Source organism: Delphinus delphis, chromosome 11 (genome assembly GCF_949987515.2).
Source record: "Delphinus delphis chromosome 11, mDelDel1.2, whole genome shotgun sequence".
In the NCBI taxonomy this organism is placed as follows: Eukaryota; Metazoa; Chordata; class Mammalia; order Artiodactyla; family Delphinidae; genus Delphinus; species Delphinus delphis.
In genome coordinates this window covers 46,605,089-47,181,804 of record NC_082693.1, presented here as the reverse complement: position 1 = coordinate 47,181,804, position 576,716 = coordinate 46,605,089, and the positions used below count along the sequence as shown (strand labels likewise).

General features: G+C 36.4%; 1 protein-coding gene, 2 long non-coding RNA genes and 1 pseudogene across 13 annotated transcripts; 1 reads left to right on the top strand and 3 right to left on the bottom strand.

The window, feature by feature from the left end:
- Window positions 1–116,349: 116,349 nt before the first annotated feature.
- Window positions 116,350–117,770, bottom strand: LOC132434311 (small ribosomal subunit protein uS9m-like; annotated as a pseudogene).
- A 112,381-nt stretch (window positions 117,771–230,151) lies between these two features.
- SLC16A7 (solute carrier family 16 member 7) lies at window positions 230,152–390,469 on the bottom strand. Of its 11 annotated transcripts, none has more exons than XM_060025128.1 (8): window positions 390,263–390,469; window positions 344,519–344,679; window positions 332,575–332,672; window positions 293,757–293,888; window positions 286,167–286,413; window positions 242,594–242,737; window positions 238,050–238,868; window positions 230,152–231,568 (listed from the first exon to the last, which is right to left on the bottom strand). In XM_060025128.1, exons 5-8 carry the CDS (start codon window positions 286,381–286,383, stop codon window positions 231,294–231,296), a joined length of 1,455 nt encoding a protein of 484 aa, XP_059881111.1. In that variant the 5' UTR covers window positions 286,384–286,413; window positions 293,757–293,888; window positions 332,575–332,672; window positions 344,519–344,679; window positions 390,263–390,469; the 3' UTR covers window positions 230,152–231,293. The 11 variants fall into 11 exon arrangements, with proteins under 11 accessions (XP_059881111.1, XP_059881110.1, XP_059881109.1 ...); XM_060025127.1 differs by having other exon boundaries at window positions 390,268–390,469; XM_060025126.1 differs by lacking the exon at window positions 390,263–390,469 and adding an exon at window positions 352,080–352,904.
- A 173-nt stretch (window positions 390,470–390,642) lies between these two features.
- On the top strand, window positions 390,643–526,402 carry LOC132433837 (uncharacterized). The gene is made up of 4 exons (XR_009521216.1): window positions 390,643–390,831; window positions 391,755–391,897; window positions 429,519–429,709; window positions 526,149–526,402. It is a non-coding gene; the product is annotated as an uncharacterized lncRNA (long non-coding RNA).
- LOC132433840 (uncharacterized) lies at window positions 483,265–497,016 on the bottom strand. The gene is made up of 3 exons (XR_009521219.1): window positions 496,840–497,016; window positions 486,215–486,331; window positions 483,265–483,758 (listed from the first exon to the last, which is right to left on the bottom strand). It is a non-coding gene; the product is annotated as an uncharacterized lncRNA (long non-coding RNA).
- Window positions 526,403–576,716: the final 50,314 nt, after the last annotated feature.

Here is a 576,716-nt window from a genome sequence, read left to right as displayed (position 1 = left end):
ATGGGAGGGTTATGCTATTTTAATGCATGTGGTTACTAGAAGCCTCTCTAATGTGGTGGCATTTAAGCGGATTTGAATGTAATGAGGACACTGGCCCTCTCGCAAGCCAGGCAGTGTGGGGAAAGTGGGTAAAGTCCTGCCGTAGGAGAAGCTTAATGTGCTCAAAGGAGAGCCCTGAGGCCCAGGTAGCTGAGTAGCATGAGGTGAGGGGACAAGTTGTAAAAGATAAGCAGAGTGACTTGAAATTTCATGACTTATATATATAACTATAACGGAAAGCAGCGTTTCCAGTGACAGGTAAGAGGGTAACTTTGTAGTCGTAGAATCTCTAAATTGTGGATTGATATCTCTTCCCATCAAGAGACACATAAGACACCACAAAAACCTCATTATTAGAACATCATGATATGATATGCAGACATCATAATTAAAGTATGACAGGGAGCAAAAGACCAAATGATAATAGATGGATGCTTTGATGTCTGTATAATTCACAGACAGAGGTAAGATGTGACTGAATATTCTAATATGACCTCATTCCAGTACTGCTTGTATATTTTTAACCAGTCACCATACCTTCATTTTCCTCCCTCTCAAATGTCACCTTGCACACACCAATTCATTTTTTTAAAGTTTACTTTTTGTAACATCTTTCCTTTGCAGAGCATATGGATAAAGGTTAAGATTTGGAGTGATAAATGCAAACATATTGTTATAAAATATCACTTTAATATTAGGAACCATCAAAATAGCAATAGCAAGCTCTTAATATGGTCTAAACACAATTTTAAACATTCTAGTTGGGACAACATCATTTAATCTCACAACAATTCTATGTAAATAGTTTTTAAAAACTGTTTTCCTACCCATTTTCCAGATAAGGGAACTGAGACACATTATTCCTTTTTGAAACTGACATAGCTGCTGAGTGACTGGCTTAGAATCTGAACCTGAGCAATCAGGCTTCAGAATCTGCACTTTAACATAATTTATTTTATATTATTATTATATATTATATACATTATTGACCATATGTTATATATTATATCATATCATATTATATCATATCAAATACACATATTAATAATCCTTACCAGAGAGCTCACTCTTTTCTATTTCAAAACTCATGAGAAATGTCAATGTTAATATCATTTTCAAAATGATTATTTCAATATTTCTATACCACACTGAGTAGTATACTGGTATTAATTATTTGGGATGATTACAGCATTGCAAAAATCATCTTTTTTGCATGAAGGTATCATTATGATTCAGGGTCGTATCTTGAGGAGAGATTCTAGACAATGGGATTAGAGTGTCTAAAGAGACAAACACATTTAATGCTCTTGATGCATGTGCTGTTTACAGTTTTGTTTTTTTTTTCTGGCATCTAAATGGCTGTAAAGCCAGATGATAATTAATAACCACATCTCCTAAGAATTCCAAAAATATATTCTGTATGCTAAGGCTCATTATCTGAAGCTGGGCCAGTGTGAGTATTTTGCCATAAGAAAGCAGCAGTGCAGCTGGTAAACATGAAGTCAGCATTTAAGGATGAGTAAAACACTTAAGAGCTTGGAGGAGAGGAGTAAATAATATTCCAAATTGAGAACTTGGTACCTCTCTTCTGATTGTTTTCACTTTAGAAAACATTCACAGGTATACTGTCCGTTACTGGACTATTTTCAAGCCAGCTAGATAAAAATTTAAAGATCAGTGTAATTCTAAATTACAATATTTTAAACAACCTTGTTTTTCTTGGAATGATCACTGTAACAACTAGCTGGGGATACTTGATATATTGCCAGAATTATTTTGCATCACTCCGACTAAAGATGGTGGTCTGCATATCCTGGCATATATGTGACAAAAACACGTGCCTTTCCAAAATGTCAATGTAAGTTGTTGCTCTTTCCATAATTTTCGATATTTAATGTCTAGTGACTCATGTTGACTAATTTTTGTCATGATATATTATTATATGTGTTAAAAATTAATAGTGGTGCTGTCAGGAAACTTCATGAGGCATTTAACCTATGAGCTAATGTTTTCCATAAATATTTCCATGCATTCATATTCACATCTTTACTTATCTCAGATGAAAGCCTATGAAAAGGACTTCATTAAAGCATTATGAAAAAGGTATTTACTGAGAGAATGATAAAATGATTAATACATAGCAGTCATGGAACACATTTGAACTGATGGTCTTGCCATTAAAAGGAACTATAAACACTGCTTGAAATGGTGATCTTCATTAATGTAACAGCGCCCTCTATGTTCAAGGGTCTACAATAGAGAGGAGAGTAATAATCTTTGAACAGTTAATGAAACCTGACTTTTCCATATCAAGTTTTTATACATAATGGTGAAATTAACTTTTTAACTTGTTTGTCAGTTTTATAGTCCACTTCCATAAAGCCAAAAGGATACCCATTAAGATTTCATAAGCGAAAAAAATAAAATAGAATTTTAAATCCACAGTTGCTCATTTCTTTGGAGAATAGCCACTCACCTATTGTGCTTGAATATCAAAAGCAGAGACGATTTTGAGTGGGAAAATAATACAATTTTAATACAGACAAGTAACATTTGAAAGTCTTCAAAGTAATAGAAGAATATTTGAATTTGACAGAAACCATAGCACAAATTATAGGTTTCATTTATAAGGCAACTTCTTGCAAATTATAATGAAAACCTGCCTGAATTATACAGAAACCTTCTACAAGGGAGATTTATCATAGAACTAATACCACAGGAACGGATGAAATTTACTGTTTTAGAAACTACTGTCCAGAAGGAAGGCTTTACTTCTTCCTCATCCTATAGTATTTATAATGTATCCATAAATTTCCCAATGTAAAGCTTTGGATTATTTTACAAACCTTGCCTTTAAAGGGTTAAAGGCAAGGTAAAAATTAGAATAGAGAAGCCCAGCTTTATTGAGTGCTTACTTAAATAGGACTAGTTCTAAGCGTTTTTATTTCTTTTTATTAGTAATTTAAAATGTTTGATCTTTTAAGGTATCTGTTAGCTTACATTAATTGTTGCAGGTTATAAACATTTATAAATATTGAATTTTATGATATCAAATGAAATTCATAAAATGGAGGTTTTGATTGAGATTTTTTATTTTAACTTTTTCATTTATGCAACTGTGATACTAAGTGTATTGCTAAAAATAAGAAGAAAAAGAAGGAAAAAAGTGGACTAAACATATAAAGCTGGAATTTTTTGTAAAGAAAGTGTATCAAATTAGAAATGGGAGTGACCCTAGGATGTCTAAGAAATATTTAACGTTTCTGTTATACACTTCAATTTTTACACAGTTCAAGACATTAAAGTACTATGACAATTTGAAGAAATAATTCTATACTTTTTTCTCCAAGTGTCAAACTTATTCTTCATGATTTATAATATGATGCTACTGAAGTTTGAATGTATAACACTCGAGAGCAAAGATTAGACAGTCCAAGTAAAACAAATAAACATTAACAGAAGAAAAGTTAAACACAAATATATTCAAATCCAACCCTGTAGCTTCCATTAAATGTACTGATCAGCCATAATACAACCAATAAACAATTAAGCATAGACATGTTAAAAATTGTCAGGGGGCTTAAAAATAGAATTTATTCTGAAATTTGTTCCTGTCAGATCTAAATATAAACTTGGAACTTTTCAAATCTCCAAATATCTTTTTTTTTTTTTGCAAGAAAATGAGAGCCTGAAAACAGGGAGTATGAATGCTTATGTTTTTGTTTCAAGAATGTGGTGGAAGAATGAACTGTTTTGCAAATTATAATTATATTCTACCTTTAATATTTAAAAAGTAATTAAATAAATTGTTGAATATATTTATTTTTCTAAAAAACAAAAATGTAATTTTAAAAGCATGCACTTTATAAACTTAATATCAATTTAAAAACTAAAAAACACACTAAAACCAGAAAATGACTGAATTTACTTTTTAAGGGTAGGGAAGAAAAATTAAACAACTATTTGAACACTTTTGTTTTAAATACCGTGAAGGAGAAGAGACATTTACATATGAAATATTATAGAGCAAACCTATCTATACAAGAACCAATTGCACAGCACAGAAAAATCAATGAACAAATAGTTACTAAAATAGGTCATCAATTTGGGTAGTTACCATCTTGTAACTTTTTGACTAGATTAGTAGATATTTTGGGGAAAGAGAGATTCACTAACCACTCATCACCATGCTACTCTCTATTTACTTGAATGTGACTCTATCCCAGTAATGCTGAAAAGAAAAATGTCCAAAGAGTCAAGGTTTTCATTAGCCAGAATATAGTAATTGTGAATTTAATGGCAAAGGACCTGAAACCACCAAATTCAGTCCCAATTAATAGGTTAGGCAGATGTTGGACACACTTTAAAATCAAGAATGCTTGGATGCAATGACGTGGCAAAGATTATGATTCAGAGTCAAGGTTAAATTAGGAAAAAAGGGCTGGTAATACAGTGATGAGGATATATAGTACCTGCTCTCCATCTAGTCCGAACTTTACAAAAGAACCTGGGGTCTAAATGCCTCCTCCAACCCCCATCTCTGTCACCAAGACTTCCTTGTTGCTAGATCCTGTGTTCTTAGCTCAGGCAATTATCCCTGTTTGCTTCCTACTCCAACTCCCTCTATTTGGTCTTTCTTTGTGACAATTTATTATGTATATTGCAACAGATTGCCCTTTCAAAACCATCAATCCAGATAATAAGCTCTATGAGGGAAAGGACCCTGACAGTGACGAATTCACTGCAGTCTGTAGCTCCTAACCCAGGAGCCTGTGCCTGGTGCACAGTACACAGAGCAAGCCTTTAATGAATATTGTTGAGTGAGTGAGTGAACAAATACAAAACCTACTCATGGCATTCCCTTCAGTGCCACCACATAAATTTCAACTTTATTAATGTGACCTAGAACACATTGCACACACAAATCTCATCCTTTTTAATCTCTCTCTCCATTGCTCCTTTTCCCCACAATGGACTCTATTATCCAAAAGCAATGCACTGCTTTCAGTTCCTCAGAAAAAGAAAGATCTTCATTTTAAGTCCTTTTCATTCACTTTCTCTGTCTGGAATATTCCCGCACTCCTACTCTCTTTTCCCCTCTAAACTGCCCTTCTTAAGGCTAACACCCACTCATCTCTTGGCCCTAGCTGTCAGTATATCACTTCTGAACCCTCTCTCAAAGCTCCCAGAATACCAAGGGCAAATCTCATGTTGAATTTACCCTGGAGTACAATGCCAGGCACATGGTGTATTCTCAATCAACGTGTACTGAAAGAATAAGAAATGTCAATTAATAACTGATCATTTTAAGGTCATTCAGTCATTTTGTAGATCAAAATGAACTCACATATGCACTTGTTTTGCAAATTTGATTACTGCTCTCATGACAAAATTTCAACTCTTTCTAACCAAGTTTCAAAGATAAAATTGTTGTCTAGGAAAATGATGATCATATCTGGTTCATGTATAATAAATCTCAGGTACAAACACTGCAAATATTCAGACATGTATGTAAATTTGTATATATTCATAGTAATTATGGATGCATTTAATAAACAAAAAAATCACTGATTGACAATGTAACAGAATAAGACAAACATGAAACTTGAGTTATGCAGCTACCTGTGCTGGAATCTTAAGACCTGCCAATTCAATTTTTCCTATGTTGCATTAGTTACTTCATATCTCTGAGGCTCACTTTCCTCATGCCTAAAATAGAAATAAAAGCACCTTGTGGTGTGGTTGGAAGGAATGTACAGAGGCTGAAAGGTTGTAGGTGTTCAAAAATAGGTATCATTATTTCAAAGTCCTTGTGTTGAAATCTATATCATTGAATGTTTTCAGTATTTTAATGGAAAGTTATTAACAAATAAGAGAGAGTATCACTCAAGAATACCATAGTAGATATCTTTATAAACCTGCTGTTTTCCTATTTAAGAAGATATAAGACTTGACCATGACTAACTACCTTAGAGATAGGTTTCCTGCCTCTATTGCAAATTAATTTGTGTCACATAAAGTGCACTAAAACATGTATTAAATTAAGTATTCAGTGTCTGCTAATCAATTCATCTTAAAAAAAGATTTAAACATTTGTAAGTGTAACATTGATGCCTTTTATAATTTTAATAAGATTAAAATTATATAATATTAGATGGTCCCTCAAACTTTTAACCCTTAATCTTTTACTTAACTGAATTTACAGTTAAAAATCTAGAGTGAGTCTACAGGATTAAAACACAGTCTCATATTATTCATAGTGTTTAGTTTAGCAGATTAATTTGGAATTATTTCTAAAATGTTTCTCATGTGTCAGGCACAATTCTAGGTGCTAAGGATATAACAGTGAACAAAATGGGGAAAACCATCTCTATTCTTATTACAGCTTAAAACAGCACCTATTTATTATCTCAGTTCTGTAGGTCAAGAGTCTGACTCGTGTTGGCTGGGTCCTCTGTTTAGTTTCTCACAAGGATTGAAAAAACCAGTCAGAAGGGATAGGCTATTATCTGGAGTCTCTGAGAAAGAATCTGCTTCCAAGATCATTCACGTTGTTGGCAGAGTTCATTTCCTTGCAGTTGTAGAATCGAAGTCCTCCTTTGCTTATTGGCTCTCTGCCAAGAATCTCTCTTAGCTCCTTGTGAGTGCTTCTTGTACGTGACCCATTCCATCTCCAAAACCAGCAATGGCATATCAAGTTCTCTTAATTCATGTATCTCTGTCTTTCCTTTCTGCTACCAGCCAGAGGAAACTGCTTTAAAATGGCTCGTCCGATTGAGTCAGTTCCACCTGGATGGATGGATAGTCTCTGTCACCTTAAGGTCAACAGTTTTGGGATTTTACTACATTTGCAAAATCCCCTCACAGCAGTACCTATATTAATGTTTGATTGAATAACCACCAGACGGAAATCTTGCGGTGAGGGCATCTTTAGAATTCTGCCTGCCACAACAGGCAGTGCTGATATTTAAGAAAATAAGTGAAATACAAGTTATGTTAGAGGATGATAAGTGTCATAGAAAAAATAAAGCAAGTAGGTTATAAGAAATGCTCACGTGGAAAAGTATTGTAAGCTTATAGTCTATGGTCGGAAACATAAGACATGCCCAGGGAGACCTGGGATTCTGGAGGTGACAGGCTAAAAGGAACATTGAGATTTCCCCCTGGAGTTTAAAGCAGAAAATAATGGAATAGAGCTGAATTATGTCTGAGAGGAAGAAGGAGGGCGAGATCTTGGCAGGAGCATTTAGCGTTTGGTGACTCTACTCTTAACCCCTATCAATGGCTGTCCATAGGCCAAGGGAAGAAGGGGCATCATATAAAAAATATAACCTAAGCTATTCCAATTTAAGAAAAGTACAAATAGAAGCTGCACACATCCTCAGTTGCATCTTCTTCCCACAAACCTAAATGTGGTATTTATTATTCCAGTTTGTTATTATACTGATCCTTGAAATAGAACCCATACTTTCAAAACCGTCAAAGGACTCACAAAACAGATAAACTGTACAAAAGCATGGCATGCAAGATAATCTATCTAAGCTCAAATCCCTTTAACACCAGTTTATTCAGACCCGTGTGTTTCAAGCTAAAACACAGACCAATTGACCAAATAGTTACCCTGTAGAGACTCATGTATTTTAAAGGTATGGCACTGATCTTCCAGCAGCTCCTTATTTTACAAAATCAGTTCAGTCCCTGTGAATACCATCCTATGAGTAATTCCAGTATCCAAAATGCTATAAATAACTTTCCCAGCTTCCCCATTTTGAGACTCCTCATCGTTCCTCACAGTTTGCATTTTCCTTTGCTGTAGCAAGCTAATAAACCTACCACCAGAGTGATTTGGATGGTCTTAGCAACGGAGCCCCAGTGAGGCTTGGCCACATCCCTCGTTCACCTTGACAAGGAGCTCACCTCTGTAACAGTGTGCACATCTGAGATACCTGGAGTCTTCCCCAGCTGAGCCGACCTGCTGGTGAATATGATGTAAGTTTTATGCTTAATCAGAGTTCCAATTATTTCATAGAGTCCTCAGCATTATGTTTTCTTCTCCATTCTGAGAAAAGAATCCCCCAGACTTGTTGGTCATTGGTCAACTGTGCACACATTTTTCCTTTGCGTGGATCTTCCATAGCATTAATTTACCACTAACTGCCAACTCTACCTGTCTATTGTCTGTAAGGATTTATGTCTCTAATAAGGTTCAATAAATGTTTTTCTGTAAAAGGCCAGGTAGTAAATACTTAGGTTCTCTGGGCCAGACAGTCTTTGCTGCAACTACTCGAATCGGTATTGTAGCCCGAAAACTGCAGACAATATGTAATGAATGCACAAGGCTGTGTTCCAGTAAAACTTTATTTATACAGATGTTGGTCTGAGTTTAACCTTCTGGCTGCAGTTTGCTGACCCCCGGTTTATAGGATGAAGTTCAAAGGGCAAGAGACAGATAGAGGTTGGAAAAATTGTCCTCTCAACTGGATTGAAGCTGATGCTTTCAAAATGTCATGTTGCACTTTGAAAACCTTATAAGGACATTCCTCAGTATTGTCTTCATGTTTCTGAGAATATTTTATTTAATTCCCTCTGCCAGGCCAGGGAGCTTCTCTGGGCAACTAGTCTTTGGTGACAACTAATTTTTGGCCCGGTTCTGGAGACATGTGGTTTCAAAACTGTAATCTTTACTGACTATTGCAGTTCTCATGAAGTTTCTTAAGTGTGTGTTCCTTCCAGACTAAATATCTGCTTCCTTCATAACTCTTGTTACAATCTTAACTCATATGCATATTTCTTTAATTGGCATAATTTCACCAAGGGCAATTTGGAATTGCTGTGACAGTAACAGGAACTTTTGATACGAACAAGGGTGTTCATTTGAAAGGCTCCATAAAACAAGGATTCAGTGCATCAGATTTTAAAGTCTCTTACAAGCTACTGGAGCTCAAGTTCTAATGGATACATATTTAGGATTTACATAAATTGAAAATGAAAAAATTCAAGAAATTTTAAAAAATGTTTAACTTTTAATGTATTAAAAGTTTTGACTCTTTTAAAGAAAACTTTTTTTCTCACCCAAATAGCTCTGTTACAGGTTGGACAGTAGATTTTTTTCTGTAAAAAAATATTCTAAAATTCTGTGAATTAAGGTAACATCCTTGGTTGTGGTTAGAGATAAAAAGAAAAGTGTGATATTCAGAACTTTTTAACATAACTTAGAGCCTTTTAAAATATGATTTATGAACACAGAGTTTATAATTTGTATTTTTAAAGTAAATTTAGTACATTTCTGATAAATAGAAGGAATTTTTTTTTAAATTAGAGTTACTAATATTGGTTTTAAAACAGCTCTTTATGTCTTCTTTCTAATTCTATCACAGTACAAACAATATTCTACCTTGTATAGGACTAAGAATCATATGAGTTCCTTATATATTTTGGATATTAACCCCTTATCAGATAGGTGGTGTACAAATATTTTCTCCCATTCTATAAGTTGTCTTTTTATTTTGTGGATCATTTTTTTTCCTATGCAAAAGCTTTTTCGTTTGATGTAGTCCTGCTTATTTAGCATTGCTTTTGTTGCCTGTGCTTTTGTTTTCATATCCATAAAATTATTGCAAAGACCAATGTCAAGGAGCTTGTTACTTTTGCTTTCTTCTAGAAGTTTTGTGGTTTCAGGTCTTACATTTAAGTCTTTAACCCATTTCAAGGTAATTTTTGTGAGTGGTGTGAGATATGGGTTCATTTTCATTCTTTTACATGTGAATATTCAGTTTTCCCAGCACCATTTATTGAAGACTATATTTTCTCCATTGAGTATTAGTCAAAGATCAGTTGACCATATATACATGAGTTTATTTCTGGGCTCTCAATTCTTTTCCATTTGTCTATGTGTCTGTTTTTATGTGAGTACCATACTTTTTGATTACTATAGCTTTGTAATATAGTTTGAAATCCAGAAGTGTGATGCTTCCAGCTTCATTCTTTCTCAGGATTGCTGAGTTATTTGGGGCCTTTTTTGTTACAATACAAATTTTAGAGTCATTTTTTTCTATTTCTATAAAAAAATGCCATTACATTCAATATCAAAAAATCAAATAACTCAATTTAAAAATAGGCAAATGACTGGAATAGACATTTTTCTTAAGATATTCCAGTGGCCAACAGATACATCAAAAGGTGCTCAACATTACTAATCATGAAAGAAATACAAATCAAAACTACAATGATATATCACCTCACACCTATAAAAATGGCTGTTATCAAAAAGACAAGAGATAAGAAGTGCTGGTGATGATGTGAAGAACAGGGAACACTTGCACACTGTTGGTGAGAATACAAATTGGTACAGCCACTACAGAAAATACTATAGAGGTTCCTCAAAAAGCTAAAAATAGAACTACCACGTGATCCAGCAATCTCACTTCTGGGTTTATATCTGAAGGTAGTTAAATCAGTATCTCAAAGAGGTATCTGCACTCCTATTTTCACTGCAACATTATTTGCAATAGCCAAGACATAAAAACAGCCTAAGTGTCCATCAGTGTATGAATGACTTGTTTATCTAGGAAGAGAAAAGAGATAAAAGCAAAATATTTTGTTTAAAAGAAAGAAAGGTCTGGTTGTACCAAAATATGAAAGAAAATAATGAAATATACTTGAAGATATATAATAAGTATAGAGTGTATGAACAAAATGTACTTTGTGCACCTGAGCTATAATAAGTGCAAATAACAATTTAAATAGAAGCAACAAAATGTACTTAAAATTTAACAAAATTGGCTAAATATGATAGGTTTATTCACAAGGAAACAAAAAGGCTTGTGATTCCTTTACTGCAAACTTTTAAATTTATAATATGCAAATAAAAAAGGAGTAACTAGAATTTGAGTTTTCTCTCTGATAAATACTGGTTATTCTGTGCCCAAATAACAGAGTTTCCTTTTATCACAAATATATTTACACATGATGGAAATGTAAATTTTGAGAAAGTTTTAGTTTCATCTTATACATATTTGAACTTATTGGACTTACACTTAAAATCTGTACATTTCACTGTATCTGTTAAACCTTAATGAAACAAATCAATCAATCGATAGATTACATAAACACCTGTGACATAATGCCCTACTTCTTGCCTCATCCTTACCCTGCCTCTGAACTCCAGCCAGTTGTCCTGGCATCTTCTATTCCTGTGACCTTACCCTGAAGAGGTTCTTTGGTACACAGAAGTTCTAGAAACCCTCTGCCCTTATCCATTCTGCGTGTTCCTTTTTAGTACATATTCCTTTTTTTTCTAACAATGAATAAGCAGTAAGAAAAGACAATTAACTCTTATCTCCCCCAATTTACTCTCTTTCCTTAATACATTGTGCTTGGAAACAATTGCTAGATAAAAATGTGTTCTGGGCTATCAATTCATATATTTACAAAAAGATAAGTATAAGTATATACATATTTCCTATGTGGAACATTTATTTTTGTCTCCCTATTTACATGTTTACTTGAACTATATGTATGAAGTAGTTTTAATTTCTCAGTCATCATTTTTCAGGCAAACTTATGAGAGTTTCTGTTCTTCCTTATGTCTTGAATTGCTTCGACTAGTGCATATAAATTTCCTTTTTCCCTACCTTCCTTCTTCCCTCGCTTCGTCCTTTCTTTGCTTTGTCCTTCTCCTTCTTCTCTTTCTCCTTCCCCTTGTTCTTTCCTTCTCCCTCCCCCACTTCTCTCTCCCTCTTCCTTCCTTTCCTCTTTATTTTTCCATTGAGGAAACTGTTTTTTAAATGAAATATATTGCCAACAAATCCAATATATTTCATTAATAAAGTAATACTTGTATTAATTAGTGGAGGGAGGGGGACTGGAGCTTTCTCCTGCAGTGCCCCTGCTCCTTGTGCATCACCCCAGGTCATCTGACTCCATAGGCATAATTCAAAAACCACTATTCTAGATGATTGGCTAAAACAATCAGTGGACAATCTACATAAATATCATAATCAGACCTTGAAGCATTTCACAGGTACTCATATTTTGGTGTCTCGGTAATTAATAATTTGGTAGAAAAATACGTCTCTTAAATGGTTCTGCTCTCTTCACCAAGTTGTCAGGAGGATCGAGCTGTAGAATTTCGGGGAGATGCCTTAGAAGTCAATCCAGTTCTCCACCTGGTGATTGGATTATCTATGCACAACATTTTTTTTTTTTAATTTTGGCAAGACATAATTTTATCCTTTAAAATGATGTACACTGACCTTTTTAATGATAGGAAAATACATAGGCTATAATTCTGAGTAATAAAGCAGGATTCTGAATTACAAATATGTTATGATATCAAATACATGTATAAAAAAATGCATGGGGGCTTCCCTGGTGGCGCAGTGGTTGGGAGTACGCCTGCCGATGCAGGGGACACCGGTTCGTGCCCTGGTCCGGGAAGATCCCACATGCCGCGGAGCGGCTGGGCCCGTGAGCCATGGCTGCTGAGCCTGCGCGTCCGGAGCCTGTGCTCTGCAACGGGAGAGGCCACAACAGTGGGAGGCCCGCGTACCGCAAAAAAAAAAAAAAAAAAAAAAAAAAAAAAGCATGGATAGAAACACGTTTCAGTTAATAATGTTTCACTGTGTAGTGAGATTTTGCATGGCTACCGTTATCTTCTTTTTTTAAATTTAAAAAATTTTAAATTTATTTATTTTTGTCTGCCTTGAGTCTTCGTTGCTGTGGAACACAAAGACAAAGATTATATATTCTCACCACTTCTCCCTGAGATTCTAAATTATTACAGTCTACTGCGGTGGGAAGGATAATAGGCCCATAAAATTAATAAAAGAAATAACTCTGGGAGGAGAAAGAGACACGAGACACGAGCAACAGAACTAGTACTGCACTAGTAGAAAAAAGATGGTTATTCTGGGTCAGAGACCTCACCTAATCCAGTTAGTGGACAAACTTTACTCTGAAAATGTGGCAGTCTGAGTAAATCCAAAGTTTGGGTTTTTTTGCGGTACGAGGGCCTCTCACTGCTGTGGCCTCTCCCGTTGCGGAGCACAGGCTCCAGACGCGCAGGCTCAGCGGCCATGTCTCACGGGTCTAGCCACTCCCCGGCATGTGGGATCTTCCCGGACCGGGGCACGAACCCGCGTCCCCTGCATCGGCAGGCGGACTCTCAACCACTGCGCCACCAGGGAAGCCCCAGAGTTTGTTTTTAGTATTAGGAATTTAAGTCAGTTTGGGTATGGGGTGCCACTTGGCTGAGCATCACCCTGAAGTGGGGGAAATCATTTTATTTCACATCTTGAAACACTCCTGTCATCTTAGCATCATTTCACAATAGAGAGGGAGGAAATGGCCTGTACTGGAAGACTGCCTGCCTGAGGACTTCATCTTGCAACATGGTTGTAGTTCCAACAGATGCTGCGATGTAAGAGCATGGCTAATGGTCCTGCAGCAAACGAATGCCTTAAATCTGTATGGGTTTCAGCTGTCTAAACTTGGCTGTAGTACAAAAGATTCAATGACTCTTCAAAGGGGCTCATTCTAGGACAAGCTGCTTCTGGGAAAAAACTGAGGAAGCCTCTTAGTTCATGTGAGTTCCTTTCTCAGCATGGTGAGGCAAAAACCAGCAAGACTATCTTTTGGGACACTCTTAAGCATCCACACATTCCTGGACATACTAGGGGAAGAAATACATAACTAGAAAATAGTACTGATCGCTGCACTTTGAGACTCCTTGGGCGGAGGTGGGGCATTATTCTTATCCTGATCTGTGAATCAAAACGTTCTAGTAGCTGATAAAACGTGGTTTTTAATCGTACAGCCTTCATGGTTTCATTGTATTTTCTCCATTGTTAAAAGTAAATTTCATTTGACTTTTTTTCCTCTTCTTTTTTGCTATCAAGTTCCCATGGGTACCAGTTGATTAGTGATTAATTGGTAGATGGAAATGGTTCTAAAGATAGACATGCAAATGATATGCATGTAAGTAATTCTAAGGGTCAGAAATTTATTAATAGAAGTGATTGTTGTGCAAGTATCATATTTGCACTCATTACAATAATTGGAAAGAAAAAACTGAATGCTTCCAAATTTTTTTATAATGCACTTAGAACCGAAGTAAGAAATAAAATAAAAACCAACGACTTTAATAATGTAGAACAGGACACCAGCAAACTGTTTTTTCTCTTCCAAGCATATTTTTTGTGGTTCTAGGCAATACCACAAAGGCAATAACACTCTGTCGTTGTTGTTGTTAAACATCCTATTTTATCCCTTCGGGTAGAAATACTCATCTATAATAACAATCAGTGCTTTAGTAATGTGGGAATCTTTGTAATTGTTATGATGATCAGGTAACCACTGTGGTTTCTGCCTTAAATAATTTTGAGGACGCTGATTTTTTTTCTTTGCACTCTCTAATAGAAAGACATTTGATGCACAATGTTTCTATTGTAACCACTCCATAAAAGTAGGATAGATCAACCTAATCAAAATTTGGTTCAGATGTCAAGATGAAAACAGACACCACATATTCACCTATAAGGCATAAAAAGCATGATTAATCACAACACTGTAAATCAACTATACTTCAATAAATCTTTTTAAAGCATTATTAATGAATTAAGTCTTTCTGGGAAGAACAAAGTGGCATTCAAAGTTGGCCTGAACATGACTTCAGATAGTAGGGAAAGGAGACCGGTTCATCTTTTATGATGATTAGGGTGGGCCCAGTGTGAGGTTTCCCACAAATCTTGCATGACTTGTGTGGCTTGAACTTGCTGCTGGTGCCAAAAGAGAGAGCAGCCAGAATATCTTATAAGATTGCTCAGATGGGGAGCAAAAGGTGAAGGGGGAGTGGTAAAGGTTGAAATCTGTCAGCCGTCAAACATCAAAAATGGAAATTAGACTCTATTTCAATACATCTTGATATTTGATGACTAAAATGTGCCAGGTTTAATTTTTTTTTTTTTTTTTTTTTTTTTTTTTTGCCGGTACGCGGGCCTCTCACTGCTGTGGCCTCTCCCGTTGTGGAGCACAGGCTCTGGACGCACAGGCTCAGCGGCCATGGCTCACGGGCCTAACCGCTCCGCGGCATGTGGGATCTTCCCGGACCGGGGCACAAACCCGTGTCCCCTGCATCAGCAGCCGGACTCTCAACCACTGCAGCACCAGGGAAGGGAAGCCCCTGCCAGGTTTAATTTAACTGAATTTGAACCTGAGACATTTTGTTGCTCTGTGAGACCTGTAGCCCAATGCTGACAAGGGAGGTGAAAAGTCCTTAGCATCTCTTACTTAAGAGCCCAACAATATATATTTTAAGAAGTAAAATGAGTGCCCTGGTCACTCTCAATAATATCTAAACTCAGAAAGGATTGAGGAGTATATTGATGAGGTCTTGCATAGTGGTTTTTGTATTAGTAGAGATATATGTGCTCTGGAATTATATTTTGAGTATCTGTGAGGCAAGAGTTTCCAAAAACTCTATCCCAAAGGCAGCAATATTGGCTAAAGATTTGTTGCTGGCATTGACTGGACAAGATAGCCAGCCCATTGACAATGGCCAAAGAGTCTATAAAGACATACAGATGGGGCGCGGGCCAATCCAGTGCTAGGATCACTGACTGAAGTTCAGCCAATTGTACTAGCCCTTGGGTTTCATGGTTGATCAGAGATATTATGGTTAAGGGGTAAGAAGCAGCAGCTCTCCAGCAAGCTGTATCACATATGAGGATATTGCTGCCATACTTAAAATATAAAACTCCCTTTGCTATTCACTCAATTCATTCCATAAGTCTCTCCAAATAGAGGGGTGGGAGAGAGAGTAACCTACAGCACCACGTACCCGACAAAGGAGGCCATTCCCCCTGCAGCCAGGATATGTCAGAGAACCCAGATTTAGCACTATCTTGTGGGTATCCTTCTTATCTTATCAAGGAGACCTTGGTGGGTGCTGTTTTCATGACCAAAGGCATAATGAGCAGCTGGATATGGAGCTTCATAGGTTTAGAGCCTATGTGAGCTCAGTACACAGCCAGAACTGATGTTCTAATGGTGTGTAGTGCAGAAGTCCATGACACTTTATGCTTCAGAAGTCCAAGGGAAATTCATTGACGTCATGATTGATCCAGTTACTCCAGGAGATATGAGAGGAGGTTACTAAAGCTTCTACAGTAAAGGAGTGTCTGGGAGGCATTAAAGGGAGTGCCTATTGTATTACAATTTGGATGTATTCTAGAGCCTTTTCTAGTAAAGTACTCCATTCAAAGTGGGCTGATTTGCAAGTAGCTTCATAAATGGATTTATGTAAAATTTATAAATTGAGAAGGTATTACCTTCAGAACACAAAAAGGCCTAAAAGATGTCCAGCTTATGTTAACATCACTGGTACTGAGCAAGTCAATATTTGTTTCTTGATTGTGTCAGTGACAGAGCAACACTTGACTGACCAAATAATTTTTGGAAATTTAACGAAGATGTGGGGGCTTGTTCTATGGGTGGGTCAATGACCCATCCCCTTTTGGTAAAGCTCCTTTGTGAGTTTTTGTATGTCCTGAATGAGTTCGTCAAATGAATCTCCTTGGAGAATGATGTCATTGATGTGGTTTTATAACTATACTCCTGGAGAAAGTTGAACAGGGTTAAATTCTTTTCTATAAAGATTGTATGAGATGGCAGGGATGTTGAGGTACTCCAAGGTGCATTATATTCCCAAAAGTGCATTATATTTCTTTGAACTTAAAGCAAAATGCAGCTGAGAGTCTGTTGAAATAGACACTGAACAGAATATATTAGCCAAATCTATGACTGCAGAGTATTTATTAGTTTCTGCTTGGATGGAGTCAAGAATTTCAATAATATTTAATATAAGTGACTTAATGGGGGAAACCACAGTATAAAGATTGCTGAAATCCACAAGGAGACTCCATTCATTCTTTCCAAGTTTAAAACCAGGCCAAATTCTGCTGTTAAATGGAGAAATGGTGGGGAAAATCACTCCTTATCAAAATAAGTTTTTATAATGGGTTTTAATCCTTGAAGGCCTGTTTTAATTTATATTGAATCATATTGACTATTTTAATTGGGTAGGGACAGGGGGAGGTCTATGGCAGATCCCATTTTTGTCAAGCTGATTGTTAAGTGCCAAGACTTAAAAATTTAAATATATTACTCATTGGATCAGAATGTCATGCTCACTATGGGATATTTTAGGGTAATAGGTGCTATGACCATGGGGTATTTTAGGCAAGGCAATAGCTACAATAGTTAAGGTGAGACTTTTAAGTTTGGTAACTCCCCCAAGAGAATAGGGGTAGCTTATTTAAATTTAGTGGTATCCCAGGTATGAATGTAACTTGAGCTTCAGTATCAGTTAAGGCTATTAAGGTTTGCCATTTGGTGCATTTCAGCCGATGTTAAAGAAGTTAATTCAGAACCTACGTTGTAGTGGCATAAAAGCCAAATCAGTGCTGTTTTATCCTTTTTTTTGTATAAATTATTTTAGTAAATTTTGGATTTTCAAATGGGTCAAATTTGGGGCCTCTTTTATTTTCTTTGTTTCCTTACTCTATGTGTAGGCAATGACTACTACTTCATCTGCTTTCTTCCCCTCCCCTTCCTTCTTCTTCGTCTTTGTTACTAGCTCTACTCCAGTGGGGGGATTCTTTCTACCCTGGGTACATTTATAAGTTTCTTCCATCAGAGAACCTTAACTCAATATCATGAGGGTTAGGGGGTTCCCTTGTGGCAGTGTTTGCTTTATATGGTTTAAGGACCCCCAGTTTGAATTAACCCTGTGATTGTGCCATAGGGGTGCCATGGGTATTTTTCCCTAACACCCCAAGGAACAGTATCTTTTCTTTGACCACAGAAGCATAAGCATCAGCAACAGCAGAAGCATTTTGTAGCCATCTGCTTTCAGGAATGTGACCTCAACATACCACATGGCAACTATTCTTCCTCCACACAAGCGAACACCCAATGGAGCAATGTGTTGCAAAGAGTATCAGTTTTCCCTCTACGTACTCTATAGAATGGGGGTTTAGACACATAACAGTGGTCACAGGCTAAGAGTTGTTCTCCTGAGCCTAGCATCAGTCATGGCTTATACTGGAACTGAGATACTTGATTCAATCTAAGACACAAAGATAGTCTGGGCCAAGACACTCAAGTCAGGGTCACTTTAAGGAGGGCCAGGTCTCATACTCCTGCCCTTAAATGTCAATTATTGAAACTTCAAGCATAGTTTTTTAATCTGTACTCAGTAGGACTCACAAATCCAGCACAGAGAAGCACAGCTCAAAGAAAATGCTTGCCAGAAGGCAGCAAACCAAAGCAAAAAATAATGACGACTAGTGATCACTACCTAGACAAACTGCTTAGAGTGCCAACTGGTGTAACCAACACACAAAGATGGGATGGACACCCCACTCGGCATTTGGTTCAGGTCTTGAGACTGGTGGTGCTAAACACACACACACACACACACACACACCCCAAGAGGGTATAAAAAAGTTTCTTACTTATATAATGAAGCTTTCTGGGGTGAGAGCAGGATAACGTCCCAAGATGGTCTAAATGAAGACAGGCTCTGCTTTATGGTCAGGGAGTGGAACTGAGTGAGGGTTGTTATACATGGGCCAGAGATTACATACTTTGAATATCCTATAAGCACAAAAAGAGAGAGCACCCAGGCTTACTTTACCAGCTTCACCAAATGTGGAGGAAAAATGGTGGGGCTTGAAAGCTGTCAGGAATCAAACATCAAAAATGAAGTCAATCTTTATTATAGTTCCAAATGATCCCTGTGGTCTCTGATTATTATTCAATATCTTTGTGAAAGAACATTATGGTAATATTAAATATCTTTTGGGAATAAGGTAGATAAAAATAAATGCATGCCTATATAACATTAATACTAATATATGACAAAGACCCAAATTTAAAATTGAAGAACATTAAGAAATGAATGTGGGACACATTAAATGAGACCAAAGCTAAATTAGAATTGTATGTAAAGGAGAGTATAACAATTTAGATAATAATATAAAATGATATACACGTGTAATTAAAGTTTCAGTTCCTTTATAAAGAATTATTTTATAGATTGTACCAAGCTGCATATGATATTACCTTTCAATGTTCATGTAATCAGATTTCATCCTGAGTAGCCTAATTTATCTGCTTAAATTATCACACATTAAAATTGAATTTAAATAATTTAGTATTGAATATGTATAAACAGTAAGAGAGGAAAGAGTAGCTATTTATTTCACCACCAAAAAATTAAAGCCAGCTGAAATTCTAAATACCCAGCAAATACTACAATGACCAAAATGACAATATTCAAGATAGAAATAGAAATGTATTTTTTAAACTCACTAAGATTTAGAAAACAGTTTACAAACAGCCTGTTAAGCCCCTCTAAACATCTCAGATATACATGAGTCATGTTTTTCACTAAGTACCTTAAATAATATGATCATACATATTACCATCAAACTTACGTTTTAAATGACATTTATTGCAGATAATATTCTCTGAAAAATGCATTACAGATTTCCCTCTTTTTAAAGAGGACAGTAAGTATTAAGGTTAACTAAATATCTGTATGCCTGAGTCTTTGAGGGCAGTAGAAGGAAAAACTCATATTTTGCATAAATTCTGTGTGTCTTTCCTGTCAGTCACACTGACTTCCATATATAATTTTAAATAAATATAAATTAATTATTTTCCCTTTTTATTAATTACAACCATATTTTCGACTATATTGCAATTTTTTAAATTTTAGTAGATACTCTTTTAAATGTTTTTCTTGCCTCTAAAGAGAAAATTATGGAGTCAAGAGTTTAAAAATCTATGAGAAACAAAAAATATTGTAAACTATTTATTGAAATAGAGTGCTTTTATTTTGAGGGAAACCTAGGATATTGCAATGCTAGAGAAGCTTCAGTATATGCCTAAAAATTTAAATATCCAAGATGTAATTTAAGACATGGATTTATAAAGCTCTAGTTAAATAACTTGCTTAGGATTAACAGCTAATTAATTGCAAAATCAGACTTCAACCCTCAAAGGAGTAACTGTAAGATGCCATTGTAATCAAGAGACTAATGAACATCAACTCTTGAATATAAAAGATACGATGTCTACTAATAAAAGTAAACAATTTAATTAGAAATGTGAATTTTTCCATGCAGTTGGTGACCAGCATAAAATAATGGAAAATAAGCTTACATAGACAAAAGCCACAGTACATTAAATACTGTCTGCACAAGAAACACACTGGAAATAAAACTATAGGAGCAATTTTATCTCTAAAGAAATATCCTGAATTTTGTGTGATAGGATTATTTCACTGGGATTTCTAAAGTTTATACTAAATAGTCCCTTCTAATAAAATAATAAATATTTTATTACCTTTTGTATGATATCATGTTTACTCTGTGTCAGGGGAATGCTTTGGTTTCAATTAACAAAATATATGACTAATGGTCACATGAAATATAAAGACATTTATTGTTAAATTAATACATCATAAAACTAGATGTTATTTACCCAGCTGTTAAACAATGTATTCAAGGAACTGGGATCTTTCTATGTTAGTGCCTTACTATCTTAAACATGTTGGTTTTTCTTCTTCATGCTATCCTTCCGCTTTATAAAATGGTAGCCACAGCTCCACATGTGCATTACCAGCAATAATAAAAGGAAAGGAAAGGGGACCTTCAAGGTGGCAGAGGAGTAAGACATGGAAATCACCTTCCTCCCCACAAATACATCAAAAATATATCTATGTGTGGAACAACTCCTACAGAACACCTACTGAATGCTGGCAGAAGACCTCAGACCTCCCAAAAGGCAAGAGTCCGGGAAAAAGTCTGGACCTGACTAAGAGGCAAGAGACCATTATTTCAGGGTCCGCAAGGAGATGGGATTCCTTCCCTGTCTGCCCACAGAAGGCAGAGCACAGCCTAGATGAGCTCCAGAGATTGGGCATGAGCCACGACTCTCAGCTCAGACCCCAGAGATAGGCATGAAATGCTAACGCTGCTTCTGCAGCCACTAAGAATCTTGTGTGCAAGCACAGGTCGCTATCCACACCCCCCTGGGACCCTGCGCAGCATGCCACTGCCAGGCTCCCGTGATCTAGGGACAAGTTCCCCGGGAAAACACATGGTGCTCCTAAGGCTGTTGCAACATCATGCTGGCCTCTGCCGCCACAGGCTCGCCCCACATTCCAATTATGATTACCATACCCCTCCCTCCCCCTGGCTTGAATGAGCAAGAGCTCCCTAATCAGCTGCTGCTTTAACCCCATCCTGTCTGGGCGGGAACAGATGCCTGAGGGTGACCTAAACACAGAGGTGGGGCCAAAACCAAAGCTGAGCCCCAGGAGCTGTGCGAACAAAGAAGAGAAAGGAAATTTCTCTGTGCAGCCTCAGGAGCAACAAATTAAATCCTCACAATCAACTTGGTGTATGCTGCATCTGTGGAATACCTGAATAGACAACGAATCATCCCAAAATTGAGGTGGTGGTCTTTGGGAGCAACTGTAGGCTTGGGATTTGCTGTCTGCTACTGATTAGTTTCTGATTTTTATGTCTATCTTAGTATAGTTTGTAGGGCTTGTTATCATTGGTGGATTTGTTTCTTGGTTTTGTTGCTCTCTTCTTTTTTTTAATTACTTTTATTTTTTTATTTTAATAATTTGTTTTATTTACTGTTTTTGAAATTTTTTTTTCTTTCTTTTTTCTCCCTTTTCTTCTGAGCCATGTGGCTGACAGGGTCTTGATTATCCAGCCTGTTGTCAGGCCTGAGCCTCTGAGGTGGGAGAGTCGAGTTCAGGACATTGGACCACCAGAAACCTCCCAGCTCCACATAATATCAATTGGCAACAGCTCTCCCAGACATCTCCATCTCAACTCTAAGACCCAGCTCCACCCAACGGCCAGCAAGCTTCAGTGCTGGATGCCCCATGCCAAACAACTAGCAAGACAGGAACACAACCCCACCCATTAGCAGAGAGGCTGCCAAAAATCATGCTAAGTTCACAGACACCCCAAAACACACTGCCAGACGTGGCCCTACCCACCAGAAAGACAAGATCCAGAGCCACCCACCAGAACACAGGCACCAGTCCTCTCCACCAGGAAGCCTACACAAGCCACTAAACCAACCTCACCCACTGGGGACAGACACCAAAAACAACAGGAACTACGAACCTGCAGCCTGTGAAAACGAGACCCCAAACACAGTAAGTTAAAAAAAAAATGAGAAGACAGAGAAATATGCAGTAGATGAAGGAGTAAGGTAAAACCCACCAGACCAAATAAATGAATAGGAAATAGGCAGTCTACCTGAAAAAGAATTCAGAGTAATGATAGTAAGGATAATCCAAAATCTTGGGAACAGAATGGAGAAAATACAAGAAACGTTTAACAAGGGCCTAGAAGAACTAAAGAGCAAACAAATAATGATGAACAACACAGTAAATGAAATTGAAAATTCTCTAGAAGGGATCAATCACAGAATAACTGTGGCAGAAGAACGGATAAGTGACCTGGAAGATAAAATAGTGGAAATAACTACTGCAGAGCAGAATAAAGAAAAAAGAATGAAAAGAAGTGAGGACAGTCTCAGAGACCTCTGGGACAACATTAAACAGGGGTCCCAGAAGAAGAACAGAAAAAGAAAGGATCATACACGATGATCAAGGGGGGTTTATCCCAGGAATGTGAGGATTCTTCAATATATGCAAAGCAATCAATGTGATACACCATATTAACAAATTGAATGATGAAAACCATATGATAATCTGGTTATCTTTGATACACCTTATCTTTGATAAAGGAGGCCATACACCTTATCTTTGATAAAGGAGGCCAGAATATACAATGGAGAAAAGACAGTCTCTTCAATAAGTGGTCCTGGGAAAACTGGACAGCTACATGCAAAAGAATGAAATTAGACCACTCCCTAACACCATACACAAAAATAAACTCAAAAGGGATTAAAGACCTAATGTAAGGCCAGACACTATAAAACTCTTAGAGGAAAACATAGGCAGGACACTCTATGACATAAATCACAGCAAGATCCTTTTTGACCCACCTCCTAGAGTAATGGAAATAAAAACAAAAATAAACAAATGGGACCTAATGAAACTTAAAAGCTTTTGCACAGTAAAGGAAACCATAAACAAGACGAGAAGGCAACCCTCAGAATGGGAGAAAATATTTGCAAGCAAAGCAACTGACAAAGGATTAATCTCCCAAATATACAAGCAGCTCATGCAGCTCAGTATCAAAAAAAACAACAACCCAATCCAAACATGGGCAGAAGATCTAAATAGACATTTCTCTAAAGAAGATTTACAGATTGCCAAGAAACACATGAAAGGATGTTCAACATCACTAATCATTAGAGAAATGCAAATCAAAACTACAACGAGGTATCACCTCAAACCAGTCAGAATGGCCATCATCAAAAATCCTACAAACAATAAATGCTGAAGAGGGTGTGGAGAAGAGGGAATCCTCTTGCACTGTTGGTGGGCATGAAATTGGTATAGCCACTATGGAGAACACTATGAAGGTTCCTTAAAAAACTGAAAATAGAATTACCATATGACCCAGCAATCCCAATACTAGCCATATACCCTGAGAAAACCATAATTCAAAAAGAGTCATGTACCACAATGTTCAGTGCAGCACTATTTACAATAGCCAGGACATGGAAACAACCTAAGTGTCCATCGACAGATTAATGTATAAAGAAGATGTGCCACATATATACAATGGAATATTACTCAGCCATAAAAAGAATCGAAATTGAGTTATTTATAGTGATGTAGATGGACCTAGAGTCTGTCGTACAGAGTGAAGTAAGTCAGAAAGAGAAAAACAAATACCGTATGCTGACACATATATATGGAATCTAAAAAAAAAAAAAAGGTTCTAATGAACCTAAGGGCAGGACAGGAATAAAGAAACAGACATAGAAAATGGACTTGAGGACATGGGAAGGGGGAAGTGTAAGCTGGGACGAAGTGAGAGAGTAGCATTGACATATATACATTACCAAATGTAAAATAGATAGCTAGTGGGAAGCAGCTGCATCTCACAGGGAGATCAGCTTGGTTCTTTGTGACCACCTAGCGGGGTGGGATAGGGAGGGTGGGAGGGAGACGCAAGAGGGAGGGGATATGGGGGTATAAGTATACATATAGCTGATTCAGTTTGTTATACAGCAGAAACTAACACAACATTGTAATGCAATTATACTCCAATAAAGATGTTAAAAAAAAAATGGAGAAATGCCAGCCAGATCGTGAAGTCTTTTATCAATAAAGCAAAAGCTTTCTCAGGATCCCATGAACCCCATACTTTCAATGATAACTTATTGGTTATATCTGGGACAAATGGCCATTTTTAACTCAAGAGAAGGTAGGGATGCCACTATAGTTGGAATTAACAAGAGAGAACTGGTTTGCAAATGGAATTTGTGCTACCCAACCAGTGGGATCAGCCACATCAAGGAACTTTTGATCACCAGTTTTTCCATAAGGAACTGTGGGAACTGTGACTAGAGAGAACACACCGATTCTTAGAAAGGAATATCTTTCAGTTAATACATTGGGATTTTATATATATATATGTATATATATATACATATATATATAATGTATTTTATACATGTATATACATAGGGTAAATTTTATTTACGTGAAACTTTGATAAAAGTAAACATATATGGAAAACAGGGAAAATCCAATTTCTGCACTACAAGGCCATATGCTACCGTATGGGATAGCAACTCTAATGAGGGGCTGCTTCTGTATATCTTTTCCTGAGTTAAAAGCCAAAATGCTTTGACTTCCTTGTTCAAGCAATAAGTGTATTGGGTTTTGAGGTGTGCTAATTGTCATCACTCTTCCCTTCATATAGATTCTGCATAAAGTGAGAAATAGATATAGGTTTCAAAGTAAGATATTGGTATCAGCTTCGTTAATGGTAAATCTGGACTGAATAATGCAACTTTCATCAGGGGCTGAATGTTGAACTTCCTCCTACTTCCCCAGTTATATAATCCACTCATATTCATGGAGGATCATAGTGTTATTAAAACTCATTGTAATTAAAAGAGTTAGAGAGAAAGAGGAAAGGCTCAGGGAGACAGAGAGACAGAGACAGAAGGAGAGGGAACTCAATCTGCCTTAATTAAGATATTTGCTTTCTTGGAGGTTCTGATGTGTGTGAAGAGATTGCCCTTTGTTATTTGAGCAATTCCTCAGTATGCATATTGATGAGAAGAGTCTTCTCCTACCACAAAACCTGAAAAAACCCAAATATTTGCTTTACAAATAACCCTGTGTCTGAGGCAAAGGTACTAGTCCTAGACTCCACTAAGCAGATGCCTCTCTCCCAGACACTGAATTGGGGACTAAAGAAACATGGACTGTGTAAAATCCCTGATGGTGGTGGCTGTGGAAACAACAATTCTTTTCTGGGACAATGATGGTGGTGGCATCAGGATTGGGATTCAGTGTTGAATAGCAGTGGTGACAGCAGTACCACCATTCAAGCACATTTTTCCATGTAGGAAGAATCAGTATTCTCACTGAACTGACAGTCACATCATTTTGGATATGGTCAGTGGACCTAGCATACTAAATTCCATTCAACACAAATACACAGAAAATGGAAAGGAAGGAAACTCACTGCCATTAGGGGCACATGTGACAGTTCTTTTTGCAGTTCAGCAACGGAATTTGGAATGAATAGCTTTAGGAGGTAATGGAGAAAGGCTGATGGTAGTCAACACTTACAATTCCTAAATAGGAAAACTTCTGCTGATTGCATTTTTTAAAAAAGAAAATGAAATGAAATAACTACATGAAAGAGAAGTACTGTAAATCTGTTTCCATTTTTCTCCACCTTCACTGGAAAAAAAATGTTGTGTTATCCAGGAAACGGGGAAAAGCTAATGATAATTTAGATCATTTAAAATTTGAAGTTGCAGAAATATGAGAAGTACGAATGTAATAATTTTATTCAAACACAGCACATAGCTATTACTATAAATTATTAGATAGACAGTTAAATGAATTGTGGATTATGCAGTAGTGTAACTTTAGGAAAGTAATATTATGAGAAATAACATTTGCATTTTTTCTGACTTCTTATTTGGAAATTTCAGCTATTCTTGTAAATTAGGTTTTTTGAATTAGCTTCTTAAGTTTTAAGAGAAAGAAGAAAAAGATGACAAAGCAGAGAAAACATGTATATTTTGGATAGTCACAAATCTGTAATTATATTGCATTAGTATATTTTATTATAAAAACTCAAATGTTTAAAAACCAGTCTTTAAATCATGCTGACTTTCCAGGGGACTATATTTATGCAAATAGCCCAGCACAAATTGTCTTTGACAGCAAAGAGGCAGCCATGACAACACAGCTTTTAGAGGTCAAAGAGCATATATGACATGCTGTATATTGTTAATAGGTACATGGAAGGAAAAAAGTTCTCTGACTGGTTTGAAATATTCATAAAATGCAAGTCTTTTTCAATTAAAAATTAAAGACATGGAATATTTGATGGAAAATATAAATAACAAGAAAGAAAGGGGATGGGAAAGTGAATTATCTATTGATTAAATTAAAATCGATAAGGCATACTGCTAGATGCTCTAAATGTGTTGTATCATCCACACAGAATTCCTATGAAAGGAGTAAAGAGCCCTATTTTTGCAGTTTGGAGAGCTCATGTTCAGAGAGAGAAAGTAATTTTCCCAATGCCACATGGTTGGCAAAGGGCAAAGCTAGACTAGAATCATTCAACATTTGTACATCAGACTAGGACTTTAAAACCAATGACAAAATCTAGAGATACAGACATTATGGAAGAAGAAAAACGATACCAAATAAACTAGATATTCCACAGATATCTGCTCTAAATAAAAAAAAAAAAGGAAAGGCAAGTAGTCACGTGAACTTGAAGTTCCTCCGAAAAAACCTGCAACCTCATTACATGCATGCAGCCCAGTTGTGTGGTAAATGGCAGTCATCACAGTTCATTCATTTTGAACATGTAACATCTATACATATATGGCTACACTTAAAACTTAAAAGTTAGAAAAGGCGTACTTCCCTGGTGGTGCAGTGGTTAAGAATATGCCTGCCAGTGCAGGGGACATGGGTTTGAGCCCTGGTGCAGGAAGATCCCACATGCGGCGGAGCAACTAAGCCTGTGCACTGACCCTGACCCTGTGCTCTAGAGCCCGTGAGCCACAACTACTGAACCCGCATGCCACAGCTACTGAAGCCCGCACGCCTAGAGCCCGTGCTCCACAACAAGAGAAGCCACTGCAATGAGAAGCCCACGCACCACAAGAAAGAGTAGCCCCTGCTCGCTGCAACTAGAGAAAGCCTGCGTGCAACAACGAAGACCCAACACAGACATAGATAAATAAATTTATTTTTTTAAAAAGTTAGAAACGGCAAAGAAGATTAATGACAGCATGTTTTATATTTCAAAATGCATTTAAATGTAACAGCTTTATTGAAGTATAATTGATATAAAAAGAACTGTACATATTTAACACATACAATTTGATGAGTTTCGTCATATGTAAACACGATACCATCACCATAATCAAGGTAATAGATATATCCAACACCTCTGAAAGTTTCCTTGGAGAGGGTAGGCGGTAAGAACACTTAACATGAGATCTATCCTCTTAGCAAATTTTGAAAGGCACAATACCATATTGTTAATTATAGGCACTATGTTGTACAAGCAGATCTCTAGAACTTATTCATCTAGCATAACTGAAACTATATTCTTTCTAATAGTTCTCTGTTGCCTATGGGACACTGGAGGACATATTGAAATTCAAGGCTCTGCATTATCTGGTCTTTAACTGTCTCACATTATTTCTTATTCTTCATTCCCTCTTGACTCAACAATGAATTTTGCACTCCAGCTAGGCTTACAACTTGACTCTACTTGGACTAGTCACTTGCATTTTCAACTCTAAGATCTAGAGCAAAGAGATTGAAGCAACATATCATTAATGTTAAGACTCAGACTTTATATTAAAGGCAATGAGGGGATACTGAGGAGTTCACCTTGCCTCATCAAGAAGAGGAAGATAAATCTTTAAAGGCTTTATATGGTGTCTCATATTTCTTTTGATTCTCTTTTATTTTATTTATTAATTAAAAAAATTTTTTTTTTCCAGATAAACCTAGTCAACTTTATTTTTCAGGCATTTCAAGATAAACATAGTCAAAACGAGCATGCTTACCCTCCTGCTCCTTCTCCCCAGTGTAGCAGCTAAGTTCCCAGGGGCTTTTGGGCTTCATGGTATTGGTGAAGGGCCACTTGGTCCATGATTGTCCTCTGTCCCCCTGTTGGGGCCCACAAAGATGTGTCTCATCTTGGTCATTTGCTCATTGATTCTCTTTTAGCAGTCAGTGAATAAAACACAAATAGCTAATTAAATAGGATATGCTCAATAGTTAACAATGTCAAAAAATTTTATTTTTATTAAATATCTGAATTCCAAGCCAGAAAAGATAAAATAAAACAGAGACTTCTGAATGTTTTTCTCAGCATATTCTTCTTTCTGGGCCTCTGCATTTCAGTTATAAAAATGAGATTGTAGTCTATAATTTATTGAATGGTAGCATAATATAGGAAAAAAAAATTTCATTGACAATAATGGAAGCTGAAGTTTTCTTAATCCCAATTTAATATGTGTGAACATATTCAATAATTTTCTTAGTTTTTTTATATTGAACATTCTAACAATATAGATAGAAAATAGGATACAATAACTTATTCAGATTAATTAAATTTTAATGTGTCTTAATATTCATGTGAGTATAATGGAGTTGCTTTATACTATTAGAATCCTAGTTTAAATGAATTATGTCGAGTAATGCCTCTGTGTGCACATTAAATGCTGTCTAAATGTCTGGGAAAATCTCGTATTTATATTTTATTTTACTGAGAATTGAAGTATATATTTTGTTTTCTACTCCTACCTTTCTATTATGGCAATCATTTGGGGTTCTAAATTTGGTTTAATCTCCATGACACCTCCAAATGAAATTTGAAGCTGAAAAAAATAGAAATTTTGACACATGTGAGTAATTTTTAATAGAAACTTACTTAGAGTTAATTACATTGAGAGGACTAAAAACAGGATTTGGAGAAAAGTGAAAATTACAGCCAAGACTATGACAATAAGGTAAGTATATAAAATACATAGATGATTAAATCCACTAAATTTTCCCTGTGGTCATGTACATGATCATGAGAAGAAAAATGTCAAATTACTTTCCAAGTCGATTCTTAACTCTTCATAAAATAACATTAAAAATCAGAAATAATATCAATAAGTTACAGTTTATGAACTTGTGTTTATATGTTCCCTTGACTGCATTTGAAGATTGAACTCCCTGAGCGCTGCCCTTGAACCCTTTCTCAACAGCTGGTTCTCTGTTGCCCAGGGGAAAACTACTCAACTTCTGACCATTCTGACTTTGAACACTGAGTTTCCTGTATGTTGCTTTTGCTGCTTGATTAACAACAAGCATAAGAGATATTTATATAAACTAAGTAATGAGATCATTGTCTCCACAATTCTGGATGTCACCTACCTATATATTTTCCTAATTGAATACTTGAAATTGCTAAATATTGACACTGCATCTTGTCTCTCCCCATCTGAACCGTGGTTCTTCTGTGGACATATCTCCCTGTTGTTTTTTTTTTTTTAATTCTTGAATGTGGTCTAATGTCAGAACCCACTCCCTCTCACTATTTGCTTGTCATCAGAAATCTCAAGATGTGGGATTATATTTTCTTCAAAGCTAGGTAATATATTTTAAATCACTTTTTTTAACACACCTATGAAAGAGACACCTTTTGTCTCAGGGTATAAGAAAATGAATATTCAGTAGTTATTTAGAAATGATATTGCTATAGTCTCCAAAGAGTAAAAAGATCATGCTTAGAGTCTATGATGAAGCTACTTCTGAATTTTCTAAATTTTCAGACATGACTCATAACTTAGGAGTTTCACTCTTAGATGTTTCTCCATTCTGTTAAGTTATTTATCTGAACTAAGATAATATGACCATGAGAAGATATTGAGTATGTCAAAAATAATGTTAATTCTTATTACTTATAGTTTATTATTTGAATCATTTATTTATAGCAATGCTCTATGTTTAGAAAAAACCATAGGACAAAGTTTTTGTCAACAAGTGTCTGCCAGTCTAGAACGGAGAGGCAAACATAAAAGTAAATAACTTTACAAAGAATTGTGTTCCTTTCTTTATAATAAGTGATTTTACAATGTATTACAATTAAAAATATAGTAATATCAGCTTTGGGATATACATATATTACAAAAGGATATGTATGTTTCCCTTATTCTTCTCCTTAAATTTATTATTTAATTGGAATTGCACTAAATATATAAGTAAATTTGAAAAAAAAATCACCTCTTGTGCAAAAAGGTTTCTTCACAATTATCTAAATCTACTTTTGATCTCAATCAGATATGAACACAGCATAGATATCTTCAATATTCACAGAGTCAAGTTTACCTTCCATTCTTCTTTGCTGAAGAAATCACTTGAAGGTAAACTCTACCAAAATAAGTGTGTTGGACAAGTCATTACCATGGAAATTATGGGAGGATTCACATTAGAGAGGCATGTGAGCCAAGCGGGGTTAGGTATTGAAGATTAGCCTTCGAACAATGGAGGGGTGAGATGTGTACATTCTAGGCCAAGAGACTAGTGTGTAAGGAACTGCAAGATTATAGCTTCAGCTGACACATAGAGTATGAGATGAAATCAAAGGAGATGAGGCTCTGGACAGCAATTTCAGTCAAATGGTGAAGGACTTTACATGCTGTACTAAGGAGTTTCAGTTTTATCCTGTGGATACTGAAATCGGTCAGCAAATAAAAGCACACATTTAATAAGAATGTAGTATGTACTAGAGATGAGACAAGGAAATCTAAGTAGGGAATTGGGTAGCTATATAAGTTAAACGATACAAATAACAGGTACCTAGTCCAACATAAGATACAGGAATCATGGAGAAATACAGCTTGGTTGATCATATGGCTTGATACTAAGGCACTCAGAGACATAAGGAACTAGTGTGACTGGCAATGTATATTACACAGACCTTTGAGGATCTGAATAGATTAGTTCTCCTCCCTTGAGCTGGATGTGATAGAAGAAAATAAATGAATGTCTTAAGGGTCTGAGAAATTAAATCACTCAAATAGTATAAAACTGGAAGACTAGTAGTTATAAAAGACAATATTATTCTCTCACAATTTTAGTCAAACCAAGAAAATATGTATGGTGTCATTAACATTAAAATTTTTCTCCTTTCTTTTTTGCTAAATTACATGTAAAAATCTAAAATTACTTCCTCTCTCTCTGATTGGTTATTAAAAATTAGATGTTAAAAATAAGAACCATAGTGCAATATTACCTAATAAATAGCTCACTAACATCAAAAGTATGATTTTAATGCATAAAAATAGATGAATTTCAAACTAGAATTAATGCATAGTGTTTTCCCACAAAACAAATAGTTTCTCAGTCATGAAGATAACTATCTACAAAACCATGAACAATAAGCATGAGAGAGGCAAGGTTACTCATCCTTTGATTTTCAATAACCCTGATGCAAATATTGTTTTGTGTTCATTCACCTATTCTCAGTATTCAGTTTATCTTTCTTATTCAAAGCAGAAGGTTAACAAAAATGACAGCACAGATGGTGTCATTTTCTTCTTTACAAGTCAAAGTGATGAGCCTTATAAAAGACTGTCACATGCATCCTCTCACCTGTCTGGTCCCTTCTGTGCCCCCATCTGCACAGCGCTAATCTGATGACTTGTACTTCATTGACCTCTTCAAAACCAGACTTTCAGGATTAGTTCAGAGAGGAAACTAGTTATATTTAGGTTATATTTTTAATTATATAGATATTATATTATCAAATCAGTTTTATGACATAAGATCATGGTATGATACATAATTTTTTAAACTTAAATTTAAAATATCTTTAACTTTCATGATTAGTAGCTGCTGGAAGTTTATATACTCTGACCAAAATCTCCCCCATACTCCCACCCCCCAGCACTTGGTTACCATCATTCTGCTTCTATGAGTTTGGCTGTTTTAAATTCTACATATCAAAGTGATATCACACAGTATCTCTCTTTCCCTTTCATAGATAGATAGGTAGGTATGTAGATAGATAGATACATAGATAGATACATAGACAGATAGATATACACACCACATCTTCTTTACCATCAAGCTAAGAAAATAAGAACCAAACCAAGGTACTATTTGAACTGAAAACAATCTTCTTTTTCCCTATCCTGTTGAATAAATGCAGATACTACTACATCAATGTCAATTCTATCCTTCCAGATGAGCACTGTTCATATGTCATATTTCTTCAAAAATTTGCTATAATACAATATTTCTGGAGATTTCAGAGTTGTGCATTTTCTCCCAGCTCTGTAATCTGTTATCATTTACACTTGAAATAGGCTGACATTCTACTCTGTTCCTAACTCTGAATGGATCACACATTCCCTCCTTTCCCAAAAGTGCCAATCTTTTCCCTGTATCCTTCAAGTCATAGCTTCAAATATATGCAGGTCTGCCTTGGTTCTGATGGTAAAAACAAAAGTAAATAAATAAAACAACCTTCACTGGAACCCTAATAACTCTTTTTATTTTCTTTCCTCCATTCTTTCAAACAATGGATTTATTTCAGAATGTTTGTCTGCTGATGGTAGCTTCCAAATATTTCTAATTCATTGTCTTTCTCTTGTCTTTCATTCTGACGGCTATATTTACTATATGGCTTAAATCATTTGCTTCAGGATATATTGGGCATGTCATTCAGGGCACCTGGCAGGTCCAAATTATAATAGATATAATTACCCATACACAGCCTCTGTTAAGCCAGAGTTCTCAACTGTGTTTTATCACGCTTGGCAGACGATTGGATTGTGATCAGGCAACTAACCCAACTGAAGATTATTACTAACGTCTACCAACGCATGAGGTTGCTAGAAGCAAAGAGCCAGGCTGTCCATGAATTTATCAACAGGAATTAGGCTAATTTGCAGAATTCTCATGACTGATTATCTCTACAACATATGAAGACAGTGGGTCCATTTTATGATTAAAGAATGAAAAAGACACTCAGAAAGAAGCAGAAAATTATGTGAGCAATATACAGACCCCTAGAAAGATTCAAAGGATTGTTGCCAGAGTTTCCTTATGTCTTGGTGATGTTCAAGTGTGATCAATATGTATCCTCAGGAAGCAATGTGACCATAGACAATACTGAATAATCCCATCTTAAAGAAGAAGCAAATATGATATTTTTATAATTATAATTGTGATTGGGGCTACAGGAAAGAACACAAAGTAGCAGATACAGTGGAAATTGATTTTGCCATCATTTGCCTCAGGAGAGTTCTATCTTGCAGCAGCAACTGACAGTCCCTAAACTCAAAGAATGAGGGAATTTAGATAAATTTTAATAACATTACTAAGTTTTTATATTGATTATTTTTATAGTTACCATCTATTTATGGTAACTTAATTTAGTGTTCTATTTATAGTGAGAATGTCATTTCTTTAAAACTCATTTAAGAACCAGACTTTCAGGCTTGGAAGGGTTAAAATTATTGTAAGAATAGAAATAAGATCCTTCTGGCAATATGGAACTAGGTCAGGAAGGAGCCCAACTCAGTACGTATGCTTATTCCCAGCTGCAGCAAATTTAATCATAGCAAGGTGGCCAGGTTCTTTAGCAGCTGTAACCAGGACACTGGTAATGGATGTCAAATGATAACAACAGACCATTTCAACTTACAGATTCACTTACAAAGAGGGAATATAATCAGCTATGGCCATCTAGATATTGGAGGTGGGGTCCCTTCCCCATTCCCTCAAGGTTGGATTGGTTTCACCAACTGCATTCACCAACCAAGACTCTGCTCCAAGCAAGGTGGTAATGTTATCAATGTGGGGGACACAGAATAAGCGAGAAGGCTGGATAACAAGGATCTATGGATTCATTCTTAAGTGCAGTTGAGGCACTACGCTGGGAAAATCTAAGGTGGAAGTTTGTTTATTTATTCTTTTTTATTATGGAAGCATGCACATAAAAGAAGAAAGAATTTTGTAATATCATAAAATCCCATGTACCCATCAGCCAGCATCAACAGTTAACACTTTAAAATTTTTCTTTGTGTGTGTGAAAGGTTTAAACTACCTAGCTTGGTTAATTTTTTTTTTATTTGTGACTTTACTTTTTTAGAGCAGTTGTAGGTTCACAGCAAAATTAAGGGGATGGTACAGAGATTTCTCATATATTCTCAGCTGCTCCCACACATGCATTGCCTCTGCCATTATCAACATCCCCCACCGGAATGATACATTTGTTACCACTGATGCACTGCCATACACATCATAATTCCCCAAAGTCCATAGTTTACATTACAGTTCACTCATGGTGTTGTACATCCTATGGGTTTGGACAAATGTATAATGACATGAATCCATTATTATGGTATCATACAGAGTATTTACACTGCCCCCCAAACCTTCTGTGCTGCACCTATTCATCCTCCTGCAGCCCCAATCCCTAGCAACCAGTGATGTTTTTACTTTGATATCCTGTAGTTTGAAAATAATGATGTAGGAGTTTTTTCTTTTAGGTTTTTGTTTTTGTTTTGCTTTTATCCTGCTTGGTGTTCTCTAAGCTTCCTGGATCTGTGGTTTGGTGCCTGACATTAATTTGGGGAAATTCTTAGTCATTATTGTTTCAAATATTCCTTCTGTTCCTTTCTTTTCTTTCTGGTATTCCTATTATGTGTATGTTACATCTTTTGTAGTTGACCCACATTCCATAGACATTCCATTCCTTTTTCCTCAGTCTTTGTTCTCTACTCCTTTTGGTTTTTGAAGTTTCTATTGATATATCCTCTAGCTTAGAGATTCTTTCTTCACTGTTCTCTTTTACTAATGAGCCCACCAAAGGCATTCTTCATTCCTCTTACAGTGTTTTTCATCTCTGGCATTTCTTTTTGGTTCTTTCTTAGGATTGCCATCTCTCTGCTTACATTGCCCATCTTTTTTTACAAGTTCTGTTTACCATAACAGCCCTTAGCATGTTAATCATAGTTGTTCCAAATTACCATCTGATAATTCCTACATTCCTACTATGTCTGGTTCTGGTGCCTTCTCTGTCTCTTCAAATTGTGTTTTTTTTACCCTTTGGAATGCCTTGTAATTTTTTCTTGATAACCAAACATGATGTACTGGGTAAAAGAAACTACTGTAAATAGATCTTTAAGCTTTAGGAAGAGAGGAAGCATTCTACAGTACTGTGTTTAGGTCTCAGTCTTCTAATGCGCCTAAGCCTCTACACTGCAAACTTTACAAGTGCTTCTCAGTATTTTTTCTCCCCCTTAGGTGGGGGAGGATGCCTAGAATGGGTTGTATTTAGTATTTCTCTTCTTTGTGGTAGGCGAAATATGGCTAGAGTTGGGTTTTTCCCGACCCCAGGTCAGTTTAGCTCTGATAGTAGTTTCAGGCTCAGGCTAACTAGTTTCCCCTGAGGTCAGGCCATGTTAAGAAGAGTGCTCTGGTGTATTTCAAAATGGTTCCTTTTGCTTCCCCCTGCTGAAAGCAGGAAGGGATATTCTTTGATATTTACTGAGAATTTAGTAGAGCTCCTGTAGGTAAACCTCACAATTTTGTGGGCACCCACTGCCCCTACACCCCTGACCATCAATGGGTTCTCCTGGAATTTTTAACTCTCAGACTTGTCCACACTGAGCCTTCAGCAATTATCAATTACAGTTCAGGTTTTCCTACCCCCACACTGGTTCCTGAGGCAGTTTCTGCTTGTGAATCTGCCCTTCTAAACCTCGACTCCCTGTATTCACCTGTCTCTCCAATCCTGGGGGCCAGTGGTTCGCCCTATGTCCTCTCCTCTCTCATGAATTCAAGAAGAGTTGTTGATTTTTCAGTCTTTTCAGCTTTCTGTTTGTTGTTAAGTTGAAATGGTGACTTCCAAGGTCCTTATATACAGAACTGAAAACTCAGCCTCTACTTGTTTTTTTTTTTACCAAAGCTACAGTTGGATTTGATTGGGATTGATTGGTAGTTTCAAGTATTTTCAGCTGTGGTAGGCAGACTTTTAGCCCACCCAAGTTCCTGGCCTTGGTTAGTCAATCAAATACTAACCTAGGTACTGCTGTGAAGGGACTTCAGAGATCTAATCATGAGAAAGAGATTATCTTAGATTAAGTGGGTGGATCCAGTCTAATCACCTGAGCCCTTAAAAGCAGAAAGGTTTCTCAGTCTGGGGTCAGAGAGAAGAGGTAACAGGAGAGATGAGGCAGAAGGGGAAGTCAGTGATTTCATAACATGAAAAGGAGTAAAACTGTTGTTGCTGACTATGGCCTCTAAAGCTGGGAATGACCCCCAGGCAAAAGCCAGCAAGTAAATGGGACCTCAGTCCTAGAACCACATGGAACTGAACTCTGCCAAAAACCTAGATGAGCTTAGAAGTAGATTCATCCGCAGACCCTCCAGGAAGAATGAAGCCCTGCTGGCAACTGGGTTTCTGACTTGTGAAATCCAGGTAAGAGAACTGAGTCACACTGTACTTGGACATCTAATATATAGAATTGTGAAATAATATGTGTTCTCTTAAGCCACTAAATTTGTCATAATTTATTATGACCACAATAGAAATTTAATACATCAGATTTATTCCTTTTATAATCTCCCTATCAGCCTTTTACCATTTCCCCATCAGCCTTTCACCAAATGCTTTTAGCATTCACTATTGATCATTGACTAGATCCATTATTTCATTAGAGACTGCAAAATAGTAGTATAACATTTTTATCATTCCTCCCACATTTATTACCTTTAATTTTTTTATGAAGGAGACTTTCTCTTATTAACTATTGGTTATCCAACAATAGAAGGGTATAAAACCAATGCTCCTCCCTTTACTTTATTTACCACTTTTCAGAATAATGAGTTAGTGTTCTAGTTGCTGCCTAAAATTCATTTGAATATCATTATGAATTCTAGATTTCTATGTATTTGATGTGTTTTGGTTTGATGAATTCAAAATCTTCCCATCTTTGTCAACCTGCAGACTGTCTTGTTTCCTCTGACATGACTCATTTGTTTTATATATCATCTTTTCTTTCTGGTACAGCAATATAATCACAAGTTAACTTTGCATATTTTCTTCCCCGGACCTGGAATCAACCATGTTTCCCCCAAAGAACTCTCATCTTTTTGTAGAAAGTGGTATTTAGAGAGTATCACCTGCGTAGTAGGTGAGCTCACTGCAACTGAGTTATTATTGTTTCTTGGACTTAAAGTTGCACAGAGCAAAAAATGTTATTCTGTTGGAAAAAAAATATGAGATCCTACTTATATTTTCATTTCAAGTGTAAGATTACAAATGTTTTACTTGTTTTTTAACTTATTTTGATATATATATATATAGAGAGAGAGAGAGACAGAGACAGAGACAGAGAGAGACAGAAGAGAGACAGAGAGAGAGAGACAGAGAGAGACAGACACAGAGAGAAGGACAGAGAGAGAGAAAGAGGGAGAGTCAGTCATATACACAGATACCATAAAAGTATAAACCCAGGAAAGTTAACCAGATGGTAAGATTCTTATATATTAATTACCTAAAAACCCCATTCTCAACTCATAACTTTATTCTTTACCAGAAAAATGGAAAAGGAATTTCCCATAAGCTAATAATGAAATGTGTCTCTTATTTGTTAATAAGCATGAGTTTACTTATAATATTCTCTTCATTTGAATCTCTAAATTAGGAAGAACCCAGATTAGAGATGCTACATATGTGTAAATTAGTAATTCATTCTTACTCAGCAGTGATCAATAAACTTCTCAGCAGATGTCTGTAAATCATCTTGGAGCCAAGTACCAAAAGTTCTCTCCTGGTGATTGTAATATATAACCCTTAATGTATAAGCTGTTCTTCCTTGTCTCAAATAAGGAACAAAAATTGGATGAGAGAAACCATTCTCTCTTCTCTGTGTTCAGTAGATATATTGCAGGTGCACTTTCAAACGAACTAAGCAAAAATATGAATAACTGAAGATGGTTCCATTTGCCTAGACATTAAGTACAAGTTTTACTAGGAAAAGAACACACAGAATGGATATTATACAAAGGTCACCTACAAACACACAACTGTAAATTATAAAATAAGAAGATGGGCTTAATCTTGGGGTTATTTTATGGAATAACATGATACTTTGCTTCAGTGAGTAATAAGCTTTCAGGCTTTTCCATGATACACACAAAATAAGTAAAACTAGGAAAGCATCTAAATGTCAAGACGCTTTGTTACTCTGCTTTCCATGTTGAAAAGGGAAGTCATAATATTAAATACCACTCCCCATCATGCCACAGAACCTCAGATACAAAGACTATTTGTGAGATAGATATAAAGCAGAAAAATTGGATGCATAAGAGTTGGCAGTCAGAAAGGTTTTCTTCAACTGAATGCTTATAAATATCTTCAAAAATAGACTGTAAAGGCAGAAGTTAAAAGTTATCTTTTAAAAACATTTGTGTTGAGTGAAGTAAGTTAATCTAAGCTTTTCTTTTACTCAGAGAATTATTTTCCATAATTTTACTATGTGTAAAATGGAACAAATTACCTAACAACATAAAAATAAAAATACATCTCAAGATGTCAATAATAAGATTGGGAGAGTGGTAAGAGGGGAGAATAATAAAGTTATGTTCTGGAGGAAGATGAAGATATTTACTAATTTTTGTCAGAAAAATTTATGTTGAAATATAGATTGAAATGTAAACATAACAACTGAATACTAAAATACAATCCATAGATTTCAAACTAATAGAGAAACATAAATGGTAATTATCAACATATATATCAATTAACAGAAGGCAAGAAAGGGAGATAAGAGGAAGAAGCAAAGAAGAGGGGCTAGGAACAGATAACACAAAATACAAAGTAAGCACATCCAAAACAAAAGCAAAAGTAACAGTTAAATAATAAAGATATGAAAAATATGTACTACTAAACATTAAAATTGTTAGCAGTATTAACGTTAGATAAAATGGAATCTAGGTAGAAGGCATTAATAGAGATGAGTATTAGCATCATGTAATAAAAGAAACAAATGGATAAGAATATATTAAAATATTGACATCTTGAAGAAATATATGAAGCAAAACCTGTTGAGATTTATATGGAGATAGTGACAAACTCACTAATCATAGTGGGAAATCTTTATAATACTCCGTCAGGAACTTGTGATCAAGTAGATCAGAAATTTAGCCAGGATATAGAAGATTTTGAAAACAAAACATAATCTTTCTGGGTACTGTAATCAAGTAGAGATGGTACATTATTATCAAGTACACATTAAACTATTATAAAAATTGATTATATGCTAGGTCACTCCTAAGACTCAACACATTTCAAAGAACTGATATCATACAGTCCATGTTGTTTCACCACACAAAAAAGTTAAAAGTAAAATCAGCCACAACATTTTGTATGTAAGAAAGAATAGAGAGAGTATTAAGCCATCATTTCTGAAAGCTGAAAAAGTTAGTCTGAATTCACACTGCTGGAAAGGCAATAGAAACAATAAATTGTGCTGCCAAGGGAAAATCAAACATTTTCTAAAAGAAACTAAGATTTAGGTTGCAGATGCCTTTGTGGTTTGCAGTATCAACACTGGGTAATCATAGTGAAGAATTGTATAAAGTATTTTATCCCCAGGTTGAAACTATTGCTGAGTAGAGCTGTTTAAAGAGGGAGGGAATAAATGGTTTTCTCTGTTGGTTGCATTAGTCTTTCTATACCATGATTAAGAAATCAGAACCTTGTTTGAACTGTGGATTAAAAATCCTAGGAGGATTCTGATTCTCTTCGCAATTGATGTTGTCTTTAATCTTTTCTCCCCCATTAAAAATGGTTTTGCTTTTTTAGCATTGGAAAATACTTCTGCTTATACAGCATAGGAATAACTTTGAAATCCCATGGCATAAATGCTTTCTCCATACTAGAAGAAAGTATGAAATACCAGGAGGAATACAATATCATGAAAAACTGAGAAGAGACATGAGAAGGAAACAAGAGGAAATCTGATTCTCTCTTTGATAGGAAATAGAAAAAGTTGAAAAGTGCATCCTCACACTCAAACAGATAAATGGCAATCAGAGAATGTATATTAGGAGAACTTTTGTCCTCGGGGTAGAAAAAAAAAATCCTGAAGGTTTGAAAAGCCGAAGTCTTCCTACTGCTAATTATGTATGATGGTACTTTCTTAGTGAGAAGTGACAGCACACTTACACACATAAATGACTGGGAGCTGCTTTTCTGACTGTGAATAGAAGAGCTTATTTTCTGTTCCCTCCACTGAACCAATTATGCTTTTAACATCAACTCCCCACAGAGACAGTTAATACATGACAACCTTTCTTGGTCAAGCATGCCTTATTTAAACAGAAGTTTCTCTGGAGAGTGTAAATGGTTTGGCATGGAAATAAGTTAACCAGTGACAGCTCTGTTCCATTTTATAGAATAGCATTAAGAAATGAAAGGAGCATGCATCCAGCTTGAATTTAATAGTTAATTCCTCCAAAAAAAAAAGTCATTTTAAGCTCCCATTGGAAATGTAACGAAGAGACATATTAATAAAAATGATGGATAATTGAACACTAATAATCAGTTATTATACACTTGTGGGGTAAATTAGATAACTGCTTGGTCTTGAAAAACATAACTCTTAGACCAAGGACTGAAGTTTTAGTTCTCAATGAAATAATATTATGTGCTACATATTAGTCTAACAATAAAAAGTTTATTTCCCATTTCTCATTACCAGAAGCAATTTAGGAATGATCTCGCTTAATATTTGAAAAGAAATATGGCATCATAGAATTGAAATGATTGAAAGAGTAACGTTAACTCTTCTATGAAGAATGTCTAATCATCTGGGGGAGTATTTCCTAAACGAATCCCATAATACATTAACAAGTATTGAGTAATAAAAATAGTTGTTGTGGACAAATCAGTTTGGGGGAAAAATATGTATTCCTGCTTATAGATTCACAATGCTCAGGATCATATTAATGGCATTAAGAAATTCTGTGAAATAAACTTTGCCTGAAGAAGCCCAAGCTTGTTTAAAATGAAACAAGCAACTCTTTCTCTCTTTCTTTGTTTTCTTTCTCTGTTTGTCTCTTTCTTTCTTTCTTCCTTGGCTCCCTCCCTCTTTCTTTCTTTTTAGAGAAGAGGTTCTTAGAGATCTAGTGTTTTCAGAGTACAGTTTAGAAAAACTGATTTGAGGACTTGGGATTCTTGTCTAGACAGACATTTAATTAGTTACTTGGCTATACATCACCTGGGCAATTTTGTTTTGGTTCATGTAAATATATGTTTAGAATTTTTTTTAAATCTCTGTTTTACATATTTCCCTTTTTTAATCAATTCTCAGTACTTAAAAAAGTTATACCTGTACTTGGAAATGAAGTTAATAATAAAGCCGTCTTAGTAAGAATTTGAGTGGAACTTAGGAATTATCTAGTCCCAATTTTCATTCATGGATGTGGCAAATGGGTTCCCATTCTACATGGCACCTAGTTATGAATGTTTATAATTCCACATAATTTTTGGATATTATAATGTCTCCATCTTCAATATTCTTGTGTTCTTAAAGTTTTCTTCATATGCTTCTAGGAAAACATATCATAACCCATTAACAGATGATAAATCTTTCAAACATGCTATTAACACAGAGAAATCAATCTATAATTTTACTGCAGGGGAATATTTGTAACTCTCGATTATTAGAAGACAGCAACTGATTCATCCTGTGTAAATCTATGAATAGTATACTTAGTATCTTTATGTAACCATATTTTATAAGTCAATGGAAGATGGGATAGAAAGATACAAGGTCAAGAAAAAAACAAAGTGGGAATCTGGAAGAAGTAAAGTAAAAATAAGGAAAGGAAACAGGTGCTGCGTTTTGCTCATTTGATTTTTTTAAATAGTTTTTGACAGCTGGCTTCACTTACATGGGGTTTTTGGCCCAGGGCTAGAATCGATTAACAGGTAAGATTGGGTGCACTGAGGACTGGCTGCCAGTGGATCTAGAGTGAAGTTAAGCTGTGTCCCAAGATACTGAGTGGCATGGTTCTCATATGTCATATTCCCTTAGGACGCCTCTTTTGATATCGGCTCACACCTGTCACAATGGCTATCATCAAAAAGACAAGAAATGTGTCAGAGAGGATGGGTAGAAAAGGGAACCCTTGTGCACTGTTGGTGAGGATATAAATTGGTGCAGCCACTATGGAGAACAGTAAGGAGTTTCCTCAAAAAATTAAAAATAGAACTACCATACGATCCAGCAGTTCCACTCCTGTGTGTTTATCTGAAGTAAACAGAAACACTAATTTCAAAAGATATGTACACACCAATGTTCATTGCAGCATTATTTATAACAGCCGAGATATGAAAGGAATCAAAGTGCCCATGGGCAGATGAATGAATAAAGAAAATGTGATATAGAGAGAGGTAGAGATAGAGACACAGACAGAAATATTACTCAGCTGTAAAAATGAATGAAATCTTGCCATTTGCAACAACATGGATGGACCTGAAGGGTATTATGTTCAGTGAAATAAGTCAGATAGAGAAAAAACAAATACTGTACATTTTCACTTATATGTGGAATCTAAAAAACACATGAACAAGTATGACAAAACAGAAACAGACTTGCAGATAGAGAAAACAAACTAGTGGTTGCCAGAGGGGAGAGGGATAGGAGGAGGGGCAAAAGAGGGGATTAAGAAGTACAAACCTCTAGTTATAAAATAGGCAAGTCACAGGGATTCAATGCACAGCACAAGCAATATAGCCAATACTTTATAATAACTATGGTTTGTGAGCTATAAAAATATTGAATTCACTGTGTGGTACACCTGAAACTAACATAATATTGTAAGTCAATCATAAATAAATAAATGTTGGGTCTATTTATGACCACAGGAAGGTTGAAGATCTGTTGAATCTTCAATTATTAAAACTCAGAGGAACTTTTCCTAATAGAAACAGTTAAAGATACACTACATAGCATATTTGTTATACTATTTGATACTAAACTTCAGTATCAAATATATAGTGTATTTAAAACCAAGTAAGAGGACTTGATTACTTACTGAACTACCAAGATATCAATTAGCAGATATTTATTAAGATTTTCTTTTTTATGCTCAGCAAAAACCTAAACATGATGAGTCAATAGAAAAGTATACAACATTTAGAATTGCTTTTGTGACATCCCTCTCACTCCTAAAAAAATAATAATGATGACTCATTGGATGCTTTGTTTTAATTATATTAAGCTTGAAAATTACTTTGGGGAAAAACAGACATCTTTAAAATATTGGAAATGTTTTGACATTCAGGAACATGGTATCTCTCTTCCTTTATTCATTCTTCCCCAAGGTCCCTTAGGTATTTCTTGCAGCTCTTTTTAAAACATTTTTGTTCAGTTTACTTCTAGCACATAGTTATTTCTATTGTGAATAAAATCCTTATTTTATGACTTTTAAATTTAGATATTAATGGATAGTGCTTTCAAACATGACTGCATTCTCAAACCCAGCTGCACATTAAAAACGCTGAAATGTGGCCCATTTGAACTCCTGCCATACAAATTATTTGTTGCTCACAACTAAATTTGTAATTACTTTTTCTCTAGTTGGGGGATGGTCTAAATTCTTCATTTATTTTCTTGTTTTCAGTACAGACCTGCATCTGTAAATAAAAGCCAGCACACAAGTTTGTCTTTTAATTTCTAAAATGTAAAAATATAAACAAACAGAAAACCTCCATAAAATCAGACAATGAAATTTGCATTGTCAATGGCAGCAACATTGGAAATAAAGCAAATATTTGCTCATTTTTATGTAAAGTCCATTCTCATATTTCATTTGGAAATATGAACACATTTTGTTTCTTTCATTTTATTTCCCCTTCTGTTTTTGAAAAGCAGATTGTGTCTTTCCCAATACAAGGATATCTGACTGTTTAGAAGTAAGGGATTGTTGTAATCTCCAGATGTTGCTAATATACTTTTGTGGTCATCCTTTATTCTCCCAGAATGAGGAAAATACTATTCAGTCTTTCTGTGATTTCATAATAAATGTTGGCCAAATACAGAGCCATTAAATCAAAACTTTTAGGAGGGGGGCAACAGACATCGATATATTTTTTTTCCAAGTTCCTTAGGTGATATTAACATGCAGTGAGAGAGCAACTGTTGTAAGGTTACTAACCAGTTATATATATAATACCTTGGAGCGTTTTTAAAAACAAACACAAAACCTCATATTCTGTTGAGATTTTTAAAAGTGATTGACTTAATGTCCTCATCTTCTAACTTTTAGGAGCAAATGATACTAAACACCCACTATCATCAAAATAAGCATTCCTTACTGTAAGTTAACATTCTCTCCATCTACCATCCTCTTTTTGCATAGGGAAGAGCCCCAGTGTCCAATCGCCTGGCAAAGAATAGGAAATCAATATAAATATATGTGTTGTATTACTTTGCTGTATGTTTTCACTTTTTAAATTCAGACATATATTTTCTTATTTAGTTGCCCCTGTGACCAGAAACACAGGTTTATGAGATGATTTATTAGGGTAAAGAATATACTCAGTATTCATCAGGCAAAATAAAGTTAATTGGTCCCTAGAGAAGTTATTTTCCAATAGCACTGTTCTCATAAGCACAAGATTTTAACCTACTGACTTACTAACGAAGGACTTATGATTCCATGTCACATATATAACACCTTTGCACACAATGTCTTTGTAGAGGGAGGTGGGGCTATTGCTATGGGGATGAGATAAATCTGAGGAGTACACTGATACTGAATTTTGACACAAGATTATCTAGTTTCTCTAGCTCTGCTTGGAACAGTATTAGAAAGAACACGTTAAACATACATGGCAGGACAAATTTTCAGGTATTGATAACTGCTGAGCTGAGCTGCTGTAGAATGTCAGAGCTATGTTGGGAAATCAGGAAATCAACAAGGGATCTCTTCCATTTCCAGGACATCCCTCTGGAATACCAAGAAAATCACTGAAATGTTAATATCAGAGTAAAATAAACATTTGTTTCCTTCAAAGAACAATCAGTGAGTAATAGTTCTATCTCAGTGGCTATATGTGATGTTAAAAAAAATAGCAGAATAAGTCCATGATTTATATCCTCAGAGTGCTTACATTTTAATGTACAAAACAGACAAATTATGACAATATGGCATGTATGTGCCATAATAAGGGACATGCACTCCAAGAGCTATGGGAACACAGCAGAGGAAACCACTAACTGCTAGAAGAAGTTGCCACGGAGATTATTTTGTGAATTAAATAGCCGTTAAACTCTTTTAAGTCCCCTTCAATTTCTTCTTTGCTATAGCATTCATCTGTGTTGATCATTTCTCTCTCTTAACGGTTATAGTGATTCTTAAAATCTGTACAGACCCCATAAGACTCCTTGGCTTAGACCCTTCACTCTTCCAGATCTTCTGCCATCTTAGACCACTTACTGTGATTTGCATATTTTCCTCCTCAGTCTATTCCTTAAATTCCTTAAGATTAGGCACATTGAACACTCTGTCCTTGGATTGCTTTCTACTCCCTATTTTTTCTTTATAATCCCTTGGTTACTTATGCCTTCTACTCTACCAAGTTATCTCACTCCACTCCTCTCTTCAGGTACCAGATAATACTAAATCTGTCTCAGGATATGTTTTATAAGATATAAAGTTTCTTTTGATGGTAGAACACAACACACTGACACTCTAATGGATGAAAGGCAGAATTTTGTTACTTATAGCTCCAAGAGAGAAGGCTGCCAGGCGGGGCCCCTCAGGGAGTTCCACCTGGGGGCTGAGTAGCAGCAAGCCAGAGCTGTAGGGGGCAGCTTGTGAACAGCAAGAAGGGTAGGGCTAACTGGGTTCCACGGGCTCCCTGAGGATTGCCTAATTAAAATAAATTCTTGGGCTCAGGGACTCAGTGGCTTTCCTAGTCGTCTGACCTGGCTCCAGGGTGATTAGGGCAGGTGCACAGTGGCACAATGTGTGAGAACCTGATAAGGGAAGTGGTTGAGGCGTAAACTTCCTCAGCTGCTCAACAAGGGGAACTGATCAGTCTCTAGCTTGGGCCTCAAGACTGTGTCCGGAGGAAGAATTTAGGAGACAGCGATGTCAGCAAGATGGTGGAAAAGGAGGCCCCAGGTCTTGTCTGCTCCCACTCTCCCATCCAGTGCCAAAACCAATGATTTACCAACTATCCTTAGATGAATGTAGCTCTGGGAGAACTCCAGAGTGCAGATGACAAGCTGCAGCAACCCAGTGGAACATAGGGACCAGAGATGACAGCAGAGGAAAAGGCAGGAGGCATTTAGCTGTGTCACCCCATCCCCCAGACCAGCACAGCCTAGTACCAAGAAGAATCCTCTCTGCTGCCAGTTCCTCCATGGGGAAAAAGGTTAGAGCAGGCTGACCCCTACAGCTCTCACCCTTGCTGCAGCCTCAGACCCCTAGCACAGCCTTCTCCACCAAGGACCCTGCAGTCTTAGCCAATGCAGACACCAGGGACTGGAACTTCCCATAACCAATAACTTTGTGCTCTCCTGGAACCCCAGAACTGGTGCTGGCCCCTCTCCTCCCTGCTGGCCCTGGCACAGCCATGCCCACCAGACCCAGTGCATCTCAAGCAAAAGTTATTTCTCTCCTGAGCTATTCTTTAATATTATTCTAACAAACTCTTAGGTTCAGTCTTTCCTGATACCAGTACCCCCCCCAACATAGGGTTATGAGAATCATAATTTTAAAGTACAGATCCTATCACATAAAACTTAAATTCAGACTCCAAAGCCTTGTGTTCAGGGTACTAGGGTATATTCTAGTTAAGTACCATCCATTCTGTATCTTTTCCTTCTATCATCATCAAACCTCTAGTTCCTGAACTTGCTCCCTTTCTTTACTTCAATATCCATGAGTGTGTTCCATTCTCTGCACAAAATAATTTTTCCCATAACCCCCTCCTCATGTAACAAGATTCCTACTCAATCTGAATCCAGTAGAATTCTTTATCTTCTAAAAATGTCATCAGATTCTCCCATCTAAAAGGAATCTTTTCATTTTGGTCTTCCTTGACAACATATTTGAACTTCTGATATAGCATTCATTTACTTATTTACGTATTCAAAAAATATAGGCAATGAGGATAAAATGATGAAGAAGACAGAGGAGTTTTAGTTTCTTCAGAATGCATAACAGCCTTCAAACAAATGGGCCTGGTATTACTATAATTATGGCTTGACACGCTCTGAAAACTAATGGTCTAGATTCTTGTCTTTGCACCTTGATTTCTTTTTAACTATGTGATCTCACCCACTCTAAATCTTATTTATTATATTTGTAGAGGGCCTAAGAATACATTTATTAAATAGGGCTAACTTAGTTTTCCGAAGAAAACAAATAGAATGTGAATGTTTTATATTCATCTCTGTTCACATAGTGGGAATATGATACATTTATCAAATGGAAATGGAAGGAAAAACATCTAGATCCTATAACAGGGCAAAGAGGTGTTAATTTTCCCATTTCCCATGCATGTCTTTAAATATTTTAATCTATTTCTAAAAATCACACGCTCACACATAGCTTTACCAGTCTACATTGTAATTTAGCGGCACCTGATTTTGACACCCAGATACAAATTGGTTTCCTGAACTATTTCAACCATAGCATATTTAAAATAATAAGAGAAAAGTTACAGGCAAATAATGACATATGAGTTCAATGGCAAATACAAGTATAGGAATTACTGTTGTCAGCCTCTACTTCTGCCTTCAGACAACTTATAAGTGAATAGTTCATCTTCCATGTGCCAGGCACGAGGGGTAAGTTGGTAAATGATATGTCCTTTTCTTCAGGACTTCACATAAAATTTTGCACAAAACTAAAGAATCCCTCATCAGAACACAGTCACAAACATTAATATTTTTCAATCTGACAAACACTGTTTTTGGAGAAGCTGTTCATTCAACAAATATATTGAGTATTTATTCCGTACCAGGCCCTATTCTGGATACTTGGGATACAACAGTGATCAAAACAGACAAATATTCCACAGGGGCCTTAAATTTTGTTAGAATTATCACCCACATTCTATATGAGGGGAAAGAGATTCAGGGAGATATTAAATTATTTGCTCATAGCCAAACACCTAGGAAATAGCAAAATTGAGACCTAGATCTTTTGATTCAGAACACCATGCTTTTTCTACTGTTGCACAATGTGTTTCTCCAACTACCTACTCCCAATGCAAAACAAAATAAAACAAAAATTATCTTAAACTAACAAAACTACTATGCACAATGGAAGCTATACAATATAACATTTAGCACTTTACTGTAAAATGTTACTTTCACTTATTTCAACACTTGTGGGAGGGACAATTTTAAAAATGAGAAAGTTTAAGGATGAGCTTAATAATCATAAATTTAAGTATACTTAAATTTATATTGATATGAGGCCAGCCCGCCTGCACATAGTTGAAAACTTAGTATGTGCAAGGCAAAATTTTGAGCACTGTGGGACATAATTAATAATCTAATTGAGAAGGAACTTTATTTATTTTTTTTTTTTGCGGTACGCTGGCCTCTCACTGTTGTGGCCTCTCCCGTTGCGCAGCACAGGCTCTGGACGCGCAGGCTCAGCGGCCATGGCTCACAGGCCCAGCCGCTCCGCGGCATGTGGGATCTTCCCGGACTGGGACACGAACCCGTGTACCCTGCATCGGCAGGCGGACTCTCAACCACTGCGCCACCAGGGAAGCCCTACATTTACAATAAAACTTAAAATTTATATCATATCTGACAAAGCCCTGAAGATCAGGCGTGCGACCACATTTCTTGTCTAATCTCCTGACTCTCTCTCTCTCTCTTTCAGCCTTTTTTAGTTACCTTGGCTGCCTTTTGTTCCTTGAAGACAGGAAGATGTTTACAACCTTAGGGCCTTCTCACAGTTCTCTCTACCTAGAATACGTATGAATATGTCAGCTCTTTGTCTCTTTCTTATCATTCAAGTCTTATCCTTCTGTAAGAAATGTCACCCCTGCCCACCCAATGTAAAGCACTCCCTAACCCTGGCAATTGATCAAATCAAATTACTTTATTTCTCTCTTGGGAATATTCACTATCTGACTACATCATGGTTATTTTATTTACTTGCTTGTTTTATTTCTGAGATCATGCTCTCCTCCATCCTACTCTCACAAATATACACTAGGACATAAATTTCATAAGAATCAAGAACTCTGTATTTTTCACTAATGTCTCCCCAATATATGGAGAAGACAAATCCCTGAGCAGGTAGTGCATTATCAATAAATATTTGTTAAATGAATGTAAGACAATGAATAAATGCTAAAGGTTTTATTATGTCCAATTTATGGTGATTAGAGGGAAGATAATATTTTACTGAGAATTCCCTTACTAGAAAAAGAAATTTCAAATAATAAAAAATGAAGAGGCCAATACTAAGAATTTTAGAACAGATTAAGGGTAAACAATGAAAAGTGATTGTATTAAAATAATATAAATCAGGAATTCAAGCACAATTTAAAGATTTTTATACCAATATAGCAGAGCAAATGCATGAAATCAATAAACTAACATTTAAAATATTAAAATAAGGGGAAATATGATAAAAGGATACACTGCAAAAGGTAAAGATTATAAACATGACAGTAGGATTAGATATTGAGGAAAGAATTAAGATTTAAGAGGTTAATATAAGAGGATTAAAACATCTGCATATTTAAGAAAACAGCAGGTAAACTACAAGGTTAAAGAGAAAATAGGAAACAAATAATGACTACATCAGTATAAATCAGGGAAATTAAGATGCATCAAAAACAATATTATGGTCCTGAGTTTCCTATATTTTGTGTTTTGGTGTGTCATTAATTTTCAAAAATTTTTGGCCATTCTTTGTTCAGATATTTCTTCTGCTCGATTCTCTTTTCTCCTTCTGGTATTCCAATCATGTTTATGCTAACCCTTTTGAAATTGTCTCATAATTCTTTATTAAAAAAAAAATTTTTTTTATTAAAATTTTTTTTTTTTTATTTGTCTGAGTTCTCTCCTTCAAAGTCTTTTCTAGGCTGTATTTCTACTCTGGTACTTTTTTCCTTTCTCCTGCTTCCCCCTCTCCCAGTAGCTTTCAAATTCTTTGCTTTCTCATGTTCTGGGGACCATAAATTACCCTTCTATTATGCAGAATAATCCAACTCTGCCCCAGCTCTTGCCTCAAATGCACATACATTCAAACTAGCCTGGCTCTTGAGTAGTAAGTAAATTTAACATCACAACCTTGTACACACACACACACATACACACACATGACACACAAGAGGATGTAATAAATTAACTATCTCTAGGCAGTAGGATTATTGGTGTATTTTCTTCCTTCACATATTCCAGTAATTTCTAAGTTTTCTGCACTGAGCATGTGTTACTTCTGTAAAAGGAAATGTAAACAGTAAAAAAAAAAAAAAGCTCAGTTCATGTTTTGCCTCTTTTAGGAAACCTTTCTTGTCCTATAATCCTTTGATGTCCTCTTCTCGATTTTGTTTTGGTTTTTTTTTTTAATTATTTTTTCTTTTTGCATTTCAGTTAGAGAAATTTCTATTGTTTCTTCAAGCTCAAAGATAATTAACTCCACCATGCCAAATGTGTTGATGAGCCCATAAAAGGCACTCTGTAATTTATGTTACATTGTTTTTGACTTCTAGAACTTGCTTTTGATTCATTCTGAGTGTCCACATTTTTGCTTACATTACCCATCTATTCCTGCATGTTGTCTATTTCTCCATTAGAGCCCTTAACATAATCAATGTTATTTTAAATTCTCTATCTGATAATTCCAGCATCTGTGCAATATCTGGATCTGTTTGATTTTATTTTGTCTCTTCAAACTGTGTTTTTTCTTGCCTCCTAGAATAACTTGTAATCTTTTGTTGAAAACCAGACATAATGTATCAAGGTAGTAGAAACTGAGGTAAATAGGCCATTAGCGTGAGGTTTTATCTGGCTAATAGTTGGGCTGTGTTTAATGTTTGCTGTATCTCTTAGTGCCATAGTTTCAATTTCTTCCATTGTCCTTGTCAATATACTCTCTGTTGTTTTTGGGTTTTCCTAAGAGCCCCTCCTCAGGTAGTATCTGTGTCTTGCTGTCTCTTAGCTGCATATTAAGAGTTAAGCTGAGCTGCTATGCTAGGTGTCAGAGTAGTCACTTAAGACAATAAGCCAAAACAAAGTTAAGTCAAGTCTTTACTCCCTTACTGCAATAGTATAAAAAAGAGGCTAAACGACGTACACTTCAGTGTACAACTCTTTGCACCTCCTTTAAATTTATCCTATTTTATTCTTTTCAATGTTATCAGAAATGGATATTTTTCTTAATTTCCTTTCAGATTGTTCATTGCTAGCATACAAAACTACAAATGATTTTTATGTTTAGATTTTGTATCCTTACCAAATTTGTTTATTACTTCTAATAATTTTTCTATGGGTGGATTCTTTAGAATTTCTCATATATAAGATCATGCCATCTGCAAATAGAGATAGGTTTACTTCTTCCTTTCCAATTTGGAAGTTTTTTTTTATTTCTTTGTCTTCCCTAATTTCTCTGTCTATCATTTCTAGTACAATGTTGAGTAGAACACGCAAAAGTCGGTATTCTTATCTTATTCCTGTTTTTAGGGAGAAACCTTTCAGTCTTTCGCCACTGAGTATGATGCTGGCTGTGGTATGCTCACAAATGCTCTTTTTTTAGTTTGAGGAAGTTCCCTTCTATTTCTAGTTTTTTAAGTGTTTTTATCAGGAAAATGTTGGATTTCATCAAATGCTTCTCTGTATCAGTTAAGATGATCATGGGGTTTTTGTTGTTGTTTTATAACCGTCAATTATATTAATGCTGTGTATTACATTGATTTTCGTATTTTGTACCACCTTGCATTCCTGGGGTAAATCCCACTAGGTTAAGGGGTATAATTATTTTAATATGCACTGTATTTGGTTTGCTAGTATTTTGTTAAGGATTTTTGCTTTAATGCATAAGGGGTGTTGGTCTGTAGTTTTGTTGTTGTTGTTGTCTGCTTATCTTCCTATTATATCTTTGTCTGGCTTTGGTATCAGAGCAATGAGTTGAGATGTATTCCCTCCTTTCATGTTTTATGGAAGAGTCTGAGCAGATTTATTGTTAACTCTTTAAATGATTGATAGAATTCAACAATGAAGCCATCTGTTCCTGCGCTTTTCTTTGTCGGAAGATTTGATAATTGTTAGTTTCATCTAATTACCTGCTAAAAGTCTTTTTATATTTCCTATTTCATCTTTAATCTATTTTGGTACTTTGTCCATTTCTAAAATATTTCATTTTCATTAAGATCATCTAATTTGTTGGTATGCCATTATTCATAGTACTTTCTTATAATTCTTTTTATTTCTGAAAGATAGTAATAATATTCCCACTTTCATTTCTGATTCTGGTAATCTGAGTCTTGTCTCTTTATTCCTTAGTCAGTATACCTAAAGGTTTGTCAACTTTGTTGATCTCTTCAAAGTATCAATTTTTGGGGCTTCCCTGGTGGTGCAGTGGTTGAGAGTCCGCTTGCCAATGCAGGGGACATGGGTTTGTGCCCCAGTCCGGGAAGATCCCACATGCCATGGAGCGGCTGGGCCCGTGAGCCATGGCTGCTGAGCCTGCGCGTCCGGAGCCTGCGCTCTGCGGTGGGAAGGGCCACAACAGTGAGAGGCCTGCGTAATGTAAAATAAATAAATAAATAAATATAAATAAAAATATATATACAAAGTATCAATTTTTGGATTCATTGATTTTTATCTATTGTTTTACTTTTCTTTTATCACTACTCTAAACTTTATTATTTCCTTCATTCTGCTAAAACTTTCCCTCTAAGCACTGCTTTTACTACATTCCATACATTTGGTATGTTCTAGTGTTGCTTACATTCATCTCAAAGTATTTTCTAATTTCCCTTATGATTTATTATTTGCCGCATTGGATGTTTAAGGGGATGTTGTTTAATTTCCACGTATTTGTGATTTTCCCACTTTTCCTTCTGTTTTTGATTGCCAGTTTTATTGCATTGTGGTTAGAGAAGAGCTTTGGATAATTTCAATCTGTTTAAATTTGTTGAGACTTGTTTTATGACCTAACATATGGTCTATACTGGAGAATGTTTCATGTGCACTTGAGAAAAATTTTTATGCTGCTTTTCTAGAGTAGAAAGTTTCATGTAAGTCGGTTAACATAATTGATGTAGTGTTATCCAAGTACTCTGTTTCCTTACTGACATTCTGTCTGGATGTTCTATCCATTACTGGAAGTGGGATACTGAAGTCTCCAAATATTGTAGGGGTGCCTATTTTCCCTTTGGTTTGTTAATGTTTACATTATGTATTTTGGAATTCTATTTTTGGTGCATTTTTAAAATCTTCTTGATGAATTGATCATATTATCAGTAGATAATGTCCTTATCTGTCCCTTGTAAAATTTTATTCTTGTAGAATTTTGTTTTTTAATTAATTAATTAATTTTGGCTGCATTGGGTCTTTGTTGCTGCATGCGGGCTTTCTCTAGTTGCGGCAAGCAGGGGCTACTCTTCATTGTTGTGGTGCACGGGCTTCTCATCCTGGTGGCTTCTCTTCTTGTGGAGCATGGGCTCTAGGTGCGTGGCTCAGTAGTTGTGGCATGTGGGCTCTACAGCGCAGGCTCAGTAGTTGTGGCACATGGGATTAGTGCTCGGCTGCATGTGGGATCTTCCCAGACCAGGGCTTGAACCCGTGTCCCCTGCATAGGCAGGTGGACTCATAACCACTGCGCCACCAGGGAAGTCTTTGGCTGTTAAGTATGTTTGTGCTTCTTAAGTGAAAATTCATGTTAATGTCTCCTATGAATGGCCCATACTTTCTTTTTCTTTACATGCTTCATGGATTTCTGTCATGGAAACTTTGAATATTATATGTGGAAACTCTGAAAATTAGATTCCTCCCTCCTTCTCAGGTTTTGTTTTATTGTTTGCTGTGGGTTGTAGTTGTTATTTAATTGACTTTTCTAAATATTATAAAATTTGTATTCCTTGTTGTGTATAGTCTCTAAAGTCTCTGTTCCTTTAGTTTGTGGTCAGCTAATGTTTTGACAGAGATTTCCTTAAATAATATGGGGGAAGGAAGGAAGGAAGGAAAGAAGGAACAAAGGAAGAAGGAAAGGAAAGGAAAGGAAAAAAACTTTCTTAGTTTTGGGAGATTGACTCTATGTTGAGGTACTAAACACTTACCCAGGCTGTTTAAACTTTGCCTTAGCTTCACTTCTGGCTTGTGCTGAGCCTAAAGATCAAGAGGGGTGAAAACTTCAGTGTAAGAGGAAGTAAAATGCCCAAGTTAATATGCCTCAAAGATTTCCTACCATTTTTAGGTTGCCTTTTTCTTGATTCTATGTTCACTGGGTTTCTGTAAGCCTTTGACTTTTTCCAGAATTCTGCCAAAGTTGATTCCAATAGTTTTTGTTTGTTTTTTCTGTGTCAGTGAAGGGACAAGCCCTTGGGTCTACCTATTTTGTCATTTCACTGATGTTACCACCCTATTTATTTACTATTAAACAGAAACTCAGAAAGGTATTCTAGAGATGATCAAATACATTTATAGATTTTTCCCCTGTGGGCAGAGTCTTGTTATAGATGCTGTTTAGAAGAGGAGACAGAGGTAGAAAATTAATTTACATGGTACGATTTTATTTATTTTCTGTTTCTGTGTAAGAAAGGAACATTAGCGTCTCCATCTGTGTGTGTCTGTTTACCCTTTCAGCTGTATTTAAGTTTTTGCCTCATTATTTTGAAGCTCTGTTTTTATATACATACACATTTAAGAACGGTATACTTTCTTTGAGAATTTTCCCTTTGGCATTATGTAATACTTATCATTATCCCTGGTAATATTCCTTGTTGTTAATTCTTAAATTAACTGTGCCTAGACTTAACTATAACCACTCCAGCTTGTTTGGGATAGAGTTTGCATGGTTTATCTTCTTCTACCCTTTTTCTTTTAACCTATGTATGTCTTTATATTGAAACTGTTTTTTTATTTTATTTTATTTTTTGTAGGTGGCATATAGTTGGGTCTTAATTTTTAATCCAGTTTGAAATTTTCTGTCTTTTAACTGGTGTGTATAGACCGTGGACACTAATGTCATTATTGGTATGGTGATATCTACCGTATTGCTAGCTATTTTCCATATATTTTTTCTTTATAGTCCACCTTCTCTTGGATGCTTAAGACTTTTTATAATTTTATTTTAGCTTCTCCATTGACCTAGTATTTATATATTTCAAAATTCTTCTGTGGTCATCTATATTTTTTAATATATAGTTTAATTAATATGAGTCTACCTTAAATCAACAGTATACTGCTTTACTTGCTTAACCCAATTATGACAGTGTTTCCCATTCCTTCCTCTCATTCTATGGGCTATTATTGGCATATATTTTACTTTTACACATGCTACAAACACAAAATATATTGCAATAATTTTGCTTTAGAGAGGCAATAATCTTTTAGGGCAATAATTTTTTTTTAAATGTTTACCTTAATTTATTCCATATCTGTATTCTTATCACCTCCCCAGTACTCATCTGAGCCTAGAACTTATTCCTACCCTTCGTCCAGGTGGTGTAACATTTTCTTCACCTTTTTCCTTCCTGTAACTGCAATGCATTTTCATCAGTGCCTAAATGTGACTATATTTTTGCCATCTATCCACAAATTAAGGCTTTAGTTCTATAGAGAAAGTAGGACATGGGGTCCAGGTAGAGTTTTCTGCTTCTTCCACAATGCTGCCATTTTCCTTTTTCCAGTTCTGCATAATGAGGAGACATTTTTTGAACTCTCCTGATATTTTTAGTGAGCAACTGGTGGAGCAAATTAAAAAAAAAAAAGCCCATAGGAGGCTGTAGACTTCAAGTATTTTTATGGTCCCTGGGGCTTGCCATCTCTCAGCAGTGCACACTAAGCTGGCCTTCACCAGTTCACCTATCACACCCTAGCTTAACATTCCTTATCCATGTCCAGATGTGCCTTGCCCAAGTAAGCACATTTTCACACTTTGTCTCTATTTTAAGGAACCTATCTCTTTTTAGATTATAGCATCAGTTTCCCTGTAATTTTAGCACTTCAGTGGGTTCAAAAAAAGTCACGAACTTGATGTTTTATAGTTAGCAGTAGCCTTCTTTCAAGCTATGCCCCAGAATGACACCAAAATACTACTTTTAAAGCAAAAGTTCCTCAAATAGTTTTTACTAACAAATCTCCTTATATACTACCATTGACTATTCCGTGTTTTGACCTCCTTTGTGACCTCCATCAAAACAGATATGGAAATTTTATTTTTATATGTTTAGATGTTTGTCTTCACTGTATGTCCATCAATATTAAGAAACACAAGTTCTATGGCCCCTTAGCACCTGGAAAAGCAACTGAAATATAGTAGAAACTTAAATGTTCATTGACTGAATAAACAAACTAGAATTGTAATAAATACTTGGTGGCACAATGTATATGTATATTAAAACATCATGAGGTACACCTTAAAAAAGTGTACAGTTAAGTAGATTTTAGTATATCAATAGAATTGTGAAACTATGGCCACTGTCTAATTTTAGAACATTTTCAGCACCCTAGTAGTTTCTCATTTCCCTCTCTTCCAGACTCTGCAAACCCTAAATCTACTTTCTGTCTCTATGGATTTACCCATCCTGGAAATTTTATATAATGGAATCATACAATATGTGGTCTTTTGTGACTGACTGCTTTCAATAATCATGTTTTCAAGATTTGTGCATGTGGTAGCATATATCAGTGCTTCATCTTTTTATTGCCAAATAATATTCTATGGTATGGACATACCACTTTTGTTTAAAAAAAAAAACTTGGTGGCAGAGAACTCAAAATTGTAAACTCTGAAAAAATCTTGGAGCACAGATTTTCTGTCTAGTTAATTAGGAAAGATGAGATAGCCAAAATATCAGAGTAGATGATTAAGATAGAACTTGGAAATAGTAACAATTATATATAAATACAGGGCTGAATTGATGCTTATCACTTCTATCACATTTTTTATCCTTTTGTGAATAATCATTCTTAGTGAAAATTTTGTTATGGATTCCAAGAGAGAGTGAGAATATTAGAATAATTTATTGCAAACTAAATTAACAGAATAGAAGTGGGGAATATAGCACAGGTAGAAAGCAGCAAGCACTGGCTGGTGTTTCAAAAATATAGTCAAACATTATTGTTTTAATTACCATCTACTGATTGTGACATCATCCCATATTATCAAACATCAGTATATAAAGAAAAATTAAACTGAGATTTGCAAAGAGTTTTGTGATGACAGCCATAAGAGGCAGCGACTGTGAACCAACCCATGCTCTGCATTGCCGTTGTGCTTCCTCACAATGATCAACTCACTGAGGACAGTGCTCAGGAATTTTTACCTGTCTTTGAAGTGTTTCAAGATATAGTTCAATAGGAATATTGTTCATGTTCGTCTCCTCTGAACAGAGCTAGTTTTGTTTTGTTTTGTTTTGTCTGTAGTTAGTGACAACTTCTACAGTTGATTAAGAGTGATTCTGGCACTTTGTCTGTTTTAAAGTAACAGCATGGGAACAAGCATGATAGACATTATACTATCATCTTATTTCTATGACAAATATAAGTAGCTTGAGAATATTTATATATATTTGCAATAAGTGTCCTAAACAAAGAAAAAATGAAACTGACTCTGAGGGATTCTAGATAAATGCATTTATTCTCACATACATATATGAATAAATATGCACCTATGCTCTTCTTGCAAATAATGAAGAAAACTTTGTTTTCCAGAAAAACTTTTTGAAAGAATAGTAAACTTTTTGTAAGAAAACTAAATGATATAGAGAATAACTGAGAAGCTACTTGAGATGAATGTTCTCAGATTTCCAAAGGGGATCACTATACTGCTACGTATAAGGGAAGAAATTTTTCTTTTGTTCTCAAAAGAATAGGAGAAGAAAAGAGAAAAGGCAAATATTAAAGAGAGAAAAGTGAGAGTAATATAAATGTCATAGAGTAATACATTCAAAGATGTTAACCCATAAGCCCAGATTTCTAAATCTTTGGTGTACACGGCTTAACGGTATAGAGAAACCTGTCAGCCGCTGATTTCACATTCATATTGACATCAAATAAGGAGAATTACACTGAATATGTGAATGTAAAAACCAGAGCCAGGGAGGCTGATAAGCAAATGAGTTTCACAGACATCCTTGGAAGGAATTTAGATTCTTTAGGTCATGGGATTGGAGTTTTTAGCTGAATTTATCCATATATCCAAAGAATGAAAGAGCACAGCTGGCATCAAGGTTAATGACCAACCAATCAAACAGTTAGATATTATATGAAATAGATAGCAACCACTCATAATTAACTTCCCCTGAACAACTAGTTCACAAGAATACTGTTGTGTCAACACAAATAGAAGCCTGGTTTTATCTACTTTAATTGGAGGAAAAAATAAATATGGCTTTTGTCTGTACATTTCTTTATTTTTCTCAAATTCCTTAGAATTTAGAGAGGCAAATTGGAAAATGAGAAAATGAAATAATGATCAATGCATTGGTTTGTCTATTATTTATCTTGTCTATTATTTATATTATTAATATAAATAATAAATATTATTTATATTAGGGCTTAAACAAGAATCAAATAAACACATTTAGTCAAAGTTATATTTTAGGTGTTTATAAAAGCAAAGTAACGGGGATTCAGGTAGTTATTACACAGATGAGCCAAAGATGGCCTCTGTGTATTGACCTCTAAGTTATTTCTTTACTGTAGGCTAATAAATGTTAGGTCAAAAGCTCACCAGTGTCAAAATCAAATTTTTACATATCCAATCATTCTTTTAAAAGCCCAAGCAAGCAGATTTTAAGCCATTTAGAGCCTGCTTGCTTTGCATACCCTGTGAAATGCCATCCCATATATGCTATCTTTTTGAAGACAGCCTTGTGGTTATAAGCCTGACCCACAGTCTCCCTACCATAATTCCGAGTGTCGTCGCCTAAATATGTAATCCCCTTGTCTGATTGTCCTCACTCCCCAGGGGTTCCTTTGCCCTCCTCACCTTCTAGATGGTGGCCTCCTTGCTATAAGCCTCTGGACAGTCTCATGCTGTGATAGACTTCCCTTGCATGCAACCCTGTCCAAGCACCACCCAGTAAATTTAATTGTGTGTTATTGCCTCCTGTGGTCATATCTTTTTCCTTGATCATCCCCCAATCCCTTAAGTACCATATATAGTTATAGAGGAAATCACAAAACTCATTTTGGCAATGCAGTGCACTAGACAGGATGAAAAAAAAAAAGTGAAGATGTAAAATACTAAAAAGATTGAGAAAATATAACAAAATCGTCCAAAGCCAAAAAAAAAAAAAAAAAAAAGATTAGGAACCTAGAAACAAGCCAATGTTGAAATCCCTGGAAGTGTTTGTCAATATTAGTATCCAAGAAACCTGGGTTATAAGAACTGCATAGAGGATCAAATATAAGAACCTGAACTTATATGTGGAAGAGGGTTAGAATAGAAAACTTCAAAAACTCCTTGACTATTTGGACAATTAAAAAAACATACCTTCCATCAATGCCAGGTATCAAAATACCTTACCTATCTAGACTTGGGCATTGTGTAAGAAAGAAAATTCCCTTGAGAGTCTGTAATTACATCTCTCCCCTTATTTGTGTTAGAGTTTCAAATTATAATTTTGCATGCTTCAAAAATCCTCAAGATGAGAAATTAAAGTTTCCTAAGGTAGGTAGCACTCTGGTACACTCAGCTTCTGCAGTGTTTGATGGTCCCTGGAGAGATGCAGCCCCAATCTCCATAGAAATCTCAAAGATAAAACCCTTCTTGGGCTTCCCTGGTGGCGCAGTGGTTGAGAGTCTGCCTGCTGATGCAGGGGACACGGGTTCATGCCCCAGTCCGGGAAGATCCCACATGCCGTGTAGCGGCTAGGCCTGTGAGCCATGGCCGCTGAGCCAGCACGTCCAGAGCCTGTACTCCACAACAGGAGAGGCCACAACAGTGAAAGGCCCATGTACTGCCAAAAAAAAAAAAAAAAAAAAAAAACAAAAAAACCCCAAAAAAACCCAACAAAAAAAACCCTTCCTAACATCAGAGAAATAGAAGGGAAAGCCACCCTGAACAAAATGCAGCAAAAACAAACAAAACCCTGAATAACAGGACCTGAATGGAATTATAAGACACAGAATAAAAAATAGAGATATTTAGAATTCTTAAAGAACCGATAATTAAAAGAAATTATAGATATAATAAATTATAATCTTTAAAATATAAACTTCATTAAACAAGTTAAACAGTAGATCACATGTAGCTAAAGATAGAATAAATGATTAAGGAGAGAGATGCAAAGAAATTGCACAGAGCAACAAAAAATTTGAAAAATTGAGGCAAAAGTTAAGATGGGGAAAGAGTAAAGATTTAAAATAAGCTAACTGAATTCTAGAAGAAAAAATATAGAAGAAGAAGAGTTACTCTACAAATAAATAATGGCTGAGAATTTACATAACTGATGAAAAGTGAATTTTCAGATTTATGTCTCAACAAGTCTGAAGCAGAAAAGCAGAAGACTAAAATGGTGGCCACAACTTAACCATATCCTTGAGAAAACACAGAGTTAAAAAAAACAAAACAAAAACAAAAAAAACTTTAAAAGCACCCAGAGGAAAAAGATACATAACCAAAATTGACAGTAGACTTCTCAATAATGGTAATTAAAGCAAGGAAAATGGAAATTTATTTCAAATGGAAGAGAGAAAACTATAACCATCTTAGGATTTTATGTCAAATTAATTAAAAATACAAGAATAAGAAGGGGAGATGCCACTATTTTCACACACGCACACAGACGCACCCCTATACACAAGAGGTAATCCCCAACATTCCTCACTAAAAAAATTCTAGAGACTATATTTCAGGAAGAGAAAACTGAACTCAAAGCCAAAAACAGAAGAAGAAGTACAAATTTTGAGCAGTTAAGTTGTTAAGTGAGTGGAAAGCTAAAGAAAAAATTCTTAATAAAAATAATGTTTGCTTTTGTAGAACTAAAATGCTGGACCAAATAGCATGTAAATGAGGGAAGGCAAATTAAAATATTTAAAATGTACTAAGTGAAAGCAACCTACATATGTTGATTAACTTGTTTTTATTAAGTGTGCATTTTTTAATATTAAGCTTATTAAAAAAGAAAAGAGATTGTATAAATTCTAAACCAATGTAAAAGAAAGATGAAATTTAAAATAAATTCAATGGATTATAAAAGAAGAGGAAAAATCTAACAAAAGCAGAAGGAATGGAAAAAATATATATTACTTAAAATCTATCCATAAATTAATTAGATTCACCTACTACACATAGAAAATATCATTGATAAAGAAAACAAAATTCATCTGTATTATATGACTACTAATCCAAGAATGCTTTTACCACAGCACATTGGCTCTTCAAATCTTTTTGACAAAATAATCAAAATTCATCTGTAGAACACAAAGGTTCTACAGTGACGCTTTAATACATCAATCAATTTCCCAATAGTGTGAGTGGTGTCTTTTATCAATCAGCTGTTGCCACAATATCCTACGTATCAACAATGAAAAAAATCTCAAAATCTCAATAACTAACAGAACAAATATTTACTTTCATGCTCGAGGGTCTCCAGGTTGACGGTGGTTCAACTAACCTGAGCTGGATTGACTGGGCGAGTATGGACTCCAGGAGTCCAACTAAATTCAAATCTGTTCCACATTTCTTCATTCCACAGTCCAGGCTGAGGGGGTGGTGTTTACCTAGGGTATGTTCTTCTAAAGGCAGGTTATAAGAGTGTCAGAAAGCAAAACAAATCCTTAAACTAAGATAAAGTTACTTGTATCAAATATTCTAATATTCCATTGGCTGAAAAAGTCACACGGCCAAGCAAAAGACCAATAGGGTAGAGAAATAAATGCTGTCTCCTTTGTCAGGATAAATCATTTTCTAACAGGAAGAGAATAAAGAATTTGGAATAATAATCTAATCTCCCACTGTTCTTTTACAAGCTTGTCTTCACACTTTTCATTCCAACATTATCCTTAGTTCCCATACAATTTATTGAATTTAGTCTATGAGGCCAAAGTAAATAGATTTATAGATAAACTAAATTTTTCCATGGGATAGATCTCTACATAATGGCAGGAGAGCAGTAGATCCTACAAACTCATTTATTCTACTTCTACTTTTATTTATTTATTTTGGGGAGTACACAAAACTATCTGAGCCACTTGGTTTTGCCAAGTAAATCCAGAATTAAGCAACAGTCAAAGTATAATAAATATATCATTTGAAAATTGCTTATAAACTACAGGGTAAAAGAGGCTCTGTTGTATATTTTAAAAATAGCCCCAGCTTCTCCATTGTTTCAGAAGTTCCTCCAAATAATATAGTTTCCTCTCTTCCTTTCTAATCACATCAATTTTTTTTTTTTTTTAACCATGAAGGCCCAGTTAGCTTTCTAATAAAAGTCCCAGCAAAATTCTATTCCTACTCCAAATGTAACATATAATTTCTGATCTCTCCACCGTTGCCTCAGTTTGAGACTATCCTTCAACCCTAAACTTTTTTCTTTTTTAAAAACCATTTTATTATCTTTTTTTTCAAATTTATTAAGGTATAAATGACAAAATTGTAAGATATTTAAAGTATATGAAGTGATGATTTCATATATTTACACATTGTGAAAGGATTACTCCATTAATTAACATATCCATCACTTCATATATTTACCTGTTTTGGGGGGGAGGGGGCATGAGAAAATTTAAGTTCTACTCTCTTGGCAAATTTTATTTATTTATTTAGGCACGCCTCGCATCTTGTGGAATCTCAGTTCCCCCATCAATGATTTAACCCTCGGCAGTGAGAGCATGGAGTCTTAACCACTGGACAACCAGGGAATTCCCCTTGGCAAATTTTAATTACTCAATACAGTGTTATTGATTATTCCTCTCAATTGATCCTTCCTCAGTGATAATATCTTGAATGGTCTCTCTGCCCTTCTCTGATCAGTATCTTAGCTATTTGCTCCACTCCACACTCTTCTCTGTACTGTGCATAGAGTTAGAAGAAAGCTCTTCAGAATCAATACTCTCATTTCCTATTGGAATGGGTATATCAGCACTATTCATGTTACGAGTAGCAGTTTGATTCAAACTAGTTCCAATAATAAAAGTAGTTCATAATCTCACATAACTAAAGATCTCAATAGCATGTCAGTTTTCACACATAATTTGAATCCTGGGTTCACAGTAGCACCAAGGTCCCTGGTCCACCTGTCTGAAAATATCTTGACTACCCTCCTCTTTAATTTGCTTCATCTCCTGTGTGTCTGCTTCCTTGCCAAAGTTATGGTTAAACAAATGACTCTCAGAATTCCAGGATAAAGTCCATATAGCATACTACCCAGAGGAAAAGAAAAAGTCTTGGCCCAGTGTTCAAAACAAGTGTATGTAGATTTTCTTTAATTAGATCGTTTTAGAGGCAAATGCCCATTCTCTGAACCAATCATTATGGTCAAGAAGATAGAATGGAACAACATATTTAGACTAGGTTTTGGGTCCCAACCCTGGAACTATGAAGTCAGTTTACCAAAAACTAAATGGATTCTCAAATGGAAACTAGAAGATATTGAGAACAATTGATTTAAAAAAATGTATCCTGATTTGGTAACAACTGTGTACAAAACTGCTCTTTTCTAACAAGAATTCAGGGGAAAGAGCTAATTGGGACTTGCTTAGCAGCTTTAGCTAAACGTTAGAAGTACACATTCTGATTTCTTGACTAGTATCTCCCAATATATGTTCTACTCAGCCCCAATTCCTCAAGAAATATATAGTTACTCTATGAAAAAATGAGAAAAGTTGTTTGATGTTTAAATAATATTAGGATATTCACTTAATAAAACTGAGTCCTTGTAAATCTCCCTAAAATCAGTATAAAATTAATACTAACTTTAAATAATTACTGATAATATTTTATATAGCATAGCTCACAATATTTAATTAAGGAAGCCTTTTTCTAGAATGATATCACTAGATTAATTTCTGAGAAAAATACCTATATTGTTGCGTTTCTAAACCCATGTGCTAGCTTGGCTAGGTAAGCCAGCTGAGCGCTTTTCTCTCCCCTTTCTGACTTCTTTCGCCCAGGAACCAGCCCAGTGCACACTCCCTAGATACCTCCACAAAATGCACTCTGAATAACACACCATGCATTTGTCATTTTTCTGATACTGAATACATTTGATTTTTCTAATCATGATTAATTATGTCAGGGAGTCCTTCATGTGCACAAACTTCAATTTACCCTCCTCACTGAAATTATTGAATTTGCATCCAAGATCAAGGTGCCAGCATTTGTTTCTAGTGAGGCCTCTCTTCCCGGCTTACAGAGGGCTGACTTCTCACTGTGTTCTCACATGGCTTTCCTCTGTATGGAGATAGAGAGAGACAGAGACAGAGACAAGAGAGAAAGATTTCTGATGTCTCTTCCTCTTCTTATGATGACACCAGTCCTTTCAGGTTAAGGTCCCACCATTATGACCTCACTTAACCTTTATTACCTCCTTATAGGTCTTATCTCCAAGTACAATCACAATGAGGATTTAGGCTTCAACACATGAAATTTGGGAGGACACAACTTAATTAATAACAAATTATACGTGAGAGCCAAAATAGCATGGCTAAAGTAAGATCATTCAATTTCCCAAGCATAATGCATGTCTGCAAAATAATAATTGATCCAGGTTTTTTCTTCTTATTCCTCCAATAGCTATAGGATATATTGACTAGGTTGGTGATACTGTGAGACACTATCTACATTTCACCCAGCATGAAGAGAAGGGGAAGGGACCAGAACATTACTTCCCTTTAAGAGTTTTACCCAGAATTTCATATATTAGTTTTGCTTATGTTCCATTGGCCAAGACTGTTTTATTTAAAAGTTGGAAGAAGCATTTCCTACTAAACAATCTCACATAAAAATTAGAGCCCCAAATCAAAAATGTTTAAGAAAAAAAAAGAATTCCCGTCTTCCTGGTTAAATGACAGTGAACTACAAGGGCCTCCAAACTTTCCATTATGAATATCTATGAAGACACAGAATTATAGGGTCATCATATAAGAACTCTATAAACTATGTGGAAAAAAATGTCATAAGCTAATATTCAAATTGACCTTCTACCAACTGGACCATTATTGGGAAAGAAGATTCAGACTCTAGCACACAGTAACACGTGCTCTACTTTCTACTGGGAAATTATGTCCTAATAGTTAGTGTAGACCCAGCTCTGGCAGAGATTCAGGCACTAGGCCAGAACCAAGTAATAAGTGCTAAGGGGAAAAATTGAGCAAGAAGGGAAGATTGATGTGTGTGTGTGTGTGATTTACTATTTCTGCTTTCCAGTCGCAAAATGGCATTGCCGTCTTTGTCACTTCTATTTGTCCTTAACATTTTATGCCTATTTAAAGTCTCTTTATTTTTTTTAGTATAGTTTCAGGAGAGTGGAAGTAAACATATGTGTTCAATCCTACAGGTTGAAACCAGTTTGTATTACATTTGGATAAATTATTTATATAAAGGAAATAACTGTACTTATCACTAGAAAGTGAATATTACATGACTGCCAACTTTTGCATTGACCATTTGTTTTCAGCTCCTTCTCTGTCAAATCAAATTACAAAATACAGGTATGCACAAGAATAAACTTGAATGGGGGATCTAAACAATAATGGTTCAAAAAAATGGGGAATCCAATGTATGTAAAAGAAGCCATGTAATATCTGTTCTGATTCACTCTGTCTAGCAACACTAGAAACAAAGTAACTTATAGCAGAGCTTCGGAATTTGCATATTGAATAAACAAAAATATTATTGAAGAAAGCAGTAGAATCATGTTAAAAATCTATTTTCGTGGACTAGCAATTACTATATGAGAAAATAAATGCTCAGGAGTGGAAGTACATGAAAGTAAATGTGGGTTACTTTGGCTTCTTGCAAATTTTAGGCAACCTACACATTAAGAAACAGAAAATGTGTTTTTGAGGAGACTGCAAGGAACACATCAGTGATTGAAATGAGCTTCATTGGACAGATTGAAATGGGCATGTACTTTATTCTAAGTTATCGTTTCTATGTATTAATACAAAGACTTTTTTTGTAATTTTACTGGAATAATATAATTACAGCTGGAATGTTAGGTTTCTAAACAAAAAAACCCAAAAACATTGCTTTTAGGGAAAAAAAAAAATGAATGTGAGCAGTTAGTTTTTCCACATCAAAACTGGTGAGGTTAAAGGAATCACTGCTATTTATAAAACAGAGAACATCTGTTTTGGTCTACCCTTCTTGTAGATCAGTTGATTGTCAGATTATCTGCTTGACCCTAGCCACATCCTCAACAGAATCAGCAGAAACTTTGTTCTGCAAAGGGAGTTGCAAGCCAAATAAAAGTCAGTTTCCATATCCATTTTCTCAACATGGATACAATTTATGTTTTTCCTTTTGCTTAGCAAGCAGTTGTGCTACGAATTTTATCTTGAGAGTTTTGGTGGTAATGAAACTTTACTGTAATTTAAAATGAGCCGAGCATGTATAAAAATGAGAAGAAATCTGTCTTTCTTGGCTCACTGAGACATTTTTTTAAAATCCAGTTGAAATATGTATGACTTCCCTGAGCTCTGGCATAATTCATCATTTAAAAAAGTCAATATAGAAGATTTTATTTTCAATTAGTAAACATTTATCTGCCAAAGAGCTAGACATTCTTGATTTCTCTATTACGTTTTAGAATATTTTACCATATAAGAATATGCAACCGTCTGTCTTTATATAACAATACATTAAATAAATTGTCAGCTAATACCCTGACATACAGATTTTTAGATCATTATATCAGGCAAATAGTAGATGCTCAGTAAATGCTGTTTTATTTTTATTGCTCAAGGTTTTTTTCCAGTCATACTCCACATGAAGTATCTGATAAGAAAATATGAACTGTTTCCATTTTAAAATTAATATTTATATATCTTAAAAGGATATAGAGAAATATTGCCTGAATGAAAATAGCATCACAAAAAGCAAATTGCTTCCTATGCTAACTATGTGTTTCAATTCATCCAGCAATATATTGATCTCAAAAAGAAAGTGTGGGAAATGGTAGTCAATAACATAAATCTATAAAAACTTTCCAGAGAAAACAATATGAAGAAAATCTAAATTTTTTAATTTGTTTTATCTGATTATTTTATATAGATAATAGACCATTCTCATAACACTAATAACTTTAATCAAAAGTTTTACCGGAGATTACATGAAAGCAATTATTAGCGACATGTTCCATCAACATTCTCCTAAATATTTTGTAGTTTTAACATAGGCTTAAAGCTCTTATTCTATCGATATATAAGAATAAAGATAAAATAATAAAAACAAAACTGTAGAGGAAATGTATATAATAAATCTGAAAACAAACACTAGATCATAAACGTATGGGGTTTATTTCTTCAAGGGCAGCTTTCATAGGAAGATTTCAAAAGTTCATAAAGCTTTTAGAGGTTCTGAGGCAGTGTTTTCAGCAAAATGTTTGTTCAAAGAGAATTAATGCCACTGGTCATTTCATAATGCCCTGGCCTGTCCAGAAGACTGTGGAATAGCTCACTGTAGAAGCTGTCAAAATATGATGAAATACTGTATATTCCACCAAGTCAAGAATCACACCGGCCCTTCTCTATTATGTACACAGCATGACAAAAATGCATAATAGCCACACAAGAAGCAAGAATGTGGGAAAAGTGAGCACACGCATACTGGTGGTTAGAATTTAAATCCATAAAGTTTTTTGAAAGGTACTTTTGCAGTACCTAACAGATTTTAAAACTTTGTACATTTGAGAGGGAAATTTGACATCTAGAAATCTAAACCCCAGAAATACAAGTTCACAAATGTTCTAAAGAATGTTCATTGCCGATTTGTTTTTAAATGCTAAATATTGCAAATGACCCAACTGTTGATTAAGAGATGTATAGTTACATAATATATGGTATATCCATACTGTGGGAGGCTATGGAGCCATTCAGAAAAATGAAGTAGGCCTGTACGCACAGACACGGAAATACCACCAAAACTTAGTGATTGAAATATGAGTTGCCAAAAAGTACATATACCGTGATCTCATGTAGGTCAAAAAAAAAAGCTATGTATGCTGTCTGCTTACATGTAAATGTATATAAATGCACAGCAAAAGAATATATACCAAGCTCTTGAGTGGTAACACTAAGGATGAAAGCAGGCCTGGGGAGAGGAAGAAAAGACTTGCACAATTTACTCTTTATATTTGTGCACTTTATATCTTTTATAGAAAGAATATATTTATTTATTAGTTGTATAATAAGCAAGGACCATATTTTAAAGCCAAATATGAATAATATTTGGAGTTTACCTTGTTTTTATAGTATTGACATAAGCAATAAGAAGCTACCATTTAACAGAAGGCTGAATCTCTACTAGCTAATTCCTTTCCCATTGGATAATTAAAAATAATTTATTTTCTCTAGCTATTTCTACCTTTCTGCCTGCTACTTATCCATTTAACTCAAATTAAGAACAGCCAATATATATACATCACTTTTAAGAGTTAGAATCCTCATACACAGCCTCAAAGATTTTATAATTACCTTCACTACTCCCTTTAATAATATATTCACCAGCAGTCAGATAATTTTTTTAAATTTATTTAATACAGATCATTTAGGAAAACATTCATACTAAAGGAATTATCCAAAACTGGTTATTTTTCTTTTACCTACAAACCACGTTGAACAGGCACAGTGTGAAAAATGTAGTTGTCACCTCCTGACTGAGGCATTACACTCCTGACCACTTCATTTCAGTATCTAAAATCCGGGAATATTTTCTTCCCATTATGATCTAATTATGTAGCTTAAGCCCTGTCATTACATACACAGTAAAGATGGAAAAATAATATTCTTGTCCCATCCACATTAATTTGTCTTAAAGCCAAAATCGATGGTGTCACGTGAGGCATCTTGAAATTAATTTCCTAGGTTGCATTTGAATTGTACTGGAAGATGCACTCTGCCTTTGGCTCCATTAGAACAATATTCTGTTCAGCTCCCGTTTTATTACTGATATCTATATACGATACTTAAAAAGAAATGGAAAGGCAAATTTACCAATAAGAAGCAACAAAAGGATGCTTATGGCAAGGAGGTTGATTAGGTTTGCATCCATATCATGCCACTTTGTTCTTTTGTTTCATTATTAAATGCCCTATTTAATCCGCAGTCTCAGAAAAGTCTTTAAACCATTTTGTGACCATGCATAAGACGTTTCTAAGATAGAATAATTTGAATGAGATGTTCTGCACAATAGGCTGAATCCCTACTAGCTAATTCCCACTGGAGAACTGAAAATAGCTTGTTTTCTCTAGGTAATTCTGCCTGCTAATTACCCATTCAATTCAACTTAAGAGCAGTCAAGACCTATATAAAAAGGGGTCACTCAAAGTGACTTGTTTCTCTAGAATGGTAGTAAGAACTACTCTTCCTTAACATATAAGATTAGAATTTTCTTCATACACACATTTGGTCAGAGTCAATATATAATTATAGGACACATGGGAAAATCACATCTTAAAGTATCGGATAAAATGTAATATTCATTACTATATGGTCAAAGTAAAATTTTAACAATTAAGAGGTGCTTGTTACTAACAACCATCTCAGCCATGTGTTGAATATTTATTTTGTGTTATGTGCCAGTGTTTCTTCCATCTTTACTTTTGTACTTTTCTTGTCCATAATTACCTAAGAAATGCTTTTAAATCAAGTGCTTAGCAACTCTCCAGACAGATTTAAACCATATGTACTTCCTGCCATTTGATGCAATATTCCAGAATTTAGGGGAAGGGCCAAAGTCCTACAGATAATCCTGTGACTCTGGACCATCTCATTTTTCTTTTGTTTTCTTCCTCATCTGTAAAATAATAGGGAGAACCTGACATTATCTAAGATTGCACTTTAACGATATATGTTTCTAATTTCCTTTCCTCTTTATATCCTTTCAGACTTCCACAGAGTAGACAATATGTCAATCCAAGGAATATTTGTTAAAACCAAGTGGTTGTGTATGTTGTATATGTGATAACTCAGAGCCTTTGGCAAGATTTTAGACAAATTCCAATTATCTGTCCAACAATTATCATCTTGTAAATATCAGAAATATCACGATCACCAATTAGTATAAAAATATGTGATTATGGCTATTCAAGGTTAGAGAATATCCTGTATACCCTGTTTCTTCATGTTACTTAAGGGTAATTTATAAATTGTGTGCCCTTAATAGCTAAGCCAAGAAACATTTTCATAGATATTTTTATAATAAAAATCTGAAAATCAATACCCATTGCCTCCAAATTCTGTAATATAGGGACTACTTTGTCTCTCCTATCAGTAACTGGGATGAGCCAATGCAATCTAAGACTAGAAAACAGGTCTCAATAGAAAAAAACTATGCATGTGATCAGGGCAGTCATACCCTTTCCCACAGCTTGACCAAATTTTAGGCAGGCTTCTTCTTGTCTCTAGGCCCCTGACCTCCTTTTCCTTAGAGTTTTACTTTAAAAAACTTGTCAGTGCAAACTCTTTCTCTGCTTCTTTGAAATATATGTAAGTCTTCCCCAAGCTTCTTGCCAGTTTACAAGCCAGGAATGTTTTTCTTAAGGTTCAGAGAGTCATCCTTTTTTATTATTATTATTTTTTATTAACGTACAGTTGATTTATGTTTCAGGTGTACAACATAGTGATTCAATATTTTTGTAGATTATCCTCTGTTTAAATTTATTACAAAATAATAGCTATATTCCCCTGTACTGTACAATATATCCTTGTTGCTTATTTATTTCATACATAGTAGTTGGTATCTCTTAATCCCCTACCCTTATTATGCCCCTCCTTTCTTCCCTCTCCCCACTAGTAACCACTAGTTTGTTTTCTATATCTGTGAGTCTGTTTGTATTTTGTTATATTTATTCATTTATTTTATTTTTTAGATTTCACATATGTGACAACACAGAGTATTTGTCTTTCTCAGTCTGACTTATTTCACTAAGCATAATACCCTCTAAGTCCATTCACATTGTCGCAAATGGCAGAATTTCTTTTTTTTCATGGATGGGTAATACTTCATTGTGTGTGTGTGTGTGTGTGTGTGTGTGTGTGTGTGTGTGTGTGTATATAAAACATCCTCTTTATCCACTCATCTGTTGATGGACACTTAGGTTGCTTCCATGTCTTGCCTATTGTAAATAATGAGATAACACCTCATACCTATCAGAATGGCTGTCATAAAAAAGTCTACAAATAATAAGTGTTGGTGAGGGTGTGGAGAAAAGGGAACCCTCTTGCACTGTTGGTGGGAATGTAAATTTGTGCAACCACTATGGAGAACAGTATGGAGGTGCCTCAAAAAACTGAAAATAGAACTACCATATGACCCAGCAATTCCACTCCTGGATATATAACCAAAGAAAAGGAAAACACTAATTTGAAAGGATACATGCACCCCAATGTTCTGAGAGCAATCCTTTGAAATGTAAACATGGAGGAAGACAGCACCCCTATCTCTCAGTTTCTGTGGAAGGTTGTAGCCTAACTTCTGTGAGTACCTTACTCCAATTTGTAAAACTACTTCCTGTCATAAGGATACAAGAAAGTTTACTTTTCCTTTGAGTAAAGCAAATTAGCAAACACAGATGGCCGAGGATCATCCCTCCACTCCAGCTCTTAAAATCGCTCCAGACTTTTGTTTCAGGAAGTCGAGTTCAGTCTCTCTTGCCTTTTAACTTTGGTGCAATTTTTGCTTTGATGCATGAAAACCATGGTGAGTCAAGGAAAAATGTATCAAATTTGTTCAATTTGGGTACTTATAAAAAAACTCCAAAAAATCATAATCATAATATTGAGGATGCATTGTAACCTATTTCAGTCATGTCCTTATAAAGTTGTTCAGGTAGGCTTACCTTAAAACAAATATTTTAAATAATTTTGAACTAACATCTGTTGGAGACAAATTTCACATCGCAGTTAAATTATTTTTCTTTATATCGACATCTCACACATTAGAATTAACACAATTCTGAGCTTATATTCTGTTGATTTAGGATGCACAGTAAATGGTTTCTTGCTTGTAAGAGCTTGTATTTCAATAGAAAGGACAAATATTGATTTAGAGAGAATTACTAAAATCCCATACGAGAAAAGTGAGACAAGACTGAAGGTGAAGCTGAATGTTGCTTACATGCAGGCTTGGTGCATTATGTATATAACAAAGAATAGGAGAATGTGTCCATAAAATAGCGAAAGAACATTAATGGAAAATTCATAATACATGATCTTAAGTACAATTCAATAAATGTAATGCTCTTTAGTGCTTTTTTCACCTCAGATTACTTGTTCTTTAAACAATGGCTAGAATTATCTTTTAACAGCTAAAGATGAAAGAAGCTACCATGCAAAAGAGAAAAGACTGAAAGAACAAGGAAACAGACAATAGCACTTCAGATGAGGAGTGATGTGATTGCAGTGTTCATATATATTATCGAGGAGACAAATGAGGATGAAGAATAAAAGAACACTGTGCATTTCTTTTTAAATTTGTTTTTAAAATCTCACATGGTTTCACCTCCATGTATATCATAGAACTAGCAGGCATCTTTTTATCTCTTACCTTCTCAGGTCTCTTTACAACTTTTCTTTTACTTTAAGAGAGAGAGACAAGGCTTCCCTGGTGGCGCAGTGGTTGAGAGTCCGCCTGCCGATGCAAGGGACACGGGTTCGTGCCCCGGTCCGGGAGGATCCCACATGCCGTGGAGTGGCTGGGCCCGTGAGCCATGGCCGCTGAGCCTGTGGGTCCGGAGCCTGTGCTCTGCAACAAAAAGAGAGCGAGAGAGAGAGAGAGAGAGAGAGTTAACAAAAAACATATTTATTATTCTAGATCAAAGTATATTTACACAACATCAAAAGTTAGCATGAATTAAATGGTTGTTTAGGTATCACATAAATTTCACCTGAGATAAAGGTTCATTAAAACAATTAAGAAACTTGTCACCTATTCAGTATGTCACTCTTTAATTCATGTCTAGTTGTTCCAGCTCTTTTTGAATTGATGCACTAGTTCCATTGTCCACTTGAAAACTGAAAAAAAAAAAAATCAACAAAGCAGAAAGTGATCATGGTAACTAGACAAATGAAGCAGAATTCATAAAAATTAACTAGCTCTGGCACTAAGCAAAATTATGAATAACTTGCTTCTGTTTTAGCACACTACCATGGGCAGCTTTTATCATTATTTAGGATAATCAGATTGTGTTTGGATAAATGCTTTAGCCAAATAAGCTACCAACAGAATTTCTTTCCATAAGTGATTGGTCTGTAGGAATCTGCGGAACTGGGGTTTAAAACAACAAAACAGCTCTGAAGAATTAATTTGACAAATATTTTCTTATAATTTTTTTGTGCGTCCTATACTGTTTTACATTTGGTGCAATCTAATAAATAAAATGATCGTAGTCTCAACACTTGAAGAAAATTTAAGAGTAATTTTGTCCAACAACTTCTCCACACTTAAGCCTACTATGTAGCATTGATGATTTTCCTGCCTTGGCTCAATTCCTAAAAATGTATCACTTACCAAAAACAGTCTCACCGTCTGAGACAGCCAGTGATGCTTAAAGAAGTCATGTTTAGCTGCCTCTTAATATATCTGATTGTCATTTATGCTTACTGGTTTAATTCTACCCACAGAAACCAAACATAGAACACATCTAATTCCTATTTTATTTAACAGCTGTCTGAACACTTAGAGACCTTTATATGATGACCAAGTAACAATTACAAGAGATAAATTATATACCATTTAAAATGTATGCTTCCTTTTCTTGGATATTTTTGGGGTTTAATAATCTAATCATTCTTAGAACAAGTGTGATCCAAAACCACTGGGTCCCAGAGAGGAGCCTGTGAGATCAAAGCTATTTTTATAACAATACTAAAATATCTTTTCTCCTTTTGTACCGATGGTGCAGAAACAATGGTGGATAATACTGCTAACACCTAAGCAGTGTTAGCTTAGGTGAATCGAGACAGTGGCACCAAACTTACCAGTAGTCATTGATTTATTCATCGTCATACATTCTCTGTTAAAAAAAAAAAAAACAAACCTAAATGGGAAAAGAATTTGAAAAAGAATAGATACATGTATATGTATAACTGAATCACTTTGTTGTACACCTGAAAGTAACACAGCATTGTTAATCAATTATACTCCAATATAAAATAAAAAGTTAAAAATAATCCACTTCACTTAAAAATAATCTTAATGAAGAAGTAAGATTCATAGTGTTGCCATACCTCAGCTTTTGTGAATGAGTCTTTTTCCATAATCTGTGTGATAAAATGGGAAGCATGCATAAAATGCTTTGGAAGCACGTGGCAACTGCTCGATTTGCGGGTGGAACTAGCCACTTTCTTGATTCAATACCATTTTTACTTGAGTGAACAACTGACAGACAAAAGATGATTATTTGGAATTGGGTATTTGCCCAATTTTCTCAAAACTGATGAAGTGAAGCTGTTCAAAAATATGTGATATTTGTTGCCAATAATACAACTTTAGCCTTCAATTGCAAATTAAAAACTTGTATCTGCTACCATGAACTTGTTATCCTCCCAATACTTAAATGATGTTTCTGGAAAGGCCAGTATGGGATAACACAGTGAACCAATATTTTCCAAATGACCAGTGGCTGATGATGCAAAATTATACCTGAGAAAAAGATTCACCAAAGTGCAAAATAGACAAATGAATCATAATGTAACTGTGTATGACAACTTCATTGATACGGGATCAGATCTCACACTGTACCTAACTTTTAAGAAACTACTCCTTGTTGATTTTTGGTAGAGCATCAAAAGGGAGACTATCCACAATTACCTGCAAATACTCCTTCCATTTTCCTACTTCATATCTATGTGAGACTGTATTTGCTTTACAAATGTTAACAAAAGTAACATATCACAAAAGCTTAAATTCAGAAGAAGACATAAAAATCCAGCTATCTTCTGTTCAGACAGACTTTATTTTTTTAAATTTTATTTTATTTTGGCTGCGTTGGGTCTTTGTTGCTGCGCGCAGGCTTTTCTTTGGTTGCAGTGAGCAGGCGCTACTCTTCATTGTGGTGCAGTGGCTCCTCTTGTTGTGGAGCATGGGCTCTAGGCGTGTGGGCTTCAGTAGTTGTGGCTCGCAGGCTCTAGAGTGCAGGCTCAGTAGTTGTGGTACACAGGCTTAGTTGCTCCGCAGCATGTGGGATCTTCCCGGACCAGGGCTCGAACCCGTGTCCCCTGCATTGGCAGGTGGATTCTTAACCACTGTGCCACCAGGGAAGCCCCAGACAGACTTTAAGGACAAGATTTGCAAAATGAAAAAAAATGCCACTCTTCCACAACTTTGTTTGTTTTGGAAAATATATTTATCACAAAAATGTTATTTACATAACACATAATGGGCTTGTTTTTGGTATTTTTAAATGAATTAATAGATAAATGTTTTAAATCTTTTGTTTTAATTTCTAATGTGGTAAATATTGAATGACATAACCTACACAAACTAAATCCCTTTGAGGTTCTTGGTAACTTTTAAGAGCAGCTAGAGGTCCAAAACGTTCGAGAGCCACTGATCTAAGCTCACTTACTCTTTCCATGTTTATCTCTTGTTGCAAACTTCCATCATACTACCTATTCAGCTACAATTAAGTTATATTAGTTCCTTGAAATTGCCGTGCTCTTTCATTATCTGGCCTTTTCTTTTGTTCTGTAGTACTATCATTCTTTTATTTTTGCCTGTTTTCTCTTTTTCTTCAGATTCTAACTTTAACATTACCTTCTTCCAGAAGCCTGTCCTCTTCTATCTTGTGACCGCCTCCTCTATGTCACTTATAAGAGCACTTATCCTACTGTATTTAATTACATGTTACATTGGCTGTCTCCATGCTAAATGTCTCACTGTTTATGCCTAAATCCCTAGAGTTTAAGAATAACTAACATTCATTGAGCCCTTTGCCCAGGCACTGTTTGACATTTTACATACAGTATTTCATTTAATTCTGACATCAAGCTTATTAGACAAATATCCATATTCTCCTTTGTTAATGACAAATTAGCAGAGAAGTCAATAATAAGTAGTTCAAACCACGTTGTCAGCAAATATCAAAGCTGAGACTCAAACTGCATTTGCTCACCCATTATAATAATCTCTCCTCAGTATCTGGCACTTACTGAGCATTCAACAAACATCTGTTGCATAGGTTTTCTATCAAAGATATTTTCTGTCCTTTGATTAATTTCCTGGCTAGCACAATATTATATATTTGCTTACAATGAAATTATTTAAATAAATATTTTTGCTATTAAATAAGAAAAATGAAACCCATGGACTAATAAAATTTTAAATATTTATATAAGTACTTTATTTCTTGGAATCGGTAAAATATTATTAAGCTTTAAGACTGACAAGAAAAAATAGAAATTATTGTACTATTGAAGAAGTCTTCCTGGGGTGGTATATAGAAAAGAATATTCATAAACATACTCAATTTTATTGTCCTCAGAGTCACCTAATACTACGAGTAGAACTATGAAACACCTCATAAATTTCTTTTACTCTAATTCTAAAGAACAGTTTTCAAATAAAGGAGTGTAAAGTCCACTGACCATAAACCATGCTCAAGAATAATTAATTTGAAATTTTGGTATGCTATTATAGAAGGAATAAAATTGCCAGGTTTAAATTAAATAGTTACTCATTTGATATCCCTTGATTCAGCCTTATTTGGTAGTCCAAACATTATTTAACATTTCAAATTGAGACTGAAAACTAACCATAGACAGATGTACATTCTTTTCCATACTCCCTGGTGTCAGTTCATTTTGCCAGAGCATCTATTACATCTTCAGCAACACCATGATCTGGAGATGAAAGGGATGAAATTTAAGTTACATAAAAGTAACCAAATCTAAAGGCAATTTATAGGACAATGAAAAATTTGTGATCTGGATATGAAGACAATACTGAAATGCAGACACGTCCTGGAGTAGAGAAATTGGGATTCTATGTAGAACTGATAGTCAATAGACCACTTGGACCAAAGTCAGATTAAATGAAATGTGTCAAGTAAATATTCTCGTGGAACACCATTCAACTCCACATTTGCATGTGGACACGTATAGAATAATGAGGCTGTGAAAATAACCTAAAGAATCTCCCTTTAGTTCTTGCATACTTTATATTGTGACAACTCTTAAAATGTATATAGAAGAAAGAATGTAAGATGTGGAAGACAGAAAAGCCAATAAAGTGTGTGTTAATTAATTAGTTACCTCTGTAGAAAACTAAGGCTTGGTCTCACTGGAGAAACTATGAGGAAACTACGTAGAACACAACTCAGAATTGACCCTTCTTCCCTGGGGATAAAAAGGCTGGCTGAACTATATACCAACTTTTGTTCCATATTTGTTCAGGAATGACCCAGGGGGCTTTAACTACCTTGAATCTCAGGTTGCAGCAGTGCAATGCCAAGCAGCCTTCTGCAGCTAAGGAGAAGGCCACAAGGCAGCAAGGCATAGAGGCTGCACTATGTATATTAAACATGGCACTCAGACCAGGTGAATGAACAGTATACCATAGCTGTGCTGAATTCAGGTGGGACAATGAAATTTAGCATGGTGCATCCAAGCACGGATCATCAGTTTTATCATTTGAATCTGCTTGCATCTTATACTAAGTTCACTCTATTGCTGACTCTTCTAAGTGGTACTGTTTGCAACCTCTAAAAATAAGATTTGTTTATAATAGAGTTAAGAAAACAAGCTATAGTTCCTATCTGCTGCTAGTACAGAGGTTATAATTGATATTCCTTCACTCTTGGCCAGCATGTCAGCTGGAGTAAGTTGCTTATCTGGTTGGTTCACCATACTTTGGGCATCAGAGTCCTTGGTGCCCTTTGCCTTGTCAGGTTAGGTTTCAGCAATTGTCCATGCACTATTGCCAAAAGTCATTAAAGTTCCAAGAGATGCCCAGTGGAACTCTTACAGTGTACCCTGATGGAGGTACCCCACCTGGTGACCAGGACCTGCAATCCAGGAGAGCCTAGGGTTGCATGGGCACAAAGTTCAAATCTGCAAAGTCACTGAGAGTGATGATGATAGGAGCCAATCCTACTTCCACAACCTGGTTTGGGATTAATTTATTCTGACTGTTGGGCAAGTGTGCCATTTATATGTTTTCGTCCAGTGTCTGTACTCCTTCATGAAATACAGCAACCCAGCCCTACGTGTTGTCATCCCCAGGCTTGTTGTTGGATCCAAAGTGTTCTTTTTGCAGGATCCTTTGTCAGTAAGTCAAATTTTCTGTAAAGAATCACAGTTATGCTAGCCAAAGTAATGTATGCAGGAAGGTTTGCCTTCCTGTATTGAGTAGATGAATATCCCAGCAAGATCAAAACTTTGTCACCTCGACAGTGAAAGGGTTCAGAAATAATCAGTGGGGTTCCAATTACCTGGCTAGATCATTGAAAGACGTTACCATATCTGAAACTCAGCATTTGCCTGTCTTTTTATGGTTCAGGAATTCAGGAACAGCTAGATCAGCCTTAGCGAGAGGGAACCCATGTTGTGATGTTTGTGCATAACTTCCATTTATGCTTCCGTAGCTGCTCCATAAAACGCAACATTTAAACTTTTCTTAACACTTAAAACAATCACAGAAAGAATGAAACTTTGAAAGTCATAATATTGCTTCCAAATGTTACCTTTTAGTTTTAGAAATTAAAATATATATGAATAAAAAGGTCATCGTAAATAAAAGGCAATGAAATGGGATTTACTCAAGATTTATTTGATCTTTCAGTTGAAAAGATAATTTCTGAAAGCAGGTATAGTTTCATCTACTTTCTAAATATTTTAAATTAAAATTACTCTTTTTACCTTAGCCAGAATTGCAGTGAAAACCAAAGAGTTCTACTCAAGAAAAGATTTAAGTTCTTCTGTATTTTAAAAGTTCAGTTACAGACTAAAATCAGGATTATTCTTCAGGAAGCAGTCTGGAAGTTTCATCACACATGAAGGCTGTATTTACACATATCAGATATTCTATAGTATTTTAAGCAAAGGTTTTTTAAAATGCTTATTATCAACCAATATCATCTGCCGGAGGGATGATTTGTTATGTACAAAAATTCAAAATATTTTATCACATGCATTGGAAATTTGTCAAAGATGTTATCTATACATTTTTTCATCATTCTCTCTTGAAAATATGAAGTAAAATGATATTATAGAAATGGAAAATTACTATCATCAATAGATAATGAAAATACATATTGGAATTAGATGCATGGATACCAAATGAAGATGCAGAGAAGTGTTCCCCTTATTGAATTAAAAGCCTCTACTTTTCTTCCTATTTGGTTTTTTTAAGACTTTATTTTTTAGAGGAACAAACTTGAGAGGGAAATACAGAGATTTCTCATATACTCCCGGCTCCACACATGCATAGCCTCCCCCACCATCAACAATAGAATGTTACATTTTTATACCAAGGATGAACCTACATTGACACAACATAATCACCCAAAGTCCATATAGTTTACCTTCGCATTCACCCTTTGTGTTGTACATTTTATAAGTTTCGGCAAATGTATAATGACATATATCCATCATTATAATATCACACAGAATATTTTCACTTACCTAAAAATCCTCTGTGCTTTGCTTATCCATCTTTACCCACTCCTCCACCCCTCATCCACCCTGATCTTTTTACTGTCTCCATAGTTTTGTCTTTTCCAGAACAACATATAACAGAGTATAGCCTTTTCAGATTGATTTCTTTGACTTAGTAAAATGCATTTAAGATTCCTCCATGTCTTTTCACAGCTTGCTAGGAAGAGCCTCTACTTTTAAAATCTTTGTCAGATTCACAAAACACCATATAGCTTCATCCATGTACAAGCTCAAGTTAACACTGGAGACATATAGGTACCCAATTATAAATTATTGAAGTCAGGATGTATATTGATCTGGTCCATCACTGTATATCCAGGGGTTAGCAATGCCTGATCCAGAGAAAGTTATTTATATACACACATGTTGAATGAATGCATCTAAATTGAAAATGTGATTGCCTCAGTTAACTGTGGGACATTTATACAACTCAAATCCAATATGTGAACCAAGCAGAGGGAATCTGCTTTAAACACAGAAATGTTTGGGTTTATGGGAGACTTCTGCATTCTCTTTCCTCCTCAGTAGTGCTTTCACCAGCATGAGAATACCCCTCATCATGTGTTCAGCACACCCTGGGACAAAGAACTAGACATATTTTTCTAAAACCATTGCAGTGGTCTTGAAGAAGTGGATCTTGCACTTCTAAAACTCATTGTTCTTTACTCCGTATTTTGCCACAGGTAGGAACCCAAGTGGACTAGACCTAGCATTCTGACAAGATTTTCACATCTTCCTTATCCAACTTTGAAGAACTGATAAAATCACAGCTATGTTGTCTGTGGCCTGCTGTAGTCAATAAAGTGCTCTCCCATAAAGCATCTCAATTTCTTCTCATGACAGTCTTTTTTTTTTTTTTTTTTTTTTTTTTTTTTTTTTTTTGCTATACTCGGGCCTCTCGCTGTTGTGGCCTCTCCCGTTGCGGAGCACAGGCTCTGGACGTGCAGGCTCAGCGGCCATGGCTCACGGGCCCAGCCGCTCCACGGCATGTGGGATCCTCCCGGACCGGGGCACGAACCCGTGTCCCCTGCATTGGCAGGCGGACTCTCAACCACTGCGCCATCAGGGAAGCCCTCATGACAGTCTTTTGAAATGGGCACAGAGGAGAATACTACGCGCAATTTCTAGTGAAATTAAAGCTTTGAGAGCTAAATTCACATTTACAAGTTTGTACATTTACCAAGTGGAATAGTATTCTTACTTCAGGGTACATATGCCACTATGTGACTTAAATAAACTTGTTTATTTCTTCTTTATTAAAACAATGAAGAAAAAGTTTTATATGGAGAAAAGTTCCTTGGATGAGAATGGATTTTTGGGTAGGAGGAAAAGGAACTATGACATTTTAAAAGAACACTTAATCTAAAGCAAACTTTTGCTATTTCTACCAGCAAGAGCAGCTTTGAGTTAAAGTAAATAAAGACAACATTTTACTTAGAGTAAGAACAAAAAGTATAGATTTTGGATTTCTCTGTGGACAGAAGTTTGTAGCTCTTGCAGAGATGACAGCTTGTCTTGGTAAAATGATACCTTTTGGCTAATACAATGCACATCTATTTTCATGAAAAATTTAGCATAAAAATGTATGTCTCCCCAAATTTGAAACCATTTAAAAAATTGAGGAGGCAACAGGAATAGTAAGGAATTGTGGAAATAAAACTACATCAAAAATCTGACTGGTAACTGGCTTAAATACATAGTCACTAGTAACTGTTCTTATGTGACTCAAAGCCAATTACTTCACCTCCAGGAATGTGAAATAAGTAACGTTGATTAGATGACCCCTAAGCTTTCAACCAATGCTCACATTCTATGGTTTTAACTCATGGAAAGTATTTATTGGGTCACTGAGAAAACATAGTTTTAACGTTCTTATTTGTTTTGCACTATCATTATTCTGAAGAAAAGTTTGTAATGAATCTTAATGCTTTCCAATTTGATGATTTCAAGCCTGTCTTTTAGAGAATTTTAGAAATCAAAGGATATGGGTATGACTTCCTTTTACATGAAAACTTTAGAATTTGATTAGAACAATTTGGAGATGATTATATTCTAATATTCACAGTTATGAAGCTTGGATATCTTCACTACAATTCCTTAGAAAGATATATGAAAATAAAGAAATATAATGATAGATATTAGGACTTAAACTAACAGAGAATTTAGCTTCAATACACTTGCTACACCACTGAATCTTATTTAGCCACATATTCATCCTGAGTCAATAAAAAAGAGTGGGTACTTGCCTTGATGGAACACAACAAGCTGTCATGGAGGAGATGAGATATCAGTGTAATTCCCATTGAGGACACACAGATCTGTAGCTTCTCTTGGACAGTTTTTCAGTATTTTGCTCTGACTTCCTCAGCTGAACAGCTATACGCTAAAAACACAAGGATTCTAGAGGTGGCAGAGTTGTAGATGAATATTCTGAGCAGCTTTATTTCATGAAAAACTAGAAAGAGTATGAATGTCCATTAAGAAATGAATAGATAAACAAATTGTGATATATCTCCACAATGGCATACCACTCAAGAAGGAAAAAAAAAAAGAAATGAACTATGATACACACAAGTCAAAATAATTATGCTGAATGAAAAAAACCTAGGCAAAAAAAAAAAAAAAGAGTACATATTATTTGATACCATTTATATAAAACCACAAAATGTAAACTAGTCTAAATTTACAGAATTCAGATCAGTGAAAGCTTGGGTGTGGAGGGCTAGAGCAAGCGGGAGAAATTACAAAGAGGCAGGAGATAACTTTTAAGAGTAATACATATATGTATTAATTTTGGTGATGGTTTCATGGATATATAGAGATGTCAAAAGTTATCAAAGTACACTGTAAATATTGATACATGCTGTTTATTGTGTCAGTTATATCTCAATAAATCTGTTTTTAAAAACTCTGTGGGGCTTCCCTGGTGGTGCAGTGGTTGAGAGTCCGCCTGCCGATGCAGGGGACACGGGTTTGTGCCCCGGTCCGGGAAGATCCCACATACCGCGGAGCGGCTGGGCCCGTGGGCCATGGCCGCTGAGTCTGTGCGTCCGGAGCCTGTGCTCCGCAACGGGAGAGGCCACAACAGTGAGAGGCCCGCGTACCACAAAACAAAACAAAACAAACAAAAAACAGAACTCTGTGGAAGAATATGTTACCAAATAAGTTCCAAATATATTCATGTAATCAATAGTTAAGGATATATATAGGGTTCACCCCTTTGGGGGAAAAATTTAGGGCAGAATTCCAATTTTTGCATTTATTTTTAGCATATACATTGCACGATACATTCAAGGTTTTAAATACACTCCTAAGTACAAACCAAAGAGCTGCATGCTATATGTAATATTCATTTTAATATTTGAACTTATTTTTATTGCGTTGAGATACACCATTCAAATTATTCAAACTGGTGCTACTGAGTAAGGATTTCAATACTACCATGTCCCATCTGGGGGGATTTAATAGACTATTAGGGAGCAAGTTGAGTGTTTCTTCTTAATTTAGGCTTCTCCACAGGCTCGTAGTTTGTACCCCATTTTTGCTCATTTTTATGCTCTGAATAAACCCTCATTTTTATCCCAGTCCCAGTAACTAGTGCCTTATTTTTGTGTTCTGTAATAAAGTACTCCCTTCTTTTATTACAAAAGCCACATCTTGCAGAAGACCAGACCATCTGACACTTTTAAGAGGATGATAGGTTCCTTTCTCTGAACCACCACACACTAACCAGCTACCTCCCCCCCAGCTTTATTGAAATATAATTGACAAATAAAATTGTATAAATTCAACATGTACAAATGATGATTTGATGTATAATTGTGAAATGATTACCATGGTAAAGTTAGTTAACACATCCATCACCTCACATAGTTACCTTTTTTGTATGTGTTTGGTGAGAGCATTTAAGATCTACTCTCTTAGTAAATTTCAAATATAAAATACAGTATCGTTAACTATAGTCACCATACATTATATTAGATCCTGAAAATTTATGCACCTTATAACTGAAGATTTATATCCTTTGGCAAACATCTCCCATTTCCTCCCACTCTCAGCCCCTGGCAACCACCATTCTACTCTCTGTCTCTATGAGTTCAACTTTTTTAGATTCCACATGTAAATGAGATCATACAGTGTTTGTCTTTTCTTTGTCTGACATGTCATATAGCATAATGCTCTCAAGGTTCATCCATATTGTTGCAAATGGCAGAATTTACTTCTTTTCTATGAATAAATTATAGATGGTAGATAGATGATAGAAAGAAACATGGATATCTATCTATCTATCTATATATATATCCCCACATTTTCTTTATCCATTCATGTGCTGATGGATACTTAAGTTGTTTCCATATCTTGGCTATTGTGAATAATGCTGCAATGAACATGAGGGTACAAATATCTGCTTGAGATACTCATTTTATTTCCTTCAGATATATACCCAAAGTGGAATTACTGGATCATATACAAGTCAACTACCTTTAAGTTTGCTGTCCCTTGGTTGTTTTGGAGTCCCACATGTGTTTTTACTCTCTGCAGGGTCGGTGTCTAGTCTTTGACCATTACTGCTTCTTCTACAGAGCTTTCTGGTCTCAGGGTCTGGTCTACCACACTGGTGATTAAGCCCCAATTTTGCTAATGTAAGGAATGTAAATAATAATGTAGTATAGTTTCCTATTTGCAAAGCAGAATTTTCTAACAAGATTCTACAGCATTGTGTGGAAAAGGCAATATATCTCTTGCCAGGCATTGCCTTAATCCCAGACTAAATGACTTGAAAATATGCCTGTTCGCGATATTGATTAAGTACCATATTTTCAGAGTAACTCAGAGAGTTCCAGTGAGCATTAAATGGAACAATGTAAAAGGAAGTGATGTTTTATTTTTTCTGACTTTTTATTTCTGATATCATATACTCCACTTAGCTTCCACTTCTTCAGAATCTTCTAACCGGAAGATTATGGAAGATATGGACTGCCTACCTGTGAGCATGACTCCTGGCTAGCAAAAAATTATAGGAAAATCTTACTGAACTAAAACTTTGATTTAGTAAGTATTCAGATCCTAAGCTTCATGGTCCCTCAAAATCCTCTGTTCCCTTCATTCACTCTTTCAGTTTCTTGAGATCTCTGGTCTTTGTCTATCTACCATGCACTGCCATCTCTCTCTGTGAAGCTGATATGCCAGCTGACATTCTGATTCACCCACAGCCAAGTGCTATCCAGGGGTGCTCCTAAAATATTGAATTGCTATGTAATTTCTTGTCTCAGAGCTATCGAATCATCGCTTTGCTTTGGAGTGCCAGTCCAAACCTCAGACCCCTGAATTTGAAATCTGTAACACCCAAAGGGTGACATTGCAGAAAACACTACTTATCGAACACTGTAAAATAAATCTCAGAGAACTGACCCAGAAATGAACACCAAGAATACAGTTTCTAGAGTCAAACCTGAACCATGGAAATTTAGGTTCAGGACTTACTGATGTAATATAGAAATTGAGAATCAGAAGAGATGTTCTGTATCTAGATCAGTGGTTCTGAATTCTGGCAACGTAGAAGAATTACATGCAGAGCATCTTTACTAGGCTGATGCCTAGGCTCTGCCCCTGACCAACTGAAACAGAATCACGGGGGATCATTACATAGTATTTGTAGTCTTAAAAATCCCCCCATTCTTCCTGAATTGAGAATGACAGATCTATAGTAAGATCCACCTACTAACATACTAAGGTATAAAGAAATGAAAAATTAAAGAATATTCAGTTGCCACTATTCAAGTATGAATACACTGTATCTTCAGCAATGCTTCTTTCCTGAATTCCTGATCGTTCTTCCTCATGGTGAAGTAGATTGGATACCTAAGAACTCCCTTCTTCATTAAAGGCTACCAATTTGTTTTCTTTCCCCTGATTTCAGTCCTTGCCTCTCTTAAGTTTACTAAAGCCAAAGAAAGTGGATTCTTTCTAATCTAAGTGAGCTTCTAATCAGAGTTCATCCTCATTCCTAAACCTCATTACTAAAATTGCCACTCTAGAAAGGGGAAGAAAGTGAGAGAGAACTAGGCAAGAGAACAAGAGAGAGAGAGGAAGAGAGAATTAAACTGAGACAGGGGGGACCTGTATACCTTCTCTCTTTTCCTCAAAAGCCTGGCATATAGTCATGTACCATGTGTTCTTCATTTGTGACAGATCAACTCACTCTAGGAGATCTGAGTGAAGTGAGAGTAGGTGGCCAAAAAGAACCATCCAAATGTGAATGTATTTACCTTTTCCCAATACTTTAATTTTTAACTGACATTTATAAGGTCAAAAAAGTACTTCATATGGCATAAGATTCAATTCACTAATCTCTAAGTGGCATTTACCAGACCTATAATGACAAACATACCTGCTCTCAAGTTTCAAAGTTCCTTTGTCTCTCACTTTTGCTACATGACTTTGTGTCATTCTTTACTGGGAAGCCTAAGCCATTCAGTATGAGTTCCTTGGACTTCCTGCTTCTTCCTCTCAGGCTTATTTAATCTCTTTTTTTTTTTACTTTTTCATTCTCTTTCCAGTGTTCATATATGTTTGATTCTAGTCTTTCCCTCATCTGTCACAACCCTAATAACCTCTTCTTTTAATTTTCACTCTCTGTTGCTTTCTTATGTTTTAGTTATGAGGGCATTGAAGTTCTATTTGACCTAATTTGAATTTATTAGATCAACATGAGTGACGGTGTTATGAACACTCAACTTGTAAACGCCAGGATGTTGCGACAAGCCACCAAAAGGCCTGTGTGTCCAGGATTTAGTGAACTTAATTCTCAAAATGGGACTTGAAACTGAAAATAATGTAACTGGTAGCCCTGAAAATTTGTATGATTCCCTGAGGGAAAAGACAACATAAGGTAGATTGAAAAAGCTTGCATCTCTCTAATCCCTCCACCAACTTTGAGCACTCAAATAAAATAATGGGTACATTAGTTAAAGAAATAATAGTGAAATGGACAGCACACACACACCTGCCACTGTCCTGTCCCAAAGGTGTGCTGTCAGAAGCATTCAACAAAAATGGAAAAAATGGTAGAGGGATGGGAGCAGTGTCAAGCACTCATGTGGAGGGGAGGAGAGCAACCACATGGAGTAACTATAAGAACATCCTGGTAGATGTGCAGGATTAAATAAAATCATCTATGAAATGCAGGTTCCATTTGTAATAGGATATTAATGCCTAAGAGTTAGAAAATAGATTCTAGGTCAGATAAAGGAATCAGAAACAATCTATGTTCATCTTTCTCTATCTCCCCACCAGGAGTACAGCATAGGTTTAGCACCCAATACCAGACATTAAAAATGGAAAAGAAGCCTATGTCTTAGGTGTAGTGGTAGTGGTGGTAGCAGTAATTACTAAAATTTATTGAGTGCTTCCTATATGCTCAGCACTGTTCAAAATGCTTTCAATGAAATCACTCTTTGAACTGCAGCTATCTTATGAGTAGGTACCATTAACTCCACGTTACAGGTAAGGAAACTGATGGACAGAGTAGTTTAAAAGTTGGCCCGTATTTCCACAGCTAGCAAGTAGATTTAGAATTTGGTCATAGACCATCTGCTCTAGAATGTGGGCATATAACCACTGCCCATGCCCCCATTGTTCCCAGGCCTCATTTCTGGTCAGAATTCTCTGTAGATCAGACATTCTTGTGTTGGGATTACTGCAGCTGACCATGTGGGTTGTGTTAGGGCACACATGACCATGCACATGATGTGGGAGAATCAAATGAGAGTTAGATCTCAGTGAAGACCTGAACAGTGAGGATGTTTCAACAGCGGCATCCTTACCTCAGGGCGAGGTTCACGTCTCTTCAAGGTTCTATTTGTCTGCATTAGAGGAGGGAAGCGTCTTGCTTCACTGTTTTTCCTAAAGGTATTAAAGCAGAAATGGTTGGCTTATTTCCCATTACTTATTTTTCTCTGAAGACTCAGAAAATTAGTTATTGACTTAACTACTGTAATTTGCTTAAAGTGAAAATGATTAATAAACATTTAAGGTTCCACCAGATTTTATTTTCAGTCCACTGAGAAGCTTTTCTCTAAATGAGATTTCAGAATTTTAAATTCTTAACCAAATTATGCAGTAAAATAGGTATTGCTTATTCCCTTGAAAATATGCACTCACTAACAGTATTCTGGTAAAATACCTGAGATGTTAGCAAACCTAGGTGGCTTATCATTATTTAAAAATTATTTTGAACATCATTAATTTCATTTTTCTTAATATATTCTCTATTATAGTAAGATACAAATATATACAGCTTCTTTCTGTTCTTACTGAGTGACAGCCATCAAAAGGATCATCCATTAAAAACAGAAGAGATGTTAAAAAAACAAAATAAAATAAAACAGCAGATATGTGATTAAACATATCTCAGAGTTATTTCACAAGCACCCACAATTACATAAACTAAAATAAGAAAAGAAGTTTTGAGTCATTCTACTGACTATTTTACAATCTCATTTAATCTAATCACAAATTAAATACCTTTAGTGAAATCTTATTAAATGAATTGCTCTTTTGTAAAATTATACATGTCTAAATTGCTATAACCTCTAGAAAATATTTTCTGTGTTCTAAGTACATCAAATAGATATCAAGCATTTCCATCTTAGCTTCAAATTAGTTTTAAAAGGAGGAAATTAAAAATAAGTTTGTCTTATTGAAATTAAAATGAAATAGTAATACATTACCTCATTATAATTCATAATAAAGTTATGAATTATGAAATTATTTATTTCACTAACAAAGAAGTTGCAGGAGTAGTAACTATGATTATTCTATTTCATGATTTAAAACATGAAATATTTTCAAGGTTTACTGAAGACTTTAAAATCTCAATATATGAGGAGTGTAGGTGATTATATTTTGGATACATTTCTAAAAATTAATTTCTCTCTCTTAAAGGTAAGTTTTTAAACCCATTTATGTCTTTAGGTTAATTAACTCACATGATATTGCTGATATTTGACATTTTATGACCCATAAAACATCACTTTTATATGACTCAATGTAACATATATGACTGAAATGCTTACTATTATTTATGCCAATATTTTAAGGTCTAATTTTGTGATTCTTTCCTATATCCTTAATTTTCTCTTCTGCTACACTGCCTATTTTTTCCTTTGATTTTTTTCACTTCTCTGAACTCTTCTAATAGCTACATAAAAGAGTTTTTAATACAATAGCATGTTACATTTATTGATCCATTTAAGATTCTACATAATCTTCTAATTAAGATTATTACCTCCATTTAACAGATGAGAAAACTGAAGTAAGGAGGGATTAAGTATCTGCCTGATTCATACAGCCATTAAATTGTGGAGTCATGTACACCCGTAGTCTAGCTCCATATCCTGTTCATTATCATTCCACTCTGTTGATTTCCCTTTTTAAGATACTTCTCTGAACTATGATGCCGCCTCAATTTGTCATTAATATCAGGAATCTAATATTCTTTTTGCTCGGCTCAATATTTTAATTTCTTCTCTGACATTTTTTCATTCATTTATTTACTCTTTTTTGGAGTCAGATTTTCACATGCAGTTTTCTATACCACCTGGCCTTGACTTTAGATATATGGTGTACATTATATCTATATGGGCCTCCTTCCTGTTTGCACTGTTTATTGCAGTAGGGAAGAAATCTGCCACATTAGGTAAACTATAAATCCATGAAATGTCATGCAAGTTTTCTTTTTTGGAATCAGCAATGTTTGTTCTTGGAGGGTCCACCTCAGCTAATTAATTTCCAAATGGTTAAAAGCATCTCTCCTGCAACTCTTTATTTCTAGAACTATCCTTTCCAAAGGTCAGTGTATAAATGAGATTCTGTCACGATTTCTTCTGATTTTTCATAGTCTACATCATTTTCTCAGGAACGGCTGTTGATGATGAACCTTGTTAAATTGCTTCAGTTTTCTAGATATCTATTGTGACTATATTTCCAAGAGTAATCAAATATTTTTTGCTATTTTTCGGATTTCTTGTGATTACTTTAGCTGTCTTCTAGAAGGAGGTGGTATGATAGTTGTCCTCCTTTTGATAAATGCAGAAATAATGGCCTGAACATGTAGTATTCCCAGAACATAACCCTCTTATTTCTCTACATTTTGTAAAAGGAACTTGGATACTGCTGTTTCCAAGATTGTTTGATTTAGCCGGATGTGAACCATTAAGCTCGAAGTCACCAATTCCCTTTCCATATAAATTTACCCAGACTATTTATCCCTCATGCCCAGTAATCTCTTAATCATAGTTATTCTCATACCTATATCATTTTATTTGGATGGCACAGTTAAATTCCCTAGATTTGGGGTTGTTGTATTAAAAAAAATGGTCATAGACCTTTACTATATAAAGGTTAGAATAATGTCAGTGACAACTATTTAGGTAAGCCTTCAGTTCTTAAAACATGATATACTTATCCTATTTTCCTGAAGCTAAGAGAGGTAAACAGAAATAATATGGCTGATATTCTAATACGAATTTTTGTTAACAACAATATCTGTATTTATGAAATATAAATACCTAATATACTAACTGCTTTTTAGTAGATATTTTATAGTTAGTTTTGCATTAAACTTTCTCAACAACACTAAGACATAAGTTCCATATTTTTCCCCATTTTTCTGATGAAGTTGAATAAAGCAGTTTGGGTTTGGTAGGTGCAAACTATTACATTTAGAATGGGTAAACGACAAGGTCCTAAATGTATAGCACAGGGAACTAGATTCAGTACCCTGTGATAAACCATAATGGAAAAGAGTACAAAAAAAAGAATGTATATATGTGTATAACTGAGTCACTTTTCTGTATAGCAGAGATTGGCACAGCACTGTAAATCAACTATACTTCAATGAATGAAAAAAAAAGCTAATAGAGGAGAGGTCTTAGTAGAAGCACGCTGATCCCAGGCTCTCTGGTTCCAAAGTTCATGATCGTGTGTTCTCCCCATGAATCCATTTGGTTAAGAGATAACATAAGCCCAGATATTTTGTTTCATAATACATGGCTCCTCCTACTCTATCAACTGCTAAATAAATGTTGTTTACAGAAATAATAAGAAAGTGATGTTTGCCAGGACACTAAGCATAAACATTATAGTCATTTAGATATAGGGCAAAAGGCAAGTGCTTTAGAGTAGAATTAGCCTACATTCATTTTGGCTCCAGTTACGTGCTATGCATTCTTGGGCAACCTCTCTGAGCCTCCACTACATCATGTGCACAATGGAGCATAAGGCTGCTTCTCCAAATCCTAAGTTGTTTTTTATAAATATAAAATTCCTGGCAAAATTCCTGGCACATAGTAGGTATGAAATTTAAGACAGTTTAACGCACCTATTACTTAGCAGGTATAAATGTGTTAGTTATCTTAATATGAGCCCAGACTGAAAATCTCCACTCACAGTAGCACTTAGCACCCTAACTCTATTTGCATACCATTAAGAAATTATAATTTAAGTGATAATTAGTATAAAGACAAGTAAAATTTTGCTAATGGAAATAAGTCAAGAATGGCAAAGATATTTACAACAGAAAAAAGTCCTGTAGGGAAAGTAAATAAACAAGATTTCCACTTAAGTACTTTAATTAGTTGTGTCATTGATGCAACAATTTTACTACATTACCAATATGTGTATTTATGTGTAATATTAGTATGTGTATATATAATAACTTATGAAAACTTTTTAGAAGTTTATCAGTATAGCAGATGATTGTGAACTTAAACAGGAACAGGAACTTTTTTGATCAGATATCTTCAATACATAACCTTCAGCATATACTCCTGACTGGATTCAACAATAAGCTATCTGGGAAACTTGCCTGCTTTCTCTTTTTAACATTAAAATGCAGAGAAATAGAATGAAAAGAGCACAGGCAATAGTTCTCAATCTTAGCTTTTGTTAAAACCATCTGGGCAGCTTTTAAAGCATGCATTTGGAGCTCCTACTGCAAACATATTGAATGAGTATTCCCAGGTATGTAGTCCAGCATTTTAATTTCTTTTATGCTCCAAATGTGTTTCTTATGTGTAGCCAGGAATGGGAACTCCTGAATGAAGGTGTTGAAACAGAACATTCTGTGATTCAGTCCTAGGTCTATCATTTCTATGTAGCATAGTACATTTGAAAATTAATAGCATTAACTCCTGATTCAAAGAGTTGCTATGAAAATTGGACATAAATGTACCTGGATCATATGATACAAATAAAGATATCATTCTCTCTTGATTAACAGTGGTGAAAGTACTTCTTGATTCTGGGCCCTAAGGAAATCAGTTGGCATGTCTGACAAGATAGACCCTTTACCCTTTTTAGTCTGTCACCCAATAGAACTCTGCAATACTTTTATGTGTATTTGCTCCCAGTAAAGAATAGGCAGTTGTTGAGACTTCATCTTCCAATGCAGGGGTTGTGGGTTCAATCCCTGGTAGGGGAGCTAAGATCCCACATGCCTCATGGCCAAAAAACCAAAACATAAAACAGAAGCAGATTGGTTCAAGATGGCAGAGTAGAAGGACATGCTCTCACTCCCTCTAGCAAGAGCGCCGGAATCACAACTAACTGCTGAACAATCACTGACAGGAAGACACTGGAACAAACATATGGAGGCTAAACAATATGTTACTAAATAACCAAGAGATCACTGAAGAAATCAAAGAGGAAATCAAAAAATACCTAGAGACAAATGACAATGAAAACACAACAATCCAACACCTATGGGATGCAGCAAAAGCAGTTCTAAGGGGGAAGTTTATAGCAATACAAGCCTACCTGAAGAAAGAAGAAAAATCTCAGATAAACAGTCTAACCTTACACCTAAAGGAACTAGAGAATGAAGAACAAACAAAACCCAAAGTTAGCAGAAGGAAAGAAATCATAAAGATCAGAGCAGAAATAAATGAAAGAGAAACAAAGAAAACAATAGCAAAGATCAATAAAACTAAAAGCTGGTTCTTTGAGAAGATAAACAGAATTGATAAACCATTAGCCAGACTCATCAAGAAAAAGAAGGAGGGCTTCCCTGGTGGCGCAGTGGTTGAGAGTCCACATGCTGATGCAGGGGACACGGGTTTGTGCCCCAGTCCGGGAAGATCCCACGTGCCGTGGAGCAGCTGGGCCCGTGAGCCATGGCCACTGAGCCTGTGCATCTGGAGCCCGTGCTCCGCAATGGGAGAGGCCACAACAGTGAGAGGCCCGTGTACCGCAAAAAAAAAAAAAAAAGAGAAAGAGGGAGAGGACTTAAATCAATTAAATTAGAAATGAAAAAGGAGAAGTTACAACAGATACCGCAGAAATACAAAACATCCTAAGAGATGACTACAAGCAACTCTATGCCAATAAAATGGACAGCCTGGAAGAAATGGACAAATTCTTAGAAAGGTATAACCTTCCAAGACTGAACCAGGAAGAAATAGAAAATATTAACAGACCAATCACAAGTAATGAAATTGAAGCTGTGATTAAAAATCTTCCAACAAAAGCCCAGGACCAGATGGCTTCACAGGTGAATTCTATCATTTAGAGAAGAGCTAACACCAATCCTTCTCAAACTCTTCCAAAAAATTGCAGAGGAAGGAACATTCCTAAATTCATTCTATGAGGCCACCATCACCTTGCTACCAAAACTAGACAAAGATACTACAAAAAAAGAAAATTACAGACCAATATCACTGATGAATATAGATGCAAAAATCCTCAACAAAATACTAGCAAACTGAATCCAACAACACATTAAAAGGATCATACACCATGATCAAGTGGGATTTATCCCAGGGATGCAAGGATTCTTCAATATACGCAAATCAGTCAATGTGATACACCATATTAACAAATTGAAAAATAAAAACCATATGATCATCTCAATAGATGCAGAAAAAGCTTTTGACAAAATTCAACACCCATTTGTGATAAAAACTCTCCAGAAAGAGGGCATAGAGGTAACCTACCTCAACATAATAAAGGCCATATATGGCAAACCCACAGCAAACATCATTCTCAATGGTGAAAAACTGAAAGCATTTCCTCTAAGATCAGGAAGAAGACAAGGATGTCCACTCTCACAACTATTATTCAACATAGTTTTGGAAGTCCTAGCCCCAGCAATCAGAGAAGAAAAAGAAATAAAAGGAATACAAATCGGAAAAGAAGTATTCCAATGTCACTGTTTGCATTTGACATAATACTATACATAGAGAATCCTAAAGATGCCATCAGAAAACTACTAGAGCTAATCAATGAATTTGGCAAAGTTGCAGGATACAAAATTAATGCACAGAAATCTCTTGCATTCCTATACACTAATGATGAAAAATCTGAAAGAGAAATTAAGGAAACACTCCCATTTACCACTGCAACAAAAAGAATAAAATACCTAGGAATAAACCTACCTAGGGAGACAAAAGACCTGTATGCAGAAAACTATAAGACACTGATGAAAGAAATTAAAGATGATACCAACAGATGGAGAGATATACCACGTTCTTGCATTGGAAGAATCAATATTGTGAAAATGACTATACTACCCAAAGCAATCTACAGATTCAATGCAATCCCTATCAAATTACCAATGGCATTTTTTACAGAACTAGAACAAAAAAATCTTAAAATTCGTATGAAGACACAAAAGACCCTGAGTAGCCAAAGCAATTTTGAGGGAAAAAAATGGAGCTGGAGGAATCAGACTCCCTGACTTCAGACTATACTACAAAGCTACAGTAAGCAAGACAACATGGTACTGGCATAAAAACAGAAATATAGATCAATGGAAAAGGATAGAAAGCCCAGAGATAAATGCACGCACCTATGGTCAACTAATCTATGACAAAAGAGGCAAGGATATACAATGGGGAAAAGACAGTCTCTTCAATAAGTGGTGCTGGGAAAACTGGACAGCTACATGTAAAAGAATGAAATTAGAATACTTCCTTACACCATACACAAAAATAAACTCAAAATGGATTAGAGACCTAAATGTGACTGAACACTATAAAACTCTTAGAGGAAAACATAGGAAGAACACTCGCTGACATAAATCACAGCAAGACCTTTTTTGATCCACCTCCTAGAGTAATGGAAATGAAAACAAAAATAAACAAGTGGGACCTAATGAAACTTAAAAGCTTTTGCAAAGCAAAGGAAACTGGAAACAAGACAAAAAGGCAACCCTCAGAATGGGAGAAAACATTTGCAAGCGAATCAATGGACGAAAGATTAATCTCCAAAATATATAAACAGCTCATTAAGCTCAATATTAAAAAGACAAACAACCCAATCCAAAAATGGGCAGAAGACCTAAATAGGCATTTCTCCAAAGAAGACGTACAGATGGCCAAGAAGCACATGAAAAGCTACTCAACATCACTAATTATTAGAGAAATGCAAATCAAAACTACAATGAGGTATCACCTCATACCAGTTAGAATGGGCATCATCAGAAAATCTAGAAAGAACAAATGCTGGAGCGGGTGTGGAGGAACGGGAACCCTGTTGCACTGTTGGTGGGAATGTATATTGATACAGCCACTATGGAGAATAGTATGGAGGTTCCTTAAAACACTGAAAATAGAGTGTGGTTTTGACCCAGATGGTTATGACCCAGCAATCCCACTACTGGGCATATACCCTGAGAAAACCATTATACAAAAAGACACATTGCATCCCAGTGTTCATTGCAGCAGTATTTACAATAGCCAGAACATGGAAGTAACCTAAATTCCCATCGACAGATGAATGGATAAAGAAGATGTGGTACATATATACAATGGAATGTTACTCAGCCATAAAAAGGAACAAAATTGGGTCATTTGTAGAGACGTGGATGAATCTAGAGACTGTCATACAGAGTGAAGTAAGTCAGAAAGAGAAAAACAAATGTATATTAATGCATATATATGGAACCTAGAAAAATGGTACAGATGAACTGGTTTGCAGGACAGAAATTGAGACACAGATGTAGAGAACAAATGTATGGACAACAAGAGGGGAAAGCGGTGGGGGGTGGTGGTGGTGGTGGTGTGATTAATTGGGAGATTGGGATTGACATGTATACAGTAATATGTATAAAATGTATAACTAATAAGAACCTGCTGTATCAAAAAATGAAATAAAATACAAAAATTAAAAAAAAAAACAACAGAAGCAATATTGTAACAAATTCAATAAGGACTTTAAAAATGGTCCACATCAAAAAAATCTTAAAAAAAAAAATAGGCAGCGGTCTGATAGTGATAGAAGGTAAAAAATAATCACATTTATTGGGCACAGTTCCATAATTATTTCTTACCACAAGTTGTGGAATCATCCTGCTATAATAATTTCATGATTCCTCACCTCTGATTCCTCTCTGGCTCATTCAGCCACCAAGATTTTACTAGCCAATGAAGAAATAGCATGAACCAGATCATACCATGGTTTTTCAATTCAGAGGAAGAGTATATTGCAGAACTCTTTAGTTGCAGAATTGTTTAGTTTCAGGTTTCTAGATAGCAAATTAATTCTTGTTTGATTAAGGAGTTCAATAAATGGAGCCATGCACTGGTCTGGTTAAAGATTTTCAGAAATGAACAGATTCTATTCTTTAGAGAATTAGTATTTATATTTTTCTCTAAGTATAGAGATTGAAATACATCATAAGCATATACTCCGAAGGAATATTCCAATAGAAAACTATGGCTAATGGGATGTTTATAACAATATTATGGTAAAATACTAGAAAAAATTCAACAACAGAGGATTGGTTGATTAAATCACAGTATGACTCAATGACTATTTAACTCTTTGGATGGAAATTGCTTCTTGCTAACCCCACAATGGTGACACTCTCAGAGAACCCAGGTAACACATGACACTTCACCTCTACTCCTTGCCATGCTTTATTGTGGTATATTGCCTAGATGGTCATACCATTTCTTTTAGGACTGAAGCATTCATTCCTTCGGCTGCTGGGAGTACTGGTTGCTGATTGCTCTCTGACAAGTCCCACCCCGAGGACTGTTTACCAAATGTTAGGTATGGTGGTGCCAAAGCTGGCTCTCTTGCGTCAATCCAAAACAACTCTGAAGGGTTATCTTAGCTCCAGTATTCCCTCTAGGATTCACTGAAGCCTTCTTTGCAGCCCAGATTCCCTCTCTGCCTACTCAGCTCCCCACAGATATCGTCCAAGAGCATTTCCCAAATCACATTTCCTGATTGCAAATCTCTCTCTCAGACTCTGCTACTCAGGGAACAAGATTGCCAGCTTGCCTGCAGTGGACACCTCGTCAGCTGTACTGATGCAACTCTCTCTCCTCCAGTTTTGGGATTCACTTACTGGAATTTGGAAATCATAGCTTAAATATTTTTTCATATTAAAAAATATATATGTATCTCCATACTTATAGCTTTACTTGTACTTTCATTTTCTAATAAATCAAATTTGAATGTAAACTATATAGAACCAATAATTTAGGAGGATCATTAAGTAGAAACAAAAACGGGTTTATCTTAGTTTTATCCCTAGTCAAGTTGATGCCCTAAAATCAGTTTAGCTAGTCTATTTTAATGAGCTCTTAATTGGTCTTTCTGCCCCAATTATTTTTTCTCTCCAATCAGTCTAATGCAGTGCTAAGATAGTAATAGTCATTTAATACACACCACAAAACTTGTCAGCTCAAAAACTGCAGTAATTCTAGTTATTATTTTAAAATGTATATCTCAGAAATGACAAAACAAAAAAAAAAAACAAAAAAAAAACTTGCAGTGGTCCCAAATTGTCCCAGGAGTGAAAAATAAACTCTATATTATTCAACAATCTGGCCCCAACCTAACTTTTCTAACCTCATATACATTTTGGTCTATTTTTTTGTTTCTTGCTAATGATCTTCCTTTTCCTCACTTCTAATTTCATGCTTTTTGTTTTTCTACAATTTCTTTTCCCTATCCCCAAAGAGGTAACCTATCTGTTAGAATGCAGGTCAAATGACACTGGCTTTTGTAGTCTTACTATAACTCCCTGGCCAGAGTAAACTTTTGCTTATTTCAAGTACCACATTTTATATTTGTACCTCTTTCATCAGCTATCACGTTCTTCCTTATATCAAGACAATAGAGATAAGGAAATTCCCTGACAGTCCAGTGGTTAGGACTCTGTGCTTTCACTGCCGTGGCCTGGGTTCAGGCCCTGGTGTGGGACCTAAGATCCCACAAGCCTCGCAGCACAGCCAGAAATAAAGACAACACAGATAATGCTTATTTATCTCTGCATCTGTCACTGTGCCTTCTTATAAAAAGTGCTCAAAAATATTTTTAAATAAATCATAGAAAATGAGAAGTTGGAAGACACCATAGCATACTTGACACACAATTTTTTTTTCTATCACTGAAACACCCTTGACAAATTTAGAACTGTTTCACTGAGTCAACACTTACTGTTTATTCTTATTAACAAAAACTGCTTTTTACTTGCTGACTAAACCTTATGTACTGGTTATAACCCATTAGTAACATGTTTGCTTCAATACACTGCAGCAATCATCTACAAGAATACAGTCCTAGCAATTTCTACTGCCCATGTCTTATACCATGTACACAGATGCAGGCCTGAGGTGTCATTTTGCTGATGGTAAAACAAATCAATCAGAATAATTTATGTGTTTGGAGTTTACGTTGGTGTATCAACAATCCAACTGCAATTGAGCCAGATTATGAAACATCCAGTTGCTGACAGAGTATGTTATACCTTCAAAAACTCAAAGAGATTTACATCTAACAAATTATATATTTCAATTTTCTAAAGGAAATGGGAAAGATTTTTTCTCAGTTGCCGTTCCTGTAAAACTGCAGAAACAAGGAGAAAAAAGGTGAGCTTCAGCATTTTTGGCTTATTTGTCAGTTGAAAATATTAGTATTAGTATTAGTATTAGTATTAGTACTAGTATTACCTGCTTAAGGAATCTCTTAGCATTCTTCTGGCATCAACTTAGATTATTTTTCCATGATGGGGTAGCTGAGAGGGAGATAGTGTGTTTAAATTTTAAAAGGGTAATATCAGATAAGTTTGCCTTCAAATATAAAGACATTCTTTACATTAAATTTATAAATGGGAATAATTTATCGTGAGCCAAGCATGGTCCTAACATTTTTCCATGTTTATCATACTTAAGCTTCACAGTTACCTTGTAAAATAGGATAGGTATATATGCCCAGGTTAATACTATCCACTAGCATGGAGCACAGCTAAACTTTATGCTCAGCAAATTTATTCCAGGGCACACATACTTAACCTTTATGCAATACCATCTTTTTAAAAATTTTTATATAGTTGATTTACAATGTTGTGTTAGTTCAGGTGTACAGTAAAGTGATTCAGTTATACATATATATAAATACGTGTTCCTTTCTTACATTCTCTTACATTATAGGTTATTACAAGATAATGAGTTATACAGTAGGTCCTTGTTATCTATTTTATATATAGCAGTGTGTATATTTTAATCCCAAACTCCTAATTTATCCTTCTCTCCCCCTCCCCTTTGGTAACCATACTTTTGTTTCTATGTCTGTGAATAAATTTCTGTTTTATAAATAAGTTCATTTATATCCTTCTTTTTAGACTCCACATAGAAGCAATATCATATGATATTTATCTTTGTCTGGCTTACTTCACTTAATATGATAATCTCTAGGTCCATCCATGTTGCTGCAAATGGCATTATTTCATTCTTCTTTATGGCTGAGTAATATTCCATTGTATATATATATACCTTCTTTATCCATTCATCTGTCGATGGACACTTAGGTTGCTTTCATGTCTTGGCTCTTGTAAACAGAGCTGCTATGGGGTGCATGTATATTTTTGAATTATGCTTTTCTCTGGATATTTGCCCAGGAGTGGGATTGTTGGATCATATGGTAACTCTTTAGTTTTTTAAGGAACCTCCATACTGTTCACCATAGTGGCTGTACCAATTTACATTCCCATCAATAGTGCAGGAGGAAATACTGTCTTTTGAAGAATTAAAGTATTTAAGGAAAATATGATCTGTACATCTCATTTAAGAATTCTAGATGATCTAAACAACTGATGTACTATAAATTAATAAATACTACTTTGCTCTACTTTAAATACATGAACATTATATGAAGAAGCATACTTGTTTATCTCAATAATAAATGGGTTGATACTTAAAAGAAGAATTGATTTGTTTTATACTATGTAAATAAATCAATCATATATTTTCTTGAGCAAGAAAAACATATTTTTGAATGTGAAGCAAATCATTGTTGACATTTTATCTTGCTCCTTTATATCACTAACACTTGAAAGGAAATATTCATACAATCTTTCATGGGAATGAAAATGTACAGTAGGGAGAAGGTTAACTAAATGCTCTAAATAAATATTATACATATTTAGAGTGCTGCTATAGGACAACTTAATGTTCATTATATTGAACAAAAATACTGAAAACAAAACATTCCCAAGAAAAACTAAATGTTTTGTGGCGAGTCCTATGCTTGCCATAACTTTTTTTTTCACTTGAGATCATTTGCTATTTCTATTCATGAGGCATAAAAGCCAATCAGAAAGCAACGTCCAAAAGCTGTGGCAGCCTCATTGGTCTGCAGACACAAAAACTGGATTTCAGAGCTAGCAAGGAAGTCAAGAATCATAGGTCAATATCTCAGACAATGTAGACTGCATAAAAGTGTATCCAATATTCTATGTGCTATTTCTAATTTCTGATTCCTAAGCTGCGCATGCAGGTGGTGAAAGACTTTTATATTTGTTAAAGAAATTTAATCTATTGCTAAAAGAAAAAAAAACCTGTAGAGCAAACTCTAGACCCAGATGGCTTCAATACTGAAGTAACTTTCATTGTGCTGCCCTTTCCCATGCTACAGCGATGTCACTGAGAAGTGGGTGAATGGCTAGGGATGACATTCTGCACAACTCTTACAGTGATGTGGCCACATGCCCATGAATTCTAACCTGTGGAATGGGAGTAGGTTTACTTTGCTTCCAGCCCAGTGCATAATGCCCTCACACCCAAGCCGTTTATTATTAATGAGATAAATAAGTATTCACCTTCACATAGTGTTCATGTAATTAAAGACACATTCTATCCATTGACTTTACACTAGAAAAGATCAATCATCTGTGCATTTCGTCTTGGGAAATTACTCATGTATCAGAGACAGATTTCAGCATATTCTAAAGCAAAGGGAAGAGAGATTGAAGTGGTGGTCAGTGTTTCTGAAAGAGCAGCAGGCGCTGAGAGGCTAAAAGGCCTCTTCATAGGCAGGAGATGTAGAGGAGACAGATGCGAAAACACAGAGAAAATCAGGGGTACGGGGAAAGGAGGTAAAGTACCTCAAACTTTGTAGTAAAGTAGGAGGCAAAGCCATTTGCTAAAGCCAGGGATAGGTTAGAAGGCTGAGACCGAGAAGACTGGTGAAGATTTGGGACAAGTGTTCCAGTAAGTAAGAGAATATTAATTAGAGATAAATAAAAGGAGTAATAAATAATGAGGTAGTCAAATGAAGCTAAGTGGCCACACCTGCTAAAACTAAAGAACAGTGATGAACCAGGAAAATGGAAAGGAAGGAAACTGGCAACACCAATTCAGTATCAGTGGTAAGAGAGGAAATGTCAAAGTTTCTGGAACACTGGCTGATAGAGCATTAGACACATGTATAACCCAGCATGAAAGAAATAAAAACAACATGTCAGGTCTTTGTCAAAGAAAGACAAGGTAAAGTTTTAAAATCTAGTTAAGGACACAAGACTTACATATGTTGTTAACAGGCAAGTTAAGTAAAAATATGATCATGTTGTAAATCTCAAACAAAATGTTTTGGGGAATAATTAAGGTGAATGAGCTTGAATAGAAGAAGTTTCTCGAAGAAGAAGTTCAAGCCGAGTTTTGGAAGAAAGGAGAGGGGTGGGCAAAACAAAGATTCCCAGCTGGCAGAGGTATAGAGGAAACTGAGATAGGAAGGAATTGTCAGAGCTCTTGAGTGAGCCTTGGTTTCAAGCTTTCCTGAGGGTCCCCGTATGCAGCTCTCTGCCAAGCAAAAGACTAGCCGGGGTCAAAGAGGAAGAGGAAGAGAAAGAGAAGGTAAGCATCTCCGCTTGAGTCTCAAGGGGTAGCCCAGTTAGTACGTTCACCTGCAAGAATGGAAAAGTGTATCTGTGTTAGAACTAAATCACTCCTGTCAGACAGAAATGCCTCATCTGCCTATACAGAATCAATCAACCTTGTCAAAGCTGGCTGCTGGTTTAATGCAACTGTGGAAACTGAATGAAGCTTCCTTCTCTGGACCCAGCTCCCACAGCCAAACAAACAAACGATAAGAAATGTCAAAAGCTTGTTCAGTTTGAAAAAGCCCTACAAGCACTGTCCTGTCAGAAATCAGGGGACAGCATCTATTCACCCTTCAGGAAAGGTAATTTTGAATTCATTTCAGTAGTTGCCTGAAATTAAGTTTAACTGCAGAAAATTCTTCAGTTGACCTACAGCTCATCTTTTACTTTGTCTTTAATTCAATTGCTCAGAAAGTAAACCAGTCCATCTGAATTGCTGGAATGAGAGCAAAGCGTTAAAAAAAAGAAAAAATCAGAAGCAAAAACAAGCAAAAAGGTGTCAAAGCCATCTGCTTGGGGGATATCAGAACTGATGCACGTAAATAATTAAAACAGTTTGAGTGGCCTTTTTTTCTTCCACACAAAAAGAAAATTTCAGGACCACATGGTATAGAAGTATCACATATGGAAGCTAATTAAAACCTTGTCAAAGGAAGCTTGTCATCTCCTATACTTCGGTAAATGAACAAGAAAATAGGACAAGATTGTTACAGAAATGGGCAAAATAATTTACTTTAAAATTTGTCATTCTTTAAGAAAACACATCTCAGGAACCCAAGTTGCTTATCTTGGGGATGTTACAGTTGTTTTGATCAGAAACAAATGCAAATTTGGACTAAGCTCGTCCAGAATCTAAAGTATAGAAGAATTTAAATGTGCTATCACATGGCATCTGAAGTTCATGTCATCAAATCATGACATGATTTGAGATTGAGATCTCAATCAGAATTGAGATTGAGGTTACCTGAGTTCAGTTCTTAGCTCGCTGAGTTTTGGTTAGTGGTCAGTCAGGACGTGTCATTATCCCTACCCCACCCATGAGCCTCAATGGATTATTTAAATTGTACATTCCACTCCACTTCCATAGTCCCCTGGAGATTTTGGTACACCTAGTTAAATATATTTTATTGAACTGACTTTAGCAAGGTGCAAATTTCATATTAACCATCATCTGCTTATCCCACAACACCCCCCAACGTATACATGTACTCATGTACTCTCTCTTCCTCCTTTGTTTTGTTAAATTTAGATGTCTCTCATAGATTCTTTTTTTTTAAGTTTACTAATAATTTTATTTTTATGAAATCCAAAAATCAAGCAAAATTGATCTAAGTTAATAGATATTAAAATGTTGATTAGTTATGGAGAGTGGGGATTAACTGAAAGGGGTATGAGTTAATTTTCTGGGAATGGAAAATTTTAATGTCTTGTTTGGGTTTCAGTTACATAGGTATATGTATTTGTCAAACTCAGCAAATAGTACAATTAAAATCTATTTCATTCAGGAAAAAACAAACAAGTATGTCCAAATACCATGCGTTCAGCACATGAAAATATGTAGGCATACCTCAGAGAAACTGCAAGTTCAGTTCCAGACTACCATCATAAAGCAAATGTAAAGACAAACCTGTGAATAACTATTCTCCCCTTTCTACCTGGGCATTCCCTAATTCTCAGACTGAGAAAGGATTTTATTGCCCCCCCCAACTAGGTGCTTTAGATGTATGATCACATGTTATCCTAAGAATAACCCTGTTCAGTGTGGACTATTATTATCCTAATGTAACAGATAAGAACAATGATGATGGAGAGAATACCTGACTTGCCAGAAGTCACACAGCCAGAAAGTGACAACACAGCTGGTGCTAAAACTCTATGTGTCTTTCTCAAATGCCTGCATAGGTAAGTGTTATGCTGTAGGGTCTAATCTGAAAAGAAACGACCTGATATAAATGGAAGCGTCCTCATTTGTGAAGAGTTTACCTTAAGATCAACAACCCTTGTCCAGAATCTGGAGCTGTATTTGCTTTTGGAAGTGAATTGTTTGGTCCTAAAATGGTTCTAAAATATTTCTTATGGAAAGACTTGTAAAATAAATCAAAAGAAGAATGTGTAACTAATGAAAGAATCTGGGAAGGGAATTCAGCTGCCGTTAATCAGTTGGAATGTTAAAAGTTACTGAACAGTAAAAATTACAATATTGCTTTTTTAACACAGTATAACAGGTATTTCAAATACTGGTATAAAAGAAATCTTTGGTAAGATGATTAAAAATCATCATACACATCTATACACTCATGCCTGTCAAATTGCAGGACTCCCCATAAAAATATTTTTACACTCTAATTTGGTAAACTGTTTCATTTTAAAATGATTCTAGGAAAATAATTTGATTTCCTTTTTGTCCCCAAATATAAATCTACACAGATCATTAAAGTCCTTTTAACCTTGCTTAATCTGATTATAGCGTTATTCAGCACTATGTGAGTTTTTACAAATTATAAGGTGAAAGTATATGTACCTCCCTTCTTCCCTCCTTAAGTCTACACTTATAGTATCTCCTCTAAGTGGATACAGACTGAAAAATGTCGCAAAGTAAGACACTTAGATGCCACCGTATGATTTTATGTGGAGCCTATGAGAGTTGCCACCTACACACATGAGCTCAGTATATAGCGATCTAGATTCAGAGATGAACTCTTGGTCCAGGTATCCAGCACGATAAAATCAGGGTATTAGATCTGAAACTTACCTTGCTTTAGATCCCTTGTAATGTTAACCATAGTGCTCTGCTCATTTGGGAAATATTTACTGAGTTAATGAATAAAGCAATGTATTCTGCAGGAGAGCTGATAGCTTTGCAAACAGCTTCTTTTTTTTCTTTCTTTTTTTAATTTATTTTTGGCTGCTTTGGGTCTACTTGCTGTGCGTGGGCTTTCTTTAGTTGCGGTGAGCAGGGGCTACTCTCTGCTGCGCTGCATGTGCTTCTCATTGCAGTGGCTTCTCTTGTTGCAGAGCATGGGCTCTAGGTGTGGCACTCGGGCTCAGTAATTGTGGCTTGCGGGCTCCAGAGCGCAGGCTCAGTAGTTGTGGCACACGAGCTTAGCTGCTCCAAGGCATGTGGGATCTTCCTGGACCAGGGCTCGAACCCGTGTCCCCTGCACTGGCAGGTGGATTCTTAACGACTGTGCCAACAGGGAAGTCCAGCAAGAGTTTTTTTTTTTTTCCCCCCTCTAAGAGAACAAGCTGGAGTCAGGGAATTCTCTCTCCATTAAAGAAAAGGACTAACCAAAGATAATAGGGATGCATCTCAGCTTTTTGACTCTGAGAGGACTATTGCTAGCACCTTCTGATTGTTAAAGTGACTGTAAAACACACTCAATTGCCTCTTAACCTCTTATCCAGATTAAATAATCTTCATTGTCTGTGGATATCTGGCTCTTTCCACTGGCCACTAGAATTGAGCACAGTTCCCTATGTTCTACAGTAGGTCCTTGTGTTTGACTTACATTCTTTTTTTTTATACTTTTTTTTTAACTTCTTCATTGGAGTATAATTGCTTTACATTGTTGTGTTATTTGCTGCTGTATAACAAAGTGAATCAGCTATACGTATACATATATCCCCATATCTCCTCCCTCTTGTGTTTCCCTCCCACCCTCCCTATCCCATCCCTCTAGGTGGTCGCAAAGCACCGAGCTGATCTCCCTGTGCTATGCTGCTTCCCACTAGCTATCTATTTTATATTTGGTAGTGTATACAAGTCCGTGCCACTCTCTCACTTCATCCCAGCTCACCCTTCCCCCTCCCCGTGTCCTCAAGTCCATTCTCTATGTCTGCATCTTTATTCCTGTCCTGCCCCTAGGTTCTTCAGAACCTTTTTTTTTTTTTTTTAGAATCCATATATATGTGTTAGCATATGGTATTTGTTTTTCTCTTTCTGACTTACTTCACTCTGTATGACAGACTTTAGTTCCATCCACCTCACTACAAATAACTCAATTTTGTTTCTTTTTATTGCTGAGTAATATTCCATTGTATATGTGTATCACATCTTCATTATCCATTCATCTATCGATGGACACTTAGGTTGCTTCCATGTCCTGTCTACTGTAAACAGTGCTTCAATGAACACTGTGGTACGTGACTCTTTTTGAATTATGGTTTTCTCAGGGTATAAGCTTAGCAGTGGGATTGCTGGGTCATATGGTAGTTCTATTTTTAGTTTTTTAAGGAACCTCTATACTGTTCTCCATAGTGGCTGTATCAATTTACATTCCCACAAACAGTGCAAGAAGGGTTCCTTTTCTCCACAGCCTCTCCAGCATTTATTGTTTCTAGATTTTTTGATGATGGCCATTCTGACTGGTGTGAGGTGATACCTCATTGTAGTTTTGATTTGCGTTTCTCTAATGATTAGTGATGTTGAGCATCCTTTCATGTGTCTGTTGGCAATCTGTATGTCTTCTTTGGAGAAATGTCTGTTTAGGTCTTCTGTGCATTTTTGGATTGGGTTGTTTGTTTTTTTGCTATTGAGCTGCATGAGCTGCTTTTATATTTTGGAGATTAATCCTTTGTCAGCTGCATCATTTGCAAATATTTTCTCCCATTCTGAGGGTTGTCTTTTCATCTTGTTTATGGTTTCCTTTGCTGTGCAAAAGCTTTTAAGTTTCATTAGGTCCCATTTGTTTATTTTTGGTTTTATTTCCATTTCTCTAGGAGGTGGGTCAAAAAGGATCTTGCTGCGATTTATGTCAAAGAGTGTTCTGCCTATGTTTTCCTCTAAGAGTAAAAAAAATTGGTTCTAATGAACGTAGGGGCAGTACAGGAGTAAAGACGCAGACGTAGAGAATGGACTTGAGGCACGGGGAGGGAGAAGGGTAAGCTGGGAAGAAGTGAGAGAGTAGCATCGACATATATACACTACCAAATGTAAAAGAGATAAGTAGTGGGAAGCAGCTGCATCACACGGGGAGATCAGCTCAGTGCTTTATGACCACCTAGAGGGGTGGGGTAGGGAGGGTGGAGGGAGGTGCAAGAGGGAGGGGATATGGGGTTATATGTATACGTACAGCTGATTCACTTTGTTATACAGCAGCAACTAACACAAAATTGTAATGCAATTATACTCCAATAAAGATGTTAAAAAAAAAAAAAAAAAGAAATCCCACACGCAGCAGTGATGACCCAACACAGCCTAAAAAAGAAAAAAGTCATTAAACCATCAGGATAAGAAATATATCACAACTTAGACTTCTAGGTTGAACGCAACAAAATAAGAACAAAAAGACGAGTTTTTAGTTGGAGGAGCATATTTTGGTGACTTTATATCCAGCAGCTACCTGTGCTGCCTCCTCTTGCTCTACCTGACTCTCACTCAGAATTTAATTTTCTAGTGTTCAGCTTACTTTCCACACAAAACTTCACTCAGATTTTTCAAGTTGGCACTTTCAACATTTTACTATTTGTTAGTTTTATTCTTCCATTTTTTGTTTTAACAAACACTCTCTTACTTCTCAGAGAAGTATAAAAAAATAGCTTTCTCTACTTTTGGTTGAAAATCTTTTGAATTGCTCTTTTTGATCTCCATCAAGGAAGTTGTTAAACACTTACCAGTGAGTTCCTATAAGTTCGTAATCACAGTTTCTTTAAACTCAGACATGACTATCTTGCTCTTGATTTGTTCTTTCCGACTTTTGGAACTGAACATATTAGCTTAAATAAATGAATATGTCATTTTTCTATCTTACTTTTTGAGACCATTGATGTGATAGATATCAGAATGAAATGCTTTCTTTCATTTTCTACATTATTCTGATAAAGAGGGCTGAAAGGTAAAACTGTCTTTAAATGGAATCCAGTGTCTCATGAGTATTCAGGACTTAGAGTAGCTGACATTGGCAAGGATTGTGGAATGAAGAGCATCGATGATAGGTCTATAATAAAAATGTGGTTTTATCAGAGAAGACATTCTGCTTGCCTTGCTTCCTTTATCTGACATCTAATCAAACTGGAACCAGATTACACCAGGAAAAAATTGTATTTGTAGCACTGGACGCCATCCCTTTCTATAGCCTGAAAAGTGGTCATGATTCCTAGCTGGCTACATCTTTTTCTTTGTGGAGTTAATTATCCCACTTATAGTGTATCTTCTAGGAAATTAACACCATAAATAATACTTGGGTGTTCATATGAATTTTGTCCAAGTAATGATTAAGAACTATAATTTTCCATTGACTTGAAGGTTATATAAAGGTCAGGAAAATAAAATAGCTTCTCTTTGTTGAGACTTCTACTATACAAAGAGCCTAAGAAACAGACCTTATATTTCCTCATGTTTTATTTTTCAAAAGCATCGCTAGTATGAAAAACAAACGTAATGGACTAAGACATTATTACCTTATTACTACCAATGGTAATGGAAATAATGGAACTAATATTTTACATTTTGATACTTCTGAGTTTGTGGAAATTTTCCCATGCCTCATTTGTATCTCACAAAAACTTTATCTTATAGGCTGTATTTTGAAGGGGGAAAAGTCCTAAAACTTACTGAATGCTTATGTTGTGTTGGCATATTTGGGGTATTTGCAAGTATATTACCTTTAATCCTTTAAACAATCCAGCAGGGCCAATTTATAGATTAAGAAAATGTGGCATAAAAATATTAAGTAATTTTTTCCTGAATATATGGAAAGTAAGTGAAACTCATTCATTCATATACCCAACTCTCTACTTATGATTCCACTTGGATATGTTTGCATTATCTCAAACTTTACATGTCCCAAGTTGAATTCTTTATTGTCACTACGAAATCTGTGCTTCTTCATTTCTCCCTTCTCGGTAAATGGCAACACCATCCTCCCAGTTGCTCAACTCAAAAATATTGGAATCATAAATATTTTCTTTCATTTTCCCACATTCCACACCAAATTCATCAGCAAATACTGTTAGTTCTACCATATTTATCCTGGATCAAACCATTCTCATCAATTCTACTTAGAACACTTTGCTCTAACCATCAACATCACTCACCAGAACCATTTTAAATAGTCTCTCAAGGGGCCTCTTTAATTCTATACTAACTCCCCATAGCCTACTCTTTACAAAGCAGACAGAGTGCTCTTTTGAGAAAGTCAGTCATATTATGTCACTTTTGTGCTCACAACCCTGCAATAGCTTGCTCTTTCACTCAAAGTGTTAGCCATGGTTTTAAAGGTCCTACAGACCTGTCACCTGCTCTTCTCTTTTCACTCTCTCATAGCCCCACCCCACGTGCCCTGGAAGTCCTCCTTGACCAAGCCAAGCACACACTGCTTCATGCCATTTGAGAATCCTTCTTACTGGATGGCTCTTCTCTTAGATATCCACCGTGACACCACATTGCATCAGGTATCTGATCAAATGCAATCTTATCAAAAAGACTTTAATCTATTTTTTACGTAGCATCCCAGTTACTCTCCCCTTCTAAGCTTTAATTTCTCCTTAGCACATTATCAACTGATATGAATTTATTTATTTTGTTGTATCATCAATCTTATGTTATTAGCATGGCATCTCCAAGAGAGTGCTGACCTTGGTTTGGCTCACTGCTGTATCTCAAGTGCAGAAAACAGTGTCTGGAACATAGTAGACACTCAATGAATATTTGAAATAGCCACACATTCAACAAATATTTACTAAGTCTCAGAAATGTGGTAGCCACAATCTTCTGAAAGATTTAAATCTAGTAGATAAAAATAAACATGGATCTTGTAAGAGCACTGAGTGATAAAATCAAGGCTCACACAATGGGTATGGAAGCGAGCAACAGGTGGGCATAGCCTACCATGAGATAACTGGGAAAAGGTCTCCTAGATTGACTATAGGTATGATGTAGATAGGCATAAAGGAAGATGGCAAGCAAGAGAATTCTAAGACATGGAATATCAAATGCAAAAACCACCAAATATGGTGAAAGCAAGCAAAGCTCATTTGAAAAAGTTAAGGAATTTGTAAATGGAGCAATGAAGCGCATTGAACCAGAAAGCGACAGTGGAAAATAAAGCTAGAGAAGACGTGCTTCATGCATTAATCTTTTTACTGAAACAATGGGATCTATATAGACTGGAGACTTTTCAAAGGTCAGTCTAAAATATGAAGATTAGATTAAAATATGAAGTACAGATGTGGAAATATAATTTAGGAAGCAATGGCAATAACACAGTATGGTAGCAATGAATATGGAAAAAAACAGTGGACCCTAAAGAAATGCTCTTGATTAAAATGACAGCTTTTATTTGAGACACTAAAAAAAGTTTTGTAGATGGATAGTTGTGATGGTTGTGCAGCAATGTGAATGTACTTATTGCCACTGAACTGTACACTTAAAAACTGTTAAAATGGTAACATTTTATGTTATACATATTTTATAAGAATAAAAAATTTAAAATAAAATCCTTCAGGTATTTTTTAAAAGCCAGCTTTTAGTTTTTATTAGAAGTGGGGAGTAAGAGGCTATGTAGTTAAGTGCGATTCACAGAATTCCAGTTTAAACAGTTAGATGGGGCCACTTTTGAGATGATTTTGATAAGTAAGTGGAAATGTCAAGTAGACAGGCATATATGGAAATGTGAAGCCCAGAAAAGAGATCTGGACTGAAAAATAACAATATAAGAGTTGTTGACATGGAGATGGTAATTGAAGCCTTTGGAATAAATGGGATTGCTATAGAAGAGTATGTAAGAGAGAATCAAACAGGAATGTAAAGAAAAGGATATAGAAATTTATAGAAAAGAGTATTTAACAGAAGGATAGTGTTTCGAGGAGAGAGAAGTTAGGTAAAATTATGCTGAGAGACCATACAAGATAGTATCTAAAAAAATGTCTTTTTATACAAAGAGAACACTGGTGATTTTAATAAAAGCACTTTGAGTGAGTAATAAGGGTCTAAAATGGAATGGGTTGGAAAGTGAGTGGGAAGTGGAAAAAACAGAGGAAAAGCATTTTAGAATATACCCCTTAAGAAGCTGTTATAAAAGGGAACACAAACTAGGCAGCACCTGGATTACTAGAGGAAATCAAGGGGGCACATTTTTTTTTTTTTTTGGATGGGAGAGATTTAAGCATGTGTAAATTTCATACAAAGGTAGCTGTAGAAAGACAAAGTTTCAGATAAAAAGAGAGTGCTCTGGATTGATACTCAAGATTTTAAAAAGAGAATTAGATTCAGGTCATAGCTAACCTAGGAGGGACCGCCGTCTTCATTATAGTAGGAGGAAAGGATGTTTTCGCAGAACTGGGACTAATCAAACGGAGTTTTGTTTGTTTCTCACAAACCCATAGTTATTTTTATAGGATAATCAGCATCTTCTGTGAGAAAAATATTCTGTGATACCCAAAATAATGTTATTTAAATACTTAGAATTTTACCAAAACATTTTATTTGGGTATTATCAAGGTGGCTTCTGTTTAACTTACCTTTTAGATGACTGCTATTTTCCTTCCAGACAAGTGGGGCAGTTACCTGTTCTCTGAACAGGCCATCCACTCGTGTGTCTTGGTGTCTATTTACTTTGCCAAACCAAATCTTGATTTCCTTTGTGCCAAGCTGAGACATTTTTGCTAGGGATCCAAAATGGAAGAAAATACAGTCTTGCAGAGATTCCATAAGAGATAGAAACATAAATAGATGATTATAACCCAGTGTGAAAAATGCTGGCATGAGGGAAGTATTTTCACTATAATACCACGTATTATTAAAATTTTGAACTCCTGAAGTATAGAACATGCCTCATTTATCTTTGCAACCTCTTTAGCACAGTAACTATTATGTACATCCAAAGAATTCAGAAATAATTATTGAACTACTGAATAATTGAAAACATTGGTGCAAACTCTATATTTCTGAATAATGTCATTAATGCAATAAGAGCCTAAAGTTTTTTTGTCACAATTCCATTTTAATTTTTTTTTGAACTATCAATTATCCCTAGGTAAGGACTACTAAGAAGACTAAATTTGCTAAGAAGGCAATTAATTAGAGTGCTCAAAATCTCAGCAGACCATGTACCTTTACAAAAGACTACACTTTTTATTTTAATCCTAAATACATGGCTCCTATCTACACTGTGCTACTTCTCTGCTTCTTTAAGATAGTAATACATTTTAAAGGCTAATGATAGAGATCAGAGTCTTTTAAAATACTAATAATTATGTTGCATTTCAAAATGTACTTAATGTATACCTAATATTAATTTTGAAATACTAATGCTCTGCGGTTGTGTACTGAAGCAGTTTATAAGTCCAGAAAAAACTTGATAAAAATTTCATTGCTTGAAGTTCATCTGAAGCTCAGATATATAGAGCATTTACATTTAGAGACTGATAGGAGAAAATACCTTGTATAAAATCCCTATATTTAAATGACCAGTTCAAAGTATTTAGAGAAACAGACTCAATCATTGTTCTTACTCTAAAAGATTGAGGACATTGGATGGATGATAATATTGATTGAGTTCTGATTATACTTCTGATTTCAAGGTGAAAGCTCCTAGAGTGTGGGATTTTCTCTATCTTGAGTTAAGCAAGATACACAGGGTGGAAGATACTATAGATAGTTAATGAAATGTATAATAAAAATATGGTTGAACATAATCTTCAGAGGTAATTTCACATTTCTGTGGACTTTTATCCCTATACAGTTTGCCTATCCATTTTATTTCTTTTTTGAAACAAGGGCTTAACATGACTTCTCTGCTGGTGAATATCACATGTAAGCACAAATTATAGAGAATCTTTGACTCCAAAATTAACTTGTTAGTTATTTTTTAAAATTTCTTTTGGCCTTATATTTTAGACATTGAGAAACAAGATAGCATGATGGTTGAAGGGAGATTCTGGAAACCAATTGTTTGGGTTCAAATTCCAGCTCTGCCACTTATTTTATGACTTTCAACAAGTATTTCAACCTCTCTGTGATTTGGCTTCCTTATCTGTAAAATAACGGTAGTAATTTTCTATTTCGGGGTAATTAGAAGAATTAAATAAACACAAGAAGAATTCCAGATCCACAGCTAACGCTCAGCATGCATGAAGTGTATTGTCACTCTGGTCTTTGAGCAAACGGTTTTGGACTATTCTAAACACTTTATCTACATTTTCCTGGTTTGATTGTAGCAATTCTAGTACATGGTAACAGACAATCAACACTAGATTCAACTTAGAAATATAAAACAAGCACACACAAAAAATAAAATTGATGAAAATATTCTGGTAAACTTTTGCTTAATAATTGATGCAGCAATAGTCTCTTGGGCACACCTGCTACCATAATATGTTTAGAGAATAAAACTATATAAGATCTTTGAATTGCAATTTCTACTATTTCAAGTTACAAATTACTTCATCTCTGACACTTGTCACATTCTATGCATTATGTCTTATTAGGCCATTATCGTAGACTGCCAAGTAGGAAGGAAAAATATTCAATTATTTTTTCTCAAAAGAATTATAGCAAAGTAAATCTTTGCCATTTGCAGAGGAAAATATATATCTCGCTACAGTGCCAGGAGAGTATTCAAACCTGGCCATTCACTCTATGTAATTAGGAATGGATCCTAGAAAAAAAAGTCAAATAATATGAGTTTAAAGAATTTTTAAAAACTTAGTCAAACTTTCACAAGTTTGGTGGTAGATTTTTTTTCTCTTTGGGATGTCAGGAATTACCGTAATAATTTACATTTATTTTTGAAGATTAACACTGGTCCAGTTACAGTGCTAACCACTTTACATTAATTATTTTTTTAATCCTCAGTATAACAATGTTATGTGATACAGTTGTTATCCCTCACTGAATTAATGAAGCACCCAAAGCTCAGAGAAGCTAAGAGATCTGACCAAGATTATCTAACTAATAAGTAGCTAATAAGCAGACAAGGTTAAATTCTCAGTGGTTTGTCTCTAGGACCCATGTTCTTAAACTTTATGCTATGCTGCCTCTTTAAGTATTTATTAACAACAGTCAAACCTCGATTTTTTTCTTTAATATAAAATTATTTTTATTCTAATATTCTGAAAATTCTTGATTTGAGTACAGAGATTTCATGTTCTTCAGATTACGTGATCTGATCCCAGACTAACTGAATTCAAATCCTAGTTTTGCTACTGAACACTTTTTGATCTTTGAGTCAATTTATTTAAAGTTTAGGAGCTTCAGTTTGCTCATCTGTAAAATAAGTGCAATCATCATGCTTCATACAATTCTTGTAAATTTTAAATGAATTAATATATACAAATCATATAGACCAATGCATGGAGAAAAGAAAAATTCAATTAATATTAGCTATTATTACTATTAGCAAAAAGCAAGAGCTTGGGCTCAGAATGTTAATATATTAAATAAACTTAGGTTTGGCAGTGAGTAGCAGAAAACTCAAAATGACTATGGCTTTAAAAAGACAAAAGTTTATTTCTGTTTCATGTAAAAGTTTGGAGATAATCATTTCAGGGCTGACGTACCTTCTGTGTCAGGAACCCGGCTTATTAGGTCTTGTTGTTCTGCTAGCTATGTTGTCTGTTGCTCCACTCAACTCATGTTCAACTTTGGCTTGACCATATCCAGCCACATCCGTCTGTGTTCAAGTCAGCAGAGAAAAGGAGAGGCTAAAAAAGAAGAGATAAAAGGTACAAACTAACTCTTAAGTTTCCCAGAAGCTGACACATATAACTTGATCTGACATACTTTTGGTTAGAACTTAACAGCAAGACACTACTAACAGCAAGGAAAGCTGAGAAACATAGTGTTTATTATAGGCATGCATGAAGGGACAAGCATTTTGGGGGGCCTGTCTAGGTTTTTCTTAAGGAGCTAAAAAAATGAGAGGGAGGGGCGTGAACTTTGTTTCAGTGTTGGCTGGAAATTTGTTTTTCCTAATATATCACTTTTCATAACAATGGATTTATTAGGAAATATTACATGTCTTATTTACCCTCTTTTATATTTTTAATAATATCCTCTGTCCTAGTTACATGTTTTCTCCTATTTTCTTTTTTCTTTTTTGCGTTACGTGGGCCTCACTGTTGTGGCTTCTCCCGTTGCGGAGCACAGGCTCCGGACGCGCAGGCTCAGTGGCCATAGCTCACGGGGCTAGCCCCTCCGTGGCATGTGGGATTCTCCCGGACTGGGGCACGAACCCGTGTGCCCTGCATCGGCAGGCGGACTCTCAACCACTGCGCCACCAGGGAAGCCCAACGTAGAATCTTTAAAAAAAAAAAAAAAAGTGTCAAACTCAGAAACAGAGAGTGGAATGGTGGCTGCCAGGGGCTGGGGGAGGGGATTGGCCTGTTGTCTTCCACAGAGACTCGGCTGAGCTCCTGACAAAGACACTCCACAGACTTCTTTCTTCTCAACAAGCACTCTCATCCCTCAGTTTTGAAAAATATGTTGTAACAACTGCTATCTGGGAAAACGACAGAGTTAGGGGGAGTGAGTCCAAGTCTGTCCTGTCATTAAGTTAGCAGTGTGGCTCTGGTGGGTCAGATCTGTGGGGCTGGGCCTTTCCGTCCGCAAAAGGCGGTCTCCTGATTGGATTTTGCTAAATGCTCCTTTCAGGTCGAATATGCCAAGATTCTGCGTTATGCTTCTAATCTGAAAAAGTTTTAAAAGTAAAGCAGCAGAACAAAGCTAAACCGTTTTAAATAATTACTTTTAGAAGGTAACCTTTACGACATTGCAGTTTAGAATAAATCATCTCACAACTCCAACGTCTGATGGTGCTGCTTCATCCCGGCCAGCAACTCTCTCCTGCGCGTCTGCCACATGCCAGGTGCACAGCGTCCCTCTCCTTTCCCGCCCAGAACACTCAGCGCTTCTTCCAGGTGAATTTCCCGGGGGCTCCCTCCTGGCCTGGCTTCTTCCGCTCTCTGACACGGGGATCAGCAGTAAGCAGTCCCGCTTGGGTATCCACTCGACCTTCTCCTCGGTGACAAAGCTGCATAAGGCTCTAGCCGGCTGCAAGCGGACGGTCCGCGCCTGCGCCCCCCGCCTGCCCCGCCCCCCCGACGCCGTGTAGGTCACGTGGTGTTCTCCAAGCCGGATGAGGAAGTGGAAAGGGAGTTATCAGCTGTTATCTGTCCTGAGTTACCGGAAAGTAGAGCAGGTAGTCGATCCCATTTACTTCTATTCTCCCACTTCCATGGTGATAAACAGCCACTTCCGCCTTTGCAGTCTTTCTGTTACCTTGGCCTGTGCTGAAGGCCATACCCTTCTCGTCATACTGCAAAGGCTCAATCAGCTGTATTTTCGGTTGGTTACACTCCTGCGGAACCTGCTGACAAATCTTCAGCCGCGTCACACGGCAACGCCAATAACCTTTCCAGCAGCCGAATGAACTGTGCGTAATCTTTTTTTTTTTTTTTTTTTTTTTTTTTTGCGGTATGCAGGCCTCTCACCGTTGTGGCCTCTCCCGTTGCAGAGCACAGGCTCCGGACGCGCAGGCCCAGCAGCCATGGCTCACGGGCCCAGCCGCTCCGCGGCATGTGGGATCCTCCCGGACCGGGGCACAAACCCGCGTCCCCTGATTCAGCAGGCGGACTCTCAACCACTGCGCCTCCAGGGAAGCCCCCTGTGCGTAATCTTGATCTACAGTTTTTCCACTAACGTTTCTTCCAGTTTCTCCTTAATCAGCCATCTGCTGCCAGTCGGGTCTTTGACTTTAGTTTTTTCTGAAAACAGACCTTTGGCTCACAGCTGGTCTTGACGGTTTTCTACATCTGGTAGCTTTCCGTATGCTCCATGCATTAATGAATAATATGACTGTCTGCCAGTATAAAAGAGAAAATGAAATGGGCGGCCATCTTCTCCCCACTGGATTGTCCTTGTCTTGGAAAAATCTCTTCAGGATGCTTCATTATTGGCCGGGCTCGCTTCTCAACCAAACCACTGGGAAAAAGGTAAGCAATCGCTCTATCAATATCCTCTTGGGTAAAAGTTTCTGGATCTTCTCCCATCATGTTGGCTAAGTGTCTCTTTCCTATGTTGAATTCTTCAATCTGCTTTTTAGTAAAATCCACTGTGGAAGTTTCACGTTTTAAGGCTGCAACATTTTTCCTTGTTGTTACAACTGTGGTGTGTCTTAAGCCTTACTATTTGGCATCCGGGACTTCTCTGCAGCTTAGCAGCCGCGGCTTTCCAGAGGCCCTGACCTCGGGCAAAGCTAACCCTACCCCCAAGAAAGAGCCGGTATGAAGCGGCTGCGCCGCAGTACACACGGATAGCCGCCATGTTGGCTGCGGGAGGCGCGGGCAGTAGGACGAAAAGCCGTCTCATCTAATTATTACACGGCCACAACTTATCAATACCTACGCTTCCCTGTGCTCCCATTTTTCCACAGTGACATCTTTCATATTGTTTCAGATCCCCTTGACTCTATATTTAATTCACTTCTGCCCAAGTAGGCAAGGTATTGTCTCACCACTGCAGAGGAGCTAAATTGGGATGGTAAATATTCAACGAACTTAGACCTCATTAATAATACTAAAATGTTTTCCTTATAATTCTGTTTCACTAATAAAAGTTGGACAGATAAATAGTTAATAAATATTAACATGACTATTTAATATTAATATATAAGTCACAGAGGACAATCCATTCTACCTAGGCTAAAATTACGACAATAACAAATAAGTGCACAAAAAGGGATCATTTACTTCCCTATATTATAAACTCTAAAATACTCACGCTTCAAAGTATACTGCAAAGTACTCACATTTGGAAATGTAATCCTTGGAAAAGCCATGGCCTTGTACCATTCCTTCTTCTAATCCATAGATGAGACCTATGAAACCAGTTGAAATGTTTTCATAATAACGTATTTTTAAATTACCCCTAGTCTTCTCTCTTCTGTGTATTAAGTATTCTCGTTTGTCTTTCAGTCAGAATCCAAAAATCGTTCACTTTTGATGTCATTCAAGCCTTACTAAGGAGTGCTTTATTATATCCCAGAAAGACAAGCAAAGGAGCAATTATTCATGCATAATAGGTGTTGTACAGGGAAGCACTAATTGTTATGTATCCACCTCTTTCCTGACAAAGCAATGTCCTAAGCAGCTGTGGAATATAGCACACACTATTTAAACGTATTTACCCTAGAATTTCATTTCACCACATAACAATAAAAAAAACTTACATCATTTGTCAGTACAACTTTGATTGCATGTATACTTTCTTTTACTAATAATTCATCTCAAAGTTCATTGCTTAAGGTTGGAATAATGGGGACAAAACTGAGGAACTAAATGAAAAGCAGAATTCTACATGATAGTATTATCAGCTATAGATACTGCTTTGAACTTTTCTCAGTACAAAAGATTGGATCATAAAAAACATCTGGTTAGGAATCAGTTTCAAAATACTACCAAACATCATCTGTATTCAGTTAAACCAAATGTTAAACACTAAATGATATATAGTATTCAAGAGAAATAAGACCACTTTTCGACAAAAAGAAAAATGTGCATAAAATTGAATGTTACGTTTCATTAGTTCATGTTCTTTGCAGTCATCAATTGATCTTTTGTAAAAACTAATAAAGTATGAACTGAAAAGAATATCAAACATTCTTAGGAACAATAGTGACATGTTCAGTAAATAAAATTGCTTTCGGTGGTTTTTCTGAATAGAGATATTCACAGAAAGAGTGACCCAAGCTCATTTGTTGCCAGTGGGCTGTATGGTACAGGAGCTGTCATACGTTGCATAGTTAAAAGTTTTTCAAATTCATGGACTTCTAATAAGATTGTAACCTTCAAACAACATTTAAAATAAATTCCACTTTTCCCACAATTTATCATTTTCTAGAAAATGTATAGTCACACAAAAAGGATTTTATTAGAAGGGTTCAGTTGAAATAGAGATGTTGTAGACTTTGGGAGAAGAAGAAAAGACCAAGTTTGAAACAATAATAATATCCCTCAGGTCAAGCATTGCCTGTTAGTTAATGAATAACTGGGTTAGAGAACCCCAAGGCAAAGCCTGTTCCTTAAATAGCATCGTGTATAGCTGATAAGGGTTTTCATATTGACATTTTCTGTAGTTTCCCACTGGTCTCTTTTTAAAGCTATGGGTCCTATTGATCCACATCCCTATGTTCCCTTTTAGATGTTCTTCTCCAGAAATATGCTTTCATAGATTTGTAAATGTGTGCACAAAGAGAAAAAACATGACCTCAGGAAAATATCATGGGGCAACAGTAATAGGTCTTATGCAAGATGTCTGCCATTCTCTGGAGAATGAGGATTGAATGTGGAGAGTGTAGGGAGAGATGCAGTAAGTGTGCATTTCTAAACCCATAATTAAAGAGGATATGTTTCACAAATAATGGCAGTTTTAAACCTTCCTGTATTATTTCTTAAAAAGGATTGGGGGTTAATTGAATGTGGGGCTTTGGGCCCCATGCCAGCTGTTCTCATTATCATATTTTCATATTTTTAATTAGTGGCAAAGAGTTACAAGCATGCTTTCTCCAAATATTTGGAACAATTTACCATGGGGGCTAATTTATTGGTAAAATCTGGAAGCCACTAAAGAAGCTGGTGGTCTAGTATAATTTAAAATCGTTCTAAACTCCTCATATTCTAGAATATGAGAATTATATATGTAAAAGGAAGTTCTTAGGTTATTGCAGCTAAATACTCATTTTCAGAAGGGCAAGTTGAGCTGCAGAGTGATTGACTTCCCTAAGGTTAGAAATGCAAATATACGACTCAAAGAAATTCACAGATATCAGTAGAGGGATTGTTTGTGCATTGTTGTTAAAAGTTCAAATCATTTTTTAAGACTCAAAGATAGGATCTGGTTGGAAGGTAAGTGCCCATTATCTAAGACCTTACTCTTTATGCACAGAAACAAAGGTAAGGAGCAAAGTAAAAGGATTAGACATGTCCAAAAACGGCCCTGGGGTGTGGGGACCGGAAGACTTATACACAGATCTTTAAGCTGGTTAGGAATATCCTTTTTACCAGACCATTGTTTCCCACAATACGTCCCATCTCAACTGTTGCCTTGAGGTACCTGGCAAATAATCCATCAGATGATACATACAGATGTAAATATATAAATGCATATGCACATACACATACATAAACAGATATTTTAAATATGTTTATAAACCTATACTCAAATGAGTTTAAGAATGCTACCCCTTCTAGGAGTTTGCCACTGAAATATTAATGAAAACCTCTGAGAATTCCTGCAGTTATAAAGCCTTTGTGAACTCAGAAAAAAAAGAACCTCCCCTCCCCCTCCAGGCCTGTACACACATATTTTAATCTGTTGTACTTACTGTTTCTTTAGCTGGGAACGCTTTTTGTTATGTCCATAATCATTCTGTAGAAATAGTGTCCCAAAAAACATATTTGAGAAAATAATGTCTTAAGTGTTCACCTTCATGCATAGAACAATTTGGGATGGAGAAATGAAGAGATAAAATGAACAAATGCAATGAACACCATACATTCTGCTTCTTTCTTCCGTATTAGCCCTTCTCAGCAAGCAATTCTCTTTCTTTTTTTAAAAAAAATTATTTTATTTCATTTATTTTTGGCTGCATTGGGTCTTCGTTGCTGTGCACAGGCTTTCTCTAGCTGTGGCGAGCGAGGGCTACTCTTCGTTGCAGTGAGCGGGCTTCTCATTGCAGTGGCTTCTCTTGTTGTGGAGCACGCACGGGCTCTAGGCATGTGGGCTTCAATAGTTGTGGCATGTGGGCTCAGTAGTTGTGGCATGTGGGCTCAGTATTTGTGGCTCGTGGGCTCTAGAGCGCAGGCTCAGTAGTTGTGGCACACGGGCTTAGTTGCTCTGTGGCATGTAGGATCTTCCTGGACCAGGGCTTGAACCCGTGTCCCCTGGATTGGCAGGCGGATTCTTAACCACTGTGCCACCGGGCAAGTCCACAATTCTCTTTTTTGAGAGATCCCATCAGCTGGTTCAGAAACCTCTCTTAAATTTTGCTCACTCTACACAGCCTAGGAGGAGGTATAGCGCAACAATTAGTGTGGACAAAGAGAAAAACCAATGTGGCTGACTGATAGAATTGCATTTCTAAGGCTTGAGTTTCTCATGAAGGCTGAAATGTATGTATACAATTTTTAGAGATTGCCTTGTGCCCTACACAATTTAAAGTAATTGTAGAAAAGATTGTTTCTACAATTCATAGAAAAGATGGTTGTGAAGATTAAATGAGATACTACATGCAATGTTCTTAGCACCAATGCCTTACACAAAACACTCATTAACTATTTGGGCTGATAATAGGAATGTCCATCACAAGCTAAGGTGCTGAACATAGTCAGTTTTTCCATTTTCATTAAAACAATTCCATTTCTTTCTTGACACCCCCACCCCACCCCAATACCAACCTGCCGGGATGACAGGGCATTTGACTTCACTTGATATCCATGGTTTAGTTTCCATTGTGTTGCCCAGTCCCAAAGTTTAATCCTATTCAGATGCTTGGAAGGGAGTTCAGCAGCTGAAGGCATCTGGTGCTTGGTTTGCCTTTCACACAGGCTGCTATTAAAATGTCCATTATTCTATTTCTCCATGCTCCTTCAATTCCAGTGATTCTAGTGAAGCTTCTGTGTAGTCCATGGGACTTGGACATGACTATATCGCTACCTACATGCCAAATATAGGACATGGGAATCCCATCTGGCCTGCCATATCTTATAATCATCACTTGGGTCTTTCCACTTCCATTGTACCATCACTGGGCAGCAGGCTACAAGAACCAATAGCTCTCAGGACTCCCAAATGTCTCCGTCTGTCTCTGCTCTTTTTTTCTCTCTCTTTCTTCATAGACAAGGGGAAGAAACTCTCTTGCTAATTAATCTGTTGGAGACTGATTTCTATCCTCCCAGTTTCCTGCCACGATAGTTTTTCCATGTCTACAACTTTTCTCTGGTGTTTGAAACCAAAATAATAAAATAGGGAAACTTAAAGGTAAAGTTGATTTTCTACCCTGCCTCCTCCCAACATATTATCCTACCTGAATTATTTGTCCTAATTATTCTGGGAAGGTGCTGATATAATCAGAAACTCTTTGGAGCTTTGACTAGTTCTAACCCAGACATACCTTTGTTTTCAACTACGCAGAGATAAGTTCTATCCAGTCCTCTAACCTTGTCCAAGCTCCTACTCAGCTCTTTCTGTTTACCTATTTATCTACTCGTTTCATCCCTACTGGACTGTGTTCTTTTTCAATCCTAGAATTATCTTCCCACTTCACTTCACCCTTAGGTTTCTTGTTCTGTTGTCATTATTCATCTCTTGGTGGGAAGTACCAATCAGCCCTGACAGAAGAGTTCCACGGGGCTAAAGATGACTGCAGCTATCTCATAAGATGGAGCACCAGAGAAAACAAAAATGAGGCATCATGTAGAGATAAAAACACAGAGGAAAGCCAGAAAGTATAGTCCAGGTAGGTTTCCAAAATGAACTAGGCCAAATGAGCATATGACAAACTAGGAAGGATAGGGAATCAGGGTCCCAGAGCTGAGAAAAGAAGATACAGGAGTGGACATGAATAAGCAGGTCGTAACTTGAGCCAACTTCCTAAGACAAAGTGTGGCGTCCAACATTAATTTTTATGTTCCAGTCACTGCATGTTATATGGGCGGGGGCCTCCTTAGTTTCAATGTGTTTAAAAATGGTGATTAGGCATTAAATCTATGCTAAAGTTCATATCAGCGCAATAAGAAACGTCACCTACTACCAAAGGAAAATGCAAAAGATGATCCCAGAGGTTGTAGGCAGGTATTTGCTTTTTCCCTCATACAATGCCCTGTATTTGTTTATCCACTTTAATATATCACCGTCACATCCAGTATTAGCTGCTTATGTGAGGTGGGTCTTACAGAATCTGAAAACTCATCCTGGTGGTGGAGTTTAGCCTATTTATATAATATAGCCCAAGTAGTTAGTTTTATACCCAGATATTTATAACTCTTGCTATTAATAAATTTTACAAGCTGCAGAATAACAGGAAGGAGCTAAAACCATAGTTCTTCGAAGTCCCTCTTGTTTATTTATTCAGCATTCTGGATTTGGTGCCTAGAAGTTAATCTTCAGGAATCCACCTTATAGAAAGGCATATTTACCTTTACACAGACTAAACCCCAAGGGATAAAGTATGACATTTTCATGAAAGTGACAGCAATCTCCAGGCTGATGTGAGAAATATGATGAACAAATTTTATCATCATTTTGCTCTAAAGGGTTTTGCTTTTCCTTTTATTTTTGTTTCTTGACTGTTAGGTGATTAGAAAAAAATTGTTTGTGCCTTAGGGCGTCCTTATACAGCTGGTCTTTATCACAAAGAATTGTACCTCATTGATATAATTAGGTTTAAAGAAAACAAATTGCTATTTGTTTTCTATTTAGCCCATCTGGAATTTATTTGATTGGTTGATTTGATTTTTCCCTTTTTATTTCGCATTACCTGAGGTTTTGTTTTTTTTTTTAAATATTCTATTTTATTTCCTCTTGGTTTTTAGTTATGCATGTTTGTTATATTATTTAGTGGTAGTCTAGGACTTATAATATGAATTCTTAACTTACAACAGTGTACTAGGAGTTATGCATTCATTTGTAATGGAAGAACCTAGCAATAGTATTCTTTCACTTACCCTGGTCCCATATTTTGAGCTAATTTTCTCTCACATTGTACTTCTACATATCTTACCAAAAGCCACAATTTATATTTTTGCCTTAAGAAATGAAGTTAAAAAAATTAAGACAGAAGAAAAATGTGTTTTATATGTATTGATATAGTTTCCATTTGTGATACAGTTCATTGTTTTGTGTAACTCTATTTAACTTCATTTTCCTTTGATTTAAATTTCTTTATTATGTCTTACAGAGTTCTATTGGTGAAAAGTTCTCTCAGCTTTTATTTTTATCTGAAAATATCTCTTTTCCTTTCATTATGTCTATGCTGTACAGATAATTCTAGGTTGACAGTTTCTTTTTCTTTCAGTACTTTAAAGAAGGCTTTTGCTTTATTCTAGTTTGCTCTATTTCTAATAAATAAATGATCATGCTAATTGTTGATTCTCTGTATATTGTACGTTTATTTTAATTCTCTGGCTGTATTTAAGCTTTTATCTCTACCTTTATTTTCAAGCAATGTAACTACAGTATCTCATGTATTTTTTAATATAATTAAGACTTGGGGACAATGAGCCTTTCGGATCTTTGAATTGAAAATTTTCCACTAATTTGAAAAAATTTCAGCCATTAATTATTTAAATATATTTCTTTTTCAATTTCTCTTCTAAAACTTCAATTAATTATGTTTGACCACATATTATTGTCCATAGGTCACTGAGGCTTTGTTTATTTTTTTATCCATCTTTCTTCCTGTGCTTTTAGTTTGGATGCTTGCTTGAATTCTGCTTCCATGGACTGTATGTACTTCATAAACTGCCTTTAAGCAGAAAACCTGGACGATTACGGGCCTTACCTTGTGTGTTTCCCTTCTCTCAGGAATTAGTCATGTGTTGCCTATTGTCCAATGGCTGAAAAGAACTGTGTAGTAATGGATCAAACTATGCAAATATCATCTTACAATTCTATAGATGGGAAGTCCAGTACAGGTATCACTGGGCTAAAATCAAGATGATGACATGGTAGTGGTTCTTCTTGAAACTGTAGTATTTCTTATGTTTTGCAGCTTCTAGAGGCTGCACAGAATCCTTGACTCACCTCTCCCTTTCTTCACCTTCAAATCCAGCAAGTGCAGATCAGCTCCTTGTCACCTCATGTCTCTCTTCTTTTTCCTTCTACCTCATCATGTTGACCCATCGAAGAAAGTTTCTCCACATTTATGAACTCATGTAATTAGATTGGGCCCACTCTGATAATCCAGGATAATCTTCCGTCTCAAGGTAACTTGGATCACCTGTATCTGTATCTTTATAATTACAACTGCCAAGTTTTAGATACCAGTAACATTCACAGGTCCTGGTAATTAGGGCATGGACATCTTTAGGCTCATTATTCTGGACCTCAAAAATATATATGTCCATTCATGTGTAAAATGCATTTACTTCCTCCCAAGGTCCCAAAAAGTCTCACCCACTACAGCATCAACTCAAATTTCCAAATCACAACTAAATCTAAAGAACTCAAAAGTCCCAATTCTCATTGTCTGTAACATCCAAATTAGGAATGGTTGAGACTTTGGGTGCTATCCATTCTGGGGCACAATTCCTCTCCATCCGTTGGACTGTGAAACTAAAGAAATAAGTTTTCTGTCCCAAATACAACGATGGGACAGGACCCTGATAACAGTTATAGACATGCTGGTTCAAAAAGGGAGATAATTAAAGAAAAAGCAGTCAATGTTCACAGTTAATTTAAAAATCTACCAGGCAAATTCCATTAGGTTTCAAAATTTGGAATAACCCTCTCTGGGCTTGAAATTCTCTTCTCTGGACTTGAAACTGCTCTCTAGGTTCATGTCTCTGCTCTCTAAGATGTCCTGCCTTTTCCACTTGTAGCTTTATTAGCCTGTTACCTGTAGAATTTTGGAGAATCTGGCAACTTTTTTCACTCACTAATGTTTCTTTCCCTTTGGTGCAAGGTGGTAGTATTTCTGATGATATACAGTTCTCAAGAACTTTCTGGATCTCCCATGTACATCACGGGGATTCACTCGATTAGATAAGGGGCTCACCCACTGAACTTTCCTAGATAATTCCCTCTCTATTTTTGGTTTCTTCTGAGATGACTGAGAGGACCTATGAGTCACACCATTAATCTCTTCAAAGAGCCATTTGTGTGAATAAATACTCTGACTTTTTGATTTTTCAAAATCATTAAGGAAAAGTTGAGCAAAGCCTTTCTTTTTCTTAAGAGTATTCTTTTTCTTTTCTGATAATACATCTTTTAACTAGCATCTTCTGCATCTGGGTGGGCTGAGAAATTCCCAAATCACCAAGTCCTGGTTCCATTTTAATAGTTTTACCCTCACTTTATTTCTCTCATCATGAATTTTACTATAAGCAGCAAGAAAGAAAACATGACCCGCCTTTAACCCTTTGCTTGGAAATCTCAGCTAACTAGCATTAATTCATTGCTTAAAAATTCTGCAGGACACAATTCCACTAAGTTTTCTGCCACTATCTAACAAGTATCCTCTTTCCTCCAGGTTCCAATAACATGTTCCTTACTTCCTTCTGAGATTTCACCAGAAATGCTTTAATGTCCATGAACCTGACAGTCATTTCATGGTTATTTAGGCTTCCTCTAGAACAATTTATGTTTTCTCTGTAATGCTCCTCACTTTCTTTTGAATCCTCACTAGCTGTCATTAATGTCCACGTTTCTACCAACAGTCTGTTCAAGGCCATCTAAGCTTTTTCTATCATGTTCCACAACATTTTCCCAGCCTTTGCCCACTGCCTAATTCCAAAGCCAGTTTGCATTTTTAGGTGTTTGTTACAGCAGCACTCTTCTCCCAGGTATCAAATTCTGTATTAGCATTCTACTGCTACTGTAACAAATTACTACTTACTTAGTGGCTTAAGCAGTACAGATGTATTATTGTACAGTTCTCCAGGTCAGAAGTCTGACACGAGTCTCACTGGACTAACATCCACAAATCAGCAGGCCTGTGTTTCTTTGTAGAGGTCTAGGGGGACAATCCATTACCTTGCCTTTTCCAGCATTCCTAGAGGTTGCCAGCATCTCTTGGTTCATAGCTCCGCTCCTTCACCCTCCAAGAATCAACAATAGGTTGTGTCTTTCTTGCATCACATCTCTCTTCCCTCTCCTTCTGTCTCATCTCTCTAACGCAGCTTCATATAATTAGCTTCATATAATTAGATTGGGCCCACCAGATAATCCAAAAGGATAATATTGTTACTCAAGGTGCACATCTTGATCTATTCACACCTGCAAATCCCCTTCTTGTCATGTAAGGTTACATATTTACAGGTTCTGGGGCTTAGGGTCTGGATATCTTTATGGAACCATTATTCTGCCTATCACAACTTGTTTCCTAATAGTTCTGTGACTTTTATAGTTATTTGCAGCAGAAGAGCTGGTCTGTTACTAGGTATTCCATCATGACCATCATGTAAAGGAAGAAAAGAAATTTGTGGGTTAGTTTTATGTGACATAAAACTAAACTCATGGTTTGAAAATTAAAGACATTATTTTAGTTTTAAAAGGAATGCCTTGTCCTTATAGTCAAATATAATTTCATTTCACTTGTTTATCATTTTACATATTTGGATATTATTTTGAGAATGTTATATTTTATAAATTTGAAAAACATATGTTAATATATCTCACTTCATCAACAAAGACTGAAATAATGAGAATCCAAAAATGTAAAAGTCTTTAAAGTTAGCATAATTCCAAAGCAGAGGAATAAGGAGTGATTATAAGCTATGTTTATGTTGATGCTACATGACATTATTCTGTATACCAATAGACAGAGATATTCACCATTTTTGTCATGATCTGTTTTGAATTACATAAGTTTTAAATTATGCAAAGACTTTGGCAAGGCAGACTTTTGAATAAAATGTAACTGCCTCATACGAGTAAAACATTTTTTATCAAGGTTATTGCTAAAGATGTTACAGAAAACATCTGAAACATAAAGTTAAACATAAATAAAATGTAGAATTATTTTATAAAGTCATAACTGATTTTTGCATTGAAACTGTTTCAAGTGTTTGATTAGTGAATTGGAGTAGAGGGAAAGAAGCAAAAACTCCTTAAGAAACATGTGGAAAGGTAGAGAAGGGAAGCTAATATAAAAGTTTGCATTGGCTAAAAAGTTAGGAAATGTTAGCACATTAATACCTACATATGTCTAAAAGATACATACAAGATAGCAAAGGGCAGAAATATAAAAGTATCAGTCCAATTAGTGGAGGAGTTAAAACATATTTTCTTATATTGAAAAAGCTAAATGAACTTGGAAAATCATCATGAAATAACAAAAATAGAAAGCCTTAGTTACCTTAAACATACAGCATAATTTCTGTCCAAAAATATTCTGGAATAATTCTTAATGATATTAGCAAACATTAAGGTGTTTTACTAAATTACAGAATAAATATCGTACTCTGGATTTTTAGAAATTGTAAATGAAGTAGTAGGAGTGGCAAAAGGCAAGAGGATAAACTATTAATTGTTGCCCTTGACGTGTAGTTAATAATGCTTTATTTAAGTATGTAGAGTTTTATGATTTACAAAGTATGTGCATAATCCTTTTTTTTTTTTAACACATTTATGAGCTAGCAAAGGAAAGAAACAGCTTGGTAGGAATTAAAGTTTACAGAGGACTGTTTTTCTTTGCTTGCAGTTCCATTTTAAACTTTTAATTCTTTGCTTTCAAATTCTGATACTATTTGACAGAAGGAAAACTGAAGGAAATGTTCCTTGCCCTACTTTCTAAAATGATTCAAGGATAGAATCAGAAATGCACTTAACATAACTAATCAAATGAATACAAAAGCAACAAAGAACAGAACATGTCAGTATTACCGAACAGCATATCTTGTGGAATCAAGGTACAGCAGGTAAAATTTATGACAAACTTGTCTATGTATACCAAAGAAATCTCTTACCTGTGTTAAACTTGAGACCACCTAAACACTTAAGATATTATAGAATTCAATTTCAGATTTTAAGTAAGAAGCTCAATGTTTTCCTTCAAAGTCTCTGCTAGCAAGCTGTGTAACTCCTTAGAGAGTGACTGGATTATGTATTTTTGGAGAACAGGGATAAAGGATATAATGTGTAAAATAAGTTAACCTAATTACAATTACTTGGGTTAAATCCATGAACCCATGCTATATTTTTGCAGAGCCGATTCTCCAGGAAATTTTAAGTTCCTCTAAGGAATTCTCCTTATCATGGGTTTGATCCAGATTTAGGAAAGGAACTGTGTTTTATCTTTCCTCTTGCTTTTTTTCCCCCATTCTTGCTACAAATTTTCGCATAAGTAATGATCATGGCCATACAATGAAGCTTTTGGTGTTGAAATAGTTCAAAGGGCCATGATTGGGAAGTTGGAAAGAAGGAAGAGGTGATAACTCTATGTAATGTCATAAAACATCATAAACACCATAATATGAAGCTCTACAAAGAATGATACTGAAAGATTCCTCTTCCCTCAACACCTCCTGCTGGCCCCTCATGAGAGGACTTGTCTTATTACAGTAGCATTTGATTTCAGACCAGTTTCCATTTTAAGAGGAGGAAATAAATAAAAATCTTTTTAAAAAGTAAAGAAAAATGAATATTTAAGTGTATATTCCCATATGTTGGGAAAATATACTTTGATGTCACTGCGAAGTGATCTCAATAAAATCATTCAATTTGGGGAGTGTTCCATCCTGCTCAGATAGCAAACCAGGTAGGGATTTGTGTCCCTTTCACCTAAAGATTTCACTACAGGATCAGAGAGAGTGTTTCTACCAAGTTTCCTAAACATACACATTAAAAAACAAGACTAAAACTTCCATTACACTGGATACTTTAATCCAAATTCAGTCTACATCATCACATGTGTTTGTTTGTTTGTTTGTTTGTTTTTCCAGAAAGAGTGCAGCAAGTTGAATATCCTGTTGACATTATGTCAATATATTTTAACTTGTGCTCTTTGGGAAAAGACAAAAATTATTTTTACTTATCTTTAAATATATAATATCTCCAAATGAAATAATGTTAATATTCATACAAGAACCTAAATCATGATAAAAAGTTACTGATTTTAAAATTATCCATTTCCTGAGTTTACTGAATTTGCAATATAAAGTTATTCTGTCCTTAACTCTGAGATCAGCTTCTTTATGATGGCTTCATGCAAATGGAGGTACATTTATATCTTTGCTATGACATCACTAATTTAAAATATTTATGGGCTTATTTATTGGTACTATACTAAAACCTGAACACAATATGTGTATATATATGTATATATATATACATATATATATATGTAAAATGTATCCTTATGCATAAACTTATAAACAAAGAATTTTTAATGTAAAAGAAGTAAAGTAAATAAATCTCACCAAATGACACTATAAAGAGCTATTCAGAATCATAAGATTCTACATACATATCTCTGCTGAGGACTGCACATAAGACCTTATTCTAGATTTAACATATACTTTTCTTTGGTACTGAGATCATCCAAACTATACATGGTACTATAGCCAGGTAGTTCAGAGAATGAAGCAGCCAAGAATAACCAACCACACAACAGGAGGCTCTAGTGGCAACACTGCTTTCATCACTCAGCAGTGAGGATGGTCAGGTTCGAATGCAAGAAGCTTCACCTCTACTACATCAACTCAGCTAGCTGGTTTTTTAACTGTACTTGAAAGGAAAAATACTGCCCCTACCCCAACCCAAATGAGACCACCTCCTCACTTTAATCAAGTCTGTATCTAAGCATCCTTTGAATTTACCTGATTGAAGGATCCTAGTGAGGAGTCCAGCCCCATGCCAAAATTCTATGTGTGATTTTTCAGGCCCAGTCGTTGGCAGTTACAAAGGCTTTACCTGGCAGACCTCACAGGGGAAAGCTTCCCTTTCCACACCTAACTTGGTGGATAAGCAGCAAACTGCAGTCTCTGAAGGGAGTCGCAGTCAAGGACTCAGGAACCCCTGGCTGGCCTTGCTCGTATTCATATCTGCATTCTTGGTCCAGACACCTTCGTTCAGATCCCACTTTATCTGGGTACTTAGCAGAGGCCTGCCTCAGGCACCTCTTCTGAAATCTCCTTATTGGAGGAAAGGGGGGAAGGGAAACCTGAAGACAGTTTTCTTCACTCTGAGTCAGAACTCAGTACTTCTCCACTCCTAGCTCTTTCTCCTTTCCCTCCCTTCTCCCCCACTAGCTTCATACAACTGCAGGAACCTTTTGTTGGGGGCTCTCTCAACAGTGGGACATCCCCTATATCTATAATGTCCACCTGGTCATTGACCTGTGTGCCATTCTTGAAGGAAAATGGAAGGAGGGGAGGGAGGGACGTTGGTGCTTTCTCTGGTTTAGACTTTGATTATATTATTGCAGTAAGAGATCAAAGGCTTGACTATTACTTTTATTTTTGGCTTATTGCTTTAGTCAACTATTTCTACATCTGGCAGCACAGCTCTCTGCAGCTCAGCTAAGCTCCTGCCTGGCGTCTAGAACTTAGATACAAGAGAGGCTAACAATTCAAATTTCCAGGGTTTTATCATAGCAAAATGGATGACTAATGTGGGAAATTGCCAACATGTAGGAACCATATTCTAAAGTGCTAGGTAGATACTAATGAAAGTAATAATGTTTAAAATTATGACTTATTAAGCATCTATTGTGAATAATACACCACAGTGGCAGATATAAACAGCCTGTATGTCACTCTTCACTGTACCCCTTGATGTTGTTCTTAGTATTATGACCACTTACGTGTAAGCAAAATGGAATTCAGAGAGGCTAACTACCAAAGTTACAAAGTTAGTTTCAGAATTAGAGTTTGAATAAATTCTCTTATTCAAAGCCCTTATTTTTCTTCTGGTTTACCGCAATATAGCTATCTTTCTAATACATATATGTACAACAATATTTGTTCAATTAAATTAAAATATTAATATTTTTGATAGAAGATGAGCTTCAGGGCTAGTATAAAATTAGCTTTCCTTCTTTTCTTCAAAAATTAATTAGACTATCTTGCCCAAGTTTCAGCAACCTGTTTTTCATGGCTTAATATTATTTAGTGTTTCTGATTTTATTATAGAATCTTTTGTTTTACAGGATCTGAAGCTAAGACATAAAATAGAGGGGCCTTGGAGTGTCAGATATGTCTTAATTCTGAATCATTAAGTCAGTCAGCCAGTCAATTAAAAAAAAAGAAAACCAATAATAAAGTGGAAAAAAATAGTAGGCGAGAAAATGTCAGGAACATTTTTTTTCCTTTACAAGTGTATTTGTTTCTGCAAATGGTCTCAATGAATCATTTCAAAATTGAAAAAGAAACAGATGTCAGTTAAATTAGAGAGTTGAGTTTAATGACATGGTTGCATAGGTATGGCACACAAAACATCTGTGTTCTAGTATCAACATTAATTTAATTTCTTTACAGGAATCATTTACATTTTTCTTCATCTTCAATAAGTTGTTTTTCACCACACAAAATAACATTGTAGTCATGAAATTGTTGTCATCTAAATAGACCACTGTGAGGCTGACTCTACAGCCATCACTAGATAAGTTTGTATTCTCATAGGGAACTGTATACAAAAATAACAAGTGACAGTTGATTAATTCTAAATGATGTAGACATTATATTTTTTGTGCCATGTGAGGCTGTTTAAGGATTAGTAGGATTAATAAGTCATACCATATGCAATTGTAAAATGTCAGTTTAGGATTTGAGCTTTCTCAGATTTCACTTTACTTTCCCCTTGTACCATTACACTTGTGAAGCACAAGGTAAGAACCAGACTAATGCCTGATGCCTAAGCAATTTATTTGGGTGAATAATGCAGTTTTTACTCTCATTAATCTAACTTTAAATATATATATATATGCATATATATATTTATTGAGTATTTACCATGTGTCAGACCCCGATTAAAGTACTTTAAATATAATATTTCATTTGGTCCTGTAATAGTCCCATGAGACAGTTGTGACTATCCCACGTGTAAATGAGGAAACTAAAGTTTAGTAAGGTTATAGTAAATTGCCAAGAGTCACAACGTTAGCAAGTGACAAAGCTGAGTTAAAAACAAAGATTTGTCTTATCTTAGCATTTGCTCTTAGCCTCTGGGTCCACTGCCTTTGAGAAATATTCTCTGCTCCTAGCAGAGGTCAGTATGGGCATAACTCATTTGATTACACTTCACTTTATTGCACTTTGCGGATGTTGTATTTTTCACAAATTGAAGTCTATTTGTGCCGTTTTTCCAACAGCATTTGCTTACTTCATGTCTGTGTGTCACATTTGGTAATTCTTGCAATATTTCAAAAATTTTCATTATTATATTTGGTATGGTGATCTGTGATCAATGAATTTTGATGTTACTATTGTAATTATTTTGGGGCGTCATGTATTATTTAAAGGCTGTAGGATTTGCAGAATGGTAAATAAGCATTGGCTTCAACTTAATATCACCAGCTGCATTAGACCGTAACAAGAGAGTCAGCCTGCTCTTTGAAGCTAGATGTTGACTTCTCTCTAGCTATGAAAGTCCTGGATGGCATCTTCTTCCAATATAAGAATGACAGCACATCTGTTTACAACATGGTTTATTGAATATTTTAAGCTCACTGTTGAGTCCTACTCCTTCTTTCAATGACTGCTGCCCATTGACAATGAACCTGGTTGCCCAAGAGCTTTGATGGAGATGTACAATGAGATTCATATTGTTTTCATGCTTGCTAACACAACACCTGTTCATGAATAAAGGAGTCATTTCAACTTTCAAGTCTTATTATTTTAGAAATACATTTCATAAGGCTATAGCTACCATAGATAGTGATTCCTGTAATGAATCTGGGCAAAGTCAATTGAAAACCTTCTGGAAAGGATTCACCATTCTAGATGCCATTAAGGATATTTGTGACTCATGGGAAGAGGTCAAAATATCAACATTAACAGAAGTTTGAAAGAAGTTGATTTCAGCCTTCATGGATGACTTGGAGGGGTTCAAGACTTCAGTGGAGGAAGTAACTGCAGATGTGGTAGAAATAGCAAGAGAACTAGAATTAGAAGTGGAGCCAGAGGATGTGACTGAATTGCTGCAATCCCATGATAAAACTTGAATGGATGAGAAGTTGCTTGTTACAGATGAACAAAGAAAGTGGTTTCTTGAGATGGAATCTACTCCTGGTGAAGATGCTATGAAGATTGTAGAGTATTACATAAAATTAGTTGATAAAACAGTGGCAGGGTTTGAGAGGATTGACTCCAATTTCAAAGGAAGTTCTACTGTGGGTAAAAATGCTGTCAGACAACACTGCATGCTACAGAGAAATCATTGGTGAAAGGAAGAGTCAATTGATGTGGCAAACTTCATTCTTATCTTACTATAGGAAGCTGCCACAGCTGCCCCAACTCAGTTGGCCTGATCAGTCAGCAGCCATCAACACTGAGGTAAGATCCTCCACCAACAGAAGGAACACAACTCACTAAAGGTTCAGATGATGGTTAGTAATTTTTAGCAATAAAGTATTTTTAAATTAAGTCATGTACTTTTTTTAGACAATGCAATTGTACACTTAGTAGACTACAGTACGCTGTAAACATGATTTTTATATGCACAACTCTTTGCAAATAGAAAGTTGTTTCAACCAGCAGAATTCCGTCTCTTTGGGGCATTGGAATCCCAGTTTTCAGGAACTACGCTGGGGACCTAATCACCAGGAAAGTGACCAAGACTGCATTTTTAACTCTGAGTTATGCCTGTATATGGGACAGTTCCTATCTATGTCTCTTCCTTTAGTTACACAAGTCCATTAACTATAGAATTCAGGACTAGTCAACTTACTTTCTTAGGATATTCCAGAGTCATTGTTTGGATCTAATTTTCAATACATGTTTCATGAGAAGTTGGGCCAGCATCAGCATTTTCAAAAGAGCTGCTAAAATTCAAGGGAAATGTATATAGGACAGACATTGGGGCCTAAACCAAGCATCCCCACATTCAGACTAAAACACCCTCTACTCTAAGGAGGGAGTGATGGTAACTTACTAGCAGCACCTTGAATAGGCACCTAAGGAAAGTAAAATACTCTCCAGAGTCAAGAGGAGTGCTAGAGAAAGTGTCTTTAAAATGCAGACATATTGCTGTGAGGAGGAGAGTTAAAAATGCAGTCTTGGTCACACACACAAACACACACACACACAAAACAGCACGTACTGATCATTATATTTATATGAAATTCTATAAAAGGCAAAGTGACCATTGATCAGTAATCACTGGTGGTCAAGAGTTGAGGGACAATATTGACTCTTAAAGAACTCAAGGAAATAGTCTGGAAATAGTCTACATGTTGACCATAGTGAAGATTACATGACTATGTACATTAGCCAAAACTCATCAAGCTACATTTAACTTTAAAATGAGTGAATTTTATTGTAAAATTTTTGTTGTAAATTATACTTCAGTAAAGCTGTTGAAAAAATACTGTGTATTAAAGTCACTTGAAATAATGTTTTTCTTTTCTGATTATGCCACCAACTTTGTATATAAAAAGGTCTTTTTTTTCAATGTTCTCAATTTTTTATGGATTTCATTTTCTCCCTTTTTGGTTTCACTTTGATTCTTCTTAAGTTAGTAAATGCATTTATGTGAATTCAGAATGAAAACTTTGAAACAATTTACATTCACAGAAGCCTTGCTTCTGTGTGCATCTTTCACAATGTTTCCCCTCCCACCTGAAGGTTAGAATTAATATTGATTTTTGGGTTTTCTAGTCCATCATTCCTTTTAGAATACATAAACATCCCCCCTATTACTTAAAAGTCCATCCTTTGTTACTTAAAAGGTAGAATACTACAAACAATATCAGCACTTTGCTATTTTCACTTAATAAGATATGCTGTAAATTACTCCATATAAGTGTACAGAAATGTTTCTTATCTCTTTTTACCTTCTATGGTACAAGGATTAGCCTCATGTAGGGGGACTGGAGACAGTACTTAGAATAAACTTGCTAATTGCGACATAGGTTTCAAATGAGAGACTGGATAAGAAAGAAGGGACATACTAGCTTATTTTATTATTTTATATGTTAGGCAACAAATATGACAAATGTACAACACACATGTATTAATATAAAGAAAATAATTAGAATGCAGCTAAAATTCTTTCTAAATGCTAAAATATAAAACATGGGTAAGTATACTTTTTGTCCAGTAATCTAACTACTAGAAATGTATTCAAAATGTACAGTTGGCAAAAATACAAAATGACTTTTGTGTGAGGCTAATTTTTGTGCCATTAATTGTGATAGCAGAAGACTGAATGCAACCTAAAATTCCAATATATGGTGAAAAGGGATAGAAAATGTTGCCATACACTTATATGGAGAAATCTACAGCATATCCCTCTCGTGCAATTCTTTTTGCCAAACCAATCAGTGCAGTGCATCTTCTTGTAATATGACCAAGGAAAACATGCAAAATATTAGTTCCTATTGGAATGTCATGCAAATAGTCTTTGAGATGCTGAGTACTTAGACTGAATAATCTCTTCACTGAGCATTATGAATAGTCTCAATATATTTTATCCATTAATTAAGTAACTTTCTTATTCACTTAATAATCATATAATGTAATACTGAACAGAACTCAGACCTTAGCTCTATCTGTCCATTTTATAGATGAAAAATGTGAGGACTCAGGGTTGTATCACATTTCTATAATATTTTAATTTAAGAATCATGTCTGTAAGGAATAGGCCATATCTTTTTTTTTTAACTTTTTTGAGGTATGCACGTGGAACACTAGATCCTTGAAAAGGTGGGAAGTGAAACTTTAAAAAACCACCTTGCAACATATATATGTGTCCTACAGTTAATGCCCTACAAGTAATATATGTTCTATAAATAGTGTTTTACTTCTCCATTTTTCTCCTTTAATCATCTCTTCCTTCTGCTCACCACTTTTGTTTTAAATTCTGATGGTGTTTTTGATTAAATGTGAGTTACTGCTTTAGGTTCCTTCATTTCTTAGTGGTACAACTGGTTTCCATAAACTTTGGTGCTACAATTTTTCTACCTCTTATCTTCACTGTATCAGGAATTCTAAGATTGTCTCTTTTTTTTTTAAATTTATTTATTTATGGCTGTGTTGGGTCTTGGTTTCTGTACGAGGGCTTTCTCTAGTTGCGGCGAGCGGGGGCCACTCTTCATCGCGGTGCGCAGGCCTCTCACTATCGCACCCTCTCGTTGCGGAGCACAGGCTCCAGACGCGCAGGCTCAGTAGTTGTGGCTCACGGGCCTAGTTGCTCCGCGGCATGTGGGATCTTCCCGAACCAGGGCTCGAACCCGTGTCCCCTGCATTGGCAGGCAGATTCTCAACCACTGCGCCACCAGAGAAGCCCTAAGATTGTCTCTTTATTCAACTAATCGATGATTGAAAAGTTTTAGGAGGTCCCATCTCACAAAAGGACAGAGCAGCCTGGCTGCACTTTCTTAAAAGAAGATACACATTATCAATAATATTTCCTTATGTCTTATTGCCCCTGGGCTGCCTACATCGGAGTGCTGACTTGGTCTATGACTTTTTCTCATAAAATATATTCCTTATAGAAATATAACTTTTCTTGTATTATAATATTTATGAATCCAAATCTGGCACAAATTCACCTTAGAGTTGTACTTAACTCATGATTGTGAGTGTGGAAAAAAATGTGAAAACATGAGAAAATGGATAACAATATAACATTTAGTCATAGGACACTATTTATTGGTTGCAGGAGAATCTTAGCATCCTAATTAAAGTATTGGATTGGCCGGAAAGTTCATTTGGGTTTTTCCGTAACATCTTAACAACTTACGGAAAAACCCGAAAATTTCGGCCAGCCCCATATTTTAAGTCTCCTGCAAGCTTACAGTAGGACCACATTCATGCCTGGAATAAGACTTTAGCCAACATGTAGCATAGATTCAAACAAATATCTGGGATCAAAATGCACTACCCTACTTACTGCCTTCTTTTACGCTTAATTTGAATTGTCTACTTTCTCCCTTCTCAGGGGGGGAAGGTAGGTGATACAGTGGTAACACTGCTAGCACTTTTTGGCAACTCAGTAAGCACAGAGTGACAGTCTTCTATATTAAGTGTGAAGGCTTTGCAATTGGGAGTGTGGTTTACTAAGGACATTTGTGACACTGTGGATTATGTGTGGAGCATCAACTTAGTCCCCAAGATACTGTAAAATTAATACTTTTTTTTTACAGACACCTGGACACCAAAGCCAATTTGTGTGAGCACTGCGTTTCTTGTATTATTCTGCTATGCTATTTTTGCCTTTGCTGTAAATAGCATCACATATGAATGGCAGTTTCAGAGTCTAAAAAAGTTTGAGTATTTTTTGCATCTGTTTAATGCATTCTTATAAGTCTCAAAACATGAGGAAGTGACAATGTAATTACATCTTGCGTTACCCAAAATGTAAAGATAATTTATTTGGTACCTCTACTTTATCTAAATCCCTTAATAATCAATGATGGATCATCAAACAGCAGATATAAAATAATTTATAATTATCATAAGGAAAAACTTAAAATGATTTTAGAAATGAAAAGGTTTACATTAAAAAGAACTAAAATATTTTCTAAAATGAATCGCTGTGTTTTATCAAGAAAAAGAGTTTCAAAAAGACAGTTGGAGATTAAGATGTATTTTGCTTTCGAAGTAGGATCTTCTCTTTCAGAGATTTCTATGATTGCTTGCCTGACTCTCTATAACTTCCTAATATATCACAAAAGACATTTCAGGGTTTTTTACCCATTAACTCTTCATCTTGACCCCGTTACTGCTCAAGAAATATCTGTTTATTGCTATTAATAGTTTCTAGGCATTAATGATAAAACCTATCTCAGTAACTCAATACATAAATTTCTAAATTATAAATTGATTTCTCTGAATCTTAACTGAAAATTTGGCAGTATCCTAGAGATAGGGGTAGTATTTCCAAATCAGGGCAAAGTTTGATCCTCATCTATACACATTTGCTAAGAAGGCAGATGCTTTCCACAAACTCATCTAGATGAAAAGTTGATCTATTTGGCTATTAGGAAGAGCAATGATAAGCGTACTTACGTATATTCTGTTTTATAAATGGACAAAATAACTAGCAGACAATAGAAATACAATCTATTTAATTCATTTAAATTCTAATAATCACATTATTTTTAAAATAAACCAAATTTAAAACATTTAAAATTTGGTTATTTCCAACTTTGTTTAGTATCATCAAATTTAAGTGAGAACTACATAGAAGCAGATTAATAAATATTTAGCACCTATTATTTGCTAGATATTGCTTGATATATAGATTATGTACAAACAAAGACTTGTATATTAGTTTCATTTTTTTTCTTGCAATAATGCTGGATTAAAAACAAAACTCCAAGATCTCAGAGGATTACATCAAGAAAGTTTATTTCATGTTCATAGTATTTATATAGGTTGGTTGCAGTTTTGGATAGACTCAGATTGGCTTAGCTGGATGAGGTGGGACTCCAGACTTTGGGTTAGGGACTATCTCCATAGAGCTTTATTCCTGGATTCAGGTCAAAAGATTAATAGTGTTGGGCTGCCTGCAAGGGGTTGTCTACAATGTTGTGCTTGCCCAGCTTCAAAACCAAAGAAAGAGCCCAGAGTCAGCAACAGAGACATCAATGGGATCAATGGTTTAATGGATAGGGGGATCTTACATGTCTGAAGCAACGTCGTGGAATGATGACACCACCCCACTGTGTGCGGCCAACCGTGAGGGGAAGAATGTGGCAGCAGTCTTTGCTTGTGGGGGAGGGCAGGTGTGACCAGTTATAGGAGGAATTGATGTCATGTTGGCTCATCGGTTATCTGGGAAACCAGCAGAAGGGCACACCCCTCACTGCCCCTTTGATAAGCATAGTGGAAAGTTCTGATCTAAAGCTAGAACCGTCACTAGCTAGGGCCTGGGGCAAGTACGCAGGAAGGTCAGTCATGTGAGTAGGGTGTAGGTGAAGCAGGCACTGGTTGAGTAGGGTATGTACAGAGAGCAAGAGAACAGCCATCTTGAGTGGCCTGACCATACAAAAGGCTACCTGCTCTCCTAATGGGGGGGAAGGAATAAGGTCTCTGAGTCTTGGTGGACACTTGCCATGCTTCTTAAGGCCTTAGATGACTGACCAAGTGTCATTTCCACATTCCATTACTTAAAGTAAGTCATATGGCCAAGTCTGAAGTCAATAGTTTGGAAAAGTATATTCCAACAACAGGGAAGCAACGGCAGAGGGTGGTAAGGGTGCAAGAATTGTGGTAAAATAATAAAATCCATCACTCCTTGAAACAACTCTGTCAGTTCTCAGGGAAACAGAAACTTGAATATCTTCTGTTTGTCTCAGTGAAAATACAAATATGTCAAGGTAAAAATGGATGTAGGAAACAATGCTCATGAAGTCAGTGTTTCTAAACCCCGGCTACACATTAGAGTCACCTGGAGAGATGTTTGTTTGTTTGTTTGTTTGTTTTAATACCAAGTCACAGGCTTATTCCCAAAGATTTGCATTTAATTATTCTAAGGTGGGGCTCAGGCACCAATATTTTTTAAAAGTTCTCCAGATGATTTCAAAGTGTAGCCAGGTTTTGAAAGCCACCAAGATACATTCCTCAGAATGTGCTTATATTAATAATATCTTCTATTAATAATAATTTATTAACAATGTCTTCAAACTCAGGTTTGAAAACTCACATGTTGTTTAGAAAGTCAGTTCAATCAGATAAGGGTGGTTTTGATGAAATCAGCTGTCACTTTCCCTACAGCCAAGTATACTCTCTAAATTATGGCTACTGTTTTGACTGAGATCTAAGTGGGTTTTGTTTTTGGGGTCTTTTTTTCCAAGTTTTTTTGGCAGCACCTGCATGGCTTGCAGGATCTTGGTTCCCTGACCAGGGATTGAACCCGGGCCCTCGGCAGTGAAACATGGAGTCCTGATCACTGGACCACTAGGGAATTCCCAGATCTAAGTGGTCTTGGATAGACAGTTTTCTGTGTTCACCAGGTAGACACAGAATATGCAGTATTCTTCCTCTTGGTATTTGGAAGAATCCAAGTTGTTTTGCACTCAGCAACAGGGCAAAGATGTCAGAAAGGAAAGATTGTGCTGTTCATTTTTTTCTGTAAGTTTTCCTCCTTTTAGTGCCCCAGTCTACCTAACATCCCCACTTCACCATTGATCCCCATTTCCAAGCACTTCTCGTGACATCTAGGCCCTCTTAACTATGACCTCATTTATAGGACTCAAGACTTTTTTATTGGTTTTTATTTTTAGCATAACGTATAGAATCCTTTTTGGGTACAACTATATTATTAAAAAAGATGCAGACCTAGAATAGGAAAAGAAAAATTATGTAGAAGAGGAAGACTTTTCCTTCTTCCCTTCTTGATTCTTTGGCTGGCCAAAGATTACATTGACATAAGGTAGATGAACAGGAGAAAAAAACATTTAAACTTTGTACACATGGGAGATCATAGAAATATGAGACTCAAAGAAGTGACCAAAGCAGACAGTTTTATACCTTTTAGACAAAGAAACAATAAATTTGTGAGAAATTGACAAGAAAAAGAAGTTTGGGCTTGGCCTAATAAATTAGTAAAGAAGTAACAGCCCTGAATTCCCTATCTCTAGTGATAAGGATGTCTCTCTACCTCCTGGTACAGGGAGGGTACCTTTCACATGCGAGATTTATTTCCTGCTTTCTGGGGGACAAAAGAGGGTTAGTGTCCTTTTTGTGCTGGCTGCTTCTTAGTAACTTTAATTCAAAATAATCAATATGCCAAAGTGGCATATTTTGGGACATCCTGCCCTGAACCCTATCAATTACATCATAAGTTGCTTCTCTGAATTTTTCAGACTTGGTTTCTATACCTCTAGTTTGTTACCTGTTCAATAACGGCCTTTGAAAAACTGTTCCTGCTTTCTTACTTAAATTTGACTCGTTTCTTTTTGCAACCAATCTACTGTATTGGAATTCCGCTATCCTCTTCTCTATATAGCATTCATTTATTTAACCAACATATGTTCAGTCGATGATCTAGATAACACTTGCATTTCAACAAAAGTTTTCAATGACTTAACAAAAATGAAGACTCTGAGAATCCCTGATAGTATGACATGAATGCTTGAGTTCTGAGATATTCCTTGGGAGGGAACATTTGGGATAATACTCAGATTCTATCCTACATCCACTTCAGAAGCTCATAGCATATATAGGACTATATCTATTTTAATACTCAATTGCTTCAGCCACCACATGCTCAGGTGAGCAGGAAGTTCAGAATCCCACCCCTGCAAATTCAGGTACACTGCAGTGGGTGAGGAGCTGGTCCTGCTTGCTCATATCCCGTCCTGCTGAAGCTGGACTTCAGGGACAAGTCCTCCGAATGAAAAAATTGTCCTTCGCGTTCAAGAATCGTTTGTGTTTGTGTCTGTGCTGTTCTTGCCATTATCTGCGGCTTAGTGACCAGCTTCCCAGCTGCTGAGATTCTCTGAAGGAGGATGACTCTCTCCTGCGTTATACTTGGCTGAGAGTTGCATTACACTTGGCAGGTTTACCAGGATTTGTAGCTCAGGACCTTACAGATTCAGCTTAGTCTTTATTCCTGAGGACACTGCTTGCTCCAGGCCTTCCAGGTTTAGGGAGGCTGACATCGCAGGCACAGTTTTCCTTTTGGTGGCGTTGTTGTCTTTTCCTTCCAAGAGACATTAGCTAAGCCTTAAAAAAACAAATGAATATATTCTCTCTTCCTTTGCTCCAAAAGACAAATGGTCTCAACACTCATGTGTAGTTGTTTGGGTGTTTTTGTTTTTTGTTTGTTGGTTTGTTTTTTACTTTCTCCCCAGTGATTAGCTCTGCACATCAATGGGAACCGAAAGGCAGAGTTACTCCGTCCCCTAGAGCAAATGTTCACTGCTTGTCTTTTAAGTAGAAACTAAAAATAGAATTCCACCCCTGAGATTATTCTTGAATCTCCAATGTGAGGGGAATATAAGTGAGTACTATATTATCTCGTGAGATGAGGGCTATGCAGATTTCATAAACCTCTTCAGACATCCAGGCTTCTTTCTCCACTGAGCCACAAAGATATAAGCAGTTACCCAATTGGATTATTTTTACTAGTTGTGAAGAAAACAGGTTTAATGCCTTGTTGAAATGTTGTGTGCTATCTACCAAGCTGCCCTTGGAGGGGATCAGAGTTGCCCTGTAAAATGCAATTATATGTTCCCATTGCCTCAGAGAACTTTTCCTAGCTCCATCTCAGGCTCATCCTCTTCCCTTTAGAATTTGTTTCTTACCTGAGTACTCACTGTATGGCCTTAACTATAGCTGGAGCCCAAGGGAGAACAGGAGAACAAGGGCTTTGAAAGTACATTTACACTCTGTAGCAATTACTCATCAGGTCCTACCCACCCCCACTCCCCCACGGGTCTTCAGGGCTTTTTCTAGAAGATATTTTAATGCGTCACTCTTCTTCAATATGACACCAGGGAGCAAGAGACCAGCCTTCTGATGTCTGGGAGGAGCCCACACTCTTCCTAAGCTTGAGCATAGGTTTGGTGGTTCTGACCAGCCCTTGCCAAAAGATTCCAGAGCCCAGAGCGAGATACAAATAGAGGCCCTTATATTTAAAAGTTATAAAGCAAGCTAACAAACCATTACATAAAATATGTCCTATCCTCCTACCTTGACTAATGTGTCTTTATAACAATGTGGACGACCAGATTTGAACTTAGAAGTTTCCAGACTGTTTGGATTTCCTTGGTTGTGTGGGAAGAGTCAGCACTGGGGCACAGACCCTTGAACTCAGCTTAGGGTAATTTAGATAGGGAATTCAAGGGTTCCCAGGACCCAGAGCTAGTCTAGAAGGGGAAGAGGCATGGACTCAGGTAGATCCTCCCCTTCCTTAGCCCCTTAGCCCCTTGACCTCAGTGGAGAGGTGTAGCCAGAAGAGAGCCAGAGCTGAATCCTCTGAATTGCAGGTCTGGGACCAGAGGCTAAAACATGTAATTGAAAGGGAATTTTTTTCTGCAGAATAAAAAGAGGAGTTTTGGGCCTCTACAGAAATTTGGGTAAGACAGGGTGAAACCGAGTGGGGATCTGTGGGGCTCCCAGGCACTGAAACCGAGTGGAGCCTGGACACAGAGACCTCCTTTTGTCCCCCATTTCTTACAGGCAAGGCTCCAGCCTCCATGACCTTCCCTGAGTTCCAAAGGGTGGATTTGAACAGTTGCTAATCAAGGGAGGAGCAGCTAAGAAACCACCTGAGGCGAGATTAAAGGGGCCAGAGAAGCTCATCAAGATTAAGACCACCTGAGAGGTGAAGGGAGTGGAAGCCCTGCTCACACCCTAATCTTGTCAGAGACCCCACCTTTGAACCCCTGCTACAAAACCCTTCATCGCATCCTCTGGGGTGGAGACACATAGTTTTTTTAAGGCAGAAGCCCGGTGTGTTCCCCTTTGCCTGGCAAAGCAATAAAGCTATCCTTTTCCTACTTCACCTAAAAGTCTGTCTCCGGGATTTGATTTGTAGCAAAGCAGATAAGCCGAGGGGAAGTTAAAGAGAAGAACCAGAAGATGATAAGTAAGAGTCAGAAGCTAAGTGAGGATGGTCAAAGATTGTCTCCTTGATCAAACTTGAGTTAGGCTCTCCTGAGTCCCCTTTTTGACTAGGCCTCATCTTTGGTCTCTGTTCTTGGTCCACTTAGTCTAGTTTCAGCAAGAATCCTGCTCAGCCAGTTTAATGAAAAATCCCCCATCCTGATATCTGATCAAATTCCTCCTGCCCCACCGGATGTCTTATCACCCGGCCTGCCTTCAGCAAAACCTCCTATTGAGTAGGTCTAGCAAGAATCCCTCTAGACTGGACATTTCTTCTTAGCAATTTTTTATCCACTGACTCCACCCCACCCTATTCCTTGTCCATAAATCTCCACTTGTCCTTGCTGTATTAGGAGTTGAGTCCAATCTCTCTCTCCTAATGCAGAACTTCAATTACATAAAGCCCCTCTGGAATAAAATCTTCCTTACTATCTTTAACAAGAGAGGAACACACTGAGTAGTAGAGAAGTATATGAATCCAAACGTGAACAAGGAGGATGAAGCAGATTTTGAGGCAGAACTACTTCCAGTGTATGAATGTGAGGTCCCTACCTACTCTTAGTCATACAATGTATTATCAAACTGCTTAATCTCATCCATGTGAGTCTTTTCTTTTTAATTAATTAATTTATTTTTGGCTGTGTTGGGTCTTCATTGCTGCACGCGGGCTTTCTCTGGTTGCGTGGGGGCTTCTCTTCATTGTGGTGCGTGGGCTTTTCATTGTGGTGGCTGCTCTTGTTGCAGAGCATGGACTCTAGGTGCACTGGCTTCAGTAGTTGTGGCACACGGGCTCAGTAGTTGTGGTGCACGGGCTTAGTTGCTCCACGGCACGTGGGATCTTCCCTGACCAGGGCTCTAACCCGTGTCCCCTGAATTGGCAGGCAGATTCTTAACCACTGGGCCACCAGGGAAGTCCCCTGAAAGTCTTATTTTAATTTTTACATTACATTAAAATGGATGAGGTTTTTTCATATTTGTTTTTCTTTTAATTGCGTGAGATCATTTTTTCCAGTTTTATTAAGGTGTAACTGACAAAAATTATATATATAATATATATATATTTAAGATGTACAACGTGATGATTTGATCTATACATGCATTGTTAAATGAGTACCATAAAAGTTAATTAACACATCCATCACCTCACACAGTTATCTTTTTTGAGAGTGATGAGAACACTTTAAGATTTACTCTTTTAGCAAATTTCAAGTATACAACAGTACTATTTAACTATAGTCACCATGCTGTACATAGATTCCCCAGAATGTACTCATAACTGAAAGTCTGTACCCTTTGACCACCATCTCCCCATTTCCCCTACAGTCCAGCATCTGGCAGCCACCATTCTACTTTCCGGTTCTATAACTTTACTCATGCCAAACTCATTTCTATCAAAAAATGAATGACTGCTGTGCCTGCCCTGTTTTATCACTTTCTGGATTTGATAACCCAGCTCATGATGGACCTCAAGCCACTTAGTCACGCCACTTAGTCACTTTGTGTCTCATGATCAGGTACTCAGTCTCCACCAGGGCGTAGTAGTGCACTCAAGGAGCTGCAGAAAGCATGATCTGTGCTGTGACTCTTGCCAAAGACCAAACAGCCTCATTATCCACCAAGGATCCTAACACTACTGGATCTGCCAATTACAGTGGCAGAGCAGAGGCACTGCAGCCTAGACCCACTGTCTTTCTCTATACACAAATCAAAGCTGTAAGCCTGTCATGTTACCTAACCAATGATTTGAAGTGCTTTTCTAAAATTCTCTTTGTAATGCCTCAAAAATCTAAAGAGGCCCAAAGAGCTGAACCTTTTCATAGAGGAAAAAAGTGACAAAGTATGAACAACTTGTACTTTAACTTAGAGCGGCTAACTCAGCTACTAGAGTACTGGACCCTCGAACTTACTAATGTGGCAGATCCTTGACTCTTTAAGGACTTAAATCCCATCTTCTGACATGTAAGTATTTTATTGGTGCATCTAGAGTACGTGCCTCTTCTTTCTCATCAGATTCAGTTCGTAGGCTGTCATCAGTATAGTGAGCTAGTACAATATGCGTGGAGCATCTAAATAATCGACATCCCAGTAGACTGTATCACAACAGAGAGGAAGAGAGTCAGCGTATCCTTGGGGCAGGGCAGGAACTGAGGGCTGCCATCGCTTTATGCAAAGGCAAAGTGCTCCTGATTTTCCCTACTGAAGGAGATCAAGAAGAAAACATTTGCCAGATCAGTGACCACATACCAAGTGTCAGAGGCTTTAACGATCTGCTCAAATAAGAGTATAAACATTCAACATGGCAGCTGAAATTGGGGCTACCAACTGGTTAAATTTATGGCTGTCAATACTCATTGACCATTCATTCATCTCATTTTTGGAAGGATTATAAAGGCTAATTAAGTAATCACATGAAAACCCCTGCCATTTCTTCCCAGAGGCATTATTGCTTCTGATTTACTATCTTGGCAGGGGCAGGATAGTTTCCAGTAGTTTCTGGGGCTTCCACTTGGCATTTCATACAATAATGTCTCATTTCTTTAGTCAGGTAACTAATGTGATTATTCTGCCAGTTGCTAAATACATCAGTTCCAAGTACACATTCCAGGACTGGGGTAATAATCACATAGTGTCTGTGGAAATTCTTAGAAATGTTATAAGATAGATTTACCCAACACTTTATTTCCACCTGACCTCCATAATCTCTTATTTTAGTTGATGTTTTGGTTTCCCAGGTATCAATGTTAGATCACACAGATCTGCAGGATTTTTATTGTATATATTCAGAAGCATTGTAGGGTCCTTCCTCAAGGCTTCCAGGATTCTCCTTCAATCAATGGACTCTGGGTTGGTGATTTTAATTTGAACTGGCCTGGGCAAAGGACCACAATTTTCCATTCCAGCAGCTTTTTTGAGTTTTTATCATCTATTAACACCCTTGTCAGTGGTCCATCTTTCTTAACCCAAGGAACATCATATCTTATCAGTTAACACCCAAAAATACTTGGGAGACAGTCTCCTAGAATGTACTATGTTTTATTTTGTTTGTTACATATGGGAAAAAAGACACATACCAAATACAAGAAAGGTCTTCAATAATTTTAAAAGATACAGATCTCTTAATTATGAGGCTATGGTGTTGAATAACATCCCAACACTACAGTCATGTTGGTTTGAAAGAAGTTGAGGGTTAAACTGATGAAAAAGCACACATAGACTATATTTACAAATTTCATGTATCATTGAAGTGAGCAAACGTAGCAGAATTTGGTGGTTTTAAAAAGATTAGACTATCATTAGCATATCGTGAAGATGTGTGAATATACATGGATTAGAAAGACAGAAATTAACACAATGTGTACAGAGTAAGCAAGAAATCTATTTGCATTCTTTTAAAATATTGATTAGCATGTAATTAAGAAAGGTAAACTGTAAAAATTTGTTTAAAAACACATTCATCTGTTATTTTATAGTATGTACATTTTACACAATCTGCCAAATTCAAGAATAATTATCATGCTCATCTTGAACATAATTAATACCAAATATATAAGATAGAAGTTTAAGAACAATCCACATTATAAGAGCATTTTTGTCACAACCCTAAATCATGGATATTTGTAAAACTGAAACTAAGATCTAAACTTAAATAATACTGTTTTTTATACTCTTTAAATAATTTACTTGTGTTAAATTTATTTACTCTTCATAAAAGTCCTATGAAGTAAATACTACCATTGTTTCCATTAAAGGTGAGGAAACTGAGAAAAACAAAGATTAAATACTTGCACAATGTCATAAGGCTAGGAGATGGCAAAGCTAGATTTGAAACTTTCTGATTTTCTTAATTACTGCATGGTATCACCCGAAATATCAACTCTATGCAGTGTTCAGTGCTAGCAACCACAGACAGTGAAGCATGAGAACTCGAGTTTACTGAGAACACACTAAATGTGTGTGTCAATTTGCTAATACTCTTACCAATCTCATGAGGTAAGTACAATGAAGAAAGAGAGGCTCAAGGAACTCAGGTGATTTGCCGGAGATCACAGAGCTAAAAAGTAGTAAATCCTCTACCCAAGTCCATAACCTTTGTAATTTCCACTAACCGAAGAGGAAATCAATGAAGGAACTAATATTCCTTGAGCCTTGGTTTTGTACAACTCTGTGCCACCGGTTGGGGACATTAAAGTGCAGTCTTTGTTCTAAGGAGTTCACTTTTGTGGAAAGCAACTACATACATATAAAAATAATGAAGGAAGTTTTGTTTCCACATTAGAAAAAAATTCAATTAGTCATTTAGCTCCAAATTATTTTACAGACAGGAAAACTCATTAATTAGCTTAATCAGGTACCAAAAATAACAGCAACGGAACAAGGGTAACCAACAGCCCAGAACTTTTGACTTCCCGTCCAGCCTTTTCTCTGTTGCCATATGCTTTTTCTCTGCCAATGGAATGGCACAACAGTAAAGTTGTGGTTCAGATGAGGGAGAAAGTACTGTAGGCTGGAATAGTTGACTCAATTTCTATTCAAGATCCTATTTCAGAAGATAGTATTTTGGACATCAGCCAGTTCATTAGAAGAAGAAACAAGGATTGAATTTATTTAGAAGCAAATATGAAAATACCAGCATCGCTTTCATAATTGTGCGGATGCGATTGATTTTGCTGCAGCGCTATGTCCATACCAATTGACATCCAATATCATCTGTAATATGTGTAGTGACATAAGAACTATGTATTATTTACACAAATTTTAAAAGTAGGGGCGTTAGACATTAGAAGTGATGGCAATTGAACATGACAACTTTGGAGATACTTGTTTATTACAATTCCAAAATAATAGTTCAGGGTTCTTGTAGCCTCCCTGTTAAATAACGGCTTGGACAGCTCAACAGCAGAACTTTGTTCCATTCGGCTAAAAATTTTCTTCCCAAACCATCTGGGCTGGCAGGTGTTCATCATCAGATCTAGGTTGCTATGAGACTGGAACTTGCTAATGCTAATGAGGTATAGAGACAGAAACCTAAATTTTGCTCATTTGAAACAACCTTATATTTGCCTCTGCTGGAAATACCAACAACACCTTATGACATTCCAAAATGCAAAATTGGTAATGAAGTTTCCCAAGGAGAACATTCTAGTGATCAAAAATGATAGAGTAAATTGATGGCAGTGTGTGTGTGTTTTCATTTTAAACACTGTATGAATCTTAATGCTTTCCCTCTTTCTTGGTAGAGAGCAAGTCACCAGTCTGTATATAATTTTAGGATGATTGGGCAGGAGAAGAAGAGCAGCATCTTTCTGTCGCGTGAGAGATGTATTCCTATCCTGACAGGAAGGAGGGTCAAGTCATTTGCATACGGTTGCTATAATGAAATTTAGAGTGTGCCGAAGAAAACACACATTAAACAACAGTTATAGAAAGATGTGATCAATCTGGTGGTTCCCTTAGTTTTAGTGGTCAGGTAGCATTACATGAAATTCATCCTGATGGTCACAAAAAGGCAGACAGTCTATACACAGGGCAGGGTTGTAGAAAATGTAGAACTGATATTCAAAGTGACCTTGAAAAACTAGAGAAATGGCTTTACGATAACATGATGACAATTAAACGAAGTTTAAATTGTACATTTCGAGGCCAGGATTACTCTTTAGATCTAAGAGAGCAGACAAGTTACTGATCAGAAAGATACCTGGAGTTGTGCTGGATCCCATGATGAACAAGGACAGATAAAAAGTGTTGGCACGTCAAATGCATTAGTAAGAGTGATGTTCAGTGTTTTCATTTTCTCAACATTTTGTTACTATGTTGGGTACAGTTTGTGTCACTGTGTTAGCACTACAGAGGAGAAGGGCACTCAATGGGTTGATGAAAATGGCAGTTTTTAAACTGTCTGTTGTTGTGCCTAGGTTTTCCAGAGTGACTCAGGGATTGCTGGGAGCAGGTGGGCAGGAAGGAGGGACAAGTGAATAAATAGCTCCTGATCCATTATTTCAGCTTTAATAAAAGCTCAACTTGTGTCAGTTTTGTATATCAAAGTTCTGTGTAATGTTTGGCTTCAAAGGGGAGTAGAGAGGGCTTGATTGCTAAAAAAGGAAAAACAGGAACTCTGAAAGCCATCAAACTAAAGCATAGACACAAAGGTATGCTTAAAATAAATTCTGTTAAAAACTCTGTTAGAAGCTAATGGTAAAGAACAAAATAACATAGATTCTGCTATTGAATTGTACTATGAAATAAAATATTGTGTTGTGCTTTATGAAAAATACCTAACATTAAAGAAAAAGATACTAAGTGTTTGTGTGTGTGTGTATTTGTGTTTTGCAGAACTAATCTGAACACTCAAGAAATGTCTACTGGGTTAAGAAGGACAGAGAGACTCAACAATGCGAAAGGAATGGAGGTAAATATTGCTTAATAAATTATTTGAAAAATTATTGTATATGCTTCCATTTGATAATGATAATATAATAAGGTTACTTTGTATAATTACTGTGCTGTAGAAGATTTGCATTCATTATCTCAATTGTTCTTTACAAAAGTCCTATAATTTAAGTGTTTAATCCCCATTTCAGACATGTGGACAGCAAGGCCTGTAGTGGTTTAGTAATTATCTTCGGTCTGCAAAGTTAGTAACTGACAGTTACTGTAAAACTTCAAAGCTTGCAGTTTCCCCATTGTACAACCTGCTTTTTCATAAGTTGGAAAGTTCGTAAATGTCATGTAAGATGGTTCTAGAAATCAAATGTATAATGAAAGAAACAGTGGTGTTAGTTTTGTGTGTTTTCCCTCTAAACATACATAATCCAATCACCATCTTAACAGGTATGGTGTGACCCAAGTAAATGCTATTTACATTTTTCAATAGTTAATTTAAATCCTCATCTAAGAGTGAGAATTGTTTTCATTCATTTTAGAGTTTCATCTGGAGATCTGAATTTCTGAAGCAGCAGAAGTATTATTAGAATAATTCCAAACTGAGTATTGAAATTCTGGTACAATCTTACTCTTCCACTGATGTTTGAAAATATATGTTAAAACAAATGGTTTCTGTGAGCTCTTTAATAATAATGAAGTAGATTGATCTCTATGGGGTCAACCTCATAAGAAACATGTAAGTAATTTATTTTTCTCTAGCAAGGAAACCTGCTCCAACAGAAGGAAAATCAGGATAGCATGTTACATTCAATTGGAAAACCGCTGGATACGTGGCTTGTGTTAAGAACGTCTTTCTCCTAGGCAACCGAGAAGAACCTGCTGATTACTTGAGAGTTTTTTGCCTTGCTAGAGTTCCTTTATTGATCATCAGATACACGGGGACGCTGCTGGTTACAAAATACAATCAGCCACTTAAAAGTTTTTCCTCTGTAAAGTAAAATTATATAGCCTGAATCTATGAATGAACAACTAGGTAGAATGATAACACACTCCTACCAGTTCCAACCCTTGTTCAATCCTAGTGTCAATTTGCAGGTATGTAAGTGTACCTTGCTTCATCCTCCTGAATTACCAACTTAATTAAAGATGCATATGTTTCTGCATTCATTCACAAAGAACTGTCAAATATCTACATGGTGTTTAACTGTCATTTGTGCCAGCTACCATCTACCACGTATGCCTGAAATTTACAGCCACTCTATGTTGCAAAGAGGTCCTCAGACTTTTTCCAATCATATCATCTGTGCTTCTAATGTCCATATGCCTGGCTGATGTGGCTTTGTGTTTCGGAGTTATGAGCAATTCCCAAAGGTGTGGGAATTGCTGATGTGCCATATTATTGTGCTACCTATTCCAAGAAGTGCAAGTCTGGAATATTCCACCCTATTCACACTGTTGGTTCCTTTGTTCAGTCTTGTTTCCCTTTTTCTCCTAGATAGTTTCAGATTTTTAAAGCATGGCAGGATGCTTGGAAACCTCCGAAAACAGAAGAAATGACTCCCACCCTACATATTTCTGTAAGTCAGATCCTCGTGGGTATTAAGGGAACTAAATGTCTAGGTTGTAAAATTTAAAACTGGCAACATAATCATGTTGTTCATAGTTTGGGTTATCCTCTGAACTAAAACTGAATATTACAGAGACAGGAGATCTGACAAACGATCATAAAAATCTTAGAAATTACTTGGTTGAAGGAGATTCCATATTTTTTTATTTCTCAAAGCAATAAGCAAAGTAACAGTTTGGGTAAAAAATTAAAGAAACAATAAATAATAAAATAACCCCCCTTTTAAAAAAACAACAAAAAGAGAGTCTTTTTAACAATATGTTAATGTTTATTGAGAAATATGTTCAGATCATTCTTGGATTAGCTTATTGTTTTACATAAAGAAACAAATTTTTCATAAGTTAATATAGTTTAAATTTCCAAATGCCACGTGCATGGTGTCATTTGCAGAAGAAACCTATGTGCACTAGACTACCTCTATTGTTAACACAACCCCACCCCCATGCTTTAAAACAGATTTTTAACAGGAAAGCTATCTGCTGTCCCAGGTTCACAACTATGGCTCATTTTGCTTTAAAAAATTGGAAAGACTGTTGCAGAGCTAATTAGTCAACTGGCTATCATTAGTGTTGTAGAGTCTCTTGCCAGTTTGAATTTTATAAATTAAATTATTATGATGATTCCAGCTCACTTACTACCAGGTATTTGGCATGATTAAGCCATGTTTGGCCCACCTTAGCAATTAACTTATTCTCCAGATACAGTGTTTTTATCCAGTTTCTACAAAAGAAGGTAAAAAGAAGGTTGGAAAGCCAACCAAATCCAAATCATGGCATAGATAACTAACTAAAGTACATTGGAAACCATCTGGTGTTTCATGTTTTAATCAGAAACATCTCACGTCAGACTGTAATGCTTGATGAATTTGAAATGTATTCCACGGTATCACCCATTTAGTCGTTGGTAGCAACTGCTGTATTTGTAAGGAAGATCCACAAAGAACAGGGGACTATGATTGAAAATAAAACAAAAAAAATACTGTATAATATGAAACTTTTCTTTTTTGTTTCTTTTTTTTAATGTGTATACAGTTGTTCAGGGTTTTTTTAATTTTATTTTATTTATTTTTTTATATAGCAGTTTATTATTAGTTAACCATTTTATACATATTAGTGTATACATGTCATCCCAATCTCCCAGTTCATCACACCACCAACCCACCGCCATTTTCCTGCCTTGGTGTCCATACATTTGTTCTCTACGTCTGTGTCTCAATTTCTGCCCTGCAAACTGGTTCATCTGTACCATTTTTCTAGGTTCTACATATATGTGTTAATATACGGTATTTGTTTTCCTCCTTCTGACTTACTTCGCTCTGTATGACAGTCTCTAGATCCATCCACATCTCTACAAATGACCCAATTTTGTTCCTTTTTATGGCTGAGTAATATTCCATTGTATATATGTACCACAACTTCTTTATCCATTCATCTGTCGTTGGGCATTTAGGTTGCTTCCATGTCCTGGCTATTGTAAATAGTGCTGCAATGAACATTGGGGTGCATGTGTCTTTTTGAATTATGGTTTGCTCCGGGTATATGACCAGTAGTGAGATTGCTGAGTCAGATGATAATTCTACACTTAGTTTTTTAAGGAACCTCCATACTGTTCTCCATAGTGGCTGTATCAATTTACATTCCCACCAAGAGTGGAAGAGGGTTCCCTTTTCTCCACACCCTCTCCAGCATTTGTTGTTTGTAGATTTCCTGATGATGCCCATTCTAACTGGTGTGAGGTGATACCTCACTGTAGTTTTGATTTGCATTTCTCTGATAATTAGTGATGTTGAGCAGCTTTTCATGTGCTTCTTGGCCATCTGTATGTCTTCTTCGGAGAAATGTCTATTTAAGTCTTCTGCCCATTTTTGGATTGGGTTCTTTGTTTTTTTAATATTGAGCTACATGTGTTGCTTATATATTTTGGAGATTAATCCTTTGTCTGTTGATTCGTTTGCAAATATTTTCTCCCATTCTGAGGGTTGTCTTTTTGTCTTGTTTGTAGTTTCCTTTGCTGTGCAAAAGCTTTTACATTTCGTTAGGTCCTATTTGTTTATTTTTAATTTCCATTACTCTAGGAGGTGAGTGTTTTTCTTATGTTTTCCTCTAAGAGTTTTATAGTGTCCAGTCTTACATTTAGGTCTCTAATCCCTTTAGAGTTTATTTTTGTCTATGGTGTTAGGGAGTGTTCTAATTTCATTCTTTTACATGTAGCTGTCCAGTTTTCCCAGCACCACTTATTGAAGAGACAGTCTTTTCTCCATTACATGTCCTTACCTCCTTTGTCATAGATTAGTTGACGATAGGTGTGTGGGTTTACCTCTGGGCTTTCTATCCAATTCCATTGATCTATATTTGTTTTGTTTTGTTTTGTTTTTGTGGTATGTGGGCCTCTCACTGTTGTGGCCTCTCCCGCTGTGGAGCACAGGCTCCGGATGCACAGGCCCAGCGGCCGTGGCTCACGGGCCCAGCCGCTCCGTGGCATGTGGGATCTTCCCGGACCGGGTCACGCACCCGCGTCCCCTGCATCGGCAGACGGACTCTCAACCACTGCACCACCAGGGAAGCCCTATATTTCTGTTTTTGTGCCAGTACCATATTGTCATGATTACTATAGCTTTGTAGTATAGTCTGAAGCCAGGGAGTCTGATTCCTCCAGCTCCATTTTTTTCCCTCAAGACTGCTTTTGCTATTTGGGGTCTTTTTTGTCTCCATACAAATTTTAAGATAATTTGTTCTAGTTCTGTAAAAAATGCCATTGGTAATTTCATAGGGATTGCATTGAATCTGTAGAGTGCTTTGGGTAGTATAGTCATTTTCACAATATTGATTCTTCCAATCCAAGATCATGGCATATCTCTCCATCTGTTGGTATCAGCTTTAATTTCTTTCATCAGTATCTTATAGCGTTCTGCATACAGGTCTTTTACCTCCTTAGTTAGGTTTATTCCTAGGTATTTTATTCTTTTTGTTGCAGTGGTGAATAGGGGTGTTTCCTTAATTTCTCTTTCAGATTTTTCATCATTAGTGTATAGGAATGCAAGAGATTTCTGGCATTAATTTTGTATCCTACAACTTTACCAAATTCATTGATTAGCTCTAGTAGTTTTCTGTTGGCATCTTTAGGATTATCTATATATATAGTATCATGTCATCTGCAACGAGTGACAAGTTTACTTCTTCTTTTCCAATTTGTATTCTTTTTATTTCTTTTTCTTCTCTGATTGCCATGGCTAGGATTTCCAAAATTATGTTGAATAATAGTGGTGAGAGTGGACATCCTTGTCTTGTTCCTGATTTTAGAGGAAATGCTTTCAGTTTTTCACCATTGAGAATGATGTCTGCTGTGGGTTTGTCATATATGGCCTTTATGATGTTGAGGTAGGTTTCCTCTGTGCCCACCTTCTGGAGAGTTGTTTTTTGTTGTTGTTGTTGCGGTACACGGGCTTCTCACTGTTGTGGCCTCTCCCAGTGCGGAGCACAGGCTCCGGACGCGCAGGCTCAGCGGCAATGGCTTACGGGCCTAGCCACCCCACAGCATGTGGGATCTTCCCAGACTGGGGCACAAACCCGCGTCCCCTGCATCGGCAGGCGGACTCTCAACCACTGCGCCACCAGAGAAGCCCTCTGGAGAGTTTTTATCATAAATGGGTGTTGAATTTTGTCAAAAGCTCTTTCTCCATCTATTGAGATGATCATATGGTTTCTATTCTTCAATTTGTTAATATGCTGTATCACATTGCTTGATTTGTGTATATTGAAGAATCCTTGCATCCCTGAGATAAATCCCACCTGATTATGGTGTATGATCCTTTTAACGTGTTGTTGGATTCTGTTTGCTAGTATTTTGTTGAGGATTTTTGCATCTATGTTCATCAGTGATATTGGTCTGTAATTTTCTTTTTTGTGGTATCTTTGTCTGGCTTTGGTGTCAGGGTGATGGTGGCCTTGTAGAATGAGTTTGGAAGTGTTCCCTCCTCTGCAATTTTTTGGAAGAGTTTGAGAAGGATAGGTGTTAACTCTTCTCTAAATGTTTTGGAATATTGAGTTTTTATTGTTATTTGTCTCTAGGTATTTTTTGATTTCTTCATGATCTCTTGGTTATTTAGTAACATATTGTTTAGCCTCCATGTGTTTGTGTTTTTTTACGTTTTTTTCCTTGTAATTGATTTCTAATCTCCTAGTGTTTTGGTCAGAAAAGATGCTTGATATGATTTCAATTTTCTTAAATTTACCAAGCCTTGATTTGTGACCCAAGATATGATCTATCCTGGAGAATATTCCGTGCGCACTTCAGAAGAAAGTGTAATCTGCTGTTTTTGGATGGAATGTGCTATAAATATCAGTGAACTCTATCTGGTCTATTGTGTCATTTAAAGCTTGTGTTTCCTTATTAATTTTCTGTTTGGATGATCTGTCCATTGGTGTAAGTGAGGTGTTAACGTCCCCCACTATTATTGTGTTGCTGTTGATTTCCTATTTTATAGCTGTTAGCATTTGCCTTATGTATTGAGGTGCTCCTATGTTGGGTGCATATATATTTATAATTTTTATATCTTCTTCTTGGATTGATCCCTTGATCATTGTGTAGTGTGCTTCCTTGTCTCTTGTAACATTCTTTATTTTAAAGTCTATTTTATATGATATGAGTATTGCTACTCCAGCTTTCTTTTGATTTCCATTTGCATGGAATATCTTTTTCCATCCCTTCACTTTCATTCTGCATGTGTCCCTAGGTCTGATGTGGGTCTCTTGCAGACAGCATATATATGGGTCTTGTTTTTGTATCCACTCAGCGAGCCTGTGTCTTTTGGTTGGAGCATTTAATCCATTCACATTTAAGGTAATTGTCGATATGTATATTCCTATTACCATTTTCTTAATTGTTTTTGTAGGTCCTTTCCTTCTCTTGTGTTTCCCACTTAGACGAGTTCCTTTAGCATTTGTTGTAGAGCTGGTTTCATGGTGCTGAATTCTCTTAGGTTTTACTTGTCTGTAAAGCTTTTGATTTCTCCATCAAATCTGAATGAGACCATTGCCTGTTAGAGTAATCTTGGTTGTAGTTTCTTCCCTTTCATCACTTTAAATATATCATGCCACTCCCTTCCGGCTTGTAGAGTTTCTGCTGAGAAATCAACTGTTAACCTTATGGGAGTTCCCTTGTATGTTATTTGTCCTTTTTCCCTTGTTGCTTTTAATAATTTTTCTTTGGCTTTAATCTTTGTCAATTTGATTACTATGTGTCAGCGTGTTTTTTCTCAGGTTTATCCTGCCTGGGACTCTCTGCACTTCCTGGACTTAGGTCGCTATTTGCTTTCCATGTTGGGGAAGTTTTTGACTCTAATGTCTTCCAATATTTTGTCAGGTCCTTTCTCTCTCTCTTCTCCTTCTGGAACCCCCTGTAATGCGTATGTTGGTGTGTTTAATGTTGTCCGAGAGGTCTCTTAGGCTGTGTTCATTTCTTTTCATTTCTTTTTTCTTTATTCTCTTCCACAGCGGTGAATTCCACCATTGTGTCTTCCAGGTCACTTATCTGTTCTTCTGCCTCAGTTATTCTGCTATTGATTCCTTCTAGTGTATTTTTCATTTCAGTTATTGTATTGTTCATCTCTTTGTCCTTTTTTTTGTTTGTTTTGTTTGTTCTTTAATTCTTCTAGGTCTTTGTTAAACATTTCTTGCATCTTCTCGATCTTGCCTCCATTCTTTTTCCGAGGTCCTGGATCATTTTCACTATCATTATTCTGAATTCTTTTTCTGGACAGTTTCCTATCTCCACTTCATTTAATTGTTTTTCTGGGGTTTTATTTTGTTCCTTCATCTGATACATAGTCCTCTGCCTTTTCATTTTGTCTATCTTTCTGTGAATGTGGTTTTCATTCCACAGACTGCAGAATTGTAGTATTTTTTGCTTCTGCCGTCTGCCCTCTGGTAAATGAGGCTACCTGAGAGGCTTGTGCAAGCTTCCTGATGGGAGGGACTGGTGGTGGGTAGAGCTGGGTGTTGCTAGGTGGGCAGAGCTCAGTTAAACTTAATCCAATTGTCTGCTGATTGGTGGGGCTGCATTTCCTCCCTTTTGGGTTGTTTGGCCTGAGACAACCCAGCACTGGAGCCTACCCGGGCTCTTTGGTGTGACTAATGGCGGACTCTGGGAGGGCTTACAGCAGGAGTACTTCCCAGAACTTCTGCTGCCAGTGTCCTTTTCCCCGTGGTGAGCCACAGCCACCCCCCACCTCTGCAGCAGACCCTCCAACACTAGCAGGTAGGTCTAGTTCAGTGTCCTATGGGGTCACTCTTCTTTCCCCTGGATCCTGATGCACACACCACTTTATGTGTGCCCTCCAAGAGTGGAGTCTGTTTCCCCGAGTCCTGTCAAATTCCTGCAATCAAATCCTACTAGCCTTCAAAGTCTGATTCTCTAGGAATTCCTTCTCCCACTTCCAGACCCCCAGGTTGGGAAGCCTGACGTGGGGCTCACTACCTTCACTCCAGTGGATGGACTTCTGTGGTATAAGCGTTCTCCAGTTTGTGATTCACCCATCCAGCAGTTATAGGATTTGATTTTATTGTGATTGTGTCCCTCTTACTGTCTCATTGCAGCTTCTCCTTTGTCTTTGGATGTGGGGTATCTTTTTTGGTGTCTTCCTGTCAATGATTGTTCAGCAGTTAGTTGTGATTCTGGTGCTCTTGTAAGAGGGAGTGAGCACACGTCCTTCTACTCCACCGTCTTGAACCTAATGAGATATCTTGAGGAAAAGATTAACTAGGAAAACTGAGCTGAATAGAGAATGATTTTTCCACATCGTGATTCTGAACATGGCACCTTCCAGCTTAAAGCCTTCACTTATTTCCTAGGACAGGGGCAACAAACTTTTTTCTTAAAAGGTTCAGAAAATAAATGCTTTTGTATATATATATATACACACATATATATATACACACACACTCTTTATATGTAAAGAGTATGGCCTGAATTGCCTGAATTTGACTCACAAGCCATAGTTTTCTGACCCCTGACCTAGGAAAAGAGGCAGATTTGCACATCTTCACATACTTACTTCCAGCCTTTTCTCCTTTGTTCACACAACTTTCTCTGCCTGAGAGTTTCTTTCCTTGTGAGTAACTGTCAAATAACTACTGATGTCTCCAATCTAAATATATGGGTCTTTAATTTGGGGTTGCCTTTCTTCATCCTCTCCTTATCTACCCTGTAGTAGAATAAACTCCTTATATTTCATTCTTTCTTTCAGAAACATTTTGTCAGTGACCTACTATATGTTCTCCACGTTTAGGATACTCCAGTGAACAAAATAGAGATACCTCCTGTTTGCAGCTTCCATTCTGGGGGAGGATTACAAACAATAAAACATTGTCATTCATTAAAATAAGTAAATAGATCATGTTGCATGTTAGATGGTGAACATTATTATGAGAAAATAAACAAATAGAGCATTATAGGGGAAATAGGGAATATGTGTAGAAAAGGGGCAGTTGCTGTATTAAACTGAGTTCTCAGCATAAGCCTCACTGAGAAGTGGGACTTGAGAAAATATTTGAAAAAGAGAGAAAGCGTAGCAGATATCCTTTTTTTTTTTTTTTTCTGTAAAATGCAGTCCCCATATTTCTTTTTTTTTAATTTACTTTATTGAAGTATAGTTGGTTTACAATGTTGTGTTAGTTTCTTCTGTACAGCAAAGTGATTCAGTTATACATATATATACATTCTTTTTCATATTATCTTCCATTATGATTTATCACAGGATATTGAATATAGTTCCCTGTGCTATACAGTAGGACTTTTTTGTTTATCCATTCTACATATGATAGTTTGCATCTGCTAATCCGAAGCTCCCAATCCTTCTCTGCCCCCCACCCGCCCTCCCCCTTGGCAATGACAGGTCTGTTCTCTAAGTCTGTGAGTCTGTTTCTGTTTCATTGATAAGTTCATTTGTGTCATATTTTAGATTCCACAGGCAAGTAAAGCAGATATCTTTTTTATAGAGAGAGCTATGAGAGCAAACACCATAAGATAAGACTGGCCAGTGTGAATGGACACAGTAAGTAAGAAGGGGAGTAGGCAGAGATGAATGTAGAGAGAATAGGAGTTGGGACCAGATCGTGTGGGGCCTCATATACCATTACAAGGACCACAGCTTTTACTTTGAACGAAAGTGGGAGCCATCAATGAGCACGGGAGTGATATGACCTGACTTATGTTTTAGAGGGATTATTTTTGACTACTGTCCTGAGAAGGGATTGCAATGGGGCAAAGGCAAAAGGTGGATGTGGTGATGTTAGTGACAAGGCTCCTTCAATAATCTAGTCAAGGGATAATGTGTATCTGACCAAGGAGGCAGCAGTGGAGGTGTTGAGAAGCATCGAGATTCTGGATTTTAAAGTTCTTCCTTTGAACCCTCCTACACTGTTGAAAGAATGTGAATTGGAGCAGCCATTATGGAAAACAGTCTGGAAGTTCCTTAAAAAACTAAAAATAGTGTTACCATATGATCCAGCAATCCCACTCCTGGGCATATATCCAGAAAAGAAGAAAACTCTAATTCTAAACGGTACATGCACCCCAGTGTTCATAGCAGCACTATTCACAATAGCTAAGACATGGAAACAACCTAAATGTCCATCAACAGAGGAATGGATAAAGGAGATGTGGTACATATATATATAATGGAATATTACTCAGCCATAAAAAAGAGTGAAATAGTGACATTTGCAGCAACATGGATGGACCTAGAGAACATCATACTAAATGAAGTAAGTCAGACAAAGACAAATATTATATGATATCACTTATATGTGGAATTTTAAAAATAATACAAATGAATCTATATACAAAACAGAAACAGACTCACAGACATAGAAAACAAACTTATGGTTACCAAAATGGAAAGGGAGGGGGGAGGGATAAATCAGTAGTATGGGATTAACAGATACAAACTACATAAAATAGATAAACAAGGACCTACTGTATAACACAGGGAACAATATTCAGTATCTTGTAATAACCTGTAATGGGAAATAATCTGAAAAAAAAAAGTATATATATATATATATATATAAAATAGTCACTCTGCTGTACACCTGAAGCTAACACAATATTGTAAATCAACTATATCAATAAAAAAGATAAAAGTCAAAAAATAAAATAAAATTCTCCTTTTGCATTTTGCATGTATTTGCATCAAAATGCCTTTAAAAGTATTTCTAATTATTTATATAAATTTCTATGTCACCCATATCAGACCATTAGGAAAGTAACATCCCTATTTGTATTTCTAAGACTTAATTCATTATTTATTAAATAAACCAGTAAATATTTAATAAATATCAGATGAATGAATAAAGGAATGAATGAGTCAGCCAATCAAGCAATGAATTTGAAAAATAAGCATTTTTCAAAGAAAATTAAAAGATATATTTAAATAACAGGGATATAAAACAAAAGTACAGTGATGAATTGTCACCAGAAATAAATTAATTATAATGTGGCTAATTAGCACACAATGTAAAAATGTGATTTTTGTTTGTTACTGTTGCTTTTTCTTCATTTTTGTGACCTTCTCTATGACCCTAAGTCTCTCCCTTTTCTCTCTTAATTCATCACTTTAGTTCATTCCAACTATCTGTCTTACTCATTCCTATGTTCCAGCATTTTTTCCTCATTCTCTCATCAGTTTCAGAATTAATGGGATAATGGAAGTTGCCCCTTGGGAATTCCCTGGCAGTCCAGTGGTTAGGATTCTGTGCTTCTACTGCATGGGGCCTGGGTTAGATCCCTGGTTGGGGAACTAAGATCCCAAAAGCTGAGAGGGGGCCAAAAAAAAAAAAAAAAAAAGGAAATTGCCCCTAGTCGTGACTCAGACTACTGTGTGTGAACTTTACTGATTAAATCGTACCATGTCCTTAAACCACAGAATGCTCTTGATGTCTGCTAGGGAAAAAAATCGTCTTTTTCCTCTTCAATATACCTACTCATTAAAAAGAAAAAGATGTCTCTAAAGAAAACATAAGAAATCTCCCCTGTACGTTTCCAATATGTATTATATCATGAGCCCCATGGTTTACATTTGGTAAACTGTGATGCAAAAATCATTTCTATCAAATATTTTTGGAGATGATAAATATCTCCTTCAACCCACCCTCCAAAAAGTCTCCATCTATAAGAAAACCAAGTAGGATCTAAAAATACTTTTTTCAGAAGATTATCTAAAACAGAGGTCCCCAACAACCCCTGTGGCCGTGGACCGGTAGTGGCCACGGCCTGGTAGGAATTGGGCCGCACAGCAGGAGGTGAGCGGCTGGTGAGGGAAGCTTCATCTGCCGCTCCCCATCACTCCCCGTCGCTCGCATTATCACTGAACCATCCCCCCAACCCGTGGAAAAATTGTCTTCCACAAAACCTGTCCCTGGTGCCAAAAAGGTTGGGGACCGCTGATCTAAAATCATAAATTTCTTAATAACTGCAGAATTGCCGAGTGTGAGTCACTGTAGGGCCTATTCATTTCAGGATCTTTGCTGCTTCAGGTTCTGCCCTCAACTTATTAATGCATTTGTGAGGTAAAGTATGGAACATTTACAGTTGTGGGTTGTTTTCATAGAACTATTGCATTTATTTCAAAAGTGTTTAATACTTTTTTCTCCATTATAAAAAGACAATCCCAAAATAAATTGGATTACCTGGATAAAAGAAAAGCAATTGAATTGTAGTTATTTTTAAAGGGCATTTGAAAAAACACTATACATCATTCTTCTGTATAGAGATGAACAGATTTCTATAAAGGCTGATTAGCCCATCTAAGGATTTACATCATTGGATTGAGGTGCAAACCGTTCACTTTGCTGCATTTCAGCAGAGTATGTGTAAAACTGGATGTCCTTTCTCTTTGCAAACCATGGATTCCCAAAAGGGAGTGTGCCTCTGTAGCAGGATCTGAATGGAAAGAAACAGGAAAACTAGAGCTATAATGGTTCTGCTACAACATTCTCTAGCTTCTTTTATAAACTGTTCAGTTTTAGATTTCTAACCACAGTAAACACATTTACTGCAGCCAGGATCTAGGTGGTTGTTGTAGAAAGGTAGTTCTCTGGGGTATTTGCATAAATTCCCTTCTACGAAGAACATGGAGAAAACCTAGGTGAAAATATTTTCTTGAGTGTATTGCTGGTTCCTAGTTTGAAACAAAAGAGAAAATCACCCTCATTTGTCATCCAGTTTCTTTGATGCAAAGTCATTTTATTTATTTATTTTTTAACTCACAACGTGACCCAGCAGAGGATCTTAAGACAAAGAATCAAAGATCTTAGTTCAGGCTTTAGCTCTGCTATAATCAAGTTTTGTTGCTTTAGATAAAGTCCCTTTACCTCTGCATTCCAGTTTCCTCGTTTATGAGGCTGTAATCAACACTAACCTTGTCTGCTTCTGAGAAGTAATATGTTAACCAAATAAATATTTGTGTGAAATGTCTTTGAGAAAAATACAGGAAACTAAAATAACCCACTTCCCAAACTTGGAATAACTATATTCACATGTATTTTGTCTTTCAACCGATGCCTTGAGCACCCACATACTTTATCAGGGAGAAATGCTTTTGACTGTATTAATATCCAAATAGAAGCTATTTAAATCAGAGGGGCATTTATTGTTCAGTTAAAATGAAGTCTGGAGGTTCAGTGGGTTCAGTAAAGGTCACCAGCTTTCTTTTCATTGTGAATTATTCTTAGGGTGTAAGCTTTTTCATCCACATGCCTGTTATCACCTCCTCTTTTCCAGTAATAAATGCCTGGCTAAGGTACAGATATCATCATGTACATGTGTAAGGCTGGGAAGCATGGGCTAGGGGAAGAGATACAGCTCTCTTGTTTCTAAACTATTCATCTAGAAATTATCTTTTCCAGAAACTCCCCCTATCAGATATCCCCTGACACATCAACTTCCAGATCTACCTTATATTGCCACCTCTGCAGTGAAAGAGACCTATCTTTACAGCATATAAGATGGGAAGCCTGCAAAGGATAAATGGGTGAGAAATGCCTTCGGGATAACCAACCAATAACATCTGCTGCAACTTAACTGAAAGTTCAATACATCTTCTTGAGAACATAACCCCACAGCCTACGGTTGCTGCTGTACATTCACACTCTTATGTGATTCTATTTTTTGTTTAAGCAGCTATAACAAGGTGAACTTAGTGGTCCAGGTCCCTGCCCAAGTTTCATTTGGGGCATGAAGGTTATGAGTTGATTTTTAGCTGTGACCCCCAGTCTTATTGTTCCCCCAAAAGTAAACACCATTCTATGGAGATGAAAGCATCAGTCCCACCCTGTTAGGTAACGAATTCTTGTCAATAAAATCTTTGACCCTCTTTTTCAGATGAGGTCACTAGTCTGGTCTCTACTATTTCTTTGGAATGATTTTATTGTTAGAGCCTCATTGGCTTGCATTCGCTAAACCAGTCAGAAAGCAAAAGGTGGCATTATAAGATTATCTCCTGTATCCATTTGTCCATAAATATAAACTTAAAGATGTCTCCCTATTTATTCTTCTCTGAAGAAATATAATCTTAATCAAGGTGAATTTGTTTCCCTGCTCTCAAGGCAAAGCAGGTGGTAATAATTCTCTCCCTATCACACACTCCCTCAAAATGAAGTCATTCCTGTTTCATCCAGGCATCCTATTACTCATTATATTCTTATTAAACCACTGTCTTTTTGCATTATTGACACAACTTTTTGCATTATTGACACAACTTAGAGTAAAGGAACTAACTTCTGATCAGTCATTGAAAGCAAAGGGGCTCCTTCCTCTTCTCATTTTGCCCTTCAGAGTCCGATAAGAGGCAGAATGACTCTATCCATAAGCACCTGGCTGTGGAATTGTTCGCTGTCTCAGAAGGAGTTCTAAAAGTAGCGTTGAGGAAGCTGGTATGGGAACCACAAGGAATAGTAATTAGATTCTGCAACCCACATAGAAGCCTCTGGTGTACTTGATTAACCTTGAGAGGCTCTAGGAAATGTTTCTAGAATAATAAAACAAAAACATATTGGCCAGGCTCAACCTTGCATACTGAATCCAAGGATCACATTCCTAAGCCAGTTAGGAAACATCTGGGGAAAAAAATTAGGAGAGCTGTTTTCCATTTTTTTACAAAAACAACTCATTACTTTCCTCATAGAGGAGTTGGACTGAAATTCGCAAGGGATAGTGGGAAGCAGGGTCTCTACATGTGTCAAGGGGGACCCCCCCCCCCCACCAGTACTGTTATTTATTTATGGCTGTGTTGGGTCTTCGTTGCTGCTCGCGGGCTTTCTCTAGTTGGCAGCGAGCGGGAGCTACTCTGTTGTGGTGCGCAGGCTTCCCATTGTGGCGGCTTCTCTTGTTGCGGAGCACGGGCTCTAGGTGCGCAGGCTCAGTAGTTGTGGCTCGCAGGCTCTAGGTGCGCAGGCTCAGTAGTTGTGGCGCATGGGCTTATTTGCTCCGCGGCATGTGGGATCTTGCCAGACAAGGGCTCGAACCCTTTTCAGATAGGCAGAGGTAAGAACCATTGGCAGGTAGGTTCTTAACCACTGCACCAGCAGGGAAGTCCCACCAGTCCCATTTTAAGAAGAGTATTACCAGACCTTGATTCTATTCTGTTGATGCAGAAAGCCCTTTGCCTTCTTCCTGACGTCATTCTCCCCAATCTAACTCAGTGGTGGCAAGGGCAAGTCTACTTCCCTGACTCTTCTACCCTTAACACTATTTCTTCCTCATAGCAGGAGTTCAATAAATAATAGCTTAATAAAATATGAATTTATAATATTTTAAAATGTAATATTTTATAATATAGAAATATTCTGTTGGGTAAATACATGAGTGAGAGTGGCAGTTTGACCATGCAATGGGATATGTGGGGTGGGGCACACTGGGGAAGCAAAGAGGCCTCAAATTCCAAATACAGCTCACGAGGAAGAAGAAATTTAGCTTCCAATCCTATAAGGAAGCAGGATGCCAAAGAAAGGTGACCTACCTTAAAGGCACAGATAGCCTGACAGTAAAAGGTGAAGGAAGATGACAGGTGCTTCCAATGACATTAGAGTTGAAAGAGTTTCCTGAGGCATAGAGAGTCTGTGTCTAAAATAAATGAGATGCTTGATGGGTTTGGTATTCATTGGAAACCTCTGGGAAAACATTTCACGTAGTTTGCTTTCCAAACCTTTTTCTTGGTAAAGAGTGGAGATGCGTCACCTAAAACCCAAGCAACTTGCTTCCCTTGGCAGCAAAGTCAGTCTCTATTCATAGAATGGGCACGTTCCTGAGCCTTAGCAATTTATGTTTCTTTTATTCTCAGAACACGTATCAGCCCAGCAAGTCTCAGTGCATGTGCTTGACATATTTCAGTGTTATATTGCAAAATAAAACTCTTTCTCTTCATGTGCACTGAGTTTTCAGATGGGACTTCTTACATTGCAAACCCATTGGTCAAGTATAGCTCCTGTGCTCATAGACCCTCGTCTCCTTTTATGTGCTGCACATTTAACAACAGTGACACACGCACTCCCCTCGTAGTAGTAATAAGCTCCTGCTAAAGAATTCACATACTAAGAGCTAACATAGAGTTTTGAATATCTTTTGTAATTATGTATTGGGTTGGCCAAAAATTTCTTTCAGGTTTTTCCATAATACATTTCCTAGGGTAATCTATGGGAAATTCCAGATGGATTATCGCCAGTTTCCTTAATAAAACTATTACTCTTCACGTCATCTGTACCTGGCCAAAATAAAAATATTTCAAATGAAAACATCCTTACTAAGGATATGGTGATATCACTGCAAACTCATGTCACATTTTTTTCAAATGAAATAACAGAAAAAGAAATAAGAAACCAAAAATTTAATCTAGCTCCATATATATATATATATTTTTTTCCTTTTAAATATGAAATTTAAAAATCATTGCCTAGGGACTGCCCTGGCGGTCCAGTGGTTAAGACTTCACTTTCCAGTGCAGGGGGTGAGGGCTCCATCCCTGGATGGGAAGCTAAGATCCCACATGCCTCGCGGCCAAAAAACCAAAACATAAAACAGGAGCAGTATTGTAACAAATTCAGTAAAGACTTAAAAAATGATCCACATCCAAAAAAGCTTTAAAAAAAGAAAACAAACAAACCATTGCCTACTTTAGGCACATTTTGGAAGATTTCTCTCAATTGTATCAGGTTAATTCCTACATATTGTTTTAGATGAGACATATTATTTTTCCTACATTTTTTTAAGATTTCTGTTTAGATTAATTGTTAAAATATTGTAGCACCCTGATAGTCTAAAAATATTAAGATATAATCACTGTTTTTTTAAAAATTTTTGTAGACACAAAGACTTTTCCCTTACCTGAGCTTCAGTTTCTTCAAGGGTACATGAGATATTTTAAATAGAGGATACTTAAGATCTTTCCCTATTCTAAGAATCAATGACTAATTTACATTACAAGGAAAGAAAGATATGAGATTTTTCTGTGAAACTTCATTGTTCTTATTTCTCAGCATCACCTTTACTAACTGTGACAGTTTTCAAAGATACCCACTCTTGTGAACTACACTCTCCTGTGAACTTCCTTTAATCAGTAGAATGTGGTAGGGGTGATAATGTGTGACTGCCAATGCTAAGTCATAAGAAACAAAGGCTACGATCTGGATACACTAGAACACTTGCTCTGGGGAAGCCAGCAGCCAGGTAAATAATTCAACTACAGTGATGTCGCAGTGCTCTGAGGAGGCCCTAGCTTGTCATGTTGAAAAGCTACACGGAAAGCAAAAGACATCCGGTCAGTTCCCACGTTGCCTAAGGACCAGCCTTGTGAGTGAGGGAGCCATCATGGATATTAACCTCATTGGACCTTCAAGATGTTTCTTGTTGCAGTTGCAATCTTTCTGCAACTCTATGAGACATCTGAGCCCAGTCAACCCACTGTAAGAGATAAATTATAAGCAACAAAAATCTGGTGGGCGGTTTTGTTACACAGCAATAGATAAAAAAATACCAACTACATTTTTAATCTATGGTCTCCATTAAAGTCCTCATCTATCACATTGATACAATTTTCCTCTCATATATTGATCTTTTTCCTTCTATTTTTTTTCTATAATGATAAGCCTCACATTTTGAAAGGCACATTAAAAAGGTAGCCTGTTGGATAGTAAATATCCTGTACAATGGTATCAAAAAACCTGGTTTCTAATCCCCATTTTACAAAGTATTTGACTTTTCCTATGACTTTAAGCAAGTCATTACCTACTTTTTCTGCATCTCACTGTATACAGTTTATGTAATTAAAACAATTTATTTCATTGAAGTAGTTAATAATGCCAAGAAACAACAACAAAACTGGGAATGGAAAAACTGTAAATTCTACTATGGAAGACAGTTTTCCATAACAGAAAATTCTAAGTCCTCTACTCCCTCCCAGAATTTTTTATGATCTAGTTGATACTCATACGGCTCATATTTATATCAGTCATCTCCTCGTTTTAAAAAAATGGTGAGAAAAAAAATGACCTTATGTTTATCTCAAATGTTAATGTCACATTTAATTACATAGATAAGAAGTTGTATCTGATTCCGTGCTTAATATTAAAAATTCTTATCTAAGTAATGGTACTAGAAAAAATAGCATGTTTTTCTAGTTACTGTATTGTGCACATTTAATTAAGACCAACTTTTCAAAGTCCTGTCTTGCTCACCCCACAGCCTTTGGGAAACAGAGTAAAGATCTGAAATGTGTGAAGGATGGTCAGTTCAATGTTTAGAAAGAAGGGAGAATTGCAGTGTTTGCAAAGAAATAAGCAAAAATAGCACCCAGAAGATGGACAGAGTAGGTTGCTGGAGCTAAAGAAAATGCCTGGAGTTTCCCTCTGGGTCTGGTTGCCTAGATTTTAAGGCTTCCCTTACTGGGTCATCAGTTTCTTGAAGAAATAATAAAAGCATCTAGACCACAAAATATAAACTGTTTTGTTATGATAATGCAGGTGTGAGTTTGAATTTTGAGTAACATGATTGATTCAATTGGATGAAGTGATGGTGAAGTGGACCAGCTGATCCCATTTGTGATGGTTTATAAAATCCAGAAGCATGACCTCCTGACCTCACAGAAAGAGAAGGGATGAGGTTCATTATAGGCATAGACCATCTTAGCAACACAGGATCTCCAAAAATGCTAAAACCACTGCTAAAAACAATGGTTTCTCAACTCAGACGAGACAAGTACCTTACTACCAACTTCAAAGACAAATCCTATCCCTTTTCCTCTCCATTAGCATGCCCAGCCTGCCATAGGGAAGGTTTTAGTAGTGCCCTTCCTGCCCCCTGCTCTGGGATGAGCAATGTACGGCTACAGCAATATGCATGCATGTGTGCTCAACCTGAAAGAGTGTGGTCCTTGTCACCATTCACCATAACAATAAAATAACCTAAAACATTTCTTACTGGGTAGCTACATAACTTCCCTACCATCCTCAGAATATGAGAACTCAAGGAACTTCTCCCTCCGGGTGGAATCCATCCCTGTACTGAGCTTCCATGTGACACTCATCAGGCTCCATATAGTGGATGAAATCCACTTCTCTCCACATTGTCCCATCCTAGTCAGGAACCATTGGGCACCACTGCACTTTAAGAACAAGTTACAGAACGTAGGTTAAACAGCTAAATTGTCATTGGAAAGAGAAATGTATGTGGAAGAAAAGATTTATTTCCCAATTCACATAAATATTGAATTGATTTTTGACAGGTGGAAAAAGATGAAGTGAATGGTTTTTAGTAATCGAAACTAGAATATAAAAATGCATACAGCAGTTTTTCCCATGATTTTTTTGGGAGGAAGGAGGGAAGGGTTTTACTGAAATATATGTCTGGTGATACATATATTTAAATCTATTTGCTAGTATTTCTATTTTTAACCTCTCAATGTAGGTTAAAGCTGTATATTTTCTCACTCTTTAATGGCTATTAAATGAATCTGTTGTCAAACACCAAGGATAATAATTTTGGAGTACAAGACAAAAGTGTTCCTGTCAGTTGTTCTCTGAATATTAACTGACTAAGTTTATTGCTAGATTACATGATGAAAACAACAGATTTTAATAATCATCAAGAGCATAAAAGTTATGCTCATATGTCTGCTGGTGTAAATTTATATTTGTTCAACACAGAGAGTGTTTCTATATTTACAGCTAGGTAGAGGAAAAAAGTCAAAAACTTCCTTCCAAACTAGCATTGCTTGTTTGCAAAAGTACCTGAAGTCAAAATAGAAGACACAGATTTTTATATCTTACAACTAAGATATTCATAATACTTGCGTAGAATGGTGTTCCCCAAACTGTCCTTGGGTACTCATACTTTTACTTGAAAAAAATAAAAAGTACTAATCACACAGTTGCTTGAAGGATTTGAGAAACACCAGATTTTTATAGGCTCTCACGGCCTTTAAAATACTAATGTGAATTGGGAATCTCCAAAAGAGGCATGTAATATACAGAGTTTGCTAAATATATTTGACCACAAAACCTTTGGGTACGTGTGAGTGTGTTTGTGTATTGAACATTTGTTAACAGATAATAGAAGTAGTTTTCTGACTTCACAGCTTGGAGGAAAATGCTGGTGTATAATATGATTTATGGAACCACAATTCATTTCACATGCAGACACAAACACAGGTACATACACAAAACTCCCTTAATATCAGAGTAACTGCATATATAAAAGCAGTAGTTCTTGAATTAAATAATTCATAAAAATTATTGGAATATCTATTTTTAAAATTGTAATTTTAGAGGCCCTTATAAATAGACATTCTGATTCAGTCTTTGGAGGGGTTCAGAAACCTCTATTTTTAATAAGTACTCTAGGTAATTTTAATACAGAGCCCCATGTGTCTTACTTAGAGAAACACCGATCAAACTTTATATTTCTAATAAGTTTATTTTTTTTGTATGTGTGTCTATATATCACAGCCCCATAATATAAAGTGAATAAAGATGAAGTGTACAAATGTACATTTTAACAAAATGTATTGTTAAATTTAGGCAAAGGAAGCATTCTTCTCATTTATTTTCCCATCTCTCTCTACAACTGTTGAGGAATAGTAGAGCTCTTACTGGCTGGTATGTTTTATTGGTCATTATTCCTGATTAAATATTGAGTGCATCTAGGCTTGGTCTTTTAATGCATCCTAGGACACCTCTGCCAAAAAGGAGCAGCCCCAGGCAGTCATCAAAAAATTTCTTCTTGGCCCATTTATCACAAATCCTCACCTCTGGAATTGGGTGGTGAGGAAGAGAAGAGAGAGAGAAAAGTAAAGGATTAGCCATTTGTGAACCATTGATCCCTCCTCAGCTTGATGTCCCTCTTTTTCCCTCCCCCACTGAGGGAAAAAGTATTGAGTATCAGGGATGCTCAATCAGCATTAGAGAAATTTCCATCATGGTTGTAGAATTCAACTAACCCCCCACCCCACCCCACCCCAGTGTGTTCAATACACTAGGGGATTAGAGTTTATCAGTGAACAGCAATAGAGGAGGGATGGTCCTCATCATTTGGGGAATGGTTCATCTTTCTGAATAGAAGGGAAAGAAAATATAAATGAATTAGCCACATATCCAAAGGCTACATATAACCAAAGACATATGCACCTTGGATGGGAGAGCCAATTTTGTCCAGAAATTGTAGAGGGACATCAGGAGGTTGAGCTATCATTGAATGTTTAAAATAAACAATGAACTATTGTTCAGAGATCATTTAGTGCGCTGGGAGTTGTAGAAGGCAAACTAAAGAGAATACAGGCAATTTTTTTTTTAATTGAAGTATAACCGACATACAACATTACATTAGTTTTGGGTGTACAACATAATGATTCAGTATTTGAATATATTGTGAAATGGTCATCACAGTAAGTTTAATTAACATCTGTCACCATACATAGTTACAAAACTTTTTTTCTTGTGATGAAAACTTTTAAGATTTCCTCTCTTGGCAACTTCAGATATACAATACAGTATTATTAACTACAGTCGCCATGCTGTTCATTACATCCCCAGGAGTTATTCGTTTTACAAGTGAAAGTTTGTACCTTTTGACCCCCTTCACCCGTTTCATCCTTTGCTTGTGGCAACCACAAATCTGTTCTCCATATCTATGAGTATGGTGCTTTTTGTTTGTTTGTGTTTGTTTTTAAGATTCTCCATATGAGTAAGATCATATGGTGTTTGTCTTTCTCTGTCTGACTTACCGCACTTAGCATAATGCCCTCCCAGTTCATCCGTGCTGTCACAAATTCAAAGTTTCATTCTGTGTTATGGCTAAGTAATATTCCATTGTGTATATATATATATATATATTACATTTCTTTGTCCATTCATCCATCAATGGACACTTAGGTTGTTTCCATGTCTTGGCTGCTGTAAATAATGCTGCAGTGAACACAGTGGTGCATATATCTTTTCAAACTAGTGTTTTCTTTTTCTTCGAATAAATACCCAGAAGTTGGATTGCCGGATCATATGACAGTTCCATTTTTAATTTTTAAAGGAATCTCCATACTGTTTTCCATAGTGGTTGGACCACTGTGGAAGTTTTTTAATATTTGTAATTATTTGATTTTATGCTAAAAGTCAATGCAAGGTTTCTGGAACAGGGATCAAAGTTATTATAACTTACAGCAATAACTATGCCAGTTTCCCACATCCTGTGCTCCACAGGTGAAACTCTGAGAGCCAGAGTCACACCTGCACAGATAGGGTCTGTTCTGCAGGGCAGAACTCCTAAAATGAAATCTGGGCGTTTATATAGTTTACAAGTTGCCCTCTGTCTTTGTGAGAGAGGGAGTAAATCTTCTCATTCTCTAGCCTTCCATTGGAATGTAAATAACTGGCTGCCAGGCTCCAGGTTTCATTTCCCTTTGAAACATAAACACATAGGGAGAGAACTCTAACTTCCTCCAGAGATTTCTAGCTTTTCAACCACCCTTTAACTTCCACGCCTCGTCCTTTAACCCAGGCTCTAACAACGTTTGATCAGAAAGTCCTAACTATGTATAAACATTAAAACATTCACTTCCTGATGATGACTGTTTCTGTTGGAAATGGCTAACCACTCACTTGACAATCTGAAATCCACAACTTCCGTTTTACCAGCATCGTTCTCACTGGAATCGAGCCAGTGGTCACCTTTCTGTCTTTATTTACTCAATTTTAGAGTTGTTCTCCCAGGTACCCCAAGCTCAACAAGCCCAGTTCCTAAAGTCATAAGTTACTTTCCAAAATCTGCTCCTTATTCATCATCCTTTACTTCAGTAAATAGCATCACAATCCACCTAGGTGCTCAGGCCAAAAAACTGGATGTTACATTGACACCAGCATCTTCCTTACCACCAATAAAACACCAACTCTGTCAACTACAGCCACGCCCCTACATCTCCATTCAAACCACCTACATTTTTTGAGTGTCTAACTGCAAAAGCATCCCAACTAATCCATTGCTTTTATCCTGAATCCATTCTGCAACTCAAGTAATATTTACAGAGCAATTTTTATATGTCACTTACCTAAAACCCTTTATGGCATCCCACTGCCTTGAGGAAGTTAACTCATTGTCAGATTGCACTAGCACAGCCCCTTGAGATCTAGATAAAAATGAGATACTCAACATTTCATCATCCTTCTTGACTTTTTATTTCGTCTCTTCCTCTGTTGACCTCGGTCTGTGCCACATTAATCATAGTATAAAACTCAGCCTCTTCTTCAGATTTTGAAACTAAACATTATTCACAAGAACCACTGAGAAGCGATATAGTACAATAATTAAGAGCAGAAGTTCTAGAAGTAAACTTTCTGAATTTAAATTTACCTGTTTACTTTCCATGTGTATGGCCTTGGACAAATTTATTACTCTTTCTGTGCCAGAGCTTCCTTATATGTAAATGAAGATAACAATACACGTAAGTTTGCTGTGATGAATAAATTAATTAGTACATGCAAAGTATTTAGAATTGATTTTGACACATAGTAAATATTCAGTAAATGTCAGCTATTTTGTTTATTGCCATAGCTTACAAACAGACATGTTTTGCTTAGTATGTGCTGTTTAAAAAAAAAGATATAGATGGATAGATATAGATAGATACATTTTGCCCTGAGGTAGCTGCAGTCCCCAATGCATCTAATTATTTTATTTCTGTCTCAGCCAGCCTTATTCATATATATTACTTCCCTGGTTCCTGGTTTTCATCTTCCAATATTGGATGTTACTTGAGATTTTTTGGAAAGGCTGAGGAAGGGTTTACATCAGAGCAATGCAGACAAATTTTAATGGAAGAGCAAGCTACAGAGCTCCTAGAATTTCACCTTATCTCGTTGGTTCCTCTCTTTATCTCCCCCTCCAGGATCTCGTTTTCTTCCTATACTAATCTAGAAAGTCCCAATTATTCTTCTGTTATGCAGAGAAACATCCCATCAGTAATCCCACTCATTTTAGAGGATCCTTTTCTTGTGGCCATTCCTCTCCAGGTGGTGAGGAATCTACAGGGCCACTGGACCTTGCCACTTGGAGCCAGCAGTCTTCCTTTAGATGACGCTCTGGGTACTCAGGGCTTGGGAATATCCTGCCCAAAGTTCCCAAGCTCATTTCAGGGCTTGGGTAGGCTTTTTTCCCCCAGGCCAAGTCACATGAATATCTAAACTTGGAGTGTCTGCATGCTTTCATACAGGATTCCTCCTAGTATGGGTAGGAAAAATGGGGGATAGTTTGAGAATTGAAAGTAAGGCCGAGATATTGGCTCTCTCTGTGCCATCAGATTCCATTAGAGAATTCCCAGAAGTCCAAGAACTCTAACTTCAAACCTGTTTCTCCAACTTATTGTGAAGATATATTTCTCAAGGTAGCATGATAGAACATATTTTTTACCAGTTTGTTAGCTTGATTTATAATTTTTAAATATCTAGACATACGGTATGTTAAGTGTCCATTTGATCTCTTGATGTGGAGCCTGCAAATGTTAAGCTCTGGCCTGTACCCCACCTCTTTTAAACCTTGGCCACAACCAACACAGAGGTCCCTGGGGTAGTGGGGAAACTTGCCTTCTACTCCAAGAACTTTTCAGAGTTTTGTTTTGTGTTTTTATTTCAAACAAGGACTCTTTTAATACATAAACTTATTTATTGGCTGCATTGGGTCTTCGTTGCTGTGCGCGGGCTTTCTTTGGTTGCGGCGAGCGGGGGCTACTCGTCGTTGTGGTGTGCAGGCTTCTCATTGTGGTGGCTTCTCCTGTTGCGGAGCACGGGCTCTAGGCATGCAGGCTTCAATAGTTGCGGCACGTGGGCTCAGCAGTTGTGGCTCTCGGGCTCTAGAGCGCAGGCTCAATAGTTGTGGCGCACAGGCTTGCTTGCTCCGCGGCATGTGGGATCTTCCTGGACCAGGGCTCAAACCAGTGTCCCCTGCATTGGCAGGCAGGTTCTTAACCACTGCGCCACCGGGGAAGTCCAAAACAAGGACAATTTTATGCCTACCAGAATTTCTTTTCTTTTTAATTGAAGTGTACTTGACTTACAATGTTGTTTTAATTTCTGCTGTACAGCAAAGTGATTCAGTTACATATATATATATATATTCTTTTCCTTTGTGGTTTATTACAGGATATTGAATATAGTTCCCTGTGCTATACAGTAGGACCTTGTTGTTTATCTGCTCTATATATAATAGTTTGCATCAGCTAACCCCAAACTCCCAATCCAACCTTCCCCCCGCTGCCTGCTCCCCCTTGGCAAACACAGGTCTGTTCTCTATGTCTGTTAAAATTTCTGATGTTAACTTTTAGGTAATAAACTATTTTCAGATCATTTTTACACATTGAAGACCCAAATCTGAAACACAGGCTGTAGAGGTCTGTGTACTTTGTTATCTATCAATACATAACTTATGATCCTAGTTTCACACCACTTGCCTGCTGGTTCTCACTATCCTGGCCATGCTGAGCATTGCTCAACAACTTAAACACAGCATGCTCTTACCTGCCTCAGGGCCTTCGGGCTGTTATTTCTATTTAAATTATTCTTCCCCTCCTTTTACTTATCCTACTCAAACCCACTCATACTTATGGGCTTTGCTTAAATGTACTTTTCTCAGGAAAATCTTCTGAGATTAGGTTAAGGTTTGTTCTTGTTTCCTTCTCCCTTGCTCCCTTACAGTCTCATTCAACTTAATCCCACAATTAACTACTGTCTGCTTATTTCTCTACTAGAGTGAATCCATGCCTGTTTGTATATCAGGTTATTTCCAATTTCTAGAGCATTTCCTTCCACATAAGAAGCCTTCAGTAAATATGTGTTGACAGACTTGCTAGCAACTCAATGTTTTGCAAGTTTATATAATAATAAATATATCCCTATAGCCTAGTAATTGTGAAAGGCTGATGTGCAGAACCCTTTATCATGAATTATACATTCCAACTGTGAAATTTCTTCCTAAGTAATTCCATTCAGGTAACAAGAATAATTATTTGAGGATTTTAAACTCATGGAGCCCTGCAGAGAGTTTGTTTCACAATATTTTCTTCACTTAAAAACAGTTTTGGCTTTCTCTTCCTGAAATGTTTCAGCACCATGTGCAAGTGAATTGTAAAAAACAAAAAATCTTCAATTATTCAGAAACACACTGTGGGGCTGTAGACCATATTTGCCCTCTTTATATTATTCTTTCACTTGATTTATTGTAGTTCAACCGAATCCTTATATCTTATCAATTTTGTGATCCAGTTCACGTAATTTTTATAAAATAAAATCATGTCATTGGTTAAACTCATTGTCATCGATAGCTCAGGAATGCTTGCCCCACCTTTGGGGAATAAATTCTGAGGATGGATGAATTTTTCAGGGCCTGACTTTCTTTGAAAAGCACTAACATCATGGTTTTTCCATTTTTGTCATTAAAGAAAGGAAAGGACATAACTATATGTTGACTGTATATGTTAACTATGTGTTAACTATGTGTACGTGCGTATGTTAACATGCTTTACTACCTGCAGCCCAGGGAGTTACAGAGTATTCTGAGAAGCTCTCCGAGGTAGAAAGAGAAAGCAGACTATACATATAGTCCATGTATAAATATGGTCTTGCTTTAGGCTGCTGCAACAGAATGCCAAAGACTGGCTAATTTAAACAACATCTGGGGCTTTAACAGCTGACTCAGCAATATGGACAGACCCCATGCTAGTGATGATAATACCATGTGGTCTATGCCCGTTTGTCCTCACAAACTAGTGGCTGATACAGATGCAGAGGCAGTTTACAAGGGGGGGGTATGTGATTTGTTGGAGATATGAGAATGGTGTTCCTGAGATGCAATGAATGGAGTAGCATCCAATTTGGGGAGAAGAAAGCAAGGTTTAACAAAGAAAGGGGAAATGTATCTGGAGAATGGTGAGAAGTGGAGTGGCTGCCATAACGAATACACAGGCACATGGCACTGGGGTGGATGGAGTAACTGGAACCTGAGAGGTAGGCGGTGTCCAACTGGGAAGAGCATGCTCCTCGCCCAGGCTTTCTCCTATTCCCGAATGCATGCACGCGTGAACGCACGCACATATACACACACACACACACACACACACACACACACACGTGGTACCTTACCTGTTTAATCTCCTTAAATACGCCCCTGTTCCTTTTTTCCAAAAAATCTCAGAATCAGAAGGATGGAATATCTTCCAATTATAAGATAGTACATCATTTGTGCTACAGAGTTTTCTAGGTATGGCTGATTTTATCCTTGTGGTATAATTTCACATGTTCCTCTCTCCCCACATATTTCTATTAGCTGGTAGTTACATCTAGAGACTTAATTTAATTCTGTTTTTGTTTTGTGAGGGTTCCCCCCCCCCAGATCATATCAGGAAGCACATAATATGCAAATTTTCCTCTTTTAGTGATGTTAACATAGTTTTGAGCATTTAGGCTAATGAGGGCTAAATTATTAGCCTAAATCTTCCATTAAAATGTTCTGTATCAATCTTTCTCCTAATGTTTTAGCATCCACTGATGATCGTAAGCCAGCTCCATTATTTCATTAGGTAAAAGTCTTATTTATTAAGTGCCAAAGATCAGTCTACATTGACTTACTTCAAGGAAACTTTTAGGTGGGTTTCTAAGGACTATGTATGCAGGCAAACACTGCAGTGTTTAATTAATAGCCAACCTCCCAGCTCTTGCCTAATGGACTTTTATTCTTTTGTTAATGTAATGGAGTTTGAGTTACTTTTTAATGACCTTACACAATCGACTCTTCCCATTAGAGAGCAACATTCTTTGCTGTACATTATTTTTATGCATCTATAATACAATTTGTTTTGAGAGCACTTTATATTTTGCCTTTCATTATCTAGCTATTATTTTGTAATTCTGCTTTCATACAAGGCAAAGCATACAACCAGATAAATGAACAAATCAGAAGGCAGCCCACAGTTCAGTTGAGGAAGACACAAAAATTCAAATGAAAGCAAGCGTATTGAATAATTTCAACTAGTGATAATCTACAAAGAAAATGAAATATGTTGATATGATGAAAGTTAATTTAGGGATAGCTAGGGTAGTCACAGAAGCTCCCTCTGAAGGAGGCACAACTGAGTTGAAACCTAAATTGAAGAGGAGTTGGTCATGCAAAGAGCATCAGATGAGCATCTCAGGCAGAGAGAAGAACCATTGCAAAGAGCGTAAAGAAAGAATGAGTTTAGCCAAGACATGGAAACAATCCAAGTACCCATAAAAAGACAACTGGCTTAAGAAGATGTGGTACATATATACAATGGAATATTACTCAGCAATAAAAAAAGAGTGAAATAGTGACATTTGCAGCAACATGGATGGGCCTACAGAATATCATACAAAGTGAAGTAAGTCAGACAGAGAAAGACAAATATTATATGATATCACTTATATGTGGAATTTTAAAAATAATACAAATGAATCTATATACAAAGCAGAAACAGACTCATAGACATAGAAAACAAACTTATGGTTACCAAAGGGGAAAGAGAAGGGGACGGATAAATTAGGAGTATGGGATTAACAGATACAAACTACTATACATAAAATAGATAAGCCACAAGGATTTACTGTATAGCACAGGGAACTATATTCAATGTCTTGTAATAACCTATAATGCAAAGTAATCTGCATTTCTGTATACCTGAAACTAACACACTATTGTAAAGCAACTATACTAAAATTAAAAAAAAAAGGAATGAGTTTGTTTTCTTTGAAAACCTGAGAAAAGATCAGTGTGTCTCTATTAGTGAGGGGTAGAATTGTATAAAATAAGGCATCATTAGCGGGTAAGGGTCACATTATATAGGTCTTTCAGTGGGGGCCATGATAAAGAATTTGAACTTTATTTGAACCATCACGAAAGTTAATTGTGGTCACATGATCTTATTTACGGTTGCTAAATGACTAATGGTGATAGTTAGAGAAACGATCTGGGAGAGTTAAAGGGCAAGAGCGGAACTAGAATGACCAAGGAGAAGATCATTGCATTATTCTAGGGAAGAGATTGGATGGAGCCAGTGGAGAGGAAAATACTACTTTAGAAAACAGTGATATTATTCTTGTTTGAAGACAGGACTGGAGAGAAAACGGAAGTGAAAATAATATTTGTTATGACACTGGTTTCAAGGGATATATTTTAATGTCATGATAGAAGCAAGATTTGTGTTTAAATAAACTTAAAGACTCTCAGGTTAAACAATCCTAAAGATACGATTTTAATTTTAAGGTATTTATTATATTTTTTCCTATAGGACCTCCTGGGGACTTTATTTTGCTTATGTGTATTATGACTTTGAGTGGGGAGTTGGTTAGTTATATATTGTTCTAAATTTTCTAAAATTCTTTGATAATGAACACAATTTCTAAGACACTGATTTTCCAAGACACTTTTTCAACTTTGGGAAATACTTAGATACATCATCTCTCAGGATTTCCTTTTCTCAAGACTATGTTAATATCATTTGTCTAATAAATGAATTAAGTGTGGGTGTTGAAGGCACAATATAGTCAAGACTTGTCAATACGATCATTGAGAAGGAAGAAGCTATGGCTCTTGCCCTCTAGGAACTTGAAATCTAGTTACTTTGGGCGCTTCAAAGTTATGCCCCCACCCCAGATCCTTCCAGGGGTACTTTTCATCCATCCCGTGTTCTGGCAGTATCACTGTCTGAATAACATGTAGCCAGTAATTAATTATCTTAACAAAATGGCAAGGGCCTAGGGTACAACTCAAACTTGTCAAATATTCACATTCCCAGACAGATCATATCTGCTGCAAACATCCCCATCAACAGCTTCAAAGCTAAGGAAGTGACTTTATTAGGCCTTTTCAAAACTAGATGGTGAGGTTAAAAAAAAAAAATTAAGAAAATCAATACTTCATTTTTACACACTGGCCTACAGTCAGACAACAGAGGTTTCAATCTCTGAGTCAAACTTATCAGAATCTCTAACGTCACTCACTTTCTCAACGAGCGGAACTGAGGTAGTAGACCTGCAGCTCCCATTTAGTCAAACACTTTTGATTCGTCTTGTCTACGTGCCCAGCTCAGCGTTCAAAAGACACATCACCACTAACAAGTTCTTATAGCCTCTTGTCCATCTTCAAAGGGCATAATTGTTTTCCTCTGAGAGAAAATTCATACACAGTGTATTGTCTGAAGAAAATGAATCACTGTGACACATCCCAGAAATGGGAAGATGAGGACAGATTATAAACTTATAGAATTAGCTTGAAGCATGGCCTCTAGTTGTAAAATGATGCTTAGGAGGGCTGATGAGCAATGGCAAGATCCTGAGTGTTAATGATGGCTGCAGTCAAACATAAAGTGGACCAGAGGATGAGATACAGCTGTGGGGGCTGAGGCAGCTCTAGGATAATCCATTCATCTATTCCAGACATTCTCCAAGTGTGGTCCAGGACCCGCAGCGTCAGCATCACCTAGGAACATATTAGCAGGGCACATTCTCGCTCCCAGCCACCTCCCCACCGCTGTAGACACATTGAAAGAGAAACTGTATGGGTGAAGCCCAGGGATTGGTATTTTAACCCTCCAGGTTATTCTCATGCCCTCTCAAATCGGGGAACGATTGATCTATCTGAATCATTACAACAATTTGCATGGTAATATCGGCTCTTTTCAGGAAATCCTCCCATAAGCAACCTGTACCATTTCATATGCCTTGTCTGCATATGGCAATAGCCTAATCCTATGGAGAAAATGAAAAGCAGCCAGAAAAGAGGCACCAGCCTCAGTTGTCAAGCTAACTTATGTATGCAAGCAGTGACGTGATGAGCAAGGGTCACTGATTAGCAGATTTGGCCACCACTGCACACAGCTGCAGGGTCAGAAGCATCATCTTTATTGGCAAGGAGCCAAACATAATTTCTTAATTAAAATGCCTGTTATGTACCTAAACAAAACGATCCACTGGTATTTAACTTATCATTATGAAAAGTCCTATCAACTGTGAAATGTGGAAAATACATCAAATCAAATCCTGAGCCATTTTCCAACAAAGAACAGTAATGAGACACCATGGGAAGCTTGTTGCTAATACAGGGGGTATTTCATAAGGGCCTGCTGAAGAAGACTTATGTTTTCAAAATGCAGGTACAAGAGATAGTGCCTGTTGAGCTACCGTAGGAAATCCATTAGGAATATGCTGAATAGCAGCCAAAGAGAGAAACCTGTGACAAAATGACCAACTCAAGCAAGACATGCTTAGGTTTAGAATCTCTGAAATGTTTGTCCCACCCCCGAATATCCCCTACTTTCAACTCTGTCTGTGGCTCCGGCTCCATCATCAGGTGACTCTACTTCTGCTACTCGGGTCTATCCAGAAGAGACCACAACTGAGCTCGTCCTGTCCAATCAGCAGCTGCCTGCTTATCTGACCAGAACAGCTCTGTGGGGCAAAGTTCCTCTCCCTGAGAAAAGCAGTCCCTTCCATTCTGGGAAACAAATTGGCTCTGGAAAAGTAGTGTGTGCAGAGCAAGATTACAAGGAAAATAGAAAGAGAAGCTAAAGTGGGGCATGGTAGAGAAAAAGGGATAAAGGTGGAAGGAGAAATGCTTAGGAGGAGTGATGAAAGAGATAAAGCAGAGGGACAAAAGGGAAAACAAAATTATTATCACTCAAACTTAGAAAGGTCAGACAGTATTTAAATATTTGCAAACCAAGTATCTTTCCTGCAAACAACAACAAATGGAAAGCTGATACTCTATATCAACAATAGCTCCCCATGTACGAAAACAGTTTCCCTATCCAATTCAGTACAAATACAAGTTATCTCTTCAAATACAAATTATCTCTTTGTATTGATTTCTATCAGCCTTTTAAAATTTCTTATAATGAAAGTGTCACAAATCAGGCCTGTGATTAAGGATACTTTAGCAGCGTAGTTCAATTTTGGCAGCCAATTTTTAAGCCATATATTACAGGAAAAATTCAGCTATAAGTCAGACCTGATCTAAAGTAGCTGGAGTTGAATGAGTTTATCCTCCAAACATTTATTTTTCATTGAAAAATAAGGTGACCAATTATAGTTGAGTCTTATAGCTTTAAGGAGGCCTTTCTCATTCAGTTTTGTGATCCATAAAATGGATCCCAGTTCATCACTTTAATTGACTGCAGAGATAGCACTGCACTCAGATGAGTTCATCAGGATTGAGTTGTGGGGAAAAATACCACATTTCTATTAAAAAATACATTTCCAAATTTCCTTATTTTTGAAAATAGGCCACTAAGCAACACTTACAAATGATTTTGAAAGAGTACAATAATGTTAAATATTTTAAATGCCAATTCATAGTAATTATAAGGGATCTTCTTCAGTATTAGGGAAATCTAGCAAATAGTTAATCTCAAAAAAAGAAGAATCTGCCCCAATATACCCTTTGTTTTATTTTACTACAAATGTTAGGATTTGGCAGGTATCTTATCACAACCTTATTTTTTGTCATAAATACTTAAATTACAGGAGGCTAAAACTCATAATTGTGATTAATTTTAATTAAGTTGTGAAAACTTTTGAAGCTTTCTACTTAATATATATTAATTGCATTATCTTTGTTTTTCACAAATGTTCTGTGTATGAAAATGTATTATTCTCATGCCATACGCTAATAGTAACATTATAAAAGAAGCCAAACAATCTTAAATAAAAATACATATATAGTATTTTTAAACATAATATTAAATCAGAATCACCAGGCAGGGAGACAGATATACAGAGAGCAACTTTTACCCTTTTTTCTCACCCATTTTGGCAGGCAAACATACACACAGAAATTCAACTATTTGATTGGTTATGCCATACACATAATCATTATCATCTATAAAAGTCAAAAAAAACTATGCATTTTTCTACCAATTACAATTGACTTGAGTTTTTATCTCAATTACCCTCAATAAAAAATAATTTGTCATATTTGTAAAAGATACTCTAGAGAAAGAAATCCATTATAATCCCTTGGCTTATAATTCAAAGGTTGAGTAACCAGTTTTTGATCAGTAAATTTTTCAGTACCACCATCCACCAAACAACAAAAACAAAACAAAACAAAAATGCAGAACATAAAGTTTTATATTTCATAAGGCTCTTGCCAACTTAAAAAATGTTTCAATTCAGTAAACTTGGAATGCCTGCTATGTGTCCACAATATTAAGTTGAAATAGGCATCTTGATTGATGCCTTTGCGTGAAGCATAAAAGATTTTAAATATTGATATAAATTTCCTGTTTCACTCTCTTTTGGGCCATAACCAATTCATCCATCCATTCATTTATTTATTTATATTCATTTATTTGTTTATATTTATTCTGTGAAAATAAATAAAGAAAACCTCATTTAAAATGGAGTCAAGAAGCCCTGAAAGGGCAACTCTCACACTAGTACCACTCCTTGAAACCTGCATAACCAGCAAGAAGAGAAAAGATAAGAATTATTTTGACAAGGGAGGACATTAATCACATGAGAATTTGATCTTCTGCTTTTAAGAAAACAAAGGAAGATCCTTCCCAAACCCAGCAACAATACTCTAACCACAGCTTGCAGTCAATGCAACCACCACAATCTTGAACTTTTGTTCTTCTTCAATGAACTTTTGTTCAAAACAACCTTCCCCAGTTTCCTCCTAAAACCTAGTAAAAGCAATTCCCTCTCCTTTGTTCTTCAGACTTGCCTGTGATTCACCATAGCTTGCCTATATCCTGAATTACAATTCTCTGCAATTCTCTTCAAATCCTCAATAAACCCATTTTTCTAGTAAAATAACTGGCTGTTTTATTCTTAAGGTTGAGCACTGACAATGTGTTAAGCACTGTACTAGGACTTAGGAAGCCTCAGATTGATCATTTGGAAACTCTTCACAAGGAATGGAAGAGATGGGAGAGATGGTCAATAAAATACTTCAACAGAGCATAATCATGAACACTGATACAAAGTATGTATCCAATGCATTTAAATTCAATTTTTGACCTAGACTTCTTAGATAAAGTGATATTTTGCTGAATGATGAGAAGCCTAGTGAAGAAGCAACCAAAGGGTTTGAAGGTACGTAATAGTATGTGCCAAAGTATGGAGGTTTACAACCAAGCCAGTAATTGAAGGAGGAGTTGAATGTAGTGGATTTTCCTGAAATGGAGCACTGATGCCTGCGAGTAGCAGAAGTTGAAATTAGAAGCAGACATCAGGTCACATGGAACTGGGTGATAAGTTAAGGAGGATGAATGTTATCTTGAACATGATAAAGAGGTATTAAAAGAAATGATACAAATTGCTTTTAAAAGAAATACTTCTCTTAGTCCTAAAATTCATATAAGCTACAAAGAAATCTTCAGAAAGAACAAAGCTGATAGCATCACATTTCCTGATTTCAAACTATATTACAAAGCTATAATTATCAAAACTGTATGCTACTAGCATAAAAAACAGACACAAAGTCCAATGGAACAGAATAGAGAGCCCAGAAATAGACCTATGCATATATGGTCAAGTAATCTTTAAAAAAAGAAATTTCATAAAGGAAATATGCCCATGGATTGTTGCTGAATCAGTGTGCTTGTGGGGGGAAGGAAGACCCAGAGTTTCCTACTCTGCCATCTTGCTGATGTCTCTCAGGCAAATAGCATTTCGAATGAGAATAAATCTATCTGATTATCCTTTGTCCTCTAATCATCTTGCTCCAAAGATTTATTTTACCTGCCCTAGTACCAGGTTTTTACAAGATACCAAAATTAGTGCAGTACTGTATGCTCTCTTAAAGGCTCCAAAACAAGCAGGAAAATAACCACGTGCAAAATTAGGAAAGTCTAGCAGAATGTTCAAGGTGCATAGGCAAAAGTGAAGAAAAATTTATGAGAAAGATCAAAATTGTTGAGAGTACTGGTGAATAAATTCATTGTAGTCATATACAGCAGAGTAGATTAGCTAAAGTAATTTTCAAATTGAGTTTTATAAATGAAGATATTGCATTTAGAAAGAGCTGAATGTTTTTGTTGAATTTAAGCCAGTTCTCTATCGCAGTTTTTCAGGTATATTTGTATTTGTGTGTGTGTATGCATTTGTATTTAGAGTTAAGTTATGTGATTCTTTAATTTGGGAAGTTCCAGTCTATCAATAACAGGACATAATTCAAGCTCTATAACTGGCCATACAATGTGATGGTATCTGGCTTCTACCAATCCCTCTATAATCACATTTTACAGTTATTTCCTGCCTTTCATGTCATAATCCAACAACATCAAACTATTCATCGTTCTCTCTCTTGCTTTTGCTCACACCTAAAATCTCTATATTCCTCTAAATTACCTGGTTCACCTTAGACTCAGTTTTGCCATCAGTTGTTCCAGGAAGCCTTACTTGACCTCTACAAACTGAGTTGTACATCTCATCTTTAGTATTCCAATAACAATGGACCAAATCTCCGTGACTACACTTTCCACATTATTTATGTGTATACCTGTGTTTTGCCTCTTCCCTACAAGACTCTAAATGCCTTGAAAAAGAATAAACCTTAAAAAAAAAAGAATAAATCTTATTTGTCTTTGCTTCCCAAATCAGAGGTCTTTGCAGAAATAGATGTGAAAAAATTAATAATCAGTTTACTGAAAATGAGCATTCTGACACACTTCTGCTAAGCTTAAAAAGGTAGGAATCAGGGAAGGGAATTCCCTGGTGTTCCAGTGGTTAGGACTTAGTGCTTTCACTGCCAGGGCCTGGGTTCAATCCCTGGTTGGGGAATTAAATTCCACAAGCTGCGTCAATACCATCAAGAAAGTAGAAAAATACAGAATTGGAGAAAAGATTTTCAAATCACATAACTGATAAAAGACTTGTGTCTGGAATATATGAAGAACTTTTACAACTCGATAATAAAAAAATAATAAATAACCCAATTAAAAACGGGCAAAAGATCTGGATAGACATTTCTTCAGAAAGATATACAAATGGCCAGTAATCATAAACCACAATAAGATACCACTTCACAACCACTAGGATGGTTATGATAGAAAAGACAGATACTTAGGATAAAAAAAATAACGAAACAACCCCACACATTATCAAGTGTTGGCAAGGATGTGGAGAAATTGGAACCCTCGTACATTGCTGGTAGGAATATAAAATGGTGCAGTTACTTTAGGAAACAATTTGGCACTTCCTCAAAATATTAACCATAGAGTTACCATAGGTCCTAGCAATTACACTTTTAGGTAATACCCCCGAAACTGAAAACATATGCTCACATCTAAACTTGTATATGAATATTCATAAAAACAATCCTCATAATAGCCAAAAAGTAGAAATAACCCAAATACGAATCAAGTGATGAATGGGTGAAAAGTGGTGAAATGAAGAGATGTTGGTCAAAGAGTACAAACTCTCAGTGAAAAAAATGAATAAATTCTGAGGATCTAATGTAGAGTATGGTGATTATAGTTAAAAGTACCAAGTTGTACACTTGTAAGTTGCCATGAAAATGCATCTTAAGTGTTTTCACCATAACAACAAGAAATGGTAATTATGTGAGGTGTGAAGTATGCGTTAACAACCTTATTATGATAATAATGTCATAATATATGTGTGTATCAAATCATTCAATTGTACACCTTAAACTTATACAATGTTATATGTCAATTATAGTTCTATAAATCTGGAAAAGAAAATCCTAAAAAAAAAACCAGGGAGTAACAGCTAATGACAGTTTGGGGGGTGACAAAAGTAATAGAAAATCTAAATTTAATTTTGGTAATGATTGAAAAACTCTGTGAATATACAAACTAGCAATAAGAACATTGAACTGTACATTTTTAATGGTTGAATTGCATGGTATGTGAATTATGTCTCAATAAAGCTGCTTTAAAAAAAAACACTCAAGCATTGGGACATAGCAAGTAAAACAGTTATATTTCCTCAAGTGCTCACAGATCAGTTATATTCTCTGCCCTCTGGGAAAGTACATGGGAAGTTAAATTGTAATCAAAAGGCTGCTTGATAGATACAGAATTAGAACAAAGAATTCTGGTAATCTAAGTAAGCCCCTGGCACTTATCTTTGATTAAGGAAATAGACCTGTCTGCCAAAGGGTTTAGTATCTGGGCCCCTTTGCCTAGTTAGACTTTCCCAGATACCCAGAATAAAATACAGTATAATTCTTCTTTCTCACTTTTCTGACTTTTGTACTGTTTACTGATAGTTTCACAGAAAAAGTTTTATTTAATGCAGTTTGCTACTACCATAGCGTACACCAGAGTTTCAGATACAGTTGACAATGTGGGTTTGAACTGCATGAGTCCACTTACTCATGGATTTTGTTTGTTTGTTTGTTTCTATAGCAAATACTACAGTATTACAGGATCCGTGGTTGAATTCATGGACTTGGAACCTCAGATAGGGAGGAACCATGTATACAGAAGATTGATTGTAAATTATCCTTGGGTTTTCACTTCCCGGAGGTGCCCCTGAGCCCTGCGTTGTTCAAGGGTCAACTGTATCCCCCAAAAGCCAGACTTAACCTGAGGCTATGCACTGATTCATTGATTACAAGCAGTTTCTTAGTCATCCAGTTGTCAGGATGGTATGAGATCCTGAACTTTGAACAGAGAATCAACTTTACCTTGTTGACTTAAGCCTAGTGCTTATTTGATACAGAGCATTGCCTCTCAAAATATCACTTTGAGGATTATTTAGATGCGCTGCTAAGAAATGGTACAGATTTAGTTCTTCTGAGATGGCCTTAATACTTCCCTACTTTCCCAAGCACCTTCTTTCCAACCTTGTGTTGGAGTTGGTCATCGAGAGGATGTGCCCGCTAATTGACCCAGAGCTGGAACCAGGCAATCAGAGGCCCCTCACTCCCTCCCCTGTCTCTGGAATTATGTGTGTTGAGATGATTATACTAGCAAAAGTGGCATGGTTGATTAATGATGTCTGTCTTGGGCACTGGTTGTAGGAATAGCAACATGCATATCATATATTTGGTCTTTCTAGTCTACATTACCTAATGCACTCAGTTTTTGGTGAATGAGTTAATGAAAAATGCAAGCATTAAGAAAGAGAAACTAAAATTGGATAGGACTAAAAGCAAAACTGGGTTAATGTTGGCCCAAGAGCATTAAGCTTCTTCATGTCTGGACGGGATTGGTATTGGAATCTAGAGGAGACTGAATCAATATATTTTGATTATGTAGCTGTAGACCTTCAGGATGGAGCACAAAGAATCTGTTCCTAATGTGCTGACTCCAGATAAAAAGAAAGAATTATCATAGCTAGCCAGTGACTTTCAGTAAGACTGAAGACTTTTGAATGGAATAATAAAGCTTCTTGAGAATCTATTGAAGAGACAGATTTCTAGAATAATCACAGTGATCTTGAGTGTCTTCATAAAGGTAAACTGTTGGAATTGTGGGTGTGGCTACGTGAGGATGAAGGATAATTACTATAACCTTAATAGACGCAATGCGATGTTAAGACAAGTTTCAATGATCTTTATAGATTAAATTTATAGAATTAGCAATATCAAAGATCATGGTTTAAAATTAGAATTCAAAGGAACTTTGTTATATCTTTTTCTCCAGAGAAGATACCACCTCATTAGTGGGAGTGCTTCATAAGAAGGCAATTTGAGTGCTTCAGTAACTATAATAAATATCCCTTGGATAATATGCCAGCTTGCCTCAACTTGTTTTCACAGGTAGAATTTTTTTTTTTAAAGATGTTTGGTTCCTCCCAAGAAGGTTTAATGCTAACCTTCAAACATTAGATTGCATCTTTCAACATTCTGTGATCTATCTGGAAAGTTTATAGCTTATAGAAATGGTTATAATTAGTAAGATATTCAAAGGAGAGACACACACACACATTTGTTCATTCAGTAAGATACTATAGATTGCAAGCTCCCTCTTATCTTAAGTTACTCTTTTTATGGTAACAGTATTCAGTTAGTCCAAAACTGTAATATGTTATGGAAACAATAATTAAGTGTTCTTTATACATATGTACCTTCAAGAGCTTGATAATATACATGACTGGTTTAGCTGATCTTGTGCTCTCAATATAGACTTTAGTTTAATTATACCACTTCAGTTTCTGTTACTAAATGATGAGTGTAAAAATTTGAGAAAAGAACCTAAAGGATTATACCATCCATAGTGGAAAAGTTGGAGAGGCATGAAAACTTGGATCACACCAATTTAGTTCAAGAAGCAACTACTGTGATTGGCATAAGGGTACAAAGATAAATAAGCTTTTTATTTTGTCCCTACCTAGCTATAGAATCTAGAAAAATTCCCTTTACATTTCTGGGCTTTTTTCTGCTTATTTGAAAAATTATGGTGTTGGGATAGGATAACTAACTTTTAATGACTTTTTTGTTCTTAAATGCTTAGACTCCCATGAGTCACTTGACTGACTAATATATAGCCTTATGAATATTACTCATCAGTATTTTGGGTTAGTTGTTACTGAGCCACAAAGTTTTCCAAAATTCTCAAGTTACGTTAAAAAAAAAACAAACAGAATAAAGCACATGAGGTCAATTAAAAATGTATGCTACAGAATGATTTTGTACATTCCTTATCAGCTCAGCCTTAAAAATAAAAACGCAAGGCACAGGCAGATATATTACAGAAAGACCCGATGGGTACAAATTTAAAATAAAGTTGAATTGCCTGATCATTTTTGCTTATGCAGTGGAGTAAACATTTGTCTTTTTTGTAGGGAAGGGCTGCTTCTTAGAATCTTAACCCTTATCCTCTGAGGATAGAGGGAGGCAGAGACCACTTGAAACAACAGAATTTTAAATTGCCAGATACTTGCTTTGTCAGTCTCCCCCAAAGCTGGCCAGAGCTCATGGAAAATCAATTTGGAGGCCAGCAGTACAACTTCAGAGGAGGTGTACACGTTCCTGGGAATTCAGGGGATTCAGAGTCCTGCAGTGGTAGCCTGTGGGCAGCTCAGGAGGTGGCCAAGCCCCTACCTGTGGAGGGCAGGGCTCAGTGTTCATAGCAGGAGGGCCTCACAGCACTGGTTTCCTGATATTTGACTGTGGATGTTGCTCTGTCTGCTATATTATTGACGATTTCCCATGTCTTAGCCTTCCCGGTGAGACTGTAAATTACTCAATATTCTTTCCATAAATTTTTTTTTCACTGCCTTAATGGATTGGAACCAGTTTATGATGCCTGCAAATAATATGTTGGAGTATATATGGTTACAGACACTTGTGCAATAATTTTCCGCCTTAATTTTGTAATTCTCTAGAGTATTTACAGGTCTTAAACATGAATTGACAAAAATAGATTGATCATAGAAGATATCTATTTTAAAGCATGTATCTTTACAATAGTGTGTTTAGGATGCTGAATTGCACACTATTTTCTTAATGTGTGACATTGGGCAGGTTTATTAACTTCCCTAAAAATCAGTTCTCTCATCTATAAAAAAAGGGACAAAAATTCTATTTACCTCAAAAGATTGTTTTTAGAATTAAATTAGAAATATATACATCAAATATTAAGCAAAGTGCTTGGTTCAAGTAAACAATAAATATGATCTACTATTTTTAATAAATATATTCTAATTCATATTTTAGTAGAAAAAGTATATTTTGGGGAATTACTTTGAAATTTAAATTTTGCTTCTGCTTCATTCTAATAATATAACATTGACATTTTTGTTTAATCTCTCAGTCTCAGTTATCTTTTTTTAAATTTATTTATTTATTTATTTATTTATTTTTGGCTGTGTTGAGTTGTCATTGCAGCGTGCTGGCTTTCTCTAGTTGCAGTGAGTGGGGTCTCCTCTTCATTGCGGTGTGGGGGCTTCTCATTGCGGTGGCTTCTCTTGTTGCGGAGCACAGGCTCTAGGCGCACAAGCTTCAGTAGTTGTGGCTCGCGGGATCTAGAGCGCAGGCTCAGTAGCTGTGGTGCATGGGTTTGGTTGCTTTGTGGCATGTGGGGTCTCCCTGGACCAGGGCTCAAAACTGTGTCCCCTGCATTGGCAGGCAGATTCTTAACCACTGCGCCACCAGGGAAGTCCCAGTCTCAGTTATCTTAACATTTAAAGAAAATTTTTTAAGTACCTCATTGAATTGTTCTACAGACTTGTATGTGTGAAATAACCCAGACAAACGGTTAAAGAAGAAATTTTAGAAGCTACCTATTTTATGTAACATTTTTGGAACATTGCATTTAGTCTTTACAACACTCAATTTTATGAAAATAAGACTGCAGCTCATAGAGGTTTAAATGAATGCCTGGAGCCACACAGGAGCACCTGGAGTCAAACCCATGTCCACAGACCTTTGCAACTTCCAGTTCCTAATTCATGTGTGAGACACATGGTTAGCACCGAATATATTTTAGTTCCTATCCTGTTTTCCCCTTAACTTAAACAAATGTTAGTGTTTATTCAAAAAAAAAAAAAAAAGGAAAAAAACTGCTTGGTCAGTTAAAATAAATGGAGACAATTGGTCTCTTTTGTCCTCTCTGCCCAGTGACGAAACCACCCAAGCTTGTCAGAGGCAGTGTCATAAGGACATTTACACTCACTCCGGAAGGACTTTTCCTTCATCTGGCCTTATGATGTCTCTGGCTTCCATTTACTTACCTGTATAATGGGCTGCTACTGGAGTTTTTATAAGGAATGAAGGAAATAAATATCAACTGTAAGTAGATTAAAAATAAAGGCCATTAATTTCCTGTCATCAGAGGAAAAGAATGCGCAGTTGGAACCTCAACCCAACTAAAATAGTATCTAATTGAGCCAGACCTGGAGCATCAGCAGAAACTGAACACCAGCAATAGTAAACAAACCCTCAGGCTAGGTTTCTGCAGCTATCATGAAATTGGATCAAAACTCTGTATGTTGTTTGGTTTTCTGTGGTTTGTCAATGCAGCAAAAATGTAAAACCAAGACCAGACAGTCTGGCTTCATTGCCAGTGTGGCATTAAGACAACAGTTGGCAGCATAAATCCACCTAATTCATGTCTTAGTTTCAGTTATCCAAGGGTACATTTGCATGCATTTGTACAAAATGCCTAATTTTTCTGCTGCAATTTGTTTTTTCTTAGGTATTCAATTTGTCTATTTTTACTTACATTAGAGCCAAAAAAAAAAGACCATTAAAAAGACCATTCTGGAATTGTGCTCTGCTTATTATGACATATATGTTTTACTGTTTTCTTTAGACAATGTTTAGGAATGTGTTCTGCATAATAAACTTAAAAGAAATTAATTTAAAATATTTGATTTCTTACTTATTATGCATTTAACCTCTTAAATGATAAATCTTGGACCATCCCCCAAATCTAAATAAGCATTGAGCTCTGCTGTTTCCGTATACTAAATACTTTTCAAATTTGTTCCCTTCTAGTTTAACTACACAGCCTGATTTCAAGATCTTACTGTCTCTTGAAACTACAGCTTTCTATGAGCTCCTCTACATCCAATCTTGGGTTTCTCAGATCCAGTCTACACACAATTTATGGAATGATCTATCCAAATGCAAATCTGACCGTGTCATTCCCAGGTTTAAAATGTACAACTAGCTCCACCTAGCCCTTAGCCTAAAGATAAACCTCCTTAACAGGCAAAAAACAAAAAGCAAGCCACCACAATTCAACCTCTTCCTGCCTATCCAACCTTACCTCATGACATGTCATATATTTTATACTCAAGCGACAAAGAATAACTTGCAGTTCTGTAGGCATGCTAAACTAGTTCTCACTTCCGTGTCTTTGTGCGTGCTATAGCCTACCCAGCTAGATCTTTGGTCTAAAATGCTTGTCATCCTATAAGACTTAGCTTCGGCATTATCTCCTCCAAGTTTTCCTGACATATTTCTCACCACCAGGATGGTTAGGTGTTTCTACAGTGTCTTATGCATATCTTTGTAAATACCATTTTCTCAATAAAAACAATCAGTTAGCAAGTCTGCTTCCCCATACTATTCTGAGAGCTTATTTAGAGCAGAGGATGTAAGTTCATCATCGTTGGTCTCAGCACCTAGCACAATGTTTGGCATGATGCCTAGGAGATGTTCGAAATATGTTTGATTGAATGAATATACTCATGTTATAACGTGTGCAATAATGTGTTTGATTAAATGAATATACTCATGTCATAATGTTTTCTGGTCAATTATAAATACTTCCTGAAATTTCTCACATTTATTAGCTGATTCAAACTTTGCTTCAAATCCAATGTGAAACCATCACTGTCACAGAAGACTTAACAGAGTTATACATAAATGGAGAGGGACCCCTTGAGAGCTTGCCTTGTAATGAACATACCTAGAGGTGATTTGGATGAAGTTTTTATAGTAAATTCTTTTAACTTTGGGGAATTTTTACGATTAAGTAATTTAAGTCAAGTTTAAATATGTCCCCACCAAATTCTCTGGCAAGTGTAATGGGATCTAGCTAACAGCAAGAGACTGAATCTGTGTTGTCTCGGACATTAGGAAGAACGTATCCTTTCTCAAACAGAATGCGTAATGAATAAGAGACTGATAAAGGGAATAAAATTCAAGAGACTATTCAGAAAGCACAGACTTCATACCAAAGACATAATGATCTGTTCTCATGTAAATAGGTTCATTACAATGAAAAAAAGAATAACCTTTTTCCCTTCTGAGTTCAGAGCTCTCCAGCAATGGATGAACACTGATTCATTAGCTGATTAATGATGAAAGCTCACTTTTTACTAATAGTGTGTAAAGGCAAAACGCAGACCTTTGCATATATACTGTGTTCAGCATTATGTGCTGAAGGAAATAAAAAATCAAAGCAAATTAGCGAAGCAGAAAGAGCTTTCAAAGAATCGCATTATCTGTAGCGGTTCTGGGAGTAGTTCCGCTTTTTTTGTGTCCATCTATTCCACAATTACTGGAGGAAATCTATGTGAAAAGCACTTGGGGCGGTGGGGGGAACAAACAGGATGAACAATAATAGAGCAAAGGAGCACTGCATAGATGCTGGTGATGGCTGTAAGTGCTTTACATGAATTAACTCATTAACACTCTCCACAGCCCTAAGAGGTATGCACTATTATCCCCAAATTACTTATGTGGAAACTAAGGTGCAAATAACTTAAATAACTTGCCCATTTTTCACACAGCTTGCTCTCTGCTTGCGGTGTCTGGGCTGTGGGTAAAATGCAAGGAGAGGAATAGACATCATTCCACGAATGTCATTCATGAGAATAAAAATATTACAAGCATGATCTAATGAGTGATACTCACGTTTCCCTTTGTCATCGCGTTATCTATAGCATGAAGAAAAGTGCTTGGTATATAGGAGGCACCCAGTATTTACTGTTTGAATTAGTTGAACAAAAATGTTGTTTTTAAAGGTTCAGAAAGAGGAAAGAAGATGGGAAGAGAAATAATATGTATTGACCAGCCTTCTGTGGGATAGGCACCATTGCTACCCAACTGCTAGTTTGATGTGATGTTATAAATAAGAATTCTGGCCCTAGACTACCTGGCTTCAAATCCTAGCTCTGCCACCTTCTAGTTTGCGTGGACTTAGAGACACTTAGTTTTTCTGTGCCTCACTGTTCTCCTCTGTAAAATGGGAATAATAATAGCAACTACTCAGTGGATTAGCATGAGGATTAAATGAGTGAATAAGGCAAAATGCTTATTAGAATAGTACTTTTGCAGTGTTAGCTATTATTGCTATTAGTTAAATTTCATCATTACCGCATTCAGTACCCTATTTTAGTGTCTGGAAAAGGATCCAAATCAGCTCCACCTTGGATGTTCCTGCCCTTTAATAAATGCTAAAGGAATGCAGAAACAAAAGAGGAGGGTTCAGGGAAATCAGCAGGGAGAAGGAAGAAGGGGCGTGAACACAGGAATAACTTGGGCAGATGAAAGCATGGGAGAAAAAAATCACGGATGCCAAAGGGCAGAGATTATTGTGAGAAACAATAGATGGAAAGGTTTACTTGAGAGGAATTCAGCCCAGTCATTAATCAGTTTAATCTCATTCCAATCTATCGATCTTCTGAGGGAGAAGCAAACCAAAGAAAACACACTATTAAAAAAATTATATATTTATTCATTAGGTTGCGCCAGGTCTTAGTTTCAGCTCGCCAGCTCCTTAGTTGCGGCACGTGAACTCTTAGTTGAGGCATGTGTGTGGTATCTAGTTCCCTGACCAGGGATTGAACCTGGGCAGCCTGCATTGGGAGTGTGGAGTCTTAACCACTGCTCCACCAGGGAAGTCCCAGAAAACACACTATTTGAAACGTGATACCTTTACTTATATAACTCTAGTTTATCATATGTTAAAGAGCCTTTGCACTTCCATTGACCATAAGAATATCTGTTTTTATCAAGACTAATATATATTTTCCTTGACAAGTGACACAAGCTCCTACAGTCCCAGCTTAATTCTGAAAGCGACAGTGGCCTAACGGCATATTAGAGCTTATCTGTTTAATGGTCTGTTGAGGGAAACACACTGGCCTTAATGCAGGGCCCAGTGAATTGGAGTGTGCCTTCTTCTACATGACATTGAAGCTGGAAGTCCTCAACAGAGCAGCAAAGTAATCAACGGTCTCTGAAAACGGCCGGCCCTTTAATTCTCAGCAATGATCCCTGTGGATCAGAACTCAAGCAAAATGGGACAATTGTGCAGGGAAGCCTGACTTCAATGCTATGTGCCTTATTCTACAGACAGGCAGACCAAATGATGGTTCATTTGGCATCTCTTCCCAGCCCTTAATTTTTTATTTTAAAATGCCAGTTATAATAGAAAGTATCTTTTTGTGCTGTAATGTTTCTGTCTGGGGTGAATGGTGGAATGGAGATGCTCTGGCCATCTATAAAGGATTCTGAGGGTAAAAGCATTCAGGCCCTAAGCTCTTAGCAAACATATTTGTTCCATATGGTAAAACAAAATATTCTTGTATCCTATCTCCAAACTAGGTTTGTATCATACCTGAATCAGAGAAAAAGAGGCACATTAAATAATAATCATGTGCTCAATTTCAGGATGTTAGACTCTTACTGTTGACCTTTATGTGGTAACCTGTTTATGAAAGCAAATCATGGAGAATGAAGTCAGCAAATTCGGCTGCTGTGAGAGGAGGAAAAAGCCTTCAGACTTAAGCAAGAGGCTATGGTAAAAGCAGCTTGCTGCGTAAAAATGTTTAGTCAGTAAGACAGTGAACTGGAAAACCAAATTAGTATCTTTAATATCAAAATCTAGGGCTTAGTGGGAAATGCTTAAAGAGAAATCTTGCTGAACTAGTAGAGCACTTTGTTATAGAGGGCAATCCAATTGAACATGGTGGAGATTTTTTCCTAGTTTGAAAATATATAGAACAGAGTTACAAGACAGAATAAAGCTTCCACAGCTCTTGACTAAGGATATTTGGGAGATAAACTGTCTACAAGAGTAAATTTAAATTGGAAGAATGTCAATTCTCTGCTTTTTATCCAAAGCAGGAGAGAGAGACATGTCAAGACAATGTACGCATTTAAGTATAAAATATTAAAATGCTATTCTTATTATTTGCAAACCCAAGCATGAGATAAAACAGTGTATGTATCTCCAGTTACTTGCCTGACAAGTTCTTAAAATGGATTTTTTGCCAAAGTGAGGATGGAGAGTCTATTAAATTGGAAGTTGAAAATGGGTAAAGGATCATCAAATGTTGAGGAAAAAAAAAAGTTGTGTATCATGTTAATCATGAATAAAGCATAAGCAGTTCTTATTAGATAATTCCAGTACTAGAGTCTATTATGTAAGTGGAAAGTGCTTTCTCTGATTTTAGGATTTCTAGGTGAGGTATGGTATTTGTCAGTCTCAGAGATTGTTCTGTGGGCTTAGCAACAGGATCCAAGAGAGGACAATAAACCGTGTGGACATTATCTCTAGGGAAAGAAAGAGAGGAGCAATATGTCAGAGCCAGAGAGAGATTCATGGCTACTGAGATTTCAAGGCCAGATGATGAAAAAAGAAGAGAATATGAGACTGCTACATGCAAAGACAATAAGTTCCAAAAATAAGGCATGTGGCTAAAAGTGGAAGATCAAGAACTGGCAAAAAAAGAAGGAAGTGAAAAGTGGGAGTATGTGTGTATGGAGAACTTCAAAGGAGTCCATCACTGAAGCGATTCTGATGCCCTTTCTCCATGGATGGACTTCGTGACTTTACACTTGCCCTCAAATAGGCCTGGTCTTATGGTACACAAAGGTCACAAATGCAGCTAAGCACCACCATGAATGAGGGACAGGAAAGTGGCAGGATGCTAGGGCAACTGCTGAATCAAGTAGACAAGTCATTCATTCAGTAAAGATAATGCATGAAAAAGAATAAGCATAGCACATGGCATATGTTCTCAGTAAAAGATAGTAGACATATTTTTTCATTGTTACTAGTATTACATTAGTATTAAAATTATTATTACCACTTTTATTAATTGCCAAATTCTGGTCCTAGACAATCAATTCTTGAGACCAAAGACTGTGGCTTATTTGTTCATATTTATCCCTTTAGCACCTAGCATTGTAACCTGATGCCCCAAAATATGCCACGTTGGCATAAGGATTGTTTTGAGCTAAAGGCAATTGAGAAGAAGTAGATACGAGAAAAGCTCTGTGTCCTCTCTCAGTCTGCCAAAAAGCAGGGCATAAATTAACAAAGGTGTCCCTTCTCCCCTCTGTGCCATTAGGAACAAAGGTTAATCTTCAGAGACACCTTTAGGTCCTATCAGCCTGGAGAAGGCACCAAAGGAATCTACATAATAAACTTTACTAACTAGCCTGTATCTCTGCCCCTGGAAGCCTGAGACTGCTTTCCTTTGTCCTGTCATTTCTCCACAAATTTATTATGCTTTGTTTAAGGTGCTATATAAACTGGAATTTTAAACCACCCCAGGGGAGTTACGAATTTTCATCTGGGTATCTCCCAAGTATACATGAGGTATAGATGTTAATAAATCTGTTTATTTTTTTCTTGTTAATCTGTCTTTTATTACAGGGGTCTTAGCCAAGAACTCAGAAGGGTAGAGGGAGAATTATTTTCCTCCCCTATAAGCCACATAGCGGACTGGCGTTCAATAGATGCTTACTAAATGAAGACATGAATAATAGCAAGATGAGATACAGAACTCTGCATAAAGCTGTAGCCCTAGTGCTTTTAGGAAGCCAGAAGTCAGTGCTTTAGTAGAAATCTGCATGGGGGAGTCTCAGATCACAGAAGAGCAGTATTTAACCCAGGGACGTTTCTCAAAGGAAGAGAACCCTGACCCAAATTTGGAATCCTGTGAAGACAGAGGTAGAGGAGGATGAGAGTGGCGTAAAAAAGGATCTTCCTTGGTAGGCAGTACCATATAGACAAAGGCATAGATTGGTAGGCAGTACCATATAGACAAAGGCATAGATTGAAAGAAGACCATGACTTGCTGGTTCAAGGTAATGCAAGTGACTTGCTAGAGCTCTATCTTAGTTTATTCTAAGTTCACAATAGCTTATTCTGAACACTTCTTTTATCATGGAAAATACTTTTCTCAGTGAGTACAGAATTACAGTGGTAATTGTTGTGGGCTCTCCCGTTGCGGAGCGCAGGCTCAGCGGCCATGGCTCACAGGCCCAGCCGCTCCGTGGCATGTAGGATCTTCCTGGACTGGGGCACAAACCCGTGTCCCCTGCACTAGCAGGCGGACTCTCAACCACTGCGTCACCAGGGAAGCCTGCTAATTTTTGAAATGAGAAAAAAATGTATATAGGTGGGAACTTTATAAAACATTTGTGGAATCAATAATTCTGAATTGGCCTAAGAATTTTATGTCAGAAATTGTTTCCTTTTCCATTTTGTAATGTAACACTGTGGAGAAGAGAAGAAGGCAAGCTGGAGAGGAGACTAAGAAGACATACTTAATACCTTTAACGTCAATACCAATAAAAATTATGAAACTGTGTTTCTTTGAAACAGGTTTGCACTGAATTTGTGTCAGAAAGTGTATAATCAGATAACTTGCCCCAAATTCAAAAGATTCTGCCTCTCTAAGATTAGGGCACTGATACGAATTAGCAGATGAAGAAGGAAAAAGCTTTCGTTACTAGTAACAATTAATGATTAGACAAAAATAGTTGTTTGTGACTTAAACAACGATCCATTAAAATTAAGTTGAAAGCTGTCCTTACTCTGGGATTGATGTCAGGGAGAAAGAAAGCAGGTACATCAGTGGCCCAGGAGGCTCTGTGAAATTGTGACAAGGTGACGCCTCCAGGTGGGCATAGCTTTGAGGAGGGCACAGAGCTTCATCAGTGGAGTGTGGGATGGGTTTCAGCATGCATGTCCTCTCTTCCGTGGGTACAAGACGTGAACGTTATAGAAGCCAAAAGTAGGTGGGGAGAGAAATGCTCGTCCATCTTTGCTAATAGTAGTGATTAGGTGAAAGTCCTAATAGCCACCATAGTAGTGCCAATCCTGAGCACTGGCCATGAAAATTTAAAACAATAACTCTCCAGGAACTCAAGGAAAGACTCATCCATAAAGAATGGAAGCTAGCTCGGATACACAGGAAAGAGAGGAAAGGGAAACCTGGCTACCATTTAACTTTTGTAATTAGTTACCGTTCAGACTGGCATCCAAGCTCCTGGGTGTCAGAGGTGGTACCAAGGGCTGCTGACAAGTGTAGCCTTGCAGGGCTATAGCCAAGTGGTACGCTCGATATACATGGTTCATAATCAAGGAGACATTACAAAGAAACAATTATTAAAGATGCATAGGTGAGAGAAATGTGATTTCTTCTTGTGTGTACTCAGCACGAAGTTGGAAGGATACTGGTTCTTATATTTAGTTCTCCAGGACAGTGAACCCAGGGGCTGCTAGAAACCAAGTGTTGGGCCATACTCTCAAGAATGTCCTTGATTAGAAAAACAACTGTTAGCCTCTTTCTAAATATGTGTTTCTTTGTTTCTCCATATTCTTAGGAACTGGTCTCAATTGGAGGAAAGAATCGAAGAAAATGTAGTGAGAGTTAGGGCTTTCGTTTTTAGAATATAGTATGTTGGTGGGGCCACAGAATACAAAAAGAAAAGTGAGTTGAAAAACATTAACAGGAGCAAATCCACTATGTGTCAGACATGAGATTACACAATGAAAATACAAAAGTTAGTGGGGTACTGACCCTTCTCTACAGAGCTGCGTGATCTGCAGCAGCAGATAAAATCGACTTCCATAGACTGCACACTCTCTAAGTACCAAGCAGTGTGACACTACTTTAGATACACGTGTGCTTTAATCCTTAAACCACCCAATGAGAGAGGTATTTAATCACTGCTTTTGCAAAGAACAAATTGAGGATGAGAGAACTATAAATAACTTGTTCGGCATGTAAGAGATGGAGCTGGGATTCAAACCCAAAATATCTGATAACAGATTTTCGTCTTTATTACTATCCTATATAAGTTTGAGCCTTCTTCTTATATTAACCTTCTACTACTTGGGTTTATATTATGACAGTTATTGGTGCTAATTCTATTATTAGACTACTGCTTTGAATGGAGTTTGCACCCACCAACTAGCAAATTAATATAAAAGCACATAGGATATTGCATTTATTATTACTTGACCTCTGTATAACCATTGTTAATGAACTTGTCAGAGTATCCTCCAAGTTCAACTAATTAAATCTTAATTTTAAAAGTTAGATACAATCTTAGAGCTAGAGAGAAATATACAAGGTGATGTTCCAGCTTTTATTCATGTCAATGAATATAAATAATCCAGTGTTTTTAAAGGGCAAATCTGAGTGAATGGGTGCTCAAAAAATAAGTTTACTAACATGAAGTTTAACTTTGAAACTCCTGATTTTTTGGTTAATACACCTAGGAGAGATTTGAAAGTGATCAATAGTTATTTGTTTTTACTATAGCATAACATTTAAAAAAAAACTTTTCAAGTGGTTTATGAGTTTATTTTTTAATTATGTTTCAAGCACAACATGCTTTATAATGACATTATTTAACATCTGAGTGCCAGCAGTTTACCTTCTGTTGTGTGAAGAGAGGAAGGCATGATTTTTTTGGCTTCCAGTCAACAATAAAGTGTGAGGGAGTATAACAGATGCTGAATATTCAGTCGTGCAGTTTGAGGATTGAGCCATGACATGACTGTCCTAGATAAACAGGCTGAGTACCTATGTGCAAGCACATTTCAAATGATATTTTCCCCACATCTTTTCCAGGACGTGAAAATGCAGAATCTGAAACCTAAGGCAGAACAGTAGTGGGAAGAAGTGATATCAAGACCACAGCTAGTCTGTTTAATTTCTGCGACACTTTACCTTAACCCTTTCCTTCTCTGTTACTGCATACCACAGTTTAGAAGGCTATGCCTCCTTATTTTACAAGGAACAAAACAGATGGAGTGGTATTCTTCAATGTAGCATTAAGTGGGATGTTTTACAAAATCTGAGTTTATGATAAAGGGAGAAATGGGCTCTCTTTCATATATTTAAGCCTCCTGTTGAGACAAATAAGCAAAATTATAGGATCTCAGGATTTGAAGTTCCCTCATCTGTTAACTACTAGGTTTATGGATGAGAGAACTGAAGTCTAGATTATTGAGAGCCAGTAGGGGAGTCTGGTTTTGCGGTTTCTTGTGTAGCTTTCCTGAATATTTCCAATAGGGCTTTCTGTACATTCCATTCCAGCTCATTAAAAGCAATGGAAACTGTAAAGCATTTGCTAGCATAATAGAGGAATTTCCCTCCAGTCCTAAAGTAGGCTCTCCTTAAACAATATATGGAATACTCAGAGTTTTCTTTATGAGATTCCTGTCTTCCTTCACTCCTCATGTTTATGTTAAATGTAGCAAGACCTTTTTGGCACCAATATATTTGATTTTAACCCAGGTGCATGCAACCAAGAGATGGTTTGTGAGGTCAGAGACCTGACAGAGATTTGTATTCTCTAGAAGAAATTCTTAAGGGTCATGATTCATCTGCTTACCCTCCCCAACTTTCCTCTACCTCTTTACTCAGATTAAATGTTACAAAATGCAGATGGTGTCAGTTAGAAGTAAATTATAGTTTGAATACTTTGTATTTGGGGGGCAATTTTTTGTTTAGTTATTTATTATGCCCTATTGTTTCACATTTAATTAGCTACATATGACATACACATATAATATTACAAACATATGAAGTCTAATGTGACAGTTTTTGAAGATGAGGTGTCAGAAGAGGAGGATTCTAGTTGTAGGCCTCTGGGAAATTTTGATGAGGGTAATGATGAGGAATTTAAATCTTATGTGTCATTTTACTGCAGTAATGAAACAGGAGACACAAAATCACCTGTTTCTACAATGAAAGTTACTTAAAAATGCATTTTATGTGGGTCGGTAATTCAAGTCTTCCTATTCCATTGTACGTTGTCTGTGGAAAACAACTTTCAAATACACTAATATTTCCACCAAATTCACAGCCATTTGATAAATAAAGGTGCTGATCATTTTAAACAACTATTGGAATCCCAAAACAAATAGAATAAAAGCCTAGATTTGAAAGGCATGGGAAATAATTTACTTAGTAACAGCAAAACGTATTGCCCAGAAAAGTAAAACTAATAATGCCAGCATGTAAACTGAGAAAGAGTAAAATGCTATGACAAGATACAATATGATAACATGGAAAGGTTCCACTTTGAAATAGTAAATCAGTTGATGTATTTGGTGCGTCACATCATGCTGGAAAGGTTGGATATAATAAACTGAAAAACAACAGCTTCTCTCTCCAGGTTGATGAGTCAACAGACTTCACCAATAAATGTCACGCTATAGCATTTGTAAGATTTGTAAATGATGTTGAAGTTCAACAAAACCTTTTCTGTTGCAAAGAACTGCATGAAAGAAGCAAAGGCAAGGTATATTTAAAGTTTCATAAACAAAAGATTCGTCTTGAAGGAATTGGGCTGGCATCTGTATTGTTAGTGTCCATCCAATGACTGACCTCATGAAACATTTCACCTCCTGTAAAATAATGTCACAATGCACTGCTTTCTTCACAGATAGGTGCTGATATTCTTGGAAATGAAGATTTTTTAACATGTGGATGATGGTACAAAAATGGTTAACTTTATTAAACAATGGCTGTTCCCTTGGGAATGCTATAAAAACCCTGCAAAAACCTGGAAAAGAGCTCAGAACTCTCCTGCTGCCGACAGCTATCTGTTGGTTTAGCAGCAGAATTCTTACCAGAAGGTTTGAGTTGAAAGGTAAATTGCAGATGTTGCTGAGTGTTTTGAAGATGAAGAATGCCTACAAAAACCTGTCTGCTTAGCACACATTTTTTATCATATAAATCAGTTGAACAAGCCCCTATAAGGCTCTTCAGAAAATGTTTTGACTTCAAGTGATGAGAGTCTCAGATTTAAAAGAAAATGAAATCTTTTGAAAAATTGTGTTGCAAAAGGAAATTTTGAAATGTTTCCACTGCCTCTTGGTCCCAAGAGTGAGGAGAGATACTGGTAGCTCTCAAGTCTTTTTGAAAACTCTCTGGAGGAGCCACAGTATAAAAGAACAGCATCACCCCCAGAACCCACTATCCCTGTAAGTGCTTAACATGGTGACAACCCTTTCCTTGAATATTCTCAGCCTGGGAACTTCACTTGGAGAAAAGAGGAAGAAATTGTGAACTGCTGTCTGATCATACATTTAAGGCGAAATTTATCTATCTGTCCCAAGACAAGATCTCAACTTCTGTGAAAGGAGAATAACTTGCTACTGATAGGAAAGTGCTGAACAATTTGCTGTAGTTTACAACACTTACATGGGTGAGCAAGTTTATTCTTTTGTTTTGTTTTGTTTTTGTTTTTGGAGCAGAGAAAGATTTATTCCAAAGGCCACTTAAGGAGAATGGGAGGCTCGTGCTCAAAAGACCTGAACTCTGCAAGTTTGTTCTTAATAAGAACCAAAAGTTAAGATAGAAATAATCTGTCAGTTGATAAGTTGTGCACTTATCTCAAGTTTGATTCTGCAACAATAAGTAAATAAAATAAAGCAAGGGTTTCTTAGCAAAGAGGTAAATTAATTATTTTTGGTTTAAAAATAATGCTTATATATTTGTGTATATGTGTGTTTCTACAGAAGATATTTTAAAACACATTAATTGTGTAACTGCTGGGCCTATATTTGAGCTTGGTATGTTACTCAGTGGAAAAAAATTTTTTTTCAGAGTCATAAAAAGTTTGGTCAAACATTAAATTTTTGTTTATATTGCTTTGAAAAAAAGGTTTTAGTAGACTTACTATTAATTATTTCCCATTAATTTTCCTGTTGTAAATCACGTAAATTAAAATATATCTTTACCTTTAATTTAAATTTACCGTTAGAAATATGTAATTTCATTTTGATTGAAGCCAGTTTCATAGAAATGTATTATGTTTTATTTATGACAAAAAGAAGATAATTTCATAAATAACAAGCAAGGTCTAAATACCTGATTTTTTCCTCAGGGAAATTAGACTATAAACATCATTTTTAGTTTTAAATAGAGGGAAAATAAACTTCTCTTGCACATACCAGATATCTCTTAGCATCTCATACGTAGAAATCTATGATAAGACTTTTAGGCCTACTTGGATAAGGTTAAATAAAAATTAAATAGGAAATCTTAAAATAAAGAACAAAAACTGAAATTTCCTCTACCTATTCTACTAACTTGCATTAAAGTTGGTATCTTCTGTGGAGAAGGGGGAAGTAAACAAAAAGAGTAGGTTACGAAGACAAAAACATTTTTTTTCACAGGAAAATGACTATGCTCTACTCAAAACAGCACTGGTTCATATACATATTAAATTTTTCATTGTTTTGATTCTTCTAAGGCCACCACAATGGGTTCAAAGTAGTGGAATATGCAATGTACAATAAAAATTAAAAAGTCACAGAAGAGATAAAAAGGGATGGAAGCGAATGGTCCAGCTATATACCAATAGCAGCAAGTGTTTGTTGCAGGGATTAAAAGGAACCTAAAATGCTCCATAATCTCTGTCCTGGAGGTGAGTGCTGCAAGTGTTAGTGTTTTACCATCAATCAGATATTTTTCATAGTCATTAATTAATGAGTATAAGTTTGCCTTTGGTGACAGTAAGATTAAAGGAATCAAATATATTAAACACAGGGTTTCTTCCTAATCTGTTTCATATCCCCCCAAGTTTTACAGTTTACAGAATGTTTTAGCCTTAAAAAAAAAGTTTTGTAAATGATAACACATTAAAATATGTACTTTTCACTTTTTCAAGCTAAAGATTTCAATTAGCAAAATTAGTGTGACTCTAGTTCTAAATATATTCCAAAGCTCATGTTTTTTTTTTAATGACATTGATAGAGTATAAAGCTATTAATTCTTTGAAAATTGGCAGCAATGAGATTTTTGTTAGAGTCAAACAGAAGTAAAATGAAAGAAATAGTATAATGAGGATATTATCCAAGACCCATTTGATCTGTGGTTAGAGAGTGTGTTTTTAAAAAAAAGTGAGAGTTCTGAAGAATATGAAACTTAATGTGATTAATTAGGAAAAATAATTCTGGCAGTATTAATAATTCTTATATCCTAAATAATGAACTGACACCATGAACACAATTTCCCCTTGACGAGCTTAGAATTTAATATTTTCTTTCAAAGGGAAAAAAAGCAAAGCAAAGCAAATAGATTTAACCATTGAAAGTTGGGGTCAATGAGGCATTAGCTCATTAAAATACAAAGTATTTCAGTTCTTCTCCTTTGGTTTTGATAATACTGATTACATTTCCTCAGTTAAGATCTTATTTTTTTCCTGCAAAAAAGCCTTAAAGGTTGCTAAAATTAAAATTTTTCACCTAACTGTTAAAGGCTCTATAAAAAATGTTTGAATTTATATAGACAACTCATTTGTATTCTGAAACAATAAGTGTGGTAAGGACACTTGCAGTTGTAAGATCACTTTCTTCAGTCCCACCGTATGATTTCAATTTAAAAAATAGCCTTTGATTATCATCTCCCCGGAAGTGCCTCCTGCCCAAGATTTTCCACAAACTGTGCAGTTTTGGGAGCATATAATCAGAGTGATATACCTATAATTTCCAAAAGAAACCTCTAACATAAATTTGAAGTCTATTTATTTATTTAGTTTAGAAAACTGATTTTGGTATGGAGTTCCAGCCCTGACTTCTTCCCAGAATCCCAGGTTCATGGGTCACTCACTACTTGACCTGTTGACATGGTGTCTAATGACCTAAAAAGGGGACGCAGATAAAACAGAATTTTTTTTTAATTGAAAAAAATTATCATATAACATTGTGTATATTTAAGTTGTACAACATGTTACTTTGGTAACAAAAAATTGAAATATTTTGCCATTTGAAATACTGCCTGGTACATATAGACGCCCAATAAACATTTGTTGATAAATGAATATTTGATCACCTTAATTTTCTAAGTTCTTGATAAGCAAGGAGTTATTTCAAAGTTCATGAGATAAATGGTTTTCTAGGAACTTCCCTGGTGGTCCAGTGGCTAAGACTCCATGCTCCCAATGCAGAGGCCCTGGGTTAGATCCCTGGTCAGGGAGCTAGATCCCGCATGCCAGAACTAAAGATCCCACATGCAGCAACGAAGATCCCGCACGTGGCAATGAAGATTCTGCGTGCTGCAACTAACACCTGATGCAGCCAAATAAATAAGTACATAAATAATTTTTAAAAAATGGTTTTCTGTATTTATACTCTAATATTTCAGCAATAATAGTTAATATGGAACACAATTTTTGGATAAAGATGTAAATGATGTAGAAAAAAGAGGCAGAACCTTTGTATTTAAACTTATCATAGTATATAAATTAGGCTAGAGCTCTCCTAAAATGTGTTGAAAGAGATACAGACCCTCTAAAAACTGCCTGAAAAAATTCTGAACCTCTCCCTAATAGTTAATTAACTAATGAAGGAAAACACTCTTTCAGTAAACTGAAATTATATAATTTTCTTAAGTATAGTTTTCTCTACTTGCAACTGAGTTACACAATGATGCTGTAACTAATTTTTTGGTATTTTATTCATTGAAATGTCATATTTAGGTCTGAACTATTTTAAGCATATACTTAAATTCTTACTTTAAAATTATCCACATGCCTGAATTAGATCCGTTATTAGAAAACTCTACTTTGTGCACCTGAGTTAGCAGTGCCATTGAGAAAGTACGTTATTTAATTTTTTTGGAATGTTTTGTAATAAGCAACTCACTGTTCTGTATTATTATGAATCATTTAAGAATTATCAGCATTACCTAGAAAATACATTTGGACTTGCAATAAATAAATATTCATCTGTCACCTACTTTTTGCAAGTTCTCTGCAAGTACAATAAGGAATATAAATAATCCATAAACCATATTTCCTGCACTCTTATAACTTGTAATCTGCAGTGACCACATATAAATTTAACTACAATAAAAGACAATATGTCAATTGTTACCCATAGGTGGTGCAGAAAACAGTTCTGTAAGATATAGAAGAGGTGAGATAACTCCTAGAAGAGGAAATAAAGGAGGCTTAATAAGAGAGGTGACCTCTGAGCTGGGCTTCAGATGGTAAGTGTCAATAAAATAGGAGTAGAAAAACAAAGACCAGAAATATAAGCAAAAGAGTTGAACTGGTCAAAATTAACATGACTGGATTGATTGTGAGTGGACTCATCTTGGCAAAAGTGACAGGTTTGTACAGAAAAATTCAAGAAAGGTAATTTAGGGATGGATGACTTGAATGACATAAGAACCTTTTTTTTTTTTTTTTTTTTTGTGTGTGTGTGGTACGTGGGCCTCTCACTGTTGTGGACTCTCCCGTTGCGGAGCACAGGCTCCGGACGCGCAGGCTCACGGGCCCAGCCGCTCCGCGGCATGTGGGATCTTCCTGGACCAGGGCACGAACCCGTGTCCCCTGCATCGGTAGGCGGACTCTCAACCATTGCACCACCAGGGAAGCCCAATAAGAACCTTTGATAGTAGGCTGGTTGTGAGTTAATAAAGGCCTTTACTAAAAATATTGGTAATGTTCATGGAAAAGAATATTATATATTTTTTCTCTTGATTCCATATCTGTTTCTGGATGGACTTAATCAAAATATTCCTGGAACTTGAAATCCATGTTCATCCTCCCTGAATCCAATTCTGCAAGTCTGAATAAGTGAAATGAGTTTCACAAACTTGATATGAACTCATTAACTTCGTCAGTGAAGGTGTGAAAGGCTGCAGTCTTACTTTTCCCAGCCAAGTGTGTTGTCTATAATAAAACACCTATCACTTCAGGGATTTTAAATTAGCACGCCATCTGGCAGTAAAGAAAATTAATGAGGACAGCATTACTCATGAGAGAGGCCTTGAGTTTGACTCAGAGGGCTAAACAGCATTGAGGATGATCTGGTTATTTTTTTTAAGTTAAAGTTTTAGTTCTTATTAAAATGTCACACCCCTAAGGTCATATTTTTTAATAGATTTCTCTGTTGTAAAACCAAATAGATACATATAAAAATAGGTAAGTGATTATGAATTAGATGTAAACCCCATTGATTAGTTCAGGTCACAACAGTACCATGTGAAGGTCTCATCAAGTGTTCAGATTCATTCTTACCAGGAGGAACCTGGTAAGGCCCAGGGCTACCTGGTAAGGCCCAGGGCTACACTATTAAAACACATTAATATCTTCTTAATATGACACCCCTGATGACCCAGGCCTATCACTGTTTAAGAAAAACAAAACCAAACCTAGTGTTGGTGAAGGTGGGAGGGTTCACTCACTGCTAGCTGATAGAAAGGTGATTGATTTAGTCTTTCAGAAAAGCAATTTGGCCATGTTATTAAAAACAACATGTTTCTAACTTTTCACCTATTAGTCTCATTGTAGATTTGTCCACATAATAATAATTCACTAATTAAACTAAAAAAAATCCCGATCATCTACGAGTAGGTCAATAAATCATGGCATATTTGTAGGCTGAAATACTATTTTCAGGTTTATGACAGGAGTTTTGATGTTGGACAAGGAATAAAGGTCCAGTATTTGAGCTTCACATTCACGGAGTCTGAAATGTGGACTTTTTACTTTATATCCACATGACATAAATACCATCCTAGATTTACATATACAAAATTGAAATATAGATAGCATACAATTTTAAACTTCTTTCACACTACCTGATGGAAATTCTTGGACGGTAGGCTTACAAGTAGTATTTCTATATATTTTTGTAATATCCAAATTTTCTATGGTGAATATATATCACTTTATAAATAGGAAAACAAGGAATAAATGCTGTATTTTTTAAAAAAACACTGAGGAGATAAGAGGCTCACAGTTCTGCTCAATCCATTTTAGTTTTGTACACAAAGCACAGCAGTGTAGGACAACTAATAATCAACATCTTAACACAAATGACAGATGGACTTTTCCTCCACCGCTAAAATGCTTCCCGAGTGTCCAACTTATGTAAAACTCTTTATTCCTGTGAAATAATCGTACTTTGCTATTCTTTGTCCTATTTGGCTTCCCAGACACATAAGTCCGTTGTTATATGCAATCTACTGTGTATACATATCCTTGTTTTCCAAAGTTACATCAAAATTGTCTTAGTTTGAGTTCTCCCATAAACAGGACCTGAGACACAAATTTTGGTACAGGTATTTCACTTGGGAGTACATTCCAGAAAGCTGTTACAGGGAGATGTGACATGAAGTAGGAAGAGCCAATAAAAGGCACATTCTCGAGGTCACAGTTGTAGGCAACAGGTACTCAGCCAGGTCCGCCTATAAATATACAAAATGTCTCCGAACAGTGTCCATAGAGAGGATGGCTAGGGTAATTACGCTTCAGATCCCAAATTCTCCAACATGAACTACTGTACTGCCAGGCAATGCCTGCATGTGAGCTGAGTCAGCTTCTGCATCTTCAGTGAAAATTACAGGATAGAAATGCAGTAAGACGAATGGCTCATGTTGGAGGACGGGGTGCTGTCAGCACACACAGGAATGTCTGTCACCCCTGCAACTGAAAGTGGGGACAGGGGTAAGAGGATATATTTCAGGCCAGCAAAAGCATCTGCTCCAACCCACCCTTACACCACGAAGATCTACTTGTAACCCACATTAATTATACTCTGTCAATTACTCTTTAAGGTGGCAACCAATTACATTCTCTTAATAAGACTAAGCAATCAGATTAATGACACAAGCTCCAGTACCCATTGCCGCAGCTTTCTCTGAGGCCGTAAATAATGATTATTATCTGCATCCTCTATATTGCCCTTTCTAGGTTGTTCTTACCTTTGTCCAGCACTGCAGCTGTTCTAGGTATTTGTCCAGTCAGATGATGGAGAGCTTCTTCCTTGAGGAGTCTGAGACTTTGGTTGCCGTTTTCCTATCAATGTTTGGTTGCTGACAAATGATCTATTAAGTCTCCATATTCTAGGTGGCCTGATTCAGATCTTTATTCCTGAAGGTTGTGAGCATGCGGCTGTTTTGCTTTTGTCAAGCTGTGGAAGATGTAATTTTCCTTTCACTCTTATCAGGCATGGACGCTCCAAGAGGTGCTTCAATAGCTCCCCAAGATCTTCTCACCATTCTGATTATGTAGCGTGAGTCTAGCTCCTCATGATAATCAGAGTTGATTTTTCCCTCACCAGCATGGTAACTATTTTCTTTGTCTGCTAGTCTACTGACATATGATGCCCCAAATGACCATGCAGCTATAATAGCTTCAGTTTCAGTGAAAATATTATTGTGGAATTGTTCCTCTCCTGGGAAATAAGGACTTCTAATTCAGTAGAGACTAAAGTTATGGGGATGGGAGAGACACATTTCCAAGTGGGTCTCTGGGAGTAATGGCAAGAGGACTAATTCTATGCATACCCCTTGATTCCAGACCCATGTATTATAACTATTTGGGACATAACAGTCGTGTGTCTCGTGTGTCAGTGTTTCAGCATACATCACAAAGAACAGCACCACCACTCTACATCCCTAAATCTGAAGGATAAAAATAGATTCTTAATCACTAGTTTTACATTACAGAGGGACGCTTTAAAAATTGAAAGAGAGGCCTCCCTTGTGGCGCAGTGGTTGAGAGTCCGCCTGCCGATGCAGGGTACATGGGTTCGTGCCCCGGTCTGGGAAGATCCCACGTGCCGCGGAGCGGCTGGGCCCGTGAGCCATGGCCGCTGAGCCTGCGCGTCCGGAGCCTGTGCTCCGCAACGGGAGAGGCCGCAACAGTGAGAGGCCCGCGTACAGCAAAAAAAAAAAAAAAAAAATTGAAAGAGAAAGTCAGTTTTAAGGATGTTTTATTAACTAATGAAATAGATGATAATTCTAAAGATTATTACCTGGAGAGCTCCACAGGAAATTAATATTTAGTATTATTAATGCTCGGCTCCACAGTTAAGAGGTTAAAAGGTAAGACTTACAAATAAATTTCTTCTGGCCTCGCTATTACAAATAGCTCTTGCTGGAGTCATACACATAGACCTAAAAAAAATAGTTAATTGATATGGAAATTGTCCTTTAATGTATTCCTTCCCATGGTTTCCCAATATTCTTGATTATCCTAGCTTCTTTCTACTATTTTCTTTCATCACTAAAGAACATAAGCATTTTCATTCAGTCAGCAAAGCAAATATTGTATTTCTATCAAGTATGAGTTATTAATGAGAATCGGTAGTTATATTATCTCTCTGTTATCATTTTCCAATCTGCAACTAAATGGAAAAATTGAGGCAATTTTGTGTACTTGGAGGAAGCTGGATATTTAAATTCTTTCTCTTTCATGATTTGCAAATTTGAGCCTGCCATAACTGCTCTCTGTTATTTATTTCATCTATGAGTGAATGGTTTTTATTTATCTCATCTGAAAATAAGATGAAGGGCATAATGTGAGATTATATATTTTTAGCATCTACCAAAGGCACGGGGCTAAAGGCCATGATTCTATTAAATAGATTGTTGACCATTTCTAACTGATCCAAATAGCTTATCAGTGTGAACTTGCTGCATATCTTACATATGTGCAATTCCATAAGGTGTTGAATTGTCCCTTTCCAAATTCAGTTATACTGAGAGATAAATGAGTATTTAAAGTATCAATATTAAATAGAAAAACCATATTAGAGGGATACCTCTATGGTTCTTGTTCTTTCCAACTTAATTTTAAACCAGGAGATCTATTTTTATCTTCAAGTTAAAATAAGGCCCAAACATCTGCCTCTTCATTTCCCAGTTCCAAAACACAGTTTTTCAGTTAAGAATTAAGACAGGATATTAAGGAGAGTAAGGAGACGTTTAATAAAATGTATCCTTAACTTTATGGATTTTAAATCTCTCATTTTAATACTGACAATACTTCCCTATCTGTGCCCCCAAGGTTATGTCTCTCCAAATTCTATCTTATCTTTGCAGGGTGCATTTAAAATATATATCTGTTCCCTAATCGAGCTCAAAAGCAGGCACCTAGAAGGTTGAGACAGCACCCTGCCCCTCCCCTCCTCCCACACTTTATTCAACTCTGGCTCTTGTCCCTTGACAGCTGACAACTATTTATCAAGTAAAATGTAATTCTCAAACTCGTTCCATGGATTTTTTTTTTTTTTTCCACTTGCGTTTCTTGTGTCTTGGGCTGGGACAGCCCCTGGGAAGATGACAAATACATATTTAATCTCCATTCCCATCATTGCCTGCAGGAGATTTTGGTGATTCGAGTTGGGAATGACTCTAACAGTTTAATTAATTTCTCACATGGCTTTAAAATAAGCCAAAGTCTAATCAGTCCCTGTTGTCTGTGCTGCCTCAGGGGTATAGCAGGGATTGAAAGAAAATAGTCATAGGTGATGTCTTCATCTACAACCCTCTCTATTACCTCAGCCACCCCATAATCCTGTTGGAGTTTCTCCAACACTGTGTTCCCTCTTCCTCCTGCCCCTTCTTTCTTCTTCCTTTCTTCCTTCCTTCCTTTCCTTTCTTTCTCTCGTTCTTTCTTTCTCTCTTTCTTTCTCTTTCTTTCTTTCTTTCTTCCTTCCTTCCTTCCTTCCCTCCCTTCTTTCTTTCTTTCTTTCCTTCCTTCCTTCCTTCCTCCCTCCCTCCCTCCCTCCCTTCCTTCCTTCCTTCTTTCTTCCTTTCTTTCTTTCGTCTTCAGCAAGGAACAATGAAATCATGTTTTATGGCTAACGCTAGGTGGATAGATTTGATCATTCTCTCTCCTCTGCAAACAAATGAGAAGGTATTATCTAAATAACTACTTACAGATTTCATCATTAGTAGTAATGAGTAGTAATAAGTTTAAGAATGGCCAGTAGAAATGTGGGAAACAAAATGTTTTTTTATTGTAGTAATTAGATGTAATTAGTATTAGTAACTAGTAGTAATGAGATGAAAAAGATAATAATCACAATTTCTCCCTTTCCAAAGTTGCATCTGTCTCTATTTGACTTGGATTAGTCTATAAATCCAATCATTTTGCTCTAAAAAAAGGAACACTAATATGGATCTCATCCAGCATCTCAAAGTTCTAATTAGGTTAGAATTGAATTGAATCTAATATTTGAATATGTCATAGAAATAAATGTAAAATACTATAGTTGTATCCAAAAACTTACTGCAGGTATATAGATGAAGAAGACGTAGTTTTACAGAATCTTACATGAAAATGAATTAGGTTTCCTTGACTATAATTAACAATGTGATATGTATGACTAAGAGCTAATGTTACTTTAAGCTACATTAATAGAAGTAGAGGGCACAGAAGAAAGGATGTAATAGTTCAACTGCTCTCTGCACTTCTAGAGGTTTCTGCCTCACTCTGGAGACTCATTTTTTTTTTTCTAAATGATCAAAATGATGAGATAACTTTAAATAAAATTATCATATATTGTAAAACAGAAAAAATAATATTTATGGAATGGGGATGGAGTAAGGGAATAGTATATTTACTTGAAGGACAGTTTAATGAGAGGTGAATATGTTTCATTCTTATCCTATTACACATTCCTCATGTCAAATTTTTCATTTAACTCAATACATGTTTATTGAGTGTTTACTGTATTTACTCCTGGCAAGATGACAGGGTTGAGGATCAGAAATAGATACCAGTTGTGGCTCTTTCACTCATTGTTATGTGATCTTGGCAAGTACTTCACTTTTTCGAGTTGGAGTATTCTCAACTGCTAGATGAGGTTGATCATACCTATTTCACAGTTGGTGCCGAGTATTAAGTTAGTTAATGTACAGAACGTAACAGAGGCCAGCTCATAGCAAGCACTTGACATATTCCTGTGAATATGATAGAATATGATTGAATAGAACTAATATTCAGAGTATTTAGTAGGCCCCAGTGGAATGAATTAGGACCAAAATCTTAAAATTCTTGATATATTTCTATTCAAATAAACAGTAACTCTGTTTCCCACAGTCTTACTGGTCCTTAAGTTGTTTTTGTTTCCACTAATGCCTCAGTAATTTTGATAAAAGCTGAGTCCCCTCTCCATATATGTGTGTTCACAAACAAGCACAAATGTGTGTGCAAAATTGTGTTAAATATTTCAGGAGCTGCATTGGCTCATTAAAATCCTTCTCTCAGTATGTATCTTCAATAAGTAAAAATTAAGTTCAATTGGTATAATTTGAAATTTCACAAAGAAGTGCAAGGAATGAAATAAGTATTTGAGAATCCTGTTGGGAATGCTGCTATTACTGTGCTTTCTATTTTTCTTAGTCATTATGCAATAGGACAAAAGAAAAGAGATTGGAGATGTAATCTCACATCCAATTAGAAATTAGAGTCATTGAGCAGTAGGCAAAGGATTTACTAAATATTCCCTAGATATAGGATGGCAAATGAGTAGAAAGTTAATCCTTTGTTTATTTACTGATTTTTAGCAAATTTGTTTCCAAGCATTACACTGGGATCAATTTGAGAGTTTATGTTTTGTCATCAGAACAAGTCCTGCTACACCAATTTTCTAAATCTTTACAAACCCATGGACTCTTTTGATAAACATAAAAATATGAATCTTTCATTTAATGAAATTTGAAATTGTAAAATGACTAAATATTTGAATAAACATTAAGCTACTAACAATTTTGAAAATAGTTTTTGAAATTAAATTTGCTCTTAAAGTTTCCAACATGCCTCCCCCCATGCTCACTCCCCTCATGTCTTGCCCTCATTAACTCCAAAGCTTGTTATGTACTTAAATAATTTGTTACACTTCTAACCCAGAGGGAAGCAAAAATAAATAAGGAATTAAAGCAATTATTCAAATTATTCTAATCAATCTTTTTTCTTTGGTTATTGTAGTGCCTATTTTTTTATCTGCCCAAGAGTCCTTTTCCCTCCTTCTGATAATAGAACCTGGTCCCCAATCCCAGGGGCAGCCATGTGACCCAAGTTGGAATATTCGTAAAATAGATTCAAAACATTGGTCCAAGGACGGGCATAATAACCCAAGAAAGGACAATTGGAATCATTCCCCTGGATTTTTAACTGGAACTGTCATGCCTGTGTGTTGGAGTTGGGGGTATTGTGTACACATGCATGTGTAGGGGATGAGGGATATCTCTTTTACCTGTGGTCAGAGTTGTGTGTATAGAACACCTAAGCACACTCCTGTCTAACACAGACAGAATGAAGATACACACAGAAAAAAGAAGAGATGAGAGACAAGTTATGCTGAGAGTGTCAGGTTTCAATATGTCAGAGATATCCTCATACCTACAGGTCTTCCTTCAGCTGTGTATGCTGTCATGTCAGTAAATTTTCTTTTTAATTAAACTGGATCAAGTTGGGCCTCAGTCACTTTCAACTGAAATGGTGAATACAATTATTAGGAATTTCAGGTTATTGTTATTATTTTTGGTCTTCAAACTTTTATTTAAAGCAGTGGAATCTTTTTCAAATACAATAGTAGATGCATCCTCCTCCAACAAAAAATAGTTGCATAGATGGAAGCAGGTAAAGAGCATCCTGGTCTTGTAAGTACCTTCTTGGACTTCCTTTGCCCCAGAACTGACTCCTCTACTGTCTGCAAAGACACCTTGGTCTGTGCAAAACTCAGTCTAAAAGTGACTGGGAAAGTTTTCCTGGGGACAGAAGCATACATCATATTTCATCTGTTTCTTTTTTTAAAATTTCAGCTTTATTGGGTATAATTGTCATATAAAATGATAAAATATTTAACGTGTACATCATGGCAATTTGATACAGGTACACGTTGTGAAAGGACTGCCCCCCTCTAGTTAACACATCCATTACTGCATGCATTTATCTTTGTGTGTGTGTGTGAGAACATGTAAGTTTTACTCTTAGCAAATTTCGATTGCACAACACAGTGTTAACAACTACAGTCACCATGTTTTACATTAGATCCTCAGACCTTATTCGTCTTACAGCTGAGAGTTTGTATCCTTTTAGCAATCTCTCCTTATTTCCCCCAACAATTACTCCTGGCATCCATTTTTCTAGTCTCCGTTTCTATAAGTCTGACTTTATTTTTATATTCCACGGGCTATTTTTTAACAGATATAAGCCTGAAGATAGCTGCATCTTTCTACCCCACTTTGCTCTAGTGATATCGCTACACAACTTCTTTCTCTGCATACTATTTATGTTAAAGTACCTGTTACCTAATGTGTTGTATGAAAAATTCTGTGACAGAGTAGCACTTTAGAGAAATATGTATGATTCCACTATTTTCCTTATGTATATATACAATTTCGTTATATATATTTTTGAAAAGAGTATTCAAATGATTTGTATCAGATCATTATGTTTTCAATTTAATTTTTACTTGCTAGAACATCAGGTTTTAATATTGGGTTGGCCAAAAAGTTGATTTCAGTTAGTGAATACATTGTTCAATAAAATTCTTGGTGAAAATGAAAAATGTGTCTTTTATTTTTACTTAAAACCAAATGAACTTTTTGGTCAACTCAATATTATATAAAACTTGGGCTTCCCTGGTGGCGCAGTGGTTGAGAGTCCGCCTGCTGATGCAGGGGACACCGGTTTGTGCCCCGGTCCGGGAAGATCCCACATGCCGCGGAGAGGCTGGGCCCGTGAGCCATGGCCGCTGAGCCTGCGCGTCCGGAGCCTGTGCTCCGCAACGGGAGGGGCCTCAACAGTGAGAGGCCCACACACCGGAAAAGAAAAAAAAAAAAAAAAAACTTAACAAATTCAAGCTTTGAATTGACTTCTTAATTTTAAAATGAAAGTTGTATAAACCATATTTATAAAGAAGAAAATACGGAAAATTTCTTGAAGTAGATATTCTTGTTGGTAATTAAGCTTGAAGAGTGAAATACAGTGTAAAAGTTTAACTTTGTGATAGTGAATATAGTTATGCTTTATAATCAATTATTCCTTAAAATAGGAAATAGTTACGTGAGTTTCAACTTCAGGTCGTGAGCAAACTTCATTTTAGTAGTGTGCCTTTCATACAGAAGTCAAGAAGTTTGATACAATAATAATAATGATGATAATGTTCTTAATTCGAACCTCATGAGGCATCAGTTATCTCAATGAAAGCAAATTAGAAATGAAAAAATATAATCAATACAAACATAGCAACTAGAAGTCATCAATTGTTTTTAATATACAGTAGCCATTATTGGTTTTGCCTACCCAGCATCTTCTCCTTTCCAGTACAGCATTTAAGATTCCCACTGAAAAAATGTACTACACTCACACCCAGACAAAAAGGTTGAGAAGAGGCAAGACTGCATTGAGATTTAGCCTGGACAAACACATTGCTTTAGATACAGGGAATGGTTGAAAGATGAGCATATGACCCAGATTCATGCGATAAAAGAGAATCCCAGGGCTTATGAGGGAACCACTAGAAAGAGATGCTCTATGTTTTAAACTGACTGGACTAGAGAGCTCAGAAATAAATCCATGTATTTATGGTCAACTGATCTTTGACAAAGTTGCAAAGAACGTACAATGTGGAAAAAATAGTTTCTTCAATAAATGGTGTTGGGAAAACTGGATATTAACATGCAGAAGAATGACACTGGACACACATCTTATACCATATATAAAAATCAACTCAGAATAGATTAGACTTGCATTTAAGATGCCAAACCATAAAATTCCTAGAAGAAAACATAAGGAAAAATCTTCTTGCCCTTGGTATGAGCAATGATTTTTTTGGGTATGACACCAAAAGCAAAGGCAACAAAAGCAAAAATAGATAAGAGGGATTGCATTAAATGAAGAAGCTTCTGCACAGCAAAGGAAACATTCAACAGTGTAAAAATACTAACTACAGAATGGCAGAAAATATTTGCAAACCATATGTCTGATAAGGTGTTCATATCAGATTAACCCAATAGCAAACCAATAGCAACAACAAAAAAAATTAACCCAATTAAAAAATGGGCTAAGAACCTGAATAGACATATTTCAAAAGAAGACAAACAAATGGTCAACAAGTATGTAAAAAGGTGCTCGCCATAATTAATTATCATGGAAATGCAAATCAAAATCACAATGACATATCACCTCATATCTGTTAGGATGACTGTTGTCAAAAAGACAAAAGTTAACAAGTGCTGATTAAGGATGTGGAAAAAAAAGCTTTGTATTTTGTAGGTGGGCATGTAAATTGGTATAGCCATTATGGAAAACAGCATGCAGATTTCTCAAAAAATTACAAATAGAACTACCACCTGATCCACCAATCCCACTTTTACGTGTATATCCAAAGGAAATGAAATCAGTATCTCAAAGAGATATCTGTATAAACATGTTCATTTCAGCGTATTCACAAAAGCCAACACATGGAAGCAACCTAAGTGTCCATGGACAGTTGAATGGATAAAGAATATGTGGTATACATACAATGGAACATTATTACATTATTCAGCCACAAGAAAGAAGGAAATCCTGCCATTGTGACAACATGAATGAAACTGGAGGACATTATCCTGAGTGAAGTAAGGCAGAGAGAGAAAAACAAGTACTGCATGATCTAACTGATGTGTGAAATCTAACAAACTCAAACTCATAGAAACAGAGAATAGAATGATAGTTGCCAGGGCCTGGGGGACGGAAAAAATGGGAAGATACTGTTAAAAGGGTGCATGGGTTCAGTTTTGAGGGCTGAATAAGTTCTGGAGGTCTAACGTGCAGCATGGTGGGTGTCGGTAAAAATACCATATTGTATACTTGAAATTTGCTAAGAGTTAATCTTAAGTATTCTCACCACAAAACGTAACTATGTGAGCCAATGCATATATTAATTAGCTTGATTGTAGTAATCATTTCATGATGTATATCAAAACATCACATCGTACACCTTAAATATAGGCTTTTTTTTTTTTTTTTTGGTCATGTATCTCAAGGCTGATTAGACCTATGTAAACTAGAACAGAGACCACAGGTGGAGTGCGGCAGTATAGTAGAGGAAGATGGTAGAACACTATTGATTTGGTTGTAGGTTTCTTCTACAGTTGCATTAGTTTTCTTATTTTCATCTTCTATCTTGATGAAAAATGAGTATTAAAAAATGCTACTATCCCTCGGTGTACAAGTCAAAATCCTTTGACCAGTATGTCTCTAAAATCAATCTCTAATCCCTTCTCTGATCTCATCTACTGTGTCTCCCCTTCATTTTCTCTGTTCCAGTGAGGCTGAACATCTTGCCCTTTCTTGAACTTGCCAGATATGATCCTGGCTCAGACCTTTGACACCTTACAGTTTCCTTCGCTTGGGATGTTCTTCATTCAGAAATCTGCTTGTCTTATTCCTTCACCGCCTTTTGGTTTTTATGCAAATGTTACCCTATCTACATTTTCCAGGGAGGGAGGCAGAGCAAAGAGGATTTTTAGTACAGTGAAACTACTCTGTATGATATTATAAAGGTGGATACATGTCATTATAAATTTGCCCAAACCCATAGAGTGTGCAACACCGAGACTGAGCCCTGATGTAAACTATGGGCTTTGGGTGATAATGACACATCCATGTAGGCTCATCAGTTGTAACAAATGTACCACTCTGAAAGGGGACACTCATAATGAGGAAGGCTATGCATGTGTGGGACAGGGCATATATGAGAAATCTCTGTATCTCTATTCCATTTTGCTGTGAATTTAAAACTTCTCTAAAAACTAAAGTCTATTAAAAAGTTAAAGGAGGGAGAGCAGGCCGGGACGGGATTTGAGGGGAAACTTCTGTGGTGCAGGTAATGTTCTCTTCTTGAACTGAATGTGTCCCCTCTGTGTAAATCTAGTAAACTGTATACACGTGAAAACAACAATAGACATTCATTTCAGCCCTTAGGAATGGCTTGCATTTTGGCTGTGTCTGACTTCCATTGACATTAATCGGATATGTACATTCAAAAAAAACGGCAGTGCAGATTTCATTTCAAAGTTTAACATAAACATTTATTCGTCATTTTAATTTTAAGTTAATAAGAAATACAGGTTTTTTCCTTACATATTATATAAATATACATGCATATACTTTCTAAGAAACAGCCTAGGCCTGAAATAAAAATTAGTGAGCAGTAAGAAATAATAATTAAAATACAATAATAATAGAGTACAAAGGAACACATACAGTGCTAAATTGCATAATTCAGACAAAAAAGATGTAATTTTTTTTTGCACTCCTCTCCCTGCAACTCCCCCCAGAAAGGAAGAAATAAAGCTCAGCAGACAGGAGCACTTATGATCAAGGGAAATATTGGAAAACAAGTAGCACCTTTGGTTAATAAAATGATTGTCAACATTTATTTCCAGGAAGCCTAAGTTGAGCATTTCTGATTTTCTAAAGAAAATAAAACTAGTTAATATGTACCATGAAGTTTAGCTGTTGCATATTTCAGCATTTGCATAGAATGTTTACTGACAAAATAAAAATAAACCTTCAAAACAGAGTATCAATTTTAAGATAAAGCAAATGTTACATGTTTGTTTTCCCCATTTTTAAAAATTAGCTAGAGAATTCCCTTGATATACACTGAGCCGTTGAAAATTAGCCAGAGAAATTTTCTAATATATATTCAGTCTCCATCATAGAATACTGTAGTATTCATTTAATAATCTAGGTCCATCAGTTCATTTCAATTAAGGAATTATTTTGTGCCTAGCACTTTGCTAGGCATTAAAGTTATTATAACTAAGATAATATCCTTGTCCACAAGGAGCTCACAGTCTAGTAAGAAATAGATAAATTTGAAAATACATTCAGAACCACAGGCAAAATATGTACTCCCACAGAGTAATTCAACATTTGGTTCCAAGTTAGTTATATAGTGAAACTTAAAAACCACAGTAGAGATTTTTCTAAAACATTTTGTCCCTATAATATCATAGTATAAATGAAAGTTCGGCAGTAAATGGTTCAGTAGTCAAACAAGCTTGCTTAAAAATGAAGTCGGAACATACTGAACTAAATAAACTTTTAAAATGATCAACAATATAATATATTCCTGATTTAAATAAATGTACACTATATTTATATTAAAAACAAAATACACATTTGTATGAAAATACCAGTTCTTTCATTTTTGGTTAATTTGGTCCCACATATTTTATTTGCCCAGTTCAGAACTACTACATGTACAAAAAGTACAGACATAAATATATATTCCAAGATCAAATCACAGTCACTTTAAGTACATTCATCTGTAAGAAGGCAAAAAGAAGAGGGTTCTATATTTAAACTTTGACAGGCACTAATATTAATTATTTTATACCTTTTTGATTTTTTTAAGAAAATGAAATATGTACAGTGATGACTTAGGTCATGTAAAAACAACTGATTGGATCACCTTTGGTGTCAAGCAAAGCTACCTTTCTCTTTAATTCACTAACATAGTAATTGTAGTTGATAGACCACGTGACAGTGTGACCATTTGTTCAGTGGTCTTGAAGATGCCTACAGAACAAACAAATCGACTACATTTAAATTTTTTTCACTTAAAACTCATAAAAATACAACCTAAAATATAATTTATATTTAAAAAATAATTCTATAGATTAACCCCTAAATCCAATCCCTAAAGATTTCTTGCAAAAGTTATCTAAGTTCAGCTATTGCCAAGGAATGCTTTATGTCTGTCTTATTAGAAACATGTCATTATGTATAACTTTTATCCCAATAATGTTACTTTTAATATTTGCCCAAATGTAATAATGGTATAAAAAAAAACATGTGTTGAAGAAATATAAGTAGTAAATGAAATGTTTTCCAAAATTCCTTAAAAATGGGGAATTATTCATTCTAGGAAATGTTAACCAACATGCTGGTTTAAAATATTTGGAGGAACATGCTTTTAAATAAAAAGCTTCAAATCGAATGTAAAAGTTTAGCAAATATTTGAAAAGATCCTGCTCTTCCATCTTCAAAAGAGGGATTTCTATGCCTAATATCTAAGTAATGTGCAATGCCATTCTTACCATCATTACTAAGAAAGAATCTTATGTTATTAAGTTGATGTACTCACTGTAGCTACAGACTCCACCCCGCCATCACAGTGACAATGCACATTTAGCATCTGGATGTCAGTTTAGCTGAATCTAACCAAACACATCCAGACATGTCACTGACTGTAAGTGTGTTTAAGGCCCTTTTTATGAAAAAGCTTACTGTGACACATCAGTTTATCAAAACTTTTATTAAAGTATGTTCTTAGTGTAAATATCCTTGATGAACTAAGCAAACAAATACTGAGTACAGATTCCTGTTTTTACACTTTTACAGAGTGAATTCCTATTAGCAACCACTCTTTCCCTTCACCAGGGATTTTACTTAGGAGTGTTTTTTTTTTTTTTTTTTTTTGAACGAAAGCAAAAGGGAAAAATCTAGAAATAAGATCTAGGTAAGATGGGGCTGCAAGTAGATGGTATCTCTAAAATAAAAGAAACTGTAGTCTTACTGTTGCCAGACACCTGTTGTAGATTTCAGTATTGTTTAAGTAGGTGAAATGACCATTTAGAAAGCAAGAACTTTTGAGATAGATTTTATTCTATTCTATTAACTCATCCTCAGATTCTTAGATCAAAAAATATGGTGGGGGTCTTCCCTTCTCCTCAAGGTTACACAATAGCGAAAATTTCTCACAAATTAATAATTTAGCAAACTTGTATTGCACACTCTGTGCTCTGGCATTATACTTTTAGAAAAGAAGTGAGTGAATAATGCTTCTAAAACAAAATATGAACATAAGCAAAATAAAAGGAATTAATGGAATATGGACACATGGATTCTATAAACAGGTTACTGCTGAGTATTATTTTAATGACTTACATATTGCTATAACAACAGATATTGTGCAAAATCCTTCATCCCAGTAGTTATTACGTCCAATTCACTTAGAATTATCTGCTGTGGGAATCAGCAAATATTTTTCAAATTACATTTATAAACGTCATTTTGCAAAGGATGATTCAATTAGGAGAAATGTATTCATTTTGGAAATAAAGGATTTATCAAGTAAGATTAGAATATGTGTTTCCAAGAAATATGTATTTAGCCTATAGAATTCACTATTACAAGTAGGATGGCTAATGGAGAAAAAAAGTGGGTTAGAAGTTAAAAGACCTGGTTCTATTTCCAAGACTGCATTTACTCAGAGGACATGTATATGTTTAGGCAAAGACCTTACCTGCTCTAGTCTTATTCTGTCAAAATGCAGATATCTAACAAACCTAACTTTAATATATCAAAACAAAAATGCAATACAAATCAAAACACAATTACATATAATGCTTAGAAAATAAACATTTTAGTTTACATGTCCTTTCTCACTAAATCCAGAAATATTCATGCTTTAGTTAGAAATAGAAAGCATGTGGCAGAAAAATAAAGTCCATTAAATAATATATCAGAAACCTGTACTCAAATGAACAAGTTATATAAACTGAGTTTAACTGAAAAACGTTTTTTTTAAGATGCATATAAATGTAAAACAACTAAAAACTCAGAATAAAACACTTAGAATATGTTTGAAAATTTCACCCTGAAATTCATATGCAATAAGAATCCCATTCTTTTGTTCATCTGAACAGAACTTTTTACTGACTTATGTCTTAATAGAATGTTGAATACCAATGTTTTCATACAGAGCTCTCTAGCTTATTTTGCCATATTTGAATTTGAAACAAAAAAAATTTTCTTTTTACCATGTAAAGAAAAATATTTGCTGATATGGTAATGAATTTATGGTCACAGAATCATAGTCTACTGAAATACTCCTGAATATTACTCACCTTATTAACAAGTACATATGAAGACTGAAAAACATGGAGATTATGCAAGTAGTGGAGATATAACTAAACCCACCAAAGAAACAAAAATGCTGCACTAAAAATGTCCATAATTAGATAAAAAATGCTAAAGAAGTTGGCCTAGACATTATGAAAAATGATGAAAGAAAAATAATTTTTAAAAATTATTTTAAAAAATAAGCATAGGGAAAAAAAGGAGGGGAGGAAGGTACATAGCATGGGGTTGGGATGGGATAAATAATTTGGTCTAAAAGTTTTCATATGTCCCACTAAAGTAAAAAATTCTTTTTTGCAATAATCCTTTTCCTCTTAAAGTAGAGACCTAAAGTTATGATTCTCATTGCTATAATAATTCTTTCATGAACTGAACATAAGTGAACTAAAGTGAAGGCAAAGCAGAAGACTAAGATAGACCAGATCATAGGACCTTGAAGCATTAAAACCTAAAGTTGTACAATTTGATAACAAAGAAGGGAAAATCAGAGCTACAAAAGAGAACGTGAACTCAGCAAATTATTCATTTTTTAAAAACTATCAATAAAGATAGTTTGTGATTTTGATTATACAGGCATTATAATTAATTACTAATAATTGGGCTTTTCAGGTTTTAAGTGCATTTCTCAAATGTGAGATCGTGCACATAAATATGTAGAAATCAAAACCTAAAAAATAAGTAGGATGAGTAAAGATTTAATTTCAATTTTTATCTCAATGATTTTGATGCTTTTTGGTATTGTGAATTGTCATGGCAAGAATCTAGTTGTTATAATGTATCTGTGATGTAATTGCATTGAAAGAGCCTACAGGATGACATACAATGATGCTATGCTGTGATGGTAAGATTTGTTTCTCAAAATTTCGGCACTTTAAGAGAGTTACAAACATCCAGAATAGTAAATGTCAAGGACAGGAAGATCGATTTTTCTAGATTCTTAAAAGTCATATTCAGTTATCTATTTATCATGCATAAGGAAGATTCATAATAACAAAAACTCTTCTAGAATATAAGCACCCTCCTTATCCAGGAAACCTCAAGCCTACAGTCACATGAGTTCCCTTACTGGTGAAGATGAGTGGTCTTAGCCAAAAGTATACACTGATGACTCCAGGAACATGGTCATTGCTGCAAACCCAATATATAGGACCAGATGCAGCATGAGTGACTTTGTGAAAGATGTATGACATTAGAAGTGCACCATCTGAAATAGAGCTAAAGAGAACAATATTCTAAGGATGCCAAAAGTCTAGAAGAAGAAGACAAAAGCAATGGCATTTGTTCTCTCTGTAGAACAAAGGGACGGAAAGGAGAATAACAATCCAGATGTTCAGGAAACTTGAAAAATTAGTTACAGTGTAGTGGCAGTTGCATTAAGTGATGCCAATAAATATATACTGTGTAGATGAACCAAATCTTTTGTATCTGATAAGATTTTTACAAATTTTTGGTAGGTTGGGATAATCCTATAAGTGAGAATCACTATAATTCTGAACATAATGTTTCATAGTAAGTACTTTTAATTTTTGAGTCATAATAAGTAGCAACTAATATGGGAATTACTTATCCATAAAGAAAATAGCATTTTTCCTCTAAACCCAACCTAAGGGAAAATATATTATGCCTGAGTCATATAAATATTTCATTATTTTTATTAAAAAAGGTCACATTGAAGCAATTACAGCTATTATATAATCATTACCATTATTTGGGATAATTTGCATTGGTTAGAAAAGCAGGCAAATTGAAATTATATATTCAGGTTATAGCAAATGCAGTCTCTAATAAACACTAAATAAATCATAATACAGATTGCAGTTGAATCTAATTGGTTTACCACAGTGTTTAATTTTTTTGTATCTATATTTTATCTACCATTGTATCTACAGCTTCTAGGGGGAGGTGACATGGCAGTGAACACCCTAGGGGCTCTTTCTGCTTTTAAGTAAACCTGAGTTTTTCTTCTGGTTCTGTCACATACTACCTTTTAACTTTGGGTAATTTGTGAACTTCTTTGTATATCTGTTTTTTGTTTTGTTTCACTCATCTATTATATCAGGCCAATAGCCTCTACCTATGATTCTATTTGAATATCAAATGGGCAAAATGCAGGAAACATAAATATCCATTCCCTTCCCACTTCACATCTTTTTTCCCTATTAATTTGAGCCTAACAATCATGATTATTTTGTTTTATTAAAAGCCTGCAACATTGTACATATAAGAGGGTTTTTTTTAAAGGTATTTTTGGATGGAAAATAAGTTTCAACTAACTGATTAAGTATATCTCTACATTTTATAACATCAATATAAAAACTTACATTTTCAGCATACGTCTTATGGTCTTTTTTTTCTGCCATGTACAGCCAGAGACGGATGAGTAAAAAATACCTAGATTTTTAAAGTGTACTTTCAAATATATCAAACCAAATTATTTTACTTATTTCCTAGTGTCCAGGGGAGACCCATGAGATAAGGTGGTTAGAACTTGGTACTAAAAGAAGTGAAATTTATGAGCCATGTCAATTTACACTGAGAAAACATCCTGTCTTCCAATGTGAAGGACACCAGAACCTGACCCAACTGCCTCTTAAATGTGTGCTGGTTGGCTCCAAAAAGGATCAAGAAAGAGGATGGGCATGTGTCAGGACATGTCTATATCCCATATTGCATTCATAAATTAGTGAAGGAACATTTAAGATTAAATGGTGAAAAATACGAGGAGTCTTGTTATCACAAATGGAAAAATACTTAAACTAGCCAGTGATCATGAATTATTTTGGTACCCAGGTTTATGATAACCTTCCTTCTGCACAATTCCATAACAGAAAAATGGACTGAAAGGTATTTTAATGGTTTCTGACTTTGCTTCACGGTGTCTTGATCATCTAAAACCTGTCATTCCCTTGGGGAAGAAATACTTTCTGACTAATCATTAATGGTTGCAGAAAGCCAACTATATTTTCTCCTTCGTTTAGGCAACTTTATAATAATAAATGTTCTAGGTTGATATTTTCTTCTCAATCTCTGAAAGATTCTGTTCAAGCAACAAATATTCTAACAAGTTCAAGAGATTTGGGAGAGTAAACAACTTGAAACATTTATTTTACCCTGAAACAATTCTGAAAACTGTATGTGAGTTTATATCACTGTTTCAAGTGTGTTGTGATTTAACTTTCAACATTTATGTATAGGAATTAAGAGGCATACATATTTGTAACTTTGTGCAGTGCTACTGTCAGGCATGACTATACATCATGTCATGTGCTTTGAATGTGCAATTTCACTTCCCTTTCTTTTTTTAACAATTTAATATAATCAGTGTTAGGAATGAAAAGTTAAAGAAGATGATCAAAGAGCAATAGAACAAATACAAATTGGTTTTGACTTGACAAGAACCTCATCAGCAAGTAAATAAACCTCCTTCCATGGAGAAAGCCACTGGAATGCACCCACCAGCAGGTGATAAAAAGGACTATGCCTTAGCCCTAAAACCCCATGATCATTACTTGTCCCAGAGGTCTATTATCTATATTAATTTAAATGTGTATCTTCAGAGAATTCAAGGCACTTTTTGGGAAACATTTAAGATTGGAAAGCTACCGAACAATTTATGATGTCACACTTTTTATGACAAGTCACAGTTGAATACAAACGCTAATAATATGAAAATAGCTCATTCAAGACTCAAGATTGGGTGAAACTAAATTAAGAACAAATATATATTGTCACATTTTCCCTGATTTATTTACCTATGGTATTGGCACATATTGTTTTAGTTAATATTTTAAAAATACAAATATCTTTATGTAAAAAAGTGAATGTTAATTGAAATATGGAATTTTATATAGCTTGCTAAACATGAGCCACATGCTTAAACAGTGCCTAAAGTTTACAAATCAAATCCCTAGTGTTAACTATCACAAATGCTTGGAATCCAAGCGCAATCCTAAAGGAAATAAGAATAGCACCTGCCTCTATTGCAATAATAATAGTAAGAAGAACGGCAGATTCCTTTTGACATCTTAAGAATGACATTACTTCAATAATCAAGAACTAAATTCTTTTTATTAATCATGACCTTAATTTAAACTTCAGATTTATAAAGGTGAATATTTATAACTTTATATCTAACGTATAAATTCTTTCTTGTTTAAAAGTACTTACTCAAAATGGTATTTATAGTTCTGAATGCACAGATCTATCATATGCCTCTGTATTCAAGAGTGATTCAGTCCCAAATGTTTTCATATAGTTATGAAAATGAGAAACTGCTAAATTAACCTGGGTTGGCATGTTGCAGGCTTCTTTCTCTCAAGTTATAAACTAAATCTACACTTTCCAAGTATATATCAAATCATACACAACCTCCAGTTCTAGAAGCCGTTTTTAAGTCTCCTGGTTTAGTTATGCTCGCGGAAAGCTTATCGGTAGAGGGTGGAATTTTCAAGTGCTACCTTTCCTATAATATGAGATATTTTCAGTGGCTGAGTAAAAAGCCTGTTTGGATTTCTGTTTTTTGCTTTTGCTTGTCATGGAGGAGAGGGAAATGAGAGAGCTTGGAGGGCTCACTATAAGCACCTCCCACTCTTAGCTTTACTCAGATGGATTACTGATAACAGTAACCCTCTGATCACCACTGTATGTTGGGAAAAATTAAAATTTTGCCTATGTGTAAGCCTGTCAACCAGGATTCCGGTTGATTCCACTTCGATGTCTCAGTTATAACAGTGAGTCTGAATTGAGTTTGGTTAAAAGAAGTCCCTGATTACTTTCTGGATTACTAACTAAAATCCTTTTAAAATCAATAGACAGCTCATTGCTAGGAGTCATTTAGGCTTTTAATTTGATTTACATATTAGTAAATTCTGAAAATTATTTGAGGGTTCTATTCACTAGCACCAGGTACTTGTGGTCCTCCTCAAAGAAATCACATGCATGCATGAATCAAATCAGACAATGCTCAGAAATAATAGTTTAAAATGGAGTTTTTTCAAATTTATTTCATATATGCATATGCTTTTTTTTTTGCAGCAGTTAGTTGTATTTTCAAATTAAGGCCACCCTCATTTTCACCCATGTTCTTATCTTTAAAATCCACACTGTAAAGTAGTGTGTGAGTGTCAGTGTGTGTATGTTCGGGTAAAATTCATTTCCTTCAATTCCATTTCACCCTTTAATAACAAATAAAAAATGAAATGTGGAGAGGATAGTCTTAACAGGATTAAACATACTCCTTCTAACTACTTAATCCAGTGGTTTGGGATTCAGATCTCTATAACCAAGATGGAAGTCACTGGAAGACTTTAAAATCATTTTAACCACCGCAGCCAGAGTCATGTATGGACATAAGCCCATTGCATGAATTCTTTATATGCTTAATCTCAAATTTTAACTGCCCAAATAAATTTTACAAAACAAACTTTTTAAAATTTTGCCATTAAGGAAAACCTCTTTTCCATACTTACTTATGACTCCTCATTTCAACTAAAAACCTTCTAATATGTTGGAAAAAAAATACTCGTAAGAAAGTCATAAACACTGAAATGAGAGATGTGATTCTTGTTAGATATTAGTTTCTCTTTCTGAGGGATTAACCCCTGATCCTTTTGCCGTTTGACTTTTGACACTAACATCAGGACTTCTGGATGGCTTCAAGGATTCAGATTCTTGGGACTCAGGTGTATGTGTTTTCTTCGTTGTCTCTTTCAGCGTTTCCTTTGCGAGCAGTCTGTAGTTGATAGCATTGCCAATGAGCAGCCACACGCTGGCTAGGACTACAATAGCTCCACAGGCCACATACATGTATTTATATTGTCCAGTTTCATCCACCAGTTTACCTAAGAGACAAAGAATGTCTTTTAAGACAGCATAATAAATCAGCCATAAAATGTTAACATTTGCAAATAAATTCTTCTCCACACTGCATATCTATTTCTTATTTAAGTTAATACTAAATGAGAGTTTAATAAAGAAAAAAATATTCTAGATTATGACTTCCACATATGCATAGTAAAGGCATTTACAGGCACATTCTGCATTATATTACTAGTATATTAAGTTTATTGAAAATTACTACCCTCAATAAAAGTGTACAACCAAGATAAGCTAGGTATATATGTGTTTGTGTATATATCCATAGATACATAAATGTGTGAGATACATTTTTAAACCTACATGTGTAGAAATACATATACATATTTACAAATGTAAACATATATATGAATAGATTTATAGCATACATATTGAGATTGCTTCAACCTTTCCACATTTACTATCTTTTCGATAAAGAGGAAAAATTACATTCTTTAGGACAAATTCAGAGGCTTTTATAAGGTTCCTAGTGGGGGTAATATTTACTAAATGCTTTCTCTATGCCTAGCACTAGGCTAAGTGCTTTATTTGTAATTTTGCATTTAATCCTTACAAGATCACTACGCAGTAATTTGACCATGGTTACGCAGCCAGTGAGTGAGTGGCAGGATCTGGGCTCTAACCAGTGTGTCTGCATCTTGTATTCTTAACTACTCTGTAAAATGGCTTCACCAAACCTCTTGGTTAAGTGTCATGTCACTTTTTAGGCTAATCACAGTTTTCCACTTTGTCTGAATCTAAATTATTAAGGCCAAACTAATCAGGAAGAAAGTTTTTGTTCCATTTGATTTTTTTTTTTAACATCTTTATTGGGGTATAATTGCTTTACAATGGTGTGTTAGTTTCTGCTTTATAACAAAGTGAATCAGTTATACATATACATATGTTCCCATATCTCTTCCCTCTTGCGTCTCCCTCCCTCCCACCCTCCCTATCCCACCCCTCCAGGCTGTCACAAAGCACCAAGCCAATATCCCTGTGCCATGCGGCTGCTTCCAACTAGCTATCTACCTTACTACGTTTGTTAGTGTGTATATGTCCATGACTCTCTCTCGCCCTGTCACAGCTCACCCTTCCCCCTCCCCATAACCTCAAGTCCGTTCTCTAGGAGGTCTGCGTCTTTATTCCTGCCTTACCCCTAGGTTCTTCAGGACATTTTTTTTTTCTTGAATTCCATATCCATTTGATATTGAGAACATTGAAAACCAAGCCTGCTGCCATATAATTGCAAAGCTTACTGACTTTTAAACACGCTTCAGTTTATACTGTTTGTGCTTAGTTTTGCCTCTTGCTTATGCAGGCATCTAATTCTTAACAATAATTCTGGCAAAATTTAGTATACACAAATCCATATTATTTATCATATGCATATTCCAGGTGATTCTGAAATACACCTATTTGTTTAGTCAGAATTTCCATCATTCTGGCTTCCCAGGTGAATTCTATCAAACATTTAGAGAAGAGCTAGCACCCATCCTCCTCAAACTCTTCCAAAAAATTGCAGAGGAAGAAACACTCCCAAACTCATTCTATGAGGCCATCACCCTGATACCAAAACCAGACAGAGATACTACAAAAACAGAAAATTACAGACCAATATCACTGATGAATATAGACGCAAAAATCCTCAACAAAATACTAGCAAACAGGATCCAACAGCACATTAGAAGGATCATACACTATGATCAAGTGGGATTTATCCCAGGGATGCAAGGATTCTTCAATATATTCAAATCAATCAATGTGATACACCATATTAACAAATTGAAGAATAAAAACCATATGATCATCTCAAGAGATGCAGAAAAAGCTTTTGACAAAACTCAACACCCATTTATGATAAAAACTCTCCAGAAAGTGGGCATAGAGGGAACCTCCCTCAACATAATAAAGGCCATATACGACAAACCCACAGCAGACATCATTCTCAATGGTGAAAAACTGAAAGCATTTCCACTAAGATCAGGAAAAAGACAAGGATGTCCACTCTTACCACTACTATTCAACATAGTTTTGGAAGTCCTAGCCACGGTAATCAGAGAAAAAAAAGAAATAAAAGGAATACAAATTGGAAAAGAAGAAGTAAAACTGTCACTGTTTGCAGATGACATGATACTATACATAGAGAATCCTAAAGATGCCACCAGAAAACTACTAGAGCTAATCAATGAATCTGGTAAAGTTGCAGGATACAAAATTAATGCACAGAAATCTCTTGCATTCCTATACACTAATGATGAAAAACCTGAAAGAGAAATTAAGGAAACACTCCCATTTACCACTGCAACAAAAAGAATAAAATACCTAGGAATAAACCTACCTAGGGAGACAAAAGACCTGTATACAGAAAACTATAAAACACTCATATAAGAAATTAAAGATGACACAAACAGATGGAGAGATATACCATGTTCTTGGATCGGAATAATCAATATTGTGAAAATGACTCTACTACCCAAAGCAATCTACAGATTCAATGCAATCCTTATCAAATTACCAATGGCATTTTTTAGGGAAGTAGCACAAAAAATCTTAAAATTTGTATGGAGACACAAAATACCCTGAATAGCCAAAGCAGTCTTGAGGGAAAAAAACGGGGCTTGAGGAATCAGACTTCCTGACTTCAGACTATACTACAAAGCCACAGTAATCAAGACAACATGGTACTGGCACTAAAACAGAAACATAGATCAATGGAACAAGATAGAAAGCCCAGAGATAAACCCATGCACCTATGGTCAACTAATCTATGACAAAGGAGGCAAGGATATACAATGGAGAAAAGACAGTCTCTTCAATAAGTGGTGCTGGGAAAACTGGACAGCTACATTTAAAAGAATGAAATTATAACACTCCCTAACACCATAAACAAAAATAAACTCAAAATGGATTAGAGACCTAAATGTAAGACTGAACACTATAAAACTCTTAGAGGAAAACATAGGAAGAACACCCTTTGACATAAATCACAGCAAGATCTTTTTTGATCCACCTCCTAGACTAATGGAAATAAAAACAAAAATAAACAAATGGGACCTAATGAAACTTCAAAGCTTTTGCACAGCAAAGGAAACCATAAACAAGACGAAAAGACATCCCTCAGAATGGGAGAAAATATTCACAAATGAATCAATGGATGAAGGATTAATCTCCAAAATATACAAACAGCTCATTCAGCTCAATATTAAAAAAACAACGCAGTCCAAAAATGGGCAGAAAACCTAAATAGACATTTCTCCAAAGAAGACATACAGATGGCCAAGAAGCACATGAAAAGCTGCTCAGCATCACTAATTATTAGAGAAATGCAAATCAAAACTACAGTGAGGTATCACCTCACACCAGTTAGAATGGGCATCATCAGAAAATCTACAAACAACAAATGCTGGAGCGGGTGTGGAGAAAAGGGAACCCTCTTCCACTTTTGGTGGGAATGTAAATTGATACAGCCACTATGGAGAACAGTATGGAGGTTCCTTAAAACACTAAAAATAGAATAACCATATGATCCAGCAATCCCACTACTGGGCATATAGCCAGAGAAAACCATAATTCAAAAAGATACATGCACCGCAATGTTCATTGCATCACTATTTATAATAGCCAGGTCATGGAAGCAACCTAAATGCCCATCGACAGACGAATGGATAAAGAGGATGTGGTAATATATACAATGGAATATTACTCAGCCATAAAAAGGAACAAAATTGGGTCATTTGTTGAGACGTGGATGGATCTAGAGACTGTCATACAGAGTGAAGTAAGTCAGATAGAGAAAAACAAATATCGTATGTTAATGCATGTATGTGGATCCTAGAAAAATGGTACAGATGAACCGGTTTGCAGGGCAGAAGTTGAGACACAGATGTAGAGAACAAACGTATGGACAGGAAGTGGGGAAAGCCGTGGGGGGGTGGGGATGGTGGTGTGATGAATTGGGCAATTGGGTTTAACATGTATACACTGATGTGTATAAAATTGATAACTAATAAGAACCTGCTGTATAAAAAAATAAATAAAATTAAATTAAAAAAATAATAATTTCCATCACTCTGACAAGAATCTAGTTAGTGGCTTGTTATTAAATTTAGCTACTTGTGAAATTATTTACTTCAACAAAGTTTTCTGCTTTAATTAGGTAAATGTTAGAATGGACTTATTGGAGTTAATTTGAGTAAGTACGATATATACATAAAAAACAGAACAAAAATTGTGTAATTTAATTTTCCATTCTAACTTTAGTCAAATATTCCTATTCATACAATGATTATTACATATCTAAATACAAAAACATTAGGTCTTTTGCCCCATCAGAATTATATCATCACTTTGTATTGCCAAATCAACATAGTTTCTAAATGTTTTGGGAATTTTTAGCATCAAGAAAGCAGATATGATTTCCAAAACTAAAGTTTCAGCTCTTTTTGAATGTAGCAGTGGAAGTTCGAGTTGAAAAAAATAAAAATAAAAATCATGCTCTCCCTGCCTTTCACTGTTGTACTAACAAGACTAGTAGCAGCAGCAGCAACTGTGTAAGAAGTAACTGCAACAACAGCGATTCATTCGAAAATATTTATTGAGTGCCTACTATAAGCCAGATGCCATGCTAGCAGTGACTGAATGCTATAGAGGAAAAGCCAGTCTAAAAGTCAAGGAATATCAGGGATAACAGAAGGCAGAAACAGGATAAAAAAAAGGCTACTCTGTTATGGCTATAGCCTGAAAGCTTCAACAATGAGCCTCAAATCAATTACTGCCACTGATCCCACTGGTGCAATAGTTTGGCAATATTAACAAAATAAGCCCTCAAGGATACTGAAATTGATGTAAATATTATTAAAATAGGTCTCAGCCCAGGTAGAAATGGCCAAATCAGATTCATTCATTTCCATAGCACCCATCCACTATGCCTATTGAGCTGACTTGATATTTTTTCATCCCACCATGGCTGGTGAAATAGATTTTTCTCTGTTGATACTAAGAATTTTATTGGTAATGAATAGACTTCTAAAACCCATTTGGGAAAACTAATTCTGTATGAAAAGATAGGCATATATTGGCCAAAATGAATAAGACCTACTGGCTTCATTCACTTTGAAAATTGTTTTGGTGCCCTGGCATATCTATAATGAGAGATATACCATCCAAAGCATCTGTACTAGATACCAGAGGACAGTCCTGGTGGACAGAAAAAGTCAACAACTATACCACTCATTCCTGACCAAATGAAAAAGCAAAAGGTACATGTCAGTGGTGCCTTAAGATTAACAATTTAAGCATGAATTTTCCCACTTTCAAAATGATTCCTTGATGTCATGTAGGAAGACTTTAAACACTGATTTTAAATACACGAAAAAAATTTATGTTTAGCCCAGCAATTATTGTGACCATTAGGGGGCAGGCCAAGAGGTCTAAGTAAATACCTACATTTAGCATTAACTAAAGCAATGCTATACAGTGATTACTGAAAAAGACTGGACAACAAAAAGTATTTAATATTTATAACATTTAAGTCTAACACTAAACAAAGTCTTAACTTCAAAAATGAACTTATACATATGTCTTTACTCAGTACCCTTACTACATAATTTAGCATAGAGATTTTTTATAGGCATCACTGACGGTATTTTAGATCTTAAAAACTAAAGGTAATTGTTATAAATATGGAATATAAGTATCTGATCAAGAAAATGACTTTGAATGAACTTCCCTTCATTCTTGCATTCCTATTCATATATTCCAATTAGTGATATTATAAAAGTATTCCTTCCTTAAGCATATAACAAATTCTATATTAATATAACCAATAAGAAAACAGGGGCTTCTCTGGTGGCGCAGTGGTTGAGAGTCCGCCTGCTGATGCAGGGGACACGGGGTCGTGCCCCGGTCTGGGAAGATCCCACATGCCGCGGAGCGGCTGGGCCCGTGAGCCATGGCCGCTGAGCCTGCGCGTCCGGAGCCTGTGCTCCGCAACGGGAGAGGCCACAACAGTGAGAGACCCGCATACCGCAAAAAACAAACAAACAAACAAACAAACAAAAAACAGATCTTGACCTTTTGAGAGCATTACTTCAAATTTTTGACTCATTTTAATAAAAAAGAGAAATCTGTTTATCAATGATAAAATAAAGTGGAATTTTATTTTTATGATACATTTTTTAAAAACACAAAACAAGTTGATATAGGTAAAAACCTGAAAATTATGCTAATTATCAGTCTAATTTAAATTCTTAAGTTCATAACTCCAGGCTCTGAATGAAATTTTTGTCTAAAATAGACTAATTAGGAAATTTAAAAACACATAGTAAAGGCTAAAATTAACACACCACAGTCTTTTAGGCAATTAGTATCTATTATTACAAACCACATTTTACACTACAAAGAAAGTCTTGGTTAGTGGATATTAATTTTATGCTTTTTGCTTTACTTGATGAGAAATATTCTTACCAGCAAGAGGAGGACCAAGAAGGACGGGGCAACACTCCACAACTGTGACGAGACCCACAGCACTGGAAAATCTTTGCGCGCCAACAAGGTCCATGAGACTTTCAAAGAGGATACTGCTAACGCTCCCAAATCCAAGGCCAAAAAATACAGCATACACCACCAGGCTTGTGTAGTCCTCAGCCAACGGGCACAGGAGATGACACACTCCATTGAACAAAATCGCAAAACTGAAGAAGTACTGGATTCGGGGTCGGATTAATTTGGAGTTTGCAATGAATCCTACAGTAGGTCTGGCAAACATATCAACAAAAGCCATAACAGACAGCAAGAAAGCTGCAGAATATTCATCAATTCCTTTGTCTTTAGCATATGGAGCCAAGAATATAATGGGGGCAAAGAACCCCAGAAACATAATGACATTTCCAGATAAGTATATCAGAAATCCCCTGTGCTTAAAAAGAGAGAAATCTAAATACTTATCAATTTTTGCGCATATTGATTTCTTCCTATGTCTTTTCTTCATGCCTGGATCAGTCACTTTTTCATCAGCCTTTTGTTTAGACTTCTTAGTAGTTAGTTTGGGTCCAACAGGTCTCATAAGGGACCCAGCCACACAGGAGTTCAACAGTAAACCTCCCAAAATCAAGAAGCTTCCTTTCCAGCCATAAGTATTAAAGAGGTACTGATTGAAAGGAGCCAGTGTACTTAGGAAAACAGGACTTCCTGCCATTGCGAGGCCACTCGCCATAGGCCGTTTCTTATAGAAGTACTTGCCAAGGATTGTTAAGGCGGGTTGCAGGTTGAAGGCTAGACCTAAACCTAAAAAAAACAAAAGGAAGAAAAACACAAACACATTATGCCACTCAAAAGAAATTACTCCTCAAAATGTACATTCAAGTGAAAATGGCAGAACTAAAAATGCAACAGCACGTAGTAATTTTTAATAATTATGTATTATCAATAGGATGGCACGTAAACAAAAAGGTTCTCATAACTGGACACCTGAGAGGCATGACAGGTTCATATTCCTTTCTTTTTAAAACACAAAAATAAAACCAAGAACTTCTACTTCTGTTGCAATAATCATAGAATAGGTTGAAACCGGGACAGAATTCATTCGTTCTTAGTTACAATCACTTAATTCCACAAACAAATTAACCTCTCTCTATATTTATATACACATATAGAGAATAAATATCTTCCTTGTGGGCAAGAGTGCACTTAAAATGTGAATACTTTCTTTCAGAGTGGAATAGAGTGAACAGACTAAAAAAGTTGTCATTTATAAATAATCTTAGGTCTCCCAGAGATATTTCTTTCAAAGCTATGCAAATAATAAAAAAGAGTAATCAATTCATGCCATCGATTTCATGCTCTTTATCCCTCACATTCCACATTTCATGACTACAGAGGTACATGCGTATTAACTAAAAACTAAGTAACTTTTGTTTTGCTTGAAACATATTCTCATTTCAGGGATTAAAGCTGATTGTTTATATGAGTCAAAAGTTTCTACTGTTTCTAGGGACACCTTGACAGTGTTGAGTATTGCCTTTGAGAAATGAATTACTTCTTATAGCTCTCCAAGGTACTATTTGGCAACAGAAACAAATGTTTGTTTAAAAAGTAAATACAATTGATTTATACAAACTGTTGATACCTCTCTTTCCCCTTTAGCCTGGGCATTATTCTGCATTATTTTAGGATCTATAGAAGTAGGAATTCTTCTGCATTTACCAGTTTACGTAAATTGAGACAGTATTGCAAATTGGTTAAGTATTAAGATTCTGGAACACTGAGTTCTGAGTACAAGTACTTACTGCACACCTCTAATACAAATTAATACAAATAGTTGTATTAAGTATTTGTAATAGGGTTTCTAAAAACTGACAAGAAGGAACCAAGAACATGCTTTGGAGAGTGACAGGGCAGTGTGCTCTCTGATTCTACCTCAGCCATACTTGTGATGTATGCAGAATGAGTGTAATTAGATCCAACATTTAAATAATAAAACTATGGGCAGCAGCTTGTAAGTGGAAGAACACAAATTAAAACCCAGGAATTGAGTTTCCAAGTTCAGACTTCTTTAACTTAAGCCATCCTCCCTGCCTGTGCCCCCATTCTGTCACCGGGAATTTTGCTTTCAGATGTTAATGCCAGTTCTCCTTAGGAGATTGTGGTCATCTATTTCCTGTCTGGCATATGGTAAAAGGAACAGGAGATTTGAAATCAAAAGATCTAAATCTGGGCATCCCTGGTGGTGCAGTGGTTGAGAGTCCACCTGCCGATGCAGGGGACACGGGTTCGTGTCCCGGTCTGGGAAGATCCCACATGCCGCGGAGCGGCTGGGCCCGTGAGCTATGGCCGCTGAGCCTGCGCGTCCGGAGCCTGTGCTCTGCAACGGGAGAGGCCACAACAGTGAGAGGCCCGCCTACTGCAAAAAAAAAAAGATCTAAATCTGCCTCGACTACTTACCTACGTGTACTACTGGGTAAATACTTAGTCTTGAGTTCCAATTCCGTCAATAACAAAAAAGGATTTTGCTAAAATCGAGTAAGGTTTAGAACTTTAAGATGTTATATAATGATGATGTGATTATTATTATATGCTAATATTTATTTAAAAGTGACAAAATGCTGGGTACTCTCTGTAAAGTACCATATATTCATTTTTTACATTAATCATGACAACAACTCCCAAAGGAAAGAGGTATTATTTTCCCATTTTAAAGACAGAGAGACTGAGGCATACGGGGGTTTATTTATCCATGATCACAGGGCTCATGTGTGCTGAGTCAGGTTTAAAAGCTAGACCTGTCTGATTTCAGACACCAATAAGTTTTGGCTGATAATGACTTAAGATAAATCCCTTATAGGTATATTTAATGGCTGACTAGAAGCACCAAAGCCGTTAAGGCCCAAAGGAAGGGAACTGAAGCTAGAATAACATAAAATGCTATTGTTATTTGTGACACAGTAACATCAAAACCATCTTTTCCCTAATACATCTACTTGTGGGCCCAGCCTGAATTCTGTGGCCAAGTGACATATGGCTGACCCTTGAACAGTGTGGGGTTTAGGAGGGCCCACTCTCTGCATAGCTAAAAATCTATGTATCATTTATAGCCATCTCTCCTCAGGATTCAACCAAACATGGATCCATGGATCCTGTAGTACCGTGGACCCCTGCAGTTCAAACCCATGTTGTTCAAGGTCACCTGTATGTAGTATTTCTGCACAAAGGAAAGGGCATTCACTCCACCATGACAGTTCTTAGATATAAGAAGATTCTCATTTAAAATGTCAAAGGAGGGACTTCCCTGGTGATCCAGTGGTTAAGAATCCGCCTTCCAATGCAGGGGATGCGGGTTTGATCCCTGGTCGGGAAACTAAGATCCCACATGCCACAGGGCAACTAAGCCCGCAGGCCACAACTACTGAGCCCGTGTGCTGTAGAGCCCGCATGACACAACTAGAGAGAAGCCCACGCGCCATAATGAAGAGCTCGTGCACCATAATGAAAGATCCTGCATACCGCAACTAAGATCTGACACAGCCAAATAAATAAATAAATATTTTAAAAAATGTCAAAGGTGTTTTACCATATCAAAAAAGAAGAGAGTTGTCCATAGGTTGTAAAGAGAAAGATTTTAACATCACTATTACTGTAGGCTTTAATACATCTAATTTTTTAATCAAATAATACATTAATGCAAGGTTAGACTGATCTAAAGTCATAAAAAGAGAAATACATTTACCTTTTTATCTGTGGGCAAAAGGAAATGATTCAATTTCTTTATATGTTGAAGTCTAATTTTTCTTAAAATTCTGAGTGTAGATTTGTGTAATGCAATTTACTGCTGAGGCTAATAAAGATAGTATTTTCCAAATGTACATATGCAGGTCAGCTAGCGTCTACCGACATGCATGAGAAGCAACTATAATCAAGTGACGGGATGTCATTTTAAAATATTTGTCTTTAGTGGCAAATGTGCCTTTCAGAGCTTTTAAACAGAATCCTTTAGTAAGAAAAAGAAGGGATATCCATGCAGAGCTCTACCACTAATCAAAATACAGGCAACAACAATTCTATTGTTAAAGCTAATCAGTGAATCCAGGAAATATCTTTTTGGCACCATTTTTAACCTAGTATGAGTGATAAGTCAGACACTAATAGTAATAAGTAATGAAAATATTTTCTTTAATGAAGCTATTTATATGCCAGGAAGTCTGTGTCCACAAGTCTGGCTGAATATTAAATGTTGAAACTGTAAAAACAAACCAAAGAGGTTTTCTTTTTGACATTTACATCATAACACATAACATGTCTGATAACTTGCTGTTTCCATTGCTTGAAATTTGATTGGCCAGCCTATAGCCAGTATTTTGATGTACCAGAGGACATTACTTTAAGATAGCGTCTGATATAAAAAAGAAATTCAAAGGAAACAATAAGAATATTCTATTGCTCGTGCTTCTGACAGAGCTTTGTAAACAACAGGGACTGTTAAGAAGAAAATAAGATGAAAACAAAACTTGACTTACCACAAATGAATCCCATGGTGATGTAAAGCTGTATTACGCTGGTACTAAAAGAGGCTGTGACCATTCCCAAACAGCATAACAAACCTCCTACCATCACCACTGGCCGGCTACCGTATTTATTCACCAAAACACTACTTATGGGACCTGAGGTAGAGAGGACATTAAGAAATATTCAGTTGCTGGGTTATTATTTATTAATTTATTTGTTATTCGTAACATTTGTTAATTTTGAAATTTGAGAAAGCACATTTTAATGATTAAAGAAAAATATTAGGTCACATGGAATGTCATGAAAACTTTTTAATACTTTCCAATCAATTTGACTGGTTATCTTTACCCATATATATACAAGCACATAAAATAATAAATTAGAATTGTTTAACACAGAGTTTGTTAGGACCATAATTATTCAACTTTTGATGGAAAAGTTTTTCAACAGGACATAGCTAAACTGCCTAAATATCCTAATAAATGCAGGTAAATTTACCTAACAAAAATCTAGGGATTATATAAATGACTTGTCTGTTAGAATTTTATTTTCTAGAATAATGTATGTTTGTACACACACATATGTCCTTAATTGCAGCTGAATTTTTTTTATTATACTCCACTGTGACTTTTCTTTAATACTATATTTTTTTTATTCTAAGTCACCAACTGTTTACATACCTCATTATATTAGAAATGAGGATGTCTTACACTGATGGTCTCTTAACAATTCCTGTCCATCGGGGGGCAGTCATAGGTAGTATGTTGCTACCATGGCTTAGGTATGCTTGAATTTGGTTGTTATTTCTGTGGCTTGGTTAGATAATGGAAATTCCTCATATTTCAGTCAGACCATTTAAGGACCATTTGAAAAAGGAAATGAATATGAATCCTGATTGTTGTTTGAAAAAGCTTCTGTTGATACATTCCGGTAAGGTCAAGAAAGTACCACCATCGAAATTTACAGAACGGGTGCAGCAGTTTAGATAGAACTGCCAGAGAAAATGGCGGCTCTCTCTATTAAGACAGGCTGCCTCACCAGCAAAGGGAAAAATCTTAATGTGGGAAACATGAACATCGAGCGCTCTGACTCAAAACGTACTGTAGAAGAGCTAGATACTAAACAGGATGAAGTTTTAGGAATGCCTTATGCAATGTATTTAACATACATTTTCTGATATATTTGTATGTGTGTGTGTGCACATATAAATATTCAGGAGTGATTAAAATGATTAAAATAATCTATGTCTAAAAAAGCTCTTTTAGTAATTATAAAATAAAAATCTAAATATTAAGAAAGAGTTGGTGTGTCTTATTTTAACGTGCAGCATTTTTTTCTTTAGTGGTACTTCATAAAATAGTGGTGCAACTTAACAATCGAGGCTATCTTAGATTCTTTGAAAGTCCGTATACCACTTTATAAGACCTGTCCAAGTGTGAATTATTTGCTTTGACATTTCCTTCTTAACTTAAAATTATATTTCATCTGAAACTAGGGGCACTGCTTTGAGGAAAAAAATTACATTAGGTCAGAATTCTCAGTCCAGTTTTTAGCCTAGAAAAAATTAACTAATTTTTAGTTAATATTAAAACTTAAAAATTTGCATTTCATTTGAGAGCTTCTACATGGATGAGATTGAGATTCAGTTGTCAATACAACCTTATTCTTTCACACAACTATACTTAATATTTTTATTCTTTACCTATAAATATAAATACTCGTGGCCAGTCTTTAATATTACTCCACAATATCTTTTGAAAGGATATCGATAATAACACATAATTTTAGAAAAAGAACTCAAAAACAAAATACCACATTTTGCATTTAATATCAAACAAAATAAACCTAAAAAGGGCCATATATAAGACAGCTCTATAAGAACAGCAGGGTTAGAGGAAAAAACTCAATGAAAATTGTACAAGGTGATGTGAAAAGAATAGAATTCTGTCCCTAATATGGTAAAACTCATCTGAAGAAATTATATATATATATAATATATATTATTATATATAAAATATAGTTATTTATTATAACGTATACATTGGTTTAGGAAATAAACATTTTAATTAAAAGCATGAAGTTAAATTCAAATAGCCTTTCTGAGAGCGGGAGAGTCAGAATCAATTGATTAGCTTGATTAATTACTGAATTTAGGTGTCAATTCCTTGTCTTAAAACTACTTAACCAATTCAATTCAACTCAGATCAGTTCAATGCAGTATTTCTTGAGCTCCTGGTATAAAGCCAGTTGACAGACTCCAAGGATAAAATAATAAAAGCACAAATATAATCCTGAATGCATTATTTTCCAGAGGAAAAAATAATCAACAAAGTTATTTTAAGAACTGTGATGGATGCTTTGATAAATACTAGATTATCAGAATGAATTCAAACGCATTTATCAATACTTGGACTAATAACAATTTCTTCCCAGTATCACTGATATTACATATGATATTACATATTCCATTTTCTACGTGATGCCCACATAACTAACAAACTGATTACTATATTCTATAAATGTGTTTGCCTAAATAGTGTAAATTTAAATTTGAAAATAGTCTATGAATCACAACCTCATTTGCAATGTATGGGAAATAATTATAGCTATAGATTGGGACAACCACGTCAAAGCTGTGTCCCATTACTGTGACTGATTAAGAGTAGCCACTAAAGACAACATTGAGAGGTGTTGGCACTTCTTTTGAGCAAGCTTTGATAAATTCTACAGTGGTATCAGTCAAGATGCAATGAGAGTTCTAATTTTAACAAGTAACTTTATTTTAAATTATATATCTTAGTTAAATGATATCCTGTAAGGGATATGTTTACATAATTATATGTAATCTTTTTCTAGCACAAAAAAGATATACTTCATAAGTGATTTATTTAGAAATAATCAACACTCCATACCCCTTAATATTAAATGCTTATAAAATGTCATAAATTACTTCTACTTTGTAATAGTTGTGGAGGCAAAATTAAAATTATGATACAGAATAAAATAAGCTTATTTTGTAAAAAATCTCTAAATGCTTAATATTAGCCCGAGGAGACATCTAACATTAGATGTAAAACACAACACCATCTGACATCTCTCTCCGACCTTAAAAGCAACTCGGTTTATTGTATTAACAAGAAAAATGAAGTTTCAAGGAAATAAATTCTCATCACACATGATTTTTTTGTGGTTTTTTTTTTTTTTTTTTTTTTTGTGGTACGCGGGCCTCTCACTGTTGTGGCCTCTCGCGTTGCGGAGCACAGGCTCCGGACGCACAGGCTAAGCGACCATGGCTCACGGGCCCAGCCACTCCGTGGCATGTGGGATCTTCCCGGACCTGGGCACGAACCCGTGTCCCCTGCACCGGCAGGCGGACTCTCAACCACTGCGCCACCAGGGAAGCCCCTCCAAGTATTCTTTGCGCACATTTTATATAAGTTCTAGCATGTTATAAAGTTCCATGGAGTAGTAACAATTAGTATTCTCTACTTATTCCAGAGTATAAATAGTCATCATCAGAGAAATCATAACATATTTAAGTGAGTCCTCCCTTGGCTAACACTCTTTGTTATTGATTGTGCTTCCATTTTCTCCTACTTCCTCTTTTGGGAGAACATTGATTCCTTCCAGGAATCTGCTTTTTACTGTGCAGCCACGTGCTCAGAGAATTAAACTCTGTATTGAGGTGGGAGTCACTCCTGATTGACTAAGACAGCCAATCATGGTAATCTCATTCCCTTCTCCACTGACTGTGTTAGGGCTGGGTTTAGGACACAGTTCTGGCCAGTGAGTGGAAATCTATTAGCAATTTCTGGGAACAGTTTTCCTTTGCTTAAAAGGAGTTACCAGGAAATCCCTAAAAGTTGTCTCATTTGCATATGTTGCCTTGAACCACAACAGCCATCCTGTGAACAGAAAGAGAGCTGGCCTGAAGAAAAAGCTGAAACACAGAAGCTATCAGTTCCAAGAGTATCACAGTAGACTTGGAACCCGAATGATGCCATTCTATGGTTACCCTATATTTAAAATTCTTATTAAATGAGGTAATGTGTTTAGTTAGTGTGGAAGGCTATTGAGTATTCACCTTGAAAGCATCCCAGCAGATAAACCTGTAGTAAAATAGATGACTTTTCCTTAAATATTGTGGTATAATGATTTGGAAATACCAAGAATAATTAGAATAAAAAGGTTTGGTTCAATCACATGTCCAACTGAGAAGCTGTTGTTCAATTTTACTTTGAAGAATTGGGTATTTTGTTCGATAGCTTGTTTTACAGGTTTCCTGAAATAAGTGGCATGCAAATTTATTGCATTACACACATTCATAAATTAAATGAGAGTTTTAAGTTGACAAGGGTTTATTGGTGTTCTGAACTTCATGGCGATTTAAATAAAATATGACATTGTCTTTGTGTTTAGCTTACATTTAACCTCTTTACACAAACTATCTTCACACACACACACACACACAGACACACACTCTCACACACACTTAATTCACAATACAATTTTTTAAAAGGTTAAGAATGGTCTTTGAAGTCTCATTATTTACAATTAATTGTGGGGCATATACTTTCTAATCTATGTAACTTTGCTGTTAATCCAGAAGACAATATTATCCAAAAAAGCTACATTAAGACATTTTATATCTTTTGGCATCATCTAGAACCTCTATGGGTGGATCCAGCTATATTAGTGTTCACAAAGCAAGCGTAAATGAATGAATGAAAAAGCCCCATTTTTAACAAATAAACTGTGTATGTTCTGAATGAGGAAACAACAAGCTCCAGAAAATACCATATGCTACTTGTAGCAACAGCACCTGCAGTGAAGACACGCAGAAAGAGAATTAACTGGATATATGAGATGCAAACACTGGTTTTCAGAAGCAAACATCACAATACTCCAGGAAAAGAGAAAGGTATTTGTAGTATATTTTGATTTTAAAAAGATTTTTGAAAATCTTATACAGAATGTAGGAAATAATATAAAAAACAAAGGAGTAACTGTAAACATCTAGAAATATGAGTTTAAATTGAGAAGTATATTAATCATTCGATACAGAAAAGGGAGAAGTTAGACAAATACAAAATAAGTTTAATATCACTAAAATAGAAGCCAAGTGTGGATTTTTGGAGTAGAAATGGAAACTCAAGAGAAGAGGGATAATACAGATGAGGAAGTTAAAACTAGAGTCGTGAATAGTAACCCAAAGAAGGGACAAGACGGGCAAATGTGTAACACCTGAGATACTTGATAGGCATGAGAATCAAATCTCAGAAAATGAAGATTTTTTTATGGAAAAATATGAAAAAGGAGTATCTCTAAACATGGATAGATGCTGATAAGGTAATTAAATCAATGTGCTAAAGTATAAAGAACAGAGAATACGTTAGAGAAAAGCAGAATAATGGAAATATAAATCCACTTCTCCAAAACAAACAAAAGTATGTTTTTCAAAAGTTAATGAATTTGACATAAATTCTGAGGGTTTCTAAGAACAGATTAGAATAGATTATTAAAGGAATTTTTATGAAAATCTAGAATAAGAAACTGTGATCACCCAGCATGTTTATCAACTAAAGCTAAAATCATTTCTTTCTGTACATTCATGTCAAAGAAATACAGACAATAGCACATCAATCTTTTCAAGACATTTTAGCATATCCCTAATGAAATTCTAACACACAACATGGAAAAACAGGTTGAATTTAGGACTAATAGATATATTAGGAGAACGGTAATGATTAATATTAACCTAGATTATAGGAAGTGTTCTGTGGTCCACCAATTAATATTGGCAAGTCCCACCCAGGTCAACATCCTTGTGCTGACTTGAAGTAACAGAGATGTTGTGACTACCAAAAGCAAAAACAAAACAGAAAAACAAAAACTCCACCTACATTATCAGAGGTGATTTTAAAAAACTGTATGTATTTAAGGTGTACAACATGTTTTGATATGTGTATACATTGTGAAATGGCTACCATAGTCAAGCTAATTAAATACCCATCACCTCACATAGTTACTGTTTGAGTGTGTGTGTGTGTGTGGTGAGAACACCTGAGATCTACTCTCTTAGCAAATTTGAAGTGTACAGTACCTTATTATTAACTAAGTCACCATGTGATGTATTAGATCTCCAGAATTATTCAACTTGTAATGGAAAGTTGGTACCCTTGACCAACATCTCATTTCCTCCATTCTCCTAAGCCCCTGGCAACCCCCGTTCCACTCTGCTTCTATGAGTCCAACTTTTTCAGATTCCACATATAAGTGAGATCGTGCAGTATTTGTCTTTCTATGCCTGGCTTCACTAAGCACAATGTCCTGCAGGTTCATCATGCTGTTGCATATGACAGGATTTCCCTCTTTTGTAGGCTGGATAATATTCCATTTTATATATATGCCACATTTTCTATATCTATTCATCCATTAATGGACACTTAGGTTGGCTACTGTGAATAATACAATGAACATGAGAGTGCAGATATCTCTTTGAGATAGTGACTTTATTTCCTTCAGATATGTACCCAAAAGTGGGATTACTGGATCATATGGTAGCTCCATTTTAAATTTTTTGAGGAACTTCCATATTGTTTTCCATAATGCCTATAACAATTTACATTCCCACCAGCAGTATACAAGGGTTCCCTTTTCTCCACATTCTCACAAGCATTTATTATTTCTTGTCTTTTTGATAACAAACATTCTAAGGGTTGTGAGATAATATCATTGTGATTTTGATATACTTTTTTTTCCATCAGAGCTTCTTAACTGAGATAAAATCTATTCTTTGTAGGGGACAGTTGGCAATGTTAGAGAACACATCTGTTTTCATTAGAATTTGGAGCACTTTTAATGTTTGATGGATGGGATCAGAGATGTTAATCTTCCTGCAATGTGCAAGATCCATAACACAAAGAATTGTCCAAACCCAAATTCCATTAAGCTCCCACTGAAATACTCTGGGCTAGATAAATAGAAGTGGATTATTTGAAGAGGAGAGTTATTTCACACATGAACACTTGATATAATGTTATACAAGGAACGGTCGAAAAAAATGTATATATTTATCTTGGATAAAGATGATTTAGGAAAAACAATAGCTTTCTTTCATTATCTGAAAAAGTTTCAATTGAGAGTTAGTAGACAGGACAAAAGTTAGAGAAGGTTGATTTTTGTATAGGAAAGATATTTTAAATTATTTGAAAGGGAGTTACTTGGCCTTAAACTGTTCAAGCAGAAGTATGTGACCACATGTTAAGAATATTGTAGAGGGACTTAAGAACTGAAGGTTGGTTAGACATTTATGTTTTTTCAATCAAGATTTTCAAATAGAATTTTAAAATATGTTAGTAATAAAAGCTATAATTTAAAATATGTTAAACTATAAATTTCTTATATGACTAATTTGGATCTAGTTTTGAAATAGTTTTTAAGTTTAATTGCTATGGTGCCTACCAGAGCGGCTTACACTTCTTAAAAAAATAATGCACATTACTTATCAAAAATTGTTTCCTACAATAAATAGGCAATCTTTAGTTTCATTATTAGGTAAAGTGCTAAATCAGCTTTTCTACCTTCTGTTAATCTTGCTATTTTAGTATTAACGGTTATCATTCATGACATATTGATCATAATTTCATTTGTAGCATTAAAAAATAACATGATTATGAAAGAATGCTAGAAAAGCACAGAACTTTGAAAAGATGCACGTGAATTCCTAGATTCTGGAACATTCACAGTTCATTCCTGTTTAAGTTAATAGGAATTGACTCCATTAATTAATTGCTCATCAAAAATTAGATGTTTATCACTCTGTTGGGAAGGTAGTGAGGGGGATGCTCTCTGAGAAACTACGTAGTAGATGACTAGTTTCTCGTTTCAAATGGAGAAATGAATAAATGGCAATGTGGGTTATAAGGTAGCAAAAAATTGGTTGTGGTTTTACAACCTCGGGCATATCTCTGAATATCCCCAGTTATCATGCAATCAGCCATCTGCGCTCAAGCAATCATGGGGATATTATCTTCAAACAGAGGTGGGTTCTCATATCTACAAGAATCCCAGAAAAAGCAAGTCTTTTTATTTCTGTCAGGGTTCCATTCACTTGATTGAATGATTGTTGAAAATCACTAGGCTAAGTGGTTTTTAAGCTTTCTTTATAAAGTTTGACAATCCTATGCCCTTGTAACTTGTTCTGGAATTCCTTTATTCAATCAACAAATACAGATAGCGCTGGTTACATGCTAGACATTTTAAGAGTTTCCTTAGTTGCTGGGGGTAAAATGACCCTACCTCACACTAAAAGAGTGGTGGTGGTCATATTCTAAAGGAACTGAGTTTAGTAAATGAGAGTGGTTCAGACACATAAGGAAATAATTAGAGAAAACTGCAATCTGCTCATAAGTACGTATATATAAAGTAAGGTATTTTTGAATGTTTACACCTGATTCTTAAAACACTTTCAGATACATATTTACTAAAGTAATATTGTGTCTTTTGTCATATTCTTACTTCACAAATAAATAATAATCTTATTTGCATATTACACCGAATAATTTCAAAATACGTATCAGAAACAGCCTATAGATTTGTTCTTGTTATTAAGCTCTTTGCAAAAACACATGAATATGTTAGAGCTCATGTTATCATTTTAATTTTGACTTAACTTTTACAAGATGCATACTATATTGATTTTCAGTGCTTTTACAATAATCCTCAAAAGCATATTAAAGTATGTTTTTGAATTTAAAAATCAATTCAGACATTTTCGGACAAATTAAATCTTAGTTCACTGATCAGTTTGAGAGTAGGGACTGGCTTTACTAATTACGTTAGAGGGCATCATTTTCCCACACACTGAATGACCTAAGTCTGCATCTCCAAAATTTTCACAAATATAGACTTAAAACATGTGACAGACAAAACTTTTAATTACAAATACTGTATTGAAAAAGGTGTATATTTTAATTTCTCTACCCTTCATAAGCTTATTGGATTAAAAATTTGTCTCTAAATGATAAAAGAGCAGTGTAGATATTTATTATTTGGTAAATGTTTTTGGTAAACTTCTCAGAAGTTGAGAAACTTATTGACTGAAAAATAATCCTTTTGTAAATGAGATGCTTTCCAATTCTCTGTTTTTCATAAAATTAAGGGAAGATTTAATTGAATTGCTAGCTAATAGATCATTACAAACAATTTTCAAAGAACTGACTGATATTGCTAAAATCAAATCATTTCCATTATTGTTTACTTTATTATGTGAACAATTTACTCAGTGCTTACTTGTTTAGAAATGAAACAAAACAAAAAGGGAATATAATTGAGACGAAAACTTGTATCTGCTTAGCTAGCAACAAAGATTATTTATCTGGAGATACATAGGAGGCCCATTTATTTCATTAAAAGATACCTTTCCACTAAATGTTTACTTTTTGTTTAATAATTATCTTATTTTGATCACATTTGCTGTAATAATATTATAATGAAGCCCAATAAGAATAATTCTGTTAACAAGTAGTGCCTTATGATCCCAGAAAATTTTTAAAAAATTTATATTTATATGCAGTGTTTTTGCAAAGAAAGCAAAAAGGGATTAGAAATACTTAAAAACACAAAAATAATTTTCAGAAGTATAATAGAAATATAAGTTCAAATAAAGACAGAATGCAAAATTTACCATTTCATGGTCCTATGCTCATTCATTTAAATGAATGACAGTGGTCATCAAACCATTTGGTATTTAGATCCCATTGTTGCTTCAGAAAGAAGTCACCATTTCTGTTCTTTCCTTGCACAATAATTTGTAGTAGAGAGAAAATTCTAAGAAAACCTCTAGACATGTTTGAGCTCTGGGAATCGTTGCTTGATAGTGAATGTGTCTAACGGACATTTTGCAAGGTCACTGGCTAATTTTAAGCATACATAGAAATAATACACAAGCTCAGATGCAGATTTTCAAAATTTTATAAAACCTAACATCCAATTCACAGTCAATGTCATACTATATACATACTATTATAATAAAGAAAATGTAATTATGAATTTATCTTGAGACATTCCATTTAGATATTCAAGGTAGAATGAAACAATAAGAAAGCTTTCCATGATGAATTCTAAGAGGGGGTATAAAGACAAAGGCTCCTTATTTATCCATGCCATTCTGGCTTAAGATACACAACTTATGGAATTTCCCCAAAATTAAGGCAGAGCAACTTTGACTCCAAAGTTAGACACAGTTCATAAAAAGCAGCAGATTGGTAAACTTTCTTCATGTGTTAGCTTGAGTCAGTTTATATTAGAAAACAGTTCAGCCAGAGCTAAAGTGTACCACCCATCCTATATGGGGGTGATATGGTGAGGGCCCAAAAAATGAAAGAAAGAAGCCCCTTAGCAGAATATAGTGAGCAAAACTGGTAAGATCAAACACAACAAGCCTAAGCCCCATCCTACTTATTCTTTCCGTAGAATGACCACCTTCAGAATTTCTCTTTGAGTAAATATTGGAATTATGCCCCAACACCATGCAAATGCTCTGAATTTGGTTTAGAGGTCTGACACCAAGGGAACAAATAGAGAAATATGTGAAAATGTATAGCCCTGCCCAGAGTTTCCTTGGGCATTTTGGCATTGTTATTTCCAAGGAATTATGACTCAGCATCCAGCATTTTCTTCTGTTTCTTGCTAAGAATGTGAATTGTTCACTTGAATAGTTATTGCTTAACTAGAAATGCCAAATACAGGTGTTCATTGATACACACAGGTACTCATGGTATGTGTTCTAGAGAGCAATCTATGCTTCAAATAAAACTGTATATTAAGATTTGTCATGCTGATTAGTTAAAAAGAAACATAAAATAATTTATGTTAGCCAAACAAAGGTAAAGGAAGTAGAAGGGTTGAATAAATAGACTCAGATGCAACAAACTTTACATCTTTATAACAGGCTACTAGTGGGAGAATCACAAATGCATTGAGATTTTATATGTTCCATTACAAACAATAAAGAATGCCTCTGTATATCCCCCAAGTTGAACTTAAATACTAAATGTATGAACCAAATATTCGAAGAGTTACAGACCTATTGTTAGACATCGAGAGGACACAAATGTTTCTAACACAGGAAAAGAAAAAACAACACAAAGCAAAAAACCCTAAATCTTATCTACTGATTATTTAACAATGAATAGTTCCATGTTCCCGGGACTCACTCTGACTAAGCTGCACTGAATGAAGGCCGTAGAGATCAAGAAAAGTTTAAAATATTCTACCTGCAAATACAAGCATCTTTGGTAGTAATCCCTGCAATTAAAGATCATATTGTCAAGAGACATCTGAATTTCTTACAAATGGAGTTAAATATTGGAAATATTGGAAACTAGCTGGTTACAAATACATTTGGTTTAATATTTAACAAGCGAATCCATGTACAACCTTATCAAATATTTAACTAATGGTAATGAAGCCATTAACCAATTTACTTCTTGATTCACATCTTTTTACTACTTCCAAATGTAGGTTTACTGTAAAGCTAAAGCAACTTAAGCTCCAGAGCCCTGTACTTGCATGGGTTCCTTGCAAGGCCTAAAGGCTTAGAGATATATCCACAAGGTCGTATACTTAGTAAAATATGAAAAGATGCTTTTATATTTTTTTTCAAAGAGATTCCTCCAAAAGATACAATATTTCAGGAACAACGAAATCTAGATTTACTCCTAGAAATGCCAGTATTTTTTGTCTGCAATATAAATAAAAATCTCAAGATTAGACAGTTTTAGTTTCACAAAACCTAAGTCTGGACTGTTTTGTTCTTGGAATAGCAGAGTTATATTGTCTGTGTACTTCTTAGCTGCTGTAATCTATGATTTTTTTAAACTAATGTGGTCCATGGAGGTGAAAAAATCCCAGGGTGCTAACAAAAACACTTAGTTTCTCTATGGCCACTGAAAACAACAGGCCATCTATTTCTGATCCACAGATAAAGCTCATTAGAAACACATAATAGCTAGGTTTAATGTTATTCTAATAACGACTACAATTGAAGAAACAAAAAGTTTATAAGGACTGACCTAAAATAATTCTGCTGAAAAGACACAGCTTTCAATGTTTGCATAATTCACCCCTAAACAGACCATTGTTCTATCACTCAGAGGCAGAACATCAAAGCATACTGAACTAATATGTTTTCCTCTGAATTTATTCCAAAGTTATCCAATAAAATATTTCTTGGTGAGTCTTAAATCCATAGGTCTCTAGAGAGATGCTGATTTCTATTTATTTAAAAAAAACTGTATCCCTTTTTTGGAGTCTAGATTTTTTCCTTCGTCTAATAACTTGTGCAGGAACAATGGAACATAAGTGAAATTTATAATTTAATAATTCCCTAATTATGGCCAAAAGGTATTAAGAAAAAAGCCCATAAATAGGAAGTAAATTTTACTTGGTGAATAAGAAAATAGGGTACTATTTTAATGTTTCTAAGAATGTAATCGCCTATGAAAAGTGGAGCTCTACAGATAGACAGGTAGGTAGATAGATAGACAGATTTTAATTTAGGTACTGTACTAGATACTTCTTTACACTTTATCATAAATAGTAGGATAGGATGTTTACTTAGTTTTACCATTCTGAATAAGGATGAAAGTTCCAAGTTACATGCTTGTCATTATATTCATAGCCAGTAATTATCACACAATGGATTAAAATATATCTACTTTTAGAAAATAGAGAAGCCATTCCTTAAATAGAAAAAAATCCATCCAAAGAGTCATGAAAAATCTGGTCGTTAACCCAAGAATATTTTTATATATCAAATTACATAATAAAGTTGACAGCCTTAAAAATAGCAACAAGACCCCAAAACAAAAAAATTACTACTAAAATAATGTTATTTTAAGGCAGTCTAACCAATGAAGATGCGTTTATTTTTCAGACATAGATGCCCCCAAATCAGTTAACTGTAAGGCACACACTTATGGATATGCTGTATCTGATGGAAAGTGAAGTATGTATATTAATATAGCACACAGCACAATCACTCTGATATAATGCTTTACAAAAATCAGGAAATCTTTATCATCAAATCTCAGATCAACTTTGTAAGTTAGTGACTCAGGGTAATTACAGCGCCTCTGAAACTCAGTGTTCATTCTACGGTCTATGGTCTATAGACTACTTCACAGGATCTTTGGAGAATCAAATGAGGTAATGAATAGGAAAGAGTTGTGCAATTGTTAAAGAAATAAGTTCTATTTCCCCTTCCTACACAAAGATCACCTCTGCTTACACCCTTTTCAGTTATACAGCTCCATCTACACTTTTCCTACGCCAAACCTAGAGAGAAGGAATTACTAACCTGATTGGTTAGAGTCTGAGAATGGATTGAACCTATTTGGCGATATCATCTGCTTTAAAAAATGTGAACTAGGCACCTTGCATCCTCTTAATCATGAGGTTTTACTTCTATGTTCCTCTTTTCTTACTGGATTTGTGTCATTCAGCCAGACAGAAGCGGGTAAGATCACAAGATCTAGATATGTGGTGGGGATCAGGGAATAGGAAGATACAGTCTAGTGTTTCAACTCATTAGAACACTGACTTAGAAAACAATTAGAAAAAAATTATAAATATACTGTATTATTTTTCCATAGAGATATATATACTTTGAGTCCTTGTATTAAATGATAATTTCATTGTTATATGTCTCTAGCTGACAGAACTGGCTTGAACAAAACAGGTTTGAATTGTGCAGGTCCACTTATACGTGGATTTTTTTCAATAAATATATTGAAAAAATTTTTGGAGATTTGGGACGATTTGAAAAAACTTGCAGATGAACCATACAGCTTAGAAATATCAAAAAATTAAGAAAAAGGTATGTCATGAATGCCTAAACTATATGTAGATACTGGTTTATTCTTATATAGACATAAGGTGAGTAATATTTAATATAAAAATAATGTTATTTTCCTACTGTTTTATGACTTGGCTTTCAAAGAATTACATTATTGTACAGTATGCGTGTATATCAGCCTATCATCACAGGTAAGTGGTTTTTTAAAAAAATGTAACAATGTTTCCAATACTGTATTATGAATATGACCGCAACAACATAGCCATAAAAATTTTATAATATGCATTCAGTTGTGTATAGGTTAGGCTATGGTGAAGCAATCATATCAATTACACTAGGCTACCATCAAGCAATCATACTGCTGCTTCTTCATGATCAATGCATGAATATACTTGTAAATAAATATGAATTTCTTTTTCACAATATCTTTTCATTTTTGAAATCTGTTAGTAATACATATAACATCTACAGTGTTTTGTATAGTGTAAGACAAATGTTGATAGAGGTACTGACAGATGATTCATCTCGTAAACAAATGACGTAAACTTACAGTATCGATAGATACAGTCAGTACTATAAAGGTATTTTCTCTTTCTTATGACTTTCTTAATGCTTTCTTTTCTCTAGCTTACTTTATTATAAAAATACAGTATATAATACATATAGCATACAAAATATGGGTTATCAACTGTTTATGTCATCAGTAAGTCGACAGCAGGCTAGTAGTAGTTAAGTTTTAGGGAAGTCTGAATTTTAGACCATGCAAGGGGTCGGTGCCCCTAAACCTGTGTTCAAAGGTCAACTGTAATTAATAATTGATTTATTCAAATATGTAGCACAACAATGACTTTATTATAAGATAGTTTAATAGTTGTAGTAATTTCTGCTTAAATGGTAACTTAATTGTTAGAGCCTTTCTTTCACATTACTATGTAACTATATGTATGTATGTATATTTCTTAGTAGTGAACTGTCATTCATTTTAAACACAAAGAACACTAAATATTGCTTGCCTGACTTTGGGGAAAAAGAGCATTGCAAGGACATCTTCATCCATGAAATCCCTAATTATTCTGGTGTCTACTTTGTCAATATTCTTCGAAGGAAAACTAAAATAATTTCCTGCTAGATTCAAATGCAGGGTTGTAGAGCCTCTGAGGAATCCCGATATGGCTAGAACTAAACTGGGATACTCTTAAGGATCCTCTTTTGTGTGTGTGTGTGTGTGTGTGTGTGGTACACAGGCCTCTCACTGTTGTGGCCTCTCCCGCTGCGGAGCACAGGCTCCGGACGCGCAGGCTCAGCGGCCATGGCTCACGGGCCCAGCCGCTCCGCGGCATGTGGGATCTTCCCGGACCGGGGCACGAACCCGTGTCCCCTGCATCGGCAGGCGGACTCTCAACCATGGCGCCACCAGGGAAGCCCTTATGGGTCCTCTTGATGAAGATAACAATAGTAATGATACACTAACTTACAGTCTGCTTTTGCTCGGCTTAACATTAAATGTGAAAGCCCTCTTTTTATTTTACTCTCTAAGCTTTCTTTAGACTTTACTATAGAGGTTCCAAATCCAAAATTCCAAACTAGAACTCTTTAATGATTACGGAACAGGACAGCAAGCCCTTTCTAGCATTTCTGCTGTGTATATCACTGACACCTCAAAACTAGTTGAGTCACAAATATAGCTTCATTCAAGCCTCTAAAATAAAATTTTCTTGGCTCCTGTATTTCTGATTATATTTAGTGACATCACTGTCCATTCAATCAAGCCAAAAAGCTAGACATCATCCTAAATTACTCCTTGTGTTTCGTATCTGACATCAAATTAATTACAAAGTACTGTCAATTCTAGTTCCTAAATATACTTTAAAACCATTTTCTTCTTCCATCCTTGTTCTGTTTTCTTACTTGAAGTCTGCACTGCCTATTACAAGACACAACTAGATGACCAGAGTGATCTTTCAAAAAGCTTATTATTGATCATGGTTTTTCTTCTTAAAACTGTTGTCTATCAGCTTCAGAATAAATACTAAATACCTAAAAATGAGATATGGCCCATTCATCATGTTACCTGTCTTCAATTTCACAGTTTTCCACTTTGCTTTTTACATTCTTTCATGATCTATTATCTTCCTCTTATCCTTTGCTCTCTACTCAAGTTTCTACTCATGTTTTGCTCTTCCTTTAAGACTCAAACTCCACCATGTCTATGAGGGTCTGTCCTTGGAGCCTTGCTCTCCTGTTTCCAACCACTGACGCCATCTATTGTCAATTGTGGGAATAAATCTCACCACCTCTTGCCTTGAGTTCTTATTAAAACCATGCCTTAAAGTATACTTTTCTACCCACATCTTGTTATCTCAAGTAGATGGTCATCTCCTTGAAGTACAAATGAATGCATTCTGCTTCTCTCTTTTTCTGTGGTACCAGTCATAGAATAGTATACTTGATATGTGTTACTTGAGTTTATACTTGATAAGTGTTACTTGAGAGTTTAATTTTAGTCTAATATTGGTGTGTATTTAAATATATGGTAACCTCCATTACATAAAATTTATATTTTACTTACTCTGAAATAGTCCATGATAAATATATATTAAGAAGCAGCAGTTAAAAGAGCCAGTGGAAATTGCAGGTTAAATTTATGTTTGAATATAATGCAAAACCAGAGGGCCACACAGTATTTCATTTAAAAATACCCTCATGGTTACCTACGATAAGGCACGGTGATGTGCATGATATTTGAGAATGGTTACATGGAATTGGTAGACTTCTGACTTTATCCCACTTTATTGCAGACTTGTTCCTTTTTTTTTTTTTTTTTTTCATTTTAAAATGGCATATTTTCCTGTGTGGCATCAAGAAATAAAACCCACCATAAAGAGAACTCTTATTCCCCATGAGCTGATGTAAAGCAGCTTACTTCTAACGGCCACAATGCATCATAAATTCAAAATGAATTAGTGGCCATTAAGCCACAGGCTCCCCATCATTTGTATTACAAATGATGCTTAGACATCAGGCATTACTGGAAACTCCTTTCATCTGAAGAATGAAATTGATATTCTTCAGTCAAAGCACATTAAAATGGTCCAATGAAATACACCGACTTCATGAAGGATATATAGCATGTTATGCTTGTGATGAGAATATTATTTAGGTTTCCTAGTAGCAAAAGCATTTCTTCCATTATAAAAACTATGTTTCTGAGGTAGAAATTAAATATGTCTCAAATCAAAATGACTTTTCAGGAACCTAGCACTGGTATACTACTTACATGTTAGCTGTTTGCCACCTAAATCGCAAAGCACACAGAGACCATTCAAAATATATTCATGAGCTATAAAAGACAATTTTGCTTTCACTTTTATATCATGTTTTAAACACTTTTCAAGATGATTTAATTATACAGGAAATGTATTGGGTTTTATTATTGGTGTCATAGAAAAGGAAACTTCCAGCTGAATTTTAAGAAACTAGAGAGTAATGCACGAATGTATGAATTTATAGCAATATATGAGGATTTTTAAAAATATGGTTATAAATCTCATGAAACAACTCTTCTTAATCTTGTCATAATTTTTCTTTCAAATATAACTTTTGAACAGTATCTAATTACATAAATAAAATAATTACAATAATCTAAACCATCAAAGTCTCCAAGTCCACATCACCAATTATAATCTTAAGGAAATTTTAGGAAGATCTGTGATTCTAACTAACCTGAATCTCTCAGATTACTGTGTGAATTCCCTCTATAGCCAGAAAGTCAGGTTTGAATTGAGACAACTGGCAGCATTTGCACATTTAGGGTTTAAAATTACCATTTAAATATGTTTGTTCACCTCCTAGATCCCTTCTTTTGTCTCCCTAGTGTGGCCAACCTCAGGGACATCTTTCACATACTAGTGAGAATAAACTGCATACTTCTTCAACAAAGACATTTAAAAAGTGATCTCTGGGATTTCCCTGGTGGCGCAGTGGTTAAGAATCCCCCTGACCATGCAGGGGACATGAGTCCGATCCCTGGTCTGGGAAGATTCCACATGCCATGTGCCACAACTACTGAAGTTTGAGCTCCTAGAGCCGGGCTCTGCAACGAAGAGTATCCCTCGCTCGCCACAACTAGAGACAGCCCACGCACAGCAATGAAGACCCAACACAGCCAAAAATAAATAAATAAAATAAATAAATTTTTTAAAAAAGTGATCTCTTGGGCTTCCCTGGTGGCGCAGTGGTTGCGAGTCCGCCTGCCGATGCAGGGGACACGGGTTCGTGCCCCGGTCCGGGAAGATCCCACATGCCACGGAGCGGCTGGACCCGTGAGCCATGGCCGCTGAGCCTGCGCGTCCGAAGCCTGTGCTCTGCAGCGGGAGAGGCCACAACAGTGAGAGGCCCACATACCGCAAAAAAAAAAAAAAAAAAAAAAAAAAAAGTGATCTCTTATGTCAACTCTTACAGAAATTAGCTCTTCATCCAACACCATCTCTTTTGCAAGATAGATGCTGGCAAGAGTGGGTAAGAAGGCCTAGAGCTAACCAGTCTAGGAGGGTAACTGGCTCTCACTTAAGCACTCAGTCACTTTAATGGAGTGAACGGTGATGAATCATAAAGGGAGGGGTCAGTATGGAATGTCAGTTCAACTTTTATGAAGTCCCTTAAAAAGCAGCAGAAAAATAAGAACCTTGGGTATTTGAGAAAATTAAGAAATAAAGGAAGGAGGAGGTTGAAACTCCCTGAGAAGGGCAGAAGTATGAAGACAAGCCAGTTAAAAGTCATACATTATACTTTAGTCATAGACGGTCCTCCTCCACCCTTTCATGTACCTGCTTTGGCTTATTTCCTTTAGAACCCATAAAGATACCAGAACCATTACGTTTCTGACATACGGACTCAAAAACGTAACATTTTAAAGTATACGACATGCTCATGAGGCTTTTCTCCAATATATGTGTATTTGCATGGCAGCACCATTTCAGTGCATGAAGACCTTCACTCTTTTGTTTATTCCATTTGACTTCTCACAACAATCTGTAATGAATAAATACCACGGAAAATTGGATGAAGGCAGTCAAAAAATACAAACTACTAGTTATAAGATAAATAAATACTAGGAATGTAATGTACAACATGATCAATATAATTAACATTGCTGTATGTTATAGATGAAAGTTGTTGAGAATAAATCCTAAGAGTTCTCATCACAAGGAAAAAAAATTTGTTTTTCTTTTTCTTTTATTTTGTATCTATATGAGATGATGGATGTTCACCAAACTTACTGTGGTATCATTTCATGAGGTGTCTCAGTCAAATCATTATGCTGTACACCTTAAACTTATACAGTGCTGTATGTCAATTATATCTCAATAAAACTGGAAAAAAATAAATAAGTATCACTTGAAAAGTCATTATTTTACAGTGGAAAAAACCAGATTCTCACATTGGCTCAAGGACTTGTCTGGAATCACAGCTCCCAAAGGTGGAGTTGAGGTTTGACCCTATGACTTTTACCTTAAGGTGAAATGTACAGTACTAGGAAATAGTATTTATTTATATTTTAGAAGAGCAGCACCCAGTCATTTTCAGAGCACTGTCTGGGTTGGGTGTGCATCACATGATCTCTGTGTAAAGAGCCAGGAACTGCATGCTAACCACAGTAGAGATGAATAGGTCAGGCTCAGAGTTTAGGTGCCTTGCGTGAGGGTCACATGGCTAACCAATAGTAAAGACTAGAATGTAGTCTTTTTATTTTAAGTCTAAAGTGCTTAGATAGACAATGAACTCAAGGATTGGAAAAAGTAGAGATAAAAGTTAATGAGACATAGCTGGGGCTCTTATCCTGCTGCCAAAGACTTCAAAGCACCGAGCTTGGGGCTACGAGGCTTGCTTTCCTACAACTAGTCCTGTGATCTTATGCCAGTCATTTAACCTTTTAAACTTCAGTTCTGTAACCCAGAAAATGATGATCATATCCTTCCCCAAACTCAAAAGTTGTTCAAAATTCAAATGAGGTAATGCATATTAAAGAATGTTAGAAATTTTAAAATGCTACACAAATATAAAATATCACTGCTTTCTGTCACTCAATTTAAGGTTTTCTGAAAAAGTCTTAATGGTAGCTTCTTCTTTGACTCAGTTTTGAACGTATGTAAGAATAAAATATCTAAACATGTTTGAGCTTGAATATTTTGCATTTAACTTGTAGTATGCATTATTAACTATTTATTCTATAAAAGGAATTAGATCGGCCCCTCCATCACACCAAACAAAAAAAACAAGAAAAGACACTTGGCTTAAAGATATTTAGAACCTGTCCAGCAGAAATTTAATCAACTTATTTGTTTTAGATTACACTTTCATGATTATTTATTTTGTAGAGTGATAGATTTTCCTCCCCTTTTGTTTATGATCTATAAAGAAAGCTCTCTATGGGTCTTGGGCTCTATATAGGAAGGCTGGATGGATAAACACTGCTGTAGATAGCATAGGTGGTGAAGAGACTTCAGAGTTTGAAAGTTCCTTAGCTCTTTTAAGAGTCATATTTCAGTGGAATAGAAAAGTACTAAACCATTCCATTCTGAGAAGCATGTAGTTCAAGAGAGAGTTGCTGAGCATAAATATGCCACCTGGAATCTGAATACATCTCTTAAGAAATTAGGAAAAGAAAAAGTAAAATATATGGACTTGTTCCAGATACTCAGGCAAAATGTTGTCTGAAATATGGCCATCAACCTAGTGCTCCTTAGCTAAGTCATTCTCTGTGTTTTTTGGTGACTTCCTTGGTTTACTTAATAATACTGCTTTTTGCTTCACTAATATTTTACTCAGTTGCAACTACATAACAGTGAGTCTAATATATACTCACTTAATTCTCACACTTAAAATGTATTTATATACTAACATAGGAAATAGAGAAAAATTTTAGAAACTCCAGCAGTTTATCATTTTAGGAGCTGTTATTTTTAATTTTAGAGAGCCCAGGGTTTTAGAGCAGATTTAAGAATATTTATGTGGGTGGGACTAAAAGATTGAGTTCTTTTTGGTAGATGGTGCTCACAGAGATGTACCTAAGTAAGTGTTGCAGGATTTTTTCCTTTTGTATTAGGATCCCAAAGAACACTGACTACAGTAAGGAAATATGGTAGCAATAAGTGATGTGGACACCTGCTGGGTAAGCCTTCGATCATTGCTGGTAGATGTGGAGCTAACGGTTGAGAACCTCTCTCCTGAAAATTAATCTAGATTCCCACAAGTAGTTGGGTCACAACTGACCTCTGTGTAGACACTGCAGTGTTTTTACAATTGTGAAAGCTTGAAGGCCACCAACTACAACAAAAGTAGATTCTCAATAATTCTCAATAATTTTAAAGAATGAATCTCTTTCCAGATCTACTTTTAACTTTTCTCACAGAAGCAGACAACTGGATAGCGCTACCTAGGTATCCAAGTCAGCCACAGTGTCAGCAAGCCTTATCGTGCTATTTGAAAGCTGTGTTTAGCTTCTCCTGAACTATCATTCTGTTTTCAGATGCCTACTTTGATCCGGCTGAGTTTAAGTGACGAATAACAACTGGTCTAAGTGAAAAATTAATGAAACAAATCTTTTTACAAGGTGAGGATTCATCCCTTTGTTACATGACCACTTTAAAAACCATAAAGGCATCTGATTAATAAAACCTTCTAACTATAAAACTCTTCAACTTCACTAGGATGAAAAAAAAAAGCTGGGCTTCCTGTAGAGAAAGGTGAGTCATAAAAGCATTAGTTTTCACAGATAATTAAAGAATTAAGGCTATAAAATTATAACCAAATGAAAGGAATGAAAATGTTGAATTAATAATGATACGGGAATTAGAAAAGTGACATTTAATAAAAAGAAACAAAAGAGACACAGAGAGAGTGAAGACACCATTTTTCCAGACAATAATTTTTCTTTTTTTGTCACAGAAGACTTACACAAAGAAGTCAGAAAGAGACGATGGGAAAAGGGAAGGAAATACTCACTTTGTCTGCCTGGTAATCAACTATAATTATTGGTTATAATACCAATAGATACCCTCACCTCCTATGGGTTTTCTAAAATTGTGTAGCTTTTAATATTAAGCTCAAAATTAAGAAAAAATGACTTTAAGGGGAAAATTGGGTAATGATGAACTTAATTATCCAAACCACGCACGGGCATGATTAATGAGAATGCGTTAAGTATCCACTGATGATACGTATGGGGGCATGACTTTCACCCAACTTAATGGCGCCACTAACAATCTGAAGTGGAAAAGTACTTCACAATTTTTAATTTACAAAAATGAATTAGAAGGTAAAAGTTTAGACAAACTGGAAAAACAATCTCAGACAAATATCTAGGTAGGGCATGTACCTATTTGATATTTCCTTATTTCAGAAGTTGGTAACTTTTCAGAATTTCTAGGTTTCTACTTTCTTGTGTAATAGAAAAAGAAAAGTACACCACAATATCTAGAAGTGTGGGTCCCTTCAGGGGAGAATATGGCTGAATATAACCCCATAGGTCTCACAGCATGGCTGTCATCATCTAGAACATGGTTTGAGGATAGGTTCTGAGTCTTATAAACTCAAATTTTATTTTTGTCAGTAATCTAAGAGCATATTCATCACCTCTGGGCAAACTCATTTTGACTATTCGCCATGCTAGTTCAAGACATCATCGTTTATTGGCAGACTGTTAAATGCTGCCAGCCATTAACACAGCCATCAGGGATATACCCTGTGTGTAGCGAAGAGGAGAATATGCGGCGGATGCCTCCATGTCACAAAACAAATATTTAGGAACAGAGAACTAGAATTGAGTGAGTGCCTGCACTCTTCTATCTGGTCCTAGTCCTTGTTCATTCTAATCACCTTAGAAGTGATCTTTCATAGCCCTGCCGTTCTATCAAATCTATCACCTGATACTCTATTTTCTACCTTTCTCCTGTGCACTGTGGAGCTCCCATTTTTTGTCTGTTTGTTTTTTGTTGTTTTGGCTTTTTCGAGTGTCATGGCTGTTCCATTATAAAACTACTTCCCTTGCTGCCCTTTCAATTTCAAAACGTTTTCTCTCCCACGGAAGTACTCAGGGCCAGGAGGCTGCATATATGTTCTCCCTGTTTTCTATCAACCTCTAAACTTCCTATCCAGCTTTTATAAATCTGTGCTTCTTTGAAGCTATTTCCATCCAGTTATGCCAACTTCTCCAACCTCCTTTTTGCTGTTGTCTGTTGTCACCTGGGTCTCACCCACTCACTTTCATGGCTGGCTCCTGGCAAAGAGTCTATCTCTACCTCACTGCCGATCATCTTTCTTAGGAACATCAATATACGTGTAGCTTTGTAGTTTCTTGACCTTTTTATTTCCCCTGACCTTTTGACTTTCTTTCTCTTTTTTTGTCGAATTCTACCTCAGTGATGCACTGAATGGTCATAAGTTGGAATTTGTCATCAACCAATACGGCACTACCTTCCCCCCACAATTCAAGTGTAAACATCCCCCTCACCAGCTTGAACCTTTCATTTCACTTGCTCTTACTCTCACTATTAACAATTTCTCAGTCTCATCAAGGTTTCCAATCCGTAGATGCTATTGCTTCCCCCTCCAACCTCCAACATTTATCAAGTTCTCCTACACTTCTTTCCCTTGTAGATTTTAAATTGGATGGTTAATGCTTATAACAACTCCCTCAAAAGCATCCTTGACTCATTTACTCCTTCCTCCATAATGTTTATCTGGAAAATACCTAACTCAGCATGAACTCAGGCAGGTTCCCGGCAGGTTCGCCTTCCCACACTTACACTAAAGACCTGAAAATTGGTGTAGAAAAATCATAAAGCTGTCTTGACTGGTGCCTTTAAATTTCATGATCTCAAACTGCAAATGGAATCCCAGTGCTGCTATATACTTTTCTAATAATCCAGCTTTTCCACCCTCTGGGATTTCACACACCACTCCCTCTGTCCTCAAAGCACCTGTCCTCAAAGCACCTGTCCTCCCTCTTCGAGCACCCACCTCTCCACAGTCAGCCTATGGAGACCGGAGAAGTCATCACAGGGATTAACTCACCTTTCCATGTCTAAACACCAGACTCTACCTAAACATGCACTCATATTTCTTCTCAATACAACATTTATATCCACCTCATATTTTCAACAATCTTGCTAACAGAAGTGTAATACTCAGTATCAGTTGGCTAAAGTCCCTTCGCCATTGGACAGTGTTTGGATAGATACTGACAAGTTTTGCCTCATGACCACTCCTTTTGAGTATCATTCTTACTTAGATGAATAAAAGGATTTAGAATGATTACTACTACAGCCTAGAGGTTCTTTCTTATTATTTAAGGTGACTTTGCTTATCTCTATTCTGATCCATTTATGCATTGGTCATAAAATATAAATCTCTGGACAATCTTATTTCCAAATATTGTATCATACAAAGTTCCCAATTGTTTTTTTTTTCCAGAAATGTAAGTAATGATTACTGAGTGGTGAGTTTGGGGAGGAGTTGAATTGAGGGTACTAGGTCTTAAGATAAATAGAACAGAGCACAACCTGTACCATCACAGCCAGCTACGCTGAGAGCCTGAAGATGGAGGATCCAAGGCTAGAAGTCAGGTTTCCTTGTGCCCAGTTCAGTATCCTTTTAATTTTCAATATTATTTACTAACTTGCTCACTATTAACAGAGTCATTAAAATCTAGTGGATCAGAAATTGGCCAATAAGATTCTAGATATCAAGCTACTTAAAAGGCAGTGAGATTAGTGAGAAGAAACATAATTTCTGAAATCAGTATCCTCCTCTCTCTTCCTTTTTTTCTCTACCTTTTCTTTCCTTTCTATCTTTTAAACTGGAACATCTACTTAAAAGACGTATACTTACATTTGGTAGTATGGTGGGAGGGAGATGCAAGATGGAGGAAATATAGGGATATATGTATATGTATAGCTGATTCACTTTGTTATAAAGCAGAAACTAATACACCATTGTAAAGCAATTATACTCCAATAAAGGTGTTAAAAAAAAAAGCCATATACTTAGTATGTCTATCAACATATACCTAAAAACTTTAAATATTCTGTTTTCAAAACAGTTAAAAATATTGATTAAAAAACACAGTTTGACCAATTGAAAATAGCTATTCTTTATACTCCAAAGACCTTTCCCAAAGGAGTTTCAAATTGCTTTTTTTTTTAACATCTTTATTGGAGTATAATTGCTTTACAATGATGTGTTAGTTTTTGCTTTATAACAAAGTGAATCAGCTATACATATACATATATCCCCATATCTCTTCCCTCTTGCGTCTCCCTCTCTCAAGTTGCTTTTAGTTTAGACATGAATGCTGCTGGAATTCAGGGTACCATTCTGGTAATCCATAGGTACAAGGCAACCCAAATTAGCCACATGTACTCATGCCTCACTATAACTGAGATAACTTTAAACATAGGGGAAAGATTAGATTGAGGTGAAAAATGCTTCTGAACTCTACCCTCTAACTAATGGTTTTGATCTCTTTCTCATAATCCAAACTCTACCGGGATGGTTTAGTCCACATTCCTTCTGTGGTCTCTTGAGACCATGCTAAACACAATGTGGCAATTTGAGTGACCTCTCTAAAAAGAAAGATGTTATGTTTTGAACAGTGCCAAGTAAACTGTCAACACTCAAAAAATAAAGTACAGTAATAAGAACACGTAGGAGGCAGTTCAGGGAGAAACAAGTGAAATGTCTAAAAGGATGAGGGACTGATTTATGAGGGGTGATTAAGAGAACAAAGAATGAATAGGTTGATCAAACAATACTAAGGAAGGTGACGGAATAACGGCTCATATTTTTTGAAAGAAATGCTTAAACATATTGAAAACTAAAAGCATTTATTATTCACCAAGTAGGATAATAATAATAATCACTATATAGCTGACATTTCTTTAGCATAATTTTCAAAATACATCTGACATATCTCAGAGCAGAAATTATTTTAAATCCATAGACATTTTTTTTGGTGGTGAAAATAATTTGACCAAGGGAAGTTATTTCTTGTGGAAGAAAGTTATTACATTTTTTTTTTCATAGGAAAGGTGGAGATTGACCTCACAAGGAGAAGTAATCCTTAAAGAATGAAACATGGCATCACAGAAGCCTGGAAGTCAGAAGCAGATGTCCTCAGCCTACCACTGCCTCTGTCTGGATGGCTTTGGAAAACTCATAAATTTCTTAGTCTGTTTTCTTATCTGTAAAGTAAAGCAGCAGTAGAGTGAAGAAAACCTTCCTTCACTTTGTAAAGGTTTACGAATTTGTGTAATTATGATTCAAAGTGTGAAATGTTTCTTGGAAAAATATTGAATTATATGGAGTTAGAAGTGGATTTTAGCTATTTAATATTTAGAGTTTAATGACAAACTATACAATAACATGACATTAACATAAACTCAACAACAACATTCTATCTATTTAGTTATGAATATGATCAAAGAATTATTCCCTGTATCTCTGTGATTAAATATGGATGTGTTCTTGAGAAAAAGCATTTATTCAACAATATTTTTGGAGATATACTATTATCCTTTGGCCCTGGAATTTCAATAGCTATCATTTTTTAGGCAATTTGTTACATAGTAGGAAGTATACTACACTTTCCATAATTTAATTTACTAGTATTTTCATAAACTAAAAATGTTCTATTATCATCTTTATTTCACAGGTAAAAAACTTATATAGGACTTTCTGTCATTGTTTTACTCAAATGCAGAAATTCCACCTACATCTCAACTTTAAAGAAATTATCCCTAAAAGGCAAAAAGACCCTCCACCATCTCTTTAAATGGACTTTTAATAAAAATATTCTAATGACAATATTAACTGCTTATAATGATCCATATAATTAAATTACAGTCACATTTATGCCTTAAATTCCAACCCCATTTTATTCATTTTTATTTAGTTAGTTAGTTTTGCAACTCGACAATCATCTCAGATATAAGCACCCAACTAGTTCCAGCAAGTCTACTATAAATTCTGTCGTATAAAACACAACATATATTTACCTGGGAAGTAATACATCAGATTAGCAAGTTTCAATTATAATTCTCTTTTAATTGTTTATCATTGTTATAGAAGCCTGAAGACTAACCTCAAGAAAGAACTGAAATGTGATTTTTAAGCACATTGTCAATATTAATGTTATTATGCTTATTTAATAATAGTATTTTCTTCTCTCGTTATAGATGTATGTGCCTGAAAACTGATATTGAACTATGACAATAAGCTTAGCCTTCAGGGGAGACACCTGATATGTTCTTTGGCTGGTGTGAAAGGGGAAACAGCACCCTGCTTTACCAGGTTAACAGTACTCTTTCTTCCACTGTCACCTAATCCTCAGCGCTAGAATGAGATGGACACAAAAGCTGTATTGAGGATGTAAGAGAAGTTGCTCTGCACTTCCACGGCCTTTCAGGTGTTTCTGCTCTAAAATTTTCTTGGAAGATGTATACAAACTCTTATGAAGCTGATGAGATATCTATAATATTAAAGTCATATAGATGGATATTCTATGCCATAGACATTATTTATACATATATTCTTTATCGCCACAATTAAAATGTTCGTTGTCAGTTTTTGTAACCTGCATGCCTGTTTAGGAATTTGTAAAATATTCACTAACTATAAGCCAGAAATCCCTTTTGATGTACATAAAGAGAAAGGCAATGGACATTTTTAAAAAAGCAATGCGAGCAGGGGAACAACAGTTGAAAACAACTATTATTTTAGAACTTCGTAATAGAAAGTAGTTGAAGGATTTGCAGAATTTATGAGTATCTTCTGCTTACACTATGACCTCATAATAGCACACAAAGCCATACTATGCAATGCCTTGCACTCAAAAATCTCATGTTTCCACATTTTATGTTACAGAAGGAATTAATTTTGAATATGGTCTCTGTTACCATTATACTAAAATACCGATTCTTTCTAAACATTTCAAATCCTCTCTATCCTCCAGGAAGTCTCACTATTCCCCTTTATACCAACTATTCCTTTGACCATTAAGGTTGCCTTTTATGTTTTTTCTCTGTTCTCACAGCAGTTCATATTTCTGTCTTTAGAAGTATCCCACAGATTTAATAATTTTTACTTCTCTTTTGTCCTAACTGGATGAAACTCCTTGTCAGGGACCATGTCTTTTTCATTTTGGGACATCAATATATAGCATAATTCCTGGCACACAGAAGAGCTCAATACATGTTTATTAAATGAAAGAAAAAACATGAATGAAGAAATTTGGGTTCCGAGAATGTAAGTGACCCTGAATATCACACCATTATTGAGTACCATAGCCAGGAAGAGAACCCAGTTTTTCATGGCTTATTTTATGATTTTTACAATAATTTTGACAGTGATCCATTTGTTCATTCCTTCAAAATATTAAGCACCTACTACGTTCTAGGGCATATGTACCCACTGGGGATATAACAGTGAACAAAAGAGGGAAAATAATCCCTGCTCTCATGAGGATATTCCAGTGGGGGGTGTGTGTGTGTGAAAGTTTATCTTTTAAACATGCACTGTCCAATAGGATAGCCATTAGCCAACTGAGGCTTTTTAAATTTAAATTAATTAAAATAAAATACAATAAAAATTCAGTTCCTTTCTCAAACTAACTTCAAGTGTTCAGAAGCCACATGTGGCTAATAGATAACATACATTGGACAATCAGATTTAAAGGACATTTGTATCATCACAGAAAGCTTTCTAATAAAAAAACTAATTGTGACAAGTGCCACAGATGGGAAAAATAATGCAAGGACAGAGGACAGATCTGTGTGGATGTGATGTTGAAATTTTAGATAGGATAGCTCTAGATGGCCTCTCTGGGAAGGTGAATTTTGAGTAAAGACCTGAAAGAAGTGGAGGCATGGGGGTAGCCATACTATAAATGATATTCATCAAGGGAATGCAATTCCAGGTAAAGGGAAGAACAGGTACAAATCCCAGAGGTGAAAGCATGTCCCCATGGGGCTGGCATATCTTAGGAACAGCAGGTGGATCAGTGTAGCTGAGCAGAGTGAGCAAAAGGGAGAATGATGAGGTCAGGAAGGAACGAAGGAGAGGTGATATTCAGAGTGAGATGGGAAGCTTTGGAAGCTTAGCGTAGGTCTACAGAGAGGAGGGACAAGATCGGACTTAGGTTCCAACAGAATTTCACTGGCAGCTATATTCAGAAACAGGGACACCAAATCATAGGCTACAATAACAATCTGGACCACAAATAACCATGCCTTGGACCAGGTAATGGCAGCAGAGGCAGTGAGAGGTGATCAAATGTTGGATTTGTTTAGAAGGTAGAACCAAAAGGTGGGCTAAGTGGGATTAAGAAAAATAAATAAATAAACAGAGAAATCAAGGATGGCTCCAATCTTTTTGGCCTCATCAACAGGTTTGGGGAAGAATTTCAGGAGATCAATTTTAGATAACTTAAGTGAGAATGCCTATGAGGCTTTTGAGTGGAACTGTTGAAGAGATGCTTCATACATAGGTCTATAGGTCAGGAGAGACTGGGACTGGAGACATAAATTTGGGAGATTTGGGGGGCATCAATTTATAAATAATAGCACAAGTCATGAGAAAGTGTGAGTCACCTACACATCAAGTACATGTGGAAAAAGAAAAGATACAGGAGCTGACCTTTCCATGTTGAGAGTTTAAGGAAATACATACAAGAAATAAATACCGAGATGCCATTTGTGGCTAATGGCATCAAAAGAAAAAACACAAGTGTGGACTTTTACAAGTAAAATTAAGAAATTTTAATAAAAGAGAACAATCACTACTATATCAAATGCTGCTGAAAGGTCCAGTATAATGAGGACTGAGAAACGACCACTAAACTGATAACATGGAAGCCACGATTGATCTCGAAAACAGCAATTTCAGATGAGTGGTGGGGCCAAGAATCTGATTAGAATGGGGGCAAAGAGATGGGAAAGAGAGAAACTAGAGATAAAAATACAGCAACATTTTAAAGAAGTTTTGCTTAAAGAGAAGGAAAGAAATAGAGCGTGGTTGACAGAAAATATGGGTCTAGAGAATGTTTCTCATTTGTCTTGTTTCATTTCTTTCCCAAGTTGGAAGATGAAATATCATGTTTATGTGCTATGGGAGTGATCCTCTTGTAAAGACACTATTGTTAATGAAGGCGGGAGAAGAAAGAATTTCATCTGTAGTGATGAACAGGTGAGAGATAAATGGTGAAGCACATGAGTAAAGGGGTTGGCCTTAGTTGGGATGCCGACAGTACAGGTGAGAAGGTAAAGTGTACAGGCTCACATGTACACAGGTGGGAAAATGTGGTGTAAAGCACGTGACAGTTCTTCTGATTACTTCAACTTTCCGAATGAAGTGAGAATCAAAGTTATCACTTGGGATAAAGAATGAAGGAGGAGGGCTTCCCTGGTGGCGTAGTGGTTGAGAGTCCGCCTGCCGATGCAGGGGACACGGGTTCGTGCCCCGGTCCGGGAAGATCCCACATGCGGTGGAGCGGCTGGGCCCGTGAGCCATGGCCGCTGAGCCTGCGCGTCCGGAGCCTATGCTCCGCAACGGGAGAGGCCACAACAGTGAGAGGCCTGTGTACCGCAAAAAAAAAAAAAAAAAAAAAAAAAATGAAGGAGGAGGGGGAAGGGATATATTAGGAGTTCGGGATTAACATATACACATTACAATATATAAAATAGATAACCAACAAGGAGCTGCTGTATAGCACTGGGAACTATACTGAATATTTTGTACTAACCTATAAGGGGAAAAAATAGACATATATGTATGTATAACTGAATTGCTTTGCTGTACACCTGAAAGTAACATGACATTGTAAATCAACTATACTTCAATAAGAAAGTTTAAAGGAAAAGAATAAAGGAGGAGATGATAGTGGACTTGAAGAATGAGAAGTCAGTGAGAAATAGTCATCTCATGGATTGGGAGAGAGGCTGGGTTAGAGCAACAGAAAATAGAGTATGGTTACCAGGCAGCTTAAGGGCCTTCTTGAGATTACCGATCATCAATTAAGAGACAAGTACATCCTGCAGCGTGTTTTTCCTCAGTTACATTGAGCTGTGAAGATGCAGGCACTGAGCAGGTGAAGAGGCAGCTGGTTTCATCAAGGCATGCAGGAAAATGGGTAGGTAGGTAAACGAGAACGTATGCAAAGAAGTGATAATCATTGAATCCGCTATTTAGCTAAGTAAGGAGGGTGAAGATGGCATAAGGGGAGCACTGATAAGTGCGGCAGTATCAGTCCATAGATGGATAGTACCAGTGGGCTGAAGGATTACTAGAGTTGCGGTGCTAGAGGACATGGGCTGATAGAACCTAGTGTTGGAGAGTAAAATACAAGAAAATTGAGATTATGAAGGGTTTAAAAGTTACTGGTAATGACAAGTTTAAGGATGTGAACATCGGAGTTAGGTTCTCACTGGAGAGGGACTGAATGATGATGATGATTATGATGATGACGATATAGCTACTACTTCCAGCACTATCTTTTCTATTACAACAAAGTGTCCAGGTTGGAATCCATAACGTCCTCCCATTTTGTAGAGAAAGTACTAAAGCTTTGAGGGATAGATAACACGCTTCAGGAGGTATTAGACACAGGACATTCCTAGGCCTATCTGACTTCAAAGTTATACTTTTCTCTCTCTGTTTTTTTAGTGACATAGGAAGTTCATACTACCATGTCTGGTCCTTTTCAATAATAGAACGATATATTTCTATTGGCATGAGAACTAATTATGCCTTCACAAGTCTGACCACATTCTATTGCAAGAAAACATAGGCCAAATTCATGAACGTATGTTACAAGAAAAAAAAAGTGATGTAATTAGAAATTTTAGTCAACTATAAATATACAAATAACAATAAAGTAAGAAAATTCCAAACTAGGACAAATCTACTCTCCTTCCAATTTTGTATTCTTTTGACAGTGATGCCATAATGGATTTGACGGAATATACGGCTGTTGCACGTTACCCCAACCTGGAGAGCAGGAAAGAAAAGGATAAGGTTCTCATATCACTAAAACTGAAAAGTGAACAGAGATATGAGCATGAAAGTCAGAGAGACCAAGTTATGAGTCCCGTTTTCTTGAAAGATTACCATGCTATCTTATTCCCAGTAAATTCACAATTCAACAACCCCAATATGGGTGAACTGATAAGGAATATATGTTAAAGACTTTTGTTTTCATTTATATCTAGATCTACCATTCATGCATTCATCTAAAGTTTGATTCTGTTAAAATTTTGGTCTAATTCATTTTTTTATTGGGATCATAAATTCTATTGGCTTATCATTGTCATATTATAAAATTTCCCTTTTTCAGGCTGTCTTGGGCCCCACATTTCCTTCTCTCGCACCGCGATTCCAATATTGTGGAATTTAGTTACAACTATTCACACAATTCATACCCTTCAGGACTTCATATTGTTTTATTATCTCCCTTTTCAGGCTTGGTATTTCCCCCCTATAAAGACAAAATCTGATTTGTCTGTCTTGATAGAAGTGGTATTCTCTATTTCAAAAACAAATACAGGCTCACAAATATGTGTTTCTGATCCTTCTAGCTTCTCTGTTTTGAATTTTCTCTGGCCGCATTATGTTACCAAGTATGATGCTCACTTTGTGTGTCTAGTGTGTTAAAATCTGTTCAGACAATATGCAGCCATTCACAGCAAATGACGGCACACAACAACTTCTCTGCAATTGGGATGGACTTGGCACCTCACGCATCCCACATGTCCCTTGTTGTCTGTTTGTCCCAGACAACAAGGGACAAAGAAAATTTGTTCCAGACAACAAGGGACAAAGAAATTGAGAAACTTTAAAAAGTTTCTCAATCTCTAGATCCATGTCCACTCTGGAAGATGACAGAAATCTGCAACATTGAGAAAGAACTCTGTTTCAAAAACAGTTTCTTTAGCCCAGAAGTCAGATTAGCAACTGTTATTTCTGCCACATGGATTTCACAACTGTCATTTCCACAGCACATACCATTGCATCTTTCCACTAATGTCATAACAGCTTACAACCAATGAGATAAAATCTCAAATACTTTTACCTTACTCTGATTTTTTTTTTCTCCTAATTAATAGGACTAAAAGGTTGCTCTAAATGTTTTTGGTCTCTACATGATTCTTCTTCATCAACGTAAGTCATGGACCTGAACATTGTGTCACCTGGTAGACGTCTGGAAAATTTAAAAGAAACTCCAAATCACTAACACACACGTAATGTTTCTCCTTTCATTATCTGGATTTCACTCATGTTCTTATTCACAGATCCTTTTCGCTCATCATCTGAAGAGAACAGATGAATCCAAAGTAGATCCAAGTTCTACTTCTTGGGTTTTATTCCTATTCAGCTTTCCGGAAATGCACACTCATTGCTGGGGTGCTGAGAAAATATATAGGTTGCTTCCATTTAGTCCTTCAGATGAATCTCTAATCCAATCACTGATTGCATGGGAGGTGAGGCCAAAGAAGAATGGCATGAATCAAAAACACGCTATGACCGTCAAACATTCCTAGGGAGTGCAGAGCACATCCTAAGGAGAACAGTGTAAGGCTAGAGAGCACTGCTTCCAAAATCTATCAGAGCTCCCACAGAAGCTGCCCAAAGCTTTCCACTTAATGCCCCCCTAGTGACTAGAAAGATTCTAAGTGTAATTATTATTACTTCAATAGCTTGAGAAATTTATATTCCTCTAGTAAGAACTTCAGTAAAATTGAGGGTGATAATCAATATGTAATCATAAACATTAATGTAAATTAGCCTTGTGATTGTGCAGGCTTATTGCATTCTTAAAAACAACAGATAAAACAATTATAATAAAAATGTTGGGTAACTCCAAATCTTTTCATACAGTACAAGAAACAGTAACTTTGTCACAGAAAGTCTAAAGGTATGGTCAATCCTCATTATCGTTGGGTTCCATATTTTTGAACCTGCGTACTCACTAAAATGTATTTGTAACCCCCAAATCAATGCTTGCAGTGTTTTCACTGTCATCCACAGAGATGTGCAGACTGGGGACAAACTGGAACCAGCAGCTACACATGTTCCCAGCTGAGGTCAAAGAAGGTGACACTCTGCCATCTTTTTCCAGCTCTCATACTATAAACAAGTGTCTCCCTATTTAGTGCCACATTTTCCACACTTTTGTACTTTTTATTAGTGATTTTGATGTTTGAAATGGCCTTCAAGCATAGCACTGAAGTGCTGGCTAGTGTTCTTAAGCACAAGAAGACTGTGATGTGCCTTACAGAGAAAATATATATATTTTTCTTTCAGGCATGAGTTATAATACTGTTTGTCATGAGTTCCATGTTAATGAATCAATGATACATATTAAATAAGGTGTCTTTAAACAGAAACGCGCATAAAACAAAGTTACGTATTGATCGATTGATGAAACTATGACCAGCGGATCGTAGGAACCTAACCCTGTATTTCTCTTAGGAGCGGGAGCTCAGTAATCAATACTTCAGTGTCCATGTCAATTTCATAGAACATAACTAACTAATTGGCATAATGAGAATCAACTGTATCTTAGCACTTTCGGATTATGAATATGTTCTTAAAATAGAACAAAAGCAGAGAGCGTACTCAGAGTTGTGATCTTGGTATCCTAGATGCCCATCTTCTGATCTCTTCTGTCTGTATGGACACAAAATATGTTGCCCAGGATCATTTCAGTGGACTTTTAGGCCATCAACCACACCTCTCTCCATCTTGCCCTCATGTATTAATCACATTCACCTCCTTTGCTATTAGAACTCTCTATAACTCTTCCCCTTTAGAGATTTCATTTATAATATTTCTTCTGCTTTGAATACTTCCCTTCCTTTGATTAGTGCTGTATCCTCACTCTCAAGTTCAGCTCAAGAAACATTTCCTGATCACAGCTTTGAGATCTGTTTCCTTTTTATATAGTTTCATGGCAACTACTATGTTTCTTTACTCATGTGTATCGTAACTGTTATTAGAGAAAGGTGAAAATATCTATTTCATATTCTGTAAGCATATCTGGTGTCTGATGGCTTGGTGTGGCTTTCCAGTGCCAAGCCACTACTTTGCACATGGTAGATGCTCAATGTACATCTGTAAGGTAAATGAATGAGTGAAATTATATAAGGTTTAGTCCCCAATTATGACACTGGATTACCTACATATCCCCACCTCTGTTGATCACAAACAAATACTGTGCATAATTGGTATTTCTGCCACAGTTGGGGATCTCATCTTAGGGTCAGATCCATGAATCACACATCTGCATATGTAATTCTAGCTGGCTGAGCAAATTCTTGCTCAAGGACAGCCATCTAGATTAACTGTTTAAAAATCTCTCTGGAATAGATCAATTACTCTGCCAAAGTCACTATTTTTGTAAGGAATAAAGAAAAAAGTATTCAAAGGGTACTTCCAATTGTCTAACATAATTTGTCAAACTTAAGTCACTCACAGCACACGAAAATATGAAATTTAATTTTCATAATGTCCTTTTAAAATAGTTAATTGAAAAAAAACTGTTGCATATTCCCAATCCTAATATATATATTGTTTGAGGGGGCAGAGAACGGCTCCTTCTTTTGAAAGAAACATTCATAGAAATAGTTTGCAAATTAACCAATATAGTTCAGGAAAGTGTTTCATGCTAGACCTCACTAGGACCTTTTAGAAATTTAACCCACATATATCTATCATAGATCTTTTCTAGTTAGTTAAAGAAGAAAGCATTCAACAAGGACATGAAAAGTAACTCACAGAATATGAGAGGATAAAAAAAAACAAGCTTGGATGCTGCCATGACAAAATACAATGACTGGGTGGCTTAAACAACAGGAATTTATTTCTCACAGTTCTGGAGACTGGAAGCCCAAAGTCAAGGTACCAGCCAACTTGATTCCTGATGAGAGCTCTCCTCCTGGCTTGCAGACCAATTGCCTTCTTGCTGTGTCCTCAAATGGCCTTTCTTTGGTGTGTGGGCATGGAGAGAAAGAGATCTATCTCTTCCTCTTCTTATAAGGCCACCAATCCTTCTGGAGTAGGACCTTACACTTATGACCTCATTTAACCTTAATTACCTCCTAAAAGCCCTATCTTCAAACAGCGATATTGAGGGTTAGGATTTCAACTATGGATTTGCGGAGAAGACGCAATTCAGCACAGCCTAAATCACACTATAAAATGGATTGCTCCAGAGAAGGCATACCAACTGCTGCCACCAATGACCACAGACCGTACCGCCTATACCACAAATCCCACTGACTCTCAACACTGACCCTATTTTTGTGTTGCTTTTGGATCATGGACTATCTGCAACCATCTCCTCTGAATGTGTTCTCTGGGGCATCTGTTTCTTCACATCAGTGGTTTCTGAATCAAACCTGGCCTTGCTACACTGGGTTAATGGGTCCTGGGTACTCTAGGTGAAATGAATTCTATGAAAGTAAATTTCTGGCTTTTTACCTGGGGATGCAGGAAATCACGAAGCTGGGAATCCCCTATTTACAGGAAGGATTTTCAGAGATCTATGATGGCCCCAAAGAATGATCTATGTCCGTTTCACCATCTGAGTAGTAGGAGGCATAGGGGAGATGCCACAGCAAATGTGAGTGAAGTCCATAGTATTCTTTTAGAACTGATTATTGACCTATTTATTTCTTGCTTCACCCTCTGTTTCCAAACCTTATTGGCACAGGTTGCTCGAGTCAGATTTACTATCTTGCGTGAACCTAATCTGCAGTTTCATTCTATAATGGTTAATATCAAGATCAACACAGGAACACAGGAACAACTACCACGAATCAAATGCTAAAAATTCCTAAGCATGGAATTCAGTACTTTCTATACATTATAATCATTTATTCATGACAACGACCCTGACCAGTGGATACCATATGTACATATACAAACACTTCTTTCGTTTGCAGTTTTACAGATGGGGAAACTGAGGATCCAGGGTCAAATGTGTGGCCCAAACAACGAAGTGGCCAAGTCCACATTTCATATCTGTTATCTTGGAGCTCATTATTTTAATGGCAATGTTCTTCTGCCTCTCTGTTCTGCTATTAAGCCATTAATAAACCCTCCGGAGATCCCAGGACTTTGCAGATCGAAGCTCCACTCAAGGGGCCAACTCTTGTCAGGTACAGTTGAGTCCTCCGGTTGGCTACTAAATATTATATTTCATTAGACAATCTGGTATAAGCATTTTGACATATACCTAGATAGCCACTTAGCTATAGAGAAATTATCTAATTGTAAAGTTACTCATGAGTGATTAGTAAAAGCAACACGTGGTTTTATTCTTGGGAAATCATATATTACTCTTTTTTTTTTTTTTTTTTTTTTTTGCGGTACGCGGGCCTCTCACTGCTGTGGCCTCTCCCGTTGCGGAGCACAGGCTCCGGATGCGCAGGCTCAGCGGCCATGGCTCACGGGCCCAGCCGCTTCGCCGCATGTGGGATCTTCCCGGACCGGGGCACGAACCCGTGTCCCCTGCATCGGCAGGTGGACTCTCAACCACTGCGCCACCAGAGAAGCCCTATTACTCTATTTGTAAAAGGGTAGTGAGCAGTTATTGTTTTGTCTCTTCAAAAGCCTTCCTTCCTCTGGGAAGAGTGTCATCCTTCCTTTAGGGAACTGCTCCTTTCCTACACCAAATACAGAGTTCCACTCAGCCTGCCAATGTTAGCTCCTCATTCATCCACTGCCTGCAGGGGCAGATGAAAGGAGGCCAGACCCTAGCAGTCTTCCCTAGAATTTGTCTAAGTATAACTTAGGGAAGAGAGGCGATCTCTCTCATGTCAAATTTGAGACTGAAATATGAGATGGAGAAGCCGGTAATCATCTTCCTTGTGTCAGGGGGAGGATACCGAAGCAAATAGACAAGGCTACCCCACGAGAAGCAGCAGAGGGGAGAGAACAATGTGATGGACAGATGGAAATCATCTGTGCTAGTCGACCTGGAAGACTCTGGTACCCAAGTCCCTCCTCTGACCTGTATGCAGGAATGTTTTCTCTTTAGACCTTAGGGGGTTTGAATAAGGGTTCTGTCATTTGCAACCAAAACACATCTGCATAAAATATGTAATGAGAAAATAGTGTATTTTAGAGAAATTTTAAGCCAAAAATCAGGAAAGATATTCTTATTCTTGCCAGGCCATAAATTAGTAAGTAGGTTCTTTTCGTAAGTCCGTAAGTAAAATGTTCACTGTCTAAAGCACACATATCAAAAGGGATTTCAGTAAAGTTTCTTAAATTTTCTCTGTTGAAAATAACCTTTAGTAATAACCCAATAGTATGTGGACTGGATCAGCAGCCTTCTGTAGCGAAAGTATTTCCTTGAGTAGTCTCAAAGTCCTAAACATACCTGGGATCTGCCCTTGATTCCTGCCTCCTCCATCCCTGCCTTGAGAGGGACAAAGAAAGTTCTGTGGGCATTATTTGATCCCTATTTCTGTGCCTTGAAGCGCCTGCCTCTCACTTGTATTCCCATGAAAAATGGCAATGGGATTTCCACTTACGACTCCTTTTCTATTTGAGATACTGAAGGCTTCCTCTTCTCTAACAGAGATCTGAAAAAGTAGCATATGTACAAACCTTCTCATGACATAATATAAGCTCAATGACTAAGGACATCCCATCGTCTGTTCTAGTCCTTACTTAAAATTTACATAATTTATACTGTGGTTACACAACAATCGAAGCCTTCATGTTTGTACTGATCAGTATAATCTAGGTTTTATTCCACATAAGAAAACTGCAGAAGCTTAATAAAAAGTTCTTTCTTACTCATTCAAAGTATAAAGTGGACCAAGGATCTTTCCCTTGCAGCCACATCATATGAAATAAGGCTGTGGGGAAAAAGGAAAAGGAAGATCCATGCCAGCTGGAACTGCCTTGTCCAGGTGTCCAGGGATGACAAACATCCTTCCACTCACATTTCATTGGTCAGAACTAGTCACTTGGGGACTTCGCTGGTGGTCCAGTGGTAAGGAATCCACCTTCCAGTGCAGGGGATGCAGGTTCTATCCCTGGTCAGGGAACTAAGATCCTACCTGCCACGGAGCAACTAAGCCCACGTGCCTCAACTAGACAGCCCGTGTGCCACAAATTACAGAGCCCATGCGCTCTGGAAACTGTGCACCACAACTACAGAGCCCACGCTCCACAACTAGAGAGAAAACCTGCAGGCCAGAACTAGAGAGAAGCCTGTGTGCCGTAATGAAGAGCCCTTCCGCCGCAACGAAAGATCCCGCATGCCACAGTGAAGATCCTGCATGCCGCAACTAAGACCCAATGCAGCCAAAAATAAAATTTAAAAATAAATAAATAAATAAAAGGGAAGATGGGAAATATTCAAGAGCACGTGGAAATTTGGTGAGCAAAATGGTTTCTGCCACACTGGACCATATTTCCTAGGAAAACCTTAGCGATATCTACATTAGTGGATGAAAAAATAACCCACCATGGTGTAGGTATAAGAAGAACACAGCCTGCTTGCACAGGGCTGTCCAAGTGTACCTGGTACTTTGGGTACGCTGGGTTTTGTAAAGCTAAGCTGAAAGTCCTAGGTATCTTAATTGCAAGGTTAGAATGAACTTCTTTTCTATCTTAATTGCTGCTAAGATACAACACCGTATGACTTATTTTCATAGTCTCCTTCATTCTGCAAACATATTTAGAGCACAGAGCAAAATAATATAGTGAGCTTATTTAGACTTTAAAAAGAATAGAAAAATACACATTATATACTATGGCCACCAACCTCCTATGACTAAAACCTTTTGCTTGTTGGCCTCCAGTCAAATAAGCTCAGTGGTCTGATGCTTGGTCCCTTGGGTATAGTAGTCCATCATAAAACCATCACCCTTCCTTTAGCACAATTGGCAGGTACTGCTCACGTAAAACAGAAGAGTAAGTTGCCATGGAGATAAAGCCAACTCTCCACTTTAGAATGGCTGATTCTTCCAAGTCATAACAGATATTACCAGAAAAATAACATGAGGTACTCACACAGACTGGCAGCACCAAATCTGTGTTCTGTCATTGAGTAGCTAACCATGTTCACATTATCTTTTGGTATAGTAACAAAGACACACATTGCACTAAAAGATAATCCAACATAATCACTGTTTACAAAATAAATCCTTATATCTGTCTAAACAATGTGGAAACTTTAAATCGTAATATGTTTTCTACCTCTAATTAGTGCTTTATTAATGGGGTGACCACTCTCCTTGACCTATTTGCTGAAATTCGTTAGAGCTCCAGGAGACCATACGGATGGCCAGATGGGGTACTGTAATTTAATGCCGTTATTCTAAGGATGAAATAAAGGGTAAACATAATTTGCATTCTTTTCCATCCTTCCTGCATGCCTTTTATTAGTTTCATTTTTAATTCAGACATAAGAAGGGAAAATAATACCTTGCTACCAAGGCCCAAATGCCAACTAATTATTACAAGAGACTCCGGCCCTGACATCACAGGCCAAGCCTCTGAACATACTCCGCCTTACCCAGTGACCCCACCATGGTGATTAATAGGTTGAGTGCTAAGCCCTAATGAGTGTCAGATCTTAGATGTTCTCTAGGCTAATGTAATTAGCACTATGTTGAACACAATATTTCAGTTACTTGGTAGAGAGACTCATTATACTTCATAGTAAACTATATGCCTTTTTGCTTTACATCTTTGAATTTATTTCATAATTATCAGCCTAAAAGGCCTCTATAAGTAGAGATTTTTCAAATATTAGAGAAAAATTTAAATACAATATTTTTAAATCAAATATTGATTTGCTCTTACAACAGTTCAGAGATACTTGTTGAAATGTAAGTTTCTGGACTCTACCAACAGAAATTCGGATAAAAAAGGGTTTGGGATAAGACCCAGAACTATGCATTTTTAATAACAGACCGATGATTCAGAAGCAGAAAATCTGTGGACCATACTTGGAAAAGCACTGCCACTTTAGTAACAGGACCAAGGTCTGTGTCTTAGATTAATTGAGCCTATCAGACTTTTTGTTTTAAATAGTTACTATGTTTCTGAAAAAAATTATCTGCACCCACATAAGGGGAATTGATTTCATAATGAGATTACAGTTTTAAATGTACCAATATTTCTTGTTAGAAAAATTAAAAACTAATTATCAAGGTAAGACATGGATGTTATTTCCAACAAACCATGTAAGTGTATGAGTTCTCCATGCAACAGTGGACATGGCAGGTAGTAACTGTTCTATCCAGCAGGCAATGGACCTGGAATTACTTTTCTACTTTTTTTTTTTTTTTTTTTTTGCGGTACGCGGGCCTTTAACTGTTGTGGCCCCTCCCATTGCGGAACACAGGCTCCGGACGCGCAGGCTCAGCGGCCATGGCTCACGGGCCCAGCCGCTCTGCGGTATGTAGGACCTTCCCAGACCGGGGCACGAACCCGTGTCCCCTGCATCGGCAGGCTGACTCTCAACCACTGCGCCACGAGGGAAGCCCTACTTTTCTACTTTTAAGGGAAAGACCAAAGGGTAGGTGAATTTCTGATGACTCTTCTCCATAGCAGAGATGATGTACAAAATGCCTCAGGTCTAATGAGTAAGGACTCTAAGCACTTTTTCCAACTACTTACTCAGAACTCACCTAGATATTATCAACTTCAATCACTACGTACTAAGTATTGTCATGTGTCTAGCATTGCTTTCTTAAAACAACTAGATACAAAATCCCCGTGGATCTTTAATTTATACCTATTTTATTCATCTATTACCCTAAACATTTTAAGGCAGTTTTTTCTAAATTGCTATTTTACCAAACTAAAGTTTTCTTGATGAACTTCAAAAAACTTCTCTTTTGTGTTTTTTAACGTTTATATTGTATGTATTAAAAATGGGAAAATCAGAGCACAAATAAAATAAAAACAGTTATTTAATGATAAATATATATTTACTTACTTATAATTTGGCATTGAGATTTATTGGTTTGAGAAAAGTAATTACGTTGTTCTTCATTCTAAGCCTCCTTTTAGAGCCAGCTTGGGAGTGGAAGAACGTCATATGACCAGCGTACAGTATCTACTGTTTCTGCAGTCATCAGAGATAACACAGGTACGACCTTTAAAGCAACTGTCTAGTGGAGAATCTCAGAAAGTGTTTTAAAAGCAAAGGTTTTCACTGACATATCCAAATAGCACTTTAAAGTTACCTTTTGGTCCAGGAACAGAAATGCATCAATTTAACCTAACCAAAAAGGTAATGGAGACATACAGTGGATTAACGTAAAATCACTGACATACAGAAAGTAGAAAATACCCACTAACACACACACACACACACGCACGCAGGATTATTTGGGGATCAAATTTTTACCTTGGCAGTACAATAAAAAGATAATACCCTAAAGAATAATTATTATGTCACTAAACAAACGACCTTGGTGGGGCAGTACCTAAATCAGGTTTGTGGAAGGCCTTGCACAGACCTGGCTCTGCCACTTACTTTATGGAGGTAAGAGAAAGGCCAAAGAGCAGAGTGATTACACGTGTGGGGTCTCAATTTCTATCTGCCACTAATGAGCTGCTTGACCTGGGAAAAGTACTTTATCTTTCTATCTCCTTGGCTATATAATGGAAAGAAGTAATTCTTATTTCACAGAATGTTAAAAGAATCAGGTCATATGACACATAGCAAGCATTTAGAGAGGCCTTAACTGAAAGTAAATATGAACATGCATTGGATATTGCTCCTAACGGTATATCCCCATCACTACGAACCATATTATCCTCACCTGTAAAGTAAGACATTGAAAGATGATTTGTATAATTTCTTTAAGTGCTTATATTCCGAGTGTATATCTGTATCTTAAAGTCAAATATCCAGCTGAAAATGAAAACCCTAAAAATCTAAAATGAAAACCCTAAAATCTAAATATTTTAAGTAGTGACTAAAAGAAAACTGTAGACAGTCTGGTCTGCTGTAAGGATTGATTTCAAGCAGATAGGTGACATAGCAATGAACTAATAATTCCAATAATTTTTAACAGAAGTGATACGGTACTTGCTTATTCATTATTCCTTATGCATCATACCCTCATTTGAACATGGAATGTAACAAGATAATCGTCAGGCAACCATTTAAATTAAAAAATGTCATATTTAGTAAGTACTACAGAGATAAGGAATTATTTTATTCACACGAACTTGAATGGATCCAGAACGTACATGATAACACTCTATTTTGCAACTTAAAGTGAATTACTTTCTAGGCTTATAGATTGTCAGCAACTTGAGTTTCATTCAGAAAAAAGCAACTGTAGCAATATTAGGAAATGATACTACCATTATAGTATAGACTCTATTCCAAATTAAATGGAAAGGTACCACCCTTGAAAATTCCATAATTTAATAAATCTTAGTTTGTGCAAAGACATCCTCATTCAAATAAATACTCTAGTAAGACTCAGAATAAAGTGAATAGTTTAAGATGTTGAATTACTAAAATCACTAAAACTTCAGTCCTAATTATACTTCTGGTTGGTTTTAAGTGAGGATAATATGAAAACAGGGCTTTAATGTACCAAGGCACTACATGTAAAATACTGTGGCATGGAGCAATTGCTTTCTTAAACCAGAATTGTATTTAGTCCAAAGAACCTTACCTCCTGCGTACATAACAGCTAGCATAGTGGATGATATCCATGCTATTTCACTGTAGGTAGTGTTGAATATTAGCTGAATTTCTTTGAAGAAAACTGTGACAGCTTTGGGAAATGCATATGAAAATCCAATGGAGATAAAAGCTGCTCCAACCACTACCCAGCCCCATCCTCCATCAGGAGGTGGATGCGGCGGTGGGGAGCCTGCTGGGGGTGGCATTTCCACTCCTCTATTTGGAATTCAAGTAACCTGCATTAAAAAAATGAAATAACAGTTTAAGCCATATTTCCATTTTCATAAATCACTCTTGGTAGTTATCAAAATAATATTATTATTATATTTTTATTCTATTAACTACAACTATGTAATTTTTTCGTAAATATTTTTAATACTCTGGTACTCAGAAAGTTATCAGAAAATTAACCAAAAAATTGGAGTGAGGTATGTAACTTTCTTATGGGTTAAAAATTGAAAGCATTTTGTTTATGGAAACAACAATTACTCAAAGAGACGTTAAGAATTCAGATTATACTAAAGTACCAACCAAAAAACAAAAGCTATCTCAGTCTGATTTCTAAGATAAATGAAGCTGTCATCACTTAGAATAATTTCTTAATCCGAAACATTTAAGATTTTCTATACAAAGGTTAAGAAGACCTTACATTACATCTGATGAATTTCACAGAATTAAATAGTAAGCATATTTTAGAATTTTTCCACTTTAAAAAAAATTATTTATGTATTTATTTTTGGCTGCGTAGGGTCTTTGTTGCTGCGCGCGGGCTTTCTCTAGTTGTGGTGGGTGGGGGCTACTCTTCGTTGCCGTGCGCAGGCTTCTCATTGCGGTGGCTTCTCCTGTTGTGGAGCGTGGGCTCTAGGGGCGCGGACTTCAGTAGTTGTGGCACGTGGGCTCAGTAGTTGTCGCTCGTGGGCTATAGAGCTCAGGCTCAGTAGTTGTGGCGCACGGGCTTAGTTGCTCCGCAGCATGTGGGATCTTCCCGGACCAGGGCTCAAACCCTTGTCCCCTGTATTGGCAGGAGGATTCTTAACCACTGAGCCACGAGGGAAGTCCTCCACTTTTAATAATTGACAATACTTAAAGACATTTTAGCATAGATCTATTTTCTAAAATTATAGGATTAGAAATTGTGTGATTCTAATGAATTAATTTTAATGCACTTCCAAAACTGGTGATACCTATCATTTTATGAATGATACATTTTACGAATTCTTCATAGCAATGATACGCTCCCAATCAAATGGATGGTATGTTATTTTTATTCAAAGAAAAGGACTTTCTTTTTGGATATGCCTAGGAACACTTAACTGCTAGCTTTATGGTACAGAGCACCCACTCTCTTGTGGAAGAAATGATCACAAATAGCTTAATACAACTGAAATTGAATTAAAAAAATCTTGGTTCCCTAACATCAATGTTCCTTTGTAGAGCGATGCTGCTTGCTTGGTCTTTAGCTGTAATCGCCAATATTTCTCAGCATCTTCCTTTTACTACTCTCATTCCATTTGTGAATATTTTTCAATTGGAATGTAGAGGAAAAAGGAAACGCTTGTCTGTTTGGTAAGACAATATAGAAAATAAGCAAATAAAAGCTAAATTTGCCACTAATTCAGGAAACCTACCAAAAAAACTAAACAGGTATCTATGAACAGACAGAGAGGTTTAATTTTTGTTTGATGTCAAACTGTGTCTAAGATATTTTTGGTGATCTTCTATACGCACCTTCCATATTTTGAGTGAAAACATTCTTTAAAGTTTTCTAATTTGTCCATAGTTCTACCCAAGGACTTTGCCTTCAGAAACTCATATAGGCAAAATGATAAAAATGAAACTTAAAATAGGTAGAGCACCGTTTCCCTAGAATAAATACTATGATGATGAGTATTAGAATGGAAGTAACAATGCAGACAACTATTACCTTCACTCTTTTTCTGAATGTTAATTTTGGCAAATATACTTAAGCCTTTTTAACATAATATTTTACAGTATTTCATAGATGGAGGGAAATCGATATAATCTGCAATTAACAGATAACAGGGCTGAAGATTAATATGCTTATTTTACATTATGTGAGTCAGACATATCTGCAAGGAAGTTCTGAGACATTCAGCTTTAATCACATTTTTTTTCTTGAGTTTTTTTCAGCTCTACTGAGGTATAATTGACAAATAAAAGTATAATATATTTAATGTGTAACATGATTTGATATACATATACATTATGAAAGGATTCCCACAATCAAATTAATCAATACATCTATCACCCCATATATTTACTTTTTTTGGTATGAACAATTCATATTCTACTTTCTTAGCAAATCTCAATTATACAGTACAATATTATCAACTATAGATACCATATTACACATTAGATCCCGAGAACTTATTCATCTTATAACTGAAAGTTTGTACACTTTTACCATCCTCTCTCCATCTCTACAGTGTTATTATGTAGAATTTGTCTTTCTCTGTCTAGCTTATTTCACTTAGCATAATGCTCTCCAGTTTCATCCATGTTGTCCCAAATGGCAGGATTTCATCATTTTTTAAAGCTGAATAATATTTTGCTGTGTGTGTGTGTGTGTGTATACATTTCTTTATCCATTCATCTGTCAATGGACACTTAGTTTGTTTCCATATCTTGGCTACCATGAGTAATGCTTCAGTGAACATGGGAATACAGATATCTCTTCGAGATAATGATTCCCTTTCCTTTGTATATGTACCCAGAAGTAGAACTGCTCAATCATATGGTAGTTCTATTTTTAATTTTTTGAAGAACCTCCAAACTTTTTTCCATAGAGGCTGAAACAGTTTACACTCCCACCAACAGCATAAAAGCTTCTGTTTTCTCTACATTCTTGCCAGTATTTGCTATTGCTTGTCTTTTTGATAATAGCCATTCTAACAGGTATGAGGTAATATCTCATTTTGGTTTTGACTTTCATTTCCCTAATGATTAGTGACGTTAAGCACCTTTTCATGTACCTGTTGGCCTTTTATATATCTCGTTTAGAAAAATATCTATTCAGGTCCTTTGCCCATTTTAAAATTGGGTTATTTGTGTTTTTTGCTATTGAGTTGTATGAGTTCCTTGTATATTTTAGATATTAACCTCTTATTGGATATGTGGTTTACATGTATTTTTTTCCATTTCATAGGCTGCCTTTTCATGTTGTGGACAATTTGCCGTGCAGAAAGCTTTTAGTTTAGCTTTCATTTAGCAGTCTCACTTGTTTATTTTTGCATTTGTTGCCTTTGCTTTTTGATGTTAAATCCAAAAAAATCATCACCAAGGCCAATGTCAAGGAGCTTACCCCCTATATTTTCTTCTAGGAATTTTATGGTTTCAGGTCGTGTTCAAGTCTTTAATCCATTTTGAGTTGATTTTTGTGTATAGTGTAAGATGGGGGTTCAGTTTCATTCTTTTGCATGTGGATATCCAATTTTTCCAGCACCATTTATTTAAGATGCTGTCTTTTCCCCATTGTATATTCTTGGCACCTTTGTCAAAAATTAATTGACAAAATACATGGATTTATTTCTTGGCTCTCTATCCTGTTTCACTGATCTATGTGTCTGTTTTTATTAGTTTGGTAATAGAGTTAGAAATCAAGGAGTGTGATACCTCCAGCTGTTCTTTCTCAAGATTGGTTGGCTATTCGGGGCCTTTTGTGGCTCCATATGAACTTTAGGATTGATTGTTCTATTTCTGCAAAAAAGGTCATTGGAATTTTGATAAGGATTGCATTGCATCTGTAGATTGCTTTGGGTAGTATGAACATTTTAACAATATTAATTCTTCCAATTAATGAGCACGGAATAGCCTTCCATTTGTTTCTGTCTTCAATTTCTTTCATCAGTGTTATAATTTTCAGTGTATAGATCTTTCACCTATTTGGTTCAATGTAGTCTTAAGTATTTTATTCTTTCTGATGCTATTGTAAATGAAATTGTTATCTTAATTTCTCTCTCCAATAATTCATTGTTAGTGCTTAGAAACACAATTGATTTTTAAATATTGGTTTTGTATCCTGCAACTTTACTGAATTTGTCGATTAGTTCTAACAGTTTTTTGGTGGAGTCTTTAGGGTTTTCTATAATATAAGGTCAAGTCATCTGCAAACAGACAATTTTACTTCTTCCATTTAAATTTGGATGTTGGTTTCTTTTTCTTGCCTAATTGCTCTGACTAGGATTTCGAGTACTTAATCACCATTTGTTTGTCCCGATCTCGTTAACTGATACTTATAGTTCTGGATTTTCCTTCCAGTTTAATGCTGAACCAAGGAATGGAATAATCCTCGCGTAGGTTGTTGGCATATCTATGGCTTTTTCTATTGCCTTCTTTTATTTCTCCTTTTGGATAATTGTGGTAAAGGTTCTATTCTATTTTTGAATTAGATCAACAATTACATTTTATTTTATTTTATTCACTTTATAACATTGATATAGTTATAAAGTAAGAATCAGCAAACATTTCCTGTAATGGGTGAGATAATAAATATTTTATGCTCTGCAGGCTGTATGGTCTCTCTCATAACTAGTTTTAGTGCAAAAGCAGCCACAGACAATACTATAAAAAAATGGGTGTGGATGTTCTAATAAACTTTTATTTACAAATTAGACCAAGGTTTATTGTTTGCTGATCCCTGTAATAGAATACCATTAGAAAACCAAGAAAAGAAAGAAATTGTACATAATCACACTAACCTTACACAATATTATTAGCAATTTTGCATATCTCTTTTCATTATTTTTCTATATTCCTATATTTCTGATGAATTTAAATAATATTGTAATCATATAGATCATACAGATCTAATTGTATATACTGCTTTTTCATTATTATTTTTTATTATTTGTCTTTAAGTTCTTTTTCTTGTTTTGATTAGATAAGTGGCGCATTCCAATTTTTACAAAATATGGAAAATGCAAAAGTATAAACCAGAATAAAATACTATCAAATAAAGTCTTCAATTGCCACCATGATTTACAGAGAAAGTATCTTCTCCCTCCCGTTTTTTCTTTTTATATCCATTTACATCTGTTTTTTTACCCATACATTTAGAAGTGCTGTTTGGAAAGCCACCTCAAATTATTGTTTCAGAAGTTGGGGTAGAAGTGACAAAGGCATCTACCTTTTTATTAGGGACTGTGAATAGAAATGTTTTTAATTTAAAAAGTTTTAAATGGTAGAGGCAAGGCAAATCCATTTTATTTTTCCAAGAAGATACAATAAAAGCATGATAACAAGTTACTTCTCTCTGACTACACACACACAGACAGTATGGCTCTAGATATAGTGACATTAATTAGATGGAATAGTTTCAAAAGTTCAAATTGCTTGTCTCTTACCTTACTGATTTAAATGTATTATAATCGAATTAACCTATAACCTAATCTATAGGTATACAAAAATGAATAAAGGGATCTCTGACTCAAATATTGAGTACTCTTGCTAAGTGCTTATTAAATATTTATTTGCTCAGTTAAATTTCCACAAAAGCCCTGTAAGATGCTGTACCTATCTTTCAAATAAGACTAAACCTCAGGAAATATTGGAAACTAGACCCAAGTAAAACAATAATGTCAGGGACTGGATTTCACTAATCACTGCTGACTCTTAAAATTACATAAATAGAATTAGAAATAATACTCTTGGTTAATGTATTTAGAAGAGGAAACAAGAAAAAAAAAACTAGGTATTTTTTATTATGTCTTCTCTGCATGTCTAAAATATTCTTATGGGTCAAAAGAGTCAAAGACGATTTTCAAGACTGTAAGAAAATAACTTGAAAAATTCTCTCCATGGATACATTTGTATGTTAGAAACCTACCCAGGAAAACTATAGCATTAAGGTCAAATGAGAAGCTTTCACCACAGACAAATAATGCACACAGTGTACATCCTATTCAAAAATGGACACATCACAGCAGGGACCTTCTGTAAGCTCATTAATATTCTACAGATGCCAACTGTTCAGATCGATCCAAAACACCGTACCTTGTCAAAGAATGATTTTGAAAAGATTTGAATGTCTTCAGAATGTTTATGGTCTACTTTTGTAATCATTTTTGCCTTATTGGAAACAATAAAAATTTGCCTATCTATCTATCTATCATCTAGCTATGTAATTTGGTTTCTCTTTGGTCATCAGTTAATCCAACATGATGGATTTACAGCATATGAGCACTGGAAATAGCATCTTTTTTTTTTAATTTATTTTTATTTTTTATTTTCTTGCGGTACGCGGGCCTCTCACTGTTGTGGCCTCTTCCGTTGCGGAGCACAGGCTCCGGATGCGCAGGCTCAGCGGCCATGGCTCACAGGCCCAGCCGCTCCACGGCATGTGGGATCTTCCCGGACCGGGGCACGAACCCGTGTCCCCTGCATCGGCAGGCAGACTCTCAACCACTGCGCCACCAGGGAAGCCCAGAAATAGCATCTTTTAAAAAGTATAATACTTAAGGAAGACAGAGGAGGAAAGAGACAGATTGTATGTATTGGCTAAACCAGCTGAAAATAGCACTCGGTCTTTGAAAGTTGTCTAAATAATCTGAATTTATATATTATTGAATTTTGTTACTATATTTTTAAAGTAGACAAATTTCTTATTGCGTGGAAATCAAATAAATCTAGAATAATACTAAAGAAATACCAAATGGCACTTGTAAGGGGTAAACTACTTTTTGTTGTATTATCAGAGTATAAAAACTATCATGAGGTTTAAAGTCCTCATTCTGCGATTTTCCTGCTTGCATAAAGGAATCTAAAACATCTTTCATTATTAATTTATGATTTTAAACTATTGTACCTTTTATCACCTCTATATTCTGGAGTAAACACTTAGAAATACAACTGGATGATTCATTTTTCAGCCATTTCACAAATCATAAATAACATTTCTAAATAATCTTAAATCCATTATTTTAAAATCATTATATCAATATAAATATTGAAGTTTACTAATATTCAAATCATGTTATTACTATTGAAATTTACTAATGATCTAGGTTAATGTTGGGATTTCCATTTTATAGACAGAAATCTATGCTCATAGAAAAGTGAAGTGGCCTTTAAAAAAGCATTATATGATGGAGTTATTTTTTCCTCAATACTTTGTTTTCTGTATTATTTTTTCATAGTTCACCGGTTTATCTCAATATATGATCTTTTATACTCTTTCTCCAGCATATTTACTTGATTTTAATTATAATTGCATCCTCCTGGTTGCAAGTCACCACTCAGATACCTCTTCACTTCCTTATCTCCAGCTGTCTTGCTTCTTCCATTTAAATTGACATCTTACAATCTCTTAGCTGAATCATTGCAGAGTAGACCAAAATCAATTAACCCTTGAAAAATGCCACTTCCAAGATTATCACCTGTTCATTATTAACAACTCTTGAGTTAACCAATAGTTCAGACCCAATTCATATACACTCATTGGCCTCACGTTATTTTCCTGTGCACAATTCTGTAATATTTTATACAACTTATGTCTGTCGTGTCTTGTTCCTTTTATTTGTGGGCATAATCAAGAAAAACAGAGTGAAAAGTATAATTTTACCTGTTGACAGATGCTCTCTTGAACAGATTTCTTTGGATTATGTGTGATATTGTTAAACCTTGTCACTATTGCTTGAAGTGTGATATTTGAAGGCAATACAAACGAAGAGAGGTAGAGCAGACTCTGGATTATCTAAAGAAATAGAAAAACAGGCGTTACATATATAATTGAGGTCCAGAAGCCTCATTAGGGTCACTACCTTTAATTCATCCAATAAATTTTGACCCTGTTTTAATAATTAACAAAATTGAATATATATATATATATATGTGCATATATATTTGTCAATCTATTGATTGAATTATTAGGTATGAACACAATGATGAAATGTGTGCAGGAGAAAAAAAATTAGAAGTATGAAATGAAGATTAGTTTTATTTTTAATAAATAACGGTAAATTACATATCTACCATTGTGAGAAGGAAATTTACTGGCATTCATTAGCTGTCACTCAAATAATTCCCTATACTCATTTAAATAATTTGCTCTAAAATTCAACTCATAAAATATCTATTGACAATGGAAATAAATATAAAATTTAAAAGAGAGTTATTAGAAACACTATCAATAATATACATGCCTTACAATGAGACACACTGAGTCATGCAAATGAAACAAAAAGTATTTTAGAAATCTTATGATTTAGAAACCAAATGTCTTAATCAGATCTGTGTGATAGATGAATATGCTAATAAATCTCCCTAATACATCAAATGCCTTTATTTCAACTTAAATCTGGTACTGAGTATACAGATGCTAGTACTTAGGGTTTATTTTGCTTGGGTCAAGCATTCCTTTGCCGAGATCAAAGCTAAGGAAAAGTTAACTCTGTCAGTTAAATACCCAGTTGCCTGCCTTGCATCCAGGGCCACTTATCCTAAAGTGTTGAAGTCGATGCAACCACCAGGCCAAATGACGTCTGTATGAGAGGATGAGGAAAGCCTGTGATCTAGTTGCCTAGTCAGTGAGAAACTGAGGGTGGGGATTAGAATGAAGATTAGTAGTGGAATTAGAAAGTCATGGATAAAATCTGAGAAATAGATAAGGCCGGAATTAAAGTTTTAACTTATGCTAGGAATGGAGAGTTCACACTCAGTAGGTCTCCTACATCTGGGATAACAGCAGGGAGAAGAGGCTTACATTCTGCTCTGGACCTACCAAGAGGCTTGGGAGCCTTTGTGAGTTTTTTAAGCCGAGGAATTTAAGGGTGGTAGCTCCACCCTACCACAAGTGACCGGCCCATCCAAATGCAGAAAACGCTTCTTATATTTGGAGGAAATACATTTTCTGTCAGTTCCCTCTGGCAGAGAGAGTTGCCTGGAGTGTAGGGCAAAGCCTCAGAGGAAAGCCTCAGGCATTCCTGACAACTGGGCTCCGACCCTCCATCTATGCTTAATTATCATCATGGTTCACGGAGGTCAGCATAGGGGCCAGAACAAGCGAACATGACAAGGCCACATTTTAAATGCTCACCAACATTTCTACACAATCGTCACAGAGCTTTATTAACCTGACTGGTCTAGTTTCCTCCAGAAAGACCAACCAGAGGTTTTTTCAACAAATTGGCCAACAATCCAGGAATCCTCTGTGATAGTTATAACTATATTAATCTATTTTACATCTCTTTCTCAATACCTATTAAACTATCATATTTTTATACACATTTAGGCAAATAAACTCGTACAGTGCATAGATTGGTCCTTAGTTTTAAAAATGAAAGTCAGTGTTTTAAAATTTGTGTGTCTGATGAAAAAACCAAGAGAAGAAACAACAATCCTTAATATAGGAAAGCTTTCCTTTAATTCAGGAAAGAAACAATTTTGGAGACTGAATCCAAGTAGGCATAAAGCTTAAAGCTTATTCTCCCCTACAAAAGCAGTGTTAATTACTATAGCTAGAAGCTGGGCTGTGGTATCAGCTATCAATAATTTGGTTTGTTAGCAATTCACATATATGCCACATGTTTTATGATGGGTTTTACTTATAACAGGGAACTTAAAAAATGCTTTAGAGCTTTCAGTTTTTTAAAAAGATTCCATTAGTTATCATAATCCCACGAACTAAGAGGAAGTGGTATTTTTAATCACATTTATAGATAAGAGCATAAGGAATCGGAGGTACGAAGAGATTTTTCCAAAGTGTAATATTCAATAAGTGATCACACTGATACCATGACTAGTATCTTTCTGTTAGGCCCATTGTTACTGATTCCACCTTAACACACCAACTTGGAGGCTGCTCTTCCTGCTTATAAATATACTCCTTCTGTTTTATTTTTATGGTGAATTTCCAAATTTCTATTCTTGCACATATGCTTGTCTGTCTTGTCCATCAGAATTCAAATACCTGTTCTTTGGAATACTAAATGCCAACTATCCTTCAAAGTCTTTAGAAAATGCATCATTATTCCAGCTTATTTACATGTCCTTTCTATAATGTTTTTGAGTATATAGACTATATCATTGTCGTTAACAAAAAGGTGGCTTGATGACTACCGAAAACATCTGTCTGCTTCAAGTGTTTTTCAAAAACTTTATGTGGTAGGATGTGCTGAAGCCCAAGAATTGTGCCTTCCCTTCTAGAAATCAATATGGGTTGATTAATCTATGGAGAAGAAGGTGTAGGACAAAGGAGTAAAGGAACTATTGAAGTGATGGTCAATGCTTAGATCCTAGTGCTATATTCAAGGCCCTTTTCTCATTCAGTTGTACAGAATATCAGAATGTGCCTTTATATACTTGGTGAATAATAATTCTTCAACTTCCTAAATCTAACCAGGCTGTATCAATTTTATGAACCCTTATCAACAGTCTACGCAATCCAGAAGTTTATGCTTCAAAATAGCCCAGAAATAATGTACTTAGCAAACTAAGTCCCAAATTAAATCAATAGATGTTTGGAGACTACCGCCTTCACTATAAATTCTTTTAGGTAGCCTATAGATAAAGCATGAGCTGTGTTTCACATCCTACCTATAACGTGAACTATGTTTTCACCTATAGGAATTAGTACGTTCCTTAGAGAATAATGAACTGGTCTTTTTGCTCTCCATTCCCTCTTTCTTATACAAAGGATACAGTAACATCAAATTAATGTACAATGTTTAAGTTTAGGTGACAGCTCACTCAGTTTTATAATGGGAATTAAACAGAACCAAATCTTTTCTTTTCTAACATGTAATTGAATTCAAATTGGAATCTAATCCTGGGAGGTTATTTTATTCTTCAAAGTGGGCCACCTTTTACATCCTACCGACTGATTTACTTTGACAGCTAGACAGCAGAGATATCAATAGTGCATAGTCCCCAAAATGTTAGTAACACAAAACCTATTTTTAGGTGTAAACTCGTGCTGTAGTTAAAGGACTCTGAGAATGCTAATTGATAACAAGGGTCAAACTAACTGAAGATGTTTTTGTAATGGGAGAATTAGAAAAAATAATATGAACCAGCACCTAATTATTTATGAAGAATTGGATGAATATCCCATATCAGACAATTCCTCTGATTTATAATACTATACTTTTAGAATTGTGTAAAAGCAGTTGTAGTGAGCTGAATAGTGGCCCTCAAAAAGATATGTCCATGTCCTAATTTCCAGGACCTGTAATATACTTTATGTGACCCTATAGACTGAATGCTTATATTCCACCCCACCCCCCACAAAATTCATACATTGATACCTAATGATAGTTGGAGGTGGGGCCTTTGGGAGGCAATTAGGTCATCAGAGTGAAGCCCTCATGAATGGGATTAGTGCCTTTGTAAGTGAGACCCCAGAGAGCTCCCTTGCCCCTTCCACCAACTGAGGATACACTGAAAGACGGATGTCTAAGAATAAGGAAGAGGACCCAAGCAGACACTGAATCTGCTGGCACCTTGATCTTGGACTTCCCAGCCCCCATAACTGTAAGAACTACATTTCTGTTATTTATAAGTCACCTAGTCTATAGTATTCTGTTATAGCGGCCCTAACAGACTAAGATAAAAGTTGGTACTGGGAATGGGGTGCTGTTACAGCAAATACCTAAGAATGTGGAAACGGCTTTGGAACTGGGTAATGGGTAGAAGCTGGAGAAGTTTTGAGGTGCATGCTAGAAAAAGGCTATGGCCATAAGTGGACCAATCATTAAGGGCAATTCTGGTGAGAGCAAAGAAAGAAAAGAGGAGAGCTATAGAGAAAACCTCAGCTTTCCTAAGTAATCCTGAACAGAATGTTGGTAGAACTATAGAGGGTAAAGGTCATTCTGATGAGGCCTCAGACGTAAATGAGGAATATGTTACAGGATAATGGGAGAAAGGAGATCTTCATTATACAGTGGCAAAAATCTTGGCTGAATTGTGTTCATCTTCGAGTTCTAGTGTTGAACTGTGAGTAATGAAATTGGATATTTAGCTGAAGCTATTTCTAAGCAAAGTGTTGAAGGAGTGTCCTTGGTTCCTCCTGATGCCTTACAGTAAAATGAGAGAAGAGCGAATTGACAAAAGGACAGAATTGTTAATCAGAGCTTAAAGATTTGAACAACTCTCAGCCCATCCATATTGAACAGAATGAGCATATATGATTGGAAGAAACTCAGTGTATGGACAAAACACCATTTCATATTATTAGTCGGCCATCTCAGCAGAAGCAGGAGCTATTGCGGAAAACAATGGAAGAATAACCCCAAAGATAATTCAGAAATCATCAGGGCTGCCCCTCCCATCACAGGCCCAGAGTAAAAGGGCCCCAAGGGCACAGTGAATTCAAAGGAGGGGCTGCCTGAACCTATGGGACATTAGGGTGTGCTGCCAGGTGCTGCCTCACAACACGGGCTCTGCTCTCTGCACTCCAGCTCTGTGCTCCTTGGCTGCCTCAGGTGCAGATCCAATGGGCTGCGGTTTGGTGTCATGGTGGCCACCCCTATGGAGGACACAGGTGGCGAACGTTGGCAGTGTCCACACTCTCCTATCGTCTCTGTCAGCCAGTGTACAGAGTGCAAGAGCCGTGGGGGCATAGCTGCATCCACCTAGATTCCAAAAGATGCCTGGCAGAGCTCTCACTCAGGGAGAGCTATGGGTGCAAGAGCCCAGCCTACAGGGGCAGAGCCCAGGCAGAGAACTGCAGGGGTGGGGCTACTACAGAAAGCCCCAACTGGGGTGATGGCCAGTGTACCCTGGGGATGGTCACTGGAATGCGATTTTAAACCCAGGAAAGTCATAGCCAGGGAACTCATACCCGTGAGTGCTGTGTGGGTGAGACTGCAGCCCCAGTGGGTCCATAGGTAGAGCATCCAGTCAAAGATCATTCTTGGTCCTTAAGGTTTAATGTTGGAATTTGAACTTACTTGGGACCTGTTACCCCTTTCTACTTTCCCATTTCTCCCTTTTGGAATGGGAATGTCTCTCCTAAGCCTGTCTCACCATTATATTTGGAAGATTTCACAGGTTCACAGATGGAGAGCAATTTGCCTCAGAATGAACCATACATTAAGTCTCACCCGTATCTGATTTAGATGATACAAATGAGACTTTGGACTTCAGAGTTTGAGTTGAATCTGGAATGAGTTAAGATCTTTGGGACTATTGGGATGGAATGAATATATTTTGTGTGTGCAAAGGACATGAATTTTAGAAGACCAGATATGGAATGCTACAGACTGAAAATGTTTGTGTCCCCTCCCCCTGCCCCCGCCAAATTCATAAATTGATACATAATCCCCAGTGTGATAATATTTGGAGGTGGGGCCTTTGGAAGGCAATTAGGTCATGAGGGTGAAGCCCTCATGAATGGGATTATTGCCCTTATGAAAGAGGCCCAAGAAATCTCCCTTCTGCCATGTGAGGACATGAGAAGATGGCCACCTATGAACCAGGAAACCGGTTCTCACCAGACACTGAATTTGCTAGCACCTTAATCTTGGACTTTCAAGCCTCCAGAAAGCCAGTCTATGGTGTTTTGTTATAGCAGCCCAGAGGGCAAAAGATGTGATTAAAGTAAGGATCTTAAGAGAGGAGTTTATCCTGGATTATCCAGGTGGTCCCTAAATGCCATGTATTCTTATGAGAGAGGCAAAGGGAGTTTAGAGACAGACACAGAAGGAAAGGCATGGAAAGTAGGCAGTGATATGAAAATGAGGCAGAGCAGAAAGTGATGCAGCCACAAGCCACGGAATGTTGATTGGTGCCAGCAGCAAGAAAAGGCATGGAGCAAATTCTCCCCTAGAGCCTCTTTAAGGAGTGTGGTCCTGCTGACACCTTGTGAAGTGTGAGAAAAAAAATATCTACTCTTTTAAGCCACCAAGTTTGTAGTAATTTGTTACAGCTGCCCTAGGAAACTAATACAGCAGTAGTGATGGCATCGTTTATGAAAGTCATGAACCCAGCAATTCCAAAGAGGTCTCTCTTATAAGCACTTTCGCACAACTTTGCAAAGAAACATGTACAGGATGTGCAGGGGAGCATCATTTATAACTGTGGCAAACTGAAAGTCACTAGGAAAATGGGTAAATTGCTGCACATCCATAATAAAGTACTACACAACTGTCAAAAGAATGAAGTAGATCTATAGGCACTGATACATAATATCGTTAAAAGTATAACAAATGCAGTAACAGCAAGCTATAAAAAAATAGGATTCCATTTATTCTAAATACACACATAAAGACTTACACATGAAGACTTAGGTGTACATATTTCTATTTGCATACAAATTATCTAGAGCAGTACTAAAAAGCTATTAATAGGTGACTTTGGAAAGTAGTTATATATTTTTGAAATGTTTAATTACATAATAAGTATATCTCATTTTTCTTTCCAAAACTTTACAAAAATGCTGAAACACAAACCTTTATTATGAAATATAAATATATCCCCTTAGTTGTTAACCTGGTTGTGAGTTGTAGCAGGTAGTTCTATTTGTATTTTACATAGGATTTTCATAACTTTTTTCTACTGCTTTTTTTTCTGCTAGCTAAATTTTAATCAACTAAGGTAAAAAGGAATTGGCTCCTGCTTACAGATCTTATGGAGTAGCTCTCATAGTGCGGCTCCAGTTGAGCAGAATAATCGTAAGCTGGTACCTTTTTAGAAATGTAGATTCTGGGGTACCACCTCAGATTTACTGCACGAAGCTCTGGAAGTGAGACCCAGCAAACTGTAGTTTAGTAAGTCCTCCAGGTGATCCTGATGCCCACTAATGTGTAAAAGCTGCTGGTCTAGCTCTTCCTCCAACACACCTACAAGTGTTGGCTGCAGTAAATGTAATAAACTGCAGTTCTTGAGCCATCGTGGTCTATTGACTCCTCTGCCTACCGAACGGCTGAAGCTACCTGGGAACCACTGCTCTTTTCAGAATCCTGAATATATTCAGTTCCATCTATGACATAGCACTTTGTCAGCTGTAACCTCATAATCCTATGACTGCTGCCCCTGTAACCTCATGATTCTATGACCGCTGCCCCTTATGTCTCTTGAATAATCATGTTTATGGTATGGGAAAACTAAAGACAACCTAAAGACCCAAATTTGGAAAGTCAGTGAATATATTACGGTCATCTACTTGATAAACCATTATACATACATTAAGTGATAGTTATGAAAATTATAACATGGGAAATATTTATTATATAATATTTAATGAAAAGCTCATATGTCTGCAAAATTCAAAATATGTGACAAAAATGATACATAAAAAGAAAAAAATAGGACACAGTAAGAGGGTGAGGATTGTAGAAAAATTATATTTCTCTATTCAAATTTAGGATAATACTATTATATTTTTTTTGATTTATCATAGTGCATACTTTATTCATTTATTTATTTTTGGCTGTGTTGGGTCTTTGTTGCTGCACGCGGGCTTTCTCTACTTGTGGCGAGTGGGGGCTACTCTTCGTTATGGTGCACAGGCTTCTTATTGCGGTGGCTTCTCGTTTGTTGCAGAGCATGGGCTCTAGGCGCACGGACTTCAGTAGTTGTGGCACATGGGCTTAGTAGTTGTGGCTCGCAGGCTCTAGAGCGCAGGCTCAGTAGTTGTGGTGTGTGGGCTTAGTTGTTCTGCAGCATGTGGGATCTTCCCAAACCAGGGATTGAACCCGTGTCCCCTGCATTGGCAGGTGGATTCTTAACCACTGCGCCACCAGGGAAGTCCCCTGTAATATCCTGATATATAAAATACTTTAAGTTAATATTATACGTTTAATGATTTGCCCTAGTTTGGGGTTTTATAACTACTTTGAAAAATATTTTAATTTTAACTAGTCTACAACCATTTAAAAAATGTAAGGTTATATAGTGAAATTGGAAGCTGTATTTTATTTAAAGACCTCACCTCCATTTTTTAAGTTCCCTTTTTGTTTGTTTTATGTCATTTTGTTTTTAGTTATGCCTAAATGAGATTATGAGGCTCTTGCATAAGTTGTAAAGAATATACCCAGAGATGGTCCCCACACTTAAATTTAGATATAAATTACATTAGCTGATTACCAATTACCTATATAAATAACATTTACTGTTACCTATTTTGTTACAAGTAAGCATCACTGAGTAAGACAGTTGATACTTTAACATAAATTTCCTTGTAATTCTGTTTAGTAGCTATTACCTCCATTTTTCAGACAATGAAAATGAAATTCAACCATGTCAACTATCTTTTAAGTCCACCTGCAGCATTTGTTTTGAACTAGGCCCTTACAGAGTTAAGAGCTATACACTTTCTATTGTCTTCATGTTAATTTTCAGTCATGAACTGCTTGAAGTGTTCATATCACCACCCCCTCTCCACCCTCCTGTGTTTTGCCTGTTCGAATACTTGCTTTGCTTGTGGTCACTTGCCTGAGTTTTCTGCCCTCCATCCATTCCAGCTGTGTGCTTCCCAAAGCCTTCAGGAGACACTCAATTAGTTGCTAATTTGGTAATTTTGCCAAAATAGGAAGAGGAAACAAAAGCTGGAGCCCACAGAAAAGTAACCATTCAGCAGATTCAAGAAAATGGTATTAGTGGTCAGGATTTAAACTTCAAAGAGAAGGGCTGTGAAACTCTTCGGAAACTAGTCAAGTTATCAGTTGTTTCTTCTACTATACACTTACAAGTGAATTAAATTTTTAATTTTATTTTTTGATAGTAATTATTTGCCCCCTACCCATCCTTGTCATGCTTCTCTGCAGGCCAGGTATACTCCATACCCCCTGACTTTGGACTTGTTTTGTCAATGGAATATAAGCCAATGATGTATAGTCCATGTCCAAGAGTGAGCTTAAAATGTTTGCATGTTTTGACTTTACACCTGTAGTCTTTACCTTCCAATCTGAGAACGTGTCCCTTTAGTCTGGGTCGCTAAAAATAAGAGTATGTTTGGAGGTCAGCCAAGCCCACCAGAGACAACCAGAGTGATAGCTGATCCATAGCTTTCAAGTAGCAAAAACAAGAAATAAATATCTGTTGTTGTCAGCCCCAACAAAATTTGAGGTTGGGTGTTTAAAACGAAATCCTAAAATATGTGGCATTGGCTTTAGAGATGGACAGCTGGTGGTGAGGACCCTGTTAGAAGAGGTTAGAAAAACATAAAATATTTGGTAAAATTTTGCCTATGATATCTTAAAAGAGGCAGAAAATACACACAATGCAGTTGGGGTTCTGGGACAAGAGATAAGGAGAAAATATGTTGGTAGCATTAGTTGGTGGTTATTAGCCCTGTTTAATAAGTACTAGGAGAGGCAATGAAGTCATGATAGATTTGATCTGTTTGCAAGCAGGGATGAGAAGAGAAAAGGCACAATGCATGTATTATAGGACTTGCAGGATTGAAAGACACATCCCCCAGCCCCCCACCCATCTTTCGCTTGGTAAAACTTTCTCAAGTGAAGACACTCCCTCAGGGCAAAAACTAAATCCAAAGGTTACTAAAGCAAGGAAAAGACCAAACCAACGGTGTGGCTTTTGTACCTTTTCTTAGAATCTCTTACAGGCTAAGTCAGATCCCAGTAAATTCTTTCAGTTTGAAAAATATTTAGGAGCGGGGGTAGAAAAGAGACCAATGGTGTAGTCCCTGAAGTTCTAACAAACTCAGATTTTCTATAATTCAGTATATTTAGAGCCTCGCAAAGAAGTGAGAGTGTTACTATTTGCACTAACTGAAACCAACTAATTAAAAAATACTCTTCAAAACATTATACTATAAAATGTACTATCACCTTGGACGGAAAGGAAGAGTGACTGTTGGAAATGTCAAATGACCAAGTGATTGAAATAACTCCAATATCTTGTAACTTGCTTTATGTCACGTACAGGATATAACACCATGGAAAATGTAAATACATATAATAAATGTCACAAAAGTGTTGTAACCCTATAAGCAAGTGACATTCACGTTGGCTCTTAGTTTCCTTATTTGTGAAAAGCCAGAGCAGGATTAAGTGTTATCTGAGGTCCCTTTCAGCTCATTTTTGATTCTATGATACTAAAACACATAGTTCTATTTAATAGACTTTCTTAACATGTGAAATACAAATTTCTTCTCTTCTCTGGGAAAAATCTGCTGTTCAAAAACAAGTAATGAACAGATAGACATTAATTGAGCAAGTTTTACAAGATTCTACAGACTATGGGCTGAATGAGAAAAGTTCTTTTGAAAGAGTCATCTGAAGGAATTCCATTACATACACAGACAGGGTCACGTGTTTAATGAAATACAGAGGCTTCTAGAGGCCAAGTATTAGTTCCTTAAGTGTGCTTGGAATTTTATTCAATTCCCAAATCACAATTTAGTTACCATAAAAGTTATTGTACAAGATCCTCAAAGGAACTGGTATATATTTGAATAGTTTTTCATTTATTTATTAAGATAAAATATTGAAGCATACTTCCATGTTCTTTAATAGAATATGTTCCCATAAAAGTGGGACAGTTTGGTTCAGTGTTGCCAGTAAATCACATGAAGATATTTTTCAAAGATAGAATGAAAACAGCACCTCACCTATTATATATTTTAAATGTTTTAAAGAATGATGTAATATTTCAATTCATACACTATATGTTTTTAGTTCCCATATTTGCCAAATTTTATACACTTAAATAAAAAAATTATATTGTACAACTACCAAATGGGAATCATGTCAATCATGTATTGGTCCATAAAAGTATCACATTCAATAGAAATTAAATAGTCACTAAAGGTATCATTAATAATGTATGAGTTGACTATTTACAAACATGCCGAAAGGTATTCCTCTTGTCAAACATATATAAATTTTATGACAGTGACATCGTGGGAATGTTAACTGCAGTCATTTCTTATGAAGGATCGATAAAACCTAGCTGAAACAGGCAGAGGTGAAAGTGATCACTTTCGTCACATTTTATGACATCGTAAAGACTCGCCATGACGATTCTCTCTAAGGAAACCTCCCTGTGAAGCTCCACAGAATTCGCTATTTCAAGCCCTCGTATTTAGAACTGGATGTTACTGTTATGATATTCAGTGAACACCGATAATGAAGTCGTGCTGACTGGAACAAAAATGAACCCAAAGTTAAATATAACCTAGATAAGAGCTACAGGAGCCGCTGAAAAGAAATCAATCGGTTCAATCCTGCTTGTCACTTCTAGAAGGTCACCAGAAAGGAGCATCATCCCAAATGCAGAGAAAAGAAAAACTCTTTCTCCTTCCCTCTTCCTTACTGTATTAGTCAAGACTGTGAATCCCACAAAAATACACAGACAAACACAGTCCTCTGAAAATTGATGACACACTTGTACTACACCAAATTAGAAGGAATGAAATTACGGGAAACGTTTCGCCTTTGCACGCCGCATCCATCTTTCTCTCCCTTAGCTTTCTCCTAAAGGCCTGCAGGCTCCCTTCTTTCAGGTTTGGCTGCCAGCTGGGCAGGGAAGATATCAATAAGCCCAAGCATCATCTTGATCCTAATTTAATTTCTCTACCTTTAAATTATTTTATTAGTTTAATTTTGTTTCCGCCTTGCCCTTTCCCCTTACATCCTAGCATCAACTCATTCTCCCAGACCAGATATGCTCCTGCCTGACTGCAGACCATTCTGTTCCAGGCTATTCACTCAGGTTTGTTCTAACTTTGTTGCAGGTTGGATGAAGAGTTCTCACTTCCTTGCCCTAACACTTCCTTTACATTCCTTCACGCTCCACAAGAGAGCGCGATGCTTTCTCTGACTTCTTGTTTGCCAGTCCCACACATCCCAGTCTGACAGACAGCATGGGAAGTAGCTGATAGGAGTCACAGGCTGCCATCCTTTCTGCTCTGCTCACAGGAATGCCAACATTCCAAACCTGGGAAAAACAGGAAGGGGATTCCTATGTTTTACCGCCATTGGAAACAAACCTTTCCTTCCAGTTGGGTCCTAGAGAAAAAGGCATCCCTCTTGTTTTCTCATGCTATCCATTTACTTATCATTTTTTTTTAACTTTTTACTTTATATGGAGTATAGTTGATTAACAATGTTGTGTTAGTTTCAGGTGTACAGCAAAGTGATTCAGTGATATATATACATGTATCTATTCTTTTTCAAATTCTTTTCCCACTTAGGTTGTTGCATAATATTGAGCAGAGTTCCCTGTGCTATACAGTAGGTCCTTGTTGGTTATCCATTTTATTTTTATTTTTTAATAGATCTTTATTGGAGTATAATTGCTTCACAATACTGGTGTACAACAAAGTGAATCAGCCATATGCATACAGATATCCCCATATTCCCTCCCTCTTGAGCCTCCATTTTAAATATAGCAGTGTGTACAGGTCAATCCCAAACTCCCAATCTAACCCTTCTCCCCCCTTCCCCCCCCACCCCGTAACCATAAGCTCCTTCTCTAAGTCTGTGAGTCTGTTCCTGTTTTGTAAATAAGTTCTTTTGCAACATTTCTTTTTAGATTCAGCATATAAGCGATGTCGTAAGATATTTCTCTTCATTGTTAATGAAGTCTCTCTTGCCTGTCATATGGGATTTGGCTCCAATAATTTTCACACTTTTAATTAATGTCTTTTCTGTTATTTTTTTCTTTAGCTTACAAAATGTTAATCTCCTCAAGCCTAAAAATAGTAGGAAAGCATAACCTTCTCTAGAGCCTCTATTTTTCTTGTGCTGTCACTATATTTCATCTTCAAAACTCACACAAGGGCCATCCTTCTCTGTAACCTCTTTTTTCTTACCACCTACTCCTAATTCCTTGCTAATGTAAGACCTTCTCTTCTCTCTCTCAAGCTTTACTGAATAAATTTTCTCTTAAAGATGAGCAATGACTTCCTAATCTCCAAATCCACTAGGCCTCATCTCATTAAAATTTTATATGGTATTTAGCAATTACTTCATTGGACCTTGTACTTGAGACTTTGGCTTCTATCTCACTATATCCCTACACCTTCTCCCACGGCTAGTTTTTCTCTTCAGGTCCAACATGTGTAAGTTCTCATAAAGGTTATATTGTTGACTCTCTTCTCTATTTACATGCTCTCCATGATACCTTCTACCTTTATAAATTCAGCTAATGTTTTATACTTGGTGTGTTCCAATTCTCCATCCCCTGTGTCAGTCCTTTTCCTAAGTTATAATTCTTCATTTCTTATAGCTTCCTAGACATTTTCAGAAGGATGTCCCCACGGAAATGTTGAATGCCCCTAAGTCTGTTAATTGTAATAAGAGCTGGTACCTAGGCTGAAAGACCCTGAGTCCTTTCTTCTTCCCCTTTCTTGCATATGTCTTTTTTCTTTAATAGCTCTTGAATGCGTCTTTCTTTCCATTCCTCTTCTTTACCACCATGGTTCACGCCCCTGTTCCCCTCACAGTCCCCTAAGGGACTCTCTCAACTTCAGTTTCCCATCCTTCCCTCCCACACCTCTCCATACACCAAGCTTCTCTTCAGAATTAATCTCCCAAAAGTACTTCTCTCAACCTAACCCTATCCTGGGAGGAGTTTGCACTGACTAAGCCATGTTCCTCAGGGACCTAAGAAAAAAATGACCTGAATGTCATTGGTTCCAGTTATTCCCACAGCTGACCCCCTCAAAGGAGTAACAGAGAGATCCCCATCCAAATATAAGAGATTAAGAAATGCTGTAGGTTGAATAACTATTTGCAATATTATGTTCAGTCACACTTGACCTTAAAAGGGGCTGCAAAATGAGAACCACTCTTCATCCCTCTTCATTCCCCACCATGCCTGCACCTTGCTCTAGTTTGTATGCTCCTCCTGGTGAACAGGGAAATTATTATAGTAGATAATTTGGTTAGGAAAAAACGTTAACAATTTTTCTACAATTTTTGAAGCAGTTCTATTTTTTAAAATGTTTGCAAGGAGCCATGAAGGTTTCTAGATTCAGAGGAGAACAGTATATTTATTTATGCAGAGAGTTTGTTCTGAAACAGGTAAAACTGAGGTTCCAAACTATTCTTACAGAGCTAGTGAACTGAAGATGATTCTAGGAATCTATTTGCATGAATTGACAATTTTGTTTTATTTCTTGTGCTATGTGGCCATAGGTAGAGAAAGAATGTATGGATACCCAGGAGAGAGTAAAACAATAGACAAGATGGTTGGCATGGTGCCCACACTGTCCAGCCTGAAGGTTCCAGGGGACAGAGTTTCAAGACAGAAGCTAAAGCAGGTATTTTCCTGAGAGATTTTGAGGCTTTTACACAGTGATGGTTTAAGATTCAGATGATAAAATTTGGTGAAGATTTAGACAGGGGGCAATTTGGCCATTATAGCCTGTACCCCAGATTTGGGTCCTGGGGAATTACTTACTGCAGAAGCATCAGGAAATATGGTCCTTTCTATCGGCAATGTTTCCACTAAGGGCATTAGAAATGGTGAGAAACAGTAGTGGAAAACTCATTTCATCTCCCTCTGATCTCATGTGATTCCCAGAAATATTTGGTAGGAGACTTTTTGGAGAATCCAAGGTCCTTGTGAAGTCAAATGAAGGGTGAAGAGTCAGAAAAACTGAGATTATTAATAGCAATCTGACTCCATATTCAGTCAACATTCAACAAATATCAACTGAAAGCCTGCTATGTGCCAAGCACAGTGGCTACAGTGCTGAACAAAACAAATTCTGACCCATGGACGTATATTTTAGTGAAGAAGAGATGCAAAAAGAAAGTTACAAATATAAACAAGATAATTACAGGTTGATGCCTTGTATAAAAAGATAAACAGGGTACTATGATAGAGAATACTTGTCCAGGGGTAGGGGTAAACAAAAAAGGGTTTGCAAATATTGCAGCCGATAAAAGTAAAATGTGAAGGAATTCTTGTTTTACTTGCTTCTAGGGAGTAGAAGCTGAAGAACGTCCTTCTCTCCTCCCTGCCTTCTTCTCAATCCAAAATACAGCAGCAATCAAGATAATTCATTCTCAGTCTAAGAGAAATAAGACTAGATATAATTTCTATAAAGTTCAAGGTTGTTTTTCAAATCCGGTTAACTATTATATGGAAACACTATATTGGAAAATGCCCCCCATGCTCTACGATGCTCAGCCCCAGTGTTCTTGAAAGCTCTCAGGACAAACTCACTTCTCCCTTGCTTCACTTTTTCTTGGCTGTGGGTCCCAGGGACTCAGCCTGCTTTCTAATCTTCATGTCCCATTGCCTCTCTGTCCTTTGTAAAAGTTCTACTTTTGCAGTCGTGAACTCAAAGTGGGAGAGTCTCCTTAAACCTGCCTTTCCTTGATTCCTCCTTTCTTTTTCAGGTTATTACTAATCATCACTGTGGGGAAACACATGGAAATAGTAAAAATTATTAAAATGTATAAGATTCACTGCTTATGCTGTATTAACTGTGCTGGTCTGGTCTTCAATACAGATCCTGCCTCTCTCTGAGATGATAATTAAAGTGGAAATGAGCTCTTTCTATTCTGAGCTCTTATTCCTAGCGATAAACCTTACCAAGCTTCTTCCTTTATTCTAATTCTTCCCTGATGATGAAATCAAAGTAGAACATTGTTTTTCATATCTTGTTTCCAGGGTTCATTCATTCATTCACTCGCTTAACATTTACTGGGCATCTCATTTCATGCCAAAGAATGGGCCAGACATTGGAAATATAAAGATGACTAAGACATAAGATATTGTCCCAGACCTATAAAATAACTCAATCTAGTAGGTAAATTATGAAGTAGATGATTACAGTAAACATCATTAGATGGGTAAATTCAGATTTCTATGAGGCTAAGAGGAGGAAAACCTAGACTATATGGTGATAGTCAAGAAACAGTCTCAAGAGGAGTTGAAGTAAATCTGATTTGGGTGAGCTGAGTCTTGAAAGATGAACGGGAGCCTCTCCTGGGATGGACTGAGATAGGTTGAGATTGCGAGTGTTAGGTGACCAAAAAAAATATCAGTTGGTATGTTCTAGAAATGAGAGACAGCATGACACCATGATATGACTGGAGAGAAATAAGAGTAGAAGGGTACATAGTCCATTCATCTTAAAGTTTTGGAAATTATATTCTGCTTTTGGAGCAAAGGAATGATTTAGTTAGTTTGTATTTTAGAAAATAATCCTGCAGATAGGTCAGAGAAGATGGTTGAAGGGAGATAGAGGATGTATCAACAAAGTAGTTAAATTTTATTGCAGTAATCTAGAAAAGCCATCACAAAGCAGGAGCCATGGGGACAGAGAGAAGGGCAGACTTATTAAAAATAACAATAGCTACAAAAATCTGTTAATAGATACATAATATAAAAAGAGGTAATTTGTGACATCAAAAACATAAAGTGGGGAATGGAGAGTAAAGGGTTTTTGTATGCAACAGAAGTTAAATTATCATCATAAAATAGACCATTATATCTATAAGAGGTTTTATGTTAGCCTCATGGTAACCACAAAGCAAAAGGCTACAGATGACACATAAAAGGTCAAGAGAATTAAATTAAGACATACTACTAACGAAAATCATCAGTTCCTAAAAGAAGACAGCAAGACAGAAAAAAGGAATAAGGGAGCTACAAATTAGTCAAAAAATAATTAACAAGATGGTGTTAGTAAGTCCTCATCCATTAATAGTTACTTTAAATGTAAATGGATTAAAATTTTAATCAAATGGTATAGAATGGCTAAATGGACAAAAGAAGACTCAACTATATGCTTCCTATAGGAGACTCACTTCAGCTTTAAGAAATGTTCTAATTAATGTAAATGTTACTTAAAATCCATAATTATCAAAAAATACATGTGGTATAGAAGCTGTATAATAAATATTAATGTTTTTTTGTCTGGTTAGTAGATGAAAATACTGTAGGAAGTAATTGTATATTATCTTCCCTTCCTCCATTTCCATTTATTGCATTGTTTCCTTTCTTAACATAATGTACTTTAATTCTTTAAAACATAAATTTAAAACACTATAATTATTCAAAGTACTCGTAAGGAGTAAGAGAAAAATGATTTCCTAGTTTTCTATTTTCCAGGAATTACAAGCTCAGTTATTAGTAAAGGCTGACCTTATTGTCTATGATTGTTTTTCAAGTATAGTTGCTGTGCTTGAATAAATGAATGATAATAAAAATCCAATAATTACTAAATAGATTTTATATAGGTATTAGGCTTACTGTTAGGAACAAGCAAAAGAAAAGCAGGAGCTACATGGCATCAAAAAAGAAAAGAGCAGGACCACATGAACCTACTAAAAAAACACATTAAAATTATATTTTTAAAAAATTAAAGTTTAATTTAAAATGATTAGTTTATTCAAAATGCATGTTACTCAATATAAAAGAAATTGAACTTTTTCATCCAATTAGTGAAAGAGCATAGTAAAAATACTAAAAAATTTACCTTGAGGTAAATTGTTTTTACCTAGCAGCATAATAAATCAGAAGCAAACTCTGTCAAATATTAGTCATTGAAAACATCAATCTGTACAATGACTCTGCTGTCAACTTCAGGTTTCTTGCTTAATCATTTCAGGAGCAAGAAAACCATGAGTCATATTTTACCCAAGAGACATTTGGGAACACATATTCATGCTGCTACCCTCATAAATTTCTTAACGATTTGCCTGAAGGTCAATAGACAATGAAATAATAGAAACTTTAAGTTCTGAACAGATTATGTGAAGGCGGATTTAATGAGTAATTTAGCTTGCATTGTCAGTTGGTCTCATGTATGTATCCACCGGGAAATATGGGATAGCCTGCAAAACTGGTAAAACACATAATAGTTCTGAAGCGCACTTTATAAGTAAGTGCATAACGTGTAAGCACTGAAGAACATCAGAATATCTGACTCCAGGTCATTTTTTCTAAAGGATTCACTTTAAAAAAAAAAAAAGTCTACATCTAAAGAAGCATAATTTGTTAATTTATGATACCTACATGCATCATATGTACTTAAAGACTATGATGCAATTATGATAGATTGCAAAATTGGCCTCAAATTATTCCCCTCCCTATAGTATCTACCTCTTTAAATGATTCCTCTTCACATTTACTCTGGGCCTGGCCATGTGACTTGCTATGTGTATTTGTCTGTGTGGGCTGCCATAACAAAATATCATAGATTGGGTGGCAGACTGGGTGGCTTAAACAACAGAAATTTATTTTCTCACACTTCTGGAGGCTAGAAGTCCCAGATCAGGGTGCCAGCATGGTCAGGTTCTGCTCAAAGCCTTTTTCTTGGTGTGCAGAAAGCTGCCTCCTCACTGTGTGCTTACACTGCGTTTTCTTGGTACATGGGTACAGACCAAGAGAGATTAAGCTCTCTGGTGCCTCTGTTTATCCAACCTCATAAACTAATTACCTCCCAAAGGCCCCCATATCTAAATACCATTACTTTGGGGGTTAAGACTTCAACATACGAATTGGGGAAGACACAAATATTCAGTCCATGACGTTGTGGCTAAAGAGACAATTGCAGATATGAAACAAGTAGTTACTTGAAAACCATTTGTGTATTTGAGCCCCTCTTCTCTTGCTGTTCTTGGAACCCTTGTCATCACTACCTGAAAGGAACCAATGCTAACCTGCTGGATAATGAGACATGTGGCCTTGTCCCATCTTCATTCTTGCTGACCCAGACTAGCTCACTTATGAGTAACATGACCTGAGAGCTCAGGACTGTAACCACTGATTACAATCACTCTCCCCACCTGACCAGACCCTTCAAATTTAACACTACTTCGTATGTGACCTAGGTTCACATATCCCTCCTTGGACACTGAGATATAAATCACCTTATACAGTTCTACCATTAAAGTTCTTCCAGAAGAACCTTCTTTCTTTCTATCATTCATTTCACAAATACTTATCAAACAACTCCTACATGGAAGGAGTTCAATGTGTTAGCATTAGGGGTACAATGATGGAACAAGATGCAGTCCATTCCTTCACAGAGTATACAGTTATTTGAAGACAACAACAAATAAGGAGGAAAATTATAGCTATCTGAACCATCAAACACAGAAAATGATTTGAGTGACCATTTTCTTAGTTCTCCTAATGATGTTACATAAATATTATGCACCTTAATGCATGGGAGATAAGTTAATTTAATCCATTCTAAGACTTATGTCATTAGGTTTAATTTTCTCATCAAAGGTTTAATTTTTTTCATCAAACTCTAGTTGAGGAAAACTGGTCTATGATAATAACTATTGTATTTGGAGGTACAATTAAACCAGCCTGAGGAGATCATAAACATATTTTGGTTGAGTCTTGAATGATGAGATGATTTAGTCAAGTGAAAAGAAATGAGAAAAAGTGATTCTGACAAGAATGTTTTGCAAAGCTTCCAAGTAAAAGAGATACTTAGAGAGCTAACAGATAAAACTGACTCTTTCTGTTAGACAACGAATGATGCTGCAGAACATGTTACAGCAGAGTCCAAAAGAGCTGAAGTCACTTGGAAGAAGTGATACACTGAATGAAACATGTAGTCTCATCTTTATAAAGTGTTACCAATATTAAGTTCAGTGTCATGGGTAAGAAATGGATATGTGATATTTTCTTCATTGTTGCCAATATCCTCCTAGGTTATATGAGACAGTTATTCACACTTCTATCATTTTAGCCTATTTCTATCATTATAGCCTACAATGAAGAGAAAAAAAGTATCAATAAACATTAATGTAAAATGTTTTACTGCTAAAAAAAATTAAATACACTAATAATGACCACTAGTGGACAACCCATATTCACTGGCACCTGCTCTAGTTTATAAGTAACACAGTGCATCTCCTTCCTGAGTTAGGCTTAATTTTGTTCAACATCATGGGAGTCTCATCTTCAGTATTTATTCTATGTTGATGACTTGGTCCTACTAGTATATTCCACAACTAGTCTCGAGAAACAAGTGAATCTATTTAGCAATTACTGTCAGAAAGATCAGCTCAATATTAATTATGCCAAAACTAACTCATCATTTTTGGTTGTTGCTCTTCTGCACTCAGATATAAAATGCTAAAAATTCTATCCAACAGGTTAGGTTCATTATACATGGGAAGATTATGTAGCAAAATCATCCTGACATGCTCACTACACTGCTCAAAATTCCTAAATTTTATAAGAGCCTTTTAAGTTATTTTATGATAGAGGTAATAGAAATGGAAACTTCCTGCTTACAAAATACCCCAAGTCAGAGTCAACTCTTTTATACTTTATAGTATAGAATTCCACAGCTTTATCAAAGCTTTGGTTCAAATAGCTGACTAGATCCAAAACTGCATTTGAATTAAAGCTCTTGTACTATTGTAAACTACTCTTGCAAAACCATATTAGTACAGACACGGCACAGCCTTCTATCTAGGTAAGAATACAAGCAAGGCTCTTTGATTTTTATATAATAATGTCATTTTTGCAACCCACATAATTAGAACACAAAGCAGATCTATCCTATTACAATAGGCAATACAGAACTGCCCACCTCTTTAGTCTCAATTATCTGCTATTCAAATTTAGTCAAAAGTCAGCCAACAGGTCAAGATATTTCTGTAAATTTTCGTTTGGATATAATGGTGATGAAAAATAAAATCTGAAAAGGGATAATCAAATGAAATAACTAACCAAATGATAATTATAGTAACAACAACAATAAACATCTCCATGTCAGAAGCATAGTGTGGTGAAACAATGAGGCTGCTGGAATCTGGAACCGTCAATGAAGCAGAAGCTCATCTTCGTGATAGAGGGGACTTAAAGGATTCCATGCAAAATGGGAGACAAGAGAGTCTGGCTCATTGATGTAAGCCAGGTGCTGGTCTGGGCTGTATTCCATACCCTCTTTAATCCCTCCTGAATGGAGGAAGAAAAAATAAAACTGTTGCCCATCACCACCTGTGACAATTGTTTTTGTTTTTCTTTTTTACATTGGAGTCAATGGGACCCAGGCATAACTTTGCAACAAAAATCAAACGAAGCTACTCCATGGCTTACATCCTAGATGTCTATAGTTTCCAAACAAGCACAGAATGTGGAGCAGTGGTTACTCTCCTATACTTCAAAAACTGCTTGTTGAAGCTATGCATATCTTACAATCATCAATTTGTCTTCTAGGTGTGCACATTTTTGCACAAGAAGACATGTAAACAAATGTTTATAGCAGTGTGGAAATAAGAGTTTAAAAAATTAGAAAGAATTTAAATGTCTATCAATAGGAGAATGATAATTAAAGTATGTATATTCACAGAATGGAATATACAGAGTTAAATTGGATGAGCTCAAGTTATATGTTTGAGCCATCTCAAATAAACGAAGCATGTGGTAAGAGGACAAATTCAGTACACCAATATATGAGGTCTGATAACTAATAGAAACTTTATAAAATATTATATATGAAACATTCATATATAGTAATAATATAAAACCACGAATGAGAATGATAAACCCCAAATTCAGCAAGGCTATTATTACAGGGCACAGGGAAGGAGGGAAGGGGAGCAATAGCAGAGGAGAAAAGCATGGGTCTCCATTGCATCTATAAGGAATTAGGACTTAAGGAACTAAGATAAGATTTAATTATTCAATAAGTAACCATATTATGTACATTCTATGTGCTTGGCACTATTCTAGGCACTGAGAATAGCGATTAAAAAAAAAAAAAACAGGCTGGTCTTCCCTGGTGGTGCAGTGGTTGAGCGTCCGCCTACCGATGCATGGGACACGGGTTCGTGTTCCGGTCCGGGAGGATCCCACATGCCGCAGGGCAGCTGGGCCCGTGAGCCATGGCCGCTGAGCCTGCGCATGCGGAGCCTGTGCTCCGCAACGGGAGAGGCCATGGCAGTGAGGGGCCCGCGTACCGCTTACCTTCTAGTAGAAAAATAGGTGAAGGCAAAGAAGAAACAACTAAATGAAAAGTATTTCCCATGATGATAACCTCTATGGAGTAAAATGAAACCCAAAAGGGAGTAATGGAAAGCTGGGGGTAGAATGGTGCAATGTTAAATCTTTTGGTCAGAGAATGCCTCCCGGGGACAGCCTCACTGAGAAAGTGACTTTTAAACAAATAACCAGAAATAGGTGTCAGTATAAAATATAAGGTTGCCTGGAGGAAGAGTTCTGGTAGAGGGAAGAACATATGCAAAAGTCCTGAGGCTGCAGTGTGCATGACAAGTTCAAAATGAAAGAGATGTAGAGGCACACAGTAAACAATAAAAAGTTATATTGCTATTAAAAGTTAAAAGTTATATAACTATTCTTTAATAGCGATAATGTTCAAGTTATTTTAACAGAACTATCTGGTTGGGTAGGAGACAGAAAAATGCATTATACATGGATTTTGGTCTCCAATATACAGATTCAAGTCTCCAATACCTTCTAAGCAGCCGGTATCACACTGAGAATAAGTCATAAAAGAAGGAAGGAAGGCTGAGGTGGCAAAATATTAGTTTCCCTAGAAAATTTCCAGTCAAGTCTCTTATCTAAAAAAAAATGACAGGAAGAAAGAAGCATTTTGCAGAAAAAAAATCAAATGCTTCTCCATATCCTTTCTCCTATACTACCCCCATGTGACGGTTAATTTGACATGTCAACTCAGCTATGATACCCAGCTGTTTGGTCAAATACCAGTCAAGATATTGCTGTGAAGGTATTTTGTAGATGTAATTAACATTTACAATCAACTGACTTCCAGTAAAGAAAATTACCCTCCACAATGTGGGTGGGCCTCATCTGATCAGTTGAGGGCCATACAAGCAAAAACTGAGGTTTCCCAAAGGAGAAAGGATTCTGCCTCAAGACTGTAACATAAAAATCCTGTCTGTTTCCAGCTTGCTGGCTGGCCCTATGAACTTTGGACTCAAGACTGCAACATCAACTCTTACATGGATTGCCAGCCTGCCAGCCTGCCCTGTAAATTTCAGACTTGCCAGCCTCCATGATCATGTGAGCCAAGTCCTTACAATTAATCTCTTGGTTTTGTGTCTCTGGAGAACCCTGACAAATTTTGGTACCATGAAATGGAAAGTTACTGTGAAGAATACTTAAACATTTGGAAGTGGCTTTGGAACTGGGTAATGGGTAGAGGCTGGAAGAGTTCTGAGGAGTTTGACTGTAAAAGCATAGATTGTCTTGACCAGAATATTGCTAGAAATATGAATGTTGAAGATGCCTTTGCTGAGGTTTCAGATAGAAATAAGAAATATGTTATTGGTTACTGAAGGAAAGATGACCTTGTGACAGAGAACGTGGCTGAATTGTGTTCTTCTTTTGGGTGGAAAGTAGAACTTGTAAGTGATAAAACTGGACACTGAGCTGAGGATGTCACTTCCAACAAAGTGTGGAAGGCATGGCCTGGTCACTCCTTGCTTTGCATAGTACAATGGGAGAAGACAAAAATTGAAGCAATTGAAGAAATGGTTAAGCAAGAAGGAACCAGAACGTGATGATTTGGAAAATCCTCAGCCCATCCAAATAATGTACTCTGGAAACAGTCAAGAACAACCATTTCCTAAAGGGATTAGGCGTGTGACTCATGGATCCAATCAACCAACTCGTCAGAAGCCAGGGACCAAGATGCAGGAATCCAGAAAAGATCTGTGGAGAACCCTCTTGTCTCTGTCTTGTCTGAGAACCCCCGTGAATTGCACAAGAGGCAGACAATGGTTTTAAACATTTTGTACCAGCAGAAATACTGTCAGCATGGATTCAAAGGAACGGAGGTAAGATGAAATCAAGGAAGAATGACTCTGAGGGGAGAACCACAGATGGAGATGCCTCAGCTAAGGACCAATTCAGTTCCAGAGGGTGAAGCTGCCTCTCCCATTCTAGGAGGCAGGGCTTAGCAGTGGGGTCACCCCAGCAGGTCCAGAGGACAGAGCAACAAGCCACAGAGAATTGTTCTCAGGTTTTAAAACTAATGGAATTTGTCCAGCTAAGCTGAAAAGCTACTTTAGAGTTTTGGACTAGTGATCCTTTTGTTCCTTCCAATTTCTCCCTTTATAAAGGAGAATGTCTATTCTATATCTGTCTAACTGTTGTATCTTGGAAACAGAATACTTGTTTTCTAGGCGTCACAGGACCACAGATGGAGAGGAATTTTGCCCTGGCTGGACCATACCCCAAGCCTCACCCACAACTGATTGAGATAAAATTTGGACTTAGAGTTGATGCTGGAATGGTTGACTTTGGAGATACTGGGATTGGGTGAACATATTGTTTACATGGGAAGGAAGGACATGAGTTTTGGGAGTATCAGAAGGCAACCTGTTTTGGAATGAACTGTGTCCCTCAAAACAGATATGTTTAAGTCCTAACCTCCAATCTCAGAATATGACCTTATTTGGAAATAGGGCCAGTGTAGGTGTTATTAGTTAAGATAAGGTCATACTGGAGTATGATGGATTTCTAATCCAATATGACAGGTGTCCTTATAAGAAGATGGCCATGTGAAGACAGAAACCCAGGGAGAATGCCATGTGAAGATGGAGGCATAAATTGGAGTTATGCTGCCATACCTGGGTCTATCAGAAGGTAGAAGAGGAAAGGAAGGATCCTCTCCCAGAAGCTTGCAAGAAAGCACAGCCTAGTCAATACTTTGATTTCAGACTTCTAGTCTCCAGAACTGAGAGAGGATACCTTTCTGTTGTTTCAAGCCACCTAGTCTGTGGTACTTCGTTATGGCAGCCCTAGGAAGTGCTCAGTAAGGATTTAGAGTCTACCAGCTAAGGTTTTATATAAATTTACATGATTCTCATACAAAATAAGTGAAGGAAGCCCTATTATTGTTATAACCCCCATTTATAGCTTACTTCACAGAGGCTCTTACAGGTTATGTGATTTACCCATGATTGGCAAAGCAAGTTAACTGTGATGCTGGGACTTTAAGCAAAGTTTTCCAACACCTTGGGTGTAGACCTTTTACAGAATTGAAAGCACTGATACTCTGTTTCCTTCCCTTTTAGACGGATCTTATGTGTCTGTATGCATGCATGCATGTGTGTGTGCATGTGTGTATATATATATGTGTGTGTGTGTTAATATTTATGGGTAACTGTCAAAGGACCTTGGTGACCTTTTCAGCAATTCTTGGAGTAGATCTGATAATGAGCTAAAGGAACAGAGACAAACTTTTTGATGGTAATTTGATTTGCATACTCTCAGTAGAAAACTGAGAAGTAGGTGAATATCCAATGGACACAGTGAATTAGACTAGCACCTACATATTAATACATGCAAGCCAGGTTCTGAATATAAATATCTAATAATCAAAGGTGAATTGAAGAGTCTGCTAAAACATGATAAGAAATTTATACATACCCAACTTAAAAAAAACACTGTCAGGATCTCAAACTTAGTTTTTTTGACCATGATAGTCAAATAATTGTTTTATCTTTAGATTGAATGCAGATTGTTTCAAACTTTACATGAAGATGCTTCATATATATGTGCAAATGCTGATTTTACTCATATTTAAAATTTCCTTAATTAGTGAAACTTCAGCCACCTGAATATTTAAGTTATAAATTATGAACCTGTCAGCATGGCTTTAGTGTAGAGCAGAAGGAGAAGTGGCAAAACTCTCTTCTCTAACATTGAGAACATACACATACCTAAGCAAATCCATATACAAAGGACTGGATTATATAAGTTTTAATAAATTGATAACAAAAGTTTCAGCCACACTAGAGTGCATCTGGAAAATATCACTGCACAACTACACCTTAAATGCCAGTGCTTATATAGCTATTCCTCCAAATGGAAATGTATTGAGGACTAAAGAATGATTTCCTTTGCAAAAACAGCGTGAACACTAAGAAACCATTAACTCTATTTGTCACCCAGTAAATAGAGTTTTTGATACCAGTGCCAGCACTTTCAATAGCGCTTGTTACTTTCCTTCTCTGGATCCAGATCCTCATATATAAAATGTGATGGTTCTTCAAGGTTTCTATGAGTTCCAAATTTCAACTGCAAAATCATCAATCACTGTCTGACATTTAATTTCAGTTCAAGAGAAATATAAATGGAAATCTGCAATAAGTAGCACCACAATAACATTTAGCTTTTGAGGTTTACTTGTCTATCATGTGAGTCTAAATACAACCAAAACAAGTTTTGCTGGCCTTGGATGCTTGCTGAATAAAGATAACAATGGCCAGACACTTTAGAAAGAACAGAAAATATATACATTTATCTAAGTTATGGCTCCAGTGGCATAAGTAATGTATCTCTTTATGTTGGAAACCCAGTACGGAATATGACTACTCTGTAAATGTATAGAGCAGATACCTTTATTTTTATTTTTTTTATTTTTATTTTTTTTTTTTTGCGGTACGTGGGCCTCTCACTGTTGTGGTCTCTCCCATTGCGGAGCACAGGCTCCAGAAGCGCAGGCTCAGCGGCCATGGCTCACGGGCCCAGCCGCTCCGCGGCATGTGGGATCTTCCCAGACCAGGGCACGAACCCGTGTCCCCTGCATCGGCAGGCGGACTCTCAACCACTGCGCCACCAGGGAAGCCCAGATACCTTTATTTTTAGAAACCAGCTTAGAAAACTGTAAAATTAATAAGCAATGTCTTTAATTACATATAAATTATACAGATAGCATCACCCCAAATAACTTCAAATCTTGCTATAATATAGTCCCAAATGTTTGGGGAACAAATTACCTAAGCCTCATAATGAAACCCAATTCATGTTTACAGTTTCTTAGCAAAGTACACATAGACATTTATAAATCGTTATGATTTAGAATAAGAAAAATAAGATTACTTTTGATAGTGTTATCTAATATCAAGTTAAAATGACATTTTAGGGATTAAAGATTCAGAGTTACTTTCAAAATTCCAGTGTTAAGTAAAATTTTAGATTTTCTTACTAAGGAAGACTCGGCCGACTCTATAATGTACTATATAGTGTAAGTGTGACTAATACATCTTTCAGCCAAGAGGCTTAAGTATGACAACAGTTAGTTTTATAAAAACATTAAAAACTCTCTTTCCCTAATACAAGCATAGAATACCTCATTAGCCTTGACTCAGTACCACTCAAAAGCAAAATCTTTTTCTATCAGCTAACACTTACAGACTTTCTCACTGTCTTTCATTAACCTCAGAACATGAAATCAGTTGATATTAAAGGAGTAAAAGATGTCTATAATCTAAAGTATAGCTTAGGATAGATTGGTTCATTTCTTCTCCAAAGAAGACATACAGATGGCCAAGAAGCACATGGAAAGCTGCTCAGCATCACTAATTATTAGAGAAATGCAAATCAAAACTACAATGAGGTATCACCTCACACCAGTAAGAATGGGCATCATCAGAAAATCTACAAACAACAAATGCTGGAAAGGGTGTGGAGAAAAGGGAACCTTCTTACACTGTTGGTGGGAATGTAAATTGATACAGCCACTGTGGAGAACAGTATGGAGGTTCCTTAAAAAACTAAAAATAGAACTACCATACGACCCAGCAATCCCACTACTGGGCATATACCCTGAGAAAACCATAATTCCAAAAGACATATGCACCCCAATGTTCATTGCAGCACTATTTACAATAGCCAGGTCATGCCCATCGACAGACAAATGGATAAAGAAGATGTGGTACATATATACAATGGAATATTACTCAGCCATAAAAAGGAATGAAACTGAGTCATTTGTAGAGACATGGTTGGACCTAGAGACTGTCATACAGAGTGAAGTAAGTCAGAAAGAGAAAAACAAATATCATATATTAACGCATATATGTGGAATCTAGAAAAATGGTACAGATGAACCAGTTTGCAAGGCAGAAATTGAGACACAGATGTAGAGAACAAACGTATGGACACCTAGGGGGGAAAGCGGGGCGGGGGCGGTGGTGGGATGAATTTGGAGATTGGGATTGACATATATACACTAATATGTATAAAATAGAAACTAATAAGAACCTGCTTTATAAAAAAAATAAAATAAAATTCAAAAAAAGAAATAAAGTGTAGCTTAACATGGGTACAAGTTGTATAATTTAAAAGTTACCTGAATAGAGAGAGAACATGAGTTTGCCACTTCTCAGGGCTCAGAGCTGAGAACAGAGGCAACTGATCATTAACTTTTAGCTGGAAGCAAACTTGCACACATATCTCAAGAGACTCTCTGCTCTGCCCTCCCCTCTTTCTTCTCTCCAATCAGGGGAAAGGTAGCTCTATCTCTTCTTGAAGGTCTTGCTTTGACATGCACCATTAATTCATACTTTTTATAGTGTAAAGTTAACTTGGCTTAAATTATATTCTGGGTCAAAGAAGGTAACTAAGTCTCGCAATTTGGTTAAATTTAATCTTCTGATTAAATTTCTGCTAAATTTAACGTTCTGATTCTCTTTCTCTGATGTTTATATAACCATATTTTCAAATGTATGTACAATGATGTGGTTTAATATCATGAATAGAACACATTGCAAAAGTAATATAATATATAAATTAAACTGTCAGTGAATCTTCACCTAGTCTGACTAGATAACTTGACCAGTTATGAACAATAATAAAGAGGCCCAGGTCATGTGTTAAATCCCTTGAGAGGCAGATAATTTCATTTTGTTGCCTAATCATAAACTACCTGCCTTACTTGGCCAGCCATTCTGTAAATGTCTGCCCTCTGTCACAAAGGGTCCTCCCCTAAGACTGTGATTGGGGGGACTTCCCTGGTGGTGCAGTGGTTAAGAATCCACCTGCCAATGCAGGGGAAAACGGGTTCGAGCCCTGGTCCAGGAAGATCCCACACATGCCTCAGAGCAACTAAGGCTGTGCACCACTACTACTGAGCCTGTGCTCTAGAGCCCATAAGCCACAACTACTGAGCCCGTGCTCCACAACAAAGAGAAGCCACCACAAAGAGAAGCCCGTACACTAAAACAAAGAGTAGCCCCCGCTCACCGCAACTAGAGAAAGCCCACGCGCAGCAACGAAGACCCATCATAGCCAAAAATAAATTAATTAATCAATAAATTAAAAAAAAACAACAACAGGAACTGGGGAATCTGATGGTGGGTCAGTGTTGCCATTTTTGGATTTGAAGAACTTACAATAAGTTCTGGAGAAATGAAGAGCTATCGTTTAGTGGGTGTTTCCCATATTCTACGTAGGTTATTGTACCAAACAATTTACATCCATGACCTCATTCTTTAAACCACATAAGATAGACATTATGATACATATTTAAAGTATGAGGACACGGAGGGTCAGAGTTTGGTTACTTAGGTCAGATAGTTAGTAAACATTGAGTCCTGGATTCCAATTTTGGTTATGTGGGTCCAAGGTCCATGTTCCTCTCCACTGAACAGCAGGTCAGCCTTTCTACGGTCAATGGATGAGGAGAATTTGATTTCCTACATGAAAGATGCCATTATTTAGACTTAGGTAATAAGCAATGACTTATAAAATATGATTCCCAAAGATTTTAATAGGCTGCATTTCTAAAGGTACATATATAATGGTTACAATAACCAGGTAGTAACAAATAATCTCTGGACATTTCCTCTAATTTATTTAGCTAAATAATGCAAATGCCTTTAAAAATAAGACGTGATATTTTTATGTCTTCTATTAAAACCTTAAGTTCAAAAAATACAATGAAACAAAATAAAAGCATTAGGAAATTTTGCCTTGTACAAAATTAGGCATACACTGAAGTTTTAACACACTAAATAAACTGTAATGTGGATTTCACAGTTATATAGTACATATAGCAATCAAAAGCAGATGACGTCTTTACTGAGAACTCTTCAAATACCTTTGTCCCAACACAGCAAAGTGCTTAGTAGCTAGGAAGTGTTCAATACATTTATTTGGGATAAAATTACCTGATGCAACATAGGTGACTAATCAATTAATAATAACTTCACTCTGTACTCTGTAGATATACCTGAAGTAGTTTTTTTTTTTCAAAAAAGGTGGTAGAATAAAATTTCATTAGTCATTTGCTTCATCAACTACTTTTCTATAAAGCCAAATGACAATAAGACTTAATTCTATGCAAATAAATGATTATTAACTTTATTAAGCAAACAGGCCATTAATTATACCAAGAATGCTAAATTTAAAAAGCTCTCATAAGTGTGATTAATATTTTTACTTAGTATTATTACAAAAAGTTCTAAAGTTAAATAAAAAGAGAAATACAAAGATATATTCTAAGATTGATATGTAAAAATTACATTATCAAGAAAATAACCTGATAACGCAAGATCTAAAAAAATTACAATTTTTAGATTCTAAAGGAGTGTGAACAGGAGTGCGAACAATACATTTTGTACTTATTTTGTATGATTTTGCTTATTGTTACAACAATATTAAATTCTTAAGAAATTACTATTCAAAGACAGTGATGTTTATTACATAAACCTTCGAGAAAGGAAAGCCAAATACAAAACAGACTCATACACCCTGAGCCCGGGGGAGAAAATGGCTGAAGGTGACTAACCTTTGCCAAGGTTACAAATTCTCAAAGTAATTCCATAAATGTGGTAATGTGAGTTTTTTTTTAAATTCCAGTTTCCAAAATTCTTCAATAATTCAGGGATGAGAGAGAGAGAGAGAGGAAACGCTCTCAGACGAAAACCTTGATAAACAGCATGTGTGCTCTTGGAACAGGTTATTAATTCTGCCTTTGAAATATGACAATGAGTTCCTGGCAATGAATTTGTTTATAACATTATTCCCAAGTTCTAGGCAGCATTCGCACATTTCCCTTGTGAGATTTTGATGTTTTTCGCATTATGACTAAGGAGTGAAAACTGAGTTCGTGGGGAAAACCCAAGTTTCTCATGTGAATAAAAATTGCAAGAAATTCTGCAAGGCGGAAAGCTCAGATAATATAGATATTTGGGTGAGGAAAAGCAGTGAACTAGTCAAAAGACTAATCAAACACCTCACAAACACAATGGGAATCTTTTAATGGATTGCTTTTCTCATTTGGATAAATTTTTTTTCCTATTCTTTTCCTGGAAAGAGTACTGTAAGCTTAACATTCATTTAGCATAATTGACTGTGATCCCATTATTTTCTGAATTCTAGAATTATAATGGAGTTTGAAATCAGCATATAATAGAAGAAAACAACCCAAATCTATTCTGAGTTAATTATCCTTTGGAGTTATAATGTAAAAAGAAATCCTTTTTTTTTAACCTTGATAAGCATAAAAGGAAAATAAGTCTTTAGTTAAATTTGCTTGCATAAAATAATTCCGTTATGGTTTAAAAATACCACAGGAAAATATAATGGGATCAAAGAGGTCCTAAACATATAATATAGAGGTATTCTACCATTTCAACAGATTTCCCTCTTTTTGCTGATGACAGCGGCTCACTAATAGAACAGAATTACTGGAAGCATGATTTGAGTATAGGGAACATTTAAGACCCTTCCTTCTTTGACTGTTACCCAATTAATAGATCTTACTATAGTCAGCCAATACAGGAAACACATTCAGAGAGAGAGTACTTTGGAAATACCCTTCTAGCTCAGAACCTCTGACTCCTCTTAGCTCCCTGCCATTGCCCTCAGCGTGCACAGGGCCTCACAGCTTTCTAGTAAACGCAGCAGCACCTGCCAGTGACTCAGCTCAAAGTCAGAATCACCAATACTGTCTCCCCTTCTCTAACATCAAATCAAATTACCAATCCTGGTAGAGTCTACTTCCACAAGGACTCAAATCCATCTCCTTCCCTTCTTTCCCACAGGTACCATTTTATTTCAATAAATTTGGTAGCTTTCCAATTGTTATACCGGCATCCAATTTCTCTACTTGAGTAAAGCCTCAATATCTTTGCCTAAATCGGACAGTTAGTACAAGTTCAGACCATGGCACAGTGGTCAATAACTCCTCACTGCTGCTTTCCAACCCTTATACCCCACAGCCATCTTTGTGCACGCACGCGCACACACACACACACACACACACACACACACACACACACACACAAGTATGCCTGGGGGATATGTTATAAGATAATATGATCAAGTGTGTAGTTTCCATCTATTACTATAGTCAGTAATACTAACGTTGGAGTTTTAATGTGCTTTGGCTTTTCACGGCCATTAGTAAATTAGAAGCCATTATTTCTCCTGGTTTTAAAAAAAATGCTACAAAAGCATTAGACATTAATATAAGATATGAGTAAATAGAGCTTAAGGCAACATTACATCTACTGGCCCAGTCACATCTCACCAGGTATGAGATTTTTCCACACCTCAAAATAAGTTTATATCCTTAGTAAAAGTTAACAAAAACTTTAAAACATGTTAAAGTTACTTTAAATGAAAGTATAAAATCTTTAATTGTTGATGCCATGACATATAAATTTAAAAAGTAGAACGGCTATTATCAAAAAGACCAGAGATAACAAATGCTGGAAAAAGGGAGTCCTCGCACACTGTTGGTGGAAATGTAAATTTGTGTAGCCGCTATGGAGAACGATATGGCGGTTCCTCAAAAAATTAGAAATAGAACTACTGTATGATACAGCAGTAGTTCACCCACTTCTAGGTGTACATCCCGAGAATATGAAATTACTATCTGGAAGAGATATCTGCACACCCAAGTTCACTGCAGCATTATTCAAACCAGCCAAGATACAGAAGTGAATGGATAAAGAAAATGTGGTATATATATTATATGTGTACATTAGATACTATTCAGCCGTAAAAAAGCCTGAAATTCTGCCTTTTGTGACAACATAGATGGACCTTGAAGGCAATATGCTAAGTGAAATAAGTCAGACAGAAAAAGACAAATACAGTGTGATGTCACATACATGTGGATTCAAACTCATAGAAACAGATAGTAGGATGGCGGTTGCCAGGGGCTGAGGGCTAGGGAAAATGAGGAGATGGTGGTCAAAGAGTACAAACTTTCAGTTATAAGATGAATAAGTTCTGGTGGATAAGTACAGCATGGTGACTGTAGTTAAGAATACCATATTGTATTCTTGAAAGTTTCTGGGTGAGTAGAGCTTTAATGTTCTCACCATGTCAACAACAAAATGATAATTATGTGAGGTGGTGGATGTGTTAACTAACCTTATTATGACAATAATTTCACAATATATACGTGTATCAAATCATTACATTGTACACCTTAAAGTTACGCAATGTTTTAGGTCAATTAGTACATCTCAGTAGAGCTGTAAAAAAAGAAAAGTAATGTAAAGTCATATGACAAAGGTAAAGTTTATAGGAGTCACCACCACACCCTAGGGCTTGATGAAAATCCTATGGCTTCAATTATTTTATTTGTCTCTGGTTTCCCTGTGTGGGCTCGACTCTCTTGGTGTCCTCCTCAGCAACAGACAGAGCACATGGACCTTCTCTGCCTTTGTTTGGCCCTGTGATGAGCCCCAGCCTACTCATTAGGCTTCCTCCCCCTGGGGAACCGGCTATTTCCTACTGTGGTGCAGTGTAACTCCTTGCTGTCCTTCTTCACCCTATTCTAAAGGATTCTTTTTTTAAAAAGTATTTGATTTAGTGTTAGAAAGCTTAGGTTCAGACCTACACTTGACTTCTGACCTTGAACAAAGGACCTAACCCCTCTGAGTCTCAGGCTTCTCACCTACCTACTGGCTTCATGTTTCCTTACGGAGACACTTCTGGTAAAATAACACTTCAGTCTGTTCCACATCTGATTGCTGAATTTGGAAAAAGAGAAAAAACAAACAAACTATGCACGCTTAGGACAGACATTTCTGGGCACTCTCTTTTCCCTATGTGCCTTCCTACAGAGGAGCTGCCTTCTGGTCTGGTTTACACCATGTATATACTAGGGCAGGCTGCGCTCCTACAAAGGGAAAGCCTAAATTTTGGAGAAAAGTTCCATTAGAATCTCCATTTGACCACATAGCCAAGCCACATTCTCCAGGTTAGCATCAATTTTAATAATTAAATGAATGAGTCAAAGGGATAGCCCAATCTATTTTTCCCTTGTGTTAATTAATCAATTTAACCAACGTTTAGTAAGCAGTTAGCATACAAAAGGTCTTATGTTATGAATAGTAGGAATGCCAAGATAAATAAAACAGGTTCTCTTTTCTCAGTCACTCTTCCATGATGGAAAATAGATTCATACACAGTTAACAAGGCCTAATTATTAAACCTAAAATAGAGATATAAAGTATTATGAGAGTTGTCATATACTGTAGAATCTTGTGTGATTTAACTCATCTCTACATACATTTGCATGTTATAGATAAGAACCATAATCATAAAATTATCTGCTCAGGGCATCTGCCATAACATCATAAAGCTGTTAAGCAATGTTAGGATTTGATTATCAGAATTTAATATCTTAGAAATATTCCCCGTATCTGAAACCAATGTACTCATTATTAACCACATTTTTCATGGATACATTAGCAAAAGTGAGTGATTTACTCTTAACAGGAATTCTCAATTCATTATTTCTGGAGTATAACATGAATGGTGAAGACTAAATATTTAATTTAAAAATTGGGTTAAAGAGACGGCCAAAAATATATGTCAGTTCAGCCTGAATATTTGCTCTCAGCATTAACATCAACCCCCAGAATCCACAGTCTATGTAAAAGAAATGAGGACACAGTGAGTGAGTAAGTGGCATTGGTTTTAATGGGAAGAATACTGTGGAGTGTGCTCAGCTTACCTCCCTACTGATTTCTTGATGTGATTTCAAGGTAGAAAGGCATATAGAGGTAAAGAAGACATGACAAGGTATTTGGTATGTAATTTTCTTGAAACCTTCCACTAACTCATTCCAGTGACTTTTTTTATTCAAATAATTTCTCTCTTTTTCTGCTACCCTTCTGTCAAATCTCAGATTAAAATTAAAGCAGAGTTAAGAAAGAGTGATATCCTTTGTATGTTCAGTGTTCAAAAGTTTCTGAGGTCACACAAAGATCTATATATTTCCACATAGTTAAGTGCCTTGGGGAAAGCCCCTCCCAATTTTCTGTGATTTTTAACTATATGCAGGCAAATGAGACGCCAATTAGTGAAGCGTAGGAGCAGTGAGGCTGTAAATTAGAAGTTGAAGAAACAGACTAAAGGACACCACAAAGATGCCAAATAAATTTCAGGGAAAATAGAAATAACATTTAATTAAAAGCACACAATGTGATTATTGGTGTGTTTTTAAACCACATATTCAATAGGTCTGTGATATAGTTTTTAAGGATCCAATTACCAGAGAAAACCTAGGGAGTCAGAAAACAGGCAGAGACAAGCTATTCCATAAGAACAATGCATGATTAAAAACTATGTAAGGAATCATGGCATGCTGCTACTGGCCTCCGTGTGTAGGGCGGTAGATGGAATAAACAGATCCTGCATCCCTGCCTAACTCTACTACTAGAATCGATGCTATTTCAGGGATCATCGGTTCTTCCCCACTGTCCTGGGAAAGCCTTGAACAGACATCATTTATCTGTTGACATTGGGAGGTGTGTAACATATGTTGGCTGAATTAATTAATATATTGTGCCTTGCAATATAGCTACTGTGCCCACAGTCTAAAAAGTTAATCAAAGATATGCTCCTTCCAGGCCTTTAGAAGATCCACCACACCACTGCCAGACACAGTGAATGAAGTAGCAATTTCTATTTACCCAGTTCAGAGGCTCCTCTCTTCATAGAATGTCTGAAAATTCAGACTAGGTTTTTCTCACTTGCAAAGTATTTTTTTTTTAATCTAAGACCTTTTTTTACAGGGTGCTGCATACTTTTCCTAGCACCAAGAAATCTGCATGCTTAAACAGTGACATCAAAACAAACCTAAAGACACACAATAGAGTCTAAAATAGAAAGACAAATGACGTGAATTATTATAGAATATGCAAAACTTGCCCCATCTACATGTTTGTGATAATGAGAGCAGACAAGGAAGGGAGTTATTTAAAAGTAAAAGATTTTAATCTATTTTATAAGAATGATAAATGGAGTATATAACTTTTAAAAATTGTGAATCACTATTTTGTACATTTAAGCGTATATAATATTATACATCAACTATACCTCAACTAAAAAAAGAAAAGTAAAATATGTTATTTTAAAATATATTAAATATTAGCTATCAAATATATATAATTTTTAAAAATTATGTTAGATAAATTATGAAATGGACAGAATTTAGTTTCATTAAAATCCTTCTACCCCAAAAGCATTCCCCCCAAGATTTTGGACACTCTCCTGTCTATCCATGAAAACAAAGACTGTGACCCTAGAGAATACAGTATTTAAGGAATAAAAGTAATAATAATAACAATAGCTAATATTTATATAGCTCCTACTATGTGCCAAGTACTGTTCTAAGTACGTAACATAAATTAACACAGTTCATTCTCACAGCAACCCTATGAAAAAGATGCTTTTTACTGTCTTTGCTTCACAGACGAAAAGTCGAACGCTCTGGCAGGTCATAATTACAGGCACACCTCAGCAATATTGCAGATTCAGTTCCAGACCACCATAATAAAGCGAATATCAAAATAAAGCAAGTTACATAAATTTTTTGGTGTCCTAGCACACATAAAATTTATGTTTACACTATACTGTAGTCCATTAAGTGTGCAATAATAGCATTATGTCTAAAAAATGTACATACCTTAATTAAAAACTACTTCATTGCTAAAAAATTCTGATCATCATCTGAGCCTTTAGTGAGTTGTAATCATTTTGCTGGTGAAGAGTTTGAAATATTACAAAAACTACCAATATGTGACACGGAGTTACAAAGTGAGCAAATGCTGTTGGGAAAATGGTGCCTAGGCTTGCTTGATGCAGGGTTGCCACAAATCTTCAATTTGAAAAAAAATGCAATATCTGGGAATCTCAATAAAGTACAAAGCAGTAAAACAAAGTATGCCTGTAGTAAGAATCAGAGCCAGAGTGTCAACTCATATACTCAGGATCCATAGTCTGTGCTCTTAACTAATAAGGAATAGGCAAGGACAAGTCCGTTCCCTTAGTGAACCATGTATCCAAAAGGAACTATATGACATGTTACAACCTACTTCAACAGTTATATGCTTAGCATGGGACAAAAAAATGAACACACCACAGAGGCAAATCTCCCCGTGACTGACTTCAGTCACCCTGGCATAAACCACTCTACTCTCAACTGCGTCACCTAATCTCACAGTGTCAGGCTGTATTAGCTTCTTATCGCAGCTGTAATAAACTACCACAAATGTACTGGCTTAAAACAATGCAAATTTATTATCTCATAGCTCTGGAGGTCAGAAATCTCACTGGGCTAAAATCAGGGTGTTAGTGGGAGGCCAAGGGAACAATCTGTTTCCTTGCCTTTTCTAGTTCCTAAAAGCCACCCACATTCCTTGACTGTGGCTGCATTCCTCCATCTTCAAACCACCAACACTGGGCTGAATCCTTTTCGTGCCATTTCTCTCATTTCTCAGGTCCCTGGTGATTACATTGGGCCCATACATACAATCAAGGATAATCACAAGGTCATCTGAATAGCAGCCTTACTTCTCCCTTGCCATGCAACATAACATTCACAGGGTGAAGGCATTAGGATGTGGGGAGCCACTATTCTGCCTACCACCTGGACATACGAAGATGTGTTCATGAACATGAAAATGAAGGCAGAATATAACCATACAGTTGGTCTAGGAACTGTTCTTGACAAACAGGTGATACAACTTCGTAAATTTATCACAATACTCATAATATAAAGCATGTAGCAATCCAAATGCAAAAAGGAAATTCGGCCTATTAAATATAGTTTTTGAAAAGAGCATAGACTGGTTATTAAGAACATCTGACTTCAAATTCTCTCTGTTACTAGTTATACAGTCTTGAACAAGACACTGACAGTGCTGAGGGTCAGTTTTCTCATCTGCACAGTGGGGATAATAATCCCTGACCTCCTTTACACCAGGATTGTTTTGAGGGTCAAGTTAGATTAAATCTTTGTGAGTAATAAAGAGTATGTATCAATACAAATAAAATATGAATATGAGAACTCCCAACATAAACATTTTTGTTCAAAATATAGTTATTTTTTAAAGGGTGCAAATGACAAAGATAATAATAAAAGTATATACCTAAAGCCTCCACCTTTATTTTAAAACCTGCATTCATATTAGTAATAATAACATAATATAATTATTATTATTGAAATTTACTACTTTTATAATATCCTTTCAGTGAAAGAAGTCTATATTTAGCTCTATTTTATATACAGAGAAACTGAAGCTTAATCTCTTGACCAAGATCACACAGAATATAGACTCATAGAAGGACTAAAAGCTAAAAGTGCCAACTTTGAAATCTGTTCTAGTTTTGAAAATGGATTTAAACACCAGCCAAGCTAACATTCCCGTTCACATTAAGATCCACCAGTTCCACAGCGGCATGACTTAGAATGACTCAGACAGAAGAAAACGTTATTATACGCTGAGGGTACTCACAAAGCAGCTCTATTGGCACAGAGTCCTAGAGTCCTTTGGTTTCCAAGATTCCTGTGTCTAAGGTTTCACAGGAAAGCATCACATCTTAAGAGTGACTCCTAAAAGAATGAAAGAATAATCACCCAAATATCGAGATGCATGATAAAAAGAAAAATGAAAAAGGTATCCAACTCCATCTCTGAAAGAGTTGATAGCATGTAGCTTTCTCTTGCACTGGCTGAAATTGCTCTTTGCCTTTTCTAAATCTCCAAGGTTTTATTTCAAGGCCCTCTTTAGATATGGACAGACTGTTTAGTTAAATTACTTCATATCACCACTAACCCATCATAACTATGGTGACTGCCTTTATTTGTGCCTGCCTTTATATTTTCTGTCCTAAGTCATATTTCCCAAAGTGTAGAGGAATTCCTGTGGAAACATCAAAGAGATTCACTTCAGCCCAAAGTATCAGGGACTTCAAAACAAACAATAACTTGTCTTTAACTTTTGCGAGGCTTTTCTTTCCACTTTTGGTAGGATGATAAATAAATGTGTGTGTATGTGTATGTTTATAAATCAATAACTTGAAATTTTTACATAAATTCATTAAGGCTATTTACATTAAATATATTAATTTGAAAACTGAAGAGAATTTCAGTAAGATTATTAATATTGATATTAATATTGACGATATTGAAAACGATCGTCAAAATTTGACCATCAATTCTTTGTATGTTCTTTGATTATATAGACCTTAAGACAAGTTTTTGACTTCTCTGTCCAATCCCCTTACCTGGAAAAAAAAGGGGATGTAGTAGTACTTAACTCAGAATCATGACTACTAAATTAAGTCAGTTAATATTTTGTAAAATACTAGCATAGTGTTTGGCAACAAAATAAGAAGAAGAAAAAGAAGAATATAATAAGAACTATTATTATTATCAATAGTTGGTACTTGAAACAATGAAAAATATTAGTTTATATAGATGAATAAATATTAGATCCTTGCTTATTCCTGACTTGAAAAATATGAGATTTATTTACGAACATAAGTCCTATTTGTCTTATTATTAACCAATATAATTAATCAACTTTTAGATATGATCCAGAGAAATCAGATTGTTTTACAGAGTATGGTGTAGCGCAAAGATTATTGAAATATATTTCACAGGAGCAAAGACTAAGAGGAGAGAACAGAGATAATACAATGTCACTGAGATAGCACTTGCAATGTTACCTGGTTTGACCGGAGAACTTTGTCATTGTAGTCTAAAACGGAAGGAATTTCAGACTGGCAGTCAATCTGCTTACTGTGGAAGTTCCAAGACTATAAAAAGCAGACTATGCACATATAACTGTCTCATTTAGTAAATATCTCATGAAAATTTGTCAGTTCTATAATATATGTGAAGAACTTCCTTGTAGTGACAATTAAATTTATTTGAATTTAGAATCAATATTAAAATATATTTTACAAAATTACTGGTATTATTATACCACAATAAGTAAAATTTATATAATATAGTTAACATGTTTAAGGACATACCATCTTACTACACTTAATTTTTTGCTTCAGTGACTACCACTGAAATACATAATTCTGAATTCATTTCATGTGTAGATACAATGATATATTGGTATTATTTGAGTAATTCACTATTTACCCCATGCCCCAAAAGCAATGTCTCTCATATTTTGATTCTCATGTTAGATAAAATAATGTTACTAACATTTGAGAATAATGAGATAAGGAAGTTTTCTTTCTTTCCTTTGTATCTTAACTATAAACTTATTTTAACAGTTTGAGTTTAGAAATTCCCTGATTTGACTCTAGAACATCAGAGTACCAGAATTATCTTAATTTACAGTATTTTGTTGTGAAAAATAGGGCAGCAAAAGTTTTCTCATTTGCTTTATTGAGTACTTTTACTATTATTTTTTTTAAACAGAAACAGGCCACAGACCTTAAAAGGTACGTGCTTGTGAGCTGGTATGTTTAAAAAAAAAAGAAAGGACTAATTTGACAGTCATGTGATCATATCCATTAAATAAACACTTTTTTTTTTTAAAGAGATGTAGTTAAAATGAAATAAAATGCTTTCTATTTGTTTTGGCATGCCTTTTGACCTTCTGAGTAAACTTCACCTTGTACAAAAGTTAGTATATGTGACCTTCTGAAACATGAATGGCTAAATCACAGAGAAGTTTGACAAAGGCTTTTACTTATTGAAAAAAACAATTTGTGTTATAGGTCCCTTACTATAAAACCAATACCCAAAACTTAGCGCACTTCTAGAAAAGTCCAGAAGCTAAAAGAAATTCCTTGATCCATTATAGTGAAAATCAATACAAACAAGAAAAGGAAGCAAAAAAACACCCAGGAATCTCTCAGCCCCTGGAAGTTTATATTAATTTCCAATCTCTTATCCAATTATCAGGTAGAAAAAATATAATTTTTTAATTCTGTAATTTCAGAGGCCATTATTTAGGTGATTTAAATGGCCATACTTTTTAGAAAGAACCAGCAGCTAATTCAGTATTTTAATACTTCATGGTGTCATGAAGTTCTATGTCTGGTGTACAGTCATCTCATAATTAATTAACTTAGGAATTTTTGTTGCAACTAAAATACATTACCCAGGGTTCATGATCTTATTTTTATAAAGGTTCTTATTAAAGGGGCTAAGAAGTGTGATGTAGAGGAGGAAAATATATCATTCATGTTTACACATGGTTGGTTACTACCGAGTGATAAAAATTAAAAATTACATTAGTTAAAATAGGTAAATTTATTGATATATTTGACAAAATGGACAAAAAGCCCTCCAAAAATAAGAAGCTATTTTAGAAAACATAGTAGAGCTAAAAAGAATATTTAGTACTATGCAAATCCACATTCAAATTTTCAGAAGAAACAGCAGATAAACCTACTCTTCTAGGAGAGAGTTTTCCCCTTTAACTTAATAGCATCATCCAGTCGTATTTGGAAATACTCAGTGTTCATTAGGGCTTAAGAAAAAGTTCCTTGAATGCATTATTCACGAATACTTCAATCATAATTCCAAACTTTATGATAGTAGTTAACATTAGCAATAAGCAAAAAATAACTGAGAACCCACCTACTCTTTTCTTTTAATTCTCTTTCTCCTTTCCTTTCCTCACAAGCACAGAAAGCATGTTTGTTTTGGAAGCAAATAGCAAACAGTACAAAAGGAGAACTTAAAGTGAGTGATTAATGATCAAAGCAAAAATGTAGAATCACATCAGCTGACAAGGGGCTGACTGACCCAAGGTTGTAGAATGTGAAGGCATTAGGACAAAGCTAAAGAGTAAGTCCTTCTTATTCAAAGGGTGAGCTTTGAAAGTCACAGGAGGCAGATTCTCCAAAGCCTTGTAATATACAACTACAGAAACACTATCTACAGCTACTGTAAGTAGCCATTTTCATGGCCGACTTCAAGAAATTCTATTGCACTCCTTAATAAGTAGTATAACCTAAAATCTGTAAACAAGTACACCAAAATTACATAATTCAAGGAAATGACTGAAACCATCTTAGAATAAACATAAAGTGAGAAGACAGAAGAACAGAAATTTGTGACTGCAGAACTTTAGCAAAAATATCGATGCACAATTCTTGCTCACGTATCTTTGTTATGGAGATGTAAATCACCAGCCTGATAAGTGAGAAGTCAAAAATGAAAGAAAGTTGATCAGTATTGAAAACAAATATAATTTCTTTAAGTATTGTATTGAAAATTAACCATGAAGAAGGCTGACGCCAAACCACATTGCAAAAGCATGTCTTAATCAGTTTGTCTTGTTGGTGTCACCATACTTTTATGATGCATGTGGAGGTGGCTATGAGGGGGCTGGCATGGGGAAATGTGAAGAAAGCAAAATGTATAGGAGCTCCTATTAGCTGCTGTCTTCCCTACAGCCAAATTTACATTTATCTTTTCTTCTGTGAAACAAAGTGTACACCAGACCCTTTAGCAATATTATTTTTACATATGATTAGGGTGGACACATATGATGTGGTGTCCTGAACAAGGTGCTTCCAAGACCTCCAGCTAGATGCAGTGTAAGTGACCAAGGGCACAATCTGCTGAGCTCTGAAACCCTTTGCTGGATTTGCACAGAATCCACACTTCCCACAGGCTGCTCCCAGCCTGCACCTGAGCACAGCAGGGCCATGAAAGCAGATGGTTCCTGGGATATACATGACTCCTCTGATGACTGATTTTGCCTGGGGGGGCTTCCACATAGCATTGCCTATGTATGTTGGGTGTTCAATACTTATCTTTGGGGAAAATAAACCATTGTTATTATTGAGTTGTCAAAGCCCTGATTGCTGCATAAACATCAAAAATTAAACTCTGTGTGAAACTTAGTGTTAAGATGATTTTTCAGCTTCCTAATGCAATTCCAGGAAGTTGAAGTACAGCAAATATGTTAGAAAACTAGAGAGAGACAGAGTTTTGTTCCATGTAAATATAACCTCTGATAGCTAGAGGTGTCTAAAAGTTAAATGGGCTGCTGCAATCCTCTCAATTACTCTTTGATAATACTAGCATTCCCATTTTATAGAACAGGGAACATTAGGCTTGGAGAAGCCAAGTTTTCAGGGTTACACAATTTTAGGGGCAGGAGCCAACATTCCAACCTCAATTTTGCTCACTCTTTCCACAACTACCATACAGTTAGAAGATATATCTTTCATAAAAAGACCCTGAGACGAAGTGAGAGAGTGGCATGGACATGTATACACTACCGAATGTAAAATAGATAGCTAGTGGGAAGCAGCTGTACAGCACAGGGAGATCAGCACAGTGCTTTGTGACCACCTAGAGGGGTGGGATAGGGAGGGTGGGAGGGAGATTCAAGAGAGAGGAGATATGGGGAATATATGTCTATGTATAGCTGATTCACTTTGTTATACAGGAGAAATTAGCACTCCATTGTAAAACAATTATACTCCAATAAAGATGTTAAAAAAAAAAAAAGACCTTGAATGCTTGCATTGATGAGTGGATGCACTATGTGATGTGTAAAAACACTTGCAGTGCTAAAATCTGATGAATTTTTGGAGAAAATCCACTTGAGGATGTTGTATCTACTTTATTTTCTATAAGCCACCTTTCTTTTCCATACATTTTGGAAAAAGTAAATCTACAGACCCCATTTATATTTCTTAATTTGTGTTACAGTTATTCAAGTGCTTAGGTAAGACTATGTTGTTTTTAAATATAGCAATAGAAATTAATATCATTAAGTAGGAACCTGTCCTAATAATCAAAAGATGATGATATACAATCCTAAACACTAAATATTAATGCAGTGTGATGCTTTGAATAAGTGAAATATTAGAAAAATATGCCTAAGTAATATGTACTAATATCAATATTAGATTTTTTAAGTAAAATATTATTAAGCAGGTGACAGAACCAGAAGCATAAATCCAGTTATTTTTAATCCAGATCTTATATTGAATGACCGACCAGCAAGGTACCTCCATCAGCTCAACACCTACAGAACTTTGGACAGCGCCACACTCAGCTCAAATATTAATGCGGCTGAAGTCAAATCATGGCACTATTTGGAATCAAAATAGATAAACACCTTTAAACCAAAGCTCCATTTACAAATTTGAAGCCATCAAATTCCACTGATGCCTCTGTCTCTCATACTCTCAGGTCCTAAATTAACTGTTTCTTCTAATCACTAATCCTCTTTCTCAGTCTCATACTCACACAACTACACTATTTTTTCCTATTGGTTCATACTCTCCACCCTACTCCGCCCCTCTTGATGTCCTTCCCAATATTTTTCACTGTATCCTCTAGAGCTCCCATTTTTTTCAAATAAATTTCCTTATTCCTAACCTAGACATTGCATTCTCTCCATGATCTTTTCTCCTTGAAGACCTGACTTATATTGAGTCCTCCTGAATACATGCTAATTCCATATCATTAGGTCCAGAACAGAGGCTCACCATAATCCTAGTTCCACTCTCCATCTTATTGTCATTACTTTTTCAACTCATACAAAGAAATCTTTCTTCATTTAAGTTCATTTCATCAAGTTATATCATCCTGAAAACTAGGACTTATCATCCTTCAGATCATTTCTTCAAAATCCATTTCTCTTCACTCCAAAGTCTCACCATAATCAATACTGATCAATAATCATGCACTGTGATCAATAACCTAGCCAGAGAATCCACAACCTCCACTTCTACTCTCCTTTCAGTAACTCACTTCCAACTTGAAGCTAATGGGCACTCTGAATGCTTCTATTACTGGAGTCTTAAGCATTGACATTCCGATTCCCAATTAGCTTCCCATCTTTTATACAACACTAAAAACCTTATTTCCACCAATTCTGTCCTGGAATTTCCCTGAAATTTTCCACTGTTTTGACACTTACATCTTCTCCCAAACTATTAGCGCTTTTTAACCTCAATTTTTTTTCTACTCAGCTGCAATGCTGATCTTCATTCAAATCCTAGTTCTGCTTCTCATTGGTAAAATACCTTGGGAAAATTACTTAACAGGATTCTCAGTTTGTTTTCTAAAATGGGAATAATACTTATACTTCATAGGAAAGAGGGGACTAGATGTGGCAATGTCCATAATGTACTAAGCACAATTCCTAGCACAATAAGCACTCAATAAATATTAATATCATCTATAATCATCAATGTTCTCAAGTCAACTTTGTCTTCTGGTAACAAGGAACCTGAAAATTCCAAAGTCAAAAATGGGCCGTACAATTAGAGTACTAAGTAGAGCTCTAAAAATATAAATTAAGTGCACAGACGGATGCCAATACACATTCATAGATTTCAGTTTTAGCAGGACTCTCAGTGCCTCTCCCAGTAAGCTGTTTTCACACCTCTTGGTACCTTCGTCTCCTTTCTAATACAGTTCTAAACAGCTTCCTCTCTCCTCAAGTTTCCTAACCACTCTGTCATCACCTGTGGTTAACCAGGCTTCTTATTTGCAAAGAAAATGAAAACCATCTGACCAGGCATGAAATCTCACAAATGTGTTCTTATCTGTGCACATTTCTGTATCTCTATTAATCCTTCATTCATTCCCTCCTGCCCTGGTAGTAGAGGTAAGCCCCTTCCTGGTCACCAAATAGGCCCTCACCTAATATACGATAAGTTCTTCTTGATCTTGGATGGTTTTGCCATCTGTTTTGACCCCTTCCCCCATCGTTCTCTACTGTCACTTCTTGCCTTGCACTATATGTTCTAACAACACTGAATTAATTCAGTTTTCAGCTTAACCCATGCTGTTTCATACCTTCATGTTTTTACCGCCTTGGTAGAAGTCAGTGCCTATCAAGGAATCCTTTTCTCACTTTTCTGTTAGCAAAGCTCCTATTTATTCCTCAAGACCCAACTTAACAATTCCTCTTTTGTGAGAGGAGGAAAGAAAGACAAGGGAGAGGATACTGAGAAGTACTGACAGGATAAGGAACTCTCAGGAAAGGTGATAATAGGGAAGACTTACAATACCTAGAGTTGATAGACAACAATGAGTTTCAATTATGATATCGGATTTCTTGCTTAACTTCTATCTTTAACATACATTTCCACTTAATTCATGAAAAGCATTTCAATGGCTCCCTGACAGCTAATAAATAGTCTCAAGCCTTTCAGATTTACAGATAATTACAAAAGTACCTCCAACTGTCAGGAAATTACCAGACTTCCATCGGTTTATGAACAGATTTTGAACGGAGAAGGCAGAAAGAAAAGTCAAACTACAACACACATTTGTTGGTGAGAAAAAAAACAACAGAGATCACTGACTTTGCTTTTTCTGCAATTTTCACAAATTCCTTAAGTGCCAGTTACTTATAACATCATTATAACACAGGCCTAAGGTAACTTCTGAAATTGAAATTTAGGCTGTCATAACCTTTGAACTACAATAAAGGCAGGACCTAAGTTGCTATTAACACCTGGTTAAGTTTCACATTGTTTTGCCTTGCTTTGTTTGCCTTTTAAAAATGTTTTTCGTTGTTTGTTTTAGTTTGGCCATTCAGCTTTAGTAGGTCTTAAATGATATAAATTCTCCTGTTCTACTGCTGTTTAGATTTTATGCCAAATGTTAGCAATACATGAAGCCAAATATTCAAACTTATCGAGTACTCTCTCAATATGTCTAGTTCAAAATCTCCCACATACTCAGAGTTGCAGCGGGATAGATACTGCTCTCTAAAGGGCAGCGCAATAATCATCTTCATGGATATTTATTATCTTTTGTGAACAGATGTAGGTCATTGTAGAGAGAGTTCCAAAGTCACCTTCCAAAGCTGAAATACAGACATGACATTTGGTAAAGTTTCAAAACCTGTCAGGACAATTTTCTTCAATTCACCAAAATTCCCTTTGTACTGTCGAAAGACTGCTGGAAGAGCAATGTTTTCAAACTGTTCGGCTTGATTACACTGGTGTGGTACCACTTATCTAGAGCTATTTTAAGCATCTTCTTGAGTTACAGTAAGCTATATTGTAAATCTAATTACCTTTGCCCACGGGAAAGTAAGTACATGTGAACCCTGCTCTGTAATCTACTTAACAAAAGGCACTGTATTTTTCTTCATAGACTTTATCAAGATTGTTATTACATAGTTATTTATATTTCTAAATGCCTTTCTCTTCCACTATAAATTCCAAAAGAGCATGCAAATGTGTTTTATATGCAGTACCTTGCTCAGTGCCTAGAGAGACAATGAATGTTTGATGAATGAATAAATGAATGAATGAGTGACCATGTAAAAGATAACTAAATTATATACACTTATGCTTGACACTTTAAGCTCATGCTGAAAATGTATACATACTTCAGGGACTCACTGGCGTATATGACAGTGTAGTGTAATGAGGCACAAACTTTCAATTCAAATGGAATGGATTTAATGCCAGATCTGGTATTTAATGAATTGTGTGATCAAAGACAAGTGGAATGAACTCTCTAACCCTCTGTTTTCTCATCTGTAAAATGTGAACAATTGCACTGGATTAAGTATTAAAGATAATGTATACAAAAGTATGCAGCACAGTCCATGACATGGAGCAAGGTCTTAATGTGGTGGGTAATGTCACTTATTAATATTTTATATAGATTTTAAGTGAATTATATTAATCTAAATTATCCAAGGGCTTTTAAAAATTGACAACATAAGTCTATTTTGAGCATATGCTAGCAGTGATAATTCATCAATAATTTACAGCATTAAAATGAATTTTCCTACACCTTCGTGTCTATTTTCCCAATTATTATAAAGTTTCAACAAGTTATTTTCAATTAAATTTCATCATTCTTTACTCGGTACACTCCTTGCAAATTCTTCATAATCATTCAAGAATCCTTCTCAATTGGTCCCCATAACCATAATCTGAGTTCATTGTCAGTTCAATTTTCTGGCCTAAATTGCATGCTCTTCCCTAATCAACTTTCATTTCATTATTGCCCCTATATTTCATAACTTCAGCGATTATCATAATGGAAAAAGTAATCATTGTTGAATTGTATTCTCCCTTCTGGACTATACCTTCTTTGAGGTTCTATCCTCTGCACAAAGAATTGGATCCAATCTTAAGCCTTAATTTTTATTCATCCATTTATGGACATATACTGAGCATGATCTATGCTGTTCTGAATGTCTGTGTCTCCCAAAATTCTATGTTGAAGATCTAACACCTAAGATGATGGTATTAGGAGGTAGGGCCTTTGGAAGGTTATTAGAAATGGGATTAGGACCCTTATGAAAGAGCCTCCAGAAAGCTAGCTCACTTCCCCCACCATATGAGGATATAAGAAATCAGCGACCTGAAAGAGGGCCCTCACCTGACCATGTTGCACCCTGATCTCAGACTTCCAGCCTCCAGAACTATAAAAGATAAATTTCTGTTGTTTATAAGCTGCCCAGTCTGTGGTAGTTTGTTATAGCCACCTGAAAAGTCTCCGACAATCTTTGTGCCAGACACCGTGTTGGGTTAGATCGTTACAAACCAGAGCACGATAAAGTCTCTAGGATCAAAGAGCTCACAGACTAATTAGGGGATGCAAAGCTAGAAATAAATAATTATGAAAAATGTGATAAAGGAAATAACTATGCTCATGGCTTTATGAAAACACTGAGAAATAACGATGTGCATGGCTTTATGATAATTAACCAGCCTCAGGTAAGTAAGGACAGGGACAGAATCCTAGAAAAAGCAATGTTTCTTAAAAGATAGAAAGGAACCAGTGAACTAAAAGGAAAAGGGGAAGGACATTCCAGGCCCAAGGGTCAGTATGAAGCAAAGAAACAAATGACAGTGTATTCATACGGGAAACGCTAAGACAGCAACTTTTGCAACTCTTGTCACATCAGTTCATAAAGTATTACTCCAGCACAAAAATGGGTAGGAAAGGTTTTATATTAGACTGTGTTTAAGTTAAAATAAATTAAGGTTACAATCTTAAAAATCTGTAAATTCAGGGCTTCCCTGGTGGCTCAGTGGTTAAGAATCTGCCGGCCAATGCAGGGGACACGGGTTCGAGCCCTGGTCTGGGAAGATCCCACATGCTGCGGAGCAACTAAGCCCGTGAGCCATAACTACTCAGCCTGTGCTCTAGAGCCCACGAGCCACAACTATTAAACCTGCGCTCTACAGCCCGTGAGCCACAACTACTGAGCCCCCGCGCCACAACTGCTGAAGCCTACGCACCTACAGCCCATGCTCTGCAACAAGAGAGGCCACTGCAATGAGAAGCCCGCGCACTGCAACGAAGAGTAGCCCCCGCCTGCTGCAACTAGAGAAAGCCCGCATGCAGCAACAAAGACCCAACTCAGCCAAAAATAAAATAAATAAATTTAATTTAAAAAGGAAACTGTAAATTCAAACATTTTTTTCTTAAAACACCATTTAAAGCAACATTAGGAAACGTCTGTTTTGTTAGACTTTTATTCAGTGTTTCAGGTTATTTGGATAGAATACCGATATTCCAAAATGGTGGACTATTAACATTACTGCACATCTTCCCACCAAACAAACTCTAAACTGCCTTCTTAGTAACATGTAGGAAAAGCCCAGAAAGGCTCTCTATAAAGAGAAACTGACACACATTGGAAAGCACAATTGATAATGGTTTATTAAGCCCTAGGCTGTAGAAAAGCCTTGGAATTGGCTCCCTCTTTTCACAAATGGAGAAAGTAAGAAACAATGATAACCGGTAATGTTTACCCATGCTAAAGTGACTCCCTGGAATAAAGGCAGAAAAGTTATAAAGGGAACATTAAAAAAAAAGAGACTAGCTTTATTTCTATTCTGACACATATATAATAAGAGCCCTAGAAACTATTGCACGGTTATAGAATAAATCTGGAACTATCAAAAAAATTTACTTTTTAATACAAAGAGTTTTGTGTCCCATAAGGGCAGGGTCTTCATTTTTGTTCGTCACATTTTCCCCATCTCAAGACAAGTACTAAGAATTATTTTTGAATGAATGAATAGTGCATGAGTGCATGTTATGTATAAGACTAGACTCAGGAGAATCTGGCAGAAAATCAACACACAATGTACTCTGCCCTAGTAGGGGATACAAACGGACAAATTAAAAGGATTGCTTTGTATGAGGTAAATTTTTTTAAAGTATCATAGGAATAAGGGGTTGGGGGAAATGGTCCTTTTAGCTAATGTGACTAGGGAAGGCCTCTGAGATGGAAGAGGTGGGTGCAGGATACAGATTTACCTAAGCAAATACTTTGTGTGTGCTATTTTACTACAACGTATCCTGGCAGCTACCACAGCTCCAATATAAAGGCAGAGAAAAAGCTTAAAGAGTTTATACACGATTGTTTCAAGTAATACGTGTATATATATACAATCCACCTTTAAACAATGCAGAGGGGTTAGGTGCGCTGAGCTTCCATGCAGTTGGAAATCCCAGTATACCTTATAGTCGGCCCTCCGTACCCGCAGTTCCTCTGTATCTGAGGTTCCGTATCCAGATTCAACCAACCACAGATTGTGTAGTGCTCTAGTATGTATTTATTGAAAAAAATCCCTGTAGAAGTGGACCAGCGCAGTTCAAATCCCTGTTGTTCAAGGGTCAACTGTAAAAATAAACAAACAAACAAACATATACTAAAAATTTTTCTATACAAATGTTGCCCTCAGTGTTTTGTTCAACTAGAAACCTTTGTAGACTTCTCAATTTGCCCATGTAAGTCATTTTTCATACATGCAGCTCCTCTCAAAAAACCCATACAACGGAAGTTTAAAGGTTTCTGAGGAGACTTTGCCTGAGCACCAAAATATTCTTTTTAAAATTTTCTTTTCTTTTTTTTTTTTTTTTCTTTTTGAGAAGACATTTAGAATACCAGGCTCTCTATTAGGTTGCCAAGATGAAAGGGGTATTTTCAGTTGCTAATACACAGCAGTACTTGTTTTTGATAGGGGCTGCCAATGACTTTCATTACATCTGTCAGTCAAATAGTAAAAAAGAAAAAAAAAATCATTGAAATAAATCCTACACAATTGCAAACATTTGGCATGATAAATGGCTTTAGTAGCCAACGGTGGCATTGATCCTTGTGCTATTTGGGTAGATGGAATGCAAGAGTATTTTAGAGAAAGCACTACATTATTTTCAGAATTTCAGTCATTTAATTTCTTGTAGAAAATGAAAAGAACAATCTCAATGTTTGGAAAAATGAAATTCTGAGGTGTTTTTTTCTGTCAGAGTGCAGAGTTCAAGTTAACATATTATTTCCAATGACAAAAAAGGGACAGTCACCAAAATTTAAATAGAATGTATAAGTTGCAATCATGAAATCTACCCTCCCCCAAAAGTCAAATATTAAAAACAAAGAGTAAATCACAAATTTCCTTTCGGTCTGCTTACAAATTGCATAAGTCTAATGCCTCCTTCGTTTCTAGCAGTATTTCTGAGTTTCCTTACAAGCATTTAAATTTGGCACAAGGCTGAAACATGGGTTAGCATCTGCTGATGTTGCTCTAAGTAGAAATGTGAATTTTAAGCCCACGATGAGAATGAGCCAGTGACAATGGCTGCCATTCTTTGTTGGCAACACTGTCTTTTCCTACATCACTTTGGTCTTACAGCATGGTTTCAACTCCCTCACTATCACAAAGAGTTTGGGTTGTAGTTTTGGGTTGTTTTCGTGTTTGTTTTATTGCATATAAACAGTAATAATCTGTAAGAACATTATAAGAGGAGGAATAAGACAGGGGCACAACAATACACTGTAGCAAACAAAAAGTAACAGAGCAAACTAAAGACTAATTTTCAGGATAGGGAATGATAAAATCAAAGAAAGATGGTAAGAACTGCAAGAGCATTATGAAAAATTAGCTTTCAAATCCTGGACCAAGTCTTGGAGTTGCTAAGAATCTTTGGAAAACAAAACCAACTTTTTTTTTTTTTTTTTTTTTTTTGCGGTACGCGGGCCTCTCACTGTTGTGGCCTCTCCTGCTGCGGAGCACAAGCTCCGGACGCACAGGCTCAGCGGCCATGGCTCATGGGCCCAGCCGCTCCGTGGCATGTGGGATCTTCCCAGACCGGGGCACGAACCTGTGTCACCTGCATCAGCAGGTGGACTCTCAACCACTGCGCCACCAGGGAAGCCCCAACATATTTTTTAAAGGCTTCAAGGTCAGAGCCCATGAGCCTAAAGGATTATAAAATTTGGTCAGGTGTGTATTACTGAGTTGATACTTCCCAATGATAGATAAAAACTGGACTGGATTGCAAACTACCAAATCAGTATTTGAAGCTGAAAACAGAACTCTGCTAATTCAGATCATGTCAACAACCAAGGTATAATGCAACTCATGTATTAATAGATAAGGTACAGAAATACGAACACATGAAAATACTTTTGCTGTTCTTATAATCTGATATTCATACAAGTACTTAATACTATGTTTCCTATGTTAATTATAAGCAAACACAGTTATCAGAGATTCTAGTCCACTTTTTTAGAAACATATAAACTTTTTTTTCTAAAAGATTATCATGGAAGAGGTTTTAATATTTATACTTGATGTACTGAGAAACTATTTAAGTAATGCTTAATTCTAAGACATCCAAGAATTACTTGCAGAATATTTAAAAATTAAGAGTCAGGATCTGTCTTTTCTTGGGCCAACCACTAACAAGCTATGTGAATTTGGAAAATTTAGTTAACCTTCCGAAAGTCAAAGTTTCTTCCTTTCCAAAATAGAAATACTTCATAGGTCATTGAAATAATAAAATGATATACTACTTGCAGACAGCTTAGCACTTGATAACACACAGCACTATCAATTATATTTCTTTCAGAAAAAGTTATTAACCCACTGAAATGCAACAAAAAAGGAAGTACTATTAAAAACTTTATTTTTAAAATTCTTCCTCCATCCAGAATTGTAGTTCCTATAAAACAAGAATCACAAGATTGGAAAATAATGGCAACTTAAAAAAATAAAAGGCAATGACCACGATAAAAGAATACACTCCTATTTTTAGGGGAATGCCAAGACAGAAAGAAGAAGGAGGAAACGGAGAAATAGAATGATAAAAGAGCAGGGAGGCAAAGAGGTGGAAATGACTAGTCACTATAAAATATCAGATTATTGTTGTATTAAAAGTATTTGGGGAAAAAATTCTCTTGTCGCCAAATGCATTCTGGTAGTGTCCTTTGAGCCCGAGACATTTATGTGGGTATTACAGATTACAGATTCACATTCAGTGGTATCCTACGCTTATGCACTTTTAACAGTTTTTAATATTTGTGACACATTTCTTCCTTTGTCTTCCAATGTGCACCCAAAAAGATCAGAATGGGAGCTGCTTCTTTTACTAAGGGCAATCTGAGGTTGAAACAAAGATAACCTTTCTACTAAACCAGAAAAGACCACGTTTACAATTAAGCGGTGTGACCTGGTGATAGTTTCTTCTTTAATACTCAAAAGGTAGAAGCTGACTATTCTTAACCATGGTCTCCATTTGCTATATAAAGAAATGAGCAAAGAGGTCAGTGGTACTTGACTAGCACAGATCCATTTTGGAAATAGGAACAAAATTTTCTAAGTTTTCAAAATCAGGAATTATTTTCTCACAATCTACATATTATCTGAAAAATAATGTCAGGTCTATGCGCTCAGAAAGTAACATGTGGATTAACACAGTGTGTTTGATGCTACGTGAAAGCTGAAATCTCTCTTAAATCCATGCAATCAAATTCATAATATAATACATATCCAAAGTGTGTACTTCTTGTTAAATTAATTAAACAGGGAGGCCGTTAGACTGTGCTGGCTGTAACGCTGCGGAGGTCTATGTAAGCAAACAAAATCTATGCTTGTGAGTGCCTCACGGTTATGAAATCAAAACACGAAAGACAACCAATCACAAGCAGCCAGCTAGGCTGTAAGCCGTAGCCAGCCAACAACTTCCTTACTTTGCTTCTGCTTTTTCTCTATAAAAGTGTCTCCTAGGCTCCTGTTGGCGGAGCACTCCTAACCTCTTCTGGTTTGGTGCTAATTCCAATAGCTTTTTGCTCAAATGCTTAAGAATTTTAATATGCCTCAGTTTATCTTTTTTTTTAACATCTTTATTGGAGTATAATTGCTTTACAATGGTGTGTTAGTTTCTGCTTTATAACAAAGTGAATCAGTTATACATATACATATATCCCCATATCTCCTCCCTCTTGTGTCTCCCTCCCTCCCACCCTCCCTATCCCACCCCTCTAGGTGGTCACAAAGCACCAAGCTGATCTCCCTGTGCTATGCAGCTGCTTCCCACTAGCTATCTATTTTACGTTTGGTAGTGTATATATGTCCATGCCACTCTCTCGCTTTGTCACAGCTTACCCTTCCCCCTCCCCATATCCTCAAGTCCATTCTCTAGTAGGTCTGTGTCTTTATTCCCATCTTACCTCTAGGTTCTTCATGACCTTTTTTTTTTTTTTTCTTAGATTCCATATATATGTGTTAGCATACGGTATTTGTTTTTCTCTTTCTGACTTACTTCACTCAAATGCAAATCAAAACTACAATGAGATATCATCTCACACCGGTCAGAATGGCCATCATCAAAAAATCTAGAAACAACAAATGCTCGAGAGGGTGTGGAGAAAAGGGAACACTCTTGCACTGTTGGTGGGAATGTAAATTGATACAGCCACTATGGAGAACAGTATGGAGGTTCCTTAAAAAACTACAAATAGAGCTACCATACGACCCAGCAATCCCACTACTGGGCATATACCCTGAGCAAACCATAATTCAAAAAGAGTCATGTACCAATATGTTCATTGCAGCTCTATTTACAATAGCCAGGACATGGAAGCAACCTAAGTGTCCATCAACAGATGAATGGATAAAGAAGATGTGGCACATATATACAATGGAATATTACTCAGCCATAGAAAGAAACGAAATTGAGTTATTTGTAGTGAGGTGGATGGACCTAGAGTCTGTCATACAGAGTGAAGTTTATCTTTTAATATACCTATTGTCTCTTCAGCTGAATTTGCCCAGCACCCCTCTAATTCTGAAAGTAACAACATCCAATAATAAATTCCTATTTTGTACACATATTTTGTCACCAAATATAAGAGAAGCACATAGTCTAAATGTTCTGTAGAATAACTTAATCAGAAAAGGCCTGGAAAAATTTTGTTCCATCCTCTTCCAAAAAGAGGATGATTATTTAACCTCAAACTTCAATAATGAAGATTTTTCTAAGTTAAAATTTGTCCTATTTTCTTGATATTAATGCTAGGGAAAATAAGTTCATTTGAGGAAAAAGGAAGTGTTCGTGTTTAATTTCTTGGAAATATCATAATTCTACATAGATCTTAATTTAGAAATTATACAGTTTTGATCATTTTACCTCATGGCCTCATGAAGCTTGAGCTTCATTTATTTGAAAACTGTTTAATCAATTTTTCATAGAAAAAATAAATTAAAACCCAAGGAGAACAAAACTCACATTCAGCATACCCTACACAATTATTTCAAAGTAAGTGCTTTTTGATTGAAATTTGAGAAGTAACTGTTTAAATATTTAAATATCTACTGAAGACAAAAATACTTCTAAGTATGCACTTAAGATGAATCTTTCTGAGTAACACTGATTTCTAGTATGTCATTATTAACATATGTAAAGAACCTAGAACAGAAATGTTTGAGTGTTTAAGAGTTTTTAAGTATGGTATATAGGCTTCCTACTTCAAAAAAAGGATATAATGATACACCATCGGAAAAGTCACCAGCTTAAATATATGGGAAATCTAAAGGATTCTCTCAGGGAAATATTTTTCCTGATGGACAGATGAATCAAGTCACAAACGTTCCCTTTGCCACCTCTGGATTACACAAGAGTCTTTAGTTTCCATATCCATAAAATTAGAAACCATTTGAAGTGTAGGTAGGTTTCAGGAAATTATAACACAACTCCTCACAAACTCTTCATGAAATTTCCTATTGCATACTTGACAGCTGGATTTTTAACTGTAAAATGAGTTTCAAACTGATGAAAAATGCATGAATTTATTTCTAAATTATTAAGTGAAAAAATGGTGTGCAAGTAATTAATTAGTAAAGGACATTTTAATATTCTCTAATGGTAAAAGTATTAGACTGTGCTCTCTTTTATTGCATTGCATGATTTGTAATGTGTTCTACCACAAGCTCACTTTGTATATAAAACTGAGGAATTTGTTTCAGCCGGATTGCCAATGGAAAGAGAATTGAGGAAATAAGTCACAAAGGCAATGTTAATAAGGGGCAGAAATTCAAACTCTGATAGTACATTCTGTACCTGGATATAGCAGAGAACTTTCCAATTAGAGCCAACAAGTAGAAAGCTGATATCTCCAAGCTGAGATTTATAGGGAGAGGTCGGCAGCATGTAATGAGAATTTGGAGCACATACATCCACCTGTTAACACCTTTAGTATAAGTATAGCTTCTAATGGCAAAAGCTAATGGCTCCATGACAATAATAAATAATAGTGAGAGAATATTCTGGCCTCAGGCCTCAGAAAAAGGATGGGTGGCATTATACGATTTTCACTAACACTACCTGAAGGAGGACTTCTAAAGGGGCAGTTTCCTTCTCCTAAGAGCATTAGCTGCACTAGAATATGGGAAATAACAACAGGCAAGAAACAACCTTTTGGTTGAATTCCATCCTTTCCTCAATGGAATTTACATCCAGGCATGTCCTTGCTGGAAAGAAAGGAGGGAGGAAGGAAGGAAGGAAGGGAGGAAGGGAGGGAGGGAGGGAGGGGGGAGGGAGAAAGGAAGGAAGGGGGAAAGGGGGGGAGGGGGTGAAGGGAGAAAGGAAGGAGGGAGGGAGGGAAAGAAATCCCTGCCCAGGTTCCCATCACTCACTGTATACCATGCAATAAAAATGTAAAAATAAATAACACTTAAAAGCATTAGAATTCACTTCTTTGTGTGTGCACCTACCAGGACAGTCTTGGAGCACTCACAATGTGTACAGTGTGTAGGCGGACACCTGGAGTTGTGCCCTGCACAACCTACAAGGTCATTTACAGGCAGCCCTGAAGCAATATTTAAGAACATGCACTCAGGAGTTGGCAGATCTGGAATCAAGTGATCCTAACCGTATGACTGTGGGCAAGTTAATGAAACTGGTTAAGTTTAGTTTCCATATCCATAAAATGGAGATAATAATATTAGCCACCACCAAAGGTTACTGGAACAATAAATGCAAATAAAACACATAGGACACTGCCTGGTAGATGTTAGCGAGCTATAAAACTCAACTGTTGTTATTATTATCACATACCAACTTTTGTGGTTAAGTGCCACAAAAATATATAGAGCTATGTGCTGTTGACACATTATTGAATGTGAGACACCTGGAATTTCAGGCTTTAAACTCTATTGCTAAACATTAATTAACCATATCACTTGTATTTAACCCCTACCATGAAAATACACACAATATTACGTGTCTTTGTGATCTCATAGTAACTGATACGGTTAGTAGTCCACTAGGGTCTGATGTATCTGTAATCTTGGCAACCACACTGCACAAACTGCACAATACCAAGGCCACAGCTTCCCCAGAGCCCAAGAAAACAGAATAGAGTAGAATTGATAACAGCAAATATAAGCACAGTGACGTATTAACCAAGAAGACAGCCTAATTCTGTAAAAAGAAAATAAAGCACAAGCATGCTGTAGACTTTTTTGAGCATTTGTATGAGCACCAGGAAAACATACTTGGAAGTCTTGTTATATCGACCCCAAGACTGACAGCAGAATTATTATTCTTCAGTGCAGCCAAGGCCTAGAAGTCAGGTATGTTATTAACAGCAGAATGGATCCTTCACCTTCAGGTAACTTTCATACAAACCCTTGTCTCTTCCTAATGCCAATGCCTATCAGCCCATTAATCACAGCAGCTTCTTTCCACAGCTCTCTCTTCAAATCTTACTCCCCAAGTGTGTCTCAGTCCAAACTGTACCTGTATTTAGTTGCTACCTTTCAGTTGAATTCCATCACACTGCTGGCTGCTCCTCTTGGCATTTTACAAATGAAAAAGAAATCTGCTGAGTTATTCCAGTTAGACTGCAGTGTTTCTTAACCTGGAAGGTTTTTGGAGACTTATTTGGCTGTCACAACTGGGAGGGTGCTACTGGCTTCTGGTGGATGGAGGCAGTGCCAGGACTGTGGCAGGCATGGGAGGTGCCTGAGGCTCAAAATTTAAGGAGGCACTCACTCACCCTTAGGGTCACCCAGACACAAGATTAAAGCTCATAGGGCCCTGGGAGCGAGTGCCTCCTTAAAACCATGGCTTACCTTCCTCCCTTGCCTCCCTCTAGTTCCAGTCCTGGGTTGAGGGCAGGGTTGCCTCTAAACATCCTTATAAAAGGAATTATCCAATCCAAGATATCAATAATACTGAGGCTGAGAAACCCAGACTGGTTTAAAGAATCTAAAGAAGATCAGGGTTGGAAACATGATTCCCTCCCTTTTCCACTTTAAGTTACAAATTTTAAATCACACTCTGTTAAATCTAACGTCTCTAATAGTGAAATAATACCAAATTCTACCAGGTAGCTTTAATCCATTTTACTCCCATCCACATAGCCTACAATGAAGTTCAATTAACTCGACCCATTTCCTTCCTGGCCTTTGTACTTAGGCCCCAGCCTTCCCTCTGCGGGTGCATCTCTCACTCACCCTATTTACCTCTAAGGGGCAGATGCAAGGGTACCTTCCCATCAAAATGTGACTCCTCCCTTCTCAGATCTGTTTCTCTCTCTTGCGTATCTTTCTCTGTATCTTATATTACACTATAGTCATTTATTTGCCTTTTTAATTCTCCCTATCCCTGACCTACCCTGCCCCACCCACACATATGAACATGCACACAAATACACACACACTGACTTAACCTCCCTACAGTCATGAATCAGGTTTGCTTTATATTTACTTTCCCGAGAACCTCTATGTAGAACAGTGCTTTGAACATGTAGAGAACTCAATATATGTTTTAACTGGATCAATGAGGCAGTTATATACACTAATACATGATAGCATGAACCATAATATTTCCTGTTGGCTATCTGAATCTAAATATAACACTGTGTTACTAGGACTTGTCGAATCCAGTACCAATTTTCTTCTCCTGGCAGATGTGTCCATCTATTTCAAGTTTGAGATCCCAGAATTCTTGAGGTTTGTGTTCAGTAGGTAACTGACTTGACATTTTGCTATAAACAAAAGCACAGAATGGAATGTATTTTCTTCCCAGAGACCTGTTCTAGCAGCAGAAGAGCTTATGTTTTTGCCTGAGCTATGAGCCTAAACTCAGGAAGAAAATAAATCCAATTCCTAATAAAAGCTGAAGAAATAGCCTTGTAGTATGTCAAACTCTTCAGGAAGCCAAACTGATGCAGCATGAAAACACATTTCCATCACCCTCTACCTCACCCTCAACCTTAAAACTAGTCTGAATTCGAAATTTCTGATTTTGAATTTTAACCAAAAATAAACTGACTACCTAAGTAATTAATACATAGCTATAAATATCTTCTATTGAAAAAGAATACAATACATATACAATCAAATTTCCCAGCTATTTGTCCTCGAAACAAATATCTTATATATTTAGTTTCTAAATATGTGATTTGACAAAAAGGAAATTGAAGGCTTTCCCTAATGGATACCAAAAAACCACTGATTTTAATCATTTAATCCTCTTATCAGAGAATTAGCTTAATGTTTAACTAGCACCTGGAAAGATACAATTCTAATCTTACAAGTTTATTACGAAACAGTTATCGTGAAAAAATCATTGAAGATTAAATGCATGTATATTCCATGAACATAACTTTCAAAACTCGAGGTAACAAAACTACTATGTTAAGTTTTCTCATAGTGCTAGCTGATTCTATGCTAAGTAAGAATCATTTTCACTGTTTAGTCCATAGCCATTAGTTGGGAGAAAGGAGCTGACTTATTTGGAGCACCCAGTAAAAGCCAAGTAACCTCCATGTGTGTTTCATTCAATAGCTGCAACAACCCTGCTAAGAGAGGTTTCACCACCTGCCTTTTACAGATAAGGAAACAGCTCCAAAGATGTTTAGCAAGGTGCCAATTTTCATGACACTGGTAAACAGTGCTTCTTAAGTATTATCTTCCAACTATGTCAAAATACTGCTATCTGAAGACTGTTCTGTATTACATTTTAACCTATGAAAGGCAGAAAATCTCCTCATATTTTGAGTGTTCCACTAGTGAACCAATATATGCCACTTGATGTTAAGCGTAATAACGTTCAAGGTAAAGCAAGGACTAGGAGCTTCCCAAAGAGGAAGTGCACCCCATCAAGGAAATAGACCGCAACAGGGAGCCATCATTCTGCTGGAGTATCAGTGGTGTATACAAAGAGAAGGATGGGGCTTCCCTGGTGGCGCAGTGGTTGAGAGTCCGCCTGCCGATGCAGGGGACACGGGTTCGCGCCCCGGTCCAGGAAAATCCCACATGCCGCGGAGTGGCTGGGCCCGTGAGCCATGGCCGCTGAGCCTGCGCTCCGCAACGGGAGAGGCCACAACAGTGAGAGGCCCGCGTACCACTAAAAAAAAAAAAAAAAAAAGAGAGAGAAGGATGGGAGAGCCATGAGGTATCACAATTCCCACAAAGTTAATCCAGTTCTCACTCCTTTGTTCCTTGTTTCAACAACTGATGATCTGGGCCTACGGTGTATGATACTTTAGTGACTACTGCATAGCATAGAAAGGTGTAAACATGTTTTTCTTCAGAAAGTTTACATGCAATGCATAAAAAGTTGAAAAGTAAGATAATATATGAGTTCCAAAAACATTATTCAATCAGGGAATGCTATGAAAATTCAAAAGGGAAAACAGATTATTCTAGCTGGGGTCATCAGGATAGGCAGTATTGAAAAGGGTGGAATTTGAACTGCCCTTGAAGGACAGGCTAAATATTAATAGATACAGACTGCAAAAGAAAATATACTAAATTCAGAGATCAAAAGTTTGGATGCAGAAAGGCATATAAGCATATTTGGGAAATGACAATAAAATTTGAAGTTGAAGAAATTCTACACAGGCACACATTCTTAAATGCTTTGTAGCAGAAGGTTTTTATAGCAACAACTTATAAATACCATCTACTACTTTCATTTTAAAGTTGCACATAAAAATGAATTTATTTCCTTTCATTTTATTACTTATGAGTAGATAATTTTTGTAGTTTAATATGTAATAGGTACACTGGTCATAATATAGTATTTTAAACAAGTATGAGAAGAGCATATCATTTTATTTTTTTTACACATCTTTATAGATTTTATATGATATTTATATAATCACATATGCATATATTATATATGTACTTGTATTTTGTTTTTGTTTTTTTTGTTTTTATTTTTACTTCTTTATTGGAATATAATTGCTTTACAATGGTGTGTTAGTTTCTGCCTCATAACAAAGTGAATCAGTTATACATATACATATGTTCCCATATCTCTTCCCTCTTGCGTCTCCCTCCCTCCCACCCTCCCTATCCCACCCCTCCAGGTGGTCACAAAGCACCGAGCTGATCTCCCTGTGCTAGAGCATATCATTTTAATAGTTAGGCATATAGCTTCTGGATAGAAAATTTGATTATCATTTGAGAAATCTGAGTTCTCCAAGTATTGTTCTATCACTGTATAATGCTGAAATGGAGACAGATAGATACAGTTAGATGAAAAATGTTATGGAGTGAATGTCTCTGTTCCCCCCAAATTCCCAATGTGAGGACATTGGGAGGTAGAACCACTGGGAAGCAATTAGGGTTAGATGAGGTCCTGGGTGGGGTGGTCCTCAGGATGGGATTAGCGCCCCTGTAAGAAGAGACCAGAAAACCGTATCTATCTGTTCCCTCTCCCTTTCCTGTTCCCGGTCCCAATCTCAGTCACACGTGTGCATGCATCATAGGAGGCCACAGCGAGACAGTGGCCATCTGCAAGCCAGGAACAGGGCTCTTGCCAGAAATCAAATTAGCCAGCACCTTGATCTTGGACTTCCCAGCTTCCAGATTTGTGAGAAATAACTGTGTGTTGTTTAAGCCACCAGTTTATGGTATTTTATTATAACAGCCTGAGCTAAGACATAAATAGGTGAGTAGACCAACTAACAAACAAATTGTTATATAAATGAAGATAGAGAAGAGTCTTTTGAGAATCAATGTAGTCTTAAAAAGTTATTTATATCTCTAACCTAAGTATGGGAAAATTTAATCTGAATGCTGGGTGGGACATTAATTAATTGATTCATTTATTTATTCAGTTATTATTTACTGAGGACATCCCATATGGTAGGCCCTAAGCTAGGTGCTGGGTTAAAATACACACACACACACACACACAAAGAAATGATGTGTTTTTTTCCTCACTACATAGTGGAGGAGATAGACATATAAGCGTATAATTATAGTCAAATGTGATAAAAGCTACAGCAGGGGTAGATTAAGGTCCTATGAAAGCAATAAATGCTTCCTATACGACTCTGGCATGATTTCATAGAGGAAATGAGAATTGAACAGAGTCATGAAAGACATTCAGTTAGAGAAGAAGAATAAGTCATTTCAGATATAACGAGCAGAATGTTCAAAGGTATGACTCCTGATGTAGCAAACGGTGGCCCTGAATCATTGGAGGCCTGATCAGAAAGGGCAGGAATCGAGACTGAAAACGTACGATGGTGCTTGACAGCAAAAGCAAGGCTACGGATCACAACAGTAAAGGGAGGTCTATATAGGCTTTTAAGCCTGAAAAAGATATGATTAGATTTACTTTTCAGTAAAATTGCTTTGAGGGCAATGGGGAGAATTACGAAGTGCAGGGAAGAACTGCGGCGTAGTTCAGGTAGAAGATGGTAAAGATACCGACAAAAGCAGTGGCAACAAGAATGGGAAGAAATGTTGGATTCAAGGTTATAGCTTGAGTCGTAAGGGTTTGATGAAAATGTGGTTGTACTAGATGGTAAGAAATGTCAAGAACGACCTTGTGTTCCCAACGTGGAAGACTGGGTGGATATTAATGGATTTGCAATTCTGGCACAGGATGAATGGAAGAACATCATACAGGCAATGGCCATGCAGGACTGCAGCAAGAGATCAGTCAGGGTAAGGGCTGTAGACTCAGAAACCACCAGCTTAGAGGGTGGAGCTGAAACTCTGAAGACAGGCATGTCACTGAAATTATGAGCAAGGAAAGAGCAGAGGTTTTGGAAATAAACAGTGTTAGGTGATAGAAAAAGCAAAGTCTGGGGAAAAGACCAAGGCGGGGAGGAAGATTGCCTAAATGCACAAAAATGTAAAAAAAGAGCAGGGACTGAGTAAAGACAAATTTATCCAGAGAAAGTCCCCATATTTAACCTTACTTTCTCTGAAGCTTTGTGAGCAAAAATATTTCATTACTTCAAGGTAGGAAGTTTTTCCTCAGGAAGCTACAGTTTCTGTCTAGAAAAATTAATGACAAACATCAGACACTAAGATAAATAAATAAAAATCAAAAGATTGGCACATACACTCACATATATAGATAACTGCATGATACCATGGTTTACATAAGAAATGGATTTGCACTTTACACAGTGCAAGAACTCTAAACAGGGGCCTACCAAATTTTATGAACTTCTGAAGGAATTTATTTAAATTTTTCTAATGAAACAAAAAAAGAATGGATTTTGTTTCCACGGTTGATGTTGTGACATAATGCCACAGGAAATTACTTCTGGTTTAAATCACGAACTGTGCATAAATTCTCCTGGGTTCCAGGTCAATGTACGAAGCACAGCATGGTGTAAGTGATATGAGACCTATGGGGAATTGCAAGATTGGCTTCCTTTCTAATGAGGGAAAAGTTTTATTTACAAGATAACTCAGCTGAAGTAATAACATGAATTAATTTACACCCTCTGCATTTAAAGGTCAAGTACTTCTCTCCATGTTCTTGAGACTAGAAGAAACCAATATTAAATAACATTTATAAATGTTATAAGAACAAAGTCTCTTGTTGGTACACATTGAGCTCCCATATAACATATATTCAGATGGAAAGTTTAAACATGTTTTACTCAGTGTCAAAGGAGTTACAACTGTCCTTGTTCCAATTTATATCCCTTTTGCTTTTACCAGACTTGCTTTCCCTGTTTTTCAATCTGAACAAGTTGTCATCAGCTGAATCCAGAGGCAACATTCTGAGCTCAGGCGCATCCTCTAATACACTGACAGCAGTATATGCATTTCTGTGACAGGACTGGTTGCTGGCAAGCAGCAGGAACTCCTATGTTTGAGTCAGGCTTTTTCTCCTGAGTATCTGTTATGTGACTGTGAGTCACTTAAAGTCCCTCAGTTGTATTCATCCGTAAAATGGAGAGAATTATCACGTTGATCCACCTCACTGAATTAACGAGATGAATCAATGAAAACACTGGGTTGATCGTAAAACACTGTGCAAATGAAATCATGGTTAGTTTTTTTAATTCATTTTTAAGTTACCAAGGGCCTGGAAATAACCCAGAACATAACTGCATGTACTAATTTGTAGGGAATTAGGTTGAGTCCAGACCTTCACTTTTATGTTACATGCTCTTCTCTTAAGAAACTAACAAAGCAATAAAAAAAAAAAAAAAAGCCAAAAAACAAAAAAACCTGAGGAACTTAAAAGGACAGAGAAAATGAGTCCTTGAAATGTTTAAGGCTTTCCTAGAAATATTTAGGCAAAGAATGACACTTTCTTCTGTAAAATGCTCATGATTCTACTCCTATAATCTGTAATTACACCTACTAACATATTCTGCTTTTACCTCCTTTTTGCTCCTCCCATATAATACAGTGTTTCATACACAACAGACTGTCAATAAGTATATGATTAATTGCAACAGGAAAATTTTCAGGTGTAAAATGTTACATAATATAGCTCAGTCAATGTAATTTTTTAAAAACATCTGTCCCTCTACAAATGCCCCAATTTCTTTCCTTTTAATGGCTGAGTAATATTCCATTGTATACATGACTAGAGACTGTCATACAGAGTGAGGTAAGTCAGAAAGAGAAAAATATCGTATATTAATGCATATATGTGGAATCTAGAAAGATTGTACAGATGAACCTATTTGCAATGCAGAAATAAAGACACAGAGGTAGAAAACAAACGTACAGACACCAAGGGGAGAAGGGGGGTGGGATGAATTGGGAGATTGGGATTGACGTATATACAACTACTATGTATAAAATAGATAACTAATGAGAACCTACTGTATAGCACAGGGAACTATACTCAGTGCTCTGTGGTGATCTAAATGGGAAGGAAATCCAAAAAAGAGGGGATATATGTATGCATAGAGCTGATTCACTTTGCTGTACAGCAGAAACTAACACAACACTGTAAAACAACTATACACCAATTAAAAAACAAACTATCTCTTTAGGTAACAATTCTACCATTGAAGTATATTTTTTATATAAAGCAAATTATATTTAAAAATGTTTTTTCTAAACTGACAAATTGTTTTGTTTCTATTTCACCAATCTATATTAGGCACATTTGCTACTGCCTTCCTTTCTTTCAGTCTGCTTCTCAATGATGATAAAGGAACATACCTAGGTAGACCTGCTAGGTAGAACATACTTAGGTACCACATGATCCTAACCCCAGGCCATAGCCAATTAGACCAGGGCTTACATCGAGTGAGAAGGAGAAAGAAATAACTAATACTTATTGAGTAGCCACTATATCCAAGGCTCTTGCTTTTTACTCTTCACATGCAGTCACTCATTTAACCCTCATTACAACTGTGAGGTAGTGAATATTATTATCATCCCCATTTACAGATGAAGAAATTGAGTCACAGAAAGTTTCCCAAGATTACAAGGCTAGCAAGATTTGGAGCTGAGCTTCAAATCCAGCCAGTCTAGCTGCAGAACCCAAGCTCTAACCATTGTGGCATGTTGTCCTTAGATAGTATACCACCATACTACCATCTATAGGTGAGGCAAAGACAATTTTATCTTCTATCTCAAGAATTTGAGGTGATACATGGAGAGACTGAGTCAGTTGGATGCTGTTGGACACTAGAAGTGTGAGGTCATTTAGCACTGCAACAGAAAGGAAAATTGGTAGGCCATGGGGGAAGGTCAGGGCTGCATTACTCTTCCAGCCAGATCTAACTATACTTCCTGAATTAGGCTCCAAGAAAATCCCCTGTGTTTCCAACTTGAGTTAATTTGTGCAAGTCTCTGTCCTTTATAGTATAAAAATCCCTCCATTGAAAGCAACTAAAAAATTGTACATAAAACAGGAAAACTAGAAGAAAGTAAGAAACATCCAGAAAACGAAACTAACTGAAAGTGGAAACCAAGTGGTTAAGAAGAGTACTTTATTCAGGTTTCCTCTTGGGACATTTGATCAACGAAGTAGACTTGGACTTGGGGTTTCACAGCCCAAAGAGCTGCAACAGATCACAAGGCCCAAGGTCAGCCAGAGATGGAAAGTCTAAAAGGTGATACTCCCTCCTGTGACCCAATAAAACTGTACCGTCATTGTACCAGAAATAAGTTTGCAAGTTTGCAATGCTACACACACACAGACACACACACTACACACTGCTGGCAACTGCAAAGAAACCAGTCTGCCTCTAAATTTGGCACTGGTGACAGGGAACAAAAAATATCACCTGAGGATTCATAACCAACAGTAATCCCTCACGTGACTTTGCCCTCCAGTTTCGTACTGTCAAGGTGGTTCAAACATCTAAAAACAGTTTAGAGTATCGGGTAATATCCCAGGCCCTGGAAAAAGGAAACACAAATTCTCTCAACTAGAAATCCAGCTTAGTCCAAGCTTCAAATAATTCTTGCATGATGGAGATCCAAGTAATACTCATTTGAAAGGCATTATTAAGCAAGAACCAGGAGAAACTACAGATAGTAGAATCTGGTCCACAAATACATTAGATAACAAAATTATCAACCAGAAAATATAAATTGAGCATGCTTTAAACAGGATTAAAATATAATTAAACAGTATGAGACCACGAATAATTGTACAAGAACTAAACATTAAAAAAAAAAAAGACTTTTGCCCAAATATAACTTACTAAAACTGAACAAAAGAAAAGGAGAGCAAATGAATAATAAATACAAAATTTCCAATAGTGGTTAGCTCTGGGAAGGGGTGGGGGGATGGGTAGATAAGGATCAAAGAATGAGACCAGAGAGGTGCACACAGGTAAGTTTACATTTTTGTTAATATTCGAATTCTTGAACTGGTTGGTGGGTTCATTCATTTTCATTATGTTAACAAATAATTAAACACAGCTATGAATGATGAGAGCATGTCACAACCTAAAGATTACGATTAGTCTTTAATTCAATTCTGAATACCAGAGGGCCAAAATACAAATAATAAGTAAGTAAATATTTTAAAACCAATTACTATAATTCACCACAATAAAGGAAAAATTTTAAAATCATCTCAAAATTCTACCAAACTAAATATCGAAGAAAAGTTCCTCAATCTGCTATCTATAAAAACAACAAAAAACTAAACAAAAATCTGTAACATCATACTTAATGTTACCCGTTTGAGAGATTAGAATATGTGGTTTTAAAAAGGCAACATAGTATCTTCAACATATCGTTCTTCCTTTAAAATATAACAAAATATACGAAATCCTTTATAGATTAAAAACAAATGGAGCCCGTGAAAGAAGACCTGAATGAATAGAGATAAATCACGCTCATGAATTGAAAGTTTCAATATCATAAAAATGCCAAGTAGATGTATTGATTCAAATGCAATGAAAAATGCCTTTTTTTTTTTTTTACTTGAAAACCTGAGTGTAAAATGTATTGAGGGCTTCCCTGGTGGCGCAGTGGTTGAGAGTCCGCCTGCCGATGCAGGGGACACAGGTTCATGCCCCGGTCCGGGAAGATCCCACATTGCCGCGGAGCGGCTGGGCTCGTGAGCCACGGCCGCTGAGCCTGCGCGTCCGGAGCCTGTGCTCCGCAACGGGAGAGGCCACAACAGTGAGAGGCCCGCGTGCAGCAAAAAATAAAATAAAATAAAATAAAATGTATTGAAAGATCAAAGGCCTAGAATGGCAAAGTCGTTTCTGAAATAGAACCAAAGGACTGGGATGAGCATGACTAAATATCAAGGCTTATTATAAAGCTTTGGTGCCTGACACTGAGAGGCACCGGTACCAGGGTAGATGAATTCATCAAGGAACACAACAGAACGCCAGGAAACACACACACACACACACACACACACACACACACATAATTTATTTTTATTTCAAAACTGGTATTATCAGTTAGTAGGAAAAAAACTGTTGTTCTAGGCCAACTGGTCATCCATATGGGAAAATATGACCCTAGGTTTTCCCCTCACACCCTGCAGAAAAATGAACATAAGGTGAATCACCCTTCATGATAAAACAAAGCCACAGCTCATCTAGTCAATACAATAGCCAATGGGGCTATTAAATAGCCACATGGGGCTATTTAAATTTATACGTAAATTAATTGAAATTAAATTTTAAAATTTAGCTCCTCAGTCACATTGTTCACATTTCAAGTACTCAAAAGTAACATGCGGTTAGTGGCTACCATACTGGGCAGTGCCAGGTATAAAATATTTCCATCAGTGCAGAAAGGTCTATTGGACAGTACTGAGGGACATTTACAATAGTATCATTATGACCTTGGGGTCAGGAAGGGATGTATTAAGCAAGGAGTAATAAATTAAACAAACAAGCAGAAAAGGATGAAAATAACTGATAAATTCAGCTATTAAAATTCAGAACCATTTGTCAAAAGACACTACAGAAAATGAAAAAGAAAGCCTTAATTTGAAGGAAGGTATCTGTAATATTTATATATATATATATATATATATATATATATATATATATATATATATATAGAATACATGGGATATATAAAGACTCTAAGCAACAAAAAGATAATCACATAGAAAAATGGATAAAAGACTTAGGTACTTCATTCTCTTTGATGACCAAAAAAATAATTATAGCCTGATTTATCTTATCCATATATGGAGTAGGTTAGATTGAAATGTTTGACAAATTTCTGTGTTCTATTTTAAATCACCAAGAGTAAGAGGGCAACAACAACATACTTTTCAGCCTGGAAGGAAGATTATACTGGTTTGGACACCATCCCAGCAACATATAAGTAGGTTGATCATTATGTTTGAACATGTAATTAAATAGATACTTCTAATGTTAGCTTATCCTTAATTAAAAGATAGTTCTCTAGCTTACTTAACAATTTATCTTTACCTTATTTGAGCACTCATACGTGGGAGGCACATAGTACATTTATACCACCTTCTCGCTCTGAGTGTAGAATGTGGTGACTAAGGCATTAATTTCACATTTACTTCAATCAGAAGAGTCAGAGAACACAAAGACGTGTGTGATTGGAGGATGGAATGGTAAAGGAAATAAAGTTACAAACATATGAGGAAATACTGAAAATATAACTCAAATGCAATTTCCTCAAAGCAAAGATAAATTTTCATCCCTGAATTAACATGAATAGGTATTTCTCTGTGTACCATCCACTTCCTTACCCTCCCCCAAATGGACAGGATAAAAAAAAAAAAATCATACTTTCTTAGCTTCTATATAGAAAAAAAGTTTTCATGTTTTAATAAAACAAATTTGTAAAACTGATGTTTATGTACCTTAAACACTGAAACAAAACTGCACTCACACCACATACCCAAACGGTCTAATTTGCACTGTCTTAGTTTTAACCAAATTGTAAGAGAAGCATTTAAAGGAATGTTGACCTTTTATTCTGGCATATGGTAAAACAATAACAATACTAAACAACTTCAAAAAAAGTTTAAACTAGCTATCAGTTAGTACCACAAAATACCAAACAGTAACATGTGATCGTTTGCTCACACCCAGACAAGTGTAAGGGCCAATGATTCTAGAAGTTGACTCAGTCTGTCAGAAAGAAATAAACAATGGGGAACACTCTGTATGTGGATCTCAAGAAACTATGACGTGATTTCACCTCTCAAGGTCTTTGTAATCTAAGACTGAGAGGAAAACAATTAGTAGGTTGGCAATTCTGGTACACGGTGAATCGTGTTAGACATCTGCAAGAGAATGGGACATTCAAGTCATATTAAATATTAGAGGATACAATTGTCAGTAATGGAGCACCCCATTCCAGCTTAGCCTCACCACTTCCTAGAATCCTGGGCAGAGACTAATTCCATATTCTGCCTCTATTCAGATTGGCCTGCAAAACCAGAATATGTTTGGGCTGGGGTTGTAAATACAATCAGTGGGCCACCTGCATAGCTAAGGAAAGCCAACGAAAGGCCATAAACTCAGACATTGGTGTGAAGCGTAATTTTTTTAAAGTAATATTATGACTACAACAAAATATTATATTTCTCCCAGTTTGGAAGGGGTGGACTTTTGTACATGATTTTATGTTCTGATCAATAATCCAATGTGATTCCCTTCTGAGATGTATTCTTATTGTACACTTGATTTCTCTTCCTCACAAATGTTTGCCTCCTACTTTCTCCTCTGCTACAGTGCTCTGATTCATTTTCTCTTGCCAGTTTCCTGTTTTCTGTGCCTTCCAAAGAGGACACACATGTCTAATTCAATATTGTTTTTATAGTGGTAAAATGACAGATATTTTTGCAAAACAGAGAGCAGGAAGTGATTAGAAGGGCTTTGGACATCAACGTTCCTGACTAATGAAAAAGCCAAGAGAAATGTTATAACTTCTTGAGCACTACATAGCGAAAACTGTTCTCAATCCATAAGTAAGACCACTTGGTTGATGTCTGCGTCCTTAATATTAATTCCAATGCAGACCACATTGTGCTGCTTTCATGTGCAAATTTTTCATAAACACCCCTCATTATAAATTCAGTAGTTACCTGGACCTTTTCAGAAAAAAGGGTTTTTATATGAAGCAGTAAATAATTTCCAAGTTGATGTGTTCTGCTTTGCATCTAGGATCCCAGCAATGAATCTACAACACTCAAGAGTTCTTTATGCGGGCAAAACCTAGAATAACATGAATAATCCAATCCATTTCATGGGCAGGGATCTATGGCGGCAAGGAATCAAAATTCACTCAGTGTAGCTTAAGGAAAAGGGGAGAAAGAAAAAAAAAAACATTATCAACACAGAACTCAACTGTAGAGTTGTTAGGCAGCTGCCTCCTCTGTCTCTTTAGGGCCCTGAACGAGTTCAGATGCTGAGTATAATCTAAGTGATAAAATGTGGAATCTGAGGTTAGAGTGTCTAGTCTCAAACATTATCTCTATTATTTACTAACTTTGTGAACTGTGGTGAGTCACTGAATGTCTCAGTGCCTCGGTTCCTTTTTTTGTAAAAAAGTAGTAACAGTACTTTTCTTATAGGATTAAACAAGATAACGCATGTAAAAGGCTTAGGACAGTGCCTGAGACAGTACGCACTCAATAAACGAAAGTCATTATGATAACATAATTGTAACTGCTTCTTTTGAGCATATGCTCTGTCTTCTCTCTGCCTGGCAGCTTCCTCTATTTGCATACGTGCCAACATAGCCACTAGATCAGAGTTACTGATTTCTCACAACTCCAGTGCCCATCATTTCTGATTTACTCAGCCCACGTCATGTGATGTACACATGGTTATCCTCACTAGGGCTGTGGAAAGGGACAGATTCCCTCAGGATCTGTCAGCAGGGAGCCAAAGATCTGCCTTTCTGGTGTGAACGTTTCCAATTCATAGATTAATAAAATTCACAGGCACTTTCCCTCTCAGGTTAATATTAATATAAACTTACCAACAAACAAAGCTGGCTAAGAAACATATGAGCTGCTTGTAAGATGGTGAGTAACTATATGCCTGCAAAGCAGTCGACTGAAGCTAGATAATCACTTTCAATGGATTCAGTAGGATTAATACATGGGGTGAAATAATGTGCTTAAATAACTCTAAGTTTGTTTGAGTAAATGATTCAGTTTACACAGACTGACTGTGTAAAATTGGAAGTCTTCGATACAAGTCTGCAATTTAAATTTGCCTTTGTTTGAATCCTAGAAATCTGAAAAGGAAAAGGGTTTAGCTCACAAATCAGATTAGGTAAAGGTTAAATGCCCACTTCAATAGAAAGTATCTGGTAAAATCTTCATGTTTAAGTAAGAAGTCACTCAGTGACTTGAAATGCTCAGTTTAGATACATCTAACATGCAGAGTTTTCAGGGTAGTTGAAAAATTAAAAAAAATATATAAAATAAAATTTCCATGAAAATTTTCTTTATAACCAGGTGTTGTAAATGGGAATATATAGGAACAGGTAAAAATATATATAAATCACAAAATTATATCAGCATAAAATTCTACATAGAAAACACAGCCAACTTCCAAGTAAAACAGCATTTCTACTATCAAAGATATCACTTATTATACCAAAATTTCATTGTAGATAGGTGACTCCCACAAAACCAAGAAAAAAGGGAGTTATGGGTAGGAAGATGGGGATGATGGTGTCAGTGGTCAAGAGTCAACCATTTCTCTTTGGAAGTTCCGACCGTAGTATCTATGTGTACGTTATTACCAGAGGCACTATTAAGAAAGGAAGATCACACCCAATAAGGGTGTGATTACTGAACAATTAGTACTGTTAACTGTCATGCATTTTAGACTTGGAGGGGAATGTTCTACTTTCAAAGAATTAGTTTTTGCATAATCTTTATTTTCACCCTTCCTTGAAGGGTACAGGAAATGTGGAAGGAAAGTCCAGTGTGCTGTTTTCATAGACTGGCAAACATTAGTCAGAATTTAGGAAGCCTTGTTCTTGGGCTTGAATGCAGGTGACTTTTATTCATCTTTTAACCCCATTATTGAGTACAACTATATTTTTCATTTCATTGGTCTCAGTCATGCTAGAAAAGATGGAATAAGCTTACATGGAAACACAATTAACAAAAACATACTAAGCACCTGTATTTTAAAATCTATTGTATAAAATAACATAGCAATCTATGTCGGTTAGCCATCTGGTTTAACAAATGTTTGAGTATGTAATATATGGAATAAAGCTTTAGAATATGGTGAGAAAAATGATCTAGGGATGCTGAGTCGTGTGTTTAAGGAAATCTATGAAGTCTATTTAGCAGATGAGCATATAAATGGTATTGATAATTAAGCAACTCAGTGACATGGCCACAAGCTATAATGCTATAACTGTAAAATGGAAGATAAAATGGGTTACAGATGTCAGGGAATGGTTCCAATATTTTTTTTCATAATATTTCTGTAATACACAGTAAATGTCTTTGCTTCCTGTGAAGCAAAAAAAGAAAAAAAACCCCACAAAACCCTCAAGGATTGCACAAAATTTGGTCAGTTACTTAACGATAGTAAAATAAAGCTATATTTCATTTAAGAGCTTTTAGCAAAGGCGTTCAAAATTTTAGAATGCCTCTGTGTATGATGTGGCAATCCATAGAAATAAGGGAACCAGATGTTAGTAAAATAAATGTTTTTCTAATGATTAAAACCTCAAGGTTTGGGAAGGCAGAGTGATTCTATGAATAATAAACAAAGTAACCATAGTGACCTCACATGAGAAGTGTTCATTTAGCTCCCTAATAATGAAGTTATATTTAAATTATTTTGAGTAGATTAGGCCAGACCCCGGGTTTCAACAATTAATTCCCCACCTCAATAATTCCATACATTATTTTGTTTTTATTATTGTTATATTAATATAAAAATTTTAGTAACCCATATGATTTTTTTTTAAATAAATTTATTTAATTAATTTATTTATTTTTGGCTGCATTGGGTCTTCATTGCTGTGCAGGCTTTCTCTAGTTGCGGAGAGCGGGGGCTTCTCTTCGTTGCGGTGCGCCAGCTTCTCATTGCGGTGGCCTCTCTTGTTGCGGAGCACGGACTCTAGGCATGCGGGCTTCAGTAGTTGTGGCTCACAGGCGCTAGAGCACAGGCTCAGTAGTTGTGGCACATGGGCATTGCTGCTCCGCGACATGTGGGATCTTCCTGGACCAGGGCTTGAACCCGTGTCCCCTGCATTGGCAGGTGGATTCTTAACCACTGCACCGCCAGGGAAGCCCAACCCATGTGATTTTGATGTTGGTAGTGTTATTATGAAAACAGGGACAGTGGGCTACCTACTTTGATATGCACTGTAAAACACCTGAGAATATATCACATGTTTGAATTATGAAAATGAAATCCAAATTCAGTTACTCTTCAGGCACAGGCATGACTTTATGAATAATACTTTCAAAATTCTATTTTGGGGCGTCCCTGGTGGCACAGTGGTTGAGAGTCCGCCTGCCGATGCAGGGGACACGGGTTCGTGCCCCGGTCCAGGAAGATCCCGCGTGCCGCGGAGCGGCTGGGCCCGTGAGCCATGGCTGCTGAGTCTGCGTGTCTGGAGCCTGTGCTCCGCAACGGGAGAGGCCACAACAGTGAGAGGTCCACGTACCGCAAAAAAAAAAAAAAAAAAATTCTATTTTGTTTAAACACATAGGTCTTTTCCTCAAGGCAATATTTTCTCAGTGGTGTTCCATTAAATTCCAACGCTTTGAAATTCTGTTCAAAAATGGCATCTGTAAATAAGTTTGGAAAATTCTGAATTTAGGCATTCCCTGAACTGACTATAGTTCGGAGGCTAGTGCCTGTCCAAAGCCAAGTAGCATTTTATAGTACATTAATAATGATGGATGAGAAGTGTATATATATTGAATAAGAATAAACCATTTTATAAAGCTTATGAATGTGCGCTAATTTAGGTGATACATTCACATGACTAAAGACTTGTAGAATAGAGCAAGAACATATGCAGATTAAATTTTTTATTTCATTCTTTATGGAGAAGAGGGCCTACTAATAATCCTAAAAAAAAAAAACTGATTTCATTCACCCTACTTATTAACTCAAAATTCTATGCAGTAGGAAAAAAAATCAAATTAATTATTTAATAAAGTTAGCCAGCCACCTCTCCAAAGAATACATTTATGCCAAAACATATAACAATTAAAATCTCACTGATTTTAGGTAAATTCCCAGGCAGAATATAACTTTTAACTGGGTAATGATGCTAGAAAATATGCTATTAAGGGTAATAATAGAAGTGAGTTCTAGTTACCTTTTAAATAATGAACGTTACAGGAATATGGAAATACATTACATGTAGCTTAGCTCTCCTCATGTAATGGGCTTATTCTGTAAATGCTGAAATTCCTTTAATTTCTATGGACTATAATTTTCTCCAGAATAAAACTGACCCAGTTCCCCTTCCTCAGTCTACTGAACATTATTTTTACCCTTATTAACAGTTGACTTGAGACGACTTAAGTAACTAAAGAACAGAATCAAGCAGAGCCTTTAGAAGATAACGGTAATTTTTACACAATAAAAGGCAAATAAGGTAACTTTAAAATCAACTCACAATATTTCTTTTTTGTATTTATGAAAAAATATCTGGAATTTTTTTCATTAAAAAACTAAAATATCTATCAAAATTTAAAATAAACTCAGGGAAAACTAAGAGCTTACTTATAGAGGATAAGTACAAATTCGACACTTCTGGTGGTCTACCCAGAATATCTGAATTGCATGACAAATGATTATTGTTGCCATCTAATTTTTTTAGTTTTGTTCAAAGTAAATGATCAAATGGTTTGGTCAGAAGCAAACAAGAGAATTCCCATAAAAAGATGTTATTTAGGAACTATCAGAGTGCTTCCCACCTTCAGTAAATACTTTAATAAGTGCTTCCGACTGTTCTCTGACAAGTAAAATGCTGTACAATGAAATCCCTACTCTATGTATTTATAGCTAAAGGTTACAGGCCCAGGGTGGTAAAGCTAAAAGCCAGTTACTTTAGGCATCATGCTGTTGCATGGTCCTTATGGTTTTCTTTGTCAGTCTGGCTTCTGGCAACTGTTAGGTTCCCACGACTATTATTTGTAGTTTCCCCTTCCAGTAAAACCAAAGGGCGTTTCAGGGCACAGTCACTAGGTGCTGGCCAGGGTCAATGCCAAGATCCAACAAAGTCAAGTCACGAGGCAGGAGCGAGGCCTGGGTCCAGAATGAGGCAACAAGCAGGCTCCAAGAGGCGCATCTTTTTAGACTCTCCAGCGCTTTAAAGTTCACAGAAAAATCCACATCTTATGTGTTCAGAAAACACAAATGTCAGCGGCACAAGTGTCTTTATGTTGCTTAGGACACTGTTTCAGCAACATGCCAAAGGCAGATTTCTGGGGCAATGGCAACAGCATCCATGACACTCTGAGAACAGGAACAGTCACTAAAGATAAGAATGCCTGGTCACTTCGCTGGTATTATTATCGGCGCAATTACGTGACTATACGGTGCACCCGTTTCACAGAGGCAACAAATGCAGAATCTGAATTCTTGCCAGTCTTGGCACACACTTCTCTCCACATACCTCTTTTCAATCCTATCAGGAAACTACTGCTAGAGGAGATTGTGTGTGGGGGGGTGGGGGGGGATAAAAAAAGATAAAACTCAATGTCAAGCGAAGGAAAAGAAAGTTTTTATTAGTGATCACTGACATATTGGAAACAAAAATCACATAGTCAAATTGAGAAATTATGAGGTTGTGTATGTTTTTATTTTCAGACTTCTAGGAATTTGAGAGAATTCCCAGAAATGTAGAAAGGAGATGTCTGAATAGGCAAATAATATACAATTTTATTTTGAATTTTATTTTATTTATTTTTTTATACAGCAGGTTCTTATTAGTCATCCATTTTATACACATCAGTGTATACATGTCAATCACAATCTCCCAATTCATCACACCACCAACCCCCAACTGCCGCTGCTTTCCCCGCTTGGGGTCCATACGTTTGTTCTCTGCACCTGTGTCTCAATTTCTGGCCTGCAAACCGGTTCATCTGTACCAGTTTTCTAGGTTCCACATATATGCATTAATATGCGATATTTGTTTTTCTCTTTCTGGCTTACTTCACTCTGTATGACAGTCTCTAGATTCATCCACATCTCTACAAACGACCCAATTTTGTTCCTTTTTATGGCTGACTAATATTCCATTGTACGTATGTACCACAACTTCTTTATCCATTCATCTGTCGATGGGCATTTAGGTTGCTTCCATGACCTACCTATTGTAAATAGTGCCGCAATGAACAATGGGGTGCATGTGCCTTTTTGAATTACTGTTTTCTCTGGGTATATGCCCAGTAGTGGCATTGCTGGGTCATATGGTAATTCTATTTTTAGTTTTTTAAGGAACCTCCATATTGTTCTCCGTAGTGGCTGTATCAATTGACATTCCCACCAACAGTTCAAGAGGGTACCCTTTTCTCCACATCCTCTCCAGCATTTGTTGTTTGTAGATTTTCGGATGATGCCCATTCTAACTGGTATGAGGTGATACCTTATTGTAGTTTTGATTTGCATTTCTCTAATAATTAGTGATGTTGAGCAGCTTTTCATGTGCTTCTTGGCCATCTGTATGTCTTCTTTGGAGAAATGTCTATTTAGGTCTTCTGCCCATTTTTGGATTGGGTTGTTTTTTTAATATTGAGCTGCGTGAGCTCTTTATATATTTTGGAGATTAATCCTTTGTCCATTGATTCGTTTGCAAATATTTTCTCCCATTCTGAGAGTTGTCTTTTCGTCTTGTGTCTAGTTTCCTTTGCTGTGCAAAAGCTTTTAAGTTTCATTAGGTCCCATTTGTTTATTTTTGTTTTTATTTCCATTACTCTAGGAGGTGGATCAAAAAAGATCTTGCTGTGATTTATGTCAAAGAGTGTTCTTCCTATGTTTTCCTCTAAGAGTTTTATAGTGCCTGGTCTTATATTTAGGTCTCTAATCCATTTTGAGTTTATTTTTGTGTATGGTGTTAGGGAGTGTTCTAATTTCCTTCTTTTACATGTAGCTATCCAGTTTTCCCAGCACCACTTATCGAAGAGACTGTCTTTTCTCCATTGTATATCCTTGCCTCCTCTGTCATAGTTTAGTTGATCATACGTGCATAGGTTTATCTCTGGGCTTTCTATCCTGTTCCACTGATCTATATTTCTGTTTTTGTGCCAGTACCATGTTGTCTTGATTACTGTAGCTTTGTAGTAGAGTCTGAAGTCAGGAAGTCTGATTCCTCAAGCTCCGTTTTTTTTCCCTCAAGACTGCTTTGGCTATTTGGGGTCTTTTGTGTCTCTATGCAAATTTTAAGATTTTTTGTCCTAGTTCTGTAAAAAATGCCATTGCTAATTTGATAGGGATTGCACTGAATCTGTAGATTGCTTTGGGTGGTATTGTCATTTTCACAATATTGATTCTTCCAATCCAAGAACGTGGTATATCTCTCCATCTGTTGGTATCATCTTTAATTTCTTTCAACAGTGTCTTACAGTTTTCTGCATACAGGTCTTTTGTCTCCCTAGGTAGGTTTATTCCTAGGTATTTTATTCTTTTTGTTGCAGTGGTAAATGGGAGTGTTTCCTTAATTTCTCTTTCAGGTTTTTCATCATTAGTGTATAGGAATGCAAGAGATTTCTGTGCATTAATTTTGTATCCTGCAACTTTACCAAATTCACTGATTAGCTCTAGCAGTTTTCTGGTGGCATCTTTAGGATTATCTATGTACAGTATCATGTCATTTGCAAATAGTGACACTTTTACTTTTTTTCCAATTTGGAATACTTTTATTTCTATTTCTTCTCTGATTACCATGGGTAGGACTCCAAAACTATGTTGAATAATAGTGGCAAGAGTGGACATCCTTGTCCTGTTCCTAATCTCAGAGGAAATGCTTTCAGTTTTTCACCATTGAGAATGATGTTTGCTGTGGGTTTGTCATATATGGCCTTTATTATATTGAGGTAGGTTCCCTCTATGCCCACTTTCTGAAGAGTTTTTATCATAAATGGGTGTTGAATTTTGTCAAAAGCTTTTTCTGCATCTATTGAGATGATCATATGGTTTTTATTCAATTTGTTAATATGGTGTATCACATTGATTGATTTGAATATATTGAAGAATCCTTGCATCCCTGGGATAAATCCCACTTGATCATAGTGTATGATCCTTTTAATGTGTTGTTGGATCCTGTTTGCTAGTATTTTGTTGAGGATTTTTGCATCTATATTCATCAGTGATATTGGTCTCTAATTTTCTGTTTTTGTAGTATCTCTGTCTGGTTTTGGTATCAGGGTGATGGTGGCCTCATAGAATGAGTTTGGGAGAGTTCCTTCCTCTGCAATTTATGGGAAGAGTTTGAGAAGGATGGGTGTTATTTCTTCTCTAATGTTTGATAGAATTTACCTGTGAAGCCATCTGGTCCTGGACTTTTGTTTGTTGGAAGATTTTTAATCACAGATTCAATTCCATTACTTGTGATTGGTCTGTTCATATTTTCTATTTCTTCCTGGTTTAGTCTCGGAAGGTTATACCTTTCTAAGAATTTGTCCATTTCTTCCAGGTTGTCCATTTTATTGGCATAGAGTTGCTTGTAGTAATCTCTTAGGATGCTTTGTATTTCTGCAGTGTCTGTTGTAACTTCTCCTTTTTCATTTCTAATTTTATTGATTTGAGTCCTCTCCCTCTTTTTCTTGATGAGTCTGGCTAATGGTTTATCAATTTTGTTTATCTTCTCAAAGAACCAGCTTTTACTTTTATTGATCTTTGCTATTGTTTTCTTTGTTTCTATTTCATTTATTTCTGCTCTGATCTTTATGATTTCTTTCCTTGTGCTAACTTTGGGTTTCATTTGTTCTTCCTTCTCTAGTTCCTTTAGGTGTAGGGTTAGATTGTTCATTTGAGATTTTTCTTGTTTCTTGAGGTAGGCTTGTATAGCTATAAACTTCCCTCTTAGAATTGCTTTAGCTGCTTCCTATAGGCTTTGGATCGTCGTGTTTTCATCATCATTTGTCTCTAGGTATTTTTTAATTTCCTCTTGGATTTCTTCAGTGATATCTTGGTTATTTAGTAAGGTACTGTTTACACTCTATGTTTTTGTGTTTTTTATGTTTTTTTCCCTGTAATTGATTTCTAATCTCACAGCGTTGTGGTCAGAAAAGATGCTTGATAAGATTTCAATTTTCTTAAATTTACTGAGGCTTGACTTGTGACCCAAGATATGATCTATCCTGGAGAATGTTCCATGCGCACTTGAGAAGAAAGTGTAATCTGCTGTTTTTGGATGGAATGTCCTATAAATATCAATTAAATCTACTTGGTCTATTGTGTCATTTTGGCTTGTGTTTCCTTATTAATTTTCTGTTTGGATGATCTGTTCATTGGTGTAAGTGAGGTGTTAAAGTCCCCCACTATTATTGTGTTACTGTTGATTTCCTATTTTATAGCTGTTAGCAGTTGCTGTATGTATTGGGGTGCTCCTATGTTGGGTGCATATATATTTATAATTGTTATATCTTCTTCTTGGATTGATCCCTTAATCATTATGTAGTGTCCTTCCTTGTCTCTTGCAACATTCTTTATTCTAAAGTCTATTTTATCTGATGTGAGTATTGGTACTCCAGCTTTCTTTTGATTTCCATTTGCATGGAATATCTTTTTCCATCCCTTCACTTTCAGTCTGAATGTGTCCCTAGGTCTGAAGTGGGTCTCTTGTAGACAGCATATATATGGGTCTTGTTGTTGTATCCATTCAGCAAGCCTGTGTCTTTTGGTTGGAGCATTTAATCCATTCACGTTTAAGGTAATCATCGATATGTATGTTCCTATTACCATTTTCTTAATTGTTTTGCGTTTGTTTTTGTAGGTCCTTTTTTTTTCTTGTGTTTCCCTCTTAGAGAAGTTCCTTTTACATCTGTTGTAGAGCTGGTTTGGTGGTGCTGAATTCTCTTAGCTTTTGCTTGTCTGTAAAGCTTTTGATTTCTACATCGAATCTGAATGAGATCCTTGCCAGGTAGAGTAATCTTGGTTTTCGGTTCTTCCCTTTCATCACTTTAAGTATATCATGCCACTTCCTTCTGGTTTGTAGAGTTTCTGCTGAGAAATCAGCTGTTAACCTTACGGGAGTTCCCTTGTATGTTATTTGTCATTTTCCCCTTGCTGCTTTCAATAATTTTTCTTTGTCTTTAATTTTTGCCAATTTGATTACTGTGTGTCTCGGTGTGTTTTTCCTTGGATTTATCCTGTATGGGACTCTCTGCACTTCCTGGACTTGGGTGGCAATTTCCTTTCCTATGTTAGGGAAGTTTTCGACTATAATGTCTTCAAATATTTTCTCGGGTCCTTTCTCTCTCTCTTCTCCTTCTGGAACCCCTAGAACGTGAACGTTGTTGCATTTAATGTTGTCCCAGAGGTCTCTTAGGCTGTCTTCATTTCTTTTCATTCTCTTTTTCTTTATTCTGTTCTGCAGCAGTGAATTCCACCATTCTGTCTTCAGATCACTTATCCATTCTTCTGCCTCAGTTATTCTGCTATTGATTCCTTCTAGTGTATTTTTCATTTCAGTTATTGTGTTGTTCACCTCTGTTTGTTCTTTCATTCTTCTAGGTCTTTGTTAAACATTTCTTGCATCTTCTCAATCTTTGCCTCCATTGTTTTTCTGAGGTCCTAGATCATCTAAACTATCATTATTCTGAATTCTTTTTCTGGAAGGTTTCCTATCTCCACTTCATTTAGTTGTTTTTCTGGGGTTTTATCTTGTTCCTTCATCTGGTACATAGCCCTCTCCCTTTTCATGTTGTCTATCTTTCTGTGAATGTGGTTTTTGTTCCACAGGCTGCAGGACTGTAGTTCTTCTTGCTTCTTCTGTCTGCCCTCTGGTGGATAAGGCTATCCAAAAGGCTTGTGCAAGTTTCCTCAATATACAATTTTTTAAAACAAAGTTTGATTCTCTAATGAAATAAAGTTAAAAAATGAGCCTAGAATTATCATACTAAGTGAAGTAAGTCAGTGAAAGACAAATGTATGGGGGCTTCCTTGTTGGTGCAGTGGTTAAGAATCCGCCTGCCAATGCAGGGGACATGGGTTCAAGCCTTGGCCCAAGAAGATCCCACATGCCATGGAGCAACTAAGCCTGTGCGCCATAACTACAGAGCCTGTGCTCTAGGGCCCGTGAGCCACAACTACTGAAGCCCACATGCCTAGAGCCCATGCTCCGCAACAAGAGACGCCACCACAATGAGAAGGCTGAGTACCACAAAGAAGAGTAGCCCCCGCTTGCCACAACTAGAGAAAGCCCACACACAGCAACGAAGATCCAATGCAGTCAAAAATAAATAAATAAATAAATTTATTTTAAAAAAAGACAAATATATATCACTTATATGTGGAATCTAAAAAAATGATACAAATGAACTTATTTACAAAACAGAAACAGACTCACAGACATAGAAAACAAACTTATAGTTATCAAAGGGGGAGGGGTGATAAATTAGGAGTTTGGGATTAATAGATACACACTGCTATACATAAAATATTTAAACAACAAGGACCTACTGTATAGCACAGGAAACTATACTCAATATCTTATAATAAGCTATGATGGAAAGAATCTGCAAAAGAATATATATATATATATATATATATGTATATAACTGAATCACTTTGCTGTACACCTGAAAGCTAACACAACATTGTAAATCAACTATACTGTATTTCAATTAAAAAAAATCATGGCACTTCAACTACCTTATATTATTCTGATGCCTTTTAATAACATAAAGAGCATATCAGAACCACTTCCTTTGAAATCATTAATGATTTGATTACAAAAGATGGCCCTTCTCAGGAGCTAAAACAGTCCATGTAGAAACTTTTCTAACCCCAATGGACTATTTGGGGATATTATATTTGTGTTCAGGATTAATTAATAATTATTCATAGGATTATTGATCATAATCCTGTATGTTTTCAACTTGAATCTCTAGTTCCACCTTTGTGGAAGAGGCCCTCTGCATACAGGAATACCTTAGTTGCATAATTTCTCTTTGTTTGAATTATTGGCCTTAGACTCTTGATTTTGGTAAACTACAACTTAAATGCTATAGATTGTCTAAGACATAGGTTGTCTGTGCTCTTAAACTGTCCATACAAGTGTTCAATTAACATCAGAGCATTTCCTGTTTTCCCCATCAACTCTGTCCTATAAAATACTATTCAGTAGATGGTAATAATACCTGATAAATTTTCCCACACCTCCTTTTTGGAGTCAAGGAAAGGACATTTTAATTGCAATGAACCAATTATATTCTCTTTTCAACTGTAAAGAAAAGTCCCATTCACACTGTAAGTGTATCAGACACTGGATAAATAAGACATAGCGTTCAATTCAACTGTCTCACATTTTAAAACATGTAGTACCTCAATCATATATTTTGAAGTTGTTCTACTACAAAAGGAATACATTTTAAAACAATGATGCTAGGATTTCATTACAGCACCATCTTCAAGGTGCTACAGCTGAATGCTCCCGTTCCTATAACAAGGCTAAGGTAAAGAGCTAAATTGCTTATAGTGGGGGACTTCCTTCTAAAACATCCTTTTGAAATGGACTTTTGAAATGGACTCTGTGTAAGACGAACTCTTACACTGAATTTCAAGTTATAATGAAGTTACAGTACTTTAATGAACCAATTATTACTAAGATTTTTTTTAATGTGTCATGAATTGTTTTTCTTATTAAGGTACAATTGGAGCTGAATGTACCTATTTAAAAAAGCATAATCAAGTACTAGAAAAAAGTAAACAATATTCGGATCCCAATTTATTTAAACATAGCCTTAATTCAATAGTGTTATCCGTGCCTACTCGATTTCTTGGTACTAACTTCAGTCCCAGTATACACAGTTCATGGAGCTGACATTTTTGAAAGAAGGATTATGTATGTGTGCTATGGTCTGAATGCTTGTGGCCCCATAAACTCATGATCAAATCTTAATGCCCAGTGTGATGGTTTCAGGAGGTGAGGCCTTTGTAAGGTGCTTAGGTCATGAGGATGGAGCTCTCATGAATGGGATTAGTACTCTTATACAGACCCCACAGAGCTCCAGAGTCCCTTCCACCACGCCAGGACACAGCTAAAAGTCGGCAACCCAGAAGCAGGCCCTCAACCGACCAGGCTGGCACCCTGACCTCTGACTTCCAGCTTCCAGAACGCTGAGAAAGAAATTTCTGTTGTTTATAAGCTACCCAGTCTGTGGTATTTTGTCATACCAGCCCAAACAGACTGAGACAATGTAGAAGAGGGACAAAATACAATTTTGCCAACATTTTTCTTGTCCTTTTAATTTTGTCATTTGTTTTTTTGTGAAAGACTTCCAGGTGCGATTCTGATACTTAAAAGCATGACTCTTAAAAAGTAGCACAATTCAGAAGGACAGAATCCTAAGTATTTCTCTTTTATCTTCCCTACAGTTTCCCTTTTCTATAATATGTTTATGCAAAGATGGAGGAATCTACTCCTACCTGGGACAACTACATGGAACATAGGGAAAAATGTGGATTTTGAAAATAGAGCTTTGTGACCTAACCTACTTGAGATATCAGATACTTCAATTCATTCTAAATTAGTGATAACAATGCCAGATGCCCATATTATAGGGCTGCTGGTCAGACAATGACTTTCTGGATTATGTGAGGTGATACATGTAAAGCGCCCGCAGCTTTATCTCGGGCACACAGCCAGCACCAAGTATGATATGTGTCTTCTCTTTTCCCTTTCCCAATCCCAAAAATCTGAGTGTGTAAATCCTTTGGACACCAAGAGAATAGCAAAAAATTACATTTTTAAATTTAGATTTTATAGACCACAACTCAATATCTGAATGTATAGCTGAGGAGACATTAGTAGTACTGCTTCAAGACAAAAGCTAGTAAAATAAGAGTTCTAATAAAATGTGAAATAATTTAAAATAGATTATAGACTAAAAAAGTTGGATGGAACGTTCACTCTGAAGTGAAAGTTATAGGTCAAATATGCATAATAATTTTGATCATCAGTACTGAAGTAACCCAATGAACAGTAATAATTAGGTTTCTAAGCATTTAAAATAAGATTTTTAATTTGGTGATACAGCTATAGAAGTGCATAGGCCCTTTTTTTGGAATATTTGAAAATAAATGTAGATAATGGGCCCAGATAGCTTAATAGAGTAATATATCTGTTACTGATAAAAATAAACTTAAAGCAATAAAAATTTGCATGCTTCCTCATTGAAGTGCTTTCTTTCCCTTAAATTACAGCACATATTACTAAGAAAATTAACGATAAAAAGGGAAATAATGTTTAGATGAGCTTGAGATCTGACATCTGTAAATCCTCCAGTAGCAGGCCATTACTGAGTGTAATTAATGTTCTCCCCGGGACACAGCGGCCAGGTGACTCCCCACAGAGATGCTAATGTGGTCCACAGGGGATGGACTTACATTTTCTTATATTCCCTGAGGCTTCTTCCGAATCATTCACCTTTTCCTATCTACTTATTATGTTGTCATACCAATTAGTGATATGCAAATATTCCTGCAGTACCTGCCACTTTTTAAGTTCAGAAAAAGAAACGGGTATTTAGTTGCATCGATTCTTTTTCTTCTGAAAGAGACCATGGCTTTAGGAAAATGCATTCAAGCATTTTATTGCTACATTGAAGACACCAGGCAATAAGTAACTGGAATCTATATGATATTAGGAAGGGATACTACAGAAAAAGAAGGAAGAAAGGAAGGACATTACAAATAACTGAACCTTAAGAGACAAGGTTAAGATCTATGGACAGAAAGTGACAGAAACAAGAGAAACAGAAAGGGTACAGAAAGTTCCAGTCCAAAAAAACATCAGTATGTTCAATAAAAATTTGTAGAATAATTTGTAGTGAAAGCAGACTCAACTTTTATAAAAATATGGCACAATGCTTTTAAAAGAAAAGAAGTCACATAATAGAACAAATTGGCAAATTCACTTTTTTTAAATTTCTGAAAGCCCATTCCTATCTATGCCCTACCTCCAAAAGTCTCTCTTTTTAGGGACTTCCCTGGTGGCGCAGTGGTTAAGAATCTGCCTGCCAATGCAGGGTTCGAGCCCGGGTCCAGGAACATCCCACACGCTGCAAAGCAACTAAGCCCGTGAGCCACAACTACTGACCCTGCGCTCCAGAGCCCACGAGACACAACTACTGAACCTGCGTGCCACAACTACTAAAGCCCGTGCGCCTAGAGCCCGTGCTCCACAACAAGAGAAGCTACCACAATGAGAAGCCTGCGTACCGCAACGAAGAGTAGACCCTGCTCACCGCAACCAGAGAAAGCCCGCGCGCAGCAACGAATACCCAACACATACAAAAATAAATAAAATAGATTAATTAAAAAAAAAATACAGGGCTTCCCTGGTGGCGCAGTGGTTGGGAGTCCGCCTGCCGATGCAGGGGACGCGGGTTCGTGACCCGGTCCGGGAAGATCCCACATGCCGCTGAGCGGCTGGGCCCGTGAGCCATGGCCGCTGAGCCTGCGCGTCCGGAGCCTGTGTTCCGCAACGCGAGAGGCCACAACAGTGAGAGGCCCGCGTACCGCAAAAAAAAAAAAAAAAAAAAAAAAAAAAAATACACACACAAAAAAGTTTCTCTTTTTAAAAAAGTCAATTTCTTGGTGATATTAAAGAGGGTCTATTTACTACTACTGTAGTATAAAGGCAATTAATCACTTGTTCCATCTATTCTTAGTATTCTCTTCTGCAAAATGGGAATAATAACATCTACCTCATTGGGCTACTGTAAATTTTTAATGTGAGAAGGTATAAAAAGCTCTTGGCATAGTGCTGGCACCTAGCTGTGTGCTCAATAGCTAGTATTATTTTTATTATAACTAGTGATTAGCAAAATTATTAATGTATGTCCAGCATGCATGTACTTTAAGGAGGCAGAGATACCATTTGAGAAAAAAATATTCTCTGTCCTCAACAGAAAATAGCAAATGAATAAGTATTCTAGATTAGTGATTTTCCACAGTTCAGTATCACAGATCAATGAGTAAAAAAATATATCTTATTTTTTACCAATTGATTCAAATGTCCCATCAAGTTTAAGAATCACAGTTCTAGATGAATACTTACAAAAAGTATACTCAAAGATAAATGAGTATTATATGAATTATATACAGAAATATAATCCTTATACTTCAGCAGACTTTTGTATTTATCCATGTGTTTTTTGCTTTTACTCTCGAGTTTTGGGGCACTTATAATGACCATCTCCTCGTTTCACTTAAAGACTATTCATCTCTCAGCTCTAAAAACATTTCCACTTCTTTCATTAAAGCCTTCTTTGATTGCTCCGTTACATAGTAAAGTCTCCTTCTTCTGGACTCCTAGAGCAGGAGTCAACAAGTATTTTTCTCTAAACTGAAAGATAGTAAATATTTTAGGATTTGCAGACTTAGTCACAACTACTCAACTCTGTCTGCAGCAGGCAATCAGCTACAGAAAATACAGAAACCAATGGGTGTGGCTATATTCCAGAAACACTTTACTTATGAAAACAGGTAGCAGGCTAGATGTGGCCCAAGGGTTATTTATACTTTGTCAACCTCTGCCGTAGACAATCACTGCTTTATCATTTTATTTTGACACTCAGTCCTACTCTGGATTGTACCTTTAACTGTACACACATAGAGAATGTCTCTGAAATTAGTGTCTCCTCAGGGGGGTCAGGAAAGATGTCTTATACATGATCTTTTCAGGTCTCTGTGCATATTACTTCATGGAGCAATACTTAATTATTTACTGATTTAAACTGATTTTAAGATTTGGGAGCAAGATCTAGTTGCCATTAGCATCCTACCTACATTGAAACATCTACTGAGACATTGACTCTTAGGGTTCTCTAATGGGCAGCCTCATCTTGCTGAGTCTTTATTCTACCTGTAAATGAATATAATATATCTTACTTGGTAATAATGAGGAATAGAAATTCTATTTTTAAGAGATCAGACACATAAGAAGCACTTACATGGTACCAATAATTACGTTGCCATAAGTTTGCATCTTAATATGAATAAATGTCTCTAAGTCGTGATAATAGAATGACTATTGTTTTTCTCTTTGTCATAGCTTTTAAATGTGCTTATGTGCACTGCTACTTCTAAGTGGAAAATAAGAAATTTCCATCTTAAAATTCCCTTGGGATACAGTCCCAACTGATGTTACTAACATTGTGTTTAAGTGAAAAATTTAGCACTGAAATATTTTTGCAGCATCAATATCAGTGTTGAGTTGTCTTCCTATATGTACCAAAAACCAGAGCTTTGTCTATATGGGAAAGACCCACATAACTGTAAAGTCAATGAGTTGTTGTTGTTTTATGAATCTCCTACTTGGCTCAGGCTGTGAACAGTAATATTATAATTCATAAATACCTGTGCACAGAAAAGAATTCCTCAAAAATAAAGAGGCCCTGCCTCAAGATGCACCAAAAATACTGGTAGAGATAAAAGCAAAATGATTATGATTACCATTTCTAAGTTACCTGCATTATTTATTTACTCTCCAGCAACAATCCTGTGATATAGGTTTTATTGTTTCCATTTTTTAAAATGAGGAAACTGGGGCTCTGAAGGTTCACGTATCTTGATTTGAGTTAAACAGCTGAGATGTGGCTAAGTCAAAGTTCCATCAAGGTCTATCTAACTAACCACAAAGCCTCTGATCTACCATGTGACACTGTGATGGAGAAAAGAGAAAAGAGAGAACCACAGACTGAGACAAACTACAGAGTGAAGACGACATCGGAGGTCTACAAAAAGCTGACTGAAGGACATAAATTGCTTAGCCTTGTTTTGAGAATATGTTCCTTTATTTGTGGGACTCAAGACTAAAAGGAGCTTACCTGTTTGCCATCTCTAACATCTAAAACGGTGTCTGGGAGCGCAGTGGATGAATAAATAGTTGTTATTAAAGGATTACATTGTCTGGCTTGAAATACGTCATAGGCTTTATTCAAAAGCCCACTTCACTGCAGATCTGACATCTATACATCCATGGGAATTCTCTAGACACTACTCTGTTCATGTACCCACTGGTGCCCACAGCCTGGGGTGTCCACAAGAGACTTGCCACCCCATGCCCAGTCCACCCCTATCATCTTGCTACCTGTGCTAAAGGGATAACATCCGGGACTTACTGTTTCTTCAGTCCCTAATGGTTCCCCAGCCTCCCTGAGTCCACAGGCGATAAGAGGTCATCATTTTTTCTAAGCGTGATAAGAAGTCATTATTTTTTCTAAGCATCTTAGTTTGGTTCCAGATACTTCCTTTAAACAGTAAGGAAGTCTTATCATTCTGCTGACTCTGTTTTAACAGATCAAGATTCGTTATCCTTGACTGGTCTTTTTTTTTTTAACATTTCTCAAACTTCCTTCCTCTAGAATCTCTTAAAATCTACTGCAGAACTACATATTTTAAAATACTAATATTGAGAAGGTCTATTGTGGTTAATATATTCAAATCCAGATCCCTCCACTGACAAGACGTACACACCTTGGGCGAGATACTTAACCTCTTGCCCTAATTCCCTCACCTGTAAAATGAGGGTCAAAACAATGCTTCCTCATAAGGTTTGGAGGATTAAATGAGTTAAAATGTGTAAAATGAATATGTAAAATGATGCCTGACACATAGAAGTGTTTGATAAAGGCAAGCTATTTTTACTCAAAGTGATCTCTATAGCTTTACCTAATAGCCACATCTTTGGTCTCTAAACTCACTTCTTACACACACACTCACACACACAGATACACACAGCATCTTAGGTGCTTTACCTCTTACGGCATTAATCTACAAAGGTAAATAATTTAACTGAGGGGCTAATATCTAATTGTAACCAAAATTTAAAGTGAATTTTCCCTCTTTCCTTCCTTTCGGTGGTTTATTCATTCATTCACTACACTGAGGGCCACGGAAAGAAAATGTTCAGCCCTGAGGTAACAGTGGGTTCTTCCAAAAGTGGATCCCTCTATATGCCTTTATTTCCCACCTTCTGACTTCATCTGAAAAGAGATAATATTGATGACCAATGGGCTCATGAACAAGGGTTCAAACATTTATATTTATAAGCAACCATTTTCATCCTTGAACTCTTTTGTACATATATGGACTTTCCTAAACTTGAATGCTTCCAGAAACACAATGGCCTTAAAAAATAGCTTCACCAGGTCCCGTAAAGAACAGGTAGAAAAACGGAATATGTTAAATTCAGAGCGAAAACGTAAGAACGTGAGCTGTCACCACATAGGTACAGGCTCTCAATCAACCCAGAGCAAGATTTATTTTGTGTGGCCCTGGAAAGCTGTGTGAGGGTCCTAGGTAGAAGCAAGAAGAATGCAGTCACAACTGGAACTGTATCTAAAAGAACAGGCTGCCTCAGTGAACATACTTAAAATAAAAATAGATGGTGGTATATTGAAAATGCTGAAGAAACAATAAAGAAAAGCAGAAACCAATGTCCTCTAAGTCCCATGTAACTCCGTAATCCACCAAAGTGCTAAAGGATATGTAAATATGGATATGTTATTATTCCCAATACCCAGAAATTCGTAGTATATAGGGAAACCAAAGATATACAAATCTATATGCAACTATAATACAATGTTTAAAACACACAAGACAGATTACAATGCAATGTTACCGAAATTTTAGAAAAGCTTCTTCTACCTATCCAGAGGCTTCGGAGGAAATCTGAATGTGGTGTTTAAGCTCAGCTTTGAAGGTTGAAGCTAGACATGAAAATAGCAGGAGGTTAGAGCATTTTAAGGTGAAAGAACAGCAAGACCAAAGGTGTGGTGTCAGGAAATAGAATGAAGATAAATGAGGCACAGGGGACAGGTCAATTTGACTCGAGGATGGTGGCAGTGGGAGATGAGCCTGGAAAACCTTTTTGGAATTACAGAGGTTGAAACCTTGGTCCTTAGACCTAGGTAATGGGAGTCACAAAGTGCTATTAACAAATAGGAAAAGGAGGTGTATTTCAGTAAGACTATCTCGTGGTACGTACAGAATTAACTGGTACAGTGAGAGACTAGAAATGAGGAGACCCGCTAAGAGACTAGGACATGACTCTAGGTAGTATGTCAAATGTGCCTGAACTCTGTGGCAGCATCAGAAAAGAGGAAACTGGTGAAAGAAGCATTTTGGATATCAGGTCTTAGCACCTGACTGTAAGACGTAAGGCTGGGGGTGTTGAGGGTCTCAAAAGCTTCTAGAAGAGAATGTTAATACCAATGAAAGCAACAGGGGCTTTCATTGGAAAGGAAAGACAGTGTTCAGAAGAGTCCACAGGGTGTTAGCCGTGTCAGAAGCACAGAAGAGGTAAGCCGTCCAGCAGGTACTTGGAAAGGGCTGCCTGGAGCTATGGGAAAGTCAGGGCTGAAGATAATGACTTGGGCGTTACTCCTACTGAGGTCAAAACACAGGCCAAGAGAGGATGAGCTTTGCCAATGGATCAAATACAGATAAGAGAAGAACTCAAACGGAAATTGAGGAACACATACTTGAGTGAGCAGGAGATGAAAGGAAAGCCGAAGAAGCAGCCACCAATGAGCAGTCAGAGAAGTAAGAGGGGCACAAAGAGCACACAGAAGAGAAGAGTTTAAGAAGCAGCAGGTGCCAACGTTACCAGAGGCTGTTGACAGTGTGAAGCGAATGAAGATTTGGACCCTCAGAGGCCAATTATAACCTGATTCTGAAATATTAATACTTAATATACTTTAGGGGGAAGGACTCACTCCTTTAAATCAAAGTAGTTTCACAGGAGATTACTCTTTTTATCCTTTGAAGAAAAAACAAAAGAATTTCTTATTGGAAGGTACACGCATTTCAAGGATAATCTCCTTAAACATTCTCAATTTGATCTTATTGGCCAATAGTTTTCAATCCCATCTAGTACTACTCTTCCAAAAGGTATTTCAGGGGACATTTTCAGTAATTATGACTGAGGGGACTCTAGCAGCATATGGAGGACAGGGGCCATACACACTAAATGTCCTGCAATAGAAGAGGCATTGCTAATCCATGTAGAGGAGCCCTGCCCAAAATGCCAACAGTGTCACCTGTTTAGAAACACTGTCACATAATGCTGTTTATCACTGAATGCACCTTTTGTATATTTGAGAAAAACTGATAGAACTTCAGATTCTGAAATTTTGGAGAATCAGTTTCAAAAACAGGCAAATATCATTAATACAGTTCATCCCTTAGAAACTTTTCAAGCAAATACATGCCTTTTAGTTTTACTGTTTATTCATATCTAATCTAGTTCCAAAAGAAATAGGTCTTCAAGTAAATTATTTAGTAGGGCAGCTTCTTATAATCTATAACTCTTCTACGTATTAGCTCTAATCAGAATCTGTTTAGGGGTGTACATGATTAATAAGAATACATTTCATTGTGTTATTAGGTGAGGAAACAGCCAATGTTTAATTTAACTGCTTTTTAAAAATACCAACAGTTTGTACAGATCTTTATTTATTTAAACGAATATTTCTCTGTGTTACCACCCATACTAGATATTTTCCATTGAAAGTTTCTGTTTTAATGCCAAATAAACAGTAATCACCAGTTCAGATATCTGAACCACACAGTATGTCATTTTTTTGTGGGGCTATCCTAAGTGTACAAAATTTTTAACAACAATATCTTTACACCAGCATTTTGTAGTTGTCACCCAAATGTCCTGTAAAATTTTCAAGAACTTATTTGGGATTTCAATAAAGATTAATAAAAACTACTGGATCTTCCAAGTAGGCAGATTAGGACCCTGGATTCACCATTTAAGGGACCAACTGAGAAAACGAAGCTTGCTCCGTCAGTTAAAAAAAAAATTCTATTACACACTGAAACTTAGTGAGCAGTCGTTTCCCAACACATTTCCTGCACACTTTGATCCAAATAGTTGAGAAAGCCTCGAACAAACAAGGATGACCTCTCAGACAATGAGAGTCCATTCAGTGGCTTATTATGCAATCCAGCACTATCATGCCATCTATTGAGAAACTTGGCTCTCCAAAAGGTTCCCAAAAATCTGTTAAGAAAAACAAGCCAGTGAACCTTATAACAACCTAGTAGCCTTAATGCCAAACATTTAATACCTGACACTAGCTACCATGAATTATTTCTATGCATGTGCTTACACAGAATAAATAATGCGGGACCAGGCAAACAACTCTTCAAAAGATCCTCAACTATCCTGTCCCCCAGGCAAAGTCCGTGAGGGATTCCCCTGCCAGATTTAGAGTTGTAGGCAGGAAAGGAGGCTCACTCTTCCCTTGTTTGTTTCTCCTCCTGTCCCTCCGCGCTTCATTTTTTCTATAAGCAGCTGTTCAGGACTATCACCTGCCAGGCACTGCACTGAGAAGAGAGGACACGACAGACAAAGTCCCTGCCCTCATTCAGCTTCGTGCAGCATAAGCCGTACCACTCAGTGGTTAAAATCAGACAGCCTGCCTGGGTGCTTGCCCCAACTCAGCCACTTGCTAGCTGTGCAAACTGAGCAACTTTCTTAACTCTCTGTACCTCAATTGCTCTTCTATAAATGTGGATATTGACAGACCTACCTCAGGATTGTTAAGGAGATAAAAGGAGTTAATAGACAGTGGTAGCACAGTGCCCAGAACATGGTAGCATTACAGAAATGTTGTTATAGTTACTATACTCTTGGGCTTCTCAGAGTGAGTGGATTAGTCTGTCCAAAGTGCAGAAAAAACTTGCTGCTCAGTCTCTCAAAAAAATGGAAATCAATTCATTAGCAAAGACCTTCTTCGGGGAAGGGATGTCCTGCCCTCATAACAAGAGAAAATCCTCCATTACCTGTTTATACTGGGTCACTCTCAATGGGCAAATGGATGGGGCTGAACACACAGGTTTCTGAGGCAAGGTACCCTTCTCAAATTTGCCTTTTAGCACATCTTAATTTCTTGAAATTGCCACATCCCTTTCAAATTATTTGACATATATGCTTCTTCCACTGAGAGGAAACTGACTGATAACAAAGAGGACAGGAGGAAGATTATCCTAGATGACTAGACGTTGAGTTTTTGGAGAGCAGAATTCCAACCTCCTTCATCTTGGGAACCACAGTACAGTGTCTGGGGTGATTTTAGGGGTTCAGAAATAGCTAGTTTATTTATTAAGTGTTTGCCGTATACTTTATTCCTCACCATAGCACTTCAGGGTGGATACCACGAATCCCATTTTATGAATAAGAAAAACTGACGATGAGATTGTTAAATAATTACCCAATTTTACAAAAGTGCGGAACTGAGCTTGAAATCTAGGTCTAACTCTAAAGTTAATTACCTTTTCCCATGTGAATGTCTCAAAAACATGTTTGATAAATGAATACAGAATGAAAAGCAATTGCAGGAGACTTCTTTTACTTTAGATACATGAACCAGGAATATAACTCTGGATAAAGTATATTTCTTTAAGCCTCTTTGCCCTCTTCCCCTTCAGGAGGGCTCAAGGCCAAAGATATCAGCCAGATATTATAGAAGAGTAAATGCATGTCTAGAAATAAACTGAGCATTTAAAGGAAGGTGAACTAACTAGGACACTGGGGAGAAGGTGTTAAAATTTCAGATCGCTTACCATTATTAAAATAGTCCGAGCGGGGGTGGGGGGAGCAGTACTTAATTGCAAACTGTTGCTATGAATTTTGCAAAAACTAATTTCTGACTTTATGAATTGTTATGCAACACACTGAGTTGCTTACCGTAATCCTTCCCTTTTACTGAGATCATTCAGGCCAGCTGACTTAGACTGCTTCAAATGCACTGTGGTCAGAGGCAGAAAGTGGAGCTAGGATTGCCTCACCAGGGCCAAATAAGGGTCACCTTGTCCAATCCTCATCATTCTCTGCAGCCACCACCCAGCTCTAATTTTTCAGCCACTCTCCCCCAAATGCACACGTAGTTCTTGAGGTTTCAATGACACAGCACATTCAAGCCGACGTGTCTGTTGAAAGTTTGCAGCCCTCCCGAGTTCCCAGTTTGGATTTACTCATAAAGCATGAGGTGCCAGTAAACGGCACCTAGTGCCCACTGTTTCCAGGCTTTTTCACATCACCCTCACCACTGCCCGTGCTTTTATTCCTCTGCTGCGTCCCTTAACAGACCCAAGAAAGGAGGACACGAAACATTAGCTTTCGTACTACTACCCCACTCAGTACTATTGACGTAGACCACAAAATTCCCCCCCCAGCCCTGCCAAGGCAGTCTGCAATCCCGTTTCGCGGAAGTAAGGGAGAAAATGGGGGTGGAGGGAGCAGCTGCGAAGCAGCATCCGCCTGAAGGAGGAACCTCGCCAGCCTCCCGCGCTACCTGGCCGGGCCTGGCACCCCCAGCGCGGCGCAGCAGCTCACGCAGGAAACCCAGCGTGAGCCCGGGAGGCGCAGGCCCTCCTCCGCCCTCGTCAAGTCACACTCCTTTTCTGCCCCCGACTGGCCTCGCCCCCGCCACGCTACCTGTGGACCGAAAAAGAACAAAACTCGAACCCCCTGGTATTGCGTCCTCTCCTTCCAGCCTCTCCGAGCCCCCACCATCTGCTAAGAGAGAAGATGCTCCGTACACACTCTCTCACCAACCCCCCATCCCCAGCTCCTGCGGCCGAGGCCACCCCGGGGTGCTGGCGGGCCAGGGGCGGGATGCTGCTGAGAAGCGCAAGCGGCACACGCCAGGCGGGAACCTGCCGGAGGGACTCGTGGGGTAAGGATGGGGGGAGCACCGCGCCGGCAGAGCCTCTGCGCAGAAGCTCGGAGCTTTGGCGTCGCCTGGCCGGAAGCACGCGGGCGCACGGAGCGCTCTCCGCCCCGGACCCCTCTGGCCCCCCTCTCCGACGCTCGCGCGCGCGCGCGCCCCGGGGCTGCACCCGGCTGAGGTCCGCGCTCGTGTGACGCGAACTCTCCTCCGGCAGCCGCCTGGGGGAATTTTGTCTATATAAGGGCTCGCCGGCTAATGGCTTTGGCGTGCGTGTCACATGTTGGCCATTATTTACACACACGCGTGCGGTTCCCCGGGCAGCTCGGGTGACTGATGAGCGCTCGCCTTCCTCTCCGCTGGCGCCCAGTCCTCTGCTCTTTTCCTCCCGGGGTGTAACTTACTTTACCTGGTCTCCGGCACAGGGTGGGCGCTGCAGCGATCCGTCCCCCGCCGGCCGCCGGCGGTTCGCCTCGCTGTCACCGGGTGAATGGAATTATTTATTTATTTATGTCCCCGGACGAGTCCTCGCCCGCCTCAGCCGGAGGAGGTGGAAGAGGAGGAGGTGGAGGCGGCGGGGAGGGCAGGCGAGGCGGCTGAGCTCCCTTGTGGATGCCCGGGAGCGCGCGCCGCGCCGCGGGGGGAGGCGGAGGGCGGGGGGACGGGGGAGGCGGAGGGCGGGGGGACGGGGGAGGGGGTGCGGGGAGGAGGAGGGTGGCCGCGAGCTCCCGCGGCTCCGCCTGAGTCCGGGGGCCGCGAGTGGGGGCCGGCCGCCGCCCAGTGACTCCAGGCGGACTGAGCATGCTCCAGGCCACTGTCAACGCTGTAGACGCTCTCTCTGTGGCTCGGGGCGCTCCACTTCGGATTTTAGTTTTGACCCTGAGAGAAAGACACAAGTCTGGTAGAACTGTTGCTCCAGATCAGTCGGAACACGCTTTACCCGAAGTACTTTGGCACCTAACCTAGCAGCCAGGTGTGTGGTAGCTCTGTTTAGATACCGCAGGGAGTGGTGCAACCTAGGGGTGAGGAAAGCCATGCAAAAGGCGAGGAACCTGGCCGAAGGCAGGGAGAAGAGAAGAGTCTCATTTGAGCTTGCAGGCAAAGTGCTGGGCCTTTTTTCACTGGAGGTCTTTGGAGGGGGGCGCCCGGGGCAGGGAGGCGGGAGGGGCGACTTCAGTGTTGGAGATTAGGCTTGCCAACCAAATCCCTCACACTAAGGGAAAAATAAAATTTACACCCCGGGGCGTGGAGGCGTAGCGCAAGAACTCGAAAATAGGAAAGAAGTGAAAGAAGGTCACTTATAAATGAATCAGTTTTAGTTTCTCAAATTATTTAATTCTTCAAAATAGGATTAAGTTATTTGACAATACATAATGCTAGGGATAATGGTAATACCAGTCTTGGTTTTGTTTCTTCTACCTTTACATTTCCCCGCTGTCTAGAACATGTTTTGGGGGAAGTTGGAAAGGAGGGCTGGAAATGAACATTTACATTGGTTCCTCTAATGTTTTTAAAGTTGAAGTACTACTTAGAGGAAAGGAAACAATCCAGGAGAAAAAAGAGGGGGCTTAGATTTGAGAATTCATATTCCAGCTTTTCTGTCCATTTAACTGACCCACCCCCCTTTCCTGCTCCAAAAAAGTGAAAAAGATAAAATGTTGCATTAACCTTAGATAAAAATATAACTTCTTAGAAGCTTTTCTTGTTTGTTCTAGAAATTAAATCATTTCTAAAAAGCCAAGGTAATTTAGTTGAAGTAAGTGGAATTTTGAAGTCCAAGGGACAAAGAATCAAAATGGCAATATGGTAGTAATAATCATTATAATTACTTATTTATCAAGTGCTTATCATTGTCAGGCACTGTTCTAAGTACTTATATGGATTTTCTCAATACAGTAGCCATATGAGATTTGTTGACTGGAAAAAATGCACAACATGAGAGCTGTGAGTTGTTTTATTTGGGGCAAAATGAAGTCTGTAGCCCAGGAAACAGCGTTTCAGAAAGCTCGGAGAAAGCGCTCTGAAGAGGCGGGCGGAAGGTCAGTATATATGTGATTGTGGTGAAGGCGGGGTGCATGCAGTCAAGCACACATTTTTGCAGAAGGTTTCTGCTAGTCGTGAGGAGCAGACGTCACCATAAAAGACTTTAGTGCTTTTCTAGATACGAGGAGATGCAAAAATCAGACTCATAAAATCTTCTCCTGAAAATATCTATCTGAAGGCCTGTTCTGCCAGTTTTTCCCAGAGCACAGAGTGCCTCATTCCTGATCTCCACCCTGAACTCCTTTCAGGGGGTGTTGAAGGTCAGCAGCTGCAGCAGCTCACGATTCAATCTTGTAGAGGTAGGTGGCAAGTGACCATTTGTAGCTGGTAGATTATTCACATTTTACAAATTTGGAAACAAATTAAGTATTTGGCTGAATTCACATTGCCTTACTTCTGCCACAGCTAGTCTGTAGGCTTGAATTTTAGTTTCTGCAGTTACAAAATAGTAATAATATCAACTTTTTATGGCTGTCAGAAGATTTAGGTGAAATGATATATGTGAAGTTGATGGTAGATAATATGAGATGAATAAATGGTGGCCATTATTAGTAACATCAGAAAGTTTGGAAGACGGTATTACAGAGAAAGGGGTAGTTTGGAAACTAAGGAACGAAGACAGAAACTCCAGGAAGAACTTTAGACTTCTTTTAAGGAAGAAATCTGTAAATTGACACTTGTATAAGATATAATAGACTTTTGATAATGATGGAATGTCTAGCAGTGACTATAAATGCTTCATTTTCATTACAAAAAGGAATGTTAAGTTTTAAAAAGAAACAACATTAAGATACACACTTCAAAGTCATGTTCTTGAGTGTTCGCTACTGACATTTTTCTCATTCATACATCATTTTTATTTTACTTCAAAGAAGAGAAAGAAGGAGAAAGACCATATATTTCCTGAATTTTGACCCTACTCTCCCTTTTCCTTCTCTTTGATTTTTCTTTTTTGTCCTATATTTCTTTTTCGTCCTGTATTTTTCACAGCCTCATATTCTTGGCCTTTTTAACCTATTTACAAACTCCTAAACATCACTACCCATAGTATTATATCAGAACTGTAGCAAGTTGTCTTTTTAAGTCTTGTTTTTCCAACAATTAAAACTCTGGATCTAATTTATCTACTGCCCCAGTATTAGTATTTGGGTGTTCATTTCTAAATTGCCTTGTTGCTATGGCTAGACATGCTATGTAAATATTTGCTTGGCTTAGAAAGGAATCTGAAAAGAGAATTAGGTGGGAATAAATCCAGTCAGTTTCTCCTATGACTTGCAGTCTTAATATTCTTCAGAAATTGAGGGAAAAAATACAATTTAGGGGAAAAGCAAATCATATGATCAGAACTTGAAATTTTTATGGTAAAATTTCTGCCTTGATTTCTACTCATAGATGAAATAACAATGGGAGAAACAAAAGATAACAATATACTAAATATTCCAGCAACTCTTGTTCCATAAATAAGTGAACTAGTGAATATATACATAACATACAAATTAATAAAGCCCAAACTCATATTACACACCCACAGCCTCATTTCCAGTTTCTCTGCCCTTTCATTCCTCAGCCATGCCATGTCTTTTCTCATTCCCCACCCTCTTCTCTGTATTAAACGTGTCCTTCAAGGCCCAGCATAAATGTCATCACCTCTGTAGCATTTCAAGGATTCCTTCAATAAGAATTAATTCCCATGTTCCTATAGTACATGGTGTATGTCTGTATTTGGGGGATTTTCTTCTGCTTCACAGTATGGCAATGTTGTAATTTTTTTGTCTCCCCTATCTTTTAGGCTGTTGGAGGGTAGCAATGACGTTTTACTCCTCCCTGTAATCTTCCAGCATCCAGCACAAATTCCTGTAGATAGAAAGTAATCAATAATGTTTGCCCAAGGGAGGAAAGAGATGACAGTGTGAGTTTTTTGCAACAGATATGTAGTAGAGGCTGCTGGCTCTAATAGTATCCATGATCTGCATGTCACTACATTTCCTGGCTTCTCTTACAGTTATATTGGGGCCATGTGACAAGTTCTAACTAATAGAGTATGAATGAAAGCAACTTACGTTATTTCTGGCTGAAGGGCGTTAAGAACCAGTAATTCTCCTTTATCCCTGCCTTTCCTGCTCTAATAGCCTCATGTTTCATATGGAGTCACTGTAACGTGGAGTCACTAAAAGATAAAGAAAGGCTGCTTGTCTTGCACTGGACTCTGTGTGAGCAAGAAACCGTTATTGTGTTTAGCCACTGAGATTTCAGAATTTATTTGTCATGAGAACATAGCCTAGCCTATTCTGACCAATACAAGATGTTATTTAATAAGATTATAAATCATAATGGCATAACAACCCAATGAAACATTGAGCTTACGAGAATGCTCTAATGTGTTCTTAAGTCAAGGCTAAAAATACATATCCTCACAACCCGAACTTAACATATAACAGCCTTTTCTTGGCAAGACTCTGTGAGACCAAAGCATGGGCATGTGTGTGTGTGTTAACTACACACAATAGATTGGTTTTAACTAAGGACAAAAGACCAAATGTCCCAGTATTCCCCTCAGCCTGAGTGAAAATGAACGTGCACCTGCCATCCAGCATCTAGTGGCAGCATACTGTGACTGAGATTGTAGCTGGCTAGCAGCTGTGAATATGATTGCTCTGACCTGGTTTCATACAATATACAAAATATGAAAGACATCACTCCACTGCTTCTAGATTTATATCTTGAGTGCACCGGATCAGCTACTTTGGAAATCTCTTCTATGGAAGCCTCCCATAGAATTGAGGAGAATGCAAACCTAGTCTCAGTTTTCAAAGAATAAAAAAAGGAAAAACAATCATGTTGGACATGGTTGTATGGGGTGCCTTTCAATAACTATACAAGAGCCCAGAGAGGTCTTTTGTCAAAAGAAATGACTCTTGAGGCTCCAAAAATCTCTCCGTGGATTCTGCATTTAAAGTCCTGTCCACTGGGATTTTTCTAATTTTACAATTTATTTAATGTTATCCATAAAGTAAACTTAATGAATTCTAATTATAAACCTAATTATAGATGCCTTCATCTGAATATGTTAAGTATTCTGAAAGCATATAAAATTAAAAACTTGGATTAAAAATTTTTACAATAAACTATAAACTTTCCTAGCAGGGTCTTGTAAATAATGGCTTATAAGCATTTAATATTTAATGACTTTTATCAAATGAATGAATGATGAACGAATATGGTACCAAGGAACCTAGGTTTCAGTGCCTTCTCCTGTACATGTGGTCTTAGGTGGGTCTATTAACTTTAGCTTCACTTTTTAGAACTCCCTGGTACTTTCAAGCACTTCAAGGGCACAAAGATTTACAGATATTATGCACACTGTTAACAAATGAAGAAAATATTTATGTATGTTGAAGGTTTTTTTTCTAATTAACCAAAAATAACTGTTTACTGTAAATATTTTGGAGAGTAGTTTTGATCAAGATGCATAAGAATGCGACCACAAAGTTACCTGCTTAACTTGTAACCAGGTGTAACTTGCCCTGTGCCTGAACTGTCCTTGAAGGGTTAGTCATTGTTTGCATTTATATAATGCCTCGTAGGTCACAAGATAGTTTCAGGCTAAAACACTCTCAGCTGCCTGCTTCTCAGTAAACTAGATTTTCAGCTGCCCTTACTTTGTTTTATTTGCCTAAAGTTAGAGCCATTTTGCCATTTTGTCTTCCATTCAGAGGCTCTTTTGCTGATTTGCATCTGCCAGGCATTGACTCAAACTGCTTATTTATTTTCTGCTGTTTCTCTGTATAATTCTAATTGATTTCTTACTGTTGGTTCATTTTTCTGGGAGTTTGTTGATTGTGATCTTGAATTATCACTTGTTATAAATTTTTTTCCCAAGAAATAATCTGTATAACATTTGTTATATGAAATGTGATGTAGGTTTCAAATCCAGCCCTGTGGTTTTTGCTGGAGCCTAGCATGTAGGTGGTCACCTGAAGTTTATTGATTCTGTATTTTTTTTTCCTTGATTCACCAGAATTTCATTTCTCAATGCATGTCCTGAGTCACGGAATTCAATCTTCATGAGTTTTATTCATTAGACGTATTTATTAAGCAACTATTACATGATAGGCACTGTGATAAGCTTTTGGGATGTAAGTAGTGGTTCTCTCAAGCAGACTATACACTATTTCTTTAATTTTCGTACTTATTATGATACTAATAATTTTTTTCAATCTGAACTGGAATTTCAGTCTGAACTGGAATTGACTATACTAGTTACAGTATTGAGTTGAAGGGTTATCCAGAGATTCAGAAACATGTTTCAAAAAGACATGTAGAGTTTTTTCCTCGGAAGCCTTTATGAAAGAGAATGAGCTTTCTTCCATGATGCCAAAGACTTCAAACAACAACTGTGGATTTCTCTGTCAAAATACCAGCTTTATTTTATTTCCAATAAACTTTATTGACATATAAGTTACATTAAAATGCATGCATTTTAATTAGTGTACAGTTTGGTGAATTCTGACAAATTATTATATCCATTTAATCACCACTCTAATCAAGATATAGAGCATTTCCATCATCCCAGAAAGTTCCCTCATGCCATTTTTATTCAGTCCTCCCTGAAGCCCGGGCAATGGCTAATCTGGTTTTTATCATCATAGACCAGTTGGTTTTCCGTACTCTAAAATGGTATGTGAATAGAATGACATCATATGTATTCTTTTTTATTTGGCTTCTTTTATTCTGCATATTTATCTTTAATTCATCCATGTAGTTGTGTGTATGCATCAGTAGTTCTTCCTTTCCTTGTTGGTTAGTATTCTGTTGTGTGGAAATGCCACAATTTTTTTTATCAGTTCACATGTTGAAGATATTTGGATTTTTATTATTTAAATACCTCTATGAATATTTAAATAAAAATATTTCTGTGGACATGTGTTATCATATCAAGTTTGATTTTTAATACATAAAATAAAAAATGTGTTAAAAAAGCAATACAATGTCTGAAATTAGTATTTCAGATACTAGGCATCTGAATAACTGGATATAGGCCTAGTTGGGCACTTTACTAATGCACTACTTTGGCAAAGACACAAATATGTTTAAAATTTACTTTCTTTGTAAGTAAAAAACTTGATTTGATTATTAAGAAGAGTCAACCAGATGATGTAATAAGTGGAATTGATTTCTAAATTGTAAAGCTTAACAAAAATGAAAGGTGGTATTATCATATACAAAATATGTACATATAAGGGCTTCCCTGGTGGCGCAGTGGTTGAGAGTCCGCCTGCCGATGCAGGGGACACGGGTTCGTGCCCCGGTCTGGGAAGATCCCACGTGCCGCGGAGCGGCTGGGCCCATGAGCCATGGCCGCTGAGCCTGCGCGTCCGGAGCCTGCGCATCCAGAGCCTGTGCTCCGCAGCGGGAGAGGCCACAACAGTGAGAGGCCCGCATACCGCAAAAAACAAACAAACAAAAACTGCTAAACAACAAATGGACCTGCTTATAGTTTTCCTTAGAAAAGTCAGGTCTGATATAGAGAGAAAGAGGTAGGTGGTTTGTTGTTTGTTTCTTGGTTTTTTTGTTGTTTTGTCTTCTGCCTTTGAAAATTTAATTCCATGTGGTAGACACAGTTGTGTTTCTTAGACCCCAGATGCAGCCCAGATGCAGAGAACGGGGTTAGCAGGAAGCCTCCACATGTCATCAACTTCAAGTTCTGCCTTAGCTGCAGGAAGTCACATTGTCTGATGTCACCTCCTGTTTTGGGTAGCCTGCATCTGGTGACCAAGGGTGGCAGATGTATTAAAACCCAGTCATTTTGATTTCCTCTGCTGCCCAGTCATGCTAATTCCCCTTTCCCTTCTTACATGTTGACTGCTGATAAATATGTTGCACCTTAAACTTCTCAGAGTCTGCTTTTAGGTAATATAACCTTTGAAAGTTGGTACCAGGAAGGATCTGAGAAAGCAAGTGTAACTACAGACTTTTAGACCTGCATTATTCATCACGTGGCTGGAGGACCCCAACACAGACAGCTTATGGAACAATGTGGTGGTTCATTTATTAAAACTTCTCAGCAATGTTGGAAGGCGTACCAGTGGAAGCTCTGCACTAGTGAAAGTGAAGTATCAGATTATTTAGATGTATGGAGTAACTGGTATCTTAAGGATTACAGGACTATACCCCCAAAGCAGCCACAAGACTTAGCCAGTGGAGCTGGTATAGTACTTGTGTCACTGGATACTAAGAACGCTTAATCAAGGGGGTCAAAACTTAAAATTAGATAGGAAAGAGTTGATTAACTTGGCAGTGTTTCTCCTGTTATGGGATTTAACACACTGGCAACTACCCCCAGGAGATGATGTGAACTCTCTACTAGAAAGGCTCCTAGAAAAACACAGAAAAAGCAGTAGCCCACAGATGAGTGTGTTAGTCAGGTTCTCCAGAGAAGCAGTATGTGTCTCTCTCTATATATAGGTGTAGATATGGATATAGATACAGATGGCTATAATTTTAAGAAATCTACTGATTTAAATGTTTGGCATTTAAAAAATACTTTCACAGCAACATCTAGACTGGCATTTGATCAAACAACTGGCTCCCGTAGCCCAGTCAAGTTGACACACAGAATTAACCATCACGATGAGCAAAGCTGAAATGCCAGAATTTCCATGGCCGATGGTGAAGGAAATCATTAAAAGCTCAGGGAAGTGCCTATGCAGGAATGTAGATGTTATATACTACCAAAAGACTCACCAATTATTGTATTCTATAGGGAGACCCACAGAGCACAGTATTCAACAAGGCCATAAGGAATGTGCTGGTGCAAGGGGCACCAGCATCACTAGAATGTTCAGTGTGGCTCTCCTCTGTAGTTTAGACAAGGCAGTTACAGAACTTGGCTCACTGATAACAATGGGGCTGAAAAGGCCTCAAAACAATGTAATTCAGATAGCAGTGCTTAACTACCAAAAATCAGCATACAAAGACTATTGCAATGACTAATTAACTTGGTGTGGCATCCTAGGGGGGCTCATCCGCAGAAAGCTATTCAGATGATTCATAGAACATGACATACAAAAGGGCATAATAGATGGACAGCTGACAAAGGCACTACTCGTCTTGAGCCAGCAGAAGAAATCAAAGTTGGATTACTGGGTGAGGAGGCAGAGGGAAGTCACCCCACTAAAAAAAAATCATAAGTCTTTGCCCTGTTTCCAGACCTGAGCCAGTTTTTAAAACTGGAACACTTTGACTACAGAGATGGCTGGTTCTTAGGAGAAACAACCCTGCAACAACATGACAATTGTATTTGAATGATTCCCCAGGTCTTTCCCCAAAGGAACGCGGGAAAGGGGAAACCTAGATATTATGCAGACTGAAGGACAGAGTGAATGAGTGGACGTTGACAACTAAAAACCCGAAGTATCATCATGCCCCTTCCTAGAATTTGGACACGTGAGCTCCAGATAATAAATGGAGTATTGCCAAGATCCAGCTTATAGTGAGTTCACTAAGTTAATGGATTCATTCAGTGGTCATTTCTGATCCAAGATTTTAACACTGGACAGTTGGAGCAACTCCCACATTGGATCCTTGGTGTTTGAGGTAAAGAGAAGACTCTAATTGAATATCAGTTGTGGCTCCAGGCCCAACTGCCATGAGAGGGGCTATCATTTGTCTCACTGACCTCCCACTTCTAAGAGATGCCTCAGGGGAGAGACCCAGCAGAATCCTGCTCGACTAGGAGCTGCTACTTGAACAAATATGGAGAAGTAGATGCCAGTGGTACAAAGGGTGAACTGTGACAGATGTGAAGATTATACCACCCAGATGCTCTTCAGAGACCGTCTTGCTGTGGGGATGCCATCACCAGGCAGCCTCCCAGTGTCAGTTTCTTCAGAGTTGCCTCAGCTGCAGAAAACTGCTTCACCTGCACCTAAAGACTGATCAAGGCAGGGACGGGTGGAAAGGCCTGGCCATTTGGACCACTGGACATGTTAGGCAGCCTGGCGTTGGTGGACCTACCTGTTTACTGTCACATTTGGTTAAGGAAGGATCAATAGATGTCCATGGTGATCACCTGAGTTCTCTCTGGAGCTCCATGCTGAATTGGCCAAGTTTTTGTTGGGTCCATCACAACGGAATTTCTTGCTACCCAATCTTGCTTATCCCTTTTCCCCTTCTCTAATAAACACGTTACTCACTAAATGCAGTGGTGGCATTTACTTCTGGAGCACCTAACCTATGACATACCAGTTTATAAAGGCAAACTGGGCACAATCTTTTATTTCTGCCTCAGGAGCCACATTCAAGACACAGAATTGTGTGAAATTCCTGCACATAAAGAATACACAGTCTCACCAAGCCAGCAATTGAAAAGTCAAGTTAATATGCAATTTCCCATCCCTTTCCTCTTTTGAAACTCTGGTCATCTCTTAATCCACATGCTATAATTTAAAATTGTTGTGAATTAAATCACTCACATAATTTTTTTTTTACTTCTACTAGCATGCTCACCTTTCTAAGTGAATAATATTTGTTTTTAACTTTTTAAATTCAAGTTTAATGAAGTATAATTTACCTCCAGGAAAATTTACCCTTTTTAGGCAAATAGTCTTATGAATTTTGACAGACGTGTACAGTCCTGTAACTCACACCAGAATCAAGTCATCAATCCACTTCTTGCATTCCCAGTCCCTGGCAACTACCGATTTGGGTTTTGGTTTTGTACCTTCTAACTGTTTTCTTTTTTTTTTTTTTTTACTCACTCTGAAACTTTTCAACTCTCTTTGGTTATTCTTTATGTTTTCTAACTCTGTTAAAAGACTTCTTGTAACTTCTCACTTTGTGCATCCATTGTTCTCCCGAGAGAAGAATCACCTTTTTTTTTTTTTTTTTTTTTTTTGCTGCGTGCGGGCCTCTCACTGTTGTGGCCTCTCCCATTGCGGAGCACAGGCTCCGGACGTGCAGGCTCAGCGGCCATGGCTCACGGGCCTAGCTGCTCCACGTCATGTGTGACCTTCCCGGACCGGGGCACGAACCTGTGTCCCCAGCATCGGCAGGCGGACTCTCAACCACTGCACCACCAGAGAAGCCCTGGGGTTTTATCTTTTTCCTTCGTCTGAAACATATTCCTTTTCTGTCTCATTTTGTCTAGATTTCTATTTTTATTTTTATGTATGTGGAGGGTTAGTTATGTTTCTTAACCTTGGAGAAGTGGCCCTCTGTAGGTGATGTCCTATGTGTCCCAGCACCGCACTCCCCTCTCGTCTCCCAAGGGCCAGGGACCAGCTGGCCCCAGGGGAGGCTCTGATCTGCGTTTGCGGACTTGTTCCACAGGCTACCGCTTGGTAGTATTCTTGCTTCTGGTGTCTGCCCCCTGGTGGGTGAGGCTGGTCTAAGATGCTGGGCCGGCTTCGTGGAGGGAGGGGCCAGTGGGTGGAACTGAGTCTTAGCCCTCTGATAGGCAGGGCCGTGCCTAGGGGCGTGTCCAGAGGCAGCCGTGGGCTTTTTAGTCTTTCGGCAGCCAGTCAGCTGATGGTTTGGGCTGTGTTGCTGTCGGTTGGTTGTTTAGCATGAGGCAGCCCAGCACTGGAGCCTACAGGCTGTTGGGTGAGGATAGGTCTTGTTGCCAAAATAGCGACTTCCAGAAGACCTCAAGCTGATGAATATTCCCCCAGTACCTCCACCACCAGTGTCATCGTTCCCACAGTGAGCCACAGCCGCCGCCCTCCTGCCTCCCCGGAGGCCCTCCAAGACCAGCAGGTAGGTCCAGCCCAGGCTTCTGTAAAGTCACTGCTTTTGCCCTGAGACCTTGTGTGTGCCCTCCAAGAGTAGAGTATCTGTTTCTCCCAGCTCTGGGGGGCTCCTGCACTCAAGCCCCACTGGCCTTCAAAGCCAAATGCTCTGGGGGCTCCTCCTCCCAATGCCAGAACCCCAGGCTGGGGAACGTGACATGGGGCTCAGAACGCTCACTCCTGCAGGAGAGCTTCTGCGATATAATTGTTCTCCAGTTTGTGGGTCGACCAGCTGGGTGGTATGGGATTTGATTATATCGTAAATACACCCCCTCCTACCGTCTCGCTGGGTTTCTTCTTTATGCCTTTGGATGTAGAATATCTTTCTTGGTAGGTTCCAGTCTTTTTTACTGATGGTTGTTCAGCAGTTAGTTGTGATTTGGGTGTGCTCATGAGAGCAGGTGAGCTCAAGTTCCTTTTACTCATTTTATCTTGATAAAATTTGCAACATTTTTCCTTTCTTTTGACACTTTATCCTCTTTCACCATCATGCCCGGAATTTTAGGCTGATTCCAATTCAGTGTCAACAAGGCAAACCCTCAGGAAACGGCTCCCTTGCATTTTCTGGAACATCTTATACTCACCTGAAGGGCATTTCTGCTGCTGCATGACATGATGTGCTAATCCCGCTTCCATATTACCTAGCTCTGGGGCTTTATCTTCTGCCTTTTCCAATCAGTCAAGCTAGCTCCTCCTTTCTCAGAGTTCATTGCTTTAAGGTTCTCAAAGATTCCCCACTTGAACTGAGTAATCACACAGAGGCTCCAGGACTCATGAAATCAAATGAGTTTATGTTTATATATCACCTACTTTCTTCCTATAAGTTTTAGATTTAAATGGCTTTCTGCTTCATTAAACATTAAGTCCATTTAATAGGAAACATCTTTACTACTAGAACTTGAACTGAAAAATTATAAAGGATAAAAAGTTTATTTTTATATAATAGGAACTAATCCTAATTCAAGACTTCATCAAGCTACACCTGGATGATTAAAATACTCTTCAAAACGATTGCCCTATCTCTAATGTTATTCCACCTTCAGCATTTTATCCTTTGCAAAGGCATCAGTATTATCTTTCTTCCTGTTAAAATCTTCCAATGAAAGTGAAGGATTAGAAAGAGAAGGTTAGAGAGAAACCACCTGTGCGACATTTTAAATGGTATGCAGATTGACTTAAAGCAATACCTCTGTTCCCCACCAAATGTAATACAAGAGCTTTTCTTTGGGGAAGCCTTTTCAAGGAAAAAATATAGACATACAATGTTTGCAATTCCATTATAGCAACAATTTGTAGTTCATATAATATTTTCCCAGCCAGCCAGAAATAAATATAATAGGAGAGTGTTGCTTGGAGATTAGGGAAATCATATGTTCTTGTACCTTTCCATAGTCTGAGAAAAGAAGTCCAAGTATGCAGTACTATTTGCCTTACTGAGTCATAACATCCTTCATTAAGTGTTTCCACATAAGAATCCAAGGAGGGCAATCTACAAAGTCTATAATTCAGGGCTGGATGAAAATAATTATCTGCTACTATTTCATAGAGAATATTTGGTTTTCTTGTTGCTATTAAGAACAACAAACAGCTCATAAACCCATTCATTCTCAGTCCCAACTGATTTAATTTGAACAATTATGCTTAATATTTCTTATTTTCGTTTTCTAAATTACAAATATAATTAGCCTTAATCTTGAGTTTTGATGTATTATTCCTTTTACAGATGGAAATGTTGCAATATTCTGGGTAAATTTTGAAACAAAACTGTCCCTTTGTCTTTCCTATCTGATATGATCTCATGAACATAATTTTTATATTTACAAGGATAAACTACTGGGTAATAGTTGACAGCTGTTCCTTACAATTTAAAACGTGAATGGATGACTAATCAACACACCTGAACGTAGAAATACTTGATTGCAATTATTTTAAAACACTTCACCTCTGACTTAAAATAGGCAAGGCCTCTTCTGTGCTTGTTACCAGCCAGATCTGTAAGTAATCTCAAAAACAGAATCAATAATTCGACAAACATCTGCTGAGGGTTTATGTGCAATAAAAACGGAAACAATAGGTATTTCATGAGTGCTCACTATGTATCAGGAACTAGGTTGCAATGTTTATATTATCTATTTAATCTTCATAACAAACACAAGAGAAAGACTTTTTCTTCATTTTGCAAGCAAGGAGACGGAAACGTGAATTTTAGGACTGTGCTCAAGTCATACAGCAACTCAGTAACATCCACTCTACTCAAGTCTGTCTGATTCTAGGGTTTGTGCTGTACTATAGCCCAGCACGCTATAGTACTATGCTCTTTTAGGCCGTAGGTACAAAGATGAATGAGAAGTGGTCCTTACCTCAGAGAATTTAGTATATAATCTAGTTAGAACATGTATATAAATAATTATAACTCAAGGTGGAAAGAAACGACCAACATGAGAGTCCAGGTTAAGCAGTATAGCAATTCAGGCTGGGAGTGGGAGGACGGTGGAGCAATTTCTGGTGGTTGAAAGAATCTAGGGCTTCTTGTGGGAGAGAAAAGTAGCAGAGTACAGTACAGTAATGACAAGCATGAACTACTTGAATTCAAATCCAAGCTCTGCTACTTATTAGCTGCATGATCTTGGGTGTCTTGTAGGGGTGCGGTTTCTTCATCTGCAAAATGTAGGTGATAACAATTGCTTTATAGGGTCAATTGTGAAAACTGGAAGAGCCAATATTTATAAAGCAAGTAGAATCATGCCTGGCACATAATATTTGTCTATTTGTTTTAAAAAATTTTTGAACAGGAACTTAAAAAACAGGAAGAAAATTTCCTTTTAACATGGAGAAAAATGAAATGAGGTAGGAATTAGCAATTTTTGTGAATTTAGAGCCTTCAAGTCACTATGGAAGTGATTTAAATTTTAAAGTAAAATTCTATGACTCAGAGAGGTAATATTTGCATCTAAATTCATAGCACACATATGACAAAACTAGTTCAAATTCATAACATTTGAGTGATAAACAAATCAACTCTGAAGTTCCCTTTTCCTACCACTGCCTTTAAGCCTATTTCTTTCTTCATATTCCTCTGGTCATTAGGTCCTGCCATTTGTAACTCCATAATCTCTCCTGAATCTACCTTCTCTTCTCATTTCCAACTGTCTCTGTCTTATTAAGGATTACCACTCCCTTTAAATTATTCCCATAACACTCTCTCTTCCGCCCTACACACACTACCCTCCCCCCTGTTTCATTTTCATTTTAAAGAATATATTTGAATCTTTCAGTTCACAGGCCATATATTCAACAGTCTCATGATACCAGTAGAACGAAATCCATGTTTAAAAAACAGAAGAACCTCCGTGTCTAATCCCTCACAGAATGATCCTGGCTTTCTGAGGGGGAATCATTCCACTCACTCTGCACTTTCTTGGCAGTCCAATATATCTGTTGTGCCCGCTCTCTGCTATTTTGACTGTTTTTATAACATGACATAATCCACTTTTCTAGTAGTCTCAGAATTCTGGAAAACAGGACGGGATACACCTGTGAAGAACTTACTGCAAAATGAGAAAATGCACACAGTGATCACAGCCTCCACAGCTTAGATGAAAGACTAGAAACTTAAAAGGAGGTTTGTTAAAGGAAGACTTTGTAAAAGTAGAGAATACTTTTGTTTTCCCTTTTCTGGCCTTTTAATTGTACACTATGAGAGTTTGGGGGAGTACTTTTGGGAGGGCTGGATATAGGTTCTCAAATACTTGGAAATGTATGTGGACTTAGAAACAGTGAAACCCATACCTACTTCCTGCCTGCAGAAGTCTGAAGCTGGAGCTGGTGAAGGAAACTTAGACAGCAGGGAAGAGAATGAAAGAGTGCTAATTTCTGAAGCCGTACATCCACCATTTGGTAAACCAAAGATACGTAAGATCCCCCACAAGTCAATCAGATGCCAGGGAATGTACCTGGGCTTGAGTTGTCTCAAAGGGACCCCACTTAAGAAACTCTATGATGTAAATACCTCCAGGAGACAGAAGCTGAAGAAAGGTAGCAAGAAGTCAGCTGTGCATTTGCCCACATCAGGAAACAGTTCACACAGGGCGGGATTAAATAGCACTAACCAAGTAGAACTTTTGCCTACTTGCCTTCAATCCCTGCTCTGCTCCAGGCAGTGCAAATAGCAGAAAAGTAAGTGAAGGAAAACCAGATCAATTACTTCTTTGCCAGAACAGGTCCCCAGGCAAAAAAGATAGGCCTACATTGAAGGACGAGAAGAAACTTTAACTTGAATGAGATGGATGTTTAATATAAAGCAGAATCAGACTTCTTAATTCTTGAAAGTGGTGGCTAAATGTGGGATCTTCCAGAGATGTCCTTAACAGGGAGAGTAAATCTGATTTGGTGTATTTGAAGAGAGAAATAAGAAATATGAAACAATGTGTTGTTTGTCCCATCACGTTTTGCTCATTTAATAAACCATTTGTTTATAGAATCCTTCCCAGCAGCATCTAAACTTGCTTTAAACCCTACCATTTAGAAAAAGAACCAAAGGAATACTCATTAGATCCTACTTTTCTCTACACAATGCTTAAACTTTTTTGCAGTGCAAACCTTTGCAGAAGTTATTCGTCCTACCCGGGTCTACTACCTCTATCACATCACCTCCAATTATTCCTCGATAATGTGTACTCGCTTCTCACTTCCCCTTTCCAGAATCAAGTTTTGATAACCTTCATTTTCTAACTCCATTGGATATTGTTCAGCTGTTTTATTTGATATCTCACTAGAATGTAACACCTGTAAACTCTCTTCTTGAAACTCTCTCTTCCATGGCTTCCATTACAATGCCCTCTCCTGTTTTTCCTCGAACTTCGTTGCCAGATATTTTCAGTCTTCTTGTAAGATCATCTTCTACAATTAGATGTTGTGCTTTCTTATGGTTGTCCCCAGGCCATCTTTTCATGTTATATATGCCTTTCTTCAGTAAACTTAGTAATATCTGCAAGTTCAGTGATCATCTATATGCCAATAGTTTCCCAATTTATTTTAAGCCTATATGTTAACAACTGACTTGATATTTCCGTTTCAATATCTCAAATGCACTTCCAACTTCACATGTCCAGAGCTAAACCTGTGCTCTTTAGCCTCTAATCTGTGTCTCTCCCAAGGTTCCGTGTTTCTTCAAATGGTAACACTATTCATTCAGTCCTATAAGCCACAAATAATTGTCTTCTCTAACATCTGCCTCTTGGTCAACCTCCATAATCACTCTTTAATCTACACACGTTCTCTGTCTCCAGTAGAATTTGCTCTATTTCATATTTTTCCTACGTCATGTCAATTCAAGTCCCCTGGCTGATCTCCACACTTCTACACTTGCCCTCCTCAGGCCTACTTTCCATATGAAAGCCAAAAGATTTTTTAAAACTATGATCAGGTTATGCACTACCCTGCATAAATCTCTTCATGGCTTCCATTTCACTTAGAATATATATATATATATATATATATATATATTTAATACTATTAGTATGTCTTTTGCACAGATGGCTAATTCCCTACCCAATATCTATTCTCCCCATTTTCCTTAATAACAGAACCCTATTTTATTTGGTGTGGTAGCAATATGCTCAGCTGAAAACTACAATTTCTAACCTTTCTTGCAACTAAGTGATACTGTGTCAATAAAATGTAAATGGAAGTTTTTTAGTCTGGGTCTTCTGTGAAGGCTCCTTAATAGGGTGTAGACATTTTTGTTCTTTCCTCGTTCTTCCTTTATCTTACCTGGAATGTGGACCAGATGGCTGAGGTTTAAGAAGTCTTGTTGAATCATGAGATGACATGATAAGCTGTTACCTAGGAATGTTGAGACACAAATATAGAAGATAACTGTCAGATCAGGGCAGGGCTTCCTACCTTTGTACTTTTTTTTTTTAATGAGAGAAAATTAAACCTGTATCTTTTTTTGAGCTCTTATTGTTTCTGACAAGGGATACTATCAGCTAAGTGCAATTGCTAATTGATACCATGATCCTACCCTACTCATTTAAAGTGGAATAATAATATGTCACCAAACTGGGACACTTAAGAGAGTGGAAAAGGACATTAATTACTAAGTATCATTATTAATTATTACTTATCTTAAACCTGGACTATTCTAGGCAACTGGGATATACGGTTATCCTACCTATAAAGTCCTATGTGGTATACCCTGCCTTCCCTCTTGCCACCTCCATCATGCTCAGTACACATCATTGATTATCTTTCACTTCTTGGACCATGTCAAGTTCTTTCCTATCTTGGGTCTGTACTGCCTCATTGTGCAGTTTGCTTCCTTCATCCTCCAGCCAACTCATCATTCAGATCTCAGCTCCAATATTGTCTCCTTACAGATCTAGACTAGTTTATTTTCCCTGTCCTACATGAATGTATCTTTCCTTCATAGTGCTTGTAGCACTGATCATATTAAACTATATGCTATGTGTTAATCTGATTAAATTCTTCCTTCTCCCTAGATGGTAGGTTCATGAAGATACTGATGGTGTCATCATTTTTTTTTTTAAATCATTGGTATCTAACACAGAGCCTGACAAACACAGAACAATACATAATATATCTTGTGATTTTAACGAATGGTAGGTGGCATATTTCTATTCCCTAAATAATAATTTAGTATAGTCGCTCATATTTTCCCGGTGTTTTTGAAATTGCCCCTGTTTCATTGTGTAAATCTATGTTGTCATCTCTTCTCCATTCTCTGTTCACCTTGGTAATAAGAGATGTTACCAAGAGATAAAAAGATTCAAGAACACTTCATCACTGGATACTGGTAAACAGAGTAAATACCAGATGCTTAGAGTGGTTGACCTATATTTGAATGTGAATAAATTAAAGCAGGAAATTTGAAAATAATTCCGTAGCATCGACAATAAAATTGCAGTTTAATTTACTAAGTCTAGTCAAATGCATAAAACTAGTAGCCGCTTTATTTAAGGAAACTACAGGCATACCTCAGAGATACTGCAAATTTGATACCAGACCACCGCAATAAAGCAGGTCACACGATATTTTTGGTTTCCCCGTGCCTATAAAAGTTATGTTAACATATACTTATATGTCTATGAAGTGTGCATTGTGTCTAAAAAACAGTGTATGTACCTTAATTAAAAAATACTTTATTGCTAAAAAACGCTAACGATCATCTGAGCATTCAGCGAGTTGTAATTTTCCTGGTGCGGTCTTACGTCAAAGTTGATGGCTGCTGACTGATCAGGGTGGTGGTTGCTGAAGGGTGGGGTGGCCGTGGCAGTTTCTTAAAATAAGACAGCAGTGGAGCTTGCCACATTGATTGACTGACTCTTCCTTTCATGAACGATCTCTCTGTACCATGCAATGCTGTTTTTCTTTAATATAAATTTATTTTATGTATTTTTTTATTTTTGGCCGTGTTGGGTCTTTGTTGCTGCGTGCAGGCTTTCTCTCGTTGTGGCAAGCAGGGCCTACTCTTTGATGTGGTGCACGTGCTTCTCATTGTGGTGGCTTCTCTTGTGGAGCACGGGCTCTAGGCACGCGGGCTTCAGTAGTTGTGACACGCGGGCTCAGTAGTTGTGGCTCGTGGGCTCAGTAGTTGTGGAGCCCGGGCTTAGTTGCTCCACGGCATATGGGATCTTCCTGGACCAGGGATTGGACCCATGTCCCCTGCATTGGCAGGCGGATTCTTAACCACTGCACCACCAGGGAAGTCCTGCAATGCTATTTGATAACATTTTACTCAGAGTAGAATTTCTTTCAGAATTGGAGTCAATCCTCTCAAACCCTGCCACTGCTTTATCAACTAGGTTTATGTAATATTCTAAATCCTTTGTTGTCATTTCAATAATCTTCACAGCATCTTCACCAGGAGTATATTCCATCTCAAGAAACCACTTTCTTTGCTCCTCTGTAATAAGCAGCTCCTCATCTGTTCAAGTTTTATCATGAAATTGTAGCAATTCAGTCACATCTCGGACCTCACTTCTAATTCTAGTTCTCTTACTATTTCCACCACATCTGCAGTTATTTCCTCTGCTGAAGTCTTGAACCCCTCAACATCATATGAGGGTTGGAATTAACTTCTTCCAAACTCCTGTTGCTAATGTTGCTATTTTGACCTCTTCCCATGAATCATAAATGTTCTTAATGGCATCTAGAATGGTGAACCTTTTCCTGAAAGTTTTCAGTTGACTTTGCCCAGATCCATCAAAGGAACCACTGTCTATGGTTGCTATAGCCTTATGAAATGTATTTCTTAAACAGTATTACTTGCAAGTTGAAATGACTCCTTGACCCACGGGCTGCAGAATGGATGTTGTGCTAAGCAACACTAATCTCATTGTACATTCTGATTGTACATCTCATTCTGATTGTACATCTCCATCAGAATTCTTGGATGACCAGGTGTGTTGTCAATGAGCAGGAATCTTTAGAAAGAAATCTTGTTTTGTGAGCAGTAGGTCTCAACAGTGGGCTTAAAATATTCAGTAAACCATGCTTTAAACAGATGTGCTGTTATCCAGGCTTTGTTGTTCCATTTACAGAGCACAGAGTAGATTTAGCATAATTCTTAAGGGCCCTAGGATTTCCAGAATGGTACATGAGCACTGGCTTCAATTTCAAGTCACCAGCTGCATTAGCCCCTAACGAGAGTCAGTCTGTCCTTTGAAGCTTCGAAGCCAGGCATTTACTTTTCCTCTCTAGCTGTGAAAGTCCTACATGGCATCTTTCTTCCAATATAAGACTGTTCTGTCTACATTGAAACTATGTTGGTTAGTGTGGCTACCTTCGTTAATTATCTCAGCTAGATCTACTGGATAACTCGCTGCAGCTTCTACATCAGCACTTGCTGCTTCATCTTGCACTTTTATGTTACGGAGGCAGCTTCTTTCCTTCCGCCTCATGAACCAAGCTCTGCTAGCTTCAGACTTTTCCTCTGCAGCTTCCTCACCTCTCTCAGACTTCATAGATTGGAAGAGAGTTAGGGCCTTGCTCTGGATGAGGCTTTGGTTTAAGAGAAGGGTTTGAAGTTGTCGATCTTCTACCCAGACTACTTAAACTTTCTCCACATAGCAATAAGGCTGTTTCGCTTTCCTATCACTTGTATGTTTAGTGGAGGAGCACTTTTAATTTCCTCCAGGATCTTTTCCTTTGCATTCACAACTTGGCTAACTGGTTGGCACAAGAGGTCCAGCTTTCAGCCTACTCAGATTTCAACATGCCTTCCTCACTAAGCTTAGTAATTTCTAGCTTTTGATTTAAAGTGAGAGATGTGAGAATCTTCCTTTCATGTGAACACTTAGAGGCCGTTGTAAGGTTATTAATTGGCCTAATTTCAATATTGTTGTGTCTCAGGGAACAGACAGGCCTTGAAGAGAGGGAGAGAGGCCAGGGAACAACTAGTCCATGGGTCAGTCAGAGCACATACATTTATTACGCTTGCCATCTTATGTGGGCACAGTTTGTGCCCCCCCCCACCAGAATGATTGTAATAGTAACAGCAAAGATCACTGATCATCATAACAAATAAAATAATAATAAAAAAGTTTAAATATTGCACTAATAACCAAAATGTGACACAGAGACACAAAGTGAGCGAATACTCTTAGAAAAATGGTGCTGATAGCCTTGCTTTTAATGCAGGGTTGACACAAAAATTCAAATTGTCAAAACCTCAGTATTTGCAAAGCGCAATAAAATGTGATATTCCTGTATATATAATTACAATTTGGTTTTTGGCAACCAGTTTCTTTTCCATGTGGAATTTGCAAAAGTTCACAACTTACAAATTATATCTGTGTTTACTTGTTTTGTCTTATTTTGCTTTTTATTTTTTTTTCTTGGTCTTCACCTGTATTCTTCTTAAGTGCTTCAAAATTGTTTATATTTTTATCTCAGCAAACCATTATCTGTGGTAATACTTCTGTCTTTTGTTTTATATTTTCCAGGAGACTTAGATATTCTAATCAAATACTCAATGTCCAATTATTTTCATTATACAAGAGTTTTCAGTTCTTATTATAAATTCTTATATTTTAACTTTAATTCTATATTTTACCTTTCTTTCTATTCATACCTCTGTTTGTCTCCTTGTTCAGTCACTGATGGGAATGCCATTCCTTTCCACTTGCACTGTTGACCTTCACATTCTCTTTTTTTTCCCCCCAACTGATTTGCTGGTCCGTCTTCAGTGATTTCTTGCATAGTAGGATGAACTCCTTATCTAATAGAAGAATTAAAATGTATCTCTTAGTGGTGTGTTCTATTCACTTCATTTTAAAATAGGGATTCTTAACATTTTTGGTGTCATGAACCATTTGGGCATCCATTGAAACCTATGGAGCCCTTCTTTTTCAGGTTTAAATAAATAAAATTAAATGCATAGTGTTATTAAGGAAAAGTATTGTTTTGGAATATGTTTACCAAAATATTTAAAATCATCATACATTAATATATGTCCATGTGTTTGTTAACATATTGCGTAGAATGGTATAGCATGGACCCGATAATTGCCATATTCCAAAGTTGTTATGGTCTTAAAGATATTTTAATATATCTGTAATAACTCATATCTGATATGAGTAATTCTCCGATTTTATTAGTGTCAAAGCTGTAGGTACTACTGTAGTTTATGGTTTGAAGACAATGCTCACTTTCATCAGAGGTTAGTAAAAATTAAGTACGTATCTTTTGATCCAACTTTGATGACTCAGAAATTCTATACGTGGATCCCATGGGGATCCAAGGACCTTTGGTTAATAATTAGAGCATGCTGAATTTATAGTGAGCAGCCATGCAAAAAAATGCATTCATTCCATAAATATTTATTGTATTCAGTACTGATTGTTCTAAGGAGTGAAGCCTATGATTGGTTCTTGAAGAATCTGCAATTTGGTGGAGATAGACACGTAAACAAAGTATAAAACTAGATTGTTATGTGGTGTGTCAAAAATTCTGTAATTGTCAACTGGAAGAATTATGGAGTCATAGAGAATGTTAAGTGGGCAACTATATTATATATTCAGGCTTGTTTTTAATAAAGGAACTTTGGCAGCATTATAGAGAACAGAATTATTTGGAGACTGTGATGATGATGACAGTGGTGGTGGTGGTGATGATGATGATGATCTCTGTGTATGCACAGAAGAAGGTTGAAAGTGTTCCTAAGGAGAAAAAAGAGCTAAGGAAATTTTCAAAATTTCTAATTGGATTACTACATGGATAGTCATGCTGTTTGCCAAAATCAGTCATGTAATTCTGTCTTAAGAAAAAAGTTAGGCATTCCTTTTTGGAAATGGAAAATTGAGACTTTGAGTGGAAATGTCCAACAGGCAAGTGGAACAACAGAAAGCAATAAGGACTGTGGGAATCAATGATATGTAAGTGATTTAAATCACTAGAAAGGATGAGGAAAGCAGATAGAGACAAAACAGAAGAGGCTTGAGGATGGAACCATGGAATAGATGTTCATTTAAGGAGTAGCAGAAGAGCAGAAGCCCCTTAAATAAGGAATTCTCATGGAGGTAGGAGAAGATAGAGGTTGATTCCTTGGAAGATAAAGAAAATTTTTTCTTTGGCCCTGTTAAAAAAAAATTCAACTAAGTAAATTTTAAAGATGTTATTGGCTTTATTCAATGATTCATATATTGGGCAGCATTCCAATCTAGCAGATAGAAAGGAGCTATGAGGAGCTGTACAAAATGAAAGACTTCTATAGGCAGAAGGGCGCAGGAACAAAGAAGCTATACTATGCAAAAAAAGTTGGTTGCTTATTGCAAGGTTGCCTTCCTTTGGGGCACAGCAAGGGGTCCATCAGGCAGATTAACTAACTTGTGCTCATCTGGTGATTCCTGATAGACAGTTTAACAGTCTGTTTCTGGGAGAACAGAAACTGTAATTAAGTTAAGTCTCAGTTTGGTGAGTTGAGGCTTAGCATAAACAACTCCATTTTGAGCCTATTTTCTTGTTAACAGCCCTTTACTATTCACTTTACTATATCATTTCTTCTTTCATCCTCATTTAATGTTCACACTTTTTATTGTAAAAGGAAATTTAATATTGTATATAGTTACAATCATTTTCTCCTTCTTGAAGAAATGGATGGAAATACCACACACAGTTTGTATTCATTCCATATATCTATCTTTTAAAAATACGACGTGCAAATTTTCCTTGTTCTCTTACAGCATTATCTCTGCCTGTTTTATTTAATGTATTTTACCTTCTCTGGTCAGTTTTAGATAGCACATTTATGGTCTAAGATTTTCCCTCCAGACACCACTTAATCACAAAATCATGATTCTTTATTATCCTAATTTGCATTTACCATTAAAAATAATATTAATGCCATAAACCCTTTTTCTCTAGTTGTAGCTTCTTTGTATTACCCCCTCTCACAATCCCTTTGCATTGTGGAAGACAAATTAATTTTCTTGGATGCACTCGGGTTGCAGGCTCTTCTTCCCATATGTTTATTAAATCAGAAAGTTGAGATGTGAAAAACATTTCTTACAATTTTCCTGTGACATGTTAAGGGTGTTTTAAATGTTCTATCCAAACAAGGCATTAATTTACCTTTTTAGATCTATCAGTCTCCTTTGAAATATGTCATATGTATATATGTCATATAATTTCTTGATTTCCTTTATTTTCTCATTCTTTACATCATTTTAGCTTTTTGTCTAAGCATTTGATTTCCAGAGTTGAGCTGTTTCTATTACAATTTTTATCTTTTTAAAATGTGATAAGGTTACACAGAAAAGTACATGAAACATAAATGTATACAGCTTCAAATTATTAAAAAGTGATCAGCAATTAAACTACCCAGGTCAAGAGAACATTTTGAGCTCCCCAGAAGTTCCCCACTTGCCACTTTCAACTCTTCACCTCCCTTGCTTGACTTTTATGTAAACACTTCCTTGTTTTGCTGTATAATTTCTACACCCCCAAAAATGCATTCCTAAGCACTATAATTTAGTTTTTGCTGTTTTAAAACTTTACATAGATTAAATCATACAATGTGTATTTCTTGTGTTTGACATCTCTTGCTCAGCATTCTTTTTATAATTTCACTGGTAATGTTACATGTCCATTCACTTTTTTCACTTTACTCGATTCCATTGCACGAATGAATCAACATATATTTATTTATTTTGCTATTAATGGACTTTTAGTTTATGCCTATAATGCTGCTATTAACTTTTTTTTGGTGCTGATTCCCTAATGTACCATATGCCCATAATTTCCATGGCTGAATACACAGGGATAGGTTTGCTTGCCTTAGGCTTTGCATATTTTCAACTTCAGTAGATAATTTCAGGTTTGTTTTTTTTTTCCAAAGTAGTTGTACCAGTTTATATTCCTATGAGCATTGTATGAATTCCTGGTGCTCCACATTCTTTCCAGCACTTTGGTATCACCAGACATTTACATTGCATCCATTATGGTGCTTGCAAGGTGATAGTTCGTTATAGATTTGAGTTACCCTGATTTATAATGCGGTTGTACCTTTTCATATGTATAATGGCCAATTACACATTCTCTTCTGTGAAATTTCAGTTCCTCATTTTTCCCATTTTTCCATTGGGTTGTCTTTTCTTACTGATTTGTAGATATTCTTTATATGTTCTGGATACAAGACTTTTGTCAATTACATATGTTGTTAACTATATTCTCTTATTAAGTGATTTGCATTTTTCTACATCCCTAATGGTGCCGTTGATAAACAGACAGTCTTAATTTTAATGTAACCCAGTTTATAAATCATTTACTTAGTATTATTTATTTTTATGTCCTGTTTTAGAAGTATTTCCCTGTCCTAATATTCTGAATATATTCTCCTTTATTATGTCTATTGTTTTCTTTTCTACTGTTTATTGTCTATTATTTTCCCTTCCACATTTAATTCTATAAATATTAGCCATGTGAAGTAGGTCCAATATTATTTTTCCACATGAATGCTCAATTATCTGGGGACTATTTATTGTTGCACTGCTATGCAAATCCATCTTTGACATATACCAAGTGTCTATAGATCGCTGGATCTGTTACTAGATCCTCTATCGTATTAATCTGTTTCTGTATCCCTGAGCCAATATCACATTATATACTTTAAGACGCACTTAAACATTATTTTTATTATATCTATTATTAAATAGATAATAGAAATTATCTATGGGAAATTATGGGCATATGTATTGGTTTACAAACCAATGTTAACTTAGTTTTTTCACATATTTATTAGTTTCTGTGCTCTTTGTTTTTTCTGCATTACTAACTTGTCATCTGGTAGAATTTCTTTTTTTTTTTTTTTTTTTTTTTTTTTTTTTTTTGCGGTACGCGGCCTCTCACTGTTGGGGCCTCTCCCGTTGTGGAGCACAGGCTCCGGACGCGCAGGCTCAGCAGCCATGGCTCACGGGCCCAGCCGCTCCGCGGCATGTGGGATCTTCCCGCACCGGGGCACGAACCCGCGTCCCCTGCATCGGTAGGTGGACTCCCAACCACTGCACCACCAGGGAAGCCCTGGTAGAATTTCTTTTAACATCAGTCTGCTAGTAATGAATTCTTTGCTTTTTGGTTTTTGTGAGAATACCTTTATTTCAGGTCTCATTCTAAAAGGAGATTTTTTTTTTTTAGATAGAAAATGTTTGGTTTCAGCATTTTGGTAAATTATTCCAGTCTTTTGACTTCCTTTTTGCTATTGAGGAGATAGCTGTCAGTCTGTTGCTACTTTTCAACAGTAAGAGTTATAGTTGTTTGCTCTTTGATGTTCTAAGGAAAGTATTTCAAATATTTTGTATAGTTTTTAAATTGTCTTATGTGGAAGTTGTGGTCCAAAATGCATAGTTTGCATTACATAGAACTAAAACCTATCCACTCTTATGCAATAAAACATATACACACTCAAAAAAAATACAGATGCCAGTATGTATATTTCAATAAAAGTAGCTAAAAATTGAACCAGTATCCAAAATAATGTCTTCTCCTTTTTTATCATTGAAACAGCAAATTCTTCATGGATTGTGCCCATGTCTCCTTTAATAAATCATAGACACGATTTGACCCTAAAATTAATTTTACCACTAAAAGAGTTTATGGGTTAAAAAGGACAATGTGGCTGTCAGCATTTTATAGGTAAAAAGAGGAAAGCACAGAAAGCTAAAGTTATTTATTCAGAGTAATCTATTAAAAGATGATTTGGGGACTAGAGTTCAGATTTTCTAATTCTAGTTCAGGAATGCTATCATCCTTTAAAGAGAGTAGACAGTAGAAAAACATTTTATAAATCGTTTATTCACTATATAATTTTGACATTTTCCTCTAAATGACAGTAGAGAAGAGGAGGATTGTTATTTCCCAATACTTAAACAAACCAGAGCTGAACTAAGACATTGTCTATTAGCATATAGTGATCAGTGTTTTATTGTTTGATAGAGAGTCTAAAAGGCCATCCCTTAGGAATTTGAATTTTGTAAAATAACTCTAGTTGCTGCAGTATACTAGCTTTCATCAAAATTAAATTAACATAAGAGTTATTAAACATATTTAGCTATAACTCTTATTAATCCATATCTCATTAGGATTGGATTTTAAGAAATGTGAATATGAGAAATAGAATATTTAGACTATGGCTTTAAGAAAAGTTGTTATAAATGATAGGTTAAATTTGCCTTCTCTGAAAATTTATATCATCTTTCTCATGCAACTTACTGACACAAACTGACAACTTTATGAATATTTCTACTGGAAGGTGTAAGTCAATTGGAATTTTTTAAATTAGGGAAACTGAATTTTCAGAGCGATTTCTTATATTGCATCAAATTTTCATGGAAAGTTGTATTTTTATTACGTAAAATAAATAAATCGGAACTCCTGAGGGTTGACACGATTCACTTTATAAATGTCTAATAACATCTACTGTGATATTTAAAGTGGTCTAAATGGATTTTTCATTGCCGGGGCTCTGTTAATATCTACTTATTTCCCAGTGAGAATTCTTCAATAACTCATGTGAAGACAATAAGAAAGCCCTGTATTGAAAATCTTTTGAATTGGATTCCTTTTGAAACAATACTCCTTTTTCTATGAGCCTGGGACAATTTTAAGTCAGTAATATTACGTGTAATTATATTATAATCCATGTTTTCTGGGATCACCTGACTATATTCATTTTTCAAAATGGAATATACGGCAATGATTACCCTTCTTTTGAGAAAACTTAGTATATAAACCACAATTTTATGAAAACATTCGTGAAACATTCTAGCATAGTTCTCTTCACAGATAAATTATGCTTATTTCACTTAAAAATATTTAAGCAAAGTATGTTAAAATAGAAGTACCAGTTACATATTTAAAATATTTTCATGTAATTAACTTCTTGACAAGGTGTGGAGAAAAAACCCTTATCTGTTAGTAACTAAAAATTATTGTCAAAGGAAGATTAATCATAAGTTAAAAGTCGATTTATAGTATATAACAATGAGAAACTAAATATATAGACATTTAACTGCAACCATTTGCAGGAACTACTTCACTGTTAACCCTGTGTGAAATGGTCCGCTGAAGAGATGTTCAAGTAATGGGTACCATGTCATCAAGTAAATATCAGGGGTTACCCATTACCTTTAACACAGATCAAAGGGCTTCTGACACTACAATGTTTCAATTCTTACCCCTTCCTTTTAAATAAAATGTTAACATTGTAATAACTTGTATTTAAAGTTTAAAAATTGATTTACCTATCCTTTTGCATATTTACCTACTTCTGCTTTTTCTAGTCTTTCTACACATGTTTATCGAACACCTACTATTGACTGTTTTAGATTTTGGGAGTCTAGTGTTAAACCTGGTATACACCATCTCCTTGTCTTTGAAGCTTACATTCTGATAGAGAAATACAAAAATTCCCTAGTTAACACAAAAATAAATAACTGCTAAGATGAACAAAAAAGGCGATATGATAGAAATTGCAGGTTTGAATATTAGATGAGGGAGAAAAGAGAGTTCAGATTAGATGGTTAGGAAACATTTTCTGAGAAAGAGGTGACAATGAAATGGACTTAAATAACAAGGCAGAGACAGATATTCAAAAAGTGGAAGGAAAAGTAATCCAAGCAGATAGAACAGCTCGTGGGAAGGTCCTGAACCAGGAATGTGCTTGGAATACTAAAAAAGCTGAAAAAATTCGAGGTCTAGTGTGAGCAACACATGTATTTTAGCTGGAATGTAGTTGGCAAAGGTGAAACAGGGGATGGATGGTGGATCAAGATGACATCAGAGAAGGAGGCAAGAGGCCAGCACAAGTAGTGCCCGGGAAACTATAAAATGTAATACTTCATTTATTTTAAGGTCAATGGTAATTCATTCAAGTATGCAGAGTGGTGGCTGCAGGTAGGGGGCATCTCAGCATCATACCAATCTCTCTTCACTAAAATAAGTATACAATTTGAGTGAAAATGTGTGCTTGCAATGCCAGTGCTTCTAAAACATCTTTCTCAAATTCCCTAGCCAACCTCCCCTTTCCAATCAGATTATTGTTCCAAAGGGACACCTGTATGGAAATTCTGGTACTGCCCCTGATGGAAAACCATACAGAACTCTCTATAGGGAAAACCGTTGCTCTTATTTGAATTAATATATAGAACTATAGAGATGGAAATTGGGAGTTCTAGATATATTGCATTTGGAATACATGTTAAATATCCAAGGGGAGCCTGGAATTAAGAGGACACGAAAGGCCTCAAGATACGTTTATAAACACAGATAGTTTTTAACTCATGGAACTAGATGAACATGTCCTTTGAACATGCTGAGAAGTTATCATTAGGCCTCTATTGTTGCTATTAATTTCTTTAATTGAATTCTATTATTTCTTTATGTAGCTTTAACTGTCAAGTAAGTCTCACAATGAGATCATATCCTGTGAAAATACCCCCACTGGTACCAGTTTAAATTTCTAATTTCTTTGGAAAAATCTCTGGATTGTTATTGAAAGATGATGCTCTTATATCCTTCATCAAATCTTGTCTTTAAACTGCTAAATATCTGTTTGCTTTGACAGTTATAATTTTCAAGCCTTTCACTGGAAACACACATTTATAAAGGTTTGTCTAAGAAGTGGGACCCAGAGCCTAAGACTCTGCACCACATGTGCACAGGCCCGGGCAGAGCTGTAGAATCAGTCTTAACATTTTTTCTCTTGTCCTGGTCTCTATCCTTTCAGTGCCACCTCCCTCCCCAAGTCTATATGAATATTTTGGGACAAGCACATTAGCATTGTTGACTTGTATTAAGTTGAAATCAGCTATGTTTAGTTTTCCTTTGCATGAACTGCTGTTAGGTCTTACTTCTTCTATGTGATATTTCAGTTGCTTTTTCAAACCTAAGCCCACAGGTATCAGCTAGGATTCTTAGACATTAAAAAAAAAAAATCAGAATCAACATATTTCTGGTTTTTTAAGCAGAGAAAGAGTATATTAAAAGGATTCTGGGTAGCTCACTGTCTGGTAGGGCCAGAGAACCAGACTTGGAGGCCATGCCGTCAATGCAGTTTGTTTTTGTGACCCTGAACCTGAGTGAAGTTTGGTTGCAGTTCTAAATACTGTTTTGAAAAAAAGAGTATTCAGCTTCTGTATTAAAAGGTAGTTTCTGCCTGTCAACAAAACTCACAAAGTAGAGGATTTCCCAAACAGAAATGAGGCTCAGAGGATGAGTGATCACAAAGATTAACAATATCCATTACTCCACTTTAAAAAAGTTTGAAATGCACTCTAAAATTGATACGGAGCCTTTTGTTTGTTTGTTTTTGTTTTTAATGATAAACCTGCAAGGTTCTTTAGTATCTTCTTATGGGTTACTGTATAAGATTACCAGTTAATATTAAATATAAAGAAAACTTTGGACTTGCAAATAACTATTTTAAATTTTTTTAAAAAAATTTATTTATTTTATTTATTTATTTTTGGCTGTACTGGATCTTCTTTGCGGTGCACAGGCTTCTCATTGCAGTGGCTTCTCTTGTTGCAGAGCACGGGCTGTAGGCACGTGGGCTTCAGTTAATTGTGGTGTGCGGGCTTAGTTCCTCCAAGGCATGTGGGATCTCTCCAGACCAGGGATTGAACCCATGTCCCCTGCATTGGTAGGCAGATTCTTAACCACTGCACCACCAGGGAAGCCCACAAATAACTTTTTAAATTAACTAATGAACACAGTAAAATCATATCAAATTTAAAAAGGAAAATAATGCCTGTTAGGAAATTACTATTTTCAGAAATACTATTTTAGTTAATATTGTAATAGCATAAAATTTTAAGATATTAGATACCCTAACATTAAGACAAGGTTACTCAGAGTAGGGTCAATCAGTTTTTACATGACCCTTACCTAGGATTTGTTAAAATGCACGTTCTTAAACTCCAGTTCAAACATAGTCATTTATAATCAGAGTTAGGCCCCCAGATTATGGATTTTTTAGCAAAGCATCTGGGATATTTTATGCACAATAAAATTTAAGAACTGCTGTACTATATACTAGTTATCTTTTACCTAACATTTTTGAGAATTTCTTTCCTAAATTGCTGCTATAGTTAAACCCAGGCATCTTTGTAACTGCTGTACTCTTATTTGGAAAACAATACAAGGGCAAACTGGTGCCTATTTTATATACTTCTTAACATTTAATTTAATTTTTTGAGTAGGTAGTACATTCACGTGGTTCAAAAAATCAAAACAGTATAAAAAGATACACAGTTATTATTTTTCCTCCCACTCCTGTATTCATCCTTTTTATCACTGTTTTTAGTTTATTGTGTATGCTGTTAGCATTTTTATAGATATAGTTTTATTTTCTGTTTTTTCTTTCACAAAAGATGGCAAACCATACACTGTTCTGTGCCTTGCTTTTGTCATTTAATATTTCCTGAAGATTTTTTCATATTTGTGATGTATACATTGCCACTCCTTAAATATTCTAAACTATTTTTTAGCTAAAAGGCTTTCTCTGTTATTAAATTACTGATATTTGATAATACTTCACAATGTATTACAGTATTTAAAAAAATATTGCTAAGGAGTAGATGATCCAGTTAAGAAAGTTGAAGTTCCAAAGAAACTGGTTAGTTTTGTTTTTTAGGAAACCGAGGTCTTTCTTTTATGAAGGAGGGAGTATTAAACTATACGACAAACAAACGAAAGCAGGACTTAGACAAGAAATTGAGAACATGTTGGAATATTTTCTATTTTTTAATAATAAAATCTGCAAATGGGAACAATTTACAGTGTTATACAAAAATAAAAACTGCTTTTATTTCAATATTCTGTTTGAAACAATAATGTATAATTTTGTTTTTCTGATTATTATTATTAAAATCAAGATTCTTTGAATTGCACCTACTGATTCTATAAGTTGCAATATTTGAAACTGACATTTTTGTAGATAAAGAAATGATTGAGTATTGGCAATTTTGAATGGTTCAACCTAATAATAACATGGGTTTTTATATTCAGATCTGAGACAGAGTTTCGGTGATAGGGATTGTCAGGCAGAGGGCTCACTGAAAGGCATTTCAGTCACAACATAACCTTGGCTGCTTGTGCTTAAAGTGGAAAACAAAACAAAGGAACAAGACTTAAAGGAACAATAACAACCCATCCTATTTCTCACTTCAATGTCTGTCAACTCTAATCAGATTTCACCATTTCGTGTTTAGGTCAAAGGCAGATTATAGAAAGATAAATTATGGAGGATGGACTGTTTCATAGGTGTTTGTACTCATGCTGAAGTACACATATGTGTACATTTGAGGCTTTAAAAGACCCAGGGTTTTTTTGTTTGTTTGTTCACCCCCATTTCTCATTTTTTTTTAAGCGCTCAGCTATGTCTCCTACTGCTACAGCTTGCAAACCCTCCCAGGTACTTTGCATATGACTTCCTTATTACTGATGCCATTTTTTAGAAGTTCATCAAACATTTGAGACGTGTAAATTTTGGCTTCCTACTTAGATTATAAATACTTCTTGGAACAAGTGCTCCATATCTTCTAGTGTTCTTTCACCTTCCCTCCCTCCCTCCTTTTCTTTTCTTTCTTTCTTTCTTTCTTTCTTTCTTGCAGTTCCCATCACTACCTGGTACAAAGGTATGCATATAGTGAAAAATCAAGAGCTGTCGCTTGAATCAAGATATCAATTTCAAGTAAGATTGAAGGTCTTAGATGGGCAGTTTGTAACTTTGGGAACGTTTAAACCACTGTGTAATGATATTGCCCTAATAGCTTCATAGCAGAGCTAGGATCAGCAAGTGTGTTTCACAAAAACTATTTACCAAATAAACGCAATGGTGTTAATGTTGATATCTCATATTTTCTAAATTTTCATACTCTCTTTTGATGGTTGACCATTCTATAAAATGTTCCTATAACCCCATATATGTGAGTATATAGCAAAATGCTCACTTTTTGACATGTATGTTTGACTTAAACTACTCTTTCTACTAATTTCAATTTATTTTGAGAGTTTTAAGCATGTTGTAAGATGCTTTCAAATTTTTTCTCTCAACTTTTAAATGAAGTGCTACATGAAGAAAACGTTTCCTCTCTTTGTTTAGAGATCAACTTTTACTTTCTCTAGACCTATGCTGTTCAATAGGTAGCTATTTAAAATTAAATTAAATAAAAATTCACTTCCTCAGTTCCAGTAGCCACATCTCAAGCACCACTCTAGAGCATCATGTATGTCTTTAGTTAAAACACAATACTGTATTTAATGAACTACCAGATGTATTTCAGATGCTTTCATTTAATTACCCCTTTCTTAATGTCTTCATCTCAGATGATCTTTACACATTATCTTCTCTTTCTCAGTAACAAAAGTACAAGATGGCAAAGATAGCTTTTTTGTTAGTTTGGCTCTTATGGCTTTTATCCTTCTCTTATTGATAGTTTGGCTTTGCAATTTCAAGCTTGCCACATATTTAAAAGAAGAACTTTAAAGTGGCATTAAAATTGTGAAACATTTTGAAAATGGTAAACCATTTTCAAGTCAATATTACTGTACCTGTACCAAGTCAATATTACTCCAGGGTAAAAAGACAGTTAAAACAGATACAAACTCTCCTGGATATTCAAGTCTGGGTGTGTCCCTTATTTTTTTCCATACTATTATATCTGTAGATAATTACAGACACTTTCATGTTCAGTCTTGTGGCAAACGTATTTCCTAAATATGATTATGTTATTTAGAAATGAGGCAAGCATATGCATCTGAGACATTCATCTTTAAGAAATTCTTTCCAACTTAACAATGAATGACTGTATTGTTTTGGAAATGAGTGCTCTAAAATTTCTCCATCTTTAAAGGAATTCCTCTTGTTTTGAAATAGCTACTTAAAGGCAGGAACAATTTGTCAGAGTCATTGGGTGGAGTATAAGTGACTAGTTTTACCTATTCTTAATATTACTGTAAGTAATATTTTAAAAATAGCTCTTTTACTTTAGTCTCAAAGTAAAGTAAAATAAAGTCTTATTTTGTGCTTCCAGTAACTTGGTCTCTGCCTCCTCTCCTGTAATTAATGCCACATTAGTTTTCCACTATCTCTGGGACATCAGTCTTGCCTTAACTCTCAGCTCTATTCACAGCTACTTTACAATCCAAGGTACTTAATAAAGTCTTCCTACTCCAACTTTCAACTTACATTTTCCTCTGTTAAACCCCCTCTGTACTTTCTAAAGCCTTACTAACTTGTCTGGTTCTGCTGTAGACCCTTCAATTGGGATCTAGGTTTTGTTCTCTCACCATCCTACCACATTCAATATATCAGTCCATCTCTGTTGTTGACCCTCTGACCCAGGCAGGATGATTCATTTCATCTTTCCTCCAACCTACTATAAAAAAACCCAAAAACAAACAACAACAACAACCAAACCTGCCTCATCTACTCCCTTGCCCAGATTTTGTTCCTGATGATCAAGACCACATTGGCTTCTGCTCACCGGGGAAGGGAGGTTGGTATTTTCTCCAAAGTATCTCATGTTTTTGAGAGACCATGACTTCTGCCTCATACTCCAGTCTTCGTGGATGGATGCCCACTACTTACTAATATATATCCCTCATGTGCATTTCCTGGATGATTTTCAACCCATTCTTCTTTCTACTGTTTGGACCTCCACTGACCACTTTTGTAGGGCTCTCAACCCCAGCTATAAAGAGTAAAGTCAGAAATAGAAAATTACTTACCAAGGAGATATCAGCATGAACGGATGATAGTAAAAGATGTAGCTCACTGAGTATAAGCACTACTTTAGAAGACTCATTTCTGCACACTCCCTGCAGCATGATCAGTATTCAAGCTTTTTCATAAACTTCGCATGAGTGGCTGTAAGAAGGCAAAAGTAATTTGATGTCCTGCTGCTTCACGTTCACGTTTGATATGAATGAGGATATGGAAATTTTATAGCAGTAAAGACAGTTTGCTGCTTTTATCATAGCTGTTTTGGTCAGTATGACTCTTGATATTAACACTTTCAGCTTCCTTTAAGATATATAACAAGTTCATTGGAAGATATACTATAAAAGATATAATTCATATTACAAGTAACAGTAGAGATGATAGTCTGACTGCACATTTCACTCTTTTTAAAGGATCGTGTGTCTCCATTTTAGTTTCTCCATGCATACCACCTACATGTTTCTACCAGCTCCATCAGCCTCCACCTACTTGAACAATAGGCTTGAACACTTGTAGAGCTACCCAGCCCTCGCGATAGGGGAAAAAGCCTCGCTGTCTTTGAATTTCACTTTATAATATTTATTTTAAAATAAAAAGGAATGTTATAATATTTATCAGATGCATAATAAGGTTACCACATCAGCAATAAATAAATAACGTAGAGTCAATATGTAACATATAGTTAGCATCCTCAGGTAGGGATTGTGGTGAATGCAACACGTTTATTACATACAGTGCAGAGAAAAAGTGACCATAACAACATTCTGACTTGTAACTCCTCTTCTACATCTAGGAAAAATTATGCTTCTGAGCTGTCACGTAATTTATATTGGCACCAGTCACATTGGAAGAGCATGAATTTTATGTTACAATTTCTGAGCAATAAGTGAATATTCAGTTTCCAGCTTGCTCAGATGGGTTGTCTCATGCTTTGTCTCTTCCTATTGATAATCCCATCATCTAGTTTTGTGTCTGCATCTGTCTAAGAAGCAAAGAAAAGGGGCACTGAAGTTACATCTCCCAACCCCAGCGTAGGGTGCTCTCTCCCATGTTCTCACTTTTCCCCTCTCTTTAATGGGTTTCACTTTGTCATTCATTTTTTTGACTGTGGGCGTTCCCCCCACGCTTAGTTCTGTAGTAAATACCGACTTCTTAATTTTGCCATCACTCCTTCCAAAGGAGGGTGTTATATTTGTAACAGGACATGGGACCAAAAGAGAGAGAAGTTATTGTTTTAGTTGAGTGTCCAGAGAGCCCCTGGTACTTTCTGAGCACTTGCTCAATAAATTGCCTCACTCAACAGTGAGCTCTGTGTTAGATCTTGTTATCTTACAACTGGACTAGGAAAGTTTTACACTTATGTCTGTGGATGCCTGGAAATCTGCAACTGATCCTTGGCTAAGGTAAGGGTGAGATGTATTAATTAGTGATACGTAATGTGGTGTTAAAAGTTCAAACTTCCTGGAGGCGCCGGGGGCACGCTTGTCTACACTGTGTAGAAACATTTATATTGATGTTTTGTACCTGTTTTAATTGGTTACAGAGCCTGGCTGTTTTTACCTGAGTAGCAGGTTATGAAAGACCCTGAGCTCTACCCTGAGTAAATTTTCCCTGAGTTCTCTTGAAATCAAGGTACTTGGTACATAACATGGCAGTTTATAATATGAAAACAAAGTACATTCTATGTGACTGAGAAAGGACCCTGGGGCTGGAAGCCCTGGACAGTTGCCTGCACGTTCTTCTGTTGTACCACATCCTTTACTTTTAACAAAGGCTTATGTAAGTACACCTGGAGGAGTTTTGTGTGTTTTGCAGTTACCCAATCCTATGTAATAAATGCAAGCACACTCCGTAGGGTTCTTTTAAGAAAAGAAAAAAAGCCCACAGAACTACTTTTCCAGTCACTGACATTTGAAATACAGACATCCATTGGAGATATGGCAGGTTTGGTTGCAGAACATTGCAATAAAGCGAGTCACATACTTTTTGGTTTCCCAGTATGTATAAATTTATGTTTACATTACATTGTAGTCTATTAAGTAGTATTATGTCTAAAAAATCTACATACCTTAATTTAAAACTACTTTATTACATCATTTGAGCCTTCAGTAAGTCCTACTCTTTTTCCAGTAGTAACATCAAAGATCACTGATCACAGATCATCATAGCGAATATAACAGTAATGAAAAAGTTTGGAATATTGCAAGAATTACCAAAATGTGACACAGAGACACAAAGTCAGAAAAAAATGCTGCCTACAGACTTGCTCAAAGCAGGGTTGCCACAAACCTTCAATTTATAAAAAACCAATATCTGCAAAGAGCAATAAAGCAAAGCCCAATAGAATGATGTATGCATTAGTCACTTGTGTATGAACACTGGCATCAAAAGATTTTTTTCACTAAGAAAAGGGTGGTATTTTTTGCAGACTGTATTTACTTCTCACTTTGCTTTTTTTTTTTTTTTTTTTTTACTGTTTGCAATATGAGAATTATATCATGATTTTCAAGTTTAACATACATATGAATACCTTAGCATATATATTAAAATAGTGTGTGTATATATGACAAATGTGATATAGTAGTTTCTGGGGTCAGAATCCTAGTTCTAACATTTACAGGTTGTGGAATCTTAGTCACTTCGCGTTGTCTCTGCCTCAGTTTCCTCATCTGTAAAATGTGGGTAGTAACAATGGTGATTAAATCAGTCAATGCATGTCTCACAATAAATGGTCAGTTAGTGTTAGCTATTATTGTTACTAATATTATTGATTCTATTATTATGATTACATAAGGTATGAAATGGAAAATAATATATTGAAAAGGAATTGGAACAATTCTCCATAAATTTTGCACACCAGGAGTAACTTTTAGAACCACATAGCTCTCACTTTTTAACATTTGTATTCAACAATTTCAAGTTATTATCATAATAATAGCACAAAAGTAAGTGTGTAAATATATTCTTTCAATTGTGAATTCAATTGTGAATCTCCTTGTTCCTTGATCATGTAGAATTCTATTTGAATGTTGTGCAAAGGTTAGTGCAAATAAAATATTGTGCAAAGGTTAGTGTTACTATTTTTTTTAACATCTTTATTGGAGTATAATTGCTTTACAATGGTGTGTTAGTTTCTGCTTTATAACAAAGTGAATCAGCTATATATATGCATATATCCCCATATCTCCTCCGTCTTGCGTCTCCCTCCCACCCTCCCTATCCCACCCTTCTAGTTGGTCACAAAGCACCGAGCCCATCTCCCTGTGCTATGCGGCTGCTTCCCACTAGCTATCTATTTTACATTTGGTAGTATATAGAAGTCCATGCCACTCTCTCACTTAGACCCAGCAGTCCCACTACTGGGCATATACCCTGAGAAAACCATAATTCAAAAAGAGCCACGTACCACAATGTTCATTGCAGCTCTATTTACAATAGCCAGGACATGGAAGCAACCTAAGTGTCCATCAACAGATGAATGGATAAAGATGTGGCACATATATACAGTGGAATATTACTCAGCCATAGAAAGAAACGAAATTGAGTTATTTGTAGTGAGGTGGATGGACCTAGAGTCTGTCATACAGAGTGAAGTAAGTCAGAAAGAGAAAAACAAATACCGTATGCTAACACATATACGTGGAATCTAAAAAAAAAAAAAAAAAAAAGGTTCTGAAGAACCTAGGGGCAGGACGGAAATAAAGACACAGACGTAGAGAATGGACTTGAGGACACGGGGAGGGGGAAGGGTAAGCTGGGATGAAGGTTAGTGTTACTATTAATTTGAGTCTAGTCATTGGTTTCAGTGTAAAATGATTAAAATCTATTAAGAACTAGTTATCTTCTATAGCACATCATTTGAGTAGAGCAAAGAGGAGTATAAATGGTACTGAAACTACTGCAATGTGATAATCACTGAGCCTGGACTGGTTCAACATCTTGATGTTTCGATTTCTTGATAAATCAATCTCTAAGGTTCAGTTCATTCAGCGTGAGGCTACTTACCTGTTCAAAGTACATCACTTTTGTCTCCAGTTTTCATATTGGCTTCCTGTCAGGGTTTGCATTGATTTTAAAGTTTTATTGTTGACATTTAAAGCACTTACTAGCCTGATACCTTCTCATATTAATGATTTGCTTATCCCCATGGGACAAGGAAAAAATTTTGAGATCTTCTGCTACCTGGATGTCAGTCTTAAATGTCACCTTGAGATTCAGAGTGCAAAGCCTTTTTGTGTTTTACTCATGTTCTTCTCGAGATCAGATAAGATGTTAGAAAGAAAATAACATATCTTTTCTAAAGGTCAGTGGGGCATCATGGAAAAATATATCGAGAACTTGATTTATCAAATTAGTGTATATTTTCAGATTTGTGACAGATCAAATTCCCCAGAAATGTTACAGTAAAAAATTATATCTATGAAATGGAAATTATTGAAATATTCTTATTATTTAAACTTGGGAAACAAATGCTGTGTTCCTGAGTGAAAGAGTATTTTACTTGTTCTTATCTATGACAGTAAAAATTGTAATTTTATTTTTAAAGTTAGTCTCTTAAGGTACAATTTTTTTTTTTTTTTTTTGCAGTATGCAGGCCTCTCACTGCTGTGGCCTCTCCCATTGCGGAGCACAGGCTCCAGACGCGCAGGCTCAGCGGCCATGGCTCACGGGCCCAGCCGCTCCGCGGCATGTGGGATCCTCCCGGACCAGGGCACAAACTCGCATGCCCTGCATCGGCAGGCGGACTCCCAAGCACTGCGCCACCAGGGAAGCCTAAGGTACAATTGTTTAATATTCTAAGATATTTGTGATAAATTTTATAAATGGAAAACTTAAATCTTTTATAATCAACTATAAATAGATTTTTTGGATTTAATGTTTAATTATGAAGACTAGGTTATGCTGTGTGTTTGTGTTAGATAGCTTTGGTTAATTATTAATGCCAAGAGTACTCTAATTTTGGGTGTAGAAAATAACTGTTACATGTGAATATAAAGTGTTAAAATATAATATAGAAAATTAACTGTGTATGACTGCATAGTCATATAGTATATAATAACATATAGCATTAATTCATGCTCTAGACAAACCAATTTTTATGTCCTGGTATAGGCTCTAGAAGAAATCTCCTCTATCACTTACCTACCTACTTATCTACCTATTAGTTTGTTTTGTATCTCGGTCCAGTGCCTTGTCTGTCGTTTGCCATGTTGACATTTGATACTTGATAACGTACTATACATCTAACCCTCTCTGCACATAAGGTAGAGTACAGAAAGTATTTTGAAAATTGAGTGCTAGATAAATGTGACATATCAACATAATTTCACCATTTTTACTCCTACGAAGGAACTTTTTGCCTATGAAAGCAATCTGACTTCAGAAGGTCTCCTTCCTACTTTGCCCTCTCTCTCACATCCTGTCTTTCTTCCTGTAGCTGTGTAATGGGATTCCTTCTGGTAGACATGGCAAAAGAAAAACTTTGAAAGGCTTTAATATAGTGAAAATAAAACAGAATATCCCTCCTAGGACATTTTAAGTGAGATCCTTTGTGGCTAGCTCAAATTAAAACATGTAAGGTGAAAGACAAAGTGTGTATTTATGGTTAAAAGATCTTCGTAAACTGTATGTAACCAAAAGCCCCCAAATATATACTTTTTATTATTTGAAATTCAATTTCTATTTTCTCATAATATGAATGACTTGATTTATAAAACAACTGGTTAGCCAATTTTTAACACAATTCATGGTATAATTTTCTTACGTTTGCAGGTAAGTTTTATAGTATATGAGGAAAATATGTTTAACATATCTGACACTTTGGAATCCATTATCACTGAGAGATTTACTATGAACCACTTCATGACATAATATGTAAAATACAAATGTTTCATATTGTTGATGCTGATTTAATGATGATATTGACAGTTTTGTGACTAAATCCCTAAGCAGAGGAAATACTGAAAATTTGATTTTTAGCAGGTTCTTTCTTTCTTTAAAATGCAACCCATGGGCTCAGCTATACAATTCAGTTTTAGAATATATTAAAAATACTAATGCAATATGCAGCATATTTTGGCCTTTGGCTTTCTGTAATTATTCAGTTTAGCTGCCTCAACATTCTCATTTTGTCCTCCTTGGAGGACAATTTCTTTTTATATTTTATAAAATTATTTTTATTGTGTTTGCAGTTATATTCATTAGATTATTATTTGGGGGTTAAACCATGTAAAATTGTAGATATTTGACCTACAGATACATTATCTTGAGATTAAAAAAAAAAAACATGTACCAAAAAGGCAGATTTTTAAAAAGCCTTTAATCCTTGACGGATGGCCAAACTTTAAATAAAAAATTATCTTCCTATATTAAAATGTATTATGTAATACATAATAAAGATAAAAGTACTTAAAACATTATCATATTAAATTAATTTATAGTACATTATTTATAATTTACAGTATAAAATTTATTCTCCATAAATATGCAATACTCCTTTTTGAAGGTTCACATTTTGACCACTTTTTCCTAGTAGCATATGACTTTGACTCTGTATTTTTTAGAACACAGATAGAAATTTAAATCTCAGACTTGAGATTTTTCTGTAGTTTGTAAGATCTGTACTGTAAGATTCTCTAAGAGGAAGCAGACTTCCTTGTTTCACATCTTAATTTCTGACCTACAATTAGAGCTTATGTGTTTTCTGTTAATATAATAAATACCATTAGATCCCAAAACTCTTCAGTAATAATTTCTTATGAAACTCAAGTTCCTTGGGAATTATCTAGATATATGGCTTCCCCTGGGAAACTCCTTCAGGCTTCCATAACTGCACCTAATCAATTTTCAGGTCTTCCATAACTATCAACCAAATTAGGGGCAATTGGCTTTTTCTGAGGTATGGTTGCAGTCATCAGATTGGGTCTATACATTTAGGTGTTAAGAACCTTAAATCTATTTGGTTCTTAAATAGGTACTCTAGACAGAAACAAATAATAAGCTTATTATAAAAATAAATGTAAAACTTGTTTTACTAAAGATTTGGGTTAAACTGCAGACCTATTTATTGCTATTTGTAAAGCAAAGTATACAACTCTGAGGACAGTTTATCAGCTCAGAAACCAGTAAGGTTACACTCTTGACATGTAAGAGTGGGAGGGGCTACTTTTGTTAATTTCATGTTGATTTTGTCTTGTTTTTATTTCCAATTTTGTTTTTATTGGTGCCTGTGCTAATTGAAATGACTGTCATCGCTTGCCCTAATAATCATACCCATTATTCCTCTCTCCATACTCCGAAGTCCAGTTACTAATATTATAGGCTTTGTCCTTGACACTCACATTCTCCTGGAAGATGGGAAAAGGCAAGCTTGTCTGTGGTCTATAATCATGTTTCTGCTCCCCTGCTCTGTCCCCCACCTTCAGCCTCACTTTCACCCCCAGGTTTCTGCACTGTTGATTTCAATGTTAGAGGATAGTTTTCTGGGGTTTTTTTTTTTTTTTGCTCATTTGGTGGACACTGAAGAAAAAGTTCTGACTTGGTTTTTTTTAAGGCTCTGAAAAAGTAGATTTTTACATTGACCTACAAATTAAAATATTCTAAGAACTAGTGTGGAGGGAATGTGAATTATTCCACCCTGTAGGACAAATCACCCTGTAGGACAATAAACTTTTCTTTGCCTCCTTATCTCATGTCTTCCTCTCCTTTTTTTTTTTGTGTCAATCACCAATACGTTCTGTTTGGGCTGCTGTAATAAAATTTCATAGACTGGGTGGCTTAAGCAACAGACATTTATTTTTCATGTTCTGGAGGCTGGGAAGTCCAAGATCAAGGAGGCAGGAGATTTGGTAGATTTTGTGTCTGGTGACGGTCCACTTCCTGGATCATAGGTGGCTATCTTCTCACTGTGTTCTCACATGGGAGAAGCGGGGAGAGGGCTCTCTGGGACTCTTTTATAAGAGCACTAATCTCATTCATGAAGGATCCACTTAATCACCTCCCAAAGGCCCCATCTCATAATACCATCATTTGGTTAGGATTTCAACAGATACATTTTGAGGGAGATATAAGCATTCAGTCCATTACACCAATTAAATTTAAAGTCATTGACTTTTTAAATTTTATTTTATTTATTTATTTATTTTTGGCTGTGTTGTGTCTTTGTTGCTGCACGGGTTTTCTCTAGTTGCAGCAACAGGGGGCTACTCTTCATTGTGGTGCGTGGGTTTCTCATCACGGTGGCTTCTCTTGTTGCGGAGCACTGGCTCTAGGCTCACGGGCTTCAGTAGTTGTGGTGCACAGGCTCAGTAGTTGTGGCTTGCAGGTTCTAGAGCACAGGCTCAGTAGTTGTGGTGCACGGGCTTAGTTGCTCCATGACATGGAGGATCTTCCCAGACCATGGATCGAATCCATGTCCCCTGCATTGGCAGGCGGATTCTTAACCACTGCACCACCAGGGAAGTCCCCAAATCATTGACTTTTATTCAGCTGCAAGACTAGTGAGTCTTCAGAACTGGACATATGTTGTTTCAAAGAATCTGGTCTAAATCTTACTGAGCATATAGGATTATATGAGAGGTAAAAACTGAGGAAAACAAAGGAAGAAGTAACTAAATCAATTTGGAGAACTGGGGAGTAATCAAAAAGGTACATTTCAGCTGAACTTTGAAAAGTAAGTCATATTTTGCCACGTGGAGTGGAGGAGTAGGGAAGTGGTTTCTAGGAGAGGGGATGCCACATGTGCAAAGGCACAGAAGCACGAAAGATCATGGCCCATTAGGGAACAAAAGGCATGGTGTTGGAGAGGCTGATGATGAAAGAATCGGGAATTAGAGGTGGAACCATTTTGGGTCATATGTGCTTTGTTTAATTTCTATCTTGAGGAGCTTTTGGTTTTCTGACTGACCATGAGTCTCATTTTCACATCAATGGGATTTGTGGCCTATCTTGATATATGAATGTTATGGAAGTGAGAATATTGCTGTGTACAGACCACTATGAAAACTAATTACCATATTACTACTTGTAACTCTATGGGTGGAGGAGGTAATGCTTGGATATCACTTAAACGTCCCAAATTAGGGAAGTTGTGAAGTTAATCATGGTACATTCATGAAACAGAATATTATGAAATAATCTTAAAACAATGATTCTGACATTGAGAAGAATGGCAATAGCATATTGCACTGCTCAGTCACATAACTTATAAAGGGTAAATCATGGTTCAAAATTTAGTTCTTTTAATACCTAGTCCAGTTCTGCCCTACTAAACCATAAATATGAAATTTATACTTTAGTCGAATGTTTTTATTCATTTGTTCCACATTCATTAAATCACTGTTTACTCATGTTTTTCTATTGAATTATGGCATCTTTACATATAGAATACAGATATTAAAATATAGTAGCAAAAGATATGCTGAATATTGGTAGAATGGCATTATTAAACCTGTTTGAAATCTTATTGGTGCCACCAGGATTTTTTTTTCCTTCTAATTATCTTTCTGTTAGAGAATTCAGCATTTGGCACATGAGAGCTAAACAAGGAAAAGTCACCAAGCTTATTAAAATGAAAGATCCAAAGGACATTAGTAATCTAAGAAAAGACAACCTATGTTTAATTACTTATAAGAAATGCAAAATTTATATCCAACTCCCAAACAAAAGTAATTTGATGCAGGAATTCGCAAAAAAAAAATAAGCACTGTTAATCTATGTGTAATTCATGTAAATCTGGAACTACATTAGACTAATATGCCTTTGTAATTTTGTGAGGGTTAATGAAAATTAAAAAGGAAAAGCTTTTTTTTGTCAGTTTCCTTCTTCTGGCATAAGACTTGGTTAGAAACCTTGACAGGTGTGTTCATTCTTTTAGGTCACTGAGGAACCATTAAATGAATTACTTCTGCTGTGCACTTAACGTCACTAGAGGTTTAAATCATGAAAGCATGTTCCTGTAAGCCTGAATTATTCCCAGGGAATATTTCATAAGTATCATGATAAAATCCTTCCATTATTTTTGTTTCTTCTGGATAAGTTAATGAAGGGGCAACTTTAGAAAATAAGTGATCCTGTATTTTGTTGGTCATTTCTTTTGACCATGGTATTCTTTAGATTTTTGTGTATAAATTTCAAATACCTCAATGATGTTTTTCAGGAGGTCATATAGATGGCTATTTTATTAGAACAGCTCTATCGAAGTTATAACTGACGTGCAATAAACTACACATATTTAGAGTGTATAGTTTGACATTTTGATGTATATGTACAACCATAAAACTAACTCCACAATCAAGAAAATGAAATATTAATCACACCCAAAAGGCTTCTCAGGCCTCGTTGCAATTTATTCCTCCTGCCCTTATTTCTTTTCCCTAAGCAACCACTGATCTGTTTTCTGTTACTATTAGTTAGTTTGTATTTTCTAGAATTTTATATAATAGGAATCACACAATATGTACTCTCTTTGGTTTCTTTCCCTCAGCATAATTATTCTGAGATTTATCTATGTTTTTGTGTGTGTCAAGAATTCATTGCTTTTTATTGCTGAAAAGTATTATAGATATAGTGCAATTTATTTATCTATTTACATGTTGTTGACATTTAGGATGCTTCCAGTTTGGGCTATTAACAACTGAATAGCTATGGGCATTTGTGTACAATTCTTTGTACAGAAATACATTTCCATTTCTCTTCAGTAAATACTTGAGTGTAATAGCTGTGTCATATGGTAGATATACGTTTGAGCTTTTCATGAAGGCCTTTATATTTACTTAGTCTTTTTATGGCACAGAATATGATCTTACTTGGTGCACTTCTTTTTTTTAACATCTTTATTGGAGGATAATTGCTTTACAATGGTGCGTTAGTTTCTGCTGTATAACAAAGTGAATCAGCTATACATATACATATATCCCCGTATCTCCTCCCTCTTGCATCTCCCTCCCACCCTCCCTATCCCATCTCTCTAAGTGGACACAAAGCACTGAGCTGATCTCCCTGTGCTTTGCGGCTGCTTCCCACTAGCTGTCTATTTTACATTTGGTAGTGTGTATATATGTCCATGCCACTCTCTCACTTCGTCCCAGCTTACCCTTCCCCCTCCCCGTGTCCTCAAGTCCATTCTCTATGTCTGCGTCTTTATTCCTGTCCTGCCCTTAGGTTCTTCAGAACCATTTTTTTTTTTTTTTTTAGATTCCATATATATGTGTTAGCTTATGGTACGTGGTGCACTTCTAACAGATGTTTATTCTACTTTTTCCTGGGTGGAGCATTCAGTAAATATGAAGTGGGTTAAAATGGTTGAAACGTTGTTCAAATATCCTATAACTTTACCAATTTCTGTGACTACTTTTTCTATCAATTATTGTGAGAGGAGTATGAAATTTTATACTAAAATTATAGATATGTCTATTTCTCTTTATAGTTTTATAAGTTTTTGTTTCATGTGTTTTATTAGGTTCATAATTATTTAGTTGTATTCTCTGTATGAACTGACTCATATCATTTTCAAATACATTTTGTCTAATATTAATATATAAACTCCAGATTTCTTTTGATTACTGTTAACATGTTTTCCCATTCTTTTACTTTCAAGCTAGTTGTGTCTTTATATTTAAAGCAAGATTTCTTGTAGGCAGTATGGAATGGGGTCTTCATTTTTTTTTTTATCCATTCTGAAAAGCTCTATGCAGTGGTGTGTTTAGACCATTTACATTTAATGTGATTATTAATAAGACTAAGTTTAATTATAATACTTTCCTATTTGTTTTCTATTTATTTTTAATTTTCTTAATTCTCATTTTCTTTTTTTTTCCTTGCCTTATTTTGGATTGAGTATTGTTTATAAGTTAATTTAATCTCCTTGGTTGGATTATTAACTCTCTCAGTGGTTGCTTCAGTGTTACTGTTCACATCTTTACCTTATCACAGCCTACACTCAAGTTATATTCTTCCCCTTTAGTATGACAACCTTCAAAATTATACTTCCATTTATCGCATTCTAGATTTTGTGTTATACGTGTCATACATTTCACTTCTACATATGTTATATTTCTTTTGTTCTACATTAAATTTTTTAAATCGATGTAAATCATAATTTAAAAATCTTTTATATTACCCATGTAGTTACCATTTCTGATGCTCATCATTTGTGTAGATAGAGATATTCAACTGTTGTCATTTTCCTTCTGCCTGAGGGAATTTCTACTACATATTTTTTGTACGACAGATCTGCTGGAGATGAAGTTTGATTTTCGTCTCTCTACATAAACTGTTCATTTATGTATTCCAGGTATAATAGCTGATTTATTGTTCTTTTCCATTAATTCTATTATCTGCAACATTTCTGGGTTGATTTTGATTGATTGATTTTTCTCCTCATATGGGCCACATATTCTTGCCTCTTTGCATGCCTGGTAATTTTTTACTGGAGACAAGACATTGTGAATTTTACCTTATTGCGTAAAGGTATTTTTTATAAATAACTCTTAAGCATTTTTTCTGGGATTCGCCTAGCAGGAAGAGTTTAATTATTAATTTCAGATGTTGATTTTAAACTTTGTTAAGCAGGGCCAGAATAACATTTCATACAAGCCTAATTTTTCCCACTATTGAAACAAAACCCTTCTGGGTATTCTCCCCAGTACCCCCAAATCATGAGATTTTCCACTATGGCTAATGGGAGCAGGAACTCTTCTCAGCCCTGTGAGATATCCAGAGATTGGTCTCTCAAATCTTTTCTAGTCATTCTTTTACCAGCTTCAGTAGTTCCTTCACACATATGCAGTGATGAATATTCAGCTAAAGCCTCAAAAGGCCCTTTGAAGATATTTGGAGCTCTCTCTGTCTCTGTCTCTCTTTCTCAAGAATCATTATTGAGTACTTAAGAAATTTTAAGAGAATGGATTTTAAGGCACAGAAGTATCATAAAATAGAAATATTCTAATATAATAGTAATTTATTGCTGTACAAAAGGCCCAGAAGAAAATCATTTATTAATTTCTTTCGGTCAATATATACTACTAAATACAAACTATTACTTAATACTGTTCTAAGTATTGTGTAGATATATGAGGTGATATTTTAGCTCAGATAGCTACAATATGATATAAATGCATAAAAGCAGTGGAAATGTTTCACTCTAGGAAATTACGGGAAACTGTATTACCTCAGAACACACACACAGATACACGCTTTTCAATCAAGCTTATATTTACATCCTGGCTTTTCCATTTACTAGTGAGAATACATACAAATCAATTAGCGAATACTTTGCCTTGACATCTTATATTCCAGTGGTAAACAGTGAATTAATGAACTAGAAATATATAATATACCATATATTTTAAAGCTCTATGAAAAAATAAAACTGGGTAAGAAGGATAGGGAGTAAGGAAGGTTCAAGTATGTGGTAGGTGCTTTTTTTTTTTACAGTTTCCAGAGAAGACCTTGTGATAATTATGTCGTTTGAGCAGTGTCTAACGGAAGTAAGGAAGTGAATCAGTTAGATATTTGGGTGAAGGGAGTTCAGGAGAAGGAAACAGCAAATAAAATACTCTGAGGTAGTGGCAAGTTTGATGTATTTGAGATAAAGGAAGAGTCCCATATGGTAAAGGAGGAAGAGAATAGGTGATAAAGTGAGAAAGTCATCTAAGACGTTATAGGCCATTTTAAGGACTCTGTAACTGTGCTGAACGTTGGGCAGGTGTTTTTGGTAGGTATTGAAACTATAGGGATGAATAAGACTTACATATTTCCTAATGTCAGAGGATTTAAAACCAATCAAAGAACTCAGTAAATCCTCCGTCTCCAGATGTTACTTAAAAGATTCAGAGATGATAAGTAAATTTAAAGTAAATTATTTAAGTAAATTTAGTAATGCCATATACCTACTAAGAACAAAACTTATATTTGAATTCATCATTTTAATCAAGAAACCCTATTATGTTGAGTTATTTCACTCCAAACACAGGTCACATTCATGGATAATTACCTATTTTCTATCATTCCTCAATTCTTGTCAGCCATAGTTGTCTTCCTTTATTATCCAAAATAAGATTGCATCCCCCGAAACCTGCCTAATCCAAATTGATGCACCTATTTGTAGATCTTGGACTATATATTAAGTCCTAATAATTGTAGAATATGGAACAGAATCTAGAGATAATCTGAAAAAGATTCAGGTATATTGAGTTTAGTGTGTGAGGTAGCACACAAACCACTGGATCATGTATCTTTCAGAATCTTTTCTGTTGTAAACCTAAATCTGGGCTTTTGAATATAAAGCCAAGAATTTTTTTCATTATTTCTCAAACTCATTAAAAGAATGAAAGATACTGAGAAGATATATTTTAATCTTCAAGTTCCTTACAACTGATAGCAGATAATATTGGGTCCATGGTGGGAAATATTTCTTCCAGAAATATTTCTTCAAGTGCATCAATTATAGTCACATTTTGTGGGATGAATTGGGAGATTGAGATTGACATATATACACTAATATGTATAAAATAGATAACTAATAAAGAAAAATTATAGTCACGTTTCTTTTCTACCGGAGGTGCCTCTTACCTATAGGAGCTTTGGCATATGGTAGGATAGAAACAATACTTGTGCAACAAAAGCACATTCTATTGGACAACTTGATTGGGAGTGTTACATTTGTAAGCACTCTTCACACAAAATTTGCCAGGGAATAATGAATAATCTGTCTTACAGTCTTACAGTGACATACAGTACTACTGGGTCACACAGTTTCTTGAAGTCCCAGAATGCGTTTCACCTCAGAGTTACCAGGGAGAGACAATGAATCTTCCAATCTTTGAGTCCTTTGTTCCTGGCCATGCACTGTGCTCTTACACCTCTTCTGGATTTGGCCACTTCAAATCTATCTCAGCTATTCCACAAATTACTTCTGTCATATCTTCTTCTAGTTGTATTTTTCTTGGATAATCAGTAAAGTGAATGTTCTCCTTTCCCATTTCTTTTCAGGGTCATAAGTATTCACAGACTCATTTTCTTTAGGGATCCAAACACTTCTAGCTTCACTTTACAATTTCTTTGTCCCCCACCCCGGGTCATCACTGTTCCTACCTACAGCCTAGGTGGAAGGAAACATGCCTCTCAGAACACAAAATGTGTGTGCCTGGTGCCCATTTCCATGCACATGGCATGGGGTAGGGTTAGAGATAGGCCAAGGGAACAACACCCTTTTCTTCATTTTTAGTTAATTTCTTACAAAGCTTGTAACTAGAGCTTCCATAATGGCCAAATTGTTTCTTGGTCTTAAAATTTGGGCATTTATTTGTAGACATTATTTTTCTTCAAAAATTAACAGAAAACTATCATTTTTTCTTCTAGAATAAGCAACTCTTTTTACATGTAAATTATTAATATGCAAAATGAACATCCTACAGTAAAGTTTATGCTTCTAAACTATTTTCATTTCAAGTATAGTTTTATCAAAAAGAGGAATATGTATTTTCTGGAATACTACCAGTTATGTTTTATATGAAAAATTATAAAATTTTCTGGACAAGTCCCACTACTGAGCTGTATTAAATTGTAACAAAATGACATTTGTGGCAGTTACAGTGTATTATTAGTTCTTTCTCCATGCTCCAATTCTATGATATTGGAAAGAATATCATGGTAAAAATTGAAGTCTAATTTATGTGGAAACTTGGTACATCAAATTCAATTCTATTTGCAGATATTTACCCTCAACGAGCATGAAACAGAAGAACTTCTTTCCTTTGTTTTAATGTGTCATAGTGAAAAAACGACAAAAGTCCCCAAGGAAAATGAAAATGAAGAGCAAGTCATGATTCTTGATCTTTTCTGTAGAACCAAGGTTGTTAAATGTATGTTGAGAGGAGCAGTAATTTCATTGTTTGTTGCATCTTGAAGCATTCCTAAAAACTGATAAAATGTCCAACTGCCACTGATTTAATGTAGTTACTACTACACTAAATTAGCAAAATAATTATCAAGTGCCCGGCAACGTGCTAAATCTGTCCATTTAATCCTCATCGAATCTTCATCTATTTTGTAGGTGATGACACTCAGGCTTTCAGAGGTTATATAATTTTCCGAGGGTCACATAGTTTGCAAGCAGTGGAACCAGGAGTTGAATCATACCTCTCCAACTCCAAGTTAAACACTCTTTCCCCCAAGCACAGACTCTCATTCATTGTAGGCACTTAATATCATTGCACTGAATAACTAACTGACTCCTGTCTACATATGTCTTTCTGCAGTGTGATATTGATGAAGAGTATAAATTATAAATATTCGTTGATTTCTCCCTTTTCCTCACTGACAACTCCCTATGTTTCTTACAATCTATTCTCCACACAGAATTTAAGTGATTTTTAAAATCTATGTTAGATAACATCACTTCCCTGTTTTAAACCCTCCAACTCCTTCTTGTTTCTTTATAGAATAGTAAAATAAAATAATGATCTCCAAAACTATATATCTTCAAATCTCAGATATTATTTCAGCCCATCTCCCTCCTCTTCTCATTTCATGCTCACTCTACTTCAGCCTTACTAGCCTCCTTTTTGTAATAACTCTGAAGATACTAAGTTCATTTTTTAAGGTTCTTTGTTCCTGCTATCCCTTATGCTGGAATATTCTTTTGAAATGTTCGTTGGAACTTCCCAAGGGTGTTGCAGGATAGACGATAAATAAACTAAATACTGTCATTTGAGGGAGAGAAAATATAATATGCAAAGTCATTCATAAAAAAGCAAAAATAAACAGAATACCTTGGGTGGGTATCCTGGGAGGCAAGGAGCTTTGTGAGATGAGAAAGTAGATTGGTGTATGTGAGCACATGAGAAGATGGATGCAGCATGGGCTGGACCATGAAGACTAGATGTTGTGTCCATTTTTATATTTTAGTATAGTTTAAGATGACTGCAGTGTTAAGACAGAATACACAGCACGAGAGACCAAAAGCCTAGGGGTGTGTAAGAGATGGGTGTGTTATTTTCAGGTGGTCAATAAGAGAGTGTTGGCACAAAGGTCACACCAGTGAGAATGGCAAGTGGAGAATAGATAGATGAGATCTTTTTGAGATTTGGGGTTTGGTGACCAATTTGATATGGTCTGTGATAGATCAAGGGTGATTTAGAATATTTAGGGCAATGCATTGGCATTTGTGTTAAAAAAAAATTGTTAAAGGTGTTCAGAAATACTTTTGACTGGGTTGATTTCATAGGAGGAATCCTTTCTATTGGATCCTAAAGGACAAGTAGACTTCTAAAGTCAGACATGGAAAGGAGCAGGCCCTTCAAGGACCAGGGTTCTTTTCAGCCTTACTTTTCAGTTTCTCTAAATTACATGAGAGAAAATTTGCCTTAGTTTCAGCATCAAGAAGCAAGAATCTAAGACAGCTTCCAGAGGTTAAAATATTTTTTCTGACACTTCAAGAACCAAAGACAACATGTCTTTGAGTCATTTTAGTTATAAATGCAAAAATCAGAACACTATTCCACCTATCTGGAGAAAAACATCCCTATAAAGTAAGATGGAAACATATAAATTTCATCTTTCATGTCTTACAGACTAAATTTATACTTATCAATGTAAGTATTATACATTTATGCAGTTTAATCATCTTTTTAAAAATATTTTATGGAGTAAGCAAAAATCAATCATATATTTATAAAAAAGCCAAAGCAACTCTGGGATGCTTGTTGCATGCATATGGCATCTGAGGGTTATTTCTTATAGTCTTAATAGGTTTTTATGCTTATGGTAACTTGATATTCAATTTTCTTTTTCATTTTTGGTTTCAAAAAGAGACAACTAAATGACTTTTACCTATGAAGTCTTTGATATTTAAAATGTTTAATGTCAATCATTAAAAGAATAAGGTGGTGGTTTGGCACTGATTTATAAAGAGATGTTTGTGACTTTTTAAAAAAAAATCTTATTATTTTTTGACTGTGTTGGGTCTTCATTGTTGTGCATGGGCTTTTCTGTAGTTGCGGCGAGTGGGGGATACTCTTCGTTGAAGTGCACAGGCTTCTCATTGCAGTGGCTTCTCTTGTTGTGGAGCAAGGGCTCTAGGCATGCAAGCTTCAGTACTTGCGGCTTGCGGGCTCAGTAGTTGTGGCTCGCGTGCTGTAGAGCGCAGGCTCAGTAATTGTGGCGCACGGGCTTAGTTGCTCCACAGCATGTGGGATCTTCCCGGACCAGGGCTCGAACCTGTGTCCCCCGCATTGGCAGGCGGATTCTTAACCACTGTGCCACCAGTGAAGCCCGAATTTTTTTTTAAGTTACATAAAATGTTTATCTACCTCACTCTTCCATTTCTTGTTCTTGGTATTTTTATATCCCATGATTACTATGTAGTAATGCTTATTCTAACGTATATCCTTTATGAAATATAAGCTTACACGTCGGTCTTATGAGAACTAGTAGATTTTTTTTTCAGGAAATGTATTATTTCTGAAACATATAAATCTATAATATCACTCTTCTCATTGGCGGGTAGACTTCCTAGAGAGTAAGTACAGGTATAGGGGTTAAGATTCATGTACAACTTAGAAGGCCTATTTATAGGCTGATGCGAGGTGCCTTTGGGAAGGGAATTGCTCTATTTCTCCTAAGTTTAATGGTAAGTTCATTTCATAAAGCAGCATGAATAAGCCCTCAACTCTTAATGAAATAAACGTGCATGTTGAGGAAGCGTCAGCTCATTTGTCACTTTTAGCAAACTCGACCACTTGGAGGGTTGAAAATATTTCTATGTCCCAGACTTAGATGCATCATAAAACTGGTCTTCAGAATGAAGTTAATGGAACATGATTCACCCTGTTGGCTTTATCAACATGCAGATTCCTGGGTTCGCTCCACGTCTTTTGAATCAAATGTCAGTGAGTGGGGGCCCTGGAATTTGCATTTTGAGTAAGCTCCCCAGGTGCTTCATGGGCCTTCTGAAGAAAGAGATTTGACACACTTCTCAGGTTTATTTGCCTTCTAAAATAACATTTGAGCTTAAACGTGAAAAATCGATGGGGATTTGGATGAAAATCTTGGGAAATTACACTATATATGGTATCTTGGGTATTTAGGAACTGGGAACTTACATCTGTGGAATGTCTACGTACTGGATGCTTTGTACATGTCATTGAATATAACCCTAACCACAATCTTTTGGAGATAGGTATTATCATATCAGCTTTATGGATGAGAGAACAGGCTCAAAGATGTTAAATAACTTTACCAGAGTTACACAGGTAATGACTGGAAAATAAACAAATTAAATCTAGTTACATCAAAGTTTCCACTATGTGGGAAGTCCAGCTGCTGGCTTGGATGGGGCAGAAGATGGGACAGAGAAAGCAATACTTTTTTGAAACAAACTCATGCTATATAGTAAAATTTGCTCTATAGGTTAATAAACAAAATGATAAGGAAGAAATTCTTACATCAGAATTTGTAAGATTGGTATTATCATCATTTCATACATGGGACACAAAAAGTATAAGCACTTTGCCCAGGTTCCACAGCTAGTAAATAATGAAATGGGATTTGACCCAGAGCCTAAGCTCAAAACTGCAGACCTGCTGGAAGGAAGGTGAATCCCTTCTTGTCTGATAACTTCTTCCTACATGATGTATAAGGCAAAGTTATCAACTGAAGAATGCAGGGATGGTGGTGGTAAAGGACATAAAGGGAGATCATTAAATGTATGAAATAATGATTAGAGACAATGGAAGAGTAAACTTACAGGACTGTGGTGAGATTTTCAGGTGGTGGTAAGTACTCATTTGAGTTTTGTGAGAACAAATTTATAGTGATACCAGTCTGCTTGGTTTTGTGATCGAACCCCTTCTATAATATGCTGAATGAGTCCAGAAAAAAGGAAGTGGATAGTTGGGTTCATTAGGGTTAGAATGGTTTTGTTTTTATTTTGTTTTGGCAAGGAAGTTGATGATATTTGCAAAGAAAGTTGAGGATATTTGCAAAGGAATAGCAAATCAAGAGTGGAAATCTAAATCTATCTACAGTTTATTCACCTTCACTGCATTGCCAACAGGAATTACTGGATTACTATGGTTAAGCAACCAGTTAATAACAGTGCATCAAACTCTGATTCTGTAAGACTGAAACTGGAAGAAAGTATTTAAAGGGAGAAAACAAAAATCCTCTGTGGCTAGTTACTTGAAATATAGTAATATGCTCTGTTTTGGCAAGTAATGGAGATTCTTCTAATTTACAAAAGTACCTTCTGAACATACCTGCATTTGGAGAATCTTTTAGGATTGCTAATAATGTTCTTCCCCAGGTACATTGCTGAGATTTCCTGTATTTTTCCCGAAACATTTAACTTTTGAAGCAAAGTGCATTTTTCCTATACATTTGCTGTATTTTTCCTTAAATTCTTTATTTTCTTAAAACTATTTCCAATATCTGATTTATCTTTGTTAATGGACACTAACAAATTTACAATTTCATGGAAATTAATGTTGATTAAAATAGATTTTCTATCATTTATATAGGAAAGACATGATACATAATTGCTCGTAAAATTTAAGAAGCAATGATGTGTAAATTGATTCCTTTAAGAGAAATGTGCTGTTTTAAGGTCACTATTTCATGCATGCATCATTCATTACCCATGGTGACACTATATTGCCTATTTCAAGTTACCTCAAAGCCAGAAACAAGTAAAGAGCTAGATCTAAGCTGGTGAGAAATGTGGTTTATTAGCATTTTTACAGATTCTTGCAAGTAAAGTTGCACTAAATGGATCCACGTGGGAATGGTCTTGAATACATAATTTTCTCTGCAAATCTTTCATTGTAGGATCAAAGATTATGAATTTTACAGCCATAGACAATGTTAAACTTATTTTATTCCAATCTCACATGCACATATTTATTTCTGAGTTTTATGCAAATTCAGCTACCAAATATTACATGTAAATGTTTGTTCATGCCTATATTTTAATTATAAAGTGGAATCAGAAATCAATGTAAAATTTTGGAAAGAGCTTACCTAGTAAATACTAGAATTTACTCATATATCAAAATTTATTGTGATAAAAACTAGTATGTTTTTTGTTGACATTTACACGTCTATCAAAAGCAGTGGACATAATTTATAAAACCTAAAATGTTTACTGTATTAAGTGTTATGAAAATTAAGATCTTTTTCATGTCACTTGACTTTAACAAATACTTATCGGAATGAGGGCAGGAGCTCAATCAATATTGAGATGAACAAAATCAAGGGACTTTACAGCTGAAACCTAGACAGGTCTGATAGGATAAAGTGGAAACCTCAGAATGAGCCGTTTCAAGAATATTACTGGAATCCCAACAAGTGAAGCAGAGCAAAAAACTAAAAGCAAGGTGCCAGGAAGTCAAAGTAGTTGTGATAATTCCTGTAGGGGCTATAAGTTAGTATTCAGTAATTCATTTCCTCAATATATGGTACACGCCTACAAGTGTACCAGGCAATCTTTTAGAGGGTTGGGGTAGAGTAATGACAAAATCTGTGGCCTTGTTACCGGAAGGGGGACCCCTTCCAGGGCCTGAGAGTGGGCTCCTGTCTAACACTTGGAAATGAATTGTCTGAAGAGACAGACGTACTGGCAAAACAAAAGACTTTATTGGAAATAAAAAAATAAAGCATATTTCTTTAAAAAAAAAAAAGACTTTATTGGGAAGGTGCACCTGGGAGGAGAGCAGCGGGGTAAGGGCACCCAGGAGAACTGCTCTGCCATGTGGCTCGCAGTCTCAGGTTTTATGGTAATGGATTTAGTTTATGGGCTGTCTCTGGCCAATCATCTTGCCTCTGCCCATATTTGGTCTGACTCAGGATCCTTCCTGGTGGCACGCACATCTCTCAGTCAAGATGGATTCTATCTTGAGGGTTTCTGGGATTTTGGCAGGACATATTATGGGCTGGCGTCTCCTCCCTCCTTTCGGCCCCACCCGAATTCTTCTGGTTTGTTTGTGGCAGCAGCACTGTGTTCCTTATCAGGACCTCCTGTTGTGAGACAACTCATGCAAGCAGTTATTATCATGCCTGGCCAGGGTGGGCGGTTTCCGTCAATGGTTTCCTAACAGCCCCACGGATTTCACATTCTAGTGAAGGGGAGAGACCATAAATAATGAACATAATGAATAAGCAACTGTTGGAAAGTGATAAAGGCTATGGAAAAAACAAAACAAAACAACAGCTCTAGGCAAGAGGAATCAGAGCTATAGAGTGTGGAACCGATTACAATTTTAAGTAGGATGATTAGTACAGATCTAAAAGAGGTGGTATTGCCTCGTTAAGGAGTAGGAAATGAGAGAATTAGCCCTGCATATATTTGGAGGAAGAGAAGGCTCTCAGTGCAAAAGATCCAAAATGGGACTATGCCTGATTTGCTCATAACAGTCAGTACGTGTGGAGTATAGAGAATCAGGGGAGAGGGTACCTGGACACTGGGTCCGAGAGGGGCTGGCAGGGCTGTTTTGCTGTGGCTTTCTTCTTCACTATTTATGTCCTTTTCTACATTTTTCCTTCTCCCTAGTTCTACAAGGAAAGGGCTGGCATGATAGGCTGCATCATGACCAAGTGGAAGGGGAGGGGAGAGGAGTAGAAGGTGGATTCCGCAGGATGGGTAGATGGAAGGACTGGGGGCTGGGGGCTGGCTGCATGCTGTCTCATAGGATGTAAAGAGAAAGGCAGGCTAGACAGATGTGGATTGAATCCTGCCTCTGGCACTAACTAGCTACCTGACCAAAAAAAATATGACTTCCCTGAACCTTGGTCTCTTCGATGATAAAATGGGCATCATGACACTTTTCCCCTAAAATCACCACGAGGATCAGATAATGTATGTAAACTGTTGGGCACAGGTCCTGGCATATAGTAGGTGTATGTGGCAAGTTATCTTCTTCCTTTTCCTATTTTGGCGGCCTAGCACTGTCATTGATTTCAGCCCAGAGGGTATCATCTTCTTTTGAAAATAACTTTTGGATTTGAGTAAAAGAAGTATAATTCTGGCATTATATCAACAAAAAGACTATTGAAACAGTTATACAGAATAAGTTGGACTCACAAAGATAATAAGAAAAGTATTTTAAACTTTTTCCCACTGCATATTCAAACCTGTTCTAGGCAACTATACTTTTTTTTTGGCCACTCCTCATTGAATAAAACCTAGAGGAAGTTCAAGGCTTTTTCTGGTCACTTTGAACACATGCCTATGTCAAGTGGGCTAACTGCAGTGGAAAACAGGGCCTGGTGGTCTTGTCATTATTATTTTCTTGCCTACAGTGCCCCTCCCCCACCATCTGACTGTCTCTGCGAGACAGGAGAGGTGAATGGCAGCTTAAGTTCTCACCTGACTGAGATTGTGCTGAGCTGGTGGTAGTGTCCTCTGTGTCTGGTAGAGGTTTAAAACTGACACTTTTCTTGTGGGATGATTTTTGGGTTCTCCAGAGACCTTGCAATACTGGGAATCTTTCTCTTCAAGATCTTGTGAAATGAATTACTGTATCTGTTTCAAAAATCAATTTATGTGTTTCCAATAGTCATTTATATGTTTTGCTCAGCCCTGAGGCACCAGTAGTACACTCCCCGTGTGCTCTGCAGGGTCGCCTCACACCTCCACGCGGCTCTCTTGGCCAAGATCTAAGTGAGGCCCCAGTTTGCTTGCTTGCTCGAGTGGCCCACTTTTGTTCCACAGGAAGTAGTCATGCATCCTTTACCTCAACAAGCTCTGGGAATGCTGGCCATCTTCAATATCTTACTCAGCATTCAGGGCAGCTAGAACCATAAAGCTTTAGATTTTTCAGATTTGAGTCCCGCACCCATAAGTACCTCACTGAACATCCAGAAGACACATGGTCTCTTGAAGCACCTTTTCCTAGACTTAAAATGAGGTTCAAATGCCCCACTATCCTCTACTGAGGGTAGGATGGAACTCATAGCCCATAGATAATTTTCTGTGGACAAATCTTCTAGTCTCCGGTGTTTTAGCCTCTATACTATAAACCTTGAAGGAGTGAGGAACCAAGGGTCAAGAACTAGTGTTCTGGCATCTCCTTTCTAAGTCGTGCATAGGCAGTCTTATTGCGAGGAGTAGTAGAAATGCTGACTTCAGGACTTAACCAAACTAAGACTAAAATAATTCCACTTCACATCTTGTTACACCATCTTCTCGAGACACAAAAGAGTGTGTTACAGAATAAAAAGTTCTGAGATAAAACATCTCTCAACTCTCCATGCCACAAATATAAGCAAGTGTCAAAAAATAATCTCAGCTCCCAGAAAGGCTGGGAGAGTGGGAGAGTGTCCAATAAGGCACCAACTGGGAGAACTGCAATTCCTGTCATATGTATTTAGTATTTGTTTCAAATACTAAAACCACACTTAACCCTCCCTATCAGCATCCTTTATGATCGTAAGAATAATATACGTATATTTAATATTCCAGGCGATACCATTATTTACTTGAGGCACTGATTTTTTATGTGTTCAGTGTTTAAATATTTGAAAATGAGTCTTTTCCCCACAACTTTCAGTATTGTGAGATTCAAGTGAGTATTTTATCTTCAAAGTAATGACCAAGATAAGCAAACTTTCCTCTACTGAGGATAGATTTTATCTACTTATTTTTTGAATGACTGAATGTCACTTGGATCCAAATCTAATGGAGACATGAGCAAACGATGTGTGATTATGTGGTGATCAAACTGTAAAATAACATTTGTGGGGAGAAAAAGACATGACTTTAATGCAATTAAACTAGTTTCTCATGTATACCATAAGGATTCTAAAAAGAGGCATTACAAATGGAATAATATGGAAAAGCAGCATCACTGAAGGAGAAGCATTGCTTTTCAAGATAACTATTTGGTAGAATGCAGCACTAACTTAGGTAGAAATTTCTGATAAGATTAATATCATTTTAATCTTCTTAGCTCATAAATAATATGCAAAAAGCTAAAACAAAGATTATTAGTGGCATTGAAGGCTTTATACTTACAGAAGTCTCATATTTTTTTTCTTTTATTGAAGTATAGTTGATTTACAGTGTTGTGTTAGTTTCAGGTATACAGCAAAGTGGTTCAGTTATACATACATATATACCTTTTTTTCAGATTCTTTTCCCTTATAGCTTATTACAAAATATTGAGTATAGTTCCCTGTGCCATACAGTATGTCCTTGTTGGTTATCTATTTTATATATAGCAGTGTGTATATGTTAAACTCCTAATTTATCCCTCCCCCCTTACCCCTTTGGTAACCATTAATTTCTTTTCTTTGGCCAAAGAAAAATTTTGGTTTTTGTTTTTCTGTTTTGTATATAAGTTCATTTGTATCTTTTTTCTTTTTTTGTTTTTAGATTCCACATATAAGTGATATCATATGACATTTGTCCTTCTCTGGCTTATTTCACTTAGTATGATAATCTCTAGGTCTATCCATGTTGCTGCAAATGGTATTATTTCATTCTTTTTTTATGGATGAGTAATATTTCATTGTATAAATATACCACATCTTCTTTATCCATTCATCTGTTGATGGTCACTTAGGGTGTTTCCATGTCTTGGCTATTGTAAATAGTGCTGCAGTGAGCATTAGGGTGCATGTATCTTTTCGAATTATGTTTTTCTCTGGATATATGCCCAGGAGTGGGATGGCAGCATCATATGGTATCTCTATTTTTAGTTTATTTATTTATTTTTTATTTTTTTGTGGTACGTGGGCCTCTTACTGCTGTGGCCTCTCCTGTTGCAGAGCACAGGCTCCAGACACGCAGGCTCAGCAGCCATGGCTCACGGGCCCAGCCGCTCAGCGGCATGTGGGATCTTCCCGGACCGGGGCATGAACCCATGTCCCCTGCATCGGCAGGCGGACTCTCAACCACTGCACCACCAGGGAAGCCCTATTTTTAGTTTTTTAAGGAACCTCCATACTGTCCTCCATACTGTCTGCACCAAATTACATTCTCACCGACAGTGTAGGAGGGTTTCTTTTTCTCCACACCCTCTCCAGCATTTATTATTTGTAGACTTTTTGATGATGGCCATTCTGACCAGGGTGAGGTGATACCTCATTGTAGTTTTGATTTGCATTTCTCTAATAATTAGTGATGTTGAGCATCTTTTCATGTGCCTGTTGGCCATCTGTATATATTATTTGGTGAAATGTCTATTTAGATCATCTGCCCGTTTTTTGATTGAGTTGTCTCAGAGGGAACATACCTCAACATAGTAAAGGCCGTATATGATAAGCCCACAGCTAACATCATATTCAATAGTATTCTCATCTTGATTTTCAATTTGTGTGTTGATTTTAAAAGGAAACCTATATGTGATGCAATTCCTTAGCACTCATACCCTCTCTATTTCTAGCTCTCACTCATTTGTAGTACTCAAAAGACACATAATAATTAGTGAAAATCAGAAATATTCTCTACCTTCTTTTCTTACACTCTTAAGTATGTATGTTACTCAGAGTTAAGCCTACTAGCATACTTTATAAACGTTAAATCCAGAAATAAAGATGACATTAGTAAATGTTAAATATCTATACTAGATACTCTTTTAAAAATTAGTTTGCTTTTAAACAATGTTGCCAGTGTTTTCTTGGCACAGCAGTGAAGCATTACTTAGATGCAACCAATGTAGTGCTAGTTAAAAATACTCACTGTTGTTAGTAATAGATATCTTTCCTGGAAACCAACCATAATATTAATGCAAAGTGGACTCAAGCAAAGCAAGTGAAGTTTTCAACTGTTTCAACTGGTATGGATTCTAATAAATAAATATAAAATAAATCATGTATTCTCAGCAACAAATACAGAAAAAGTACCCATTCCTACTATAAAATAGCTACATTTTATGTTTATCAAACTGAATTTAATTAGTTTGCCTTTTGGTCTATGTGTCAGAAATTAAATGACTTCCTTGTATGAATGTACTTTCCACATAATGTCTAATACTGGGAATATATTTAAAAAGTTAGTTGAAGCTATGACTTCTCCTTATAATAAATTTATGACTAGATTGTTTTCAAATTAATTGAAATTGGAAGGAAAAATTATCCAGGAAGATTGTAATAAAATAAGACACAAAGAAGATTCTCAAAGAGAGCTATTTAATATTTGTTTATTATCAATAAAAGAGGGGTGATGAAATCCTCTGAATCCATTTTTCCCCTCTCTCTCCAGGGACTTCTATAATAGAGAAAATATATTTTTAAAAAAAGCCATTTACTAAAAACTACCTTTACATTTAAAATCTATTTATTATGCATACATTAGTGTAAAGCCATTGAAGTAGACAGTGCAGTTGACTCACCAACATCCATTCCATCTTAGATTATTTTTCTAAGCCAATAATTCCTTTTTTTCCTGACTAATAATTAGTTCAGAAATGGATGTGTGACCCTGATCTTGTGAAGAAAAGCCAACTGAGGGATCTGGGAAAACTTTTCTGTCTCTCAAATGAGAGCAACAAGAAGGAATAGCTTACCTTTTTTCACTGAAAGGATAGATATCAGGCAATTTTGCATCCATATTGCTACCTACCCGAATATGTAGCTGGTACCAAGGATCACAGATTAGAGCAAGGTGAGTGGGAGCATAGTTGACAATTCACATACCAACTCTGGAGCACATACCCTACAATGAACTTCCAGTTACATAATAAAATATTGTATTCATTCGTTTGTTTACTTATTGTCTGCATTCCCACCAAAATGTAAACACTATGAAGCAAGGACATTGTTTTGTTCACAGTTATATCTCCAAAGCCTAGATCAGTAGCTGGTGCATGGTAGGTACTCAGCATTTGTCAAGCAAATAAATAAATAAATAACTTTGTTACTTTAAAGACAGCTTGAATCAGGGTTTTCTCCTTTTTATAGCTGAAAGCAGACTAATTGATAAAATCATTTGTTAGTGTCCTGAAAAAAGTTATGCTAGTTTTGAAGTTTGACTTACAGCATAGGAAGGGAATGTCTACATATGGGTGTAGAAACTCAGAATCTATTTTAGAAATATCATAGGAGTATGAGCAAATGAATACAGATATTGACGTTGTTAGGAACCAGGTTCTCACTGTGGAAAACAAAAGATACAAATATGAAAGAGGGAAAAATCTGTGACATTGAATTGGAATTGGATGTATCATTAAAAAATATATATGTATGACAGCATGAACAAAAATAAATTCAAAATGGATTAAAGACTTAAATGTAAGACTTGAAACCATAAAATTTCTAGAAGAAAACATAGGCAGTATGCTGTTTTACGTTAGTCTTATTAATATTTTTGGGGGGTCTGTTTCCTCAGTCATGGGAAACAAAAGCAAAAATAAACAAAGGGACTACATTAAACTAAACAGGTTTTGCACAGCAAAGGAAACTATTAACAAAATGAAAAGTCTGTCTACTGAATGGGAGAAGATATTTGCAAATGATATGTCTGACAAGGGGATAATATCCAAAATACACAAAGAGCTCATATAACTCAACATGAAAACCTGATTTAAAAAATGGGCAGAGGTTCTAGACAGACATTTTTCCAAAGAAGACATACAGATGGCAAACAGGCACATGAAAAGATGCTCAACATCACTAATCATCAGGGAAATGCAAATCAAAACCACAGTGAGATATCTCACACCTATCAGAATGGCTGTTATCAAAATGACAGCAAACAAATGTTGGCAAGGATGTGGAGAAAAGGGAGCCCACTGCACTGTTGATGGGAATGTAAGTTGGTACAGCCACTATGGAAAACAGTACGGAGATTCCTCAAAAAACTAAAAATAGAACTATATTTTGGCATACAATCCAGCAGTTCCACTCCTGGGTATTTATCTGAATAAAATGAAAACACTAATTTGAAAAGATATATGCATGTCTATGTTCATTGCAACATTATTTACAGTGGCGAAGATATGGAAGCAACCTAAGTGCCTATCAATAGATGAATGGATAAAAAAGATGTGATATATTATATAATGGAATATTACTCAGCCATAAAAAAGAATGAAATCTTGCCATTTGTGACAATGTGGATGGATCTAGAGGGTATTATGTTAAGTGAAATAAGCCAAACAGAGAAAGACAAATACTGTATCATTTCACCTATACATGGAATATAAAAAACAAAACACATGAACAAACATAAAAAAATAGAAACAGAGCCATAGATTCAGAGTACAAACAGGTGGTTGCCAGAAAGGGGGGTAGAGAGGGAAGGAGAGAAATTGGTGCGGAAAATTAAGAGGTATAAACTTCCAGCTGCAAAATAAATGAGTCACGGGTATGAAGTGTACAGTGTGGGGAATATAGTCTATAATTATATAGTATCTTTGCATGGTGACAGATGGTAACTAGACTTAACATGGTGATCATTTTGAAATGTATAGAAATACTGAATTACTATGTTTTGTAACAGGAACTAACATAGTGTTGCAGGTCAATTATACTTTAAAAACAAACTCATAGAAAAAGAAATCAGATTTGTGGTTATGTTTTAATAACCTTTGACTGAAGCAGATTACTTGCCATAATGTAGGTGGGCCCCACCCAATCAGTTGAAGGCCTTAAGAGGCAAGACCTAGGTATGTTTTTCTGCTTCCAGACTGCTTTCAGATTCAAGATACAACATCAACTCCTGTTACAACTTCCAGCCTGCAAGCCAGCCTGCTCTGCGAATTTCAGGCTTAAAGCGCCCCCCGCCACCCCTACCCCAACCAATTGCGTGAGCCAATTCTTTAAAATAAACTCCTCTGTCATATAATATACACACTATTGGTTCTGTTCTCTGGAGAACACTGACTAATATATCCTTTATGCAGGACTAGGGACAGTTCAGAACAAGCACAGAAACAGGATGGTGTGAGGGTAAGGCACTGAAACCAAGGAAGATAAAGTCAAGGTAATCATTCAAAGGGAAACACAGGACAAAAAGATGGAAAATAGGTCAGATAAAATAAGAAAATGACTATTCTGATCTAGGAGGTCCAATATCTAACTAAGAGTAGGTACAAGTCCAGAAAAAAGGACAGAAAAAAAGAAGGGACAAAATTATCAGTAGAATATATCAAGGAAAGTACATCATTCTGAAAACTGAAAGGGCTCCTTGATGGTCCCAGGAAAACAAATGAAAAAGGCCATCAGCAAGTCACACCACCAAGACAAACACCAGGATAAAGAGAAGTCACTACAGCTTCCAAAGTGAAGGATACATCAATCAGCAAAAAAATGGGACTCAGAATTTCATCATATTTTTAACCAACAACTCTCAACTAGATACTAGAAGTGAATGCCCTCAAACTTCTGAGAAAAAAAAAACAAACACTATTTTTTTAACCTAGAATTCTATACCCAGGCAAAAAAAATAAAGTATAAGGGTAAAATAAAATGTCATAAAAGTGTCATTTCTTGGCATCCAGTAATAATAATGGCAACAACAACAACTCAAGCAAGAGGATGTTCCTCGTTCAGCAAAATGAGGGATTCAATAAAAAAGAAAGTAAGGCAAGGGGTCCAGAAAAGAAGGATCCTAGAGAGAACAATAGCAAAGGAAGTTCCTGGAAAGCCTCTGTTCTCTGTCTAGGGAACAAAACTCTACAATCGGAGCAGAAAGCTGCATGAGGAAGGGAGGATGTTCCAGGAAGTAAATACAAATGATAGATTATTTGATGTGTTTGAATATTAGGAGAAAATTATTGATAGCTTATTTGACAAATTCACAGCAGCATGGAATAATTGTAATGCTTACATAGAAAACTAAGCCAATGAGAAAATGAATAACTATAGCAGAAACTAAAAACTGAACAAGAAGGGAGATACAAGGAGTGATATAGGTGTCTTAATAATGTGAACTGTGACTATTACTTTAACCAAAAAACCCCTAATCAATACAACTGTTTTGAGGGAATGGGCAAGGTGAGATTGGAGGAAGTAGAGTAGAGAGATATCTTCTTAACTACCATAAGGGGAAGGCAACAGATAATGAGAAAATGATTGAATTAAGAAGAAATAGTATAAATTTTCTATTTAGATAAGTGGATATAAATATCAGAAGAAACAGCTAAAGACTTGAAAGTGGTTACCCCTGGGTAATAACTGGTAAATAGGGAGGGACAGGCCAGAAGATGGTTTTTAATATCAGGATTTTTCTTACTATTAGTATAATAAACATATTAATAATGTTTGATTTTTAAACTTGGGTAGATATATTTTCATTTAAAAATTAATTTTTAAGAAGTAATGATATGCATCTCATGCATATGTAATGAGGACAATTATTTCACTGTTTATGGAGGATGATAATCATTTCAATATGGTTTGCCCTTTTTATTCTTAGAATTATAAGTGTGTGTAAAATTGTGACTGAATGAAAGAATGGAATGAAGAGAGCTAGAAGTATACATTGTGAGGCCACTATACCAGTCATGGACTTCTTTTATGTTAGAGAAGAATACAGTTTTTTTTGGCTTAAGCTGAACTTCTCAGTCTTACCTGATATGTAGTATGAAGTAAATTGTTCTTTCTCCCAAGAGTTAGAGTACTTAAATTTTAATGTAGAATTAAAAGCAATAGAAACAGAATAGTATTACAGTAATAGAGTGTTTAGGCCTTGTGTCTTGCATTTTCTCCTAAATAAACCACAGCTAACCTTCTGATAAAATACATTATAAACAAAAGTTAATTTTGAATGTAAGTTATTAGCGTGACTTAAGAAGTAATGGAGGGACTTCCCTGGTGGCGCAGTGGTTAAGAATCTGCCTGCCAATGCAGGGGACACGGGTTTGAGCCCTGGTCTGGGAAGATCCCACATGCCACAGAGCAACTAAGCCCATGCACCACAACTACTGAGCTTGCACTTTAGAAACCACGCCACAACTACTGAGCCTATGCACCAAAACTACTGAAGCCCACACGCCTAGAGCCCTTGCTCCACAACAAGAGAAGTCACCGCAATGAGAAGGCCATGCACCGCAGCGAAGAATAGCCCCTGCTCGCTGCAACTAGAGAAAGCCTGCACAGCAACAAAGACCCAACGTGGCCAAAAATAAATTGAAAAAAAAAAACCAATGGAATTATTGTGAGGTGTCAATAAATGGAATCATAAAAAAGAGATCGATGGGAATATGAGTTATATTTGTTAAAAGTATTAATGAGTTATAACTACTTACAAAGTAGGAAAATGAAACTAGCTATATGCAGGAGTATGTTTAACTAAAATTCAGCAGAATCAGCTAATAGGTTTATTGAGAATATTGCTGCTGTCAACTTCTATTGGCATTGCTGGCCAAATAATAAATTTAAGACTATTGTACAAGTAGGAAGCACAAAGGGAACTTGTAGTTTATTAATATCTCATCTTAAAAGAAATGGTTGTTTTATTTTATTAAAAGCTCTCTCTATTTGTGTTCATGTTTCTAATCCACTGTGTTTCCTGAGTGATCTATACTGAGAAAGTCTATGTAAAGTGGTTTTATAAAGCTCCATGACTGGAGGGATGTTATTTGTGCCTATGCATTTTTAAAAATAGCAGCTTTATTGAGATATCATTTACGCAGTATGAAATTCATCCTTTTAAAAGTACAGTTCGAAGTTTTAAAGTATACTCACAAAGTTGTGCAATCATCACTACTATCTAATTTTGGAACATTTTCATCATCTCAAAAAGAAACCCTAAAAGATACACATTAGCAGTCACTTCCCCCAGTAAACTACTTTCTATTCGTATGAATTAGCCATTTGTGTCTGAGCTCTTTCACTTGGCATACTTTTTTCAAGATTCATCCACATACCTTATTGCTTTTTATGGCTGGATCATATTATGTTGTATGGATATACCATATTTCGTATGTCTAGGCATCAGCTGAAGGGCAATTTGGGTTGTTTCCACTTTCTGATTATTATGAATAATGCTGCTATGAACATTTGTGTACATGCTTTTGTGTGGACATGTGTTTTCAACTCTCCTGGGTATATACCTAGGAGTGGAAATACTAGGTTATGTGGTAATTCTGTTTTTAATATTTTGAGTCAAATTTTTTCTCACGATGGCTGCACAATCTTAAATCCCTGTGATTAATGTCTGAGGGTTCTGATTTCTCTACATACTTGTCAACACTTGCTATTGTCTGTCATTTTTATTATAGTCATCCTAGTGGGTGTGAAGTGAAGTCTCACTTTGGTTGTGATTTACAGTTCCTTAATAGCTAATGAGCATCTTTTTATGTGTTTATCAGGCATTTGTGTATATTCTTTGGAGAAATGTCTATTCAAATTATTTGCCCATTTTTAACTGTTTTTTTATTGTTGGGCTATAAGTGTTCTTTATGTATTCTAGATATAAGACCATTTTCAGGTGTTTTGCAAATATGTTCTTCCATTGTCTGGATTGTCTTTTCACTTTCTTTATGGTATACTTTGAAGCATGAAAATTTTTAATTATGATGAAATCCAATTTATCTATTTTTTTAATATGGTTGCTTGTGCTTTTGGTGTCGTGTTTAAGAAACCATTACTTAATCAAAAGTCATAAAGATTTATACTTATGATTTCTTATGAGAGATTTACACTTTTAGCTCTTACACTTAGTTCTGTGATACATTTTGAGTTAATTCCCCTACCTGGTGTGAAGTAGGGGCTCAACTTGATTTTTTTTTTTTGCACGTGAAAATCCAGTTGCCTCAGCAACATTTGTTGAAAAGACTATTCTTTCACCTGTATATTGTCTTGGCATCCTTGCCAAAAAATAATTGACAATAAATGTGAGCTTTTTTCTTGATTTCCAGTTCTGTTCCATTGATCTGTATGTTTATCCTATGTCAGTACGATATTGTCTTGATTACTGTAGTAATGTAGAAGATTTTTGAAATCTAAGAGTATAAATTCCCCAACTTTATTCTTCTTTCCAAGAGTATCTTGGCTGTTCTAGGTCCCTTGAATTTCCATATAAATTTTAAGGTCAGCTTGTCAATGTCTGCAAAACTGACAGCAGGGGTTTCGATGGGTTGTTTTGTAATTTAAGTGTGAAAGTTTTACACTTATTTTGTTAGATTATTAAAAGTGTTTTACTCTTTTTGGTACTATTGTGAATAAAACTGTGTTCTTAATTTCATTTTCAGATTATTCATGCTAGTGTTTACAAATATAACTGAATTTTTGTATATTGCACTTGTGTCCTATAAACTTGAACTCATTAACTCTAATAGATTTTTTGTATTACTTATGATTTTCTACATTCAAGATTATGGAATCTTTAAATAGAGTTTACTTTCTTTATTTCAGATCTGTATTCTTTAATTTCCTTGACTCATTGACCTGGTTAGAAGCCCCAGTATAATGTTAAATAGAAGTGATAAGAGTAGAAATCCTTGTCTTGTTCCTGATCTTATAGGGAAAGCATTCAGCCTCTCACCACTAAGTGTGATGCTAGTTGTGGCTTTTTTGTAGATAATTTATATCAAGTTATGAAAGTTCCATTCTATTCCATAGCGTTGAGTGTTTTTTATCTTAAATAGGTGTTAGATTTGGTCTGTAGTTTTCTGTAATGCTTTGGTCCACTCTGGTATCAGAGTAATACTGGACTCAGAATGAGTTGAAATGTGTTTCGTGCTCTTCCATTTTGGAAGAGTTTGTGAAGAATTGGTGTTGTTTCCTTTAAATGTTTGGTAGAATTCACCATGAAGCCATCAGGGCCTGGGCTTCTTTTTGTGGGAAGTTTTAAATTACTGATTCAATCTCTTATTATCAATCTACTCAGATTTTCTATTTCTTCATGAGTCCCTTTTGGAAGTTTATGTTCTTCAATTTCATCTAGTTTACATAATTAGTTATTTAAGAGTGTGTTGCTTAATTTTCACATAAAAGTAAATTTCCTGTGTTTCTTTCAAATATTATAAGTATTAATATGTTAAACTTGTCTGCCATTGTAGTTTGTGTTTATCATTTGTTTTTCCCATTTCTTCATCTCCCTGTTTTCTTTTTCCTGCCTTCCTGTATACTACTTGAATATCTCTAAAAGATAATTCCATTTTCATTTGTCTATAGTGTTTTTGAGCATATGGCTTTATATAGCTTTTTAGTGGTATCTTTAGGTATAAATTAGTTCAAGTGATTTATAGAAACCTTACCTCCCCTTTATGTCTCTTTATCCTCCCATGTTTGTAATATATATAATATCTTAAATATTTTCTCTACATATATTTAGAAGTACAATAGTACTATAATGTTTCCTCAAATGCCAAACATAATTTAGAAAACTCAACAGGAAAGCCTATTTACTTACCCATAGTTTTCCTTGCCATGTTCTCTCTTCCTTCCCAGTCTTCTAGAGTTTCTTCTTCTATTGTTTTCTTTCTATTGAAAAGGACATCCTTTGACCATTTATTTAAGGTAAGTCAGCTGGTGACAAATTCTATTAGCTTTCCTTCATCTGAGAATGTCATGATTCCCCCGTCATTTCTGAAGTATATTTCTGCTAGCATAGGATTCTAGGTTGATAGTTCTTTTCTTTCAGGACTTAGAAGATGCAGTGCCACGTTTTCCTGGCCTTCATGATTTCTGGTGAGAGTTCTGTTATAATTCTAATTATTTTTTCCCTATAGGTAAGGTGTCATTTTTCAATGGCTGCTTTCAGAGTTTTTAATTTATCTTTAGTTTTTAGAAGTTTGATTAAGATGTGTCTTAGCATGTAGTTCTTTGGGCTTATCCTTTTGGGGTTGCTCAGCTTCTTGAATCTGTAGGTTTATGCTTTTTTTTTCCGCCAAATTTGGGATGGTTTCAGCCATTACTTTTTTGAGTACTTTTTTAGCCCTGACCTCTTTCTCCTCTACTTTCAGAGCTCCAATGATACAAATGTTAGATCTTTTGTTATAGTCTCAACATGTCTCTGAGGCTCTGTTAACTGTTTTTTATTTTTTTTGTTTGTTTAGTTTCTCTCTGTTTTTCAGGCTGGGTAATTTTTATTGTTCATTTTGCAGTTCCTGAGTTTTCTCCTCGGCCTTCCATTTTGCCACTGAGCACATAAGTCTTTAAAATTATGGTTATTATATTTTTCTCTTATAAAATATCCACTTGGCTCTCTATATCTTTTCTTTCTTTACTGGGACTTTCTAATCTTTTCTTGAGGCATTTTAATTTTTAATTTGTTTCCAGCATGTTTGCAATTACCTGTTGAAGTATTTATACCATGGCTGCTTTAAAATCCTTGTAAGATCATTCTAACGTCTCCTTTTTCTTGGTGCTGCCATCAACTGATTATCTTTTTTCATTAAGTTTGAGATTTTCTTGGTCCTTGATCATGAGCAATTTTTTATTTAAACGAGGACATGTTCATAATATGTATGAGACTCTGAATCTTATTTAAATCTTCTGTGTTAGCTGCCTTTCTGTGACACCACTCCTACAGTGGAAGGAGAGGGGCTGCTTCATTATTGCCAGGTAGAGAGATAAGAGTCCAGATTCTCTGCTCAGCCTCCATTGACCCTCAAGGGGAGTGTCATTATTATTGTTAGATCTCTCCATGTGATTGCCATTGATACTATGGTGGGGGTGGCCTTATAACCACCGGGTGATGGTGAAAGACATTATCCCCACTAGGCTCTCCTGAAACCACTCCAGTGGGGAGTGGGTAGGGCACTTTTTTAATGCTGAGTAGATGTAAAAGTTCAATCTCCACTAGCCTCTCTGGTGATGGGCTTCGTTGCCATCCAGTGGGAATGAAAGTCCTTACGTCTTACTTGGCCTTCTTTGATACCATCCCACCAGGGGTGGTAGGGCACCTCCTTACAGGCTCACAAGAGTGGAAGTCTAAGTGCCACACTCAGCTTTTCCTGATATGGATGGGAATGTAGCCATAGATTTTTCTGTAGTTTTTTTCTGTTTGGCTGGAGTAAAGCAGTTATTGTCTATAAGTTTCCTATCTTGCTAGGCTTCCCTTTCCTGTGGCTAGAGAGAGCAGGCTGTTGTTATCGTTGTTTATAATCTGCACCCATTGGTATTTCTAGGTTGTCGATATGTTCAACTCCAAGTCTAGGATACAGGGGGCAAAAAGAAAACACAGAGAACTCACTACCATATTGTTCTTGGGCCCCAAGGTCCCTAGCTGATCTTCCTTCTTCTCTTCACTTTTCAGAGTCTTCTTATGTTTGTTTATATATAATGTCCAGAGTTCTTGGTTGTATTTAGTGAAAGAAATAAGGAAAACGTGCTTACTCCATCTTCCTAGAAGCAGAAATCTTGTTTCTTTTACTAATTTTTGAGTTATTATCACAATAGTTTACCTGGAAATTACAATTAATAAAACAATTTAGTTCAGATGAATACCAACTTGATTTCAACAGTGTACAAAAAGTTTGTTCCTTTATATTTCCATATCCTCCCAGTCCTTTGTGCCATTATTGTGTAGATTTGAGGTTTTCTCTACTGTTCTTTGATTTTGAAGGACTCCCTTTGGTATTTCTTCTAGGGCAGGTCTGTTGTCTATCTGGGAATGTCTTAATAGCTCCATTTTTGAAGGACAGTTTTGCTGGATATAGAATTGCTCATTCATAGTTTTTTGTTTTTTCTTTTAGTACTTAGAATATGTCATCCTGCTGCCTTCTGTTCTCCATGCTTTCTGTTGAGAAGTCAGTTGCTATTCTTATTGAGGTTTCCTTGTACATGATGATTAGCTTTTACTCTCATTGCTTTTAAGATTCTCTTTGGATTTGGTTCTCAACAATTTGACAGTGATGTTCCTAATTATCCTACTGGAGTTTGTTGAGCTTCTTGGTTGTGCAGATTAATACTTCTCATCAAATTTGGGAAGATTTTGGCCATTATTTATTTAATTATTGTTTTTTCCATTCCTTTTCTCTTTTTCTAAGGATCCCAATTTGTATATGTTGGTACAATTGACGTTGTCCTATAGGTCTCTGAGAGCCTGTTAATTTTCTTTATTCTTTTACTTTTTGTTTCCTCAGATTGGACAATTGCAATTGACCTATCTTCAAATTCCCTTATTCTTTCTTCTGCCAGTTCAAAGCTGATTCTGAGTGCCTCTAGTAAATGCTTTATTTGTTACTCAGAATTTCTATTTGGTTCTGTCTTTTTTTTAATAATCTCTGTATATTTATTGACATTCTTCATTTGAAGACATCATTTTCATACTTTTCTGTAATTCTTTAGACATATTTTCATTCTTTGAAGGACATCATTTTCATACTTTTCATACTTTTCTGTAATTCTTTAGACATATTTTCCTTCTTTGAAGGTATGTTCTTTGAACATACCTAAGATGGCTGATTTGAAGTATTTGTCTAGTAAATCTAATGTTTGGGTTTCTTTATGCACAGTTTCTTTGACTGCTTTTTATATTATGTATGAACCATATTTTGTGTGTCTCATATTTTTATTGCAAATTGAACACTTTATATAAAATAATGTGGCAATTATAATAATCAGACATCACCCCACAGTTTTCTCTGCATTTTGTCATTGTTGTAGTTTACTTCTTTAGTGACTTTCCTGGACTAATTATATAATATAATATTATATAATATGTAGTATATATAATATATTACAATATATATTGTATTATATAATATACAAAATATATTATACATTATATATTATAATATATAATATGTAATATAATATATATCTGTATTCTTTGTTATGTATACCACTGAAGTCTCTACTCAGTGAGATAAGCTACCTTTAACTACTTTTGTATTTCTCTTTTCTAAAAAACAAATCTTTGAATAGAGAGGGTACTAATAAGAGAAGAAAATGGAAAAAAAAGACAATAAGGAAACCAGATGACATGCTAAAGATGTAAATTGATGCCACGTTACCCAGACCCCTACAACCACTGCTTATACACTGGGCTGAATTTAGAGAATGAGGATGTGGGACCCCTGCATGCCAAAGTCAAAGAATGGTTGCTGAATTCCTCAGTTTATCTGCTACAAGTCCTGAGAAACAATGTTCTCTCCTTAATGGTTCAATCTAAAAGCATATAGTATAATATAGTTGGGATAAAAGCGATTGTTTTTTGTTCTCATTTTTAAAAATAAGAAAAATTATATTGAGAGGAGTTAGGTAATTTTTCCTAGGTCACCAAACTCTTAGTGGCAGAGTTGAGTTTTAAAATCCAGGCTATTTTCCATTCACTATGCTACTTGCATTATAGCATTCTATTATGTCAATAGGTAGAACTCATTTTTTATCTTTTGACTTAATACAATGTGATTACTCTTTCATGACTTTTTTGCACACTATGTGTATTATTGAACTCAGACTGAAGAGTTTCCATAAGAAATAATTCTATAGTTCTGTAGCAAATAAAATGGGGCAGAGCTTCCAGATGTAATGGAGAAATGTATTTTACAGGTGGGTGGCCTGTGGGGTGCCAAATCACTTGATGTGTGAGTATTAGGATGGGTGTAAAAATGAATTATCTTTGCTTTGTAACCATGGTGTGCCATTCATCTAAATATAAGGCTTCTTAAAACTATTTTCTTCTCTCCATTTTTTTTTCTTTTAAGCATTGGAATGTATTTTTCCAAAATTTCTAAGAAGTATATTAAAAAGCTAGCTTAATTGTCCCCCAATAATCATAAACACTATAAAGCAACATATGTTAATGTCTCTTTATCATAGTCTTTTTAAAATGAGTAGATTATAAAAAGACTTGCACACATCAGAAATATGGGTTTTAATTTTACCTTGATATTTGTCCTAAATAACTATCAAAAAGGATTATTATATACAGAAAAAATTTTTCTGACCTGGCAACGTTACTGTTCATTGGAGCCTCCATTTATATTAGCATTTTAGGTGAAAAAGTAGCCTTAGTATTCAATTCAATTTTAACAATCAAGTCTGGATGCAGTGTATTGATTCAGAATTTTGGAACATCACTTTTCATCATATCATGTTGCAACAAAATGTATTATGGCATGATGAGCCTGGTTTGAATTGTTGATGTGAATAATTACAAGGGAAAAATGATATGGATCAGGACTGTCAGAAGGAAATCCAAAAAGGAAAGGATGTATTTAATGACATCTACAGAAATGGCAGCACCTAATAGACTCTGTTGTGGAAGTGTCAGGCTTTCTGCTTCCTAAATGACGAAAGTAAGAAAGAAGTCTGAGGATAAGATGATTTCGTTCTGAAAGAATGACTCCCCAGGTGCAATGACCTCCCCACATCCCTAGGAGTCAAGCTGTCTCAGAAACTGAGTGTTCATTCAGGGCCAGTAGAGTGATAATATCTCCCTGAGACAGGAGAGATCAAGGTTATATAGATATTTTCAAATGATCCAGAGTCCTTTAACATCAGCTGACTGCCATTCCCAGGTTGTGAAGCAGAAGAAAGATCTAAGTGATAATGTGTGCCTGTGAATTACCGCTCTGTTAATGGTATTCTTGTTAATATGAAATCGAGAAGGCAGATTAAAAAGGCAGGAGTTACAAACTTTTGAGGCAAGCTAATTCCAGCTACTTCTCTGTGAGCCATTCATTTGTTTGTCAAGTAAAAAAGTCACTCTAGTACTCACATTCCTTTGGTATATTCTGATACAACTTTCAATTTACTGAATAACACTATGAGGGAGAGAGGAAGGTTAGGGGAAGGAGGCAGAGGGGGATAGGGAAGGAAGGAGGGAGGGAGAAACCAGAACCTAACCCTCGTTAAAGGCATACTATCTCCATCAGATGTTTTTTTAAAGTATAAAATACTCAGCATTGAACTAATAGACATCAGGAGTTATGGGCAGTAGACCATGATGTCTCGGCCTTATTTTGTAACTTTGAAATGCCACCAAGAAAGTCTTTGGTTCTCACGTTCTTTGCCAAAAATTTAGAAGGTTTAACTAGAATTTGCCTAAGGTTGTGTCTCAGTTATAATAATGATAGCATCGATTACGTGCCAGATTTTATCACACACTATCTCATTTAATGAGTTCTATGATCTCAGTTTTATGATTATGGAGACCTAGGGCAGTTAAACAATTTATCTCAGTTGACCTTATAAAAGAAAGAGTAATAGATAGATTGGATCTTAGGTCTGTCTGGCTCCAAAGACTATGAAAGCTTTACTACCCCAGGCCATTGTACTTTGCAAGATAATAGATACTTATTTAAATGTTGAAATGAATGCTATTTCTCCAATTTTACCTGAAAATATGAAGCTTTACTTTCATAAGGTTATGGGGGTCTCTTGATGAGACAGCTTATGTTAGATCATCAATATTCTTTCCTGGCATAGCATCTGCTTCATAGTATGCACTGAATATCCTGAGTGAATAGAAGAACTGGCTCTGCTGGTAACAGAATAATCCACACTCCCCTCTCCAATCTATTGGATATAGTTGTATTTTACTTCTTCATGAAAGATGATTTCGATTTCTTCATTCTCTCCTAATGTGACTATTGAAAGAAAGATATAGACTAAAATATAGCTTAACAAGTATAAAAAGAGAATACGTGTTTCTTTGCACAAAAACATCCCAAATGACAGACTAGACATGAAGCTTATCATCATCAAAAGACACTCGTTAGCAGATCTTTCAGGTGACCCAGAAGCAGACCTTATTAGGAAAAAAACCCATATACTTTAGTAATCACAAGCTATTCACTCTATATTTTAGAGTATATGCCTTGGAGTCCCACAAAGCAGGCTTCCAAACCTAGTAATGTGACTCTAGGCAAATACATTAGGTTCCTGTTAAGAATGGGCCAAATTATTGCTATTTGTATGTTTGTAATGAGGATTAGAAATAATATGACTAAGTTATTGGCAAATAAGTCCTTAGTAATTGGCATTTACTATGGTGGGAAATGAAAATGTCCTCTTTGGCTTGCTGAGTGAAGAAACTGAGGGTTTTTTTTTTTTTAAATATCATAAATTTTAAGTTTTTCAAACTTTTCCCGTGGATAACTGTCTGGGAATACACATAAATAATATGAGTTATGGGCTTCCCTGGTGGCGCAGTGGTTGGGAGTCCGCCTGCCGATGCAGGGGATGCGGGTTCGTGCCCCGGTTTGGGAAGATCCCACATGCCGCGGAGCGGCTGGGCCTGTGAGCCATGGCCGCTGAGCCTGCGCGTCTGGAGCCTGTGCTCCGCAACGGTAGAGGCCACAACAGTGAGAGGCCTGCGTACCGCCAAAATATAATAATAATAATATGAGTTATATTTTCCAGTTTTATTAATGCTTTTTTTCTCCCACATATATCTTTCAGGGCATGTATTACTTTGAAAAACTAATAAGGATGATTTCTTGAATCTCTTTGCTTTGGAACCAGCTCTAAACAAACTTATCTGTACAGTATCAGCAATTGCACAGAGTAGAACATAGCTAATTATGGTGGTAAGGTATCATCCTGGAAACACAAATGGGGAGATTCCTGGACTGACCTTAGGCAAGTAGTATAGAATGAACTTACTCTAAATAGCCATACAGCTTGAATCAAACCAAACATTATACCTTTGCCTTTGATTTCTTTGGAATGCCACCAAGGCCCTGTTGTTGGAATACTTCTGTGGTTTCTACTAATTAACTTAGTGCTGTAACCTGACTGTTTTGTAACTGGCATTAAAATTGCAAAATCAAAACCCTGAGTGTATACATACAAATTATTCAGGTTAAAAGAAATCCAGCTGGGAAATACAGAGACTCAAATCCCCTTACTAATTTTAACTTAATATAGCTCACAATTTTGAAATAATAGGACAATCTCAAGAGTAATAATGATATACAGCAGCCAACAAGTTTAGATTAATAGCAAAAGTCTCTTTGTTCTTTGGTTTAAACTAGTTTGTAAATATATAAAGAGATTTTTTTTTTTAATTTCAGGTTTTTCTTCTGTATTTCAATTCTTACAGTCTGGTTTAATCAGTGATCAGTCATTGGGTGTAATTCTATATTGTCAAACCCAGGATTGTGGCTCCACAGTATGGACCCATCCACCTTTCCCCATACTTTTAGCCATAGACACTTAGGAAAAAACTCTATCACCTTATCAATTTTGGTCCGTAGGGTGAGGGTATTCAGTAAGACTCTTTCATGTTTCAGTTTCACAAGTAGTATAAAATAATTAAGAGTTATGCACCAGAATTGAATACCTGCACTCAGATGCAATTTGCTAATTTATTTATTCATTTAGCAACTATTTATGGACCAGACACTGTTTTGGACACTGGGGGATTAAATGGTGAAAAAGCCAGAGAAGTCCCTGCCATCATATTTTTTAATATTCTAGTGGGAGGACACAGAAAAAAGCAGAAAATAAAGAACTATGAGGTAAGAGCAGACACAGTGACTGCTGTGATGTGAAGAAGGTATTGTTTGTCAAATTAGATCAATTTACTAGCTCTATCACTTTTGAAAAGTGATTGAACATGTCTAAGTAACTGTAAAAGGTAGATAATGTTACAAAATTCATAGGACTGAAGTGAAACAGTACACATAAAGTGCTGAACTCAGTGGCTGATATATAGCAAGTGCTCAAAAAAAATCTAAGCTGATAGAGGGAGACTTTTGCAACGTAGTAAAGACTATCTACAAGAAACCTACAGCTATTATTAAACTTAAAGGTGTGAAACTCCAGTCTTTCCCACAAATATCAGGTACAAGACAAGGATGTTCTCTCTCACCACTCCTTTTCAATGTTGTACTGGAAATCCTTGCTAATGCAATATGGCAAAAAATAAAATAAAAGGCATACAGATTGGTAAGGAAGACATAAAGCTGTCTTTGTTTGCAGGTGACATGATCATCTGGAGAAAATTCAAAAGAATTGACAAAAAACCTCCTGGAACTAATAAGCAATTATAGCAAGGTTGCAGGATACAAAGTTAATATACAAAAGTCAATTGTTTTCCCATATACTAACAACAAACAAGTGGAATTTGCAATTAAAAACATAATACCATTTACAATAGCATCCCCCAAAATGAAATACTTACGTATAGATCCAACAAAATATATACAAGATCTATATGAGGAAAACTATAAAACTGATAAATGAAATCAAAGAAAAACTAAATAAGTGGAGAGATAGTCCATGTTCATGGATAGGAAGACTCAATATTGTCAAGACATCAGTTTTTCTCAACTTGATCTATAGATTTAATAAAATCCCGATCAAAACACTACAAAATCATTTTTTTTAAGATATTGACAAACTAACTGTAAAGTTTGCATGGAGAGGTAAAAGACCCAGAGTAGCCAACACAATATTGAAGAACAGAGGTGGAGGACTGATGCTCCCTCACTTTAAATCTATAGTAATCAAGACAGGTATTGGAAAAAGAATAGATCACTAGATTAATAGAACAGAATAGATATTGAAGAAATAGACCAATAAATATAGTCAACTGATCTTTAACAATGGAGCAAAGACAGTCTCTTCAACAAATGGTGCTGGAACAACTGGACATCCACCTGCAAAAAATGACTCTAGACACAGACATTACATCGTTCACAAAATTAAACTCAAAATGGATCATAGACCTAAACGTAAAAGATAAAACTATAAAATTGCTAGAATATAACATAGGATAAAATCTAGATGACCTTGGATATAGTGATTTTTTTTTTTTAGATACAACACAAGACATGACATGAAAGACGTGGAAGAAATAATTGATGAGCTGGACTTCATTAAAACTAAACACTTCTGTGTGAAAGACAATACCAAGAGGGGATTCCCTGGTGGCGCAGTGGTTGAGAGTCCACCTGCCGATGCAGGGGACACGAGTTCGTGCCCCGGTCCGGGAAGATCCCACATGCCGCATAGCGGCTGGGCCCGTGAGCCATGGCCGCTGAGCCTGCGCGTCCGAAGCCTGTGCTCTGCAACGGGAGAGGCCACAACAGTGAGAGGCCCGTGTACGGGGAAAAAAAAAAACAAAAAACCCCAAAATAGATGATAAATAAGCATGTTAAAAGGTGTTCCATATCATATGTCATCGAGGAAATGTAAATTAAAACAACAATGAAATACCACTACATACCTAGTAGAATGGCCAAACTCTGGAACACTGACACTGCCACATACTGGTGAGGATATGGAGCAACAGGAACTTCCATTTATTGCTGACAAGAACATGAAATGGTACACTTTGGAAGACTTTTTGGTGGTTTCTTAAAAATGAAACATACTCATACCATATGTTCCAGCAATCATGCTCCTTGGTATTTACCCAAAGGAGTTGAAAATTTATGTTCACACGAAAATCTGCATATGAAAGTCTACATCAGCTTTACTGATAATTGCCAAAACTTAGAAGAATCAAGATGTCCTTCAGCAGGTGAATGTATAAATAAACTGTGACACATCCAGACACTGGAATATTATTCAGGACTAAAAAAGAAATGAGCTATCAAGCCAGAAAAAGGCATAAAAGAACCTTAAGTATACGTTACTAAGTGAAAGAGGTCAATCTGGAAAGGTTACATATTGTATGATTACAACCGTATAACATCTGGAAAAGGCAAAACTATGGTGACAGTAGAAAAGATCAGTGGTTCCTAGGGGTTTGGGGAAGGGAGACATGAATAGGTGAGCACAAGGATTTTTAGGGCAGTAAAAATATTCTGTATGGTACTATCATGATGAATACATGTCATTATATATTTGTCCAAACTTATAAATATACAAAGGCAAGAGTGAACCCTAATGTAAACTGTGGACTTTAGGTGATTGTGATGTAGGGTCATCAATTAAAACAAATATAAACTCTAGTGGGAAATGTTGATAGTGGGGGAGTCTATGCATATGTTGGGGCTGGGGGTATATGGGCAAAGTACCTTCCTCTTAATTTTATTGGAAACCCAAATCTGCTCTTAAAAAGTCTCTAAAAAGCCATGCTCTTAAAAAAGTCTCTAAAAAATTCATTATTTACATTTATTCCACAAATAAAGAAAATTATTTACGATGTCAAAACACTATTTTAGGTGTTTCTGAGTATGTAATAGAAAACAAAGCAAAAACAACAACAAAATACCCTGCCCATAGGGAATTTACATTTTAGTACACATGATTTTATTAGGTTGAACCATGTGATTACTATTTAATAGATTATAAGCAGTTGAATAAGGACTTGTTCAAATTGTAGTTTCTCACAACTCTGAAGTAGAGGAGTGGATACCCCATTCATATTTACAAAATATTTTAAGTTATTAATTAAAGAGTAAATCAGAGATCTGAGTGTTGAGGTATATATGAATGGCCTCTCAGTGTTTTTGAGCAGGGTCTTATCTTTATAGTACAAAACAGTATGGACTCCCACATGATAAATTTGTAATTATTTATTCAATCCATAGACACCCATATTTGAAGATCATCTAATAAAAATGTACCTTTTCTCAAAATTAATTTTGGTTTTAAAAATATGTTATGAAATAATTTCTGGACATATATGTACAATATAACATTGCAGCCAACTTAGGACAGTTTAAATGCAAAATTAACTTACATTTAAAGGAAACAAAATGATAGAAATTACATTATCAAAAGATAAAATTTGGCTTTCTTAAAGTAAAATAGTGTTCTGGATCCAGGAGCAGTTCCTGACATCTACCAGGGTCCAGGTCTAAGGGACTGGTTTCTCGCATTCATGGCTAAGGGCATACACTCTGGAGTTGTCCAGCTTTGGTTAGAATACTAGCTCTACCATTTGCTGTCTGTGTCCCAGTGGAAAGTCAGTTAGCCTTTCTGTGCCTCAGTTTCTTCACATGTAAAGTTGAGATAGTGCTAGTTTTTATGTTAAAGCTTTCTTATAAAGTTTGAACAAATTAAAGTGTTTAGAATGGTGCTTGGCACATAAATGCTATCTGTTTAACTCTTGTTATTATCATATTAGTATTCATCACAACTTTTGACTAGTGGCCCAAATAACATTGTAAGATGCTGTAAAATGCTAAGAATAGTGCTTGACACAGAAAGTTTTATATAACTCTTGATTATTAGTATCACAGCTATTTTTTTATTGTCATTAATGGTATTACTAGTATTCTTCTCTTGGTTTGGAAAAAATTCTCTGGTGGAAAATACGGTCTCTCTGAAAGGAGCATGGCTTGATCTTGAGGGGTGGCGTATAGAAGGAAAACTTGACTACTTTGGCAGTATTAGCTAATTCTCAGAAAGCTCACCTACATAGTAAAATCACATTACATTTCAACACTTAGGAAAACTAAACCTGATTTTTTCACTTCTACAATAACCCCATGAGATATTGCAAGGAGGTATTTTCTATGGTGTGTTAACTTTTTCAATTGCCACTTTGAGAAAAATATATTATCAATTGAAGAAATACAGTACCATCTTCCATCTATGTATTCAAATTAACAGTTCATGACAAGCTCTCAAATATCTACAAATAACTAAAGGTCATAATTGTTCCTATTCTATTATTTTTTTTAAATAAATTTATTTATTTATTTTTAATTTTTGACTGCGTTGGGTCTTCCTTGCTGCGCTCGGGCTTCCTCTAGTTGGGGCGAGTGGGGGCTTCTCTTCGTTGCAGTGCACAGGCTTCTCATTGCGGTGGCTTCTCTTGTTGCGGAGCATAGGCTCTAGGCATGTGGGCTTCAGCAGTTGTGGCATGTGGGCTCAGTAGTTGTGGCTCACGGGCTTACTTGCTCTGCAGCGTGTGGGATCTTCCCGGACCAGGGCTTGAACCCGTGTCCCCTGCATTGGCAGGCAGATTCTTAACCACTGTGCCACCAGGGAAGTCCTATTCCTATTTTGGAGATGGGCAAACTGAAGCTCAGAGAGGCTACTTGGTTTGATTGACTAGAATAATAAATTTGAGGGTGCTGAGACTAAAACCAAGATCCTTTGCTACCTAGTCTTTTATTCGTAGTGAACAACAGGTATTTAAGGAATCTTCTCTAGGGAATTTAATCTCATTTGAGAAATAGGGGTTCCCCCCACCCCGTTTTTTCTCTGCTGACTCAGCAAGGTGAAGAGGAAAAGGCACAAAAGAGGACAGTGCATTTGATAGAAATTAATTCTTTGCAGTAATGACTGTCTCAGTCCATAGACTGGGTGGTTTATAAGCAACAAAAATTTATTTCTCACAGTTCTGGAGGCTGGGAAGTCCAAGATCAAGGCCGGCATATTAGGTATATGATGACACCCCTTCCCGGATCATAGATGGTCATGTTCTCCCTGTGTCCTCACAAGGTGGAAGGAATAAGGGAGCTCTCCGGCATCTCTTTTATAAGAGAACCAATCCCATTCATGAGGGGCTGCCCTTCCACTGTCTGGATTGACATTACAATTGAATTGACAGTATTCATTCATGAAATAAATATTTATAGAGGGCCTAATGTGAGATAGACTTCTGTTTGAAAAGTTGAAACTAGATATTCCCACTGTGCCTCACACCCCACTCATTTTCAGTTCTGTGAAAGTATAAGCTGCTTTCTTCCTCAATCTTTCACAAATTCTCATCTACAAATTAATTTGTTCTATTTCTCTGTTTCCCTTTATTCCTACTCTTTCCTCTGCATGTCTGGGGTTTTTACATAGTAAGTAAACTACCTTACATTCTCAAACTCTCTAGAGAGTACTCTCTTCTTTTCCAAACTTACCTGAACTTGGTTCACCTTCAGGTCTAATCTTGCTCTGTAACCACCCAGGGTGTAGATGTTCATGCAGGGATAGGCTCCATGGGTGTAGGATCACCATTTTTCTTACCCTTCTATTACCTTTTCACGTTCTTTTTCTTTTTTTTAATTTTAAAAAATTTTTTGGTTGTGTTGGGTCTTGGTCGTGGTGCGTAGGCTTCTCACTGTAGTGGCTTCTCTTTTTGCGGAGCATGGGCTCTAGGCACAGGGCTTCAGTAGTTGTGGCTCGCGGGCTCTAGAGAGCAGGCTCAGTAGTTGTGGCGCACGGGCTTAGTTGCTCCGCGGCATGTGGGATCTTCCTAGACCAGGGATCGAAACTGTGTCCCCAACATTGGCAGGCAGATTCTTAACCACTGTGCCACCAGGGAAGTCCCTACATCTTTATTTTTAAAAATTCATCTTCATTTGGAGATTGTATCATCTGGTTCAATGCAGCATAAGCTGTATTTTTTTAATCAAAACCAGATAATTTAATAGATATAAATTGATATTAGCTCATTTTATATTTATATATATTCAGATAGACAACTACAAAGGACAGCCAATTAAATCATTTTTCATTTTAAAAAATGTATTAGAACTGAGTGTAACATATAATAGTACAGTCAGAAGACCATATCAATAAATTCATTCCAAAGACAAAATAACTCACATATTCCACAGATAAAATCACTATCTTGCAATTTTTTTGTATTCATGAAAGTTTCTTGCTTAACTAAAATGAATTTGTTTTAAAATACAGTCAGTAAATATTAAAAGATTAACAAACCCAAAGTCATATTAAGGGTCATTGGAAGAATAAATTATAGGTACTTGGACTCTTGCTATCGGATGCATGTGGCAAGTAGCAAAATAACGAGAATATCTTCTCCTAACAGTAACTTAATAACTCCTAATCATGCTGACTTCTGTTTGGTTTTCCCTCTCTGAGCACACAGTCAGCACACGGTCCTCTATACTAATGGAGAACAGCGTTAACATCCCTAATACAGAGCAGATGGCCATTCCCTTGGGAGTTTTCTTGCAGTCACAGCAGTAGCAGTTTCCAAGCATTGGAGAATGACGGAAGGAAGGGAGGGTTGGAGGGAGGGAGGGAGGAAAGGAAGGAAGGAGCTAAACACTAGCTCCAGAAAAGTAACTTAAACTTTCTTCCAGCAACTTTAATTTCTGAGCTCCAAATGCCCTTTATGATCTCTTATTTTGATTGCCTTGATTTAACACAATTTACTGAAAAATGTATTTTTGCCAAGTGGTAATAAGTGCTATGGAACATACTGCTAGGGAGGATGAGAGAAGAGAAAAGCTACAGGAACTGAATAATTATCCCCAAACTATTAATTCTGTAAAATCATGGAGAACGTCTATTTTATTCATCAACATACCTTACATAGAACTTAGTGCCTAGACATTGGCGGTGCCTAGTAGAGATTTGGTGAATGAGTGAATGAATAAGAAACAATGTCAGAAGGGACTGGGAATGTCTGGATAACTCAGACAAGGGTCAAACATTTAGTCACATGCTACTCACCAATCTGAAAGCTCTAAGAAACAGGTAACAAAGAAAGCCATTACATATTTAAATAAGGCTCAAACATGCCCTTGTCAGTGAAATGACAGCAGTGCAGCTGGCAGTCTGATATTAATGCACTTGTGGGTGAGAAGGACATTTACAGTTATTTCCTCCTTCCAGTTACATGGAAAGGTCCTAGTAGATACCAAGGGCAGGGCTACTATATCCTTCAGAGGCAGTCTCCTGAATGCAGTCAGGAAGAAAAATCCATGCTATTAAGCATGTACACCAGTAAATTGTTACCACCAAATTTGTCATGCCTGCTTCCTCCTGGAGATTTTAATCCCAAAATATTTGCATTAATTTCCACAAATTGGTTCCTGATTTGACAATTTTTCACAGAGGTTATTTCCCCCACCGCTGGTGAGCTGGGGAATAGCTAGGGAGGGTTAAGTTATGTGCTTTAAGACACGTGGCTCTAAGATTTTTCTATTTGTGCAGTGGAAAGGATTTGAAATTGATGGCCTTCATCCAACTTCCTACTTGTATCTCTCCTGGGTAGATTATGGATACTATTTTTAGATCCTTCCCTTCTCTGTTTTTTTTTCTTTTTTCACTGCTGCAACTTAGGATGTCCATCTTTCTCTATAACTCTTCAGGGCTTTTCTGAAGGTGTACTAAATTTACACTATAAATGGGATGCTTCTGAGAAGGCTGTAGGCTGTTATGGTGTACACATTTAATCAGCATGTCTATCTTTTAGATCATCATTCTAAGAACTGCACTGCATGAATTATATGTTAATCTTACCTGGGATCAGAATGTTTAGAAGAGAGTTACTGTGAAGTGAAATCAAATCAGCTGTTTATTATTAGTCTTTTTATTGGTGTGTTCAGAGGAGTTGGAGTTTTGATTTTTGTTTTATATTTTTTAGAAAGAACAAATCACTTGAAGCATAAACACTATTACTGTTATGTTTACACAGGTTATGCTTATTTTAGAACACTGCATCCAAAAAGGTATTTTGCAATGTATTGAAAAATTAAATGATTCACTATGCAATTTTTATAGTTTTAGTTTAATATTTTTTTAACTAATGCTATTTATGGTTGAGCAAAGTAGGCTATACACAGACTGCATACTTACTTCACACATAACTGCAGAAGCTATATCTAATTTTATCCCTTTTTTCTTTTTTCCCTAAATAAGTATTTTAAAACATACAGTTCACATACCTGTATCTCATTTGCCCTATTTCCAAAAGCTGCCCAGCTTAGTGTCAAAGGAGAAAACCTAAATGTGAATAGTACACATAGGCTTAGGAAGTTCTCTTAGAGAAAAATCCTTAATTATAGAAGAGGAATTTCCTAAAAAAGATTTTTAGGTAGCAGATATTTAGGGAGCACTTATAAGATACCACACATTATTTTTAGTGTTTTATAAGGATTATTTCATTTAAACCGTACAACGGTACTTAGTGGTAGGTCCTTCCATTATCCTTATTCTTCAACTTGAAAATGGTACCTGGAGCCCAGATCCAGATCCTCAGTTGCTCAGACTTCTCGTCTCCAATCATGATTTCTTCCACCTTCCTTCAGCTACCCACTCCCCTGATTATACCTCTGATTTTCATCATCACAAATCACGTCTGAAAGCTCAAATTCAAGTATCCCATTTTTTGACTACAACCTCCTATTCTTCTAACCCCTCTATGCTGACTCTCCAATTTCATTTCATAATAGTCTATATTACAATAGAGGGAGTAGCATGACACTGTGCAAGGCTAATATACAAATTCACAAAGTGTTTCATATTTTCATGTTCATGAGTTGAACAATTGAATATTAGAATTGTATCAACTGTCTCCAAATTTATATATAGATTTATTGGATTTATTGCAATTATAATCAACATACCAAATACTTTTTTTTTTAGGAACTTGAAAGGAAATTCTAAAATTTGTGTGGAAATACAAAGGGCCAAAGTGTCTAAAACAACTTGAAGAAAAAGGTCAAGGTTACAGGACTTGCTCTACAAATATCATACTAATTATACATATACAGTAATTGAGAACTAGTAAAAGGACAAAGATATGAATGAAACAGAATAGAAGCTCAGAAACAGACCACACAGATATGAACATTTGATTTTTAGTAATGCTAGTTTTGTAAAACTTTGAGGTACATAGAGATCTTTGCAAAAAATATTGTTGCAAAAACTAGTTATCCATAAATAAAACACAAAATTAAATGAACCCTTATATCACCTAATACACATATGTGCGCACACACACACACACACACACACACACACACAATTCCAGGTGAATTACAGACCTAAATGTGAAAAGCACCAAATAAAATTTCTAGAATACAGCTGGCCCTCTGTATCCACAGGATCTGCAGTTGATTGAATCTGTGGATGTGGTACCTGCATGTATGGACGGCTGAGGGTACTAAGCTGTTTTATATAAGGGACTTGAGCATCTGTGGATACTGGTATCCTTGTGGGGTCCTGGAACCAATCCCCTGCCAATACCAAGGGACAACTCTCAATATACTGGTAAATATTGGTAGTCTTTCAATATAATCTTTAGGAGTTTGGGCATAGAGAGTGATTTATTAAGCAAGATACAAAAAGAATTAGGCAAAATAGAAAGACTGATAAATGGACTACATTAAAATTAAGAACTCACGTTCACCAAAGGATGTTACTTAAAGAGTAAAGGATATAAAAATAGTATCCATAATCTACCCAGAAGAAATAGAAGTAGGAAGTTGGATGGGGACTACCAATTTTAAATACTTTCCACTGTGCAACCTACAAATAGGAAAAAGTTAGATAACTTTAATCAATGTAATCAGTGAAATCTCATATTCAGAATATATTAAAAATTCTTAAAATGCAATAAGAAAAGGGCAAAATGAGGAAAAATGTGCAAAATTCTTAAAAAGCACTTCAAAAAATGCTCAATCTTACTAGTAAACATAGAAATAAATGCAAACTAAAATCACAATAAGATATAACTCACTGATGAGAAGAATGGCAAAAATTCAATAGTGTGATAATAGCAAGTGTTGACAAGCATATAGATCAACAGGGATTTTCACAGTTTGCTGGTGGAAGTGTAAACTGTTAAGATCACTCTGGAAACAATTGGCCATATTTAGTGGATCTGAAAGACAGACATAATATGACACAGCCTAATTCATGGGCACCCATAGAAATGCTTGCATGTGTTCACTAGGGTACATGTACTAGAAGATTCATAGTTCAAAGCTACAAACGACCAAAATGTCCAACATCTGTAAAATAAATTATATTCATATGATTAAGTGCTAAACAGCAGTGAAAATAAACTGCAGATGCATACAAAAACATTTATGAATCTTAAAAACATAATGTTAAGGGAAAGAAATTAATACAGTTAAGAAAAGTACTGTATGATTTCATTTATATAAAATTCAAAATCAACAAAGTTAACCTTTTCTTTCTGATATACATTTAGGTAGTAAAACTCTAAAGTAAGGAAGGGAAGTAAATACTATAAAATTCAGGATAGTTATTAATGGAGGAAGTAGGAAGGGGGATATTATCAGGAAGGTCTCTGTAGGAGACTTGTAGGGACCTGCTGTGTTCCATGTCTAGACCTCAGTGGGGGTTACAGGGTGTTTGTCCTCCATCAGTTTGTTAAACTGAGCATTTATGTTTTCTTATCTTTCTTATTAGTAAAAAATAAGATGTAATTATATTAAAACAGTTGGATAAGCAGATACCACAGTTTAATGTTTCCAGACAACTCTTTGAAGATAGGGTTGAAAGAGTCAGAAGGATGAGGGAGAGGCTCCCAATAGTGATAATATTTGAACATATTCACTAGTCAATGAAAGCAAAAAATGTAAAACTGAGCAAGGTAAAAAGAGAAAGAGGGTTGAAGCTTGGACCTAGAGAAGATGAAAGAAGCTTGGATCATTCACATTCAGGGTGCCACCCAGATTCAAATGGCATGTTCAAAAGGGTTTACTTGAAAGGGATGGAGCATCTACAGAGATGTGAACAGGATTAAAGGAACAGAAGGACTGGTGAAGCACCCAGGGACTTGTAAAGCAGGAAGTCTTTACAACCTCTTGGCCTGAGGGGGTCCGGGGTTTGGGGGATGAATGGTTTAGCCAAGTCCAAGTGAGAGCTGAAGCAGAGGAAGAGGGTTACCCATAGGAGCTAAGCAAAAGGCAGGTGTAGGGGAATAAATCTCCTGGTATCTTCTTCCTCCCACTCTCTAATTTCCTTTCACTGCTTGCCATTTACCAAACCGAACTAAAAATCAGAGCGTGTGAGTGGCTAAGTGAGTTAGTCTGAAGGGGCTAGTCTTCAGTAACTCGGAGCAGGGCAGAGGAAGGCAGAGAAATCACGTACGGATTGGGAGGAGGAAATGTAGAATAACAGCACAGGAATGTTATTTGCAGAGAAAACGTAGTTCAGAAAGGATGCTTCTTAGGGAAAAAGAACTATAGAAACACATGGGTAATAATTCAGAGACAATTGTGGCACAAGGGAAAGATAGTTCAGGGAGCTCTTATCTGATGACCGTAATCTCAATAAAGTCAATGCAGGGTTGTCTGCTTGTAGGAAAGAAAAACAGGCGTTGATCAGACCGTTTGAGAAGATTAGAGGGAATTTGAAATTAGTTTGGTGGGAAATTTAGTAGGAAGTCAATTAGGTATGGATAAAAGAACTGCTAAGTTGCACAGAAGGCAAGTGAATTTTTCATATGATGACACTTTCTCCATTTCAGTGTTTAAGCAAATATTAATCAAAGCTGCTTATACAGAAATCAAAATAAGTTTTCTTTATTTAACTGCTTCTAAGGCAAAACACGTGTTTTGAGGGCAGGAATTGTGTCTTATTCATACCTCTTTCCACACCTCCTTTCCTCCCTCACCGCATTACAGGCACTGAACACATGCATACTTGTGCATGCATACACTCACATAAACAATCTAACACAATATACTTGAGATTTTCCTAATCAGGATAGGTATATCTTACCTTAATCTATTGAAATTAACTTAATACAAAAATACATATATAAAGAGTGTTGGGGGCTTCCCTGGTGGCACAGTGGTTGAGAGTCCGCCTGCCTGATGCAGGGGACGCGGGTTCGTGCCCCGGTCTGGGAAGATCCCACATGCCGCAGAGCGGCTGGGCCCATGAGCCATGGCCGCTGAGCCTGCGCGTCCGGAGCCTGTGCTCCGCAATGGGAGAGGCCACAACAGTGAGAGGCCCACGTACCGCAAAAAAAAAAAGAAAAAGTGCTAGGTAGCATCAAAATGTCACATATCCCCATTCAGTAATCTTAGGTAAGTTATTTGACTATTCTGGGTCATGGTTTTCTCATCTAAACATTTAAGTAGTTGGGTTAAATGATCTCTTTGTTATCTTTAATTCTAACTTAAGTGGATCCTGTGCACGATCCTTAAAGAGCACTTTTCATGTGAGCAACCATAATGGAAAAAATGTCTTTTCTGTCACAGTATACTTATTATTTTTAGAAATATTATCAACAACTACAAAACTCTACCAGACTAGACATCGAACGCTTCACAATGCAGCTTTGGCTAATCAGCTGATGTAAAATTAAGACTCAAAGCTATAGCATCTTTGTGGTTTCACCAGGCTAGAGTCTTTTGGCAATATTCTCTTGAATGATTCTTAGTCTCCACACATGCAGCACGTCACAAAGAACCATGGCAAGCTCAAAACTGTGTCCATTGGTCAATGTTGAGAGCTCAGAACTTTTAACATATACATTTTTTTTATTCTATTTTTATTTTTTATAATTGTAAAATGCACAGAACTTAAAATGTGCAACTCAGTGGCACTAAATACATTCAAAATGTTGTGAAACAACATGATTATCTGGTTCCTGAACCTTTTCATTACCTCACATGGAAACTCCATGCCCATAAGCTGCTACTCCTTACTCCTCTCTCCTCCCAGCCCCTGCAAACTGCTCATCTGCTTTCTGTCTCTATGGATTTACTAATTACGGATATTTCCCCTATATGAGATCATGTAATATGTGACCTGGTTTCTTTCACTTAGCAAGTTTTCAAGGCTTATCTATGTTATAGTAGGTATTAATATTCCAGTTCTTTTTATGCCTGAACAATATTCCTTTGTCTGTATATGCCACATTTTGTTTACTTACTCATTGGTTGATGGACGTTTGGCTTGTTCCCATCCTTTGGACTATTGTGAATAATGCTGCTGTGAACACTTATATACAAGTTTTTATTTGAACACCTGTTTTCAATTATTTGGGGAAATTCTTAAGAGTAGAATTGTTGAGTCATATGTCTAACTATGTTTAACTTACTAGATATTGCCACACTGTTAATCAACAGTAGTTGCACCATTTCACTTCAGTACATGCATTTTTAAATATAATTCTCAAAACATCCCTATGAGGTGGTAAGATTATTATGCTAATAAGATGGCTGAGGGCTCGAGAGCCTAGGTAACTTACTTGCCCAAAGTCACCCCCTATAATTTGTTGGCTTCCTGACTAAACTTAGAGCTCATCAAACATTAGGTTGAGTCCATGAAAACACAGACAAGAAGAATCTCTGATTTATATGTTTTCTCCTGGGCTATGAAGACAACTTGTAGCTTTATTTTGACATTTATTTTGTTGTTGTAAACTGAATTAAACATTCCCAGTCAAATTTCCTATATCCTCTTAGTTTGAGTCACTTCCTGTTACCAAATTGGGCCAAAGTTGTGTGGATAATATAGTGCACCTATTCATTCATTCATTCATATGCAACAAACATCTTACAACCTTGCAGCGTAACAGCTGAATATTCACTCTTAAACTTTAATACAGTTCCACACTCTTTGCTCTAAAATTTTTACCTAATTTGAAAAACAAGAGAGTAGTTGTGATCTGTTTCTTTGTTTAAAAGGAGAACCTACTGATTTTAGAAGGAAGGAAATATCATTGAGACTAAAATGCAGACATCAAGATGAATGTTGTCATTCTAGACGCCCAAGCTTCAAAGTCACACTGTTGTATTATTAAAGATTAAAGTATCTGCAGGCCACAGTGCAGTATTCTATACGAATTTCCCCTTATAGAATTCCAGAAGTCTCTGAGTGTCACTTGTGGACACTTCCTTTATGTGTCCCCCGCTTTATATATGAACTTCAAACATCCTTAGGCACATTAAAGAATTGCCTTAGTTCAGCTGCACGTGTCACAGAACTCATGAAAATGTATCTAATCTTCTTGGGAAGAATTAAAAAATTCTCCTACTCGTTGTATAATACATAAAGCTAGTGTGGTTATAAGAAGTTAGGGGAATATGATCACATTTATGCAAGGATTTCTAAGGCACTAAATATTCCTATGAGAAATAATATCTAGAGAATTTCTTAAAGCCTGATATTAAAGATCAGTGGTTTTAGTAAAGTGAAGGGAGGTGTACAAACATTATTGCTAAAAATATATATTTAGTATTTGAATAGGCAACACATTATTTCAGCTGATTGTCTGTCCTGCAACCTATTTTAGTAGGTACTCTAAAAATAACCAGGTACTGTATTAGGCCCTCCAGACACATTGCCTTACTTCATATGTACATACATGAAATACATAATGATCATGAAATATGCATATCAATATAAATATATGTATCCATTTATTTCATGGTGATGTCTCACATAAAAGAAACAGTATTAGTATTAACAGAATATCAGCACGTTAACAACAAATGTTTTATTATGCATAAGCAAATAGATTGAAAGGTGGTCTTTCTCTAGCTATGTGTAAGTTTCACTAGGTGCTGAATTTTCATAAAGCAATGATTTATGTTTGTTTTAGATGAAAGCAAGAGCTTCTTCAATAGTTTGTTTGTTTTTTGCTTTTTGGTTTTTTTTTGCGGTACGCAGGCCTCTCACTATTGTGGCCTCTCCCATTGCGGAGCACAGGCTCAGCGGCCATGGCTCACGGGCCCAGCCGCTTTGCGGCATGTGGGATCTTCCCGGACCGGGGCACGAACCCGTGTCCCCTGCATCGGCAGGCGGACTCTCAACCACTGCGCCACCAGGGAAGCCCTCTTCAATAGTTTTAAGACAGCTTTTTTTTTTTTAAACATTTTGGAAATTAATGCCATATATATTTTTTAAATTTATTTTTTAATAAATTCATCTATCTATTTATTTATTTATTTTTGGCTGTGTTGGGTCTTTGTGGCTGCGCGTGGGCTTTCTCTAGTTGCGGCAAGTGGGGGCTACTCTTCGTTGTGGTGCACGGGCTTCTCATTGCGGTGGCTTTTCTTGTTGCGGAGCAGGGGCTCTAGGCACGCAGGCTTCAGTAGTTGTGGTCCGCAGGCTCAGCAGTTGTGGCTCACAGGCTCTAGAGCGCAGGCTCAGTAGTTTTGGCACATGGTCTTAGTTGTTCCACGGCATGTGGGATCTTCCCGGACCAGGGATCGAACCCGTGTCCCCTGCATTGGCAGGCGGATTCTCAACCACTGAGCCACCAGGAAGTCCCTAAGACAGCGCTTTGAAAAAGTGGTGGGATATAATATAAAGATGGAATAGCTGTAATGTTTGGTGCTGCATCATGCTGATAACACTTCCCTGAAAATATCACCTGGCTTTGTGAGACACTCGATGTAACTGAAAAAAAAAAAAAGGCAAAGATTAGGGCATAGACACTGGATCTCACTTAACAAAACAGATATAGTGCTAGTTTGGCTTCCTATGTATGTGGCATTTTTGTTGAACTCCACATGGGATCTTTTTGTACCAAATTTACCTAATCAAGTCCGTTGTTAGCCAATTTTAGAGGGAAATTAGTCCCATCCTATAAATGGATTACTCTGTTCACTGCAGTCTGTGCTGAAGTGCTGTCACGCACTTTCTCTTTTACAATGCGTGATTCATTGAATATTTTGTGGGCTTGTTTACTACAGAGAATGAAAAGGTTACTTGTGAAGTTGGCTTTAGAAAGATCCAGGTGAGGACCAGTAATGAAAAGACTTAATTACATTTCTCAGTAATCCTCACCCTACCAGGGTCAAAATAAGCAGTAACACTGTACCAAAAATGAAATCTCTGCAGATATCACACATACCGAATGAGCATACAGACTTCCCCAGAAATCCTAGCGGGTGGTGGTAAAATATCTTTGAATGACACACTGATAAGTTACAGCATGGTAGAGAAAGAGGCATTGTTTCATATTGTTAGGGTGCTAAAATTTTCAACAGGAATACAACAACTAAATATTTGAGTTTCTTCACCATGGACATTCCGAATATGCCTATGTTTTTACTTTAAATTTAAAAACTGTCATTTACTTTCAGAAATAATCGTATTCAATGGAATGGAAAAGATAAAGAGTATGTTCTGAATACTTCCAGTGCCATCTATTGGCTGTTAAATTTGTTGTTTCAATGCTAAGAGATACCAATTACTATTAGGTAAGGAGGAAGACATTTCACACATTCAAGATAAAAACACATCCAGTCGAATGGTTTGAAGGGTTATAAATATTACAATGTGCCCCTGAAATTTTATGTATTATTTCAAATCAGATAATATACTTGGTATATAACAAGAAGGAGTAAACAGAAATACAAATATTTTAAATATTAATTCTAGACTCACAAGGATCCAGTAAGATTACATTCAATATCAACCATAGACTATTTTACTTATGTCATAAATGAAATACAACTAATGACTCTTCTTTATATAATGACTAATTTTCTAAAAGCCTTGTAGCTTTTACAAACACAATGTTAGTCTTTCTGTCATAAAGGAAGCTATTTTGTGTCACAAAAATGGCTCAATTAATAGTATTTTCTCTTTGTGCAAGGATCAGAAATGAACAGAAAAGACTGTGAAGTAGGTTTTCAAAGACATCTTTTCTAAAGCTCCCTTTTTACATGCGTATGATAATTGTTGAATTAGATGATTTGAACATTCAAATTAAAGGACGTGCAATTAATTAGTTTCAGGTAAAACTGTTTTCTCATTCAATTTTGCAAGCACAGCTAATTGAATAATGAAGAATTAAGCCTAGGAAAAAGAAAGCCACCCCTTTAAAATCTGGCTCTCTCTTCCTTTTCTCATAATGAGTACTTTCAAACATTCATTATCTATAAATATAAATGTTCTCATTGAGAGAAATGGAATGAGAGAGAGAGAGAGGGAGTGTGGCGGAGGGAAGGAATGAGGAGAGAGAGAGAGAGAAAAATATTGGGACAAATTGGTAGTCATGATGTACCCCCAAATAATATAATTTTCTTGTGGTATAGTGAATTGTTAAAATTTCTACTTTTTTGATCTCCAATCCACCTCACTTTTGGTTTACAAATTCGTATCTAATTTTTAGCATTATATTTTTATATAACACTTCATTGTAATTCACATTTTTACAGGTTTCTGCCTTATTAATTATTGACTACTTATTACAAAATTTTATAACATTTTACAGTGAGGTGAAATACACATTCGAAGTCAGATATAAAAAGGAATTTTAATGTATAGTTTTCAAAAATGTGACCTACTGTTAATTTTCTCAGTCAATTTTTTTGTGTTGTATCTCTATGGTGACTCCAGTTTTACCAAAGAATTAAAGGACTCACAGCCTCTGAAGGGCGATAAAACGTCTGTAAATCCAAGTCTATTCTGAAATAGAGCCCCGTTTCCCAATATCTCTTCTATTCAAATAGATTGCTTTCACGTATGTAAAACTGATAAAACAGAATTTTCCATTGTCAGTGCCACTGATTTCCTCAGGAGGGTTAGCGAGGAAATGAAACATACAAACCTGACAGTAAAAAGTGTATAGGTACTTGACCCTTGTCTATAATTTAGAAATGTTGGGAGTGATTCCCATTTTCTGTTTCCCTCCAAGGATATTTCTTACATGACCAGAGGTCTTTTTGATCTTACAATCTATTCAATGTTCAGATAACACATGAATAAAATTGTGCTACTCTGTGCTTGAAAATAAACAGAACACTTAAAATCAAAGCCCAAAACAAACACGGAAGAGAAAAGGGCTTTCCTATCCTAAAATAACGCTTGCCTTTTCTATAATGACCTCATTAGTCATGGCTTACATTGGCCCTCCAAGGTGGTCATTCTCCAGAGAATTGGTTTACTGTCTGGTAAGATCATGACATCCTTGACGATGAACCACAGGATGTGAGATGATTCAGCATTGTCCAGGAACTTGCCTGCATTTGGTACATTAAAAATTAATACAGCTCAGAATATAATGGGAGCTCTCATCAATCGATTGCTTTTTAAGTGTTATTTGTATACACATTCTGACAAAAACTAAGTACATATGCTGAGGTCAATTTAGATAAGAAAACAAAGATTAAAAGAAAGAATCTAGTTGAATTAATGTTTTGTACAAATAAGGAAGATACATGCACAAATGTTTGTGCCTTTCAAAGTTCACAGCATAGATCTACTCAATATCTCTACATTTTCTAACTAAATAGAAATCCTATTGAAGATCCAACTCTGTACCTCTTGCAGGGAAGCAAGTAACTGCAGCCACACAAACTTTGTTCCCTCTATCCATCTATAATGATTAAGAATCTGAGCTCTGGAAGCAGACTGCTTGGGTTTAAATCCGTACTGTGACACTTTTTTCCTGTATAAATTTGGGCAAATTACATAAATCCTGAGTGTCAGTTTCTTTATGTGTAAAATAAAAATAATACCTCTTAGAACTGTGGAAAGATCACATATGATGGTATCTTTAAAGTGCTTGTTATAGAGCCTGATGCACAGAGTATATTTTTAACAAATTTTAGCCAATGGTATGTAAGATTCAAACTTATTTGGTTAAAAAAAAGAAACCGTGATGTATTTTAAGGAGAAAAGTGGGACACAATAAAACAATTGGATCCCAACCTGCCTAAAGCTTTCAGTTCAGCTTTGCGATGCTCAATCGAGAAAGATACAAACTCATTTGTATGTTGGCTCCTTGCCATAGCATGATGAGTAGATCAGTGATGAACATAGCTGGTACTGGACCTATAACCAGCACCCCATATAGTCAGGATAAAGGTATTTACTGAATGCACAGGCACCCTGTGTCATAGGAACCTATGATCTCAATGCTTTTCCTCTTGGGGCAGCCCTGGTGGCTTCACTGTGACCCCTTTACCCACACAGAAGAGGCCCCCCCTTACAACACTGAGGGCATCTCTCTGGAGGACCCTCTTCTGTCAACATTCATACTTCAAGGTCTACCCCTCTAGTGACCATCAGATTCACTGATGGTCAAGAAGAATTTTTATTTTTAAAAGTCTTTGAATATCCAAAAGGAAGAGACACGAACTGAAAGAGATTGAAAGAGGAGAACAGGTGGATGGGAATTCAGAGAGAAAGTATGAAATTCAGAGTCAGAAGGTAAGAGAGTGAGAGAGAAAAATAAAATGGTCATAGCTACAGGAGGGCCAGAGCACAAGAGGAGAAGAAAGAAGAGACAGAAGAGAAGGGAAGACAGGTAAAGTGAAGGAGGTGAGAAGAAGCTTATTCTAAAAACCATGTGAAGTCATACAGAGACAGCACTTTTTTTTTTTTGCCTGGCAACTCTTTTCTGACTACTGCTTAACCTTTTGTGTCTGGAAGACTTTTAAGTACTTTTTACTTATATATTCTTTACAGTACCAATATGAGGTAGGTAGATACTATTATGATTACCATATTATACATGGGAGAACAGGCACGGAAATAATAAGCAGCTAGAAGAAACACACACTGGTGTTTCTCTTTCCCTTACAGGTAATAAGTAATCACCTTTGATCACCTTCAAGGGGTTTTTATCCTATCGAAGGACCCCAAGCTCTCTCATTTAAGCCCATCCTGACCGTTAAACTAAATAGTCAAGACACCACAGAAAACCAAATTCCTCTGTTCCAGTATTTTGTAGTGTGATCAATTACTTGGTTTCAGTTAATCAATTTATAGGTTTCATTCATAAAAATGCAACCATTGGATATTTAAAATGTTTTTGAGAGTAGTATTGAAATCAACTCCATTCTTTTTATTTCAATAAAGAGACATGAAATATAGCATGTATCGGATTAAAAGATTTTTTAAATTTTTATTTTATATTGGACTATAGTTCCTTAACAGTGTTGTATTAGATTCAGGCATACAGCAAAGTGATTCAGTTATACATATACATGTATATATTCTTTTTCAAATTCTTGTCCTATTTAGGTTATTACAGAGTATTTGGCAGATTTCCCTGTGCTATACAGTAGGTCCTTGTTATCTATTTTAAATATAGCAGTGTGTACATGTCAAACCCAAACTCCCAATCTATCCCTCTCCCTAACCCTTACCGCACTAACCATAAGTTTGTTCTCTAAGTCCATGAGTCTGTTTTGTAAATAAGTTCATTTGTATCATTTTTTTTAGATTCTGCATATATGTAATATCATATGATATTTAGGTTGCTTCCATGTCTTGGCTATTGTAAATAGTGCTGAATTGAGCATTGGGGTGCATGTATATTTTCAAATTATGTTCTTCTTCAGATATATGCCCAGGAGTGGGATTGCTAGATCATATGGTAGCTCCATTTTTAGTTTCTTAAGGAACCTCCATATTGTTCTCCACAGTGGCTGTATCAATTTACATTCCCACCAACAGTGCAAGAGGGTTCCCTTTTCTCCACACCCTCTCCAGCATTTGTTGTTTGTGGATTTTCTGATGATGCCCATTCTAACCGGTGTGAGGTGATACCTCATTGTAGTTTTGATTTGCATTTCTCTAATAATTAGTGCTGTTGAGCAGCTTTTCATGTGCCTCTTGGCCATCTGTATGTCTTCTTTGGAGAAATGTCTATTTAGGTCTTCTGCCCATTTTTCAGTTGGGTGGTTTGTTTTTAATATTGAGCCACGTGAGCTGTTTGTAAACTTTGGAGATTAATCCCTGTTGGTCACATTGTTTGCAAATATTTTCTCCCATTCTGTGGGTTGTCTTTTCGTTTTGTTTATGGTTTCCTTTGCTGTGCAAAAGCATTTGAGTTTAATTAGGTCTCATTTGTTTATTTTTGTTTTCATTACTCTAGGAGACAGATTAAAAAGCGATATTGCTGTGATTTATGTCAAAAAGTATTCTGCCTATATTTTGCTCTAAGAGTTTTGTAATATCTGGTCTTACATTTAGCACTTTAATCCATTTTGAGTTTATTTTTTGTATAGTGTTAAAGAATGTTTTAATTTCATTTTTTTACATGTAGCAGTCCAGTTTTCCCAGCATCATTTATTGAAGAGACTGTCTTTTCTCATCTGCTGTATAGCCTTGCATCCTTTGTTGTAGATTAATTGATCAGAGGTGTGTGGATTTATTTTTCGGCTTTCTATCCTGTTTCATTGATCTATATTTCTGTTTTTCTGTGAGTACCATACTGTTTGGATGACTGTAGCTTTCTAGTGTAGGCTGAAGTCAGGGAGCCTGATTCCTCCAGCTCTGTTTTTCTTTCTCAAGACTGCTTTGGCTATTCAGGGTCCTCTATGTCTCATACAAATTTTAAGATTTTTTGTTCCAGTTCTGTGAAAAATGGCATTGGTAAGTTGATAGGGATTTCATTGAATCTGTAGATTGCCTTGGATAGTATAGTCATTTTGACAATATGGATCCTTCCAATGCAAGAACATGGTATATCTTTCCATCTGTTTGTATCATCCTCAATTTCTTTCATCAGCATCTTGTAGTTTTCAGAGTACAGTTCTTTTGCCCCACTACATAGGTTTATTCCTAGGTATTTTATTCTTTCTGATGTGATGGTAAATGGGATTGTTTCTTTAATTTCTCTTTCTGATTTTTCACTGTTAGTGTATAGAAATGCAGCAAATTTCTGTGTATTTATTTTGTATCCTGCAACTTTACTGAACTCATTGATGAGCTCTAGTAGTTTTCTGGTAGCATCTTCTGGATTTCTATGTATAGTATTTGCAAACAGTGACAGTTTAACTTCTTTTCCAGTTTGGATTCCTTTTATTTCTTTTTCTTCTCTGATTGCTGTGGCTAGGACTTCCAAAACTATGTTGAATAAATGTGGCAAGAGTGGATATCCTTGTCTTGTTCCTGATCTTAGGAAATGCTTTCAGCTTTTCACTGTTGAGTATGATGTTTGCTGTAGGTTTGTCCTATATGGCCTTATGTTGAGGTATGTTCCTGCCATGCCCACTTTCTGGGGAGTTTTTATCATAAATGGGTGTTGAATTTTGTCAAAAGCTTTTTCTGCATCTATTGAGATGATCACATGGTTTTTATTCTTCAGTTATTAATGTGGTGTATCACAGGGGTCCCCAACTCCCAGGCCATGGACTGGTACCGGTCTGCGGCCTGTTAAGAACTGGGCTGCACAGCAGGAGGTGAGCAGCGAGAGAGCAAAGCTTCATCTGCAGCTCCCCATCACTCACATTACCGCCTGAACCATCCCCCCCACCTGCTACTGGTCTGTAAAAAAATTGTCTTCCACGAAATCGGTCCCTGGTGCCAAAAATGTTGGGGACCACTGGTGTATCACACTGATTGATTTGTGGATATTGAAAAATCCTTGCATTCCTGGGATAAATCCCAGTTGATCATGGTGTATGATCCTTTCAGTGTATTGTTGGATTCAGATTGGTAGTACTTTGTTGAGAATTTTTGCATCTATGTACATCAGTGATGTTGGTCTGTTTTTCTTTTTATGTGGTATCTTTGTCTGGTTTTGGTATCAGGGTGATGGTGGCCTCATAGAATGAGTTTGGGAGTGTTCCTTTCTCTACAAGTTTTTGGAATAGTTTTGGAAAGATAGGTGCTAACTCTTCTCTAAATGTTTAATAGAATGCACCTGTGAAGCCATCTGGTCCTGGAGTTTTGTTTGTTGGGAGTTTTTTAAATCAGAGTTTCAATTTTAGTACTTGTGATTGGTCTGTTCATATTTTCTGTTTCTTCCTAGTTCAGTCTTGGGATATTGTACCTTTCTAAAAATTTGTCCATTTCTTCTAAGTTGTCCATTTTATTGGCATAGAGCTGCTTGTCGTAGTCTCTTATGATCCTTTGTATTTCTGTGGTGTCAGTAGTAACTCCACCTTTTTTATTTCTAATTTTATTGATTTGAGTCCTCTCCCTCTTTTTCTTGATGAGTCTGGCAAATGGTTTATTAATTTTATCTTTGCAAAGAACCAGCTTTTAGTTTCATTGATCTTTGCTATTGTTTTCTTCATCTCTATTTCATTTATTTCTGCTCTGATCCTTGTGATTTCTTTCCTTTTACTAACTTTAGATTTTGTTTGTTCTTCTTTCTCTAGTTGCTTTAGGTATAAGGTTAGGTTTTTTATTTGAGATTTTTCTTATTTCCTGAGGTAAGATTGTATTGCTGTAAACTTCCCACTTAGAACTGCTTTTTCCATGTCCCATAGGTTTTGGATCATTGTGTTTTCATTGTCATTTGTCTCTAGGTATTTTTTTTTATTTCCTCTTTGATTTCTTCAGTGATCTATTGGTTATTCAGTAACATATTGTTTAGCCTCCCTGTGTTTGTGTTTTTTACAGTTTTTTCTTGTAATTGATTTCTAATGTTATAGTGTTGTAGTCAGAAAAGATGCTTGATATGACTTCAATTTTCTTAAATTTACCAAGACTTCATTTGTGACCCAAGATGTGATCTATCCTGGAGAATGTTCCATGTGCACATGGAGGCTAAACAGTGAGAAGAATGTGTATTCTGCTGCTTTTGGATAGAATGCTCTATAAATATCAATTAATTCCTTGTCTAATGTGTCATTTAAACCCTGTGTTTCCTTATTAATTTTCTGTCTGGATGATCTGTCCATTGATGAAATTGGGGCGTTAAACTCCCCCACTATTATTGTGTTACTGTCAATTTCTCCTTTTATGGCTTTTAGTGTTTGCCTTATATAGTGAGGTGCTCTTATGTTGGGTGCATATATATTTACAATTGTTATATCTTCTACTTGGATTGATTCCCTTGATCATTATGTAGTGTCCTTCTTTGTCTCTTGTAACAGTATTTATTTTAATGTTTATTTTGTCTGATATGAGTATTGCTACTCCAGCTTTCTTTTGATTTCCATTTGCATAGAATACATTTTTCCATTCCCTCACTTTCAGTCTGTATGTGTCCCTAGATCTGAAGTGGGTGTCTTGTAAACAGTGTATATATAGGTCTTATTTTTGCATCCATTCATCCAGTCTGTGTCTTTTGGTTGGAGCATTTAATCTGTTTATGTTTAAGGTAATTACTGACATGTGTGTTCTTATTGCCATTTTGTTAATTGCTTTGGATTTGTTTTTGTAGGTGTTTTTTTTTCCCTTCCTCTTTTGTTCTCTTCTCTTGTGATTTGATGACTAACTTCAGTGCAGTGTTTGGATTCCTTTTTCTTTCTTGTGTGTATCTATTGTAGATTTTCGGTTTGTGGTTACCAAGAGGTTTGATATAGCAGTCTATATATACACAAGATCGTTTTAGGTTGCTGGTCTTTTCATTTCAAATTCATTTCCAGTATCCTGCATTTGTGCTCTACTGTTCTCACAATTGCTGGGGTTGTTTGTTTGTTTTTTAACATCTTTATTGGAGTATAATTGTTTTACAGTGGTGTGTTAGTTTCTGCTTTATAACAAAGTGAATCAGCTATACATATACATGTATCCCCATATCTCCTCCCTCTTGCATCTCCCTCTCACCCTCCCTATCCCACCCCTCTAGGTGGTCACAAAGCATGGAGCTGATCTCCCTGTGCTATGTGGCTGCTTCCCACTAGCTTTCTGTTTTACATTGGTAGTGCATATATGTTCATGCCACTCTCTCACTTTGTCCCAGCTTACCCTTCCCCCTCCCTGTGTCCTCAAGTCCATTTTCTATGTCTGCACAATTGCTGGTTTTGATATCATATTTGTGTGCAGATGATTTCCTACCTGTACTGTAATTTTGCCTTTACTGGTGAGCTTTTCCATTCATAATTTTCTTATTTCTAGTTGTGGCCTTTTCTTTTCTGCCTAGAGAAGTTCCTTTAGCATTTGTTGCAAAGCTGGTCTGGTGGTACTGAATTCTCTTAGCTTTTGCTAGTCTGTAAAGCTTTTGATTTCTCCATCATATCTGAATGAGATCCTTGCTGGGTAGAGTATTCTTGGTTGTAGGTTTTTCCCTTTCATCACTTTAGATATATCATGCCACTCCCTTCTGGCCTGCAGAGTTTCTGTTGAGAAATCAGCTGATAACCTATGGGAATTCCCTTGTATGTTATTTGTTGCTTTTCCCTTGTTGTCTTTAATATTTTTTCTTTGTCGTTCATTTTTGTCAGTTTGATTACTATGTGTCTTGCCATGTTCCTCCTTGGGTTTATCCTGCCTGGGACTCTCTGTGATTCCTGGACTTGGGTGACTCTTTCCTTTCCTATGTTAGGGAAGTTTTCATATATTCTCTTCAAATATTTTCTCAGGTCCTTTGTCTCTCTCTTCTCCTTTTGGGACCCCTATAATGCTAATGTTGGTGAGTTTAATGTTATCTCAGAGATCTATTAGACTGTCCTCATTTCTTTTCATTCTTTATTCTTTATTCTGTTCCTCAGCTGTGAATTCCACCATTCTGTCTTCCAGGTCACTTATCCATTCTTCTGCCTCAGTTATTCTGCCATTGATTCCTTCTAGTGTATTTTAAATTTCAATTACTGTATTGTTCATGTCTGTTTGTTTGTTCTTTAGTTCTTCTAGGTCTTTGTTAAACATTTCTCATATCTTCTCGATCTGTGCCTCCATTCTTTTTCTGAGATCTTGGATCATCTTTACTATCATCACTCTGAATTCTTTGTCAAGTAAATTGCCTATCTCCACTTCACTTAGTTGTTCTTCTGGGCTTTTATCTTGTTCCTTCATCTAGGACGTATTCCTTTGGCCGTCTCATTTTTTCTAACTTTCTGTAAATATGGTTTCCATTCTGTAGGCTGCAGGGTCATTGTTCTTCTTGCTTCTGCTGTCTGCTCCCTGGTGGATGAGGCTGTAAGAGGCTTGTACAGGCTTCCTGGTGGGAGGGACTGGTTCCTGCCAACTGGTGGGTGGACCTGGGTCTTGTCCCTCTGGTTGGCAGGGCCATGTCAGGGGGTATGTTTATCAGGGAGCTGTGTGCCCAGAAAGACTTTAAGCTGCCTGTCTGCTGATGGGAGGGGCTGTGTTCCTGCCCTTTTGGTTGTCTGGCCTGTAGTGTCCCAGCACTGGAACCTACAGGCTGTTGGGTGGGGCCACTCTTAGTGAGAAAATGCAGCCTCCAAAAGGGCTCACACCAATGAGTACTCACCAGAACTGCTGCTGCCAGTGTCTTTGTCCCTGCATTGAGCCACAGCCACACCCCGCCTCTGCAGCAGACCCTCCAGTACTAGCAGGTAGGTCTTGCCCAGTCTCTTATGAGGTCACTGCTTTTTTCCCTGGGTCCTGGTGCACACAAGACCCTGTATGTGCCCTCTAAGACTGGAGGTTCCGTTTCCCCCAGTCCTGGGGAATTCCTCGATTAAACCCTGCTGGCCTTCAAAGACAGATTCTCTGGTGTCTCCTCTTCCCATTGCCAGACCCCCAGGCTGGGGAGCCTGACTTGGGGCTCAGAACTTTCACTCCTGAGTGAGAACTTCTGTGGTATAATTATTTCCAGTTTGTGGGTCGCCCACCTGGCATGTATGGGATTTGATTTTAACACAGTTGAGCCCCTCTTACCATCTCACAGTGGCTTCTTCTTTGTCTTTGGTTGTAGGGTATCTTTTTGGTAGGTTCCAGTGTTTTTTGTTGATGGTTATTCAGCGGTTAGTTGTGATTCTGGTGTTTCCATAAGAGGAGGTGAGCTCATGTCCTTCTACTCTGCCATCTTCTTAAAAGATTTTTAAAATATTGTTTTTCTAAGGAATATTTAAAACTTTAATCCTTTTCTTCTTTTAGGCCAAACTCATTTTCTCCTCATCCTTCTGGCAGTCACTATGTGGGGGTAAATTAAGCATTGTATCTACCATTAGTAATTAATATTCAACTGAAAAACAGTGCCAAAAAAAGTTTCAAACTTGAAAACTAAAGTATTTTGGAATATAAATTTTGAGAAGAATATTTCCAACACTTTTCCATTATGTAACATTTCAATAGTATTTAGAATGTGAAATGAGTTTCACAATTTTTAAAGATTTCCACAATACTGTTGTGAAGAAAATAGGTACTATGCATTGTGTGATTACAATCAGCTACCAGCTGAATATTTTAGACCACATTTTATGCACAATAGTTTCAAATTGGTAATTATTAAAAGATAAAGAAATTAAAGTTGATGTGCTAAGCTCTCAGCTAAGAGAGTATATTGTCAACTTGAGACTATATTATAGTGATTGGTTTGTAGATGTTTAGGATAAACAGTATTGTCTATGAAAACAGAATAAACTGGAACCTTAAGCTTTAGCACAGCAAAATTTTCTTTGAGTGTAGCTTTAGGTCTATAATGTTGAGGCAAGCTTATGAAGTATTTCTGAGAGTATACATTATATCTATTTGAACTGGTAATATTATGACTAAATAATAGGAAAGGGAAAGACAAGTAGAGGAAGAAGAGCAACAGAGCATTTTTAAGATGTTACTACATAAAAATCCTATGAAATGGATATTATTATTTTTGTTTCATAGATAAGGATACTGAGGCCCAATTTTTAAGTGAGTTACCTAACATCATATACGTGTAATTGGAACCACATGAAATTGGTATTGTAGGATAAATATCATTAGTTTCAATATCTCTTCAGATACTCAAGTGTCTGTGCATGTGTGTGTGTATTTGCTAAATCACTTCAGCGTCAATGAATAATCATTTTGCCATATGCTCCCAAAATGAAATAAAAATAATGTCTACTTCCAACAGCTCATGCTTTATAACCATTTTATAACATTTAGAAAGTTTAACTAGAAACCTTTTCTCTTGGGCTGTATGTGAATGATTTATGATAATGTCCTTAGCAAAAAGATGCATCATTATTGTGAGTAATCTCATTTGGTGACAGTACCATTGCAAAACTAAATTATCACACTAGAAAGAAACAAAATCAGTAACTCCATTTAGCATATTTTGTGATGATGCTTGTTCAAGTATTTCAAAATTCACATTAAATTACCTCCATATGGCATTAAACACTGTTCATTGCCTGCTGAAGACCTCAGTCTAAAAAAATCAGTGATTTTTCCATTCCTATTGCATGCATGTGTTTAGACCTGTCAGCTACTTGAGATAAAACTGGTATTTGAAGGGAAACCACTACTATTAGTGCTGTTTTTGGAATCATTCTTTGCCTATGATTTTCAGGTGTGCAATTCTTTTCCTATTTGGAAAACATATTTTTCAGTAAACGTGGTCTCATAATATTCTCCATAACTCCTGACCCTAGATGAGATAGTGTTGCCAAGTTTTGAGTTTCTTATTTCCATTCTTAATCTATTCTATAGCAATAAACTTGGTTTTATAGCACCATTTCATTTACCCTGATTTAAAACTCAAGTTGGAGTTCCATGAAACATTTAATTCTTCCATTTCAAGAAGACCAAAAACTATCTTGTTTCAAATAAACAGACAATTTTAGTGTTCTCATCTTTATCTGTCCTGCCCCATGGATATTATTCCTTCCTCTCCACAGCACAATCTGCACATCTTTGTTATCTACTTGTGAAGTATAGCTCTTTGTATACTCACCATCCTCACTGGAAGTAAGTCATTGGCAGTCAGCTCACTGACACTGGGGCCTTGTCTCATGTATCTTCAACATCTCACCACCGGGCTAGACATTTCTACTGAGTAAATAACTGTCAAATGAATAGTAACATTTATAATGGTTCATGGCTAAAGTGTGTATGCTTACTTTGCTATGCACTTTACTTCTGTTACCTTAGTTAATCCTTGCAGCAAGTCATGAAATAGATGCTACCATTATCCTCACTTTAGATATGAGGAAACTGAAACAACTGAGAAAGATGAAGTCACACAGTGTTTTACACAATCATTATAGTGGTGAAGCCGGAATCCAATCCCAAGCAGCCTGACTCCAGAGTCAATGCCTTCAAGCACTGTCCCACAGCCCTGTTTTGCTTAAGAAGTATTTGGCATCAAAGAACTGATGATTCTTAATTACCAAGACTGTTTTATGACTTTATCGATTGCATTTGATATAGAATTACATTGCCATTTAATATGTTTTAGTCATCATGGGTGATGGTTAATTTTATGTGTCATTTTGACTGCGCCAAAGTATGCCCAGATAGCTGGAAAAATGTTATTTCTGGGCGTGTCTGTAAGGGTGTTTCTGGAAGAGATTAGAATTTGAATCAGTAGACTGAATAAAGAAGACCCACCCTCACTAATGTGGGCAGGCATCATCCAAACTGTTGAGGGCCTGCATAGATAGACAGGCAAAGGAATTTTCTCTCTCTTCTTGACTTGGGACAGCCATCTTCTCCCGCTGTCTGACTTTGGAGCTCCCGGTTCTCAAACCTTCATACTCAGTAACTTATACCAGCAGCCCCATGGTTCTCAGGACTTCACAGCCTCGGACTGGGAACCACATCTTCGGCTCCCCCGGTTCTTGGGCCTTTGGACTAGGACTGAATTATACCACAGGCTTTCCTGCTTCTCCAGCTTGCAGATTGCATTTTATGGGACTTCTTGGCCTCCATAAGCTGCATAAGCTGATTCCCATAATAAATCTCCTCTTATACATATCTATATATCCTATTGGTTCCGTTTCTCTGGAGAACTCTGACTAATATATCATGGCTTGTGTGTTTGTTTGCATTTCAGTAAATAAGAACCCTTCATTATCCATGCTTTAGAGATGAGTGGACTGATTAAGATATTCCAAAACTAAAAAAAAAAGATATTCCCAAACTGTAGATAATCCAAAATGCTTTTTATATTTGGCATACTGTTGTTGTTGTTTTTTTTTGCATCAGAATTGACGTTCTAAAGACGTTTTTTAGACTTTAAGTTTTACGTACATACAGACTGGATCTTTCTCACCAATGAATCCTCAGCAACTAGCACAGTAGCTAGACCATAAGTGTTCAGAAAATTTTGAGTTTCATGACTATTACTCTTGACACTGTTTTTCTCTAAAAACAAGGCAAAGTGAGTAGTGCAGAAGATACACTGGGATCATAAAAGATTTGTAACACAAAAGAATCAAGTTGGACTAGTGTTTGATCACCAAAAAAGATAAATCAATAGTTCTTTTTTCCTACCCTTTCTTACCCCAACCAAATTTGAGATGGTCATATAGTTTCAATGCATGAAAAATATCTATGCTGGATCATAAACAAAGGCTATAAAATTAGAAGTAGAAAATATAATAATTCTGCGCCTTGTAGAGGTTAAATGTGGTCTTAGGAGGTGAAAGATTATCATCCAAAATCCTATTTAGCCCTAAGTTTTGAGAAGTGTCTAATTAACTCAGCTCTTCGAAATATGTGTCAATAAATGCTTATCAGATCAACATGTACTAACCCCCAAATAGAATGAGAAGAGAAGTATTTTGGAAACGGCACTGTACTTTCTTTTCTCCTGAGGCCCTTTCCCATACTGACAGCTAGCTATAAAGCACCCACTGATCCAAAAGGTAGTTGTCACATCAGAACCAGGGGAAAAACAGGCATTAAATTCATGCTGAGGTATAAAATGCAGTGTTTTGGAAGACTGCCTGGTCTAGTTTTTACCAACTCCGGAATAGTTTTAAAAATAACAGGAAACTCTCTAGGTTGCAAGAAAAAAAGTAAAAATAAGAGAACTATGGAGTTAGACACTGCCAGTGGTCTCTGGGTTGACTTAGGTTTAGCTCCCTAATTCAAAGCAGTGATTGCAGAAACCTCAAGGGAATTAGAGATCGAAGAGTGGAGACCACATGCATATTTCTGAACCGATTACCAGTTTAGCATCTCAGGGCACGTAAGAGTTTAGCAGATGGAAAGAGGGAAGTACATCTTATTATGAGGAAAACAGTATACATAAAAGCAGGGAGATCTTTATATTCACCTTTTCTCTATCACCATGAGGTACCTGTATCCTCAAGAATTGCTTCTTGATAATCAATCAAGACTTGCCTCCTCAGACCATATATAACAGACAAAAGCAGCAAGTTTTGCCACAATATCAGAGTATAGTTTGCTTATTCTTCTACCCTTTTTAGAGTCTTCCTAAAACAGCATATCAATGATCAAATTAGTTGAAACATGATTTGATCAGGTTAATAGATGGAACATTGATTCAACACACAGTCTCATTAATTTCACTGCCATGGAGTTTAAACCAGTCTGATCCTACTTTCATCTCTGAAGGATGGTATTTGACCAGTTTAACTGGAAAATGTTGTATAGTTGGAAAATATTTTCCAACTTGCAAAAAAAGCACTAATCTTTATCCTTGTGATAAAGATGCTAATAAAGATTGAGGAAGAAATCCCAGTTGAGATATATAAAAATGAACTTCCAAGGAAATTTCAGGAAGACTAAAAATAAAGTTAATTTTGGAATAAACTTAAAAATTAGCGTGAAATATTTCTGAGTAAATAAAATCATACAGGTTTATAAAAGAAGACATGCTACAGGGTAAATTTATATACAATGTGAAAATGTCAATTTTTTTAATTCGAACAGAAAGTCACAAAAATTATAATCATCCTCATCAGTTCACTCAGTCCCATGTAATTTTTTTTTCATCTTGATCTGTTGTTAGCACTTTTATGAGTTCATCAGTTTTCCATTAGAGTTCTGAAAATGCTTATTCATTCAGTTCAGCAGTATAGTCAGTTACCAAAAACCTGTACTTGTCAGAGTCTTTTCACTGAATTCCTTGAAGATGAAACCCTTTTATAGGAACATATTTGCAAAAGCATTAGAGTACACCCAGAATTGTCTGTAAATGACAAAAGACTTAAAAATGACCACGGTTAAAGATTTGATGAAAGTTCATAATAATGCAATTGACAAGGAAATTTAGTTATTTCTGAGATATACATTTTAAAGTAACAACTAGAATTATGACTTATAACATTATACCAGAACATATAAGATTTTTAGAAATTTCATGTAATGTCTGAAACACTTATATTAACATATTTCCATACAAATAACCCCAAGAAAGTTTACTATTAGTTGTTTCATTTATTTGTTTTTTTATACTGCAGGTTCTTATTAGTCATCAATTTTATACACATCAGGGTAAACATGTCAATCCCAATCGCCCAATTCAGCACACCACCATCCCCACCCCACCACGGTTTTCCCCCCTTGGTGTCCACACATCTGTTCTCTACATCTGTGTCTCAACTTCTGCCCTGCAAATTGGCTCATCTGTACCACTTTTCTAGGTTCCACATACATGCGTTAATATACGATATTTGTTTTTCTCTTTCTGACTTACTTCACTCTGTATGACAGTCTCTAGATCTGTCCACGTCTCAAAAAATGACTTAGTTTTGTTCCTTTTTATGGCTGAATAATATTCCATTGTATATATGTACCACTTATTCTTTATCCATTCGTCTGTTGATGGACATTTAGGTTGCTTCAATGACCTAGCTATTGTAAATAGTGCTGCAATGAACATTGGTGTGCATGTGTCTTTTTGAATTATGGTTTTCTCTGGGTATGTGCCCAGGAGTGGGATTGCTGGATCATATGTAATGCTATTTTTAGTTTTTTAGAGGAACCTCCATACTGTTCTCCATAGTGGCTGTATCAATTTACATTCCCACCAACAGTGCAAGAGGGTTCCTTTTTCTCCACACCTTCTCCAGCATTTGTTGTTTGTAGATTTTCTGATGATGCCCATTCTAACTGGTGTGAGGTGTTACCTCATTGTAGTTTTGATTTGCATTTCTCTAATAATTAGTGATGCTGAGCAGCTTTTCCTGTGCTTCTTGACCATCTGTATGTCTTCTTTGGAGAAATGTCTATTTAGGTCTTCTGCCCATTTTTGGATTGGGTTGTTTGTTTCTTTAATATTGAGCTGCATGAGCTGTTTATATATTTTGGAGATTAATCCTTTGTCCATTGATTCGTTTGCAAACATTTTCTCCCATTCTGAGTGTTGTCTTTTTGTCTTGTTTATGGTTTCCTTTGCTGTGCAAAAGCTTTTAAGTTTCATTAGGTCCCATTTGTTTATTTTTGTTTTTATTTCCATTACTCTAGGAGGTGGATCAAAAAAGATCTTGCTGTGATTTATGTCAAAGAGTGTTCTTCCTATGTTTTCCTCTAAGAGTTTTATAGTGTCTGGTCTTACATTTAGGTCTCAAATCCATTTTAAGTTTATTTTCGTGTATGGTGTTAGGGAGTGTTCTAATTTCATTCTTTTACATGTATCTGTCCAGTTTTCCCAGCACCACTTATTCAAGAGACTGTCTTTTCTCCATTGTATATCTTTGACTCCTTTGTCATAGATTAGTTGACCATAGGTGTGTGGGTTTATCTCTGGGCTTTCTATCTTGTTCCATTGAGCTATGTTTCTGTTTTTGTGCCAGTACCATATTGTCTTGATTACTCTAGCTTTGTAGTATAGTCTGAAATCAGGGAGTCTGATTCCTCCAGCTCCGTTTTTCTCCCTCAAGACTGCTTTGGCTATTCGGGGTCTTTTGTGTCTCCATGGAAATTTTAAGATGATTTGTTCTAGTTCCGTAAAACATGCCGTTGATAATTTGAAAGGGATTTCATTGAATCTGTGGATTGCTTTGGGTAGTATAGTCATTTTCACAATATTGATTCTTCCAATCCAAGAACATGGTATGTCTCTCCATCTGTTGGTATCATCTTTAATTTCTTTCATCAGTGTCTTATAGTTTTCTGCATACAGGTCTTTTGTCTCCCTAGGTAGGTTTATTCCTAGGTGTTTTATTCTTTTCGTTGCAGTGGTAAATAGGAGTTTTTCCATAATTTCTCTTTCAGATTTTTCATCATTAGTGTATAGGAATGCAAGAGATTACTGTGCATTAATTTTGTATCCTGCTACTTTACCAAATTCATTGGTTAGCTCTAGTAGTTTTCTGGTGGCATTTTTAGGATTCTCTATGTATAGTATCATGTCATCTGCAAACAGTGACAGTTTTATTTCTTCTTTTGCAATTTGTATTCCTTTTATTTCTTTTTCTTCTCTGATTGCCGTGGCTAGGACTTCGAAAACTATGTTGAATAATAGTTGTGAGAGTGGACATCCTTGCTTTCTTCCTGATCTTAGAAGAAATGCTTTCATTTTTTCACCATTCATTTCAGTTTTTCACCTTTGAGAATGATGTTTGCTGTGGGTTGGTCATATATGGCCCTTATTATGTTGAGGTAGGTTCCCTCTATGCCCACTTTCTGGAGAGTTTTTATCATAAATGGGTGTTGAATTTTGTCAGAAGCTTTTTCTGCATCTATTGAGATGATCATATGGTTTTTATTCTTCCATTTGTTAATATGGTGTATCACATTGACTGATTTGCATATGTTGAAGAATCCTTGCATCCCAGGGATAAATCCCACTTGATCATGGTGTATGATCCTTTTAATGTGTTGTTGGATTCTGTTTGCTAGTATTTTGTTGAGGAATTTTGCATCTGTATTCATCAGTGATATTGGTCTCTAATTTTCTTTTCTTGTAGTATCTTTGTCTGGTTTTGGTATCAGGGTGATGGTGGCCTCATAGAATGAGTTTGGGAGTGTTCGTTCCTCTGCTATGTTTTGGAAGAGTTTGAGAAGGATGGGTGTTAGCTCTTCTCTAGATGTTTCATAGAATTCACCTGTGAAGCCATCCAGTCCTGGACTTTTGTTTGTTGGAAAAATTTTAATCACAGTTTCAATTTCATTACTTGTGATTGGTCTGTTCATATTTTCTGTTCCTTCCTGGTTCAGTCTTGGAAGGTTATACCTTTCTAAGAATTTGTCCATTTCCTCCAGGTTGTCCATTTTATTGGCATAGAGTTGCTTGTAGTAGTCTCTTAGGATGCTTTGTATTTCTGCGGTGTCTGTTGTAACTTCTCCTTTTTCATTTCTAATTTTATTGATTTGAGTCCTCTCCCTCTTTTTCTTGATGAGTCTGGCTAATGGTTTATCAATTTTGTTTATCTTCTCAAAAAAACAGCTTTTACTTTTATTGATCTTTGCTATTGTTTTCTTTGTTTCTATTTCATTTATTTCTGCTCTGATCTTTATGATTTCTTTCCTTCTGCTAACTTTGGGTTTTGTTTGTTCTTCTTTCTCTAGTTCCTTTAGGTGTAAGGTTAGATTGTTCATTTGAGATTTTTCTTGTTTCTTGAGGTAGGCTTGTATAGCTATAAACTTCCCTCTTAGAACTGCTTTTGCTGCATCCCGTAGGTTTTGGATCATCATGTTTTCATTGTCATTTGTCTCTAGGTATTTTTTGATTTCCTCATTTATTTCTTCAGTTATCTCTTGGTTATTTAGTAACGTATTGTTTAGCCTCCATGTGTTTGTGGTTTTTACGATTTTTTCCCTGTAACTCATTTCTAATCTCATAGTGTTGTGGTCAGAAAAGATGCTTGATATGATTTCAATATTCCTAAATTTACTGAGGCTTGACTTGTAACCCAAGATGTGATCTATCGTGGAGACTGTTCCTTGTGCACTTGAGAAGAAAGTGTAATCTGCTGTTTTTGGATGGAATGTCCTATAAATATCAATTAAATCTATCTGGTCTATTGTGTCATTTAAAGCTTCTGTTTCTTTATTTTCATTTTGGACGATCTGTCCATTTGTGTAAGTGAGGTGTTAAAGTCCCCCACTATTACTGTGTTACTATCGTTTTCCTGTTTTATAGCTGTTAGCAGTTGCCTTATGTATTGAGATGCTCCTATGTTGGGTGCATATATATATTTATAATTGTTATATCTTCTTGGATTGATCCCTTGATCATTATGTAGTGTCCTTCCTTGTCTCTTGTAACATTCTTTATTTTAAAGTCTATTTTATCTGATATGAGTATAGCTACTCCAGCTTTCTTTTGATTTCCATTTGCATGGAATATCTTTTTCCATCCCCTCAATTTCAGTCTGTATGTGTCCCTAGGTCTGAAGTGGGTCTCTGGTAGACAGCATATGTATGGGTCTTGTTTTTCTATCCATTCAGTGAGCCTGTATCTTTTGGTTGCAGCATTTAATCCATTTGCATTTAAGGTAATTATCAATATGTATGTTTGTATTACCATTTTCTTAATTGTTACGGGTTTGTTTTTGTAGATCCTTTTCTTCTCTTGTGTTTCCCACTTAGAGAAGTTCCTTTAGCATTTATTGTAGAGCTGGTTTGGTGGTGCTGAATTCTCTTAGCTTTCGCTTGTCTGTAAAGCTTTTGATTTCTCCATCAAATCTGAATGAGATCCTTGCCAGGTAGAGTAATCTTGGTTGTAGGTTCTTCCCTTTTATCACTTTAAGTATATCATGCCACTCCCTTCTGGCTTGTAGAGTTTCTGCTAGAGAAATCAGCTGTTAACCTTATGGGAGTTCCCTTGTATGTTATTTGCCATTTTTCCCTTGCTGCTTTCAATAATTTGTCTTTATTTTTTGCCAATTTGATTACTATGTGTCTCAGCGTGTTTCTCCTTGGGTTTATCCTGTGTGGGACTTGCTGTGCTTCCTTGACTTGGATGGCTATTTCCTTTCCTATGTTAGGGAAGTTTTTGACTATAATCTCTTCAAATATTTTCTCAGGTCCTTTTTCTCTCTCTTCTCCTTCTGGGACCCCTATAATGAGAATGTCATTGCGTTTAATGTTGTTCCAGAGGTCTCTTAGGCTGTCTTCATTTCTTTTCATTCTTTCTTCTTTAGTCTGTTCTGCAGCAGTGAATTCCACCATTCTGTCTTCCAGGTCACTTATCCGTTCTTCTGCCTCAGTTATTCTGCTATTGATTCCTTCTAGTGTAGTTTTCATTTCAGTTATTGTATTGTTCATCTCTGTTTGTTTGTTCTTTAATTCTTGTAGGTCTTTGTTAAACATTTCTTGCATCTTCTCGATCTTTGCCTCCATTGTTTTTCCGTGGTCCTGGATCATCTTCACTATCATTATTCTGAATTTTTTTTCTGGAAGGTTGCCTATCTCCACCTTATTTAGTTGTTTTTCTGGGGTTTTATCTTGTTCCTTCATCTGGTATGTAGCCCTCTGCCTTTTCATCTTGTCTGTCTTTCTGTGAATGTGGTTTTTGTTCCCCAGGCTGCAGGATTGTAGTTCTTCTTGATGATGCTGTCTGCTCTCTGGTGGATGAGGCTATCTAAGAGGCTTGATGGCTGGGACTGGTGGTGGGTAGAGCTGACTGCTGCTCTGGTGGGCAGAGCTCAGTAAAACTTTAATCCATTTGATTGTTGATGGGTGGGGCTGTGTTCCCTCCCTGTTGGTTGTTCGGCCTGAGGCAACCCAACACTGGAGGCTACCTGGGCTCTGTGGTGGTGCTAATGACAGACTCTGGGAGGGCTCACGCTAAGGAGTACTTCTCAGAACTTCTGCTGCCAGTGTCCTTGTCCCCACGGTGAGCCACAGCCACCCCCTGCCTCTGCAGGAGACCCTCCAATACTAGCAGGTAGGTCTGGTTCAGTCTCCCCTGGGGTCACTGCTCCTTCCCCTGCATCCCGATGAACACACTACTTTGTGTGTTTCCTCCAAGAGTGGAGTCTCTGTTTCCCCCAGTCCTGTCGAAGTCCTGCAATCAATTCCCACTAGGCTTCAAAGTCTGATTCTCTAAGAATTCCTCCTCCCATTGCCAGACCCCCATGTTTTGAAGCCTGACGTGGGGCTCAGAACCTTCACTCCAGTGGGTGGACTTCTGTGGTATAAGTGTTTGCGAGTCTGTGAGTCACCCACCCAGCAGTTATGGGATTTGATTTAACTGTGATTGCACCCCTCCTACCATCTCATTGTAGCTTCTCCTTTGTCTTTGGATGTGGGGTATCTTTTTTGGTGAGTTCCAGTGTCTTCCTGTCGATGATTGTCCAGCAGCTAGTTGTGATTCTGGTGTTCTTGCAAGGGGGAGTGATAGCACATCCTTCTACTCCGTCATCTTGGTTCCTGAAAATGTCACTTTATATTGCATGAAGATTCTTACCTTTCACCTGAAGTTGTTTCCTAAATGCCCAAGTACTCTGCTACCAGCTGGATTTTTAAAGAGGGTCCACTATTTTCTTGTTGAAGAGGCAGGTTGTTCTTTTGACGAGTATATATCTTAAGGCCATTTTGCCAACAGTTTATTTGATGGACTGTCCACTCTGTCCAAAGGAAAACCAGAAAACTGGGGACTGGATTTAGTTTAAAAAATACTAGGACATCCTTATTTCAAATGACAGTTGAGTAATGGAAAATGATAAATTGAAAGTTGTTAGCATTAGTTCCATCTTCATTCAGGATCACTATGACCTTCTACCGCCTGTTTAAAGTTAACATTTATTTAACTGGAAAACTGGATAAGTCTAGTAGCATGAGCAAGGTGCAAGGCATATAGCTTTTCTTCCAACATGCTATGTGATCTTGGACACATTCCTTAATTTTTCTAAGCCTCAGTAACCTCATCTGTAAAATGGGAATAATTAGAAGTACTAACTTCATAAACTTGTTTTGAAGACTAAATGAAATGATGCCTTTTGAGCATTTAACAGAAATCTTGTCACATCTTAATCACTTCATAGATATTACACACTATTACTGTAATAATACTGTACTTTTCTTTATGAATAACTTATTCTCCAAATTGTAAGATATTTGGGAAATATTTGACATTTAAACTATATATGTTTTAATTTTTCAAATTTATGTGTTGTAAAGAAAATTGCCTTATTTCATAAATTGTTTCCTGTATGTGCAGTTGTAAAAGATAAATATTGATGTTAAACATGCTAGTAGGTTTGCTAAGTGAATAGGACACAGTGATGACAAGAAAGAACAAAATGGATTGAAAATGAGTATTATTTAATTCAAATTGAAAGAAGGGTTATATTAGCGCATATTCTGTTTCAGCCATGTCAGCCTTAAAATATTTTAAAGAGAAGAAGAGCAGCAAAGCCCATGTGAGAAGGAGGAAGTTGAATGACAGAGAACAAAGAAAATGTTTAGTTACTAATTCCAGGATGGAGATGAGGTCAAGATGGTAGTTAGAAGTCCAGGAAACAAAATATTGGTTGACTTTGAAGAATCAAGTTTTGAGCTGAAAATATTAGGCATATGGGACGATATTCCAAAGAACCCAACAACACCACCAAAAATTCTTTAAAATTTTCATGTTTCTGACAATGTCTCGGAAAGAAAGAAAAGTCTAGGTGCTATTAAAATTAGAAGTAAAGATGAAACTTGAAGATAAAACATTAAACACTTGCAAATTAGTAAAATCAGTGAATAACTCTTTAACTGATTCATTCACGTAAGGATGAATGCATTTATTTTATTTACACCGTGGCCTTATGAAATGTAAATTTTAGAATTGAAAGGAAACACTAATCTAGTTCAAAATCTAATGCTTGAGTCCTGTTCTAAATGAGGCACATTAAATAAAGATAAGCTGAACTTAGAAACATATTGAAATTGAAATCGGTGACTTAAAAATGTGCAGATTCTGCAAATACAAACAAAATATCCCTATCTTGTCCAGTAGGTGGCAGTCACCCATATGAAAACCAGAGTCTTCCGGGGGATCTCAGTAGTCCCAGGCTGTGCTTAGCAAACTTCTTCATAAGTCTTACTATTCAGTGATGTTAAAGATGCCTATACTGTGCTTTCCTCTTTTGTTTCTCTGTACTTCAGCACCGTAAAATTCAGGCAAGATTGTGGTGAGAGAAGATAACCTTGAATACCTTCCTCTATTCACAGGCCACTTAGTGGCCATTCATTAAAAAATATTGTATTAGGGCTTCCCTGGTGGCGCAGTGGTTGGGAATCCACCTGCCGATGCAGGGGACGCGGGTTAGTGCCCTGGTCCGGGAGGATCCCGCGTGCTGCGGAGCAGCTGGGCCCGTGGGCTGCTGGGCCTGCGCGTCCGGAGCCTGTGCTCCGCGGCGGGAGGGGCCGCGGCAGTGAAAGGCCCGCGTACCGCAAAAAAAAAAATACCGTATTGGTCATTTTCCAAATGCAAGACAGGTAATTTGGTTCTAGGGATAGAAATATGGACTAACGAAGTCATAACACCCAAGGAACTGGAAGGAGGTTTTAGTCTAACTCAACATCCAAAGATTGAATCCTGTTTTAAGAGAGATGTTAAATAAAGGCAAGCTACCACAAATATTTTGTTGGAGCAAAAATAAGTCAATAATTTCAATAACTGTAATAAGTCATACGATTGAAATATGAACAAAGGGTTATGCTAGGACAAAACAAGGAAAGACTATAAATCAGCCTCAGAGGGTTAGGAAAGGCTTCCCACAAGAGATAATATTTGCGTTAAATCTGGATTGCTGAACATTGAGTTCAGGCATGAACTGGTTGAAGGAAAAGAGAATAATCTACTAAGAAGCAGGTAAAGTAATTACAAAGACATAGTACCAATGAAGAACTTGATGTCCATTACAGCCTTACAGAGATCCACCCAGCTAGGAGCTCTCTACCAGGTGACTGGAAATATGTCTGGACTTCAGGAGGGATTAAAGCTTAGGTTCTGGGAAAGCCCAGGCTATCGTAGAGTGATAAGGAGTTCAGCAAATGCTGAGGATGAAACCCTTGTAAACACTAGTTTTTAAGAGGTATAATCCTGACTGATCAAAAAAAAAAAAAAAAAAGGAAGCATTTGAAGAGCTAGAAGAATTATAAGACATGCGTTTCTGTAGGCAAGGGAGAAAAAAATTTCAAGAAGGAAGTGGTAGCTAAAGGAGACAAGATCGGCAGAATGGTCACAAAACAAAAACGTGTCCATTTTGTTTTGAAAACCACAAAAATCATTTGAATGGATAATGGAAATCCAAACCATATTATAGTTGGTTGAGAAAAAAAAATCAAAAAGTGAAGATGCAAGCATGAATATTTCTTGTAAGAAGTGACAAAGACGCTCTCTAAACTCTCTCATGGCTTCCAGCCGCTAAAGTCTTATCCCTCGCATGACCCTATCCCCTTCAAAATGCCTGCCTGGGAAAGTTCAAAGCTGCCAAATGAATGTGTTTTTTGTTACAATCAACACCTGAAGACAGGGCCCCTGTCCCCGAGTCTCTGTGGGAGGGTAGAAGCCTAACTTTTATAAGTCCTAGTGGAGGTTCTATCCAGTGCAGTAAGACAATGAAAATAAATAAATCTATAGAGATTGAAAAGGAAGAATTAAAACTATTTTTTAAAGATGACTTGATTCTACTTAGAAAAAGTGTACTTTTCTTAGAAAAAAATCCAAAACCATAGTATTAATGAGGTAATTTGCAATGTTACTAGATACAAGGTCAATATAAAAAATCAAATGTATTTTAGATACTAGACATAAATAATTTGAAAATTCAATTTGAAAACAAATACTATTTACAAAACATCAAAACATTGAACACCTAGAAATGACTTTAACAAAAGATGTGCATGACCTCAACCAAAAAACTACATGTTATTTCTGAGAGAAATCAAAGATCTAAATAAATGGAGAAAGTATTATCTTCATATATTAAGAGACTCAATGGTTTTAAAATCCCAGCTCTCTCCAGCTTGATATATATTCATTGCAATAGTGTGAAATTGAAATGCTGATTCTAAAATTTATATGGAAATCGAAGGACCTAGAATATCCAAGGAAATCTTGAAGAACAGCAATGTTGGAAGATTTCCATTACTAGGTATCACAAATTATTATAAAGCTACAGAAGTAAAGGCAGGGTGGTATTGATTCAAAGACAAACAAATACACTAATAGAACAAGAATAGAGTTTCCAGAACCAGACAAAGTTTACATGTTCACCTGATACACAACTAAGACCCCAAGGTAATTCAGGAGCATAAAGCTCATTTTTCCAATAAATGGTTTTTGGAAACCTATTTATTGGGTCAATTAGGTATGTATATTCAAAACTAAATCGTGACCTCTGCTTCATAACACGTAATACACATTGCAAAAGATACAGACTTCGAAGAGAGGGGTAAGACAATAAAGCTTCTAGATACACCTCTGTGATCTGAAGTAGATGAAAATGTATGAAGTGGGACACAAAAGCACTATCCATAAAATAAAAGTTTTGTAAGCTGGACTTCATTTAAAATAAAAAACCTTCTGTTTCTAAAAAGACAAAATTATAAAGCAGGCTGTATACTGAGAGAAGATATTCACAATACATGTATCTGACACAAACCTAATTTCAAATTATATTTAAAACTATTAGAAGAATGACACTGACAATTCAGATTTTTTTAAATGAGCAGAAAACTTGAACAGGCCCCTCATAAAAAAAGATCCTGATAGCCAAAATGTATATAAAAAGAAACTCAGCATACAAAGTCATCAGGGAAACGCAAATTAAAACCACAATGAGATACCATTATATTTCACCTGAATGGATAAAATGAAGAATTGGTAATACCAAGAGATGACAAGCATGTGGACCGATCTTTTAGTGCAGGCATTATACATAACTACTATCCTCCTGAGGAGGGTCTTGTTACACGTCTGACACCAGCCCACCTTCTTTGAGAGGCAGTTCCTGGCTTGATATTGGGCACTGGTTGGCACAGAGAGACTTGCTGGCTAACTCCTATTAGGCTTCAGATCTGATCTTAAATTTTCTTTCTCTGGTTAGTTCCAGATGGCCTCCTTCACATGTCTGATTGTTGGCTCTATGTCAGGTAAGGCAGGGGATGACTTGGCCATGTGTCCCTCATCATCTAGCAGGCTAGTCTGGGCCTGTTCCATGGTGGAAGACACACACACACACACACACACACACACACACACAAAACATAGCTATATCGATATCTATGTATATCTCTATATATCTTTGAACCTTTGATTCTATTCTGAGTAGATCTACAAAAGAAATGAGTGAATGTATTCACCAAAAGCCTGTATTAGAATGTTCATGACAACATTACTTGTAAGCCTCATTCTAAAACCTCATACTGAAAACAACAGTAGTGTTCATGAACAGTAGGAGAGAGAAATAAATCACAAAGTATCCGTTCACTGCAGTTATGTAGGGCAATGAAAAAGAATGGGCTATTCCTACACACCCTAACATGACTGATTGATACAGACATAAGCTGAGCAAAAGAAGGCAGGCATAAGAGTATATAATATTATGTTGAAATTAAATTATGAAATTAGGAAGAAAGCAAAAACAACCTATGGTGATAGAGATCAGAATAGTAGTTTCCTTTGAGGGATTGTATATGCTGTTTGGGCAAGAGAAAGCCTGCTGGAGTGTTGGAAATGTTGATTACATGGATATGTGTACGTGTGTGTGTGTGTGTGTGTGTTGTGTATATAGAATATGCATATATGTTTTATATATGTAATGTGTTGAGTACATGGATATATATGTAAAAATATCAAGTTGCATACTTATGATCAATCTGATGCCTTATTTTATGTTATTGTACCTCAATAAAAAGACAAATGAAAAGAAAGTAGAGGAGATGGGGAATAATTAGAACAAGGCCCTGGAGATGGCTGAAGGGATGGGATTGAAAACACAGGTGAAAGATTTTCTTTGTAAAGGAGGAATGAATGCTACCACTTTCTCTGAAATTTGAGGGAAGGAGATAAGCATAAATATGAATATTAATTTGGGAAGAATTTTATTTTAAGTGAAAAGGAGTGGAAATATAAGGAATTCAAACTATTTTTAAAACATCTTTATTGGGGTATAATTGCTTTACAATGGTGTGTTAGTTTCTGCTTTATAACAAAGTGAATCAGTTATACATATACATATGCTCCCATAGGAATTCAAACTATTGATGGCCACAGGGAGTTAGTGGCATAGAGTTTGTAGCCTCTGCTCTAGACTCGTACTAGTTATCATCAAAGCACAGAGGTCACACTATGCCACAGAATTGCCATCAGGTACTTTAAATTTCCATTTCATTTCATTTCATTTATTTCTGAAAAATGTTCCTCACTTCAATTCTACTCTCAACTTTATGTCTTTTTGGGGATATATGTATGCATACGGCTGATTCACTTTGTTGTACAACAGAAACTAACAGAGCATTGTGAAGCAATTATACTCCAGTAAAGACGTATTAAAAAAAAAAAAGACTAGCCAAGAAAATTATGCCCACATATAACAACTCAAAAAATGGCGTCACGTCACTTTGGAATCTGATGTTTATCCTGTGATTTGTTCTAATGCATTTCTCTCAGTATTATCAAGATAAGGTGCTTTATGTTAATGTACTAAAATGACAGGAGCTGTATAATCATTTGTTTGGAATCTATGAAGTATAAAGAAATCTAATTTGAAATTAAATAGCCATTTACTGCATCCATTGCAAAAAAAAGAAAAAAAAAGCATCAATGTATTTCCCCTTCAAGTGGACACTAAGGAAGCCAAGAATTTCCAAAACAAGAAGTGCTTTTCTCAGATTTAGGAGATGGGAGAACAGACCAGCCGGATTGTCATATTTCAAATGCACATGAACTGGCTCCGTGAAAGGTCGGGGGCCATCTCTGTGAGAGGAACACCAGTGATACTGCCTTAGATTTTTAGAAAAGACAAATAGCCCTGTTTCCCCAGAGAATGCTGGGGAATTCTCTGGGGAAAGAGAGTATATATAAAGCATTTTATATACTTTATATATAAAGTATAAAGCATTTAAAGATAAATCAGTCTTAACTGCTCCTAGATGTTCTTGATCTCTAATCCACAATGCCTCACCAAAATCTAGAACCAGGAAGTATAATTATTCGAATAGCCCGAATCTGGCCCAGATATGAAAAATTTCTTTCTCAGAATTAGCAACACAGAGGTAAGGTTTGAGTCATAGCTCCTCCCCTAGGATATGGGTCATTTTTGATATGAAGTAACAGATGTGGACAGTAGAGAAATCTCTGTGTCTAAGGGGTTTAGGGTCAACATTACATAAATTACCTGCTTATACAGGTTGCAGGGGTAGTCCTTCTGCCTTAAAATTAGTCCCGTTTCTAATCAGTAAGGATGTTTGCTCTGGCTGCGATGATAATATATTCTCTCACCCGCCCCGCCCACACACATACACCACCAGTGAAGCAGAGGTTCATATTCCCTCTAATATTTGCTGCTTTATTTGATCTTCAAGTTCCATCTGGAGCTACTAAGGAAGTTGTTTCTGAAAGCCCTAGAGTAAGCAATGGGAAGTCTTCCTGCGAAATCATGATTCAGAGGCCTGGAGACAGTTGGGTGGTACAAAAACCCTTCAAAAAACTTGATCAGATTGAAGCAACAATGGCTGTCTGCCCTACCAGCTGCCAGGAGATACATCTGTAGGAAATATTGTTACTGGAGAATAACTGGGTTTTACTCATCTGTATAGAATTTGAAATTCAACCTCTAACATTTCAGAAAAATAGAGCTTAATGCCAAAACCGCCTCAGTATGCTTTGTGCTGAAAATTCCACGAGGCAGTACTAGGCAAAAGGAGTTAGGATACAGATTATGCTCAAAGGGAATGACCTATAGGTTAAATAAAATAGCCAGGAGTAGTGGCTGTACAAACTGCAACAGCATCAGACAACAAAGAAGCCTGTTGAAAGGTGCTCTGGGCTTTTATCTTCACAATAGCTCCTTATATCTGTATAGCTCTCTAAAGATTACAAAACACTTTAAACACATTATAACCACCACCTCACCTCCATCCTCCAAAATCCTATAGCAGGAAAACCAAGGAGAAGAGTGGAAAGGAAACATAACTGTGGCTACATATGTCCTATTTCTGGAATGGCATTTTGCAATTTCTGTCAGTCTTGTTTTGTTGCCAAAGGGTGAGGAGAGTTTCTCGAAATGTCGTGAGTTCTTGGTTATGGTTACCTTGTTTTCTTGATTAACTATATTTGTAAACACCTAATTCAGGGCTTCTTCATTTTGTCACTATGGACATTTGGGTTGAGATAATTCTTTGTTGTGGAGGGTGTCCCATGCATTGTAGGATATTTAGCACAATCCCTGTTCTCTACCCACTAGATGCCAGTAGTCATAAATGTTGGCAAATGGATTGGGAACTGGAGGGAGAGAGATTAATAAGGCAAGAGAACAGAGTAGCTGCTTTGATTCAAATAAATTCTTATACAAAAAAATTCATGTTAAAACTTGAAAGAATTGTTACTTAACAAATTTGCTTACCACACACTAAACAGAATATTGTTGATTCTTTTGGACATCAAGTAAACAGATAAGTTCCAACATTTATTGCATCAATGATTCTCTTTGTTATATTGTGGGAGAATTTATTGTAACGTTTACTTTAGTATTTCTCTACATTTTAGAGTTCATCCTGATACAAGGTCTTTCCAAAAGGTCAGAATTGGGTTCCTCATTCTTTCTACCCTCTCTTTCCTGTAACTGACTCAGAAGACATCACATCTGACTAGAGTTACATTATACAGAACTCTTGCTGAATCTTTTGATTCACATGTTTTCTCTTCCTTTTTGTGAAAACAGAACCAGCATTTGCATAATCCCTTACAAACTAATGATAAAAGACAGATGTTCATTCCTCAAATCAATGTATTTCAAGAGGTAATCTTAAAAAAGTTTAAATAATCTCAAGTGGAAAAAGAAACTCATCAAAGACAAGTGAGATAGGGAGGGTGGGAGGGAGATGCAAGAGGGAGGAGATACGGGGATATATGTATATGTATAGCTGATTCACTTTGTTATACAGCAGAAACTAACACACCATTGTAAAGCAATTATACACCAATAAAGATGTTAAAAAAAAAAAGACAAGTGAGAGCAAAACTTTCTAGAATTAAAATATTTGATAGAACTTTAAAAAGGAATCAATGAGAATTAGGTGTTAATAAATGTTAATTAAGCTAATTTGAAATAGGGAGAGCTATTTTCAATTTTGGGGTAATGTCTGAACTTGGAAAAAACCCAAAATGTCAACTTGACCTTAACAGAAACTTGGCAATACAGACGAGCTCATCTGGATCTTGTAAGGTTCCAGCAATTCAGGAACAATCAGATATTCCAAATTGAGAGAAACTGAAATCCAGTCCAGAATTAGGCTAATTGAGAATGAGGTGTGAAAGTGAAAAGTGTTTTGGATGTTCCTATTTGCTGAAACTTAAGAGGCATGGGAATCAAATGAACACTGAAAGTAACTTTCTTGAATAAAGCAGACGTGTCTGCTTTATTCAAGAGTAGAGTTAATCTTTCAACTTGAAATCAGGTATCTTATTTATTTACAGGGGGATTTACAGTCCTGTTGCCCTGGCTTTCAGGTGCACTTGAGGAAAACACCCTATGAAGTGTCCAGTTTGTATGTTGTCTGTAAATTTTATATTCCTTTAAATGCAAAGTCCTTGTAGTTTGTAAGTCATTTTATGTTAAACTCTGCAAACATTCATTTCATTGCTGTTCAGTGCCAAGTTTGGGGCTTTCTGGAAGCATGACATAGACAGTCAGAGAGAAAAGCAGCTGGTTTGGAAAATGATAAGTCCAAAGCAGAAAATGATTTAGCCTTAATAACTAGGGCTTTCTGTTGAAAACATGAAACAAAGAAATATCTAGTTTGCTTCTCACCCGGTAGGAGCCGGGCTGGGTTAACGGACTATTTTATTTTTCATTTACTTACAAGATAGTTATAACAATTGGCATGCATCTACCACTGTACTAGGCACTTCACCAATATTATCTTATTTCTATCCTGAAACAAGCCTATAAGGTTCATACTATTATATAGTCACCATTTTGCAATTAAGGAAACTCGAGAGGTAAAGTTATTGGCCCAGGATGCTCAGTTGGCTAAATGTGAAGACAGCTTTCAAATCCAGACATTCTGGCTTTGTCTATGCCCTTATGTACCCATACCCTGCTCTCTGAATCAGAAATAAAAATTTAACAGAAGCAGCTAAATCTAGCACCAGGAGCCAGAAGATGAGGACATCCCAAATGCTCAGACAACCTGAGGGATCAAAACCTGAGAAATCAGTTTTACTGTGAGAGCCAAGAGTGTGTGACCAGAACCTAAAAGGAGAGGAGAAGGACAGAAATCAGTCAGGACTGGAAAATGATAGAGTAGTAAAGTAATGGGAGCCCAGTGGAATGGCTGAGAAAGGATTTGCAATATCTACATACTGTGTTAGGACTCCTAGCCACTGGGTCATGGGTGGATGGGTTAATTTAAAGTAACAAAGCAGGTCTTGAGAAACACTTCCCCCTGTGAATTTATCTCATTCCCTTTCCTCAGCCTTCTAGGGCACAGTAAGAGTATAGAACAAGAGGAAAAACAGATGGAATGTACCAACTTAATTCATTTCCTCTAACATTTTGAAAATTACTATTCATTCTTTATACACTCTTCTCACTAATAATTGCTTCCTTTTTATTACTAGGAGCATTCATTTGGTAAAGGCAACTCTTGGCTCTGAGATACTGTTATGTTCAGGATCGAAACAAGAGCCAGGTAACATATTATTCTTATCACAAACAAGGTATGGGAAAATGGATCTGAGACAGGTTGGGACTGGAACTTGTGACCCAGTGCTTGCACCTGGACACATGTCTCCTCAAGCAATAAAATACAAAGAAACTATAAGGGACTAAAAATAACTGCATACATGCGCAGTTGGGCAAATTTTGGACAAAAAGACACAAAGAGATCAAAAACCCAACTGCCACTTCTGAAGAGCCAGGAGCAAAACAAGGGTGTTGGGAGCAAAAGCAGGGTATCACATATGCCCCCTGCACACAAACCACCACCAAAGGGGTAGGCAAGCCATCTAAGCACCCCTCCGGCCTGACCCCTGGACCTGCCACTACCCTCAGTCCATATAAGGAAGCAGCCTGCTGCCCGCCTTGGACAGCCAGCAAGCAAGGGAACCTGTTTCTTGTTCTTGCTCTTACTTCCTGCAGCAGGAGGCCCAATAAAGCCTTGCCTGAATTTCTTTTTTTTTTTTTGGCGGTACGCGGGCCTCTCACTGTTGTGGCCTCTCCCGTTGCGGAGCACAGGCTCCGGACGCGCAGGCTCAGCGGCCATGGCTCACGGGCCCAGCCGCTCCGCGGCATGTGGGATCCTCCCGGACCGGGGCACGAACCCGTGTCCCCTGCATCGGCAGGCGGACTCTCAACCACTGCACCACCAGGGAAGCCCCGCCTGAATTTCTTGTCTGGCCTCTTATCAATTTCTATTGATTAAGGAGGCCAAGAACCCTGGTTGGTAACAGATCTAAAATTCTCAGTCTTGTAATATGTGAACACAAATACCATCACCAGGTAAATTATATTTGATATGTAAACCAGCTGGAAGGTGGGTATCTAGGTCTGCTTATACCATTCTCTTTATTTTTATATAACGTTAAAATAAAAGCAATTAGGCAACTAACTTTGGTGACTTGAACATAATCTTTAATTGGCACCTCTCCTCCAGATTCTCCCTGAACTTGGGAAAGGTATATAAAAATATCGGGAAGTCTATTTTAGTCTGTAAACCAGGAAACTGAAAAGTACATGCAAGGAACTCCTTCAGTATCTGAAATGGACACTACTAGTACATCCTTAGCTAGAAGTGCAGGAATATGTGGTGAAAGTGGTCCACACAGTAGGTTATTGTATATTGGGGGAACAATTTCACTTTACCAATATCCTTGAGAAAGCTATAGATAAAAGAGCAAAGATTTTTTTAAAAAGTATGTTTACTCCATGCATGGCATACTCATGGGGCAGTAGTCTTGCTGAAAGAGTGACCATTTAACCTAGAGAGAAAGTGGCCCAGCTAGTTGCCCGCAACACACTTATCAGGACCTCCTTCAGCAAAGAGATGCTGCTCTATAGTAAAAAAAAGCCTCTAGAAGGAACACTTCCTCCTTCCATATTCTTTCCATATGACACCTTGATGTCCAAATTGGCAAAGTTAAATCACAACAAATCAAACATTTTCCTTCTCTCTTTAACTGCCCCCTGGCCTGGGAGATTCTACCAGAAATACACAGTCTTTTTGGAGAACCCATCCCAATTCACAAGACCGCATGAGCACAGATCTGCCTCTGTAAAGATGTACAAAGAGAAAAAAATCACTAGGATGAGAAATGCTTCAGCAGTTCAAGAGAATCAATCTGAGGAATGAGAAATAACTATCCTTTGAAATGATGTTTCTGCAAGATAGAAGGTAGGATGTTAGAAAGTCTTTTATTTTCAGCAAGGCAGAAGACATTGCTAGAGGAAGACAGGCTCAAAGAGGGAAATTATGACATCAGGAAGGATAATTGCATGGAAAGGGAAAACATGATTGCAAAATTCTAAAAAGCAATAGAAGCAGCAAGACTCAATGGGAATACTGAAGACAAGTGGAACAATGAAATAGAAAACATAGAGTCTTATTTTTTTAACATAACTCATAGACAAAAGGGTGGCAGCATGAGATTAATAAGGAAAAAATGAGACATGGAGGAACTATTGATTCATTAGTTTATCAACACAGTTAACAAATATTTTTTGATCACCCACTATTTGAAGGCACTGTTGCAAGCACAGGTGATAGAATGATGAGCAATACAATGTTCTTGCCTCACAGGGGTTAAATTATAGTGAGTGGTACTGATAACAATCACCTAGCAAATAAATGTATAATGAAAGGTTGGGTAGTGTCAAATGCTATGAAAAACAACCAAAGCAAGGTAGGGTATAGAGCATGATAATGGGGTTGCCAGAGAGGTCCTCTTTTAGGTGAGATTTGAGCAGATAATGCAAAAATGTAAGAGGGTGAACAATGTAAAGAGCATTGCAGGCAGAGTTTAGCAAGTTCAAAGACCATGAGCAAGGATGAGTATGTGTGTATTCAAGTAGATATAGTGGAATGACCAAGGGTAGAATGCTAGAAAAGGAAGTCAGAGAGTTAGTAAATAGCAGATAATTTAGGTTCTAGAAGATCACAGAAGGAGTTTGGATTTATCACAAGAGTAAGGTGAAGCCACTGGAGGGTTTTAAGCAGGTAAGTAACTCAGCTTATATTTTAAAGAGATAATGTTTGAAATAAGAAAATATACATGTATCTGCTTTAGCTTCTTTTTTAAAAAGAGAAGTGAAAGTATAAATCAGAGCTAAAGAAATTGCTTACCTATGGCAACTGAGTGGAAGGAAACAGGGTAGAAAAAGGGAAGGAAGTAACATGTCCCCGTGAGATTTTTACATGTTCATAAATGAAAACAAAGGAGCCAAGCTATAGTCCAGTAAACAACATAAGTGGTCTTGAAAAGGGGGCCTGGGAGAAATGATCTAAGTAACTCTTGAACATGTATTTTGAACACATGCTTTGAATTTAAAAACAAAATCATGACAAATTTCTGACTCTTCTTAATAGATCTGTGCCCAGAAGTAATGAAAATGTCTGTGTCTTGGCTTTGTAAGCTTTCCACTCCCATTCATTCAATCCACAGGGTTATTGCTCAGAGCTATTGGTGTACACCTGTAAGCTAGTCCCTTGAAGCTTAATTTGAACGATGATACAGCAGTGATATCATGGACTTCAGAAGACGACAGATAAGGTTTTAAATTTCAAATTTGCTCTTTGTTAGCTCTTGGCATTGGGCAGATCACTTAATCTCTTTGACTGTGGTTTTCCCCATCAGTAAAGTGAACAATAACAAAATCTAATTGACTGGAATATAGTGAAAATTAAATGACATAATTAGGCAAAGAGTGCCGAGCATGCACTCTCTATCCTAAAAGAAAGGCAAGCAAGCCTCCATCTTGTTAGAATGGTTTAGGATAGCCAATGTTAAACTATGAATGACTACATTCTATACACATGATTGAAGGCTAAACTCAAGAACCAAGTAGCAGGAATTAAGTTTGAAATATAATCTAATATCAATAGTCAATTAATATAGGATTTATTGGGGGGATTTCATGTAAGTTAGAGAAGTTACCTCCTTGGTGATGATGAAACCTCTGTAATCCATAATTAAATATAATAAGTGTTGAATATTTCCTTCACTTAAGACTGAAAAGCCAATTATATGGACTTCAGTAGCTTTTGGTCTTGACACAAAAATAAAGAAAAGTAACAATAAGAAAATACATATCCTTAATCATCTTTAGCTTCACTCACATCTTTGATTTTCCAACATTGGAGTAAATGTGAATATAGAATGAAGCAGTGTTTTTTCTTACTGATCCTAGTTATTAGGATGCTTTAAGATTGACTCTGTTTTTGCTATTGAATAGTTGCTTATAAAAACTAAATTTTATTCTGTCTTTTCCTAAATTTAATGTAAGCTCTATTAATAATACTCCTTGTAACATTATAAAGAAAATGAAAAAAATGCACATTTAAGCATGATTTGAGAAATGCAATGACATTATGAGCTACAAGGCAATAGCTTTAAAAATTACTATTCATTTCAAAACAATACCACATAATTATTTCCCTGCCCTGTCCACAGTCTTGTGTTAATATTTTAGACTCAGATGAAGAGTCCAAAATATATTTGGAATATATATTCCAGCATATTTGGAATTTTTGCATGAAAATTAGGAGGCATTTTAAATCAGTGGGGAATGGAAGAATAATAAAATGCATGCTGTTAGGATATTGACTATTTAGAAGAAAATAAAGTTTGAATACTAATCATCATATATAAAAATGAAATCTAGATGGACTAAAAATTCAAACAATATTTGGAAGAAAACATACAGAAATGTCTTAATAATATTGAAGTAGAAGAGTATCTTTGAGGTGATGCACCAAACCCAGAAGGCATCTAGATATAACATGATAGACTTGACTCTATAGACATTATCAATTTTGTATAGTGAAAGATGCCATAAATGACAAGCAATGAAAGATTGGAAAACAATATAAAAAAACTTCAACAAAGCAATACGGGTGTGAACAACTGAATAGAAAAGTGGGGAAATAATACAGACAATCCACAGAAAATCAGTAGAAATAGACAATAAACACATAAAATGATGTCCAGGCTTACTGACAAGGAAGGAACCCAACAAGCCTCACTAGATGAATGGAAATGGTACACTCAAGAGCGCAGCTGGATTGGCTGGAGAAGCATTTTGTCCTTACATCAGAAACAGGCAGCTACACCTTTGGAGGAAATATTATCTTCAACTCCAATGCCTTCATGAAGCAACAGTGCGGGCCCAATGGGGGTCTTTGACTTACAGGTGTTCTTCTAAATTTCTAGGCCTGATTTACTGATAGCTCAGCTAAATTAAAACTTAGGACTTCCCTGGTGGTGCAGTGGTTAAGAATCCACCTGCCAATGCAGGGGACATGGGTTCGAGCCCTGGTCCGGGAAGATTCCACATGCCGTGGAGCAACTAAGCCCGTGCACCACAACTACTTTGTGTCACAACTACTGAAGCCTGCATGCCTAGAGCCCATGCTCTGCAACAAGAGAAGCCACCGCAACGAGAAGCACGCGCATTGTGAAGCACGCACACTGCAATGTAGAGTTGCCCCCGCTCGTCACAACTAGAGAAAGCCTGCACGCAGCAATGAAGACCCAAAGCAGCCAAAAGTAAATAAATAAATAAAATTAAAAAAAAATACTTAATCGTGTTCATTGGGTTGCTACTGGTATTCAGTCTTAGTGCTAGATATTTGTAAACAAAGGTGGATGTGGTTACTCAGTGTTCAGAACTCAAGGTAGTCTTAATAGCCCTGGCCAATACTATCCTTGATGAATCTTTTCACATTTTTACTAATTCTTGGGTTGTTGCCAATATCCCAGGTATCTGGTCTACCACTTGGAAGACCTCAGACTGGTGGATTAAAGGCACCCTTTTTTTTGAGCCATGAACTGTGGAAACAAATCTCAGCTGGCAGTCAGTTACTCATGTAGATGTCTGTGGTAAGGGCCCATTCTCTAATGAGACCAACTGGAATCAAGCTGCTGATCAGATGGCCACCATCACTACCTAAATTTATCATTAGACTGGACATGGCAATACCTCCACTTTCATAGACTGTTCATAAAGAATTGTATGTTTCTGATCTAGAAGTTATTACTTTATGCCAAACTTGTGACTCTTGCCAAAAGTTGACCCATCTGACTCACAAGTGGAATGACACATTGCAGGAGTCATTGCCTCTACCTTCTGGCAAATTGACTACATGGAATCTTTGATCCCTATCTTAAGGATATCTGTGGTACTTCATGACTGTCACCACTTTTTCTGGTCGTAGGGTTGCTGTTCCAGTCCAATCAGTAAAATCTGGCCACCGAACTATGACTCTAAAATCTAAATTGTGCCGTGTTCCACTTTCCAAACCATCTACAGTTTGACAATGGTTTGCCTTTTGTCCTAAAGGCCACTGAAAAATAGGCTGATTATCAGGGTATTTGATGTACATTCATGGCCCTTATCATCTTCAGGCTGCTGGCATCATTGAGAGGTAGAATGCATTTTAAAAAACAATCATCTAAAAATTATTTCTGACTCTATCGACCTTGTCTCTTCCTGGTAAAACAGTGTGATCACTGAATGTGGCCATCTCAGGATGGGTTGATCTCCTCTTGCCTTCCTCCTGGGTAATGATCACAGGAAAGGGGAGGTGAAATATATAAAACTATTTTGAAAATTCAGGATTCTTCCCTGACTATTCCTGGGCATGATGTGTGTCTTTCTCCTACCAGTAACCTCAGGTAGGCCTGACTGGTACACCCTCTGGGTGGCAGCCTGGCCAAAAGGGAAGCTAGGAGATTGAAACATAATTCTGTTTCAGTCACCTGGATTCTAGCAACATGGATCATGTGCAGGCATGCTTCAGGGCACTCTACATCACTTCTGGAGAATATGGGGCAAGGAAATGAAGCGCTTGTTGATGTTCACATACTGTTTGCTACATTGTGAGTAACAAAGCCCTTTATCTCTGAACTTGGAGTCTCGTGTCTCCTACCAGCATCCATGGAAAAGTAACAGACTAATATAATAGCTTGTAAGAAAAGTAAAATCAAATCCTAGACTGGCACACACATGAGTCTGATGTTCACTAAAAGTTGAAAAGCACTGAATTTGGTTGTGAAACAAAAGAGATTAAATATCCCCTGGAAACACAAACTATGCCTATTTTTTTTGATCACTCCAACGCACCTGGTTTGTTTTACAAAGTTTGTGCTGCTTAAATGTCAATGAACTGAATTATACAGGAAGCCATTATTTTAAAAGGAATACGTGCATTACAGTGTAGGATTGCAGGTACACACATACTTTTTGATTCATTCAATATAAAATATATGCATATCCAAGAGAAATATCTTCCTGTTCTATAAGCCATTATAACTACATTTGGTACAATGTTAGTTTTAGTTTTCATTATCAGGGAGTTGTTAAATTATATTTAATGATAACATTGGATTCAAGAAAAAATTTCCCATATTAGTTTAAAAATTAGCCCTTAGATATCACATCATCATTTTTTGTATATCATAAAACCATTTTATTAAATAGTGAGCTTTACTGAAAGATTTCTAGTTAAATTAAAAGAACTAAGGAAATGGATTTTCATAGCAAACTGTCAACTCAAGGATAGCTTTATCTGAACTTCTTATATTCTACTTTTCATTTTCAACTTTTTTTTTCCCTAGCTGGTTCTGTGTTAATCCAGTGAGACTCAAAAATGTCAACTCACCATTTATCTCCAAAAGAGAAAATATCCTTTCCTAATACTGCAATGAATGCCATCACTAAAGATGAAATTTCATCATAAGTGTCTACAAAAAGAGACAAAAAGATCATAATAAAAATTGTAGGTCTTTTTTGTGTGATAAGGTAACATTTGAGAATGTTCATTGGTGCTGTCTTTGGCTGACAAAAGTAATTAATTCCAGCATGCATCTACCTAGTAGAATACAAAAGTTACTTGAAAGTGTGTGTGTGTGTGTGTGCGCGCGCGCACGTGCATGAGATGAATTTAAGCTTCCTGTGTAGAAAATGTGAGTCAGAGTAAAGCAGTGGATTTCCTTTGCTTCTTTAATCCTCAACCACAGTAACATTTTCTAAATTGCAGGTCTCTATATTTTTAGGCTACCATAATCACTACAGTGTTAAATCCAAAGTTTTGCATACACACTTACATTTCACCTTCCAAATTAAGTTTGAATTAAGTTTTGAATAAATTTTGAATTAAATTTCATCAGTTTTGACTGATGAAAATATAATCAAAGTTATATGAGCTAGACCACATTGTATGTATTTTATGGGAAGCCTTTATACTTCTAATACAACTCTAGTTTAAGTGATGGGGAATATTTCATTTCATAGGGATATCCCATGCATAATTTTCACAATATGCTGCTTTATCTGATGTTATCTCAATTCATTTTTTCCCCAGTGAAATCTAATATCAGAACCTTGAACTAAGGCAGGGAGACAGTCCAATGTAATAAAAAGTTATCTAAACTCTTTTGTTACAACTGTACTTCTCCCAGTGCTCCCATTTAGTCACCAGTTGTAACATGCTTGTTGTAAATTTCAGGGTTTTTTTAAGTCTTGGTTTGAAAGTACCAGGAAGTTCAAATCTCATGAGTTAATTTCATATCCTGCCATAGTAAATGGAATCCTGTATTGAATCTCTTACATACAAGAAAGGTCAGTTTCACTGTAAATATCATTTCTGCATTGAAACAAGACATTGCTTAGCTACTGGCACATGTGGTTTTTCACTTACAGACTTCCCTAGAATAGTTTGAGTCTTAAAGTTGAGTTCTCTTTAGTATGAATTGTGATCCAGGAACAAGAGATCTAGGTAGGTGACTCTTTTAATCAAGAGTCAGAGAGCTCTGAGGAATGAATTCAGCCTCTGTTACCTCAGAGCTGTGTGGTCTACAGCAAATTACTCAGTATCTTTGATCTTGAGTTTCCCCATTTACTGAATGAGGATTTAAGGTCATTGTGAGAATTATAGGAGATAAATTACCTGACAAATAGTAAGCACTAAATAAATGACTGCTATCATTATGTGTCATTCCCACTTTAGTTTCTTCTATTCACTCCAACCAACACACTCTTATTCCCTTGGTACCTAAAGAAATCTTACCTCTCTTATAAGGTGTACCTCAAATTCAACTTTTCTTTTGAAACTTCTCAAAATGTCCTGAGGTGGAGGTGATTTCTCTACCACCCGAAGCTCTTCAATACCTCTTGTAGGTAAAAGTAAAGTGAAAAGGAATCATTATCTTCTTTAAAGTTCTCTGTCACACTGTTATTTTCCTAATTACATACTTGATTGTTAAAATCCACATATTAACCGTAGGAGCACTGAGAGCAGTACATAGCACTGAGAGCAGAGATTCATGTAAGATTTATTTAATATGTGTTAAGACAATGGATATGTGAGTGAGTGTACGAAACCTGGGTCTCCTTTTTTAAAATTTATTTATTTAATTTATTTATTAAAAAAAATTTTTTTTTTTGCTGTGTTGTGTTCGTTGCTGTGTGTGGGCTTTCTCTAGTTGTTGCAAGCAGGGGTTACTCTTCATTGCAATTTAATATATTTATTTTTAAAAAAAAGATTACATCTAGTAGAAAGGAATCCAAGTTGCAAAGGAAGAATGAAAACTGTCATTGTTTGCAGATGACATGATACTATACACAGAAAATCTTAAAGATGCCACCAGAAAACTACTAGAGCTTATCAATAAATTCAGTAAAGTTGCAGGATACAAAATTAATATATAGAAATCTGTTGCATTTCTGTATACTAACAATGAACTATCAGAAAGAGAAATTAAAGAAACAATTCCATTTACTGTAAGAGGGAAGAACACATCTGACTCCATATTGGATGTTTCTTTTACTTTAACCTTTGTATTTTAGTGCTTTTGCTACAAGTTAGTCACTAAAGGGATGCTGCCTATAGCTTAAAGTATACATAATGGCCTATTTCCGGGAACCCTGCCTCCTATGCCTGAGCTTAAACTAAAATACCTTTGTTTAGCTCACAGGAAACATCCTGACCAGGCCCACCTATGCATGGCTGCAGGAAAGAAGAAATTAACATCCACCCCCTCCAGAGTCTGGCTGGAACTAGGAAATATTTGCAACATCTTATTGCCTTTTTTTTTTACTTTATCTCCTCACTTCCCCCTCTTTGCTCTATGAAAGAAACTAGCATACAAACCCAGGCAAGATGGTTTTTTGGAACACTAGTCTACCATCTTCTCTGCTGGCTTTCTGAATAAAGTTGCTATTCCTTGCCCAACAACTTGTCTCTTGATTTGATTGGCCTGTCATGTGGCGAGCAGTACGAGCTTGGGACTCAGTAAGATTACCAGTGCATCAAAATGAATGAAATGCCTAGGATTAAATCTACCTAAGGAGGTGAAAGATCTGTACTCAGAAAACTATAAGACACTGATGAAAGAAATTGAAGATGACACAAACTGTTGGTGGGAATGTAAATTGGTGCAGCCACTGTGAAAAACAGTATGGAGGATTCTCAAAAAACTAAAAATGGAACTACCATATGACCCAGCAATTCCACTCCTGGGTATATATCCAAAACAAACAAAAAAATGAAAACACTAATTTGAAAAGATACATACACTCCAATGTTCATAGCAGCATTATTTACAATTACCAAGATATGGAAGCAGACTAAGTGACCATTAACAGATGGGTGAATAAAGAAGATGTGGTATATATATACAATGGAATACTACTCAGCCATAAAAAATGAAGTTTTGCCACCTGCAACAACATGGATGGATTTGGAGAGTATTATGCTAAGTGAAATGAGACAGAAAAAAAATACTGTATGATATCACTTATATGTGGAATTTTAAAAAGAAAACTAGTGAATATAACAAAAAGGAAACAGACTCACAGATATAGAAAACAAACTAGTGGTTACCAGTGGGGAAAGGGAAGTGGTGGGGGCAATATAGGGATAGGGGATTAAGGCATACAAACTACTAGGTATAAAATAAGCTACAAGGATATATTATACGACACGGGGAATATAGCCAATATTTTATAATAACTATAAATGAAGTATAACCTTTAAAAATTGTGAATCCCTATGTTGTACACCTGTAATTTATATAATATTGTACATCAACTGTATCTCAATTAAGAAAAATTACATTCCTGGTGAAGGTTGAAACTGCAGTTAGGTATTAAATCTAGGTTTGGTATCATGGGCTTTAGCATAAGCGATGCCATTTTGGGCCTGTGTTGTTGTTGTTTTAACAGATATAATATTTTAAAATAAAATTAGCAGGAGTGAAAATATATTTCCTTTTTCACTCCAGAATATCTCCTATTCAAGAGCACCATTCAAAGCACATAGAAACCATATAAAAGACTTATTAATTAATGGATTGGTTTGCTCTTTCAGCCCCAGATGAACACACAAAGAAATCATTTATTTTTAACCTTAGTCTGAAGCATTAGTATCAGACATTTTCCATTTATTTCCTTAAATATATAAAACTGTCATCAAAATTGTGATAAAATACTTATTTCCCTTTGTTTCTTTTCCAGGAACACTTCTTTCACTTCCATGTCCCTTATCTTTAGTTGGGGGAGGGGTGGTCAGGGAGGAAGAGGTCATGAAGGTTTCCTCAAAGACTAATGAAACATGAAGGATGAATAAATGTTTCCTGGACAGAGGAGGAGGTGAATGAAGACTTATAGGAGTCTTTGGGGGAGAGCTTGATTTTGTGATGAGAACCTGAGAGATGATGTAGCCAAACTGGCAAGAGAGAAAACTCTAGCCTCAAGGGTTTAATTTATCCTTGTGAACATTTGAAGAAGAATATCTTTTCACAGAAAATTTCCCAAGCACATCTTTCAAAAATTGTGTTGAATTATTTCCATTTCCAAGGAAACTTCTGGAAGAATTTCATCTTAACAGGTATTGCATCAGTGTTTTTCAAAGACCCAAGACTGTGTGTATGGCATTTGGAATTAAGCAATGCTGCCCTCTAGAGGACTCTAAGGTGCATCTGACTCGTAACCGTCAGGAAAGAACTGGGACAGAGAAAAAGGGGCTCTCCCACATCTTCTTATGTGCTTAGGCCCTTAAAAATGTAGTTTGGGAAAGAAACTGACCATGGGCATAGCATTGGTTTTCATAAGGTATAGCACTATGGATGGACGTGTGTGTCCAAAGGGATCCAAACTTGGGTGAAAAGCAATTAACCCTTAAGACATGTGTGTCCCCTTTAATAGCCTGCCTCTAACACCCCCATTACCACCACTCCAGGGACTCCTTGAGGTCACACTGAGAAGACAACTCTTTAAATCAATCCTTTTCTCAGATCTCTTTGCTTTTCATAAGTCATTGGTAAAGACTGCCCTCATCAAATGTTGTTTTTTTTTTCTGTCTCAGGATAACTTTACAAAACTCAGGATATTTGTATTTTCTGTTCTGATTCAAATGCTCTTATCTTGGGTCTTGGCATGGCAGACTTCTACGCCATGTCCTCAAAGAAGTCTTCCCTAAACATTCTGGATAAAATAACCACCACTACCTGCTGACCTAGACATTTCTCTTTGATTCCTATGATCCTTTTTTATTTTATTCTTAACATGAGCTCATATTAGTTTACATGTTTATTGTCTGAATATAGCAACATATTTAGTCCCATGAAGGCAGAAAAATTCTGTATATTTCTATAACCAAGGGCCTAGGACAGAATGTAGTATGTTTTGGGCTAGTACTGTCCAATAGCATTTTCTGCAATGATGAAATGTCCTATATTTACACAGTTTAGTAGGACAGCCACCTGACATATGTGCCTACTGAGCCCTTCAAATGTGGTTAGTGAGACCGAGGAGCTGAATTTCAATTGTATTCTGTTTTGATTAATTTAAATTTACTCATATGCACTTAGCAGCTACAGTATCAGACAGTGTAGTACTGGCTTTCAAAACAATTTGCTTAATGGATTAGTTAATAATTAGCAAAAATACTGTGCATATATTTCCTATACGTCTTTACCTCTGTTATCAGTATTCTTTCATAACTGTATTTGTTTATCTCTATATATTTTGTCAATCTTTAACTTGCCTTCAGAAGAAATAAGGATTTCCTAAGAAGTTGACTCCCCCAAATCAGTTTTTCCCTTTCACTTCTGCCCACCCTCCATATTTATGGAATTTATTCAAGGAAGCAAATTTCTAAAATTAATTAGTGGTGCTACCTCCATAATTTTTACCCTGGAGAATAAAAACAGGACAAAAATTTTAATTATCTTTTTTGCATCAAGTAGTACCATATGGAGGAACACTAAGGACTGCCTGTGGCAAAAGATCAATGTTTCAGAATAAAAAAAGAAAAAGAATTAGTATATAAGAAGTCTGTATTCTTTATTTTTCGTAATTTCATTAAAACTTTAGTTCTATAATCTATGATCCTGATCTTTCATATATGTTTGCTTTGAAAACAAGGCTTTTCACACGTAGTCTCACTGTCAGGTGAGTATTTGTAAAAGCTTTACAGATTTGTTTCCTAGAGTAAGCCAGTTTTCATGAATGCCAAATGGTAAGGTTATAACTTGAGGCTGCATTTAGAAAGGACAGAGATTAATTCTATACCAGAGGAGAAGAGATTGAAAAATCCTGTCTCGAGAGAGGTAGAGGCTACCTGTAATACATATATCCTCATTTGCTTTCTCTGCGTTGAAGTCCAAGAATGGAATGGCATGTTAGGATGAGGAACCATTGCCCTTATCCCTATGTGGAACTCCCAAAAGAGCTCAACTTGTAAAGTATCTCTCTTTACCAAAAGCTGCAGTTCAGCAAAGGTGAGCAAAAAGAGGGGCTTTAGATCCTGTGACATAAAGAATTGTGTTGAAAAAAGCCTTTAGGTTGATTTATGTTTCAAGAAATCTGAATGCTTGCCTCACTGTTTTTAAAGAGACCAATTAATTTATTGAGTGTGTCAACAAGAAGTTATATTAGTAACATTTTACTAAAATATACTGTGAAAAGTACACGGCTCTCATTCTTGGTCAGATAGAGATGGATGTGAAAGATTTTCATTGCCTGGTAATAAGAAGAAATATAAGTCAAAATAAAAGTCGTACTGTTCTATGGGGATAGTGAAAAGTGATAAATGCAAAGAAACCCTGATAAACCAAATTCTCAAAGAGGAGCAAGCTGTCACAGAAGAGCACATTGCCTATGAGCAACTTCTGTGCACGACGGTGGATGCACATGACAGGTGGATGCCCTATCTGTGAGAGCTGGAATTGACATGTATAGAGATATCAGGAACAAGGAAAAATCATCCAGGCCTTTAGATTATAAAGTGGGATAATGAAATAAATTGAAATCTAGAAAAGCTCTAAATACATAAATAAATTGCTCAAAAATTGCTAGCAGCCATAATTAACTAGGACCACACTTGCCTTCCCACCATAAACAACTAGAAACTGAAAAAAAAATGCAAATATTATTTTCAGACACTGAACAGTTGAAAGTGATCCATAAAGAAGATAAATAAATGAAATAAGCCCTGCAATGGACAGTTTCCTGCCTGGTGGAACTTTTCAGATGGTGGTGCAAAGATGAAGACCCCTATAGATCATAAAAGTCCTGCTTAATTGAGAGGACAAAGCTTGGAGATGAGGGAGGTACAGGCAGCCAGGATTTGTGGGGCTGAGTACCAGAAAGGAGATAGCAGTGAAAAAAGTTTTATAAATCTGCATAGAAGTTTCCTAGAGTTTGTTGCTAAGTAATAAGCCAAATGTGTGCAGTGAAAAACGTGGCAAGGAATTGTAAGAAGAATAATCCTCAAAGCTAACACAGGTCTGAGAATGTTTGAACTGTGGCCATCAAAAGTCAAGAAACCTTGTTAAATAACCAGGACATTCAGTACACACTCTAGAAGGATAATGCCTTCAGAGGAGAGCTAAGCTAGATGTAGAAAAAATGCTATCCTATAACTGTCCTAACAATGCTTAGCAATAAGCTTTGAAGAACACCAAGCTAATCTCCAAATTTAACTGCTTTCCAGAAAAAAAAACTACAACAGTCTTAAGAGGAAGACACCAAAATTCATCCCTCAGAAATATCCAGCATCCAACCCCAAATTAATAGATACGTGCAATGCAGAAAAACTGAGACATTTACCATGGGAAAAATCAGTGTATAGAAACAGATACAGAAGTGACAGTTGATGAGGTTAATACAAAGACCTTAACATGTGTTATAACTATGCTCAAAGATGTAAAGTAAAACATGAAAATAATGAGAGAAGAAATGGAAGATACACATTTCTACAGATGAAAAGCACATATCTGTATTTAAAAATTGAATAGAATAAACATCTGGTTATGTAATGCAGGGGGAAAATCAGTGAGCATTATGTTATTATAAAAGATATTATAAAAAATAAAGCATAGTTCTGTATATGCTGAAGAAATATACATAACCTAAGGGACATATTGGACAAAGCCAAACTGTTTAATATCATTGTAACTGGATTACCAAAAAGGGAAGAATCAGAAAAACAATTTGAAATAATAATTTCTAAATTTCATGAAAATTAAACCCACACACTCAGGAAGATTAATAAACCAAAATCAGTATAAATTCAAGGAAAACCACACAGGGCATACTGTAATTAAATTACTAGAAACCACTGAAGAGAAAAATTTTAAAACAGAGGAAAAACATATATTATGTATAGGTGAACAAAGAAAAGAAGAATCATAGCCTTCTCGTAAGAAATTATACAAGATAGAAGACAAAGGAGCAACATTTTAGTCAGAGGTGTTTTTTTGTTTGTTTTGTTTTGGCGGTACGCGGGCCTCTCAGTGTGTGGCCTCTCCCGTTGCGGAGCACAGGCTCTGGACACGCAGGCTCAGTGGCCATGGCTCACGGGCCCAGCCGCTCCGCGGCATGTGGGATCCTCCCGGACCGGGGCACGAACCCGTGTCCCCTGCATTGGCAGGCGGACTCTCAACCACTGCGCCACCAGGGAAGCCCAAGGAGCAACATTTTAAAAGATAAAATCAACCTTTATACCTCAGAATTCTTAACTCAGAAAAAATATTAAGCTAAAATATTTAACCAGTCGTTAAAGACTAGATATGGGTAAGCATGAGAATTTGCAGCCACTTGAAGGCTTCTCTCAATGTAGTTCATCAAATTCTCATGAAAAAGATGGAAGGCAGAATGGTAGAATGAGGAAAGCCACCCTTAAGTGTAGGCCCAAGGAGGGTAGCAGGAAAGGCACAAAGTTCCACTGTACAATACTCTTAAGGGAAGCAAATTCTGTTACCCACAGGGATACACTGAAAACCCATTTTGGCTGGGGGAAATTAAAAGAAAAAATGTCTTTACTACTGAACTTCAAATAGAAACCATCCTAGGCTTTGACCATTAAAGGTGTGCTGTAAGAGGCAGCATCACTGAACAAGTCCCATCCCCAATACCCAGAGAAACAAAGCTTGCATAAAATAGGATAATTATGACAACAGAGAATACATACAACTTCCTACCAGACTAACATGCATTAAGTAATAAGTAATAGTGGTTTACCACTGGGGAATGGACAACAGTGTGAAGAAAATCCTTCTTTGAGGCAGAGGCTTAGAGGAAACACCTAAAGCTGAGGGTGGAACAGGAATATTGAGAAAAACACTCAGTCTAGCCCTACATTAAGTTTAAGGTAATGTTAGAGGACTCTGAAGCTTGTAGTACACTGTGGATAATGATATCAATAACAAACTTCAAACAAAAGTAAACAATAAAACCCAAGCCCAGCTAAACTCCTAACTAGATTAACTCAACCCAGCATACTTAAGGCATAGCAGAAAGGGAAGCATGCCAATTTCTGGCAAAAATATTTACCTCAGTTTCATATTTTCTAAAAATTATAAAACAAAAACAAAGAGACAAGTTACTATCAAGGGACAAAAAAGAAACACTATTAAGGGTCAAAATAATTAACAGAATCAAGTTCAGACAGGGAATTTAAAATGACTATAATGAATAAGTTAAAAGTTCTAGTGGAAAAGGTGAACAACATGCTTGAACAGATGGGAGATTTTAGCAGAGATATAAATGAAATGAAAATGCTAGAAAACGTATAGTGACATAGTTGAAGAAAGCCTTTGGTAGGCTTAGCAGTATATATGGCATAGCTAAGAAATGGATCAGTGGCCTTCACGTGATCAATAAGAATTACACACACTATAACACAAAAGAATACATTAGCAGAAAAAATGGAATCGAACATTTTGTGGGATATTATAAAACAATATAACATGTGTAATTGGAATTCCAGGAGCTAATTGAAAGAGAATGGAGAAGTAATATTTGAAGAGATAATGGCTGAGAATTTTCCAAAAATAAAAAAATTCACATATCCAAAAAGCTCAGAGACCTCAGAAGGATAAATACTAAAAATAGAACAAAACAATCAAGAAACCCCCACATAAACATATTACATTCAAACTGCTGACAATCATAGGTAAAGAGTAAATCTTGAAGGCAGCCAGAAAAAAAGACAATTTGCATCCAAAAGGACAAATATAAGATATACAGAAGACTTATCAGAAATGTAAGCCAAAGACAACGTAGTAGCATCTTTAAAGTGTTGAAAGAAAAACAGTCAACCAAGAACGCTCTACTTTGCAAGTATATCCTCTAAAAATAAAGGAAGATTAAAGACTTTTTAGGAAGAACAAAACCTTCTTACCCCATTCTCAACTCTTGACAAAATCATTTGATAAATGATTTATGGTGTGATATCTGACAAAGTCAACAAATTTTATGTTGGTTGGTAGACTTTCAGCTGGTGAAAGACTTTCAGCCTTTTGGACACAACGTTGATAGAAACAGTAAGCCTGAAACTATGGACCTTCTTTCTTTACCAGAGCCACAGAACCTGGTGATTTCTAACCATCACCTTGACAGAAGTTATTTCATCTGTGAACAGAATACTGAATTCCAGGACAAGAATACTTAAACATGATCCAGTGTGAAATAATATATAGATATCCATAAATGAAATATTTTCCCTAAGTGCTATTAATGGTGGACCATTTTAAATGATGAAATATGGAAGTAATAATAACTCTATATAAATAATAGTTTGCTACCCTATGGTTCTTTGGGTCTTTTAGAGAAAAAAAAATAACCCTCACACCATAAATTTAGCATAATTTTGCACCACAAAATAATTTTCAAAGAAATACAAATTGCAAAATTTTTTTCTCCTTTTGAGGGAACGAGAACTAGGTGAACTCCCCAAAGCCTATCTATGTGCATCTCAAATTGGGAGTTGAGAATTTGCAGTTTCAACTAAAGCTAGCCACATATTTCTAGCAGCTACTTAGGAGCAGCTGAAGATCCAGGGAAACAGAAAAAATTAAAATTGCATTATATGCAGAAAGCAATTTCATGGTTGAAAAGTCAAGGGCAGAGACTTTCTAAGGTTTTGACAAAGGTTAAACCAAGGTTAGAAGACTTATACAAGTTAAGGGTAAAAAAGAGAAGCAGCCTTTAGTTGGCCAGATCAAAATTTTCTGCTGAGTGAATCAACCTTTTCCAGACCATCAGCATATGGTCAAAACCACTTACAAATCTGTGTTTACTTTTACTCTATCCTGATACGCTTCACTGAAGAGAGACTGGATTTGAGCTAGTAATTATCCTGTAATTATTCAAGACCAATAATTATGAGTGCTTACTGATCAAAAGGAGATTCACCCCATTCCTCTCTCAAAGGTGAGATTTTATTTGTCTTATTTTAGGTTCAATTTGTTGAACAAAATAGCTAAACGCAGGTTAGAGAGTGAGATTACTTACTCTCAGTGGTTTCATTAATAAACAAGTTATTTCAAATCCATTTTAGTTTAAAATATATATATATATATATCAGCTTTCGGAATTTATAGTACATATTGTAAAATATTTGCATATTAATGGTAGATGTGGGAAGGATAAAGGTTTTAGTTGGGGCTATTTTAGATTAGTTAAGTCAGAGAACATTTCTCTCAGAAGGTGACATTTAAGTAGAAACAAGGATAAAATAAAGAATGAGCCACAAAAAGAGTTGGGAAAAGATATTTCCTGACAGAGGAAAAAGCAAATTAAAAAGTCTGAATGGGAGAGGGATGGATTGGGAGTTTGCGATTAGCATATGCAAACTATTATATATAGAATGGATAAACAACAAGGTCCTACTGTATAGCACAGGGAACTGTATTCAATATCCTGTGATAAACCATAATGGAAAAGAATATAAAAAAGAATGTGTATACATATGTATAAGTGAATCACTTTGCTGTACAGCAGAAATTAACACAACATTGTAAATCAACTATACTTCAATAAAATAAATTTTTAGAAAAGGCCCTGAATCTACAGTGGAGTTGGCAGGCTCAAGGAACAATAAGAAGCAATATGGCTGGAGAAGAGTAAGTGAGAGTGATGACTTTGGAGAGGAAGCCATGTGCCAGGGAAGTGTGGACCTTGAAAGACATGATGAAGACTTGAATTTTAAGTGTGATGGCAAACCAATGGACAGTTTTAAGATGGACTGATATGACCTAATTTACATTAAACAAATAAACAAAATCAAAATACCCCATGAAACCTCTCTCTGGCTAATGCCGTGAAAAAAAACTGTGGGCACAAGTGGAAGTAGCCAAAGCACCTATCCAAAATTATCACCCCTCCAAAGTCCAAAGATCAAAGAGGAATATATAGATGGACACTGAGACTGGGAGAAATACATCCTTAATTAAGGGAAGAGCTGAGCAAGGGTAGAGCAATAGGATTAGGCAACTTGTGATTGGTGAAAGGCTGGGGGTTAATATGATTATAAATTCATACAGAGAAATTGGGAGCTGAGATTGTTAAAGTAGATTGGAGCCAGGCACTGATCTGGAGTTTGTGATTTATTCCTTTAGAATGGACCAATTTTTTAAATTAATAATTTAGATTTTATTTAATGAGAAAATCTATATATTTACCAACTTCTTCAAAATTTTCCCATTCAGTAGAGTACTCTGCTAGAAATTGGAAATACAGAGATAAATAAGACAAATGCAATTTCTCTGAAATTTCATAGTTTGTCACTTTGGTTAGAATAAAGTATAAGCAAGTGATGCCACCTTTTCTAATGCCTCAGAAGGTAGAACTTGCCCTCAGTTTTGTGGCTATTCTGGCTTCACTTTAAAACCACCAATTTTCCATTTCCAAAGAGTTCAGCATCAATACCCAAAGTGACATAGACTCTTAACCCTTCTCTCAGTGTTGACTCAATCCTTCTTATTTGTTATCTTGCAAGTTACCAACAGATCCTGGCCTCATGTGACAGTGGGGAAAATTAATTTATATTCTCATCCCAATTCAAGTTAATATCGAATCTCCTTATGCAAGGTCCTCTAGTTATTTCTGAGGGCCCTCCAAGGAGCTGTCCTATGACTACTCAGGAATAAGTTCTTCAATTTTCCACTTCGGCTTCTTCATTAATTCATTAGCATTCATGTTGATAATAATACATCGATAGAGAACCACTCTGCAGGGTGCAGTCAGCCTCTGCAGGGTGATCACCCCATATTAAAGCTCTTGGAAGGTCAGCCTTACTATTCTCTCCAATGTCACCCCATCCTTAACATGCAACAAACCTTTCTCATAATTCACCACTATACAACTCTGATGATGACAACCATTTTACTAATATTTTAGTGAAAGATGTGAGGACAAGAATACAGAAATACAGCACCAAAAGTAATGTAAAACTAGCTCCTAAATATGCCTGTTCTCAGGGTCTGCAGGTCCATGGCCATCCTCAGCATCTGTTTCCCTGTCTAACTTGTGGAAAGATGCCAACTCTCGCTCAAAACACACATGCGCATGAGCGCGCGCGCACACACACATACACTTATAAATTTGAGAAACTACTGGGAGAATTCTATGTATATCTGTGACTCCAAATTGAAAATCAAATTGCTATGAGTTATAGAGAGGTCCCTATTTTAAACCCATATCTCAGATTTTTGTCTCCAACAAAGCCCTTCCTAGAATGCTTCTAAATGCCTCACCATTTAGAGAAAATTCCATATTATCTCCCAAAAAGATGTGGAACCATCCTTCAGTCACCACGGCCTCATCAATTGGAACATAATAGTCCAAGAGTGACATTTCTAAATCACTCATCTAAATAATACTATATGCAACTTATTTTTTAAAATTAGTCAAATTCTGATTCACAGCCTGTCTTGTGTGGCACGAAGCTCACACCTGTAGAATTTTTTCTTTTTTTGCAGTATCAGCTTCGTCCACAAATACTTGAAAACCAATACATATAAGACTTCAAGTAAGATCAGTTTACAGTTCAGTGAACACTAAATTCTTACAAGACCAAGAAACATTTCTTCCAAATGGGCAAAAGGTTTGCAGACATACTAAAAATTACACAGGGCATTGTGCTTTACCTGCAAGAATAGATGCTCTTTGCTAGATGTTTCACTATTTCTGTTTACCCCAACAAACTCTTATATCTAGTTTGTTTTCATGCTCTCCATTACCAGTCATTTCTTTTGGTTCATTTGTATTTAGATCTTCAACTATTGATTGGAGAGCTACTACTGTAGAGGTAAACCTGAACAGAATGATTTCTACTTTCAAATAGCTCATATGTGAAAATAATTATAATACTATTTAATCCAAACCATAAAAATATAGTTTACCCCTGAACAACGTCGGTTTAGGGGGACTGACACCCTGTGCAATCAGAGAATCAGCATGCGCTTCCTTCATTTCAGTGGCCAGGCGTCCATGGATTCAACCAACTGCTGGTCGTGTAGTACTGTAGCATTTGCTATTGAAAATAATCTGCATATAAGTGGAACTGCACAGTTCAAACCTGTGTTGTTCAGGAGTCTACTGTATTTCTTCTGTCTGCAGGGTTCAGAGATCTGTCACAAGCATCTATTGAATGTTAAATGTGTTCTCCAGATAGATGTGTTAGCTTGCAAAGGAATGGTCATTTTCCTTAAAAGAGATTGAAAATTATGCAAGTCAGAGTAGTTGTAGATCTTGTAGGGGAGGAAACTTTTCCCTTCTTCCCTTCTAGGTTCTTTGGCTGTTCTAATAATTAAATTGACATAAGGCAGACTAATAGGAGAAAAGCAAATTTAATTTCACATGTGCGGGATCCCATAAAAATATGAGACTCAAAGAAGTGAACAAAACAGGCAGCTTTTATACCATTAGGCAAGGAAACAATACATCTGTGAAGAACTGACAAGACAAAGGGGTTCAGGCTTGGGGTGGCAAACTGGTGAAGAAGTAACAAGGCTTATTTATACAGCCTTCTTGGTCCCAAATTCTCTGTCTCTGGTGATAAGGATGCCTTCTACCCTTCTGGTAGAGGGAGGGTAAATTTCGTATGGGGGATTTATTTTCTGCCTTCAGGGGGGCAAAGGAAGTCACAGTGTCACTCATATCAGTTGTTTAAGTAACTTTAATTTAAAAAATTAATATGCTCAAGTAGCATATTTGGGGGTGGCATATTCTGCTCCCCTTCAATATCAAGAGATCTTTCATAAATGCAAATCTGAACATGGTGTATCTCTGAAAAAAATTTATCAATGGCTTCTTTTATCCATTAATTAACCCCCTTGGCTTGCTTAATAAACCCTTAACCATCTGACTTGATAGTTCACCAGTCCTGTTTCTAATGGTTTCCTGCACTGCGCCACCCTTAACATACTTTGGTCACACAAAACTGTTTACATAATGTCTATACTCTTACAATTTTGTATTTGCATAAGCTGTTTCCTGTGCCCCAAATCCCCTTTCTGATTTTGTTTACCTTTGCTTTCCAACCCATCCAACTTGTCAGAGTAGAGTTTGGGAACCCTATCCTCTGTGCTCCCAATTGCATCTGATGTCTCTCTCTCTCTCTCCCTCTCTGTGATATATATATATATATATATATATATATATATGTATGTGTGTGTTTGTGTGTGTGTGTGTATATATATATATATATATATATATATATATATATATATACACAAATATGTATAAAATAATCATTTCTTCCCTGTCTTCTTAATGACCAAACATCTTATTCATTTCTGTGTCTCTAATAAGAAGTGTATGTTATAAAGGTTCAAGAAGTGATTGTAAAGTAGACAGATTTATATATCAGTGTGTCAAAATGTTTATATACATATAACATGTGATATTATATAGATAAAATATATACTATCTGGATTTCAGAAAATATATGAATATTAAACTGGATTTTTCAAAATTTCCTTGGATATTAAATGTGATACAGCAATAATATTTTCAACACTTCCTCCTTCTGTCCATGTCTGGTGTTTATTCATTTGTTTTCCTGTTATTAGCAAGATAAGATTAAAGATTTCCTTTTACTTTTTGCCATTTTCTCTATATGATTTTCTATCCATGTCACCACACTGTGTCAGCTCTATGATTGGTGTTTCATTAGCAATGTCCCTTGAAAATAATTGTTGTCATTGGCCCCAAAGGTACACACTGAAATTAGACCACATCAATAGATTCTAGAACATAGACAGCTTTAGAATGAGGCTCTGCCTATTTATCTTTAACAGATTGAAAATTAATTGAGAGTAAAAGGGAAAAATCAGTTTTCTCCTCTATGTCCTACAGGAGATATTGGGAATCTAAATGTTAATTCTGGCTTTGTGTTAACAAGGAAACCTCTACTTCCTTTGATTGTATCTTTCTCACACAAAAAGTAATTTTTTTTTCTTGATTTACATCAACTTTAAAGTATGTTTGCCTCTGGTAACTTGTAAATTAAAGAGCTTTTATTGTATTCTGGTATCATCACTTACTCAATGTGTCTCTTGTTTGAACATCTAAATTTTAGTTAGATTTTATATATTCTCAGTTACATTCAGTGTAGTAGTTTTGCCGTAACACCAGTTGAAAAAAGTTAGAAAATGCCTGACCATATGGTCCCTTGATGCACAACACTTAATACAAAACTCAAAGTAAACATTTCAAAAGTATTTTTGGAATCATTACCAAATGTTGATGCTACATAATAAAGGCTATATGGCAACACTCCAAATGTTAAGCATTCTTAAATTGAGGAGCATTTTCATAATAACGGGGAAAAAATGGTTGTAGAAAGGGAACACACTTAGGCACTAGATTTCACTGAGTCAGCTCAAATCAGGTGAGACCACTTTAAATTAAAGATGTCATGTCCTTAAGCCTCAAGGTCATAAAATATGATTTTAGAAATAGTAATATGAATATATTTTAATTATCAATCTTCATTGAAACCATTTTGGTTGTGACAGAAAGGTTTTATTCTTGAACTTATGTTTGTACTAGATTATACATTGTATCAATGGTTCCTAGTTACCTAAATTTTACCTGTAATTTTAATTGGTAAGTTAATTTTCTTCTTTAGTGTTTGAATTATATTAAATAGCTAATACACTGTACATAGAAAGCATACCACCAAAAAGTAATGCACCTTAAATTGTATAGGCAGAATCACATGGAATTTTCTCAACTTTGATTATATCCAGAGATCTCCAAGATGTATGCAGTTTTGCACATTTTTTGGCCAGCTTTTTTGAGTTATAATTTATATACAATAAAATCTAATATTTGTAAGAGTACGATTACAGGAATTTTGACAAATATATACAGTCATGAAACCTCCACTGCAGTCAAGTTGTAGAATACTTTGGAGACACTTTTATCACCCTAAAAAGTTCCTTAATGTGCATTTGCAACAAATTCTCTCCCTGCCACTCCAGCCTTTGACAACCATTGATCTATGTTGTCATTATAGTTTTCCTTTTCTAGGATTTCATGTAAATAGAATTTAAAATATACATAATATAGTCTTTTATGTTTGGTTTCTTCCACTTGGCCTATTGCTTTTGAGATTCATCTATATTGCACATATCAACAGTTCTTTTTTATGACTGAGTAGTATTTCATTATATGAATATAACACAATTTTTCTGTGTATTAACTATCTGATATAAATCTGAACATGTTTCCACTTTATGGCTTTTTTGAATAAAGCTGATATGAACATTCCAGTAAAACGATTGCTTTAAACATATGTTTCCATTTCTCTTGGGTAAACAGGCAGAGTTGGATTGCCAGGTCATATGGTAAGTGTATGTTTAACTTTATATGTACAGCTAAATTGTTTCCAAAGTGGCTGTACCATTTTGTATTTTCACTGGAATATATGAATATTCTAGTTGCTCCATATCTTCACCAATACTTTCCAATTTATTATAAATCCAATATAATCTTAATCAAAATCTGAACAGACTTTTTTTTTAAGAATTGAAAGCTTATTCTAAAATTTATATGAAAATGTAAAGAATCAGAACAGCTAAAACAAATTTGAAAACATATAAATAAGATTCGGGGGACATAAACTACATGATTTCAAGAGTTATGGAGCTTTAGTAAGGCATTTTGGTATTAATGTAAAGACAGACTAATAAATCAGTGGAACTGTATAAGAAATAAAGAAATAGACCCACAAATATATGGTCACCTGATTTTTGGCAAATGTTACAAGCCAATGCAATGGAGGAAAAATAAATTTTTCAACAAATGCTTCTGGAACTTATAGGTAGTCATAGGCAAAAACAAGTGAATCTCAGTCCTGATATCATACCATGTAAAAAAACATTACTCACAAGGCATTATAGACCTAAATATAAGACCTAAAACTCTAAAATCTTGAATAAAACAGGAGAAAATCATTAAGGACCTTGGCTAAGGTAAAGATTTCTTAAATATGACTGCAAAAGCAAAAACTATATTTAAAAAAATCAATAATGAGACTTCATTAATTTTATAAAAAGTAAAAATTCAGTCCACCAACTGGGAGAAAATATTTGTAAAACATATATCTGATGAAGGTGGTGTATAAGGAATATACAAATAACCCTTGATACTCAGTGAAGAGAAGATAAATGACTAAGTTTTAAAATGGGTAAAGTATTTAAATATACATGCCACCAGAGAAGATATATATTTGGCAAAGAAGCACATTAACATAAATTCAACATTATTGATTATCAGGGAAATGAAGATTAAAATCACAAAGAGATAGTACACTGTCAATAGAATGGGTAAAATTAAAGGCTGACCATACCAAGAGCTGGTGAGGATTTGGGGCAACTGGAAGTTCTCATACCCTGCTGGCAGGAATGAAAAGTAGAACACCACTTTGGAAAAACAATAGTTTGGTAGTTTCTTAAATAGTTAAGCATACACCTACTCTATGACTCAGCCATATCACTCAAGGAATTTACCCAAGAGAAATGAAAGCAATCATTTACAAAGAGACTTGTACACAACATTTCCTAGTGGTTTTATTTGTAATAGTCAAAAACTGTAAACAACACAGATGTCCAACAACAGGTGAGTGCATAAAAAATTGCGGTATAGTCAGACAATGAGATATTACTCGACAATAAAATAAGAATGAACTTTTGTTACAATTGAAACATCACTGACTATTCCCCAAATGATTATTCTGTATAAAAGAAGTCAGACAAAAAAGGGTCCATTCTAGGAATACATTTGTATAAAATTCTAGAAAAAAAACCACTATAGTGACAGAAAGCAAATTAGTGACTACCTGGGGGTGGGGCTGGGGAGGGGCAGGAAGGAGGGATTTCCAATGGGTGTAAGGAAACTTTGGGGATTAACAGATATATTCATTGTCCTGATTGTGTTGATATCCGAATTTATCAAAATAGCTCTTTAAATATATGCAGTTTATTGTATGTCAATTATACCTCAATGAAAATGTAAAAACAGTTTTTAATCAGTGTTTTTAGACAATTTGTCTTAACTTCTACTTATATGAGAGAGTATACTGTAATAATATGCACTGTTTAAAACTCTCTTAAATTCAATAGAGATTCTGTAATTTCCTCCTAGGGATTTTGTTTTTTTGTTGTTTATTTGTTTTGCCTTTTTTGCTTTGCTTTGTTTTAAAGAATGGGACACAGGTGGTTAGATTAAATGTCTCCTTTCTGTTATTCATTTTAAATTTTATAATTGTGATTAACTAATTGGGCAACGAATTTTCATGACTTTGAACTCCCTTGGGTATGTGGACATGAGTTTAAACCGAATTAATAAAACACTTCAATGCATTGGTTATTTGACTTGGTCTGCTCATTTACTTGATTTTGTACTTGGATAGAAGTCTTCCAAAGAGCAAATCTGAGTCTTCTTGTACATCTAGAATTGGTGAGAACAAGAAGACAGAACACATCACCTCTCTTACCAGACGGCAGACTATTCATTTGGCATCTTGCCTGGAAAGTTGCAAACTCATTTTCATGCACATATGGCCCATAGCAGTAAGCATTCGTCTTTGCCAAGACTCATTTCTCTATGGCATTTCCAAACCATGGGTATGCTATAAACCTTTTCAATGTAATGAATTGTATTTTTTTGTGTGTGTGCTTAATATTTTCAGATTGTACAATGCTTTCTCCACCATAAAAGTAACCGTGGGAATACAGCAAATAGAACATCAGTACAAATTCTACAAGTGTGCTTTTCCTACTGAGGTGCATTTTATTTAGGAAATCAGGTTTGGAGATATCTAGCCTTAATGAGAGGTAGTGGTAGAATTAATAAATCTCCCAATATTCCCTGAAGCAGCTGCTCTCCTTTGAAATAATGAGCATATGGTTTCATCATATTTTATTGATTTGGTCCCCTTCAGCTAAAGAAATATTTCAGTGGAATGCAAACAACTTTCACAACTTCCGCATATTTCTCAAGCCCTATATTCTTGGCAAAACAGAAAGCTGATGAGCATACAAATGAAAAGCCAAAGAGTATTTAGATTTTTTTTAACCACAGATGAGACAAAAGGAAAGATGGGACCCACAAAATATCTTTATTTCTGAGATGCTTACTTAAATATTTATTAGATTTTTCAAATGAAGCAGGATGGGCTAAAATAAGTTAGTGGTATGCAGAGGACTTATAGATTCAGGAGTTGTCAGGGTTTGAGCCAGTGATGTACATACACTAAGAAGGCAGAAGGCAACCATAACTTTCTAGCAAAGTGTGACCAGAGTTGATTCAAGTAAATAGTATCAAAATCATGTAGGACTCATGGACAAAATTATGTAAGGCTAAGGTTCGATTACATGCATACGAGTAGGAGTCCATTAGAAACTATACACAAGTCCAGAAAAGATGGAAAGAGGTTACATATAAGATGTAAAAAGAAAGAATGTTCTAATCACCTCAAGATTGGGTGGGAAGCTGCACAGTGAGTGGAAAAAGGATTAGGTCAATGTCTGAGGCAACAGACAGACAGATAATATCCAAAGAAGGTGAACTGAGATGTTTAAGATTCACTAAAAAAAAAAAAAAAATCTGTGTTTTAACCGGAGTCTTACCCATCACCCTATCAACGGTCTCTTTTTAGGAGAGCTTATCCTTGTAGAATTATATAATTTTATGGAACACAGTTATTCTTTCAGTTAGAATTTCTCTCATTCTGCTGTCATAGGGCATGCTATGTCTTCAGAATGGAGTCTGGCTCGTGAGCTTTAACAATTAGACTGTTGATTTAAAATGTAGATTACTGGACCCCACTCTCAGAGAACAGATTTAGTAGACATGGGGTTGGGCTAAGATCTACATTTAAACAAACTTTCCCCAAAGCCCTGGACTGAGAATTCTTCCTGCTGCATGTGGTCCTTGAGGCTCAGAGTTCTGTAGGGGGCTATTTATGACTCCCATCTTGATTAATTACCAAAAAAGAGCTATTTCCATGCACGTTCTGCCAGAAGAAGCAAGAGAAATAGTAGAAATATATTTTAATGTAGGGCTAAAAGAGGGACCTGCTACGTTTAGTGTGTTCTTCAGCCATAGCCTTCAGTGAGTCACAGTTAATCAGGTGTCTTTGCTGCAAGACTTTTTGAGGTCTTTCTTTGGCATGCCAAGCTAGCCTGTGAATCTCCAAGAGGAATGATTGCAGGCTAGCATTTCTGAAACAATTTGACCACAGGAGTCCCTTTATGAAGAGGAATCTTGATTAATATTCTTCCAGAGCTAATATTCAATAGAATATAGTATGGAAAACACTAGTTTATTGACAAACCACTACACTTTTCTATAAATATATAGCATAGCAATAGTTAAGAAGAGATTGCTCAAGCAAGCATGACTGAACATGATTGCTAATTTACAGCAGGAGCTGGACTCAGGAAGTTGTCAAGTTCAAACAGACCAGAGAATGGCTAGTGAAACCTCAAGTAAGATTTCTAAACCATAGTACTGGATGCTACCATATTAGGGAAAGACAAAAAATTGTTTATAAAATTAAAATATATAAATGGCTCTTAAAACTCTACATCAAAAAACCCAAACAGGACTTCCCTGGTGGCACAGTGGTTAAGAATCCGCCTGCCAATGTAGGGGACACAGGTTCAAGCCCTGGTCCAGGAAGATCCCACATGCTGCAGAGCAACTAAGCCCGCGTGCCACAACTACTGAAGCCCATGCACCTAGAGCCCGTGCTCCGCAACAAGAGAAGCCACCGCAATGAGAAACCCGCACACCGCAACGAAGAGTAGCCCCCAATCGCAGCAACTAGAGAAAAGCCCGCACACAGCAACAAAGACCCAACACAGCCAAAAAAAACAAACACACCCAAACAAATCCATTAAAACAGGGTAGAAGACCTGAATAGACATTTTTCTGAAAAAGACACAGGCACATGAAAAGATGCTCAACATCACTAATCATCAGGGAAATGCAAATCAAAACCACAATGAGATACCACCTCACACATGTCAGAATGTCTATCATCAAAAAGACCACAAATAACAAATGTTGGCAAGGATGTGGAGAAAAGGGAAACCTTGTACACTGTTGTGGGAATGTAAATTGGGGCAGGCACTGTGGAAAACAGTATGGAGGTTCCTCAAAAAACTACAAATGGAAATACCATATGATCCATCAATTCCACTCCTGGGTATATATTTGAAGAAAACAAAAACATTAATTCGAAAAGATATATGCACCCCAATATCATAGCAGCATTGTTTATAATAGCCAAGATATGCAAGCAACCTAAGTGTCCATCAGCAGATGAATAAAGAAGGTGTAGTATCTACTCAGCCATAAAAAGAATGAAGTTTTGCCATTTGCAACAAGGATGGACTTGGAAGGTATTATGCTTAGTGAAATAGGTCAGAGAAAGACAAAGTCTGTATGATATCACTTATATGTGGAATCTAAAAAATAAAACTAGTGAATATAACAAAAAAGAAACAGACTCACAGATACAAAGGATAAACCATGGTTACCAGTGGGGAGGAGCAAGACAGGGGTAGGGGATTAAGCAGTATAAACTACTATGTATAAAATAAATAAGCTACAAGGATATTTTGTATAGCATAGGGAATATAGCCAGTATTTTATAATAACAATAAATGGAGTATGACCTTTAAAAATTGTGAATCACTATGGTGTACACCTGAAACTTATGTAATATTGTAAATCAACTATACCTCAATAAAAAAATAGTTCTACTATTAACCAATTATGATTCTCACAATATCTTAATTGCCTTGGTTCATTTGTCGTCACTATACCTCACAAAATTAACTGATTACTAATAATGTAAGATAAATCAATTATGATACTAACCTGAAAGGAAAGATATTGGACAATGAACTGTAACAGATATAATAAATCACGCTTCTGTTTTGCCATGTTACAGTGAAAAGAGGTCACATACATCATGTGAGGGCCTTGAATTAATAATGACTCTAACTGAAAGGTATGGCCAAGGTTTAGTAAAATTCCCCTACAACACAAAATGTCATCTTCATTTCCTGTATTTGTACAGGTTGTTTAAACAGGTCATATCCTCTCCTCCACAGTTCATGGAAGAATTCTGTTTCCTATTAGGTTAGAAAAAAGTCTCTGATTTCACCTCATGGTTGTTTGGCATTAACAGATCATCCAGATCATGACCCAGATGCTCTGATCTTAAACACTTTAGATCATTGCCACCACAGTTGAGAATAGCTACTGCTTTCATTGGCTTTTCAATCTGAGAACTCCATGAGGTCAACATTATTTTCCATTTTTCAAGTGAGGAAACTGGCAGAGAGAAACTTGCTCTAGTGTCACAATCAAAGCAAGTTTCTTGCAAAATTAAACTTTGAACCTGAAGCATCTGAGACACTGGTTTACCAATGACTGAGTAAAACACAGTGCATTTCTTATGTTCTAAAAATCCTTGCTTCTTTTTAAAACAAAATATTGTAAACAAGGATCCACACTATTTTTGTCAAAAAATAAGTTTAGCTTGTATTTATGAGTCTGCAGATGGCACTAGAAATTACAGTAAATAAGCAAATAGATGAGTATCTAAATATAGATAATTTGGGAACGTAAAGCAACTTTTCAGATTATGAAATGCTAATTATTTACATTCTATTATACACATGACTATCGTTTTTCTCATAAGGGCTCCAAATTTTATTTCTTGAAGAATTAGAACAAAAAGTACATTCACAAAACATATTATTTAGGGAGAAAAAAGGAAAAAAAAATCAAGACCAGAATGTAGTGAGTATGCTGTCTGTACTAATTTGTGATTGAGTTTACTCATTTAACATTAAACCAAATAAATCTCATTATAAAAGGTCTTAAAACATCTTGGGTTTTCAGGTCTTATAATCACCAAGAAAATCAAGAATTATTTACTTAAATCTTTCTATAACGTGTGTAACACAGGTTTTGTCAAATTTCAGTGAAGCAGCTCAAGATTATAAGCAGAGGATGATTTCTCTCAGTGATTAAATGGCAGTAAAACGGGTAAAGGTATTACTTCTGATTTGGAATGTAATTTTCATATTATTATTTTATATATGTCATATATACACATACAGACATATATACATATATGTTTGTAACATTCTGGTCCAGATATTGTACTTAACCAAGATATTTCATTTCTACAGATTACTATTCTCATAAATGTGGAGAATAAATAATAATCTCATGTAACTTTATAAAACTAATTCTGAAGTCATTCATCTTACTTTTCTCTTTATAAATTAATATAAACTATTTGGGTCCTGAGAGCATCTGGTTTAATGTGTATACATACTTAGGCAGTTAGTTGCCATCCAAAGCAGATGCAGCAGTGACCATGAAATGAAAAAAAAGAAGTAAAAGCCAATTTGCCATGTTAATACTTGCAAAAGACTGAAAAATTATTCCCTATATTTAAAAAAAATCAACTATTTAAAATATGCACATAAGGAAGAAGTAGTTGAAACAACAGGTTGAAACACCTAAAAAATGGAATACCTGTTTGTTATCTACAGCATATCAAAAATCAAATATGATTTGCAATATTTTGATACATCTCTTGCGGGCAGAAAAAAAGTTCATCCCTGGCTGTGCATCTTATTTTGATTTAAAAGGGTTTGTAAAGTAAACCTACCTGTGAACAAAATTGTGAAGAAAGTACTTTGTTTATAAAGTATTTTGATATATAATTTCTGAATCTCACTCTAAAGTCTTGTGCCCTACAATACCCAGAACACATGCATAGCCCAGTGTTCTCTACAGTGCAGTCCCACCAAGAGACAATCCCACGTGTGAAGATGCAGTCTTTCTAAATTACATCTTTTGACCCAAGTCTTTTCATATACCAAACTCACATGATCACTGAACACCGCTGCAAAAGGAAACAGCTTTGATGAACAAATTTATAGGAATGTGTGAGTGATTTCCAGCCTATATTTTAAGTTTTTTGAAAGTTATTTAGTAGAAAAATCAAAATGGTAACCCAAATGATTGACTCTGTAATGGTGGAAATTCAGAACTGCAAAACGTCAGTAAAGAGGTGTTCAGGGAACGAGAGCCCTTCCTTGGATCCTTCAAATCCTATCCTAACAGAAAAGGTGACTGCAATAATTAGAGGCAACACAATATTAAAGAGCATGAGCTTTGGAATCAGACACGTTCAGATTTGAATCCAGGACACTCATTACTTGTAAGCTGGAGACTTTGGACAGGTTTCCTAATCTCTCCAAGTCTTACTTATCTCATTGGGAAAATAAAACCTAGAAAATCCACTTGTGTTGCTTGTTACGAAGATTAGAGATAATATACGTAAAATATCTAGCATACAAGAGAAAATTAACAGATGATAGATATTATATATACACAATGAATAAAAGGTCAGTATTTGAAAGAGGCTTTAAATAATATATGTTTGGGGATTATTCATGGCTCTAGAAACACGCTTAAAGAGACATTTAAAATAGTCTCACCATATGGTTTATTGTTTTTTCTACTCAAAGTAAAAATGCCAAATGATGCTGTAAACAGGATTAGCAAGCATTGGAATCAAGTGAAATTGGAAGAAGGAAACTTGGCAATCAAGTGCCTTAAAAATTTGAACCACATAGTAAAGAATCTGGAATAATGATGGGTTTCCATCTTAAAAAAACAGAATTTGATCAAATTTAGATCTTATGTACATTTTGTCATGATATGCTATTCTGTATTATTATCAATAACTCCAGTTTCAGTAGAAATAATGCTTATAGCTTTAAAAGAGGAAAGAATATCTTAATTGATACCTAAATTGTTTTATTAAAGTTGATTCAGATATTTAAATAATAATGGACATTTGTATATTCCATTCTATTTTATGAAGTGTTTGCATAAACTTATTTAATCCTCTCAATCAGTTTATGAAGATTCATCAGCTGAGCTAATAAATGTTCATGTAGCTGCTATAGACAGGATTCTCTCTTTAAAGTAACTGTAGACAAATGTAAAATAGACAGCTAGTGGGAAACAGCCACATAGCACAGGGATATCAGCTCAGTGCTTTGTGACCACCTAGAGGGCTGGGATAGGGAGGGTGGGAGGGAGACGCAAGAGCGAGGAGATATGGGGATATATGTATATGTATAGCTGATTCACTTTGTTATAGAGAAGAAACTAACACACCATTGTAAAGCAATTATACTCCAATAAAGATGTTAAAAAAAAATAAAGAGGAAATCTGGACACACATGGAGACACCAGGGATACGCACACAGAGGAATGACCACATGAGGACACAGTGAGAAGGAGACCATCTGCGAGCCAAGGAGAGAGGCATCAGGAGAAACCAATCCTACCAACACTTCAATCTTGGACTTCTAACCTCCAGAGCTGTGAGAAAATACATTTCTGTTGTTTAAGCCACCCAGTCTGTGGTATTTTGTTATGGCAGCCCTAGGAAACAAAAATACCAACCCAGAGCCTGGAACTACACCTGGCGGATCCCAGCAGAGCCTCAGCCAACCCACAGACCCACAAAAGATAAAGATAAATGCTCAAAGTTATAAGCCAAAAAAATAAATAAGTAACTGTAGAGACCAAATCCATCCTGCCCACATCCCAGTTTTCATCAGTCAACATCTGGACTATAGGTTGTTACCTCCTCCCCGCTGACATGTTCCCCTTACACATGCACCTTTCCAGCACTAAACTCTGGTACTTCACTGACCCGCCCCAGGCCTCCCAAACCACTACTCAAACTGTGACCTATATTTCCTTAAGGTGCTCCCTAACTCTTGACTTAAGTGAAATTGGTTTGACCCCTGACACTCCATTTTCTCTCGCGTTTTCTCAAGCTGCTGAAGTTCTTATTCCTCAGTAATCTTGGGGCTGAGACGTATGATCTCTGCCCCTCCTCCCATCACTAATGCCTCTGCCAAAACTTTATTTCTCTATCTTCTTAAAGAAAAGGAAGTCTCTTTGAGATGTGTTATATTCATCTACAGCACCCTCTTTCCTTCCTTGTTCTTAGCAACCTTCATGTCACCCCCTTTCATTTGTTAGGAATTTCACAGCTTGGCTTACAGAACTCCTCTGTATCCCTATATACCTCGTTTCTAGCCATTGCCCTGGTGACTTAAATGTCCCCTTGAACGGCTTGTTTGATCCAATGGCCTCCAAGGGATTCAAATCATTCACCTTCAATGACAGCCGCCTCCTCTATTTGAGCTACTCTCACCGTCACACCTTGGTTCTTGTCAACATGCGTAACAACTATAAAATGAATAATCAAACATTTCACTCTGAATACCACCTACACTCTTTTCAACGTGCTTATTTGCTTTTGTTCTTCAACAAAAAAGAGACCACCTATTGTGGTGGTCCCTTCTCTCCTTTCCTACTTAGATTTCATGGTACATCATCTCAGCAACCCTCTTGCAAAACGAAACTCATTTTCCTTCATTTTTAATTGAACACACCTGCCCAAACCCCTACCTTTAATGAACCTATCTGTCTTCTCTAAGCCTGCACAGATTATTCTAAAACCACTGGAAAATATCTCATTAGACAATATATGAATTCTACTGTAAACTGGAATGCAACAATTTCAAATGGGCCCTCAGCATTGCCACATTTCTCTGATTCTCTGATAACTCACTTTTGCATTCTCCACAATTACCTCAAACGCGCTCTACTTGTTTTCCAAACATTGGACCACAGTTATCCTGCTTACTCTTAGCAAGTGACCTTGACTTCTATTTTATTTTTCTAATTTATTTTTTATTTTTATTTTTTTTATTTTTTTGCGGTACGCAGGCCTCTCACTGTTGTGGCCTCTCCCGTTGCGGAGCACAGGCTCTGGACGCGCAGGCTCAGCAGCCATGGCTCACGGGCCCAGCCGCTCCGCGGCATGTGGGATCTTCCCGGACCGGGGCGCGAACCCGTGTCCCCTGCACCGGCAGGCGGACTCTCAACCACTGCGCCACCAGGGAAGCCCTTGACTTCTACTTTAAAGTAAAAAATAAAAACTTTCGGCTACTGCCCCACGGTTGTCCTCTTGAAAACCAAACTTTCAGGAGACATCGTTTACCTCTTCTCATTCCTCTTACGCACTGCTCCTGTCTGGCTTACTTTCTCCTCCTTGCTCCACAGCAACTCCTTCTAAGGATTTCAATGACTGCCGTGTCACTACATGCAGTTGACATTCCTCAGTCCTTATTTTGACGCCCGTGAACTCCTCTTTCTTGAAACACTTGTGCCTCAGTTTCTGTGACATAATACTCTTCTGGATTTTCTCCTTAATTCTATGTACTTTATTAGATCCTATGCTTTTTCTCCCCTATTAATGTTGGAAGATGGACTTTCTCCAGGTTTCTTCCCAGACCCTCATGCCCTCATTCTTCTTCACACTGCCTCCCTCACACCAAAAGCAAGTAATTATCTTCTATATGCAGAGGACTCAAAACTCAATATGTTAGCTCCAGAGAGCATTTATGATAGTTTCTCTGTCATATATTATATACATATATATACAAATTTATATATATTCATAGAAATGTATATATATAAATATACATATATAGAATCCACATATGTGTGGATTCCCTGACCTACTGATTCACAGCCTTTATCCGAACATTCTAGGACAGTGTATGCTATTTTTTTCTTCACTTATAATTTATGAGAGGGAAACCAAGATGGAGTCAGTATTGCTAAAAGAGCTCTCTAAAACAGAGCCAGGAGGCTAATGAGGAAGTGTGACATATGCACGTCTCAGCCTGGATGGAATCTGAATTTTGACCACTTATTGTCTTACTGTAGGCATCCAGAACGTCTGCCCAGTGTTCCAGGAACTCAAGATACTTATTGGATGCTTACTCTAAAATAACTCATGATAGCCTATCCCTTAAGAACAAATATTTCCGTTTTTGTGTCTGAGTCAGTCATAATTCTTGCCAGACAACTTCAACAATATTGTGGCCTTTGCCTTTATAAGCCCCTGACTCTTTCTCATCCCTGGAACACCCTTTCGGTTTTATCCAAATCCGTATCTCCCAAATTGCAATTCCTAAGACCCCAAATAATCTTTTCTTATTTGCAGCCTTCTTTTATCCCATATCTTGGATAAACCTATTTCAGACTCCCTGGATTTCACAAGCAGGCCCACAGAATGTAACTTTGGTTGCTCTCTGGCAATTTCCTTCTTGTTTTTACCTACTATGGTTCAGTCTTCCTAACATATACCTCTGGAGACTGCCATGTGAGCTCACCTAGGACAAGGAGCATGTAAAGCAAAAATATTTTAATAATAAAATCTTATTAATTAGTGCTGTTGAAACAATACTTACTATGGTAAGAAGTAAAAGATAAGGAGGTTAGAGTTGCAAAAAAGTTAATATACAGGAACCTCAATTAAATAGAGTCAGGAGGCCCAATGGGGAGCTCTCACACCCTGTGACATTAACAGAGCCCAAACGGGAAGAAGAAAGACTCCTTTTTCTTTCCCGGCAAGGATTCAACCAATGAAAAGCCATGGACTCCGTTTACTATAACGCTCCCAGCTTCCTTTTCTTCTCTATAAAAGTGTTCTCCTTCCCTTGCTGAGCAGGAACTTGCACATGGCTCACCATGGTTGCAGACCCCAAATTGCAATTCTCTGCTGATCTTCAATAAATCCATCTTTGTTGGAGAAATATCTGGCAGTCTATTTGTTCTAGGTCAACAGAGTCAAACCTTAGCGAGGCTTGACAAGGAGAAACAAGAGAGAAGACTATGAGCCAAGGAAAAACAAAAGAAAGAACAAGTGCCTATTGCATCTTATTGTATTTTAGACAGAAACTGTCATACAACGCAACCTGTTTTTTTGTTTCTGTTTTTTATTAATGACTCTCCCTTTAACCACTATACACTTAGCAGAATGGAAAAACCCAGAACACTGACAACACCAAGTGCTGGCAAGGATGCGGAGCAACAGAAACTCTCATTCATTGCTAGTGAGAATGCAAAATGGTAAAACCTCTTTGGAAGACAGTTTGGCAGTTTCTTTCAAAACTGAACACACTCTTACCATGTGATGTAGTAATCATGCTCCCTGATGTTTAACCAAATGAGTTGAATACTTGTGTTTAGGGAAAAACCTGCACACAGATGTTTACAGCAGCTTTGTTCATAATTGCCAAACTTGGAAGCAACCAAGGTGTCCTTCAGTAGGTGAATGAATAAAGGGTGGTATATCCAGGCTATGGAATATTATTCAGCACTTAAAAGAAACAGGTTATCAAGCCATGAAAAGACTTGGAGAAGCCTTAAATGCACATTCCTAAGTGAAGGAAGCTAATCTGAAAAGCCTACATACTGTGTTATTCCAACTATATGGCATTTTGGAAAAGGCTAAACTATGGAGTTAGTAAAAAGGTCAGTGGTTGCCAGGGACTAAGGTGAGAGCAGGGATGAACAGGCAAAACAGAGGATTTTTAGGGCAGTGAAAATATTCTGTATGGTACTATAATGACGGGCACATGTGATTATACATTTGTCCAAACCCATAAAATATACAAAAGCAAGAGTGAACCCTAATGGATATTAAGTTAACTATTAACACATTGTGATGTGTCAGTGTAAGTTCATCAATTGTAAGAAATGTACCACTCTACATATATACAATGGAATACTACTCTGCCATAAAAAAGAATGAAATAATGCCATTTCCAGCAACATGGATGCAACTAGAGATTATCATACTAAGTAAGTCAGAAAAAGAAAAATACCATATAATATCATTTATATGTGGAATCTAAAATATGGCACAAATGAACCTATCTATGAAACAGAAACAGACTCACAGACATAGAGAACAGACCTGTGGTTGCCAAGGGGGAGGGAAGGACTGCAAGTTTGGGGTTAGCAGTTGCAAACTATTACATATAGAATGGATAAACAACAAAGTCCTACTGTATAGCGCAGGGAACTATATTCAATATCCTGGGATAAACCATAATAGAAAATAAAATAAAAAAGAATTATATATGTGTATAAATGAGTCACTTTGCTGTACAGCAGAAATTAACACAACACTGTAAATCAACTCAACTTCAATAAAAGAAATAAATTTACCACTCTGGTGAGAGATGTGTTAATGTAAGAGGCTATGCGTGTGCACGGGCAGGGGATATATGGGAAATCTCTGTGCCTTCCTCTCAATTTTGCGGTGAACCTAAAACTCTAAAAAACCTACAACAAAACTCACCCTTTAGACATAGATCTATCACATGACTCTGTTCCAGAAGGTTTTGCTCACTCAGCTGCTTCTCTTCACAAACCCTCAAGGAGAAGAGTTTAGCTTGGTTCCCCCTTAGCCAGTCACTTTCTGGAAATACTCCCATCATCTTTACTAAAGCTTCTACATATTGACAAGTTCCAAATAGCCCCACCAGACCACATACGAATATAATTTCAATTTTACAAAAGAGAAGAGCAAACCAGAAGTTATAATTTGATGTATAATACAGTTACTGAGCTTCTAATGGTGAAGAAAGTTTTCAAACCAGGCCTTTTGGTGAAAAATGGCATGATTTTACTGTTTCCTAATTCTGTTATGGTGGATCGTGTCCCAATCATTGATTTTAAAAAATTGTCGAGGTTAAAAAGGAAAAGGAGAGCTAAGTTTATTAAGGCATTTCCTGAAAGACTAGTCGCATGTGTTGACCCGGGAAAATAGACCACAAACTAGCTAATTACACCATTCAAATGAGAAAGCTAAAGTTTTCTGGAGAGAGATAACCTGCTTCCAGTAGGGTTAGTCCTTGTCAGAAAATCAAGAGGTGCTCTTTCATCAAAGACATAGATGGCTAGTCCACAAATAAGAGGGCTAAAAGAAAACAAGAAATTTTGCACAATAGAAGTTAAACACATTTGGTTTAAAGTGATATACATTTAAAGTAAAAAATACCTCTTTCCAAGCAAAAGATATATGGGGGGAAAGGTGTAAGGACTATAGGGATCCTTTGATTACAAAAGACCAGACATATAGTAGAAAATGAACAAAATGTTTAATTTTAGAAATTAACCCTTTTATTTAATTAAGGCATAACAATAAATATCTTGTAAGGGAAGCCATTTCCTTAAAACTCTAGGAAAATATACTAAAATATATTGGTTCAAGCCCTTTCTAAATTACCAGACCAGGGCCATGTACAAGCTCAATAAGGACAAAATTTGCTAAATGTTGATAAGTTATTTTACAGGATGATGGTTTATAGCAATATTTAAATGAATAAAAAACACATAGGTACCCTGTTAAATAACCTTTACATATTTTATTATTATTTAATCAACTTAGGTTTCTACGAAGATCTGAGCATAAAATCAAGCAATTCATCCTGATACTTTTTCTCACTTTCCTAAGTTGTGTTCCACATGATGTCTCATGTTAATAGAGGCCTAAATACACAACCTCCCCAACACACACGCGTGCATGCATGTAGGAGTCCACGGTGAAACAAGCATGGAAACTATCGTGTATGTTATCCCCTTCCTGATATGCACAATAAACATGATCAGTTTAATAGCTCAAAGAAGTTCTATAGTATGAGTCATGGAGTGTAACTTTTAAGTTATCAGTCACCTAATACAGGTGACACTTGAACAACATGGTTTGAACGGTGAAGGTCCACTTACATGTGGTCCTTTTTCAATAAATACATACTACAGTACCACACAATCCACGGTTGGATGAATCTGCAAATGCAGAACCTCGGGATACAGAGAGCCACTGGAAAATTACATACAGATTTTTCTACTGTGTGACTTGTAATTTTGACTACAGACCCTTTGTCATAAACACATACTGACATTTTGCATACGGTACCAGTGACTTTTGGAAGATAATTAGTGAAACAAAAGAGCTCCAGTGCACCCTGCCATCCCAGAATGAACATCACTCTCCCCACCACAAAGAAGAGCCAAACCGGGTCAAAGCCACCGAGTTCGGTGATGGAAGAGATGTCGGCCAGAACTCCTTTTTCATTCCACATCCACAGTCCAATTCCAAGAAATGCTATTTCCAAAATCCGAAATATGACACTGAAGCCAAATACGATATATTTGATGCTACCACTGGCTTCAGGACCCCTAAAATGCTTCCTGGACAGCCTCTAAGTTCATGAAATTTGAGCTTCAAAAAAATATAGTTTAACAATTCTCATGAATGGCTTTAAAAAAATTTCCTGAGTTCATTGGGAGAAAAATATGACTGACCACTTCTATATAGCATAGGCTCTCTGAGAATGATGCAAGTTTGCTTCCTAAGGTAGCTGACCAACTTCTATAGAATGTACGTTTGGTGATGAGTAATTATACACATACATAGGCAAAATTACATCAGATCATGAGTGTGATTAAAACTGTAATCTTATTTGTGGAATCAATAATTTCCAAAGTTACTTAATTACTAAGTTTTTGTTATGGACTGATGTGTTCCCTCCCACCCAAATTCATATGTTGAAGGCCTAATTCTCGATGTAATTGTATCAAGAGGTGGGACTCCAGGAAGTAATTAGATTTAGATGAGCTTATGAAGGTAGGGTCCTCATGATGGGATTAGTACCCTTATAAGAGATCAAAGAGCTTGCTCTCTTTCCACTGTGTAGCAATGTGAGGGTATAGCAAGAAGGCAGCTGTCTGCAAGCCAGGAAGTAGGTCCTCACCAGAACTCGACCATATCCTCACCCTGATCTCCAACTACGCGGCCCTGATCTCCAACTACGCGGCCTCCCAAACTCTGAGAGATATATGTCTGTTGTTTAAGCTACCAGGTTATAGTATTTTGTTATATCAGTATGAGCTGACTAAAACAGTTTTCATCTCCCTTTGTTTGAAGACAATTTCTCTGCTTTACAACCAGCTTTTTTCATCAATTGCCTATGTGTGTATGAGACTGGTTATTAAAGAAGGTCATATTAATAAGCTTCAATGTCCATCAATACTCATCTGACTCACATAGTAGAAAATGTTGGAAAGAAGTTGTTCAAAATGGATAAAAAAAACTAATCACTTCACAGCTGAATGAAAATGCTACCAGTTTAAAATTTTCTGTTGGGTGCCTGTTGGGTTTTTCTTTTTCTTTCAAAGTCCTAAACTTAACTAGTAAAAACAATATTTTAGATGTCAGTCTCTTCAATATTTGATATATTGGATTTCTCTTCATGAAGGAGACACATATCAACATAAAGACAGGATTTACTCTCCGTGGCTTATTTTTTCCTCCGGAGAAATAAACTGTTCTTTATTTAGTAAGTTTCACAAACAGAAAAGAGCAGATTTCAGCAGGATGTTCCATTCAAAATACTGAATTGTACAAATACTGGGATGAGAAATAGAGAGCAGTGCAAGGGCCATGTCTGCTGTACTAAATTCCACATAATAAATCCTCTCAAAAGAAATACCACTGTAAGGACAGAAAATTTCAGTTAGAAAGGCATAGTTTTAAGATGTGACATTAAAGATGTTAATATAGAAGGTCTCAATTTCAGTCAGTCAGTCAAACCTGGGATTTTTAAGTTTTGTTAAAGTAGAGGACTAAAACGTTCACCATTTTGAATGTATGTTTAAGAAAAAAAATCACTGTGAATGAAAAATAGTTGAAAATTTATCAGGAAAAGTGTTAATAATTTATAAAATTTCAATACATTTATTTATTGTGGAAGCTTAAGCTTAATGCATTTGTGTTTAAAGATGGAATACTTCTATTCACATTGACACTTAAGATAGACGAAATAAACTTAATAAGGATACAATGCCATTGAATCTGAGAGAAGGATAATCTAGCACCTGTAATCTTAGTAAAATAAAAGGAAAATAAAAGTCTAGTGATATGAATTCTTACACCTAGTAAATTTAAACTACAAAAACGGGATTCGGTGATTAAAATTCTGAGTAAAATTTTACTCAGAATTTTAATCTGAGTAAAAGTGTTGGAAGCTAGACAAATATGGCAATTAGGATGCTTTGATTGAAAGTAATGGAAACCTGCCATTTAAATAGCCTCAACTGGACTTTATTTGGAATTTTACTCATTTACTTAATAAGATTCTCACTTAACAAGAAGCTCAGGGAAAGACAGGAAAGGACAACTCCAGGGTTGGTGTCTTCAGTGACATGATAAGAAAATTAATGACTTAGTTATTCCCGTATTTCTGTCTCTAACCCCCATCCCCACATTTATTGGCTTTGCTCTTTGGTTTACCCGCAGTTCCAGATATCACACCCAGGCATGGTAATGATGGCCATCGTCAAAAGAGATAAACTCTGTATCTTCATTTTAAAGAGTGAAGAAATCTTTTCTAAGTGTTCCCTCAATAAGTTTTCTTCATGCACCATTGGCTAGAAATAACTACCATGATTAGCTTAGACAAACTGGGACTTGCTTGCTCTTACTAGAGATGGGTCAGACTCTCTGAGTGCAAAGGAGGATGGAAATCTGAACAAAATCAAGTCTTTTGGGGAGAGGTCAGGGGATGAAGAGAGGTGAGGTAGGGAATGAATTTTCATAGGCCACAGCAAGTGTAGGTTATAACACCATCTACTGTTTTAAATAAGATAAATAATTTCCCAGGATGCTTTGCATTATAATTATGAAAACAACTGTCTAGATGAAATATAGTGATAGATATCAGAAAAGTATTTTTTGCTTTCCTACCATTTGCCAAGACTCTGCTAGAAACTAGGAATAAAATGTTCTTTCAATTCTGAGTGTATAGATGTTAAAGTTATCATTACAATATAATTTTGCTACTTACACTCTAAATGATTTTGCTTTCAGTTTGTAGTCCATTAAATTTTTTTTTCTTTTTTTTCATTAAATATTAATTTAAAAAAAAAATTACAGCATAAGACTATTGCTTTTCCTGGTCCTGAGATACAAGGACACTTTCTGCAGAGGACCCTGTGTGATTTAGGGGGCAGAGTCAACAAACTGAACTCTCCAATACCTGAAACAGGAAGTCTCATATAATTATTTTATAAAATACGCTTCACCGTGGCCAGTGGCAAATGACAATTTATACATACACACACACACATACACACACCCCTCTAAAGAGGGCCAAAACAACGTGGACAGTCAGGCAGAACAGCTGTCAGAGTCTTGTTTCCTAAACGAACAGTGGAGTGTTAATAGGTTCCAAAAAGATCAGGAAATGTTGAGGTAAATTTCAGCAAAGCAAGTGTCTCTATTTAAGGACTTCTTAGAGCCTTCAATATGCTATAATAATATGGCATATTAATAAAATATGTATTATATCCTGAGCTATACTATATCCAGAGATAAGAAATGGGGTAGGGGCCTGAGGCTTCAAAGGGGAGGAGGGCAATTCACAGGAAGATAAGAAGAACAGATGCTTGGTAATTAGATGTTTGCCCTGCCACGCAGATAAGTCTTCCAGATAAAAGTAGTCATCTCTGGTAGTTGCTCAATTTCTGGACCAGGACCCCTAGTTAAATTCTTACAGGCTTAAGGGAGAGGTAAAAGTTTTTCCTGACTCTGCTGGGTCTTAAGTGCCTTCAGCTCAAAATAATCCACATGCCAAAGTGGCACATTTAGGGGTTGCATGTTCTGCTTCCCTTTGATAGAAATGACACTTAAGGTATTATACCCCCAAATTGAAAAAGTAGTGATCCTGCTACTGAGAGACAAAAGGAAAGATAAAAGTTGTACAAAAGGTGCCCTGTATATTAAATATTTATTGTTTGTTCCTATAAGGGCTCTTGGAAAAAAGCAAAAAGTGATAGAAACATAAACACATAGTTGCACATAGAAAAAAAGCAAAGTAAAATGAATATTCAAGACTTTGATATCCCTCCCAGCTTTGTAAAAGTATCCAGTATATTACTTTATAGAATTAAAAAAGAAATACAGTTGGGTTAGATGTTTTGCTATTGATCATATTAATATTCAATATGCTAACATTTGCAGTATTGAATTATAGAGGAATAAAATAGGCTCTCTTTATATGATTTAGAGGCACTAAAGTGTCAAATAACAAGGATGTATTTAAAACAGATTTTTTGTTAGTTTTAATCTTGAAAGTAGCTATGAACTGTGCCTTGGAGCATTTAACAATATTTAATCTGTGAAAACATGGCAAATGGTAAATCCTTAAATAGCTTGGAAGGGAACGTATGCTCTGTAAGAGATAAGTGTAAATATATATATTCTGAGTTGTATTCCATTTTTAACCTCAAGCCCTTTAGGGTGAATTACAGTTTGAATTTTAAGCATTTGTTCAGCTTATTGCAGCAAATTCTCATGCTTCCACAATTATTACTTCTTACAGGCATTTTTTGCAAGAAAAAGAACCCCAATCCTTGTTATCACATTAAATTGCCTGATGAAGAACTGTCAACTTCTTGTCAATTGTCAAGTGCGCCTTCACTTCTTCCTCTCACATTAGCTTCTCAAAGAACTGTTTGAAGTTTGCTCCATATCAATCTGTTTTGTACCAAGCTATTCTGTTAGTATTTGCTATATACATTGACATATGGTATCTTCTGTGCATGGGATACCCTATGTTGCGTGCCTTGATAATGGCACAATGTGAATACACTGATGGTGATTCAATTTTTATTAAGAGATATGGCTGAGTACTTTCCATAGGGTGATGATAATTTACATGGTTCTGTCTATAAACATCTTACTATACTATATTGAGGAATTTGGGGTTTCTTTGTCCAGGTTTATTGAGATATAAGTGATACACAGCTCTGTATAAATGTAATGCATATGGCATAATGATTTGACTTGCATACATCATGAAATGATGACCACAGTAAGTTCAGTGAACGTCCATCATCTTCATATAGATACAAAATAAAAGAGAAAGAAAAATTCTTTCCTTTGTGATGAGAACTCTTAAGGTTTACTCTCTTTTTATTTTATTATTTATTTTATTTTATTTTATTTATTCTATTTTATTTTTGTTTGCAGTATGTGGGCCTCTCACTGTTGTGGCCTCTCCCGTTGTGGAGCACAGGCTCCAGACGCACAGGCTCAGTAGCCATGGCTCATAGGCCCAGCCGCTTCGCGGCATGTGGGATCCTCCCGGACCAGGGCACGAACCCGTGTCCCCTGCATCAGCAGGCGGACTCTCAACCACTGCGCCACCAGGGAAGCCCAAGGTTTACTCTCTTAACAACTTTCATATGTAACCTACAAGACTATTAATTATATTAATTATGTTGTATATTACATCCCTAGTACTTATTTATCTTATAACTGGAAGTTTGGATCTTTTGACTACCTTGGTCACCATTCAAAGATATTATATTATTACTGACTATATTCCCCACACTGTACATTTCATCCCTGTGACTCATTTATCTTGTAACTGGAAGTTTAGGATTATTGTATTTTTAAATATGATTTTTTTGCTCTCTTTTGAGGAGTCTAAATGCAGCTATTCAATACTGAAACTGGGTCATCAGTAGCCATGTACAATTTGGCAGAAAATACGTTTAAAAATTAAGAGTATGGTGTGAATCTATTAATATAAACAATACTATTGATAGTTTCCAATTTAGGACTTTTTCCTCATAAGAGTAAACTAATAAATAAATAACATGTTTGTAGGAAAAAGTAAATTTCTCTTGCCATTGTTATATGTATATACATATATTTTAGCAAACTGAAACCAAATTCTGTTGACCTTTTTCAACTTCACCTGAGCATAAACTTTCTTATCAATTCTTTTAAACACTGTACACAGATTTTTTTTTTTTGAGAGTGTGTTGTACACATCTGACTTGGAGATTAAAATACAGTATCTTGCAGCTTAAAGTCACCTTGAGCTTTGAATGGAAAAAAAAATAATTTGTGACATCTCTTCCTGAGATAACCAAGATGATGTAAAATACAAACTAAGTTAAAACGAGTGCCTGACCCTCTCCCTCCTGGCTCTAATATTTTGGTAAACTTCATAAATGTTATCTGGTTTTCCTCACCAAAGTTCAATGTGTACTTTGGCATAGAAGGCAAACTATAACACAAACTTCCTTGATTGATGGGGAAAAAAAAGAACTTTCCATGAGAAGGGAAATTTTGCAAAACTTTGATCAAGAAAAACTATATATCTGTCATATATGTATCTGTCCCTGTCCCCATTTATCTAATGACCAATCATGGAATACTGGCTACAGTAAATTGTCACGGTGTGTTTGGGGTTATCTAACAGACACAAAATTTGCTTTGTGGGACTCTGGTGGAGGTACACCTCAAAGATACAAACAGCAATTTTTGAGACATTTTAAGGAACTGAGAGAGAATCATGGTTGGAAAGAGACATGCTCTCTTAAAACTCCACGGACAGGAAAAATACCACATTACTAAGGATTAACACTGATTGTTAACTGAGTTGCTTCTCACTCAGATATTCTCTGGGCTTAGAGACTATAGCATTAAAAAAATAATCAGTATGTTTAATAATTCTCAAGGACACATTTAAGTCGACTAACAGAAGTAAAATGGACAGTTCTCTAGGCACTAATGGTCTGGTCATTCAATCAGGAAACACACTGGTAGCATGCAAAAATTGCACAGCTAGCTTTTGGAACCTCACCCCCAGCACTGCAATGCTCCAATGCTTTATTCTCCCTAGACGGTGATTTGGTAAGAGCATGGTCTTATTACAGTGCATGGTCTTATTACAGAATGTCTCCTCAGAGGAGGATGGAATGATATCTACTCGTAAGATTATACAAACTGCTCCAGCCTAGAACATTGACCTTGGTGCTGAGCACTGTCTTTCTCATCACTTTTATCTCATCTTCCAGGTAAGGTAGAGTGACTCATCGTTTTAGCTCTTAAAGTCCTACGTCCCAGGAAACTTCTCAGTGCAGACAAACAAATCTATCTATCACCCTGACCTGTCTGCTAAGCTCTAGCCTTGCTTTTCTGTCTTTCATACCTTAGGCCCTAAATGCTCAAGCAGTATTTCATACTCAAAAATCCACAATTTATTAGAATAATAATAGCTAACTGATATTTAGTATGAGCTATATGCCAAGCACAATTCTGAGCATTTTTACATTATTATTAATAGCTACTTTAATCCTTAGAGTTTCAAAACAGTCTTGTAAGTACTTACTCTCTTTCAAAGACGAGAAGAGGCGGCATGGAAGAAAAAACAATAACTTGCATAAGGTTGCAGGGTGGGAAACAAAGTCTGGCTCTAGAATCCTCTCACTTAGTCACCTCATGGTACTCTTCCTTGTACCTTTGACAACAATAAGCTTCTCTTCCAGGTTTTCTTTTTTTTTTTTTTTTTGCAGTACGCGGGCCTCTCACTGCTGCGGCCTCTCCTGTTGCGGAGCACAGGCTCCGGACGCGCAGGCTCAGCGGCCATGGCTCACGGGCCCAGCCGCTCCGCGGCATGTGGGATCTTCCTGGACCGGGGCACGAACCCGCGTCCCCTGCATCGGCAGGTGGACTCTCAACCACTGCGCCACCAGGGAAGCCCTCTTCCAGGTTTTAATAATATTACTTACACATGATTATGATGACATAACTGTTTTCTTTTGCTACATTTATGATTATTTATGTGTGTGTATGAGTTTTTATAAGTGTGTGTTCATTTTGGTTGTTTTCTTTTGTTATTTTATTTTACATTTAAACCTTTGCTCCAACTAGAATTTGTTCTTGTACAGGGCAAAGCAGACATTCAGTTTTGTTTTGTTTTCTTTCCCTCAAATGTCTCTCCAAGTCGACCCAAGACAATATGTAGAAAATATTCCCTCCACTGATTTGAAATACAGCCTTAATAATAAACTAAATTTCCTCTGATTCCCAATTAATTTTCTTAAGTTTTCCTGTAATACACTTAGGTCTATTACAAATAATAATATTTATTCACTGGTGTCAGCCTCTCTTTTGATCTCCAATTCATACATTCAGTGACACCCTTGAATAAAGTCACCTAGAAGTGAATTTAGAGAGCAGGAGAGAAATGTTCTGGAGTCCTCACTCCTTCCAACATTCAGAGATAAGGAAGAGGAAGCCTACCCAGCAAAGGAGATGAAGGGACCCAATAAATCCAGAGGAGGACCAAGCATGCAGTTATCTGAAAGCCAAGTCAAGAAATTCCTTCAAGGAGTATGTAGTCAATCCGCCACGTCAGAAGCACGTTAAATGTTGCCACTAACATTTTAGATGAAGATGTGTTCCACTCTTATCATTCAGAGTATTAGTGAGGGGCATCAAATTAAGATGGAGATAGTATATCTCTGGCAGGAAATCTATTGGGTATTTTCCAAGAAACTTCCATTTAGAAGACTCCTTGGAATATACAGTAACAATAGAAGTCACAACCTTGAACACTGGTACATTATCCCCTCTGTAATTTGCTCTGAATAATTTCATGATATAAGGAGCCAAGTGTTTCAGACCATTTGAAAGAATCGATCTCTTTTGTGCTTAGAGACAGGATCCTCTCACAGATGATGCTAAATTAAAGAATATGAAATATTCTAACACTATCCTTATTGCCTAAAAAGTAATGCTAACACTCCTTACATTTTTCATCCAAGGTGATCTGGCTCTTTTCATCTTCTATATCTTCACTTTTACATATTTTTTCTTTCCACCTTTCTTATATTCTATACCCAGCCACACTGATTTTTTAAAATTAGTTGTAGTTCCGTAAAACAGTATGTGTTCTTTTGCTTCCTTTGTCCACACTTTCCTTTCAAAAATTTTCTAATAAGTTTGCTTTGAGAATTTAATGTCCCCAAAGGTACATGGTGTAACATGTAGTAAGTCCAGATCATATACCAACTCCTCTGTTTTGCTTCCTCTTACCTTCCAATATCTTTCAGTACAAATTCAATTACTGCTTTTTCTATATAATTTCTGTGCTCATAGGAAAATTAGTAAAACTCATTATGTCTCCCAGGCAGCAGGTGGCAGAGTTAGGAGGTCTGTCTAGTTCTAAATCTCATACTTTTTCCACTGCTGGAAGTGAATTTTCTCCACTTAATTCACATACTCTCTAATTTGTTTCTAGACCAAGAGGACCCACATCATTCAGAAACAAAGATCACCACTATCTTACCCCTGCCTCCTTTTTAGTGGATAAATGACTAGAAGTGTAAACGTTCTGGAGACTAGATGCTTTGACAAGTCCCTTTCATACAAATAAGAACGATATCAGGAAACAGTCTTCCTAGAAACTTCAATGACTTTTTTACTTTTTGAGAAATTACATAAATCTTAAAGAAACTAACTTTTATTTGAATCAAAGAAGGGAAGCATGTAATTAGACAAGCTGCCTTATTCTAGATTTCAAAAAACAGGAGTCAGGAAACAGTCCCGTAACTAGATTTAGGAAATTTGTTAAAAATAAAACAAAATAAGGGCATATATTACTAAATGATACCAAACCTAACATGACTAGTGAAGGTTTGTCACACAGATCCCAAACTTATTACAGACAACAACATCAATTTTAGGTAACCGTCTGTCTCAGTGGTCTCATTTTGCAGGGGTATTTTATGCACAAATAATACGTACAGGCTTGATCACTCCTCAAACCCCAATCCCCATACCTTGGTAACATAGTGTTTCACTTAATTTAAAACTATTTATTCACATTAAAAGTTTCATTTTAATTCCAATATGTTATAAATAGTCTAGTCCTTTTACCAGTTTCTAATACAATTTTACAATTCTCTTGGCAGGTTGATAATAGTCGCCTACAAATTTGAAGCATCAGTAAAGAAAGTTGCATTTACCTCATTCATCTGAGAGATTATGCTATTAATTCATGGGCTGTATTTGGTGTTCTGATTTAAGGGGTGATGCAAAGGTAATGTTGGGAAAGTAAGATGAATCTGCTGCTAGTATATTTTTTAAATGAAGGGCTAAGTAACTTCAGTAACTGCTCATTTATTCAAATAACTGCTTAAACTGCTGATCTTTATTTCCTTTAATTTCATGAAATCATCATTAAACATGGAGCAAAGACACCAATTGTTTATAATTAGATACATTTGGCCACATCTAATGGCCAAGAGAAAAGAAAAAAATATATGTTTGTGGAATTGTTGCACTAAAAGATTGAATGTTTCTGATTGAATCCTGGGTTTTAGCATCTGTTACTGGAATGTCCTTTTCCTTGTCAACCTGAATTTGAGATTCATGAATGAGAGTTTTACTTAATCTTCTATTCATAAAATCTGGTACCACAGTGCCTGGCACAAAGGAGACATTTTTCTTGAAAGAATAAATTTGTAATCTAAATATGCATATGAAATTTGACTAATGATGATCGCAGCCAATGTATTTTAAGGAGGACCAGTAGGAGGGGTCGAAGGAATCTGATAGGGCTCACATATGCATTGATTCATCAGATTTACAGAAATGGGCTTAATATCCTGGGTACCAGTTCTTTCTGTACCAGCAATATGTCATTTTCTGGCTATTGTATCTAACTGTTTGTTTTTATTAAGAAATGGAATGAAAATTAGTTTTTTAAAAGAGCCACTTATGGGCTTCCCTGGTGGCGCAGTGGTTGAGAGCCCGCCTGCCGATGCAGGGGACACAGGTTCGTGCCCCGGTCCGGGAAGATCCCACATGCCGCGGAGCGGCTGGGCCTGTGAGCCATGGCCGCTGAGCCTGCGTGACCGGAGCCTGTGCTCCGCAACGGGAGAGGCCACAACAGTGGGAGGCCCGCGTACCGCAAAAAAAAAAAAAAAAGAACCACTTATATCCTAAATCAACTGAGCCCGGTCTTTTGTTATATATTAGTTCTCCACTGTTATTTCAGAGATTTTTTTTCACATTTGGACAAAAACACCACAATGCTATTGATAAAGTTTCACAATATAAAATCATTTTATGATTTAGTTAAAGTATTGCCCTCTGTGCCGTAAGAATTAGAGTTGGGTAGCTGCCTGCCACTCTTCTAAGCTTGCAGCATCAAGTCACTGTAACTAGACTGAGCTTGTTAAGCTATGTCCGGCTCCAACTGTCCCTCAGCTGTCAGTGATAATCCTTGTTTGTCCTTTCCTATTAGTGTCAATAACTCACATCGTAGTGACCCAAATATTAAATGCAGATACACAAATCATCACATTTGGTCACTTGAGAAAGCCAACAGATTGCTCTCTCTTGGTATACCAGTATTTAATAGGCTGACATGTTTTGGAGTGTTATGCTGAGACAGATTCTACACTTCACTGGTTGAACCTATGAAATTGCCATTAAAAATAATATTACCAATAGTTTCTCTGCCCTTGACAGTAGATGTGTGAAATGAGACAATCCAAAAGTTATTATAGGGACAAGTAAAACGTTATTGGTGTCATAATAGGTATAAGGTGGCATGGGGATTAGGGGAGAACATCACATATTTTTGTTGTTGTGGTTGACTAGGGAAGGGTAATATTACATTTAGTTGGGCCTTGAAGGTTGGGTTGAATCCAGAGGTAGAAATTTAGAAAGATATATTTTATGGAAGTAACCTGTATCTCACATATTGAAGTATTGATTAGATGATTGAAATTTTATTCTCCCTGGATAAAGAGGGATAATGGTTTTACTACTGTTTACAAAACATTCCTACACATTTGGGGAAATTATGGAATCCATTGCTTAAATTATTGATTTTCTCGGGTGGTTAAGGAAACTAATAACTTTGAACCGAGTAGTTTTCTAGTGGCTTTACAATCCAAACTTAATCACTTCCTTCTTTTCTGCCTATATTTATACTGTTTAATTGTTCCAAATCAAGATGGTTAGGAGAGAAACAGAAGGATAATTTCCATTCAGTCAGTTTTGCTATTTGTTAGCTCTGGTAAATGTTCTGGTACAGAAGGTGATAGGAAGTAATGATCTTCGGTAATTGTCTATGGATAACGTTAAGTGGCACAATGCTGCCTTCGACAGCAGAATGTTGCATCTGTGGCTGTTTCTGGGACTCCAGGGTTATATTTCTATATCAAAAATAGCTTTATGTGAGCTCCACGGGTCAAAGAGTCCATACACATATCTGTATATGTTAATTATCCATGCTGCAAACTTCCCGCTTTACAGTGGATAGATGAGAGCGATTTTAAAATCTATATTTATGTTCCCAAATCAGACTTTCCTTCGAAAAAAATTAGCAGTGCTCATAGCATCCAACAATGAAGAAATTTGCTTTTGTCCTTTAAGTACAACTTTAAAGTTTCCTGATGTTTTGAGTTTATCTTTTGGCTGTTTGCAATTTGATCACAGGGTCAAAGTGTGTTCCAGGTGGATGTGTTCTGTACCAACTGATCGAATATTCAGAATCCTTTACTGCTTAAGGACAAGGAGAGAAGGGTTTAAAGATGCCATTTTCCCCAAGTTTATCTATTACATTGATAAAATGTTAGTCTAAGTTCTAGTAGGGTTATTCACGGGACTTGACAAATTGATTTTTAAATTGATCTTAAAGACCAAAGTGCTAAAATTAGCCAAGACTTCTGTGAAGAAGGAAACAGGAGGAGAAAGGATTTGCCCTATAAAATAGACTGACTATAAAGTGATAGTTCTTGAAAGCATGATTACTGGCGCAGTGCTAGACAAACTGACAACTGAAACAGAAGCATATCATGCCTATCTGGAATTTTATCAGATGACAGATAGGATGTAGCAAGGTACAGTTTAGGGGTGGGATTATTAAACAAATGAGTTTGAATTAATAGTTATCCATATAGGAAAGAAAAAGAAAATAAGTATCTCACACCATCACAAAAATCAACTCTAAATGAATTAGTAGCTCATACTTCAAAGGCATAAATTTTAAGCTTTTAGAAGAAAATGTATTAGTATATTTCTCAGTCTGTGATAACGAACGATTTTTTTAAACAAGGCATGTAAGTGCCAACCACAAAATGAAAATAATTAATACATTTTACTTCACTAAAATGAAGAATTTTTTTTTTTTTCAGGCTCCGAACGCGCAGGCTCAGCGGCCATGGCCCACGGGCCCAGCCGCTCCGCGCCAGCAGGGAAGCCCCTCAAATGAAGAATTTTTAATTATTAAAAGTCACCTTAGGGCTTCCCTGGTGGCGCAGTGGTTGAGAGTCCGCCTGCCGATGCAGGGGACACGGGTTCGTGCCCCAGTCCGGGAAGACCCCACATGCCGCGGAGCGGCTGGGCCTGTGGGCCATGGCCGCTGAGCCTGCGCGTCTGGAGCCTGTGCTCTGCAACGGGAGAGGCCACACAAAGTCACCTAAAACAAAGTGAAAAAAAGCAACGTAAAAAGATTTTTTTAAAAAACAGAAAACTGGGCAAAACATGAATAGGCATTTCACCCAAGAGTAAATATATATGATCAATAAACATAAAAAAGCATATAGCACATCAGGGACATGGAAAACAAGACGTTGATGTGTTCATTTTATAAGCATTGATTGTAAAAGTTTAAATCCCAAGATTTAAAATAGATATTACCTCAATGACAAACGTATATTTCTAACGAACTATCAGTTAGTCCAACCTCTTTGGAAAACAATTTGGAATTATCTTGTAAAGTTTAACATTTCCATACTCTACAAGCCATCAGTACTATAACTATACATACACGTAAGAGAAACTCTTGTATGTGTTCCAGGAACCTTGGATCAGAATGTTTTAAGCACCACTGTTCATGGTAACAAATAAATGCAAACAATCCAAATACTCATCAACAACAGAATGAATAAATAACCCCTATATTGACAAACTGGAATATTTAAAAGATGTCAAAATTAATAAACTACAAGTAAATAACATTATGATTATATATATTATGAAAATAATTTTGATAAATTATTTCTGATACATGTATAAAAATATAAAATACAGTATATAATAAATACAACATTGAAAATATTGGTTACCTGGTTTGGGGGAAAGGGGCAGACAGGGTTCAGATGCTATAAGCCAGAGAAAGAGCATCTGAGGGGATATAAGTTACTTAGAAATATTTTAAATATTGGGATGGATTCTACATTCATAGTTGCTCGCTAAATTATTAAATATATAAATAAAAAGGAAGACCATGCATGGACAAATGATGGTGATGTATCATGAATATAGGCTATGATTAAATCAAATCATGCATCTGAGGGCCAAGAGAAAAATAGATTATGCATTTACAGGTGGCAGAATTCAAGAAAAACAAAGATCTCAGATTGAAGAAGTTCTTAGAGTATGAAATGGGGGGGGGTGGTTTGTGGAAAAACTCACAGAGATACATTAATTTTAAATTTAGGACTACCAAAGGAAGATCATTTCTGAAAGCTTACAGAAAGTAAGATGAGACTGCTTACAGAGAAATTACATGTAGCTTGACTGCACACTGCTCAACAGCAATATAGAGTCCAAGAAGAAGAAATCATTTTTTTAAGTATTAATAAAAGTAAAATCTTTAAACCTAGAATGCTTATACAGTGAAAGTCATTCAATTATGAGAACGTAATAAAAATACGTTTTTTATTAGACATACATTACATCAGACATACATTACAAGGAAATGCGTCATCTAAGATCCCACATTGGTAATAGTTTTGGAGGATGTACTTGCATATGAAACAGGTTAAAGGGAATGCTGCAAAAGATAGGTCAACTAATTGTGATCAGTTTGGGGGGAAGTTTATTGTTGCTTAAAAAAGGTTGTCAAGAAAAAGGATACAGACAAAAGCTAATCGAAAGAACATGAGAGCACATTAAGTACAGTATTTACCTTTCTGAAAAAGATTCTATCTGAAGGAAAGTAGGAAAGATAAAACCAAAATCAATAAAGGAAGCAACATATTTAAAAATATAAAATAAGAGAGCAGAAATAAACTCTAACACAATGGCTATTACAATAAATAAAATGGATTAAACTCACCAATTAAACTATAGGTGATTAGGTTGTTTAAACAATCTAATACACAAATATAGTATCTTTAAGGAAAATGGTTAAAACAGGAGAGTGAAGAGCTTCACATGACTGTGGGGTTGAAGGAGGATTTTGAACTTGTTATTCTTTTTGATAAGTCATTTGAGAAGGTTCGTTTATGGGTACAAGGAAGGAAACAACGGAGAAATAGTCAATGTTCAAGAAGGAGGGTAGAATCAAATAAGCAAGGTTTTAGAGAAGATAAAAAATGATGTAAAGAAAGACCATTGAAAAGATAAGTCTTAAGAAGGAGGCCTTTATACTCTTTCTTCTGATGCAAAGCGGGAAGTGGGAAAAAATGTAGAGAAAAGGAATTATTTTGAGGAGGTTAGGTACTTTCCCTCACAGATCAATGAATTCTGTTGATCAAAAAGTCAGAATAATATACTAAATAAAGGGGAAGATAGGAGAATTACAGTTGATGGGCCAAAGAGTATCATTTGGAAAATAAATTGTGAAGAGTCAACGAAGGATGAGTAAGTGGCAACTGAGTTGAGATGGAATGAGTCTCTAGAGAACTAGCAGAGGGTCATGCTTTTCTCAAGTGCTGTTACAAAACCTGTGAGTGGAGAACGTACATGCTGGAGTTTTTAAGTTACAATTGCATAAAACTGAAGGTGGGGTGAGGGCAGAAGGTACAGGGGTTCTGGAAGTAGTCACTGTCAAGATTGACTATGATGTCTAGACAAGTGAGGAAAGCAAATTAAATTCAGAAGGGGCTGATAGGTTGGGGAACAGGCACGGACTGAGGAAACAAAAGTTTAATGAGGCCAAGGAGTGGGCTTAAAAGCAGTGATTAAGTCAGAGAGGGAAGTAGAGAAGTTGAGTTCTGAAGATGGAAGTTTCAGGGAGCTCTTCCAATGTGTGAACATTCCTGTTAACATGAGTGTAGGTGGAGATTTTGGAATTTAGGAGTTAAAAACTTACAAGGCAAAGAGGTTTGAAGAGTTACATAGTGAAATTAGAGGATTATGAATGAGATGCCTTTTTGTATTACTGAAAGGATTTTTTTTTTTTTGAATTACCTCTGGAAAGATATGAAAAACAAAATTTCAGGGCCCCTTCCTTTCATTTGATATGTTTCAACTGAATTCCTTTAATCGGAGTAACTCATTGCCCAAACCTCAAAATACGGCTCCTTTGTGGACGTAACTAATTACATTTACAATAGCTTGGCATGTTTAATTTAAATTCCCCAGAGTTAAAATAAAGATACTGGTTTAAGAAGATGGCATTTGAAAGCAGCGTAAACTGTGAAGAGTTGTGCATTCAGTGTGGAAGCAAGGCTGCTTGTCTCTTATCTTGAAGGTAATTAGAGTTCCCCAAAGACAGAAAATCAGTGCATTCTAAATGAGAATAATTTAGTTGTTATTGCATCAAGTAAGCATAACATCACCAAAAGAATCTTTAGAACTGTATATATTCTCATCATCTTACTTAAAGTAATGTTTACAGCACTGTCAAATTACAAGTGTTATGTTCAAAATGCTAACAAGACAGATGATGACGCATAATCGATATGTGCAAACCTTCCGTTAGTACTTTAGTGCTCCATAATGCTTTAGTTATTTTTGAGTAACAACTCCATTTAAAATAAGTTAACATCTTTCTCTGTCCACGGAGACCTTTTTCCTTATAACGTTGCTTGACAACATAGCCTCAAGATTCACGTTATGAATAACACTACAAAAATTTCTTCTGCCCTGCCCCTACCCCCCAGCAGAGATTGCCAGCTGCGACTGTTAAAGGCATGAACTAATGCTGTGTGACAGTGTCTTCAACAACCTGCACATCCAGGGCAGGACCAGAATAGCACATTCTGACCGTGATGCAGGAGTAGAGTGAACTTCCTTACAGCCATCAATAAGCCCAAATTTGATATTTTCCAAAATAATGGGCAACTATCTCACCTTTAGCAAGCCTTCTCTTACTTGGGCGGTTTAACCACTGAAATCAAATCCCTCTGAACAAATATAATGTATTGCTTAAGAAGGCTTATTTAACAATATGCAAATATAATGTATTGCTTAAGCCTGGCACAATGTATATTACCATTTGTAACCTGTTCTCATGTTCTTTTCCATCTGTGTTCATTTATTCAATAACTATTTACATAGACAATGTGGTAGGACAGACTGCAACAATGGTAATCATGGTCTCTGCCTTCATGGGGCAACAATGGGGATCGTGGTCTCTGCCTTCATGGACCTTAGTGCATAGTGAGAAAGACAGCATGAGGGGCTTCCCTGGTGGCGCAGTGGTTAAGAATCCGCCTGCCAATGCAGGGGACATGGGTTCGAGCCCTGGCCTGGGAAGATCCCACATGCCGCGGAGCAACTAAGCCCGTGTGCCACAACTACTGAGCCCACGGCACCTAGAGCCCGTGCTCCACAACAAGAGAAGCCACTGCAATGAGAAGCCCGCGCACCACAAAGAAGAGTTGCCCCTGCTCACTGCAACCAAAGAGAGCCCGCGTGCAGCAACGAAGACCCAACACAGCCAAAAATAAAAATAAATTTTTTTAAAAAGACAGCATGAAACAAGCAAATCAAACAAAATTTCATCATGATTATTTTATAATTAGTTTTATATTAATACACTAATGTATTTTACCAAATGATATGAAAAAAATATGATATGAAAAAAATAATATTTTCTACAAAAGAAACATAAGATGGTAGAAATACCTAATTTAGATAGAAAGGAAGGAATAGACCTCTGAGTATGATTTAATTAAACTGAGATTGAAAAAAAAAGGTAAAAGCCCTTGGAAGTGTGGGCGAAGTGTTGGAGGACAAGCAATTGAGGTGGTAATTGAGTAGTCCCGGAAGAAAGATGAGCCTGTGCAAAGGCCCTACAGTGACAGTGAGAGCATGCTCGAGGAAAGGAAGAAGTACAGCAAGGAAAACACAACACAGCACAGGAGGAAGCTGGTGACGTGGCAGAGCAAGAGATGAAGGTAAATTAGAGCAAGCTGAACACCTCCTCTAGCACCTCCTCTTGTCCACATATAAAACTCACTTTCTGTTCTTCACATCTTCCACACTCGTATGATGCCTGAAAAGTCCCTTCTGCTTTTGTAGGTCGGTTCTCCCCTGTAAAATCCCCATCACAGATATATGTTTGTGTGTGTGTGTGTGTGTGTGTGTGTAATGATCTCCTTAGTTATTAGTAAACATACTAATGAAAACCGATGGCCCTAATTGATAACGTTAATGAAAAATCACATGAATATTCTGTTAGGTAGTTTTCAAGCCCTCTGAACTTTTCCTGTGGAGTGTATGTCTGTGTCTGTGTATGGGTTTCAGAAAGGGAAGACACGTCATTCTCAGAACAAGAGTCGTTAATACGGCCCAACACGTTATCGCCTCCTACTTAACTTAATGGAACATATTTTGGAGTAAATTTCACCTATGGTAAAGTTTGTAAACACTGATGAAAAATGTGGCTGTAATTATGGAAAGCAGTTTGGAAAAGCTTTCTGATATTTAGATAATAGAAGAAAATACATAAAGATGAAACTAATTATCACTATTTAATCCCTCTTAAGGGATACCATATTTCACATTAAAGGGAAAATAGATCTCTACCCTTTTATTCAGAGATTGACAGGGATGAGAGAATAGAAAAAACTGAACTGTCAAAACTTCTGCCCGCTTTTCCATGCTACTGAAGGGGAAGAATGGGCATAAATAGCCCATTGTTTTAGCAAAGGCTTGGAGTCTTTGGATGTGTAAAATTAAGCCTGGAGTCGTGCCAAGCGTAATTTAGAGAACTAACTTGTTCTGCATAACAAGGTGATTTGAGTATCTGTGAAGGAACCGAAGAGTGGGGGGTTAATGAAGAGAAAAAAGTGGGTTCTTAGCAGAGTCTTGAGAGGAAAAGGGGATGAGCAACTCCATGGTAGGAAAACCCTGTTTTCCTCAAAAAATATGTTCTTCCCACAAGTGCTTTGTGTGAAGTTCCTTTTAATGTATTTATATGTGTGTGTGCCCGTGTGTGTGTGCGTGTGTGTGTGTGTGTGTGTGTGGTGAGCGGGGGGGAGAACCTTAGAAAGAGATTGAATTCTATGTTCATGTAAGAACAGCGAGAGAATGACAGCTAAGCACTGTGAGATACAAGTGAAATAGATAGTTCAAAGGTACCAGAAACTCAGAAGCAGAATTAATTCTAAAAATGAAAAGCCCCTGGAAATTAACAGAAATCTTGAGTAGGACCTTAGAATAGCGACAGACTATAGGTTGGGACAATCAAAACATCTTTTCCATTTTTAATTTCAAAGGACAGAGTGACAGTTGAGTTTCATTAATCAATAAACAATACCAACTTACAAGCTAGAATGAAATTACTCCTCTGGCCAAAAGAAGACCTATCTTAAGGAGAAGCAGACATAATAATCAAAAGTTTACTTTATCACCCTCAAAAATATTTCATTTCCCTATACTGTGCTCATCTCAGAGCTAGTAGCTTAGATACATCTCTGTTTTATAAAGCTAACTATCGTCTTACTATGTGATCCAGCAATCATGCTCGCAGTTATTTCAATTCAAATGAATTGAAAACTTATGTCTACATAAAAACCTGCACATGACTATTTAGAGCAGCTTTATTTATAATTGCCCCAAATTGGCATTTTTATATGGATGGTATTTTCTCTGCTCTTACTTAAATTCCCTCTTCTTATAGATATAATTATGAAAACTGTAAGAATCAAATGAGGGCAAATAGAATTATCATTCTACTTGAAGACTTAGGAA

Coding starts and splice junctions, on each gene's coding strand:
- SLC16A7 (XM_060025128.1), bottom strand. CDS start 286,383: ATGCCACCCCCAGCAGGCTCCCCACCGCCGCATCCACCTCCTGATGGA. Junction 238,869..242,593: donor CACCATGGGATTCATTTGTG/GTAAGTCAAGTT, acceptor TGTTTTTTTTAG/GTTTAGGTCTAGCCTTCAAC. Junction 231,569..238,049: donor TCTTGGTCCTCCTCTTGCTG/GTAAGAATATTT, acceptor TTTGTCTCTTAG/GTAAACTGGTGGATGAAACT.